At 39.1% G+C, this 576,716-nt stretch overlaps 9 protein-coding genes and 2 long non-coding RNA genes across 34 annotated transcripts; 6 read left to right on the top strand and 5 right to left on the bottom strand.

The window, feature by feature from the left end:
- Positions 1 to 62,936: 62,936 nt before the first annotated feature.
- On the bottom strand, positions 62,937 to 90,511 carry UBE2D2 (ubiquitin conjugating enzyme E2 D2). 3 transcript variants are annotated; one of them, XM_058175354.1, is made up of 7 exons: positions 90,489 to 90,511; positions 72,304 to 72,367; positions 69,570 to 69,601; positions 69,417 to 69,494; positions 69,228 to 69,333; positions 64,919 to 65,012; positions 62,937 to 63,808 (listed from the first exon to the last, which is right to left on the bottom strand). In XM_058175354.1, coding segments are annotated over exons 2-7 (357 nt in total). In that variant the 5' UTR covers positions 72,305 to 72,367; positions 90,489 to 90,511; the 3' UTR covers positions 62,937 to 63,762. The 3 variants fall into 3 exon arrangements, with proteins under 3 accessions (XP_058031337.1, XP_058031336.1, XP_058031338.1); XM_058175353.1 differs by lacking the exon at positions 90,489 to 90,511 and adding an exon at positions 90,236 to 90,472; XM_058175355.1 differs by lacking the exon at positions 90,489 to 90,511 and adding an exon at positions 90,068 to 90,090.
- On the bottom strand, positions 87,540 to 90,061 carry LOC131194404 (uncharacterized). Its single transcript, XR_009154160.1, has 2 exons — positions 89,179 to 90,061; positions 87,540 to 87,812 (listed from the first exon to the last, which is right to left on the bottom strand). It is a non-coding gene; the product is annotated as an uncharacterized LOC131194404 (long non-coding RNA).
- Positions 90,512 to 107,739: 17,228 nt separating the features above from the next.
- Positions 107,740 to 129,450, top strand: ECSCR (endothelial cell surface expressed chemotaxis and apoptosis regulator). The gene is made up of 7 exons (XM_058178896.1): positions 107,740 to 107,872; positions 110,181 to 110,228; positions 114,172 to 114,294; positions 115,538 to 115,636; positions 117,936 to 117,972; positions 127,179 to 127,256; positions 127,455 to 129,450. The coding sequence occupies exons 1-7, from the start codon at positions 107,815 to 107,817 to the stop codon at positions 127,477 to 127,479; spliced, it is 468 nt and encodes a 155-aa protein (XP_058034879.1). The 5' UTR covers positions 107,740 to 107,814; the 3' UTR covers positions 127,480 to 129,450.
- Positions 129,451 to 131,331: 1,881 nt separating this feature from the next.
- Positions 131,332 to 208,650, top strand: KIAA0232 (KIAA0232 ortholog). 9 transcript variants are annotated; one of them, XM_058178891.1, is made up of 13 exons: positions 131,417 to 131,469; positions 131,966 to 132,044; positions 167,175 to 167,216; positions 173,472 to 173,609; positions 178,418 to 178,484; positions 180,558 to 180,642; positions 183,544 to 186,790; positions 188,466 to 188,574; positions 202,271 to 202,369; positions 202,609 to 202,683; positions 203,303 to 203,401; positions 204,571 to 204,668; positions 206,164 to 208,649. In XM_058178891.1, exons 4-13 carry the CDS (start codon positions 173,562 to 173,564, stop codon positions 206,341 to 206,343), a joined length of 4,107 nt encoding a protein of 1,368 aa, XP_058034874.1. In that variant the 5' UTR covers positions 131,417 to 131,469; positions 131,966 to 132,044; positions 167,175 to 167,216; positions 173,472 to 173,561; the 3' UTR covers positions 206,344 to 208,649. The 9 variants fall into 9 exon arrangements, 8 of the variants coding, with proteins under 8 accessions (XP_058034876.1, XP_058034871.1, XP_058034869.1 ...); XM_058178886.1 differs by lacking the exon at positions 131,966 to 132,044 and having other exon boundaries at positions 131,334 to 131,469; positions 167,175 to 167,679; positions 206,164 to 208,650; XM_058178889.1 differs by lacking the exon at positions 131,966 to 132,044 and having other exon boundaries at positions 131,334 to 131,469.
- Positions 208,651 to 211,353: 2,703 nt separating this feature from the next.
- On the bottom strand, positions 211,354 to 220,037 carry CCDC96 (coiled-coil domain containing 96). Its single transcript, XM_058178895.1, has 2 exons — positions 218,896 to 220,037; positions 211,354 to 216,657 (listed from the first exon to the last, which is right to left on the bottom strand). The coding sequence occupies exons 1-2, from the start codon at positions 219,991 to 219,993 to the stop codon at positions 216,112 to 216,114; spliced, it is 1,644 nt and encodes a 547-aa protein (XP_058034878.1). The 5' UTR covers positions 219,994 to 220,037; the 3' UTR covers positions 211,354 to 216,111.
- Positions 220,038 to 220,253: 216 nt separating this feature from the next.
- On the top strand, positions 220,254 to 242,308 carry TADA2B (transcriptional adaptor 2B). The gene is made up of 2 exons (XM_058177997.1): positions 220,254 to 220,558; positions 239,851 to 242,308. The coding sequence occupies exons 1-2, from the start codon at positions 220,289 to 220,291 to the stop codon at positions 240,841 to 240,843; spliced, it is 1,263 nt and encodes a 420-aa protein (XP_058033980.1). The 5' UTR covers positions 220,254 to 220,288; the 3' UTR covers positions 240,844 to 242,308.
- Positions 242,309 to 242,955: 647 nt separating this feature from the next.
- On the bottom strand, positions 242,956 to 251,368 carry GRPEL1 (GrpE like 1, mitochondrial). 2 transcript variants are annotated; one of them, XM_058177998.1, is made up of 4 exons: positions 251,225 to 251,368; positions 249,172 to 249,337; positions 245,760 to 245,841; positions 242,956 to 244,914 (listed from the first exon to the last, which is right to left on the bottom strand). In XM_058177998.1, the coding sequence occupies exons 1-4, from the start codon at positions 251,299 to 251,301 to the stop codon at positions 244,568 to 244,570; spliced, it is 672 nt and encodes a 223-aa protein (XP_058033981.1). In that variant the 5' UTR covers positions 251,302 to 251,368; the 3' UTR covers positions 242,956 to 244,567. The 2 variants fall into 2 exon arrangements, with proteins under 2 accessions (XP_058033981.1, XP_058033982.1); XM_058177999.1 differs by lacking the exon at positions 251,225 to 251,368 and adding an exon at positions 250,756 to 251,189.
- A 7,614-nt stretch (positions 251,369 to 258,982) lies between these two features.
- Positions 258,983 to 409,251, top strand: SORCS2 (sortilin related VPS10 domain containing receptor 2). Of its 3 annotated transcripts, XR_009154545.1 has the most exons (29): positions 258,983 to 260,650; positions 265,484 to 265,551; positions 307,489 to 307,588; positions 321,215 to 321,379; positions 322,994 to 323,067; positions 334,291 to 334,355; positions 343,718 to 343,836; positions 344,592 to 344,681; positions 348,729 to 348,908; positions 353,163 to 353,309; positions 357,552 to 357,654; positions 361,600 to 361,676; positions 367,491 to 367,582; positions 371,201 to 371,308; positions 372,553 to 372,673; positions 374,734 to 374,867; positions 377,528 to 377,653; positions 379,271 to 379,442; positions 382,148 to 382,334; positions 384,343 to 384,476; positions 388,747 to 388,870; positions 389,215 to 389,327; positions 390,367 to 390,492; positions 391,786 to 391,885; positions 392,881 to 392,983; positions 394,166 to 394,320; positions 394,418 to 394,575; positions 397,261 to 397,340; positions 397,605 to 409,251. XR_009154545.1 is itself a non-coding variant. In XM_058177986.1 (28 exons), the coding sequence occupies exons 1-28, from the start codon at positions 260,411 to 260,413 to the stop codon at positions 397,626 to 397,628; spliced, it is 3,327 nt and encodes a 1,108-aa protein (XP_058033969.1). In that variant the 5' UTR covers positions 258,984 to 260,410; the 3' UTR covers positions 397,629 to 409,251. The 3 variants fall into 3 exon arrangements, 1 of the variants encoding a protein (XP_058033969.1); XR_009154544.1 differs by having other exon boundaries at positions 394,418 to 397,340; XM_058177986.1 differs by lacking the exon at positions 394,418 to 394,575 and having other exon boundaries at positions 258,984 to 260,650.
- A 2,478-nt stretch (positions 409,252 to 411,729) lies between these two features.
- Positions 411,730 to 474,566, bottom strand: AFAP1 (actin filament associated protein 1). Of its 10 annotated transcripts, XM_058177995.1 has the most exons (18): positions 474,127 to 474,359; positions 460,876 to 461,004; positions 460,101 to 460,198; positions 457,692 to 457,800; positions 455,548 to 455,759; positions 452,330 to 452,509; positions 447,910 to 447,999; positions 444,190 to 444,274; positions 436,120 to 436,269; positions 434,324 to 434,535; positions 433,033 to 433,178; positions 429,158 to 429,293; positions 426,536 to 426,790; positions 423,937 to 424,051; positions 422,262 to 422,426; positions 421,244 to 421,434; positions 419,946 to 420,107; positions 411,730 to 417,528 (listed from the first exon to the last, which is right to left on the bottom strand). In XM_058177995.1, the coding sequence occupies exons 1-18, from the start codon at positions 474,269 to 474,271 to the stop codon at positions 417,502 to 417,504; spliced, it is 2,607 nt and encodes an 868-aa protein (XP_058033978.1). In that variant the 5' UTR covers positions 474,272 to 474,359; the 3' UTR covers positions 411,730 to 417,501. The 10 variants fall into 10 exon arrangements, 9 of the variants coding, with proteins under 9 accessions (XP_058033978.1, XP_058033974.1, XP_058033971.1 ...); XM_058177991.1 differs by lacking the exons at positions 426,536 to 426,790; positions 474,127 to 474,359 and adding an exon at positions 474,378 to 474,566; XM_058177988.1 differs by lacking the exon at positions 426,536 to 426,790 and having other exon boundaries at positions 419,932 to 420,107; positions 474,127 to 474,357.
- Positions 433,085 to 464,667, top strand: LOC131195788 (uncharacterized). Its single transcript, XR_009154547.1, has 4 exons — positions 433,085 to 433,204; positions 451,107 to 451,145; positions 460,691 to 460,791; positions 460,939 to 464,667. It is a non-coding gene; the product is annotated as an uncharacterized LOC131195788 (long non-coding RNA).
- Positions 474,567 to 516,134: 41,568 nt separating the features above from the next.
- On the top strand, positions 516,135 to 549,172 carry SYNDIG1 (synapse differentiation inducing 1). Of its 2 annotated transcripts, none has more exons than XM_058177803.1 (4): positions 516,135 to 516,269; positions 523,621 to 524,191; positions 534,722 to 534,859; positions 546,849 to 549,172. In XM_058177803.1, the coding sequence occupies exons 2-4, from the start codon at positions 523,703 to 523,705 to the stop codon at positions 547,005 to 547,007; spliced, it is 786 nt and encodes a 261-aa protein (XP_058033786.1). In that variant the 5' UTR covers positions 516,135 to 516,269; positions 523,621 to 523,702; the 3' UTR covers positions 547,008 to 549,172. The 2 variants fall into 2 exon arrangements, with proteins under 2 accessions (XP_058033786.1, XP_058033787.1); XM_058177804.1 differs by lacking the exon at positions 516,135 to 516,269 and adding an exon at positions 516,290 to 516,717.
- The last annotated feature ends 27,544 nt before the right edge of the window (positions 549,173 to 576,716 follow it).

The raw sequence follows: 576,716 nt of genomic DNA, 5'->3' as shown, positions 1-576,716 counted from the left end.
GAGAATGAGAGTGATGTGCCCAAAAGAAACATTACCCAAAGAGGAAGCATCCTCGGTATTTTACTGTATTAACTGCAATAACTGTGCAAGTAACTATGTATGGGAAACAGCTAAGTGGCTACAGACTAGAGTGCATGAACATGAACTGGCTGTCCAGTGCAAAGAACAGCGCAAAGAACAGCGCTCCCAGATCTGGACACATATGAAGGAGCACAATCACAGGTTCAACTTTCAAGAGGCTGAAGTTATTGCCCATGATACAACCAAAGGGGACACCTATTGAAAGAAGCCTGGTTTTCCAACAATAATTCCATCAATAGACACATCGACCTGCTACCGGCTTACCAAGCATTGAGGCACCAGGAAAGATCCTGCAGGATGAGAGAGACCAATTTCTATTGGGGAATAGAGATCGACAGCAAACCTTCCCCCCTTTGGACATGTAGACTTGTCCTGTGGAGGCATAGCCAGCCCGGACCAAATGCTGAGGAGCCCAGCAGAGCGGCTTTAAGCCACAATAGACATGGATAATGAGGAATGAGCTGGGCCAGTTACAAGATCATGGGCAAAACAACAAACAAATTTGGTTGACGTATCAAGTGTGCCTGTGAGGCAGAGGAGCAGTGGTATGTGGGAAGGAGCCGGAGAGAATGCCGTTAAAGCAATATCTGACAGCTCAGCGTCATTCCCTGGGGATGGGCAGCCCAAGCAGGGCGAGATAGGGGAGGAAGCAACAGGAGCTAAGCCTCCATCGATTAATATGTCTGAAGTATCTAAATGACAGAGCTAATTATAGGTGGGAGGCGGGTGGATGGGCCTATCACGCGTGCAATGACCAAATTGATCAATGATGTATAAAGGCAAATATCTCTTCAATGGTAGTTTTTACACTCTGACGATATTAGCAGAGGCTAACGAAAGCTAAGTAGATAATATATTTTAAGTTCCGGAGATCGCAATGTCTGTTTTTTCTTTATAGCTATACCTGGAACTCCTACTTTTAGGATAGTTCGATATATGTATGTATGTATGTATGTATATGTGTATATATATAATTTTTTGTCTAGCCTTTCTGATGGGGTTAGTATTTGTTACAACTGGGAGAGTCATAATTTTCCTTCCAAGTAGCAGGTGTCTGTTTACTTTATGAATACAATGAATATCCCTATAATTTTTAACCTTAGGAAGTCTGCTTCAGCTTCTTCTGAGCATGGTCAACATCCAATCTTGTTTTTTAACTGACTAAATGGACCTTCTCCTTGGTAGCAGAGAATATAGTTGATCAGATTTTAGGGTTGTCCAACCATAGTTACCCATTTACAAAGCCATCTTTTAGTTGTAGAAATAAGGCATTTCCCATAAGCACTGACTTTGTTGATAGAACTCTTTCAATCCGCCTCCTAAGCAAGAAAATGGTAAGAGAACACCTATCTGACCTTGACGAATATAAATCACCAGGACTTGACAGATTACATCCCAGAGTTCTGAAGGTGTGTGTGCAGTGTGCAGCAGCAGCCAAAAAAACTAATACAATCCTGGGTTGTATAAACAGAAGCATAGAATCAATATCATGTGAAGTATTACTACCGCTTTATAAAACCCTAGTAAGACCACATCTGGAACATTGAAACCTATTTTGGTCACCATACTACAAAAAAGATATTGAGACTTTGGAAAAAATTCAGAGAAGAGTGACTAAGTTGATCAAAGTCCTGGAGACTAAAACATATGAACAGCTGCAGGATTTGGGCTTGACTAGTCTAAAGAAAAGAATTAGGGGTGGCATGATAGCAGTATTCTAATATTTGAGGGGCTGCCACAAAGAAGAGAGGGTCAAGTTATTCTCCAAAACACCGGAGAGAAGGACAAGAAACAATGGTTGGAAACTAATCAAAGAAAGACGCAACCTGGAATTAGTGCAGTTTTGGTTGTGTAGAGGGCATTTATAAAAGTTTCAAACTGGATGGAGCTGGTTCTAAAGGAATTAGACTCCTAATTACATCATACTAAGTTTCTATAATTTTATAATCATACTTTTTAGACTCTGGTTTCTTTTTTGAGCTGCTTCTTCAATCCCCTTATACATCTCTGAGACAGATGCCTTTACATCAGTGGTGGGATTCAAATTTTTTAACAACCGGTTCTATGGGCATGGCTTATTTTGGGGGTGTGGCTTGGTGGTCATGTGACTGGGTGGGCGTGGCTAGCTGCTCATGTGACCGGGTGGCCATGGCTATGGGCATAGAAACTACTCAGAGGGCTAAAAAAAGTCATTTCTGACCGGTACTCGCACTTATGACCATCCTCACATTTATGCCCATTGCAGCACTTTTAACAACTATGTCACTTATTTCACAACTGCTTCTCTTCACCACGGTTACAAGATAGGGCGCAAAATGTAAAATGTGAGGACAGTTGTAGGTATGAGGACTGGTCAAAAGTGTGAGGACAGGTCAAAAATAACTTTTTCAGCCCTCTGAGTAGTCCCTATGGATCGGGTGCAACAGGCATAAATGATGACTGGTCATAAGTGTGAGGACTGGTCAAAAGTGTGACAACCTGTCAGAAATCACTTTTTCCAGCCATCTGGGTAGTCCCTATGCACATAGGGACTACCCAGAGGACTGAAAAAAGTGATTTCTGACAGGTTCTCGCATTTTTGACCAGTCCTCACACTTATGACCGGTCATCATTTATGCCTGTTGCAGCATTTTTAATAACCATGTCACTCGTGTCACAACTGCGGTGCTTCATGTGACCGGGTGGGCATGTCCAGATGGTCATGTGACATAGTTTCTTTGCCCTAATGACTGTTTGCTGCAATGTTCTTAAGTGTGAAAAAACGGTCATAAGTCATTTTTTCAGTGCCATGCTTGTTAAACCAATTACCAGAACAAATCCATTCTCCCTTCCTCTTCCTCTCCATCTCTTTCTCCCCCTTTCTCTCTTTCTCTCCTTAATCTCTTTCTCCCTCCCTCTCTTTCTCTCCTTCATCTTTCTCCCCCTCTTTCTCTCAATCTTTCTCTCCTTAATCTCTCCTTCTCCCTCCCTCTCTTTCTCTCCATCTTTCTCCCCCCTTTCTCTCCTTCATCTTTCTCCCCCCTCTTTCTCTCAATCTTTCTCTCCTTAATCTCTCCTTCTCCCTCCCTCTCTTTCTCTCCATCTTTCTCCCCCCTTTCTTTCCTTCATCTTTCTCCTCCCTCTTTCTCTCAATGTTTCTCTCCTTAATCTCTCTTTCTTCCTCCCTCTCTTTCTCGCCATCTTTCTCCCCCCCTTTCTCTTCTTCATCTTTCTCCCCCTTCTATCCTTCATTGCCCACCTGATCCAAGCTCCTCGCTGGCCGCGCTTTAATAGCTGGCTAGAGAGATGCTTGGATGCAGGCAGGCTTCTGTTGGCAGCCACGTGGCGCTTGGATTGGGTGGGCAGCAAGGTGAATGGATTGGGTGGGCAGCAGCCACAAGCTGCTCCCACCCGATCCATGCACCTCACTGCCCACCCGATCCAAGCGCCACGCGGTCATCGACAGAGCCTGCCTGCATCCGCGTCTCTAGCCAGCGATTAAAGTGCCTCGCTGGCCACGTGGCTAGCGAGGAGCTAGAATCGGCTGACTACCAAGAGGCTTGGATGCAGTCAGGCTTCGGTCAGTGGCCGCGTGGTGCCTGGATCGGGTGGGCAGCAGCTTGTGGCCACTGCCCACTGGATCCATGCACCTCCCTGCCCACCCGACACCAGTAAGTAATGGTGGGGAGGGGAGGGGCAAGGGGCAGGGCGAACCAGCATTTTAACAAACGGTTCAGCCGAACCACCTAGAACCGGCAGAATCCCACCACTGCTTTACATTCTGTGTAAAACACAGACTCATAAATAAAGTATAGCATAATTTCTTCAATTATTAAATGGTTAATATATGCTAATTTTCATAAATTAGTAATATAATTCTTAGATAACTATGCATCCTAAAAGATCTTATGATGTTAAAATGCTGTAAAATTTCTGGAAGAAAAAAAAATACTTCCTATTGTCTTCAAGTTATCACTTAGCTAACTTACATACATTCAAGAGCAGCTATGCTAAATTTGTGTAGAATTCAGGTATCAAATTCTATGGTTTGTCAAACTTAAGTCGCAATTTTCCAATTATTTTGCCCAGATTTGGACAGTAAACCCCAGGCTGCTTAGGAGGCAAACTAAGTCTAAGGTGTGAAAATGATTAAAGTCTTGTCAATTACAGGCAGCAGTTGGGAGCTAGGTAATTAAGGTCACAGAGCTTTTTTATTTGTATTCAGAACCTTTTGGGGAAGAGCTGCACTGCTGAGAAAGCAGCTTAGGAAGAGATATTTTATTTAAGGCAATCTTCTCCACTCTTGGGGGGGAGAAGGGATCAAGCACAGGGCAATAGGTTACCCTACTAACCGATTGGAATAGCAAACATGTGACTAAGAGATGCTGAGAAGATCATGAATATGTGTCTTTAAATTATGCCAAAACTATCTGGTACTGTGCATAAGCTTAATAGGGAATTTCTCAAACTAGAAAGTTTTATTTGAAAGTATCAACTGACAAAAACATGACAAGTAGTAGAACTCTGGATTTATCTAGTAACAACCATGGCATAAGAATGAAAGAGGAATGATAAAAATGATGAATTAATGAATGAAAAATAGATGTTTTTTGTTTGTTAAACTAAGAGAAATAAATGTAACAGGTCTAAATGAAGGAATTGATAATGCATGTATAGAAAGAGCTTACTGACATAGGATAAAGAGGATAAAGAGGAATGAGATGAAAAAAGTGATTGGATCATTCAGAGATCCCAATTAAGTATATATACATATTAATGGGAGAAATATAAAAAGATTGGATTCATTGTTTATGATGGACCAATAAAATTAGTAAAAGGTATAAGGATAATGAGAGGTTTTGAGTGTGGGCCTGACTAACTTTTGGTGGTGTTGTGCTAATGGGAAGTATGGAAAAGGTTGATAAAATGAAATCTGCAGGTTGTAGATGACAAAAAAATGCATATAGGAGGAGGACTGTTTCAGAAATTAGGATAAAAGAAAGATATTATATAATATGTACAAGTAGTCCTTGACTTACAACAGTTCATTTAATGACAGTTCAAAGTTACAATGGCACTGACTTATGACCATTTTTCGCAGTTATGACCTTTGCAGCATTTCCATGAACACATGATCAAAATTCAGCTATTTGACAATTGGTTCATATTTATGATGATTACAGTGTCCCAGATGTAATCATCTTTTGCGATCTTCTGACAAGCAAAGTCAACAGGGAAATCAGATTCACTTAACAACCAGGTTACTAACTTAACAACTGCAGTGATTCATTAACAATTCTGACAAGAAATGTCATAAAATGAGGCAAAACTTGTTTAACAAATATGTTACTTAACAACTGAAACGTTGGGCTGTGTTGTGGTCATAAGTTGAGGACTACCTGTATTCAGAGAAAAAGTATTACAAGGAATATATTCAGAAAGAATAAGGAATATTTAAGATGTAAAGAAGTAAAATTGAAAAATGTTTATGTCAATAAATATTATTTTGGAAGTAAATGAAAATGGCTAAACAAGGAATTATCTGCAGTGAAAGAATGAAGAATAACAATGAGAGAGAGGGGGAGGGAGGGAAAAAGAGAGGGAGAGGGAGAGAGACAGGGTGTGGGGGAGAGATGCAACAATGACTGAGTGGCACTGTCAGACCTGTCCCAATCTGATCCCTTAGGAAAGAAAGACCCTTGACTCCATTTGGTTGAAGTGAAGCTGAGAAAAATTCTTTTACTAAGAGATGTTGACTGCAGCAAAGTCAGGCAAACTCTGGGTTTCCCATACTTGAAAGATACAGAAAGTTTTTTCCTTATCCCAGCCCTCTCCCCCCTCCATGACCAGTCTGTCTTCAGCCAACTGGAACTTGTTTTGAGTGTTTTGAGAATGCTGAGTGTTTTGGGGTAATCAACAAACTTTCTCAGGATGCCTGGCCTTGGATGCTGGTACAAACTGGTTCTGAGCTTCTCTGGTCTTTATCACCTGTCATTCCCCCCTCCTGTTTCCTATCACATACACAAACAGCTTTATTGCCCATCTATACTCCCCTCCCCTGCATAGCCTTTGATGGCAGGATGCTTATGAGGTGCCAAGCTGAAGCTGGCAGACCTGACATTCTGCCCTCCTTGATAGAGACGTTAGTCCATTGGCTCTGTGGGACATACAGTTTGGCCCCCACCCAAGCTTAGACCATCTTGCATTGTACATTCACTCTTGTGCATTTGGAACCATTTGTCTTCCTCTAAAACTGCTTTTAGGGGCACCCTTTAAATCAGTGGTCCCCAACCCCTGGGCTGTGGGGAAATACCAGGCTGTAGTCTGTTTGGAACCGGGTCACGGAAGCGGTGGGCAAGCTCATGCACATGTGCACCTCTACTTGCGCAGTGGGTGAGTGCATGCTTAGCTCCATTTGCCCGAGTGGCGGGTGCATGTGCTTGCCATTCAGGCAAATGGAGCTGTGTGTGCATGCTTATCCATTGCTCATACTGAACAATCCCTTCTCCCCACCTCCCACTGGTCCACAAAGCTGAAAAGGTTGGGGACCACTGCTTTAGATAATTGGATATTTGGTTTTTGCTTTGGCTTGTGCCCGCGTGGTGACTGGGGCTGCCAGTTGCCTGGAGAGGATAACCGGCCTAATCACCTCTGGCTTTGAACTTTGAACTATTGTACTGTGGTTTTTCCAGTCTCTCTTGGAAAATAGTTCACTAAATACATAGAGCTGTTTTCCAATCTTCATCTTGTTTACGTCTTTCAGCAGTCTCTTTTTCTCTCTCTCAGTTATTTTTCTTGATCCCCACCCAGGTAGTCTGTTTTTTTCCCCCCACATCTCTTAACTCTCTGTCTTTTCCCTTGGTCTCAAGACAAAGGTTTTTGCCAACAAGAAGGGGACAAACCTGGGTAAGTTTCTTCCCCATCAACAGCCATAGGCTTAGATTTTGCAGTCAGTATGAACTCTCTTACCCGTCTGCTCAGGCATCTGATCTATGGGTACTAGTTGTCTGAATGAATGGGGGGGAAGGAAATGCCTTCTATGCCTTGCCTGAATGAATGGTGGTTTGTCCATTCACTGCAGATGTCCTTATTGACACTTCCTAAACATCCAAACAGCTTTGAGCATGTATGCAGCTGTTTTATACAGTTGGTGATATGTCCTGGAAGAAACAAAATACACTTTTTAAATTCAAGCTTTTCAGCATACTCTAGTTGAGATTTTGTGCTTCCAGAATTCTGAATTCCATCACAAACAGCAATAACATATTTTGAAAAATTCCCCTTATTTAAAAATATAACATTCCTTAGGGTAAACTTCAATACTACATTTTTAAAATTATATTGTTGTATGGATAAATTGAGAAGCCTGAGCAAAGTATCCAAAATACTGTACTATTACTCTTTTTGGAGAGCTAGGCTAGTGACCCTCAGAAGATGTTCCTTTGTTCATCTATTACTCTCAGTATGCATGTACCCACTGTTGAGATATTTTGCTAATTCCTCAATGCATGTGGAGAATTGTAGCCAGTCAGAATATAACCACATGGCAGTTAAGAAATTTGAGGTCATCCCCAAACTTTTCTACAGCAATAAAAGAATTAAATACCAGATCAATTTCTGCTGTAGAAAAATTAGTCAGTAATGTAAATATGTTGAAAGGTGGCCAGAGGACCATTGGGCTTAACTGGTTCTTCCTGTGCCTTCAACACATCACAGTGTGCCAGCTGTGGCTAATGTAGCTGTTCAAAAAAAAATATAGATAAAAAACCACCACCCCTCAGATGGTCATTAGATGACAGCAGAAAGGGTTTTCTGTATCTCTTTGCTACCATGTCTAGTGGATGTTCAGATTCATGCAGCCCAGATTGATAGACCAAGCACAAAACACCAGCAGGAGTTTTAGCAAAAGAGTGATGTGGAAAGAAAAAGGGAATACATGATGAATGAACTGCTGCTGCTGTTGTCACCTCTTTCACCTGCTTCTCCACAGTCAGCTGTCTCCTCAGCACAGTGAAGTGCACTGGAAGTGGAACCCTTGAGGACTCTAGAGGCATCCCCACTGATTGCTGCTGCCTGCTGTCTTTGCTCTCTCCTTCCTGCTTCTGAAGAAATGAAAGGAGGGAGAATAGACATTCTATATCTGCAAAAGTCTGGATGACCACCAGGTGATAATCTCATATGTATCTATTATTTGACGTCCTGAGTCATCCAGAGCTACATTTAGGGCACGGAGACTGAAATATTATAAAACCAATAGCCTGGAGGATTCCAGTAGGAGACCCAAGAGCTTATGCAAGACTACTCCTGGGCATCAGAATGGTCAGTACAGTAGCAGCAACCTTGACTTATCCCTCCAACCTATAGGCTTTCATGCCTGATTTCTTGAGAAGCAACACAATTGGTCATCTCTAGGGGTTCTGAAAGATCATCATCATACCACCCAAGAGGGCAAATCTCAGCCAAGGCTAATATCCCCACCCTTACGCAACTGGAAAACTCTATTGTCATCTTATGGTTGTGTAAAAATTTGCCAGCCAGATGTGGTATGCCTAAAAGAGAAGGCCTAATAGTGTGGGGGAAGCTCTTAGGAAGGTGTGAGTGATAAAGTTCAAGCAGGAAAGAGAAGGGAGATACTTCAGGTGACTGAGATGATGAAGTGAGACCTTGAATAGGCTCAGATCCACTGCTACTGTAAATCCCTTAGTATACTGTAGTTTTACAGTATAGTCACAAATGTGAGATGGAGAGCTACAGTATATAAATTGAATGAATGAATGAACAAATGAATAAATAAATAAGTTTTGTGAACTTCCTCTTCCCTTTTTTCTGGCCTTTTTGGTTGGAAGAAGGAGCTTGATGATTGACTTCTCTCTCCAATGGATGGGGTTACTTTGGAATTCAAGAATTTACACTTCTAGAACTGTGGTAAACATTGTGGTGGATGCCATAAGAATGAATGTGAAAGAACAATTCCTTGTGGAACAGGAAAAGAATTGATCATTTAGAAGGTTCTCAATTGCTTTTACACCCAGATCAGAAGATCAAGAGCCAGGATGCTCAGTTGGGGCTGCTGCATTAAACATCTTATAAATGTGCTAAGAGTAGCTTATGCAACATATCTCCCTTTCTCCTTTGTTGGCGGCAGACTCTTACAAACCACAGGAGCTTGATGAGGTCAACTAACAGGTAGAGAAATGTGCAGTGTTTGGAAGAAATATGTCTTGGGGAAAGTGTCCTGAGAAAATTTGTGCAGCTAGAATACATCTAGCACGTGCATACATACATCTGTCTGTGGGGCTTCTCAGATCTCCTGTATAAGCTGAATTTTTCTCACCTGTGTTACCGGATTCTACCCACAGTGTTTATAATATTGAAATTTTGTAGTTTAAAAAAAACAACTAGAATTTGGAATTCCTGAAGTACAAAATATCAATATAATAAGTGCTATGTACTGTATTACGTTTCCCACAAACCGAACCTCTTTCATCTAAGAAACTTGTGAAGGTTCCTCCCTAGCAGATTATAAGGATGCATAAGGAGTGAAAGAGAGAGAGGGAATCCCTATTATCCCATTGTGCTAGTTTCCTTCCTTCCTGTACCTGGGCAGAATGGGGTGGTGGATTTATTTTTTTCACATTAGCATTCTAAAGGTAGAAAACGGCAGTTATTTTAAAATGCTGAATTCTAGAACTCTAATATTAGGATAAAGTATTAAACTATGTGAGGGCAATCGAGCAGAGCAACTACATCCACATTTGGAGGAATCAATAGAAGAGGAAAAGGAGGATCAGAAAAATATAAGAAAGCCTGATGTACTGTAGCTGTAATTTCTCCCACTGGTTTCCATTGGATAGTGGAGGAACAGGTTGTGGGACAGGTAGTCCTTGCTTAGTGACTGGGCCGCGGTGTGGCTCAGGCTGTAAGAAGCCTGTTATTAAAACACAGCTGCCTGCAATTACTGCAGGTTCAAGCCCGGCTCAGGTTGACTCAGCCTTCCATCCTTTATAAGGTAGGTAAAATAAGGACCCAGATTGTTGGGGGGGCAATAAGTTGACTTTGTAAATATACAAATAGAATGAGACTATTGCCTTACACATTGTAAGCCGCCCTGAGTCTTCGGAGAAGGGCGGGATATAAATGTAAATTAAAACAAAAAATTCCTTCACTAAGCAACACAGTCACTAAGCAAAACGTGATGGCAACAGACAGCATCGCTTCTCATTTGGCCATTAAACAAGTCATGGCAAATCATTAAAGAAGACATCAAGGGTCTGCGATTTGTGGATTTATTGCCAGCTTTTTCATCAACCTTGCTTGTTGGAAGTTGGTTGTGAACACAAATAACTATCAAATAATTGACACACTGCGACTGGATATAAGTACAAAGACTCGTCATAATTTTACTTTTTCAATGCCATCGTAACTTCAAACATTGCTAAACAGGACAGTAATTAAGCAAGGTTAATCTGACAAGCAACAAAAAGGAGAGAAAAATAACATGAAAGGGGAAAAAAACCTTGCCAACACCATGTTTCCTTTCATCATTTACTACTCTTTGTTTCCTTGTCTTGGATTTGTTATGAAAGCTATTAGAAGATTGGAAGGTGGAGTGTGTGTACATTTTGGGGAATGTACATATTATAGATGTGATAATAAAAAATCATATTAAAAATTCAATCCTCGTATAGATGCTGAAATTCTACTCTAGAACATAGAATCATAGGACCAGAAAGGACCTCAGAAGTCTTCTAGTCCAACCCCCGGCTCAAGGCAGGAGACCGGGAAATGGTTCTTCAGTCTATTTTTGAAAACCTCCAGTGATGGAGAACCCACAAATCCAAAGGCAAGCTATTCCATTGATTAATTGTTCTCTCTGTCAAAAAAATTCTCTTTCTGTGTTATTTACTTCTGACCTAAAATGGTTAGTTGCAACCTGTACAGATGACACCGTTGACTGGCTCTTGTTGAAGGATGAGCTGTTCATCTATGTTTCACTGCTATCAGTCTAGCTCAAAATATCAAACATCTCCTGGTGTTATTTTAGCACTGCGATAGATGTCTATCCTCACCCACTGCCGCCATCACCTTCTGCAAAACAACATTCACTCTCTGGTTTTGATCAGTAGCTTTTCACCAAGAAAGGGTGGAACACAATTAACAGTTCGCCCCTCTTTTCCTTCCTTGTCAGTATTTATCTCCATCCTTTCTACTTCACTGGGCATGTCCCATATCGGCAAGTCTGGAGATTTAATTGGTTTTGCAAACTAGTGTCAAGTATTTGTGGAGACTCAAGGGACGGAGAATGGACCATTGTTCCAGAACTCTTGATGGCCTGGTGGGATTTATGGATTGTTTTCTGTTTCCCCCTTTTAAAATTCAATGGAAGGAGCAGTGTAAAGATGGATATGAAAAAGAACAGTTCCTTAGAAAATCTTTATGTAGCACTCAGAAGAACGGTGAAGGTTGTGCTTTTTTCTCTTGGTTTTGCATGCAATATTGTGATTCATAATAAAGTATTCAAATAAAAGAATATGCAGTGAACCCAGAAGCTAGGGATGAGTTGTTTTGTTTATTTGATAGGATTGAAAATTCCTTTGCCGAGAACAGCTGTAAGAGGCCACTGAGGTTCACTGCTCCTCCTCTCTTTCATTTGGCAAACTGATGACTGGGCAGGACAACAGCAGTCACCTTATCTCAGCACATCCTGAATTTAGTCAAGTGCTAAGTGTGGCTGAGAGAGGAAGGAACAGATTTAGAAGCCAAGCTTTAACTGGCAGAGAAGCATAGTGATAAGGGTCCAATCCAGGCCGCAGCAGCTCACACAAATCATTCTCCTCAACAGGATGAAGACATGAGAAGGGGGGTGGGGAGAGAAGGCTAGCCAGAAAGAGGCACAACTGGCTGAAGGATCATATTCCATTTCTTCCACAGAAGCATCAGATTATTGGACTACAGTTCTCACATTCACAATCAGATTTCAAGTTAATTTTGCAGCAAAAAAAAGGGTACAAGTAGTCTGTGACTTACAACCATTGGTTTAGTGATTGAAGTTACAATGGCAAAAGTGCCATTACAAAAAAGTGAATTGTGGTCATTTTTCACACTCACGACCATTACAGCATCCCCATGGTCACGTTATTAAAATGTTGACACTTGGCAACTGGCTCATATTTATGATGGTCGCAGTGTCCCAGAGTTATGTGATGACTTTTTGTGGCTTTCAGACAAGCAAAGTCAATGGGGAAGCCAGAATCACTATACAACCATGTTATTAACTTAAAAATTAAAATGATTCACCTAACAACTGTCTAACAACTGCATTATATATAGTAGTTTCTGTCACTCTTGAACTTGCAGTTACCCACCGTCATGAGTTCTATTGTTTTGAATGAAGGAGAGAGAATAACTCTATGGTAGGTAGTTCAACCCTTCTTTTCCTTAGCTGTCCTGGCTAGGAAGCGCTCAAAAGATTGTGGCTCTTCTGATCAGAGAGAGTCTTAAGGCTTGGCTGGAGCAGCTGCCTGCACTGTCAGAATCTAGAGCTAAACCTCGCAAGCCCAGCCTGAATTCTGGCTGCTGCCACTTCCAGGAGAGCTGAGCACCCCTGTGTTTTGACATGTTAATTTGGGTTTTTTTTTAAAAAATAATCTAAATGAGTCACTGACAGTCATTTTTAGAAGAAGCAATGCAACCAAGGCATCATTTCAATATTGTAAACACAAACTCCTTTTGTTGTGTTCTGGCTTTTGGTCCAACAGTATTTTATAGCACTAACTCACACCTGTGAATAGATTGTGAAAGTCACCTTCAGCTCTCACTTCTGATAGGTTCCTCTATGTGTCGTGATAGAAATAATACATACATTAATAAATTAGAAATCTATTTTAATGAAAAAAACCAAGATGAAATATATCCAAAATACATGTTAAGTATATGATGAATGCAAACACAATTCATTCATAAAGCAGAATACTGTGCCCAGTGACTTAGAAATGAAGAGCTTCAAAATATTATTCATAACTGTACAGTAAGAACTAAAATGCTAATTAAACAAAGAAAATGCATAAAATTATAAAAGAAGGAAAAAAGCTGAAACAAAACATACAAACCTACAAAATGTGTATTTACAGACACCCTTATATCAATAAACAGAGGCCCTGATTCATGACAGAAAGAGAAGAGGAGGAAAACAGGACTAATATTTCAAGCCAGAGCGCTCATGTTCTTCAGAGGGCAGCTGAAAGAAACAGTTCTCCCAAGGGAGCAAAGGCAGCATCCTTGCCAACTGATGAAATCTCTGTGGCACAAGCTTCCCTAACTTCCTTGTGGCTCTTTCACTGGCAAAAAGAAGCATCAAAAGATGCTGCACTCTCCCCCACCACACCAGGAAACAAATTTATTTCATCTCATTAACTTCTTGGCCCCCCCTATGCACCCCATGAGCCTCGCTTTGCCCCTTTCCCGCCTTTTAAAATTTTCTTGTTTTGGCCAGAACATATCCCCACCCGAAAAGCCTCTCCCCAGTTCCATTCCATTCCATTCCTTCCTGCTTTGCTGTGCTGTGCTAGAAGCTGCAGTTGATATACGAGGTTCTCCCGAGATTCTCCCTGCAGAAAACCACAGTATAATTAGTGAACATAAAATACCAGACTCCCCCTTGAGACTCTGTCCCCAAGGGGATATTTCTAGCCTCCAGAAGGCTATAGTTTCTTGCAGGAGACACTCAGTCCCCTGCATGATTGGAACATAGTTAATATTTTAAGAGTGGGAGGAAATCACACGTTGCTGCTTCTTCTATTCCGGCAGGGCTTATTTTGAATTTGCGGGGTGGACTGTGCTCTCTGCATAGTCCTCGGTTGTTGTTCCCTCCTTCTCTGAATTCTAGCACAGTCTTGCAGCAGGGTCACATTCCAAGAGAAAGACCCAGAGAAAGCGCAGATGTTACAGCCTGAAATGTTTCAGCAGGCAGGCTTGGATGGGAGAGGGGCAGGGAAACCAGGAGATCAGCGGGGATGCGGTGGCGGGTGGGGGGGGGAGCTCCATAGCAACTGGCCAAGTCTTCCCACATGCCAAGTGCCTTCTCTCAGGACTGTCAGGCACTAGTGGAATCTACCAGCAGCAAAGTGATAAGTCACGTCAGGGATGCTGCAATATGCTGGGCACCTTTCCAGATCTATCTTCACCTCCTGGGGTGAGAGAAGCTGTTAGTCAAGCACAAAGTGTGTATTGCTCACCACCCACTGATTCTTCAAGCTTTCAAATCAGGAGGCACTGCAAAAGGATGGGTAACAAACGCTTCCCCTTTTTTAGGTCCATTGGCATCATCTACCCCATAGCCTTGAGAGGAGCCAGTGGTCATTAAACATTTCCCAAGAGTGGCTGTCCAGTCAAACCAGGAAAATACCAACAGGGTGATGCAGGCAGCCTCAGTAGCTGCAGTGGAGGTAGAAGGCGAGCATGAGAAACAGTCTGCTGCAACTTGTGCTTCCGTTTACAGGCATCTGGGATGGAAGAACAAGAGAGAGGGGTGCACCACAACAGAATGAGCGTGTACTTTCATAGTCCCTATTCATTCCATGGATGCTTGTGAGCATATGTGCATCCTCAAGAGTTTACATACAAGGTAGGGCACATGGAGGGTACCTGACTGTTAACACAAAGAAAAAAAATTTGCAGTAAAAATTTTTCTTATCTCAGTATACTGAAAATGTACTAGTACAAGTAGTCCTTGTTTAGCCACTTCAATTGGAATTGGGGATGTGGTCATTAAGTGAAGTGTTCATTAAGTGAAACTGCAATTTTACAATCTAATTTCAGTTTTTCTTTGCTTTACAGATTTGCATAGGTCATCACCATCGTAACTGAGAATGGTCACTAAACAAGGAGTTGCTAAATGAGGACTACAGGTAGCCCTTCAATTACAATCACTGGTTCAGGGATGCTGCAATATGCTGGGCACCTTTCCAGATTTAGTTACAACTGCACTAAAAGGGTGGTACTTATGACTGATCCTGCTGTCACTTCATCCTTGCAGTCACATGATCTCAATTTGGGCACTTGGCAACTAGCGTGCCCCCTCAATGGTTGCAGCATCCCATGCACGTGCGGCCGCCATTTGCAACTTTCTCTGCCAGCTTCCCACAAACAAAGATAATGGGGTAGCTGGCAGGGAGAGTAACTATTTGCTTCTGTAAGTTGCTCCCACCACTCCCCCACCCAAATCCTGCTATGGATCTCAGGGATCCATATTCTGTAGCACTACCCCATCTGACTGCTCTCTGTAGTGTGCCTGCAGACAGCCCCCTCTATAGCACTGCCCCACCTGCCCCCAGCCCCCAGCAGCTGCCTGCCTGCATTCCATTGCACTCACCCATAACCCCTGTCAACCTGTCCGTAGCCCTTGCTGACACACCTATGGCCCCCACTTATTCACCCGGGACTCCCAACTTTTCCTTCTTAATGACTTGCACAATTCTGGCACTGCCAAGATTACCATCACTAAGAAGTGCAGCCATGTGGTGTCATGCTTTATGACTGCATCACTTAATGACAGAAATTCTAGTCCCAGCTGCCATTATAACCCAAGAACTACCTATCTGTATTATAGGGATGTACAGATTTTGCTTGCTTGAGAAGCACGTTTGACCCTTAAATAAAATCATGGAGGGGCCACTTTTCCTAAGAAAAACAATATGTTCTTGCCAACCACAGCAGTAAAGCCAGGGCAAAAACAATAGTTGATTTTATCTAAATGTAATTAAATTTATGCTCTTTAAATGCATTGATTATGACTTGTGCACTCTAGTAGTTAATGGTTGTGTACATGTGTTAAAAGCAACTGCATGTGATGAGTGTAAATATAAACAAGGTGAGCATATTTCATAGTCTTTCCCTTTGTGGTTCCCTGCACCTAGCCAGAACACGCAGCCTGGAAATACTGTATTGCAATTTATTAATGTATCTGAAAGGCCACAAAATTGGGCTTCACAACTGCCTATGCAGTAGCTTTGCTCATTGATGATCCTTGATTTAAGGCTTTATACTTCATCAGAAGTGAATCCAGAATGGAATCTTTAAGAAATAAATTTTGAGATCCAACTAGCTAGTTACTAAACTGGCAACGTCATGTCAATAGCAGTTTCATGTACAGATTCGTAGAGAACCCTAGGCTAATCTTCGAGTTTACCACAACATGGATGATTATAGCCAGGCAATTTGTCTAATACAGTGCTAGTGTGCCAGGCATTACATTTAATAATGGCAATGTAATGTTGTATTTAATAGGATGCTAACACTGTGAACTTCATGAGAGCAGCAGACTTAGCCAACACTTTTTAGAAAGAAGGAGGGTAATTGGGAACTTGCAAACAGAATGAGCAAGTAGGAGTATAAATAGGAACAGAGGAATTATGTGAGGGAAGAGAGGAGGAACATACTGATATCCTTCCACCAGAAGTTAAATACGGAGATGAGTTCACCAATTGTGAGCAAGCAGAGCTCCAAACTTGGTAAAAGCATAACACTGGGACTAGATTTTAGAGCAAATAATTCCTGAAGTAGAAAAAAGGCTTGTCAAAACTCAGTATAAAGGGAGCAAGCCAGCAAGAGATGCTTTCTGATTTATTACATTCAACTTGACAGGCATTCAACTATTTGCTCATTGACCATGAGTTGGGGATTTGGTGCAGCGTTATTCTGGCTGCCAGGGAACAAGCTCATTCCCTTGAAACAAAGATAGTTGAGGTGGAGATGCTTAAGGAGGAAAAGTGGTATGTACTTGAGATCAGTGGTGAAATAGATTAAGACAAAGGAGCATGCGCAAGATGGCGGTATAGTGGAACCGAGCGGAGGCTGGTGGGTTTTTTTCTGGCTATGTTGGGCTAAGGAGGGGGCTTTTTGCCACCATGGCCCCTGTACCTGGCAGTAGATCATGTCGTCGTCCCGATGAGGGTTTTTTTACCCTCGTGAACGGTCGGGTCGACGGAAACGGAGGTTTAGAGCATGGAGCGGACAGATGGAAGACGGCAGTTCCTGGGCATGGCTTCTAGGCACAGCGGGCTTGAGCAGGGCGGTTGGCTATCCGCCCACGGCTTCCCCGGCATTTTTTCGTCGTCCCCCGGCGTTTCTCGGCTCGCGGCTGGCGGTTTCATGATGGGACGGTCAGAAGCAGCGAGGACGAACGGTGGTGACGACGATGAGGTGGTCTGGGATAACGGAGGTGGCAGAAAGGCCGATGATGGGCTGAGGCGGTGAGCTGAGGCACGTCGTGATGGCGAAGATCGGCGGATCGGGCCCTGAGAGTGGCTGTGGCTCTGCTGACATGTTGGGGGAGACAGCCGCCGATGTTTTCTTCTATCGTCGCAGTCCGTCTCGGCGTGTTACATCGGCATGTTGTGTCGTGTCGGTGTTGGCCGGGGCGGCTGGGGCGGCTGGAGAGACGGCGGTTTATACCCTGGGGAGCCAGCAGTGCCCACAGTCTTGTTTGGACGCACTTGGGCCTTGGCCCTTAAACATCTTAACCAACTCGGGAGACTTTTGGAGCCCTTCTGGGTACCCGACGGGGCCCTTTGGGGCCCTGGGGCCCCTGTTGTTGGGGGGTTGTTGTGCAGGGGTGACGGTGGTTGCCTTTAACATCTGTGACGCCGGCAGCGGTACCCTGATGGGGATGGCGAGGACGGCGTTGGCGACGGTGACTGTCCCCCCCTTCCCCTCTGGGGGGGCTCTGTGGCCCCTTGGGGGCTCTGCTGGGGGGTCCTAGAGGGCTCCGTGAGCGGCTGCTGGATGCCGGGGTGGTGACGATGGCGATGGCAAGTGGCTATCGCAGAAGACGTCCCGCGGTGGCGACAGTCGCTGCTCTTCTCTCTACTCTGGAATCTTCGTGAGAACCTGGGTGGTGGACCATCTTAGTTCCACCCAGGACTACGCTGTCTATACCATGCATTTCTTGAGATCTCTTCGTTTCCCTGCTAGGGGCTCTACCCAACAACTGTCGTTTAAGATCTCGACAAACCAGGATACCACCATTTCTTCAGACTCTGATGACTTTTTCATATAACCAGCTTCTTGCACTATGAGATGCCCCCCTCTCGCGGGTGTGGCCCTCCTCTCTATCGAGGGCCTACCTTGATGACGGATTTTGGAATCCCGAGAGGTGGCATGCTTCTAAGAGAGGGTTAAGGAGGTTTTTAAATTCAGCTTTTTGTAAATTTTTATCTAAATCAACAAATAGGTTATGGGGTGGGGTGGGTGAGGGGGCACGCCCACAGGGGGTTAGGCTAGTCCCTTCTAAAGTTCACGATCTGGAGGTTCGTAAATTGGAGGTCTTGGAGGAGGTTAAGGCTTGACCACATACGGGCATCTCCATCTGCACGGTACGTGGGAGGGGCAGGTATGGCGGAAGCAGGGGCTCGTATCATGTTCGGGGAGTGCGTTCTCGCTGTTTGAAAGCGATACCGCACTCCGGGCCCCGTGGCTTTACTCGTGTCCCGAGTGGTGATATCCCCCGGAACCTGGACCTTCTCTTGATGTTGTGCAATGCCACGTCCGTTATGAACAAGGCTCCCCTCATATTCGATCTTATTCAAGAGGGGGGAGCGGACCTAATGGGCATTACGGAGACCTGGTTGGGCAAAGAAGGGGGGGTTCCCCTCACCGAGATGTGCCCACTGGGCTTCCGTGCATTCCATCAGCCGAGGGCCCAGGGTAGGGGTGGGGGGGTGGCGGTTGTTATTAACGAGAGTCTGGCTCCGAGGGAGGTCGCTGTTCCGCAGATAGCTGGTTGTGAATCCCTCTTAGTGAGGTGGGGCCGGGGGTTACAGGTGGGCTTGCTGATTACGTACCTGGCTCCTTGCTATGTGACAGCAGCCGTGCCCGAGCTGCTGGAGATGATAGCCGGGACGGCGGTTGAGACCCCCAGACTTATGGTCATGGGAGATTTCAACTTGCCGTCAGCAGGCGAATCGTCAACGGCGGCTCGGGAGTTCATGGCCTCCATGACGGCCTTGGACCTGACCCAGGTAGTTGACGTCCCCACCCACGTTGGGGGTAACACACTCGACTTGATTTTCGTCTCGGGACAGTGGCTTAATGATCTGAAGTTGGGGGAATTAATATCTCAACTCCTGTCATGGTCAGATCATTTACTCCTTCAACTAGACTTTCGGACCGCTACACCTCACCGCAGGGAGACGGAACCGGTTCAGTGGTTCCGTCCCAGGCGCCTGATGGACCCAGAGAGATTTCTGATGGAGCTTGGGCCATTTCCGAGGGATTTAGCCCACGGCTCGGCTGAGGAGCTGGCGGCCGCCTGGGATGAGGCGGCCGCTGGCGCCTTAGACTGCGTCGTGCCTTTGCGGCTTCTGACCCGGCGACGAACTTGACCAGCTCCTTGGTATAACGAGGAGCTGAGAGAGATGAAGCGCCGGAAAAGAAGCCTAGAGAGCGCCTGGAGGTCCAGCTGCTCCGAATCTGACCCAACACTAGCGAGGTCATATATTCAGACCTATCTAGTGACGATCAGGGTGGCGAAACGTAACTATTTCTCCGCACTCATCGCATCGGCAGATAATCGCCCAGCCGTCCTGTTTAGGGTGACCCGCTCCCTGCTTACGCAGGAGGCTCGGGAGGACCCCTTACAGGGACGAGCTGAGGATTTTGTACAGTATCTGTCTGATAAAATCGCTCAGATTCGGGATGGCTTGGACACTGATTGGATAGATCCAGGTGGGATGGCGGGGACGAGTCTTGAGAATGTTATCTGGGCTGGGGGGGCGTGGCCATGACCGTGGTGGGGTAAGGACCTTTCCTTCACTTCACAGGGCTTATTAATGAAGATTTATGAGAATTTATGCCGTTTGGAATGCACTGTTATGGATGAAAGTTAATAAATCACGAAGTGAAAGTGTTAACAGCCCAGCAGATTGAATTTAAAACTGGTAGGTCATCTGAAACGGCTTGAATTAAGGAGTTTCTACAGCGTGGGATGACCGAGCCGGCCGGCAGACATGATAAGTTGGAATAAATTGCTGTGTTTTGTTTTTCCAATTATAACTATCGTGTTCTGTGTTAAAAAATTTTTTTTCTATTGCTGAGGCTAAGGAGTAAATATTAAGGACTGAATCTGTTAATGAGAAGAATTTAATTGAAGAGAAACTGACCTTTTGTTGGATTGTTTGGCAGCAAGAGGATTTTACTGGGCGGATAATTTTTTCTTTATTTTTTTTTCTCTTGAGAGCAAATTAATAGCTTGTTTATATTACAGGGGGAAAAAAAGGATTCTGTTTCGAAGTTTAAGTTGGTTTCTCTTCCTTTCTGCTTTGCTGACGTGGAGGAAAAATGGCGCTGATTAATGTTAGCTGTGAGGTTCTGTGTTTCTTTGTGGAGTGACTATGAGTCATAAGTTACTGAGAAATTATCCTTAAACTTGAGAGATAACAGTGCAAATAAGCCGCTTCGCTTCAATTAAAAGACTGCCGTCCTTTGATCTTCACTAAGACCCTCTGTAAAATTGGTTTGGAATCCTAGTTTGGGGGGAAAAAAATTGGTTTTTTTCAAAATGACAACAACTCTCAGAAACGCAGCAACTTGCTGCAGCTTTAAATAAAATTGGGGAAAAAATAGCAGGACTTTCAGAGCGTATGGATAATATGACATTGGAACTGACATCTGAAATGAAAAAGTTAAAGCAAGAGATGAATGAAAACTTTGCGAAGTGTAGAGAGGAAATGATAATGATTAAAGATGAAATGGAGCAGATGCATGTACATGAGGCAAAAGTAGATCGGCAAATTGGCAAAATATTTTATAAAAATGAGCAGCAAGATAAGAGAATTTGTCTTTTGGAAGAAGAGATGAGGAAATATAATTTGGTTATCAGAGGAATCTCGGAAGAAAAGGAGGATAAATTGAAACAGCGGGTTTTGAAATGGATTAATGATTTGGATACGCAATTTACGTTCACAATAGCAGACCTGGCAAGTGTTTTTAGAATTGGATATAGAAGGCAAAATGGCTCTAACAGGAATGTGCTTGTCAGGTTCGCAAATCTTGGTGATAAATTGGAAGTTATGGCCAAGGTGAGAGAGTTGGGAGATGTTTTGAAGTTTGAAGGGAAGACTATTCAAGTCTTCCCGGATATATCAAGAGAAGAAAGAGCATGGAGATTTTTTTTAAAACCAATCACAAAAGTTTTGAGAGATAATGGAATTAAATACAATTGGAGGCCACCACAACAATTGAAATTTTTTTATAAAGGAAGGATGCGTACGATCACCCCAGATATAGATGCATTATTATATTTACGGGAGCTTGGACTGATTGAGATGGAGGATTTAATGGAGATAAAAGATCAAATGCTTAAGATGGGTGGAACATACGCGGAAACATCAATCCCAGAAGAAGAAAAAGGGGCTATTGGAGGGCAAGACTCTAAAGGGTTAAAGAGGAAAGAAATATCACCTGTGTTGGTTGAACAGAAGAGTCGTGAGGATACAGCAGGAGAAGAAGCAGATAAGAGTCTTGGAAAATACGAAGCTGAATGCGGGAGAGAATCATCGCTATCTTTTTTTTTGAGTGATGAATTTAAATAGACAGCCCGAAAGAAGTGGCCCGGGCATTGGCACGTCCCCTCTCCCCCATTCTCTTTATAGAGGCGAAACCGATGAGGATGTGGGGGAAGAAGATTGTTTGTACTTTATTGTTTATCTTGTTTTTTGTTTTTTTTCTGTTTTCTTATTGTTGTTTATATGTTAAATATAGGTTATATGGTAGTTTAATGTTGGGTTGTGGGCACAGAAAGGAAGATCGGGATAGGATTAAAAAATTTATATTTTAAATGGGAGTTATAAAAATAATGTCATGGAATGTGAAGGGTACAGGGAATCAAATTAAAAGAAGAAGATTGGAGTTTAAGATTAAAAGGGATTTACCAGACATTTTATTTTTACAAGAAACCCATCAGAAATCTGAAGATTCAAATAGAATGTATATAAAAGGTATGCAAATATATGAAAAGCATTTGGAACTTCAAAAGCTAGAGGAGTTGCAACACTGATATCAGATAGGGTGTACTTTGAAAACATAAGGTAATTTTGGATGAAGATGGAAGATATGTAATAATTGTTGGAAATCTTAATGAGGAAAAAGTGACACTTGTTAATTTATATTTACCGAATGAAAACAAAGAGAATTTCTTGAAAAATAACAAAATTTTGGAGAATGAAAGTGTAGGAAAGTAATTGTGGCTGGGGATTTTAATTTAATCAGAGATAAAATAGACAGTACTAATCCCACCCGCTGTGGAGGAGCAAATAAAATGGGGATTTTAAATATGTGGATGCTTGAAGCGTGGTTGATGTGGAGAGAGGTTAAAGGAATTGAGAGAGTATACACTTTTTCTAAGATATATAATACATATTCTAGAATTGATTATATTTTTCTTTCTAAAGATTTGTTGAATAATGTGGATAAGGTAGATGTGGGAATTTTTAAAGATTCTGATCATGCAGAAGTTATGGTGGACTTAGATTTTAATTTTGAGAAAAAGAAGCTATTGGAGATATGACGAGAAATTGTATAAAATGAAAAGGATAAAAATGGATACTTAAAAATTGGAGGAAAGTTGGAGATTAAATGATAACGGGAGGTTAAATTTGAAATTGTTTGGGATGCGATGAAAGCGGTGTTTAGAGGAGAGTATTAAATTATCAAGTAGGAAATATAAAAATTATAAAATTAAAATGGAAAGAGATAAAAATCAGATTAAAGAATTGGAAAATCAATTTTGCTTACTAAAGAAAAAAATTCTTCAGGAGCTTAATATGTTAAGAAATAAAATGATAGAAGAAGATACAGAGTTAGTAAAAAGAAATTTGAGATTTTAAATAGGAATTTTTGAATTTAGTAATAGAAATTCTAAATTATTGGCAAAGATGGCGAAAAATAAAAGAGAGAAGAGAGAAATTGGAGTTTTGATAGATGATAGAGGTATAAGATGTTATAAAAAATTAGAGAAATGTGAAGTGGTTAGAAATTTTTTTCAGAATTTATATTCAAAGAAACCAATTAATCAGGGAAAATTGCAAAGCTATTTAGAAAAGTATGTGGTGAAAATTGATCAAACATATAAGGAATTGATGGAAGAAGATATAACACAAGATGAGATTAATGGAATAATACAAAAATTAAAATTAGGGAAAGCTCCAGGTGAGGATGGATTACCTGTTGAGTTTTATAAAGAATTTAAAGAATTAATAATACCAAGATTGCAAAAATTATTCAATGGAATATTACATGGTGGAGAAGTACCTTCGTCATGGAATAGAACGGTGATATCCCTAATCCCTAATTCCTAAACCAGATAAAGATTTAGAAAGGATTGAGTCCTACCTTTTGTGAAGGGTAGATACATGAGTGATATTGTTAGAAGAGTATTAAATATTATAGATGTAGCTGAATATAATGGTGATAAAATTGGTATAGTATCATTGGATATTTTTAAAGCTTTTGATTCTGTACAATGGGAAACTATTAAAGTAATTGTGGAGGCTTTAGGCTTTGGTAATAAGTTTATACATGTTATTTCAAAATTGTATCAAAAGAGCAGTGCAAGAGTGAAGGTGAATGGAATATTAACTGAAGAGATAAAATTAGAAGCTGGTACGAGACAAGGATGTCCCTTGTCCCCAACATTATTTTTATTGGCTATGGAAATATTGACAAAAATGATAGAAAAAGATGAAGAATTAGAAGGATATAAGGGGTATAAGATAAATTTGTATGCGGATGATACTTTAATTATTTTGAAAATGTAGAGAAAGATTTGAAAAGATATATAAGCATTTGATAGAATTTGAGGAAATGACAGGATTGAAAGTAAATTGGTCAAAGTCAGAATTATTGATGGATAGTAATGGTAATGAGTCTGAGAATATGCAAGAGCAATTTGGGATAAGGATTAAAACACATTGAAATATTTGGGTATAGTGCTTTCACTTAAGGTTAAAGAATTGAAAAACTTAATTATGATGTGGTGATTAATGAAATTGAGAAGAAGATAGATAAATATAAAATTTTAAAGTTGTCTTGGTTTGGTAGAATTGCAATGTGTAAGATGATGTTGCTGCCCAAGTTCAACTTTTTATTCGAGATGCTACCACTAAATTTGACAGAGAAAGATATTGAAGGATATCAGAAAAAACTGGATAAAATTGTAATGGTGGCAAAAGACCCAGATTAGTGAAGAAAATGTGGTATCAAAATCAAAAGGAAGGTGGATTAGGAATCCCCAAATTATTTAATTATTACTGTGCGTATGGTATCCGGATAGTGGTAAAAATATTTAAAGGTGAAGATAACTATTGGAGAGACTTAGAGTTAAGGGATATAGAGAAATTTGGATCAAGGTGGTTTTTAGATAAAGCAAATTTAAAATGTGTAAGTAGAAGTTATTGGTTAAAGGATTAAGTAAAAATGTGGAATAAATTTGTTAAAATTTTAATTCGGATATAATCTTTTGGGGAGACAATTGAATTTGGCCGATTAAAAATAATATAAAACGAATGAAGTGATTAAAGAGGAAAATATAGAAATTATTAGAGATTGGATAAAAGTTATGGAAATGAAAGGAGGAATAAAGAAATTATTGAAAAATTAGGGTTAAATTGGTTTGAAAAATACAGATAGAAAATGGACAAAAAACTAAGGAAAATTATTCGATAAATAGATGTGAAACTGAATTTGAATATTTAGTATCTCGGATTATGAAAGATGAGATTGGGCTAAAGGGACTCGTTAGTAGGGTTTATAAGATTATAAATTCTGATGAAAAATTACAAAGAGTGATGAGGACAAATTGGGAAAAAGATCTTAATATTGAAATACCAGAGTCAGATTGGAATGTGAATTGAAGAGTAGAATTATGAGAACTTTATCTATAAGGATTAAAGAGCACAATTATAAAGTTGTTTGAAATGGTATTTGACTCCAGTAAGATTGTCACAAATGGATAAAAAATTAGTAAAAATGTTGGAGATGTGAGATGGAATTGGGGACTTATGAACATATGTGGTATAATTGTGATAAGGTTAAAAGTTTTGGCAACAATTGGAGAAAATGATATTTGAAATGATGGGGAAAGTAATAACATTGAGAGTGGAAACTATATTATTGTTGGTAATTAAGGAAATAGAATTAACAAAATATGAAAAGAATTGATTAGAATTATGATTATAATAGGTAGAATTATAATAGCTAGATATTGGAAACTAGATGTGATTTTTAGAATAGAAGAGTGGAATTCTGAAATGTGGAAATTAGCTTTAAATGATAAAATGACATGTGATATTAAAATTAGAAGCTGGTACGAGACAAGGATGTCCTTGTCCCCAACATTATTTTTATTGGCTATGGAAATATTGACAAAATGATAGAAAAGATGAAGAATTAGAAGGATATAAGGGGTATAAGATAAATTTGTATGTGGATGATACTTTAATTATTTTGAAAAATGTAGAGAAAGACCTGAAAAAGATATATAAGCATTTGATAGAATTTGAGGAAATGACAGGATTGAAAGTAAATTGGTCAAAGTCAGAATTATTGATGGATAGTAATGGTAATGAGTCTGAGAATATGCAAGAGCAATTTGGGATAAGGATTAAAACACATTGAAATATTTGGGTATAGTGCTTTCACTCAAGGTTAAAGAATTGAAAAATCTTTATTATGATGTGGTGATTAATGCAATTGAGAAGAAGATAGATAAATATAAAATGTTAAAGTTGTCTTGGTTTGGTAGAATTGCAATGTGTAAGATGATGTTGCTGCCCAAGTTCAACTTTTTATTCGAGATGCTACCACTAAATTTGACAGAGAAAGATATTGAAGGATATCAGAAAAAACTGGATAAATTTGTAATGGTGGCAAAAGACCTAGATTAGTGAAGAAAATGTGGTATCAAAATCAAAAGGAAGGTGGATTAGGAATCCCCAAATTATTTAATTATTACTGTGCGTATGGTATCCGGATAGTGGTAAAAATATTTAAAGGTGAAGATAACTATTGGAGAGACTTAGAGTTAAGGGATATAGAGAAATTTGGATCAAGGTGGTTTTTAGATAAAGCAAATTCAAAATGTGTAAGTAGAAGTTATTGGTTAAAGGATTAAGTAAAAATGTGGAATAAATTTGTTAAAATTTTAATTCGGATATAATCTTTTGGGGAGACAATTGAATTTGGCGATTAAAAATAATATAAAACGTAATGAAGTGATTAAAGAGGAAAATATAGAAATTATTAGAGATTGGATAAAAGTTATGGAAATGAAAGGAGGAATAAAGAAATTATTGAAAAATTAGGGTTAAGTTGGTTTGAAAAATACAGATAGAAAATGGACAAAAAACTAAGGAAAATTATTCGATAAATAGATGTGAAACTGAATTTGAATATTTAGTATCTCGGATTATGAAAGATGAAATTGGGCTAAAGGGACTCGTTAGTAGGGTTTATAAGATTATAAATTCTGATGAAAAATTACAAAGAGTGATGAGGACAAATTGGGAAAAAGATCTTAATATTGAAATACCAGAGTCAGATTGGAATGTGAATTGGAAGAGTAGAATTATGAGAACTTTATCTATAAGGATTAAAGAGCACAATTATAAAGTTGTTTGGAAATGGTATTTGACTCCAGTAAGATTGTCACAAATGGATAAAAAATTAGTAAAAATGTTGGAGATGTGAGATGGAATTGGGGACTTATGAACATATGTGGTATAATTGTGATAAGGTTAAAAGTTTTGGCAACAATTGGAGAAAATGATATTTGAAATGATGGGGAAAGTAATAACATTGAGAGTGGAAACTATATTATTGTTGGTAATTAAGGAAATAGAATTAACAAAATATGAAAAAGAATTGATTAGAATTATGATTATAATAGGTAGAATTATAATAGCTAGATATTGGAAACTAGATGTGATTTTTAGAATAGAAGAGTGGAATTCTGAAATGTGGAAATTAGCTTTAAATGATAAAATGACATGTGATATTAAAATTAGAAATGGTGTGTATAAAGAAGATATTTTCTGGAAGACTTGAAAACCATTTGTGGACTTTGCGCTTGCAACATTGGACGCTTCGGTACCTGTACCTCGAGAACGTGGATTTTGGCGATCGTGAGGATATATCCGAAGACCCAAATCTTCCTTTTTTTATGTATAGCACAAGGGTGTAATAATGTATTTTCTTTTTGTTTGTTTGTTGCAAAAAAAGTAATAAAAAAAAAATTAAAAAAAAAAAGAGAATGTTATCTGGGCTGAGTTCGATCCTGTGACTCCTGATGACATGGACAGGTTGTTGGGTAGGCTGAATCCCACCACATGTTTATTGGACCCGTGTCCCTCCTGGATGGTACTGGCCACACGGGAGGTCACATGAGGCTGGCTCCTGGGAGTTACTAACGCTTCTTTGTTGGAGGGTGTTTTCCCCTCCACCTTGAAAGAGGCGGTTGTGAGGCCCCTTCTTAAGAAGCCCTCCCTGGACCCGGCTGTATTAGAGAACTATCGTCCAGTCTCCAACCTTCGCTTTCTGGCGAAGGTTGTTGAGAGTGTGGTGGCATATCAGCTTCCTCAATACCTGGAGGAAACTGTCTATCTAGACCCATTCCAGTCCGGTTTCAGACCCGGATACAGCACCGAGACGGCTTTGGTCGCATTGGTGGATGACCTCTGGAGGGCCCGGGACAGGGGTTGTTCCTCTGTCCTGGTGCTATTAGATCTCTCGGCGGCTTTTGATACCATCGACCATGGTATCCTGCTGCGGCGGTTGGGGGGATTGGGGGTGGGAGGCACCGTTTATCGGTGGTTCTCCTCCTATCTCTCTGACCGGTTGCAGACGGTGTTGGCAGGAGGGCAGAGATCGACTCCGAGGCGCCTCACTTGTGGGGTGCCTCAGGGGTCTGTTCTCTCGCCTCTCCTGTTCAACATTTATATGAAGCCGCTGGGTGAGGTTATCCGTGGGTTCGGGGTGGATTATCATCTGTACGCTGATGATACACAGCTGTACATTTCCACCCCGAACCACCCCAACGAAGCTGTTGAGGTGATGGGCCGGTGTCTTGAGGCCGTGCGGGTCTGGATGGGGAGGAACAGGCTCCGACTCAACCCTTCCAAGACAGAGTGGCTGTGGTTCCGGCGTCCCGGTACAGTCAGCTTACACCATCGCTGACTGTGGGGGGGGGGAAGTACTGACACCCAGGGGAGGAGTGCGCAACTTAGGCGTTCTCCTGGACAATCGGCTGTCCTTAGAGGATCATTTGACAGCCGTTGCCAGGGGAGCATTTTATCAGGTTTACCTGATCCGCCAGTTGCGCCCCTTCCTTGACCGGGATGCCTTACGCACGGTCATTCATGCCCTCGTCACTTCCCGCCTGGACTATTGCAATGCTCTCTACATGGGGCTCCCCTTGAAGAGCACCAGGAGGCTCCAGTTAGTCCAGAATGCGGCCGCGCGGGTGATAGAGGGAGCACCGTGTTGCTCCCATATAACACCTATCCTGTGCAGCCTGCAGTGGCTGCCGGTAGCCTTCCGGGTGCAATTCAAGGTTTTGGTCATCATCTTTAAAGCGCTCCATGGCTTAGGACCGGGGTACCTACGAGACCGCCTCCTGCCGCCGATAGCCTCCCAACGACCGGTGCGCTCCCACAGAGCGGGCCTCCTCCGGGTGCCATCGACCAAGCAATGCAGGTTGGCGACCCCCAGGGGGAGGGCCTTCTCTGTGGCAGCACCGGCCCTGTGGAACGAGCTTCCTCCAGGGTTACGGCAACTCCCAGACCTCCGGACCTTCAGACGTGAACTGAAGACTTTATTATTTCAACGAGCTGGACTAGCCTAAGAATAGAATATTTTAGTTAATTTTAATGGGTTTAAACCGGTTTTTACTGTTTTAGTTATTTGGCGATTGAAATATTTTGTTTTAATTGGGTTTTAAATTGCTTATTTATTATTGTTGTATTTTAATATGCCTGTGAACTGCCCTGAGTCCTACGGGAGATGGTGCTGTATAAAAGTATAAAAATAAATAAATAAATAAATTAAATAAATAAAATTCAAATTCTTTTACTACCAGTTCTGTGGGCGTGGCTTGGTGGGCATGGTGTGGCTTGGTGGGCATGGCAGGGGAAGGATACTGCAGAATCCCCATTCCCACCCTATCCTGGGGCCAGCCAGAGGTGGTATTTGCCATTTTTTTAAAAAAAATTTAAATTTTTATTTGAATTTATATCCCGCCCTTCTCCGAAGACTCAGGGCGGCTTACATTGTGTAATCTCTGAACTACTTAATTATTACATTGTGTAATCTCTAAACTACTCAAAATTTAGAATCTGCTGCATTTCACCCCTGGATGAGATCCTCTGAAATGTGATCGTTTCATCTCAATCCCAGGAAAATAACTCCTTTCTTGTCAGGGAAATTGAAAGTTTTGGGGAAGAACATCAATTCAAGAATGAGTTCTCATAGAAGGAAAATAAATTTTTGAGATACTCATACTGAGGATGTTTTTCTAGCGCTGAAAGGGCTTATGGTTGTGGGCTCATTGAAAACAGGGATGGATTTTTGATGGATTACACACATGTAGTGATTCTCTTGCCTGATGTGAAGATTTCAGACATCATGCACTGCCTAGGTAAGGTACTGAACAGTACAGTACTGGGGAGGAAGCAGTAAACATGATTCAGTTTGGAATCAAACTGGGAAATGTGGTCAACCGGTATTGGAAGCCAAATTTAAGGTTTAAATAGAGTGAAGAGGAGTACAAAATGGTCATGGTAGCATTTTCAGAAAAGCTCCTATTCCATATGCAGAGTTACCTAGTCATGCAGAATCTCAATCTTTGAAAGAAATAAGGGTGCCATATAGGGGAGAAATTTAGATTTGCATATCCCTGTTAAGGTAATTTTCTTTCCTCTCGAGAACATCAGGCTGATTTTGTTACCAAAAAGATGGTGGAGCAAATTTTAAATTAGCTATGATGGGCAGCATCCAATTCCATAGACATGAATGTTTAGAGGGAATGAAAAAGGTTGAATAACAAAACATGTATCACAAAGTTCAACACATGTATATAAGGTGTAGAACTTGTATTCTGACATCATGATACACTTTTCATGATTTTGATGAACCTGCAGATTATTTAAATTATATTTTTGTCATATAGACAAGAGATTCTGCAAACTTCACTGGATATGTTTCAAAAAATACCGTGAGGAAAAGAGACAATATTAGAAGTGTGATAGTGGTAGACTGGACAATCTGGAAATGAAAAAAACTCAAACTAACATTTGAAAAATTACAAAGAACATAGGTTGGAAGGGACCTTGAGGGACTTCTATTCCAACCCCTGCTCAATCAGGAGTCTATATACCATTCCAGACAAGTGTCTGTCCAGTCTCTTCTTGAAAACCTCCAGTGATGGAACACCCACAATTTCTATAGCAAGCTGTTCCATTGATTAACTGTTCTCCGTGTCAGGAAATTTCTCCTTAGTTCTAGGTTGAATCCCCCTTAAGAATCTTCCACATGTTGTTTCTTCTCTTGTCCTCAGGTGCTTTGGAGAACAGGTTGACCCCTTCTTCTCTGTGACAGTACCTCAAATATTGGAAGACTGCTGTTATCATCCCTAGTCCCTTTTTAAAAAACTTATCTAGTTTCCAAACCTGTTCATTGTATGGTTTAGTCTCCAGACTCTTATCATCTTTGTTGCTCTTCTCTGTGCTCTTTCTAGAATCATGGCATCCCTTTTGTTTCATGGGACAAGAATTGGACACAGAATTCCAAATGTTGTTCCACTAGTGCAGCATAAAGTGACACTATCACTTCACATGATCTTGATACTGCCCCCCCCTTTTGATGCAGCCTAGGACTGCTTTGGGGTTTTTTGTCAGCTGCAGCACATTACTGGCTCATACTTAAGTGGTTGTCCATTAGGACATCTAATTCCCTCTCATGGTCACTGCTGTTGAACCAAATACCACTTATATTATGCCTGTGCATTTGGTTTTTCTAGCCAAAATCTCGAAAACCTTACTTTTCTCAGCATTGAACTGCACTTTGTTGGATGGGGCCCAGTGTTCAAGTCTGTCAAGACCTTTCTGTATCTTGAGTCTATCTTCTAAAGTCTTGGCTATTCCCCCCAGCTTAGTGTTGTCTGCAAATCTGATGAGTTCTACTTCTATCCCCTTGTCTAAATCATTCATGAAGATGTTGACGAGTACTGGGCCCAAGACAGAAACTGGGAAGGTACCCCATGGTATGCTTTCCTCCATTTAGATAGAGTTCTATTAAGGACTACACATCGAATGTGGTTGGTGAGCCAATTGTAAATCCATATGGTGGTGATGCTGTCTATCCCATATTTTTCTATTTTTCCAAGGAATAGATTGTGTTCAACTTTATAAAATGCTGTATTGAAGTCTAAGTAAACTATGTCCCCAGTTTTTCTCTGATGCACTAATTTAGTCACTTTGTCAAAGAAGGCAATCAGGTTTGTCTGGCATTCTCTGTTTTTAACAACACCTATTTGCTTCTAGTAGTAGCTGTGCTTGTTTCTTTCTCCCTGCTACCCGTCACTTTTTTGCCATCTTCTCCCATTAGTGGATTGTTCATTTACTTGACTTTTTCCCCTTGTTTTTTACATGTTGAACAAATTTTTTAAAACTATTTTTTAGTATTTGCTGCAAGCCTTAGTTCATTCTGAGCCCTAGCTTTCCTGACTTCATCCTTGAAGATTCAGGCTATTTGCTAGGACTTTTCAGTTTTATACTTGTCCTTTTTGTCTCTCAATTTATCTGAGAATTCTTTATGCAGCTATGCTGGTTTTATTTGAAGTCGCTTCTTTTGTTTTTTTTCTCTGTGTATTGTGTTAGACTAGGCTTTTATAATCTTATTTTTTTTCAAAAATTTTCCAACTATCTTGAGTTGTTTTCCCCTTTAAGATTTTTATCCATGGAATCCTTCAGTGGTGGGTTGCTACTGGTTCACTCTGGATTGGGAGAACCAGTAGCAGCAGGAGGCTCTGCCTGCATGCGAGTGTGCAAGTGCCCATGAGCGAACCGGTAGCGATGGATTTTGAAACCCATCCCTGGAACCCTTCCTAAGTCCTCTCTATTGTAAGTTTGTTGAACTCAACTCTCTCACACTGGCTGTGTCTACTGCTGCTGTTGCTGCCACCAGTTGCATTCCCAATATCGCCACTGCTTGCCAGTGCCAGTACTGCTTTCTTGTTCTACCTGCTGCTTGCCAGTTGTGCTTGCCACCATTGTCCCTGCCACTTCCTTTCCCCCATTCTCCTCCTCCTTTTGCCCCTTCTTCTATTCTTTCTCCTTCCTTGTTCAAATTGTACTTCTTTAACTCCCACATAACTTTATTTGAAGCTCAGTTCTCCTTCTTCTCCACCTCGTTCTGCCCATGATGGAATTCTGCCTCAATCTTTAAATTGTAGACCAGTGGAGAAATGATGTATAGGTGTTTCTATCTCAGTGCTGGAAGTCATTGAAACATGATAGGTGCTTGATTGGAAATAAGTGCATGATACAATGTGTATAACAATACTGGTGAAATGGACAGAATAAGTGGGATACATCATTCCTGGATACAAACTTTCCTGAACATTTTGGATAGAAACATAGGGCAGGAAAGATGTAACACATCATAGTAAAGATTATATAAAATGTAACATTCTAGGAGTTTTTAAAAGACCAAATTCCTCCACAGAATCACTATGGGAGCAATATCTAGCTCCAATGTAAATTAAATCTCTCTCTCTATGCTATCCAAATATTAAGTGTGATCTTGGGATGATAAAAAAAAAAAACAACTAACACCACTTATTCATGCTCAGGTGATGATTAAAAAAGCTTAAAAGTCTAGATATTCTAGATAAGTCCAGATAATTAAGTAATTACGACGCTGCCTTAGCCTATTCTACAAGACCTGCACAACCAGGGTACAATTTTGAGTGAATTCAAGTAATTCTATCTAATTGACACCATTAAAAATTCTCACAGCAGACCTCCAGGTGTTCTTCCAACCCAGTCTTGCCAATAGTAGATCCATTTATTACTACAAAGTAATCTGTAGCAAAGGTTCTTATTCATGTCTAGTCAGATTATGTCATCATTTTCTGCCAGTGTTGTTCTAAGGCTTTTCTTCCATTATTACATCTTCCAAAACCCCTCTGAGAATCGGAGCCACACAGCACAGTCTAGTCGAAGGTTATTGCCATCTTCTCATTCCAAATGAGGAGAAAGGCTTCAGCCCGAAAGCACTCATACTTTTAAAAATATCCGTCAGGGATGGAAAGCCACTCATGAACGAGGAGAACAAAAAAGAGCACAAACTCTAGCAGAAGAAATATAAGGTGAAATCAATGATAAGAGAAACATATTGCAAAATGTTATCAATACGAATTTTTAAAGGTAGAAGTAGAAAATTGACTGTCAAAATTGTTGGGCCATTAGATGACGACAGAGTGAAGTATTATGGAGAAACTAAATTCCTTACATCTTTTGCTTCTGCTGAAGACGCAGGACAGATATCTGAGACAGTAATGACTTCAGTTTAGTTTTTTAAAAGGAAAAGCTAAAACAGATTTAATAGAACAAAAAGAAGTTCTGGGACATTTTGATAGACTACAAAGTAACACCTTATCAAAACCAGAGGCATATATTTAGAGATCTTTTAACATGAAACTGCTGTCCTTCTTAATGGAAAGTGGACACTTATTCCTCAAATCAGGTTCAATGCAGAAATGAAAAGTAGTCAATGCAACAGCAATTTTAAAAGAGGTTCAGAGAGAGACCCAGGAAATTATAGGGTGATCAGCTTAATGTTTGTTCTAAGCAAATTGATGAAAATAGCAATCAAAGAATAAAGTAAGCATATTGAAGAATGAATTTTTCTGAAGGAAGATCGGCATAAACACTGCAACTGCAAATCCTGCCTGAATAACCTGAGTTCTTTGATTGTAAGCAGCTATGTGGATAGAGGTGACCTCTCAATGCATATTTGAGTAAAATGCTTTTGATAAAGTTCCTTGTCAAAGGCTCTTGAAGAAACTTTGCAGATGTTTCTGCAAGCAAAGAATAGGAATAATTGGATGATTTTCTTAATGGAAGTGGAATCTCTCAAAGATCTTTAGCAAGCCCCCATGCCGTTTAATGCATTTATGAAGATATTGAGTTTGATGCAAGCAATGCACTTGCCAAATTTGCAGCTGATGTGAAATTATTCAGGGCAGCGAAAACCAGAGTGATTATGAGAGGTTCCAGAAAGAAGTCTTTAACTGGGTAGATGGTCAACCAAGTGGCAAATATAGTTCAATTAACTAAGGATAAATGATATTCTTTGAAGCAAAACCACCAAAGTTCACTAAAATATTAATGTTGTTGGAGACGTCTATAACTACCCAGATAAAATATCTTGAGGTCATAGTGAATATTTCAGTAAAGACATTAACTCAGCATGCCATGGCTGCAAAAAAGAGAATGCCATGCTAGAGGTCATTAAGAAAAGCACTGAAAATAAAACTGCTGATACTGTAGTGCCCTTGTGCAAACTATGGCACATCTACAACTGGAACAATGCAGAAGAGGAACAACCAAAATTATTAAGTCAAAAGGCTAAATTATTTGGGGAACTTAATAAAAATGGCCACTGTAGCAGGTGACAAGATTAAGATCTACAAAATCAAATATGGCATAGAGAAGTAGGCAAGGAAAAGTTTTTCTCCAGAACACCCAAACAATATTGATATTGGAAAGTTTCAGTGAAGGGGGGGGGAGTGCTGAGCACTGAGATACAGTATTTTTCTGTCTATAAGATGCCCCCATGTAGAGGATGTCCCCATGTTTCATGCAGTTTCTTGTAGTAAGCACGTTACAAGCAATCACTGTGCAGAAGCCATCCATCCAATATGATTGGAAGAAGATTTAAAGGAGATAAAAGAAAATACCTCTTCACCTATGAAATTCATTATCATGAGGGTCATTAATTTGGATGGCTTTAAAAGATGGCTTTAAAAGTAGTTCATGGAGGAAGTATGGCAGAAAGGACAGGACAGACCAAAACAGGATCGGGTAGTTCCAGGCTTGCTACTCAGGGTTACCACCTGATTGGGAGCAGCAGGGAGCAATGGCAGAAGAAACTGTGTCTCCCTCCCATTTGCAAGTATCTGTTAGCCATTACAAGAAACAGCATAGGGAATTTACCTTGACTTTTTACAGTATGGAAAAAACCTGGCAATCTCTCATCCCTCTTTAATCAAATTATTTTTTCCTTCTCCCAAACATTTGCAACATGTGTTGCTTCCACAGGGAGAATAGGAACAGGGGAAAAATACAATGGGCTAATCTGTGTCATCTCTTATCCTTTGCAAAGCAAGAGGACACCCTTTCTATAAAGTTTGGCAACCTTGTGTCTACAGCAGTGTTTCTCAACCTTGGCAACTTGAAGATGTGTGGACTTCAAGTCCCAGAATTCCCCAGCCAGCATGGGAGTTGAAGTCCACGGGTCTTCAAATTGCCAATGTTAAGAAACACTGGCCTAGAAAGCTGCAACAGCAAAGGAGGAGAACAGCAGCAACAACAGACTGGTATCCTATCACCTTTAGCATAGCAGTTTCAGAATACAGGAAGGACAAAGATCTGAAGTCAGCATAATATGGAATGATTTTGAAATTGCGGTCAATCCCACTATGTTTTCTATACTTGTATGATCCCGAGTTGGGGAATACAGCACAGTTTTAAAGCACTTTATAGTGTGATGATGCAACCAATCTGCTTTGCTGATGACAGAAACAGAGCAGTCAGACATTAGACCACCAGAACAGAGAAAATGTGTGCAACCTTCTTCTCAGCTTCATGTTCCCTAAAGTAAGATGCTAGTTTAGATCAATAGTGGAATCCACTGATTTCTTTCCGATTCAGACTGTTGTGTGCCATTATACCTCACCTGCATCCATTCAGTAGTGCCCTCCCTGTGATAGTCAGCCAGGAAAAACACTGATGAAATCACCAAACCGTTAAGTTACGATATTTGGAGCAGTCAGAATGCAACATGATCCATCTCAAAGGACAAGAGTAAGAAGACAGCAAAGTTTTAATCATGAAGGATAGATATAGATGAACATTTCCAATATGAAGGTCATAGACCAGTCTGAAACAGCAAGAAAAATCAGTATTGCCACCAATTAGATGGCTGGGCAGCAGCTCACTCAGTTATAGTATATGTTCAGCAACAGAGGTTACTGAATATGCTGAGCAGGATTTGAGGCTGGATTTGTGACCATCAGTTGCATTGCTTACAAGCTTCACTCAATATAAAGGATTATCTGATTAATACACACAGGAAGTTTGTAGCTTACTTTTACCATAGAAATGAGAGCAGTCATCTACTGCAGGAGAAGCAGCAGAGTTAACCTCCTGCAGCACCGTCTTTTCCAGGGTGAAAGAGAGGTATAAGTAAAAATCCACAGCACTAATGCTGGACTAGCTGACTGAATAAGAAAGAGGCAGTTGGTCACTTACCATACTCATGAGACACCTTCCCACAAATGTTGTGGTGCTCAAACTACTGAAAAGTCCTCAGCTTGAGCATTGTTTCCTTGCCAAATGATTCCAATGATCAAACATTTAGGGAGGTAAATAAATATTTCTCAAGAGACAGCATTCACTTTTGGAGAAAATGCATGAAGTTGTCTACTAACTGAGGACTGACATAATGGAGCATTTGGAAAAAATGTAGATATTGGCCTCTCCAGGATAGATATTTGACGGCCCACCAACTGTACTAGATTATGCTAGCAGAGGAGGTGATAGATTATTGCATCAAGAAGATGACAGCTATATTATTACCACACCACAGCACTATGGGACCCACTCTTCCAATGAATCCTCCTGGGAGAGGCTGGAGCTTGTAGGCTATGGCCCTAGAGCATATGGAACCAGACAGGAGGCAAACATACACATGCACACACACATATTCAACGTGATGTAATACTTGGAAAGATGCAGTATAATGGAGATCTCCTGCATTACTATTACTAGGAAGCCAGGAACCTAATCAGTTTGGACCAAACTATTGTTGCCTGAGAGAATTGAATATTCACTTATGACGCCAGTAAGAGAAACTATTGTGAGCTCTTGTGGCATCCCACTACAACTTCAGACTTTGTGGAAAACTCCATACAGTAATTTCTTAACGTTTTAGCCCATCCCACCAGTTCTGATAGAGTGGGCATGCTCTATATTTTTTCTATGAAGCAATGTCATCTGGTGACATCCAAGAGACATACCTTCCCTGTCATAGGAATATCCTCCTCCTGAGACTAGAATGCCTTGCTCCTCTTGGCCTTTCAGAAGACCATGAAGATCTGGTATTTTCACTAGGCACTCAGGTCAAAATGCTAAGGGAGTAACAATGTCCCTCCATATATGTTCTGGCGCTGCAAATTGGTTATGCAGTGCCTCACTTATTGCATTGTGTTCTTTTTTCTAATTGTATTTTTCATTTTGTTTGCAGGAGTTTTATCATGTTGGGTTTTTGTCCTTTGTGTATTGACTGTTAGCTTCTCAGAGTTATTTATTTATGCTGGATAGGCATGTAATTTTTTTTAATGATTATATGTAAATAAATAAAGTTTTTTCTCCTTGGTCTCCGTATGCTGAGCCCCTCAGAATGAAACCTGCCTCATCAATGAAGATCATCCATAGTTGCCTACACTCTTCTCCAAACCTTGTCATCTGCTCTTCTGGGCTGTTCCAGTATCTAGTTGTCGCAGCTTCTGGTGGTTCCTTCATTAATCTGGATTGAAGTCTATGCATGGCAATCCTACTTTATTTCCAAGAAACTACTTTTAGAAATTACTTACTGTTTTTAATAATTCTGAGGGAATTGAAGTGGGGAATTTCAATCAAATTGCAGGTGTTAAGGATTACTTGGAATTTGGGGAGGGCTTCTGAAACGGTGTGAGCAAAAATAAAATGACTTCTGAGGCCTGGAGAGCAAAGCAAAAAAGTGTGACCAAAAAAACTTCTGAGGTCTGGAGAGCAAGTAGCCTTGTGTCCGGTGTGGGGAGACAGTGATGTCACAATGAACAGAAGGAATGTGGGGGGTGGGTGAGGTTTTAGAAGTGGAATCTTGGAGCAAACAAAGCTCTTCCCTTTAGGCAGTGCCAGTTCTCTGGAGACTTGAAGCAAAACCTGCATGATAATGCTGTTGCGCTTTGTGCACTGTTTTTCTATAGAACTGGTCAAGCTACTATGAATAAAGTGAAAAGAGGTGTGGCTGCAGGTGGAGGCCAGGTGATAGGTATCCAATCCTTTTTAGTTGAAAAACAGGTGGGGTGCAAGGAAAAGTTTATTCTTTTAACTCTGCCACGGAACACGTTAGCACAAAAACAAGTAGTACTGATGTGTTGTTAAGCAAATGATCAAATTCCTCCAGCCTATTCCAGAGAGAAATAGAACCCCCCCCCCAAAAAAAGGGGGGAGAACATGTTTATTTTATAAACTAGTTAATCTCCAGTGTTCTAGAGGGTAGATAATATGGATATCCTCCATTTTCTTTTTACAGTTGATTTGACTCTTTAGTTTTAGATAATTCTTCAGCTACTGCCTCTGGGCAATTTTGGTTGAGGAGATATATAAATAGGCCAAGCTATAATCAAACTTCATTGAATCACTTTAGCTAAACAATGAATGAACATTTTCCTGAAGAGGAAAGGAAAGGTTTCTTTTTTTAAAAAAAATCTAAGATTGGATTAGTATAAACAGGTGGTCCCCACTACACAGGTAATCACATTTTTGCATCTTGTCCAAACTTTTTGTTTATAGGGACCAAGTCAGGAACAGCAACATGATTCCTGGGATTATAATGGAATCCTGATAACCTCTCACACATCTTCCAGATTAAAAAAAACTGCATCTTTATATAAATAAATAAATTTGAAAATCTCACAAGTTTCATCAGATTTTAAAATATGAACTTTAGTGCATAAAATAGCAATTTGATTGTATTTTATATCTACTCTTTAGTTTTATTAATTTTAAGTTGATTTTTTTTTCCTCTGTAGTGTTTTCTGGCTTAAGGGCATAATAAAGATTTTGACTGATAGCATCCTCACAGATGAAAAACCATTGCTCCAGGAAACTACCTTAAATAGAACCGGTACAATCATATGAATTGAATCATATTTTTATTTATTTATTAATCAAACTTATATACCGCACCATCTCCCGTAGGACTCAGGGCGGTTCACAGGCATATTAAAACAATATAATAAATAAACATTAAGACCCAGTTAAAACTAAATATTATCATGGCCTGATCACTAAAACAATAGAAACCAATAAAAACCCCATTAAAATATGCTAAAACATTTTATCTTAGGCTAGTCCCGCACGCTGAAATAATAGAGTCTTCAGTTCACATCTGAAGGTCCAGAGGTCGGGTAGTTGTCGTAATCCTGGAGGAAGCTCGTTCCACAGGGCTGGTGCCGCCAACGAGAAGGCCCTCCCCCTGGGGGCCGCCAACCTACATTGTTTGGTCGACGGCACCCTGAGGAGGCCCACTCTGTGGGAGCGCACAGGTCGTTGGGAGGCAATCGGCGGCAGAAGGCGGTCTCGAAGGTATCCCGGTCCTAAGCCATGGAGCGCTTTAAAGGTGGTAACCAAGACCTTGAATTGCACCCAAAAGACTACCGGTAGCCAGTGTAGGCCGCGCAGGATAGGTGTTATATGGGAGCAACGCGGTGCTCCCTCTATCACCCGCGCGGCCGCATTCTGGACTAACTGGAGCCTCCGGGTGCTCTTCAAGGGGAGCCCCATGTAGAGAGCATTGCAATAGTCCAGGCGGGAAGTGACGAGGGCATGAGTGACTGTGCGTAAGGTGTCCCGGTCAAGGAAGGGGCGCAACTGGCGAATCAGGTGGACCTGATAAAATGCTCCCCTGGCGACGGCTGTCAAATGATTCTCTAAGGACAGCCGATCATCCAGGAGGACGCCTAAGTTGCGCACTCCCTCCCTGGGGGTCAGTACTTCCTCCCCCACAGTCAGCGATGGTGTAAACTGACTGTACCAGGACGCCGGTACCCACAGCCACTCTGTCTTGGAAGGGTTGAGTTGGAGCCTGTTCCTCCCCATCCAGACCCGCACGGCCTCAAGACACCGGCCCATCACCTCAACGGCTTCATTGGGGTGGCCCGGGGTGGAAATGTACAGCTGCGTATCATCAGCGTACAGATGATAATCCACCCCGAAACCACGGATAACCTCACCCAGCAGCTTCATGTAGATGTTGAACAGGAGAGGCGAGAGAACAGACCCCTGAAGCACCCCACAAGTGAGGCGCCTTGGGGCCGATCTCTGCCCCCCTGCCAACACCGTCTACAAGCGGTCAGAGAGATAGGAGGAGAACCACCGATAAACGGTGCCTCCCACCCCCAATCCCTCCAACCGTCGCAGCAGGATACCATGGTCGATGGTATCAAAAGCCGCTGAGAGATCTAAAAGAACCAGGACAGAGGAACAACCCCTGTCCCGGGCTCTCCAGAGGTCATCCACCAACGCGACCAAAGCCGTCTCGGTGCTGTATCCGGGCCTGAAACCGGACTGGAACAGGTCCAGATAGACAGATTCCTCCAGGTGCTGAGGAAGCTGATATGCCACCACACTCTCAACAACCTTCGCTAAAAAGCGAAGGTTGGAGACTGGACGATAGTTCGCTAAAATAGCCGGGTCCAGGGAGGGCTTCTTAAGGAGGGGCCTCACCACCGCCTCTTTCAAAGCGGCAGGGAAAACACCCTCCAACAAAGAAGCGTTGGTAACTTCCTGGAGCCAGCCTCGTGTAACCTCCCGGGTGGCCAGCACCATCCAGGAGGGACACGGGTCCAATAAACATGTGGTGGAGTTCAACCTACCCAACAACCTGTCCATGTCCTCAGGAGTCACAGGATCGAACTCAGCCCAGATAACATTCTCAAGACTCGTCTCCGCCATCCCACCTGAATCTATCCAATCAGTGTCCAAGCCGTCCCGAATCTGAGCGATTTTATCAGACAGATACTGCACAAAATCCTCAGCACGTCCCTGTAAGGGGTCCTCCCGAGCCTTCTGCCTGAGCAGGGAGCGGGTCACCCTAAACAGGGTGGCTGGGCGATTATCTGCCGATGCGATGAGTGCGGAGAAATAGTTATGGTTCGCCACCCTGATCGCCATTAGGTAGGTCTGAATAGATGACCTCACTAGTGTTCGGTCTGGTTCGGAGCAGCTGGACCTCCAGGCGCTCTCTAGGCTTCTTTTCCGGCGCTTCATCTCTCTCAGCTCCTCGTTATACCAAGGAGCTGGTCAAGTTCGTCGCCGGGTCAGAAGCCGCAAAGGCATGACGCGGTCTAAGGCGCCAGCGGCCGCCTCATCCCAGGCGGCCGCCAGCTCCTCAGCCGAGCCGTGGGCTAACTCCCTCGGGAATGGCCCAAGCTCCGTCAGAAACCTCTCAGGGTCCATCAGGCGCCTGGGACGGAACCGTTGAACCGGTTCCGTCTCCCTGCGGTGAGGTGCAGCGGTCCGAAAGTCTAGCTGAAGGAGTAAATGATCAGACCATGACAAGGGTTGAGATATTAATTCCCCTAACTCCAAATCATTTAGCCACTGTCCCGAGATGAAAATCAAGTCCAGTGTGTTACCCCCGACGTGGGTGGGGACCGCAACTACCTGGGTCAGGTCCAAGGCCGTCATGGAAGCCATGAACTCCCGAGTTGCCATTAACGAGTCGCCCGCCGACGGCAAGTTGAAATCCCCCATGACCATAAGCCTGGGGGTCTCAACCGCCGTCCCGGCTATCATCTCCAGCAGCTCGGGCAGGGCTGCCGTCACGTAGCAAGGAGCCAGGTACGTGATCAGCAAGCCCACCTGCACTCCCCAGCCCCACCTCACGAAGAGGGTTTCACAACCGTTTATCTGCGGGACAGCGACCTCCCTCGGAGCCAGACTCTCGTTAATAACAACCGCTACTCCCCCACCCCTACCCTGGGCCCTCGGCTGATGAAATGCACGAAAACCCGGCGGGCACATCTCAATGAGGGGAACCCCCCCTCCGTGCCCAGCCAGGTCTCCGTAATGCCCATTAGGTCCGCTCCCCCCTCTTGAATAAGATCGAATATGAGGGGGGCCTTATTCATGACGGACCTGGCATTACATAACATCAGCCGAAGGTCCAGGTTCCGGGGGATATAACCACTCGGGACCTGAGTGAAGCCTAGGGGCCCGGAGTGCGGTATCGCTTTTAAACAGCGAGGACGCACTCCCCGAACCTGATACGAGCCCCTGCTTCCGCCATACCTGCCCCTCCCTTGAACCGTGCAGATGGAAGTACCCATACATGGTCGAGCCTGCTGTGCTTCAATGTAGAATATCATTGGAGGAGTTACATCAGATGATAAAGCATTTCAAATTAAAAATGAGCCCAGCCATGGTCCATTCAACAGCAAGTCTTCAGATGCCCGAAATAGGAGTATATGAGGGAAGAAATATTGGGTCCGTCTTCTGTATCTTATTCTTTTTCCACTCTCTGAACCTTCAAGTTCCCAGAAGATCTCTATTCAATGGTGTGTTTTTTTAATGAAAGATCCATCAAAAGGGGTTTAGGGGACACTATTATCCTCCTTTATATTTAACCAATAAGTGAAGAAAGAGATAAATGTACATAAAAAGTATTGTATATGTGCATTTATTAAGTAACATTCAGTTCATCAAAAAGCAAAAGTAAGCATAAACTCATATATGAAGTCCAACATATTAAATAACCCTCCATATAAGGCCCTTGCTTGACAATATAATACCTATTCAATGCCTGCAAAGAGAAGGAACTCTTCAGATCCTTATCTGTCGGAGAGGTATCCTTGTAATCCAAAAGTATCAATTTTTTTCCTATCATGAAAGTACTGAGTGTCTAGTTTTGCCATCTGCTCATTTCCCTTCAAAATGTTGATTGCATTTAGCAGTATGGCACAGCCTGGTACCTTGCTCCAACTGATAACAGGCACATCTACACCTGCACAGTACATGCATAGAATCTACTGTGTGCATGACAAATCTGTTGAGCCTTGACTCTTTATAGAAACAGATTATACAATTTTGTGAGCTGCTTTGTTGTGTTGAGACACAACATCTCATTTCTGTGAGACTAAATACTTCTTCAAACACTTGCCCGTGATCAGTTCAGTTTCCAGTACCCAGAAAGTAATAGTTTGGTTGATTTAATCATTCAAATCTATAGAAATATGATAGAGAGATGAGAAAATGGTTTCCCATTGATGCTGATGCATTTGACATTCCCATTCCTTGCTCCATTGTCTCTATATTTTTGAATGTCCCAACATTTGAAAGTAAGCACATCATTTTGTAAACAAACCCTAACCCCACATATTTAAATATTCCAATGCTTCACGGGACTCTGAGCTGTATAGGGCTGCCTGTTCATATACAAACAGCAAAATGTACTTTATCTGAAAACATCACCACTCTGAATTCTGTGGCAATTAATACTAAATTTATTGAAGAGCATAACTCGATAATCTGGTTCTGTGAAATGAATAGAAATATACACGCCACATTTTGTTCAAAATCTATGGTGTTTATCAACTGCAGGCAGATTTCTGGAGCCCTCATTTACAGCTTTATTTAAATCCCTGGATAATCTCACTTGCTTCATGTGGAATTTCACCATCAAGGAAGACAGTGTATAACTGCAGGACTCCATAGAATAAATAGTACCGGACCAAAGAGTAATCTATCTGAGTAGCCAAAGAAAAATGCACGAACAATATCTTTAGTCCCCAACTGAAATTCAGAAGAATAAATGTGTTTGTAACCCCCTGTCCCTTTCTAATCTCATTCATTTTTCAGTAGCTTTGTTGCAATTTTAACAGAATATAATGCATAGTTGGGGAGGGGAAGATAGAGGAATGTCTCACTATGAACAGCAATGTATGGACCACCTTTCAAAAAAAAAAAGAGAGATATCCAAAAGTTTTTCTCCCATTTTTCCCAGTCTTCCAATTTTATAGCACCTGCTCTACCAGCTAGTTTATGTATGTGATGTTAACTTCATTAAGTACGAGACAGTATTAAGAAAGTATCTAGATGAAAGAGCCAACCTAACAAATATATGTTGCTCTTCTTCAACTCTTTCTTTTCAGTGCTTATGTTTGCAGTGCAGCACATCAATGCAAACTACATAAGGGGGGAGGAACCAAGAAGGTTCTGCCTACAAATATTTAAGCAGGACATCCAGATGATTTCTCTATGGTACCTGCACTGCCGTGAACATGTTCTGAAACCAACAGCCCATGGTATTTGAAGAGGTACCAAGCAGATGAGTTACTGATATAATTTAAAATTATGTGTGGATCATCGTTGCCTCCTCCTGTTTCTTCTATATTTTTTCTTTCCTAATAAATTCCTTTGCAATATCTAGTTATTTTGTTTCATTGGTTTTATATGGAAATTTCTCATTAAAGCTTCTCCAATGTGCAAGACTGCATGGTTATACAATTCCCCCTTGTTGGGTTCTGTATTTTTGCAATTTGGATGGGATGATCCAGAGAACCTCCCTAGAACTGGACTGGAAGTGAAGTCCTGGACACAAGAATAAAAAACTTCCCAGCTAGAATGATTAGCAGAGGTCCGCAGGTTCACTCTGAATGGAAGCAGCAAAGGAACCTTTGGAAGAAGGTGTGCCCTGAGGAGATATTCAGTTATTCCCTCTCACAATTACTTACAATATTTAGGTTTTTCATTGCTCACACTCCAAGAAAAACAGCTCTTTCTTATTGCCGCATTTGCATAGGTAAAGGCACAACGTTTCTTTAATCTGTATCTCTCTGTCTTTTAGGCTTCCATTTTAGCATGAGCCTTGCCTTTGCATACACTACTGAAGGGGGAATCCTTTCCCAGGCACTGTTGTTAAAAGAACTGCTTTTTGGCTCATCTAATTGTTTGCATTTCTTAACAGCCTTTTTATTATTATTTGCTAGAGCTTGAAGAACTAAGGAATGTGATTTAAAATGATTAACATTAGAAAGTTTCATTTGGGATTTTGCAAAAATCTTGCTCTTCATCCTTGCAAGCTATTTCTAAATATAATTATTAGAAATCTATAAAGCAACCCATCTTTTTCCAGAATCTCAGATTTCAATACAGTAAATGGACCAATTCATACCATCAATTAACTACAGGTGATTCTCATTTAACCACCACTCATTCAGTGACCATTTAAACTTCTGTTAGCACTGAACAAGTGGTATTTATGACCAGTCCTTGAAGTTCTGGCCATTACAGCATTCCTAAAATCACCAAATTGCACTCAGCACCCAGCTCACAATTACAACGTTGCAGTATCCCATGGTGCCATGGTCATCATTTGCAATCTTCTTCCTAGAAGCAAAGTCAATGGGGAAGCCATTAGAAGCTCACAAATAGCAATTATGTGCATCCTCACTAACAATAACCATGATTTGCTTAACAAAGGCAAAGAACAAAGAAAGTTCTGAAACTGCCATTGTTGAGTGATACAGTCAGAAGACATTGCATTTTATGACTGCATCACAAAGCAAAAGAAATTCAACTCCCAGTTGCCAACCTTAGCCAAGGACTATATATATTTTAAAAGAAGCTCTGCCTTCTTTGTGGGACACAAAGGGAGAGGCACTCCATCAGTTTACTTATATTAGTTGTATTCAAAGAAAATTTTCCCATTAAGTGTGAAATGGAGTCTAGGGTAGGAAATGTAGTGTAGGCAGGATAATTGCAAGACACAAGAACTAGTTTATTAATTTTTGTACCTGTGCCTCAAGAACAACAAATTTCCCTCACCTTTTGCAAGTACAGTTACTCCGAGATTTTGTAGTTTGAACTATCCTCTAAGCAGGCGTGTTTCCACAAGTATATTGTCAAGATTTATGAAGGATAAATTTTACTTCTAAAACAAAGAATCATATTCAACTGTGAAATTGTAGCTGAATTTTGTGCATGACTAGGTCTCAAAATCCACCTTAAGATGGTGGTGATGGCTTTGAAATATAATGCACATGTTTTTATATGTTTGTGTGTGAGTGTATGCTTGTGTAATAAATTAACATGGCCATTTAGCTGGCTAATAAGTAATAAAATATTGCCAAATGGCCAGAATTCAATATTGGTTTCATAAGAACATAGATCTCATAATGACAGAGTAGGAAAAATACATACAGCAAACTCAACTAATTTTCGAGGCCCAGAAAAAAAAAATCAAAGCCATTTTCTTCATAATGAGAGGGTGTATGAGAAAGATATTTGAATGGCAGGCTGATAGAACCAAGGAAGATGCTGTCTGTTGAATGCTTGGAGCAGACACACCTAGAAAAAGTTCTCCTAACATTACAACAGCACCAGAAAAAGCAATATTTTATAAACATTATCATTCTCCTTCCCAAAACATTCTATGGGGCCTTTGGGGAAAGGGCATAATGCCACTTAGCCCATCTGAGAAGGATGCCATGCTGGGGGGGGAGGGGGGCTCAGAAGCACTTTATTTGACCTTCACAGTGTTGATCTAAAGTTCTTCTTGAATTTTAGCTTCCAGTAGATGCATTTGGTTCAATCCCAGACAGGATATGATTTTAATCAGCTACATGCAAGCTATTTTGGAAGTTCTCCTAATTACACCTGCCCTCCCTTATGCAAAGAATCCACACATGCCTCCAATGAATGTGAAGTGAGAGGAATAGCTTCCCACTATATCTTACAACACATGAAGCCCACTCTACAGACCAGCACTTGTTACTGTTCTTTTCCTTAACTCTGTCTCTTACTCTGCATTCAGGAAATCTTGCTGACATCATAGATTCAGGTTCTGCACCAAAATGCTGCTGTGAATGTCGACTGCCTGGATGATACAGAAGCGAAAGCTCAAAACTGTTATGTGGCTTCTGACTGTTCCCCTCACTCCCGGGAGATGCCTTTTACAGATGGTTGCACCAGCTTCCCAGTGTTAATGGCCATGAGAGATACAATGGAACGACAGCACCACCTAGTGATACTTGTCCAAGATTTTTAAAGTGCTCATTTATTGTGTAATAAATCAATAAATAAACAAACAAACAAACAAACTCAGACATAGTTTCCAAAGACTGCCTCCCACCAGAATTCAAAAAAGCTAAAATAATATCACTTTTAAAACCTGGCAAACCACAAGACAGAATTGAAACCCAATTGCCCTTTTGAACTCCTGCTACAAACTCCTTGAAAAATTAATTATAAACAGGATAGTTCCCATAATAAATTAACATCTGCCCATGGAACAAGCCAGCTTCCGACAAGACTGGAGCTGTGTAGACCAGGTGCTAAGCCTAAGAGGCTATATTGAAGCAGGATTCCAATGAGGCATCAAAGCCACAGCTGTGTTTGTAAACCTAACTGCGGCATATGACACAATTTGGAAGGACGGATTGTTATACAAACTGTGCCATATTATCCCCTGCAAAAATCTCTATTGTCCAATTAATTAACATGCTGAGTGATAGGTCATTTCAGATAATAATGGGGGACAACATAAGGTTAAAAGATGAAACAGCCCCGAAGGCTCTGTAATGGCACCCATATTATTCGATTTATACATATGCTGGGTTAGGGTTAGAACGCAAATTTCAATACATTGATGATTTGGCCATAGTGGTACAAGAAAAACACATGGAACCTCCTTTTTCAAAGACCTTAAAATCTTGGGAAAATACTTACCAACTGTAGGCTCACTCCTAGCATCAGCAAAATAGTAGCTACGTTTTTCCACATTAAACAGAAACTAGCATATGAAGCCCTGAAAGTTTACTTAAACAACAACTTACTCCCCTATAATCCCCATCCAAAGTACCTTGCAATAACATCAATAATAACAATGATGGTGTGGGATTTGCTTAATAGCAATCAGATATTCTGAAACTGCTGTCACTAAGCTGCAAGTTGATGTGACATCATACTTTACAATTGTGCCACTTAGCAATAGAAATTCCAGTCCAGGCGCTGTTGAACTAAAAGGGCTTAAAAATCTGCAAAATGCCTCCTTGGTCATCCTTTGCATAGCAGGGTTTATCTAATGTGCTTGCAGGGCTGTGCTGCACTTTGTAAAATGACTTCTCTGGGACAACCCATTGTAAAACTTGGGGCAAACGAGAAATCCCCCTATTTTGCATACACACCTGTACCAGTGGCGGGATTAATTTTTTTTTTACTACCGGTTCTATGGGCGTGGTTTGGTGGGTGTGGCATGGTTTGGTGGGCGTGGCAGGGGAAAGATACTGTAAAATTTCCATTCCCACCCCACTCTAGGGGAAGGTTACTTCAAAATCCCCATTTCCGAGGCAGCTGGGACTCGGGAGGCAGAGAATAGATGGGGGCAGGGCCAGTCAGAGGTGGTATTTACCGGTTCTCCGAACTACTCAAAATGTCTGCAGAACCTGCTGAATACCATCTCTGACCCGTACATGTACAATATATTACTATTTAATGCATCATTTGTATTAGTCTATTTTAGTATTTTTCAAACATGGAAAGTTTAAGATGGGTTGACCTTAACTCCCGGAGCATTCTGAGACTTGAAGTCCACCCATTTTAAACATGCCAATATTCAGAAACAATGTTCTAAAGCAGGCTGGATGCATCATGCGCAGACCATGCCCATCCCAGCTCCACGAAAGGGAAAATGTCGCGAAATATCACATGACGCCAATGTGATGCCACGAGTTTGACACCAGTGTTCTAGAAGTTGTGAGATGTGTGTGTATGTGTGTGTGGGTATGCACACACTTTGTTATTAATTATAACAAGCAGCATTATTCACCATTGTTTTAATGTGGTTTCTCTGTGAAGGCAGCCTTGAATTTGAGCAATAAATAAATGTAAAAATCGTAAGATATTTGTTGTGTAAGGCAGCACAAGGAAGGATTTGTTCTTGCCTTGAGTGTTTTCCTCACTCAAAAGTCAAGGGGAACCAAGATCTCTCAGAATTATCCTTGCCATTATTGCTTAGCAGGCACTTATTATTGATATTATTATCTATTTGTATCCTGTCAATTAATGTGCTGCATGTAACTTCTAGTTAGTGAGAGAGGAGCAATAATGTGTCTGCTTGCAAGGTTGTCTCCAAATGAGAGAGCTGGGCTTGCATACAGTAATGTTAGCATGCTTGGGTGAATTAGTGGTGTCCTGTCCAAAATGTGTGATGACTGACCAGTACTTTCTTTACCCAGCAGGTAATGCTGCATGTGGCAGGGCCAAAAATAAGGCTTGCAATGTAATCTAAATCTTCTCTATTTTTCCAGAAAGTACTGTGTGAAAGTTTTGACTAGCCAAAGTTGTCTTGGGCAGTAGAGAGTAGTATGTATGATCCTACTTAGTGATGACCATATGCATGGAAGATTCAAGTAGAATAAAGATTAAAGAGCACGAATTAACACATGGAAGAGAAACATTGTGTTGTGTCTGTGAAATTAAGAGAATGTGCAGGTAGTAAATATATAAGTCTGGCTTCCGGCCCGGTTACAGCACTGAGACGGCTTTGGTCGCGTTGGTGGATGATCTCTGGAGGGCCAGGGATAGAGGATGCTCCTCTGCCCTGGTCCTATTAGACCTCTCAGCGGCTTTTGATACCATCGACCATGGTATCCTGCTGCGCCGGTTGGAGGGATTGGGAGTGGGAGGCACCGTTTATCGGTGGTTCTCCTCCTATCTCTCCAATCGGCCGCAGACGGTGTTGACAGGGGGGCAGAGGTCGGCTCCGAGACACCTCACTTGTGGGGTGCCGCAGGGGTCGATCCTCTCGCCCCTTCTGTTCAACATCTATATGAAGCCGCTGGGTGAGATCATCAGTGGCTTCGGTGTGAGGTACCAGCTGTACGCTGATGACACCCAGCTGTACTTTTCCACACCGGGCCACCCCAACGAAGCTATCGAAGTGTTGTCCCGGTGCTTGGAAGCCGTACGGGTCTGGATGGGGAGAAACAGGCTCAGGCTCAATCCCTCCAAGACAGAGTGGCTGTGGATGCCGGCATCTCGGTACAGTCAGCTGAGTCCTCGGCTGACTGTCGGGGGCGAGTCATTGGCCCCGATGGAACGGGTGCGCAACTTGGGCATCCTCCTGGATGAACGGCTGTCTTTTGAAGATCACTTGACGGCCGTCTCCAGGAGAGCTTTTTACCAGGTTCGCCTGGTGCGCCAGTTGCGCCCCTTTCTAGACCGGGATGCCCTGTGCACGGTCACTCACGCCCTCGTGACGTCTCGCCTGGATTACTGCAATGCTCTCTACATGGGGCTCCCCTTGAAGGGCATCCGGAGGCTTCAGTTAGTCCAGAATGCAGCTGCGCGGGTGATAGAGGGAGCCCCTCGTGGCTCCCGTGTGACACCTATCCTGCGCAGACTGCACTGGCTGCCTGTGGCCTTCCGGGTGCGCTTCAAGGTTTTGGTGAACATCTTCAAAGCGCTCCATGGCATAGGGCCGGGTTACTTACGGGACCGCCTACTGCTACCGGATACCTCTCACCGACCCGTGCGCTCTCACAGAGAGGGACTCCTCAGGGTGCCGTCAGCGAGACAGTGTCGTCTGGCGACACCCAGGGGAAGGGCCTTCTCTGTGGGGGCTCCCACCCTCTGGAACGAACTCCCCCCAGGACTTCGTCAACTTCCGGACCTCCGAACCTTCCGTCGCGAGCTTAAAACACATTTAATCATCTGCGCAGGGCTGGATTAGTTTTTAAATTCGTGGGTTTTAAGGGTTTTAATGGGTTTTAATGGGTTTTAATGGGTTTTATTATTTGCTAAATTTTAATTATGCCAAATTGAATAAGTTTTTTAGTGGTATTTTAATAGTATTTATTTTGTAATAGTACTGTTTATTTTATCTGCCTGTAAACCGCCCTGAGTCCTTCGGGAGAAGGGCGGTATAAAAATTTAAATAATAAATAAATAAATAAATAAATAATAAATAAAGATAATAGATCTGAATGAAGCTGGTCTAGGAAGTGAAGGGATAAAGATAGGTTAGTTATAAATGAATAGACTAAAATATGTTATCTGAGTTCATTTATTTAGAAAATTTATAACACCATCTGCCTTAAATACTACAAATTTAACAAGCAGTTTTCAAGAATACTGTACTATACAAATGAACCTTATAAGCAAACAAGAATAAAAAGATCTAAACAAAGGGCTTCCACAGAGTGGCTGATAAAAAATATGAAATTATTTGTTACAGAAGTTGAAATGAGGGAATACTGGAAGGAATATTTTAGAGCTGTGGGTGGGAATGATAGTGAAATGTCAAAGAGTGGAATTGAAATGACTTTTATAAATCTTACTGTCCAAGAAAAAAAACCATACATGAAAAAGAAGTTACAAATGTTATGAGAATGTTGAAAAACTAGAAGACTACAGGTGTTGATGGTGTAATTTGCAGAAAAAAAATCCTGAGCACCTACAAGACTTGCAAAGATGTTCCTAAACAATAACTCAACATGTTGGAAGTGCAAGAAAACTCACGGAACATATTACCATCTATGGTGGACGTGTCTGGCGGCAAAAAATTTTTGGCCAAATATAAAGAAATGGCTAGAAAAAATAACAGAACAACCAATTGAAAATAAGTCAGAAACATTTTTACTAGGAATTCTTACAAGAACATACACTAAAGAAATAAAATACTTGATTTTACACATTATAACAGCTGCACGAATAACATACGCACAAAATTGGAAACAGGAAAAGACACGAACAGACGAAGAAGTGATAGGGAAAGTTTTAGAATGTGCCGAAATGGGCAAGTTTACAAAAGAAATAAAAGAGAAAGAAGAGACAGATTATTATATATATAATCTGGAACAAATGGTTTGTTGTTGTTCTTGTTGTTAGTTATGAAGTCGTGTCCGACCCATCGCGACCCCATGGACAACATTCCTCCAGGCCTTCCTGTCCTCTACCATCCTCTGGAGTCCATTTAAACGCATGCCTACTGCTTCAGTGACTCCATTCGTTCTCTGTCGTCCCCTTCTTCTTTTGCCCTCAATCTTTCCCAGCATTAGTCTCTTCTCCAGTGAGTCCTTCCTTCTCATAACAAATGGTTATGAATGGTTTAAGATTAGAAATAAAGGAACAAAATAAAGGGGAGAAATTAGAATTGTACAATATGTAAATAATAGATATATAAGAATGTAGAAAAGTAAAGCTATTAGTATTAGATAATTTAATGTAAATAAAGAAAATGGGATAAGAAAGAAAATAAAATAATAAATGAGAAATGGGGGGAAAGGTATAAAAGGAAAAGAAGACCACTAAGAAACATTGTTTAAAAATAGGAGATATTTATATGTTGTATGTTGTGTGTTTGTCAGATTGTGTATCACAATAAAATATTTTTCTTAAAAAATTATCCTGAGGAACAGAAAGCAAAGCCACAAGAAAATGGTCAGATAAAAGAAACTTGAGTCTGGGGCAGAACTATAACTGAAAAAATGTTTCAGGCAAGACTCTCCCTAGTTCTCATAAAGATGAAGGGAAGGAGGGGGAAATGCATTGAGACTTGCAAGACTGATATCAGCCCTTCAAGGTAGACCAGTCTAGGAAATCGGAATAATGATTTATTATTATTATTATTATATGTTTATGTTAACAGAGACTTGCAAATCTGAATTCACTCCACCACCACACACACTTTATGAGAATTAGGGAGGCTCTTGTCTGAGATACATTCTCTGGTTACACCTCTTATCTGGACTCAGACTTCTTTTATCTGACATTGTCTAGGTAGCAAAAATAGCAGGAATAAATGCAAAAACTACTGAGTATTAATTTGTTAAATGAGCCTTGAAAGGTTGGTTGCTGAATGCAGTTAAGAATGGTATATCACCATGATGCCAAACCTATGGCACACGTGCCAGAAATGGCACACAGAGCCATCTCTCTGGACATACCAGTCATTGTCCGTTGCTCTTCCAGGTTCCGGTACTCCGGCCAGTTGGTCTTTGCACAAGCGGGAGTGCAGAAACTGGAAGAGTAGCTCCCTGGTGCGCATTCCAGCCAGGTGACCAGCATGCATGCGCATGCTAGAAATCAGAAGCTCAACTTCCCGGTGCGTGCATGCACGCTGGGGAACTGCTCTTCGGTTTCTGGCACTCCCACGCGTGCGTGCCGGGGAGCTACTTTTCCAATTTCTGGTGCTCCCCACCCCCCGGCGTATGTGCTCCCGTTTCAGCATTCAGTGTTGAAAAGGTTTACCAACACTGGTATATTATGAAAGCAAAGCATATTTGAAAATGAATCGAATGCTAGCAAAACGGTTAAATCTTGACCAGGGGTTTTAAAAAAAGATACATAGTGTTGTGGATGTTTAATGTATTTTTTTTAAGTGTAAAAAATATTTGTGTAGATATTAGTAGTATCTTAGGGAAGAGAACAGGCATGTATTTTTGTATAAAAATAATACTTTGAGATTGGTGGAGAATCCAATTATTTGCAGTGAACATAAAACAGATTAAATAATGCAACAAAAAATATGGATATGAACATTAATGCATCAAAGATCCAGTTAAATGTGTCAACCAAAAAAAAAAAGGAACCAAATAATGCAAGATATATAGCGTATTTTTCAGACTATAAGACCATCCAGACTATAAGACGCACCTAGCTTTTGGGGAGGAAAACAAGAAAAAAAAATCTGCCTCTGCCTCCCAGCAATTTGCCTCCTTGCAGCAAACAACAAACAGCCTGGTCAGCTTCAGCACAGCCTGATTTACCACAAAGAAGCTGATTGGAGGTTGGATCTGCCTCCCAGAATACCAGGTGGCAGGGTTAGGTGGCCGCCTCCTGGAATGGGATGAAAATGGGACGTGCGGAAGCCAAAAATGGGGTGCAAAGAGGCGGTGATAGATGGCAGCAGCAATGGGCAGCAATGGCGACAATGGGCAGCGGTGATCCCTGCAGCCTGGAACAGCTGATCGATGGTATTCTGGGAGGCAGATCCAACTGCCAATCAGCTGTTCGTGCTAAATCAGGCTGTGCTGAAGCTGACCAGGCTGTTTGCTGTTTGCTGCAGGGAGGCAAATTGCTGGGAGGCAGAGGCTAAAGGGTGGGGGCTGGCAGGTGGGTGGGGCTTCACCAAGATTCGCTCTATAAGATGCACAAACATTTCCACCCACTTTTGGGGGTAGGGGAAAGTGTGTTTTATAGTCCAAAAAATATGGTAACATGTGAAGGAAATAGAGCAGGTAGCTGAATTTGTGTACCTTGATAAAAGGTTCTTAAAGAAAGGAGAATGGTGTTCTGGGGAATGGTCAACACCCACTTCTCTGTGACAATATCTCAAAATTTGGAAGACTGCTATCATGTCACTCTAGTCCTCCAGCTGATTAGACATACAGTTACTGCAGCTGTTCATATGGTTTATAGTTTCCAGATCCTTAATCATCTTTGCTGCTCCTCTGCACTCTTTCTAGAGTCTCAGCATCTTTTTTGCATCATTTTGCATCTTTTTTTGTATCATGGTGACCAGAACTGGATGTGATATTCCAAGTGTATACCTTACCAGTGCAGTATAAAGTGGTAATATATTGTCTCTCTGTGATGCAGCCTAGGACTGCATTGGTTGCTGGTTCATAGTTAAGTGGTGGTCCAGTAGGACATCTAGATCCCTCTTATAGTTACTGCTGTTGAGCAGGTACCACCTAATACCATGATGGCGAACCTATGGCACATGTGCCAGAGGGGGGCATGCAGTGCCCACTCTGTGGGCATGCGAGCCGTCGCCCCAGATCAAGTCCGCTATGCATATGTGTGCACCTCCCATTGGCCAGCTGGTCTTTGGGTCTCTGCTGCGCATGCATGGGGGCTGGGCACATGCATGGGGGCGTCATGCGCATTGCATTTTGGGGGTTCGGGTGCGCACACACACATTTGCATGCATGCACGATTTGAGCACTTGGTCCAGAAATGGTTAGCCATCACTGACCTATTATATACCTGTGCATTTGATTTTTCTTGCCTAAATGTAAGACCTTACTTTTCTCAGCACTGAATTGCATTTTGTTGTATAGGGCCCAGTATTCTTGTCTGTCATACTTCTGTGTCTTGAATCTATCTTTTAAAGCCGCGGTCTTCAACCTTCCCAGCTTTGCAGATCAGCAGGGGGTGGAGAGTGGATGGTTTTGTGTGAGTGGCAGGTGCACACAGCTGCATTTGCACAAGTAGTAGGCATGCATAACTAGTGGGTCCCCTATTTTAAAGTGTTGGCTAGCCCCCAGCTTGGTGTCATCTGAAAATTTGACAGCCCGAGACAGAATTTTGAAGTACCCCACTGCAAGTTTGCCTCCTTTTAAATGTACAGTTTCGTTGAGTGCAATTAAGTCAGCCAGATGAGAATCCATTTGGTGGTGATGTTGTTTATCCCACATTTTTCTATCTGACTAAGAAATAGAGTGTGATCTACTTTGTCAGACTTGGTAGCAATGAAGTCCTTGTGAAACATATTCAGATGATTTGAAAGGATACTACAAATATCTGAATCATTCAGGCAATAGTTTTACTTCAGTGGAAGGGAAAGTCAGACCATGAAGAAGCAGGATATAAAGAACATTGGTGTTTTTAAATGTTGATATTGGATAAGATTCCAGACAATACCATCAACGCTAAATAAAACAAACCAAAAGAGCATCAAATATTCAATCCAGAGTTCTCATTCAAGGCACAAATGACCAGGCTCAACTTATCCTTCTTCAAGTATATTATGTGAAGATCTATTTCTCTAATGATAGAAAAGGTGGATAGAAAGAGGAAGGGGATGACCTGTACAAAGTGGATGGGCTGGTTATCGGTGATGGGTATACTATTGGGAGAACCAAAGTACCAGATTAGGACATATCCTCATGGAGAAAGTCTATCTTTGTAGTTGCTAAAAGTCAACATCAATCTGATGGTGCAAAACCAAGCTACTCTTAAGAGAAACCCTTCATATCAGATGTAACAGTAGTGCAAACTTGAAGGCATTATTAAAACAGGGACTGATGACTAAGTCTAGTGTCATGGCCTTGGATATCCCCTGGAAATATGAGGGTTAGAGAAGTATTGGATGTGGGACTGGGATGCAATGGAAGGGAAATTTGGGGGACCAGATCAATACTACTATGCTTGTGACACCAGAGTATAATTATATGGAATATTTCTGTTGGAGGACATTTTCTCTAATCCTATTGTCCTCCAGATTGCCATCTTCCAATGGCTCACTGCACCAATTTTAAAGGTGGAAAAAAGAAAAATGAGGAGTTTTGAACAATCTGTTTACTCACTGCAGTTATCAAGCCTGTCCTTCTCTCCCTCCCATCGCCTGTATACCCAATGGCAGAATAAATGCTGCATTTTAGAGTCACTTGATTACATTCAGCTGTGCTCCACATCCTAGGGGGCAAACTGAGCTATTATTAGCACACACTTGCAACTCCCTGGCCATGCAATTGCAGAGCTAACATCTGGAAAGGATACAGTATTCTCTATGGCCAAGTGCACTGTTTGCACTGATCAATCATGTCCAGTTGATCTTGCATCAGTCTGTATCAGTAAATAGCAACAGAAAATCACCATGTCAGGAACAGCCCTGATCAACAAGAAATGCTCTCTGCTGCTCCTGAAATTGAAGATGTTTGTTCTGCTAAATGGCTTTCAATCAAATTTGAGATACTGCAGTCTGTATTGTTTCTTGTCACCAATCTGGGCTTCAGACTCATGCATGGCGCGATTATAATTCAATTTCGCACAAAAGCATCCTTTTACACCAACATAATAGCTATTGTGGGGGGGGGGACAATTTATGTGGCAAAAATAGCATGGTGGATAAGGAATAGTTCCTGTTTCCTACCACTGCTTTTTTTAAAAATAGAAATGTTACAATAGATATAAACCTTGCTGTGAATTACAGAGACTGGGAACCTAATCAGTTTTGAATCTTCTCAAACCATGTATTCAATATTGGCTCTGAATATTTCAGAAGCCAAAGTATAAATCAAAAGGCCCCATCTTAGTGGACTGGGGGAAAGTCACTGTGAAATTCTGTAAGATGATGGTGATTTTGGTCATCCCGAAGTTTCAGTGGTGAGGCAACATTCTACTTGTCTCTCCTGTCTCTCCAGGACAGCCTTTAAAGAGGACCCGAAAGCTTCATTTGGTGCAAAATGCAGTGGGCTGGGTGCTCAAAGATGCTTTATGGAGGTCACAATATATGTACTTTGGGGACCCCTGGCTTCTTTTCAGCTTTGAAATGCAATTTATTGTGCTGGTTTCAAAATATAAAGCCCTTTATAGCCTGACACCTGGTTAGTTTCATGACTGCATCTCCCACAGGAAACGGATTGACCACTTCGATCAAGTGGAAGCAGCAGTTGGTGGTTCCCAGTTAGCTGAGTCCTTTGGAATGATTGTCCATGAAAATTGGGTTTGGCCCAAAAACCCTAACCTTTTGGATGTTTCTTAAAGCAGAGCTTTTCCAGGAGGATATTTAAACTGGAAAGTGTTGGCCATGAAGCAGCGATACTCAATTCACTCATTCAGCTTTTGTCTCATGGCAGTAGGGGGAGAGAAAATGTTAACTCCTTCTTGCTAACCAGTAACAGTTTGGATAATTTCAACCAGGATGTAAGGCTTGGGCTCTCCTTGGATTGGACTAAAGCCCATCTAGTTCAGCCTCTTATTCCCACAGAGTCCAAGGGAAGACAAGAAAAGTCCACTAACAGGACAGATATGGAGTGCTGACATTTTCAGCAGCTGTAAATGAGATGTCAGTGTGTGTGTGTGTGTGTGTGTGTGTGTGTGTGTGTGTGTGTGTGTTGTGTGTTTAAATTTATTAGTCACCCAACTCCAATTGATTCTGGGCAGCTAGGCAGCTAATATCAATCAAGGCCTTGCTGCTTTTATGTCCCCATGATAAGTGTATCCCCAAAGCACCAGAATTTGCTAATAAATGTTAGTACAATTTCAACATCTTTTTGGTAGCCCACAGCACTATAATGTGTTGTTGGAAACCTACAGATGGTTTCAATGCAGAAAAACTACACTGATTTATTGATGATAAAATATAGCCATCTTCCATACCCTAATGCCATTCATGTAAGCAAAATTGAAAAGAAGCTGCATTTCCTTTAAACTGCAGTGGACAAAAATAATTGATGTGCTGAAAAGTAGATAATAAAACCTCCAGGCACAGGATGAAAACATTAATGGCATCTACTGCACAGATAGCTGAGTATCATCAGCAAATTTCCCCAACCAGTGAATGACTTCTCCTATTTCATTTAAATATTAAGCAGGAGGGATGACTGAGCCTCTCAACCATTTCTGACCAGGTGACCTCTTCTCCCCCACAACTCAACCACACATTTAGAGTTCAAGCTAACGCAGGGTGTCAAACTTGATTTCATTGAGGGTTGTGTTTGACCTTTTGGGCCGGGGTGAGTACGGCCAGGGTGGGCATGGCCAGCCTGACGTCACTCATGTCGGGGGCATTTGTGGTGGCCCGAGCACTCTGGCAGCAAAAATGGGCTCCCAAGCTCCATTTTCAGCCACGACAGCCTCCTATTGCCCTCTGCCAGTGAAAACGGAGCTTGGGAGGGGTGCACGCAGCCCCCCAAGCTCTGTTTTTGCTGGCAGAGGACAGCAGGAGGCCATTGCAGCGAAAGATGAAAGCTCCTTTTTCATTGGCAGAGGCACTGCGGGCCGATCCTTTGTTGTTTCTAGGGCAGCCCCGTGGGCCAGGTCTAAGCACCCTGTGGACCAGATGTGGCCCCTGGTCCTTGAGTTTGCCACCCCTGAGCAAACTACGTTATTGTATTCTGTATTCCTATTTCATACAGGAATCTCCCTAGACTGCCTTCCCTTGGGAAGAGATAAATAAAGTTCCATAGAGCTGAGGGGGGCGGGGTCAGTCCTGAATCTTTTGCAGCTGCACAAGGATTTAAGGCTAAAATCTCACTTGAGCTCTCCTTCTTGCCTGGCTGACTCTTTCTCAACAGATTCACAAGGATATCATGACTAATGAGGCCAAAGGTTGCTGAGAGCGTTAACAGGAACAGTTGTGTACTGAAACTTGACTCTAAAGTATTTAGATATTCCTTTAGAATGCTTCATAGTTGATCACAAAGTTTCAATAACCTTGCCTAAAATGTGGAGGTTAGAGACGGGAAATTGCTGCTCAAGACACTAGATCCAGGGAAAGATGGGAGGGAGGGCTCACCCCAGGAGAGGATCTCTTTTAAATCCACAGGAACAACCTACTCTCAGAATCAGGCAGTGATAACTTCCTGGATCCAATGTGACATAATTCATTTCAGAAGCCAAGGGGTTCCCCTTGTTCCCCTTCATCTTCATGTAGCTGAAGATATACCAGTATGTGGCTGGAGACACACCACAGAATACCATATGCGTATTGATCCATAGATCAAAACAAATTAGTTTATCTGACAAGACACCATCCCAGTCACCACTTCTGATTCTGCCCATAAAAAGTCAAGAGATTGGCAAATCTGAGCAATTCCCAACAAAGTATGATTAAAACTGATCACAGAGGTCTGAAAAATCTACTTTTGGCCTTCTCCCCAACACTCTGTAGTTCAACATTTTTTTTTCTTTTGTTCAATTGTGTCTGATTCTTGGAGGGTGCCTGGAAGTCCCTGCAGCTTTCTTGGCAAGTTTTTTTCAAAAATGGTTTGCCATTGCCTCCTTCCTAGGGCTGAGAGAAAATGACTGGATCAAAGTTATAGTGTTGGTTTCTTGCCTAAGGAGGGAGTAGAAGTCCCAGTCTCTTCTGACAAACATCTTCCAAGGCATGCTTATTAACTCCTATCCCCAAATAGTTTTTGCTACCTTTGATTATAGGAAATCACAGCATTCTTCCAGCTGTCAGACACAGAAAGAATGCTGTGTAGTTGTAATCAATTGTCTGTTGGTTGATTCTTATCTGTTTTTGATGTCTGGTAATATTATCCTTTTCATAGCTGGTTGATTGTGTTCTAGTGGGTTGAGTGGTCAGGCACTTTTTGATAAAGTTGCATATGTATCCATTTTGTTTGAAGATATATCGATGGTCTTAGAATATTTGACTAGATCAGGTGTGTTGTGTCATACTGCTGCCATGGATTCCTTTACTAGTTCTGTATTTGTGAATGTAAAGAGTGCTGTGACATCAACTCTCCAGTATAGTGCCTCCAGAAAATAAAAAACCTACAAATAGAATAGGAAATTACGTTTCATTTAATGTAATTGCACTGTTTATGAACATCGATGCAACTATATCAAGAACAGTCAAAAGACTATTACAACTACAAGGCATTACTGTAGCACACAAATCAACTAAAGCCCCCCCCCTCCCAAATCTTAAGTAAACTAAAAGACCCAATAGCTCAAGAAGAAAAAAAAACAATCATCTATGACACGGGGGTCACACTCCCACCATCACGTTACCGTCACATGATGTTTTTCCCCTTCGCGGAGCTGGGGTGGGCGTGGCCTGTGTGTGATGCATCTGGCTCGCAGGCCGCCAGTTTGACACCTCTGATCTACAACATATAGTGTTAAGGACTATAACAGCCACTATGTAAGGCAGACAGGCAGAAGACTAGCAAGCGCATCTATGAACGAAACCCCCTTAATCTTACAACACATGGAATACTCAACCATAGTTTCAACTGAGAAATTGTGAGCATCCTAGACCAAGCTAAATCCAAAAATGCTAGGAAATTCTGGAAGCTTGACATTCAGATGAATCAGCCATCAATAGACACATAGAAATAAACTATATTTGCAAACCATTCAAGAGATTAAGAAAGAAACAAAAAGCTCAGAACACATCCTCTTCAGCAGCCAACACCCACATAAGTAGGGATTAACAGCAGGCAAACAGGTAAAAAATAATAACCAAAACTACTAAGGAGCAAACCACACCCACCCCCCAGTCAAACTGGCAGGGTGAGCTACTGCATATAAACAGGGAGCATAAATTACTTAATTAGGTAATGAAATGTCTCCAAGCAAACAACAAAGCACAAAGGACTCCAGTTCAACCCTGAGCTACAAATATTCTCTTAATTTAGATTTATTCAGATTTCCCCACTTACACCATCAATACCTGCAGTTTTACTACTTCAATGTTGTCATGGCGTTTTGACATTTTTGATTTTTTTCCCTGGCTATTACCGTTATTTCAATCATTTTAATCCCACTCTTTGATATATCGCTGCCATTTCCACACAATTCTCTAAAATATTCTTTCAGCATTCCCTCGCTCCAATTTCATCCCCCGTCAAGTCAGTTACCAATTTACTTTCATATGTACACCAAACAAGTAATTTAATTGCAACTATTTTTATTTCTATTCACTCTGCCTGAGGCCTTTATACCAACCCCCAAAACTATTTTAATTGCATTCAATGCTAATATTTTCTCTGTTTCTTTTAATCTTAATTGTATCGTTTGCTTTGATTACAATCTTTACAATGCTTTTTCTTTAAAATACTTTATATAGATCTTTTGTAGAAATCATACATTCTACATTTTTGTAGAAATCCCTCAACAACTTCTTTCCATCAGCACCACCCAGCATACTTTTCTATTTCTCATTAGCATAACTAGTATTTGCTAATCCAATTCTTTTTAGTTTGTTCCAAGCAGATTTTATTCAGGACTCGCACTGCCACTTCTTGCAATTATTACCACACGTAGCATAATTCCTATGGACTAATGCTTAGGCTACTATGCAAAATGGAATTCAATATAACCTTCACAACCTGCATATTTTCTTGGCTATTCTCTGTATGTTCAAACTCTGCTTTGGAAAACTGTTGAAAGTTCACAAAAGTTACAGGAAATGAGCAAGAAGGAGAATGCTTTAAAGTGAATTAAATTCCTTTAGCATAAACTGTTTTCATCAATGGAAATGTGCTACTCACATACTAATTATTCCAATGTCTACTTAGAGCATCCCGATGAAATCTCAGAATTTTTGTTTCAGTCTCAGATTAGGCATCAATTCATTGAAGGCCCCCAGGTGAGCTAACTCAGAGGTCAGTCTTATCAACATTACGGTAAAATAATGGACTCTTAGAAATTATGTAATATGACTTTCAATACTTTTAAATTACGCTACATTATTGCTACATATCTGCAAGTAAAGAATACTCATAAAATAAGCAAATAGGATAAATGTAAAACATAACTATTGGCAATTTATTCTCGACTGTGCCAAGAATGTATAGATGTATTTGAAAATATAGTGTCAGAATACAATGGCTGAAGTAGTTCAACATCTCCTAGCCTGTAATTTCATAATTCTTAGACAGCTTCTTGAAAATATACATACACAGTGGATATTTCCAAATATTTAGAACAACATTTTTTTAAAACAAATTTTCTCGTAATCTGTAGTACTGTATTAATAAAATATTACCATTTTGCCCAATTTTTATCCTTTATGTATAGTATATTCCACATCACATGAAATAAAATTGTGTGATACTCAATTTGCAAACCCATTACCACGGTTAGCACTCGTGGTCTGACATATAAACCCAAATCATCCAGAATATCATCATGGAAGTTAATACTATCAGAACTGAAACTAGAGTCAAACTAGTCTGTTTCTCCAACAGATGTACAGCCTTTAATGATGAATCCTTGAAGATTCGCAATTCTCAAATGCAACCATCAAGAGAAAATTGATTCTTAAGAGTGATTCTTAAAACAGACAACTAAAAATAAAACCTATTCACACAGTTATATGTAATGACTGTAGTAATCAGTTTATTACACAGATTAATCATTCTTGAACGTACAAGCTCCAAGGGAGCAGCTGGGTCTTTAAATATACACAAGTCTGTCAAATGAATTTTTACCCTTACATCCAGAAAGACCTAAGCCATTAAAAACTTAAGAAAATAAGAGCTATTAGCTATGTTAATTGAGAAAACACATACAAACCAAAATTATGAAAGGGAGGGAAAGGGGTAGGGGGAGATTTGAAATAAAATCAACATCACTTGATGCACTAATAGCTCCAATGCATTTAAATTCTGGCCAGTTAAACTCAGACTTTTAAACACAGGATGTAGGTACAATTTGATCTTATTGGTCATACATTTACCTTAGTAGGTCCTTCAGAATAAAATACAGAACAGCTTTAAGTTCTTCACATTTTTTTCATTACAGTTATGAGTTTAAAAGGATTCCATTTTTAAAAAGCATCCTCTTGAATCATCAAAAGTCCCCAGAAACACAATTTATTCTTCCCCTTTCCCTTCATGGTTGGTTTTAGTGCCCAATTGAAATCTCATAGGAATGCTTTTATGCTCACAACTAGACTTTGATAGAAGAACTGGCTTTTCACACACATTTCTTTGCTAGGAGTCAATGTTGGTATGGAATACAGTATTTTGTTGTTCCAAGTGTGTACAACACGCAGCACTGCTGTATCAGGTAAACATGTGCACAGGGGAAGATGAGGCGTGGGCTCATAGAAAGCAGTCAAATGGAAATCAAAAGGACTTTCTCTTTCAGAGTTCCCCTATCTTTATTTGTAGAGGTTATCCAATAATTTCTTTAATTACATCGCATACTTCTGAGTCCATTCTCGAGCTATTCTGTTGTACCTGTATACATAAAGAAAGATGATTAACAATAGGTAAGCTTCACCAAATATTAAAGCAGCTAATAAAAATAACATCTGTAGATGCCATATGCTAAATAAAAAATAATCGCATCCACTCCAACACTGTTCTTAGAATAACAGGCAGAAATGTTTCTGATGTTTCCTATCAACAGTTAAGAATACTTTTTTAAAAAATCCCAAAACTACCTGATGAACCTTTCCTAATACACCCACAAATGAGCATGTGGACACTGACACATACACATACTGTATTTTATGTTTTTGATCTCACTTTCTTTACCTCAGTTATAAACTTCATGCACTGCACAGGCTGCAAAATATGAAATCTAGTCATGTTCAATTTCTTTTAATGTTAGTAAAAGAAAAATATAAGGATTACGTTACAGATTAACTATCTATTTGAATTTCTATTTGTAAAATAATTCAAAATAATGAATTCTGATGTACTCTGTTATCACCTATACAATTTTCTAGGTCCAGAAGTTCAAAACAGTCACTTTCATTGTGCCCAAGCCTAATTATTTTTCTTTTTCAGGTGATTCTTAATTGTTAGCAGAATTACTATTTAGTGGTACAGCAGTAATGATACAGGAAGAATAATGTAGCTATTATAGTCCATGGAAAATTATTTCTTTAAAATGGAACCAACAGAACCTCAAAAGATTTTCTAGTAAAACTAACTGGAGTATTCACCATTATTAATCATGCCACATCTCATGTATTTTTTTGTTCACCTACCACCACCTGAATCATGTGTCTTGTGATAGAAGTTTAAGTTGTTCCTCCCTCTGCAGCCTAAAAGCAGAAACTGAAAGGCCTAAGAGAGGCAATTGTAAAATAATGTGTAAAAGTACAAATAATAATGACTAGAATTTCAGTGGATTAATCAATCTAGTTGAGGAGTAAACCTTATTCCTAACTAATAATTATATTTTAAAGCTAAAAATACAAAGCTGCTAACAGAAGACATTACTCTTGAAGAAGAAAAAATATCTCTGGTATCAACGTAGTCACAAATTAAAATATTCTCCTTTTTAAAAAAAAATAAACTAACCATTTTATTTTTAAGATGTTTGACTACCATACTCACTTTTCTCTATCTGTTTTGTAGATCCGTGCAATCTCAGGCACTAAAGGATCATCTGGATTGGGATCACACAACAGAGAACAGATGGACAAAAGTACTAGAGGGAATAAAACACATCATTTAGGATTGAAATTCTCCCTAAAAATTTTGCTGGTCATTGTCTGAACAAACAGTATTTAATTTCCTTTCAGGCCCCCTAAAAGAGATTTAAGTCAATCTTTTTCATGGGTTTTAAAATTTGGATGAGATAAATATCTATTTGACAAGCTGTTTTCTAGAAATGTCACCCTTTTTCCCCCATATCCCCCTAATACAATACTGAATTAGACAGCCCCAGTTTGCTAACTAATAAAAAGGTGAAGTCTGAAATAGTGAGTTTTGCCAACCCTAGAACAAACACTTATCACTGTTCATGAAAGTTTCTTCTAATCTGTGATACAGAATGTGTTAAATTCATCTACTGCCCAAGAAGGCAGGACAATCACATGGCTCTTTTTCATTCAGCCCGTCAGTGATAGGACAGACTGGGGCAAAACAAGGGGAAGGTAAGCCCCCTGAAAGATCATTAATTTTAGGAAATGAGAGGAGTCTGTTTCAAAATAATCATTCTAGAAATCCATATAAAAGACACATTAGAAAGTGAGAGGACTATCAGCTGGAAATTCACCTGGCCAAAATGATGCCTACGAAAACCACAACTTTCAGGGACATCAAGCTGAGAAAAAAAGAATTTGGGATCTTTGAGAACAATAAGTGGGTACCACTACAAATATCTGTATATATAGGCATGTTAAGAAATGAGGAATTCACAGACTGCCTTTGAATGATTAAGATGTATTATTTCTGATTGCTATGGGGGAGGTTAGGATTTGATGAGAATTGCAGGAGTATAATTGTCTTAGGAGGGAAAATTTTTAGCATATGCTTGTTTTATTTTTAAACTATACCTTGTGTTTGTTCCAGGAAGTCCGGGGAGGGGTTTTGAAGGAGGGGGAAGGAGGGTAGAGGGAGGAGGGGGGAAAGGGGGGGAAAGCTTTTTTGTAAAAACTTTTTTAATAAAAAAAAATGAGGAATTCTTTGAATTCCCTCTGAGTATTTGATAGTAGAATGAGAATCAAGACAATACTTACTTACAATAGGAAAAAATCAAGGATAATGCCATGGCTTTTCAACACAAGATATCTGGTTGAAAACCCCATTTAAAGGAGCATCTCCAATTTGGGGGGACAGGGGAAGCAGCTGGACAAAAACCTTAAAACTATTTGCTGACATTCTTTATATATATTATCACTAACTTGATTGCTTTTTTTCTAAAGGACGGTCTGATTCCACCTTAACTATTTTGTTAAGAACTGATGAAAACTGTTAAGTAGAATAGTATGTAAGATAGTTTCAGAGTAACTCATCTCTGAATTTTGACTGAATTGTATATGACTAATGCTGTCTTGGGACCAAGATCTAAGGCTTCTATTATTTTATACAGCACGAGGACAATTTTACTATGCTATCCTTCTATGTAAATAAAAGTATAACCACTTCCCTTCCTTTCTACAAACCGAGAATAGAAATAAAACAAAACTAGGAAACAATAGAAACTGGGAAAACCCTACCTACGGGAAAATGAAGGTCAGGGATCTATATTCAATTATTAATGTGCAAATCTTTAGATTTATTGGTTAGCTTCAATGATTTTATGGGTTTGGGATCATAAGAAAATAAAAAATAATAAAGAAAATAAAGAAAATAAAAAAAGATAATTTTTTTGTGTGTGGAAACTTACAGAAATAAAATCTGAGCAATCTTACCTAATTGTTTAATCTGATCTATGAAGGACAGAGCCAATATTTAAAATTAAATAGAGATCTGATTTTTTTGTCTTATTAAGACAGAAGAATTATTTCACTGGATGTTTCCAACCTCCAAGTGGTGAGGTAGTGCCACCTATTGGTGAGCTTGAACTTGAGAAGGCATGCCTTATTTTATTGCAAATACAAGGATAGTTAAGGCAGGAGAACTCCTTCCCAAAACATTTAGCACTAGGATTCTATATGCAAGGCAGGACATCCAACATCAGATCAAGAATCATGACAGCATGGGCAGTTTCCAAGCCTTAAATTCCACACTGGACTGGCACACTTGACTTTTTTGGTCATTAATTGTGGCTTAAATCTACTAAATTTTGTCTGAATTTTTTTGTCACTGGTTTGACTACTCTGATGTAATAAATAAAAATTCTTTGGAGTCCTGTGCCCTAGTCTTTCAGTTGTAAAGAGAGATGGAAAACTCAACAGATTAGAAAAATATACAACCCTGTTTGCTACCAAGATGGAAATGTAGCAACACAGGATGAGAAAACACATATGACATATCAATCTTGGGAAAGCACATGAAAAAAATAAGAAGAGCATGGAGGCACTAACAGCTGAATTTAACTATGTGATCTTCCCTTCTTAAGCAACTGAAGACACTTGGAGATACCCATATTTGGATGTCTCCAGGCACCAGAGAGTAAGAATTTCTATTGTACAAGAGCTGGAATAAGAAAAGAGGGTGTTAGATGTCAAACATATTTGAATAAACAAGGTCACAACTGTAAAATTACACCAGACCAGTTCTGAATAGTACCAAACATAATAAAAGTTAATCATTCTTTTAGGTAAATCAAAACAATTTTATTCTGTAAACATATACAGATAATAAAGCTTGATGACATCACTGCCTGACTGAACGTACCAGAAACAGTAAGGTTTTTTTAATATATAAAATTTCTTAATATATTACTTTTCTTTAAAATAAAACATTATAATACAAGATAACACAATTTTTCTCTAGAGTTTGAAATTTGCTTTAAATTTTATTTATTAGGAGAATCTACATAAAATATTGTTGTACATTATGAGTTGCATAATTGCTGTTCAACATAATCACATGTGCAGTGTTGGTTAATATAAGATCCACGTGCAATACTATAGTAATATTACAAGCTTTAGAAAACCAGAGAATTACAACCAACAAAAGGAATTTAGTATGCACATTTAAATGCAATGGTTGGCAGATAAAGCTATTGAATTTTATCAGAACCTATCCTCAAATTTACTGAATACCTGAAAGTTTAAAAATGAGTAAAGGATTATGCCTGTAACTTGAGAATCATAAACCAAGGTTCTAGTTTGTTGAATGAAATATGTTCACACTGAGATTGCAATATCTCAATCAATGTGCCTATATTTTAAGCATAAGAAAATGTTAGAGAAGGATATGCCAACTTAAAGGAATGTTATAGAAATTAGTTGTACCCTTTGACACCAAATTTCTGTGCACCATTTTGTGCACATACTTACAAAGTGCTTTTGCATTATTAAAACAACTGCATATTTTAAATATTTATTTTATAATTACTAAATAGAGCTTGGAATTCATTTTAATAGAATATTTAATCCACACAAAGCTCTTTATTGCTTGCTGCCTTTTTTTCCTAATTTAATATTTCAATTCAGATATTTGTTATGAGGATTTTTAAAATAAATAAGGTATCCAAATAATACATATAATTAAAACCAAATGCTTAAAATGTTTCAGTTACAAAGTATAAGTCAAAGTTGCTCACAAAACAAGAACAAGACAAAACAAAATTGATTTGATTTGATATACCGTATTTTTCAGAGTATAAGACTCTCCGGACTATTAGACGCACCTACCTTTTTGGGTGAGGAAAACAAGAAAAAGAAATCAGCCTCTGCCTCCCAGCAATTTTGCCTCTTTGCAGCAAACAGCCTGCTTTACTTTCATTTTCGTTTTCAGCATAGCTTGATTAGCACAAGAAAAAAAAAACTGCTCCCAGCAATTTACCTCCTTGCAGCAAGCAGCAGAGGCTCGCGCAGCAATAGGCAATGGCAATCCCTGCAGCCTGAAACAGCTGCGAGTCGGGAGGCTGATCCAAGGACAATCAACTTGTGCTAATTAGGTTGTGATGAAGCTGAAATGGGCTGTTTCTTCTTGCTGCTTGCTGCAAGGAGGTAAATTGCTGGGAGGCAGAGGCCAAAGGGTGGAGTCCAGTGGGTGGGCGGGGCTACATTCGGTATATAAGACGCACCCAAATTCTCACCCCCTTTTAGGGGGGGGAAAGGTGCGTCTTATACTCCGAAAAATATGGTATTTAAAATGTAACTCCATAAACTTTGGTGGAATAAAGTCTAGGTGCTTTAAATTCTGAATTGGTTGCAAGTGGGAAATTAAAGAGTAAAGACAACTGCATATGTATCATTATTTCTAGAAATATATATCCATGGACAGTAAAAGCTCTTTTGCTTACCTTTTGAAATAGTTAATGCTGGAGACCATTGCGACCGTAGAATGTCAAGACAAATACTGCCATTACTGTTAATATTTGGATGATAAATTCTTGTCGTAAATGCAACCTGTTAAAAATAAATTATTTCCTTTGTTTATAATACCCAGCATAAGAGGTATCAACAATGTTGGGATCTAAAAAGTTCCTTACCTTAGGCGGTTTAAAGGGGTAATCTGTTGGAAAGTGAATTGTCAAGAAGAACACCCCACCCTGATAGGGACTGTCATTCTGCAAAGACAAAGCTATTAGAAGATGATATAAGACATTTGCCGCTATCATAATTAAAATTGGAGGGCTACTTACTGGTCCCATTATTGTTGCTTGCCAGTGGAACACTAGAAGAAAAAAGAAAGTGAAAGCTTGACTAAGACACTTAAGACTAAAGTTCCTCTCTTTAAAATCTCAGCCATTTTAAGCCATAATAAGGCTTAATGGCAAAGTAATATGCTAGTATTCTGATTACATTTAGTGGTTTCTAGATTATGAGCAATTTCATGTATGGTCTATTTATATCATATCTTGTAAGTTGGGCTACTTCTTCTAGGAACAAACAGAAATAGAAGCCAGGAAAGTGCCTTTCCCCTGGCAAGTTCTGAAAAGAAGTCATAGTCCATGCCTTTTGCAACCTTTCTAAAGAAACCAGAGCCAGAGCCATCTGTTATTTATTACTTAGATCTAACTTAGAGGAGATGCCAGTGAGTGCTATCAGGCTAGTATATCCCAGCACACTGATTTGTTGCTAAACTGACTTAGCATGATCTTAGCACTGTCTCCCTGCCACTATCAATAGGTTCTGCTGACCTGGTAATTAGTACATAAATAACTGGACAAATGTAGATCGAGGTATCCAAGCTGCTCACAATTTCAATTTAAAGTCTGGCTTATGTCCTACTGTATGAGTTTGGTGGCTCTGTTAATATAATAAATGTGAGAAACTAATAAACCAAACCAGTTTGGGTGATTTGCATCTTCCTATATGCCGAACTACCATTGAAATGGCAATTAAAAGTTAATTTGATTAGTAGCATACATTAAATGTATTTTATTCAGTGCTTGTCACTTCACAATGCTGTTTCTGAAAGACAGAGATGGTTCATATTTGGCTTATGAAACAGAAGAACTCCAGAAGAAGTACTTTTATACTATCACTCGAACGGATTTAAGACAATAAACATATCCAAACATCTCCAGTTACTAAATTTACTATACATTTATAATTCAGGTAGTTCTCACTTACCAACCACTCATTCAGTTGCAAAGGTGCTGAACAAGTGGTGCTTATGACCAGTACTTGAAGTTCCAGCACCCTTGCAGTCACATGATCATGATTTAGGAGCCCGTCAACCAACTGGCAGTTATCAGTTGTAGCAGGCCACACTCACATGATCACAATTTGTGATCTTCTCTACCACCTTCCCACAAGCAAAGTCAATGGGAAAGCTGGCAGGGAAAGTTGCAAGTCACTCCGTTAAATCACCACTTCTCCCTGAGCTTTCATGCACATGCACACAATTCATGTGCAGTCCTGCAGCCAGCGGCCCAGGGCCTCTCTCGCCACCCCCTGCAGCATCCCCATGTTCCTTACCTGAGATTCCTGCCACTTCCTGCATGTCTTGGGATTATGACAGCAACCAGGATTGCCTAGTTTGCTGTCACTAAGTGATGCAGTTACATAATGTCATGCTTTACACTACGTCACTCAGTGACAGCATACAATTGCCATTGTAACCCAAGGACTACCTGTACAAAATTAGTTTAATGGATATTAAATTTTAATTTTAAGATGTAAGGTTGTGATTGCTCAAGATCAAAATTAAAGATTCTTCTACAAGTCTTTTAAGAACAGAAATCCATTGAATCTATTTTATGTCAGGGTTCCAAGGAACACCAGCAATGAAATAAAGCTCTGAGGCTTGAGGTTCCTCAAAGTTCCAATTTAATAGAAATGTCATGTTGGCACAGCTGAGAAAAACCAAAACTGAAAGCTTCCAGGTTTTCCACACCCAGTTGACAGTTCACAGCCCTGCCCCACATCCACAAGTTCATCACATTGTCCAATCAACTCTTCACTCAGCTGGATACAATCTTCAGGCAGTCTACATCAGACGCAGGCAAAAGTCCTTGAATACGGGATGTTGTTATGACTAACTTTCTACCGCTCCAACAACAACCCCCTCCCAACTTCCCCAGCTAAAATATGTGACAGTTAAGAAGCAAAAAGAAAATTGCCTTCCAAAACTGACATTTTACCTGTCTTAGGAAAAGTGGAAATAGGTTGTTTCAATGCAATTTATTAGCCATATGTTTTGGTTCCGAGTTGATTGAAGCAGCAATGCGTGATGGTATGTGATCTGATGGTATATGTCAGTGATGGTTAACCTTTTTGGTGCTGAGTACCCAAAGTGCGCGCATGCGAGCGCAAATAAATACATGCGTACCAGGACTCCCAAAACGCAATGTGAGGGGCCCCCCTGCGCATGTGCCTCACCCCCCGCGCTCCGTTTTGGCTTCCAGGTTGTTGCAGGAGGCTTTCCAGGCCCAAAACAGGGTGCAGGCGCCCCATTTTGGGCCTGGAAAGTTTCCTGCAACAACCTGGAAGCCAAAATGGGGCACAGGGGGGTGCACAAGGCCCCCCACACCCTGTTTTGGGCCCAAAAATTTTCCTGCACCAACCTGCACCCCCCCATGCATGCACCCCACTCCATTCCACCCCACACATACATCTTCCATGCGTCCCACCTCCCGCGCATGCACGGCAGAAACCTGAAGACCAGCTGGCTGGCGGGAGGTGCACATGCATGCGCAGTGGAGCTGGGCTGATGCAATGGCTGGTGTGCCCACAGAGAGGGCTCTGTGTGCCACCTGTGCCACACATGCCATAGGTTCGCCATCACAGGTATATGTTACTCTGATGGCACCCACTGGCTTAGAATGCTTTGCATTTAAAATAGAAGTCTAATGTGAATACATTTAGGATTCTTCCTATTGCCCAAAAGAATCCTAATCTGAGGCCTTTTCCTTTTTTACAAATACTTACTATCATCCCCAACAGGCCCTGCTGAACACTGTGCTGGAGGATCACGTGCCAGATCATTCAGCTCCTAAAAACCAGTCACATTAGATTAAAATACAGTCATTTTATCTCACAGCAAAGAGTTCACTATAGCGTTATTTTATTATTAAAGTTTATTCAACATAAATTAAAGGAAATGCATAACATAATAAATAAAACAATCTTCAAAGGATTACCTGTATATAAATTCTTATTACCCTCCTCCATCATTCCCTGCTTAAAAATACAATAGACACCCTAATTTTGGAGAAGCAATTCAAATGATCCCATCATGTATTAAACAATTTGCTCTAATTTGCAAATCACACTTTGTATTTATACATTTGCTTTTTTAACCCATCTTTTCCCTAAATAACTCAAGGAAGCATCCACTATTCTCCACCCCACACCTCTTTATCCTCACAAAATTTTGCAATGGCCCTAGCAAAACTGTTCTCAAAGCTGATGTCCATTTGATAAATATAAATCTGCTCCAACTTGGACTCTGACTAAGCAAGGTAGCCCATGATGCCCGGGACACAGTCTGATGATATAGTCTGGGCTGAGTTTAAACCAATGGCCCATGAGGAAATGGGCAGAATTCTCTGGGTTGTCAACTTGGCACTTGTTTATTGGATCTGGGCCTGTCTTTTATTATAGAAGTGGTCAGAGAGTGACCTGCAGTTGGGTCTATGCTATGGTGTCAGCTTCTTTGCAGGAGGGCAGCTTTGGTCAGAAAGGACTTTATACAGCTTCATCTCACAGTTGCAACCTCTTCTATATGGAGAGGCCTTTCAGACAGTCATTCATGCTTTGATCACCGTAACTGTATTGTGCTCTACGTAGGGCTGTCCTTGAATCTTCAACTGGTCTGGAATGCAACAATACAGGCGGTGATGAGCATGCCTCAGTAAATTCCTGAACTGCATGAGTTGCACTGGCTGCCAGTTTGCTTCTGGATGCAATTCAAGGTGCTGACCATTATCTAAAAAACCACACATAGCATAGGACCATATACAGTTTCAGAGTGCTATCTCCCATAATATCTGCTAAGCTGATGTGACCCAGTAGGGTTGGTTCACTCCAGGTACCTTCAATTAAACAATGCCATTTATAGAGACCCAAGAAACATGCCTTCTCTGCTATTTTACAGTTGCTCTCTAGAAAGAGATTCCACCAGAGATATGGATGGCTTCAACCAGCTGGTATTTCAGAGAGCCTTGAAGACCTGACTCTTCTCCCAGGCCTTTGGCAAGAGTGACTGAAACCCTCTTCCAGATAATCTGGATTTTTTTGGTTCTTGCCCAGATTGTGCCATCTTCTGTTCTTTATCATTGGCTTATTTTATTCTATATGTTTTATTTGTCAATTGCTCAGAGTTGGTAGGCATTGGACACAGTAAACATTTACTAAATAAGATAAAATTGGATCTTCCCAATCCTAGTTCTTACCATTATACCATACTGACTGGTCAGCCAACAAATAATCTAGCCGAGTCTCTATTCCTAATAAAATGCTGATATTTGACATTTTCCAAAAGATTCTTCTCTAAATAAATGTAGCAATACATGCTTCTTATACAATAGATTACCATTTACAGGTAGTTAGTCCTCAACCTATGACCAGTCACTTAGCATCCAAAATTATGACAAACAGCCCCCCCCCCCGGCTATTTATGAACTAGTTTGTTCCAATCACTACTGCACCCTTGCAGTACTTTGTCCCTTTGACCGACCGCAGGGATGCTGCAATGTGCCTCCCATCCTAACCCGCTGGATCCGCGCAAGTCTTGGAACTGCTTCCCTGCTTCTGTCAAGCAAAGTCAATGGAGAAGTCAGATTCAATTAACAACCAGGTTATTAGCTCATCAACTGCAGTGGTTCACTTAACAATTGAGGCAAGAAAGGTTGTAAAATGGGGCACATTTTACTTACCTCACTTAACAAATGTCTCACTTAACAACAGTAATTTGGGACTCAATTGTCAAGGACTACCTGTACTTGTAAACTACTCAACCATCTGAATTCCCATTACATAAACCGAATTGAATTTGCATTTTCAGTTGACATTTAAAAAGAGTCACAAACTTTCTTTGAAGTTTAACACAGGCATGAAAAGTGCAGCCATGGGTCTCATGCAATGCACAGAATTTATTTGCAACCAAACCCCAAAATTCAATCTATTATTTTTCATATTCTGGATTTTAAAGGACAAAAAGATGACAATAGGTTTGCAGAGACTAACACCTAACCCTCCACCCCTACTTCTTCCAGAAGTGAGCCAAATGTGGGACCTACTTTTGGACTGCAACCATTCACAGTGCCACACAGTCATGCCAAACTGCTCATATTTAATGTCTGGAGCTATTTTATATTATGAAAATGACAGCTGAATATGGTAGAGAAATATAGTTCCTACTTTATTAACACAAAAGTTATAAACCAACATATGTCACATGCCACAGAAATATTTTCTCTTGATTTTTTTAAAAAACTGCAACTTTTGAACATCTTTTCTACAAAGGTTCAACATCTGTTTCCTTCACATACAAGTTAACCTCAGAATGTTAAGAAAAAGTAGTTTGGTCAATGCAGCGGTTAACATTTCTCTTATGCAAGATAAAGAATGATCAATTTTTGAAGAAATCCTGAAACTCTAAAATCTAAACAATTTTGTGGTATGAGTCCTTGACTTACGACTGTAAGGGAGCCTGGAATTTCCATTGTATCTCATGATAGTCACATATCGAAGCACCCAAGAATGACCCAATTTTATGATTTTTGGTGGTCGTAGAGTGAACACAGTGGTCATAAAGTGAAGACTCTTGCTATCTCCCCCGCTGACTTCCCCATTGATTTTGCTTACGGGAAGCTAGCAGACAAGGTCACAAGTGGCCATCATGTGACCACAGGTTATAAGCCAGATGCAAAGCCCATACATTGCAGTCACATGATTGCAGAAATGCTGGCCAGAAGGTTATAACTTTGAATGGTCACTGAATGGTTGTAACTCAAGGACTACCTGTAGCAGAATTAGCAGTAATAATTATAAATATCAAGAATGCCTTTTGTTTGGGGCAAAATCCAAACAAGAAGAAATTTAGGACATACTTGTACACTTCCAGACAGAACATTTTAATCTATGCTGTTCCAATTGAAAACATCTTGTGAAATTTCAGTTCTAATTCAGTTTTAATTCAACCAGTTCTAATATCAAGCAGGACAAAAAAGGAAGGTTTTTTTCCTTAAGATATTTTTGGCATAATTGCCTTTTTGGAGTGGGGAATACAAGTAATCCTTATTAAACAACCACAATTGGAACCAGGAATTTGATATATTAAGTGAAAGTTGCAATTGTGCTTATGTTCTTACTTCAGTTTTTCTTTGTTTTATAGACCTGCAAAGGTAATAAGTGCAAGCATTGATCGTAATGCTACTTTTTCATCACTGTCGTAACTGTGAATGGTCACCACAATAAGGCATTCACTAAACTAGGATTACTTTTATTAGATCTTGAAATCCACAAATCCATACTCAATTCACAGTAAACTTTGAGATTAAATCATCGGTCATTCAATGAATATTTTGGGAGAAATATAAATGTATAACTGCCTGCATCTTTTTTATTTCTTATCACAATGGAATTACAGGAAAGCTATATTATATGGTGGTGATTCTCCACATTTTATAGAAACTGATGCTGGTTTTTCAAGATAGATGCTCATAATTATTTTGTTTGATAAATTCAAGAGAGAAAGAGAGATTAAGGGGAATTGCATAAAAGGAAAATCTAGTAATAGGAATAATGATGCTGTTTGAATGTGGTACAGCTAATAGTTAGGATCTGAAAAGAAATGTTAATCTTGCATTTCATACAGAGTTTTCCATAAAAAAAAGACATGCTTGTTAAGATAGCTCACAAAATAGTGGTGTAAATGGTAAAATTAAGCTTTTCCCTCTTAAAGATCCTTTTGTTTCTCCTATAATGGGATCTTTTGATTTTTCCAAATTCTGCTCTGAAACTCAATTTCCAAAACCACAAAGAGACACAGGCTCTTTCTAGATCTTAAGATTCAACTCATGAAGCATCTATATAGGCTTTTCCAGCAAGTATCCAAATATCTTCTTTTCTTAAAATGAGTAATATAGATGACTGAACATGTATGTTCCTATACAGTGACTTACTTAGCTTTCCCATCTTCTTAGCTTTTGAATCTCAGCTATTTATCCTTCCTTGTGCAGAAAGCGAAGAATCTGTCAAAGTGTATTTTGGAGCAGGGGCAAAACTAGCTTCAAAAACAGGATTAAAACGACATTTAATCACATCTAACATTTAACCACATATGGATAGTCCTCAAATTACAACCATAATGGCCCCTGCCTTATATAGTCAGAAGTTGGGACTTTTAATTGAACCACCTCACTTAACACCCCCCCCATCCCTGTTCTCCCCAATGCAATCTTTAAATGAACACACGGGACATTAAGTGGAGAATGGGATGTCTCAAGGGTGGGGGAGGCCCTGGGAGGCCTATTGCAGGCACAAGGCCACCTGCCTCAGGCCTCCCTCACCTCAAGACACCCTGTGCTCTGCTTCCCATCCCTGGGGATGCATACAGTCCTCGGGTCTTCTTCCCACTCTCTGGCTCCCCGGAGGGCTTAAGCCTCCTCCCACCCTTGTCTGCTCCTTGATTTGCAAGGTTGTGTATGAAAGAAATTTCGAGGGGAGGGAACGGGGGGGGGGAATGGAAAGGAAAAATTAAGTCTTCAACAGGTTCACTAAGTTTTGCTTTTGGAAGAACTAAGGCTAGATAAACACCACCACGAGCATAGCAAGACTATCCCTCCCTTCATTTTGCACATCCCTGTCCCTTAGTTGAGGAGCAGAAGACAGAGAAAAGGCTAGAGTGACGTCTTTGTTCTTCAGAAGTGCTTCATTGCAGGTGAGAGGAGAGAGGAAGCCATTGAAAGGTGGGTGGAAAGCTGCTTCCCCGATCTTCATCCGGGGCCTGCAACGGTCATAACTCTGAATCCATTTCGTAGTTTTGGACAGTCTTTTGTAACTTTGAACAGTCACTAAGCATACAGTTTTAAGCAAAGGACTACCTGTACAAAGTCTATAAAACCTTCAACTACATATCATCACATCTGACTGTATAATACAAGAGCTCAATTCAATGCATTACTCTTTTGCTCTTTTCTCAGCAAAAAAAAATCATAGAAAGTTTGAGCACACAATGTATGTGAAAGCACAATAAAAATATGCCTCGTCAATGGCTATGCTAAGACAAGCCATTACAAAAATACATTACAGTTAGTCCTTGACTTAGCAACCCTTTTTAGTGACTGTTTGAGGTTTACACTGGCACTGGAAAAAAGTGATTTATGACTGTTGTGGAATCCCCAAGACCAAGTGATCCAAATTTGGACGCTTGGCAACTGACTCATATGTACGATGGTTGAAGTGCCCTGGGGTCACGTGATCACCTTTTGCGATCTTCTGACAAGCAGAGTGAAACCAGAATCACTTAATGATCATATTACTAACGTAAGCCACACCTTAACAACTGAAGGCAAGAAATCATAAATGGGGGAAAACTCATTTAACAACTGTCTTGCTTGGGAAAAGAAATTTTGGGTTCAATTGTGATCATAAATCAAGGATTATCTGTCCAAAAACTCTGTTCTCCTTGGGAAGGCAGGATGAGAATTAAGATAAAAGAATTCATCTTCTCCAGAAACAGGAAGTGTGTTTGATAAATCCTTCTTCAGAAGTGAGATAGGAACAATCATTTTGTCCAAGTTATTTCCTTCCACTGAAAGAGCTTCTAATTAGAAGAGTCTGTCACTTACCGAGAGGGTTTTTTTATTCTTGGTTCAAAAATATTATAATAGAATTTCTATTTGTTTCTATAGAATGACAAAACTGGTCAGCCACTGATTTACAGGTGGCATGAGTCATATGAACACCTATCAGTGAAAATATTCCTTCAAGATATCATGCACAGAATTATACCACCAAATAACTAGGAGAGCTTGTTTATGGAAAGATCTAAGCACTATTTCTGGCTTGTCTCTAAATAAAACACAAAGAAATATTGAAAGTACAGCATAAAATGAAAGTCGGCTGCTAACTTTTTATATTGCTGCAAGCTTCTAGACAAAGAATGAAATTTAAATCAACTCACTGTTAAGAATTTCTAATTTAAAAAATAACTACAACTGAATGAAACAATTTATAATTATGCATGCACCCCAAGGTCATACTTCAATCCCATGAGACAATTTACCTGGAGAAACTGGTAAAGTATTTTATTTTATTTTGTTGCTAAGAGCACCAAACAGAATGCAGTGCTCACATTTGTATTCCTTTGACTTTGATACCAGTGGAGCGAAAAAAGAATTATTAAAATAATGTTCTCATAAAATCATTTGTATAATTGCAGAGAATTCTGTGTTATCTCCCTTTTTTGCTATGGGTGGTCTATAGGAACAGGGTGTGAGTGGAACATTTCAGTTTATGACTTCCCAAAGGCTTTAGATCAGTTCTTGCAGCTTCTGCCATCAGTTTCAACAACTGAAAATATTCTGTATTTTTAAGAAATAGAAGGACAAACATGCAGCTGGACATTTAACTCCAAAGCCAGAAATGCTACATCGCACTGTATCTGATTAGAAACTATTATTAAAAAGTCTACGCAAACTGTAAGCAGTGATGCAAATTAATGTGTCATGTTGTAGCAATCAAGCCAACTAACAAGTTCACTGAACTGCTAATGCTCCACTCAACCCTTTAGGTGCCTTTCTGCACATCTGGAGGGTGCCAGGGTTAAGGAAGCTCGTCTAGGCCTGGAATTCTGGATGTTCTTCACAGTGATTCAGATTTTCCAAAGATCTGCCATTCTCTTAATTATGATTTAGCAAGTTCTGAGTATTTTTTTTTTTTTTTTTTTATTCAAAAAGTTTTTATTAGTCAAAAAAAGGTTTATACAAATACATATCAGGTATGGTAAATTTTCATTTTTCTTATCTAAAATAAGAATTTTACTCAAATTTTTTAACACATACAACAGCCATATGGCAAGCAGGTGACACGAAGTAGCTAAGTTTACAAATTTTAAATACGTAATAAAGAAGGGTCAAGAATAAACAGAATATCGTACAAAAGAGAATAAGGAAAACCAACACAATCCCAAATATCTTTATCACTTCCTAGTTTTGGATCTCAGAACTCTGGGTTCAGCCTGACCCAACTCCAGGGCCGCAACAGCGGCAGCCGCTTCCGCCCCATGATCTATAACCTCCCCTTCTTCAATTCCTGGGTCATCTGATTCCAGGAGGGCTTTGTGTTCCTCCACATAGGCCGTAGCCTCCGCAATTGTACTGATTTTTTTCGTAATGCCCTCCCGGAAAATCATCAATCCTCTGGCATCAGCCATCTGAAGCCCACTCCTTCTGGTACAATTTGCTTGACAAAAATAATATTTCTTTCTTTTTCACGCACCTGTCTGGGAATCTGCCTCAGAATGGCTATCTCCTGCCCCTGTAAATCAGTGCCCCACTCCTATGTTTTCTAAGAATTTCATCTCTCGCCTCTTCTCACAAATTTGACATGAACCTCTCTGGGAACTGCATGCGTGCATGCATATTGTAATTAACTCTATAAACTCGATCCACATCCCAATTCATGAAATCAACACCTCTCCCAAGAAATTCTCCCAACAATTTAGTCACAACATCTCTCAAGTCTTCTTGGTCCACTTCTTCCAAATTTTGAAACCTAAGGAAATAAGACATTTTATCCATCTGTAGTCCAAGCACAGCATTGCCTGTCGCCTCCTCTCTTTTCTGCACTGCCCGCATCTCACCCTCCAAACCTTCCACTTTCTGCTTGTTTTCTGCTGAAACTTGTTGAGTATCCTTTAAATCCTTTTGGATAGTCACAATTTCTGCTCTTATTTCATCCAATTTCTTGTCCATATTAGATAACTTTTCCAAAATTCTCTCCATCTCTCCAGCAGTTGGTCTCTGACCTTTTGCCATTAAGGAAAAAAAAATACAAAATCCTCAGGCAGGCACGGTATCCTTGTAATTTCCTCCGGATCCACCAGGGGGCACTCACAGGAGCAACGAGTCCAGAGTACAGTTAGTCAACCAGGAAGCCGAAGGGAAGTGATGTCATCAAAATTCTCATAGTGAAGGCGGAAGCTGGGCGCCACCACTGTTCCCCAGAAGGAGGGGGGGCCTCAAACCTTCCCTCCTAAATTTCTCCATCACCTCTTCTCTCCAGAGCTCCACAAAACCGGTAATCTTCTTATTTTAAGTTCTCCTCTCTCCAGAATAACTCGTGCTCCTTCCAACCGCAGGGGAGAGAAAACCCCCCCGCACTCCGGAGCACTCCACTCACGTTTACCGATATTCCCTTCCCTTCTCCTCCTCAATTCTTCTCCGTTCCCTGTTCACCACCAGGCTGCTGCAGTTATAAATCCAATGCCCCGGTGTCACCGGGCACAGCGGCCCAGGCGACGACCAAAATAATGGCCGCGGCCTGTGGCCTCCAAACCCCGCCAAGCCTAGGACGCGCCAGCATCGGTCCCCACAGTCCTGTATGTCGGCTGGGAGACCCCTGGCGAGCCGTCCGTGCGGCAGGTGTCCTTTTCGGAACACCTGGCCCCTAAGGGCCTCGGCGGCGGCCGGATTCGGGCGCTGGAGGCAGGAGAAGCCTTCCAGACGTCCGTTGCCGCTGGACACCGGAAGTCGTCCAAGTTCTGAGTATTTTGTAAACAAAATTGTGAATATAATTTTTAAGTGCTTTATAAATTATAGCACACTTTGTTTACAATCTAGAGTAGCTGCACTGAAACCACTGATTTAAAAAACAACAACCCAAAACCACATAAAGCAGTTTAAGTGTTGTACTAAAAATCTGGACTTTACTTGGAAATTATTTTTGCTGGATCACATTTAAGCATGACAGTCCAGTAGCACATACAGCACTTATTGCTTTGTGTAAATAATATTTGATGAGAAAAAAATGAAGGGTTTGAAAATGTGTAATAATTTTAGCACACCTGACGAGCTGTTTTTTTATTTAATTAGATTTTTTATATATATTTAATTAGATTTTTATACCGCCCTTCTCCCGAAGGACTCAGGGTGGTTTACAGCCAGATAAAACAGAACAGAATGAATACAAGATAAAATAATATTTAAAAAACTTATTAAATTTGGCCCAGATTAAAATATATTTAAAACAGTAAAACCCACTAAAAAATTAGAAACAGAATAAAATCTAAAACCCTATGCCAGTCCTGCACGGATGAATAATGCCAGCTCACGGTGAAAGGTTCAAAGGTCAGGAAGTTGCCGAAGTCCTGGGGGAAGTTCATTCCAGAGGGTGGGAGCCCCCACAGAGAAGGCCCTTCCCCTGGGGGTCGCCAGCCGACATTGCTTGGCGGACGGCACCCTAAGGAGTCCCTCTCTGTGAGAGCGCACGGGTTGGTGGGAGGCAATCGGTAGCAGTAGGCGGTCCCGTAAATAACCCAGCCGGCCCTAAGCCATGGAGCACTTTAAAGGTAGTAAACAACACCTTGAAGTGCACCCGAAAGACCACAGGTAGCCAGTGCAGCCTGCGCAGGAGTGGTGTCACATGGGAGCCACGAGCGGCTCCCTCTATCACCCGCGCAGCTGCATTCTGAACCAACTGGAGCCTTCAGGTGTTCTTCAAGGGGAGCCCCATGTAGAGAGCATTGCAGTAATCCAAGCGAGAGGTAACAAGAGTATGAGTGACAATGCATAGGGCATCCCGGTCAAGGAAGGGGCGCAACTGGCGAATCAAGCGGACCTGATAAAAAGCTCTCCTGGACACGGTCATCAGGTGATCTTCAAAAGACAACCGCCCATCCAGGAGAACGCCCAAGTTGCGCACCCTTTCCATCGGGGCCAATGACTCGCCCCCAACAGTCAGCCGCGGCTGCAGCTGACAGTACTGGGGTGCCGGCATCCACTGTACCGGAGTGCCGGCATCCAGAGTTATCTGTTTTTGAACAGACAACTTCTAAAAAAAACCATTACCATTCTTAAATTGCTTCATATTAATTGTTTCTGGTAGGTGGGTATTGTAGTATTTTCTACTGAGGAATACTCCAGATTTGGAATGTTCCCTCTGAATTTTTCATACATTTTTAGATAATGTCCACTGGAAGACAACTGAAGAACTTTAATGAAGCAGCACAAGTGCCATTTTGGTAGCAGAAATAGAGAAAAACAGCAGAATTACAACGTTAAAAAAAATAATCTCCCACTAGTACTCTATATGTACAATCTAAAGCTTATTCTAGGAGAAATGTATACAGTACTAATTCTACAAATAGTCCCAGTCTGCCCATGGAACTAATGAGAAACAAAACAGTTGTTTAATTTCCCCTGCATACTTCAAAACCTCACACCTTGATCCTGGAAGAACAGCAAAACAATGGAATATCTTTGACAATAAAGTGTGTGTGTGTGTGTGTGTGTGTGTGTGTGTGTGTATAAATTTATACACACACACATTTCTATTCCTTTCACATGGTACACATTTTGCTGTGAGAAACTGTGTCTATCTAAATAATTAGCATGGACTAATTTTCTAAGTTTAAATCATAAAGAAGTTTAACGGTTTTTGAACAATGTGCATACTATTTCACTGCTATGTAATTGATTAGATATTTATTTATAACCTCCCCTTCATCCAGAGTTGTTTAAAGAATAAAAACAAGACAGACATCCCAAGAAATACACTAGACCAGAACAGGGCAAGCTTTAGTAGTTGGGGACTACCATTTTATTTACATAGGGCTGCAATACACAGAATGAAGAAGCTATGTCACAAACAAGGTGATGAGACCAGGATTTCCAAATGTGACAGTTTGTTTTCATTTTAGGGGTGTGTTAAGCCTAAAAATGAAGCTGTCGCCACCTCCCACTTAAAACCAGCAGGAAATCACATCTGAGTTTCTAAAAATTTGGCAGTACAATTTAATGAGGCTTGAGTTGCCCACCCCTCTAGACATATAACATGGTAGTGCTTTGGCACAGAAAATATAATTATAAAGTATAAGAAGTGTAAACACAAAGGGAAAAACTGAAGTAATGGTTGTATTTATATTTGGCTCTTCCTTCAAAAACAGTGTAGAATACAATCACAAAAATAATATCTGAAATCCCTCATAGATGTATTTAGAAAACAGTCCCCTCAAACTGAGAGCTACATTTTTCAACAATAACTGCCTGGAATTAAGAGAAAGGATATTAACCTAGACAAAATAGTGCTTGACCATAAGATGAAACTTGTCTGAACTGGTTTGTAACATCAATCAGTTTTTATTTCTGAATGACGTTAACATCATTGAAGAGGTGAGACCAGCTGTAACATAATAAAACTTCTATATATTAATTCACATTTAAAATAAGGTCTGGGCATGATTTTTATCAATTCACACACACACAAAAAACACACAATAGCATGCATAATTTGGGATATGATGTTCTGAAGCAGAACACCAAACATTTACAGGAGGATAAGTCTGCTTTGGAGAAGGAGTACTTTTACATAGAAATGAGAGCATCTACCTTAGAGAATCATAAATCATCAATTACATTGGTGCAGCAACCTTTGGAAGTGAAAAAAATTACAATGAATATGCAGGGCATGAATTCACCAATAGGAATTTGGAGAAATTTATGGGAGGCCTTTTTTTAAATTGTAATATGTCTTCTAGCTTATATGAACCTCTTGTGTTTCCAACATCTAAATCAAACTCATCATGCCCTGAGTTTTCAATAATCATAGTCAAATAAAGTTCAATGGCTGAAAAGAACAGGCTTCGGGAAGAGAGGATAGGTTACCCACTGCTGAATTATACAGTTACATTCCATCTCTAGAAATCCACTGAAGGAATTGTCTTCCTTAATGTTGTTGTGGAGATGTTATATTTTTGTCCTTTTTGTGTTACATTTTAAGTTACCTTAACTTTGAGAAAAAAATAACTCATCTTCCTTTGTTCATGATCAATTTCAGTTTTAGAAAAGAACAATTTCTCCAAATTGTTTTCTTTCTTGTTCCTCTATCTTTGAATATCTCTTCCCGTTTTTCCATTGCCATTCTTATTCTTTTTGAACATTTCTGGATCTTTTCCTCCCACTTAAGAGATACCAGAGGGATTACCATCCTCTAATGGAGCTCAACTGATTACAAGCATGCATTTTTAAATTTTTTATTTATACTTCTCAAGGTTTTTTAAGAGCCAGTGGCTGAATGAGTGAATCACTGTGTCTTGCACTGTACATGATTACCTATGACAGCTCAGGTTCTTGACCATTTGAAGCACAACGGAATATTCCCTTTGCTGCTATTTCTATTAGTCCTCTCTTCTGTTTTCATTGCTTTTAAGGCTTACCTATGTACTAGAAATTATTTGATGCTTACATCGAAGTGCTATAAAGAGAAAGGTAAGAGAATGCTTCTTGTGTGTTATACTTCTATCAATTCTGGAATTTAAAATAAAAGTGCCATGGCTTTTTACTCTGCCTGCATACACTATTTTTAACAATGTCTAATGATGATTCATATTTTGACTACCATAATTGTTAAAATATTTTAGCTTTTTTAAAAAAACTTGATGCAAGAAATCCTGTTTTTTATCATAGAATTGTGGAAACTGTATTTTCTATGCACATAATATTGTATTTCAATCAACAATTTCTTGTATCAATTATATTTGCAGTAAACATGTGTAAATATCATGCTACATGTGCAACGTGATAAAAAGCTGTGACCTCTACTAGCTATATACTGCTATACTATACTAGAAATGCAAAGGTCAAAAAAAAATACACTAGTTGGTTTCTGGCATCCTACTATGCTTGAAAACAATTAAACTGGAAATTCAAAAGAAAAATATTAAGCATTATTTCAGAATAGATGTTACAACTTAAGCCTCAAATGACTTTAAGACCTGAGATTCAAAAATAGTAACAGTGTAACATTAACATTGCTACTTCATGCAATTAAGATACTATATACACAATCTGTAATTTATCTGGCGGAAAAGCTCCCTATTTTATAAGATACAAAATATCTTGAAATATTTAGTGCGAGAATTATTCAAGCGTATTAGACCTGGAACATGATGACAAATGCTATGCACTAATCAATCAGACTTTTCTTAGTTTTCATATGCCTCACGTTCCTTCATTTACTATACCAAATGAAAAATGAAAAATGAAAAACTGAAGATTTCAAAATACAGAAATGCTACCAAAGTATGAATTAATGTGAGCAAACATTGAGGAACTTGCTCCATCCAGTTTCTGAATGCCATGAAGCTGAAAATAAAACTTCAGAATAAACAGCTATGGACCTTGCATATATCAATTCTAATTAGCAATATGTTTAGTCAGTATTTTCCAAGTTACTGTTGACAAGGAGGATGTAAATTAATTTTTAAAGGCATAACTAATCTATTTATTACATGATACCCATACAGCCATACAAATTCCATTCTTCTCCCTTTGATGTATTATAGCAAATATAAATTTCTTCCATGTTGTATCTAAAATGCTCTTAAATTAAGATAAACTTAAAACAGAAGTTTTTCCCATTTTTCAATTATAAAGTCTAAAATATCTTGTATCTTAAAATCAAGCAATCTCAGTTCTATTTCTCACAATGTGCATATACACATAAATATTAGATAAAACTTTCCTTATGACTATGTTGAGATTGTCTAGGCATCTATAGGGGGAAATGATTGACCTGAGTATTCTTGCAACTGCAGTCTATCAAGTATTCTCGAACATCATTTCAATATGTATTTCTTATTTTTCAAGCAGAAATAGAATATGCTACATGTATTAATCCCTCAATGGAAGGAATTATATGTGCTCTCTCCTTAAAAGTATCCAAACTTTTCATTCCAGCAGAAGTTCCTCCCTATTTCTTCCAAACATCACAGCAAATGTGTGTGTGTGTGTGTGTGTGTGTGTGTGTGTGTGTGTAGGTCTTTGGTTATTCGGGTTTTCTCCCGCGTAAAATTAGAAGTGTCTTGGCGACGTTTCGACAAAGTCTCATTCGTCATCTTCAGGCTGGTGTTTACAGCTTCGTGCTTCTAGGAGCAATGTGTTATCGCAGCTATTTCTTTCTTTTAACTGCTAGTGGGGGTTTGAACTGATTGGTTGGGAGCTTGGCTGTGTTCTGATTGGATGGTGGCCACAGAGAGATCAATATGCTGCTGAGTGACACTGTTACCAAATTATCAACCAATCCGATTGGATACCTGCACTTATGCAAACTTGGGATAAGCATCTTTAGGGCAATGCCTTGGCTTCTGCTCTGAGGACACTTGCTTTTTTATTTTGCCCAGCTTCACTTGGCTTAAGTGCCATCAAGTTGGTGTCACTGGATAGATATCTGGATAGATTCCCTCCTGGATGATCCATCTTCAATTTGCCCTTTTAATTTGAACTTTTTCTGAACTCACTTATCTAAATTGATTATAAGCAGGGGAAAATTAGTATTCTGTGCACTTTTAACAACAGAATTAATCCAATTAACAGACTTGAATAGTAAATAAATAATGAAAATCTTAAGTTTTCTTGTTGGATACTAAAGATGAATAAGCAGTGTCCACTGATTTTCACTAAAACAGCACTTTGTTATGAGCCATTATATAATACTGAAATAAAGTTTGCCAACATAAACAGAAAGGAAAAAGATATTTAAGGTAACTTTTTTTCCAAAAGAACAGAAGCAAAAATGGTTACATCTCTAAGAAAATCAAATCAATGAATTGGGCAACACTGTTTAAAGCAGGAGGGCAAAGTGAAGGAATAAATAAAAACAATACTGGTTTTGATGTTTCAGTACTGCCTGATCAACCAGATTTTCTTCCAAAAGAAAACAGATGTTTCAGTGGCCTCAAGTAGTAGTGAACTTCCATTAACTTAGCATCTATGGAAGACAATCTATCCCAAGCATGGTACTTTCAGAAAATTCCTGGCTTAACTCACTGATCATTTTCTTCTGTTCAAGGAGCAGAGGAAAGAATAAGACTTGACACTAATCATTAAGATTTAGATGAAGAACCAGAAAGTATTGGGGTTATTGGAAAGTGGAATGTAGAACGTTTTGGCCTGTTTGCAGAGATTTTGGCCTGTTTTCTAATGAAATTAATATCTGTCTCTTCTGATTTTTTAAAAATAATTGCATTTTGGTACACCTTCCAATTTTTGTTCTTGTGTTTTTTGTGGGATATCTGTAAAGGTTCTATAAGACATTGAGAAACAGCTGCAACTTTTCAGAATATTATCTATTTCTGTTTGTGGCCAAGCAAAATTATGACTTTTACAATGCTTTATGAAGGAAAAATGTAATTTAGAAGTCAGATTCCCATCAATCATTTGGTTGGGAAGGAGCAGCATATATGAAAATTGATGCCAAGGAGAATGAAGAATCTGGGAATGAGGGAGAAGCAAAAAGAGGAAAGGTTAGCATAAAGTCTTATATTTTAAACCTGTTATCTTCTGTTGAATTAACAATAGAATTGGGCAGAATAGTAAAATAAACAAAAAGCCAGGAATGCAAATTTATAAACAATGTTAAGCAATGATTTTAAAAAATCAGAAAGGAAATCTGATTTTTTTTATCATTTTACCATTTTGTCCAAGTTTTTTTATAAATTTGCATTCCTGGCTTTTTGTTTGTTTTACTATTCTGCCCAATTCTATTGTTAATTTTATTCCACTATGTCGAATGTTCTTTCCTGATAAATAACCATGATTTCTGTGTAAGTTGGGCTGAGACATTCAATCACAATGACACAAAAATCCTGATTTAATATTGAGGAAATAAGGTCACAAATCAGAAAATTTTGGCTCAGAAATATCCTAAAAATCTTCTATCAAATTCAACAAAGAGCTGCTCTATATCTAATATTTTTAAAATAAAATCAAAATACAATTGACTGTTCTCCCTTATATAAAAGTTTATTCTTAAGTTCAATATTTCAAGAATGGCACAGAACTAACAAATCAATAACTAATGTGTGATTGCTCTTTAGCAGTTAAGTAAGCCAATTACATGCACTAAATGAAATCCAAATGCACATAAAAAGACTTGTCTAATTCAGCAACCTTTCATAAATCAATATATCAGCCTTTCTAACTTAATCTCTTTAATACATACGTTAGCTCAAAGCTTGAAAAACAAAGTTTGTAACAGAGAAATAAAAGAACAAAATAGTTTTTTAGTTTCTTATTAATGAATGATTTTAGGTTTTATAACCAGACAACTAAAAATATTCAGAATGTTTAAACACCCAAAAATATCAATCAAGTTCCATTTTCATCAATTTTAAATTTAGTTTCTCAAATGCAACAAAATATTGTTTAAAAAGCCAATAACACGCATTACTATAAAAAATAACATCACCAATACCACTGCAAGATCACCTGAGAGCCTTTACTCTCAGCCATAGCAACCTTAAAGCAAAACTATTTTCCAAAGCAAGAGCTTTCAATAGAGGTAGCATTTTCACCTACTGCTTATTCTAGAATGGTGATTCCTATGAGCACTGTTTTGTAATCCAAGCATGAATTAAGCTACCGGTAGTTGTTATATTATCTGGTGTTTATTACTCCCAGTGCTACAAATAAGTCTAAACCAAGAACCTAGAACTTTTGACTGATTCCAATTACATCCTGATGTATCAACATCATCATCTGTTTGAACAAAAACAAAAAAAACCACCTTGGCAAGTTAGAACAGTGATATCACCAAAATATTCTTCTTGCAACTATAGCAACTAGTTTCTATACTTACTTCTTTTGAAGTAAACTCCACTGAGTTCAGTAGAATTCACTCCTAGAATTGCTTTCCAGGATACTCTTGCTTAATATTTTGACATCAAATAAACTTTTGACACACAATCGCAGTAATGGAAATAAAGAGGCAAAAAGTTGTAAGCATGAAAGCAATAGTGGGAACAACAACTATTAACATTATTTGAGAGGGCATATCCCTTGGGTAGTGAGGGACGCTGAAGCAGATCTCAGGGTCAGCACACTTACTGGCTACAGCGCTTTCCCTTTGTTCATGCAAGGCAATGGAACGGTCCCTTCCCTCGATCGGCACCAGCCAAGACGAAGGTACAAGTAGATCGGCCAAAATAACTTCTCAAGGAGGGATGCCTAAACGCGCACCTGTGGCTACGGGCAAGCCACCAATTCTGAACCCAACTGCTTCGAAATGTATTGGACGGATGACTTTCGAAACGGTGCTCGGACCCTGCTTCGGTGACGAAAGCAAGAACTTTTTGCAAACCTCCTAGAAAAGCCAGGTGCGCCTCTTGCAAAACCACGCAAAATCCTAGTCTAGCCGGGGGGGAGGGGGGAGTGACGGCGTTCTTGTCCGGAGACCGACGGCAAGGCGGCTGACCGACGGGAAAAGAAGACCTCGCTTGCAACAAAAGGTCGCCTTTCTTCCCGTGGCGAATGCCACGAAGGTATCAACCAAGCCGGGCTAGCAACGAGCCCGGGCAAATGCTTTCGGGCTTGGCGTTGGCCCCCCACCCGACGGGCGAGAGAGCCGCCCAGGCCATAAAGGAGCGCGAGCCGGGTGGCCAGAGGCCCAGAGGTTCTCGCGCGGAGCGTTGCCTTCCAGCCCTGCCGGAGATGCCCGGGCGCCCCAGGCCAAGCCGGACCGAGCTTACGTAAAGCGGCGGCACCGAGGATCGTCGCCAGCAGGAGCATCGCCGGCACGATCGGGGCCTCCAGCCCGGCCCCTCTGCGCGGCCTACAAGGGCGGGAGAAAACCGTGCCTAAGCTGGCCCTCGCACCGAAGGGGCTTCCGGGTTGGCCTTCTGCCGAAGGACTCTCACCTTGTGGATTCTCTTCAGCGCCATCGCGGCGGAGCCTGTTGAGAGAGGCAAGCAGGAAGAAGGAAAGGAAGGAGGGGGACTATTTTCCGGCGGCGGAGGGAGCGCAGAAGCTTTTCGGCGGAAGCGGGAGGACAGGTGTGGGTGCCGGCCTGGGGGGAGCCCGGTGTTCTCTATTGCCTTCTTTCCCGTCGCCCCCACCTCTTTGCTCGCCTGCCGCCCTTTCACTGCCTTCCCTCTCCTGCTCGCTTCTCACCGTCGCTCTTCCCCCTTTCTCTCCCCCAGCACGCTCGGGCTCTTTCACTGAGTGACTGCCTCACAGAGCAGGGACCGCTCCTGCCGCATCACTCCCCGCGCGAAGTTCTTTATGACGCGAGAGGTTAATAGGATTCCTCCGCTAGACGGAGTCGAGCGACAAAAGTCACGCATGCGCTTTTGACTGTTGTTCGGCTTTCGGGTGCGCGGAGAAGCGTCGTGGTTTTTCACCGGTCGAGAAGCGGGTTATACGCCGCGCGCCCGGGAACAGGCGGCCCGGCAAGCCACGAGCTGCTTCGACCGCGGACAAATAATTATCCTGAAAAGAGGGAAGGCGGGCGGAAGGATACGCTCTCCTAGAGAAGCAAAACGAGAACCCGAGAATTTTACCGCGAGATCGTGGAAGTAACAGGAACTGTGGCTGGTTGGAGCGAAAGACTCGGGGTGGGGGTCTGCCTGGAATTTGCTCCTCCTTCGTGATTTGCTCCTCCTTTCGTGATTTGCACGAAATAACCCCTAGGCTCACCTGGCACCACTGTTACTTAAGAAAGGAAAGGACGCAGTAGATCTTCCCCAAGTTTTATTACTGTTATTGTAATATACGCACAATCAAAACACAAATGTTTTTCTTCGGGTTTGGTTCTGCGCCTTGGGTGTACATGAAACACACCCCTTGGATAAAGAAATGTGGGCGATCCAAGGATCATAGTGCACATTTTTCTGCACTCCTTTGAAAAACCAAAATGCTTTTGGATCCCAAAATGCATAATTATATATTAAATGAATTTATAACAAAGCTGTCTGGTGTTTTCTTGCAGACATTTCATTACCAAACTAGGTAACATAATCAGCATTGATTATGCATGAACTGTGTCTGATCTTACAAGATGGGCAGAAACTAGAAGTAAGCAGCCTGACCCTTATACCCTAGAGGACTTTGTAGGTGATAGCCAGCACCTTGAATTGAACATGGAAACCTACTTTTTCAACAGAAGAAATTAACAGAGGAAAAGTGTCATGGTATACCATGGCATACCCTTCAACTGTCTTGTGGATTTGCCAACTTGTGAATCAGTTCTATTTCCAAATGATCTTCAAGGGCAGCCCCATGTACAACACATTGCTGTATAAATAATCCTCAATTCACAACAATTTGTCTTGTTCGCGTTGGAAGTTTTCTAGAATAGAATAGAATTTTTTTTTATAGAATTTTTTTCTGTACAACTCTCACAATTTCCAAAATTAGGTTAGGTTAGTCACATGGATGACCTGATTTACAACCATCATGACTTATGACCATAATGGGCAGGCTTCATTACAGTTGTAAGTTGAGGTCTACCTGTATAAGGGTTGGGGAGATGATTTTGAAAAAATAACCAACATATAAAAGTGAAACATGCAAACGTGTTAGTTCTATGACTATTGTCTTATAACATATTCCAGTTCTATTACTGTTAATACTAAATATTCCCTATATTATATTTTACTACTATTTTACTTCAACACTGTCAAACTATTTACTAAATCTGCACTACTATTAATCTCATCGTTCCCATCACCAATCTCTTTCCACTTATGACTGTATGACTGTAACTTTGTTGCTGGCAATCCTTATGATTTATATTGATATATTGACCATCATTTGTGTTGTAAATGTTGTACCTTGATGAAGGTATCTTTTATTTTATGTACACTGAGAGCATATGCACCAAGACAAATTCCTTGTGTGTCCAATCACATTTGGCCAATAAAAAATTCTACTCTATTCTATTCTATTCTATTCTATTGGATTACAGAGTTGTAAAAAGGGAGTTTATACTATGTTGCATATCATTTTTACTTCTATGCCATATTATACTATTTCTATTATTAGTATACTATTGCTATTATACTACTACTACTACTTTTATTAATACTATACAGCAGTGTTTTACTATTATAGACCGTGGTCTGTCTTTCAATTTTCTTTCTCTATCTGATTTCTTCCTTTTTTTCCTTTTGTTTATTAATTGGCAGCATATAAAGCCCTGGCACTTTCCTAACACTGTATGTAGCTTTGCTGTGCTATGTCCCTTCTTTTTTTTCTGGTCCAGTCAGTCTCTGTGAAGAAAAAACTCCTTTTATTTGGATGCTTTTTCCATTTGTTGCTGCTGCAGAGCTTCAAAATACACACCACACATCTCATCCCCACCTGTTTCAAGGTTTCACCTCTTATAAACAGTTTGCTGTGCTATCACCAAAAGGTTTGAATGAGGGGGGGACACAGCACAGTTGCCTGCAATTGTTCACCAATACCTTGTTCTTCCACAGGGAGTTTCTAAACTTGTGTAGGAAAAGCTGGATGCATGGGTACAAGATTGACAGTACCTGGTTCAACTATAGTAATTGTGAGAAGGATCTGCACTGGGGGTGAAATCCAGCAGGTTCTGACAGATTCTGGAGATCTGGTAGCGAAAATTTTGAGTAGTTCGAAGATCCGGTAGCGGAAATTTTGAGTAGTTCAGAGAAATGGCAAATGCCACCTCTGGCTGGCCCCAGAGTAGGGTCTTGCCCTGCCACGCCCACCAAGCCACACCATGCCCACCAAGCCACGCCCACAGAACTGGTAGTAAAAAGATACCAGTGCTGTGTTTATTATAAGCTTATAGTGACAGAATCTTGCAAGTCTGCAAGAGCTTCCCTTCCTCCCCTGCCTTTACATTCCAAAGAACTAGGTAGGATCCCTTCTGAGATCCTTATTCTACCCCCATTCCTCTTTAGGACTTGGATTTTGTTAACCAGGCCATTGCATAGATTGCATCTCTGCCTTGTGCCTCCTAAGGTTACTCTCGCAGCCCATTTCCACCCACCAATTTGCTGTAGCTGCCAAAAGAGCCAATGGGTTGTATCAATAAAAAGATATGTCAGGTTCACAGGACAGGATAACTTTGCAATGGACCTGGAACACTTGGATCCTAGTCTGGCCACCACAATTAAAGAAGGGAACTAAAAAGCATGCAAAGAAGAAAAACGAAGATTTGGAGAAATTTGTGGCTAAATATTATGAAGAATGTTTAAAGAAACTGAATTAAAGAGAAAACAAAGAGAGCTTTGACAATATTCTTGCAATACTTGACAGGTTGTCAGAGGAAGTATTTATTCTCCATAGTGTCTAAAGGTAGGTCTAGAACCAATGATTGGAAGTTTTACAGAGAGATAAGAAGGAATTCCCTGATTGTGAGAGTTGCTAAGCAATGGAACATCCTGCTTCCTTGGACTTGGTGCTCCATCACTGCAGGTCTTTAAACAGCCACCTTCCTTGGATGGTGTAAGGAGTCTTTCTTTGGGCAGAATATTGGATTAGAAGACCTGTAAAGTCTTTTCTAACCCCATAAACTCTGGAATAATTCAATGTGTGATGTGCATCAATTTTCATAATGAAGTTCTGTGGGATATTGTGCTGATAAATCATGTGCACGGAATGATTTTTCCAGATATATATTAAATATAGCATATTAAGGATAAATATTGAACTTAGATGAAAGGGCCTAATACGACAGGGAATTGTGTGTTTTTCTCCAGAGCACTACAGGATGATGATAATGCATGTCACAAGTCCCCAGTCCAAAAGGTTTTATCTTCATGAGACTTTATACTCCTCAGTTATATTTATCAATGGCAGGCCATTAGGATGTTGTTGCTAATTTGCATCATTGTTTATATAGTTCTCCACGAGCTCTGCTGTTTCGATTGCTTTTTTTCTCTTTGTTATACTTATATTTAGTATATTTATATACTTATATATATTTATATACTTTTATTTAGAGCAATCTTTCCAATTCTCGTCAAGGACCCTGGTGACAAGAAGATAAGGGACAGTTTGGGGATTCTTACATTACTGGAAGATGACACAAATTTGAGAAAGACTGTTCTAGTTTTTAAGAACAGGAAAGAAAAAAATCTGTTGTGCTTTATAAAATGACAGATGTGCTACTTCAGAAATTTTTGTGATTCTTACATCTATAATAGTGTAGGAATTTAGCACCCACCCCCCTCCTGGAAGAATGAAATATTTTGGAAAATATTTAAAAAGGCAGAATATATTTCCCTGGATGAGAAATGGAGAAACATGTTTTAAAGACAAAGCAGCTTCCTGACTCCCCCACACCTTTGTCAATGGGTCAGAGGTAGAAACTCATTCTCCCCACCTTTGTCAATGGGCCATCATCTGCAACATAATAGAACCCATCTAGCAACTGAAACTCACCACATGGCACCTGGGAAGATTACACCAGCCAGCAAGGCTAGCTAAGACCCCCACCCCCTGGGAGTCTGACAACCAATCAGGATACTTTTCTTGTGCCCCAGCTCAGAAAAAGCATAAAGCTAGGGAGTGCACAGGATCTCATCCCTTTTCTGTTCAGGAACTCAAGCCATGTGATCCTGACCACCATTAAACCATCTTTCCAAGCAGCCTCCATGTTTCCAGTGTCTTTGTCCCCACTTGGAACTGAACCCAGATGGATATTTCTTCCAACAATAGTTTTTGTAACCCAATCTGCAATCTCTGGGCACTTTAAAACATTCAAACAGTAGGAAAAAACGTATTAAATTAGTACATTCCTCAGCCCCAGACAGTCACCGCTATCAGTGAGCATAAGTTAAAAGCCTACTATCATATAATTATAGACAAAAAGTAATTCAAGCAGGAATTAAGAAGTAATATGATGTGAATAATTGCAAATTCTTCTAGTTATGCTTTCAATGTCACACTATTTTCCTTCAATATAAATACAGCTTTATTTCCTGATCAGACAGTAAATATTTAGAGCTTTTCACATACATAATCCACTTGTTAACATAAGCATTATCATGAACATATAGCAATTCTCCTCTTTGTTTATCTGGTATCCAGATAATTCTGAAATGCCTCAAGTGGCCACAACACTATTCAATCCTGATTAAAATGGGTTGGCAAGATAGCAGGGTTTTTTAATTTTTTTTTTCAAAATCTAGGAAGAAGTGACTGCTAGAAATTCCCTAGACAAGGAGTTCCAAAATCCAGTGACTGTTAATAAAAAAACCCCTATCTGCTCCATATCCCAGCTCCAAGCAGATTGGACAGCCATTTGTTCAGGATCCAAGAAGGTTTCCTGCCTTGGACAGAGGTTTGAATTAGAAGATTCAAGGGTCCCTTCCAACCCTTTGATTTTATGAATTTAAAACTTTTTTTAAAAAAACCTTCCATGTGAGAGCATGAAGGACTGACTCATTCATTTGCTAATAAATGCTTACCTAAATTTCACTTTATTCAGAAACACGACAGAATAGTTTTATTAAAATGCAATACAAAGACTATTTAAAACTATGTACATAGCCAAACATACTGATGTGTTTTTAGTAATATCTAAATATATATTACCAAATGTTTGTGTGGGTGAGATGGAGGGAGGGAGGGGGAGAGGGAGAGAGAGAGGAATCCCAGCAGTGTAATCTGAAGGCTATAGTTTGATATTCTATGCCATCAGGTAATGGAATGTAGCATATATACCAAGAACACAATCCTCCACTTCGTTATCTTTGTCCATTTTGATTATTTCAAAGCTTAACAGGAGCTTAACCCTCACCTAAATTCATATAGAACCCAAGTAAGAGTTTACATGGAGAGAAAAAGGCCGTCAAGAATAAACAACATTGTTCAGATCAACAAATAAGACTCCAACGAGCATCCTCAACACAGCATTCAGGCTCCAAAAGGAATGCCCAAAACAGAAGCAAGGGAATGGCAATTAGTCTTAATATGTTGCCTGATGATTAGACTTATCTAATGACTTGGTCCATTGATATTTGCAGACAATTTCCCACCATGGTCATCATCTGTGAACCAGAAACAGATGTTCTGGGCTTGTCCCAGATTTGCTTCTAATTTCTGGCTTTGGTCGGGCAAAATTTATTTATAAAATGACAGTTTTCCAAAGACTGAATGACAGTATCTCACTGTAACTAGCACCCTGTCCAGAATATTAGAACCCTGATATCAAAGGCAGATTCACTGCAATTTTTACAAGAATTTGCATAAGAATTACGTTTTTTCACCGCTGCCATACTTACCAGAAAAGGCAGAAAAATACTTCACCACTCTTCTCTCAATCTCCAACTATACAATAGCAATTCTGTGTAGCTGCAGTGAAAACACAGCAACATTTAATGCAAATTTGATAAACATTCCAGCTTGGTCCTATTTTATTAAATAAAATCCTTTGAACTGCTTTTTTTCTGAGGGTGAGAAAAGTATTTAGGGAAGGAAATAATTTTTTCTCAAATTGGAAATGGGATCTTTGACTGGTATGTAGTACTTGCATTTTAAGTGATAAGCAAGTTGTGCATAGAGTTAAAGATAGGATCAGGTTTGTGTTACAAGAGTTTCTTAATGCATAATCTGTCATAGTGATCAGCCATTTCTGTCTTAACCCAGCTAGACATAAACACATATGAGGAGAGGATGCAAGAAACTACTTAGGATTTAGCACATACAGATAGCAACAGAAGGGGCAAGTGCGCAAACTCACACAAAGAGCAACGAAGTCCCATATCATAGAGAGCTTGCCTGCACTGAGTTCCAAATGGCCAGAGTCCAAAGCACAGTGTTTTCTGGAAAATAGAAAGGAGGGGAAGAGGAATGTTTAAGATACTCTTATAATAAAGACAGAGCTAATACACCTGATTGTGTTGGACTACCTGGACTACCTTGAACAGCTAATGGTTTCCATGTATCTTTATATCTTTTAACAAAGCTTGTCTAATTCATCAAACTTGGCACTTGTTTCACATCCTCTGGTAATTTTCCATAGAGTGTTGTTCATTCATTCAGTGCACATGAGAACATTCTGTTGTTTCGGCAACCATCTATTGTGAACACTATATTTCCTGTATCTTATGATGTGTTCTTCAAAATAATCATTCTTCATGTGCTGCATAACATGAAATATTCCTGAACTAGTATTGAACTAATTTCATATACTCCATCTTTCTCCATGTCCGCTTAACTTAAATGCATGGCATAAACCTGCATATTATCACTATACATTACACACTGCCTTAACTGAACTGGTTCTCAGTGACAGAATATAGATATTAATATTTCAATATGTGATTCATGATTTAATGTGGATAACATATTTTGACATGTTGTATTCTTAGCTATGTATCTGCATATATGCATCCATGATTGGCTTCTGGAAACAAAATGTAGTCTGGAGGTTTTTCCTCCTATAAGAAGTATTATTTAGATGAGAATATAACTGATACATTATATCATGGTAGCTTTTATTGCATCCCAGTCTATGACAAATTGTATATGAATAATGTTTACCCAGACATATTATTCTAGTTCCTTAACTATCTGGCAGTTGAAAAATAAAATAAAGAAAAACTCTACACTACTAACCAGAGCATACAAAACATTTGCCAGACCTATTCTTGAATACAGCTCATCCGTCTGGAACCCATACCTCATCTCTGACATAAATACAATAGAACAAGTCCAGAAATATTTCACTAGAAGAGTTCTTCACTCCTCCGAAAACAGCAAAATACCTTATACCAACAGACTTGAAATCCTGGGATTAGAAAACTTACAATTCTGTCGATTCCAACATGACCTGTGTTTAACACACAAAATCATCTATAGCAATATCCTTCCTATAAAAGACTACTTCAGCTTCAATCGCAATATTACAAGAGCAAAAAATAGATTCAAGCTAAATGTCAACCGCTTCAAACTTGATTGCAGAAAATATGACTTCTGTAACAGAGTTGTTAATACTTGGAACTCATTACCTGACTCCATAGTCTCTACTCAAAATCCCAAAATCTTCAACCAAAAACTGTCTACTATTGACCTCACCCCATTCCTAAGAGGACTATAAGGGGCGTGCATAAGAGCACAATAGTGCCTATCGTTCCTGTCCTATTGTTCCCTTCATTATATCAAATTAATATTATTGATGCATATTTTTACTTATATATTTTCTTCAATACATGTTGTTTTATCTATGACAATTGTTTGTGTATACTGTTGTGACAAAAAGAAAGAAAGAAAGAAAATAAGAAAGAAAAGGAGCCACCATATTTTCCAGCTTCTAGTAAAACTATAGCATCTGGTTCTTGTGGTTGGTCGCACAATCACTCAGATGTTTAGATTGTTATTATTATATAGACAACAATGTGAAATCAGATCTGCCAATTATTTCACTGATGTGGGCCTCCATATGCATCAAGTTGTTTCCATGAACCTAAGATATAGTAATGTATCAGTGTGGATCCAAACAATGTGTGGCCTTTTATAATTGACTGATGGAAATTTTGTCAATGTGCAGATTTTCTAATGTTTTCTTGTATGGCACCCAGTATGCCAATAAGCACTGGGATCAGTTTAAACTTTGATTTTCAGATTTTGATACTTTCTGATCTTCTCCAATTCTTTGTCTTCTATCCCTGATATTGCCATATCAGTTATCCAAACTTACTCCTTTTCAATCACAGTTAAATCTGCTATATTATGAGCCAAAAGTTTTAGCTATTTATACTTGGAAATACCACAATATTTTGACCTTGTTTTCAACTCCTTTTTCAACTATATATAGTATTCTCACCAATTTTTCATTATTGGCACATAATAATTTTTACAGATACTCAGTGAATTATTTTGGCAACTATATTATGTCCTTGCTCATAATCAGTTTGTGTATGATTTACTGTTTCTTCTGCTTCTTTGTGCAATCTGCAATTTGAATTATTCAATGATTTTTCAATTCTGACCTTGATTGCATTAGTTTGAATAGTTAGCTTACGAGGAGCCAAAATCATATTCCAGTTACAAATCATTGCCAGGATTTATCTTTATCCATTTACCCCTCAATCTTTTGTAGAATTTATTTATTTATTTATTTAATTTATTTATTGCATCAAGTTATTGTTGATCCTTAGCAACACAGACAGGTTTTTGCAATGATGATCTGTCCTTAACCTGGTCTTTCAGGTCTTTCAGCACAACACTTATTACCATTGTAATTGAATCTACCCAGGGTTGCTTTGGATAGCAAGATGGGTGGCATATTTATTTATTTATTTATTAAATTTATTGGGCGCCCATCTTACCATAGGGTAACTATGCATGGCTTATCGTTACATCTAAGTTAAAACATAAAAAGTTAAAATCAAACATTAAAACCAAAGACACATGGGGAGGGCGTGGGCAGAGTGGAGGGGAGGTGGGATTTGTTATTTCTCAATCAACCACCTCCATAGTGCTGTTCCCCCACTGGGGCCTCAAGCTGACTGGCAAAGCCATGTCTTTATGCCTTTAAAAAAAATAGGAGAGTTGGGGCCAATCTCCTATAATTTTAATAAATAAAAATTTTTAAAAATCTAGCACTTTTCTGCTGGCCATCCTGTTCTTCTCTTTCCTTCCACTTTTCTTAGCATTACGGCCTTTTCTAGAGAGCTAAGTCTTTGTATTATGTGTCTGAAGTGAGATAATTTGAGTCTGGCTATTTGTGTTTGAAAAAGAATTCTGGGGGTAATTTATTTGATGATTCACTGATTTGTTTTCTAGGCTGACCACAATATTTTCAAGCATCTTCTCCAAAGAGCAAAAGCATCAAGATAATATAAGATTACCTTTATTGTTACTTTTTTCTATAAACACACTGGCACACATTTAAAAATGTGTGATAGTTTTCTTATTCTGTTTCTTCAGAGCCCATCCTTTGCTTCCATAAAGTGTCGCAAGAATATCACTCTTGCACAATTCTGATCTTTGTAGATATAGTCATCAGGGTACTTTTCCAAGGCTTTTCCAAGTGCTAGTCTGCAACATATTTCTTGACTGCTTATTCCTTTACTGTTGATGGTTGATCTTAAAAAGTAAAAGCTATCCACCACTTCACTTCATTATCAATCTTAAAACTGGTTATAAGGTAGACCACAGTTTACAATGGCAATTGGGATTGGAATTGCCATCATCAAGCAATGTGATCATAAAGCATGACATCACAGGACCATGCTGCTTAGAAATAGCAATTCTGGCAATCCCATCATTAAGTAAGAACTGTGGAGGTTATTAAGCAAAGACTTCACATGACTGCATCTTCTGACTTTCTGCTAGCTTTCCCATTGACTTTGCTTATGGGAAGTCAACAAGGAATGTCAGAAACAGTGATCATGTGACCACAGGACATTGAGATGGCTGGAATTCTGAGGCCTGGTTATATACCGTACATATATCCCTCTTTCAGTACTAGCGTAACTTTGAATGGTTGCTAAATGAATGATTGTAAGTGAGAACTTACAACCTAGGACCTACTCTTTGATTGATTGATTTATACAAATTATTTATGTGACCAACTTAAAAGCACTTGTGTCCTCTTTGTTGATGATGTAAAATTGTTTAATACTACTGAAAATTCACTTGTTTTACAAAATGACATTGACCAAGTTTTTGAATGGTCATCCATTTGGCAACTTCAAATTTTCATTAAGAAATGTTTAGTTTTATATATTGGAAACCAGAATGTAAAGTGTAAGTTAGATGGTGTTGACCCTCATTTTATTAAGGACCTGGGTGTGTTCATCTCTAACAATTTATGTTCTAAAATTGATTGTAGCAGCATTGCTAAAAAGTTGTGAATTTGATTCTATAAAGTTTTTTTTCTGGAAATACTGTATTGCTCATCAGAGCTTACAAAAGATACATTAGGCAATCCTGAATATTGCTCAATAGTTTGGAATCCTCACCACATATCAGACATTAATACCATTGAAAGAGTTCAGAAGTACTTTACAAGAAAAAACTTGCACTCTTCTACCCATATTAGATTAGAATACCTTATGCTACTAGGCTTGGAATTCTTGGTTCGGATAGTTTAGAATTGTGACACGATCAGATTTAGGAATTGAATACAAAATTGTACATAACACCTTACCTGTAAATGATTTTTTAAAAGTTTTAATTGTAATGTAAACTGTACAAACTACTTTAAAACTTAATGTAAATGGCTTTAAAATTAATTGTAAAAAACAAAGTTGTTGAAGTCTGGAGAATCTTACCTGATTCAGTTGTCTCAGCTACTAATTTTCACAGTTTTAATTCCAACTTCTGTGGACTTCATCCCATATTTAAGAGGTTCCTAAGGGGGCATGCGTAAGTGCACTAACATGCCTTTCAACCCTGTCACAGTTCTTTCATTTTGTTCATTCAAATTTGTAATTTTTGTTTGATGAATAAACAAACATAAATAAAATAAATAAATAAACTACCTTGATTCTATATATAGACTCTATATATAAACTCTAAAGTCTTGTCAGGAATTTAGTATGCTTAGCTTTGAACTATACAGAGAAACATCAATTTATAGCGCCTTAATACAATGGACTTTCCATATAGATAGAACAAATTTCCAGAACGATTCACATCGTTTGTGTAACAATATCATTTGCATTAAGTTGCATCATTCATGCAATAATATAAATCATGCAAATGACATACATTGCTGCAATGATGCATTTTTATACTTAATGGACATCCTGAATAATGGACCCTTCTCTTCAATTAGCTTGATAAAAAAGTTTCACAATATATGCAACAATCTGCAACATAGTTTGTTTTCCATAAGTATATGCTCTAATTAATACACAAAAAGAAATGGTTTTATAAGTCCATTGCACTATCTTTACCATGAGGTGGCAGAATTGTACAGTAAGTATTGCAAACTGCCTAAATTTAACTGCCAGGCAACAAATTCTCATCTAAACCAGGAGGCCTGAAAAGGGAAGCTGGTGAATTCCCTGCAAACAAAGAAATAATACAGTTTTCCTCCCATTACATTTAAATTCAGGAAGGTTTCACTTAGTTACCTCATTCATTAACTTTAAAAGTAAGAATTCTGAAAGGTAATTAATGAGGAATTGGCATGAAAAGAAAATACTTTTTATTTTTATTTTTATTTTATTTTTTATTTATTTATTTATTAAAAAATACATTTTTATAGCTTCTAGTATAAACTAACAAACTCAGTTGTAGCATAGAAAATAATATTTTTGTTACGCTAATCAAAGAAATATGAGCACTACTTACTTTGTATATGACTGTCCCCATAAAAGCCAGACTCTGAGAAATCCGTTTTGTTTAGATCTCTTCTTATCAGGGTAATGGGAACCCTGATTTGAATGGACACAACTACAGGAATATTGGATGACGGTTGGAAGACCTGAAGGGCCAGTTTGAGGCAGATTATGGACAAAGTCAATTTATGTGTCAATATTGAATTGACGGCACATAATTAATTCAATGATTGTATTGAACTGCATTTGCTTCTACTCTGATCAGTCTGAAAAGTGATTTCACTCTAATCCTATTCATAACAAGTCTATAAGATATGTTGGTTTGACTGGCCCAAACTCACAATTAAATTCCTTGGTCAAGTGAATATTAAAACATGAGACTCATTGGTCCAAGTCCAATATTTTAATATTTTCTAATATCTGAAAATGCCCCTTCCTGGAACATTTGCATTAAGGATTGAAAAACTTTCTTTTATTGAATTGCAGACCATCCAACGACAACTCTTTATTACAGCTAAAGGGCAGAAATAAAAGGTAGAATGAAAACAGGTTAAAAAAATTAATACAGGAAATTCTTCATAGTTGAAATAAGACATGTTACAACTGTGAGAGATTTTTCATCAATTGACACCTAATTTTCATTGCTGCCACACAGTATTTTGCTACATTTGAGTTATAAATGGGTTACAATCTGAGAAAAGGATGAGCATATAACTATTGTCAGATTGCTCAGCATGCTTCTGGCAAAGAGGTAGATCATCCTTCTCTTCCTGTTTATTATTACTCTGAAGTAATTAAAATATATTGGGGAGTGAGTAGTTAATTCACAGTATGTGTTTAACTACTTTAAGATTAAATTTCCCAAAATGTCACACTACTTTCATTCTGCCTACACATGTTTACTATTGGTTTACATCAAATCAAGTCTAGCTGATCCCATTGTGACTTCCTCCACCCTCAGAAAGACAAAGTTCTTAGCAAGACAAGTCAACAATATTTTGGATGTCCCTGTTTGAAAAGTTTGTCCCTCAGCAGATAACTAAAATCTCTGTAACCTTCTTAGCTCTTTTCTTGGCCTTGTTTTCACCATTTACTATATTAGATGATCCTTGCTGCTACAATTTGGTTCCAGCAGCTTTCCTCAAGACTCAAAAGTTTACTGTCTATTACTGGTAGCTTATCCTAGAATCCATCCCTTTTCCTTCAAAGTATTTGAAATATTTAATCCCTTTTTGCCCTGTAGGGCTCAGAGACTTAAAGAGATGCTGCATTAGAATTCAAACCATGCCCTCACTAATGGCAGACTCTTGACTCCAAACAGGATGCTTGATATGCACATGGCTATTTTCCCCACAGTTCGCACCCATTAACATTGAGCCTTCCTGCTATTATCAGCTTGTCACCAAGGAGGGACTTGCAAAACAAATTACCAGAGCACAAAATCTGGATACTGTCCAGAATCTTTAAAAACAACGAATCTTCAACCACTTAAAATAGAATTAAATATGTGTTTTCTTTATCCAGTATTTTTTTCCAAGGCATGTATTAAAAAATTTAAACTACTTCCTATTTATCCCATTGCTTCTGTAGCAGTTCAGATCACTGCTGGCAGTTATTGCCAACTTCACATGTGACAAATTTAATATTTCAGGAATGAATACTTTAGATAGCTTTTTTGGACATTCTATTGCTCGGACAATATGAAATTGAAGGGACATAATAATAATAGAATAGGTAGAATTAGAGGGACATAATAATAGAGTCAGTAGAATTGGTTTGACTTGCTGTTTTGCTTCTGTAAGAGTTGCTTTGCTAAGAATTGGAATTGCCTCTGCCATTTGCTTTACCAGTATTCTAACTTCCATTATCTTTTTTTTTTTTTTGTACCATTCCATGCCTGGTGGATATCTCAAGAAGCATGGTACGTCATAGTTTGGCCGGGTTGTATCAGGCAAATACCTGTGTTACTAAGCACCCAGCCCCTTTATTGCTAAGCACTGAACTCTCCTGTTCCTTGCTGCACTGCCAAAGGAAGGCATGGGACAAGGGGCCAGAACTGGGTAGTAAGCTGATGCCTCTGAAGATATAAATGGATGCCATACCTTCCCCAAGGTATAGCCTTTCACTGCATGCTCTTTGTCTATATGTAGTGGTATGGTCCACCCAGCTCTTCTTTGTACAAATTAAAGCTGATATTTTTCCAAGCCTCTTCTTGGGTCTCTCTCTTTGGCATTCTGGTAACTCAAGTGACTTGATTCAAAATTTAAATCACTTCATAATATAAATAAGGGAGGAAAGAATTGACGTTTGGGATTTGGAGATAATTAATTTTTGTTTGACTAAGAAGGTAGAATTGCCTAATCAAAGTAAGTGGGTGGATCCTTCCTCCTGCTCTTGGAAGACTGCAGCTAGAAAGACTAGCAATAAAAAGAAAGGTGGTAGACATCTTGATTAGTTTTAGTCCTCCAAAATGTTAGTAACCATGTTACTAACTTAATAACCGCAGTGATTCACTTAACAATTGTGGCAAGAGAGATCGTAAAATGGGGCAAAATTCACTTAACAAATGTCTCACTTAATAACAGACATTTTGGAGTCAATTGTGGTTATAAGTCAAGGATTACCTGTATACAGTTCAGGGCATGAAATCACATAAAGAAATGGAATAGCAATGATACATCAAAGCAACTTCACAAGTATATGCTTGATTATATTCCAATAAGTTACAGAATCATCTCTATTAAAGTAACTGGCTAGTCAGTTAACAATTGGTTGTAATTCTCTTGCTTTGTCCATTATCCATTGGATGATCTTTTTGTCCTTGCTTCTCCTGAATCAACTTGTATGGCCATCAATTCTTTTTCCATTGACTGGATTGAAATATTTTGAACATTATCTTATCAACTTGTGAGAAGACTGCAATTGCTCATTAATTTAAATATTGCTTGGCCCTGAAATTTGGTACATGCCTTTGAAAGCTCAACCATCAGAAAAGATGGTTGAAGAAAAACTTCCTAGAAATTATGGTGCTAGAGCAATCTGTTAAGAATACTAGGATTGAAAGGACAAATTTCACTATTAAATGAAGTAAAATTATATTGCTTGCTGAAAGTACAGTGAAACTTAAATATTTGAACACTTATTTTGAGGGGAAGAGTTAGAAGATTCTATGACTTAGAAAAAGAAAAAACGCATAAAAGACAAAGTGGTTAGATACTTTCTTAAGGACAGAAATGTGAGCTTGCAAAAACTCAAAAAGTTATTATTGTCAGGCAATCACAGCAAGGAGATGTCTAGTTGGTTATGAAGATTGGAATGGACTAAATAATTGAACAATCAGTGATATATAATTATCATTCTTCCCAGGTAGATCAGACAGAAATCATGACCAGATGAACTAATTCTACTTTATTGAAAGGCTACATTAACAGAATCTTACAAGTTTGATAGTACAAATCTCCCACTGTCTTTTTTACAATGTAAAACGTTAGGATTTTAGGAAGGTTCTCTTCTGAGTTTCTTTGCCTGTTATGCAGTCATGGATTGTATCCTCTGGGCTATGTCCTCTCATATCTGATTACTCCCTTGACATTTTCCCCACCATCATCATTGGTCATTCCCACATACCATTTCAGTAAGTATATGCTCCCAGTTTATATGCAATGTTGGAAGAAATTAAATAATCTTATGACAAAATGCTACACTAAATGTAAATGTATGGTAAACCATGAAATATAAATGTTTTGTAAACAATAAAATGTATGTAAATGTATGTAAATGATAAAACGTAAATAATTTGTAAACTGCCCAGTTTCATTTAGGTGAGATGGGCAGGGTAAAAATGTGATGTATAAATTAAAAAAAAAGTGCAACATTTGGAGAAATGACCAAACCTAGAATTAGAAGAATATTTGGATTAGGTAAATGCAAACATAGGTTACAGGTTAATACATAATTTAAAGGCATTTGTTCTTTGTCAACTCTCCCTCAAGCAACATAAATGCAAACTTTATGTGTAATATCATTTGATGGATAACATCAGAATAAAATCAACTATTATAATAAGAAGCAGAAGATCCAAGACTTTCAGGTTTAGGTTGCAAGACAGATTATTAATTACTGACGTTAAATATATAGTAAACTTGGAAAATTAAAGTTAAGAGTTATGCCAGAAGAAGTTGTCCTGGATAACATAGTTAGTATATAAGATCATTATAATGAACAGATTTCGTATGCTTAATAGAGAACTTGAGGAGTTATGGGAGAGACAAAGGAAAATGTGAAAGGAAAGGAAAGTGGTAATCAAAGTAAAAGAAAATTTCTCAAAATTTCAAAAAGGGAAAGAAACTAGTAACTTTCAATGCAAACTATCACGGGGAAAATGAAGGCCTTAGACATCAGAGGCCAACATCACATTCAGAGTCAAACTGCTAAGGACAAGGACATATTTTAGCCAACAATGTCAAGAAGTAAAGGAAAATATATTAAAACCCACAACTGTGCCAGAACACCTGATTATTCTGAGGAAATTTTACAAGGACCAAGAAGCTACTCTAAGAACTGAGTTTGGGGATTGTTTTGAGCATGGGATAAGAACAGATGTAGGTTAGCAGATTCTCTTGGCCAGAGAAGGAAAATAGCAAGGGAAGAAATAGATGAGGTGGATGAATTGGATATTATTAGAATATCTTTGAAAGCATTATGGAGTATTGCTGGAGGCAGATTACAGACATTTGTCCATCCGAGTCTCTGGCCTGCATTGATGGTACTTAGCTAACCATCTAAAAATGAGATGAACAGGATGAGACTCTTCACAAGCATTTTCTTATGAAGTCAGTCAAACCTAACTTTTTCATGGCCTTTTTCTAGGACCAGAATGGGGAAATTTTCATTTTCAAATCCTATCCTCATATTTAAGTCTGATTTTTAATGCACGTAATATCATCCTCAGAAAATAGGTATTCTGAAAGTATGTAGAGTTATAACAATAGTGGTTAAATTTATTTTGTACTGATTAATTCTGTCTCATATCCGTCAAAACTATAACAGGCAAGAGAGGAATTCCACAGCGTCAGTCCGCTTGTTGATTGAGCCTGCTTCCTTCTATTATTTAACAGGAAGCCCTGGGACAATCAACTCACACAGTCAAAGTTCACCCCATTTTTCCCCTGATCACAGAATGAATAGAACAGTAAGGAACTAAGGACTGGCAAGTGAAAGAAAACATGATAGCTTTAAAAATGTTAATATTTTTGTGGATATGTCACTGTGTTCTTCTCCAAGGTAAGGTACTATATTGACCAATCATATAGCTACTCAATACCATGTTTCCCTGAAAATAAGACCCTGTCTTATATTTTTTTGAACCCTGTAATAAGCGCTTGGCCTTATTGCCATGCGCTCAAAAGACCAGTTGGGCTTATTATCAGGGGATGTCTTATTTTGGGGGAAACGGTAGTAAGCCTCATGAAATTCTTTAATAATCAAGATTACAATTGCAGCCTTCATTGCATTCAGTTAGAAAATCAACAGAAATAGAGTAGTTGGTTAGCTTGCATAATTTTTTTTCCTGTGACGATACAATTAAAAAATGTCTAATCTAACATGTTTAGATAAGGCTTCTTTTTGCTTGAGTCACTGGAGAGTTGTTCATGCTGCTGAGTTTGATGCAACTATGTTCTTTTTCAGCTTAAATCAGCTTAATAAATTTTCAAGAAATAAGCTAAAGCAGTTTCGCTATATTCATGAATGGTCAAAAGTGTTGTTGTTAGAAATCTCTTGCTATTCATATTGTACTACAAATAGATTCTGAATCTTGACATTACAAATTGGCTCATTACAGATAAGTAGACTGGAATAAGGGTGGGGGGAAATGGCTTATTAAGCCATAATAATACTTCATGTAACTTAATTGTTATAACTTAATATATAGCATTTATAAATAAATAACATAATTGTTTAACAAATGATGGCTTACAGATAGAACCAAAAATGGACTTTATGTGCATATCTGATGCCTAAATTTCAGACAAATTATAATTCATAGTGAGGTATCTGCAAATTCTTTTTCTTAGGCTGGTGGAGATACTGGTATGACTTTATATGTACCACGCCTTCTCTAGATAGCTGAGACAATAACTTTGAAAGATTTGCTTATTATGTATCAAGGCTCAGCAAGATATCACGAAGACAGAAAGACTGGAAGACCACTTGTGTACAGCCTAGAACTGTCACTATTGCCATTTCTGATTTCTCTCTTTCTAGCCTTAATAGTGATGGTTTCACCTGAGAAATAGATTTAGTGTACAAAAAAGTAAACAAGAATAAATGATACATATATTTCAGAAAACATAAATTAAGTATAGTATCTCTCAAATCATGCTCCGTTCTCTAGAGTAAATATTCTTAAGGGAGTTGATAAGCAAACCTCTTTCGTAGCCTGACCCTGCTTCTATTCCACCTTTAATCCACTCCTGAAGTATCAGCTTTTGTCATTTGGACAGTAATGGTCTTATTATTCTCAAAATCAGGGAAACATATCTTCCCAGAAAAGAAATCATAAATATCTTAACTCAATCAGAGTTCAGTGACAAATTTCCTTTCACTGCAAAAAAAAGTTGTTTTAATAAATTAAAACAATACATTTTATTTTCAAAAGCATCATGCCAAAAATAATATTAAACAAGACACACATGTAGCATGTTTATTTATTGAATTTGTTAAGGCCTCCACATCAAGAATATTCCAAGCAATGAGCAATATGTCATAGACATATATTAAAAGCATATTAAAAATCAAAACAACACTCCCCAACATGCAAAAACTCAAGAGGGGTTCAATAATCACCTTAGCCCCAACTCTGGTACCAAAGCCAGGTGTTAAAAGACTTTGGAAGAACAAGCAGGATGAACCCCATGTATATTTCCAGGGGGATGCTATTCCAGAGGACAGGGCTGCAACAGAAAAGGCAAATTAGATAAAAAAGAAATGGAAAATCAGCTAGACTGACAGATAAAAGGGACAACAGTAGCATCTAAAAACATGTGGGGGAAATCAGAAATTGAGCAAACCATATGGGAAAGAGGTGTCAATATGGGAGTGAAGATCCACACTGTTTATGGAAATCTGAGGGGAGGAGATATGTAACAAGCTTGAGTATACCACATTGGATGAAGTTCTTTTCAAGATCATTGAAATATTTGTTGAAAGGACAGGAAATGAAGTTTCATGCCTATCTACTATTGACCTCACCCCCTTCCTAAGAGGTCTGTAAGGGCCTTATGTAAGAGCACCAGCGTGCCTACCGTTCCTGTCCTAATGTTCCCTTTGACTGTATCCAATTCGTATAGTTATTTCATGCTTATACTTATATATACTGTTGTGTTTGACAAATAAATAAATAAAATAAATAAAAAGTTTGAAGTACTAGAGGCTAATGAATGGGAATAGGTGGGCATTGTTGGAATAATGCCCACTTATTCAAGTTAAGGGGGAGAGAATGAGTTTTTCTTTAAATACATAAAGTTATGAAAACCAGAACTTTCCTTCAAATGTCTTCTAAGAACATTCTTGTTTTTCATTTTGCTTGTAGGTCCTGAGCCCAAGGAGAATAGCAGTCTCTTTCTTCCCTCCTTGGCAGGTAGAGGACAGCTGCTCCTATTTATTATAAAACACCATTTTCTTTTCAATTTAGAACAATGTGAAAACTAAACAAAGTCTCATAACTGGATGGATAAGAATTAGCTTGAAATGTAATTTTTTCTCCATGAAATAAAACATTAATCTTCATATCTTCCTTTTTATTCTCAAAGCCTATTATACTAAGTTCCAAGCAAATTCTGTGACTGTTGATTTATTCCACAGTAATCAGTGTTTTCCTATGGATTTAAAAGATTCTAGCTTGGTTTATGAGAGAAAAAGTGCATTAAGATATTTAGATTATTATCAAAGTAACTAAAAAAACTGTTAGATAGTTGGTAAGATATCAGTCCTATTCCAGGACTGTTTCCCACACTATTTTTCCCAGTTTTTCTCTGTAGAATATACAAGGCATCATGTGACACCCAACTATGTAAAAGTGGAACAAAGGCAGCAATAAACAATGAAAATAATCCAAAACAGGAAATCAACATTAATTTATACATTTAAAAACTGCTTTTCTCTGCCTTTAGGCAGCCTGCAACTTATTACTTAACATTCATATATTAAAAGAAATTTATATAATTTGTATGCAAGCAGCATGTTGTTATTACTGTTATTATAGACTCCCCATACTTCACTACGAAACTATGTGATTGGGCTTGATAAATTGAGACTTACAGTTTGAATCCTCCCCTATTCTACCTCTTTCTCTCCCTCAGGCTTTCTAGCCCCTTCTCTCCATGAGGCTTGCCCCACAGAAGCCTCTCCTATGCTATTTTATTCTCTCCAGAGTTATTTTCAAGTTGGGAGGGGGAGTAGAATGTCTAACTAATTAGCATCAGAGCATGTTATTATAATAATATAGGAAATACTAATGCTCTGATGGTCATTTTGAAAAATCCTTTCTTGGTGAGCACCTAGAAGCCAAGAGGAACATACGCGGCAAATTTCAAGTTTGTAGGCTTTACAGTTCGGCAGATTTTGTGATTAATGCGTGAGTGGTTTTCACTTTTATATATAGATTACATCAGTGATTATCAGTGAACTGATGACTGAACAGCTTTCTGTTTTGCAAAGCAAAAGTTGTTTAAGCATGCTTCATCGAAAAGACTATTCCAAAAGCCTTTCAAAAACTACATAAAATAGCTGTTTTAACAGTTGCTATCCAACTGGAAAAGTACTCTATTTTCAGGGGAGAAAGAGGGGAAACAAATTTAATTATTTTTTAACTATTTTTATTTATTCAAAGAAAACTTAAAATACAAAACTAAAAGAAATTTAAAAAACAAAAAAACAAAAAATACAAAGCATCTAAGCCATTAAAAAGGTGCATTAAAAAGAAAAAAAAATCCAACATACATACACATATTATCCCCCCTGGTGAAGTACTGATTAATCCATTGCTACAATATTAGTTCCCCTCTCCATTTTTTAAAACTAGTAAATCTGTAAACTATTGAACTGTCATCTATATGCTATAATAATGACAAAATATTTAACAGGAAGAACAATAACAATGAAAAGAACAAGATTAGAGTTTCCAAACCCTCTGTTAACAAAGTGTTACTGTGATCAATTTGTAGAAAATTTGCCACAGCATCTTATCTATCCAAAATCATACCAAGTTAAGAGTAATTAATCCTGGATCAAATATCACGTTTCTTTCTTGATACCATTTCTTATCGAATATTGTCTAGTTAAATCTAATATATTCAATCTCCACAATTGGTCTATCTCAGGGGTGAAATGCTTCCGGTTTGGACCGGATCGGCTGATCCATTAGCGATAGCGGCAGGTGGTTCAGAGAACTGGTACCAAAAATCCCTGGCCCCTCTGCCCATGCCTACCCAATCGCCTGGTTGCCCGCTTGCTGTTTCTTTTAAAAAATGCTTTTAAAAGGTAAGAAAAAGGCTATGACGATCACAGCTGAGCTGCATGATCGTCAGAGCCTTTTTTTAAACTTTTAAAAGCATTTTTTAACAACCTCTTCGGTTGAATAGGTTGTAAAAAAATTGCTTTTAAAAGTAAAAAAAAGATCACGCACCACAGCTGATCACCCACCCACCCTGCACGCTGTTCTACTTACCTCATACTTCCTTTCGGTGTGCACTTCGCGTGCGCACCTCACATTTGGTGCATAATGCGCACTGCACATGCACACACACAGTGCGCATGCACAGCCATCAAAACAGTAGTAAACCGGCTCAGATTTCACCACTGGTCTATCTTCCCAGCAACATCCAGATAAAAGTGGTTGGCAATTAAGAGTAATAAATCCATTCTCCAATCTTCCTCAGTCCCCTCAAGAAAAACCAACTGACACTTCTCCATGTCAGGTTTCTGTTATTACGAACAAATGCAGATTTAAAGTTCAGAGATATGTATGGAATCAACTTACTTAGCTCTCTGTCTGACAGTCAATATCTCTTTGATCTGCAGCTTTCAAATCAGATTTCTCCAAAGACTCCGCATATTTTCTATGAGCATTATCTCATCAAATTTCTTTAAAAGTTTTCAATTAAAAGTTGCATGTTGCCAAAAGATCTTTTCTCAGATTTTAGCCATTGCTCGACTGTAATGTGGTATATTGTTGCTCTATGAAGCTTAACCAGAGAATAAAGTAGCTGAAGCAGAAGAAAGCACGAAAGGTATTTTCTGAATATTTCGATCCAAGATTAAAATGAAAATAAAATAAAGAACACACCAAGTATTTTGTAAATTAAAAAGATAACAAAAACCCTGTGGTGAGAGTCCAATATTAATATAAATCAAATGGAAGCACTTCACCTTCAACAAGCAATCCCTGTTAAAGTGAAAGTTATTTAGAACAATAGCATAAATCAAAGGAAAAAGAAAGAGAACAGCTAAACTTCAACAGGGGGTTGAAACAAATCAGCATTCAGCAGGTCTATTGTACTTTTAAAGACAAAAAGCAAGGCAAATATCAAAAGTGAAATTAAGACCCAGGCACACTTAAAACTCCCCCAAAATACCTACAGAAAGATGAATGCCCATGACTTTTTGATAGCTCCCAGAGGGAGCTTCAAAACTTCCCTTCCCCAAACTTGCGAGTCAGCTTAGGCAGCAAAATCAGCAGCTCATTGGTAGGAGAGAAATATTTCCTTGCCATTCAGCAGCCATCTAGGTGAGGAGTCCAAAAATTTAATTAATTAATTAATTGATTGATGTTAGCTTGTCTAAATTATTTTCTAATATGTTGTCACTGTGAATGTATTTGTGTGTGACAGACAACACTGGTAGAAAAAAAAATGTAATTACTGATTTTCTTTTAGGCTTTTTTTGTCCCATGTTGCTAGTATCAACTAAAGTTATGCTGTACATTTCATCACTAGCATCTTGGGCATAGGAAAAAGAGAATGATTAGCAAGCAAGGCTGCTGCAGCATAATCATGCAATATTTTCTTAACCATTTTGATCTGGTATGTGTCAGAATAAAACACTATTCCTTGACACTTTTACTTACTAGGGCAAAGTAGCATTGTTGGTTTACCCTGCCTAGTCAGTCCCACTTTGCTTGTTTAGTGTATTATTTTTGAACAGAATTCATGACTTTTTGCTCTTCTAAAAAGCCAATATTTTAAAGCCAAAAATAAGTCTTAGGTTTTGTTTCTGGCTCACAAGGAAAACAGCAAGTGTGGAATCCTAGTTTAACATAATTGAACAAGGTTCAAAATCTTCAATTAAGATTTTCTGCCTTGGTTAGGTATTCCTACTGAATTGTGGAACTAAAAGGGAATAATTCCCATGCAGATTCAGTTCCAGCTGAAGAGTAAGAGTTATTATAGCAGCCCAACACACTTATTCCCCAAAGTTGCACCTCCATGGACAATGGTTTAAATAAAGGAAGGATTTACTTTATTTTATTTCAAATATAAAGAAAGAGATATTTGTTTTATTCAACTGCATCCTCTTTTTCCAAGTTTCCACAGGTACATCTAAACTGATGATTCTCACAAAAGATTTCCAGAATGAAAAATCAGATTTTCCTACTACCCCTTATCCTACAGAAGAAAAATCAGCAGCATTAACAGTGGCAGCATTAAGTAAGTAGACATCAGGGGTGAAATGCTCCCGTTCGGACCGGATCGCCCAATCTGATAGCAATGGTAGCGGGTGGTTCGGTGAGCCGGTAGCAAAAATCCCTGCCCCCCCCCATGCCCAGCAGAGCCACGCGATCATCAGAGGTTTTTTTTTTACTTTTAAAAGCATTTTTCTTTGGCCAAAAAAATGCTTTTAAAAGTTAAAAAAAAGTCTCTGATGATCATGCGGCTCAGCTGGGATCGTCAGAACCCTTTAAAAGCATTTTTTTACAGCCTCTTTGGCCGAAGAGGTTGTAGAAAAAATGCTTTTAAAAGTAAAAAAAAAAAAAAAAGTTGGCCACGCCCACCCAGTCACATTACCCCCACCACCAAGCCATGCCCACAGAACTGGTAGTAACAAATTTTACATTTCACCCCTGGTAGACATGGTGGCATAAGTTTTGTTTCATTTAGAAATATTAATGGAAATAGTTTAATATTATTGACATTTATTTGGTTTATTTGATTCTTCTCTCGTAAAGCTTTCACCTATCAGTTTTTGTCCTATTAAATCTTTTGTGAGGAGGTTTCTATTAAACCATTAGATCTCATGAGGTATAAGCAGTGGTGGGTTTCAAATTTTTTTACTACCAGTTCTGTGGGTGTGGCTTGGTGGGCGTGGCATGGCTTGGTGGGTGGGGCTTGGTGGCGTGGCAGGGGAAGGATACTGTAAAATCTCCATTCCCGCCCCAATCAGGGGAAGGATACTGCAAAATCCCCATTTCTTCCCAATCAGCTGGGACTTGGGAGGCAGAAAATAGATGAGGATGGGGCCAGTCAGAATTTTTACTACCTGTTCTCCGAATTACTCAAAATTTCCGCTACCAGTTCTCCAGAACTGGTCAGGACCTGCTGAAACCCACCTCTGGGTATAAGGCAGTAAAACCTTAACACTGATTCCTGGGACATATTAGAATTCAATGTAGATCTCCAATCTCATTTAGCTCACACTGTTGAGTTCTGTACCCATCTCTATTCTATTGCTTAGTTTTGAGCATGAGAACTCAGAAGGTGAGCCTGTTAAAACTGAAATTCTCCCCCTTCCCTTTTGAGCAATCATAATAATGTTTGTTAGGCAGAATTGTTGAGCTGGTCACCTTTGGTTATGTTCCTCCTGGGGGAGGCAGTATTGGTAACCATTGACATTGTTAGTATCTAATGATATACAATAGAAACGTTATTATGGATGTTTTCCACTCCCACTTAGGTATCATCATCTTCATTGTTATTATGGTGGTGATTGTAATAATCCTTGTCAGCATGGTCAGCATAAAATTCAATTGCCGTCACTGCAAAAAGGTAACAGGTAGGTAGTAGTGATCAATGTTGTAGCATATCATCCATGTTAGTAGCTCATATTTGATTGCTAATTTCATTTTAACTAGTTAAATTCATATTCAAATTATTGACAACACCCTTGTTTTTCTAATTGCTTCCTTGACTCATAGATACTCATCTTAGTATTTGTTTTATGCTTTTTCCTTCCTATTATTTTTGATATCAAATCAATTAAGAGTAGAATGGAAAATTCTAATATGCTCTGTTTCTGATTAAAAATCTTTCATGGAAATCTGCTTCCAATATGTATTTGAGAGCATTGTAATATACTAAAACAGAATTTTGAAAAATTGATATTTGCTCTTGTAAATATTCTCTTTTGGTTGAAGGGAAGGGAGGGGGAATCTTGGCTTCAGTGACTGACAATGTATCCTCAAATCAGAGTGATCATTGATATCCACATTTTGTTTAATCAGAGTGTCTTGGGGGCAAAATAAAAAGCAAGATACAGAAGGCTTCATTCCGCTATTTTATTTCATTAACTTTTTCTGTGTCCATGGTCTCTTAGGCATTCAATCACAGTTGATTTCTTGACAAAGTCATCAAAGAGAGCTGTGAACATCTGTGGAAAATTTCAAGACTAGTATAGTGCTGTTTGATGCCTTGCATATAGACCAGTGATTCCCAAACTGTGAGCCGCGGCTCCCCAGGGAGCCGCGCTATCGTCATGGGGGCGCCGCGGAATATCTGCGCCCGCTGGGTCCGGCGCTGATGCGCCATTTCTGGGGCGTCTGGTGCGCATGCGCAGTTGCAGGTCGGATTTCCGGGGAGCCGCGGGCGCGTCTGGTGCGCATGCGCAGTTGCAGGTCGGAATTCCGGGGGAGCCGCGGGCGAAAAAGATTGGGAACCTCTGATATAGACTATTGTAATATATACTGTAGGTTGGCAGCTCTTGAAGATCACTTGAAAGCTGCAGCTGATCCAAAAACCAGAGATGCAGGCAATTATGGGCACATCTTAGTATGCCCATGTAATACTTCTGCTGATCACTAGTGAGCTTCTAGGTGCAATTCAAGATGTTGGTTGTGACCCATAACATGATTTATAATCCTCAATCCCTAGGCCATAGACCGGTACTGGTGCATGACCAGTTAGGAACTGGGCCATGTAAGTGAGTGAAGCTTCATCTGTGCATGTGTGGGATTGAGGTAGTGCACAAAACCATTTCCCCTTCCCCCTCCCCCACCACCACTGGTGCATGGAAAATTTGTTTTCCTGGAAACCAGTCCATGGTACAAAAAAGGTTGGGGGCCTCTGCTTTATAGCATAGGGCCTGACTAACTGAGGGATCATCCATTTTGCCCATGGGTGATCATTGTTTCTTTGCCCATTGTTTCTGACCAACAAGTAATATTTGACACAGTGCCTACAATCCAGGTCCCATTTTTAAAATTGTATCATTTGATGGGACATAGATGGCATGCCTTCTTCGATATGATACTTATCCTCAGGAATAGTATCTCCTTGAAAGGTTCAAGTTGCCCTGACCATGCCATTCTTTAAACAGACCTTTTATATGTGAATGGTATCCTTATCAAAACTTCCCTCACTGGGGAATTGCCTGCTGGATGTTTGTGTATTCATCTGTTCCACTGAGATTTTTTTTCACTATGATTCCATCAGCTTTTTGCATATAATGGGCTGCTTTCTTTTGAAAATCTGAAGCCCATCCAACCTTTGAGTTACTCTGGATCTGGACCTGACAGCTTCCATTCCCTTTTAGTTAGTGCCTGCACAGTCTAGGTCAGTTGAGAAGAATGCGGGCAAGTGGGGATGAGTGTGTGAGAAAACAAACGTACATTGCAATCAATAACATTTTACTGTAACTTTAAACTAGGAAACTTATGTGGCTTGGTGCTTATATGAAAGTGATTTACTGTGTTCCTACTTATTTCCCACCTGTTTGTATGCTTTAGCCATGTTTATCAGGAAAATTCAGGTAGGAAGCAAGGGCTTGCTGTGAGATCTGCACGGCTTGTGTGAGTGAATAATCCAAAACTGTGCATGTATTTGTGTAACAGTAGACTCTTTCCTGGCCCCTCATAACGTAAGAATAGATGGGGAATCTATTTATCATCCAGTTCCAAGCACCTATTGGTACTTGTGAACATTGCCTGAATTTGATAAAGGGCTGGATTAGAAAGAATAAATTGAGACAATACAATCCAGAAAAGGTGGAGGAGCTGTTGTTAAACAGAAGACAGTTTATTTGTGCATATCTTTAATTTCTAATATAAAATGGTAACATATTTTTCTTTTTTTGTCAGATAAACAAAAACTTCAACATTCTATAGTATCATACAGGTACATCTCTTAATAATGTTTTCTTTTTGATTAAAAAACAATTCTTTATTATGATGTTAACTGGGATAAATTCTATTGTCATCTTTTTTTTCCTGAATTCTGTTCTGTCCCACCCTGAATGATGCAGCGTTTCTAATACTTACTTTACTTTATTGATTAGCCCTCAAAGTGCAGAGTTCCAGACACAAATTATTACTAAAATCTGATAAAAACTATTTAAAATGGAATTGGAATAAAATACAGTTTAAAATGATAGCTTTGATTAGCCTATATGCCATATCAAAGCACAAGGTGCAAACACATATTGCCAATAAAATCTTATATAAACAATTTAAAATAAGAGTAGGGTAAAATACAATAGTTATAGGATAAGATACAATACAATTTAATACATAAATATATAAAATAGAATAAAATGACATAAAATTATATTTCAGTGTCACCCTTACAATCTACCTCAATCAGTCCCATGTATGCAGATCTCAACCGAACCATTTTGTTTTAAGTACTGTGTTCTGTTAAATGTTATTTTCAAGTTTTGGTCGCACATAAAGTAAGTTGTTTTAATATGGGGATCCCAATGGGTCATGTTTGGTATACGGACCAAGGTACCTGTGTCTCACCCCCTTATACAAGCAACAGACAAATAGGATGTGAGCCAGGTCTTCTACCTCTGCTGCTCCACAAATGCAGAGATGCTCATTGTAGGGTATAGAATGGAATCTCCCATATCTGACATTTGTAATACAAATTAAAAAAATTTCCACTTGAGATTGGACAATTTTATCTTTTAAACCAATCTATTTATTTTAGCAGTAAATAAAAAAAAACTATCAGGAACATCTGATATTGAGGATATTTGTTCAGTGAGAAAATTATTTTACCTAAAATACAGATTTTGGGATTATTCTCTTACAAAAATGGATTGCTTTTTTTTTTTTGCTGGAATTGTTTTCATTGTAACCACTAGTGAGATGTGACCCATTTTCAGACTCTGTGTTTGTTTGTGTGTGTGTGTGTGTCTTCTTCCAACATACCATATTTAGATCTATTCCTTTTTGGTTCTGGAAAGTTATCATGCTGACCAATTGGCAGATTCCTGAACCCATTGGCAATTTTCTTTCCAATGTTCTGTTGAAAACAGAAACTGTTGGAATAAAAAGCTTTCTACTACCTTTGGTTGATAGTTATGGAACTTTTTATATTCATTACTTCTAGCATTTTATTGGATCTCCTTTTCCTCTAATTATTAGAGAAATAATCATTTTTAATTACCGGTAGCATCTCAAATGGCATGACAGGTAGCATTGACCTTTAAGATTATCATGCCTTGGAGTTTTGATATTTGAAAAGGATCTAGGACAATTCATCATGGCTGACTCACCGCTGCTGACTCACTGCAGCCTTCTGGCGGGACTGGTACCGCTGATTTCAGCAGAATCGCTGGCCCTTGCAGTGGGTGTGCCAGGAAAAAATGGCAGCAGCAGGCCTCCTCTCACAATGCCCTCAGCCTGGATCTGTTCACAGACTTTCTGGGAGTGCCACACTTGCTCCAGAGCTTGGCCAATGTACTGTAGCGCATGCCTTGGCCAACAAGCCACTGGGACTCTACACTTCAGCTCAATCCAGTTTTGAGGACTACTAACTTGAGAAGGTTCAAATCTAAAGCAAAACAAGGCCCACAACAATTCATGTGTCTCTTTCTTGAGTTGTTCCATGGCAAGTTGGCTGTGACGAGTCAGCCGGGTTGAGTCAGCTGAGGTGAGATGGCCAGTCGCGTCAGCCAGAATGAGTCAACCGGGGTAAATTGTCTCTGCAAAAGCAGATGGGTGCCTGAAGTTGTGTGAGATCAGAAGCTTCCAGTCTCCAAGTGAAAAGTGTTTGCATGCCAATGGGACGCTTGAAGCAACACTGCAAATGCTTTTCTGCGTTGACAATGGAAGTCTTTGAAAGAGACTCACCGAGACTGCCCACCACTCCTGAAGCGGTGGGCAGCTCAGTGAGTCAGAGAAGCCAACCAGGGAGTGCTCGTCTTGTTCTCCCTCTGCTCTCATTGCTCCTCTTTTGGAGCTTGGGAGCAGGCAAAGAGGCTGGAGAGGAGACAGCTCGCTAGATATTTGCAAGTGAGTCTCCATTGGCAGACCAAGGATGACAGGATGGGGGGGAAGCAATTGTGGGGAGCATGAGATAACTCAGTGGGTCAGGGGAGGCCTTGGGTGGTCTTAAGCAGGTGGCCCGTTCCATCACTAGGCTGCCCATGGCCTTCCCACTGCAAATGCCTCATGTGCACTTAGCAACCCACACATTCAATTAGCGAATGCATGGGCAAAAGCAGGGAGTGATCGTGGTCAAGTTATGCAATTCACTCCTATGAATCCTCTGGTTATGAATGTAATTGGCAGGCTCCATTGCATTCATAACTCAAGGACTATCTGTATTAGATAGCTGAAATGGAACAGAAGATGGCTAGTATAGCCCTGCACTCATCAACCTTACTTATCATAGGACTTTTTTAATCAAAGAAAATTGTTAGACTGTCATATAGGACATTGCTGTCTAGACTGCTAGAGGATTTACAAAAAACCCTCCATTAATTGTTTTCAATTTAGAGAGTCCATATAATATGGCAAACTGTCTATATGGATTTACTCACACCAAATTGAGAAGGGCATTCACACTAGTACATCTTGATGTGATGCCCTGAGCAGATTTGCAGAGCCGATGTACAAGTATTCTTTATTCTGAATGCTTGGTCCTTGTGGCTCTTGAGAGGGGCGTCAATTAGCCATGTCCCAATATACTGCCAAAATTTGCCTGTTTCTCACTTGTCATACTTATTCTTCTATTTTTGTTCAGGCAGATTTCCGTTTTTCCCCTCTCTACTGTCCAATATAGAACATAAAATAACACTTCAGTTTGTGAAAAATTGCTATTTTGCTTATTGGTTTGGCAGTTAGAGAATATTATCTATATCTTAATAATAAATAATAATAATATTTTAATTTGTATACCGCCCTTCTCCCGAAGGACTCAGGGCGGTGAACAGCCAGAATAAAATACAAAAGGAACAATACATACAATACTAAGAATAAGAACAACCCTTAAAAAACTTATTCAAATGGCCAAATTTAAAATACAATAATACCCTGTAAAATTGACAAAAATTTAAAACCCATAAAATCAAATTAAAATTTTAAAAATCAAGCCAGTCCAGCAAGGCGGAATAAATAGGTTTTAAGTTCGCGGTGAAAGGTCCTAAGGTCAGATTGTTGTCTTGATTTCTATTTTGTGCTGAATTGTATTATTTTTGGTTATTCATTGTAATAAAAAATGAGAAAATAGCTGGCAGTTCAACAGAAACAACTGCTTTTCAGTTGATGATTGTCCATTTCCCCCCCCCCCCCAAATCTATCCTTAGACCAAGGCCAAAAGCAGATTTAGGGTTCAGAAGTATTGTAAGGGACATTCCTCTGGGGTTGCAGGGGAGATACTAGAATTGTACCATGCTTTGGATTCAATTTCAAAAAGGGACTGAGGGGAGCTATTTGATCTAATGAAAAGATATGACAATGTTAAAGAGTAGCACACAGGTGCTGTAACTATACACAATCATCAATCCAAAGTGCTGCTGCACAATCCAAGGAGATAGATTTCTCTCATATCAGTAGAGAAAACCAGATTTTGGCCCAAATCTCCTTGACCTGGTCTGAAAGCAGTTTGGTTCTGGAGCCAGAATATTTTTGTTCTAGGCATTCTAATTATTTCTTATTTACATGTGTAGTGATTTTTTCCCCAAACTATGCTAAAAAGCCTACTTAAAGAAACGTAAGTGAAAATAGTTAATCCTGCAGCAAGTAAAATATGCATGTATGTACATTATGTGCAAAACGGACTTGTCTCCTGGCAACTACATGGACAAATTTGTGCAGTTTTCTTAGCAACATTTTTCAGTAGTAGTTTATCCTAGCTTTTTTCCTAGATCTGGCAGAGTGACTGGCCAAAAATCCCCCAGTTTGGTATATATCGAAGGCAGTATTAGAACTCACCGTTTCATGGTTTCTACTCTGGTCCCTTTAACCACCATGTAATTCATAATCTGCCCCATCATATTTTTTGTTTTAAAACTAAATCACTTTTTAAATTTTGGATCAAGCTTCTTTTTTTTTTTAATTTACATTTATATCCCGCCCTTCTTCGAAGACTCAGGGCGGCTTACATTGTGTAAGACAATAGTCTCATTCTATTTGTATATTTATATACAAAGTCAATTTATTGCCCCCCCAACAATCTGGGTCCTCATTTTACCTACCTTATAAAGGATGGAAGGCTGAGTCAACCTTGGGCCTGGTGGGACTCGAGCCTGCAGTAATTGCAGGCAGCTGTGTTTAATAACAGGCTATCTTACAGCCTGAGCCACACCGCGGCCCAAACTGTAATGTATCTTTAAATATTTTGGCGGGAAACAAGCACGTTGCTGATTGGTTGAAGCCGCCGGTTGAACTGTATATAAGGAGAGGTTTTTCCCCAGCCTGGTTGCTGGGTTCACCATATATTAAAGAGCTGTTGTCACTACCCTGGTCTCCAGCCTCGTTACTTCCCGAACTTAACACTGGCGATGAAGGTGGGATCTCGAGGCTAAAGAGCACCAGGAACGAGCTGAACGCACGGAAGAACCGAACCCAGCAAACTCAGGGCAGAAACGCGGAGATGGCCAGCTACACTCCGCCTGCACCGTTTGACCCATCCAGGGAGAAATGGGGAACGTACATGACCCGTTTCGAGAGCTTCCTCGAGGCAAACGAACTGCAAGGAGTTCCAGACAACCGCAAAAGGGCATATTTCCTGAGCCACTGCGGTCCCGAGGTCATCGACATCGCGGAAGCCCTGGCAGAGCCAACGCCGGTACAATCGGTATCGTGGCAAACTCTGCAAAATCTATTGAAGAACCATTTCGCGCCAACACCGTCTAAATACGTACGGCGTTTTGAATTTGGAGAGCGCAGACAGCAAGAGGGCGAATCCATCAGCGATTACATGGCCGCCCTGAGAAAAGCCTCCAAGGATTGTGGGTACCGAGACTTGGATGAGGAGCTGTTAGAGCAACTCATCCGTGGGGTCAGAGACATTCGTTTGCGGAGGCGGCTGCTATCAAAAAGCAATCTAACACTGGCAAATGCTCTGGACGAAGCCAGAGCTCATGAGATGTCCACCCAAGCGGCGGAAACCCTACAGAAGCCACTCACGCCAACGGCGAGCGCGAAATCAACCCCGGTCCACAACGAAGAAATCCAGACCGAATCAGACGGCGAGGATGAGGAAGGAGTTTGCCTCACCGAGAGAAGGGGCAAAGAAGACCGGGATGAATGCAGAAGTTGCGGAGGGCAACACCAGCGTCAACGATGCAAGTTCAAGGACGCTACATGTCGGCGGTGCGAGAAGAAGGGGCACCTGGCTCAAGTCTGTCGAGCACCCCAACCTTCCCGCCGAAAATTCAAACCAACCAATCAGAGCGCAGGATCGGCAAGGCGACCCGCGATTGGTCAAAACAAAAAGGGCGCGAATTCAAATCGAACGACCGTGATAATAGGCCGTGCAGCAACCCGCGTCGAGAAGAAAATCTTCACAAAACCGAAAATCGAAGGAGTGCCGTGCCGACTAGAAGTGGACACAGGGTCAGCGATCACAATCATGTCCTGGGACACTTTTGCGAAAGCTTTGCGAGAATCGCCAAACGCAAACTGCAAACACAGCGGCTACGAGTTCCACGACTACCAAGGGAATCGCATCCCTGTTCGAGGACCACCTCCGTCCGCGTCGAGTACGGACCACACAAGAAGACCCTGCCCATCACGATAGTCGAAGGGACCCTGCCAAGTTTGTTGGGACTAGACTGGTTCCGGACATTGGGCATGGGAGTGACTGGCACCTTCAGAAGTGACTTTAACCTAAAAGACACACTCATGAACGAGTACGACGATGTCTTCAAGGACTGCCTGGGCAAGTACAAGGGGACCCCTATTTCCTTCAATTTAGACCCCCAGGTAGCCCCATTCAGTTAAAGGCAAGGAGAGTCCTTTGCCCTTAAACCCAAGATTGACAAGGAGATAGACAAGCTCATCAGTCAGGGATTCTGGTGCCAGTCGATCACGCAAAGTGGGAGACGCCAATCGTCACCCCAGTGAAACCAGATGGGTCAGTTAGAATCTGCGCTGACTACAAGGCGGCGTTAAACAAAGCCTTGCAAAAAGCGCTTACCCGGTCCCCGTGGTGCAACACTTGCTGCACTCGCTGGGGCAAGGGCACGTTTTTGCCAAGTTAGATTTGGCCCAAGCCTATCAACAACTGCCCGTAGACGCCAACACAGCCGAAGCCCAGACAATTGTGACTCACAGAGGTGCTTTCAAGTGTACCCGGTTACAGTTTGGGGTGAGTGTGGCTCCTGGTCTATTTCAAAATTTAATGGAGCGACTTCTGCAAGGGCTCCCGGGGGTAGTCCCCTATTTCGATGATGTATTGGTATCAGCGAAAATTTAGAAGAATTGGGGGAACGTTTGAGAAAAGTTCTGGGCATTTTCCGGTCAGCCGGTCTAAAGGTTAAAGTGAACAAATGCCAAATAGGGGTAGAATCTGTAGAGTTCTTAGGCTACAGAATAGACAAGGAAGGAATCCACCCCACTGAAAGCAAGGTCAAGGCAATAAGAAAGGCTCCAGCGCCTAAAAACAAAGCAGAGCTACAGGCATTCCTGGGTCTAGTGAACTTTTACGCGGTCTTTTTGAAAAATAAGGCAACCGTTGCCGAGCCGCTACATAAGTTACTGGGAAAGAATACTGCTTGGTCTTGGGGAAAGACGGAAGCTAGGGCTTTCGAAGCAGTAAAACATCTACTATCAAGCGATAGTTTACTCATACAGTATCATAGCACAATGCCATTGGTATTAGTTTGCGATGCTTCCCCTTACGGGGTGGGGGCTGTGCTCAGCCACAGGCTTCCAAATGGCACAGAAGCCCCAATAGCCTTCTATTCCAGAACGATGTCCTCGACAGAGAGGAACTATAGTCAGTTGGATAAGGAAGCTCTAGCTATAGTGTCAGGGTAAAAAGTTTCACGAATACGCTTTTGGTAGAGACTTTGAAATTGTTACAGACCATAGACCACTGTTAGGGTTACTGGCTGGCGACCGCCCAACGCCTGTGGAACTTTCGCCCGATTGACCCGATGGACTATCTTTTAGCCGCCTACTCCTACAAACTGCAGCATCGACCGGAAAAGAGTTGGGGCATGCGGACGCATTAAGCAGATGCCCACTACCAGGGGCGATCGAGACCCCACCCGGGACGCCCATACTGTTAATTGACTCTCTGGACTCTGGCCCAGTCACATCTAAGGAGGTGGCTCGGGCATCATACCGGACATTATTTTGAGAACTGTACTTGGTTGGGTACAAAGAGGGTGGCCGCTGCGGGCGGCGTTTTAAAGAGTTTGTAAAGAAACGTGGGGAACTGTCGGCTCAAGGGGGGTGCCTGCTATGGGGGGATCGAGTGGTGATCCCAGAGAAATTGAGGAAAAGGGTGTTGGATCTCCTCCACGAGGGGCACCCGGGGATCGTAAGGATGAAGGGTCTAGCGAGAAGCTATGTGTGGTGGCCTTTAATGGACTCAGAAATTGCTGAAAGGGTAGGGAAATGTCAGGCCTGCCAAGAGTCCAGACCGCTACCCCCAACGGCCCCGGTTCGGGAATGGGAGAGACCCCAGGGGCCCTGGTCTAGAATACACATTGATTTTGCCGGCCCCTTCCACGGCCAAACCTTCCTGGTAGTAGTAGATGCCTACTCCAAATGGCTGGAAATCATTCTCATGAGATCCATGACAGCCGAGGCCGTGATCTCAGTCCTACGGCACCTATTTGTAACCCATGGGTTGCCCGACACGTTAGTTTCCGATAACGGCCCGCAATTCACGGCAACCCAATTTGAGGAGTACTTGGCAGAAGAGGGCATCCGACATGCCCTCTCGGCGCCTTTCCACCCTGCGACGAATGGCCTTGCAGAGCGTTCCGTCCGGAGCGCAAAAGAGGCATTGTCCAGACTTAAGCCAGGCGACTGGCAAACAAAAATCGATGTTTTCCTGGACGTCCAACACAGAACCCCTGTGTCACAACCGCAGAAGCCCAGCCGAATTATTAATGGGCCGAAAGCTCAGGTGCCCCCTAGACCGTTTAAATCCAAACTATACGCCGGAGGGTTACAAGGGGGAAATCGGAAAAACAAGAGAAATGGACATAGGAGACCGAGTGTGGGCACACAACTATGGTGAAGGCCCAACCTGGATAGCAGGACAAATCCTAAACAGAACAGGTCCAAAATCATACTTGGTGGAGTTAAAGGACGGCCGAGTATGGAGGCGCCACATAGACCAAATACGGAAACGCATAGCCGAACAATCCGAATTAGTCGAAACAGGCCCTGACTATACAATGTTTGATTCCACAGCTGACTCAAACCCGGAAAAATCGCAGGACTTATCTGAGTTTCCGGAGGTCCAGCGACGCCCACAGGTTCCAGTAGAAAACAGCAGGGACGACTCTGCTAATAATCCAGGGCTGAATGGCCTAGAGGAGGAGCTGAGAGGAGCAAACAGCCCCTCCGGTCAGCTCGACCCACTCCCAGGGAATGTACTGCGCAGGTCCGAAAGAGTCAGGAGACGCCCAGTCTATTTGCGTGATTACGTGGACAAATAATATGTAAATATCATGTAAATATGGGTAAAGTGTTTTCTGGGAGGGAAGGAGTGTAATGTATCTTTAAATATTTTGGCGGGAAACAAGCACGTTGCTGATTGGTTGAAGCCGCCGGTTGAACTGTATATAAGGAGAGGTTTTTCCCCAGCCTGGTTGCTGGGTTCACCATATATTAAAGAGCTGTTGTCACTACCCTGGTCTCCAGCCTCGTTACTTCCCGAACTTAACACAAACATTGAGCCAAACATTGTCAACATTGCAGAAAGACAGAAGACCTATTTTCATTACTTTGTGATATTAATATAGTACCAATGCTATATGAGTTTGTTCTTTTTAAATACTATCATATTGTGGCAGAATGATATTAAAACAAAAGGACATATATAATTCTTAGTTTACTATTCTACTTTACATATTTTCTCATGAAGGAAACAGAGAAGTAAACTCTGCATTTTTGTTTCTTTGGTAGCTGTTCGGATGCTGATACTACAGTTGGCAATAAGAATGCTTTGTTGGTCTCCATGAAGACTTGTAACCAGCAGCAAAAGTAAGAGGATGAGGACATGGATCCAAATATTGTTCAAGTGCATCTCTTTGTTCAAGTATTCAGAGAAACGCAACATGCTCATGTTTTAGAATGGCAAAATTTAATGCAGCATAAATATCTGAGGAATATTTAGTGTTTTCAGTTAACAATTACTTAGACCAGAGGTCTACTAATTTTGCCTTTGTTTTGTTTTCCTAGATCTTGTGAAGGTAATTACTCATGAAGAATAGGAGGAACTAAACACTAAACATTTCATTTTTATTGTATGTGTTCATGCAGAGAGAATTCGGCAACGCATTAAGATGTTACCATTTGGAATATAACTATCTGAATTGCATTATAATCAGGTTTCATACAATATTTGAATGCAAAAAGGTGGTTTGTATCCTGGGGGGAGGCACAAACATAATTTGTATCTGTAATTATTTAAAGTAGACAGGCCTTCCTATAGGACAGGCTGTCAAACTCCCAGCCTGCAGACGGATGCGTCACGTGTTGCCCATGCCCATGCCCATGCCCAGTTTAGCAAAGGGGGAAAAAGTCCCGATATGTCACGTGATGCCGCTGTGATGACAAGAGTTTGACACCCCTGGTATAGGATTACATGTTGGTTCACTGCAGCTGCTAGCAATCTGGAAAAGATACATATGGTTTTAAGACTTGCTGCAGTCACACTCCTGCACGCTCCAAAGGACCTTTTCATCTTTCTTTAGGAGCATTGCACAGGCCTCATAATCAGATAAGTGATCCAATAACCTAGTATCATATACTCAAGAGCCTTTCAGGGCCTTAGGCAGACTTGCCTAATAATTGCTATCTGAATCTATAGGAGGTGTACACGGGACTCCTGTTGCGTCTTACTCCTGGGCTATTATTATTTGCTGCTATACTGTCTGTTGAGCACAGAAACTGAGAGCTGGATGCAGAAAACAGCAGTATAGTAAGGATTGTGGAACCAGAAGTTTCTGTCCCTTCCCCAAATACTCTTCCAGCCCCCTCAAAAGTTCCCACCTATTTCAAGGGGCTATGAAAGAGTAGGAGGACATTTCCTTTTGCTCTATCATAAACAATTTCTTTAGATTGAACTATTTCAATTTAGTTTCCTGAAAACAGGTAGCATGTTTTAAGATGTATTTCCATTTATCTCTGAGATGAAAATCTTATTCAGTGCCATTGTTTTATTTTACATTCCAATCATTGACACAGGTATTTTTCTGTTTGATTTTGAAAGAGTATCTTCAGAAGATAGGGATGGAGTTTGCCTGGTCTTTTGGTATGAGTGTCTTTTCTTTTTCATGCCTATATCAGAAACTTTGGCCTTGAAATCTTGAAAGTTCAAAAGCATCAACTAATTTGCTTCTTCAAAGTCAAAATCACATGAAGTATCATTGCTTACACTATTCTGATCTTTATAGATATAGTTACATCAGAATTTCTGCATATTTTTTCCAAGGCCTTTACAGTTGCTCTACCAAATGCTAGTCTGCCAAGTATTTGACTGCTTGTTTATTTATTGTTGGTGGGTTGGTCCTAAATGACAGAAGGTTATTACCACATTTGATATCTTTACTATTAATTTTAAGACTGCTTGTTATACATATCATTAGTTTGTGGTGGAGAAAATAAATCTAACAAAGTGGAGATTGCTGCACCATTTCTTTCTTCCTGATTTTTGTTCATAACTAGGGCCCAACCCAATTTCCCTCATTGCCTAATCCTATCAGACCCAAATTGACCCTCAGCCCCAAACAAAGCCCCTACAATCCCACTAAAGCAAAGAATAGAAGCCTCCCTCACCAGTTCATGATATAAACTGTTTTTGTTTTTTTCTGTTTTTGTGTGTGTATAACCTTGTATTTTCATTAGGAAAAATAGATTATAGTTTTTTAAAAATAGTTTATTTTGATAAAGATTTGTAGTTTATCCTTTAGCAGAACTTCAAAGGCAGTAAAAACAAGATAAAATATAGCACTTCAATGAAGTTTTTGAACTGCCTTCATTTTAAAATCCATAGAGGTTGAAGAGATTATCAATTTGCTCTATGAATTAATTTCAAATCTTGAAATTTTTGGAAGATATTTAATTGGGCAGCATTCAGTTGACATTAATATAATTTATCTTTAATTATTACCTTTCCAGATGAAAATCACTATGTCAAAGATTAAAAATGAAATGCAATGAAATGAAATACAAGTTTTTTATTTATGTACTCGTGCCTTTGTATGTTGTTTCTTTACAACACTCCAGACAGTTCATAATTAAAATGCAGAAATATGATGATTAAAAATAATCAAATATTAAAAAAACAGAATGAAACAAAGTAATCAGGAGCTTTGATGGCAAAGAGCCTCCAAGAGCCTTGTTGAACAGTCTTCACTTTTCCAGAATATAACCCAAATAGGGGCCATCCAGATACTGATGAGAGGGAGCTGCTACCAAGAAAGTTGTGAGGTGAAGTCTCTACCCATTTCATCTCACAAAGGGAAGAAACTTCCTAGATCCTATCTGAGTTGCCTAAATAGGGCAGATTCTCCTTGGAGAAGATGCTCCTAAATATTATAGCTTTTGTAAGACAACAGGAGCACTTTGAACTCTTCTTGGAAATCTATTCACTACTATATTGCACCCACAAAACAGGTATCTTAATGCTGAATTGATTAATGTGATCAAAGCCTAGAGAGGCTTTGATCACCAGCCTAATGTGATCAGTTTTGTATTCGGGTAAAGGGGATTGGCCATGCCCAGCAATGGGATTCAGCCAGTTCGCACCACTTTAGAAGAACCGGTTGTTAACTTTCTGAGCAGTTTTGTGAACTGGTTGTTGGAAAAAATCATTAGGGCAGAGAACCAGTTGTTAAATTATTTGAATCCCACTACTGACTGACAGCATTTCATGAGGTTGTTTCTCGAAGGTCTGAACATGTCAATAGCTCAGAATATTGGGATGCTAAATTTTTAACTGCCTCAATTTCTTGAATGTCCTAATAATTGAGTTTACACTAGTTATGCATAAACCATCATTTTAACATGCTAAGACAAAAATAGGTCATTAAAAATTATGCTGTTAGTGTTTGCTCAGAGTAAAGAAAAGTTGGAGGAGAATAAGAATATACATGAGAAAGAGCAAGATTGTTGTTTCAAAGATTGCATTTAACTATGGATTGCTTAACCATGGGGGATAAAACACAACTGATTATCTTCATACATTATACAAAATAAAAATTAAACAAGCTACACTATAGCTTAGCATAATGTATGTTTTCAAAGGATGTAAAGCACTTTGCAATGCCCTAACAAATTCCCCTTTTTACATATTTACATGCAACATGATTCAAAAACTAAATGATACATCTTAAGCTGTAAAATACCACTTATTTTTCAATATGCCATTGTTGTGTTTAAGAAGAGATGTCTATGGTTAGCATACTGTATGAATCCTGTTTAGTTTACATATGGCAATAAGTAAAGCCAGTCATAGTGCTTATAAACCATGGTTTATGACATGCCCTTTTGCCAAGCCACCATAACTTCCGTTTCCACACTATACAAAGCCATAATATCATTAATTGATTGTTTCACATTATGTCTGAGTTCAGCCATTGGAAATTTATCCTTAAGTCTGACAAAGCTCTTAGATAAGCCTATTAAGGATTGGTCCATTTCAATGCATTTATCTTAAGCATTTCTTCCTCAACTGTAAGTTGAACCATAAAAATATTCTTGTCCGTTGAATTTAAAATTGGGCATTAATAAGCAAACAAGCTCTATTCGAAAAGTGAAAAGTGCTATCTAGAAATAAATACGTTCGATTTCAGTTATACTAGACTGCCACTTTCGTCACATTTCAACTCAAGCGACAAAAGAGCTGTAGTACGACCCTCCATTACAGGGTTCAAAGGCCGACTGCCGTCCACCAGCCTGAACCTGACGCCGAGAAGGCCCCCACCCCCGCCCCGCCCTTCCGCTTCAGGATCCGACGACAGAGGCGCCACAGAACACACAGCCCCTCCCCACTCCCCCGCGGAGGCCGGGCGGAAGGAACGGGGCGGAGCCAGGGGATAGCAAACCGCTTGCGCAGTGGCCAGCGAGGGCGCTCCGCCTTTTCGTTCCTCCCCTCGGCGGGGCCGGTGCCGGTTTACGTAACGCCTCTTCGGGCGAATTCCGGCTTGGTCCCGTCGCCTGACTTGGGACGGGTCGCCAGAGGCCCCGGCAGGTAAGGGCGACCTTGAGGGAGGCCGCTGCCGTCTTTCTCGGACAGCGCTGTATCGCATCCCTCTCCTTCCCCCCCCCCCCGCCTGTCCGGCCTGCTGAGGCCTGTGGCGCTGTAAAGCGAGAACGGACTGGCTAGGCAGGCCTATCCTGGTTTGGCCTGGCGGCCTTGTCCGCCGAGTGATCGAGAGGCCCGGCTTACTCGGCGCAGGGGCAGCGGGGCGCCCCCTCAGGGAAAGAATGCTCGCACTCCCTGGGCCTGTCCGCCTCCGCCTGCCTCCCGCAGGAGGGACAGCAAAACGTGCAAGTCCGCGCCGTGGCTTGCCACCCGGAGACTAGGTCGCGCCGATCGGGATGGGAGGCTACTACGGCCTTCGTGAAAGATCTTTCGGCCGGCGGCCTTTTGCGAGATCGGTTCTGAAGGCAGGCAGTTATCGAAACAGCTTGCTTTCCCAAATAACAGGCGTGTTTCTTAACAATACCCCTGTGGTTTTGTTCAGATCCGTTTCTTCGTCCTTGGATGGTTCGGCACTGCGGTGCTGAACTGCAAGAGGGTGGAGAAGATCCAAAGACTTTGCTGTGAGAAGCGCTGCTTTTGAGTGGGCACCTTTCTTGGCTGCTGCAGGTTCGCACCTTGTTTGACTGCTGGAGGTTTTGCTGGCTTGGACTCTATGGGTTTGCTGAATAGTATGGTTGCACCGTGAGGCTCAATAAGTAGCGATTTAGTTTTGTTGGCTTTGGTATTTATTGCATTTATTAACTATTTCTGTGCTAAGTGTATTCAAGATGGTATAGGCATATAATTTAGGTATTAAATAGTGCCTGATGAATGTAGGAACCAAACGTTCTTAACTGTTTTTTGTTCCAGGTATGTATTGCCAGTAATAGATAGGTGACCTTGGTTGATCTTGAAAAACTTCAGCTGTGTTTGACTGGTTACTATTTGGATGGGAGACCATTAGGAAATCTAAGGTAGGGTCTAAGCTGGAAAGTAAAAAAAAATCCCCAAAGATGGTAATGACAAACCGCTCTTGTATAGTTGCTAGGCTAGATCACTACAGGAATATGAGGAAGCCTTGAATATTACCTGTGGCTTAAGCAAGTGTTGATAACACTGGCTTTCACATAAAGATATTGTGGACTATCTGAACCAAACCTAAGGAACGTATTACTAGCTTTCCTGCTCACAACTGCCTATTCATCTGTGGCATATCAATATTTTGATGTGTTTCTTGCTAAATTGCAATTGAAAGGCTCATAATATTACTATACCTGTACTTGAAAGCAATTATTTGTCTGAAAGGTATTACAAATCTTAATATGATAGAAATGTATAATATAAATTCCTAATAAACTAAGTTTACTATGTGGTTTGAAATCAAAGACTACTCTGAAAAAAAGCAAACTTTTTCTTCAAACTGTTCCAACTCCTGAATCATGGGAGTTTAAGGGAGGTTAAAATAGTTTTGATGTTATCATGGATTAAAAATAAGACATTGAAAGGTAGCATTTGAACCTATTTTAAATATTCAAAGGAGGAGTTTCAACTATTTAAAATGAATTACTCATTCAATTAAGAAATACTTGTGTGGATTGTGTACATCGGTTGTAAAACAGCATCTTCACCTCCCCCCCCCCCCATTGAACCAGGACATACATATGTGGCAATCTTAATTAACAAGGTGCTTGTGTAATTTATTCTCAAGTTGTATATCAGTAGTTAGTTTTCAATCCTGAAGATTATTAAGTATAGTAAAGCACAGTTTCTCTGACTATATGACAACTCCTTGGTTTCTTGCAGACCTAGCCCCTGGAACTACAGTGCTTCTATTCCTTCATTGTCAACAAATAAACATTAGTCTCTGAATACATGATGAATGATTATCAGAAAATCAGATCTGGGACTTGTAGTCAAATGTATAGTTTGAGCTTCCTCTACGCCCACCCCCGCTTAAAATTCATATTTAAAATGTATAATATTCAATGAATCACTGTGATCCTCATAGAATAATGGATTTGCAGTTGCACTTCAGGTTCTGCTTTTTTGTCATAGAAAAGTATTTCTCACAAGTGTCTTTCAGTGAGTTCTCACCATTGATTCTCTGCATCTTTAATAATGCTGCCAATATTTTAATGCCTATTTTTTTATTAGAGTCAAAGTTAACAGGTTTAACATTATTCACTTATTCAGTTCCTATTTTTGCTATGGGGGGTGGTGGTATCTCCCTTATTAACTACTGTTCATGTTCTTTCTGTTTGGTAGAATTGTTTTTGTCAGTTCCATCCCCATCCCCAATATTGTACACACAATATTATAAATGGTGGTAAAACAGATGAAGGCAGAGGATTTTCATAATAACCCCAGTTATATTGTATAACAATTTAGGTTGTAGAGTCAGTTTGGTATAGTGGTTAAGGTGTTAACTAGAAACTACGCATTTTATGAGTTGTAGTCCTCCCTTATGCATAAAGATGGCTGGGTGACATTGGGTCTGTCATTTTTTGTCAGCCCAACACACCTTGCAGGTTTGTTGTTATAGGAGGCCAGGTGCTGCCTTCAATTGTACAAAATAAAGGTGCAATATAAATAAGGATATTCTACCATCTCAAATAATTCAGTGTCGGAAAATTTGCTTACATATTAGTTAGAAGAATGTGGTAATTTTTAAAAATAAAAAAACTCAAAAATAATGTGAAAAGTATAATATAGTTTATTTCTAAATTAATATTTTTTAATATATTTTAGTTTGCATATTGTATAAACCTGGTCACTCTTTATATGGTTTATGTTATAGCATAATATGTGAACTGAGTGATTGCTTGTTAGCAGTGATTGGTAGCTTATGTGGGGAAAGGCTAGAGTGAGATAAATCACATTGGTGAATATTTCCATAGTATGAGTGAACTAGGAGAGCTAATAGGAGTTTGGCAACTGAATTTAAGGGAGACTAACAATTTTTCTCCACTGTCAGTACAAATAGTTTTTGTTTAATGACTTCCTTGGACAGTGATCATTTGCAGTTATGATGGTGATGAAAAGTAACTTTGCAACCACTGCCTGAATTTAGGACCTTCACAATATGCCTCTCTCTCTCTGTCACACCATCACCATTTCAGTCAGATAGTACATGTTGTCCTGTGCCTTGGGTTTTTTTTCCTTCCCCTGCCTCCCTCAGTGAAGAGATTGTTTAAGCAAGCTCTCTTCCAGAGCTGCTTTTCTCTCAAGTGTAGTAGAGTCCTTCCCTAAAAAGTATTAAGAACAAGTTAACAAGTTGGGCTCTGTGACCTTAATTAGCTGATTAGCACTCTTACAGTTGCTATCTACAATTGACAAGGTCTAATCAGTTTCACACTACAGGTAGTCCTCATCTTATGACCACAGTGAAGTCTGGAATTTTGTATGTAAGTTGTTGCAGCTGTAAAATCAAGGCATGTGACGAGCCTCAATTTTATGACTATTTTTACAACTGCTCTAAAGCAAGACAACATACTCATTAAGGAAATTATGGGGTTAAGCAAATCCAGTATCTATAGTAAGTATTTTTTGCCATTTTCTGGCAGAAAATAGCAAAACATTTTGCAAATCACAATCATGTAATTGTGGGACATTACAACTGGTTATAAATGTGGGCAATTGCCAAAGTGCCTGAATTAGTTTGATGGGAGGTAGGGCAACATTCATAACTTTGAGGACAGATTGTAAATAGCCTTTTTTAAAGTCCACAATTTTAAATGGTTCTTAAATGATTGGTTGTAAGTCAAGGACTATCTGTAAAGGTTTTTGTTTTCTCCTAAGCCTGGTTTAAAAGCATCAGCAGGGTCCTTTTGATATATATTCTCTATTGTGTCCCTTCTTACTCTCTTTGAATCCTTTCCTCTCCAATGAATGTAAATACAAACTTCAATTCTCTTCTTGCTGATTATTCCAGCATCAAGGGGAATAAGGATGGGGGAGAAGGAGTTATCCTCCTAGCTGTTTGGGATTTATCTAACACTTTAAAATAAAGGAAAGCTGAAGTAAAATTGTAAGCATAGTCATGGTCATATGATTTTTCCTTTCATAATTTCTTTGCTTAACAACTACATTGTTGGTCCCAATTGTAGTCACTAAATGAGTACTACCTGTAGTGTAATCCCTGGCTAATATGGGAGCCTGAGATTCAATATCAGAAAAGAATATATATATATATTCTTTTCTCCTGATGGTGCCTGAAGAAAGAATAGACAGGTCCTGATATAACTTGAATATGTTTGCACTCTTGAAATATTTTCAGCAAATGCAAACTTACTCTGGTGATGGGAGAAGTAATCAAAATAACAAATGTCCAGCTCCTAACCAAGAATGAAGAGTTTTCAGATCAGCTAGTAGATATGCTGTGACAAAGCTACTATCTGTTAAAAAAAAGAAAGAAAGGGAGAAAATAATCATTTAGAATTATAACCAAAGGAAAAAATAAAACAGCTGTAGCTATGTCATCATAGTCTTAGAGGAAGGAAGTTGAAAAATTCTGAAAAGTCACTTGGTGTTCTCATTGTATCCCTGACCCATGAAAGAAGAATGGAAAGGGAAAGAAGAACATTGTAAGTGAATGTTAAAAGTTCCACAAAGTGTGTCATGGATATTTAATTTTTGGACAAAGCTATTTAAAGATATATATATATATATATATATATATATATATATATATATATATTTGTTTTCTGAGGTTTTCACGGGTGTTTGTATATAGGTCTTTGGTTGTTCGGGTTTTCTCCCGTGTAAAATTGGAAGTGCCTTGGCGACGTTTCGACGAAGTCTCATTCGTCATCTTCAGGCTTCAACCGTGCTTCTGGGAGGCGAAGCTGAAGCCTGAAGATGACGAATGAGACTTCGTCGAAACGTCGCCAAGACACTTCCAATTTTACACGGGAGAAAACCCGAACAACCAAAGACCTATATATATATATATATATATATATATATGTTTTCTGAGGTTTTCACGGGTGTTTGTATATAGGTCTTTGGTTGTTCGGGTTTTCTCCCGTGTAAAATTGGAAGTGTCTTGGCGACGTTTCGACGAAGTCTCTGCACAAACCAAAAAATATCCACCATCCTAAGAAACCCCAAAGACAAAATTGAGTTAGAAAATCAAGGAGTATATGAAATCCCATGCACCGCCTGCCCCACCACATACATTGGACAAACCAACAGAAGAATAAGTGCACGCATTGAAGAACACAAGAACTCATTCAAAAAAGAGGAACCAACTTCTTCCCTGGTCCAACACTTTAAAGTCACAGGACACGATATTGACTTTAAAAAGACCAGAACTATCGCCAAAACTGAACACTTTAACAACAGAATAATCAGAGAAGCCATCAAGATAGAAAACGCCCACACAGCATGAACAAACGAGATGATACCTCCGCCTACCAGCCATTTGGAAACCTGCCTTATTGACAAACGTGTCCCTAACACGAGGAATGACACCAGACCCAGACCCACGAGGTCCACACAGGATGTCACCACCACACATCCACCCAGAAAGCAGACCCAAACCCACACTGATCATGAAGCACGACCAAGGACCAGAAGCCAGACCGCAGCTGCAACATTAGCCATTTCAAACCCTCCAATCCATACATGCAGCAGACTGACACCCACTATGAAGATGTAGCACGACTACAAACACGAAGCCAAACAACAGCAGTGCAGCTCACCAGCCCAAATCCCCCTGCAGCACAGACTAGACTGAGCACAACCAAGCCCCCACCAACACAGGACACACCCCCAGCCAATCAGAGCACAGAAAAACCCCCATCCAATCAGAGCACAGCCAAGCTCCCACCCAATCAGTTCAAACCCCACTAGCAGTTAAAAGGAAGAAACAGCTGCGATCACACATTGCTACCAGAAGCACGGTTGAAGCCTGAAGATGACGAATGAGACTTGTCGAAACGTCGCCAAGACACTTCCAATTTTACACGGAGAAAACCCGAACAACCAAAGACCTATATATATATATATATATATATATATATATATATATATATATATATATATATATATATAATATTATTATTATATTTATTATTATATATTAGTTAGTGACTTAGTTATATTTGACTTAGTGAGTCACAGATACTGTAACTCACAGATACTGTAACATCATATGTCAGCTTCTGTGAAGACCTATGTGTACCTACAAGGAACTTGTGAATATACAGTAACAACAAACCTTGGTTCACACCTAAACTTAAGCAGCTATGCCATTCCAAAGAGGAAGCCTACAAAAAAGGTGATAAAATGCTGTACAATCAGGCCAGAAATGCACTAACAAGGGAGATCAGAGCAGCAAAAAGAAGTTACTCTGAAAAGCTAAAGAATCAGTTTTCAGCAAATGAACCAGCAAACATGTGGAAAACTCTTAAAAATATCACCGGCTATGGCAAACCTCCTTCCCAGGCTGAAGGTAATCAACAACTGGCAGATGACCTGAATGAGTTTTACTGCAGGTTTGAAAGGAAACTACAGCCACCTATCTCCACAACCCCCATCTCAGACACACCAACAACAGCCAAGCCTCCTACAACTGACCCCATCCCATTGGGTTCACAACCCCTAGTGATCACAGAAAAGGAAGTGCAGGACCTATTTCACAGACAAAAGCCAGGAAAAGCTCCAGGCCCAGACAAGATAACTCCTTCTTGCTTAAAAGTCTGTGCTGACCAATTGGCCCCCATCTTCACCCATATTTTCAATAAATCACTAGAGATGTGCTATGTTCCTTCTTGCTTCAAACACTCTACCATCATCCCAGTGCCGAAGAAGCCCACCATCAAGGAACTGAATGACTACAGACCAGTTGCTTTAACATCTGTAGTCATGAAAACCTTTGAAAAGCTAATGCTTTCCTACTTGAAAACCATCACGGATCCGCTGTTAGACCCCTTGCAATTTGCATACCGAGCAAATAGATCAACAGATGATGCTGTTAATATGGCTCTGCACTACATCCTACAACATCTTGAGTCTCCAAAGACCTATGCAAGGGTCTTTTTTGTAGACTTTAGTTCAGCATTCAATACCATCATTCCAGACACTCTTCTAACTAAGCTAAACCAGCTACAGGTACCTGAACAGACTTGTAAGTGGATCACAAGCTTCCTAACGAACAGGAAGCAGAAGGTGAAGCTAAGCAAGATCACATCAAATACTTGTACAATTAGCACAGGGGCCCCCAAGGCTATGTGCTCTCCCCACTTCTCTCTGTATATCAATGACTGCATCTCCAACGATCCATCTGTTAAACTACTGAAGTTCGCAGATGACACAACAGTGATTGGTCTCATTCGAAACAATGACGAATCCGCATATAGACGAGAGGTCGAACGACTAGCCTTGTGGTGCGACCAAAACAATCTGGAACTGAACACACTCAAAACCGTAGACATGGTGGTAGACTTTAGGAGAAACCCTTCTATACGTCCACCTCTCACAATACTAGACAACACAGTATCAACAGTAGAAACCTTTAAATTTCTAAATTTAAGATCGCAAGATCTAAAATGGACAGCTAACATCAAAAACATCATCAAAAAAGGACAACAAAGAATGTTCTTTCTGCACCAACTCAGTAAGCTCAAACTGCCCAAGGAGCTGCTGATTCAGTTCTACAGAGGAATTATTGAGTCTGTCATTTGCACCTCTATAACTGTCTGGTTCGGTTCTGCAACTCAACAAGAAAGACATAGACTTCAGAGGATAACTAGAACTGCAGAAAAATAATTGCTACCAACCTGCCTTCCATTGAGGAGTTGTATACTGCATGAATCAAGAAGAACGCTGTGAAAATATTTACAGATCCCTCACATCCTGGACATAAACTGTTTCAACTCCTACCCTCAAAACGACGCTATAGAGCACTGCACACCAGAACAACTAGACACAAGAACAGTTTTTTCCCGAAGGCCATCACTCTGCTAAACAAATAATTCCCTCAACACTGTCAAACTATTTACTAAATCTGCACTACTATTAATCATCTCATCGTTCCCATCACCAATCTCTTTCCTTTTATGGCTGTAACTTTGTTGCTGGTAATCCTTATGATTTATATTGATATATTGACCATCATTTGTGTTGTAAATGTTGTACCTTGATGAAGGTATCTTTTTTATGTACATATGCACCAAGACAAATTCCTTGTGTGTCCAATCACACTTGGCCAATAAAAAATTCTATTCTATTCTATTCTATTCTATTCTATTCTATTCTATTCTATTCTATTCTATTCTATTCTATTCTATTCTATTCTATTCTATTCAGAATGTTGAGGTTGTTTACAAAAACTTTAAACTTAATCCTGTGGTGGCTGAAGATGAAAACCCTGAAAAAAAGACTTCACATAAAAACATTGGTCTAATGGGGCGTATAGATTAAAGTAAATGAAGGGACAAATAATATTTTTGCAAGTATCCAGGGAGATAAGGGTAATAGTTCTTAAACAAAAATTGCAGATTTTTCAGAGAGGTATTAAATTGTAGTGATGGGGAAACACAGGGAGATAGACAATCTGACCTTCAGACCAGAGTAGATTTTAGAGCAGACAATAAAGTGAGCAGAATGAAAATGAGGGTGTGTAAAGTAACTCGGCATGTATTTGACAGAAACAAGTCTTACCAGATTGACAATCTAAATTATTGGATCAGGTAACTTAATAGATTTCAGGAATGTTGTAGGCATAATATATCTTGATTCCAGCAAAATATTTCATAAAGGACTATAGGATATTCTAATTAACATACTCATTCTACTTAGCATGAGTTAAGTGAATTCATAAATATTTCAAATAGTATTCAGAGAGCCCATAATCACAATAATATGTATGGATGCCACAAGAGTCAGTGCTAGTCCTTCCATTATATATTTGACTTGAATGAAGAGGTGTCTGTATATGACACAAAATTACATTTAATATGCTAGGTTTCCATTGTTAAGCAAGACAGTTACCGTATATACTCGAGTATAAGCCGAGTTTTTCAGCACGTTTTTTGTGCTGAAAAACGTCCCCTCGGCTTATACTGGTCTCTGACTTATACTCGAGGTTTTTTTAAGCCCTCGGCTTATACTCGAGTATACGGCTTATACTCGAGGTTTTTTTTTTTTCACATTTTGCGGACGGGGAAGCCCTGCCGGTGCAGTGAGAGGGCGGGCGGGGAGCCGCCAGCCTTCTCAGCTGAGGGAGGAGGGTTTCCGAACCGGTGGGTGCCTCATTTCCACCCATACTGAGTCCCCAGTTTACCCCAGTTTTTGGGGTAAAATTGGGGACCTCGGCTTATACTCGGATCGGCTTATATTCGAGTATATACGGTAAGTGAGTTTTGTCCCATTTCATGAGTTTTCTTGCCACAGTTAAGTGAATCACTGCAGCTGTTAAGTTAGTAACATGGTTGTTAAATGAATCTGACGTCCCCATTGTTTTTGCTTGTCAGGTCACAAAAGGTGATCACATGACCCCAGAATACTGGAACCATCATGAATATATGCCATTTGCCAAACATCTGAACTTTGGTCACATGACCATTGAGATGCTGCAATAGTCATAAGTGAAAAATGATCATAAGTCACTTTTTTCACTGCTACTGTAACTTCAAACAGTCACTAAACGAATGTTTGTAAGCCAACGATTACCTGTAATTGAAAGACAATCTTGATTGATAAAAAATGAAAATGAACAGATAGTTTGCTTTGGAAGAAATCAAATCAGATTTAGAATATAGAATACTTAATTTTGATAAAAGTGTGAGAAAAAGAGCTTACAGTAATAGTTACAAACTGCACGAGTCAACAGAGCGATGGAACTGTGAAAAGAGGTTACTTTTTAAAAGAAAATTTCAAAAGGGGATGAATTAATGTCCAATTAACAAAACCTGAGATATAAAATCCATAAAGCAATAACCAATCTATTAACATTGCCATTGACATAAGCGACTGGATTAGATTTTCATAATTTAAAAGGCTGTGGGAACGCTCTAATTAATTAGTTTCCAAATTGCTATAGGACAGGGCAGTGCTTGAATCTCCAGAGGAAGACAATTTCAATTTCATAGTAATGGGACATCAGGGCCTTGCTTCCACTCATGAAAAATTTATTAGCATCCCCATACAGAATGAACAAACTGAATGGGTGGCTGCTATCTGAAACATATGGGATGGGATGGGATCTGAGCCATGTAGAATAAAGTAAAATTATTACTTTTTATTTTTATAACCATACTTCTATTCGTACAGACTGAAGTTGCAACTGTACATTCTATTTAATTTTAAAATATTATTGTAAAGTAAGTCTAACCATTATCCAATACATTGCTACTTATTTCAGTAGACTGTTAAATAACTGTTAAGAGTTTTGTTATTCACAAATATAGAGGTTGGCAATATCATATAAAATTAGAAGAAAAAATTAAGATAGTGTAGCATGATGTATACAATGCCTAGTATATTTTACAAAACTTTACATTTTTCTGTCCTTTTGTTACTATATCTTCTTTTTTTACCGTATCTAAAATGATTGCCTTATTATAACTTGTATTATGGAACTATATTACTTGAAAGCATTTTTAAATGTTCAAATTCCATTTTGTAGGAATAGAGGACTGTTAATACAAAAAAAATTTTTTCTTCCTCCTATCCCACTTGTTATTGGCATCCTTTATTCTGAAATTTTCATTTCCTTCATCTGGAGATTTTGAGGATATATGGGGTAGGAGGACAGCACTGGGATGATTTAAAAAATTACCTGCCAGGTGCCTCTGTTTAGTTCTAATGATGAAAAATGTCATTGTATATTACCCTGTATTACTAAAGAGTAATATAGTTCAGTGAGCACTTAAAACATTAGAGAACGCTGAAACATTGACTCACTAGACCACAATACAAGGAAGAGATTAAATTTCCATGACATTTGTGTAATATATAATGATATCACCATGAAAGTGCTGTAAATTATCATGATGACATCTTTTTATACTTAACTGATATCAAGTCTAAAAGTAGACATCCCTTCGCCCCAATTAATCTGTTAAGAAGAAGCTTCACTATACATTAAACTTTCCCTTGTCTGTAGTTAAGCTAAAGTCCTGTAAATGCTTAGTGAACATAAAATCGTTAAACTTCCTGTAAGATACATGAATAGGGTCAGCTGGAAAGTTAACTGTCTTGGGCTGGTATGCTCTGTTGTGAGAAAAATTGGTGCAGTTTAACTTAGTTTTATTAGATTCGGTGTCTAAAAATCTTTGCTTCTAAGCTAGGACTTTCATTTTTGATACTGGGTTTTAAAAAATGGAAAGCTATTACAAACTGAAAGAATAGCACAATACAGTACTCTTTGGGAATATTGAAAAAGCTAATTTATGATGCAAGTGCAGCAAAAGTGTATGTGTGTATCAGATTTTTTGCAGTGCTCTTTTGCCTAGAGTACCTATTCTAGCTACCTTCCTTCAAGCTAGCCAGCTTTCATTTGCTTAACTAAATTGTGCTGCCTAGCCATTTCTTTGGCTGGATAGAATTGTAGCTGCTAAAATGAGCATTTTATCATTATTAATTATATTTTTCAAATGTTTCTAAATACACATTGCTAACAAAATATTAAGTGATATAAGCAAGAAAATGATGTAAACAAGTAATGAAAAATATGTGGTCCAGTAAAAGGCTAATGATTAAATTCAAGATTCTACAAGGCTTGAATGAGCAAGGTAGATTAGCACTTCCAAACTTTAAATTGTGTTATCATGCTAGCTACTTAAAATGAAATTCAAAATGGAGTCTATCTCTTTATGATTTGGTTGTATTTTTGGAAAGGCCAGGTCTCTCAGTCTGCATAATATTTCTATAAGAGATTATGCAATAATAATGTATTGAATATCTGGGACAAATACAGAAAAAAAAATCAGACCTTTCCCCTTATATTATTAAATGTTTATTTTATAAAGTAGTAATCAAGTAATTTCTTCAGTGGATCTCTGACAATATTTCAAGGTTTATTTATTAATATAGTGAAGATAAAATCCTTTGAAACTACTTCATAATGGTTTAGTTTACCTTATTGATTACAGAATCTCCAAATACTGAGTTTTCCCGAAAATAAGACCACAGTCAGATGGACAAATTTAGTAATGTATTTCCCCCAAAATTAGACCTAAGCCAGAAAATAAGCCCTAATGCATCTTTTGGAGCAAAAATTACTATAATTAATTTATATAAAATTAATTTATATAATCCCTATATTTTCAGGGAAACATAGTATGTAGCATGGTATTAAAGAAAATAGAGAAATGAAACAATAAGTTATTTGATTGAATCTTGTGGTATATAACTTGGAACATTTGCTGGCCTTATTTATACATGACTAGTGAAATGCGATTCAGAATCTGAATAAGTCACAGATTGTTTCATTCAATGAATCTGAATCTGAATAATTATAGAGATGCCACCATAGGAATTTCAATGCAGATGCACAGAAGATCCTGTGCATGCACGGAGGTGGCGCATGCGCTCACATTTGCAAACTGGTAGCTAAGGTAAGTGAATACCACCCCTGGCTGCAAGCCCCAGTTGAGTCGACTCCCAGGCCGGCCCGCCCGGCCTACCTGCCGCAGCAGAAAACCCCAATCAAGTGCCGACTCCCGAGCCACCCTAGGCTGCCACTGCTGTGCTACCGCCCCTTCCGTCCCTGGCCTTGCCCGGCTAACTCCGCCAGCTCTGCGGTGTCTATTGCATGCGGCACTCGCGGCCTAGCTAGCAAGCTGCCCCCCGTCCCTGGGCTTGCCTGTCTTATTTATTTTATTTATTATTAAATTTCTATACCGCACCATCTCCCGAAGGACTCAGGGCGGTTTACAGCCATATTAAAATACACAATACCAATACAAATATAATAAATAACAATATTTAAAAACAATTAAAACCAAATATTTAATGGCCAGATCATTAAAACGGTCAAAGACCGATTTAAAACCCATTTAAAAATTTCATTAAAATATTTCTTAGGCTAGCCCCGCTCGATGGAATAATAAGGTCTTCAGTTCATGTTTGAAGGCCCGGAGGTCGGGAAGCTGTCGTAACCCCGGATGTAGCTCGTTCCATAGGGCCGGTGCTGCCACAGAGAAAGCCCTCCCCCTGGGGGCTGCCAACCTACATTGTTTGGTCGACGGCTCCCTGAGGAGGCCCGCTCTGTGGGAGCGCACAGGTGGTTGGGAGGCAATCGGTGGCAGAAGGCGGTCTCGTATATATCCCGGTCCTAAGCAATGGAGCGCTTTAAAGGTGGTAACCAGCACCTTGAAGTGCACCCGGAAGGCTACTGGCAGCCAATGCAGGCCGCGCAGGATAGGTGTTATATGGGAGCAGCGCGGTGCTCCCTCAATCATCAGCGCGGCCGCATTCTGGACTAGCTGGAGCCTCCTGGTGCTCTTCAAGGGGAGCCCCATGTAGAGAGCATTGCAATAGTCCAGGCGGGAAGTTACGAGGGCATGAGTGACCGTGCGTAAGGAGTCCCGGTCAAGGAAGGGGCGCAACTGGCGAATCAGGTTAACCTGATAAAATGGTCCCCTGGTGACGGCCGTCAAATGTTCATCGAAGGACAGCCGATCGTCCAGGAGAACGCCTAAGTTGTGCACTCCTCCCTTGGGGGTCAAAACCTCCCCCCCAACAGTCAGCGATGGTGTAAGCTGACTGTACCGGGACGCCGGAACCCAAAGCCACTCAGTCTTGGAAGGGTTGAGCTGGAGCCTGTTCCTTCCCATCCAGACCCGCACGGCTTCAAGACACCGGCTCATCACCTCAACGGCTTCATTGGGGTGGTTCGGGGTGGAAATGTACAACTGAGTATCATCAGAGTACAGGTGATAATCCACCCCGAAACGACGGATAACCTCGCCCAGCGGCTTCATGTAGATGTTGAACAGGAGAGGCAAGAGAACAGACCCCTGAGGCACCCCACAAGTGAGGCGCCTTGGAGCCGATCTCTGCCCTCCTGCCAACACCGTCTGCGAGTGGTCAGAGAGATAGGAGGAGAACCACCGATAGATGGTGCCTCCCACCCCTAATCCCTCCAACCGCCGCAGCAGGATACCATGGTCGATGGTATCAAAAGCCGCCGAGAGATCTAACAGGACCAGGACAGAGGAACATCCCCTGTCCCGAGCCCTCCAGAGGTCATCCACCAATGCGACCAAAGCCGTCTCGGTGCTGTACCTGGGTCTGAAACCGGACTGGAACAGGTATTGAGGAAACTGATACGCCACTACACACTCAACAACCTTCGCCAAAAAGCGAAGGTTGGAGACTGGACGATAGTTCGCTAATACAGCTGGGTCCAGGGAGGGCTTCTTGAGGAGGGGCCTCATCACCGCCTCTTTCAAGGTGGTGGGGAAAGTGTCCCCCAACAAAGAAGCGTTAGTAATTCCCAGGAGCCAGCCTCGTGTAACCTCCCGTGTGGCCAGTACCATACAGGAGGGACACGGGTCCAATAAACATGTGGTGGGATTCAACCTGCCCAACAATTTGTCCATGTCATTGGGAGTCACAGGATCGAACTCAGCCCAGATAACTTTGTCTTGCTATGTCTTGCTTTGCTGCTGGTGCCACGGCTCCATTCCTGTGCTTCCTGGAGCTTCCCACTTGCCTCTGAATGCCAGCTGAGAAGCCGTGTGGCTGTGCTGCCTGGGAGAGCACTCTCTCCCCCCTGGCCAGGAACCACAAGGCCAAGCTAGCACGACCCCACTGGGAGGACACTTGTCCCACTGGTCAGGGGGCTGCTCACCTTCCTGGCCAGTGTCAGAAGAGAGGGAGGCAGAAACGTTTGGCCAAGTCTTCTCCTCCTCGGCCTCAAGCAAACAGGCACACACACCTCATGGTGCCTTCCTAGCAGCTTTGGCCGGCCCAAAGAAGAGGACGGTGACAGTGGTGATGGGCCAATAGAATGGTGGGACACGTCAGGACAGTGACGCCTGAAGCTCGTCAACAGACCATCCTCTTGGCTGGTTCTGGCCATTTATTTATTTATTTATTTATTTTTATTTATTGATCACATTTGTATACCGCCCTATCTCCCGAGGGACTCAGGGCGGTTAACAGGCATATAAAAAGGACATATAAATACAGATTAAAACACTAATAAAAAACTTATTCTAACCAGCCTGATTACCAAAACCAATTAAAATCAATATAAAATTTAAAATTTCAAAAATTTAAAAATCTAAAAACCTAGTCAGTCCTGCACCTAAATAAGTGTGTTTTAAGCTCACGACGGAAGGTTCTAAGGTCCGAGAGTTGGCGAAGTCCTGGGGAGCTCGTTCCAGAGGCGGGAGCCCCACAGAAGGCCCTTCCTGGGCGTCGCCAGGCAGCACTGCCTAGCTGACGGCACCCTGAGGTCCCTCTCTGTGAGGCGCAGGTCGGTGAGAGGTATTCGGTAGCAGAAGGCGGTCCCGTAAATAGCCCGGCCCTATGCCATGGGCGCTTTAAAGGTGGTCACCAACACCTTGAAGCGCACCGGAAGGCCACAGGTAGCCAGTGCAGTCTGCGCAGGATAGGTGTCACCCGGGAGCCACGAGGGCTCCTTCTATCACCAGCGCAGCCGCATTCTGGACTAACTGCAGTCTCGGATGCCCTTCAAGGGAGCCCCATGTGAGAGCATTGCAGTAATCCAGGCGAGGCGTCACGAGGCGTGGTGACCGTGCATAGGGCATCCCGGTCCAGAAAGGCGCAACTGGCGTACCAGGCGAACCTGGTAAAAGCTCTCCTGGAGACGGCCGCCAAATGATCTTCAAAGGACAGCCGTTCATCAGGAGGGCGTGAATTCGCACCCTCTCCGTCGGGGCCAATGACTCGCCCCAACAGTCAGCGCGGTTGCAGCTGACTGTACCGGGATGCCGGCATCCACAGCCACTCTGTCTTGGAGGATTGAGCTTGAGCCTGTTTCTCCCCATCCAGACCCGTCGGCTTCCAGACACGGGACAGCACTTCAATAGCTTCATTGGGGTGGCCCGTGTGAAAAGTACAGCTGGGTGTCATCAGCGTACAGCTGGTACCTCACACGAAGCCACTGATGATCTCACCCAGCGGCTTCATATAGATGTTGAACAAAGGCGAGAGAATCGGCCCTGCGGCACCACAAGTGAGGCGCCTCGGAGCCGACCTCTGCCCCCCCGTCAACACCGTCTGCGACCGATCGGAGAGATAGGAGGAGAACCACCGATAAACGGTGCCTCCCACTCCCAATCCCTCCAACCGGCGCAGCAGGATACCATGGTCGATGGTATCAAAAGCCGCTGAGAGGTCTAATAGGACCAGGGCAGAGGAACACCCCCTATCCCTGGCCCTCCAGAGATCATCCACCAACGCGACCAAAGCCGTCTCCGTGCTGTAACCGGGCCAGAAACCGGACTGGAACGGGTCTAGATAGACAGGCACCGGCAGGCAATGGGGTGTGTGGCCGGAGCAAAGAAAGGCCAGAGGCGATAGGACTTCCAGTGGCTGCGCACCCTATTGCCTGCTGGTGCCGCTCGTAGCCAGACCCAGCCAGGAGGACTGTCTGCTGATGAGCTTCAGGATGGTGCTGTCCTGACAATTCCTGCCATGACTGCCGCAGCCTTGCTCGCCGTTGGACTCGCCAGCTCCGATGGTTGCAGCTCCCTGCCCCCACCCCACCCCCAGGTATAGTGAGCCCTGAATTGGGACTTGACAGCATGCCTTTGTTCTGTCCCCCACCTAAGTCCGGGAGGCATGCGAACTGACTCAATTAGCCGGCAATTTAGTCCAAGACAACTATCAGCTCTGGCAGCAAACCAACGTTTGTCTGCCAAGGTTTTCTTCTCTCCTTGATGCTGGCGTCGCAGAGCTCGTTACCAGAGCAACCAGGAAGTCAGGAGAAACAGCAATTCAAGCCAAATGCTCAGTCAGATAGTTCAGCTCAAGTGTTCTCCAGTCAGTTGATTCGTTCGTCACGAAGTAGTATAGCAGCCCCTCCTGCTTTTATACCCTGTGGGGTGTGGCTCCATGACTCAGCACTTTCTAGGCCTGCCCCACCCCTGCTTCTGTTGTTCCTGCCTCTCTTGTCTAAGAAACCTGGGATCTAACCAGGGCTGATTGTCCACAACTGGGTCTGGAAGCGTTTCCTGGGCGGGGGGAGATACAGGAGACAGAGGCCTCGTCACCTCTTCCACCTGGCCTGCTTCTGTTTCCTGGAGCTGAGCCAGAGAGGCTGGCCCTGCAGAAGGGGCCCTGACGGCCCTTCCCCCTCACTCTCTGAGTCACTTTCAGGCAGGGGGCCAGGGGAACAGCTTTTCATTCCAAGCAGCCCAGACATTGGGAGCTTGGCCAATTTTCTTCCAGCGCTCATGCAGGGAAATCCCAGGACCGGGATTGCATACTTTTCACTCCAAGCAGCCTGGACTTGAAAACGCATGTCTGGGGTGGAGGAATGGTCCTTCTTAACAAGCTCCAAACTGAGTTGCAATTCTGGGTTCCCCACACGAGAGCTGGAAGTCAGTACTCTGGTGCACTCATCTCTGTTTCCCTCTATGAATGGTGTTGGAAAAAGCCTGCCCTCACAATTGCATGTCTGCAGCCAGAGCTGGGCTTGCAACTCTCATGTGACCCACCCCAGCCATGTGTTTTCTAGTCCGGGCTGCTTGGAGTGAAAAGCATGCAATCCCAGTCCTGGGATTCCCTGCACGAGCGCTGGAAGAAAATTGGCCAAGCTCCCAATGTCTGAACCGGTGAGCTGAAAGAGAGATTCGCTGTTGTACTGGTGAGTATGTACGGACTGAGTAGGCCTTTTGCTCTCCCTCCCCACCTCCCCATCCCGTTCCAGCATGGTGCGAAAAACGGGTTATTTCCATTGGCCCTTCTCTTTTTCCTCCCACTCTCTTTTTGCCAGTATTCAGCAGGCAGGCAGGCAATACTCTTTAGATGGGCTTTTATTTTGTCAGCCCAAGGGCAGAGTGGGGTGAGGTAGGAAATCGCCCTGTCTCTGCAGCATCAGTCATGTGATTGAGTGGCTTGATGTTACTGAGAGCAAGGTGCCGCCCCACCTTGCCGTGAGTGAAATTGAGTTGGCCACGCCCACCCAGTCACATGTGCACCTAGCCATGCTCACCCAGTTACATGCCCATCTAGCCACGCCCACAGAACCAGTTGTTAAATTATTTGAATCCCACCACTGACTGCAACCTACTACAACATATAATTCCAATTGATAATTTATATTTTGTTGACTATAGTGCTTGATATTTAAGTGTTAGCTCAAGTTTGATACAATAGTGATTCTTTAAACCAGCCAGAGCTGGGCATTTTACAGACCCTGAGCTACATTCAGCTGTTTGGCTGTCTATGTTCAGACCACATGAGGTCAATCAGAAATCAATTGTAAATAAGTGTATGCCATGCATACAATATAAGTGCATTGCTTTTATTTTGAAGGTGACTGTTATTCTTTTTTCAATTTACGTATGTGCATGTGTGTGTACCTTTGTATCTGCACAGCCCTATTGATTTGATCCTCCACAACCTATTGCTTTGGCCTTCCCAGTTTCTTAGGTGGCCCCTTGGGAAAATTAATTGCCCACCCCTTTTATAAACTGATATATACAATATGTTTAATTGTTTACAATTAATTAATGACATACTGTAGCCTACATGATACTTTCAAATCCCTGGTTTATTTATCTATATTACATTCTCTTTTTCTATGTTCCCTATTTGCTTATCTATAGCTTTTCTTTAAAGTATACAGTGAAAAATAATTTTCAAAATAGAAAAAATAAAACATGAGGAAACATTTCATGAATGGATTATACTTTATCCTGAAATTTATTATAATTACAGTTGTGATAACTTCCTACTGGTTTCCAACAAACAAAATCAATGGGAAAGCTGGCAGAAGTCACAAGTCCCAGCCAGCTCAGAAGCTGGTGGGTGGGTAAGTGGCTGGTGCAGTGGAGTGAGGGAGGTTATGCTGGTGGCTGCTGCATCACAAACACAGCAAGGCCCAAGATGGCTACTTCAGGGTGGGAGATGTTGTGCAGGGCAGGTGGATGCTGTGGTCACATGGAAATTTCTTCGAAAGTTTGGTATGGGTTTTATGGTATTTTTAAAACAATAGCACAATTCCTGGTATATCAATTATTTAATTAAAGAAGTTATTGTTGAGGTAGCAATACCTATAATGAAATAATTATGGGTAATGCTCTACCATCAAGATTTAATTATATTTATTTATTTAATATTTTTATATTGTACCCAACTCATTAGTGAAGTTACTTTGGGCGGCTTACAAACACTTGATTTTTGTCTCCTTACAGAATCATCTCTTTTGAACATGCAGTAAAAAAAGGTTATCAAAGTCACTTTTCTGCTTTGGTATTTGTATAAGTTATTAAGACATCACCAGTTTCCATTTGTATAACTAGCATATCTTTTTTCTCCTGTGCGCTGATTGGAGAGTCCAAGCATGGGTTCAGTTCATCTGATTGGTCAGAGACTGAGTTGCAAATTCTTTGGCCACGCTGCCTCCTCCCAGCTGAGCCTCAGTTTGTTCAACTCAGTCGGCCTAGACAGACATAATTTGATTTGATTCTTTCATTAATTAATTATAATTTGGAAATTGGGCATATTTTTTTTTAAAAAATGAGAGCTTTGATTGTAAAACATGGTGTATGGTTGAAACACTGAGTGGGGGAGTTGCCTTCTGCATTGGGAGCGGCCCTGTGAGTGCTGTCATGGTTGCCATTGCTGCGTGGTTGGCTAAATTGCTCGCCGGTCAGCCACGAGCCACAGGAAGGGTCAGAATTGCCCTTTGGACTGCTTGTTACGGCAAAGCCAATGGCATGCAGACATGAGATTCAAATTGAGATTAGCATCAGCTCCATTTAAAGGGGGCCAGCTTTTTGGGGAAGCGTTAGATCCTATTCTAGTAGAAGGGAAAGATAAAAGGAAGGCCCTTCCTCATGTCTACAAGAGAACGGAAAGGAGAGCTACCCCCTTTTACAGGAGCAGCCCTTCTTCTCCACCGCACAGTACCTGCAGCCATTTCCCCATGGTTTTGATCAGATGCAGGACAGGTCATCCTTCCAAAACAGGGCTCGTCAGTCACGATCCTGGTGGCCCTTCTGGGGTGGTAGTACCCATCCTTACCACCACACGAAGTGACTCTCAGTCACAAATTCCCATTGGTGGCCGGTTAAATATGTTTGTCAGCCAGTGGTGGGTTACCACTACCGATGCTTGGGCACTACAAACAGTGAGGCTGAGGCTCACTCTGGAATTTTGTTCCAGGCCTCCACGACGCTTCATTCAGTGCCCTGTTCCCAGAGATGCCGCCAAGAAGGCCCTAATGGAGGCCAAGAGTCAGCATCTGCTGGACATCATGGCCATCGAGCGTGTGCCAGTGGGTCAGGGGGGTCTAGGCTTTTATTCCATCCTCTTTCTGGTACCCAAACGTTTGGCGGGACACAGAGCCATTTTGAATTTGAAGCAACGCAATGTACACAAAGGTTCAAAATGCAATCCCTACATACTGTCCTGGGTTGCATGAGACAGGGAGATCTTTTGACGTCAATAGATCTCAAGGAGGCATATCTCCATGTTCTCATCAGATTGTCCCACAGAAAGTTCCTCAGGTTCTCATATGGGGTCACCATTGGCAATACAGAGCACTTCCCTTTGGTCTCTCCTTGGCCCTGCGAACTTTTACAAAGCTACTAGATGCAGTGCAGTGCTACCTGGATGACACATTAATTCAGTCATCATCCTTAAGGCAGGCAGAACAGGACCCTCCAGGCTCACGGGTTTTTGGTGAACTGGGAAAAGAGCCAGTTGGCTCCATCCACCAGGCTAACTCATCTAGGAGCAGTGATCAACACTCTGACATCACAGGTATTCCTGTCTCAGGAACGCTGAGCCAGCATAAGGGAGATAGTGAGACGGATCAACTCTTTAGAGCTAGTTCCCTTATTGCTTCTTTCCCAACTGTTAGGGAAAATGATATCCTGCCTGGCCATAGTCCCTTGGGCTCGATTGCACACAAGGGCTCTACAATGGCTGCTTTTACCCAGTCAGAGATCAGGGCGCAGCAATTCATTGTCCATAGTCAGGGTTCCCAAGCGAGTTCTCCGCTCCCTGGACTGTTGACATCAGCCATCATGGAGAAAGGCTGTTCCTTCCAAGAACCTTCCCGACTGGTGCTGACCTCAGACACCAGCCTCTTCGGCTTGGGTGCCCACCTGAATTCCAGAGTGACTCAAGGTCGGTTGTCTCAACAAGACCTTCTCAACGACATCAATTGGCTGGAACTGAGAGTGGCTCATCTGGCACTTTGCCATTTTTCAACCGAATTGTCCAGTCAGCACATGCTTCTACTGATGGACAATGTAACAGCCAAGGCGCATGTCAACAGGCAGGGAGGTACCACTCCAGGGTCCTTATGCACAAGGCAAACTACCTATGTCTCCAGGCGAAGAAGCATCTGCAGTCCTTACGAGCGGAACACATTTCCGGATGTCCAACACCCAAGTGGACTGGTTGAGCAGAACAACCATTGACCAGTCTGAATGGTGACTTCACCTAGACCTATTTCACCAAATAACAGAAAGATTCGGCATTCCAGTCCTGGATTTATTTGCCAGCCCACAGAATGCTCAACTTCCGAGATCTTTTTCCTGGTTTCGAGCACTAGCAGCCGAGGGGATCAGCGCTCTCCATTGCCCATGGTCAGCCAAACTGCTATACGCCTTTCCTCCAACCTCCCTAATACTGAGGGTCATCAGGAAGATCTTGGAGGAGGAGGTGGAGATGCTAATGGTGGCTCCTCACTGGCCGCAACGCCTGTGGTTTGTGGATTTGGTGATGCTTTCCATCTTACGCCCATTGAAAATAACCACCTCACAGGATCTCCCTCAGCCAGGGGGCCCTATAACACCTGGACCCTCAGTGGCTCCAGTTGGCTGTTTGGCACTTGAAAGGTAGATCCTCAGGAAGGGACACTTTTCAGGCAAAGTAATTTCGACTATTCTTGCCTCCCGAAGGGTGTCAATGAACAGGATATATGAGGCCACATGGGCTTCATTTTGTCACTGGTGCGCCAAGGAGAAAGTAGTCCCTACACCAGCAACTGTTCCACGAATCTTGGACTTTCTGCAACTGGGTCTTGATAAAGGATTATCCATGAATACGCTCTGCAGGCAGATAGCTGCCTTGTCTATCATCCTACCAGGCGAAGGAACAGTTCCTCTTTCTCAGCACCCAAGGGTACATAGTTTTTTGAAAGGAGTGTCCAACCTGTTACTCCCAACGGTCCACAGATACCCAACTTGGGATCTGTTGGTCTTCTTGCAGGTGCTCACATCTCCTCCATTTGAGCCTTTAGGGTCAGCCAGCATCAGGCTTCAAGGTTGCCTTTCTAGTAGCAATCACCTCTGCACACAGGATTTCAGAGCTGGCCAGCCCTCTTGGTGTGACAAGACTTGTGCATCTTTCACCCAGATAGAGTCGTTCTCCGTTTAGACCCAACATTTATTCCCAAAATTAACACCTGGTTCCACAGAGCACAAGACGTTATTCTACCAGACTTCTGTCCAAAACCCAGAAAAACCGAAAAACGCTTGCGTACCTTAGATGTCTGCAGAGCTCTACACACGTACATAAAGCGCACAGCTTCATTCCGACGTACGGAATCTCTGTTCGTTTCATTTCAGCCCAGGTCTGTGGGTAGGTAGGTGTCTCCATCCACCATTGGACGTTGGCTGAAAGCTTGCATCGCATATCATGGCGCACTGAACCAGAAGTGCAGCCACCATGGCGGCCTGGGCTAAGCAGGCCTTGATCCTGGATATTTGCAGGGCAGCCACTTGGGCTTCTCCCTCACCCTTTGTGAGTAATTAAAAATTGGACAGGTTTTCCTCTTTGGAGGCAGCATTCAGGAGACGAGTGTTACAGCAAGTCCTGCCGGCTGAGGGGACCTTGGACCTATCTCTCCCGCCCTACAACAATTTAGCTTGTGTGTCCCATGCTTGGATTCTCCAAGCAGCGCACAGGAGAAGGAATGTTGGACTTACCTGAATGTTTTTTCTATGTGCGCTGCAGGAGAGTCCAATCCCATCCTGGTTCTATTATGGTCCGGGGTCCAGGAGTGGTTGATTTTATTGGTTGGACTACGTCTTCTCCAGTTCCTGGTCTTGGTTGAAAAAACTAAGGCTTGGACGGGAGGAGGAGGCATGGCCAAAGAATTTGCAACTTAGTCTCTGGCCAATCAGACGAAGTGAACTTGGACTCTCCTGCAGCGCACATAGAAAGAACGTTCAGGTAAGTCCAATGTTCCTTCAAATCATTCTTGTAACTTGGCATTTTAAAATCCACATTCAAATCAATTTCATTGTTATCCAGGATAGTTCTTTTATGACATCATTAATAACTACCCATCTATGATATCAGCATTCTTAAAATCGATTTCTAAGTCCATATCCTTCAAAACATCCACTGTTAAAGTATTTTGTTCCATTCTTTGTTAACAAGTTGAATGCAAATATTCTTTTCTTTAGTTTGTTCTAGTTCCTTCTATTGTTCAGACTTTCAAAGTCCCATCCTATCTTTTTTTTCAAACAATACCACTTTTCCTTGAGAAGGATTTTTATAATATATTTTAAATTTTTATTCCAAATCCATTTGGACCTTCAATCCATTTTAATCTTCTAAAATCAATCCACTAAACATACTTTTTCTGTTAATTCCAAAAAGTAATATTTTTTGAGTCCTGAAAATCATACAGTAATTAAAACTTTCTTAAAGGAGGAGACTTGCCTAGTGAATGCAATAAAAGCTTGATGTTGCCAAAGGTTCTTGATATTTCAAAACAGCAAAAAATAATTCCAAAGATAATTAAATAAGGTTTCCCTAAAGCAGTGGTTCTCAACCTTTATAGTGCTGCGACCCCTTTAATACAATTCCCCATGATGTGGCGACCCCTTTAATACAATTCCCCACGATGTGGCGATCCCCAACCATAAAATTATTTTCGTTTTGAATTTATCGCGCCTGAAGCCATATTGGCTAGCGATCTGAACTGCATGCGATTGCCTTGAGGACGGAGGCATTAAAGCGGAGACTCTTCCCCTATTAAGTTTATCGCTCCTGAAGCCAGATTAGGCTAGCGATTGGGAGTGATTGCAGCTGGCTTGAGAGGGAGACATCAGAGCAAAGATTTCTCTCTTTTTTAATTGATCACGCCTGAAGCCAAATTCGGCTAGCGATTTGAAGAGCCTGCAGCTGGCTTGTGAAGTCAACCATTGGAGCAATTCTTCAACTTGCAAGTATACTTCCCATATTTCTGATGGTCTTAGGCGACCCCTGGCAAATCGTCATTCGACCCCCAACCGGGTCCCGACCCCAGGTTGAGAACCGATGCCCTAAAGGCTGAGTTACAGTTGTGAGCTTAGAGGGAATCCCTTGACTCCTAGCTGCGCAATATAAGTTGACCATAGATACTTTGATTCCTGCAGTCTAAGCACAGGAAGTGGATGTCCAGAAAGTGCAAGGACAATCCCATGATTTTTCCTTTCTCCAGAGAGATTTTGCTGGCAATCATCCAGGATTCAGCTGCCAATCTCAGCCATAAATTCCAACCCACCAACAGGGATGCCTAGCTCACTATGGCTTCAATGGAAATCTCTATTCTATATTCTCTTTTTGACTGATCAGAATAGATATTGGAATAACATTTTAATATTCTGATCCTCTTAATAGATTCTTGTGTCTTCTCATGTGATCCTGTTCACAATAGTTTATATTTATGCTGCTAAGCAATAGTGAAGAGGATTTTGATAATTTTTGAAAGGGTACTTTGCTTCAGTGAAGGTTCAAGTGAAGCACACACTGAAAAATCTCTTATAGCTCCTTCTAAGAGTAAAACCAGTACTGGGAAGACTGCTGTGTTTACTTGTATTCATTAAATCAATTTATTATTTATTAAATCAATCAATTTGACAAATGTGATCTGGACAGCTAATCACACATTAAAATAATAAAAATACGTTAGCAGTCCTATTATATTAATTCCCAATATGCATCTTCCCATCAACTCCTCTCAGTTTCTGTTTTCAATCTTGTTGTTGACTCATGAGGAGTGTTTCTTTGTGGTTTGCCTACTTCTGGCTAACTTCCTTTCTGGGAAGGAATGTTGCCCAGCTTCCTAGTATGGAGGAACTACATTCCAGAATAGCAGGAGACAGCCCAGTTTAGATAGTTTGTATGGGAGAAAAAGGGTCAGAACGGCTCCTCCCTAATGATTCCCAGAGTATATATTTCATGGTATAAATAAGCTGTTTTAGTTTGACAAGATTTGTATGTATAGGTGAGGAACAATAAAAGAAACTGCTTAGAAGAATGTCAACCTTTCTTGGGGTTTTTTGAGCATGACACTTACTGAATGAATCCCTCTGAAAATGAAGTAATATTTTCCATTTCATCTTCAGGTTCTGAGATCTATGGCCATTGGTTATTTATTAGGAAATGATTTAGCTTTAGGAGATTCTCCCCACCTCTATCACCTCATGTCAATTAAGTGTCTATTTTGCACTGGGTAGGTTACTGAATTGTGCATCCAGTGATTTAAATAATTATTTGCATTCCTCTGTGTGCACAGGCTCTGAAGGTGAAATGAGATTTGAGCTATCTTCCAGATTGTGTAAAATTCCAATATTATGCAACCATGAGTTCTCTATCAATTCCTTAAACTGTTGTGCATGATGCCAAAACCATGAGTTTCAAAGTTAGTACTGTTACGTTTTTGAAACTATAGCTTCAAATTTCTGAAAAAGCTTCTAGACTCCTAGGCAATCATTGTGATTTCTGGCATTGGCACAATAAAGCTGACAAAGAACTGGGTTAAGAACAGGTAGGAAAATAATAAGCACCAGAAAAACTTGCATTCCATTGGAGACTCCCTCCCCTGGAGACATAGACTGGTATACTGTAATAGGTTTTTTTTTATTATATGTGCTATCCTTTCTTCCTAACAGCTCAAAACTATCACAGTTGCTGCTTTAGCAATGTGCAGTATTGAGAGTGAAAAGGAATGTTGGTCTTACCTGAGACGTTTCTTCTCTGTGGGATAGTGGGGGTGTGTGTCCAAGAATGGGTTCTATGATGTCCTTTCTGCCCAGAGACTGAGTGAAAACTTGAAGCCACGCCCAGGTGCCTTTCTCTCTGGCTCCAGTTTCAACAATGGCGTAGCTGTGAATAAAGTCTTTACACGAGATTAGTTGCCCTCGACTCTGGCCCAGTCAGTCGGTAAGGGTGGTTTTGGACCCTTCCACTATCTCACAGAGAAGGAACGTCTCAGGTAAGACCAATGTGGCTTCTCCAATGAGATAGTGGGAGGGTCCAAGAATGGGATTTACCAAAGTCTACTGTCTCAAGGGAGGGAAGAAGTGTGTGCTGGAGTTCCCCCCCCCCCGTGGAATGCACTTTCTGTAAGACCCTTCTCCCAAAGACTGCGTCGGCCGACGCAAAGGAGTCTAACTTATAGTGCCTAATAAATGGCAAAGGGGAAGCCCAGGTAGCCACCCTGCAAATTTCCTCAATGGAGGATTGGGTAGCCCAAGCCGCGGTAGTGTCTGCAGTCCAAGTTGAGTGCCCCATTACCCGTCTGGGTAAAGGGAGAGCCTAAGATTGGTAGGCTGTGGCTATACAGGCCCTTAACCATTTGCCAACAGTCGATGGGATGACTCTACAGAGGATGGCTGAAAGGAGTTCATTTTCCTATCCTAGGCCGTCCTCCTGATGTAGATACAGAGAGCCCTGCGAACATCTAATTTATGCTATTGTCTTTCCAAGGCATGGGAAGGCCCTGGACAAAAGTTAGGTAAGACAATCTCCTGGGCCCTATGGAAGCAGGTATTAATTTTTGGAATGAAAGAGGGGTCTAATCTGAGAACCACTTTGTCTGAATGGAATATGTAGAGGTCGCCTCTGACTGACAGGGCTGCTAGCTCTGAAATAGATCTGGCCGATATTATGGCCACTAGGAATACGACTTTAAGCATCATATAATGGAATGTAGTAGTCTTTAGTGGCTTGAAAGATGTCGACGTAAGCGCCTGCAGCATCAGAGTCAGATCCCAAATGGGATATCGATGGACCACAGGCGGAAGCAAGTTAGCCACCCCTCTGATGAATTGTCGAATCACTGGATGGTGAGACGGGGTCCCACTCCCCGCTAGTCAATACCGTGGAGTGGGCTGCCACTTGCCTGTGGATGGTGTTGTGTGAGAGACCCCTATCCAGCCCGTCCTGGAGGACCTGTGGCACAGAAGCTGCAATAGGGTCAATAGTCCTTGTCAAGCACCATATCCATATCCTCCCTCAAGATATTCCCCTCAAGTGCCAGATGGTCAACTGAAGCCACTGAGGCTCCGGGTGGACCAGGACCCCCTGACTGAGGGAAACCTCCCGAGGGATCCACCAGGTCCGCGCCACCGAGAGACTCACCAGGTCCACGTATCATGGACGCCTGGGCCAGTGAGGGGCCACCAGCAGGACTTCTGCCTTTTCCACTAGGACCTTCCTGAAGTCAGCAGGAATGAGTGGAAGGGGTGGAAAGACATACAGAAGGCCCCTTGACCAAGGGCAGTGCGGGGCGTTGGTCCCTTCCGATCCTGGGATCATGAATCTGGTGAAGAAGCGTGGTACTTGGCCATTCACCGGGGAGGCAAACAGGTCCACAATTGGCCGACCAAATCTCTGGGACATCTGGAAGATGTCCAGGTGAAGTGTCTATTCAGAACGGTTGATCGTGTGCCTGCTCAAGGAGTCCGGCTGCATGTTTGTGGATCTGGTGATGTGCTCTGCCTTCAGGGAGAGAAGATGAGCCTCTGCCCAAGCCCCCAGGTGATTCATCTCATCCACAAGCGCCCTTGAATGGGTGCCCCCTTGCTGATTTATGTGGGCTTGCACTGCCACATTGTCAGTCATAATCAGGACATGATGCCTCTTGACTAGACTCTGAAAATGATGAAAGGCCAAATGTTCTGCCCAGAGCTCCAACCAATTTATGTTGTTGGCGAACTCTGCCAGTGTCCAACACCCTTGCACCATATGGATCAGTAAGTGGACACCCCAGCCGACCAGGCTGACATCTGATGTAAGCAGCAACCTGTTGGGCTCCCGGAAGAGACAGCCCTTGGCCAGAGCTGGCGCTGTCCACCATTGAAGTGAGCGAAGAACCAACAATGATACCGGAATCCTGACCCTTGGGTTGCTTCTCCCGGACCACTGGAAGGGAAGCAGGAGCCCTGCAGGGGGCGGGCGTGCAGCCATGACCAGGGAACAATGGAAACCCATGAAGCCATCTTCCCCAGCAGTTGAGATAGCAGTGCCACGGGCACCGTGCGCCTCTCCCGCACCTGATTCACCAGAGCCATCAAAGCTGTCCCTACGCTCTTGAAACAGATACACCTCGCACAGGGAGGTGTCAATCGTTGCCCTGAGATGAAGAATTCGTGTCATTGGTGCCAGATGTCTTTTTAAAATTTATGGAGAAGCCATGGGTTTGTAATAATTGAACCGTTGTACATACATCCTCTGCCGCTTGTGATGGAGACAAGGCTCGGACAAGGATGTTGTCGAGGTAGCACTGGAGCCTGACCGGGATGGATCTCAGATGAGCTTCCAGTTCCACCAGAACCTTGGTAAAACACCGGGGGGCTGAAGCCAGCCTGAAGGGTAAGGCCTGGTACTGATAGTGACTTGTTCTGTAGTGAAACTTCAGGAACCAACAACGTGCCAGCAGAATCAGCACATGGAGGTGGGCCTCTGTGAGATCTATCAGGCCAGGAAGTTGCCCTACCATATGCCGTCCAAGGGAGCACATCTTGAATTTTCTATAGATGAAGGGGGTTCAGAAGTTTTAGGTCCAGAATTGCTCTCCCCCTGTCCCCCGAAGGCTTTGGCACGGTGAACAGGATGGAATAAAACCCCTGTCTCCTTTGGTCTAACGGAACTGGCTCTATGACCTGAATATCCAACATGTGTTGGATGGCCCTTTCCATTAGACCCCGTTTTTTGATGTCATTGGAGACAGGGTTGTTGGAGACAGGTACAAAGTGATTCAGTGGTGCGGAGAGGGCTTCAGGAGGATCCTGAGGAGCCTCCAATGCCATTGCCAGCGTTTCCAGTTTTGTAGTGGATTTAGCCTTGTGAAGTAAAGACTTAAAAAGGGCTGGAGGGAAAAGCAGTAAAGGCCAGAGGATCCAGTGAGGATGTCCTCACCCTCCGAGAGCTCTAGATCTCTGTGCCTGTCATTGCCCCAAAGGGATTCCTGACTTCCCCCTGAAGGGCTGTGGGAATGGTGTTCCTGATAGTCAGGTCTGCTGACAGAAGGCAAGGAAGGAGGAAAACAAGACATGCCCTCCGGTGCAAAGGAGTCAGGGTAGTAGGTTTTCTGAAAGCCTGCAGCAATACTTTGGGATATGGCTTGAGCAATTATAAGTCTCCTATCCTGAGATATATCAGGCTCCTGACTGCCCACTGGGCGGAGCCCCTCTGTAGTGGGAGTAAAAGTAGCGACAGGAGCTGACCTGTCAGAATTGTCCTGCCTTCCAGTTGCTATACAAGCAAAAGGATCCACATTTTTTTCTTTTCTGTCAAGCTGTATGGAGCCAGGAGACAACTCTCCTGCTCCCCCTAGTGGTTCCTCCAGAAGAACTGCATCTTGTGGCTCTGAAGGAAAAGCGCACAAAGTGCTTGGAGCTGTCAAGGGGGAAGCTGGCAGCTTGTCATGCTTCTTTGCAGCCCTTGAAAATTGCTTTTCAAGGGCTTTTAGTCACCTCTCAGCGTCCGTCCTCCTCTGTGCTTGAAGTTCTGGAGGACCTGAGAGCCTTAGTTTTAAGTTTGGCAGCTGCTCTTTTAGAAGCAGACCTGGATTTTAGAAGCAGAAAGTGGTAGATATTCTACACAAAAGCAAGCTAATTTAGCAGCTGCAAGTGGCAGGAACCTGAAGGGTGGTTAGCCATGATGCATATTTCTTTTAAATTTTTCACCAGAACATTTTATCAGTCCATATCATGGGTAGATCGATCTTGCTGAATAGACTGCAAAAGCAGCCTATATACATCTCACTTCCGTAAGACTGGATATTTATCCAGAAGGTAGTATAGCTTGACATTACAGCCTCAATATTTAAAAGTTTATTATGCTAGTAATATTTGTATCCTCATGGAGTATCCCCACAATTGCAAATCCTGTAGTAATTTAAACTCCTTATCAATTTGTCCATTGCTTTCCCCAATCTTATTTCACCAGTCAGACTATTTTATGGGTTTTTCTTCGCTTGAAAATTGCTACATAAAGATTAAGTGATGCCAGGATGGATAAAAATAGATGTGTTTTTTTTTAAACCAGATTTTTTATTTAAATCAATTTTTTTAATCAAATTTATTTTAATAAAATGCTTTTAGAGTAAAAATCTATCTAAAGGTAGTTTTCTATTTAAGATACATTAAGATACATTTAAGATACATTAAGATACATTAGATAGACTTATGGTCATGGGGGACTTCAACCTGCCATCGACCGGCGTGGCATCGGCAGCAGCTCAGGAGTTCATGGCTTCCATGACGGCCATGGACCTGACTCAAGTAGTTGATGGCCCTACTCACATTGGGGGAAGCACACTGGACCTGATTTTTATCTCTGGACAGTGGTTGAATGATCTGGACTTAGGAGATTTAGTCATCGAGCCTTTGTCATGGTCAGATCATTCTCTCCTTCGTCTGGACTTTCGGACCGCCACTCAACACCGCAGGGAGACGGGACCAATACGTAGGTTCCGTCCCAGGCGCCTGATGGACCCAGAGAGGTTCCTGACGGAGCTTGGGCCGTTCCCTGAGGGTCTGGCCCACGGCACAGCTGAAGAACTAGTCGCGGCTTGGGAACAGGCTGGGGCCTTAGACCGGGTCGTGCCTTTGCGGCCTCTGACCCGGCACAGGTCTCGTCCAGCTCCTTGGTTCTCTGAGGAGCTGAGGGAGATGAAACGCCGGAGAAGACGCCTAGAGAGTGCCTGGAGATGCAGCCATTCGGAGGCTGACCGGACACTAGTTAGGTCATATAGTAGGACCTACCTAGTGGCATTGAGGGAAGCGAGACGTTGTTACGTCTCCTCCCTCATTGCATCGGCAGATAACCGCCCGGCTGCCCTGTTTCGGGTGACCCGCTCTCTCCTTCAACAGGGGATGCGGGATGACCCATTACAGGGACGTGCCAAGGAGTTTAGTGGTTATCTATACGATAAAATCGTTCAGCTTCGGGATGGGTTGGTCAAAATTGGATAGATCCAGGTGAGAGGTCGGAGACGCGTCTTGTTGAGACTGTTTGGGATGAGTTTGATCCTGTGGCTCCTGAGGACATGGACAGGTTATTGGGGAGGTTGAATGCCACATGTTTACCGGACCCGTGTCCCTTCTGGCTGGTACTGGCCACGCAGGAGGTGACACGAGGGTGGCTCCAGAGGATTACTAATGCTTCGTTGTTGGATGGGGTCTTTCCTGCTGCTTTGAAAGAGGCGGTGGTGAAACCCCTCAAGAAGCCTTCCCTGGACCCAGCTGTTTTAGGAAATTATTGTCCGGTCTCCAACCTTCGCTTTGTGGCGAAGGTTGTAGAGAGTGTGGTGGCACGTCAATTACCCCAATACCTGGAGGAAACTGTCTAGACCGGTTCCAGTCCGGCTTTTGGCCCAGATACAGTACGGAGACGGCTTTGGTCGCGTTGGTTGATGGTCTCTGGAGGGCCAGGGATAGGGGTTATTGCTCTGCTCTGGTCCTATTAGACCTCTCAGCGGCTTTCGATACCATCAACCATGGTATCCTGCTGCACCGGCTGGGGAGTTTGGGAGTGGGAGGCACCGTTTATCGGTGGTTCTCCTCCTATCTCTCTGACCGGTCGCAGACGGTGTTGGCAGGGGGGCAGAGATCGACCCCGAGGCGCCTCACTTGTGGGGTGCCGCAGGGGTCGATTCTCTCGCCTCTCCTGTTCAACATTTATATGAAGCCATTGGGTGAGATCATCAGTGGTTTTGGAGTAAGGTACCAACTGTACGCTGATGATACGCAGCTGTACTTTTCCACCCCAGGCCACCCCAACGAAGCTATCGAAGTACTGTCCCGGTGTCTGGAGGCCATACGGGTCTGGATGGGGAAAAACAGGCTCAAGCTCAATCCCTCCAAGATGGAGTGGCTGTGGATGCCGGCACCCCGGTACAGTCAGCTGCAGCCGTGGCTGACTGTTGGGGGCGAGTCATTGGCCCCAAGGGAAAGGGTGCGCAACTTGGGCGTTCTCCTGGATGGGCGGCTGTCCTTTGAAGATCACCTGATGGCTGTCTCCAGGAGAGCTTTTTATCAGGTCCGCCTGATTCGCCAGTTGCGCCCCTTCCTTGACCGGGATGCCCTATGCACGATCACTCATGCTCTTGTTACCTCTCGCTTGGATTACTGCAATGCTATCATGGGGCTCCCCTTGAAGAGCATCCGGAGGCTCCAGATGGTTCAGAATGCAGCTGCGCGGGTGATAGAGGGAGCCGCTCGTGGCTCCCATGTAACACCTCTTCTGCGCAGGCTGCATTAGCTACCTGTGGTCTTCCGGGTGCACTTCAAGGTGCTGGTTACTACCTTTAAAGCGCTCCATGGCTTAGGACCAGGTTACTTACGGGACCGCCTACTGCCATCGACGACCTCTCACCGACCCGTGCGCTCTCACAGAGAGGGACTCCTTAGGGTGCCGTCCGCCAAACAATGTCGGTTGGCGGCCCCCAGAGGAAGGGCCTTCTCTGTGGGGGCTCCCATCCTTTGGAATGAACTTCCCCCTGGACTTCGCCAACTTCCTGACCTTCGAACCTTCCGCCGCGAGCTAAAGACATATTTATTCATCCGTGCAGGACTGGCATAGGGTTTTAGATTTTATTTGGCTTTAATTTTAGTGGGTTTTATCGTTTTAAAGATATTTTAATTCGGGCCAAATTGAATAAGTTTTTTAAATATTATTTTATTCTGTATTTATATTGGTGTCTTTTTATCTGGCTGTAAACCGCCCTGAGTCCTTCGGAAGAAGGGCGGTATAAAAATTTGATTAAATAAATAAATAAATAAATAAAATAAAATAATAATTTAGTTTATTCAGCATGAAATGGAGCTTAGTTATGTAGCATGAGGCTGTGTATTCTGCAATATTTACATTTTTGGTAAACTCATTCAATGAATCCAAACTCTGCAAGCTAAATAGGAAACCTTCATTTTGTTTTCAAATAATAATATTAAAGATTTTAATTACCAGCAAGAATGAGTCCTTACATTTAAAGAGCACCTGTCATTTCAGATCCATCATGGCAGCACCTGCTAGTGGCCATCCACTCATCTGCTGCCCGTCATGTCCCTCACCTTGTTGTGTCACTGCCACATCACCAGCCATCCCATTAAAGGGAATGGGACTGGTGGTGAGTCAACAGCGGGTCAGAGGATGAGCCGCTACGGGACAGAGATGACAGTTGCTGTTTAAAAATTATGATTTAAATCAAGTTTTTTTAAAATTTGCATTTATATCCCGCCCTTCTCCGAAGATTCAGGGCGGCTTACACTATGTTAAGCAATAGTCTTCATCCATTTGTATATCATATACAAAGTCAACTTATTGCCCCCAACAATCTGGGTCCTCATTTTACCTACCTTATAAAGGATGGAAGGCTGAGTCAACCTTGGGCCTGGTGGGACTTGAACCTGCAGTAATTGCAAGCAGCTGTGTTAATAACAGACTGTTAATTTTAAATGAAGCTTTTTTACTAGTGATTTAAATCATGATTTAAATCGACTTGATTTAAATTAAATCACCCTGAGTGGTGTTTTGTTTGTTAGCATAAATCTTTGCATATACTATATTTATTTAACAAAAAGATTTGGGTTGTTCTATATATCATTAAAATTGAAGGTTGTCTTAAATTATCTGAGACCATAGTAGTGGAGGTTTTGTGAGGGGCAAGTAGGTTTTGTTTTTGCCTTTTTTAGACTTCTGTTCCTTTTGGATAGTACTTGTGCAGTACATGCTTTTTACATAACAGCTTGCTTGCAGAAATCACGTTTAATAGTAGGGCTGCAAATGCTCTGAAAATTATATGGAAGATGTGTTTCCCCATAAATACATCATCTCTGTTATTCTTTGTGCCAGTCAGACTTTCAGATTTTTGTGTGAGCCTGAAAAAGGATCTCTTTAATAGTAAGTTAATTCATCTGCCCAATGAAAATAAAATGAATGTGTGCATCGTTAAGTAAAGTGTGGGGTGCCTTTAGGGTAGAAAAGCCAGTACAGGCCTAGGCCTACCTGCCTGGCCCTCCAAGCCCCTCCCCAAGATGCTCCACCTCCTGCGTCTAGGGTCCCAATAGGCCTTTTTCCACTCCTACCAGGTCTTCCAAGCCTTAGGCCTGATTTCCACCCCACCAAGCAAAACACTGTTATCACCACTTACATTTTGAAGAAGTCTGAGGCTTTCCAGAGTGCTGGGATGACTTTGTGTGTGTGTGGCCACGTGGCACAGTTCCAAAAGTGGCCATGTTTTAGTCCTACCCACAAAATGGTTGCATTGGGTCGCCACCACAGGGCCTTGGGACAAACTATTTCATTTTGCTGCCTTAACAAACTCTGCACAGCATTGCAGCAGTGTTCAGAAGCTTGTAAAGTACTGTGGAGCCTCTCCAAGGCAGCAAATGAAGCAGCTTGTCTGACAGCTGCCATTTTTTGCCTGCCTGTTTGTGGGCAGGGACAAAATGGCAGCTGTATTTGGATGGCTCCTGCACAGACCAGAGACAAACTGCTTTATTTTGCTGCTTTAACAAGCTCTGCATTGTGTTGCAGAAGCTTTCTAAGGCAGCAAAATAAAGCAGTCTATCTGGTAGCCACCATTTTGGGGTATCTTAACAAGTGTTGCACAGGTTGGGGAGAGAACACAGGAGTTTGTAAAAGGTGCTGCATGGTCAGGAAGTATGTACAGGGATGTTCAAGTGCCAACACAGTGCAGTCACAGAGGGGCTGAAGGGATACACGAGTGGGGAGATTGTCCCAGCAACTTGCAGCTTCCTTTTTGATTTTCTGGAGAAGTTAGCATGGAAGTGTTATATAAATGAATATTTTAAAAACTATTAATTAAGCAACAGATTTTTGACTAGATTGGTATTTTTTCTCTTTGTGTGGTACTTTCACACATTATAGTTGTAGTTCCTTTGACTAACAAGGCACTACTATTGAACTAAAATTCTATTCACATTCCATTTGTTATAACATATAAGCATGTTCACTGCTTACTGCTAATGTAACATGGATGCATGAAAATCAAGTTAGTGAGTTCCAAAATGTTTGCATTCATAGGTAGTTTGTATGTCTAAATGTTGAAAAGACAAAAAAAGTGCTTTGGAAGAAGCTCCTCAAGTTTTTTAAAATTCTAACTTCTCGGCATTCTGAGCAGGTGCATGCCTAATTCTTTCTGTGAGGCTTGTCTTTTATTGTATGTGTCCATTTATATAGGAAGCCAAGTTTGATTACTGCAGTGCATCAGAGAGGGGGGGGGGGAGAGAGAGAGAAAGTGCTCGTAATTGCTATCTGTTTTCTTAATACAAGTCACAATTTCTTTTTTCCCCTTTTTATAGGTCCTGCTGGGGATTTACATCTGGCTTCAATGTGAAATTAAGGTAGAAAAATGCACATAAACATGTGTTTCCTGTTAAGATTTAATATACTCTGGTTATGCCTGAAGAGTGGGTCTTGTCTTTAGACTGTTAACTGCCAGCAAATATAAATGATTGTCCTAGATGTCAAGCTTGTCTCCTCTGTACTGGAGTGAAAATATCCACCTCCAGGTTCCCACGGAATATCATCTACAGAAAATGCTTCATGTTCTAAGGATGAAAGCCACCTAGATTCATGCACCTAGTCTATACAGTTGTTGTGGATGGTTTGCCATCTGAAAGCTCCTCAAGCTCCTGTCTGGGTCCTGTATCTGTTTCAGAAATGTCTCTGCTTCAGGCTTTGGGCCCTGTGCAGACCTGGCTGGGACAAGAGCTAGAAAAATGTGGCATTGATGCCATGATTTATACTCGCTATGTCCTCAGTCTTCTGCTGCATGATAATTATGACTACGATCTGCAGGAACAGGTATTTACATATTTTAGATGTGCTTGACTAAAAAATAAGTATGTTTTAAATTATCTGTGTATGCTATTATAATAAATAATACATCATGGTTTCATATTTTTAGAACAGGAAACATAGGACTTTTGAAGCATATCCTAAAATTTAGATATACTCAGTGGGCTATTTGATAAAATAATCATCATGACAAATCACAGAACGCCTTTGTAAAACTGAACTTCAAAAATAATTTGTGATACAGTTTGGAAGATGGGACATACCTTTTAAGAAATGTGATTTTTAAGTCTAGCAATTAATACTATGTCTACAAGTAGCCCTCAACTTACAGCTATTTATTTAGTGACCGTTCAGAGTTATAACAGCACTAAAAAAGTGATTTGTGATTGTTTTTCACACTTATGAGAGTTTCAGCATCACCATAGTCACATGATCAAAATTTGAATGCTTTGCAACTGGTTCATATTTATGACAGTTGCAATGTCCCAGGGTCATATGATTACTTTTTGTGACCTTCTGGCAAGTAAAGTCATTGGGGAAGCCAGATTCATTTAACAGTTGTGTAATTAACAACTATAGTGATTTGCTTAACAACTGTATCAAGAAAGATAAAATGGGGCAAAACTCACTTAACAAATGGTTCACTTAGCAACATATTTACCTTTGGGTCCAATTGTGGTCAAAACTTGAGGGCTACCTATCTTTTATTAGAAAAGCATTGTATTTTAAAAGTCTTAAAACATTTGTAGTGAACTGTGCTAAATCTTTTTAGATCCTTTTAAAAAAGAAAATTTTAAAGAACAGAAAAGTCTACCTTCGCTGTATTAAGCTGCAGTTTGAAATCATGCTTTAATTATACGAGTTTAGAAACCGCAGGCAGAAACTGGCTTTACCCATTGCCCTGTCACATTCCCACTGGTGTGCCTCTCTTTCCCTTTGCCCCATTCTACTGTCCGGACTTTGCTGTGTTCCAGTGCCTCATTGCCCTCCCTTGCTCTCATTCCCTTGAATTCTTTTATTCCCTGGTGCACCTTCCCATCCTCCTTGTCTTCTATTTTTGCGGCATTTTCATTACTGTCCCTAGCTTCTCTCTTTGCATTCCATACTATGTGCTGTACTCTGCAGAATGCTGATATCCCCTTCTTTTTTCATTCTATGTTTTTCCCTTCCTCATCTCTACCTCATCCCATTTTTTTTTCATTTAGCTCCCCACAACTTTCCTGGTGTTCTTTCACTTCCTGCTGTACTTTACCTTCCCATGTGTTTTCTAGTCATTTACCTACACTCATTAAATGCAAATCCTTTTTTATTCTATTTCAGTCATATAACATATAGCTTTCATACACCATTTTAATTGGATTTTCTTTGCTTCCCACCCCATCTAATATAATATGTGTATTAATGTGTGCATGTATCAAGGTGTGTGGGCATACATATTAGTGTCTTTTTGTGTATGCATATTCAGCTTTTTAAAAAATCTGAATAGATACTCCAGCAGTTCCCTCCTGTCCTGTCTTATGTCTTAATCTGAAAGTAGGAGAAGGCTGGACTAGGCAACTGAAATTACTTCGGGAATGTGCTTTGTATCCTGCATCTCAAAATATGTGTGATTCTTAGCTAGCTAACAAGTAGAGTATTGAATAGACATGTTTTGAAAACCACTGTGCTTGGTTTTGTGTTTTGTGTTTTTCATTTAAGCTATTCATTTTAAAAGCACTACAATATGCATTTCTGCTCAAAAATATTAAATAAATAGTATATTCCTGAAGCTAGGTTAATTGCTTTGTTCTATGTTGTGAAACACAGTTGGGAAGCCTTTTTTTTCTGTTGGGGACATGCCCCAGTCAGGAGAGCAGAATTCAGAGCTGGGTGGGCTTTTTCTTCTCCAATTGGTAGAAATCTTGAATGGTTAATTGCAGAGACCTTCTAAAATTAGATCAAAAGCTAAAGATTGCCCACCTTTGGTGTAGAAAACTAGTTATTGAGAGAATACTAAAAACTTTGTTCAAGTGAAATGAGATCAGTGGCTTTTTTAGTGAAGGGACTTTGCTAATGAAATGTCCAGGTATTTTTAATTGAGAACCTAAAACATTTTTTTCTCCCAAGCATTGTTATGCTTTGTATTTAAATTGTGTTATTTAAATCGGGTGTTCTGTATTAGGGAGTAGAATTATGCTTTTTGCTCTTATCTTGTATTGTTTTCATGTTTGTTTTCTGTTTTTTAACTACTCATTTAAAAACTATTCATTTGTAACTGCTCATTAGACCATTCATATGTGAATAACTTATGATGGTCTAAGAAAGCTATGGTTACAATATTATGCAAGTAAGCACTCTTCCTTAAAATATTTTTTTTAAAGTCACAAGAATGCTATTAACACTATACTGGCTTATATTAGGATTGTTTCCCACACCATCCTTTATGTGATACTCTTCAGATAATGTTTTGTGAGTACCTGAGTTATGAAGGGTTAGGACAACTCGCTGTGGCTGACTCATCCCAGCCAATTCACCATTGGACAATTCAGAGTGAGATAACTCAAGAGAGGGACAATTGAATTGCAGCAGCAGGCCTTGTCTTGCTTTAGAGTTGAACCTTCTCAGATTATAAATCCTTATTGCTTTGCTGTCATGCGTAAAAAGAAGCTCATGGCTGGGAAATGTATTTAAAAGCTGCACTCATATATTCAATATTATAAGTGTTGCAGTCAACATTCTTAAGGTTAGATTCTGATACTAACAGGGCAGCACATTCATTACTTTCTTTCTATAATTCTTCATAATTTGTAGGAAAGAATTAAATGTTGATTTATTGTAAAGTTCATGTTTTAATTCCAGATATGAGCATCAAACATTCTTGTAAATATTTGCTTAGACATTGTTTGACACGTCACTGGTCTGCTACATCTTTTCTGCTCCCTTCCCAGTTCATCTCTGCTTTCTGTGCTGCAGTCGTCCTGGGCAAGACTTATGCTGTGCTAAGAGAGAGTCTGAGAAAAAAATTTGTAGGGCTTTTTCTTAGGTATTGAGCAGTGATGCAGTTACTTTCATAGCCCTGTTTTGACTCTAGAAAAGTATCTTCCTTGTCACACGTTAATGCTAAATAGGCTACATTGCCAACCAATGCAAATTGCAAAATGTGCTTTCGCTTTATTTGAGATATGTGCATATACATATCCTGGGTTCCAGGATTTCAGTTGATATGACTCATTGATTACTTTTGCAGGTGTTGAAATATAAGTAGATATATTTGTTCTGCTACTTCTTTCTAGAAATCTTAACTCTTGTTCCTCAAAGGAATCATCTCTTCAACTGCATTATACTTTGCAGAAAGTTTTGTGTGTGTGTGTGTGTGTGTGTGTGTGTGCGTGTGTGTGCGTGTGTGTGTGTGTATGTAAATATAGAGATTATGATTGTTGTTGTAATTTGGCATGCTTATTCTGTATATAAAATTGCAGCTTTCTGTGTATGAGAATTAGGTGCAGAGAATCTGTTGTTACTTTTTTTCCCTACATGAATTCTACCTGTACCACAGAATAAAATAGAAAAATCAGAAGAAATAGATAATTTGAAAGCTTGAAACTTGAAAGCCAAATGCCAAATAACTCTTTGTTTTATAATTTTGTCTCTCTATGTCTTTTTGATACATTAATATAGCTTTGTTTATCCTTTTTCTAGTATATTATTTTTTATTTTAATTGTCTTAAATATTATAATTTAATTTCTAGCACCTAGCTTGCGTAGAAGGAATATGTTTGGTACAGTTTATGTTACAAGCATCTGATAAGCAGTGGCTTCTTTTCTGCTCAAGTATATTGAAGAAATGGGAGATTTGCTATAATATAATCCAGGGAGAAAGGAAAGAAAGAAGAAAGAGTTTAAGATACAATTGTATATTAAGTAATTTTTTTTAAAAAGCAGGATTGAACCATAGAAGAAATAATCCAAACTAATGAGAGCCAGTAGTTTGGATGACTAGGAAGTATAGATGAGATTTTTCTGTTGAATTATGTATCTTTGATATGATACCGCTCGCATTCACTAGCAAAGACAGTCTACATTAGTGCTTAAAAGTTTGTGAAATCTTTTGAATTTTCAATATTTCTTCATAAATATAAATATGACTCAAATATAATCTGTTCTCCTTGTAAGTTCTAAAACTAGATAAAGAGAACCCTGTGAAGCAAATAAGTCAAAATATTATATGTGTTTATTCATTGAGGAAAATTATCAACTTGAGATCATTGGGGAATAACAAAGCCCATAGTCTTTGAATTGTCTGTTATGCAGAAGGAGTCAGTCACCAAGTGGTAGCATATGAGTTGTGACATAGTGAAAAATTGTTAATATTTTCTGTTACAGGATGGAGATAGTTTTTTAGTTCTTCTCAGGATAAGTATGGATTGGTATTATATCAGCCTTAGCCTTTCCATTTCAGGCAAAATCTGCTTATCCAGAGACTCTAAGGCAGGGGTGGGCAATTAATTTTTATCAGGGGCCGCATGAGAAGCCTGAATTGTGTCAGAGGGCCACCAACTTTCTTTCATTGTAAAATACTTAAATTAAATATTTTGAATAGCTGGTACTGATAATCAGAAGAATAAAGCACTCTGTAAATATGTATATTAGGTTATGTGAAACTGTGGTCTATTGGTTAAATAAGAAAAACAATTATTGAACCAGTGCAATTTATTTTTTATGGTGTTTATGATTGGCCTCACGCGGGCCGGACAGGGACGTACAAAGGGCCGGATGTGGCCCGCGGGCCTTAATTTGCCCAGGTCTGCTCTAAGGACAACTTGAGTGTTTTCATCTCCCCCTTCCTCACTTTTACCTTTAGTTGTTTTGTGTCCCTTTTTCTCCAATTCTTGTACATTTAACTTGAACATTGCGTTGTTGCTGGTTTCATTAACTTCTTTATTTGGTGTTTAATATTCTGGCTAATGGAATACAGTCTGCATAGTTCCTGTTTTAGTGCCATTTGGCATAAAGTCAAATTAATTTTCCTAGTCAGTAAGTTGGTTTTTACCCACTTTTATTATCTGCTATTTTAAGATGTTGCCGCTACTAATTTCAATAAATATTACTAATATTACATTGCATTTTGAATAATAAAAATAGTAAAACTGGAGAAATCTTTTGGAAGGATGGGGTATGGAATGTCAAATATATAAGTAAAACCAAGAATTGTAGTAAATAGGCTCATAGCATGCGTGTGTGTGTGTGTGTTTTCTGAGGTTTTCGCGGGTGTTTGTATGTAGGTCTTTGGTTATTCGGGTTTTCTCCCACATAAAATTGGAAGTGTCTTGGCGACGTTTCGACGAAGTCTCATTCATCATCTTCAGGCTGGAGTTTACAGCTTCGTGCTTCTAGGAGCAATGTGTGATCGCAGCTGTTTCTTTTAACTGCTAGTGGGGGTTTGAACTGATTGGTTGGGAGCTTGGCTGTGTTCTGATTGGGTGGAGGTGTGTTCTGATTGAAAAGAGTCAGAAGTTGGTTCCTCTTTCCTCTTTAGAAGCACGAAGCTGTAAACTCCAGCCTGAAGATGACAAATGAGACTTTGTCGAAACATCGCCAAGACACTTCCAATTTTACGCGGGAGAAAGCCCGAATAACCAAAGACATACATATACATACATACATACATACATACATACATACATACACACATGCATATTCATATTTCCAGATGAAGATGAAGACACTCCCCAAGTGTCTTCCTTAAAAGTCATTAAGAGTTGCAAAGACAATATACAAGAAAATATTGCAGTTATTTTGATTTTCAATTTTTTTTTTAGGAGAATGACATCTTCCTGGGCTGGGAAAAGGGAGCTTACAAGAAATGGGGGAAAAGTAAGAAAAAGTGCTCTGATCTTACACTAGAAGAAATGAAGAAACAGGCTGCTGTTCAATGTCTTCGCTCTGCTTCTGATGAAGTAAGGACTAACAATATAGTTAGTTATGTTTAAATTCTGATTCTTAATTGTGATGTCAAATAGCATAATAATTTTGTTCATTTTTAAAAATCTAGTTGAAATTATTATTTTGTAAATAATTTTCAATATAATTAAATGGAATAGAATGAAATCTGTATTTAATTTGAACATGTTAAGTTTTGCATTTGGTGTTTATTAAACTTAAATCTATAATCATTTATAATAGGATTAAAATAGGCTGACCACAAGTAACCCCTAAGTAGTTCTTAACATGCTTGCTACTTTTGTTGTGCATGGGTAAATAGCAAATTTTGATGGTAATACCAGTGTCCTGTTGCATTTTTCAGCACAGCCTAATCCAGCAGACTAATTTAAATTATCTGTGCTCTTTTCATTAAGATTCAGGAGAGAACTCTTCCATCCTGCTATTTGCTTGGCCATTTCCATTAAGATTCAGGTTTTCGCATTAATGTTTTGGTGATAAAATTAATTTATCAGATTTAAAACTTAAAAAAACTTTTAAAAAACTAAACTTGAAAATGGTAAGTAAAAGTAAGGAAGATGCAATTTAACTATTGCTCAGAATCTTTCGCTAATTTTAAGAATTTATTTTTTGGATTGTATTCCTATTGCAAATAAATTGCTATTTGGAAAAGAAAGATTCTTTAAGGTCACTTATAACTAATTCTTCAGGATGAGAAGGATAAAAAATCCGGCCACAAATAGTCAATGGTGTACAGAGTTTATGTTAAGAGCAATTTACAAATTAATGACTTACTGATGTAAACTAGTTATGTCAAACTTTTATATTTGTATATGTAACTATAAAAATATATTCTATATTTCTTTTTGTTTCTTTTTATTATAATGTTATGTTTTCTGTTTGCATATTGTATTCAATTATGGAAAGTGTATTATAGAAAGAGGAGTAACTGGGTTGTTTTAAATGTATTTGTAAGAGAGAGAGAGTTTAGTGTAGCGGCTCAGGCATCAGGCTAGAACTCAGGAAACCATTGGTTCTAGTCCCACCTTTGGCACAAAGGCAGCTGGGTGACCTTTGGCCCATCATTCTCTCTCAGCCTTAGGAAGTGGACAATGGGAAAATCACTTCTGAAATCTTGCCAAGAAAAGCGTAGCAACTTGTCTAGCAGTCGCTAGGAGGCAACACTGATTCAGAGAAATCATAAAAAATGTGTATAGGTAGTCTTCGACTTACGACCATTCATTTAGTGACTTTGAAGTTACAGTGGGATTGAAAACAGTGACTTATAGCACTTACCAATAGCACCTAGACGTATATATCGCTTTACAGTGCTTTTACAGCCCTCTAAGCGGTTTACAGTGTCAGTACATTATCCCCAACGATCTGGGATTACCCACCTTGGAAGGATGGAAGGCTGAGTCAACCAGGTTGAGCCTGGTGAAATTCGGACTGCTGAACTGCAGCTAGCAGTCAGCTAAAGTAGCCTGCAGTACTGCACTCTTTTTTTTAATTTGAATTTATATCCCGCCCTTCTCCGAAGACTCAGGGCGGCTTACACAGTGTTAAGCAGTAGTCTTCATCCATTTGTATATTATATACAAAGTCAACTTTTATTGCCCCCAACAATCTGGGTCCTCATTTTACCTACCTTATAAAGGATGGAAGGCTGAGTCAACCTTGGGCCTTGGCAGTAATTGCAAGCAGCTGTATTAATAACAGACAGACTTAGTCTGCTGAGCCACCAGAGGCCCACCGACACCACTGTGCCACCTTGGCTCTAGTGTGAACACTTTTCACACTTACGACTGTTGCAGCGTCCCCATGGTCACATGATTAAAATTTAGATGCTTGGCAACTGGCATGTATTTATGATTATTGCAGTGTCCTGAGGTTATCACTTTTTGTGACTTTCTGACAAGCAAAGTCAGTGGAGAAGCCAGATTCACAATGCAGTGCAGTGATTCATTTAACAACTCAGGCAGGAAAAAACATAAAATGGGGCAAAATTCACTTAACTTTCTTGCTTGGTAATGGAAATTTTGGGCTCAATTGTGGTCATAAATCATCAGTCCCATTTAAGCCAACATTAACTGTTTGCTAGCTTCTGCTTGAATAAATCCAGTATAAGAGAGCTACTGCGTCTCTGGATAATTGATTATATAGCTCAGGGGTCCCCAATCCCTGGGCTGTGCAAGTGGCAGGTAGGTCTGTGAAGTTTCATTTATGCATGTGCAGGAGCTAGGATGCGTGCACAAAACCATCTCCCCCCTGCCCCCACTGCTGCTGCAAGGTTAGGGATCACTGATATAGCTCATTTGTTTTTAAATATTAGGAAATTATTTGTAATAGTCAATCAAAACCTGCCTTCCCATAACATGAACCCATTATTCTTTCCCCTGAAATGATAAAAGAGCAGGTTTCTCACACACACACCTCTTAAATATGGCAGCCTTTCAATATTTTTTTACAAATATTTTATGCTGCTTATGTTAGGCAAATCTAAGTAACTATCATCTTTATCTTTATGCTTCTCTACTGAAGACTAAATATTTCCAGGTCTTTTCATAAGAATCAATTGCTAATATTTTGATAATCTGCACTGGCATTCTCAGACTTTGTTTCAATTTGCTTGAATCCTTCTTAAGCGTATCACCCAGTACAGTACTCAAAGTGGGATCAATTAATAAAAAATCAGTAGAACAATTACTACCTGTTATTGGGAAGGTTTGTGTCTCCTGATAACATTATAGATTAAAAATATAGTACATTACCTATGGAGCTATTATGTGCGAATAAGATAATTATAGATCATTGTTTCTTAACGGTATCATTGCTATGTATGTTATAATTAATGACTTCAGTTTTTAATTTTTTTAGTATTCAAAATACAGACAGAAGGGTTAGAATAGAATTGAAGCCTGAACTGTTTCTTCTGGGGATCATTAAGGGAAGATATCCTAAAAACTAAATATTTGATCATTCATATTATTACAGCAGCGAGAATTGTACTCGCACAAGCCTGGAAAATGTCCACTAAAACGACAGATTGTGTAATAATCCAGAAAATTTTTGAGTGTGCAGAAATGGACAAACTTACTATAGAATTAAATAACAAGGAAGACTCGGAATATTACTCAACCTGGGAAAACTCGTATCAATGGATAGAAAATAAAAATAGGAAATATATAGATCAAAATAAGACATAAATTGTGTTTACATATATTTGATCAAGAAGGAATATCTGAGAATATATGAATAGAGTTAAGATTTGTGTACTGTTGGAATGATGTTGAATTGTACAACTATCATGGATGTATTTTTGTTACAGATGTATTTGTATTAGTATTTTAATATTTTAAATTTTAATAAAGGTTTTTTGAAAATTAAAGAAAAACAAAAACAAAATACAGACAAAAGGATTTATTTAGGGTTGCCTTTGTGAAATTGGCATAGAATTGAAGCAAATGTCACATTAAAATCTTCGAAGGAACAAAGTGATCCTTAATGGTCCTTTTCTGATATTCCTGCAACAAATGGAATGTTGATTTATAACCCTAACAGAGAAGAAAAGAAATGGAGCATCGTTATGATTCCACATGTTGCAGGAATATCAGAAATGCTCACATGGATTTTCAACCCAACATACATGCACGCTTTAAACCAGGAACACTGAGGAGTAGCAAGTGCACACCAGTGACAAAACAGCCAGACACAAACAGAGCAATTTTGTATATTCAGTACAGTGCAGTGAGGCATGTGCAGACTTGTACACTGGGGAAACAAAACAACCATTACACAAAGCATGGTACAAACACAGAAGAACCAGTGCAGCAGGACAGAATTCAGCAGTCCATCTGTACCTAAAAGAAAAGGGCCACTCCTTTGAAGACAGCTAGGTTTACATTCTGGACAGAGAACAACTGGCTTGAAAGAGGAATCAAAGATGCTATTTATGTTAAAATTGAACAGCCCTCTCTCAACAGAGAGGGAGGGATACAATACCACGTGTCTTCTCAATTCACAGTTCCACACTTGTTGCATTCTTATTCTGATGGCTCTGAGGACACACATTAACCCCTAGTTGATTTCAACGGACTCTCAGAGTGTTAATCAGCTAGCTGACTGCAAAGACTATAAATCCTTTCTATTCCCCACCAGTTAGTTAGAACTGAAGAAGCTTCTTGGATAAGATGGGCCTCTGGTGGCTCAACAGGCTAATGCAGCCTGTTATTAACAGCAACTGCTTGCAATATTGCAGGTTCAAGTCCCACCAGGCCCAAGGTTGACTCAGCCTTCCATCCTTTATAAGGTAGGTAAAATGAGGACCCAGATTGTTGGGGGGCAATAAGTTGACTTTGTATATAGTATACAAATGGATGAAGACTATTGCCTGACATAGTGTAAGCCGCCCTGAGTCTTCGGAGAACGGCGGGATATAAATGCAAAAAAAGAAAAAGAAAAAAAAGATGTAAAACGTCTTCAAGAAAAATAAAAAAAGTCCAGTTGCCTTTTTAAAACCACCTTTGGAACAATATACTCTTCTGCTTCATCAATTTTATTTCGGCCTTAAGACCAATCTTCCCGTTATTTAGAGTTCAATAATCCTGTGTATCTATTTAGATGAAATCAGTGATATAAAATTGAGGAAAAGTATATTTTAATTTTATTGCAACTGCATAAAAAAAAGGATTGTTGCAAATACTTTTTGCATTATTCTTTAGTAATGTAAATAATCACTTGACATGCATTTTATTAAAGTTCAACTATAAATAATTCAGTTTAGTTGTTTTTTGTTTTGTTTTGTTTTGTTTTGTTTTGATTGCAGAGTTCTGGAATTGAGACATTAGTTGAGGAACTTTGTTCCAGGCTAAAAGATCTCCAGAGCGAACAAGGTGAGATTCCATTTTGGGATGAGATTTCTTGGAACATGTTAAGCTGGAGTGTGGCGCTTGATTAGAAATATAAAATCCTGGCCTGAAGCGAGTTTATTCTGTGGTTAGGATTTTTCTCTGAATCGATTAGATTTTTATAGATATGCTTGGCATATAATTTACTTGTTATACTTAATAGGATGACTGGACAGTATTTAGCTGGATTAAGTTTGTATGCCTTTTAAAAATAGGGATTTTACAGAGTGGTTCCTTTCATTGAGGTCTGCATAGAAATCATGTGTAAAAAGTGATACCAATACACAGCACTATCATCTCGTATCAAGTCCCCTCCAGTCTCTTTATTAGATTTGGGAGAGCAAGTTGTTGATTTCTGCAGTAGTAATGTGGGGGGGAGGGAGCACAGTCAGGGAATGCAAGATGAAATGCTTGGAAAGTAATGCTTTTGGGGCATCAATCACTGACATGATTAATTGTTTAATAAAGCTTTGGACATGGGAGGCTTGTAGTTAGCCATTTAACTAAAGACTATTTAGTTAGGTTGAACCAGATGCTAGGTGAAATGTTGAAATTAAATGATTAAAATTAAACAATTTCAATATAGGGAAATGGTTACTATCGGGGCAAGGGGTTATTTCAGAGTTGAAAAAAACATGCTGATATTAGTATGTAATCAATAGTGTGGTGCCCATGGGTCTCAGAAGGTGAGCCTACCTTCTAAATTCCCAAGAGATGAGTCATTTAAAATACTCAGGTCATAATTTATAGTCATAAGGTTTACTCCCCAATCTTGATATGATTGATATGACAAAATCAGTCTTGCTATCTTGAGAAAAAAATAGGGGGGTTGTTCCATCAGAACACAACTTACTCTAAATAATTCAGCAGATTATAGTTGAATGGTCATACTTTAAGATGACTTTCATAAAAAGTAAAGGAGTCCCTGTGGATTTTAGACTGCTAGTCATAGCTGAGTATTTCTAGGTCATTGAGCCAGTGCTGTCTTTCACAGGCATGTGGCCAGCATAACATCACACCATAGCGCAGAGCATGCGGCAAAACATGTAGCATTCTTACCTTTCTCATCAAAGTAGTATCCATTTATTTACTTGCATTTAGATGCTTTCAAACTGAGGGGCTGAGACAAGTGATAGGAGCTCACTCTGTAATGTAATGGTAGGACTTGAACCGCCAGAGCACAGACATTCTCTGGCATCTTTTAAACCATTGAGCCACCGTTCATTGGTTAACATGCATAACCCTCATGTTAATTATATTCCAGTTACTTTGGTATATAAAGAAATAATTTCAGTGTACCAACCGAAGTAATTCAATAATTACTTCGGTTGGTTATACTTGATCCCCCAAACAATATTTAAGTTCAGAATTCTGTATTTATCATGCGATAATTTAAAAAGAGAAATGTAAAGTTAATTGCACTCTTATGTGAGAACTATCTAGCAATAGCAATAGCATTATATACTGCTTCATAGTGCTTTATAGCCCTCTCTAGGCAGTTTACAGAGTCAGCATATTGCCCTCAACAACTTGAGTCCTAATTTTACCGACTTTGGAAGGACAGAAATCTGAGTCAACCTTGAGCCAGTCAGGATCAAACTGCTGGCAGTTGGCAGAATTAGCCTGAAATACTGCATTCTAACCACTGTACTACCACATCACTAATTAAGAAACTTCATTGTTCTCAGAATTTCCTTAGAGCAATCATAATGGAATAATATTTTGTTTTGGTCCTGTTGGAAAGCTTTGAGAAAATTAGTTGTGACCATTTTAAGTATATACTGTATACTTTTTCAACAAATTGTAAATAATGAGACTCATGGTTTAGAACTGTGTGAGAGCTTTGTCACTAATTTAATAACTGCCCTACTAATATCCAGATAGATGAAATAGTTTACTGTTAAAAATGTGGATGATGTAATGAATTCATTTGTAAATTCAGTGTATACATTCTTAACATAAGCTTGTGGGCCAGCATATGGAATTGATGATTGTATATTTGTATTTATTTCAAAATGAGTCTGATCAGATTTTTGTACTGACTTTTTTTTTTAATAGCGGAGGAGAAGATTTCAAAAAGACTTGAGGACTCTTTGCCTCCTGAAATAGATTTATCTCCAGCAGCAAAAGATCAAGTAGAAATGTATGTTGCATTTCTTTAAAAACACCCTCTTATTTTATTCTTCTAAATTGGAAAAGCACGCATATTTTCTACAGTGGTATTAGCTATGAAGTAATGAATTCAAGCTATCATTTTCTATTAAAATGTTTTTAACTGATCATTAAACTTTTTTTAAAACAGTAGTATTAGATGAACTATTTTCATTCCAATATAGTTTCTTTTCCATTTAGTGAGTGATGACATTGATTTTTATCCTCAACAGTAACCCATATATCTTCAGATTTTTATTGTGAAATTATGTTTTTTAGTGAAATAATGAGACACAGATTCATAATCTGGGGGAGTAGAGAAGCGTGTTACAATCTAGAAACACCACAGCATACCGTCCTGACATCTTGTCATCTCTATGGAGGCACCTATACATTAGAGGGAAAGGGATACATAGAGTGCAGACAATACAAATACTCTTGGAAAAATAATTTTTGATTTATTTTACATGCTTTTTTCAGGGCAAAATTGTGGCATTATTTGTACAAACTTTAGTTAATGTTCATAACTTAAGGCTCTGTTGCGTGCATGAATCTGATAACGAATGGAATTGCTTTAGAGTATACAATACACAAGTTGGTATGGTCAGTAAAGACAGTATTGCTAGCGGTTTTGCCATGACAATAACTCTAGTATGTTTGACATATCCAACTTCCAGTGTAGAATAATTTCAATATGAATCTGATTTGGGAAGGACATTTTGACACAATCAATGGCTGAAAACTGAGTGGTTGAGTGAGAGCAATGGCTGAGTGAGAAAAAGCACAAAATGTATCTGACTCTTCAAGTTACTGGGTCTGGAAGGAAGGCTTTCTGTGAGAGATGATTTTACTACTGTGTTTCCCTGAAAATAAGACCGCCTTAATTTTTTGCCACCAAAAAAGACACCAGGTCTTATTTTCAGGGGGATGTTGTTCACTGACTCATCTCACTTGTGTGCGTCGCCCCCAGTCTCTCTTTCACTATCAGAGACCTTCAGGAACTTCTTCATCGGGCAAGGCCAGCAAGGCTTTCCTGAAGGCGTCTGTAGCTGATAACAGAGCTCTGGATCAATCTGGAGTTCTGTTATCGGCTACAAAGGCCTTCAGGAAAGCCTTGCTGGCTTCAGCAAAAGAAATGGGCCGAGGTGTGCAAGACCTGGCTGCAACTATCCAAAGGTAAGTAGTAGGGCAGCTCCACCCCCCCATCCCCACCCTAGCTTAACTTTTACCTGTGGACCCTGGAGTGGGTGGGGATCTTAATTAGGGCTTATTTTGGGGGGATAGGGCTTATATTGGGCACACGTGTAAAAATCAATAGAGGACTTACTTTCTGAGTAGGGCATATTTTCAGGGAAACACGGTAGTATTAATTTTACTGATCTCCCTGCTAAGATTAATATGACCTAGAAGACACACAACTTTAATAATGAGCTTGTTGCCATAGTCTTGACCATGCCAAAGGCTAGTTTCAAGCACACTGTCAAATGAGTCCTCAAAAACCTTAGCAATGTAAGCTTATAATGTTACTACAACATTTGGAAACCTTGAGAACTGAAGAGTTTTTACCTGGTAAGTAGTGAAATGGAGCCAGTTCAAGAAGTATCACTCCAGAATCAGCCAGCTTTGAATGATGAGGCCATCAGTGCAGTTTGTGAAGGGGTGCAACAGTTCATCATATGCAGCTCTGGTCCTAGACCAACAATTCAATTGTCTCAGTCATTCGCAGGATCCCAGTATAAAACACCAAAGCAAGAGGAAACAGAAACTATTTATCCTTCCACTAAAATAGTTATTATGAACCTGTTCAAAAATTGCACAACAACACTATTGTTTATTTTATCGTGTCGTCCCTCTCAGTCTCTGTTAAAGACCAACACCGTTCTGCCCATGAGGGTCTTTCAGTCAATTTGAAAATAATTGTTAGAATTCTGTAGTTTATGTGCTGAACAACCACCAAGCTTATTCTTATATAAAAGGAGGAAAATTATCTTTCCAAACTTGGCACTCAACAGAAATGTTGAATTACCTATCCCCAGATAGCAAATAAAAGTAGAATATTTCAACTGTATTAATATTTACTGGAAAAAGTATGTAATCATATTTTGTTTTATTTTAACTACAGTGACAATATTTAACTCAGTGGTAGTCAACCTGGTCCCTACCGCCCACTAGTGGGCGTTCCAGCTTTCATGGTGGGCAGTAGGCGTTTTGTCCAATACTGAAGCACTTTCCTTTTTTTTAATTTAATTGACTTTTTAAAAAATTTTCATAGCATTATTTAAAAACATTTTCATTAGGTTTTTATAAAATTCCCCATGACAATCTAAATTTCTGAAAATATACTATTTGTATTGCCTGCGCATAAGTTTAGTTAACGTTACGTAAGTGAAACTAAATGGCACTATAGTGCAACCGCAAACAAAAGAGCCTCGTCCCAGAATAGCTCGCACATCTCCCCCCACATCACCCAGCTGTAACAGACAAGCAGAGCTGGTAGCCGGCGCCCCCCCACAACCCAATCCATGATGTGCGAGAGGCATGCTCAGACGATAATACACGGCACATTACTGTGGAACTCGTGGGTGGTTAGAAAACTTTACTATTAACAGAGATACAAAAGTGGGCGGTAGGTATAAAAAGGTTGACTACCCCTAATTTAACTTATTAACCACTTAATGGTTTTTTAAGTACGGTAATAGTTTATTTTTTTCTTAGAGATGAGCTAAATAATATATTGATTAGTAAGATTTGTGTTTTAAAACATTATAGATCATAAAAAATAAAAGTGAATGTTGATAGTAAAATCATTAATGTTTAGTTGGTCTTGAAACTGCCTTTTGATCTGATTCTGAAAAACATGACACTGTATGTTTATCCTTTTTTTCTCTCTCAGGTATTATGAGGCTTTTCCACCTCTTTCCCAGAAACCAGTTTGCCTGCAAGAAATCATGACTGTGTGGAATAAATCCAAAATGTGTTCTTACTCCAGTACCTCCTCATCTTCCACTGTTCCAGCAACTAGCACAGATACATCATCTCCAAAGGACTGCATTAGTGAAAATGAAGCATCCAAAGAGAGAAATAGTAACAAAGCATCTGTAACTATACAGGAGAGAGCCACAGAAAAGAATGACAAAGATGAAAAAGAGAATAAGTTTGGAAATCGTATTGAAGGAAAATCTGTTTCATACAAAAAGCAATTCCGTCATAAATCTGAGGGGAAGATACGTCTTCGATCCTGGTCTTCTGGCTCCAGTGAAGAAGGTTCAAATTCTAGTGGCAATCATGGTGAATTAAAAGCAGCTACAAAATATGTAAAAATAAGGCATAAAACAAGGGAGGCTCGGGGTAAAAAAGGATGGAATGGACAAAGTAAGTATTTGCCAAAAGTTGGTGAAAAAACTGAAAGGAAAATTCCTGGCAGCAGCAATGGCTCCATCAAGCAACTGTGTAAAAGAGGTAAACGGCCATTAAAAGAAATTAGACGAAAAGAAGGTGGAAACCATGAGAGAAAAGAGCTATATTTTGATAGCAGGAATGAAACTGAGTATAAGGAGGAGCCTTTGTGGTATACTGAGCCAATTACAGAATATTTTGTTCCCCTGACTAGAAAAAGTAAGCTTGAGACGACATACCGCAACAAGCAAGAAGATGTATATGATGCAACATCAGAGGCTGTAGAAGAATTAGCTGAATCAGTGCAAGGTCTTTGCATTAGTAACAACAATAATATTAATAAAACATACCTCGCAGCAGGTACTTTCATTGATGGTCATTTTGTGGAAATGCCTGCAGTTTTAAATGAGGATATCGGCCTCACTAGGACCTCAATATGTTCTCCACCAGAGGACGATATACATTTAGATGGTGTTCATCTGTCAGAACTAACACACTTCTATGAAGTGGATATTGATCAATCCATGTTGGATTCTGGTGCCTCAGGCAAGATGCAAGGAGAAAGTCGGATTTTGAATATGATTCGGCAGAAAAGCAGAGAAGGAACTGATTTTGAGGCAGAATGTTGCATAGTGTTTGATGGAATGGAATTGAAAGGGGAAAGTGCAATATGGGCAGATTCGGCCACCTCTGGTGCGGAAGGGTGGTTCTTGCAAGATCTTAGTAATTTAGCTCAATTTTGGGAGTGCTGTTCAACTTCTAGCTCTGGTGATGCAGATGGGGAAAGTTTTGGAGGAGATTCTCCTGTTAGACTTTCCCCAACCTTAGACAGCACAATGCTTAATTCATACATGCTTGCAGGCAATCAAGAGCTGTTTTCAGATACTAATGAAGGGTCTGGTTTAAATTCTTTTTCAGTGTTTGAAGTGCAATGCAGTAATTCTGTTTTACCATTTCCTTTTGAAAAACTAAATTTGGGAAATGAAAATACAGATTCTAGTAGCAATGTTGGTATGTTTGGGAAAACACAGTCAAGATTGTTAATATGGACCAAAAATAGTGCCTTTGATGAAAATGAACACTGTTCTAATCTGTCAACAAGAACTTGTAGTCCATGGTCATATTCTGAAGAAACACGTTCAGACAATGAGACTTTAAATATTCCACTTGAAGAATCCCCTCAATTTAACTCTGATGATATTAATTATATCGTTCCCAGGGTATCTTCAAGTTACATAGATGAAGAAATTGTAGATTTTTTGCAGGAGGAAACCTGCCAGGAACAGGCAAGATCTTTAGGAGAAATACCTACTTTAATTTTCACAAAAAAGTCAAAATTAGAATCTGTCTGTGGTATTCAGTTAGAACAAAAAACAGAAGATAAAGAATATGAGACTCCACAAGTATGTAGTGATAGTAGCCCACATGAAGATGACTATGGCTCAGGAGTTATGAAAGATATCTGGACAAATATGACAGGTGAAAATTCTGCAGCAATTGTAGAAATAGAAGGAATAGAAGAGGAACTGTTTCCAACTGATGTAAATCATTATTGTTGCTGCTTAAATGATGCAAAAGTAGAAATTCTCCAAGGTCCAAACAAAGCAGTGCAAAGATCAGAATACCATCTTTGGGAAGGTCAGAAAGAAAATTTAGAGAAAAGAGGCTTTGCTTCAACCAATTTATCAGAAGTGGATTGTGGAGATTATACAACACCCTCTAAATCATGGGATGTTAACCAAGATAAAGAAAGTTCATTTATTCTTGGTGGTGTTTATGGGGAACTGAAAACTTTCAACAGTAATGCAGAATGGGCAATAGTGCCCCCAAATCACCCAAAAGGAAACTTACTACAGTGTGCAGCTTCTGATGTAGTCACAATAGCTGGTACAGATGTCTTCATGACACCAGGAAATAGCTTTACTCCTGGTCACAGACAATTATGGAGACCTTTTGTATCATTTGAGCAGAGTGAGCATTTGAAATGTGGTGATCATGGATTAAATAGAGGTTTTTCTTTTATCTTCCATGAAGACTTGTTAGAAGCTTGCAGTAATTTTCAAGGTGAAGAGTCTGGTCTTGAATATTCTTTCTCTTCCTTTGACTTAAATAATCCATTTTCACAAGTTCTTCATGTCGAATGTACATTTGAACCAGAAGGAATTACATCCTTCAGCCCTTGCTTTAAACCCAAATCAATCCTTTGCTCCGATTCTGACAGAGACGCTTTTCGACCTAGAATATGTGGTGCTGGGAGGACGCAGTACAGAGCAATACGGATTTCTCCTAGGACTCACTTTCGCCCCATTTCTGCATCTGAACTTTCTCCATGTGGTGGAAGTGAATCTGATTTTGAATCGGAGAAAGATGAGGGGAATATTCTTGTCTCTTCTCAAGCTGAACCATTTGATGATCCACAAGCAGATCTCAAACCACTGGAAGAGGATGCAGAAAAAGAAGGGCATTATTATGGCAAATTAGAACTTGAGTCTGGGAAGTTCTTTCCTACCTTAAAAAAGTGTGGGATGGAAAAGAGTGCACAGACATCTCTGGATTCCCAGGAAGAATCATCTGGAATATTGCTGGTAGAAAATGAAAGTTCTTGCTTAGAATGCAATATGAAAGATGTTCAGGATACAATGGCTGTGAAAAATTCTGAAGCTAGCTGCAGTGTTGCGGAGCCACAAGAAGAAGAAGACAAGTCTTGCAGTTGTAAAGAAAGCTCATCAGTGCAACTGAAAGAGGTATGTCCTTGAGAATTGTGCATTGTATAGATAAGTTACAGGTTTCAGTAAAATAATATATAATTCAATGGATTTAATGCATTTAAAATACATCAGGAGGATGTATTCCTGATTTCACAAGACTTAGTAACCTTTTCCAAGCTAAGGTATTACTGTGCAATCTTAATTTTTTTTCCTGCACAAAAATTAATGTTTGAAACAAAAAAGTGTTCTAACTGAGCATCTGCCTACTTTCTCAGGTGCCTGGAAGAAGTGATATAATTCTGTTCTGAAAATGAACATAGAAGGGAAAAGAGAAACTGCTAATAGTTTCTATGGAGGACACATTTCTTTAGCTGGTAGGGGTTATATTACATTGAGTCCTCCCCTTTTCTTGCAAATAAACATACATCATTGCTTTTGTGCATTTATTCAACGTTGTCAGCCATTCAGTCATGTCCGACCCTTGGCCACTCTATGGATTGGCACTCTTCATGCCTCTGTCTCACACTGCCTCCTTCAGATTCTCCATGGTCATCCTGGTAACGTCCTTTATAATGTATAGCCAGCAGGTGCTAGGGCGGCCCCTTCTTTTTTTTCAGTTGATCACTCCCAGCATAATTGACTTTTGAGTGAGTCAGCTCACATGACATGGCCAAAGTATGATAGCCTTTATTTGGCAATCTTGGCTTCAAGTGATATTTTGGTGAGGCTCATTCTAGGACTAGTTTGTGATTTTTGCAGTCCATAGTTGGATAGTTGTCTCCAGTGTGCACTTATTTCGCTGGTCAAAATAGGCGTTAACTCTTAACTTTCAGAGGAAAGATGAAAAAGAAGTTATTGAACATAAAAATGTACAAGAAGATAATACCTAAGTAATGTTTAATGTTTATGTGGAAATAGTATTAGAAATTTTGAATACTAAACTTTTATACTGCAGTAATAGCCCCATGCAGACTTATCTTAGTTTAGTTAAACATGTACATTTATGCTTCGCTGAATTTACTGAGACCAGCTGTTTGTATGAAAGCATTTCATAATTTCTTAAAGCAATATCACACTTTATTGGATTCATATTCTCTAGAACAGTGATGGCTAACTTTTTTGCCATTGCATGCCAAGAGGGGGGGCGGGGGGTCACGTGTGCATGTGCCCATACCCATAATTCTATGCACCCACGCACATGTGTGTGCAATACCCCCCACTCCTCCCGCTCCTGGCATGCGATGGCCTGGTAGGCCATTTTTCTCTCTCACCTGGCTCCAGAGCCTCTCTGTGAGGCTGGGGAGGGCAAAAACGGCCTTCCCCCCCAGGCCCTCCAGACGCCAGAAACGGCCCGTATGCTAACTTTCAGTTGGACAGGAAGTGATGTTTTTTGCTATTCTCAGCCTCCAGGAGCTCCTAGAGAGGCTCTGGAGGCTGGGGCCTCCAGGGGGGTGGGAAAGGCCATTTTTGCCCTCCCCAGACCCAGGCTCTGGAGCCAGGTGAGTGAAAAAAATGGGCCTTCCCCCCACCTCCCAGGCCCTCTGGAGGCAGGAAACAGCCTGTTTCCCTACTTCTGGTGGGCCCAGAAGGCCTGAAAATCAGCTGAGCTCGCATGCCCACTGCTACATGTGCCATCACGGCTCTAGACTAAGTATACTGTAGGATTATTTTCTTTTGTCTTTGAACTAAAATATAATTCTTCTCAAAACAGTTTCCTGTATTGAGTAGTGACCTTCAGAAAATAAGCTACAATCAAGCAAAACAGTGCTGGTGGGAGAAAGCTCTTTATACTCCACTCTTTCCTACATCACAGTATGAAGGTAGTAGTATCTTTGACCTCTTTGTAATTGACTGAAACTTTACAGCTGAGTTAGATAAAAGATGAATGCAGATGATCATGTTTCAAATGGAAGCCACTTAATTATCTGAAAAATTTTCCCGTTCATTGCTTCCATTGTTTTCTCATTAGTGGCCATCCTTTCTCCATATGGCAGGATGATGCTAATTAATTTATCAAGTGGGTACACTTTGATAAACTAGTTCTTAACTATTATCAAATAAGTAGTCATTGTTTTCCTTGCTATCAGACTGGCGTGCAAAGGAATAAGGCTATTGAGAAATAAGAGAGGCAATGTTACTGTGTGGGTGATTCTGATCTTTGCAGGAAGGGAATGAGCTGTAGTTAGCTGCATTAGTTTCTGCTAGCCAGCTGTGAAGTCTAGTCTTGCTTGGGTACTCCAATATTACATGCATATGTCAATAAAAATACTGTTCAATGAACTCTTGATTCTATTGGTTTAAACATTTAACAGGTCATTCATTCTACATATTTAAACATCATCTTTTTCAACTGTTGAAGGCTGCTTTTCCTTTCCCAGCTCTCCTTTTTCAGCTCAAATGTGAAAAGAGCATTTAAGCTGTTTTGCATAAGGTCAAACAAGGAGGTCCCTGCATTGATTAAGCTATCATTGTTCATGGACTTTTAGTAACTTGAAAATTTATTGAGATTACTTTCAAAGGTTGCCAAAAGTCTTTGAAGAATAAAGCTCCTTTTTCAAAATGTACTGCACTAACATGAGCCCTACTGCTAAAAATATCCTTCTAGGCAGGCATATGTAGTAATATCTCTGATATATTCAAGTTGTACAGCCATTAAGATTAAATTATTCTGAATGAGGAACTGAATCTGGCTGCTCCCAGCACAACTGATGAAGCATAGGCACAATCTGATCAAACAGTAAATTCATGTTAATGATTGTGTAGTCTTATTTTGGGTTAAGTATACTTTCTGTATTATATCTACCGTAATATGCTGCAGTATTTGCATTTTTCTGTCATATTAAACATTGCAACTTGGCAACAGGTTTTGGAGAGGCTATAAGAACCATCTCCTAACCTTGGGGATTTCATAGGAAGTATGAGGAAGTGATCTAAAAACTGTAGTATTTCTGTCTTACATGAATTAGTTCTGCTTGCTTTCATCCATTTCAGAATGTGCAAAGAATAGGAGAGGAGTAAGAAATACGAAGTCAATTTAAAGGCAAGAGAAGAGAAAAGGAAATATAGCTATAGCAAGTTTATACCAACACCATTCATTATAATTTCATACTTTATGTCTTTGCAAACTATCCTTTTTTATCACATCTGTACACAGCTTCGTATCTTGCCTTTTCTTTTTAAAAATTACTATCTTTCTCCTTTTTGGGGTCTCATCTTTTCCTTCTTTTTGCCCATTCATTCTTTCTTGATATTTATTTCGCAACTTAGTCCTTTTTCATTCACCCTGTATGACCACATAAATTTGACATACATCTTTCTCGTTGATCATTCACTTTTGTATTTAATCTGTTATCCATCAGTGTCTATTCTGGACTCAAACTCCTCTTGTTTTAACATTGCTTAAATACAGTGTCTCATTTCCACCATATTTCACTTCATGTTTCTCCTGCCATTCTCAACTCTCATTTCCATGTAATAGGGGCAGAAACATGCCGTCTTTTAATTCTTTCATTCTTTATCTTCGACCAGATAATACTTGCTATCTCTCTGCACACAATTTTCCCATTTTAAGTAAATACGTTATTTTAAGTAAGCTTTACAGTTCTCTCATCAGAAACATTCCATTTTATCTAAAAAAATAACTTCATTCTCTTACATCACAATTAGCAACCACTCTGAACTCTATTTACCTAAACATTCCTTAAGTAAGTTGATTTGCTTATGTGCTTTCTTTAAATCAGAAGACATCCAATAATCTTTCTTCTCACATATATTTTTAAATAATTCATACATTTCTCAATCCCTTCCTGAATTGTAATTTTTTTTTTTTGGTTCGTTGGCATTCATTTTCATCATAATTCTCCTAAATACCTTTTAGACATGCTTAACTAATCCTCCTATAAATTTGCATTCATGTTCTTTCCCATTCCATAGGGAAGCAGTAACGGTATCTTCTGTTCTTTGAGCACAGGTGCTATTTTTTACCGATGTGTTAAACAAATAAGCACAGCTAAAGAATACACATCTATAACATAATATTAGTCAACTTATATGATCTGCAGCCTTAATATTTTTGTTTTGAATATAATTTTATTAAGAATTTTAATCACACTGGTAAAAACTAATACAGATTATATTTACAGAAAGAAAAGAGAATAGAGGGAAAAGTGAACTTTAAAAAGGTTAAGAATTTAAAGAGCATTTAAAAAGTTCCACCAACGTTGCAAGCAAGATGGCTTATCTCATTGTTTCCTGGTACTCAAACCCGTAGGAAAAAAGTGTCTTGTGGTCTTCTCACAAAAAGCAGCTGCCAGAGCACATATGGGTGATCTTCTGTCCTCTTCTTGTCTGGAAGAACTTCAAAAAACTGGTCTACTCACTGGTTCCTTGGTATTTGCCATTGTTGTTGGTTCTACTTTTGCAGAATCATCTTAAGTTCGCCATACCTTCCCCAGAAGTTCACCTTAATATTTTTCAACGTTCTAACATAATTTATTATTATTTTTCTTCAGTTGCTTCTTTTACATTAAATAGGATGAAAGCCAATTAAAATGAAACTATAGTCAGCTTTACTTAAGAGTATATAGAACTCATTAGCTGCCATTCTCTTAATCCCTTTTGCCACACATAGCAGAACATGTATATTTACTTCTTTGTTCACTTGTAAAAAATCAATCTGAAGTGATAAGAGAAGAATTGCATCCAAGTGTTAGTATTGTCCTGATGTCTCTTTAATTTCTTAGTACCCATCATACGTTTCCCATTCACCATCGCAATTAACTCCATATATGTAAGATTAAAAAAGAGATCTACACTCTGGTTGGAATGGAGCCTGGGTTTTAAGGAAGAAGCATTTTGAAGAAATTAGGTTGGCAAAACAAGGCTTGAGCATTTGCTACACCTTTGCAACAAATTGTCCACAAAGGACCTAATTACAAAAAAATTGAATAACACATATACAGTAATTTGTAATTAATCTGCAGCCATGCAGCTTCTATCATTTCCCATTCCCATTTCAATCACTGTAGTTATTACCCCAAAATGATGCTAAACTTCACATACAGAATTTTGATCATATATTATATTGTGTTTTCTTTTTCCTTAAAATATGCATGGAATGATTTTTTTTTCTTGCGTTCACTTAGAGGACAGATTTAATAATAACATTGTAGAGAAATCAGAATTGAAATATATTATAAGTCAGTACTTTATTGTAATTCATAGATGCACTAAGCATATCAAAAGCAATAAAAACAGAATACAGTTCAATAAGAAAATACATCTATTTACTAATTAAGTTTATATGCCACCCATCTCACTTTGAGAGCAACTCTGGACAGTTTACAGTGCCATAAAATAGGGGAATCATCATCATCATTCTAGCCGTTATCTTATCCAGTGCAGGATGAAGTCCTCTTCTGCATGTTTCCAACCAATATAATCTTGACCTTTCTTTTTGCCAATTGGGCCCACAATACTTGCTGATGTCGTCAATCCATCTTGTTTAGGTCTCTTTTGTGGATGCTTCTTATTAAGTGGAGTCCATTCTATGACTGTGTTAGCCCACCTGCCATCAGTTCTTGCTATATGACCAGTCCATTTCCATTTCAATTCTTTTACTCTGTTGATGATATTGTATATTTTCATTTATTCTCTAATCCATATGCAGGTTTTTCTATCTTGTCTTCTAATGTCAACTATGTATCTTTTCATGGCTCTTCGTGCCACTCATAACTTTTGTATCGATTGTGGGGTTAATGTCCATGTTTCGTTGGCATATGTTAGAACAGGTACCATTCACTGATTGAAAACTTTTCTCTTCAGGCATAGGGAAGGTTATTCTTAAAAATTATGCTTAGTTTGCCAACCGCATTTAAAACGCCTTTCAATTTCCTTTATTGTATCATTTTCCATTGAGATCTGTTGGCCAAGATATTTGTAGTGATCTACTACATCTAGATCTTCTCCAGATATAACTTTTTTCTTTCTTTGATGAATTTATAAAACATAACCTGGCTCTTTTTCAGGTTTATTTTTAAGTCAAGTGGTTTTCCTGCTTTGTGCAGCTCTTGTATGTATCTTTGAAAGTTTTCTGGATTTTGTGAAGAGAACATCATCATCTGCAAATCTTAAGTGATTTAAATAGGCACCATTGATTTTTATTCCATCTTTTGCCCAGTTTAGTTTGTGAAATACAGCAACATGCAGCTGAGTAAAGACCCTATGAATTTAATTATTCATAAGCTGGGCCACTTTGAAGCAGAAGTTACTATATTCCAATTGTTCTTTGGTACTTTGAACAGTTTGCTATTCCTATAAAATGTATACAGGTAATACTTGATTTACAATAGTTCATTTAGTGACCATTCAGCATTATCAACTGGTTTATATTTATGATGGCTGCAGTGTCCCAAGATCAGGTCATGTGATCTTCTGAGAAATGAAGTCAGTGGGAACCCAGATTCACTTAACTGTCGCGTTACTGACTTAACAACTGCAATGAACTGCATTCATTTAACAACTGTGGTAAGAAAGGCTGTAAAATGGGACAAAACTCACTTAACAAATGTTTTTTTTTTTTTACATTTATACCCCGCCCTTCTCCGAAGACTCAGGGCGGCTTACAGTGTATAAGGCAATAGTCTCATTCTATTTGTATATTTTTACAAAGTCAACTTATTGCCCCCCAACAATCTGGGTCCTCATTTTACCTACCTTATAAAGGATGGAAGGCTGAGTCAACCTTGGGCCGGGCTTGAACCTGCAGTAATTGCAGGCTATTGTGTTCTAATAACAGGCTCTAACAGCCTGAGCTATTCCGGCCCGGAAAGTGTTGTTTCACTTAACAACAAAAATTTTGGGCTCAGTTGTAATAAGTTGAAGAGTACCTGTAGAAAAGGATGATGAGTTGTCTATTATGGAGGATTTAAGTTTGTGTCAAAGATTTTCCCGGGAGTTGAATCTATAAATCACTGCTGTATTTGGGAACATTTTTTTTAATTTGAATTTATATCCTGCCCTTCTCCGAAGACTCAGGGCGGCTTACACTGTGTTAAGCAATAGTCTTCATCCATTTGTATATTATATGCAAAGTCAACTTATTGCCCCCAACAATCTGTATTATACAATTTACCTACCTTATAAAGGATGGAAGGCTGAGTCAACCTTGGGCCTGGTGGGACTTGAACTTGCAGTAATTGCAAGCAGCTGTGTTAATAACAGACGGAATTAGTCTGCTGAGCCACCAGACCTTTTAAACAAGAACATATTGTATATTCATAAACTTTGAGTGTTATTTCATGGGTGAGTGTGTTTGTATGTGTGAGATAACCTCCATTTCAACCTGTTCTTAGTTGGGGATAATTGAAAGTCATTTTTGCTGAGCAACGTACCACAGCAAAGATCCATATCTACTATGGTTAAATAGAGAATTTCTGTTAGTAGCTTGGATTTTTCACCTAAATTGAAGATATAGAATCAAAGATAGATGATTACAATTTGGGAAAGTAATAATTGTAAATTTTTTCAGATGCTTTAGGAAATTTCATGAAAAGACTATATAGTTATTTGTATTAACTTTGGAATCTGCCTAGAAAGTAAATTTCCTTGATCTGTTTCCCTGGGTTGCTCCATTTAAAATGTGATATTTTATTATATTTTGTCTATTTTAGCAATACATTATGCAAGACAAAGTTCAGCATAATTGCATTTTCCATCCCAAAGTTGAGGCAACTCTAATAGTAGAAGCAAATTACAGGTAATCCTCAAGTTATGACAGTTCACTCAGTGACTATTTGAAGTTATGACATAACCCCCCTAGTACTTATGATCCAGTCCTGAAGTTATGAATGTTTCAGCACCATGGCAGTCGTTCACCAGGCACTGCAACATTCGCCCTCCCTATTCTCCCCCCCTCCCCCACCGGGTCTTCATAGGCACTGGGGCTGTGGAGACTCACTTATCTTACAAAGATCTAGGGAGCCTTCGGTTTCTTTGTCTGCTTCATTGCTTCAGGCCTTCACTGTATTCACAGACAACAGAGGCTTAAAGAAGCATGAGATCAGTAGCACAAGATCTCGTGCTGCTGGTCTTATGTGATCTCACACTACTTTAGGCCTTTGTTCTCTGTGAATTGAGGCCTGGATGAGATCTGCAGCAAAAGGCTTTGCAAACAGAGGGAAGGCTTTGGTTCTTCAGGTCTTTCCTCCGTTTGCTGTTTCCTTGCCGAAGCCTGCAGGGGCAAGAGATTGCATCTCTATAGGTTCCGATCTTCTTTGGAAAAAGCCTTTGCTGGCAAGAATGGAGCCCAGGAGGGGCCGGCACATCCCTCCCAGGCTCCATTCTTGACAGCAAAGGCTTTTTTCAAAGAGGACCACAGCCTATAGGAGATTGTGTTCTGTAGACTCTGGTCGTCTTTGCACAAAAAGCCTTTGCCAGCAAGAATGGAGCCCAGGAGGGGCGAGCACATCCCTCCTGGGCTCCGTTCTTGCTGGCAAAGGCTTTTTGTAAAGTCAATCGGAGCCTAGACAGGCGTAATCTCCCTCTAGAGTCTAGACTATGATCGTCTTTGCAAAAAGCCCTTACCGCCAAAAACAGAGCCTGGGAAGGACATGGCAGCGGCTCCATTTTTGACAGTTTCATTTTCGGTGGCAAGGGCTTTTTTCAAAGATGATCACTTGACCCTAATGTTACAGTTAAAATCATTACCTAGCATAGCTTGAATTTAAGGTTGATTAGCTGTCAGCTTGGAAGCATAATTTTCTAGGCTCTGCCATATTTTTTGTTATTATTCTGTGGTTTTATACTTGGTGGAATAAGTGAACATCATCTGAAGAGAATGCGATTTGAAATTAACTCGCTGTCATTGCCTTGAATGACACTTTTACGATATGGTTTATTTTAACTTTGGGGAAAATTAATATAGTCAACCTCTTATTTGGCTGATTTCCCAACAGAGGCTCTACCACAGTCAGTGAAATTATGTAGGTGTTCTTTTTCTGGTAAAAAGGTAAAATCAAAATTAGTTATAAAACTGATACAATCTGGATCTCTTAACATAGCTCTCCATCCTGCCCTATAATGAGATGAAAGCAATTATCAGCTTCCTATAATCAGAATTTGTTAGTCAGAGAAGGTACCATCAAACACTTCTGATTTTTTTTTTGCTACTATAGAGTTACAAGCTCTTCTCCTACAAGCTTAAGAACAATTCAGGTATTAAATGAATTTTAAAATAACTAAGCACTCCTGCAAATGAGAAGGATCAATGTTAATAGAATGAAATGGAACTCAGGTACAGCAATTCTAAATTGGGACAACTGATGTAAACACAAATCTATCCTGTTGATATGGGGTTTATATGGAATGGTTATCATTTTCATATGATGGTATCAGAATTGCAATTGCACTTAAGAAGGCTATCTTTCTTTCTATGCTATTTAGGAAATAAGGCAGGAGGAGAAAGAGGAAGAGGGGAGGGAGGGAGGGGTAGGACCAAGAAGGGAACAACTGTTACATGAGCTGTGCTGGCTGTCATCTGCTTCCAGGTCCAATCCAAGGTGTAGGCTATTACCTTTAAAGCCCTCTGTGGCATGAGTCCAGGATAGCTGAGAAACTGTCTGTCCTCAATGAGTTCAGCCCACCCCATTCATTCTGCAGAAGGTACCTACTGTGGACCCCAGCAGTCAAGAAGTTTCTGCTGATGGGGTCCAGCAGAAGAGCCTTTTCTGCCATGGCACTCAAACTTTGGAACATCTTGCCACCAGAGGCGAGATCTGCCCCTTTCTTTGTCTTTCAGGAAAAGCTTTAAAAGTTTGTTATGCTAGTTGGCTGGAGGTGGTAGGTCCAGAAACAGAGAATGTACCACCACTGCTCCATTCCAAATCTGTGGGGTTTTTTAATTTGTTTTAATACTTTGTAATTTTTATCTATTTTTATATTTATAATTGTTTTTATATCTATGTGTTTTATTACACTCTAAGCCTTTCAAAGTTGCTTTGACTGGCAAAATAGGGGGCGTATAAATTTAATAAATAAATAATGTCTTTTTGAACTGCATGTTTGCAATTAGAAAGGCATCCCCTTGTGGACAATTCACTAGATATAGCCAGTGGTGGGATTCAGCCAGTTCACACCACTTCAGGAGAACCGATTGTTAACTTTCTGAGCAGTTTGGTGAACTGGTTGTTGGAAGAAATCATTAAGGCAGAGAACAGGTTGTTAAATTATTTGAATCCCACCATTGGATATAGCCACTACCAAATCAAATGAAATAACAGAAGCTATTCCACAAGGAAAGCTATTCCACAGAAGCTGTTCTTCAAGAATTGAAGAAAGACCAGCTGATCCCAAGACAGAGAAGTCATTGTCACAAAAAGAGATGGCTGATCTTTTATTAAAAAGCACAAGGGTTTGGAAGCTGCAACTCATTTAATTACTAATTAAAAGGTGCTACCAGACTGGTTCTGAAAGTAGCTTCATTAGGTAGATAAGATTCTCTGAGACTTTGTTCCCTATTTGAGCTTGATACTGTTCTGTTCTTTCTTCTGTCTAGCTTTTCTCTTTTTTATTAATTATTTGTTCTGGCTTTCCTCTTTAACGTCACTCAGGATTTTACTTTTTGTATCGGCAGACATATTCCAATTCTGACTTTTTAGGTAATTTCTGTACTTGTGTGTGTGTGTGTGTGTGTGTGTGTGTGTGTGTGTGTGTGTGTGTCTGTCTGTCTGTCTGTCTGTCTGTCTGTCTATCTATCTATCTATCTATCTATCTATCTATCTATCTATCTATCGGTATATATAAACAAATCAAAAAATTTATTTAGTTCTGTTTGTTGTAAATCTTACCTGTGTGTTCAAAAATAGAAAGCTCAGTTTGCATAAGTAAAAGGCACTGTTTAGATATGAATAATCACTTATAATTTTTCTGGGTTGTAACAGAGACTAATTTATTTATAATTGCTGTAGCCGTATCTATGTTCAGCTTGCTTTTTTAATAAAGCTAATACCTCACATTAATTGTCCGTTAGTCCTACATTTACATTTAAATTATTCCAGATATTTATGAATGCTTTAAATGTCAGCAAAAGTTAATTTTCCCCTTTTTTTTATACTTTGTTCAATAGTTATTCAGAAGTTATCCTGCCTTGTTTTTTAAATTTATTTTTATTTCCCATGTCTGTAGTGCCTCTTGTTAGTACTTTCTTATCACATCCAGCAATAGCACAGGTTGTAAATATATCATTCGAACAGTGAGGTGATATAAGTAAAAGACATTCCTACTAGTGAGTTAAAACAGAGCTCAGTCTCTATCCTGCTAGTCACCTCTTTTCTTCATGAATAAAAAGCACATATATTCAATGTAATATAATATGATGGGATTGTGCAAAGCAAAATTAAAAAGGACACAGCAAAATAAAAAATTATAAGTAGTGTCACTCCCCCCCCACACACACAAACAGTTTACCCAATAGTTTTGATGAGCAACTCATCCCAAGTAACATGAGGAATTAAATCCATTGAGTGTTTTGGGTCATATAATGTATCTTTCCTGTGTTGAAAGACTCTTAGCAGAATTACCATTGTCCAACCATCATTGTAATAGTTTAAAACATCATGGATGTTAGAAAATACTAAACTTTATCTGAACATCAAATTAATATATGTAATTACTTCTTCCTAAAATTTAACATTAGATGATCACAGAGACATTTCATATCAAAGCATTTCCAATAGCATGAGGATTTATTCATATATTCATATTTTCTATGCAAGTGAAGTTGGATGTATTAATTCCAAAACATCATTTTCCGTTGCACAGGCTGTCCAATATAAAATCTATTAAAATTTTTGATACTAAGGTTAAAACAACTTCTGTTTGTTCAGATAAAATGAGTATCTCAATTCCTTATTCCATTCCATCTTCAAAATTTGTGTATCTTACTGATTTATCAATCCCAGGATTGTAGAATCACTTTTAACAATTTAGGTAAACTCTGAGGCTGAAAATGTCTCTTAGTCCACTGCGATGTCATTAAATTTTATAATTACTGCCAGTGGATGGTGATGGGCAAATGATATTTTCTTTTAACGAAGAAAAATAATAAAAATCATCATCAAATAGCAGATATAAAGTAAAAATATTAGGATCCATCTAGATTTTCCTTATAACATCTCTCAATTTTGAAGTCTGAATTATACATAACATCAATTTGCATGAAAAAAAGATCAAAGTATTAGTTTTTTAAAAAAGGATATCTTAATTTTCAGTTTGATATAATAATGACAGAAAATATATACCATAGCTGACATTTTGGAGTCAAAATACTAAGAATAACCAAAAGTTTCACATTTGAATATTCCAAGAAATCGAAAATAAAATCAATGCTAAAGTGAACATATCCCAATTTTGGTACTAGTATAAGTCAAGATTCAGGAAACTAAAAGTGCAATATCAAATAACTTAGAATTACATTCATGCTGAGACGCTGTCTCCCGGGGTAGGTCTTAAAAACAAGAAAACCTCTATATATTTTATTCAACTTTTTTCATGTTCTATAAGGCACAATTTGCGCATTATAGGAATTTGAGCAGATCTACCCTGCAGTAATATGGATAAGAGATGTTGGTGCACCTCCTTGTCAAAGCAAAATTATAATTAGGTTGGGTCATACAGAGAAAGAAGCTATTACTCTCCCTTGAAAAAAAATAGGAACGTGACAAAAAACAGACAAGTGGGTAAACTTAAACTATACTGTGTCTAGAATTGTATCAATTCTTAGCCTGGTTCCAATATAAAATGTATCACTCTGAATAGATACACCATTTTCTTAATTAGGGCTTTCTTCCAAGTGGATTGAAATGTATAATCAGTCCACCAAGATGGATTATAGTTAAATTTGTGCCAATAATTAACAGCTACAATCCAGGCTTTGGCAGATACTGAAGACAGTATTGGGAACATGCTTAGAAGTGATTTCTGTACTTGTATTTGTAATACTTTTGAACACAATTGGTGGCATTGTAGTATGACCCACTTATTATTTTTAAATACTGTGCCACGTTATTTAATTTTTTATTCAAGTAGTGCTTTTTAATAGCCTATAAATGGACTTTGGATCTATTGGCAACTACTACTTTGGGTTTTTGATAGTTAATCACCAAGTGTTGTTCAACATAATATTGGAAAGTAGATTTAAAAAGATCATCATTTTAGATTTGGGATTGCATAGTATATTTGCCTATTTTATAAATCCTTTGAGAAACCCACTTTTGGCTAAAGCATGCTTTACACATTTTATCAAAAGCTTTTTTTCCTAATGTGACAGAATTGCAGCTTTGTCTTTTTTGTTCTTGTTCAAAATCAATCAGATCTACCATTCACCAAATATATGATCTATGTATAGTTAATAAAGCCCATTTCATTCTAGTTAACAACTGAAAAAAATTACTCGTTGAACTTTATTAGCCAAAACAAAATATCTAATTAATCAGTGAAGTAGGATTGTAGTTAACATAATGTATGATTTTTTTCAGGTTTTGATATAATTGTAATATATGCTTCACTAACTGAAGATAAAACACCATTTTTGTATGGTTTATAGAATTTAGGAGCAAGTATATCAATAAATGTTTTATGCCATTCCACAGGAAATCCATCCAGACCTGGTAGGATCTTGGCAAACCGCTTGAAGTGAAAATAAAAAAGAGATGAAAAAGATGGGGATGATAAGATATATAGTTCTCCTGAAGATATACATTTTCCATTTTTAAAATATTACTTGGACTTATATAGTAAACTGAAAACTTATCTGATGAAGATACAGAGGTTTTTTTAGCTAAACTCGACTGTCTGCAATTAGAATTTGAAAGCATGCATAGACCCTGGGACCACCAGTGGCGTGTAGTGGCTCTGCATGCACACAGATGAGGAGACAGCCTTCCAAGCAGTTGAGCAAGCCTTGCCTGGAAGAGGTGCTTTCTGCTAACGCACCTTCCGAACCACCTATTTAAAATGCTTTGCACAGCCCAAATATGTTATTTCTTTTCAAACAGGTATACCAACAAAACTACTACTCTATACTTAATTGTGAAATGATGGTTTAGCGTGTCATAAGGAGTTACTAGATACCTTTTGTCTGTACTATGATCTTTATTGCCTTTTCTTTTTCCCATCATCTGATGGCTGCCTTCCCCTTCTCATAGCCTGTTGCTCCCAAGTTTTCTGCTTTGCACCTGCTTTCATTGTAAGAACAGTTTGTTAACCTTTATATGCATTCTAACACAACAAAAATTACATTACACCTATTTCAATTTTGTTTTGATCTAAAGGTTTTATTAATATAAATTTATAAACTTTGTCTTGTGTGTTATGAACTTTTAATCTGATGGAGAATGTGGCTGTAGGAACAAAGAAAAATGAAACTTCAAAAGGTGCTTGAAAAGACTTTTATGGTGTAATATGTTTCAGTTCAGCCAAGTCACTCTTCTGTGATTTAATTATTAAGAGAATCTGAGATACACCTCTGAGATATGGTTGTGCTGATGTCTTCTTTGTGAATTATAAGGAGAAAGTCTCACTACAGTAGGAAAACGATAACAGTGAGCATGGGGCAGAATGTTTGGAAGGAATGTGAGAATGTAGGCAAGTTCCACTAATCAACGATTGCTTATTGGAGTCTAACCACATTCTCTGACATCCACTCAGAATAATCAGAATTTTGAGGAACAGTTAATGTTTGAAATTAAGACAAGTGTTGAAACTATGTTAATATCATGGTAGGACAGTAAGCACTTTCTGTCCTGTCTATAGAATAATTACTGTAATATATCTCAGTGCTAGTAGAAATAAGGTTAGCTATATGGATTAATTGAATGTGTGCATTCCTTTTTTTAATGAAAGAAGATTACTAGTGATAGAGAAACCTATCACAATTTTATTTATTTACATTTTTTCAATTGTCTATCTTTTTGTATCAATTTTGAACTTGAAGTTGATCGAGGATTTCATAGATATTTTATGCCCTTTTTTGAGATATAAAGATTATATTGCACAATTCTAAAAAGCACTGGACTTGATTTTTTTATTTTTTTTGTTCAGGATAGATTTGAAAGTGCAGTTTCTATAAATATTTGAAGGGACTGAATTTGTCATTCTAACCAATAGAAAAGGATGACAGAATAATGTTTCATCTGCATCACAGTACCACCATCTGGAATTGAAATGGTAGAGGGAGAGGAGAGAAATAGAACTTGATTAGATTTTTCTCTCTCAACATTGCTCCTTCCCCTTATGCTAATGTAGTATTACGCCTATGGAAAATTAGCTTAAAATATGACATAAATGTATCATTACATTTTCTGCTTGGAGACAGTAGTGCTCTATACAACTATATCATCTGTTCATTAAGCTAATGAGCATTTGGCAAATTTTAACAGAGGAGGACTTTGTGTAAATCACAAATAGCCCAGGCTAACAGTAAATACAAGAATAGCAGATGAATAATTTTTGTATTCTTAGACCCCTTACAGGTACTCTGCTTCTGGACTCCAGGCATGCATGTGCACCAGGAACCCCATTGCTGTAACTGGGGATTAAAAGACAAGGCGCCTCATATAGGTAATCAAATGGGAAGCTATTCACTAGGGAAGAATATACCCGAAACTCCTGGACATTTTCTATCCTTTCTAAGCACTCTTAAAAGGAGCAGTGTATTCCTGTTCGTAGTTAGACCATTTTGCCCCATAACTTCTGAAAACTTCAGAAACTCTGTATTAACTAAATAACAACCCACTACTTATTAGAACATAACAGTGACACTGTATTTGCCAAACTTTGTCATATATTCTTTCTTTCAGAATCAGAAATGGTTGACGTTGGAACAGAACAGCTGTTGGACAAAGAGTTCCAGTGCGATTCCCTACATTTGACAAGTAAGTATTCCATCCAGAGTAACAATACCTCTCATACCTGGCATTCTCTCAAACTACAAAAATGCATACTTGCTGGGATAATGGAAATAATGGCAGAAGAATGTGGAATGGCAGCCTCTTAAGTGAGGGCTCTTTTTCTTACATCTTACTGTTCATTGACTATGTTACAGAGAAGTGGTGTATGTGTGCACAACAGCAGCAGCCATGAGGTGACCACACTCACCGCCTCCTGCATCCCCAAAATAATAAGACACACACACCCCCAATAATAAGTCCAAGCTCTTTTTTTGAGGTTAATAAGAACCTGGTCTTATTTTCGGGGAAACACGGTGTGTGTGTGTGTCGGTCTTGGCATATTCGGGTCTTTTCCCGTGCAAGGTTGAGAGTATCTTGGCGACGTTTCGATGAGGTCTCATCATCTTCAGGCTGGTGCTTTTGGCACCTGCCTGAAGGCACCAGCCTGAAGATGATGAGTGAGACCTCATCGAAACATCGCCAAGGTACTCTCAACCTTACACGGGAAAAGACCTGAATATGCCAAGACCTACATACCTATACCCGTGAAAACCTACGAAAACATATATATGTACAATATCTGCCCTTTTTTGTTTTTCCACAGGTAGCCAGGCAGACATTCAACATACAAAGAAGCAAGGATATTCTTCTCATAGTTTGTCACGTAGACAACAAGGAAGATTTACAGCTTCAGCAGCTGCCAGTGAGAATGCCACTATTTCTATATGGGGTAGTCACCATTTTGTTCCAAGAGGGTTTTTGTCTCTTTAAAAGCTATAAGATACAGTAGATGGGGCAGTAAGGGCACCTGTTCTTGGCATATGAATGTAGTGTTGGGGAAAACTGCATTTGCTGTAGGACATCTTCAGGGTGTGTTAACCAAGTCTCTTTCAAGATGAAGGTCTTAAAGATACCAATATAATGTACACACAGCCAACTTATTTTAAATTCAGTTCAAAACTTTTCTTTGGACCATAGGTACTTTGAATGACCTTATGCAATAAGCTGCGCTGTTTGAAGTAAACACACTTGCTTTTTTGAGTCACCATACATATTGCATTCTTGTTTCTTTGTGTTCCAAAACAACTTTTTTTGAATCAGATCAAAAATATTACACAGTTGCTTAAATAATGTAGCATAATCTCCTCAACATAGGGCTGTCTGTTAGCAGTATGAAGGTAATGTGAATTTATAATAAAACATTTGAGGGTGTTGCACCAGGGAAGGTTACCTTAGTTTCAGAACACAAAAAATACTTATTAGAGAACAGTTGCCTATTGATTCTTTTTGCTTGTCAACCAATAAATGTTTGGCACTTAAAATTGGAGTGATAGACTTTCCTTGCTTATTCAGTGTTGGCTATTTATCTTACAAACAGTGACTTGAAAGCTGCTGCAGGATTTTAGTTGCCAGTGGATTTGGACTCTTCGAGCTTTGGGTGCAAAGTACTAAAACTCATCATCCACAGAGATATGTGTGAAACTCTTCTTGGGGCAATAGGGCTGTACCCAGATGTAAATGTGTTCAATCATAGCATTATAGTATCAAATGTTGATTCTGCATACTGTGGATGAGTAAAGTGAACAGGAAGAAATTAAAAGTGGTGTCATAGGAGAATCTTTGGGCTGACTTACCAAAGTACCTCTTGATCAATTTAATTTTTTTTTCAAAATATGTCTAAAAGTTTGTCTGAAATAAATTAACCTGACTTAGGAAATTGGTTTTTTTCAAGAGCTGGAGCTTACTTTTGGTTAACAAATATTATAACTAGAAGGTTTTTTTATTTATTTTGATCTTGTTGAATTTAATTTTTAAAGTCCTTTTTTCTCTTTCCCATCATTGCCTTGATACTTTGAAACCAAACTTTCAAAGAATGCTGTACAAATATCAAGAGGGAGAATAGCGATGAAGAATTCACTGATATGAAAGAATTACTACACAGCGAAGACCATCTACAAGATTTTAATATGGTAAGTTGAAAAAACATACCAGGTATGATAGATTCAGCTAAAACAGGGGTAGTCAACCTTTTTGTACCTACCACCCACTTTTGTATCTCTGTTAGTAATAAAATTTTCTAACTGCCCACCGGTTCCACAGTAATGTGCTGTGTATCGTCGTCTGCGCATGCCTCTCGTGCATCATGGATTGGGTTTTTGGGGGGGCGCTGACTACCAGCTCTGCTTGTCTGTTACAGCTGGGTGATGTGGGGGGAGATGTGCGAGCTATTCTGGGACGAGGCTCTTTTGTTTGCGGTTGCACTATAGTGCCATTTAGTTTCACTTACGTAACATGAACTAAACTTATGCGCGGGCAATACAAATAGTATAATTTCAGAAATTTAAATTGTCATGGGGAATTTTATGAAAACCTAATGAAAATGTTTTTAAATAATGCTATGAAAATTTTTTAAAAAGTCAATTAAATTTAAAAAAAGGAAAGTGCTTCATTATCGGACAAAACCCCTACCACCCACTATGAAAGCTGGAACGCCCACTAGTGGACGGTAGGGACCAGGTTGACTACCACTGATCTAAAATATGTAAATGTCTGCTAAAGAATAGAAGACATGTTGTTAAGTTTGTAGTAAAATTAAGAGTGAATTGGAGAATGGTTTTTAATTTTAAATCTTCTGATAGAGATAGATAAATAATCCTTGTTTAGCAACCACAGTTAGGTCCAACTCAGTCATTAACTAAAAGGTCAGTAAGTGAAACCGTGACTATGCTTACAATCTTATTTCAGCTTTCCTTTGCTTTACAGACCTGCAAAGGTCATAAATGTGAAGATAGGTTGCAAAGTACTTTTTTAAAATTTCTGTCATAACACAAATGGTTGCTGAACAAGCCAGCTGCTAAACAAGAATTACCTCTGTTTTAAAGGCATGCAATCAAATTACTCATGAATTCACAATTCATCCGTGTGACAAAAGCAAACAAAAGGAAGCCCAGACCAAAGGTAGAGATGTTATTGATAGTTCTTTTCAAATCATAGCCCTTTAGAGAAGACAAAGATGCTTTAATGGAAAAAAAAACCAACCTAAGATAGGAGGCCTCACTGTGTATTTTTCAGGATTGATAGTGATAAATCAGAACTCCCAAGGTTTAACAATAGGTTGGACCCATCTTTGCTCCTTTGAATAAGGTGGCCTTTTCCCAGAGTAGTTGAGCTGAGTTCTAATAGATAAAGGAGGTATTTCTCTCCCTTTCTGACAGAACCATTCAGCACATTGTCTCAGAGGGCTCCTTAGAAATTTAAACTGGTGCTAAGGGCTGCAGGGAAAAGAGCAATTATGATGCCATCTTGCTCCCTTTTCTCAAGTCCCAGCAAAAATCTGCTTACTATAAATTTGAATCCATTTTTTTTAATTACAATATGAAAATATGAACAATTTCGATTTTTAAGATTTTTAATTCTCCTTTTATAAAATTATAATGTATAATGTTTTTAAATGTAATCCCATAGGTTTCTTCCATGCATGAAGCAAGGTGTGCAGATTCTAGAGATTCTAAAATAAAATCAAATGGCTTTAGAAAGAACTTATACTCCAGTGACAGTTCCAGTTCTGAAGGTGCAGCATCAGAAGGCGGAAATGGTTGGACAGATCCTTGTGAAGAAGAGCTTTTTTCTCGAACTCACTTATAAAGTTATAGGATAAAAGGATGGCTTGAAGAATAACATGAGGTGGCAAACTCTTCCAGAAGGCTCGTAACTCAGAAACAAATTGAGTTCTTCCTTCATATAATGGATTCAGAAGTGTATTTATCTTTCTCTTCTTGGTATTTTATTTTTAATAGTGGGGTATGGTCCCACTAGAAGCTTTTTTTCTCTTTTTCTCCAAAATATTAGCTCCTTGGCTATTTGGACCTAGAGTAGATTGTGTTGTCAAATCAAGAATGGATGTGCATGTGATTGTCTTAGTAGTATCACTGCTCTTTTGCATCCTAGCTGCAGTTATTTTTATTTTCAACTGCAGCTGTATCAGTATTACTATCCTACTAGCATTGCAGTGTCTACAACTATTCAGAGATTTTATCTTTTAGCACATTTAGGCTTTTAAGATTTGGGAGATAAATACTTAACACTGTAATCTATCAGTGCCTTTCTGAATGTGAGAGGAAAGCATGTATGGCTTGTCCTGTCTTTTAAGATCTTATAACTTGGGAGCAGAAATACTAGGGCTGTGCTTTAGAGATTTTCAGAAACTGTACTTTCAATTCTAGGATCTCTTCTCCTAACATGCATAGAAACAAACAAACAGAGTTGGAACAATTGTTTGTTACCTTCTAGCTAACTAAAAAAGCTGCTCATTTTTGCAGGGAGGAGGAGGAAGAAAAATGATCATTCCCCCTTTTCCCCTCTTGTTTTCAGGGCTTAGTATTTCTTCTTTTTCAGGACTCAGTGTTGAAGAGTAGATGATTCAACAAGTGACACTACAGCCTGAACCAAGCACACTTACTTCATACTTGTAAGCGTACTTAGGATTGGATTGTCAGGAAATTATGGAACAGTGAACTTTGTAATGAGCTTCATATAGTTGGCCTGAACAACAAAAGAAATATTTAAGAGTCAATGTTTAATATTTTTTATGCAGAGGATTAGTATATCACTCAGAATAAATCCAATGGCTCCTGCAGTTAGCTACTACTATAGTTGTAATTTAGTAAAATTTGTAGCTAACCTCGTGTCCTGAGAGAATGTTAGGAGTAAGTTGTGTGTTGTGGGAGGGAGTGGGAACATGATTTACATGTGTGATTGCAGTAGTGATTGTTGCTTTATGTGACCTGTTCTTAACATTTATTTTAACATAGTCAATGCATCTGTCAAAATGTAACTGTGCAAGACTATCAACTCCCTGTGCTACTAATGTATTATGCAAATCATAAGGGTCAGGAGGAGCAATATTGGTTTATACCATTTCATAGTTTTAAAATTTTAAAACTATATAATAGCAGCATGTTTAAGACACCAGAAAGAACAGAAAGTTTACTGTTGACTTGAAAATGCTAAGCCATTAATTTTAATAGGCAAGAAACTCTTTTAACAATTATAGTTCTTTGAAATGGTAAGCTGAACTGGCTTTAAATTTTTATTCTGTGCTAGTGAGCTTAATTGAATTGAATGAAGTTTTTTGCCTTTTCTTAATTGATAGTACAAGATTGAAGATCTACAGTTTCAACTCCTTGTATGGGTTGTATATCACCCTTTCAGTTGAAACTTCAACTCCATTGGCTTGGTTTGTACCTTCCAGGGAAATGTCATTAATAACATTAATAATGGCTTTTAAGCTACTTTATTTTAGCATCCATACTACAAATCTTCACAGGTTTTTTTCCTTATTTGAAATTTTGGGTATATGTTTAAATATTTACTTTCTTCTGGAGCTTCCTTTAAAATGTTATATAGGCACATGCACTAAGGATATTATTGTCAGTATGAAAGCAAAAAGAACAAAACTGATAAATCCTAGTGATTAATGTAAAGTATTGTTAGAATTATGAAAAACCAAATGGGAATATTTGGGGAGGGAAGAACCCACACTTCAAAAATTCAGCTTATTTGGACTTTCACCTCAGTGAAAGGATGGTTCATTTTATTATGATTCAATATTCTAACACCTTTGAAAATGTATGTTACATGTGTGGGCAATAACAAATAATATTTATTTGTTTCATAACCGAATGGGTAAAATTCTGAAGCTTTCCAGTGAGAAAGTGGATGTGTGAGTTCGTGTTTCTGTTTTCTGCAAGGATAATTTAAAAGTGGAAATGCTGAAATGCACTGTGGTATGAAGCACATTGCATATCCATAGCACTGAAGTATCAGTTTTTCATTCCTGGGCTGAACTTGTTTCTACCTTTTCGCTTCAAGTGGTGTATTGTTCTGATTTCACATACATCAGAGTAACTGAATTTGTTTTTTTTTTTTGTGGAGTTACTTAACACCAAATAAAAAAATAAAAGAATAATTAAATTGTGTTGTCTTTGTTCAATATATAAAATTCCTTCCTAAATAGCACTATGCAAATAGAGAACTTTGTACAGTACAACAAACCTCAATTTAACCTCACTTTTAGTTGCCTTCAGATTAAGTAGATAAAATGGTTATTTTTGGTTTCTCAACACCTCCCTAATTTTTAAATTTATTTTGTTTTTAAAATCATAATAAAAAAGAAAATAGAGCAAAACACAAAGATAATTATAATAGAAATATATACATTGTCCAAAAAAAGACACAAAGTGCTTGGAAAAATGATATACTGTGTTTTTTCTTTTTCTTTTTTTGTCACATTTTTTCACTTTTTAAAAAGTTTTCTGTTTTCTTCTTTTCTAATATCTGTATGTCTTTCCTCCCAAAATTTGTTATTTGCATAACTCTGTAATGTATGTCCATTTAAGTAATTTGCATGACAAAATAACACCAGTTGTACAGTTAATTATGCAAGTTATGTAAATTGATGTATTATAAATCACATCAGTTAAATTCATTTTTAACAGACAACCTTTACCCCAAACTGGTTTGTAAAATCAAATTTTGCTATAATGTATGTTCAGTGAAAGTCCTCTATTGTCTCATATTGAATCATAACAGTTTATATGTATCAATTACAAAGCAGTCCAAAATAGCATAAACATAAAATTTGCTAATTTCATGCCATCTTTTCTCACACTAAATTGAGCACCTTAAAAAAAATCTTGTGATTATCAGTTTCCATCTATGAATAATATAAACTATTATGTTTGTATCCCTCAAAGAAATTCCTTTAGCTCTTATCTTTAGACAGAAAAGAGAAATAGTTGCAAGTGCTGACTTGGCAGGTGATACTTGAAAGTACACTAGCTAGTGTGAATAGCTAGTGTTGCTGCATAGGTAGATGCTGTTTGGTTATGTTACATGGAGTTTGGTTCTGTATCTCTGCCTGAATAGAAGCTGAAACTGATACACTTTTTAAAGAAGGAAGTATATAGAACGGCTAAGCATTCAAATAAATGAAAAGTTCCTTTTATTTCTTTTACTTCCAAATGCACATACCTTATGCTTTGCTAACTCAAGAAAATCAGGAAACACTTCAGTTTTAAGAAAACAACTCAGTTCCCAAACTGAGATATCTTGTATTAAAGAGGTTTTGTAAACAGAACTAAAAAGATTCAAAGCGTCTAGGAAAACTGAATGGTGATAGCAGTTAATTTTGTGATTTGCATCCTGGGTATTGTGTATCAGTTCCTTAATATAGATTATTATTATCCTGTAAATCTTTAAAAAGCGATTTCAGTACAAACAGAATTTGTAAAAGCATCAGATCTGTAGCAGCATCTAATCATGGTCTTAATAAAAGTTTTCAAAAATATTTTTAGAAATACACTTTGAATCAGAAGAGCTTACAGTGAACTCACCAAATGGCAGCATTTCAACAAATTGCCAGATCTGTCAAAGATAAATGATACCATGATAAACCTTCAGTGTATTTTTTTCTATTTTTTAATCAAACATGTTGGAAGAAGATATATAAACAAACAGTAAAAAGAGGTAAAAATAAAATATGAGTAAATATATAAAAAGAGGGTTTACAAATATGGTGCTTATAATTTCCCAATGTTATATAATTAGTAATGAGTAATTGAATAAATTACATAATTTTAAAGAACTAAAAACCACTCTAAAGCTTGAAGCAAAATCTGAATATCAATAATACGATAAAAATATAAATTATGAAATGAAACTGTACTATAGAAAAAATTCTAGTCATGTTTCTAAAAGTTTTCTGATAATGAAAAACCTATATAACTTAATCCTATACTACCTGGATACCTGTGCTTTGCTATGAAACTATGTGATCGGGCTTGATAAATTGACACTTGCACCTTGAAAATCAATGAGTAGTTACAATCGGCCTCTTCTCTCCCCTTCTCTCCCGCAGGCTTGCCCCACAGAACCCTATCCTATCCTATCCTATCCTATCCCCCTTCTCTCCCTCAGCCTTGCCCCACAGAAGCCTCCCCTATCCTACCCGCTTCTCTCCCTCAGCCTTGCCCCACAGAAGCCTCCCCTATCCTATCCACTGGTTGCTGCTGTGAAAGTAAAACTGAAAGTGAAATTCCTTGTGTTTTGCATTTGGAACAGATTTCTTTTCAGGTGGGGAGGGGGAGTAGAACTCCTTAGCATTAGAGCGTGTTAATCATAATATAGGAAATACTAATGCTCTGATGGTCATTTCAAAAAATCCTTTCTTAGTAAGCACCTAGAAGCCAAGAGGAACATACGCGGCAAATTTCAAGTTTGTAGGCTTTATGATTCTGGAGATTTTGTGATTACGGCGTGAATTATATATATATATATATGTAGGTCTTTGGTTATTCGGGTTTTCTCCTGCGTAAAATTGGAAGTGTCTTGGCGACATTTCGACGAAGTCTCATTCGTCATCTTCAGGCTTCAGCTTCGTGCTTCTGGGAGCAATGTGTGATTGCAGTCCCACCCAATCAGTTCAAACCCCCACTAGCAGTTAAAAAGGAAGAAACAGCTGCAATCACACATTGCTCCCAGAAGCACGAAGCTGAAGCCTGAAGATGACGAATGAGACTTCGTCGAAACATCGCCAAGACACTTCCAATTTTATGCGGGAGAAAACTTGTTTTACTCTGTTATGAATTATTTCTCAAAATTGTAATTGCTACAGTATTGCTATGAGATACAGAAAATGATCCACGTGCTCATTACATCTTCAGTGAGTTTTTAGAAAATTATCAATTTTAATTATATTGTACCAATATTCTTTAATTAGTTTTGGGTGTTAATGTAATACATTGAAATTCCATTGTGGCAAATCTAAAATCCACATAATCATGTGGTCTTTGTCTTTTTGGTTTTTTAAAATCATATTGCACCACCAATTTATTAAAAAATTGACCTAGCAGATGCTCTAAATTATGTATTAAAAGATTTTAAAATTCAATTGTGTCTCTTAGATTTCTTCCTTTTTTCTCCAATTCTTATGATTCTGGGCTATTTATGTGAAGATACTAAAATTAGTCCAATGAACTACACTTGTGAAGTAAGAACCTCAAACATTTCTATCTTTGTGTTATTAATAATGTCTTTCAGTCTAAACTAATTGATTCCATAGAACAAATTTCTTTGTGTATTCATAAGAATAAATGTTTAGTAATAATGAAGCAAGAAGGGAAAGTTCTTAGGCATTCTTTTCCTGTATATTTCCAAATGTTCAGTTTAAACCCAGTCTACCCATGTGGTGAAGGAGCTAAAAAAACCTTTAGACATACTTTACTATAATGTTTACTTAAGGCCAACATTTGTCAGGACCTGTTAATTCCCTGGCCACTTAATTAGTTCTATTTAAACCTCTTGTTCTCAGATTCAAATGACTATTCCTTAAGTGTTGCCAAATTATGTTACATAATATGTAAGATGTCTAGCAGGCTGAATAACAAATGTTACCTATTTGGATAATATCTATTTTATGTATTCAAGTGTTTCACTGATGGGTCATTGACTGCAATCAAGATTCTGATTCCAAATGTTCAATACATTGCTTACTATTGCATGATCTCATATAAATTGTTTATTTCTATTCTATCAGTCCAAAAATATTTATATTTACTAGAATTCCCATCCCTTCTGTATTAGGGCTATAAGGATATATGATCCACTCTGTAATCTATTAAGCACCTGGCATTATAGTAAACTTTACAGCCATCAATCCACTTCATTTTTCAATATTAAATTTAATCCTTGTTTTATTTTTATTGGACCATATGTTGTTCATTATGCTAGTCAGTGAATCTCATTTTCAATATGTATTGGAATAATTTGGAAAGTTAAGTTCTGGTAAAAAATTAACTTTGATGGCTGCAGTTCAAGAAAGTTTATTCCTCCTCTCCTGAAACAAGTGCCCTTACCTTTTTCCACCTGTTTAAATAATTATTTTTAAATACATCATTTTATTGTATTTAATTATTTTCAGGTCTTAAAACCATTACTAGATGCAGGTATTGTTTTTCTTCCACTGTTAGTCACAGTTATGCCAATATATATGCTATTAACAGTATTGAGTATCGGTTGAGTGACTGTGAGAATAATTTCATCGGCATATAATTTCAGAAGTTTTATTTTCTTGACAAATTTTCATTGCTAATAGTTCTAATGCCAGTAAAAAAAGGGGACAATATTGTATTTTCCCTTTTGTATAATGTGTGTGTGTTTATTTAGTGTTAAATAGCCATTTACTATTAACTTGGCATTTTGTCCTTTATAATCTGTATCCCCATAAAAAAAAGCTACATCTTTTTAATACAAACATAAACCATCCTAAATTGTCATAAGTTTTCTGTATAAACAAAGATTATAACCACGTTTTTGTTGGTGTGATTTAATCAATAAGATTGTCTCTGATGTCTCATCAGAACAAGTCCAGTCTGATTAAGTTATATCATTTCAATTTAAAAACCATTTATTGTCTTTGAGTATTGCCTTTAAAAAGTTTATAATCTACATTCAGTAAAGAAATTAGGTTGTATGTCTATGGGCAAATCAAAATCTTTTTTAATTTATAGCTAAAAATATTCCTGAATCTCTTTTATTAGTAGTTTTAATTATGATTACTTGGAAAAGTCTTCTGGTATATTGCAAAATGACATATCCCACACCTTAAATTTTTTAAATTGCCTCTTTAGTTTTGTCTTAAATTATGGAATGATTAAAGACATATTTGTGTTGAACTATACATCTTGGAAGTAACATACTACTCAGCAATTCTTCAGTGTTCTCTGGATTTAACTATATAATTCAAAATAATTTAATTTAAAATAGTACATTATTTATTAATAATAAATAAAGCATGTTTGGTTCCATCCCAAATAGAAATAATAACTCATCTCAGTTTTTCTGCCCATCTGATTTTTATCCCATATTGTTTACAAATAACTCAAGATGATGAACATACCTAATACAGCACTTCTTCCTCCTCCTATTTTTCCCATAACAACAACTCTGCGAGATGAGTTGGACTGAGAGAATGGCTGGCCCAAAGTCACCCAGCATGCTTTCATGCCTAAAGTGAGACTAATATTCACAGTTTCCAGATTTGTAAGCCAGCACCTTAATCACTGCACCAAACTGAATAGGCATGCTTCTGGTCTTGGTAGCTAAGGAGTGCCGGTTGGCAGTGTCTTGAAGACCTGCCTTATGGATCATTCTCCCTCTGGCTTTTTGTAAGTTTTTAAATACCTAGTTTTTGCCTGAGCTTGAAGCCTTGAGTGTATTCAGGACATTGATTAATTTAGGTAATTTATTCTTGGCTTTGTATTTTAAATTTTGTATTACTGTTTTTAGTTTTTAAGTTTTGTTCACCACCCAGTCATTTGGTGAGATAGGCAGCCATACATATTGATTGAATATTTGTTCAGTCAGTCAGTCAATCTCTTTATTCATACCTCCAAAAATTAAGATATCTCCCTCTGCAATTGTAAGAATTAATTGGTTCTTTCATAAACTTTGTTTTATTAATAACTTGGGAGAATAAGAGTATTTTTTTCAAGTTTAGTCTGAAAACATGAAATTTCCTTCCTCATCTTAAATTTGTTGTTCTACAGCAGGGATGTAAAACTGGCAGCCTTTGGGCTGGATGCTTCACATGCTGGCCACACCACTCCAGCTCCGTGAAAGGAAAGAACATTGCGATACATCAAGTGATGGCAATGTGACATGGCAAGTTTGACACCCATGTTCTACAGTCTATGACAAATTTTTCATATATGTACAGTAGCTGCTCTATTTTCCCCATCTATCTGAGGCCATCCATTTTTGAATATATAATTGTTATTAAATTTTTTAATCAAAAAACCAATACAAACTAATATAAAGAAGAAGAAGAAATCAAAGGAAAAAAGTGCAAGAAGTTGGAAGAAAATCTGAGATTTGAATAATTGTGACCAGTGGTGGGTTGCTTCCGGTTCGCCCTGGTTTGGGTGAACCCATAGCAGTAGTGGTGGGAGGTTCTGCCCACCCGTCCGGACGTCTCTGCACATGTGCAGAAGCTTCTGCACATACACAGAAGTCTTGTGCGCGCTTGCAAGTGCACGCCCATGAGCAAACCAGTAGGCCGAAATTGAAACCCATTACTGGTTGTGACACATAAAACAAGCAAATAGGCGAGGAATAATTAAGAACCTGACTAAATATGTCAATACTAAACAATGGATAGGAGCACAAAAATCCAATATTTGCAACAAAGCCCTCTTTTTTAAGAAAAAGTGTGAAGGAACCATCATATTCTGGGTTTTGTTAACAGTGCTAATGGTATGAGCAATATGCTTTGAATATTTCAATATCTGGCCTGTAAATATTATCCCTTGCATTTAGCCACATGTTGCAGCTGCCATACATCCACTCTCCTTTGCCCATCTCACATAGAAATATAGATAAGTAAAGCCTTTCATGTTTTGGATTTGTAGTTCATTAACCACACTCCAAATATTGACACCAATCCTATAAGGTTTTTCATTTCTAATTATGTTGAAAGATTGAGAAAAAAATGGGTTGGTTAAAAACTACATAGTAAATCTGATGGGAAAAACTGCAAAAAGTTACAGCTTTATTTAAAAACATGCACATAATTTATCTTAAAACCAATAGGAAATACAGAACCAAATCCAGTTACAAAGCACTGAATTACTTAAAACTCAAAGCAGACAAGCTGGCAAATGTTATTGCATTGTTTAAATGTATACTTTCCTCGTGTAGTGGGAAAAAACCTAGGCTCTTCAGAATTTTCTCCAAGAGAAACAAGCATATCTGTTCCAAAACCTTCAAAGTCCTTTGCCCTATCAGAATTTCCTGAGTACATCTCTTATTTCCTACTTCCCACACATACACATATAAGGGCATTAAAAAAAAAAGTTTGAGAACCATCTTTATTGAGGAAAGAATCAAATAACTAAATAAAAAATTGTTTCAAAAGATGTTGATACATAAATTTTTTAATTTACTAGAATAATTTTGATACTATTAAAGAGTCAAGGAAAAATGAAGATAGGTTACCTATTATGGCTAATTAAAAACATAAAAAGGTAAATTTCTCCAATAACGGCTAACCCCTTTACAATTTTATTATGCTTATTTATTAATAATGGCCCACATTTGCTTATAATCTATTTTTACATTAAAAATTGAATATTCTGTTATGAGTTTAGCTTTGTATACTTTTACTGTCAATTATAAATTAACAGGGTATTTATGAATTTATTATTATTAATATTCTATCCTGCGTATATAAGCACTCATGATGGTTATTTGGATTTGAGGCTTGAACCACACCTAGCTGGAATATAATCTAAAGGCACTAGTATGTTTTATTTGATTTTTCATACATTACTTTGTTCTGTTTACCATTGAAGACATTTAGAATGGCAGAAAAGATTTTGCCCCTTTGATTTTCATCTTTATTCCATTGCAAGTAAGGGACAATCCAGCATGATGACGCTTCAGTATTTCCAATTTCTTTTTTAGTATCTCAGCAGCATCCACTTTCTCCTCGAAGTCCCTCAATAACAATGTATTTCCAAGTAAACCACATTTCTGTTGAAGCCTCTGATTGTCTATTCTCAATTTATCACGAGCCTGCTTTGTCCTTGTTAATATATCTCTGTTTTGCGCTACTAGACTTTCCACTGCCATTAGCTGAGCCTTCTGGCCTTGATTCTCCGCTTCCACAAATTGCAGTTTTTCTTTTACTTGTGATAGGACTTGTACTGTATTGGTGACCTTTCTCCGGAGTTTCTGAAGTTCTTCATTACGCTCTTCAATCTTTTCATTGTAAGTCTGGTTTTCTATCTTCAGCTGCTCAAAGTCTATTAAATGTAAACCTTCTGCCAGTTCTTCTTGGGCTTTTAGACTTGCATCAAGTTTTTGGATCCTGTGTTTCAATTTTATATTTTCAAGACGTACCTAAAATGATAAAAACTGGTCTAATAACACCACCAAATAATTGTCTTATGTTGGAGCAATACTAATTTGAAATACAGTTTGGCGTACCATGAGAACACAGCCTTTCATTAGCCATTCTATAAATCAGAGATTGGATAATAGTTCTGAAGAATCTTTAAGAATGGTTTGCAAAGACCTCTGCAATCAATTAAAGATAAAATTTCTCTGTCTTATCTCTGTTAAGTTACATGGTAATTCTGTCCACTTTCCCATAAGCACCACTGATTTACCCCAAAAGAGCTTGGGATTTTAGATTTAGTGTTCAATAACACTATCACAGATAAATCTTTGATTTTAATAGGGCTTGCACCAGATTTTGGTCATATCCCAACTATATGCAAAAATGAGTCCAAATAGGTTGAACAGAATTGGCCTTGATAGATAACTTTTCCCTTATGATCACCTGTGAAATACTGTGTTGATATGATAAACCAACAAAACTATGTATTTTCAAATGAGGAATCACAAGTTCATCATACTTCTTATTTTTAGATAATGCTACTGGATATAACTTTAATCTGGATGCCCAGGGCCTTATTTGCAACCTGCCACTATCAGAGATACGTTTGATGAGAATATAGAGAAGGCTTTCTTTATGGTTGTTTTAGTATTTGGACATCAAGGCAGACCTCTGTCGTGAATGAATTATTGTTAATGATGCTGGGTGGCATACTGCATATATCTGATGAATTATATTGTTAACAGTCTTGAGCATCATACAATATGTGGATCATCCCATCTGTTTACAACTACCAAAACCACTAAGACTTCAAGCTTGGTTATTTCCTATACTTTGAATTTTAGAATATACCAAGTCAAGGGCATGAGCTTTATGAATCAATGATTTTATAATTAAGTGCTTTTAATCGCACATTCAGCTATTATTTTCTTTTGAACAAACATGTTTGTCGTATATACCAATGACTCTGATCTTACAATTAGAATATAATGGAGTTCAAGTGAATACCTGGTCATAGATAGTAGCCTATAAAAATAACTGGATGCTATAGATAGCACATTAAATTGGGCTCAGTAAACATAACTAATACACCTGTTTGAGAAAATCAGTGATGTCCTTCAAGAAACACTACTCACCAACTCTGGGAGGCAATTCTAGAATAAGGAAATATAAGGAAATTGCAGAGAAGCTAAATAATTTCTAAAGTCTACTATAGAAAACACAGAACAGAAACAATAGCTTAAACTGATATTTCCAAGAAAGGAAACCAAAATAAAAAGAGCTAAGACACATTCATGACTATAGGGCATTTTCCTTCTGCCTACTGAGGCTCTATTCCCAAAGAATGACCTCTAGTTCCCCAATGTTTCCAACTTCTGATTTAGAAGTAGGAAACAACGTTGTGGACAAATATGAAGCCTAAGATGATCCAGCAAATACTATTTACTGGACTTTCAAAAGTTTTGTGATACAGTCCTTGACCATTATGATCCTTGCTACCACAAGAACTTTTTCATCAGTTAAACCAGTGAAGGATTGAATATAGAAGAAAAAACTGAAACTTAATCTAGATAAGCAGTTCTTTTACAAAAATCTTAATAAGAAATTTTATAAACTAAAAGAGAACTAATTATTCTTCATCATCTTGTCACTGTTAATAGCACAAGTACCAACCTAGGCTGTGTATCTGTAGTTGAAAATGTAAATTTCTGTAAAGGTTTACTTTGCAAGTTAGGAATTTTACAGGCTTATCTACAAGGCTGGCAATACGATCCAGGAATTGGTTTGGTTAGGTCAGGGGTGAGTTCTACTTACCTTTGCTACCGGTTTGCAATGGGACCGCACATGCGCAGTCACTTCGCTCACGCTTGCGCTTCTGCCCATGTGCAAAAGTTTCCTGATGACATACAGATCAGTGGGCAGAGCCTCCCACTGGTTTTATTACCGGTTCTTGCGAACTGGTCCAAACCAGGGGCAACCCATCACTGGTTTGGGTTAACTTTGCTTTTTCTGCGAATGACATTTCAACCAGTTTCAATTCCTCCTAATCATGAATTTGGTGCCCATAATAGACCTTACAGTTATGAGATAATATATGCCTGTTCAGTGTTAAATCTCAAAGACTTGTTAACTGAAAGATGTAGAAAAAAAGACTGCCACATCTTAAAATTAATGCAATTATCCCAACAGCAGACTCTTTAGATAGGGCTTTTAGCAGCCCTCCTCTATTCAGGGCTCACCTCCGTCATCTCCTTTTCCTTGCTTTGTTCTTTAGCTTGAATCTTGTCCACTTCCTTGATGGCAGCTTGTTTACCCCCTAGCCGCCTCCCCATAGTATATACAGCTACTTCCTTCTTGACCGCCTGGTAGGTCTTCCATTCGCTCTCCACTTTGGTCAATTTCTGATCGCAGGACCGCTGGAGAGCATCGATCTCCTTCTGGTACCAAGCCGTCTCCTCCGCCTGCTGGCTACGCAACTTCTCTAACATGGCCAGGTAGCGGCTGTAGCGCTGCTCCCAGTCCAAGATGTGGTGCTCTAGTTCTCGGACGCGATCCTTGCCCTTGGCTTTGTTCAAGAACTCGGCCAGTTTGCCCTGCAGCTTCGTGTTGTAATTGCGGAGGCGGCCTCGCTCGGTCAGCAGCTGCCGGTACTGTTCCATGAGTTCGGTTCGCCGCCGCTGTTCCTCGGCCGCGCGCCGCTCCTTCTGCTCCTCCGTCTCTCCTTCCAGCGCGCCTTCCTCGCTCTCCGGGCTGCCACCCACAACTAAGGAGCGGCTGCTTGCTTGCCTCTGCTCCAGCTCCCAGAGGCTGCGGCTGATCCTGTGGCCCAGTTCCACGCCCACCTGCAACGGAGACGGCTCCGCCGGTTCGCCCTCCTCGAAGGTGGCGCTGGTGGGCAAGCCGCGTAGGAGCGATAACCTGGAGGGAGCCTCTGGCTCCCCGCCCTCTTGTTCCAGTTTCTCCAGAGAAGGAATCTCCGAGGGGCTCCTCTTGTCCTCCTTCCCATCCTTCGGGACTTCGGCTCCCCCCAGACCTTCGCTCGAGGTTGCGCGCTCCGGTTGCTCCTCCAGCGCAGGCTCCTTGTCCGCTCCTTCTAATGCTGGCGGCTCTTCGGTCGTCCGTTGGGGCTTCTCTCCCGCGGTCGCCTCGTCTGCCGCTCCTTCCTGAGTCGGCGTCGGCGTCGGCGGCTCTGCAGCAGGGAGACTCTTCGCGGCCTCTGTTGTCTCCGTATCCGTAGCCGACTTCTGTGGTTCCGGGGAAATCGGGACAACGACATCCTCCAGATTTTGGGGTGTTGGAGTAGAAATCTCCTCCGCCTCCTCCTGTATCTCCTCCATAGCATGCAACCACTCGTCTGTCTCTCGCTCTCTCCCCGTAAACAAATCGCTTTGCTCCGTCGCTAGGCAACCAAAGTTCCTTTTGTCAACCAATGGGAAGAAATTAAGAGAAATGAGGCTTGATTGGACGTTGCGCGTGAAAGCGTGCAAGAAATTTCTAAGCGATTGGCTATTTCTTCCTGGGACACACCCACAAAATTCTGCCTCGATTAGTGGGCGGGAGTTGGTCCCTGTCGCAAACGTGGACGTCAAACCTTCGCTGCTCTTTTTACCTCTGGGGGGGGAGGAAAGCAAGATGGCGGAACTAGGGAAAAAGTATTGCGTGTACTGCTTGGCTGAGGTCAGCTCGCTTCGTTTCCGCTGCACCGAATGTACCGACATCGAGCTTTGCCCCGAATGCTTCTCAGCGGGCGCCGAGATTGGCCCGCATAGGCGCTGGCATGGCTACCAGCTGGTAGATGGTGGGCGTTTCACTCTCTGGGGTGCCGAGGCCGAGGGTGGCTGGAGCAGCCGCGAGGAGCAGCTCTTACTGGATGCTATCGAGCAATTCGGCTTCGGCAACTGGGTGAGAAGTTCCATGCTGGTTTGTCGGCCGGCTCTGTCCTTCCGCGTCGGGGAAATTCTGTTCCCATAGCGGCTCCTCAATTCACATTTTTAATAGCACGATTGTTGTTCATGGAGCTGGGCCCTTGTTTAGCTAAGAGAAAAAGAATGGCTGGAAATATTTGTGCAAAGCTAAAGACTTACTCTGGTCAACATTCAAAACAGGTCAATCAATAGAGTGAATACAAATCTCAATTTTATATATTGTTGAATTTAAAATTAACCTGAATTCATCTGTATCATATCTCTGTAATCAGACCACTGCCTTTCAAGCTATCCAGTAATTCCATAGAATAAAAATAATTGTACAAAAATATGGTGAATAATCTGTATGTTCAAAATGCTGCAGCTCACATTTGGATGACCCAAAACCATGCAATCATGTTTTAGCCAACTGTCCTGAAAAGTATGTACTTTTCTTGCCCAAAGCTGTGTACATGGCACCCACTTTCATATTGCAAGAAGAGATTAATAAGTAATCAAGTGTCTGCTTCCAAAAACATACATAGCCACCCCAAATCATATGTTCACATGTCATGGAGAGTCCATATAATGGGAATGTATTTTATCCAGTTCAAACTTTGAGAGGTTCTTGGTGCTCTCTAAGCTTGCTTGTTTTCTTGCAAACTTTTCATCACCCAAACTAGGTGATGACATTATCTAGTTTGCGTAATGAAACATCTGCAAGAAAACAATCAAGCTCAGAGAGCACCAAGGACCCCTCATTCAATTCTGAGCTACAAATATTCTCCTTTATTAATTCAAACTTTATTGTTTGTGACCTACTGTTCAAGAAGACTTGCATATTTCCAAGAAGGAATGAAATAAGAAAAGTGTATGGAAAAATCTAAAAAAAACCCTTAAAAATGAAAATTATGCTAAAATACACCTGTAAATTGTAACTAAGTGAAAATTTATATAACTTTATGAGAGATTGAGATTAAGGAGATCTTGACTGCTAGACTGTTTTTAAATTATTTGAGATCTATAGATAGACCTCTAAACAGATGAGATTCTTCAGAAATTGAACCACATAATAGTGAACATTTTTAATCAAAATACAATGTTCTATCACCATCCATGTAATAGGTATTTGTCAGAATTTCAGCCTTTCATTGCATTTGTCAATATTTAGACTGCTGAAATGGGATTACATCATAGATCATCTGGAACTATGGTTGTATGATTTTAGGTGGCCTAAAATGATTTGGGATATAGATGCTTTATTATTATGGTTCATTGCAGTCAGACAGATGTTTAGACTGGATCTGGCATTTTTATCCACTTATTGAGTCATTCCCACAGACCTAGGATAGAGAGATGTTGTTGTTTCATGGTATTAAATGTATTGTTATAGGATGTACAACAATAGGATGTAGGATGTAAGTTGTCTTTGGAATTGACTGCTGGTTATTTGTCAGTGCCAATGACCTTCAAATGGTGCTCCAGAAGTTTTTGGGATTGGCACTATCTTTGTTTTATTTTGCCACAGTCATTCTGCTTCTTTTTGCAAGTCTTTTTATTTTGTAATTTTCTCTCGTTCCTTCTCTTCTGTTCTGCTGTTTCCAGATACTGCCATGTCCAGTATCCAGACATTGTTGACTATTTGTCAATAATTATTAAATCTGGTATGTTATGTGGCAGGTGATTATCTCTTTCAAATCTAAAGTCCCCTTCATTTTCTATTATTTTGTCTATTTTACAGTCCCACCAGTTCTTGCTTGAAGATAAATGGTATTTCATGCAGACATTCCAGTACACCATTATTACTAATTTATTATGTGATTGTTTGTAGTCAGTCTGCGGGATCATCTAGCAGTAGCTAACTAGGTGGTCCATATTTTTTTCAGGTTGCAGAGATGGCATTTGTGCCTGTTGCTATCTTCTCAAGTCGGGTTTGTATGCATTTGTTCTTAAGGCTTGGTCTTATGGAGGCAGAAGTAGTCCCTCTGACTTTCTTCAATTTTCCTACTCTTAGCCACTGCCAGATCTTGATTATTTTTTGTTTTGCCTTTTTAAAAAAAAAAAACAAACTGGCTATATATTGCTTTGTCTTGCCAGATCTCTTTTCTATTCTTCATTTGATCTTTCTTGTAGGCCACTTTGGTCCCTTCAGTACTCAGTCGGCCTTCATGGTGTACTGGGTTCAGTACATCTTCTTCACTGTCCCTCAGATATTCTTCCAGTGCTCTTTTTTCTTCTTCAACTGCCTGGTGTACTTGCAGCATTCCATGCCCACCAATATTCCATGGTAGGTAGAGTCTCTCAATGTTGCTGCAAGGATGAAGGGCATGATTCATTGTCATTATATTTCAGGTCTTCCTATCCAGGGCTTTTAGTTCTTCTTGAGTCCAATCCACTATTCCAGCTGTGTAGCTAATGACTGAAATAACCTAGGTGTTAATTGACTTTCCTCCACTGAGTTTGGACTTTAACATCTTCATTTGCATAATGTATTGACTTGTATATGGAGATTCTCAGCCATCCATGTCATGGTTGTCCCAAAGGTGTTTTTTCTGGACTTTCTGGAAAAAAGAAAAGTCCATTTGTCTCTTGGGACAATTATTCACGTCTTGATTTTGTGTGCTTGATGTAATCGACTTGAAGGATGCCTAGGTATTTGTAATGATAATCAGCATCCAAACTTTTGATGTTATTTACATATATACATACCTAATACAAAAATCATCCAAAAGAAGACAAAAAGGAAAAAAGTACAAAAAACACAAACCAATCAAAACATTAAAAAGGTGCATCAAAACAACATCAACACACATACATATGAATACACATAGTTGAATACTGATTAATGCATTATAACAACATTAATTCCCACCCCTTGCAAAACAGGGCCTCTCTAAATTACTAAATCTATTTGTAAATTATTGTCTTCTGTGTCATATTACTGACAAAGTAGTTAGGAAGAATAATAATATTAAAAACAAAAAGTTTCAAAACTCTGTGTTAGCAAACTGCTATTGTAATCCACTTGTAGAAAGTTTACTATGGCATCTTATCTATCCCAAATCATCCCAAAAGTTATAACTTGTTCTGGATTGACTATCCACGTTTACTTCTTAATGCCATCTCTTATAGAGTTGTCGTTAATTAAGTAAATAGATTCAGTCTCCGGAATAAACCTTTCTTCCAACAAAACCCAGATAGAAGTGGTTACCAGTTAACTAATAAATCTATCTAGTCCCCCTCAATCTTTGTAGAAGGAAGAATTTGTTGCTTCCCCTTTCAGTCAGAGTCCTGATATTGTAAGGAATATGGAGACAAACTTCAGAACAAAAGATGAAATCCACTTTGTTAATTCTCCAGCCGTGAGAATGTCTCTTTGATATGGAACTGGATCAAAGTCCTTTTGTGTATCTTTAATCAAAATTCCATGCCCTAACATATTTTGCAAAATCATTATTGTCATCAAGCTTTTAAAAGAGAAATATAGCTAGAAAGCTGCATATTCCCCTGCTCTCCTTCCTTAGGTTTCAGCCACTGTTCAGCCATTTTAATCCATGAAATCTGATCAGGGAACAAAGAAAGTATGTTTTCTTCTATATTTCAATCCAAGATTATAAGAAACTTTAATAAAAATAAACTCCAGATATTTTGCAAATTCAAAAAATACAGAGATCCAGTGATGAGTCTAAAAACTCTTTACATATCCCCAAATGCTGCCATGCTTCCAAGCAAAGGGAACAGAAATTATCCAGAATAACATATATCAAAAAGAAAGAAAAAGCAATTAAGAGTCTAGCAAGAGGTTGAAATACAGTGTGCAAAATTATTAGACAACTGAGTATTTTGGCCATATCATCATTTTTATGCATATTTTCCATTTCCAAACTGTATAAACTTGAATACTTAGTGGAGATAAGCGTATCAGATGATGTGTATTTGTGTAATGAGGGAGAGTGTGGCCTAAGGAGATCAGCGCCCTATATCAAGGTGTGTGTAATTATTAGGCAGCTTCTTTTCCTCAGGCAAAATAAGCCAAAAAAAGAGATTTAACATTTTTTAACAAGAGAGTCAACATTTTTATTGAATTATGAAGTTTTATAAAATACAAAATACAAAGTAAATAGAAAAGCAAAAAAAAGAGATTTAACTGACTCTGAAGTCAAAAATTGTAAAAGGTCTTTCAGAGGGATTCAATACTCTTGAAATTGCTAAGATATTGGGGAATGAACACAGAACCATCAAACGTTTTGTTGCAAATAGTCAACAGGGTTGCAAGAAACATGTTGAAAAAAAAGAGATGCACATTAATTGCCAAAGATTTGAGAAGAAATCCAGAACTGCATATTCTAGAACTGCAACCTTCTTGGAGTGTCCAGAAGTAAATTGTTCAGTGCTCAGAGACATGCCCAAGGTAAGGAAGGCTGAAACCCAACCACCACTGAACAAGCTACATACGATGAAACAGCAAGACTGGGCCAAGAAATATCTGAAGACAGATTTTTCAAAGGTTTTATGGACTGATGAGATGGGAGTGACTCTTGATGGACCAGATAGATGGGCCCAGCTGGATCAGTAATGGGCACAGAGCTCCACTTGGATTCAAATGCCAGCAAGGTGGAGGTGAAGTACTGGTATGGGCTGGTATTATTAAAGATGAGCTAGTTAGACCTTTTTGGGTTGAAGATGGACTCAAAATCAACTGCCAAACCTACTGCCAGTTTTAGAAGACACTTTCTTCAAGCGGTGGTACAGGAAAAAGTCTGCATCTTTCCAAAAGACCATGATTTTTATGCAGGACAATGCTGCATCACATGCAGCGAAGTAGTCCACTGTGTGGCTAGCCAGTAAAGGCCTTAAAAAGGAAAGAATATTGACATGGCCCCCTTCCTCACCAGACCTAAACCCTATTGAGAACTATCATTGATTTTTTTGTGATTCTTTTATATTTCTCTCTTGGTATCCTATATGTCTTTCTAAAATTTTTACACAAACTGATTATTTCTTCTGTCTTATCTTTTATCTCCTTCTGCTGCATCTTTTAAATATCCATCCATAACCCTTTCTTTGTTTTTGTGAGCTCCTCCTTTCCCCCCCTCTATTTTATTATAAGCTGTTAAGGGATTGTCTATCTGATTTTTAGTTTTTGTCATTGCTGTCTTTTCAGTATTTTTCTCGGCTTTTAACTTATTTTTATCTTTTTGTAGTTTATTTTGAATTGTCCCCGCCACCACTCCTTCTAATTTCTCAGCTGTCTTCTGTGTATCATATTCATATTTTCCCATCATTTGTTGAGTGATCTCTACTTTCACATCTTTATTTTTAAATACTCCCATCAACTTCTTATAGTTCTTTATCACTATTTCTAACATTTCTTCATAAAACTTTGTCTCCTGCTGGGTCATTTTGTAACAAATTAATATCCCTCTAATATCCCAGTATTCCAATATCTAAAAACTCCAAAAAATATATCAATTATTAGCAAGATTTGATTAATCCCAAAGTTATTTCTCCAAGTTCCCAAAAGGTCTATAAATTTATGCTTTTCAATCTTTATAATTTCCAATTTATACCTTCCTAATTGTCCAGATTTTAAAATCTTATTTATCTTTTCTTCTTTTTCATTTTTCCTTTCCCCCTTGTCACTTTTCTTCATTTGCTTCATAATATGATCTATCATATAATGTTAATAACCCAAATCCAATTTAGCTCACCAAGTTTCTTCCAATCTTTCAAATCCGCTTTTCAGTGTAGTGTTCCAGTAGAGTTTTAGTGTTTAACTTAATTCCCCTTCTGAATCTTCAAGAAACTTAGTAAATATTTCCCAGCATTCCAGTTGCCTACTAAGATAAACTCAAGGTCAGATAGTTTTCCAGATGTTATTTATTTTCTCTTCATTTACTTTTGGATTTTGTACAATGCAGATGATTCTGCTGCTCTCAATTCTAGTCTTCCACAGAATATAAAAAACCAGAAACAGCTGATTGTCATCCAGTCAGGGGAGTTAAGAGATAAAGTTTAGAAAAGCAATTTCTCCCAATGGTCACTTTTCACAACATTGTTTGGCTTTTCCAGGCTTTCTATGTTTTAAATCATCCTTTAGGTTTTTCTTTTACTTCTAAATCTTTAATCTTCCTGTTTAGTTTTTAGTCTTTAATTTTTCTCTATAAATCCAGTTGCCGCTTTTTTAGTGTTTGGAGATCATTTTGGAACTTTAAGTTTAAGTTAAGTCTCTTAAGGTAACAGTTGGAAATTTTCTCATCCAGTTTCACTGCTCTGTCCACACACCGCTCCAGCACAAGATCTTAGTGTCCCGATTGTCTCAGCCTGTGACTGACCAAAAATGGCTGCTATCCCTGCTGCTGTTCAGGAGTGCTTTCTTTGGATCAGCAAGAAACAGACATTGTGTGTTTTCCTCAGGATCAGCAAGCACTTCTCCTTTCTTTACCTCCCCTCCAGGAGGCTTAACTCCATAGGGTCTGCGAGCAAGCAGTTGCCGGCTGCATTTCACAGAGCCCAGTGGAGCTCCGCTATCTTCCAGCCATTCTCACCGTGACATCAACCGGAAGTCAAACTTGTGGGCCCTTCTTAAATGGAAGATTTATGGTGAAGGCAAACAGTACACCTCTCAGAATTGTGTCTGGGAGGCTGTGGTTGCTGCTGCAAAAAAGTTGATCATCAACAGATCAAGAAACTGATAGACTTCATGAGTGGAAGGCTTATGACATTATTGAAAAGAAGGGTGGCTATATTGGTCACTGATTTTTTTTGAACTGTCAGAAATGTTTATTTGTATATTTTCAGTTGTTCGTTTATTATTCTCATTTTAACAGATGAAAATAAATGAGTGAGATGGGTACATTTTCATTTTTCATTTAGTTGCATAATAATTCTGCACACTAATAGTTGCCAAATGATTGTGCACACGGATATTCTCCTAAGAAAGCCAAAACCTCACCTTTACTTTCTTAAATATTCAGGTTTGAGGTTTATTAACATTTTGGATTGACCAAGAACACTGTAGTTGTTCAATAATAAAATTAATCCTTCAAAATACAACTTGCCTAATAATTGTGCACAGTGTGAATCAGCAATCACTAATCAACTTTTGAAGAAAATTAGGGCAATTTATGGAGAGCAAACAGCACAGATTATAATCAATGGTAGCTTAACAGAACCTTTTAAGATTGCGAAAGGAACAAGACAGGGATATCCTTTATTACCATTATTGTTTATTTTAACTCTAGAACCATTATTGGATAAAATACGAGAAGTAAAGGAGATAGAGGGAATTAAAGTTAGACAACATGAATATAAGCTGAGAGCTTTTGCAGATGACCTGGTGATTACTTTAACAAACCCTATAACATCACATCACATCACATCACATCACATCACATCACATAACATAACATCAGAGTTGGAAGGGACCTTGGAGGCCTTCTAGTCCAACCCCCTGCCCAGGCAGGAAACCCTACACCATCTCAGTCAGATGGTTATCCAACATTTTCTTAAAAATTTCCAGTGTTGGAGCATTCACAACTTCTGAAGGCAAGTCGTTCCACTTATTAATTGTTCTAACTGTCAGGAAATTTCTCCTTAGTTCTAAGTTGCTTCTTTCTTTGATCAGTTTCCACCCATTGCTTCTTGTTCTACCCTCAGGTGCTTTGGAGAACAGCCCGACTCCCTCTTCTTTGTGGCAGCCCCTGAGATATTGGAACACAGCTATCATGTCTCCCCTAGTCCTTTTTGTTAAACTAGACATACCCAGTTCCTGCAACCGTTCTTCATATGTTTTATCCTCCAGTCCCTAATCATCTTTGTTGCTCTTCTCTGCACTCTTTCTAGAGTCTCAACATCTTTTTACATCGTGGCGACCAAAACTGGATGCAATATTCCAAGTGTGGCCTTACCAAGGCATTATAAAGTGGTACTAACACTTCACGTGATCTTGATTCTATCCTCTGTTTATGCAGCCCAGAACTGTGTTGGCTTTTTAACAGCTGCTGCACACTGCTGGCTCATATCTAAATGGTTATCCACTAGGACTCCAAGATCCCTCTCACAGGTACTACTATTGAGCAAGGTACCACATATACGGTACTGGTGCATTTTGTTTTTGGCCTAAATGTAGAACCTTACTTTTTCACTGTTGAATTTCATTTTGTTAGATAGCGCCCAATGTTCAAGTCTGTCAAGATCTTTCTGTAACTTGAGCCTATCTTCTGGAGTGTTGGCTATTCCTGCCAGCTTGGTGTCATCTGCAAATTTGGTGAGTTCCCCATCTATCTTCTCGTCCAAGTCATTGATGAAGATGTTGAAGAGTACTGGGCCTAAAACAGAGCCTTGGGGTACTCCACTGCATACTTCCCTCCATGTGGATGTAGTTCCGTTGAGGACTACACGTTGAGTGCGGTTGGTCAGCCAGTTACAAATCCATCTGGTGGTGGTGCTGTCTAACCCACATTTTTCTACTTTATCTAGTAGTAGGTTATGGTCTACTTTATCAAATGCTTTACTGAAGTCCAAGTAAATTATATCAACAGCATTCCTCTGGTCTACTAATTTTGTCATTTTGTCAAAGAATGCGATAAGATTAGTCTGGCATGATCTGTTTTGACAAACCCATGTTGGCTTTTGGTTATTACTTTGTTTGCTTCTAGGTGTTCGGTGATTCGTTGCTTGATTATCTTTTCCAGAATCTTCCCCGGTATTGAGGTCAGACTGATAGGTCTGTAGTTTCCTGGATCTGTTTTTTTTCCTTTTTTGAAGATGGGAACTACATCAGCTCTTTTCCAGTCCTCTGGCAGCTCCCCTGTGCTCCAGGATCTTTGAAAGATATAGTTCAGTGGTTCTGAGATCACGTCTGCCAGTTCCTTCAGAACCTTGGGGTGTAATCCATCCGGTCCTGGTGATTTGAACTCGTCTAGGGTAGACAGGTGTTCACTTACCATTTTCTTCCCTATTTTAACTTGTGTTCCTAATCTGTTTTTTGTGGTGCTGTTTTTGATAGGTTGGATTGTTTTTTCTTTTTGTGTAAAGACAGATGCAAAAAATGAGTTAAGTAGATCTGCTTTCTCCCTGTTGCTTGTCATCTTCTTGCCACTTTCTCCCAGCAATGGGCCAATTGTTTCCTTGACTTTTTTCTTGTTTTTAACATGTTGGAAGAAGCTTTTGTTGCTAGCCTTTGTTCATTGTGAGCCTTAGCTTTCCTCACTTCATCTTTACAGGCTCGGGCTATTTGCTGATATTCTGCCTTAGTTATTTGCCCCTCTTTCCACTTTTTATATTTGTCCTTTTTGTCTTTCAATTTGTCAGATAGTTCTTTATGCATCCATGCTGGTTTCTTTTGAGATCTACTATTTTTCTTCTTCATTGGTATTGTGTTAGACTGTGCTTTTATAATCTCACTTTTCAAAATTTCCCAAGCTTCTTGAGTTGTTTTCCCCCTGAGGATTCTCATCCATTGAATCCTTCTCAAGCTCTCTCTAAGTTTATTGAAATTAGCTCTCTTAAAGTCCAAGACTCTAGTTTGACTTTGTTCTACTACTTGTATTTGCTTAATGTCGAATTCCAATATTGCGTGGTCACTTGCCCCAAGGTTCCTGTAGCTTCAACACCTTCTATCATTTCATCTCTGTTAGTGAGAATTAAGTCCAATATGGCTGATCCTTGTCACCTTCTCTATTTTTGGGAAACAAAGTTGTCTGCTAGGTTTGTTAGGAACCTGTTGGATCTTCCACTTGGTGCAGAGTTTGTTTCCCAGTTGATGTCAGGGTAGTTAAAATCCCCATTACTACTGTGATGTGCTTCCTACATACCTTAGTTAGCTGACTAGCAAAAGTTCATCTACTTCCTCTGTTTGGTTGGGTGGCCTATAGTATAGACCTATGGCAATATCGTTTTCACCCTTTTATATTGACCCAAATACATTCAAGATGATTTTCATCATTGTTGTGCTCTATTTCTGTAGAGATGTAGTTATTTCTTATATATAGTGCAACTCCACCTCCTCTTTTATTTGGTCTATTTCTTTTAAATAATTTATATCCTCTAGCTGTATGTTCCATTTGTCAGTTTCATCCCACCAAGTTTCCGTAATGGCAACAATATCATATCTACCCTCATTTACTTGGATTTCTAATTCACCCTGTTTATTCCTCATACTCTGTGCATTGGTGTATAGACATTTGAGTGCATTTGGATTGATTTTGTGTTTACTGTCTACATAACCTGTGTTGACTGCCCTACTTTCTTGCCACCTGTTGGTTTAGTGCACATGGTATGGCACTCACTGTTAAATGCTTGGTTTTGCTTGATAGCATGGTTGATAGTCTTACCCATACAGACATCTATGTTACATGCACTGATAACCCTTTTAGTTTTCGATTGCTGGGGACAGAAATTTTCTATATCAGTTAATTCTCTGTCCCCACTGTTCAGTTTAAATGTTTATCCAGAAAATCTGTGAATGTATTGCTAAGTAACTCAGTCCCTTTCTTTGATGGATGCAATCCATCTCTTTTGTACAATTTTTCATTGGACCAGTTGCAGACATCATGACTAAAAAAACCAAAGACCTCCCCTTTACACCACTCCTTTAGCCACACATTAAACTCCACTACACGCTGGCCTTTACCTTTTGTTCCTTATGTACTGGTAAAACCTCTGAAAAGTTAAGCCTACAACCTATGCTATTAAGTTCATACCCCAAGCTCTGGAAATCATTCTGCACAGAAAGCACATCCTTTTGGGACAGATCATTTGTGCCAAGATGTATAATAGCATCAACATCAGAATCCTTACTGGCATTCTTGACTATCTTCAGAATCGCCTCTTGTCTCTGCTGGCAGTAGCACCAGGTAGACACCTGGCGTCTTTCAAAACCTCCATATCCTTTCCTAAATTTACATCCCTTACAATTGAATCACCAATCAGAAGGTGGCTTCTCTTTTTGGATACCATGCTCTTCTTGTGTGACCGATCTGTAATACTTGATACACACTTTTCCAAAGTAGGTTCACACTTTTCCAAAGTAAGTTCTTCATCTTGAACCATAATCCCTTGATTGTTTGAGTTATCAGTATCACAACTACCTTGATCTGTCACTTTAGTGTTCCTATTTAGGTCAGCAAGGGCACTATATCTGTTATACTGGGACACTGTAAAAGCTTTGTGTTTATGGTTCACAGCTCTCACCCTGCCAGATCCCACGGTTGTCCATACTGCCCTTTTCCTGCAGGATCTTTGTGGTAGAGGGGGCTGATGGCTCAGCAGCTGGAATGGCTGAATTGGGTACCTAATTTCTGCTTGGAGAGCATAGATTAGAGATTCTAGATATGTAATCTGTCCACGTAGACTGCTAATTTGTTTACAAAGAGGACAGTACCCAAATTTGAAAAGGGTACTGCGAAAGACAGCTGCAAAACAAGTATTGCACTGAACTAAGCCAGTCATTTTGAATAGAATAAAATCACAATCTCAAGTGGACCAACCCTGAATATATTATTGCTATTTTTGATTTATAGTGATTAGATGGGTTGTGAAAATGAGAAAGAAATGCAGGCAGTTTTCCACCCCCACTTCTCCTTAAAACAGCAGCTCTACTCACGTGCTTTTCTGAAGCAAATCAGGAAGAAATGCAGGAATTTTCCACCCCCACTTCTCCTTAAAGCAGCAGCTCTACTCACGTGCTTTTCTGAAGCAAATCAGGAAGAAATGCAGGAATTTTCCACCCCCACTTCTCCTTAAAGCAGCAGCTCTACTCACGTGCTTTTCTGAAGCAAATCAGGAAGAAATGCAGGAATTTTCCACCCCCACTTCTCCTTAAAGCAGCAGCTCTACTCACGTGCTTTTCTGAAGCAAATCAGGAAGAAATGCAGGAATTTTCCACCCCCACTTCTCCTTAAAGCAGCAGCTCTACTCACGTGCTTTTCTGAAGCAAATCAGGAAGAAATAAATTCTAGTAAATCATTGTTGGAAATAATTGATCAATATGGGAAGGTTTCAGGGTTTAAGGTAAATCAGAAAAAGACAAAAGTGATAATAAAAAATATGGTCAGACAACAGAAAGAAAAACTAGAGGAAATAACAGGATTTGAAATTGTAAAGAAGGTTAAATACTTAGGGGTCTATATTACATCGTCAAATGTGAAATTGTATAAGAATAATTATGCGGTTTTATGGCAAAAGGTTCAGAAGGAGTTGATTGTTTGGAAAAAATTGCAATTAAAATTGCTGGGGAGAATAGCTACTATTAAAATGAATGTTTTACCTAGATTTTTATTCCTCTTTCAGATGATACCAATAATTAAGAAAGATAAGAATCTTGAGGAATGGCAGAAGGGAATTAACAAATTTATATGGGAAGGTAAAAAAGCTAGGGTTAAAATGAAAATAATTCAAGATTCTCGGGAAAGGGGAGGTTTAAAAATGCCCAATTTTAAATTATACTATGAAGCAGCTGCTCTCTCTGCAATAAGTGATTGGTTTAATTTAACGGAGGAAAGAATTTTGAATATAGAAGGTTATGACTTGCTATATGGATGGCATGCATATTTAATTTATGACAAAAAAGTGGATAAGGCCTTTAAAAATCATGTGTTAAGGACTGCTCTTCTGCGTGTTTGGAAAAAATACTCATAAACTAAATTATAAGGTTCCTATATGGGCAAGTCCCAGACATACAATAGAGAATATAAATATAGAACAGAATCAGGAAATGATTACATATAAAGATCTTTTGTATACTGAATGAGGTAATTTGCAATTAAAATCTCTGCACGTACTAAAAGAAGAAGGGAAAAATTATACTTGGTTTCAATATGAGCAACTACGGGCTAGATGGAAGGAAGATCAGAAAATTGGTATAGAGCAGAACGAGGGAAATTTGGTAAAGCAAATCAGAAATCAGTCTCAGGAGCATATAAAGAGATTGTATAATGTGTTACTTGAAATAGATTCTGAAAGGGACTTGGTAAAGGACTGTATGATAAAGTGGGCACAAAATTTTCAGGAGCCAATATTATTGGAAACGGGAAAAAATTTGGGTTAGAAATGTTAAATTCACGCAGGCACAGAATCTGAGGGAAAACTTTTATAAAATGTTTTATAGATGGCATTTAGATCCTAAGAAATTATCGTGTATGTATCCAGATATGCAAGCACAATGTTGGAGATATAATTGTGATGACGCTACATATTTTCACATTTGGTGGACTTGTAAGGATATAAAGGCCTTTTGGATAAAAATTTGGTGGATTTTACAAAATGTTTTGAAAAAGAAGATAAAGTTCCTGCCGCAATTTTTTCTGTTGGGAATTATTACGGACTGTACAGTAATTGAGACTAAATTGATTTTAAATCTAATAACAGCAGCAAGATTACTAATAGGACAATACTGGAAGAAAAAAGAAGTACCTACAATAGAAGAATGGATATTGAAAGTTGCCAATTTGGCTGAGATGGCGAAGATATCAGCCTTTTTGAAAGACGATACGCAAGAAAGATACTTAAAGGAATGGAAAAAATGGATTGACTATATTCAAAGTAGATATCAGACTAAGAGTTATCAGACTGTTTTTGAATGATTATGATGTATTATTTTTGATTGTTTTCGGGGGAAGTTAGGAATTGATGATTGTAGGGGTATAATTAAGTTGGGACAAATTTTTTTTAGCATATGTTTGTTTTATTTTTAACTATACCTTGTGCTCGTTCCGGGAAGTCGGGGGGGGGGAGGGGGGTTGTGAAGGGAGGGGGAAAAGGGGGGGGAAATTTCTGTTTAAAACTTTTGAAGCAAAAAGCAAAATGAAACCATAGATTCAAAAAGTGAAAGTTATTCCTCTGGCAAGCTTAAAAAACAAAATTACTAACAGGAAGGTTATGCCCACTGTCACCCAGTAACCTCGATCACTTCCAGAAGGAATTGGAATTAAACCCTCCCCCTTCCCAACTGGGTCCATGATTGTCCAAAAGCCGATTTGGGTCATTCCTAACTATTCCCATTCAAAACCAGGGAGTAAAATCAGCAGCTCTTATTGTGCAGCAGCCATCTTGAAAGGATGAGCTCCATAGGACATCTTGATTCCGTTTTCACTATTTTTCTAGTTGATGGTGAGGGTGGCACATTTCTCTAATCCAAACTCCACTGCAATATTTTGATTATATATACAGACAGTGCCAATCAGTGATTCTATGCCAGTTTTTATCCATATAGTTTCAGATCATCCATGTAAATTAGATGGGATGACATTTTGATCATGGCCTGGCTTGTTCAGTATTGTTGACAGAGGAATCAGTGCAATGCAAACAGCAATATTAATTAATTAATCCTTGAAAAATTCATCTCAATAATAGCCTCTCCCAGTCAATCATATTGACTGGCAACTCTATCTTCCATTGTGCTATTGATCTTTGCACAAGACTTCTACTGACTCTTTGTTATTTCTAGGCGCTTGGTTATCCAATAATGTGGCAAGTACTCAAATGTTTTTTCTCTTGGGTTTTAACACTGTTGTTGAATGTAAATTTTAATGGAGTTTTCCAATAAAATGTTGAAAAAATATTTAGTGCTTTTAAAACTATCAACTGTGAGCAGGACTTGTTCACTTGTAGCTAATTATTATATCAGAATCCTTGACTTGTCATTTAGTTATCATTCAAAGTTACGACAGACCTAGCTTGGGGCTAGTTACAACTCAGATTCAAAGTTCCATTGGTTGTGCCTCCCACATGGTCATGTGACGTAACTTTGTGCACTCAGCAGCATGGCTGCATTTACAGCCATTTGCAGTGTTTCATAGTCATATGACCATGTTTTATGATGATTTTGACAAACCTTGGCAAAACCATGCTCATAATGGACCATTGATTGGTTTAACAACCACTGCAAAAGTGATTATGGAATTGAATCAGTCATGTGACCAAACTGTTTTACAACTGTCAAAATTTACGACCAGAATGGGTAGCAGGGGTGAAATGTAAAATTCGTTGCTACCGGTTCTGTGGGCGTGGCTTGGTGGTGGTGGGATAATGTGACTGGGTGGGCATGGCCATTTTGGTTTTTTTTACTTTTAAAAGCATTTTTTCTACAACCTCTTCAGCTTTTAAAAATGCTTTTAAAAGCCTCTGGTGATCAGGCAACTCAGTTGAGATCGCCAGAGGAGCCTTTTAAAAGGTTCTGATGATCCCAACTGAATTGCCTGATTGCCAGAACCCTTTAAAAGCATTTTTTAACAACTTCCTTGGCCCCCCCCCATGCCCAGCTGAGCTGTGTGATCATCAGAGGCTTTTTTTTTTAACTTTTAAAAGCATTTTTTCAGCCGAAGAAAAAATGCTTTTAAAAGTAAGAAAAAACAAAACACCTCTGATGATCGTGTGGCTCAGCTGAGCATGGGAGGGGCAGGGATTTTTGCTACCGGTTCTCCGAACCACCCACTGCTGTCGTTACGATCAGTCCGATCTGGTCCGAACCAGAAGCATTTCACCCCGATGGGTAGGCTGTATTACAGTCATAAGTTGGGGACTACCTATACCAGAATTTGATTCTGTCCTTGAGAATAAAGTGAAATTTGTGAAACAGTTTCTTAGCCCATACCATGGAAAGTAAAAAATGTCAGAAAGGGATTCAGAATAGTCCTGCTTTTTAGTTCTTAGAAAAGGGGCAGTTAAGGTTTTTGACATGCTTTAAAGATGTTTCTTGAGCTGGCTTACCATGAATGGGTGACATCATACCAAATGCTGTTTCTTGGTTAACTTAATCCAGGTTTACTCCATTAATCCAAATGTATGAATCCGCATGAACATTCCAAACGATAAATTTATAACTTAAACTGAGTTTGAATATTCTGCTAGGCAATAATGCAGTTAATTAATTTGTAAAAATAACTTTTAAGCAGATCACAGGTAGTTCACTCATCCAAATATAAAGGATGCTTAAGTGGAACTGAGATATTTTTAAAAAAATTGGTTCCATAACATCCATAACATTCAATTGACCCTATGAGGTCCTCTGATAAATTTTGCATCCTGCAATTTTTTTTACAACGAATACATGCTATAACATTTTATCTGGTATACTTAAGATCAAGATTATGATTAATTGTGCTCCTATGAAAGTTATAATAATCTTATTTCTGAAGGGCAACATACATTTTTTAAAAGTACTACAAAGAAAGATGGATTTATAATAGTATTACTAAAATAAAAATATGGTAAAGGTAAAGGTTCCCCTCGCACATATGTGCTAGTTGTTGCCGACTCTAGGGGGCGGTGCTTATCTCCATTTCAAAGCCGAAGAGCCAGTGCTGTCCAAAGACGTCTCCATAGTCATGTGGCCGGCATGACTCAACGCCAAAGGCGCACGGAACGCTGTTACCTTCCCACCAAAGGTGGTCCTTGCATTTTTACGTGCTTTCGAAACTGCTAGGTTGGCAGAAGCCAGGACAAGTAACGGGAGCTCACCCCGTTACACAGCAGCACTAGGGATTCGAACCGCTGAGCTGCCGACCTTTCGATCGACAAGCTCAACATCCTAGCCCCTGAGCCACCACGTCCCTAAAAATAAAAATAAACATCCCTTTTTAGATCCATGCAATCATTTATTTCGGAGTAGAGTTCGGATGACTGGATGGAGCTGAGCGTTTATTGACTGGGTGCCCTTTTTGAGACCATGCCGAGTTTACAGCAGATATTTTTTCTTTGCGCTCTTGGAGAGAAATATCTGCAATATTCTAGGATTGAATTCTTTACCTTCCAAGTGGGACACGAGAGTCTTCATCACTAAGCCACCACGCTTCTCAGTATTACTATAATATTATTGATAGTATTAATAAAATTAAAGTTTCAGTGTGATTTCCTAAAGCGGTAACTTGGTTTATGCTTAAGTTTTATATTTAGAATATACTGTTGATACTGTAATTTGATTGTGAATTGTAAGTTTGCCTTGTTTCTCATTACAACTAACCCTAATAAGAATTAATCAGTATTGCGGGTCTTTTCCCGTGTAAGGTTGAGAGTATCTTGGCAATGTTTCTACTAGGTCTCACTCATCATCTTCAGGCTCTTGCTTTTGGCTTCGTGCTTGTGCGAGCAAAGCATGGTTGGAGCTGCCGTCTCTCTATAAATACTGGTGGGGAGTGTTCCTGTGACCTCCTATAGTGGTAATGGGCCTCCTGTAGTGGTAATGAGGTCTCAGAGCCAAACCAAAACCCAGGATGCTGCATCACAGCCATCTGCTCAAGATATCACATCACAGAACTCCAGAGGCGACAACACCAAAGCTCAGGACATTACAACACAACCTACTACCCAGGATGTTACAGCACAAGACTCAGGAGGTCACATTCCCAGAACTCAGGACATTTCCAGGAAGCCCATTACCACTACAGGAGGTCACATTCCCAGAACTCAGGATGTTTCCGCACAGCCCATTAACCAGTTACAACACAAAACACTAGGACCACACCCACACAGGATGATATGAAACAGCCGACCAATCTGCAAACACCCACTCCATCTACCAATCAAGATGCAACCACACACCCAACCAACCTGCTCACAGCAACACTCCCCACCTCCCCACCAGTATTTATAGAGAGACGGCAGCTCCGACCACGTTTTGCTCGCACAAGCACGAAGCCAAAAGCATCAGCCTAAAGATGATGAGTGAGACCTCGTCGAAACGTCGCCAAGATACTCTCAACCTTACACGGGAAAAGACCAGAATATGCCAAGACCTACATACCTATACCGGTGAAAACCTACAAAAACAAATAGATACACACACAGACACACAAACACACACATATATATAAAAGTCAAAACCACCCCCTCTAGTTACCAATGAGTTATAGAGTAAAATCTATACAGCAGTGGCCAAAATTGTGGAAATTTTGGGGAAAATGTATTTTCTTAAACTATAACACCACCACTTTTTTTGGTAGAAAAATTATATACCAATGGAAAGATAATTTAATCAAGAATGTAATGCAATAACTTTTATGAAGGATTTGCTATTAGAATAGCAGTTATAGTATATAGAAGAAAAGTGGAACACGTTGAAAAACGAGATATACAAAAATTATCACGTCAGTTAATACTTAGTTGGGTAACCTTTAGCATGAATTATGGTCTTCCCATAGAGTAAACCAAGTCTTTTAGTTCTGAGCTGTTATAATGTGAAATCAAGATTGAATGATTGCTTCTATTAACTGGGTTTTATTTCTGGATTGCTTCTGACAAGTTTCTTTGGTCGGCTCCATAGATTTTCAATTGGGTTAAGGTCTGGGCTATTCCCAGGCCATTCCAGCAGTGGAATATGATTATCTTGAAATTCCCAAAAAAAGCGGTGTTATTAAGCCATCAAACCTCAAAAATACACTTTTCCCAAAAGGTTTCCACAATTTTGGCCACTACTGTAGGAACTCCTTTACATACAGACATATCCATTCTAAAATTAGAGATATTTTTTTTAAATGTAAAAAGTTGAATTTAGAACAACACACATCTATTTTATTTACTTATAAATTCTTTATATTGAAGTGTATTATTATAGCATGTTGATAGGAATATCCATCATTTTTACCAAATATATATGAGTATAAAGTTTTCTTAGAATCTTGTCTTATTATTGCCTTATCTTATAGCTTTTTCTGCCTGCATATTAATTTAATTCATCATCATACTCATCTCTGTTAATAGAACCAGGTGAAAAACAATGCCTTCTTCATCCCAAGAAGTGCTCTGGCATTTAATGGATGCTCCAGAATAAAATTAGTCACATATAGAGGCTGCAGGATAGGAAATTGGTTTTCCTTGGGTCATTTCTTCCAACTTACTTAGTATTTTTACATTTTTAACAAGCATAAAATTAAATCTTTGTATTTTAAGATTGGCTTTTCTAAGAATATTTCAATTCATTTGGGAATTTTTGATAGCAGTTTTTAATGCTCCCGAGCTATGGGAGAAAATGTGCTTCAGCATCATTCATGTAGTACTTGCCAGTATCTTAAAACTGCATTCTAAACATGATTAGCAAAAAGTGAATTTATGGGGAAAGCTTTACATAAAATTCCTCCAGTTTAGAACCTTCTGTTTGAATCCAGTGAACTTAAATAGTACTTTAAGATCACCATATATGAACAAACACTAGTACTTTGAAGTTAATAGTCATTGGCTGTATTTAAAAAAATGTGAAATGTTGGATTGTGAGGAACATAATAGTTGTGTTTATATCTAGCACATGCATGTTCTTGAGACAGATAATTCAAAAATTGGTTTTCTTTATTGTAGGAAGATATGGCTACTCATGTTGGAGCATCACGAACACCTCAAGAAGTTATGGAACACTATGTGAGCATGTATATACATGGAAATCTTGGAAAAGCCTGCATTCCTGATGTTATTCCTAATAGAGTGACTGATCACACATGCCCGAGTGGTGGTCCACTTTCTCCAAGCCTTACCATGCCTCTGCCACCTTTAGATATATCAGTGGCTGAACAACAACAGCTTGGATACATGCCACTTCGAGATGATTATGAGATTGAGTATGATCAAGATGCTGAGACTCTAATTAGTGGCCTTTCAGTTAATTATGATGATGATGATGTAGAAATAGAATTAAAAAGAGCTCATGTGGATATGTATGTAAGAAAACTGAAAGAGAGGCAGCGGCGAAAAAACATTGCTCGTGACTACAACTTGGTTCCTGCATTTTTAGGCAAGGATAGGAGAGATAAAGAAAAACCTTCAAAACGCAAAACTACAAAAGAAGAAAAGGAACTGAGGTTAAAATTGAGATCTCTTTATCAGTTTATGTCTTGCAAAGAATTTGATGATTTCTTTGAAAATCTGCACAAGGAAAAGGTGCTTCGAACAAAAATAAGAGAACTCCAGCGTTATCGCCGAAATGGCATAACAAAAATGGAAGAGTCTGCAGAATATGAAGCAGCCAGACACAAACGAGAGAAAAGGAAAGAAAATAAAAACATTGGTACTTCTAAAAGAGGAAAGGAGGAGGGTAAAGATGGAGAATTCTCTGCAATTGAAAATCTTCCTGGCTTTGAACTGTTATCTGACCGAGAGAAAGTACTTTGTAACTCTATTAATCTGAGTCCAGCACGCTATGTGACAGTTAAAACTATAATTATTAAAGATCATCTCCAAAAAAGGCAGGGCATCCCCTCAAAAAGTCGCCTTCCTAGTTACTTGGATAAGATACTAAAAAAAAGGATTTTGAATTTTTTGACAGAAAGTGGTTGGATATCCAGGGATGCTTCTTAAATCTTGACTACTTTGAAATAGCATCAGTATCAACAGAGGAACCAACATTCGCCATTGATCTAGTTACCAGCTTTTTTTAAACATCCAAGATCTTGTAAAAAAACTCACTCAACAACTGGATTTTTCTGTGATGGATCATGTACGTGTTAGATCTTATTTTATGAACCACTTTACATATTACCTTAAAACCACTCTGGGTGAAGTGGTTTGTTTTACCAGTGTATCAGAAGTGAGATGGGAAACTCTGACAATACTTGCTGAACTCTACCTCTGCTGCACAAACTTGTATTTTAGATATGATACTGGTTTAAGGTTACTATTCTTCACACATTTACTTGGAAGTATGCCCCACTACACTGAATAGTATTTATTGTCAAGCAAAACCATCAGATAGGGCTGCTTATGTGTCCTACTAAATCTTGGATAATGAACAAATTACTATTTCATATTGGAAATGTATACAACAAGTTTGTTATATTTTTTTCACAAGCCAAGGCATTCTGCTATATTGCCATTAGAGCAGAGAATGCAAAACTGAGTAATATAAAATGGTTTAACACAGCACACCACATCATTAAAATGAGCAGACTAGCTCCACAACCTAGCTTGCATAGAATCATTGAAAATGATTTTCAGCAAATAACAGGCATTCCGATTGTAAAACATACTGGTGGTGAACTAACTGCTTTAATGTATATACTAATGTTCCACTTCTATACAATTTGAAAAATGAAAGGAAGAATCTTTGTGTGGTTTTATTTAAATATAAGTATCAACTGAAAAATGGGAATGATATGAGTTTATGAGAATATAATTGATATATACCGACACAAGATTCTTAAGCAACTGTACATTGCTTGTGACTTGTGGTGTTCTTTAGGTTTACAAATACAACACTTGCTTAAGCACACTTTCGCAGTCTTGGGCAAGAATCCCCAAATAGGAAACATACATATTACCAGGCTACACATGGATATAACAGGTGATCACAAAGCATGATTAGTGTATGATGCTTTGTGTGCCTCAAGATGTTTAGCCATCTATCCAGTTTACAAAATGCATCGAATTGTATTTTCTTTCCTGCTACTTTTTTCAACATTGTAGCTGCAAGTCTTTACTTCCTTGGTGGACTTTATAATACCTGTGCTTCCCATATTCCCCTACAAACTACTTAAAAAGGAAAGATGGACACTTTTTTTATATTCTTGGGTATGAACAATCTGAGTTATACATAGGCAAGATTCTGATATCTATGGAGATTCTCAGTCATCTAGGTTCTCCCAAAGATCCTTTTTCAAGAGGCAACTGGACTTTCTGGTTTTTTCTTTGAAGATGTTTTGCTTCTCATCCAAGAAGCACTGAAGAAGTTTCTTGGATGAGAAGTAAAACGTCTTCAAAGAAAAAACCAGACAGTCCAGTTGCCTCTTGAAAAAAGCACCTTTGGGACAAGATTCTGAAAAAATATCCATTACCAAAACAGTAATTCTGATCTACTCACTTTGCTGGAGAATGAGTTTCGATAGCTTTTTGTTGAGCTTATTCATAAACACATTTTTGAATGCATAATTTACTACATGTGCAGCAGAAGAATAAGTGTTTCATTTGTCAGTGAAACTTAGTTACTAGTAAATGTGCTTTGAGTTACAACATTAAAAGTTTCTTGTATTCTCAGTCTTAGAAATCAGAATCACTATGCCGTTGCATGGAAAAATTCAGAATAAATTGTATGCATCTGTGAATCCCCAAATGAACAGACGCCAACAAAACAATTACAATATACAATTTAAACAGCATCTTTCTGCAAATCTGAATGCATATTATCCATATGCAGTTTTTAAAGTAAATATGGCAGATGCATAACTGAGTATGCTTTCTGTTAGAATTTCTAGCACCTTTGCTACAAGTAACAGCTTCCAGAATTACTTTTTTCCTCACTATTTCTTGCATATGTCTTTTTTTTTCTGCTAACACATGCCAATTTAATACACAATTCAGGAGAAGGATAATACTAAAATATATTTGCAGTCAATAATGATAAGATTTATATTGTTCTGCAAATCTTACGTATCTTCTACAAATAGCTTATTGCATACATGGGGGCTGGCAACATAATGCATGCAGGCACAATTTAATCTAAAAAAATAACAAAAATCTTCCAAGATTATCACAAAAACAATACAGCTAAACATTTTAACATTAAAGATCATATGTTGTCATTTTCTGGTGCTTGCATTTTATGATACAATTCAATAGGAAAAAATTGCATACACCAGTGAATACAAAAGTCACAAATTACAGTTCTATTTAACACTTTCTTACTAATGAAGTAGCAGAAGTACAAACCACTGTTTCTGTAGCACAGGGGTTGGCAACCTTAAAACACTCAGAGCCACAAAGGTCCTAACCAGAAACCCCCCCATTCAATTCTGGAGCCGACCGGAAGTCCGATTCCCCCACCATGGTCTCCTCCTAGCATGGCATCCTTTTTCCTCTCCTATCCTAACTGAAAGCCCTATCAATTGTGGAGCCGACCAGCACCGGGGCCATAGCTGCTGAGGATTGAAAGAGCCACATGCGGTTCCAGAGCGTGGGTTGCTGACCCCTGCAGTGCAGGTACCTTTCTTCAGCCTTCTGATGAAACCTCATTTTGTGTGACTTTTATCATGTGATCTCTCATTATTACGATTTATGTGAACAACATGCCAAGTATAATAATGAACTTTCATTACTGTCATTATCAAACTTAAATGCAAGACGACACTAGTTAAAAATTGATTCCCTTCTGCATATACCAACTACTACTTATGTACAGACCATTAATACAAAGAAATGTCCATGATACCCCTATTTCTCACCCTTCAGAAAAAATAGAAAAGAGATGGGGCATAGTAACTTCACTGAGAAATATCAACTGCATTTCCTCATATGAGGAAAAAGATTGCAGTGAGATGACATGAAGGAAAGACAAAGGGAAAAAAGGGAAAGCTGCTGTGCTCTTAAATAGGAAAGCTGACCCTCTTGAGCAAGAGTCAATTTTAAAGGCATTCATATTTAGCTTAGTTGCATGTCAGTCTTCTACACCACCTGTTCATTTTGCTTCTTTCCAATAGTGTCTTCTCAGTGATGCAAAACAACTCTCAATTCAAAGGTAAGTAATTAACAACAGTATTTAGACTAATTGCATATTCCTTTAGCATACTATTTTAAGACACCTTTATATGAATTAAAGCATTTATGAAATGCTAAGCGGCATCAACAAGGAATGATTTCCAGTAATCTCATAACACGCATAGGATGATGCCATTATTGGTTGTGCATGTATATCTTGCCACCATTTGTTCCATCAAAGCTCCATCTCAGCTTAAGGATAGGGCTTGAATAGAAGCATAAACAACATGACACCAACAGTTCAAAAGATCTCAATGTGGAAATAACCTATATGGCATTCTTATTGCTCGGTTATTAGATAAATTATCCTTGAGGACTTAGATTAATGAAAAGATACTATGTATAATTTGATATTGTAGTTTATGTTAGTAGTTTGCATTCTCTCCACATTATATACATTCATTTAAAAACATTTTTACATTGTTTTATACGCTTTATCATCCATCATTTTTCTCTGTATCCCAACTCACTTGGTGAATCACCTCTATATAATGGGGCATTATTAAGAAATCTAACTAGTATCTGTGATACTTATTAATTCTTTCAGATTAGACTGCTATTGTTCCTTCACAACAGCTACCAATGCAGGCCTTAAAGTACGGCTATGCAATTTATAGCCAACCTTTGATACTAAAGCTACAGTGCCCGGTTCTTTCCCTTCTGTGGGGACATGAAATAATGCTTCATGTTCATAAGGATCAAATTTGGCTCCGAGAGGATTCAATTTCACCAATCCATGTTTTTTGAACACTTTCTGTATTTGAACTTCAGTCATGGCAAGACCTTCATAAAGATTTTTCAAATGGGGATTTTCATCTTTAAGTTCTTCTCTGGGAACAGACTCAGTTGCTTTTTCCAGAACATCAGCAACTTCCAGTAAGTCCTTGCAGAAACTCTGAATTCCTAAAGTGCAAAACCATAGTAAAATTATAGTCAATCCTTAAAGATAAATACTTCAACCACATGCAAAAATGGCCTTTGAAAATGCATTTTACTATAATAAATTGAAGCTGAGAATCAGCTAGATTCAGAATGAATCATGATCATGCTGCACATCAGAGTAAGTTTGTCACAATTATTTAAGTACCTTCATTTCAGTGGGACTACAGCAACTTCCAGTTGGGACTACACCAACTTCCTATATTTTTAAATATAGATCCAATCAATGGATATTTTTTAAAACTACAATATTAAATTTATGAGAACATTACCAGTCATTTAAGTCTTTCCAGATTCACTATTAGCTCCAAATTATAACGGAGCTTCTATATGGTAAAATAGCTGCACTCTGTTTTTGTCTCTGTAGAATATCAGGTGATGTATGCTACAGATTATATGGCAAATAGTTTGTCATCTCAGAAGACAAAGTCTTTTATCATTTGAAATGATTTCCTATAGTTTTTTTTTTCAAATAAAGAATCTAGCCCTCACATCTTTTTGTTTCCCATTCTTACAAAGCCCAAACAAAAGAAAATCAACCATTGATAACAGTCCCAGGAGAAAACTAAATAGACAGTTTTAATCAATGACCACTACATGAATTTAAAAAAACCCACTAGTAACTATGGTGTATTTTATAACTATAATTGGTTGGCTTGTACAAAACCATGGACCACAATTAACAATTTACAATAACTGAGTTCACACATTGAGCCAAGAGCGTTCAAAATCTAGTCAAAATCTGTAAGATTTAAAATGTTCGGATTTGCATCTGCATTCTAATCCCAATAAGCAAAATGTGTATGTACCATATAACTTTGCTTCTTCTACCAATTTCTGAGTTCTCTGCCGCAGATTTTCTGTATCTGCCAGAGCACGTTTATATTTATCCTAAAACAGAAAAAGAAATGTAGTGATACAAGATGAAACATAAGAGACAAATTACAGCACTCCTTGCTCATACCATCCTCATTGATATCCATTTAACTTAACAGAGTGAGGTTTTTAATTGTATTTTATTCTGATTATTTTGGAAGTCCCAAATATGTGTTACTATAAGTTCAGATGACATGCTAAACTTTCAATCCAAGTTAATGAATTACAAAGCATGCATACGTTCTCATTAATCCACTCTCATTAATCCTTTGTTGTGACTTAGGATGTAGTGTGAATACTGCTAGTGAGGTGTACTGGTCACCCCTGGCTAAAATATAATACTACTACTGCAGCAACTTGTATGTTAAATAGGATGATGGGAAAGACATAAAAAATCACTTCTTATATTGCAAATCTGTTGTTTTATTTTGCACATACCAAGTTATAATTTATGGCCGATTTTGACCATTTTGATTATGGTTGATGTATGAGTTTATGGTTGATTTGATTTAACATTCATTAAAATCTTTCATCATTACTTAGCATAATATAGGTAATCCTCAATTTATGTGGCAATTGCAACTGGAACTCCTGCAATTCCTACATTCCCATTTGCTGCTGTTAAAATAAATCCCATAATTGTTAGGTAAGACAACATCCTGCCAGCTTCCCAACCAAGTCAGTGGAGAAGCTGGCAGGAAGATGCAATCCCAGGCAGCTCGTAAGCAGTTAAGTGGCTGCTGCCAGGTGGGGAAAGGTACAAAGGAATACAGGGGAGACACACAGCAAAGGTGGGGAAGGTGCCTAGGAAGGCAGGTAAGGCACAGTAAGGGGGTGCAAGGGAAGGCTCAGGGAGAAAGTGCAGATCAGAGAGAGTGCATGAAGGTGTGGGTTGGGGATGGTAGCAAGGGTCTAATGGGTGCAAGAGGGTAAGGGGAGGTGTGAGAGTTGGAGAGAGTGCAAAGGGATGCATGATGTGAGAAAGGTGCAGTGAGAGTTGGGGAATGTGAGAACAAAACACAATGGAAGTCTGGGAGGGTGCAAGGGAACTGTAGCAAGGATTGGAGAAAATACACACAAGAGGTGTGCTACAGTTGGGGAGGATATGAAGGAATGCATAGGTGGCCAGTGTGTTCCAAGCACAGAAAGATTGGTGGAGAAGACTTACTCAAATGACTTGAGATGTTCCCTGCCAACTTCCCCACTTATTTTCTTGAGGAACCGGCAGGAAAGGTTACAAATGGCGATCACATGATTGCAGCATGCTACAACTGGTTGTGTCAGCCAGCTGCCATAGGCTCAGATTGATCACATGACTGTGGGGGTGCTGGAAAGGCTGGAACTCTGAGAACCAGTCATAACCACAATTCATTCAAAATCATTAACTTCAATTGCTGAATAAATGGCTGACAGTTGACAGTTTTATCTGTATAAAAACTCACCGTAACTGTAGAGATACAGGCAGTCCTCAGTTAATCATAATTTGGACCAGGAACTCTGTTGCTAAATGATTTTTAGAATCATCACAAATTTTAGTTTGCACTGTGGCTAATCATTAATTCAAATTCTTATTCACATAAACTAAAAATTCAATTTGTTTCTAAAAGACGAAGACAGATGTGATCCTGCCGCTGAGAGCTGCTTAGCAGATTGTACGGCCACTCCTGTATATCCTCCATTGTTTAAAACTGGAAGCAATGGGAAACAGCTTTTTGTGGCATTGGAATTAGTTTTTAATCATGATATAGATAATCCTCAACTTGAGACCATTTATTTAACAAGCATTCAGCATTATGACTAGTCCTCACACTTATTATATAGTGTTGCTGCAGTCACATGATCAAAATTCAGGCACTTCATGGCAACCAGCATGTATTTATGACAGTTGTAGCATTCTGGGGTTTCATTTGTGACATTCCCAGGGGAGCTATGACAAGCAAAGTCAATGGCGAAAACTGGATTCACTTAAAAAGAAGCATGATTTGCTTAATGACTATAATAAAAAAAATTGTGAAAACAGGCATAACTCACTTAATGATTGCATCACTTAGCAACAGAAGTTCTGTTCCCAATTGTGGTGATAAGTTGAGGACTACATATAAAGCATTAAATTGTCTTCCAGAACTCTGATTCTTCATTAACAGTTATTCATAACTTATTCATAAGTTAACTGTTAACTCTTAACTGTTCATAAGTTATTCATAATAAAATCTAATATTTATATTCTGGATGAGACTTTGATACACCACTGAGAGAGAAAAAAGTTTATAGGTAGTTTTTAACTTATGCCTGGTCACTTAGTAATCATTTGAAATTACAATAGTTTCCCCAAAAGATACTTATAACCCAGTACTAATGGCCACTCTCCCCCCACAATCATAAGGCTGTATTTTGGGAACTCAGCAATTGGCTCATAATTACATTTGCAGTGTTCCTTGGTCATGACTAAATTATGACATTTTTATTGAAAACTGGCATTTACTTCTGGTTCCCAGCAAAACTGACCATGGTGGGCGTGAGGGCCATCTGGCTGCAACATCTGTCAGCCTATTGATTGCCAGAGTTGATCTGGCTGGCTAGGAGAATATCCCCTTCCTCCATCACCGCTCCATGTGTATCCCTCCCAAAGCTGCACATTCAGTGGAAGAGGACCATCCCAGATAGAAAACCACCCATAGTAAACAATGGGTTTGCTTAACAACCATGATGTTCACTTATGCATTGCAAAGAATCGTAAAATCACATGACCCATTTTATGATCATCATGACTTATGATTGTAATTGCTAGGCTCAATTATGGTCAAGCAAATATTACCTGTACATTTCTACAATTCACTAAAATTAGGAGCAGAAAGTAGGCTAACCACACATATACATCTCTATCATACCTGATTTTTAGTATTTTATTATAAAAACAAAAAACAGGAATGTGTTTTTAGGTTGACAGCGTCAATCTTCAGTATCATTCTTATTACAGTATTACAGAATAAGAGAACTGAAAAGGACTTCAGAGGTATTCTAGTCCAACCCCCTGCTTAAGCAGGAGACCCCATTTCCAAGAATGATTCTAGTCCTCACAGCCAATCTTCCATAAAAAAAACCTGCGAGATTGCAGACTGACATTTGGAAATCTGTTCATCTGTCCCAAAGCAGATCAAGATGATGTTGAAGGGAATGGAGGTAGAGAGTAATATCACCAGGTTATCTGTTGTTAAGCAACCATTGCTGGTTAGCTATGTCCACTTTTAGCTTTATAAAAATGAACATATCCTGTGACATTTAATTCAGTTCTGCTAGGCTACAAAAAAATTGTTTTCCCTACAATAAATAATTTAATATTCTTACAGTTATTTCCTTTAATTGCTGTTCCAGCTTAGTCTTTTCCTCTGTTAATATATTTGTATCAGAACAAGAATCAGGTTTTTGTTCATTGTGGCTCTGGCTTTGTTCTTCTTCCAAATTTGGTCCAGTGCTTTTCTCCTGGGTCATTGTGCAAAGCAGTTGAGTAGATCTAAAACAAGATCAGAATCAGTAAAATTCTAAAAAATTAGGAATATGAGTGCACACAAATCCAAAATATTTTAGAGCAAGAAAAGAGTTTCTGTATTAGAAAAACTGGTAATATGCTGCTTAACACACTCTGATCCCAAACCACTTAACTAATGTGTTTTTTGCCAATGGCATACAAACTAAAATAAGGGAGGTCACTTATCCTTGTATTAAAATAAAATTAGTACTTTCATCATCATCACTTTTTTCTTGGAGGTGCAGGGTCTGCTTTTTGGATCAACAAGTGTCCTCTTGTAGCAATTAAACAATTAGTTGTACTTTATTTGACAAGGTTTAAAAAATACTAACATTAAACCTATTTTCATATCTATAAAAGCACTTTTCTATGATAAGTTTATCATAACCACTGTAGACCCCAACATGATTCTAGAAGCTTTTATTAGTCCAACAACCATCATTCTATTTCAAAAGGTTAGTTCAGTTCCATCCCAGGGAAGTGAATTGTTCCATTATTCAAATCTGCCTATTTTTAGCAAAAGTGGACATTATTTCAGCCTGCTTACAGCCTCTCATTGGTAGTCTCCAGCTTCAGGGTGGATTAAAAATTGATTTAAAAAATAATTTAAAAATCAATTTTTTATTTTTATCAAATCTATTTTAATAAAATGCTTTTGGAGTAAAAATCTGTCTAAATATAATTTTCTATTTAAGATATATTAATAATTTAGTTTATTCAGCATGAAATGAAACTTAGTTATGTAGCATGAGGCTATATATTCTGCAATACTGGGACTGTCAGTGAGTCAACAGTAAATCAGAGGAGGAGCTGCTGCGGGTCAGAGATGACAGTTGCTCTTTAAAAATTATGATTTAAATCAAGTTGATTTAATCAAGCCTTTTTTACTAGTGATTTAAATCAAATCCACCTTGTCCAGCTTTCCTCTATGTGATTGTGACCCACTTTAGGAGGCTTTTGAAAATAAGAAACAGGAAGAATGATTTTAGCTTTTGGTGTAATACTTTAACATAATGCTAAAACAAAAAGGAAGCTAATCCTTAAAATATAAATCAGGCAACTTTTAACTTAGTTTTAAGTTAATAAACTTTTGAATCAAAAACTTAATTTCAATCCACTCCTTGGCCCATTCCATCTTCTTTCAGAGTTCTGTATTTTATTTACTTTACTCAATAAAGCTCAACAACAGTTATTCGGAGCTACTATATTATATGGTATGGAGATTCAAGTCCTTTCACCATGACCAGCAAACTATTTAATTTCCTGCTTTACATAATACAATCCGGGATTTTTTTTAAAAAAAAACAACCCCTACTTTTTCCTATTTCGGACAGTAAAATTATGAGGTAAAACTGAAAAGAAAGTGGAAAGAGAAAGAAGTAAAGAACTGGCTTGCTCGCTACCTTTTGATTGCCTTTTGGAGCTTTTAAATTAAGTTTTGAAGAGCTTTAGTAAATAGCACTTCCTGTTACACACAAGCTTTTCAAAAACTTAAAGCGATATTCGCCCTCGAAGTCGAGAAAAGCCGAAAAGCAAAAACAGGGATGGTCACATCATCCCTCCCACCTTCGCCAGAAGATGGCCCAGCTCGAAAACCCACGTTTCCTCACTTACAGGCCAGGCCTTTCTAAAACCCGGCCACCTCCCTCGCCGTTCCTCCTGGCTCTCTCAGCACAACCCTCTCCCAGCTCCAACTCCTCCACAGGTCTTTATTTGATTAGAAGCTGTGGCCGCTTCCCTAGTTAGCTCGCCTCCCTAAAGAGCGAGAGGGGCCTGCTCGAAAAGAGACGCTGGGTATATTCGCTCGGCGTTTGCCGGCCCTGCTCCCCTGCCAGGAAAAGAGAAGCGCCGCCTCCATCTTCTCCCTCTTACCGCCGCGAAGCCCCCGACAAGAGAAAAGCCGCTCGACCCGCTAGCCGCCGAGCGCCGCACACTACAACCGCCGCCATGCCGCCACCTGAGTCCCTTCCGCTTAACTTCCAACGGAAACTGACCCCCGACAAATCAGAGGGTGCGTCTGTCGTACTTGGCGACTCACTTAGCCAATTAGGAGCGTCCTTGAAACCACGTGCCACGAAGAACTACGCGGTCGTCCCCTGTAGTTTAAGCGGCTTCGTCTGGCAAAGCTGGCTGGGGAATTCTGGGAGTGGAAGTCCTCCAGGCTTAAAGTTGCCAAGGTTGGAGATCCCTGCCCTAAAGGGTTGAGTGACTGACCGAAGGTCACTCAAGCTGGCTTTGCCGTCTTCCGGTTTTCTAGCCTGCTGCCTTAACTATAATAATAATAATAATAATAATATTTTAATTTGTATACCGCCCTTCTCCCGAAGGACTCAGGGCGGTGAACAGGCAGATAAAATACAAATACACACAATAATTAAAAACATCCCTTAAAAAACTAATTTAAATGCCCAAATGTTAAAATAACATACTCCCCCATAAAATCACAAAACTTAAAAAACCCATCAAATAAAGATAAAAATCAGGCTAGTCCTAGCATGCTTAATCTGGCTCTCTTGTACCAAACTGATTCTCTGCCCGGGTTTCTAAACTTAAAACAATCACAAAGGGCAAATAAATACTAATTCATTCCTCTTTAGCTACTATGTACTGCAAATCTAGCCAATATCGGACAAGGGCTACATGAAGTTTAGCAATAATTTTCTGAAAAAGCTGTAACAGATACAAAACTCAAGACACTTCATGGTTGAATTTACATGACAAACATTAACCATAGCTGCATCTGGTCTGAACTTTGGATACCCGACTTGCTCACTGATCCCATGTCAGTGTCATTTTTGATTGGATGGGAACAATCATCCCTGAGGTGGTTACACTCTTGACTTTTTAAAATATTTAACAAAACAAAACAGATTAGCAAATAGGTTTAGCACCTATTATTGCTCTCATTTCATTTCTCCCAATCAATTGGAAGGGTGGGATGAAAATATCTCCTTCAATGCAGCTGGAAGAGCCTTCTAACTTCACTTTTTATTGACCTGCCCGCAAACCAAAAGGCAAGGTTAGCTTGAAGTTTTTTTTCATGTTTTGATATACCGGAAAGAAGTCATGCCTAAATCTGGATGACAGCAAGCAAATGAGGTACAGGTAGTCCTCAATTTAGGACCACAATTGAGCCCAACATTTCTGTTGTTGAGACATTCTTTAAGTGAGTTTTGCCTCACTTTACAACTTTTCTTGCCACAGTTGTTAAGTGAATCACTGCAGTTGATCAGTTAGTAACCTGGCTGTTAAGTGCATCTGCCTTCCCCATTAACTTTGCTTGTCAGAAGGTTGTAAAAGGGGATCACATGATCCCAGGATACTGCAACCGTCATAAATATGAATCAGTTGGCAAGCATCTGAATTTTGATCATGTGACCATGGGGATGTTGCAATGGTCATAAGTGTAAAAAATGGTACCAAGTCACATTTTTCAGTGCCGTTGTAACTTTGAATGGTCACTAAACCAACTGTTGTAAGTAGAGGATTACCTGTATTGAAAATGTTTCCACCATTTACAATCTAGATCGTGTAGTTCCAGTTAACTTATTCTTGTACTATTTAACTTATTCTTGGGGGCTTCTAGATTAGTTTGGCCATGATTCTGACTCAATCTGCTTGACTTGCAAGGCCCAAGGGCAGTTAATATCCTAACTCATGTAAACTGGTCATTTCCAGGCCAGAGCTTATTAAGAATGATTACAATGTAGAAAGTTAGCACACACACCCTCTCCTAGAAGAATGAAATGTTTTGAGAAATATTAAAAAAGCAGAATATTATATTTCCCTGGATGAGAAATGGAAAAACATGCTCTTGGAAAGCAGCCCCCACCTTCCTTAATAGCCCACAGCAGATGTCAGCATCTGGGTAAAGAGATCTGAGTAGCTCTATTCATAAGCAAATTCCCTGCAGCAAGGTCTGAACAAAGATAGGATTAACCCACTACCAACTAGCAGCAGAGCTCACCACATGTCACAATCTCCTGGGGACATTGCATCACCCTCCAGGCTTCAACCAAGCTTAGCTCAGACAACCTACAGAGCCCGCTATGACCCCTACAACAGCCAATAGAATACATGTTCTTGCATAGGAACAGGAAGTTCAAGTGCAAAGCTCAAGAGAAGAGTTACAAAAGCCCCTCACTCTCAACTCCGTGTGGTCAGCTGCCCAGAACGACCCATGTGCTTCTGCTTCATCAATAAAAAGACCCTCTTTCCAATCAGCCTCCAACCTCCATTTTGTCACCAGTGTCTTTCTCCCACCTTGGAACTGAACCAGATGGATATTTCTTCCAACAACAAGAATGATTAAGAAACTGGAAGCTAAAACATATGAAGAATGGTTACAGGAATCGAGTATGTCTAATAAAAAAAAGGACTGGGAAGACATGATAGCAGTTCCAATATTTGAGGGGCTCCTACAAAGACAAGGGAGTCAAACTATTTTCCAAAGCACCAAAACACAAAAGAAAAAACAATGGATGGAAACTAACCAAGGAGAGAAGCAACCTAGAACTAAGAAAATTCCTAATGGTTAATGCGATCAACCAGTAGAAACCTATCTTCCTCCCTCTCCTGCCATCTTTCTTTCTTCCTCCCTCCCTGTTCCTTCCTATCTCCCTTTTTTCCTCCTTCCCTTCCCTTTCTGTTCCTTCGGGCCTTCCCCTCATCCTTTCCATCTTCCCTTCTCCCCATCCTTTATCCCTGTTCCTCCGCCCCTCTTCCCTTCCCTTCCCTTCCCTTCCCAGCAGACAGGAAAGTGTCAGCTGCCAAGAAATGGAAAGAGCAAGTAAATGCACGAGTGGTCAGCACAGGGACGGGAATATTTCTGTATTGATTTTTCCCCCAACAATTATAACAATCCCTTCCAGGTTTCCAACTGACTTGTGAAAAACTGTCAGGAATGTTGAAAATAAGGATCATATGATTGCAGCTGACCTTGGCAGTGTGGCAGCAATATCACATAGCAACAGCACAGCAAAAAAAATTCCCCAAATTTAATTTAATCCTGTGGAATACTGGGTCCCAGCATTCCATAAATTAGCCCATTTGAGGCAGAATGGGGCAATTTGCTGTGGCCAGCTTGGCGTGATCAGCTCACTGTCACCAGCTTGCCACTGCCAAGTCACCTCTGCCAATTCACTGCCGTCAAGTTGCCACAGGACAACTACACAAGGACAACTCACCATGGCCAGCCAGAGGCAGAGCCATGCAAGCAGGCAAATGAGCGGGTGGGCAAAGGATATAGCAGCAGTGACACCAGAGACTTTCCATTTTGACACACAACCCTGGCTGCTGCCACCATCGAGCGCCAAGCCAAAAAGGCCAGGGGTAATAGTGACAGTGGGCGGGGAGGGGAGGTGGCAGTGGCCAGGTGCGCCTCATTTTCACACCCCCCAATGCTGCTGCTGTGCTGACCTGTGGGCTGAAGAGGTCAGGGACAGTGGGCAGTGGGTGGGTAGGAGGGAGTGGCTGGGGGCATCCCATTTTCACACACACCACTGCTGCCACTGTCACTTTTGCCAAGTGGAGCTCCAGGTCAAAGAGATTGGGGACAGTGGTGGTGGTGTGTGGGTGAAAATGAGATGCCCCCCTGGCTGCCGCTGCTTCCCCACCCCACCCACCACTGTCCTGACCTCCTCGGCCTGGACTCAGCAGCAGTGGGACTGCCAGGGCATCTGTGAAAATGGGATGCTCCTGGGCACCACCGCCTCCCTGCTACCTGCTTCACATGCCTCCACCTGGTTGTCCCTGGCCTTTTCAGCCTGAAGCTCGGTGCAGTGGCAGTGAGGGTGTTAAAATGGAACATCTCTGGCTGCCACCGCTGCCTGCCCCACCCACCGCTGCCACCACTGCCCCAGCCTCTTCAATTTGGAGTTCAGCGTGGTGGCAGAGGCAGCAGGGGTGTGTGAAAATGGGAAGCCTCGGCCACCAGGTCTGCACTCTGCCCACCCACTCACTCACCCATCCATCCACCTGGTCTTTCTCCAGCCACCGACAGCGAGTTGTCCCCATGGCGAGTTGGCTGTGTGGAGTTGTGCGGCAACTTGGAGGCAGTGAATTGACAGATGCAACTTGGCAGTGGCAAGCTGAAAGCAGTGAGCTGGCCACAGCAAGTTGTCCTAGACCTCATTTGATGTACTGGCAGACGAGATCTCAGAATCACTGAACTATATCTTTCAAAGATCCTGGAGCACAGGGGAGCTGCCAGAGGACTGGAAAAGAGCTGATGTAGTTCCCATCTTCAAAAAAGGAAAAAAAACAGATCCAGGAAACTACAGACCTATCAGCCTGACCTCAATACCGGGGAAGATTCTGGAAAAGATAATCAAGCAACGAATCACTGAACACCTAGAAGCAAACAAAATAATAACCAAAAGCCAACATGTGTTTGTCAAAAATAGATCATGCCAGACTAATCTTATTGCATTCTTTGACAAAGTGACAAAATTAGTAGACCAGAGGAATGCTATCGATATAATTTACTTGGACTTCAGTAAAGCATTTGATAAAGTAGACCATAACCTACTACTAGATAAAGTAGAAAAATGTGGGTTAGACAGCACCACCACCAGATGGATTCGTAACTGGCTGACCAACCGCACTCAATGTGTAGTCCTCAATGGAACTACATCTACATGGAGGGAAGTATGCAGTGGAGTACCCCAAGGCTCTGTTTTAGGCCCAGTACTCTTCAACATCTTCATCAATGACTTGGACGAGGGGATAGATGGGGAACTCATCAAATTTGCAGATGATACCAGGCTGGCAGGAATAGCCAACACTTAGAAGATAGGCTCAAGTTACAGAAGGATCTTGACAGACTTGAACATTGGGCGCTATCCAACAAAATGAAATTCAACAGTCAAATCTGGCAGAAATGGCAAAAATTTCTGCTTACTTGAAAGACTATACACAAGAAAAATATATTTTAGAATGGAAAATGTGGATTGATTATATTCAAAATAAGTATCAGATAAAAAAATATCGAATAGCATATGAGTAAATTTAGGAAATATTTTGTATTAGATATATTTCTGAAGGAGAGGGGAATTGAGAGTGTGATTATGTGTGGAGTGACTAGAGATTATAATTTAGGATTTATTTTGGATTATGATTGTTAGTTTTGATACCCTGCATTTTGTTCTGGGAAGTCGGGGGTGGGGGGTGGGGGGTAAGGGGGAGGAGAATTGGGGGGGTTGAGGGTAGAGGATGGTTAATGTACAGGGATTATTGAAGATGTATAAATATAATTAATGTAGGGTTGGGTCTGCCCAGTTACCATTTTAGAACGGTGGGGAGGGAGAAAAGAGGAGAGAGTAGGAGGTAGGAAAGAGGAGAAGAGGGGTAGAAGAGGGAGAAGAGGAAGGAAGAGGGGTAGAAGAGGGAGAAGGAAGGTGTAGGGTGGAGGGAGGAGAGGATGTAGATAAAAGAAGGGGAGGAAGGTCTGGAAAGTAGAAGAAGGTAGAAGAGGGAAGAGAGTTAAAAGGAGGGGGTGGTGACTGGGCAAGCCCGACTAATTGTATATGACTGTACATTTGACAAGCTGTTGGATATGATTGTAAAAATAAAACTTTTTTATTAAAAAAAAATGAAATTCAACAGTGAAAAAAGTAAGGTTCTACATTTAGGCAAAAAAACCAAAATGCACAGGTACCGTATATGTGGTACCTTGCTCAATAGTATTACCTGTGAGAGGGATCTTGGAGTCCTAGTGGAAAACCATTTAGATAGAAGCCAGCAGTGTGTAATAGCTGCTAAAAAAGCCAACACAGTTCTGGGATGCATAAACAGAGGGATAGAATCAAGATCACGTGAAGTGTTAGTGCCACTTTATAATGCCTTGGTAAGGCCACACTTGGAATATTGCATCCAGTTTTGGTCGCCACGATATAAAAAAGATGTTGAGACTCTAGAAAGAGTGCAGAGAAGAACAACAAAGATGATTAGGGGACTGGAGGCTAAAACATATGAAGAACGGTTGCAGGAACTGGGTATGTCTAGTTTAATAAAAAGAAGGACTAGGGGAGACATGATAGCTGTGTTCCAATATCTCAGGGGTTGCCACAAAGAAGAGGGAGTCGGGCTGTTCTCCAAAGCACCTGAGGGTAGAACAAGAAGCAATGGGTGAAAAGTGATCAAGGAAAGAACTAAGGAGAAATTTCCTGACAGTTAGAACAATTAATAAGTGGAACGACTTGTCTGCAGAAGTTGTGAATGCTCCAACACTGGAAATCTTTACGAAAATTTAGATAACCATCTGTCTGAGATGGTGTAGGGTTTCCTGCCTGGGCAGGGGGTTGGACTAGAAGGCCTCCAAGGTCTCTTCCAACTCTGTTGTTGTTATTATTATTGTACCTTTGTTGACAAAGTATTGTCCTATGATGCAATATTTTCCCCAACTGAAAGTTACAAAGTATCAAACATACACGCATTTTAGTAGTATGCAGGTAGTGATTTTACTCCCTAAAATCACCCGCATGCATCTAAAATGGTGTAGTCCAGAAATAAAAGGAGAGAATCATTAAATTTTGGGGAAATTATTTGCATAAATATACAAATCAGGAACAAAACTATTTTAAGGAAATAGAAAAGTAATAAAAGAAAATGGTTAGAAACCAGAGCCAGGAAGAACAACATTTTATCTTAGCAATCTATACAGGTAGTCCTTGACTCACAACCATTTGTTTAGTGACTGTTCAAAGTTACACCAACACCAACACTGAAAAAATGTGATTTCACACTTACAACTTTTGCAGTCTCTTCATGGTCTTCTTGGTCACATGATCAAAATCCAGGGGCTAGCTAACATATATTTATAACAGCTGCACTGTATTTATAACAGCTGCACTGTCCCAGCGTATCATTTGTAATCTCAGCAAGGTTCCAACAAGCAAAGTCAATGGGAATGATAGATTTGCTTAACAACTGTGTGATTCACTTAACAACTGCAGCGATTCACTTAACTGGCAAAGGTCATAAACTGAGATGCAACCACTTAACAACTGCCTTGCTAGCAATAGAAATTTTGAACTCATTCATGATAATAAGTTAAGGACTTACCTGTATAAACTTCACCTATATGATGGTTAATGGTTTAATATCAGTGGTGGGTTGCTACAGGTTTGCCCAGGATTGGGTGAACTAGAAGCAGTGGTGACGGAAGGCTCCGCCCACTCACTCGGATGTCTCTCCGCATGCACAGAAGCGTCCACGAGTGAACCGGTAGCGACAGAAACTCATTACTGTTTAATACGTTAAGCAAACTTAGAAAATCAAATTAATTGATAAATTGTAATGTATTAATGACAGTATTTTAATTCTATTGATAAGAGTAAATATTGCACTTCTAGAAGAAACTATGATTGCATAGAGAAAAAATCTTAAGGATACAGACAGTAAAATAATTCAGAAAACAGAAGTTGTAGAGAGGGAAAAACAATTGATATCTGATAATTATTTACAGTATATTATCAATAATATTTATCAGTAATAATTCAACAATATGGAGAAATAAATTATAGAATAGAATAGAATTTTATTGGCCAAGTGTGATTGGACACACAAGGAATTTGTCTTGGTGCATATGCTCTCAGTGTACATAAAAGAAAAGATACGTTCATCAAGGTACAACATTTACAACACAATTGATGATCAATATATCAATATAAATCATAAGGATTGCCAGCAACAAGTTATAGTCATACAGTCATAAGTGGAAAGAGATTGGTGATGGGAACTATGAAACGATTAATAGTAGTGCAGATTTAAATTATATTTAAAACATGGTTCAAAACAGATATAGCCCAATAGGATCTCATACAGGCAATATTATTGTTTTATATGGTAGTATATTGGCTTTGTTATATTTTTATTTTGATGCACAGAATGGGGCTTGTATGGTCTTAGAATTGATTCTCCTTGGAATATTTAAAAACTGTGAATAAATGAAGTAGCTTGTAGTGTATTAGATTACACTTCTGTTATGGAACAGCACTTTTCTTTTTTGTTTTTCTTGTGTTTTCTTGTGCATATCATTCATGGTGCACAATTCTTATTCAGAGTTTTAAGGCGAATTGATGACAATTGCAATAGACTGCTGGAAGAAAAAAATAAGATTAATAAATCATTGTCATCTAGCTCTTGAGTTCAGTATCCAAAGAAGTGTATAATAGCAATAATCTTGATTGCTTTCTGATTGGCACCTTGATTTCATCATATTGTCTACTTGCTCTTCTGCTGGGAGTTCAGGACTGCCTCTTATTATAGCAAGACGCTAAATGCTGGAATGAAGAAATCTTTATCTTGCAGGGCTGTTGTTTTTTTCAGGTTTGACAACAAAAGTGAAAACTGAAATGCTAAATCCTGCTGTTCCCAGCATACCCTACTTTAGAAGGCTGTTGAAAGGATGAAATCATAGAAGGAAGCCATTTATGACATTCTGAGCTTTGAGGAACAATCCAGTACAAATGAAATGGGTCCAAGTCTGAATCTTTCCCAGAACTAGTAACCTCCCTATATTATCCCTCACGAGATAAGTATCCATCAAGTTCAAATAATACCCGTTGGTATCATCAGAAGAATGTCGTTTGATATTCCTTGCTATTCGATGATTGCCCCTTGGAAAGGGGTTGTGATTTGGATTACTCGCGGGGCTCTCTCAGAAGGTGCCACTCAAAGTCTGCAAACCGATCGCGTGAACGAGGTGATGTTATCCAAGGGCTGACAATTGCTCGGCCACGCTTTCCTCACACGGCTAAATTGCGCAGTCTCGTCTGCTACGGGAGCATCAAGCAGACCGCCTGGTCCGTTCTTCGGCATCCAGCAAACGCACCAAGGAGCGCCGGCAGAGGGCAACGCTGCTCCTTAACTGGGCGTGGAGGCTCAGACACGTTGTTTCCCACGCAGCGCAACATCGCGACGCTCCCTTCCATCTCGGGCTCAGCCTCCCTCGCGCTCGCTCATCTGCCAGACTCCTGTCTTTGCCCGGCGGCAGTGCAGCGGAGGCCGAGCGGGGCGCCAGCAGCTCTCCAGCAAAGTGGAGCCTCGAGTTTCGGGATGCCGCTAACGCTGCTGCCGCTGCTGTTGCTGCTTGTGCTGGATGCCTCCCGGGCGGCGCGTCCTCACGACTGGCTGTACCGCCAGAGACGGAGCAGCCAGCGGGAGGAAGAGGGGGGCCTGCGGGATCGTGCCGCGGGAGCCCCGGAGGCGGCTTCCTTGTTTAGCACCTCTTTCGTCCTAAAAGGTGACTCGGCTCACAACCAAGCGATGGTGCATTGGACGGGCGACAATAGCAGCGTAAGTGCTTAGTCGGTGCCTCTCGCCTTGCGATCTGGGATCGCCCCTCGAGCTGCGGGCTTTCCTGCTTGTAGAGCGGAGTCCTCATGGCGCCCTCGCCGGCAGCGGGAAGGGGGAGGGGTAGTGACGTGCCACCTTTGGGTGGGGAAGGGAAGACCCTCTTAGGTCCTCCTCTAAGGAACAAGAGGGGTCGCACGGATGCCTTTCGAAGCTTAGCGAAGGCTTTTTTCCCAGTCGTCTCTACAGCTAGCTCCATTCTCAACTGGTCAGACAAGACCTCAAGGCTTCCAATCCGGGGAAAGAAAGCCTGACATGTAGCTGGGTGAATGGGATTTACGTTTTCTTGGGGTTTGCATGCTTCGGCTTATTAAGCCAGACAAATGCCGTTACTTCCGAAATGGTTGGAATAAGTTAGTATCTCTGACGGGGCCTGCTCCAAAGACCGCTCTAGAAAACAATGAGATTTCCTCTGCTCCTTCCCCCACTGTTAGAGATAAGAACCCCATTTTTCATATCAATTTCATGATCTCCCAGATGTCAGTGGAAGTATATTTGGCCATTTAAATCTCTCTCAACTATTTTTTTTTTATCCCCCATGTAATTCTAGGAACATAATTTTGTCCTCTTCTGGATTGTGATAGTAGGGGAATCTTCCCCTTTTACATTTAAAAATACCTGCTTGTACCATATTTCCATGTTACAGGACCATATTTGGACTCCTCCACCCCACCCCCACCATTTGATGGTTACAAATGGACATGTGTATGCACACTTGCACACAAAGAGACACAGGCTGTCTCTTGGCAATGTTAGAATGGAACCACATTTTGAGATCCTCTAAGATATCCCATTTGGGTGAGAGGTGTGCTGATACTCATGAAAATTAGAATTCAGTTTCCATCTTATTTCATTTTCTGATAGTTTTTGAAGAACATGATTTCAGAGGAATAAAAGTATTAGTCTTTAAACTGGAAAGATCTCCAGAAATGCCAATACCAATTAAAATCCATCTGACCAAAAACAATGTGTCTTATAATTGAGGCAGTTATTTCATAATTTGGAGGCATTCTGTGTTGGTTATTTCATTTTTTGTGCTTTTCCAGATTAATGACATCGTTTTAGACAAGATTTGTATGTGTGGGGGGGGGCAACTGCCACAACCAATTCATTCAAATTTTGTGAAATCACTGCACATTATCATGTAAAAGCAGACAGCAGCTGTTTTTAAAAAAATAAAAATTAAATCTTTTATATAAAAGTGGAATGATAATATAATATACCAAATCAAATATCAAATCACAAACATACATCCAGTATATTATTTGCAGTGAATTACTTTATATCTGGTGTATTTTATTACTTTTTAAAAATAGCAACCAAATACTTTTCTGGATATTTAAAAAGACATGTTTAAATAATATGGTTTTAAATTTAAAAGAAATTATATATAAAGGAAAAATTAAGAAAAAGCAGGAAAATCTGCCACAAAAATGTATCTTTATTATATGTTAACGCAAACCAATTATGCATATATATTTATGTCACAGTGCACAATTTAACTTTTAAATCAATTTTCTTAACAGTACAAAGGGGAAATTAACATATTAACCATTTTTATGTAGTCTAAATTTTCTAAGTAGTCTTTATTTTTTTTAAAAAAAGTATTTTATTTCATTTAACCACATATTTGAAACTAACCAAGAAAATTATTTTTCAGTTTCTAAGTCATATTTCAATAATGTCTTATAAACAGAGCTTCCGAATGTTGTGTTACAAGCTTTTCAAATTCAGTCATGTCTGACTGTTCTGTTTATTTTCTAGTTCTTTTTCAATTAGAATGAATGTCATAAGTCAAGGACTCCCTATATGTTTTAATTAAGCCACTCTTTATCCTGGATCCACCAGTATTTTGAAAGTATGCCCTGTTTATTGGATCTTAAATGTGACTCTCAACCTGAGAGGAAATATGTTTCCTCTCTATGAGGAATGAAATATGTGTGCAATTTCTCTCTCTCTTTCCCCCATTCTCCCTCTATCAAATTTCCTTCCACCAAATTCTTAAAGTGGCTAAATATCTGTTCCTACCCTCAGCAGGGAGCAAGTAAAAAGGAACATATCTCATTTACCTCCATGGTTATTTTCCCTCTCCAGCACTGTCATTGCAGTTACTATAGGTTGAAGCCTAGGTAGACAATTTCCTGAGAGGGCTACATTGTCATCACTGCCTGCCAAGTCTCAGTAATATCTACCAGATCTTCATCCACCATCATATCAGAATTGGATGCAACCTGATTATGATCTGTCCTTTACAAGCAGCCCTAGAACTGGGATATCCCTTTCTTCTGCAGCAACATGCCCAGGGTGATGTGTTGGAACTTCTCTTGCCTATCACTATCCCAATTTGGGTCCCAATTGCCTTAGCCCCAGAGACAGACAATAATTTCTCCCATCTATCTTCACATGCCCCATTCAGCCTCACTCTTTGGTTTACACTAATGCATATAAATAAGCATATTATATTAACCAGAAACTTAACCCCTGATATTCAAGATCCTATCTGTCAACCCGAATACTTATTCTACTTTCTTTTGCTTTCAGCCACATAGCTAGCCTCCTCCAAACCTTTCCAGGAGCTTTTCCCTGCTCTCCATGCAGTATCATGGAGATCATTACTAAGTATTACTTAGTAAAATCATAATGAGAGAAAAGAACATTTCAGCACTATTCAGCTGCATGTGTAGCATGTGATCTGAAAAGTCCAAGTCTAAATTTTATTAAACTAGCTTTGCTTCTGGGTCATTTTCTTTCTTCAGCCATGGTATTCCTTCTCTCCCTGCCACTCTTTTCTTTCTCCCTGTCGCTGGTCTCCATGAATTCTTTTCTGAAGAAGCCAGTTGAAAATGTCCCCTTCTGTTCTCCTTGATTTCCTGCAAAACCAGATTCCACCCTCTAACATTGATCTTTGTTGCTTTGTGCCAATAATGGTTATTGCTCTGTTGCCCTCTGCAGCAGTTTCCATGTAGGGTTTTGAATTATTCCTTGTTGGTATTTCTGTTACAGCCAAGACCTCAGTCCTTTCCAGTTCAATGTGGGGATGGGGCAAGAACTAGTATCATCAACCTGGATGATTTTTTCTTTCATTTGTCCTACTTCACCAATCTCTTCCTTCCCTCTGGGACTCCTTTAAAGATACTTGCAGTTTTCAGTCATCTATCACTTTCACCCTACTCAATTTCCTTTCTTCTCACTTCTCATTATCCTGCAGTAATATAATTAATACCAACACAAAAACATTTAACCACAGTGCTGCTAAAAATAAGCATCTGTCTGATAGTTCATATGCATTTTTAGATCCAAATGCTGATTCTCCTGAGTGATGGGCAGTTATGAGACAGAGTTACTGCATAGTTTCATAAGCTACATCTCAGTCTTGGGAGGAAAAAGTACCCTCAAGCACCAAATTTGGCCAGTACAAAACCGAAACTATAGGTTCAAGCTGTAGAACTAAATTTTCATTGAGATATTAGAACCGGTGATATGTGAGACTTCGATAAGGCATGACCCAAAAGAGTTGTGTCTGTTTTCCTTCAAAAAAATAGAACTAATTTTGGAAAAGGAATATGTATGTCCTTAGTTCCTTTGGAATTGAACAATAAGGATCCATAATGATTAATACAGCAAAGCCTATATTTAGAGAAAATATAAATCTGATTCAGGGACAGATCAACAGGACAATTGCCTTCCAGTACTGAGCTAGATATTTATCCTTAAAATTCTCTTAGAAAAAAAAAATCAGTGGCATGACCCTGCTGAAGTCCCAGTGTAAAATAATAGTTGATTTGAGCACATATTTATGTGGTTTCCAGAAGACCTCTAGACTTTATTGGAGGAAAAGAGCAGTGGAAAAAAAATTGAAAGTTTCTCTGTACATTGAAAGAGCAACATCTATCAATTTTCCAGGTATTGTGAAGCTCAAATTATGCTCGACCCCTACTTTCTCTTGCTTTCGAAATCTCTTTCATTCTGCTGGATGTAGAGCTGAAATGGTAGGCAGCTAGTCTTAAAACCAGGGTGGGGGCATTAAGTAACACTTGTTACCAAGCAGAACATAGCCAAAGAGCTAATTTGGGAAAAACTTCATTGAGAACAAGTGAGCAGTACGAGCAGTTCGCCTTGCCTCCTACCTCTGTTCCTTGGTAGGTGGCTTGAATAAGGAACACAAACAATTTAGAGATAAACCATAGGTTCTGCTTCAGCTATCATAAGAAACTACATTGTGAACATACCACATTCTCTAAGCCAAAAATTCAAAGGATGTTTTGCCAGGAAAAAAAACCCTTCAATTTTATTTATGGGATGAGTTCAGGTATAAGAAACAGACAAACAGCATGATGGCTTAGCATTATGCGAGAATGCATCTAAAGACTAGAAGTTTAATTATAGTTTAGTTATAATATTAATTTAAAAAATCTGTATTTTATCTGTTCATTTAAACTGTAAGCCTATATACTCTTTGCAAGAAATAAGTCTATTTAATTTCATAATTCTAAGTAATAGCTGAATCAATCTGTCCTGATTTTCTGAAACATTCTTAGTTTACAATGCAGACCTGGATTTCTCTGTTTGGCAGTAAGCCCCTTTGATAACTCTCTGACCGCAAAAAGGCAAAGAAGCAATGCTCAGCTTTTTAAAAAGCAGTAATAACAATGGATAACTTAATAACTCTTAGAATTTAAGTCTTATAAATTCATTTATTTTATTGCATGTTAATATACATAATTTAAGTATGTGTATATGTATAGCTTAGTTTTCTTTTTGCATGTTTTCTTTTAGGTAATTCTGATCCTTACCAAATATTACCACACTGATATGGGCAAAGTGTTGGAGAGTTCTTTGTGGAGGTATGTTTGTTGCTTATATTCTAGTTTTCCTAGAAACCGAAGAGAAATTATTTCATGCTTGAACATATTGGGTTTTTGTAACTGTGAAAGGGAAAAGGACACAACATGGCTAAGGCCAATGTCTTCTATGTCTTCTTTTTTGTTTGTTTGTTAGTTTTCTTAAATTATGTTGTTTCATGTTTACTTCAAAATTATGGGAAAACATGTGTGTGTGGGGGAATCACCATATTGATTTTTAGTAGTTTCACTCAGCAATGTAATAATAGAAGCTCCGAGAGTTGCAAGAAAGGGGATCTGGAATTTGCAGATTGCTCCCTCCTGGTCATACAATTAGTCTACTATACGATCAGCACGATTCACATTAGCTCCAGTGTCTATTTATTTTAGTTCAAATGAATACCTATTGAGTGAATGAAAACTTGAAAGTCATTTTAATGCTGTTAAACTGGAAAGATTAAAAAAGCATTCTAAATCTACAATCTCTGCTTCAAATCCCTCTGGTTTTAATCCAAATTATTGTAAAATTAGTACGTGCATAAAATTTCAGCTAAAAATCCCCCCAATTTTCCCAGTGAAAATACACAGGAAATTAGAAATTAGGGGGAGGCAAACTTATAAGGTCAGGACAGAACTCCCATGTTCTATGTCTATTATAGTATTGTAATGAATAACAAAAGCTTTGCCCACATGCTGAGTTTCTAATTTTAATTGCGACGTCATTGAGTACAGAATTAGAATAGGATTTGCTTTTGCTGCCTTGTGCTAAAAATGTTTACCAAGGAATAAACACTAGATAGTACATTTTTAAAATAAAGGTGTGAGGAAACAAGAGCGTGATTATCTGTAGGACTGGTATTTTAAATCTGTTTCATTTTTACTATATTCTACTCTTCTTCCAATGGTATAAAACTAACCACAGAACAATAGCATCGGATGGAATTGTCTAGCTCTGCAAACCTTCTCATAGAAATAGAAATCCATGGCTAGATGATTACTTAAATCAGGAAATTTAACATTAAAGCATGCATTGAAGTGGGCTGCATATAATTAATTAGTTTCCCAGTTAGCAATACCAATGAGAAACTGGTAAGAAATAATCACTAAGAAATAATAATTATATCTATTAGCTCACAGAACCTGTCACTAACATCAGTGGAAAATAGGACTGGAAAGCTAGATGGGCAGGAAAGTAAAGTCTGGCAAGGACTGTGCAGTTATTTATGTGTCATTATTTATGCATAAGTGATTGCGTGCTAATGAAGAAGAAGATAAAAGAAGACAAGGTACAACATGCAACTTGCCAGCGTTCTCCTCAAGAGCTCCCCAAATGTGTGGGGCAAATTTTGATCTTTTTTGGAGATTTTGAAGGATTCTTGCTGCTGCATTCTTGACCAACAGGAGCTTCCAGATGGTCTTCAAGAGACCCTCATGTAGAGTGCATTACAGTAATTCATTTGTGAGGTGATTAAGGCATGTTTCTAAGTGAACTCCTTATCCAGGAAAGGGAACAACTGGTGCAATAGATGTGCTTTCACAAAGACTACACTACAGTACAACTGCCACCTGCTTTTTGAGTAGGAATTGTGAGTCCACTATTACCAAAACCAGGTTGTACACCAGTCTTGAGTAGTACAATCCTATCGAAGTCCAATCCTATCCATGCAGAAAGTTGGAAGATGCCCAAGCTTGTCAGGATTGAGTCTGAGTCTCCTTCATTCATATCCCGATACCCTAGACCAGTGATGCCTAACCTTTTTGCTGTCACATGTCAAAAGCGGCAGGACCGCGGGGGGGGGTCATGTGTGCATGTGCCCACACCCATAATTCAATGCGCCCAACTCTCCTGTGCATGTGTGCGCAACCCCCCCCCCGTGGTCCCCCCACTTTTGGCACACAATGGCACAGTGGGCCCTGAAGGCCCATTTTTCACCCTCCCCAGGTTCCAGAGGTTTCTTGGAGCCTGGGGAGGGCAAAAACGGCCTTCCCCATCTCCCTGGAGGCCTTCCAGAGGCCAAAAACAGCCTGTTTCCCAACTTCTGGAGGGCCCGGAAGGCCCAAAAATCAGTTGGCGGGTGTGCAGATGCATACCAGAGCTGAGCTAAGGCAACGCTTGCATGTCCACTGATATGGCTCCGCGTGCCACCTGTGGCACATGTGCCATAGCTTCACCATCACGACCCTAGACAGTACCTTGCCTTTGTTCCTCCTTTATGTCGTCCCTTTTGTTTTAACTGTTCTTGCCTTCTGGCAGCTCTGTGCATGCGCGGACTGGGAACAGGCTCCCCCTGTTCCTCTGCCTCACTGATGTCCGACTCTGGAGGCTCTAGAGTCCGCACATAACTCCTAGATGGCTCTGAACCCATCTCTGCCTCCGACGCAGAGCCCTCGTCCGAGCCTTCCCCAGACTCCAGGATTGGCCCCTGTTCCTCTCCAGCCTCCTCACTGTCCGACTCTGCTGCCAGTTCCGCAAGCCGCCGGCAGACCACAACAAGATCTAAAGATTTTGCAGAATCTTTACAAATACCGTCTTTCCCCAAAAATAAGACCTGGCCTTAGTTTCTTATCAGCCCCAAAATAAGCACCAGGTCTTATTTTTGGGGGGTGTCTTACTTGCTTATGTTAGGACAACTCCAGCCACGCTTCCCACACACCAACACCTGTTGCACTGCTGCTTGACTTCTTCGGCAGCCACTTGCAGCCACTCGTAGGCCAGATGCCACATGGCTTATTGCGCCAGTGCTGTCGCTCGCAGCAGGAGGCTGTGTGGTATGTTGTGCCATTGCATGCGTGAGCGACAACACTGGTGCAATGTGCCACATGGTGTCCTGCCAAGAGCGGTGGCACTAGTGCAACAAGGCTCACAGTATTCTGCCGTGAGTGGCAGCACTGGCACAATGAGCCACGGAGCATCCTGTGACTACAGAAAAAGTCAGGCAATGGCTCAACAGGTGTGGTAGCTACAGCAGTCCTAAGGTAAGCAGGTGCAGGGCACATGGGGCAACTCCACCCCCCATCCCTGCCCTAGCTTGATTTTTACGCTTGCACTTCGCCCCACCTCTAACAACCAGATGGTGGGTGGGACTTAATAGGGCTTATTTTGGGGGGTAGGGCTTATATTAGGTGCAGGAGTGAAAATCGGACTAGGGCTTGTTTTCGGGGTAGGTCATATTTTTGGAAAAACAGGATAATAATACTTCACTGAAATATGTCAACTTTGCTGTAGTTACTAAAATAATATATTTTAACAAGCCTTATAGGTTGCAGTTGAATTCTTGGTAATGTTATTTTGTGCAAAATTATCCCTCTATTCATATTTCTGAATTTTATAACCTAAACACAGTAATTTTATGAGAAAACCATGTTATAGTTCACACCACTGATGGAGATTTCCTCATGTCCTGATCAGTTTGTGCTGCCTTCCCAAGATAAAGCCAGCACTGTCTCTCCTAGGATTTTGGAAAGCTTTGAAAACCTGGCTTGGTCCCAGGTCTGGGGCTAAGGTTTGTTATTTGTTTAATGATCCCTGTTTTGTTTTGTGGGTTTATCATTATATTTAGTCTGGACTCTATCTATCTATCATCTATCTATCTGTCTGTCTGTCTGTCTGTCTATCTATCTATCTATCTATCTATCTATCTATCTATCTATCTATCTATCTATCTATCATCTCCCATCTTTATTATTTTCATAAATAACTCAAATGGTGAGCATATCCAACATACTTTCCTCCTCCTATTTTTGCCATTACAACCCGGTGAGCTGAGTTGAGCTGAGAGAGGGTGACTGGTCCAAGGCCACCCAGCTGGCTTTTATGGCTAAGGCAGGAATAGAACTCACAGTCTCCGGCTATCTAGCCTGGTGTCTTAACCACTAGACCAATTGTCTTGCATTTGTTATTTTAGTTACTGTCACACTAAGCCCAAGAATGACATAGAATCATCTGTCTAGAATTCTGTTTTTTATTTGTGTGTTGTTGATTTAATATCTTTAACTGTTTTTATATCTTGTTTAGTTTTGTGTGCTTCCCAGAGTACATTGGAGTTGGGTAGCTAATAAATACTTTTATTAATTAAAATTTCTGGTGATTTTCTGCATATAATTTTCTCACCAAGAATTTGGAAGAGTTTTGCCATTGCCTTCGTCTGTTTGACTTTTTAATCCACAGCACTGAAATCCTCTTGTGATCTCTAAGTACTAACTAGACCCAGCCCTGTAATGGACCATACTATTATCTCCCACCCAGTTTGTTCTTCCCTTCTTTAAAATAAAAACCCTACAAACTTTCATAAAACCTTATATTTGTAGTTTGTTTGTCAATCCTGATATCCAGTTGATTCTCGTTTTGGTGAGGTTGAATGATGATATCTGTCCATATGCTATTGAAATTCCAGTTCCATTATCTTAACTTTTTGAAAGTTTCTACCAAACTTAGAAATATTAAAATAAATGAAATATAAATATGAAAAAATTACTTGAATTAGTATTTGCATTTTTTGTTGATTTGTTACTTTTTTAACAGAAATATAATATCTTACATTGGTTTGTACTGTATTTATAATTGTTCTCTTTCTCAAAGAAAAAACTAGTCTTGTGGAATACTGATGCTGTCTCTGAAGATCCTTCCAATACCACAATGAATTCAGAAGACTAGATTCACATAACATATTGTCACAAAATATAGATTCTCAACACGAAAGATAAAATGTCAATCTCTTCTTTACGAGTTATCCTCAACTTACAACACCAATTGAAACTGGAATCTTTGTTGAGTGAATCAGATGTCATGTGCCTGCTTTACTCGATGACTAGAATCCTGGTGTTCCCAGGTGAGGTCATTAAGTGATCTCCTGGATTGTTAAGTAGACAGAGTGAAAGAGCTGCCTGCCAGAGAGGCTTGGTCCCATGTGGGGCTGAATCCCTTTTATTCTGATCCTTTTGCTGCTGCATCCGTCCTGACATCCAAATAGGATTTTGGCATGGAGTGTTTGCAGCACAAGGGTTTGCAGCCAGTCCCCAAAGACAAGAGGACTCCTTCTGGCTTCTGGAGCTGACTGTCAATGCCACGTGTTGCAAACGTTCTGTGCTGTCCTGTTTGGATTTCAGGACAGATCATTTTTAGCCAGTCCTCAGAAACCAGGAGTCTTTCAGCAGGTGACAACGGCTTGTGACCTTCCCTACCAGTTTCCCTATTGACTTTCTAGAAAAGCTGGCCGGGAAGATTACAAATGACAGTTACATAATTGTGAGCACCTGGATCTCAATCCTGTGAGGCTACAATGGCTGTAACTTTAGGCATGGGTTGTAAGACCTTTGTTCAGCACGGTTGTAATTTTGAGCAATCACTTAATGATTGTTAAGCGAGGACTGCCTGTAGTTTATTGGATAAACTCAGCTAGTGTGATTTGTAGTCTCTCTTTGTACTTCACTATATCATATTAATCTGATCAAATTTTTATTCGAGAAATCATTATTACCCAAAATATGGCTTAGTATGTTATGTGAACACAGACAAAATTTGGTAATTGTTAATCTGAAACTGATCTCAGAAAATATGAACAGGTTTTGGTTTTGATCTCCAAGACTGAAGTTAGTTGGGCCAGATTCTCTTTTTCTGTTGCCCTTCATATAGAATAATCTTTTTCAAGTTATTTTGAGACAAATCCTATTCATGTGTCAAACAGATCTGCTATATATTTTTAGACATGATATTTTAGGTAGTACATTACTGAAGATCTTATTTAGTTGGCTTTATTTGTTAAACTCTAGTTATTATTTTAATATATGTTTTAATGTATGTTTTAAAATAGTTTTTTAAAGCTGAAAATGGAAACTAATTCATGAAGAAACAGCTGGGGTTGTTTCAGATTTCACTGTATATGCTAGTGGGTTCAGATGTTTTACAGTAACAGTGCTTTGTTAATTGTGTGTGCCTCACCATCCCACACATCCTATTTTATCATAAGGCAATCCTTATGATTTATATTGATATATTGACCATCATTTGTGTTGTAAATGTTGTACCTTGATGAAGGTATCTTTTCCTTTATGTACACTGAGAGCATATGCACTAAGACAAATTCCTTGTGTGTCTAATCACACTTGGCCAATAAAAAATTCTATTCTATTCTATTTTGCAGTTGGGAATTTCAAGTGCTTTTGTTATTTTCTGTATTTAAAACTAAAACATAGAGCTGCAGAAGAGAAGCAAAAGTGGAACACATAATGTGATTCAAACGCCACAGGAAGAAATTAAATCTCGGCTGCTTTGAAAGAGGGATGCTTCTCGGCAGGAAATGAAAGAAGCATTACTTGTAAGAATAGAAAATTGAGATGGGTTGCTAGGAAACTAATAAATTAATTGAAAGATAGATTCAGAGGGAAAATTGAACAGTTGAAACCTATTGTTACTGTCACATTCATTTCTATTTTTGGGTAACCTCTTTAGTACAGCCAGCCAAAGGTTACTAAAGAATAAGCAAGTTTTGGAATTCTCCTGAACTTTTCAGCATGCAAGATGGGGGGGAAAGCTGAGAGAAAAATGGATGTTTTAGTCATTAGCTCTGAAGTTCAGGGTTGGAATAAAAGTTGTGGATTGAATGTACAGGCAATGATGCTACAACCTGAAAAAAGAGAGAACGCAGAGGCTGTTGTTATTTGAGGAGCTCTAGTAGCTTTCAGCTCAGGGATGTGGTGGCTCAGGGGCTAAGATGCTGAGCTTGTCAATCGAAAGGTCGGCAGATCAGCAGTTTGAATCCCTAGTACTGCTGTGTAACGGGGTGAGCTCTTGTTACTTGTCCCAGTTTCTGCCAACCTAGCAGTTTGAAAGCACGTTAAAAAATGCAGGTAGAAAAAATAGGGACCACCTTTGGTGGGAAGGTAACAGCATTCCGTGCACCCTTGGCATTGAGTCATGCCGGCCACATGACCAAAGAGACATCTCTGGACAGCGCTGGCTTTGAAACGCACCGCCCCCTAGAATCAGGAATGATTAGCATGTATGTGCAAGGGGAATCTTTACCTTTATCTTAGTAGCTTTCAGAGGCATGGCCCCCTAATAAGAGAAGATCTTGTTAAATTGGTTTCTAGGATTCATTTGGGAGCACTTGTTTTACCAGCCTTCCTGCTATACATGTACCATCCTGCAAAGCTGCTTACTATTGCTATGAATTTTACTATGATATTGGTTCTGGGAGAGTTAATTTTGTCTCAGTTTGGTGCAGAATCTAATGTTCATGATCATCAGGGAATTATGGACCTCACCCAGGTTATTGTGGGACGGACACTTGTCACTGGTCACATGTTGTCTCAGGGCAACTGCAGTGTTATCTGGTGATGTGGGACATCTATCCTATCTTATAGTCATATGTTTGCTAATCCTGGAGGTTCTCTGATTCTTTGAGGAGCTAATATCTGGTGTCAGAATAAAGGTGTCAGAATAAAGGTGTCAGAATAAAGGTTTCAGTTCTTTGAAGGAAGATAGAGTGTGAGTCTCATAAAATCCATGTTCAAGCCTATGCTAAGCCCAACAATGTATGATAAAAGTAGCAAAACATATTTTTTTTATTCCTCTTTCATCCAAATATTGCTGACTTCTGGCCCTTTTAGACTTACTTGGACCTTTTTAGGGAAAAGGAGACATGAAGAATATCTTAAGAACCACTTGATGGTATTCTAGGCATCTGGCACTTCAATTTATTTGAGATGGACCTGACCAGACAGAGTCCATCTCGAATAAATTGAAATTGAGTTGGCTGGGCAGGCTCAAACTCTGCTTAAATCTTGCAATTTAAGCAGAGTTTGAGCCTGTGAATCTCAAGCAATTAAATGGGATTCTTGAGTTTGTTAGTAAGGTTATCTACATATGTATTGTATCAGTGTCAGACCTGATTCATTAAAGTTGGTGATAGCTGTGGCCAGGAGTCCCTTTGTATGGATCCCTCTTACAGTATGTGGCAACTACATCCTTTCCTGGACTAGGAATAACTCATGATTACTCATGCCATTTTGTGATTGAATTATTGCAGCACATACTACCTAGGACTGCACTTTGAAGTTATAGCTGATCAAGAATGCAGGGACGTTAGTGGTAATGGGCCCACTTCAGTTCACTCAGAAACACCTCTGATCCATGAATTGTATTGCTTCTGGCTAGAAGTACTGGTCATTAACTATAAATCTCTTCATGATTGAGGGCCTGTTGACTTCCTTTCTCCAGTTATGTATCCTTGTTTTATAGATTTAGTAGAGTGTGCATATTCCAAATCCCATTGTTAACATTATATCATTTTGTAGTACCTTGGAAGTACTTCTTTTTTATGCCTACACCTGCCCTGTGAAGTAGTATCTTTTACCCAAATCCACCCAGCCCTGATCCTGTTGTTAAGGAAAAACTAAAACATAGTTTTCCCTCATGCCTTGGGGTAGGACTCTTGAGAGTTCTCACTGATGTTGCTCTTTTTTTTATTCCTGCAACATTTTCAAACCTATTCTTGCTTTCTTTCCTAACCATACATATATTTATATTAATTTATTTAGTTCTTCAAAATAATTTTTTCCAGTTTTATTGGTTTTGTTTGAAATACGTATAGTAGTCTTGGCAAAATATTCATTTTTTTATAGTGGCTATTCTTCCTGATGGTGACAATTGTAAATCTTTCCATTTCTCCAGGTCTAGCTTAATGTACCTCATCAATTTCATGTAATTATCCCCTTTGATTGTTGCACATTTTGCTATTAATTGTATTCCTAAATACTTCTTTTTAAACTATCTGTATGTTAATTCTTTCCATTAACACTCTTTTTTGTGTGCCTGTAAGGTACTTAACTAAAATCTTTATCTTATCCCTGTTTATTTTCAGTCCTGCTACTTCCCCATATTCTTCTATTTTTCTGATTAGTTTCAGTCCCGTTTCTATGGGGTCTTCTAGTATGAAGACCAAGTCATCTGTGAATGCCTGTAGTTTATATTTCTCCTGTTTTATTTCCATTTCTTTTATTTCTTCATCCTGCCGAATTTGCCTGGTTAACACTTCCAAAGTCAATATGGAACAATGGACATCCCTGTCTGATGCCTTTCTTGATACTAAAATTCTGTGTCATCTCCATTTACTATCACCTTGGCTGATTGTTTAAAATATATTGCTTTGATCATATTGATAAATCTTTCCCCAACTCCATATATATTAGTTGTACTATCATAAATTGCCAAGTAATGATGTCAAATGCTTTCTGTGCATCCAGAACAGTGGTGGTACTCGATTTTTTCCCTACTGGTTCTGTGGGCGTAGCTTGGTGGTGGTGGTGGTGTCATGTGACTGAGTGGTTGTGTCCAACTTGATGCCAGCCACGGCCACTCAGTCACATGACAACCCCCCCCAACCATGCCCAGAGAACCTGGTTGGAAAAAAAATTGAATTTACAGCTATTCTTTCTACCTATTTTCTGCCCTGGCCTAATCTGTCAAAGGCCTGGCCTAATCCTGCATGCTGCCCGCTCTCCCTTCGCCAGTCACCTGCATTGCCCCGTTTTCCCTCCTTCAGAGGCCCCGGCCCTAGCCCTGCTTCCTCCCCCACAACCGCCTCTTTTGTCATCCTGCGGCCACAACCTTACCTTCCTCCCATGGCTGGCTGCCAGGGAAGGCAAGCCAGGGCTGAGCCATTGCCACTGGGCTCCTCACCAGCCTGTATCTTGCCCACCTTGTTGCGAGATGCCTGCAACTACTGCATCTTTTTTTTGGTGCCGCTAGACGCAGCTGCAGGCTTCCTGCAGTGAAAATTACCGACCTCCGGCTCTGCTCCACTTCTCAAATGTGCCGCTGCCCCCCTCTTCTATGTGCCAGCTGCACTGGCACACCCCATTGCCTGCTGCTGCTCTGCTGGAAGGACTTGCCTGGCAAGTCTGAGCTTCACGAGGTACGTGAGCCCAGGGATGGGGAGGCTAGCGACTGCTTAGCTGTAGGCAGGAGGAAGCAGCTCCGTTGGGGCGCAGGCACTGCGGAAGGCAAAATCAGCTTAGGCAGTCAAGCCTCAGAACAGAATGCATGCACAAGCAATAGCGCCGGGGAGGTCAGGTCATGTGGAGTGACTGACGATGTGAGGCGAGTAGCTGGGCTGAGTGGCGAAGCGAAGGCAACATATATAGGGCTGGGATGGGCAGAGTGAGCGAGCCTTGAGTGGGCGAGTGAGCGTTGAGTGGGCGAGCAAGCATCGAGTGGGCGGGGCAAGTGAATGTGTCTTTTTAATTTCTCTGCAATTATTGAGGTATATATTTTATAGTCCGCATTATCTATGTTAATTCTGAGTCCTCTTTTGGTATAAGGGTAATGTTTGCTTCTATCCATTAATTTAGTATTTTTGCTTCTAGTAATACTTCATTATAAACCTCCACCATCACTGAACTTAATACCTCTTCTAGTTGTTTATAGAATTCTGACAGTAGCCTATTAGGCCCTAGTGTTTTATTATTTTTTTCTCTCTTAATCGCTTCTGTCACTTCCATCATAGATCCATTCATTCAACATATCCTTAACTGCATCCAGTACCTTGGGGAGTTCAGATTGTTCCAAGTATTGTTGTATTTTATTTTCCAGGATTTCCTTTTTATCATACAATTTCTTATAGTACTCTTTTATGATAGCTTTTTTCTCCTTATTTTGATAGTCCTTTCTTATCAGTTAATCAATGTATCCATTTTTTTTCTCTCTTTTTTCAATTTATATGCCAACCATCTTCCAGGCTTATTTGCATTTTCAAAAAAGTTTTGTTTTACACTTTTAATTTTATATGCCAATTCTTATTTTTTCTAATAAGTTTATTTTATTATATGAACTTATTTTATTATATCTATTCAATTTTTCAATTCCTTTTTTTGTGTGGTTCTCTCTGTAATTCTGATTCCAGTCTTTTCTTCTAACAGTCTTCTAATATTGTCTTATTTAGTTTCTTCTTATTTTTCTTTCCCATATACATTATTGCGAAAAGAAAAGAATAGAATAGAATAGAATAGAATAGAATAGAATTTTTATTGGCCAAGTGTGATTGGATACACAAGGAATTTGTCTCGGTGCTTATGCTCTCAGTGTACATAAAAGAAAAGATACCTTCATCAAGGTACAATACTTACAACACTTAATGACAGTCATAGGGTACAAATTTAACACTTAATGATACAACACTTAATGATAGTCATAGGCTACAAATAAGCAATCAGGAAACAATATCAGTATAAATCATAAGGATACAAGCAACAAAGCTACAGTCATAAGTGGAAGGAGATGGGTGATGGGAACGATGAGAAGATTAATAGTAGTGCAGATTTAGTAAATAATATAACATAATATAACATAATAATAATAACATAATAATAATAACATAATCCTTATGTATATGCTTTAACAGTGGTCCCATACAGTTTGTAGGGAGGTCTCTTCCTTCCTGTTCTCTTTGAAGAAAAAATCCAATTCTTTTTTCATCTTTTGTCTTTCATTCTTTTGAAATTTGTCATTCATTCTTTTGAAATTCATACTTTTTTCTTGCAGTATTGCTTGATTTAATGTCCATCTCCATTTTCTTTTTTGTCCTTTCCATATAACTTTCATCGGATTATGATCTGCCCAAAAATTATGTTCTATTTCTATCTCTTGCACACATGCTTTCAGTTCTGATGTCATCCATACCATATCTATTCTGCATATAGATATGATATCTATTCAGGATTTGTTCCTATTTGAATAGAATGAGTGTTGATTTTTCTTAGGATAAATTTCTCTCCATACATCTTGCATTCCTATTTCTTCCATTATTTTAAAAAAGGTTTTGGAAGTGTTTTCCTGGCTTTTTTGCCTATTTTACTGCTCATGTAGTCAAATTCTGCATCTACAATTGCATTAAAGTCTCCTACCACACAAATATTTTCATATTCCAATTCTATGATTTTCTTGTGTAATTTTCCATAAAACTCATCTTGCTTATTATTAGGTGCATATATCCTTATCAACAGTATTGTTTTTGGTTTATTGTTACCTCCACCATCAATATTCTCCCCTCTTCATCTGCAAAGATTTGTCTAACTTTTTGTTGTGGTTCCAGCCCCCCCTCCCCCCCCCCCGGGCCTGGCCCCCTGCCAGAGAGTGACTCAGAGAGTGAGGGGGAAGGGCTATCAGGGCTCCCCTCCACAGGGCCGGTCTCTCTGGCTCAGCTCCAGGAACCAGAGGCAAGCCAGGTGGAGGAAGTAACGAGGCCTCTGTCTCCTGTGTCTCCCCCCGCCCAGGCAATGCTTCCAGACCCAGCTGTGGACAATCAGTCCTGGTTAGATCCCAGGTTTCGTAGACAAGAGAGGCAGGAACAACAGAAGCAGGGGTGGAGCAGGCCTAGAAAGTGCTGCGTCATGGAGCCACACCCCACAGGGTATAAAAGCAGCCCTGGCTGCTATTCTACTTTGTGACAAACAAATCAACTGACTCGAGAACACTTGAGCTGAACTATCTGACTGAGCATTTGGCCTGAATTGCTGTTGGTCCAGTGCCGGCATCAAGGAGATAAAAAGACCTTGGCAGACACTGGTTTGCTGCCAGAGCTGATAGTTGCCGTGGACTAAATTGCTGGCTAATTGAGTCAGTTCACGTGCCTCCCGGACTGAGGTGGGGGATAGAACACCTTTATTGCTTCTTTAATATATAGAGCCACCCCACTTTTCTTTTGTTGTGTTAATGAAAAGTATAGTTTCCCAATTTTGGGGTACTCTAATAACTTACTATCTTGTTTTTTGATGTGGACTTCTTGATTGATGTGGTAGATTAAATTTAATTTTAATTTCTCTAATTTATTGAAAATTCTTTTTTATTTTTATCGGTGAATTTAGTCCATTTATGTTAATTGATAATTTTATTTCTTCTTCCATTGTTTACTTATAGATAGGTTTTGTTGTCCTAGTTGATCTTATTTCTCTCTGTTCTTTCTGCTTGCTCCTTCTCTTTCCCTACTCTCTTTTTTCTCTGTTTTGATTTCTTCTTGTTTTATGTTTCCTTCTGCTGTCACCTCCAACATCTCTGCTTGTTCCCTTTTCTCTTCCACCTCATGTGCTGTGAAGTACTGATCATAGAATTGTGCATTCTCCAACATGTCGAGTCTATGTCTTTTTCCCTCCAAGTCACAATATTCCCTCAGGTATTAGCCATCTAAAGTTTATGTCATATGTAATCAATTGTCTTGTCAGAAATTGGTACTGTTTTCTTGTGTCTCTTACTCTTCTGGATATCTGCTTCAAGACTACTATTTCTTTTCCTTTGTATTTCAGTGGTGCATCTCTTGCTCTTTGGAGTATTTCCACTCTTGTTGCCTTCTTAGAAAATCTCATGTGTTCCTCTCTGGGAAGCTTATTTCTTCTCTCATAGCTTGTGTATACTCAATACTTCTTCCATCGCATAGCAAGCTTCCTTTTGGTCTATTTCCATCACGTCTGACAGTGATTCTGCCATTTTCTCCACAAGGTTTTTCCCCTTTTTCTTCTCTACATTCTGGAATCTTAGAAAATATTCTGCCTTATCCATTTCCAACATAATTATGGATCGTTCAAGGTCATTGTCTATCTTAGATAGTTTATTCTCCATCTCTTCTACTTTCTTATCTGTTTGCTCTGCCTTTTCTTCCACTTTCTGGATCCTTTGTTTATTTTTAGAATTATTTGCTGGATATTGTCTATTTTATCTTCCATTTTTTGTTCCATCTCTTGCATCCTATCTGCCATGTCCTCATGATTCTTAGCCATGGCTCCTTGTAGTGATTGCTGTAATGCTTGAATCATATTTTTCATCTCTGACTGAAAAGTGTTAATTTTTTCATTCTGTAACGTGGTGTCTATAGAGCGCTGACTTGCCAGGCTCGAGGCTGCTGCTGATGGTGCAGATGATGGGGTTTTCCTCCCTGTTTTACTTGAATTTATATTGCTCGTCATTTTGATAATTAAGTAATTATTGTTATTTAACAGAGACAACCAATCAATAACCCAACAGTCAATTATACTATAAATCAAACACAATTGTCAATGAATCCAGTTTATAGAATATAACAATTCTCTTTCCTATTCCCAGTTCTTATTTTCAAATCTCAAGTCACTTCTTGCTTTTAGGTGCTATATTTCACAAGTCCAAAGTATCCATAGTCCAAATTCTCTTCAACAAAATTGTATTCTTTCTTCTTTCTTTCTTTTTAGCCACTTGTATGTTATAATCCACAAAGTTGTAAATTATAATCCACAAGGGTTCACCAAATTATAATCTGCAAAGGCCCACCAAGACCCCAGAATTATATCCAACAGGTTGTAAATTCCCAGAGAAAAGAATTGAAGGCTAAAGTGTGAAAATCTTATTTTATCTTATAAGCAACCTGTATTATTCCCCAGGTCCAGTGGCTCAGTTATTCAGTTGCTAGAATCTATATCCAGTCAAAGGGCTACAGTGTTTACAGCTCACACTGTTTCTACTCTCTTTCTCTGTAGTTCTCTCTGTAAACAATTCCCAGGTGCAGGCAGCTTATCTAAGTCTTGTGATAATCTTGTAGCAATGTTTCCAATAAACTGCCCAGGTCAAATTATTATTCACACTTTCTTCCCTTCACTTTCTCTCACTTTCCCTATGAGTTTTTCCTGGCCAGAAAATGTTGCTGTTGCTCTATTTCTCTTCTACTCTTCTTCTTTAACTTTGCTTTGCATACACCACTTTTCCCCCTCTTTAAAGCTCCGGAGCCAAGTTTTAATCTCAAATAGAGTTTAGTTCAGTAGTATCCACTTAGTTTAATCGTTAGGTAACCAATCCGATTTTCCTCTTTTAACATTTATAACCTCCAACCAACCAGCTGATGTCGTGGTGAAACAACAATTCTTCTATAGGGCTCTATGGAAGTTCTTAGAATTCCCCTTGCCAGTGGGTCCCAATGGACCCAAGCCCCCTTGGAGGGGTGGGGAAGAAGAGAAGAGATCCCTGTAGATCACAAGGAGATCGCTAACTCCTTGTTCGATCCAGGGGAAGCTCTCAATCTGGCAGGGAGGAAAAGACGGCCATTGTGTGCCGTCCAAGGCTGTGATAGCCCAAACAGAGAAGAATGAGGAAAGATTGAAGAAGAACAGTGCAGAGGCCGGTTGAGAACTTTTTAACTTCTGTCAACTGATTGAGTGATAGTGGAGCTGAAAAAGAAAGGGGGCGGTTTTGTTGAACTTCCACCCCCTGAAATAGCAGTGAATAAGCACAGAGCTGAAAGAGACCTGAATAAGAATTTAGTTTTCTTAATGTTGAGTTTTAACCCAACTTTGCACTCTCTTCCTTCACCTGCATCAAGAGGCTCTCTTCACTTTCTGCCATTAGAGTGGTATCATCTGCATATCTGAGGTTGTTGATATTTCTCCTGGCAATCTTAATTCCAGTTTGTGATTTATCTAGCTGTGCTTTTCTCACGATGTGCTCTGCATATAAGTTAAATAGGCAGGGTGACAGTATACAGCCTTGCCGAACTCCTTTCTCAATTTTGAACCAGTCAGTGGTTCCGTGTCCAGTTCTCACTGTTGCTTCTTGACCTGCATATAGATTTCTCAAGAGACAAATAAGATGGTCTGGTACTCCTATCTTGCCACAATTTGTTGCCAAACTTGCCACAATTTGTTCTGATCCACACACAATCAAAGGCTTTAGCATAGTCAATGAAGCAGAAGGAGATGTTTTTCTGGAACTCCCTAGCTTTCTCCATGATCCAACGTATGTTGGCAATTTAATCTCATAGCTCTCGGTCCATATACTGCTGGAACCTAGCTTGTAGGATTTTGAGCATAAGTTTGCTAGCAAGTGAAATGAGTGCAGTGGTGTGGTAGTTTAAACATTCTGTGGCATTGCCTTTCTTTGGAATTGGAATGTAAACTGGCCTTTTCCAATCCTGTGGCCACTGGTGATTTTTCCAAATTTGCTGACACTTTTACTGCATCGTCTTTTAAGATTCTGAATAGCACAGCTGGAATACTGTCTCCTCCACTAGCTTTGTTGTTGCTCAGATTTCCTAAGGCCCATTTGACTTCACATTCTAGGATGTCTGGCTCAAGATCAGTGACCACCCCATCGTGGTTATCAGGGATGTTAAGCTCATTGTTTTATAGTTCTGTGTAATTTTGTCACCTCTTCTTAATCTCTTCTGCGTCTGTTAGGTCCCTGCCATTTTGGTGCTTTATCATGCCCATCTTTGCATGAAACATTCCCTTCATATCTCCAATTTTCTTGAAGAGATCTCTGGTCCTCCCTATTCTATTGTTTTATTCTATTTCTTTGCACTGTTCATTTAATGGTGGAGCCCCTCGTGGCTCCCGCATAACACCCATCCTGCGCATACTGCACTGGCTACCTGTGGCCTTCCGGGTGCGCTTCAAGGTTTTGGTGACCACCTTCAAAGCGCTCCATGGCATAGGGCCGGGTTATTTACGGGACCGCCTACTGCTACCAGATACCTCTCACCGACCCGTCCGCTCTCACAGAGAGGGACTCCTCAGGGTGCCGTCAGCTAGGCAGTGTCGTCTGGCGACGCCCAGGGGAAGGGCTTTCTGTGGGGCTCCGCCTCTGGAACGAACTCCCCCCAGGACTCCGTCAACTTCCGGACCTCCGAACCTTCCGTCGCGAGCTCAAGACACATTTATTTACCTGTGCAGGACTGGCTTAGATTTTAAATTTATAGGGGTTTTAAATTGGTTTTAATATTTATATTTCCATTTTTAATAATTGGGCATTATAATAAGTTTTTTAATGATTATTTTAATTTGTATATAGATGTTTTATATGCCTGTGAACCGCCCTGAGTCCTTTGGGAGATAGGGCGGTATACAAATTTGAATAATAAATAAATAAATAAATAAATAATAATGTATTATTATTTCTTCTAGCTATTCTCTGGAATTCTGCATTCAGTTAGGTGTATCTTTTTCTTTCTCCCTTGCTTTTCGCTTCCCTTCTTTCCTCAGTTATTTCTAAAACTTCCTCAGACAGCCATTTTCCTTTCTTGCCTTTCTTTTTCTTTGGGATGGTTTTAGAAGATGCTACTTCTTGTACAATGTTGCGAACCTCCGCCCATAGTTCTTCAGGCACTCTGTCTATTAGATCTAATTCCTTAAATCTATTCATCAGGGATATGATTTAGTTCATACCTGAGTGGCCTAGTGCTTTTCTTCAATTTAAGCCTGAATTTTGCAAGGAGAAGCTCATGATCTGAGCCACAGTCAGCTCCTGGTCTTGTTTTTACTGACTGTATAGAGCTTCTCCATCTTTGGCTGCAGAGCACATAGTCAATCTGATTTCTGTGTTGACCATCTGGTGCTGTCCATGTGTAGAGTCATCTCTTGGGTTGTTGGAAAAGAGTGTTTGCTATGACCATCGTATTCTCTTGACAAAATTCTATCAACCTGTGCCCTGCTTCATTTTGTACTCCCAAGGCCAAACTTGCCTGTTATTCCAGTTATCTTTTGGCTTCTTACTTTAGCATTCCAATTTCCCATGATGATAAGGACATCATTTTTTGGTGTTAATTCTATAAAGTGTAGGGCTTCATAGAACAGGTCAACTTCATCCTCTTCAGCACCAGTGGTTGGGGCATAACTTGGACTACTGTGATATTGAATGGTTTGCCTTGGATTCGAACTGAGATGATTCTGTCATTTGGGGGATTTTATCCTGGTACTGCTTTTCCTACTCTTTTTTTGACTATGAAGGCTACTCCATTTCTTTGAGGGATTCTTGCCCACAGTAGTATACCTGGTAGTCATCTGAATTAAATTCACCCATTCCTGTCCATTTTAGTTTGCTGATTCCTAAGATGTCGATGTTCTTGACTTGTCATTTCATGTTTGACCACATCCAGCTTGCCTTGATTCATGGATCTTACATTCTAAGTTCCTATGGAGTATACATCTTTACAGCATCGAACTTTCCTTTCACTACCAGATACATGCACAGCTGAGCGTCCTTTCGGCTTTGGCCCAGTCGCTTCACTCTTTCTGGCACTACTAGTGCTAGCCCTCTGCTCTTCCCCAGAAGCATATTAGACACCTTCGGACCTGAGGGGCTCATCTTCCAGAGTCATATCTTTTTTCCTTTTTGTACTGTCCATGGGGTTTTCATGGCAAAGATACTGGAATGGGTTGCCATTTCCTCCTCCAGTGGATCAGATCATGTTTTGTCAGAACTCTCTGCTATGACCTGTCCATCTTGGGTGGCCCCACACGGCATAGCTCATAGCTTCATTGAGCTATGCAAGCCCCTTCGCCACGACAAGGCAGTAATCCATGAAGGAGATATTTTCTACTGTTTTATTAATATTTCTACATACTAAAAAATACCCAGAATTGCTTGGACAATTGAGGAGGTTAATGAATTAGATAGATAGATAGATAGATAGATAGATAGATAGATAGATAGATAGATAGATAGATAGATAGATAGATAGATAGATAGATGATCTAATGGCTTTTTATATTTCACTGGACTGGGGGAGGTAACTGTTTTCTGTATTCCTTAATACTATGTAACCTTGTCCAGGAGATGTGAGAAAGCAGTTGAAGCACTGTTCCAAATACTTCATATAAATCTGATAAACATGTTACATGAATGTTTTAAACAGGCTTCTGGCAGATATTTCTTAAGATAGATTATTAGAGCAATTTGTAAAAAAATTCAGGTGCACTAATTGTTCAGCATTCATATCTAGAATTTCTAACTGCTTTTGGATCGCCACACAGCCTAAAATCTAAGACAATTTCAGTCACCTGCCATTCTCTAATTGATTAAAAACTACAACATCTCAACCTATTTTCAAGAAAACAATTCACCCATTATTGTACAAAAAGGCAAATTCCAGTAGTATGTATATAAAATATGTATTTCAGAGCAAATACAAAATCATATTTTAGAAATTAAATTTTAGAATTAAAAAAAAGAGTGTAAATAATATTTAAGAGGAAGGAAAGTTCTATAAATGGCAAAAAGTATCAGAAGTGGCCTAAATGAGAGATGACACTATGTGAGATGGTAACCAGGAGTTTGAAGGAAGTAGGATAATTTTATTCTTATAACTTTTTAAATTTATATCCGGCCTTTGTTGTTTTTATAAATAATGCAAATCAATGAGCATGCCTAATATTCCTTCCTCCTTCTATTTTTCCCACAACAATCCAGAGAAGTGGGTTGGGCTGAGAGAGAAAGAATGACTGTCCATAGTTACCCATCTGACTTTAATGTCTAAGGGGGGCTAGAACTCACAGGCTCCCAGTTTCTAATCTAGAGCCTTAACCACCAGACTAAACTGGCTCTTACATTTCCAAATTGAACATTTTTCTTATAGCTTGCAAATGTAGTTCCCATATTGCTAGTATCATTTCTATGAATTCTCAAAAAAGTACAGCTAAAATTTAGCACACATTTCAGGAATATTTAGATCCGTTAATAACTTTTGTAAGCAAGACAGCCAAAAGTGTCTCTGATGCCATTTTAGAAAGAAATAAAAATTAAACAAATACAATATCTTTTACAGAATTCAGGCAAACTAAAAATGGCAATCCAAACTCCTTGAAGAACACAAAAACAAAGTTCAGCTGTAAAAAAAGAGGTCAGAAAAGAAAGGTAAGCATAGAGATTAAGCTGGTATAAGTTAAAATGATATTCGGACATGGTGATTATTTTGTCTTTAATGAAAAGAAATATTCATTACATTTTAGAGGAAAGCATAAGAGGAAAGGAAAAAGATACAGTTGGACTAAAATTCTCCTCCTAAGTGGTATAAAAGGATTATAATAATAAAATCTGTTTTTAACAGAGAAAGTATTTGCAGTGTTAACATTTGCATTGTTACTGGGCTTAAAGCAGAGATGGCAAATGTCTGGTACTTGTCTGTGTGGCATTCCTCAGCCAGCCTTCTCCCCTTCTTCTCCCCTTGCTTGTCACATAGGACTTAGGCTTGATAAAAGTTTTTTATTATTAATGGTAGATTCTTTCATGACTAAGTTTTGAAGAGGTATTTCTTCCATTGTACTATGAATATGTGTCTGGGGAAAAAAACAAATGAAACATCTATATTTGTGTATGAGAATTAACCAAAGTATGTATCTATCATATGTGAACGTGTTAATGAGTGCACAAATGTGAATATTATATGTAAATATTATATATTGTGAATGTTGTGCTATTGAACATACTTTTTGCTTTGGCTTTGTCCACTTTAACTCTAAAAATTAGTTAGGGGGGAATAAATTTTTTTTAATACCAAATGAGTAAGGAATTACACAGTGGTTTATTATAAACATTTTTTTTCTTCAGTTTGAGTATGTCTGATTCTCAGAAAGTGCCTGGACAGGTCCCTGCAGGTTTCTTGGCAAGATTTCAGAAGTGGTTTGCCTCCTTCCTAGAACTGAGAATAATTTGCAGCATCTTCAGGCAATCTTGGTGACACTACTGAGAAAAGCAGATTATTGTGAATTATTATTGTAAAACTGGCTTCAGAAAGGGCTACAGGATTCTGATTGTTCTGATCAGCCTGATGAGTGACCTTTATTTAGAGTTCATTGAGGGAGGGTGACTCTATTGATTTTTTTCACTGTTGCAGTGGCTTTTAAGGTCTTCTATAGTATTACCCTTTTGGACTGCCTGAAATATTTGGAAATCATAATGTCTTGATAGATTTCAGATAGTGCTGCTGCAGACAGCTGCTTTTGGGGGGAAATGTAAATATGGCCTCTCACATGACTCCACTCAGTCACCAGTGCTTTTTGTTCTCAACATGAAACAGAGCAAAAGTAGATTTGGATCTGAACCTATTAATAAGCTGAGGACAAACAGATCCCTAGATAATGGTGGGATATAGTTGATTGCATTCAGGTACCCCTTGGAAGAAACTTAAAATGGCAGTATGCACACTGATAATCTCCAGAGTGACCTACTGCAATATGTAAGACTACTTTTAGTGCAGAAAGTTCGGTTAGCATAGAATTATCCTACCAAGTTGGTCTCAATGGTTCAAAGACATACTTACACTGTGCTGAAAAATATATACTTGGTATACAAGAAGTCATAGTTGCTTGGTTTGGGTTACCTGAGATTGTCTTCTGCACACAATGTTCCCTTTGCTCATCTGGGGGGCTTTGCATAAAGAGGTTGCAATTATATTTCTGTGTCAATTCCCACATAGTATAGAGGGAAAAACTTAAGACAACAAGATATAACAGAGAAATAGAGCAGATGATGAAACTCAAATGAGTTTAAAATAGTTGAAGTGTGAACCTGAATTCTTGTCTTTTGAAGGAAGAAAAAGATATGCTTGAATAAAGTAAAGAAAAAAATACATAAACCATTATTTATTGTATTTACTAATATGTTAAATGGTCTTTTTCAAAGTTTTAATTGAAATAGAAGTAGGAAAATAAATGTGGGGAAAAGCAGAAAAGCAGTAAAAGTGAAGGAAAAGATTCATTAACATTTATCAAAATTCATTAAAATATCAAAAATATAGTAACAGGAAGCCATATAAAACTCCATAGAACTTGCTTCTAAATAAGCATGTATAGAATGTTTTATTCAAAAAGTCTATTCTGTCTGTACATTAAAAGTACAATACTTGTAGTATTTGGAATATTATTATAGTTCCCATAAGATCTGAGGGATGTCTCATGCATATCATAAGACCTTCATACAAGTCATTGTTTTAATTCCTGTAATGTTAATCTGTTTGTTGTCTTCACTTGGCTAGATTACAAATATATAGTAGACAAGTACAATTTTATCATTTATGAGCATAAAAATATGTAGGTTAGAAAAAGGATGCAGAAAATAAGCATTTCATTGTAGAGAAAATTCATATAAATCAATAGCAATGCTCTAGGAATGTCTTTCATGTTCCCTACTACCATTTTTATCTTTATCTCCCTGACATTGCAGAAGCTAACAAGTACAACATCAGGTAACAGCCTGTTGAAGGCCACAGCTAGCTCTTTCCAGAATGGAGAACCATCCATCAAACAAACATTTTAATCATACATAGGATTCCAGTTCATGTCAGTCATATGCCAAGGCAGCATCCTGAAATATGGAACAAAGGTCCAAGCAGCACTTTACTCTCAGATACTGTCCATGGTGCTGACTCCATTCTCTGCTGCTAAAATTATTTTGATTCTGATCTCTTGGGCTTCCAGAAAAACTTGGCCTGACAATGTCAATTTATTTGAACTGCATAGTGTGTATGTAGTACAAATGGAAGAGAATGAGATGCAATAGATAGGGTAGTATATGGGGAATGGGGATTTTACCTACATTAACCTTTTCTAGGCATATTTATGATTGCAAGTGTTTAGTTATTCTGGTAATTTCAGTATATCCTCTCTTACTAGTGCCTGATTTGCCCCAAAGTCATCAGTATATAGTAGATTTTGTATGAAAAATTAGCTTGTCCTTTGCTAAAACAATGTTTACTGCCAGTCTTCTCATAGCCCCAATTCGGATAGCTGGATAATACATTGGAAGAGATATTTTAAAAGGATTGTAATGCTTTCCTTGTGTTTTTTTAAAAAAATGTTACGCTATCTTAATATCCATTGGCTTGGTGAGGTTAAGAGGATGTTGGAGAAACGATTATGCAGTTGATGATACAATACTTGAGACTCCTAATCTGGAACATGATGATTCCTTGGTAGCAGCAAGTTCCATTTATTTTTCAAGGTTGCCTCAGAGACAGTTTATCAAATACCATAACTGTTGCTGCTATGAACTGTGGAAAACATTGTGGCATGTACTCCTACAGAGGCTAAAGCAAATAAATATAAAACTTCATTATGGGAAAAGAAATCAACAAAGTATAATAGAAATTAAATTTGAACCTTAAGAATTTCACAAAACTCAAGACTTTTTTGAATATTAATCTAAAGGACCAGGAACATTTGCTGCAATCTCAGAAAGAAAGAGACATTGGAAGAAGGAAAACTGGTAGATTAGTAGCAACTTTGCCAGTTTCCTTTTGGGTCTGTGTCTGAAGGTCCTTCCTTTACAGTAGGCTGTTGGGATCCTTAGCTATTTGTTATTAATACCTGAGCTCCAAGCATGAGTTAGTTTGGATCTCCCCCCACCCCAATCTGTTTGGCTATAGCTGACTCAATGTTGGCCCAGAGCCTATTAAAATCTGGGTAGAAGGGGTAATACTACAATAGTATTTGGGAGGCCTCTAATGAGGCTTGAAGGTCAGGGTTTTGCTATTCTGCTTTGTTTGTGTGTATTTATATGGAAGCGTATGTGCATACCAAAGAAGACTCCATTTTTGTTGCATAAAGTTATATAATTGTTCTCAGTTATGCTCTTACCATTTTTTTCTAACCATATATGTATTTTTGTCCAATATTTTTTTGCCTTTGGGCAAAAAATGCCACATATGATAATACAAACCTGGTATCAGATTACAATTCTAACATTTAGCAGGCATGTTCTTAAACATCTTTACCCAGGAGTGAAATTTTCCCTACTGGTTCTGTGGGCATGGCTTAATTGATGGGCGTAGCTTGGTGGTTAGATGACTGGGTGGGCGTGGCCACTAACAATAAATAATAAAAATAATAAACAAAGTATACAAAACAATATGAGGTACCAAAAACCAACTTTCACACTTTACACACACACACAGCACAACACAACACAACACAACTGACTCACACACACAAAATGCCACATACCGCTTTGTGAGATTTTGTGTGTTTGTGTAGTTAGAGTGAAACACTACAGAAACACACCAAATCTCAGAAAGCTGCACAAATATTTTATTATTTTATTTTATTTTATTTACATTTTTAGATGAAAGCAGTTAAATTTAAAACTTCTTTTTAAATTCAGGCGTAGCAATTTAAAGTTAATTGCTATGTCTAAAAAAATAAAACTCTTTTAAAAAAAACCCAATTAACTATTTTTTTAAAGCTCCCCGCCCCAGTTACTTACCCAATTCAAGGGACAAGACAGGCAGATTGAGTTGCTCACTGATGAGGTAGATTGCAGGCAGGCAGATTCAATTGCTAGCTGATGCAACTGATTGCAGCAGCCGAAGCAAAGCAAGGCAGGAGTGAGCCCGGAAGAAGCCGCAAGTAGGCAAGTGGGGACCGAGCGATTGGGTGGGCAGGGATTTTTGCTACCGGTTCTCCGAACTACCCACCCCCATTACTACTGGATTGTGTGATCCTGTCTGAACCGGGAGCATTTCACCCCTGTCTTTACCACTCTTGCTGGTGGAAAGTACCATCTGTAAAACATTTTATATAAATTTTCCTTATATGCAGTTGACATTGTCAGTTTAGAATTCCTATTCCACAATTTCTGCCATTTATCTAACTCTATCGTAGAACCAAAAATTTTAGCCCATACTATCATTGTTTCCGTTACTTGCTCGTCTTCTGTTTTAATGCGCAGTAGATAGTTTTTTAAAATTAGTTTTTCATCTGTCCCTATTAGTATCTGATCTAGTTCTATTGGTTCTTTATAGAAACTATACATTTTAGCATCTTTTTCATATCTTGATTGTATTTGCACATGTGGCCACCATGCTAAATCAATCCCTTGACTTTTCAATTCCTGCTTAGTTTTAAGTTCTCCCTTTTCATTCAAAATGTCTTTATTAGCATAAAAAATATGCTAATCCATGTTAACATTCGGATGTATCAATGCCTCCATTGTGGAGAGCCAGATTGTATTTTCATGTAGTATTTTTCTTTAATTTTTGCCCACACTAACAATAATACGTTTCTAACGTAGTGTCTTTGAAAATATCTACGTATTTTAATTTTCCCGTACCATAAGAAGGTGTGCCACCCCAGTTGGAGATCTTGTCCCTCCAAAATCAGTAATCTCTTTGCCTCAGATTTATCCATTCTTTCACCCATATAAGTACAGAGGCCTGGTAGTACAACTCCCAGTCTGGCAGCCCAACCCCCCCTTTATTTTTAGAATCTTGTAACATTTTCAAACTTATTCTTGCTTTTTTCCCTTGCCAAATATATTTTGATATTATTTTATTTAACTCCTCAAAGTAGATTTTTTCCAGGTTTATCGGAATTGTTTGGAACAAAAATAATAATCTCGACAAAATATTCATTTTTATAGTAGCTATTCTTCCTATCAACGATAGTTGCAGGTTCTTCAACTTCCAAATCTAATTTCATTTGTTGCATTAGCTTCATATAATTATTTTCTTTAATAGTTGCACATCTTGCTGTTAGTTGAATTTCTAAATATTTTACTTTCTTGACTATCTGGATATCTGTCTTCTTCCAGTATTAATGTTATTTTTTATATATGCAGTTTTTATATTCGTGTTATCACCCGTGAGTTGCCATATGCAAATAGGTGTCAATATAAATTTTCTAAATAAATAAATAAAATAAAAAGCTCAGGATTGAACTACAGAATCCTTGGTCTTTCTCAGCTTTGTTTTTCCTTGCAGATATTTCATTATCAACTACGTAACATCATCAGTGCTCTGAAGATTCACATATATGGTAGTTGAGTAATGAAACATCTACAAGCAACTTCACAGAGCACCTATGTTTCCTATGGAAACAGCCTTGAAAGTGAAAACTGTCACTGTTGAGCATGCCCCAGAAAACTTTCTGTTTTTTAACAGAAAGCTAAGGAAGCCAAAACAAAAGAGCAGCAGTTTAAGAAGAATAGTAGATGTGTATCAGTCTCACACAGACTAATAATCTCTTGCAACAATATTCCATAGTGATATGAGAAACAAAGAATTTTCTTCACAGCATCTGCTGAGAATAAATATTGCATCTTTTCTTGCTGTATAGCTCATTTTGATAGATGTTCTTCACAGACTGAGTTGCTTGATCCAGCTCAACTTGGTTTCCAGTGTTGAAGCAGACTGCAGTACTTTCCAACTTACAGATCTCAAGGATTCAGACAAACCTGTCTAGAAAGATATGGGCTACCTTGTGCTTGTTTAATTCTGATTAGTTAAATTCGTTGGAAGAAGGCTAGATTAAGAGTTGTTAACTTAATTTTGCAAAGCTTCTTGTCCGGTAATATTGTATTGCTAACCAGGGCATACAAAACCTTTGCCAGACCAATTCTCGAATACAGCTCATCTGCCTGGAATCCACACTGTATACCAAACATTAATACGATTGAGCGGGTCCACAGGTACTTCACGAGAAGAGTACTCCACTCTTCTATTCACAATAGAATTCCCTATGCCACCAAACTTGAAATTTTGGGCTTGGACAATCTGGAACTGCACAGCCTGGGGTATGATCTAAGCACAGTACACAAAATTATTTGCTACAACGTCTTATCTGTCAACGACTTCTTCAGCTTCAACCTCAATAATGCATGGGCAAACAATTGGTACAAACTCAAGATAAACTGCTCCAAACTCGATTGCAGAAAATACGACACAAATAAAAATACAAATCCACAGTAAGAAGTAAATTAGTGCTTTTGATCTTTCCTTCCATCCCTAAAGCAGACAGTGATAAGACCACTATTAAAGAAACATTTTCTTAACTATGAAGAAACTATTGATTAATCACAATTTTACCATCCTTAGCTAAGTCTAAAGGGATAATGATGATCTTTCCACGCAGACATATCTGACATATATTATTTAACTGGAACTATTTTATTGGGTTTTCAAATAGAATAATTCAGTTTTAAAATTTAATATAATCCATTTAAGGATCAATTAGGATAGCCTCCCCTTTGACTAAAATCAGATACATCTTTAGTGTCTGTATTTAAAAGATGTAGTACAAGTTTTTTTTCCCCTGGTGCTCCCTTTTCCCTCCAGAGATAGTTTAAAGATACCAACAACCATTCCCATAAACAAAGAAAACAAATGTGGTCCTTTTGCGTCTGACATCCTGGCTTTTACCTGAATGGATTCAGAAGTCAATTTCATTATAAATGCTTTGGATAATTGTATCAAAATCTAAAGGCAGACAAATTGAGGAAACTGTTAGGATTTATTCTCATATCCCTGAGGAATAAAATCCACTTTACAACTATTGTTACTCAGAATAAAAAGATTGTATAAAAATTAAATATCATAAAAAAAAAGAAAGAAAGAAACAGAACCAGTTTTCTTTCTACAAATCAGAGAACTGGAACTGAAATTAGAAGATCCTTTCTTGTTGTAGCCTATTTTTCATCAGCACTGGCTAGAATGGCCAAGTATTATAGAAAATTGTACTATTAAAGGATGATTGATTCAAGCTGATTTAAAGATTAGAAAAATCCTAAAGGAAGGAGTGCAAGGACTATATGATTACCAATCATAGTAAACATTTAGACAGCAAACAGAGGAGATAAAATAGGCTGTCTGGACATATTCTTTCTTATGGTGGTAAGATATGCCATATTGTCATTTCAAATTTCAACTCTACATCTATATTGACTTTCAACTTCCTTGCAGATTTGTATCACATTTAGCCAATTTGTTTGGATGACAGACTTTCTGACTTCTAGCCTTATATAAAAATAGTTTTTGACTTATGACCACAGTTGGGACCAGAGTTTCAGTTGCTAAATGATGCAATCATTAAGTGAATCATTAAGTGACAAGACCTGATTTTACGGTCATTTTTATTACAGCTGTTGAGTGAATCTCAGTGGTTGCTAAACAAATCATATAATTAAGTGAATTGCATGGTGATTACTGAATTTGGTTTCCACAATTGACTTTGCTGGTCAAAAGCCATCTGGGAAGGTCAATCATGGGATTGCAAGATGCTGCAACCATCTTAAGTGAGCTGATTATCAAGCATCTGAATTTCATTGTATGACCTTGGGGCTAGTGCAACAGTTGTAACTGAGGAAGGGTTGTAACTCACTTATCTCACTTTTTCTGAGATAATTATAATTTTAAACCAGAGGTGGGGTGCTGCCAGTTCAGACCGGTTCAGGCGAACCCGTAGTTCCGACCAGCTGTTGGCCCACCCACCATGGGGCTATCCCGTCCTATGTAATCGCCATGTGTTTGATGCTGCACACATGCAGTGAAGGTGCATGAGCAAGCAAATCGAGCATTTTTCATTCTGGGCGAACCAATTGTTACAGTATGTGATGCCCACCTCTGTTTTAAACCATTATTAAACTAATATAATAAGTTGAGGTCTTCCTGAAAAAGGTCATTGAGTACTTCACTGATACTACATTTGTCTTCATTTACTGAGAACCCTGCTGAACATTTGGTATAAGCATTGCACCTTTTATAGTCTTACATCTTCTTGCTTGTTTCCAAAAGGCCTAAAAGAATTCAAAGAGTTTTCAGGGGGACAAGTGTACTTGCTGATTTATATTGGGTAGAATGCCCCCTAGTTTCTTTCAGTTACATTCAACTGAGCATAACAATAAATGATTTTTTGAATTAGAAATTTTGAATTTGGGAATATATTAAATCTGTAGGTGTTTTGAAAGGCAATTTTATAAGGTAGCTTATAACTGCCTTTTGTTCAATTTTCTTTCTTTACTTTTACTTTCTTTAATCTGCTGATTAAAAAAAATCCTAAAAATTATCCTAAAGATAATGTGTTTTAAAGAAATTACCTTTTGCAAGGGCTTGATTGACTGGTTTTATAGTTAGGTGAGGTATGACATTTTTAAAACAAAGGCCATGAAATTGATACATTATAAATTTATACAACTTTGCAATTAAAGGTGTCTTTTCATACATTTATCCATGGTGGCATGAGTTAAACAACTTTCAAGCTGTAGCCTTCTGCAAGCTAGTGTTCTATGCACGTGCTTGATTACAGGACCTTGATTACAGAATACAAGCAATAGAAAATAATCCAACCGGTGTCTGAAACTTTAAAAGAGCTGATTTTAAAAAACTCAAAGAGACCCTAGGAAAGATTCCATGGATGAAAATCTTAAAGGGGAAAACAACTCAAGAAGCATGGGAAACTCTGAAAAATGTGATCATAAAAGCCCAGTCCAGCACAATATCACTGAAAAAGAAAAACAAGAAATTCAAGAAGAAACCAGCATGGCTGCACAAAGATCTCTCTGACAAACTGAAATACAAAAAGGACAAGCTCAAAAAAATGGAAAGAGGGACACAGAAGTAAGGCTGATTATCAGCAGATAGCCAGAACATGCAAAGACAAAGTCAGGAAAGCAAAGGCTCAGAAAGAACTAAGGCTTGCTACAAAAGTCAAAGATAACCAAAAAAAGTTTCTTTCAACATATTAATAACAAGAAAAAAGTCAAGGAAAGAGTCGATCCACTAAAGAGAGAAGATGGCAAGGAACTGGCAGTAGGAAGAAAGCAGAGCTGCTTAACTCATTCTTTGCATCAGTCTTTACGCAAAAATAAATTATAGCCCAACTGTTCTGTCCCCTCCCAGCCTCAGCCACGCGAGCTGGCTAAACAAGCCAGTAATGGAGTTCATGGCTGCTATCAGTCCTGGCAGGGAATCTGCAGCTGCCTGCCAAAGTCTCCCTTATCTTGGGGTTGCCGGGCAACCAGGAAGTCAGCAATCCAGGCCGAATGTTCAGCTCAATTCTCCACGAGTCAAAGAGTTCAGCTCAATTCTCCACGAGTCAAAGAGTTCAGCTTCATTTTTGCTTGTCACGGAGCAGAAGAGCAGCCATGGCTGGTTTTATACTCTGTGGGGTGTGGCTCCGTGACTCAGCACTCTCTAGGCCTGCTCCACCTCTTCCTTTGTTGTAGCCGCCTCTCGTATCTCCAAAACCTGGGATCTAGCCAGGCCTGATTGCCATCAGCCAGGTCTGGAGGTGTGGCCTGGGGGTGGGAGAGTCAGGGGACGGAGGCCTCGTTATCTCCTCCACCTGGTCTGCCTCTGGCTCCTGGAGCTGAGCCAGAGGAGCCAGTGCTCCAGAGGTAAGTCCTGATGGCCCTTCCCCCTCACAGTGGTATCCCACAGCAGTGGGATACCACAAGGCTCCATCTTAGGCCCAGTGCTCTTCAATATCTTTATTAATTACTTAGATGAAGGAATAGAAGGGGAACTCGTCAAATTTGCAGATGATACTAAACTGGCAGAAATAGCCAACACTCCAGAAGACAAGCTCAGAATCCAAAAATATCTTGACAGATCTGAAAAATGGGCCCTATCCAACAAAATTTTAATGTGGAGAAAATCAATTTTTTACATTTAGGCAGGAAAAATCAAGGTAAAGGTATAAGTACAGATTACATAAGACCTGGCTCAAAAACAGTAACCTTGGAGTCCTAGTGGATGATCACTTGAATATGAGCCAGCAATGTGCAGCAGCCGCCAAAAAAAGCTATTACTATCCTGTGTTATATAAAAAGGGGCAGAGACTCAAGATCACATGGAATATTAGTGCTGCTTTATAAAACCCTAATACCACACCTGGAATACTGCAACCAATTTTGGTCACCATAGTACAAAAAAGATGTTGAGACTTTGGAAAAAGTTCAAAGAAGAGCAACTAAGATGATGAAAGGCCTGGAGATTAAACCATATGAAGAACTGCTGCAGGTTTTGGGTTTGGCTAGTGTAAAGAAAAGAAGAATTAGGGGGTGACATGATATCAGTATTTCACTATGTGAGAGGCTGCCACAAAGAAGAGGGGATCAAATTATTCTCCAAAGTTCCAGAGGGCAGGACAAGAAACAACGGTTGGAAACTAATTAAAGAGAGAAGCAATCTGGAATTAAGGAGAAACTTCCTAACAGTGTGGACAATTAACCAGTGGAACAGTTTGCCTTCAGAAATTGTGGGTGCTCCATCACTGGAGATTTTTAAGAAGAGACTACTAGACAGCCACTTGTCCAAAATGGTATTGGTGCTCCTGCTTGAGCAGGGAGCTGGACTAGAAGACTCCAATCTCCCTTATAGCTCTATTCTATTCTAATTCTGTTCTAAGACCTACAGCAACTAACCAGCATTCAAACTAACATGATGTCTGAAAATTATATGAGTGTAACCTAATACATTTTAAAGAATCCATTAGGAAATGCAGCAATGTTATACATTATTTTTATTATTTAGGTTTGAATGGATGTAATGCTTCCTTTTTTTAATCAATTTTTTATTTTTGTATAGTTTATACATATCATTATGTAAATGGTGTGGTATCTGAGTATCATACAATTCAATACAAATAAGCAAACATATTCATAATTATTACATTCCATTTTCTTTATTCCATATTATTAATACATTGCTTTACCACCCTTCCATTCTAAACTTTCTTTAACATTTTCTCCCTTCACGTTATTATATTCAAAGACATGATAATTTGTTTTATTATTCATATTCCCATTATTTAACTCTTCCTCTCTCTATATATTAAAGTTCCTTTTTTCTTTCTTCCATTATTTAATATCTCAATAGTGACTTCTAAGATCAATCACAATCAAAGCATTCATCATATTCCTATTTTATCTTTTTTCTAATTTTCTCATTCAAACTCTAGTTTTCTTATCCCATATAATTCTACTATTATTACACATAGCTATATCTACTTATCACATTACCTACACAATAGTCATATTTTACACATTTTTGATAATACCATCATTCAACCTCTCATTTCCAATTAATAGTGAATTCTCATTTATAATTTTTCAATACTATAAACATTATAGTAAAATGTTTATCCTAATATTTATTAAATTACATGCCAATTAATTATCCAGCTTATATCATTCTATTATTAATACAATTATTAAAATATGATCATAATGTATCTATAACTCTTTTTCTCCCCTTAACCATTATCTCTTGTCCACATCCAATCCTTTAATCCTACCTTTTTTTTTACTTGTCTCCCATGTTTTTCTCTTAAGTCTTTTATTCCATCTACTACAAGGTTTATAGTCTGAATCCATAATTTAATTTTTTCTCCTTGCCCTGCCCTTTCCCACTGTTTAATATGAAAACTTTCTGTTCTAAATCCTAACTCCCCCCCAAGCCTCTTCCTGTTCCTCCCATTTCTTTTTTAAATATTTTAAAGTGTTTCCCCCCGTTTTAGTTTCTCAATCCTTATTAATTTTAAAAGTGTTTCTTCCTTGTTATCTTCTTTTTGCTGGTTTCTCAATTCTAATTCCTCTTCTATTCCAACTGTTAATTCCATTCTTTCCTTCTTTTCCTGGTCTTTGCTTCTTGTATCATGTATAAAATTTTCCCATCTTCTATTTATACAATCACATATTTCCACCATGTCCTTGTGTAGTTCCAATATAAGGTCCTTAATGTTGAATCATTGACTCCATTCTGTTTAAATCGCCACAATTTTCAGCTCAGAAACCGAGCCTCCAAGTCAAGTTTTAATGTCTCATCAATGCTCAATCAAATCAGTTAGTTACTTCAGAGATCCTCCACTCCCACAGTCATTTTTATATATCCAATAATATTCAGGGGTCTCCAAACACAAAATCTTATTTAATATTCCAGTCTCCAATGGTTAAAGGATAAATATGTATAGTTAAATAGTTATTTTCATTTATTTCAATGTTTACTCCCAGGTTGCAAAAATTGACTTTCATCAGCAGATGATGCTCTTTACTTCACTTTGCTGCTTCTCTGCTTTTGTTTTGATAAGTGATTTATTTATCTTGTTTAACTTATAAATCCAATACTTAAAGCAGATTATTTGAAGAAAAGGTGGGGTTATGGTTCCAGCATCTTAATATGCCTTCTTAATATCACATCTTTTGTTTTGAGGATTCAATTTCCAGCTTAATTTTCTTTTTAAACAAATATTTACTTTTTAAATTTTCATTATGTTTTTTCACAATAATTGCACATTGCTGTAACAAATAGTTCTAAAATGTATTTCCCTTGAATTTTTTTTTGGGGGGGGGGTCAAACTTCAGCAATAAATCTTTTCTCACCCAGATGACACATCATTCACCATTTCCCTCCTCCTGCACAAACTTCTGGCTGTTCCCCAGCTTCATGGCAGCCATTTTGACTGCCGCTTCTCCTAGTCTTTGGATGAGGGGTTTTTCCAAGTCAGGGAGGAGAAATGGGGCTCCCCTCAACCTGCAAGGCGGTCCCCCTTTGCTTCACCACCCCTCCAGGGCGGCTATGGCTTTGAATGAAACCCCCGACAGGAAGAGCTTGGAACGGGGCCATGGACCTCGCAGACCTCGCTTCTGATGGTACTGGAAGTTTACCAGAAGTCCGGGTGTAATACTGCCTTGATCCCCACTTTTTCACAAATGTAATAGCTTGAATAGAAGAATAGAATAGAATAGAATTTATTGGCCAAGTGTGATTGGACACACAAGGAATTTGTCTTGGTGCATATGCTCTCAGTGTACATAAAAGAAAAGATACGTTCATCAAGGTACAACATTTACAACACAATTGATGGTCAATATATCAATATAAATCATAAGGATTGCCAGCAAAAAGTTATAGTCATACAGTCATAAGTGGAAAGAGATTGGTGATGGGAACTATGAAACGATTAATAGTAGTGCAGATTCAGTAAATAGTCTGACAGTGTTGAGGGAATTATTTGTTTAGCAGAGTGATGTCCTTCGGGAAAAAAACTGTTCTTGTGTCTAGTTGTTCTGGTGTGCAGTGCTCTATAGCGTTGTTTTGAGGGTAGGAGTTGAAACAGTTTATGTCCAAGATGCGAGGGATCTGCAAATATTTTCACAGCCCTCTTCTTGATTCGTGCAATATACAGGTCCTCAATGGAAGGCAGGTTGGTAGCAATTATTTTTCCTGCAGTTCTAATTATCCTCTGAAGTCTGTGTTTTTCTTGTTGGGTTGCAGAACCGAACCAGACAGTTATAGAGGTGCAAATGACAGACTCAATAATTCCTCTGTAGAACTGGATCAGCAGCTCCTTGGTGTCAAGGTTCCAGAAATACCTCTTCTGCGTAAGAGAGACTCGGAGGCATCTTTTCTTTTTCTCAAAGTCCTTTACTAGCATGAGGAGACTGGCACACGATGAGTGCAATTCCCAAAACTGAAGTTCCGGATTCGTTTCCCCAGTTATACAAACCCCAATAGTCCCACCCCCCTGACCCCTCTGACGATCACACGGTCCCACGTTCTTCCAGTTCATTCGAGTAACTTCTTAAGTCAATACATAATCTGAGCGAACCATCTTTTTTTTGTTTAAATAGCACAGGCGCAGCTACAGGTGATTTTGCTGGTTCAATGAACCCTCTGGCTAGGTTAGTGTCAATGTATTTCCTTAGTTCAGACATTTCTGCTGGCGTCATTGAGTACATTTTGGGTTTTGGTAATTTTGCCCCTGGGTGCAATTCAATTGCGCAATCAGTTTGCCGGTGGGGTGGTAAGAGGTTACATTCATCCTCGCTAAAAACATCTGATAAATCCATGTATGCTTTAGGGATGCTGGGTTCTTTAGGAGATGGCTTGGATATGGTGGTTGTTGGTTCCATCTGGTGGTCGTTTTGGGTAAGGGTTTTTTTTGTTGTTGGGGGGGGTGGGATTTGGTCTAAGGGTCCGAAGGTCCATATAATTTTCCTGAATCCATCCTCCCATTTAATTGTGGGTTCCCATTTGTCCAACCAAGCTAAACCCAGGATGATGACATTTTAGGAATTACTATGAATCTTATAAGTTCATGATGGGCACCAATTTCTAAGCGAAGTAGTTGTGTGACTCGGGTTGCTGGGACGCCACCAATTAAGGTTCCATCTACTTGGTGGAATTTAATTGGGTGTTTCAAGGGAAATGTTTTTATATGGAGTTGGGCGACTGTGGAGGTTGAAATCAGGCATCTGGTGCATCCTGTGTCCACAATAGTGTCTAAAAGTTTTTTGGTTCCTCCTCCTGGAATTATTAAGTTCTCTTTAATGGCAAAAGGAGGAATAGGTGCACTCACCATTGGGTCGTTTTCTGGTTGGGTTGAGTCGTCAGCAGGCGACTTGGACGATGGAAGGTCAGTGAGGAGGTCTGTGGCTTGCCTCGCGAAGCGACTGGTATTAGGATTCTTTCGAGGGGGGTTGCGTGGTCGGGTAGCAGTTGGTGGTCGATACTGTGGGAGGGGTGTTGGGGCTAGGCAAACTGACGCCCGATGACCTAGTTTCCCACAACGGTAGCATTTGATCATTGTTGAAGGTTGAAAGGTGGAGGGTGTGGTTGGTGTGGAGGGGGAGGATCTTGTAGGTGGTCTTTGTGGAGCTGTAGTTGGTGATTGGCTTTGGAGGGGGTTGAATTCTCTGTCCAGAGCAATGGACACGTTGTACCAGGCATTCAGTTGTTCTGGGATTCCTCTGGTGGAGCAGGCCTTCCTGATGTTTTGATCAATCGCGTCTTTAAAGTAATGAAGAAGAATGGCTTCTGGCCAATGTCTAAGATTGCCAGCAACTCTTCTGAAATCCCATACAAATTGTTTGAGCGGCTTGTTGCCCTGTTTCATTGTTTTTAAGGTGGTTTCACATTCTGCAATTAGGTCATCATCTTGAAAACGGTTGCGAAGCAGTGTTATAAATTCGTGAACATTATTCAGTTCTGGTGCATGTTCATTGTATAGCTGTGCTATCCACTCTGAAGCTAGCCCCACATTCATTCCATCTGAGATGGTGTTGATTAGGCTTCTTTCTGATGGGTATAGATGTCCATATTGTTCAGCGTAAGCCTCAATTCTGCTGAGAAAGTAAGCCAGGTGGTGTGGATTCCCATCAAAGGTTGGGTTGAAAGGGGGAGGGGTTGGTGGGGAGGGGTGCAGGGGGGTTTAGCTGGCCTACTTGATGCCGTAGAGGGATTTGCGTGGGTGGGGTTGCTGCTGTTGTAGCTGGCTGTTGGGCTGCAAAGGGGGGCGGCATTCCCCCTGGCTGCCGAGAAGAAAATCCTTGAAACGCTTCAGCAGATGAAACAACCCTCGGCGTGAGGCCCACAGGGAAGGAAGGGGCTGAACTAGCTGGTTGCCATTGATACTGAATCCACCCTTGTCCCGGATAAAACGCCCACCCAGGCGGGATAGGAGTTGCTGGAGGCAGCGTAGGCCTCTGCTGGCGGGAAAGATCAATTGGAGGGGGGAGTTGCGATCCCCCCCAAGCTTCTGGTGCTGTTTGAATTTCCTGCCGTTTGAAAGAGGGAGGGGGGGGTTTTCTTGCGTTCATCGGAACGGCTTCGAGGTTCAGTCATTTCTCTCTCTCTGGTGGGAGGGAAAGTGAATCTAGGCTGAGATAAAGGCTCTCGAGGTCTCACCTCCAGCCGCTCAAAAGTTTCAGGGAGGTCTAATAGAGACTGGGATTTCAGGGGGTTTCTCAGGTCCCAATCTAGGGACTCTACCGATTCTCCAGGTTTTATTGCCCTCCAGTGAGGTTGAGAAGAGGGAGGGGGCTCTCCATTCCCCCCCGGGGAAATGTTTTCTCCCGACTGGCAGCTCACCCATGAATCAGAGTCCTTGGGGCGTGCTCCAAGCGGACAAGCAGGCTGTTCTTTTTCGGGGCTTCGGGTCCTGTCGTCAGATGGGAAATAGGTGACTTCTATTAAATCGTTAGAATCCTGTTTCGTGGCTCCTTCTACGCTTTCAATTTGCTGCTCTTCCATCTTTACTGGGTCTTTGCACCGCTGTGGAGGTTGTGGAGACTGGGGCCCAGCACCCCTCTAACGGGCCCCCTCTGAGAGGAGGAGAGGGTACCGTTAGCAAAAGAAAGTTTTTACGGTTTTGGGAATAATGTCAAGGTTCCAGAAATACCTCTTCTGCGTAAGAGAGACTCGGAGGCATCTTTTCTTTTTCTCAAAGTCCTTTACTAGCATGAGGAGACTGGCACACGATGAGTGCAATTCCCAAAACTGAAGTTCCGGATTCGTTTCCCCAGTTATACAAACCCCAATAGTCCCACCCCCCTGACCCCTCTGACGATCACACGGTCCCACGTTCTTCCAGTTCATTCGAGTAACTTCTTGCCACTCTTCCTGCAGACGTGAACACCATCCGACCTTGACCGCTGGAAGAATGTTACCATACCCCTCAACCCCCCCTCCTCCCCTCAAGATAAAAATGTGGCAGCGTCTGGAAACCTAAAGTTTAATATGGTTTCCAGGCCTGACACTTGGGCTGTTTGAGCTTACTGAGTTGTCGCAGAAAGAACATTCTTTGTTGTCCCTTTTTAATGATGTTTTTGATGTTAGCTGTCCATTTGAGATCTTGCGATATGATAGAACCCAGAAATTTGAAGATTTCTGCTGTTGATACTGTGTTGTCAAGTATTGTGAGAGGTGGAAGTATGGAAGGGTTTCTCCTAAAGTCTACCACCATTTCTACGGTTTTGAGTGTGTTCAGTTCCAGATTGTTTTGGTTGCACCACAAGGCTAGTCGTTTGACCTCTTGTCTATATGCAGATTCGTCATTGTCTCGAATGAGACCAATCACTGTTGTGTCATCTGCGAACTTCAGTAGCTTAACAGATGGATCATTGGAGATGCAATCATTGGTATACAGAGAGAAGAGGTGGGGAGAGCACACTTGCTTCCCAGAGTTGTGGATGCTCCATTACTGGATGTTTTCAAAATTTAAATCAGAGAACCATTTGACCAGGATGATATAAGGACTCCTGCCTGGAGCAGGAGGTTGTAGTAGAAGACCACTGAGGTCCTTTCCAGCCCTTTGATCCTATGTACTATCCCTGGAATTGGCAAAGAACATTTTCAAAGTATTTTTCAAGGAAGCTTTCAGCTAACATGAATGTGTGTCTCCCTTAAAATGGTGTAGTATGCAAATTTTCATCAAATATGTAGCAACTGTTTAGCTACTTAAATGGTTTTGATGTGTGGAAGGATATCCAAGCAATATTTTCTGTTTACCCTCATCTGTCTTTTCTTTTTCATTGTTTTGCTGAGAAGGGAACTTATTGTAATGTGTTTTTATTGCACCTCAATCCGCTTTATATTGAAAACATGGTTTTAGAGCAGATAAAGTTTGAAGGGATATGACTTTTGATTCCCTCAGATTTCTTATTAATTGTATTTTCTGTTTATAATGTTGTAAAAAGAATAACAGAATATAGTTCTGCTCTAGATTTTCATAAGTAATATTTCAGTTGCTATTACGAACTGCCTTTTTGCATACAGTGTTGTTACAAATATAATATACTCAGGTGGGCTTGCTGATCACGTACCTGGCTCCTTGCTGCATGACAACAGCCCTGCCCGAGCTGTTGGAGTTGCTGGCCGGGTTGGCAGTTGAAACCCCTAGACTGTTGGTCATGGGGGATTTCAATCTGCCATCAACCGGCGTGGCATCCTCGGCGGCTCAGGAGTTCATGGCTTCCATGACGGCCATGGACCTGATTCAATTAATTGACGGCCCTACCCACGTTGGGGGAGGCACCCTAGACTTGATTTTTATCTCTGGCCAATGGTTGAATGATCTGATTTTAAATGATTTAGTTATCGAACCTTTGTCATGGTCAGATCATTTTCTCCTTCGTCTAGACTTTCTGACCGCTACCCACCACTGCAGGGAGACGGAACCAATGTGTTGGTTCCGTCCCAGGCACCTGATGGACCCAGAGAGGTTCCTGACGGAGCTTGGGCCGTTTCCCGAGAATCTGGCCCATGATACGACTGAAGAGCTAGTTGCGGCCTGGGAACAGGCCGCGGCTGGAGCTTTGGACCATGTTGTGCCTTTGCGGCCTCTGACCCGGTGTCGGTCTCAACCAGCTCCTTGGTTCTCCGAGGAGCTGAGGGAGATGAAACGCCGGAGAAGACGCCTAGAGAGTTTCTGGAGATCCAGCCGTTCTGAGGCTGACCGGACACTAGTTAGGTCCTATAGCAGGACCTACCTAGTGGCATTGAGGGATGCGAAACGTTCCTACATTTCCTCCCTCATTGCACCTCCCTCATTGCACCTGTTTTGGGTGACCCGCTCTCTCCTTCAACAGGAGGGGCGGGAGGACCCCCTACAAGGGTGTGCCGAGGAGTTTAATGGTTATCTATACGATAAAATCATTCAGCTTCGGGACGGATGGATCAAAATTGGGTAGATCCAGGCGAGAGTTCCGAGACCCATCTTGTTGAGGTGGTTTGGGATAATTTTGACCCTGTGACTCCCGAGGACATGGACAGGTTGCTGGGTTGGTTGAATGCCACCACATGTTTACTGGACTCGTGCCCCTCCTGGTTGGTGCTGGCCACGCAGGAGGTGACACGAGGCTGGCTCCAGGGGATTACAAATGCTTCTTTGCGGGAGGGCGTCTTTCCCGCTGCCTTGAAAGAGGCAGTGGTGAGACCTCTCCTCAAGAAGCCTTCCCTGGATCCAGCTGTTTTAGGAAATTACCGGCCAGTCTCCAATCTTTGCTTCACGGCGAAGGTTGTAATGTAGAGAGTGCGGTGGCATGTCGGCTACCCCAGTACTTGGATGAAACTGTCTATCTAGACCCGTTCCAGTCCGGCTTTCGGCCCGGATACAGTACGGAGACAGCTTTGGTCGCGTTGGTGGATGATCTCTGGAGGGCCAGGGATAAGGGTTATTCCTCTGCCCTGGTCCTATTAGACCTCTCAGCGGCTTTTGATACCATCGACCATGGTATCCTGCTGCGCCGGTTGGAGAGTTGGGAGTGGGAGGCACCGTTTATTGGTGGTTCTCCTCCTACCTCTCTGACCGGACGCAGACGGTGTTGACAGGGGGGCAGAGATTGACCCCGAGGTGCCTCGTGTGGGGTGCCGCAGGGATCGATTCTCTCACCCCTCCTGTTCAACATCTATATGAAGCCACTGGGTGAGATCATCAGTGGTTTTGGGGTGAGATACCAACTGTACGCTGATGACACGCAGCTGTACTTTTCCACCCCAGGCCACCCCAGCGAAGCTGTCGAAGCCGGTTTAGCTCTGCCTGGTAAGGCCTGTTATTAAGAACACAAAGCCTGCAATTACTGCAGGTTCGAGCCCGGCCCAAGGTTGACTCAGCCTTCCATCCTTTATAAGGTAGGTAAAATGAGGACCCAGATTGTTGGGGGGGCAATAAGTTGACTTTGTAAATATATACAAATAGAATGAGACTATTGCCCTATACATTGTAAGCCGCCCTGAGTCTTCGGAGAAGGGCGGGGTATAAATGTAAAACAAAAAAAAAAAAAAAAAATGGAGTGGCTGTGGATGCCGGCACCCCGGTACAGTCAGCTGCAGATGCAGCTGTCTGTCGGGGGTGAGTCGTTGGAGAGGGTGTGTTGGAGAGGGTGTGCAACTTGGGCGTGCTCCTGGATGGGCGGTTGTCCTTTGAAGAACATTTGACGACCGTCTCCAGGAGAGCTTTTTATCAGGCTCGCCTGATCCGCCAGTTGCGTCCCTTCCTGGACCGGGATGCCCTATGCACGGTCACTCATGCTCTCATTACCTCTCGCTTGGACTACTGCAATGCTCTCTACATGGGGCTCCCCTTGAAGAGCACTCGGAGACTTCAGCTAGTCCAGAATGCGGCTGCGCATGTTATTGAGGGAGCGGTTCGGAGCTCCCACGTAACATCTATCCTACACAGACTGCACTGGCTACCTGTTGTTTTCTGGGTGCGCTTCAAGGTATTGGTTACCACCTGTAAAGCGCTCCATGGCTTAGGACCGGGTTACTTACGGGACCGTCTACTGCCGTCCTCTATCTCCCAGCGTCCGGTGCGTTCCCACAGAGAGGGACTCCTCAGGGTGCCATCAGCCAAACAGTGTCGACTGGCGGCCCCCAGGGGGAAGGCCTTCTCTGTGGGGGCTCCTACCCTGTGGAACAAGCTTCCCCTTGGGCTTCGACAATTACCTGACCTTAGGACCTTTCGCCGTGAACTTAAAACCTATTTATTTCGTATGGCTGGACTGGCCTGATTTTTAAATTTTAATTGAATTTAATGGGTTTTAAATTTTTGTAATTTTGTAGGGTGTAATGTTATTTTAAATTTTCTGGCTAATTGAATAAGTTCCTTAAGGATTGTTTTTAATATTATGTATGTCTCTGTTTGTATTTTATTTGACTGTTCACCGCCCTGAGTCCTTCGGGAGAAGGGCGGTATACAAATTAAAATATTATTATTATTATTATTATTATTATTATTATTATTATTATTATTATTATTATTATTATTATTATTATTATTATTATTACTACTACTACTACTACTACTACTACTACTACTACTACTACTACTACTATTTGTCTTGATTAATTGTATCTATATTGTAAAAGGAAAAATAATTGAAGTTCTCCAAACTCTAGTCTATGTGAATTAAAACAGTGAATGAAAATATATATTTCTGCATTATTTTACGATTAGTGAAAATATATTCTGCAAATTGAAAGCTGTGAAAAAGAAGAGAAATGCAATCACAAGTTGTCTTTAGCTCTCATTCTTTATGCTTTTAGGAAATCTGTACAGCAGATCTTTCTAGCCAAGCCTTTAAAGACCAACAGTTTTATTTCTTGTTTTACTATGAGTCTATGGAGATTCTCAGTCATCCAGGTCATGGCTGTCCCAAAGTTAGCTTTTCAAGAGGCAACTGGACTTTTCGGCTTTTCTTTGAAAGCTGAAGAAGCTTCTTGGATGTGAAGCAAAATGTCTTCAAAGAAAAAATGTTTTACTATGTGTTTTACTATTTGTAAAGTTGTATTTTCTGTTTGTATGTTTTAAATTAAAAGTCCATCTAACTGTTCATCTTGAATGTAATACTTAAATTAAAATGTTTTGTGTGGTAATTAGATTTAAAGTCTTTTTAGGATTTTCTTTTTTAAACTTGTGCTTGATAAATTTTATTCTTAGTTGTAGAATTTACCTTTCTTCTGATAAATTAAATGTTTTTGTTTTTTAGAAGAGATATTTTGTAAAAAAAAATTACAGTCATTTTGGTTTCCTACTTGCATAAATTTTAGTATTTATTTCAGTTGCCAAATATATAATTCGTGACCTGAACACTTCTCAGTTATCTTTTAAAGTTGGAAATACATGCAGATTTTCAGAATGCCACTTTTATTTTTCCTTGTCTCCCAGGTCATCAGATTTTGGAACATTATATACTAAATTAAACTTACAACCTGGAATTGTTACCGTCATCGAAAATTTCTACATCTGTCCTGCTAACAAGAAGAAGGTATGGGGATAAATGTTTATTTCAATAGAAGAGCCCAGAAAAAAATTGTGTTTAGCAGAATAAATTTCTAGCAAAGCATGTCAGTCACATGTTCGAAAGAGAAACCATTAGAAGTACTACATACATAGAATTAAACGTTGATTAGGAATTATCTAACTGTAATCAAATAATAATTGTGTTAACAGTAGGTAGATTTATTCAAGCATGAGAAAATGATGATATATATGAAAAAGTAAAAGCAGATAATACTGTGTCCTGGAGCTTAAATAATGTAAATACAGACACACCCAGAGGTGGGATTCAGCCAGATTGGACTGGTTTGGGTGAACTAATTGTTAAGATTCTGTGCAGTTCAATGAACCGGCAAATTCTACCACTGGCTGGCCCTGCCCACCCACCCCCGCCCTAACTCACCTCACCGGCCTTGGCCAGTGGCTAGAGTCATGCCCATGCCCAGCTACTCTCTGGCTCCTTCAGACCACGTGTCCCAGCTGATCTCCGCACCTTGCCTGCTCTGCTTAACGTGGCTGCCCATGAAGGTAAGACGCTTGGCCGAAGGGCCACCTTGGGATGAGTATGGTGAGGCTTGGCTGCCTTTCAGGCCTGGCTCTTGCTATCCTTCCACCCACTTACCTTTCGCCTCGGGGGATGCACCAGTCCCTGACTCTGGCCTTCCCTGGGGCCTCTACCCACATGCCGCCCGCTCGCCCTTTGCCTCAGGTTGGCAAACAAACTATAAAAAACAATAAGAGGTACCAAAAACCAACTTTCACACTTTACACACACACAACACAACACAACACAACTGACTCACACACAATGTAAAAGCAGCTGCACTTCACACTTCACACAGCCACAAAAAGCTCAAAAACCAACTTTCACACTTTATACACAAACACACACACACTCACACACAAACACACACACACAAAATGCCACGTACAGCTTTCTGAGATTTTGTGTGTTTGTGTAGTTAGAGTGAAACACTACAGAAACACACCTAATCTCAGAAAGCTGCACAAATATTTTATTTTATTATTTTATTTTATTGTGGACTTCAAATCCCAGAGTTCCTCAGCTAGCAAAGCCAGCCAGTTGATCACTGAGGAAATAGATTAGCTAAGCAATTGATTCTGTCTGGCTGAAAGTGAAACTGCTTTCTGGCTGGAAAAAGAGCCATGCGTTCATCAGTAATCAGGTAAGTGCCTTAGAATCTCTACTCTTACTTGTAGAAAACATGTTTTCTACAAGTAAGAGTACAGGTAAGGTTCTGCTGATGAGGAACTCAGGTAAGATCGCCAGAGGAGACTTTAATTTTTTTTTTAAAGTTTAAAGTCTCTGCTAATCTCAGCTGAGGGGCGGGATCCTCAAAGGCTTTTTTTACTTTTAAAGGCATGTTTCGGCTGAAGCAAAACCAGCTTTTAAAAGTAAAAAAAAAAATCCTCTGCAGATGGTGCGGCTCAGCAGAGGCGGGGGGGCGGGGCCAGGGATTTTTGCTACCGGTCCTCCGAACCAGCAGCTGCCATCTCTACCGGATCGTGCGATCCGATCCGGGAGCATTTCACCCCTGCTCCATCCTCCTTATCACTATAGTATGTGTGAATAAACATGTTGTTGTGTCTTGTCCGCTCTCACCGCAGCCGGGGTCTGCTTATCTGCTCCCGAACACGGAGGAATGTATGCCTCCCGGCCCCAGTTCTGGCTCCATGCCCAGACAAGCTGCAGAGGAGGGGGCACCTCCCGGTCCCAGCCCTGGCTCCATGCCCAAGCAGGCTGCAGAGGAGGGAGCATCCCCCGGCCCCAGCCCTGGCTCCATGCCCAGGCAAACGGAGCAGCTAGACCCCTCCCCCTCCTCCACAGCATGTGAGCCTGAGGAAAGTTTACTTCCAACAACAGCTGATTGGAGTGACCCTCGCATCAGAAGATTGGATAGGCGGAGGCAACAGAAGGAAGGGAGGGGCAGGCCTTAATGAGTGCTGAGTCATGGAGCCACACCCCATGGCCTATATAAAGGATCTGCTTTCTGGCAGTCTCTGAGTCAGGCAAAGTCGAACTTATCTTGCTGAAGTCACTTACTGGTCTCCTGCCTGCTCTGAGGACTTTGCTAGGACTTTGGGCAGAGCTGCAGAGGCAAGCCTGATTCGGATTTCCCTGACCCGGCCGTCAGCGGAGGAGTGGGACACGACACATGTAATATTTTTCTGAAAACATTAACTTGGCCTTAGCTTATATTATATATCATATTGCAGAGTAGGATTATGTAGAGAAAATTATATATGTGTGTGTGTGTATGTGTGTGTATGTGAGAGAGAGAATATATTCAGGTATGTTTACACAGTCTTGGATATCATTCTGTGAAATGGAATTTATCTGAGAACTAACAAAACATAGTATTTCCCTAAATTTTGCTCATTATCAGGGACAAATATCAAATTTACTGCCAGCTCGTCTGTACACAAATACCTCTTTTATTTATTTTGTCCAATGTAAGGTTCTAAAACTTATTTGAATGGAATTATCTTATTTCAGAGGAATTCTGCAGCTTAATTGTAATAATCTCAGCAGATGTGCTCTAAAACAGCCATTAATTATTAAATATTCTGTGAGATATTTTTTTAAATTAAAATATTTTCACTTTAAAACCATAAAATATTTTGTGTTGTGATCCTTTTGTTCTGTTGCCTACGGTATTTATACAGAATATTTTGAAGTGTTCTTCCTTTCCTTGTTATAAAACATTATTGCAAATATTGCAACGTAGCATAGGATAGAAACAATTATAAACAATTGGAAAAAGTTTGGATAGAAAAAACTTCCAAACACCAATTCTATTCTTACTGTTCTATAATGCTGTGGAAGCTAGTTTTGTGTGGCAGTCAAGAATATATAAAAATGAAGCACCCAGCTAGGATTGGTTGCCTACATTTCCCCCCATGTTTCTCCTTCCCTGCTAGAGAGATAACTAGATGTACATTTTATGCTATTGACCTTTATAGTTTCTTCCTTGATAGAAACCTTGCACCATCCCATGTGATATTATAATGCGATGAAGCAATATGCACCTAGTAGACTACAGGCTCCTTGTTCATGCATTGGACCTGGTTTCTTGTAAAGTACTTACGCTAATTCCAGCACATGAAATGTTGTATTTTTGTTCTTGCTGGTGTGAAATGTTTTGCTTCTGGAATGCTGGAAGACATAGGTGGTTGGCGCTATAATTAACTATAGATTAAGTCATTTTTGTAAACGTTGAATGTGACAAAAACTCTGAATTCTTCATTCTTCACTTGTAGCTTTTGAAAAAAATCTCATTTCCATTTCCTGTTCTGAGTACATTGCCCTCTTTGTTAGGATGGAATGGGGCATTTCTAAGATTGCAAGACTTCCTGGCTTTCTTTGTGTGTCATCCTTGTTTTAGTGCCCAAGTCAGACAATAATTAAAGTTTTGTTAGGATGAGACCATCAGGCATGCTTGAAGGAATGTGAGAAATTATAGACTGCTGTTAAATGGAGTGACCAAAGCTGAAAACATATTGATAATGCCTGGTACTTTGGCTTATTTGTCAGTCAGTTGTTTCAGATGACATTTGAAGGTCAGTTGGAGTTAAAGATGCCTGAAGCTGGAGTTTGGAATGTAATGAATGCTTTTTAGTTCTCATGACATGCCATCAATTATGGGTTGTCTCAAGACAAAAGAATTGTTAGTGCTTTTGAAGCTTGTTCATTAGTAAAGAGGTTATAGTACTTATCACAGAAATAGTCAAGAAAATAAAAGGTTGCAATGTAACCAAGGAAGTCCTGATGATAGCAAAGATCCTTCAGTTTAAAGATCTTTTTACCGTCAGGTCAGTGATCAAGATCAGCACTTCCAGGTCAGTTAGATGTTTTGCCAGCAATTAACCAGGTTTGACAAAAAGAGAAGATTCAGCCCTCCTAACTAGGATTACTTCAAGATGTAGCAGACTAAGTCTGTAGGGGGAGGAGAGGGTGTGAATGTATAATACATGGGATTCTGTCTCACTGATTAAATATATCTTCAAGCACAATACCATTTTGAGTCCTCTCTTGATTTTAGGCTGCTGGGTAATGTAGATAGTTGGCTGGTGTATTTGTATGCTGTTGGGATAAAATGGTTGGTGTATTGTGTGTGACAATTGGGCAGTCTCAGGCATGATGTAGCATATTTCTTGTTCTGGAGCTTTTCAGTGATCGTGCTGAGGTTGCCCAATCAGGAAAAGCTCAGAACCATGTATGCATCACAACTAGTATGTTTGGGAAGAGAAAAATAGTACTATAGATTAGTGGTGGGTTTCAATTTTTTTTACTGCTGGTTCTGTGGGTATGGCTTGGTGGGCATAGCATGGCTTGGTGGGCATGGCAGTGGAAAGATACTGTAAAATCTCCATTCCCTCCCCAATCCAGGGAAAGGTTACTGCAAAATCCCCATTTCCTTCCAATCAGCTGGGACTTGGGAGGCAGAGAATAGATGGGGACGGGGCCAGTCAGAATTTTTACTACCGGTTCTCTGAACTACTCGATATTTCTGCTACTGGTTCTCCAGAACTGGTCAGAACCTACTGAAACCCACCTTTGCTGTAGATGATGTTTTGAGATACCTGACACTAAATCTGACATTCGCACATGGACTTGGGTGGAGAGTTTGTTGGATTAGATGGAATTGTAAAAGAATTTTTCCAATGCTCTTTTTAACATTTAAAAACTATTCAGATTATCTTTAACGTTGGGAAAAGAGAATGTGCTTGCCTCCTCAGTATTATTTTCCTAATTAAAATTCTTCACATCTCCACAAGCTGCTAAGAGCTTAATGGGGAAGTATGGGATAACTCATTTCTTCTTTTACTCCAAGTCTTTTACTCCCAAGTTTTTAGTTTAAAAAGGGATATTTTAATGTTCTTGGTATTATTTCTTTCATTCTGGTACTCTGCTTTTCTCTTTTCTAATCCAGGTGTTTGTTTTCTAATTTCTTGTTTTTATGCATCAGAATTATACGTCACTTTTTGTAGTTATTTAAATTGAATAAACAAAGAAATAAATAAATTGCAACAGGACTGCATGCAGTCAGTTTGGGAAACGTAAAGTTAAAGAAGATTTTCATTTATTTATAGTAATGTAAATTTAATATAATCATATTACCAAACATTATTTTCCTTGCCATTAAGCAGGGAAACAGGAGAAAGAGCAAAGATTATGGAAAAGAACTAAATTATAAATTATTAAGTGGAAAAAAATGTAGAAATTGTATGACCATGCAGAGAGGAAAACTGTAACTAAAAGGATAGGTTTCATATTATCATGAGGAGGAGTGTGGGAAAATGTCAGGGAGCCAGAGTTGTTGGGCACAGTAATAGTCTGCTTAGGAAGCCAAGACTGAATTGGAGCCAACTTGTGGAGATCTTCCAATGAAAAGGATCACAGACAATTTCAAATTTGTTAAATAACATGGCACAATTAAGAAAGCTACAAAGAAGTGAAGAAAATAAAGAGGAAATTGTTAGATTAAGATCAGTCTCGTGTGACATAGTGTGCTTGAATCTTTTGAACTACCTCAGTGATGACAAAAGCCTTTCCCCAGGTACTTAATAGTCTTGTCTTGACTTTCAGTTTTGCCATAGCAAATATAATAGGATCAAGAAAAGAAAATCAGACTCTCATTTGCATTTGTTATAATGGAAGCATAATGGATCCTAAAATACTGAATTCTACAAATTTTTATCTGATATTAGATTTGTTAATCCATAGTACCCTAAAAGCGGAGGAGGAGGTTGCAGGGATGGCTTTAAATCACCCTTTTGGAAGCACTTGGAATATTTTCTGCCTTATATATATTTATGGCTACTAAAATAAATATCGAAATATAAAGACATAGCAAACTGGGTATATAGTGAAGATGCACCTTTGGATTGTAAATTAGATGATAGTACAAACAGTAAACTTTGTGGAATAGAATTCTTTATTGGGCAAATGTGATTGGACACACAAGGAATTTGTCTTGATGCATACGCTCTCAGTGTACATAAAAGAAAAGATACATTCTATTCTAAATTCTACAGTAAATTTTGTGTAATTGATAAAGTCCTTATTTAAACAATACATGTATATTATTAACATGTATGTCCAGGCTTTTCCCTTTCTCTATGTTCTCCATCTATTTCTGTCTGAGAGCTTGCTTATTTTGTGATGGAAACTTGATGAAAGCATACAAAGCTTTTGATGACAGATTTATTCAGTCCTTAATTTCAAACCATCCAAGTTGCCACTTTTAGTTCTGGTTTCCATACAGCAAGAGATTTAATTAGCCACTCCACAAACTTCCCTCCTCCACTCACCTTGCTCTCTTTTCCCACAGATGAAAGAGATGTTATGTATCACATTCCAGAAAATTCTTTGTAGTTGGGAAGCAAGCACAAGGCATTTGAAAGTCATTCTGCAGATTAAAAAGAAAAAAAAAGGCATTTAGGAACTGCCAAGTAACAGGAACAGGCAGCCACTCTAAGCCAAACGCCCCCTGAAGTGTCTTACGGAAACATTCATTTAGAGAACTCTTTCGCTCCCTTGACGTTTTGAAGTCCTTTGTTTCCCTTCTGCTGTTCTAGACTTTTTCTCTCTGTAGATTAGCTTTTCTTTAGGGTCTGGCATGCAGCAACAGTGTTGGAATGGGAGGAAAGTATGTGGACATAAAAGGTGCTATTCCCTCAGCGTCAGCAAGGTTGCCCTCTCAGCAGGTAATGGGGATTATTTCGGGGCTGCTTTTCTCCTCTTCCCAATATCAGCAGCCACAACCCGGTAGATTACAGAGCCTAGTAACTAGATGGCAGTCCATCTTGGCTAGTATTGGCTGGAGGGGCTCGCCTGAGATTTGCGCTCAGCCATTAATGCAACCTTCAATAGGAGGTGAAGCAGGGGTGAAATGCTCCCGGTTCGGACCGGATCACACGATCCGGTAGCGATGGGGGCAGGTAGTTTGGAGAACCGGTAGCAAAAATCCCTGCCCCCCCCACCTCTGCCCATGCCTCGCTGTTCCTCTTCTCTGTCTCTGAAGCGCTCTGTGATGATATAGCTGCAAACGGCCTTAAATGACTGTCACGGCACTTCAAAGGGCCGCACTACAGCTGATCAGCGCTGTAGGCAACAAGTAGACCGGTGCCTCTATTTTTAAAGAAGGTAGACCAGTGCCTGCCAAAAAAAGGCATGTGGTAGACTGGGGTCTCTCAGTAAAAGGCAATTTGTAGACTGGGGCCTCTATTTTTAAAGAAGGTAGACTGGTGCCTGCCAAAAAAAGGCACGTGTTAGACCGCGGCCTCTCAGTAAAAGGCAATTGGTAGACCGGGGCCTCTATTTTTAAAGAAGGTAGACCGGTGCCTCTCAATAAAAGGCAATTGGTAGACCGGGGCCTCTATTTTTAAAGAAGGTAGACTGGTGCCTCTCAGTAAAACGCAATTGGTGGACCGGGGCCTCAATTTTTAAAGAAGGTAGACCAGTGCCTCCCAAGTTTTGTATACTTTATTATTTTTATTATTTATTATTATTGACCATGCCCATTCAGTCACCTGACCACCAAGCCACACCCACCAATTAAGACACGCCCACAGAACCAGGAGGGAAAAATTTTAATTTTCACCCCTGAGGTAAAGGCAGTAGTTCATAAGTTTTGTAAAGAAATCAATCTTAGATACCTTCATTTTTGACTGGGTCAGGTTTGAACTAGAGATGCACTTCTGTGTGGTGGTTAAAACACTAGGCTAGAAACAGAAAAACTATACATTCTAGTCCCACCTTAGGCATGAGGCCAGTTGAGTGATTTGGCCCAATCACACTCTCTCAGCCCTAGGAAGGAGGCAACAGCAAGCCACTTCTGAAATCTTGCTAAGAAAATTGTAGGGACTAGTTCAGGTAATTGCCAGAAGTCAAAACTGACTGGAGGGTGCTAAATTAAAAAGAGGTTTGGACTTGCCAGTTTTGGGCAAGATGGTAAGGTAATCTCAGCAGAAAAATTCCAGGTGTTACATGCATAAGACCCTATGTGTTTTTTATCAGAGCAACCTGATTACCTAAGTGTAGGATAGAGCATACTGCTTCTGCTTTCGGCTTTCAGTCCCAATCCAGGAGCCTTTGCAGGCAGTCACTTTCGCGACAAACTATTTTTTTGTGTTAAATTTATGGATTGGGGTTGAAAGACGAAAGTGGAAGCCGTATGCTCCATCCCATATTTGGGTAGATCAGGTTGCCCTGATAAAAAATCTCTCCCCTGATATGGCTTAGAGGTTAATACCTAATATGTAAATAGCCCAGGTTTGAATCCCAGAAGGGTATAGCTGACGAGAGCTAAATAGATCTATACTAGTCTCCCTTTATTCCTTCGTTGGTAAATATAAATTTAACACAAAAAATGAGACCTTACAAAAGTTATTTAAAATTGATTATAGCAAAAGGCTTTTTTTTTCAGTTAAGCAAAAAGTCCATGTTACAAAATAATGTTGTAATTCAGAACCCCAGATAAGGTTAAAATGGGCTGTATTGTTTATTTGCTTATTGTTTATTCTGGTTGTAGACTAGCACAAAATAACACTCTAAAATAACACTCTAAAATAGAAGTAAATATATAATAAATTGATTGAATAAAATAAAGTAAAAATGAAATTATTGTAAAATTACAAAGCACAAGGATTAAAACAAAGGAGAAGCCTATAAAATTATAGTTGATAGTCTAAATGCTGTAAATAAATTAAGTTAGATAACTATAAATGCCTAAAAGAAGTAAGATTTATTATAAGACACTACAAAAATGTAAAGCTATGCTAGTTTATATTGAGCCTCATGCATCCTGAAGCCCAATCAAGATTTGTTGGCATTATGATAGCTATGATTCACCCAAATGCAATAAAGTATTAGCAAATATTTACAGCATTGTAAGGAAGGAAGAATTGTCCCAGAGCTAAGATTCTAACAAAAATATGTGGATTGTAAGCCCTGAGCAGATACACAAGCCCAATCTTATTGCAGAGTTAACCATTTCTGGAGATTTTGGCATTTGATCTGAAGCAACTGGATTCATAAAGGCGAGGGTAAAGCATATCTCATGAGTTATAATCAGCTCTTCATAGCTAGATACTGGTTTATAAATATTAATTAATTTTTTTGTGAACTAACTAACCAACGATGTGAACTAATTAACTAAACATAGCATAGAAAGCACCGCAGAAAACAGTATATTTATTTATTTATTTATTATTTTTTATAAATAACTCAAGACAGGAACATACTTAATAGTCCTTCCTTCTATTTTCCCAACAACAATCCTGTGAGGTGGGTTGGGCTGAGGGACTGGCTCAAGTTACCCAGCCAGCTTTCATGCATAAAGCGAGACTAGAACTCAGAATCTCCTGGTTTCTAGCTGAATATCTTAACCACTAGACCAGGTTCTCAACCCCTGGGCTACAGTCTACTACAGAACTATGGCCTATTTGCAACTGGGCTGGCACGCATGTGTGCACATGCAGCTCGACTTGTGCAAGTTGAGCTCTGCATGCTGGCCTGCCACTCGCAGAAGTTGAGCTGCGTGTGCCAGCCTGCCACTTGCACGGCCGAGTTCTCCTCTCACCCCACCCCCACCCCCCACCCCGTCAGGCCAGCAAACAACAAAGGTTGGTGACTGCTGCACTAGACCAGACATGTCAAACTGAAGGCCTGTGGGCCAGATCATGCCTGCAATGGAGAAGGTTGAGTTTGAAATTTCTGTTGTTAAGTGAGACATTTGTTAAGTGAATTTTGCCCCATTGTATGACCTTTCTTGCCACAGTTGTTAAGTGAATCAGTGCAGTTGACTTCCGTCCTCTGAATTTTGGTCACATAATCATGGGAATGCTGCAAAGGTCATAAGGGTGAAAAATGGTCATAAGTACTTTTTACAGTGTTGTTGTAACTTTGAATGGTCACTAAATGAAATATTGTAAGTCTTGGACTACCTGTATATAATATTGGGCCTAAATTCCAAAATTAAGGTTCCACAACACCCCCGAATATAATGATTCTTCCAGGTTTTTGCATAATCTAAACAGCATATTGGGGAGGGGGGGTTAATCAATCCACCCATATCCTTTCTGAGAAAGAGCCAAACTGCATTAGGAATTTGTCCTAATGTTGCCATTTTCATTTGTGGCAGCCTTATGGGAAGCCAAAGTGATGGGGTGCATATACATTCCTGGATGTTGTGATGCACACTCTGACAATTCCCCCATGGATTTTAATTTTTTTTAAAAAAATCAATTTTAACTAAAAGGGGGGAAACCCCTTCAGGAATTTCAGCTTTCCATACAAAGTCACAAACTGTACTCCACCCGATGTCTGGAGGTGATAAAACGACTTGTGAAAATGTGAGGGATCAGACATCTCAAGCCTCCTCTGCAAAATGGGGAGTGCAGTAATCTCAACTCTGCAACCCAGAAATCAGTTTGAAGGACCAAGGCCCCAAATGCACTTGGCCGTGTAGACTTCCTTGTAAACTCCAGCCAACGAGGAAGTGAAGCAGGGGCTGGAGTTCAGGAGGCAGAGAGCAGAGCCCATCCCCCTCTTGCTCAGGGCAGTGGTGCCATGGACAGCACAGAACCATAGACAGCACACCACAGTTTGGTGTGGAGCGCCAGATGAAACACTCTGAAAGCTTGCCACCCACCTCTGCTCCTCCCATTCCCTCAACTGATCCTGCTGCGGTGCCTCCATTGGGTGCGCAACGGCAGCAGCTCTTGGCCACTGTTGAATCTGGCTGGCATCAGTTTCTCCTCCTCCTTCCTTCCCTTGCCCCTTTTCCCCTTGCCCCAGCAGAAACTGCTGTCTCTGCCTGGCCCTTGAACTCCCGGGGCACGAGGACTCTGCAGCCCAGCCCAGCCCCAGCCCCCTTCCTCTCCAGGCTCACAGGTTTCCAAGGCTGGAGGAGAGTAGAGGGGTTGCAGGACTCTGTTCTGACCTAGGCTCCCTTAAAAAGCAGAGAAAGCAGAGTTTTGGTCCCAACAAAACCTCTTTTATTTACACAACTGTGAATTACTTTCATTGACAGTCAGCAAGGCTTGTCCAAACATTTTATCAACAAACCTTATCTTGCTTGGCAAGCGGCCACGTAACTTGTTTCCAAATGCAGAGTAAGGCAAAACTTGGCACAGAGTCTCTTAGTCACGAACAGAACTGAACTTTCTACTCTTAAAATGAACGAACAAACAACTTATTTCCTGCAAAAGCCTCTTGCTCCTCTTTTGTTTCCTTGGGAGGGGCCAATCATCTCCAAGATGTGGCTTTATTCCCAAATTGATCCTGCTTTCTGAATAGTTCTTTTTTCTGGCAGCTCTGCACATGCGCACACTGGGATCAGGCTCCAGCAGTTCCTCTGCCTTGCTTGCTTGTCTACCTCCCTCTCTGCCTCTGATGCAGAGCCCTCATCTGAGCTTTCCCCAGCCCCCAGGACTGGCCCATATTCCTCCCAACATCCTCACTGTCTGACTCTGCTGCCAGCTGTACTGGCTGCCGGCAGGCCACAATAAGCTCTTGCTGGACAGAGCTGCTGCTACTGGTGCCACAGCCACTGGGTGAGATGAGGTAACGAAGCTGACAAAGCAAGGATGGCCTGGCTGTGTGTGGGGCCCCGAGGTGCACGAGTGCAGTGCAGGTGGGGTGGGGCCAAACGCAGCTTATTGGCTGCTCCAGCTCACATCCAGCTGGCTGTCACTGCCGGCCAATGAGTGGCCAAGGGGCCAATGAGCTGCAGCTCATTGGTCCCTCCCATGCTTACCAGGCTCACTGCCTCCTGTGTGCACGTGCAGGGGGAATGCCAGGGCCAGACCTGAGGCAGCAGCGGCCTGTCCTTCACTGTCTCCAGGTCAGCCCTGCAGACCAGATCTAAACCCATCATGGGCTGGTTGGGCCAAAGGTCTTGAGTTTGACATGTCTGCCATTGAAGTTGGTATCCTTGTGTGCTGCCTTTGGAAGTTGAGAGTGGGTAGTATTGCATTGTGCTCATTCTCCTCCTTCTTCCAGGGTTGGTTTCAGTTGGTGTTGATGAGTGAGAGAATTCAACGCATGGCCCTTCATTTATGAGGTGCCACATGGCTGAATACTTTTTCTCTTCCTCTTTAACATCTTCTGGGCAAGGTAATCTGATAGTTTGGGATGATGACATTATATTTCTATCCCAGGTGGCCTAAGTGAGGCCATGGAGATTCTGTCTTTTTATCTTGAAGCTGTGGGGACCTGCAGGCCTTCTTTAAAGCCTTGAAAACTTGGTTTTGTGCCCAAACCTGGAGAACCGAGTTTGTGAAACAGCCCATCACCTGGTTATTGTTAATGTTTGTTTTACAAAGCCAACTGCTATGTGTTTTATACTTTTTTATCATAAGTATTTTATTTATTTTTATTGTAAGATATCCAGAAACATGTATGTGAGGTAGGGCAGATATATAAATCAATTAAATTGATTAAGTATCAATTTAATAAATATCCAAGAAGTCAGTTAGAATGTTCAGGGCTGGGTTCAAGGCAACTGGCTACAGACACATGTAAAAATGCATGTTATTTCCAAAGCAAGTGGAAACTGGCTTTCACCTCAATTCAGTTGGTAGTATATATATAATTGATTCAGGTAACAATGAGATCACTAATCCAAGGATTTTTCTTACCTTCTCACACATGTATGAGAATTCTTTGTCTGTACCAGCTGTCAGAATGTCTGCAGCAAGCTGAGAGTTTTTTCCAAAACGAGAAAACTATGCATCCTGATGTCGCAGTGCAAGTTCTATCCTTTACAAATTTGTGTCCAGCATCATAATGCAAGTATGAACTGGGCAAAAGTTGCATCACAATCTATGTTTGACATTGGTCACAGCTTGTCTCCTCTGTGGGTGCCCATTATAGTCACACCTTCAGGTTTATATTGTGGAATCTAGAGTAGAATCTGGGGCTGCAAGTTCTGTAATAACAGACTCCTTTTCTTCTTTGCTTGATGTTGGGTCCTGGATCAGCTAATTCATTGCCTTCCAAGGTCCCTTTGGTTCCTCATCATCACACAAGTCTTCTACCAGGCTTATAACAAATAATAGAGTTTTGTTATATTCATTTTCCTAGCATACATGACTGTATTAGAAAGGTAAGTTGAATGGATATATTTTTCCAGTTTCCAGTTTCATGATACTTTCTAAGTTGCTTCCTCCTCCCAAGACTTCTTTGCTGATTCTGATACAAAGTAGACCTAAACTCAGATTATTAAACTGCAGTCCCACTTACTAGAAGGGCAGAAGAGCATGCCTTAGTTTGTGTGATAAAACTTGTTGCTTCTTTTTACAAAATGTGAGAGTTGTAGTTATGCGAAAACCTCTAGGGATTAACTAGAAAATCTCCTGCAATTTTGCTAAGCTTCAATTTTTAGGAGTCTTTAGATAAACAGTGAGAATTTAGGAGATTATCAGAATACTTGGCAGAATACTTCTTTTAATTTATTTGGAATCAATTGATCCTAAGGCATTGCTTATTTAGTTCCTATTTTTTTCATTTTTAATTAAATAAAAATATGTGCAGATCGTATTAGAACTTGGCTAATTTGTTTGTTTTGCTTTTTTTCTTTTATAGATAATTCTTGTAAGTTCTTCCCACAATGACCTGGACCAGAATCTTTTTATTAGTACAGATGAAGGTGCTACTTTTCAAAAGCAGCCCATCAGTTTTTTTGTGGAAACACTGATATTTCATCCAAAGCAGGAAGATAAGGTGCTTGCTTACAGCAAGGAGGAACAGGTAAATAACTAAAAAAATGTTGTGTGGCTTTGCTTTTAATATATCTGAAATATGTTCTGGACAGCTTGGAGGAACAGTATGAAACATCAAACTATTTTACAACATAAAATACTGTAATATGACCAATGTAGGAAACCTTTCCAAAATACTTCATATCACATCTGCATGCATATCATTTCCAACAGTTAAAGGTGAATAATCACATATAGAATTAAATCATATAAATGGCATTAAATTTAGCATTTAGCAACAATGATTTATTTGCAGTTGTATGTCATTAGTTGGTCCTGCAATTACAGAGTGATTTATTTGTGCATGTGAACCAATCTCTATGCACTGTGATCATTTATAGGAATCCAAATACTGGATTCATTCTCAATCATGTTTGCTTAATATTGAAATGAATCTGCATTAAAAATATGTAACAAACACATAAGCTATTTACACTTGGCTCTCTGGTATTAATTCAGCTTTCAGTGCTAATTTGTATATAGAATAGAATAGAATAGAATTTTATTGGCCAAGTGTGATTGGACACACAAGGAATTTGTCTTGGTGCATATGCTCTCAGTGTACATAAAAGAAAAGATACGTTCATCAAGGTACAACATTTACAACACAATTGATGATCAATATATCAATATAAATCATAAGGATTGCCAGCAATAAGTTATAGTCATACAGTCATAAGTGGAAAGAGATTGGTGATGGGAACTATGAAACGATTAATAGTAGTGCAGATTCAGTAAATAGTCTGACAGTGTTGAGGGAATTATTTGTTTAGCAGAGTGATGGCCTTCGGGAAAAAACTGTTCTTGTGTCTAGTTGTTCTGGTGTGCAGTGCTCTATAGCGTCGTTTTGAGGGTAGGAGTTGAAACAGTTTATGTCCAGGATGCGAGGGATCTGCAAATATTTTCACGGCTCTCTTCTTGATTCGTGCAGTATACAGGTCCTCAATGGAAGGCAAGTTGGTAGCAATTATTTTTTCTGCAGTTCTAATTATCCTCTGAAGTCTGTGTTTTTCTTGTTGGGTTGCAGAACCGAACCAGACAGTTATAGAGGTGCAAATGACAGACTCAATAATTCCTCTGTAGAACTGGATCAGCAGCTCCTTGGGCAGTTTGAGCTTACTGAGTTGGCGCAGAAAGAACATTCTTTGTTGTCCTTTTTTAATGATGTTTTTGATGTTAGCTGTCCATTTGAGATCTTGCGATATGATAGAACCCAGAAATTTGAAGGTTTCTACTGTTGATACTGTGTTGTCAAGTATTGTGAGAGGTGGAAGTATGGAAGGGTTTTTCCTAAAATCTACCACCATTTCTACGGTTTTGATGCTTTATTCCTTGGCAAAAAATGTTATGGGTAACACTATGCAAAGTTTTAAATATGTTTTAAATATTTTAAAATATGAAAGAGTCAGGTGGGTAATGACTAAGATGTTTGACTAAATCAAGCCCATTGTCAGTTATGAAAATTCATTGAGTGAGTTTGAACCATTCACTTCTCTCCACTCCACCACACAACTTGTTGAAGGGAGAAGTTGGAAGAGTCTTGTGCTTTTACCTTGTGCTCTTGGAGGAAATAATATGTTTTCTCTTTCTTTTTCATTTTAAGCTTTATGCATCTCTTGATTTGGGAATAAAATGGACTCGCATACAAGATCACGTGTCAAAAGATCATATTTATTGGTAAGAGGAATATTCTTGCTATGCAGAATTACATTAAAAAGAATTATGGAGAAAAGTGATCTTTTTCAATTTTTGAGGATATTCTACTCAACTGTACCATATTACATAATATCTACAACTTTTCGCTAGTATTGATAGCAAGTGAGAAAGTTTAATAAATTTAGTTACCATGATAAGGAAAATACCTTCCATTTTTTTTGCTTTACTTAAGTAATTTGTACTTAATTTTTATTATTTATGTTTTACTGAAAGATTTCCTACCATATCGAATTTTAGAATGTTCATTGCTTCAAAGTACCTTGCCCTGGGTGAAATAGGACTAAATTTTAGAAGGTCACTTTTCTGGTGTTGAACATTTTTCTGCCAAAAATTTGTTGATTATTCATTTGCCAATTATTAAATCAAATACTCTTGCGTAAGACATTGAACATACTCACTAAAGCTTTTTAACCTCCTTGATTTGCCAAACTGCATTATGATGTAAATCAGGAATTCAGACTGGGCTGTACTTCTATCAGTTCTTACTTACATACAGATGTTTTTGTAGCTAGTTGTTCAAGTAAATGTTATATTCTAATTGGTGCTTAAATGATTAAATCATCTCTGCAACTGATTCCTACAGTTTTTCAGAACTTTTTTCAACAGCATGATTAATGCTGATACCTTAATAAACATGTGTTTTGATACCTTTGGTTGTTCAGAATCTTTACTTTAGTAATTAAATTACAGCTGGGGGCAGCAGTGGGATTCAAGTCATTTAACAACCGGTTCTCTGCCCTAATGATTTTTTCCAACAACCAGTTTGCCAAACTGCTCAGAAAGTTAACAACCGGTTCTCCCGAAGTGGTGCGAACTGGCTGAATCCCACCACTGGCTGGGGGTCTGTGCCCTTCCTGATGTTGCTGCACTACAATTTCCAATAGGCCCAACCAGTATAGTATACAGCTAGCTAAACTGAAAGTTAACAATTCACCAGCACTGAAAAACTGTTATAATCTACAGAGTCCCAAAGCAGACCGCCAGTCAGTATTGCAGAGGATTATTTTCACTGAAAGGAATGTAGGACTCTGTGGTTTGTCCTTTCTTCACACAGAAGCTTTTAAAAACACTGTGTTCATCTGGCAATGGCAGGGAGAATACACCAGTTTTGTCCTACCTCACACCCTTTTGTTGGGAGGAAAATAAAACTTCTCTAGACAAACTGCATGCTTCAGGGGTTCTTTCTAGAAAAAAGCCAAATGTGGGTATAACTTGCTTTTCTACCTACTGAAAAGAAACAAAAGAAATATGTTTATAAATGAGAAAAGTTATTTTTAAATGTAGATGCATGTGATATAGTGAGTTGCATGTTTGTCTATATGTAGAGCCTGTATAGGCTCTTTCTCATGTCTGTGAAAATTCCTCTTGTTCTTGAATTGTGAGGAAGGTATGTTGCTACTACAATTATTGTTCCCACAGCCTATCCTTTATTGCATCTCTACAGTGGGGGCTTGCCAATGTGTTCTCTATAATGTGGGGTAGTTCAAGGCAAGGATTGGAGGAACCCCTGCTGTCCTCCTTCCTCCCACCCAGCAACCTCTACCTCTTAGAAATTTTGATTACATTAATCATGATGATTAATCCAGGCTACTGGATCATTAAAGTAATAGACTTGTGGGCTAAAGTTATTAAAATAATGGACAAAGGGGTCCCCAAGTACAAATCTTGATTCAAATTTGCAATTCAGTAAGCAACCTTGAATCAATTATCCTCTCTAATATACCTCACAGGGTGCTTGTATGTATAACAAGTTGCTCTAAACTCCTGGAAGGACAACATCAAAATGAAATTAAATATTGAATTTAGCTATAAGTAAAAATTAGCGTATTTAAATTTATTTAACTTTCCTGATTTAAATCACCTGAGTTCGTAATATAATAACAGTTGTAGACCAGCAGGTCGAACTGTGTAGTTGCTTGGGACAATCTCCTAAGATTCCCTCTGTGAAATGGCAGAGAGATGTACAAAGCTGTAAACACGGAGAAAGGTGCAACACTTTCACATGTGATTATGATTTCTGAGGGAAGAGGTTTACAGCCCTATAGTTATTCAGTGAATCCAATAATATTATAAGAGGTAGAATGATGTGGGAAACCTTTCGCTACCCAGTATAGGTTTATACACCTAAACTGTCTACAGGTAGTCCTCAACTTACAACAGTTCATTTAATGACTGTTCAAAGTTAACAACTGCATTGAAAAAAGTGACTTGTGACTGTTTTCACACTTACAACTGTTGCAGCATCCCCATGGCCATGTGATCAAAATTCAGACTTAACAACTGACTAACATTTATGATAGTTGCAGTATCCCAGGATCATGTGATCACTTTTTGCAACTGTCTGATCAGCAAAGTCAATGAGAAAGCCAACCATGTCACTAACTTAACAACTGCAGTGATTCATTTCACAACTTTGGCAAGAAAGGCCGTAAAATGGGGCTAAATTCACTTAACAAATGTCGCATTTAGCAATAGTTGTGAATACTCCAACCCTGGAAATTTTTAAGAAAATGTTGGATAACCATCTGTCTGAGATGGTGTAGGGTTTCCTGCCTGGGCAGGGGGTTGGACTAGAAGGCCTCCAAGGTCCCTTCCAACTCTGTTGTTATTATTATTATTAAAAAAAAAATTTGGGCTCAATTGTGGGCATCTAATTTCTCTAATATTTGCTTTTGTATTCTTTTTGTATGTCATATTATAAATTAATAAAACTACAAATATGCAGAATTGTGAGCATGTTGAGGACTACCTGTATTCAGAATCTAAAAGTTGTAGATAGCCTTAACAGAAGCCTAGCCCGCTGGCATACCATGCAAGCCTAGGGACAATGGTCACTGAGCTGTAAGTATTTGGTTGCCACAGCAGTACGACATTCTTTCCAATCGTTTGTCAGTTGTTCTGGAATTTTTCTACTTTGCTGACTTTATTTTGCATGATTTATTCTTCTTATCATTTTTTTTGCACATGAAGGGTTCCAGGTCCTAGGTCACCATCCTTCCTTCCTTTTGGCTCCATCTTATGATCTTAAAGATCCCATTTTCAAAATGCCAGCATTGTTGTAGCAAAGATCCTCCTTCAGATGGAACATAATCTTTGTTTTTTGTTCTCTAGAGAAGACTGTACATTAGGCTCTCCTAACATAGCTCAATATATTCATTTATACTGTTTGTGAACAACACTTTGGGACAAAGTAGATCCTGTGTGCCTTTGGCTATATTTACAGATTGTACTTATTTCAGAAGTTGAGAGGAGCCTTTCATGCCTTATATCAAGCATGTTTAAGATCTTCATGTCCTACTGGGGATTCTCATGATTCTGCAATATTAACATAGCATAGAAGAATTCATCTGGAATGCTGGTCCAGATCATCTGTTTTCATTTGGGTCTTTTGGGGGCTTATTTTGTCCTCCTTTCCAGGCCACAGATGAAATATTTAATTAAGATTTTGACATGTCTGCTTTGTCTCTTTCTCAGGTTCTCTGTGTCAATGCTGAAGCTTTTTCAATGTATAGCTACTAATCTTATTCATTTAATTTCATGGAAGACAGCATTTTTATTAGTCATATATCAGCCCTACTCAGTAGACAAGATGCGAAATGGACTCTACAGAAACATCATTTATTGAGTTTGGCAATAATAACAGAATCTTGCAAGTCTGATTGTACTGCACCACCTCTCCCTCTTTTTCATTCACTAAATTAGGGAGGCATCTGCTTGAGCAGCTTCTGAATGTTATCTTGTAGTTCTGGACTTTAAAAAGACTTTGGAATCTTTTACCTAAGAAACAGTTTCTGCATATTTACAGTATTTCAAAGTGGTCTGCCTTTTTCTTCATGTCATGTCTGGCTTGCCAAGCAGTTGAATTAGTTGGTTTACATAGGACTCATCTTTATAGATGTTCTGTATTTCTTTTCTCCTGAATGACATATCTGCATTTCATTTAGTCAAACTATTTACTAAATCTGCACTACTATTAATCTTCTCATCGTTCCCATCACCCACCTCCTTCCATTTATGACTGTAACTTTGTTGTTTGTATCCTTACTATTTATACTGTAATTGATTGTTTCCTGATTGCTTAATTGTAGCCTATGATTATCATTAAGTGTTGTAAGTGTTGTACCTTGATGAAGGTATCTTTTATCTACAATGAGAGCATATGCACCAAGACAAATTCCTTGTGTGTCCAATCACACTTGGCCAATAAAAAATTCTATCCTATCTATTTGGGTGAAAGCATTATACTGCCTATCTATTTTCCCAGTCCTTGGATGCTGATGAAAAGAGCGCTCCATTCCTTTGATGGTCAAATAATGCATTCTTTCAGTTTGCATTTAGAAACTAGCACTGCCTTTAAGCTTTTCTAGGCCCATGCAAAGGCTTGATTTCTTCCAATGCTTTTCCAGGTGTGTTCTTGTAACACTCAAGCTTTGTTATGATCTTGTGAATCAACATTGCCCTCTGGGATCTAACTCTAAAAAATATTTATCATCGATCTTCTTTTTTCAGACAAATGCAGGCTTTGGAAGAACAATCCTTAGGAACACCCAGTCCCTATTAACAAATTCATTAATCATCCATGTATATCTATGTATCATCCACTATCAGGCCATAGTGAAGAAGAATACCACTATTTATCATTTATCTATATTAGAGTTCATTGACTATATTATTGCTAGAAGAAGGTGGAAAAGCTCAATTATACCATCAAAAACATTGCCACGTATTGAGTGTGGAACATATCACAAACTGCTCATGTGCAAGCACCACATGACCTAAAGGGAAAGGCAGGCAAGCAGAATCCATGATATGATCTTGAACATATACCTGCTGTTTTTAAGCAGAATATCAGGAATTGCTTTGAAGTGATGAACCAGCGGTGAAATCCACTTACCTTCGCTTCCAGTTCAGGAATGGGAGCATGCCTCTTCTGCGCATGCACAGAGGGTCAAAAATGGGACGTAATGACATTCTGGCAGGTGGGCGGAGCCTCCCACTGCTGGCGCTACTGGTTCACACGAGCCAGATAGATCCAGCTGGATTTCACCACTGTGATGAACCCCATTGATACAAAACCAGAGGAATTACAGAATGATCATAAAGAAGTTAGAGTTACCGTACAGGTAGTCCTCAATTTATGACAATAATTGAGCCCAGATTGCGATTGTAAGTCATTTGAATCATTAAGTGGGATGTCCACATGACCATTTCAATCAATGATTGCAATCCTGGCTGTCCCAGTTATAGTAGTTAAATGGTGGTGTGATTTGTTAAGTGGAGTGAGAGGGTTCCTTGGATTACAGGAGGCCCGGCACAGACCATATGTGAATTGGGGCTGGTATAGCACAGTGCAAAGCCACAACTGCCCCAGCCTGGCCATGCACAATGAGATTTGGAGGCAGTGCTGACGCTGGACCTGGAGTAGACTGGGGCTTCAGCAGTCTCAGGCAGCTGCCATCATCCCAGGCTTCCATGTCAGCCATACTATTGTTGCTGCTACTCAGAAGTGCTGCTTTGCACTGTTCTACACTCCAATCTTCTAGCCACATGAGCTTGAAGAATGGTGCAGGTGCCCCTGCCACTTAGTGCTCCCAAGGTTCTGTCACATGATTCAGACATCTTTCTGTTGAGAGGCCCATGCAGCCTATTCAAGGCAGCTCCTGGTCACATCATGCCTTCTTTCCTGAAGCTTGTTTGCTCTTTAAGTGAATTCAGACAGACAGCTCTGTAGGCCAGTCTTATTGCTCTTCTCAGGATTTGAGGATATCATTAGGATATAATCATGATATATTCAGGTGTTGTACATGTAGGGAACAGGACTCTTATTAGGAAAAACTGTAACATTTTACAGGTTTCTGAACCAGCTTTCCAGAGAAGCATAATTCACCTCCATGATTTCATAGACAACACTCAGAGTAATTCAGTTACTAATAATCAGTTGCACAATCTTCCCCATAATATATAATTTACTTTATGTGGAATATGAGAATGAATATAACCGAATTGTGGCATCCTGAGGTGAATAGATTACCAGATAAACGTTTGTTCATGTGTGGATATTTCTATGGCAATGAATGTACCATCACTAGTAAAATACACATACCAAGTCTCTGTTAAAGAGTGATTTGTACAGAAACTGGAGTTCTAGCACTTGTTTGTAAGAAGACTGTAAGCCCCTGAGGATTTATTTGCTGCGAAGATAGGAGAGAAGAAAGCAAATGGCGGTTTTGTGGAATGTGTGTACTGAAAACGAAAGTAGAAATGCTTACTAACGGCTAGTGTTGAAATAGAAGAAAGAAGATACATAGAAACATACTGACTAAACGGAAGACATGAGAATTTTATGATTTATATCTTTTCTTTTTCTTTGGGATTATAGTGATTTAGAAGAAAAGTTTTTTGAATTTTTTTTTCTAAATATTTTTTTTTCTCTTGGTCTGTTATTAAGTTATATTTTTTTTTAAAAAAATGGCTTTTAAGCAAATAGTGCCAAAAGTGTGTCGAAATAGAAGATACATAGGAAGATACTGACTAAATGGAAGAAATGAGAATCTTATGATTTATATTTTTTCTTCTTCTTTGGGATTATAGTGATTTAGAAGATAAGTTTTTTTGAAACTTTCTTTTCTAATTTTTTTTTCTTTCTTTTTCTTGGTCTATTATTAAGCTATCCTTTTTTTTAAAAAAAATGGCTTTTAAGCAAATAGTGCCAAAAGTCATTAAAAACTTTGAAATTTCTTCAGCTCAGATTCAAAAATTAAAAGAAAAAATCAAAAAGGAAGTAAGAAATTCTTTACAGGAGTTTTTGGAGAGTCACTTTTTAGAAATAGATCAAAAATTTGACGAAATAGAGAAAGAGATGTTGGATTTCAAGGAAGTGGTGGAAGAGCAGAAGAGGGAAATGAAAATGGTAAAGGATGCAATTGCGCAAATATTAAGCTCTTGTATTCAGATGCAGGATGATCTTGCAGAAATTAATAAAGCTAATTTAGAGTTGCAAAGGAAAATAGAAGAAATTCAAAAAAATCAAAACAATTGGAACTTAGATAATAAGATGGAAGATATAAAGGCAAAGGTAGATAGGGCAGATGAAGAAAGAGTAATATTACAATATAGATTAATGGAATATGCTATAAGGGTGAGGGGGTTGAAACAAAATAGGAAGGAAAATTTAAAGGAGATTTTTATGCAAGCCTTTGCTCAGATAAAGGGTGTGGAGCCAGAAGATTTTGAGACTAATATTGAAAGAATTTATCGTGTTAATTCTTGGTGGGCAAGACAAAATAGAGTACCTAGGGATGTGGTTATTTATTTTACAACTAAAAAGGTTAGGTATGAAATTTTGCAAGCCTTTTATAAAAATAAATTTCAGATATTGGGACAAGATATAAAAATGATGAAGGAAATTCCTCCTAAAATGTTAAGAAACAGAAGAGAATTTGCTTTTTTGGTGGATGAGTTTAAGAAATATCAGATATATTTTAGATGGGAAGTCCCAATGGGTTTGTCAGTGAATTTTAGAGGTAGAAAGTATTTTCTTAATTCAGTTATGAAAGCGAGACATTTTTATATTAATGTTTTAAAGAGTGGGAATCCTTTGTTGTTAGATGCTAAGTTAACTGGTTTGGAAATGATGGAAAATAGAATGGGAGAGGGGAGGAATGTTTAAGATGTGAATAGGATGATTATGGTTAATTTTTGGAATTGATTTGTTTAGGATATAAATTATAGGATTTTTGTTATTTGCTATTTGTATGGTATAAATCTATGGGATGATATTACTCAATTGTGAAGGATGGAAAGTGAAATTTATGAATTTAGATAATGTGGATGTAATGATTTTAACTGTTTACTGTTATATTGTGGATGTAGTCTAAATGATTATTTGCTTGATATTTGATTGATGGAGTAGTATTGGAAGACTGAATATTAAATCTTATGACAATTGAAGAAATATATAAGTGATGAAAATTTGAATTTGAGAAGCTGGATTGTAATTTAAGAAATGGACTTATGAAATTTGAAGGAATATACAAGTGGGCGGGGAAAAAAATTTGAACTTTAGAAGATGGACTAATTTTTAAAATGGACTGTAAGAAGAATGGACATTAAATGTTATGGCAATTGAAGAAATATATAAGTGATAAAAATTTGAGTTCGAGAAGATGGACTGTAATTTGAGAAATGGACTTATGAAATTTGAAGGAATATACAAGTGGGGAAAAAAATTGAATTTGAGAAGATGGATTAATTTTAAAAATGGACTGTAAGAAGAAGTAATATGTGAAGTTGGTATTGTTTCTTTTCTTTTCTTTTTTTATTATTCTTTCCTATCTTTTTATTTTTATTGTGAGGGGATCTATAGTTTTAAATTTTTTAAGGTGGGAGGTTATGTATATTTTGTATACTTTAGCTTGTGATTGTTGGTCATAATACCCGGTATTTGCTCTGGGAAGTCGGGGGGGGGAAGGGGGAGGAGGGGGGAAGGGGGGGAAATGAATCAACAAGTGATACATGGATTGATTATTAATGTACAGTAATTTTTGAAGATATGAAATTAAAAAATTTAAAATGATATTGGGGATGCTCGACTGCCATTTCAGGAAGAAAAGGAGAGAGGAGTAGAAGGAGGGAAGAAAGTAGGTAGGAAAGTGTAGAGAGGGAGGAGGGGAATAAGAGGGTTAGATAGGGTGGAAGAAGGGAGGAGTGGAGAAGGAGGAGAGGAAGTAGTAAAGTGAAGGAGATGAAGGATGGGAAAGTAGTAGAGGGTAGAGAGGGAGGTTGTGTAGTAAGGAAGTGGCAGTCGGGCAGGCCTGAATCAGTAATAAATAAAAATTAATGATTAATGATGGATAATAGTTTGTACATAAATATGATGTTGAAAAATGGAAATAAAAAATTATTTTTAAAAAAAAAGAGTGATTTGTAATATATTTTTATAGAGCATTTTGCAAGTGACAAAGATAATGGAAGATTCTTAAAGAGAAAAAATTATGTGACAAAAAGCAATCTGAACCATTAAAGTACTAGACAGATAAGTACTGAATACTGTGTGCAGTATCAAAAGAGTAGCATGTTTGCTGTACAATATAAACTATAGCTTGAGATAGGAATATCAGAAGAAAAAGTCTGGCTAAAAATACAATAATAAATTAAACATACTGTGTTGAGTAAGTTATTTTCTGTCTCTGCAAGTAACTAAAACATGACTTTCATGCTAATTAGAGGAGACTATTTATTCAATACACTGAAAACAAAATCCCTCTAGAAAAGCACCAGCATCATGTTTCAAATTAGCTGTCTCATTGTAGTCATGAATAATGCTGCTTGATTAAAGGCTAATTTATTAATAAGCTAGTATTATGAATTGGAGATCTTGACTCAGTATGTTTGGACAAAGTTTTTAGCAATTTACTAAATATACTGAAAGAAGAGAGACATTACAGTATTTTTAGTGCATGTTTAATTTGGATTGTTTTGAGGATACAGTTATTTCTTCTAAAAAAATAAAATAGTGCATTCATAAAATCTAGAAAATGAAATAGCACACAGAACACCAAAGCAATATATCAACCAAACATAAAAGCTATCTAAGAATAAGAAAAAAAGGAATTAATTTTGAAATATATATACCGTATTTTTGCATGATAAGACACACTCCCCCCCCCCAAAAAAAAGTGGGTGGAAATGTCTGTGTCTTATGGAGCAAATGTTGCCACTCGCCACCACTTGCCACCACCGCTGTTCACTGCTGCCTATTGGTGGTTTGATCGGCCTCTTGGAATACTGCCAATCAGCTGTTCCAGGCAGGATCACCACCTCCTGGAACAGCTGATCAACTGTATTCCGGGAGGCTGATCCAACCACCCATAAGTGGTGGCAGAGAGTGGTGATGGAGACCAGCAGCGATAGCCAGGGAACGCTGGCGAAGGCTCCAGCGTTCCCCGGCGAAGGCAACAAACATAGAGGAGGCAGCAATAGTGCCGTTTCTGGTTGGCCAGTCCATTGATTGGCGGGGCTACGGGAGGCCAAGATCCAGCTGACCGGTGGGGGGCACAACGGGGCAAAGCCCTGATGAGCCATGTGCTGGAGCTGGGAGGTAGAGGCAGATCTTTTGTTGTCTTGTTTTCTTCCTCAGAAGCTAGGTGCGTCTTATGGTCCCGGAGCGTCTTATAGTGAAAAAAAGTACGGTAAATATATGTAATCTTAAGGAACCTAAGAAGAGACACAATATTTAAACATCCATATTCAATATTCTTTCCAGAAGTCTTTCTGTAAACATAATTTATTGCAAATTACTTCGTTAATGTCATTTTATTTTTTTATTTTTATTTTTTTTAATTTGAATTTATATCCCGCCCTTCTCCGAAGACTCAGGGCGGCTTACAATGTGTTTAAGCAATATTTACTATACTTATCTAAAGGGAGATTTTCAGTATTTTCTAGTGATTAACTTCAGAGTTTATTTTACTGATGAGACAGATTTTACTGATGTGAACTCTCTTGATAGAGATATAAAAATGAATATTTTGTTAGGGGAGCTAACAAAATAATTTGCCTAGAAAGTTGAATGTCCGAATTTTTGGAAATTATAGATATTGAAATTACTTGTTTTTTGAAGAAGTAAAAATTCAGAATTATCATTATCTAACATGGCAAAGGAAGTATAAATTTGAAATTGATCTTCTTTAAGATCTGCCTTCAGGGAAAGATAATACTTTAGATATAATAAGCAACATTTAGTATTTATTATGTGTTAGAAAACATTTTACCTTATGTCTACATCTTGTTATAGTTTTAAAAAGTTTGCTTATGTAGTGGATTGGATATTTAGCGTTAAAATAGCAGGAGTTCAAAACCTTGCTCAGCTATGAACTTGACTTCAGAGATCATTGTAAATTGATTAAAATGGGATAAATTATATGGACTGTATCAATCTTTTGAGAAATAAATCAGGAAATAAGTATATATTTTTGGATAATAGTAAAATCATTCCTCCTTTACATGAGTGTTTTTGAATCTTTTTCTGCACTGTATTTTGAGATATTTTAATAATAAAGCAAGAAAAAGAAAGCCTATTTTCTGTAAATATAGAATTGGCAGTAGTTAAGTACAGATTATTAAGTTTATTCACCCTAAAATTTCAGTTTTCCATTGGTAACTGCAATTTTATTATTCTTGCAGGGCTGTTGATGGAGTTGATGAAGATCCTGATTTGGTTCATATGGAAGTCCAAGACCCAAATGAAGGTACTCATTAGGAATATTGTAGTTGTTTTTGTTTTGAACATTTCTGGTTAAATTCATAAAAAAAATAACCAAATATTTCTGGTTGAATTCACAAAAAATTGCTTAGAATTGCTTTCTAAGTGCCATAATCTATCTCATTCTCATGTATTCAGCAAGTCTACCTTTCTCATTTTATATGTGCTATAGTATTGTAGTGTAAAAAAAATCTAAAAAATCTTTCATTATGTGTATCAAAATGGGTATCATAATTAGTACAATTATGTTTAAAAATAATTTATTGTTTAATCAATTTATGATATTGATCAAATAGATATAAGTTAATATTACTAGAAAATAAGCCCAACCCAATTATACTTAAATGAGCAAATAATGTACACAAAGGGCAAACAAAAGATTTTGCATAAAACAAGAGGATATAAACCAGGGATGGATTCCAAATTTTTTTACTACTGGTTCTGTGGGTGTGGCTTGTTTGGTGGGCGTGGCTTGTAGTCATGTGACTGAGTGGGCATGGCCAACTTGAAGTCACTCATGGCAAGGTGGGGCGGCATCTTTCTGTGAGTGACATTGAGTTGGCCATGCCCACTCAGTCACATGACTGATGCTGTATTTCCTACGTACCCCCTTGGGCTGACAAAATAAAAGCCTGCCTGCGGAGCCTGCCTACCAAGCAGCCCGGACTGGAAAATGGGTCAACAGGGGCATGGAGGCAGACACTGCGCCTCTGAGGAAAAGAGGTGGCAGTGAAGCCCTGGCACCCAGGAGAGGACCACGGAGGGACACACCACAGGTCTGCCGCCCTTGCCGCTGCTACTTTTGCTCTCAGCTTCTCGGCACTCTTAAAATCGATCTTGAACAGCTGGAAGACGTTTCTTTAGATTGCCGCCAAACTCATTCTTCCAGCTCTTCTAGATCGACTTTAAGAGTGCCAAGAAGCGGGGCGTGGCCATGACCGTGGTGGGGTGAGGACCTTTCCTTCACTTCACAGGGCTTATTAATGAAGATTTATGAAGATTCACGTGTTTGAAATGCACCGTTATGGACTAAAGTTAATAAATAGTGGAGTGAAAGTGTTAACAGCCCAGCAGACTGAATTTAAAACCGGAGAAAAAATGGCGCTGATTATTGTTTGAAAGCTGTGAAGTTATCTGTGTTCTCTGTGGAGTGACTATGAATTACAAGCTGTTGAGAAATAAATTTTTGAGTGCAAAATAAGCCGCTTCGGCTTCAATTAAAAAATTGCTGTCCCTTGATCTTCATTAAGACCCTCTGCAAAAGTGGTTTGAAATACTAGTTTGAAAACTTTTTAAAATGACTCAACAACCTTCAGAAATGCAGCAAGTTGCTGCGGCTTTAAACAAAATTGGGGAAAAAATAGCAGGATTATCGGAGCGTATGGATAATTTGACATTGGAAATGAAAAAAATGAAACAAGAAATGAATGAAAATTTTGCAAAGCAAACAGTGGAAATGACAATTATTAAAGATGAACTTGAGCAGTTTCGTGTACATGATGCAAAAGTGGATTGACAAATTGGTGAAATATTTTACAAAAATGAGCAGCAAGACAAGAGAATTTGTCTCCTGGAAGAAGAAATGAGGAAATACAATTTGGTTATTCGAGGAATTCAAGAAGAAAAGGTAGATAATTTGAAACAACGGGTTTTAAAATGGATTAATGATCTTGACACGCAAATTACGCTTACAATAACAGATCTGGCAAGTGTTTTTAGAATTGGATATAGAAGGCAAAATGGTTCCAACAGGAATGTGCTTGTCAGGTTTGCAAATCTTAGTGATAAGCTGGAAGTTATGGCCAAGGTGAGAGAGATGGGAGACGCTTTGAAGTTTGAAGGGAAGACTATTCAAGTCTTGCCGGATATATCAAGAGAAGAAAGGGCATGGAGATTTTTTTTAAAACCAATTACAAAGGTTTTGAGAGATAATGGAATTAAATATAATTGGAGGCCACCACAACAATTGAAATTTTTTTATAAAGGAAGGATGCGTACAATTACCCCGGACATAGATGCACTATTATATTTACGGGAGCTTGGACTGATTGAGATGGAGGATTTAATGGAGATGAAAGATCAAATGCTTAAGATGGGTGGAATACATGTGGAAACATCAACTCCAGAAGAAGAAAAAGGGGCTATTGGGGGGCAAGACCCTAAAGGGTTAAAGAGGAAAGAAATCTCACCTGTGTTGGTCGAACAGAAGAAAAGTCGTGAGGATACAGCAGGAGAAGAAGCAGATAAGAGCCTTGGAAAATACGAAGCTGAATGCGGGAGAGAGCTACCACTTTCTTTTTTCTTGAGTGATGAATTTAAATAGACAGCCCGAAAGAAGTGACCCGGACATTGGCACGTCCCCTCTCCCCCATTCTCTTTATAGAGGCGAAGCCGATGAGGATGTGGGGGAAGAAGATTGTCTGTTTTTTACTGTTTGTTTTGTCTTTTGTCTTTTGTCTTTTTTTGTTTTTGTTTTTTTGTTTTTTTTATGTAAAATGTCTGTTATATGGGAGTTTAATGTTGGGTTTTGGGCACAGAAAGGAAGAGGCGGGGATAGGATTGAAAAATTTACAGTTTAAATGGGAATCATAAAAATAATGTCATGGAATGTGAAGGGTACAGGGAATCAGATTAAAAGAAGAAGATTGGAACTTAAGATTAAAAGAGATTTACCAGATATTTTATTTTTACAAGAAACCCATCAGAAATCTGAAGACTCAAACAGAATGTATATAAAAGGTATGCAAATATATGAAAAAGCATTTGGAACTTCAAAAGCCAGAGGAGTTGCAACATTGATATCAGATAGGGTGTATTTTGAAAAACATCAGGTAATTTTGGATGAGGATGGAAGATATGTAATAATTGTGGGAAATCTTAATGAGGAAAAAGTGACACTTGTTAATTTATATTTACCGAATGAGAAACAAAGAGAATTTCTTGAAAAAATAACAAAAATTTTGGAGAATGAAAGTGTAGGGAAAGTAATTGTGGCTGGGGATTTTAACTTAATCAGAGATAGAATAGATAGTACTAACCCCACTCGTTGTGGAGGAGCAAATAAAATGGGGATTTTAAATAAGTGGATGCTCCGAAACGGTGTGGTGGATGTGTGGAGAGAGGTTAAAGGCACTGAAAGAGTATACACTTTTTTCTCTAAGATATATAATACATATTCCAGAATTGATTATATTTTTCTCTCTAAAGATTTGCTGAATAATGTGGATAAGGTAGAGGTGGGAATTTTTAAAGATTCTGATCATGCAGAAGTTATGGTGGATTTAGATTTTAATTTTGAGAAAAAAAGAAGTTATTGGAAATATGAGGAGAAACTGTATAAAAATGAAAAGGATAAAAAATGGATACTTAAAAAATTGGAGGAAAGTTGGAGACTAAATGATAATGGGGAGGTTAAATTTGAAATTGTTTGGGATGCGATGAAAGTGGTGTTTAGAGGGGAGAGTATTAAATTATCAAGTAGGAAATATAAAAATTATAAAATTAAAATGGAAAGGGATAAAAACCAGATTAAAGAATTGGAAAATCAATTTTTGCTTACTAAAGAAAAAAAATCGTTGAGGAGCTTAATATGTTAAGAAATAAAATGATAGAAGAGGATACAGAGTTGATAAAAAGGAATTTGAGATATTTAAATAGGAATTTTTTTGAATTTAGTAACAGAAACTCTAAGTTATTGGCAAAGATGGCGAAAAATAAAAGAGAGAAGAGAGAAATTGGAGCTTTGATAGATGATAAAGGTATAAGATGTTACAAAAAATTAGAGAAATGTGAAGTGGTCAGAAACTTTTTTCAGAATCTATATTCAAAGAAACCAGTCCATCGGGGAAAATTGCAAAGTTATTTAGAAAAATATGTGGTGAAAATTGATCAAACATATAAAGAATTGATGGAAGAAGATATAACACAAGATGAGATTAATGGAGTTATACAAAAAATAAAATTAGGGAAAGCTCCAGGTGAGGATGGATTACCTGCTGAGTTTTATAAAGAATTTAAAGAATTAATAATACCAAGATTGCAGAAATTATTTAATGGAATATTACATGGTGGAGAAGTTCCTTCGTCATGGAACAGAACGGTGATATCCCTAATTCCTAAGCCAGATAAAGATTTAGAAAGGATTGAGTCCTACCGGCCCATTTCTTTAATTAATCAGGATGCAAAGATATTTACTGCTATTATAAGTAATAGATTAAGTAGATTTATAGATAGATATATAAGTTACAACCAAGTAGGTTTTGTGAAGGGCAGATATATGAGTGATATTGTTAGAAGAGTATTAAATATTATAGATGTAGCTGAACATAATGGTGATAAAATTGGTATAGTATCATTGGATATTTTTAAAGCTTTTGATTCTGTACAATGGGAAGCTATTAAAGTAATTGTGGAGGCTTTAGGCTTTGGTAATAAGTTTATACATGTTATTTCAAAATTGTATCAAAAAAGTAGTGCAAGAGTGAAGGTGAATGGAATATTAACTGAAGAGATAAAATTAGAAGCGGGTACGAGACAAGGATGTCCCTTGTCCCCAACATTATTTTTATTGGCTATGGAAATCTTGACAAAAATGATAGAAAAAGATGAAGAATTAGAAGGATATAAGGGATATAAGATAAATTTGTATGCGGATGATACTTTAATTATTTTGAAAAATATAGAGAAAGATCTGAAAAAGATATATAAGCATTTGAAAGAATTTGAGGAAATGACAGGTCTGAAAGTAAATTGGTCAAAATCAGAATTATTGATGGATAGTAATGGTAATGAGCGTGAGAATATGCAAGAGCAATTTGGGATAAGGATTAAAAATACATTGAAATATTTGGGTATAATGCTTTCACTTAAGGTTAAAGAACTGAAAAAACTTAATTATGATGTGGTGATGAATGAAATTGAGAAGAAGATAGATAAATATAAAATGTTAAAGTTGTCTTGGTTTGGTAGAATTGCAATGTGTAAGATGATGTTGCTGCCCAAGTTTAATTTTTTATTCGAGATGCTACCGTTAAATTTGACAGAGAAAGATATTGAAGGATATCAGAAAAAATTGGACAAATTTTGCAATGGTGGGAAAAGACCTAGATTAGTGAAGAAAATGTGGTATCAAAATCAAAAGGAAGGTGGATTAGGAATCCCCAAATTATTTAATTATTACTGTGCATATGGTATTCGGATAGTGGTAAAAATACTTAAAGGTGAAGGTAATCATTGGAGAGATTTAGAGTTAAGGGATATAGAGAAATTTGGATCAAGGTGGTTTTTAGATAAAGCAAACTCAAAATGTGTAATTAGAAGTTATTGGTTAAAGGGATTAAGTAAAATGTGGAATAAATTTGTTAAAATTTTAATTCCGGATATAATCTTTTTGGGGAAGACAATTGGAAATTGGCCGATTAAAAATAATATAAGATGTAATGAAGTGATTAAAGATGAAAATATAGAAACTATTATAGATTGGTTAAAAGTTTTAGAAAATGAAAGGAGGAACAAAGAAATTATTGAAAAATTAGGATTAAGCTGGTTTGAAAAAAATACAGATAGAAAAATGGACAAAAAAATTAAGGGAAAACTATTCGACAAATAGATGTGAAACTGAATTTGAATATCTAGTATCTCGGATTATGAAAGATGAAATTGGGCTAAAGGGACACGTTAGCAGGGTTTATAAGATTATAAACTCTGATGAAAAACTACAAAGAGTGATGAGGATAAATTGGGAAAAAGATCTTAATATTGAAATACCAGAGTCAGATTGGAATGTGAATTGGAATAGTAGAATTATGAGGACTTTATCTATAAGGATTAAAGAGCATAATTACAAAGTTGTTTGGAAATGGTATTTGACTCCAGTAAGATTGTCACAAATGGATAAAAAAATTAGTAAAAAATGTTAGAGATGTGATATAGAATTGGGGACTTATGAACATATGTGGTATAAATGTGATAAGGTTAAAAAGTTTTGGCAACAATTGGAGAAAATGATATTTGAAATGATGGGGAAAGTAATAACATTGAGAGTGGAAACTATATTATTGTTGGTAATTAAGGAAATAGAATTAACAAAATATGAAAAAGAATTGATTAGAATTATGATTATAATAGGTAGAATTATAATAGCTAGATATTGGAAACTAGATGTGATTTTTAGAATAGAAGAGTGGAATTCTGAAATGTGGAAATTAGCTTTAAATGATAAAATGACATGTGATATTAAAATTAGAAGTGGTGTGTATAAAGAAGATATTTTCTGGAAGATTTGGAAACCATTTGTGGACTATGCGCTTGGAAAATTGGACACCTCGGTACCTGTACCTCGAGAACGTGGATTTTGGCAATCATGAGGACATATCCGAAGACCCAAATCTTCCTTTTTTATGTATAGCACAAGGGTGGAATAAATGTATTTTCTTTTCTGTTTGTAATGTTAGAAAAAAGTAATAAAAAAATTAATTAAAAAAAAAAAAGAGCGCCAAGAAGCTAATAGCAAAAGTAGCAGGGGCAACAAGAGTGCGCATGTATGTGTGTCCCTCTGCGGTCCTCTCCCAGTTGACAGCGAGGGCTTCACTGCTGCTTTACCTCAGAAGCATGGTGTCTGCCTCCCTTCCCATGTGGTGCATATGTGCAGCAGCCCTGGGACATCTGGCCACCCTCCTGCAGCACCATCACTGTCGCCATCCCTCTCAGCTCCAGCGCAGTGGCTCTGTCTCCCCAGAGAGCCACCCACCCACCCACTGGCTGGGCCGGGCTAGAAGCAATGCATGTCCCATCATGGTCTGGATGGATGACCTGACCTTGGAAGGCAAGGGCATGGGGGACTGCCAGGAAGGCAGGCAAACATGGCAGAACCACAGGAAAGGGAGTAGGCTGCTAGCTCTCTTCCCCATGGCCGGGCAGCCCCAACATACGTGCCTGCCTTCCCAGTGGTCCCCGAGGCCAGGCCCGCTTGCCTGCCTTCCTCCCCCACCACCGCCTCTTTGTTGGTGGCTGGTCCACAGTCAGGAAGGCAAGCTTCGGAGTTTTCAGCAGCCCCCAGCCAGCCGCCACTGCTGGAAAGCGGCTGGCAAAGAAGCTTCCAAAAAGTACCGACGGAAAAAGCTGCTGCCATCATTGCCATGTTCTTTGCGCATGCTCATCCCATTGGACTTGCAAGGCAATGGGATGCACATGTGCGAAGAACATGGTGGCGACAAACATGGCGGGCTGGGGACCGGTTTAGGGCCATGGCCTGCTGGCCATCACTAATGGTTCGGTGACCTTTGTTAAATTTCCACAATGGTTCGCACAAACCGGTGAGAACCGGTAGCAACCCAATACTGATATAAACTAAATCATGCACATATAACTTTTTATTTGTAATCTGTTATATTTCTGCTTTCCATGTAAAGTAACTTAGCCAACCGGTGTGTTCTATACACGTCCTAGTGTAGTGCCCGTGTAAACATTAATAAAAGATTGTTCACTGAAGCATTGGCATCTGTGGGAGAGATCCAGTGATCACTACTAAAGAATCTAATAAAGAAAAGTTTCACTGCAGGATCAAAAAAACTTTTGCTTTAGTTGTACATTTTAATTGGGTAAAGGACTATATATTTCCACAATATATTCCGCTTTGGCATGAGCAACAAGATGGAAACAGATATTCAGTGGAGATTTGAGTGAAAGAGGAACAGGGTGCCCATAGGTTATTTTGTCCTTACCTTCATTTCTTCCTTATCCTTCTCCTATCAAAACTGGTTGGGAGAAAGTACAGATAAATCAGCAAAAAGAGATACCAGGTTTGCTTCTGACAGATTGAACTCTTTTCCCAATGCTGGGTCAGTCTGTGATAGGGACTCCCCAATTTATTTTCAACTAGGTCACCAGTACTCCTAAATCCCAGTATTGGTTTCAGAAGCAAGAATGTAAAATATTTGTTGTACAGTGGAATCGGTGGGATTCAAATTTTTTAACAACTGGTTTTGTTGACATGGCTTGGTGGGTGTGGATTGGTGGTCATGTGACTGGGTGGGCATGGCCAACTCAAAATCACTCACATTGAGGGGCCCCTCGCATGGTCCCTCCCCTCCCAGGCACTCCTTGTCATGCCCAGCTTCAACGTATCTATAGTTCTGTAAAAATGTTGTTCACCTTTTTTTGACTTTATTATCTGCATCTACATACTATAGATGTACTTTCATGGACCACTGAAAGGAAGAAATGGCTCACATGCTTTGCCCAAGAGTATAATAGGCAGGTCACAATGCAGGCTTTTGAGGGGCTGCCACAAAGAAGGGGGGGCAATATATTTTTCAAAGAAGCAAAAGGCAAAACAAGAAGCAATAGATGGAAACTGAACAAAAAGAGAAGCAACCTAAAACTAAGGAGAAACTTCCTGACAGTGAGAACAATTATCCAGTGAAACTACCATATTTTTCAGAGTATAAGATGCACTCCCCCCAAAAAATGGGTGAAAATTACGGTGAATCTTATACACCGAATGTTGCCGAAGCCCCACCCACCCACCGCCCCCCACCCTTTGGCCATTATCGGCTTCCGCGCATCGCGTTTTCAGCCTCCGCACGTCCCATTTTTGGCCTTCATGTGTTGCATTTTCAGCTAGTTCCAGATGGTGGGGATTGGCAGCGGCGGCAATCCCTGCCGCCTGGAACTGGCAAAAAACAGCTGATTGGTGGTATTCTGGGAGACCGATCCAACCGCCAATCATCTGTTTGTGCTAAATCAGACTGCGATAATGTGCTGAAGCTTACTCTTTGCTGCAAGGACCCTAGACAGATGAATACCAATGGATGCTGATAGGCAGAGGCAGAATTTTTTTTCTTGTTTTCCTCCCCAAAAGCTAAAGTGCATCTTATACTCCAGAGCATCTTATACTCTGAAAAATATGATATTTGTCTCCAGACGTTCTGGGTGCTTGATCACTGTACGTTTTTAAGAAACGTCTAGACAGCCATTTCTCTGAAATGGTTTACGGTTCCACCCAAAATCCCTTCTAAGTGTTTTTCTGTTATTCTGACACCTTTCCCAGGCCCTCCACTCAGATTTTGGCATCCTCAGTTTTCCTGCCTGAGTAAAGGGTTGGACTAAATCTCCAAAGTCTCTGTCAACTCTGTTATTTCATTATTCCTGAGGGGAAAATTTGTAATTTACATGTGTCTTAGTCTTAGCAGAAATACCTTGCTCAAAAATCTAAAAACCAGCTGTCAAGGAAAGCAGATCAATACTAGTTGAAGAGAGTGGACTTTTTGAATCATTCAGCTTTTATTCTGGCAAATGGTGTAAGCATTTCTTTATTTACTTTTATCTATTATTTTTGGTACTCAACAGATTTTTACTACATGACCTGTCAGTTTCAGAATTGTTCTGAAAAATCACTGAAATCTCTCTTCAATGGTAGGATTGACAAGAATTCCTTGACAGTACAGGATGACTATATATTCCTTCAGGTAAGATCATTGACTATGTTAATGTTTACATAATTTTCAGTACAACTCTATGCTTGTTTACTTATGAAGCTTTTTAATAAGGAAATAAATGCAGTCTCAAGAAGGTAGTGTGAAAATGACCATAATCAAATGGGTGTCTCCCTTAACCTCCAAATGGTAAGTTATTTCCTAACCCAAGCTGCCATTTAAAAGCTGCCATGTTGTTAGTTTCATTTTTCCATGGGATTAATACAAATATTACAAATCAGTTTAAACTGTCTCTGATGTTGCATAATTTGCATCATCCTTATTTTGCAGGTAGATTATTCATTTCAAATTTGACACCAAAAGACAAATAGTTTTGATTCTATCATATAGCTGATTAATTGGGTAGCTACTTTCAAGACTGTATAGCACAGGTTTGGTAATTTTGTGTGCATACAGTTCATTTTTGCATTTGTAGAGTCCCCACAAATTAATAAAGCTAGACTCATTTGTTTCTTTACAGCTTTGCTCATTGTATCCCTGGTTGTCCTCTCACTCCAAAAATAATGTTGAAAAGTGCAAGCATGCAAGCTGTTAACTACCCGTAGCTTGATAGGTATCCTTTTCCCACTTCACTCAAGAAGAATTTCTACAGATAACCATGATTGTATTAGTGCCCCTTGTGTGTGCATTCTCTCTATAGTCCATGTTTCTAATTAAATAAGTCATTACTGTGTACATTTTTACCATTTTTTTCACAGATAAAATTGTATTCCCTTCTTATTTCACAGGTGTCTTCAGGAAACCAAACAAAATACTATGTTTCTTATCATCGGAATGAATTTATACAGATGAAATTACCAAAGTATGCTTTACCTAAGGTAATTTCTCACAAAATCCACAATTCTTCTTTCATTGCTGGACTAGAAGAGATTTACTCAAATTGTTTATTGGAAAATATATTTCTATTTATAAATCATTCTTCAAGTAATTTCCATACTTTTATTTTTTTGGGGGGGATTTGTGCTTAAGCACCACACATATCATATGATAGAACATCATTATGGGCTAAAACTTACTAGATATTTGCCTACACTCAGAAAGAACTGAAGATGAAGAAGGAAGATGCAGGAACCATGAAAGTGCCATCTGCAAAGTCCCGCTGCTTTTGTCATCTCAAAAGTCTTGAGGCTCTGGGCTTTGGAGCAGATTGGCTACCAGCTCAAGGTTGGCTGACTGCTGTCCGGGGAAAGGCTCCAGCTCACTGCCCAAGCTTCATTGCAGCAGTGGGGTCACTTGATGCTGCTGCAGCTCAGCCTGAGAAAAAGCTCTGATCATGTGGTGCTTCTGTTCAATTTGCAGCAGGGCACCAGCAATCTTTGCTGATGCAATGAAGCTTAGGCAGCGAGCTGGTACAGAACTTCTTGCTAATCATGGACATGGAGTTTTGGTGATTGGTAAATAAGTTTATTATTTATTTTAAAATGTAGCTCTATTTATGTTTAGTTGCATTTTTCATTTTTTAATTAAATATTTACCCAATTGCATTTTAATCTGGTACAAGCTGCATTCAGAATGTAATGTATTGTTTATGAAAAATTGCATTTCCATATTGAGCTGATCATAGTCCGATATGATTCAAAAAGAAGTACTGGTACTTAGGACATTGTATAAAAAAACCTTTCTGCTATTGATTAAAGCTGCTGAGTCTTTTTTCAAGGGTTTGCATAAATGAGGAAAAAGTTGCTGTGATTTTAAAAGTCAGTGCAATTCTTTCTTTTTTTTTTTTATTGAAAAAGTTTTAAAAAAACAAAAACATTTCCCCCCCTTTTTCCCCTCCTTCCAGAAAACCCCTTCCCCTCCTTCCCCCCGGCTTCCGGTCAATCACAAGGTATTGTTATACATAAACCAAACATAGAATAAAATTTTCCCTTCCAATCCAATTAATCTCATCCAAAGCTTTTCATCTCCCAACCCCCTCCCCATTACATAAAATAACTCCCTAATTATTCAAAGGCAATCTGATATTTCTTAATCTGATATCTGTTTTGTAGATAATCAATCCACTTTTTCCATTCAATTCAATATCTTTCCTGCGTATTGTCTTTTAAAAAGCTGAGATTTTAGCCATCTCAGCCAAATTAATAACTTTCAATATCCATTCTTCTATTGTAGGTATCTCTTCTTTCTTCCAGTATTGTCCAATCAACAGTCTTGCTGCTGTTATTAAATTCAGAATCAATTTAGTCTCAATCCCTGTACAATCCGTTATAATTCCCAAAAGGAAAAATTGTGGCAGGAACTTTATCTTCTTCTTCAGTACATTTTGAATAATCCACCAAATTCTTATCCAAAAGACCTTAATTTTCTTGCAAGTCCACCAAATATGAAAATATGTAGCATCATCACAATCACACCTCCAACATTTCGCTTGGATATTAGGATACATACATGATAATTTTTTGGGATCTAAGTGCCATCTATAAAACATCTTATAAAAATTTTCCTTAAATTCTGTGCTTGTGTAAACTTAACATTTCTAACCCAGATTTTCTCCCATGTTTCCAACATTATTGGTTCCTGAATATTCTGTGCCCATTTTATCATACAATCCTTTACCAAATCCTTTTCGAATCTATTTCAAGCAACACATTATACAATCTCTTTATATGCTCCTGGGTCTGATTTCTAATTTGCTTTATTAAATTTTCCTCCTTTGCATTATACCAATTTTTGATCTTCTTTCCATCTAGCACTTATTTGCCCATATTGAAACCAAGTATAATTCCTCCCTTCTTCATTTAATACCTGTAATGATTTTAATTGCAATCTACCTCCTTCAGCATACAAAAGTTCTTTATAAGTAATCATTTCCTGTTTCTGTTCTATATTTATATTCTCTATCGCATGTCTGGGGCTCGCCCATATAGGAATCTTGTAATCTAATTTATTGGAAAATTTTTCCAGACCATAAAGAGCACTTCTCAACACATGATTCTTAAAAGCCCTATCCACTTTTTTCATAAAATAAATACGCATGCCATCCATATAACAAGTCATAACCTTCTATATTCAAAATTCTTTCCTCCGTTAAATTAAACCAGTCACTTATTACTGAAAGGGCTACTGCTTCATAATATAGTTTAAAATTAGGCATTTTTAAGCCACCTCTTTCCCATGAGTCCTGTATTATTTTCATTTTAACCCTCGCCTTTTTACCCTGCCATATAAATTTATTGATCCCAATCTGCCACTCCTCCAAATTTTTATCCTTTTTAATTATTGGTATCATCTGGAACAGAAACAAAAATCTAGGTAACACATTCATTTTAATAGCCGCAATCCTTCCCAATAGCGACAACTGCAATTTTTTCCAGACACTCATATCATTCTGAACTTTTTGCCATAGCAAGTCATAATTATTCTTATAAAGTTTCTTGTTCGATGAGCTAATATAAACCCCTAAGTATTTAACCTTTTTTACCACCTCAAATCCTGTCATTTCCTCTAGTTTTTGTTTCTGTTGTATAGACATATTTTTGATTATCACTTTTGTTTTATTCTGATTTATTTTAAATCCTGATACCTTTCCATATTTATCAATTGCTTCCAACAAAAATCTACTTGAATTTATAGGATTTGTTAAAGTAATCACTACGTCATCTGCAAAAGCTCTAACTTTGTACTCATATTGTCTAATCTTAATTCCCTCTATTTTCATTAATTCTCGTATTTTATCTAATAATGGTTCCAGAGTCAAAACAAACAATAGTGGTGATAAGGGACATCCCTGTCTCGTTCCTTTCGCAATCTTAATAACTTCTGTCAAACTACCATTTATTATAATCTGAGCTGTTTGCTCTCCATAAATCGCTTTAATTATTCTAACAAAACAATCTCCAAATTGCATTTTCTCTATTAATTTAAATAAAAAATCCCAATGCAATCGATCAAAGGCTTTCTCTGCATCCAAAAAAATAAGTGCTGCTGAAGTATTCTTCTTTTCCAAATATTCCAATATATTAATAATCTGTCTAACATTATTCCTCATCTGCCTCCCTTTTATAAAACCAGATTGATCAGTATGAATTCTTTGTTGTAAAACTAACATTAATCTATTTGCTATTATTTTAACAAAAATCTTATAATCATTATTTAAAAGTGAAATCGGCCTGTAGTTACCGGGTTTAGAGCAATCTTGCTCCTCTTTTGGTATCAGTGAAATAAAAGATGTTTTCCATGACGGGGGTATTCCCACTCCTAGTTGTATCTGATTAAATAATTCTTTAAGTGGGCCTAATATTTCATCCTGTAATTTTTTATAATAAGTTGCTGTAAGACCATCTGTACCAGGGGTTTTCCCCATTTTTAATTGTTTAATTGCCTCCACTATTTCTCCAGTAGCTATCGGCCGATTCAGCTCCTCCCTCTGTTCTGATGTTAGAGTATTAACCTTATAATCTTTCAAATAATCATAAATGTCCCTATTCAATAGTTTGTCTTTTGCATATAGAGCAGTGTAAAATTTTGAGAATGCCTTTTTAATTTTATCCTGTTGATATATCTCTTTACCTTTATATTCTATTTTTTGTATGACACGTGCTTTCTGTTTTTTCCTTAAGTTATATGCCAACCATCTCCCAGGTTTATTTGCATTACAAAAGGTATTATGTTTAGCATATTGTATATTCGTTGCCACCTGGTCTGCCATTAACTAAAAGTCAGTGCAATTCTTAAATACAGCAACATTTTTTTATAAGTCTGTACTTGAAAAAGTGATTGCAAAAAGCTTCCTTGCTATTCTATTTTTCTGTCCCAAATAATACTGAGTTGCTTTGGGGAGATGGGAATCATGGTATATGGTATTTTCATTAACACTAGGTAGCTCCAAGTTGTAAATTTCATATTTTTTATTTTTTTCACTTCAGGATTTACAGATTATCAGTACTGATGAGAATCAGGTGTTTATAGCTATCCAGGAATGGTATCAGATTGACACATATAACCTCTACCAGTCTGACCCACAAGGCTCTTCCTATTCCATTGCATTAGAAAATGTCAGGAGTACCAAGCAACCTGAGGAGAATGTTTTAATAGATATTTTGGAGGTAAATGTCTCTTTTTAAAAAACATACAATTTTACTAACTATAGTAACGTTTCTTTAGCCTCTTTGACTCTTTGGTTTAAAGATTTTTGTACTGGTTTTCCTGTTTTCCTAAAATGGAATTGTCCTATCAATATAACTCTCTTATTTGAGTACAGGTAGTCCTCAGTTTAAGAATGAGTTTGGTTCCTGTTGTCTGTTAAATTGAATTTGTACATAAGCTGGAACAATGTTGTTATATAATATTGTATAAGTAGTATAGTATAATGAATTTGAATTATTATGTAATCATGAATTTTGTCTCAACTCTTTTCTTAATTATAGATCATCCTAAAACTGGGGTTTTTTAATCCAGGGACTTGCTATATTATAGATAGTACTATAAATAAAAAAATAGGTATATATATTAAAAATAAAAGGCAGAAAGGTATTCCTCTTTGTTTTATGTATATTTTTGACAACTGAGGCTGCGTAGCTATTAACTGCCTTTCTGAGATATATTGACCTGATAGGAAGAAAATTCTTCAATTTACAAATGTTATTAGTATATACATATATCTGTCTACATATATAATTAAATCACATTTGTGGGGCAAAATGCATGTCAGATATATAGTGTACACACTGTCAGTCTAAATCATGGTGTCAAACTCAAGGCCTATGGGCTGGATCTGGCCTGTGGGGTGCTTAAATCCGGCCCACAGAGCTGGCCTGGAAATATCAAAGGAATGGCCCGCGGTGCCTCTGCCGGCCAAAACGGGCCATGTGCACACACACACCCCATAAACCGTTTTTGGCCTCCAGCAGCACTCTGCCAGCCAAAAAAAAGCCACACAAGGCCCCCACTCTCTCCCTGCCAGCCTGTGGAGGAGAACTACAATGCTGATCCAGCTTTCAAAGAAATCCAGTTTGACATTCCTGGTCTAGACATATGTAGCCCATTGATTATTACAAATAATTAAATAGTCTATTTGCCTTTCAAAAAGAGGTGTGCCTTCACATATTAAGGAGTCTTCAGCTGTATTTGAACACATAGGTAGAAAACCCTTGGAGGGATAACTTCACCCTTTCTTTTTATTCCCTTGTACCCTGTAATGGAATGGGTGGATGACCTTGGGGAATGAGCGGAAGAAGTGCTGCTTAAGAAACAATCAGACGACTTCCGGTTTGGCCCCACCTTTCTCGCTGGGTGCCTAACTTAAGGCACTCCGCACTGGATATCGTAAAAGCCGGTGAAAACAGCGAAAAACAGCTGTTCCTGGCTTCGATTTTTCTCTCTGGTTGAAAGAGAGAGGATAGAGCTGCAGGGGGGAGTGGTAGATTCCCGTAGGGGCTTTGTTTTTCTTATGCAAAGTCCCGAAGGGTTTGAATCCCATTGAAATCCTGCTATCTCCGGTCTTCAGTGCGCGCCTGCAAAAGCAGGAAAAGAGGAAGGTATCAACCTCTGCTCAAATGATTTCTTTTTGTGGATTTCTATATGCAGACGGAAGAAGCACGAGTGAACAATTATTGGATTGCAAGTATTTTTAATTTCCTGACTTCCACCTTTTAAAAAGAGAAACTTTTTTTCCCTTGCTTTAACTGATTATTTAAAATGGCATTTGAGGAAGTGAAAGTAAAGAGCAAGCTGCATAATTAAGAAGCTGGAAACACTATTTGTGGATTGTAACGAATTGAGCTCTCCTATACTTAAAGGAAAAAAGGCGTTTATTTGCTGAGAATGTGAAAGTGAATGGAGATTTTATCTTATTGTGTTGGACTGTGGATTGTTGGATTATATTAGTTTGTTTAAGTATTTCATAAGGGGATTCTCCGTAAGAACTTCGCCATGAAGGTTCTTTCAGAAGAATGGATTCGTGACTTTATACAGGATTATACAGAAAGAATGTATTTAATTATTCAAAAATACGAATTGATACAAAATGGGGATGTTTTTGATGAGAGCTTGGAGGAAATTAACCAGTGTAATCAGTACTTGGATGGAATGGAGGTACAAACAAAAATGGATAAAAATGAAGATATGATCGTGAATAAACAAGATGATCTAAGTTTAGATGAAATGCCTGAATCTGTGTTACAAGAGGCTGTCTCCCAAATTGGAAAAATTCACAGGGTTAATCCTTTCCAAGAGTTTTCTTTCTGGACTGATGGAATATATGGCAGTAACTTGTGGATTGTTGGACATAAGGAACTATCAGGAAATATTGTGATTGACTTTTTAAAAGGAGTAATGAAGGAAAGACAGAGACTAATGCATCAAATAAAATGGCAAGAGATAAAAGTATTATCCTTGAAAGAATCTTTTTTTGAAATATTAACAGATAAAAACATTAGCGTCCCTGAAAGACTTTATGTGAGAAAGATCTGGAAGAAATGGGTTGATTACATGTTTCATATCTATCATAAAAGACTAAATATTTGGATTTATATTGGATTTTGAATATAAAGTTGAGATACTGTAATTTTTTGTATTCAAATTATATAATGTGTTCTACTGAATTGCAAATAGAATATTCTTGAAAGATCTAATGTAAGAAAGATTTGGGGGGGAAATGTTTATAGAAGCTATAAGGGAGATATTCTCTGAATTGGATCGGACTTTTACGCATTAGCTGGCTTTAAATACTTTAGGATTCATTTGTTCTACTGATTTATATATTTTATTATTGTTAATTGTTAAATTTATTTTTTTTATTTTTTTTTGAGGATTTTGGTTTTGTAAGGAGGAAGTCAGAGTTAGAGAGGGAAAATTGGTATAATAGTTTTGGGAATTTTTTTAGCATATGTTTGTTTTATTTTTAACTATACCTTGTGTTTCTTCTGGGAAGTCAGGGGGGAGGGGGGTTTGTGAAGGAAGGTGGGATGGGGGTTGGGGGAAAGGGAGGGGAAATTTTTTGTAAAACTTTTTGAATTAAAAAAAAAAAAGAAACAATCAGACAAGAGAGGCAGGAATGGCTTAACAGGCAGAGAAAGAAATTTAGGAAGGACTCTCCCCTAATTGATCAAGCAATTAAAATGGGTGGCTTTTGTACCTCCACAGTTGTCAGATTCTGCTAATGTAGCCTTATAATGAAGCAGAATTGCCTCATCTAGTCATGTTTCCTGTCTGGTTTCCCTAGAAGATTGACATATCCTCTATCCTCTCTCAGCCATGTGCCATCTTAGAGTGCCCAAGAATATTTGTTTGAAATAGTAGTCTTTTCCTTCTTATATAAGTTGTTGGAATGAGAAGATGTTTTACCTCCACAGGGAATGATTTGGTGCATGACAGGATTGTTGTATTTGGTCAGTCAGATGACTAACCCTACACATCCATGTATCTTAAAGGGATTAGTTCTCAACATGAAATATTTATAGGATAAGGGTTTAATACTGCATAAATAGAAGAATACCTAAACCCATGTGACTAAAAATATTAACCAACTACCTAATTGCTATGTTGACTAGAATCAATCTCTTCAATAACCAAAAGTTGAACACCTCCAACTGATGCCTTCTTCAGAATTGTTCTTTATCTTTCTGTTGGGAAGAGAAAATGTTATCCCTCAATGATCTGCTGCTACATACTACAATATAATTTATTTACATAGCAATTAGCAGTATAAAATGTGATACAACGGATGTTCAACACAACTTCAGAGTAATTTACCCATACAAGGAAAATAGATTTCTGGTTTAGAAAGATGATATTTTATTCTGGCTGGAAAAGCTGTGACTTTCATGTGATGAACAATCACATGAAAATGAATTTCAAAAGGTTTTCTCTAGATCAGTGTTCCCTCAATCAGCAGTACATATATCATTAAATAGTTCTTTATAAGAGTACTGAGGCAGAGAATTTCTTGAAGTATAGAATTAAAGCAGCCCCTAAAAGGCTACCGCTTAGGAATCAAAACATAACTAAAGGAACAACTGCTCTCTTTGTTTGGGTGTATTTGGAAGGGGGAGGGGGAATTACTGGAAGATTGTTCCCATAACAGCAAAATCTGCTTCAGCTCCAATTAGCTCTTGTTATTTTATAACACACACACACACACACACACACACAAATTCTGTTAGAAAGGTGTTCTTTTTGGTGGGAAAAATGGTGAAAGTCTTTCTGTTTTTGCCTCAGTCAGATCGACATTTTTGAGAGTAGTTATATTTCAGGCTATTGACATGCTCATTTTTTTACTAGTAGCAAAGGAAGCTTAATACATTGAATATATATTTGATGGTTGTTTATTAACTTGGCTATATTTTATATTTGTAACATAGGTTAAAGGTGTCAAAGGAGTGTTTTTGGCTAATCAGAAAATAAATGGAAAAGTTACTACTCTTATAACATTTAATAAAGGCCGTAACTGGGATTATCTAATGCCCCCAGCTACTGATATGAATGGTAAACCAACTGACTGCAAACCAGTGAGTATTTCCCCCTTATTTTAAAATAGCAACAAAATTGTATAGCTAAAAGTCTGAAGAGATTCTCAGTCATCCACGTCATGGTAGTCCCAAAGATGCTTTTTCAGGAGGCAAGTTTTAGGATGGGATGAACACACTTTGAATGGTGTGGGAGTAGGACTGGATTTCCAGAGAAAAAATTATAGACTACAGGAACCAGGAGCACTACTCAGGTGACCCTGAGGACACAGATAAACCTCCAAGTGCTTCAACAACCTTCTTAAAGGATGCAAATGATCCGCTGTCTGCAAGGAATATAAATCCTTCCATTCCCCACTATCCTGTCAATGCTGAAGAAACTTCTTGGATAAGAAGCAAAACGTCTTCAAAGAAAAAACAAGAAAGTCCAGTTGCCTCTTGAAAAAACACCTTGGGACTTTCAGTCTGTAGGTTGTGGCTACAATAGCAATTTAAGCAACATGTGTTCAACAGTGATAAAGATGGAATTGTGAGTTTTCTAGCATTTGCAAGAGAGCAACTGAGGAAAAGAAAAGCAATTGACCTCAGCATATTTTGGATGGAGAGCATGTAGAGATTATGCAACCTAAAATATTGATTTAGAATAATGGAAACTTAGCTTTAAGTCAACACGTAACCCTGAAGTCCACCAAATGACTTTAGCTAACTATGCTTTTCCAGGCCAAATTAAACCAGAGGACTGGTTGATTAAATGAAGGGTGAACTGTATTTACATAGTCCTAAAAAAGATGAGAAATACAATAATACAATGAAACCTTCATGCAGTGAATTTCAGATCAATGGATGACATTTTGGGGAATAATTGATCATTTAAATAAAACATTTCACCTGAGAAAGAAGTGGAGAAGTACCGTAGTAATTTTATGTAGGCAATTCAGTATAAACAACAATATTCAGTAACAGTGATTAATTAATTTAATCATCTTTTCTTAGGGCTCTAATAGGTGCTCCCAAATATGTTTCTGAAGTAATCCTGAAGCTGGAAACAGGCTTGCCAAGCATTAAAACTCAGGCATGATCCAGAATATTAACAGTTATTTCAAATCTCAGAAGATTTTTTCCCCACTGTTGTTAATGAGTGTTATTATCCAGTATTGATTGTGGCAATAAAGACAATTGGTAATAGGTTTGCAAACAAAAGTTTATTACTTACATTTCACACCTGAATATATAAGCCAGCTGGGACTTGAAGATGCCATGGAGATGATTAATGAAAGGATAACCATTATGAAATACTCAAAAAACCTGGCCCAAGCCTCATACTTCCAGTACTGGAATTTCTATAGTTCATTAAACTATATATTTTGGATTTGGATATACTTAGCTTGGTCCAATCCATGCTCATACTAATTAAATAACAAAAAGCAATTTTAATTTATTTTAAGCAAAGTGAAAGGTATACTTTTATGCATATTAGAATCAATTATAAACATTAAAATATTGGACAAATAAAAAATATCCACTTTATTTAAATCAAAGAACTCTCTTTGCACTATATAGAAGGCTCATTTTAAATATAATAGTTCTGTTTAATTCAGTTTAATCTTCTCAGTATTTCTCAGTATTTTTCCTTTATCTCTCTTTTGGAAAAAGTACAATTAAAAACCCAAATACCTGAATCAATAGGATGATTAAAACTTAAAATGTCTGAAAGCAATGATTGGAGACTATAAATACTATTAGTGCGATTAAAGTAATTAGTACATTTATAAAATCTTGGGACTAAGCACAGAAGTTCTGTCTTGTGAACATGAGCAGCTATTCTTCTGACATTTGTACCTGATATATTTTAAAAATGGCAAAAATAGTTTTAAAACAGATTTATATCTCTGTGGAATATACAAGCCAAGTAGGTGTGTGTATGTTTAATTTTAAAGAATAAAACTACAGGTAGTCCTCACTTAGCAGCCACAATTGGGATCACAGCCAGAATTACTAAATAAAACATCATATCACTCTGACATATTTATGTCCTCACTTCTGCTTTGGTCATTAAGCAAATCACCACAATCATTAAGAGAATTATCATATAAGACTGGAACTTAATGCTTTTACTTCCACATTCTCCATTAACTCTGTTATAAGCCAATTAGAAAGCATAGAAATGGTGATCATATGAACGTGCGCCAGTTGCAAAGCACCTATATAGCACTTGATCACAGGATGCTGCAACAATTATAAATGCAAAGATTGGTGACAAAACTGGTTTTTTTAAATACAATCCTAAATTTATATGGTTGCTTAAAGAAGCATTCAGTAAGAACTACTTGTATGTATTGCATTAAGATGTCATACAGTATATTTACATACTGATGATGTTCAGGTAATCCTCGAGGTATGACAAGCCATTTATGAACATTCAAAATTAGATCTCCCAAAAAAGCTATATATGAATCGTTATCACGGCTACATATGATAGTTATAATGATTGCAGTGGGCCTGTGGTTTTTTCACCCTTAGTGTCAACCACAAGGTCGTTGCAACCCCCTCCCACCTCACTCCCCCCATCTCATCCTCTGGAACGCTGCAGCACTTGGGCATCCTCCCCACATGCTCATCACGCACCACACTTGCCTTCTGAAGTTTTCCAGAGCTTATGTTTTACAAGGAGGGCAGGCCAGGCCAGGCCATGTGTCCCAAGGCTATGTTGCAGTGACCCAAATGTGGCCACCATTTTGTCCTGCTTGCTTCTGGACAGGAACAGCTACCAGAGTAACTGCTTCATTTTGCTGCCTTAGAGAGATCTAGTGCCATAGAAGCTTCTAATGATGCAAAAAGCTTCTGCAGCACTGTGTAGATCTTGTTAAGATAGCAGAACAAAATTGATTGTCCTGGGCTGTGCAGCAGCAATCTGAATGTGGCCACCATTTTGTCCCACCAGTTTTTGGCAGGGACAAAATGGCACCTGCCAGATAAGCTGCTTCATTCTGCTACCTTAGAGAGGTTACACAGTGCTACAGAATCTATACAGAGCTTGTTAAGGCAACAAAATGAAGCAGAAGCAACCCAAATGGGGCTGCCATTTTGTGGGTAGAACAAAATAGGGACCACTTTTGGAACTGTGCCATGCAGCCATGCAAAGAAGAAAGTCACCCCAGCATTCAGAAGGGCTTTGGTGTCCTTCAGAAGGTAAGGAAGGAGAAGAGTGTTTTGTCTGGTGGGGTGGGAATCAGGCCTGAGGCCTGGGAGGACCCAGTGGGAATGGGGAAAGGCCTGTTGAGACCCAAGGCATGAGAAGTGGAACATGGGACATCAGGAAGGGGAGGGAGGGTTTGAGAGGGCTAGGACAGGAGGCCTGAGTATACTATGGCCTCCCCTACCCAGGAAGTATCCCACACTGCTTAACAACCCACATGTTCGTTTTATGTTTCATTGGGGAGACCAGACATAGGGGGTTGTTAGGTGACATGTTTTACCTAACAATTGCTGGACCATAAGGGGCAGGCTTCATTACAGTCATATCTGGAGGACTGCTGTACCCTGTGGTAATATTCAGTAGTGGGATTCAAGTAATTTAATAACTGGTTCTCTGCTCTTAACGATTTATTCCAACAACCAGTTTGCCAAACTGCTCAGAAAGTTAACAACCGATTCTCCCGAAGTGGTGCGAACTGGCTGAATCCCACCACTGGTAATAATTTCTGCTGGTGCAATGGTGAAAATTTTAATATACCGTATATACTCGAGTATAAGCCGAGTTTTTCAGCACGTTTTTTGTGCTGAAAAACGTCCCCTCGGCTTATACTCGGGTCTATACGGCTTATACTCGAGTTTTTTTTTTTTAAGCCCCTCGGCTTATACTCGAGTATATACGGCTTATACTCGAGTTTTGTTTTTTTTTCTTTTTTTCACATTTTACCGGCGCAAACTTGGCGGGCTTTTGCATTAGCGCGGGGAAGCCCTGCCGGTGCAGTGAGAGGGCGGGGCGGGGGAGCCGCCAGCCTTCTCAGCTGAGGGAGGGAGGGTTTCCCCAACCGGTAGGTGCCTCATTTCCCACCCTCGGCTTATACTCGAGTCCCCAGTTTACCCCAGTTTTTGGGGTAAAATTGGGGACCTCGGCTTATACTCGGATCGGCTTATATTCGAGTATATACGGTAATTGCATTCATTGTAACAATAAATTGTCATGTTCTCTTTAATCTTGGTGTGGCTGTTTCAGAAATTAAAGGTATTCCACTTACTCTGCTTAAAAAAAGGGTTGTTTTTTCTTTCTTAACTTTATAGCCTGATTGCCATCTTCATCTTCATCTGCGCTGGCCAGATAATCCATATGTGTCAGGGATGGTTCATACTAAGGATACAGCACCAGGACTCATAATGGGGGCAGGTAAAAAAAAAAGAGATAACTTAATATTTTGCTTTTGGTGTTTTTCAGTCAAAAAGATACATAATAATGCAACTTTGTCTCAAATTTCCTATCTCTAACAGCTATTGGTTTCAGTTTCATCCTATCTGCTTGTTTCTGTTGTGTACAAAATCAAATCCACAGAGGGAAATAACAGGCAACAGTTATCTTTACCTTTTTCTATAGATATTGCTATAACAGATGCTATCACCATAATCTTATTTCTGACCTGTGTGGGAAATGCAGTGAGAGCTATATATAATAGATAGAAAGGGAATATTTGAGGAAGCCGATTAGTGGTATCTGAAATACTATATTCCCCTCTCTTTCTCAGATAATATGTTCAGGCCTTTGCCTTCTAGCAAAGTCAGAGGGCTCCTGACACTTTATGAAACCTTCCCCTCTCATTTAAGAGCTGAAGGGACAAAATATCATTCCAATTGCATAGGAGTTAAATTGGGGTTAAGGAGGGGGATGTCATTTGAGATGGAAATTGGGTTGAGTAAAGAAAAAATAGGTGGCAAAAACGGGCAATAATAGCCTGAAACATTCTCTCTGTTATATTTCACACTACAAGTGAACTTGTTTAATGACCACTTGTTCAGTAACTGATCAAAGTTACAGTGGTGTTGAACATTCACTGCTCAATCCAATTTAGATTCACTAGTTATTCTTTCTCTGGAATGAAACCAACAGTATCTTCACCAACCACTAGAGTTAGGATCATATTAAGCATTTAAGCTGCCAGACATCACCTCCATTTCCAAGCTTATTCATCTCAGAATCCTCTTGAATGAATTTTTAAAAAGTTTTACTGCCCATCTGCGCCCTCCTTTTTATGTGAGAACTATGATTATCTAAACTAAATCCCTACTCTTAGCCCCTTATTAGCACAGCAAATATAAATTGTTTTGTTGGAGTGTCTACATGGGGACATAGCAGGGGTGGGTTCTACTTACCTTTACTACTAGTTTGTAATGGGATCGCACGTGTGCTTCTGCGCATGCACAGATTGACCATAATGATGTCCAGGTGGGTGGGCGGAGCCTTCTGCCGGTTTTACTACCGGTTTGCAAGAACCAGACCGAACTGGGGGCAATCCACTACTGGAACATATTAACGTGAAGGGCTAGCAAGAAGTAATTGTTAAATACAGGCTGAGCCCAAGGATATGTGTGGTTTGTAAGCTGCAGACTTCATTTTAAATTTATAGATTAATTCTAGCATTTAGGCCTTCATATTAGATACACACATTTTTTTCATGTAGAACACTATATTTGTTTCTGACTTCATGTGTCCTTAGAAATATAACTGGTTCTACAGATGAGTCATTGAAACCAGTTATTTCACCTTGTACCTAGCACAGAAATTCACTTTAACAACCCTCCACATTGAACAACAGTCCAAGTTGTTTCACATAAGCCATGATTAGGAATGGAAAACTATAAATGATTGTGTGCAAGGGGAAAAGCTGCTTGGTATTTTAGAGCTGAATAAAAAAAAACAACCTAGTAGAATGTCATCTGGCAGTCAGCACAAATCAAAGCTGCCATAGCCTAGACCTATCTTCAGGACACACCCACATCCTGATTCACTTTAAAACTAAACATTTGATACACAAATGCTACAGTATACAGGAAATGTATTCCTTGCCTTGCATACAGTACCTACTTGCTTCCAGCTTCCAGAACAGAGTACAAACCCAGTCTGTAGACTTCAATTGCATTTGTTCTGACTCACCTGAAACTGATAAAATTAAGCCAGCAATCAGGAGACTGAATTCCCCACCCAAGAACATAAATAGACAAATCAATAGAGCTAGATCAGTTCCCAAGAAGGATCTATTAAAAGGTAGACCATAGAAATAGACCATTGATTATCACCCACAGCTTACAGCTCAAGCCTCTCAAACAAATTATTAGTAAGCTACAATCCATACTGGATAATAACACTGTACTTTCTCAAGCACTGGATGACAGACCTGAAATAATATGCAGACAGCCATCTAACCTGAAGCAAATTCTCATAAACAAAAACAACATAATTATTGTTATCATAGGCTCTGACAAGCACATACAAAAGATTAGAAGCACCTTTGCAGATGTTTTAATGTGATATATGCCAGTAATGTTCCTCTGGATACTCACAGGACAAACAGGACAACTTTGTGTAAAAAAATTAATGGTCACAAGTTTGAAATTAGGACTCAAAATAAGGACAAAGTAATATTTCAATCTCTCAGAACACTCCATAGGAGATTTCAAAGGTTTTTGGAAAACAGAGCCACTGAGCAAGAAATAGTTGAACTCACATCAAAGTGTTCCAGGCAATCTCGGATTTCAGCAAGCACAATAGGTTTTTAACACATTATAATTGTTAATTGTTGAGGAACTTGCACTCTGTCTCACTGCATCTGTATAACCAACCTCTCTCTCTCTCATCTTTCTTTTCCCATTTCATCACAGTTTACATCTTACATCAGTCTAGCCATGCTGTTCATCTGCTGAAGTGAGCTGCAGCTCATGGATACTTCTGTCTTTTAATAAAAATTGTTAGTCAGAAAAGGTGTTACCAAACATCTCTATTTTTGCCACCGTAGGTTAACATAGCTCTCCTTCAACAATGACTCCTCATATTTTCTAGTAGCCTAATTTCTTTGCATATGTTGACTTACAGACAAAACAGTGAAATAAATCAGCAAAGGGAGGGGGAGTGTCAGAACCTGCACAGACTTTCACTTTATTTGTGCCTTTGTGTAGGGCAAGTCAGCCATGGCAAGTGGTCCTAGACCCTAGAGAAGACTTCTAGCTGTTTATCTCCAAGTTCAGCAGCATTTAGCCATTCCAGAGTAACAGCTGTTATGAAGAATATGAGAAAGGAGTTGGATATTTTTTTTCTTTTGGGTCTGGAGAAGAAGGGGGAGTGAAGAAATTGATTCAAATACTGAGGAATAAAATCAGATCAGAAAAATAAACAGGAGCAGCTTTTTCAACTAATGAGTGTTACATCAAAGATGAAACTAAGGAACAGGTGGCTGAAACAGTAGGAACGGAAAGCAGTGAATCCAAAGCACTTGCAAGCAAGTTCTATGATCTATATACCTTAGAGGATATCTCAGCCATATCAGAATAACTAGAACTAGTAATTTCTGATAGCTTTGGTGGTGTTGAAGATTCTGATGGCAGAAAAAATCACAGTAGACTAAGTCCTGTTATGTACTATAACACAATGGTGAGTCTAGTGAAGGTATTAGCGATGCCTATTTTCTTGGGTACTCATAATATGGCAGTTTACATACTGTCTTGGAAAAGTAGCATCACTCAATTTAATTTATGTAGTGTGGTTGTATTGCTGTTAGATTAAAGTAAAATATCTTTATATGTCCTGCTTTAAAGTTATTGGATAAAAATGTGGGACAAGGATAAAGAATAACTACTATAAACCAGGGGTGTCAAACTGGTGGCCCGCGGGCCAGTTGCATCATGCAAAGGCCACACCCACCCTAGCTCTGCAAAGGCAAAAAACATCACTTGATGTGATCAAGTGTGACACCTGTGCTATAAATTTAAAACATTGATATGTAACCCCTGGTGTTAGGGGCTACCTATCATTAGTGCCACTGAGAACAAGTCCCACATTATTCTTTGGTCGGGATTATTATTGGGTCAATTGTGGCTTTATGATAGTCTTCTCCAATTTGACAGCCTCCAAGCTGTGCATGGAGCTTCAATTTTCTTAGTTCTGGAAGTAGCGGGATGGCAGGTCTAAAGTAGAAGCTGCCGTAGGGATTCTTTTTTTCCCTGCATGTAGAAGGGGTTTTTCAGCCATAAGGGAGGGTGGAGAATAGGAGCCTTTGTAGAAGTAACTGCAGTAAGCATTTGCAATACTTTAGTAATTTTACTATTATTATTATGCTTTTATTCTCAGGAAATCTGGGTGCCCAGCTTGTGGAATACAAGGAAGAAATGTATATAACATCTGACTGTGGTAGAACATGGAGACAGGTATTGAAATGATGTGATGATTTGTTCATTTTACATCTTTTTATATTTATTTGTTTGTTTGTTTGTTTGTTCATTTATTAATAAAGGTGGAATACAAATAAATAAATATTTATTTATCGGGGTGGGGTAGCCGCCCGGACAGGCCCTGGTTTGATCCCTGGCCGCGCATAATGCGGTGGCAGTGTGGTGGGCCGTGCGGGCTTGGGCTCTTGAGGGCTCGAAGATCGCCCCCCCCCCCAGCTGACTCCTGGCTAGGCCTAGCCGTAACATCTATTAATGGCCTAGGTTCTTTTCATCACTGGCGGCATGCTCAGGATTTTCATCTGCGGCAGGCTGGATCATGAACTTAACATAGATCCAGCGTGAATAATGGCGGCCATAGGAACGGCGGCGGCAGTGACAACATTAGCGGCAATGGTATTACGTGTGGCTTTCCATCTGACCACTGAACTGTACAAGCCCCTTCCTCAGGACGGAGTGAGCCCGGGTCTCCGAGGGACATTATGTCATCTTAGCGGTCGGCAACCAAGGAGGATATTACTGTACCAACTATTAGGAGGGAGGCCATTGGATTTGGCCGGACCTCTGGTCCCCTTGGCTGTTTCCTGGATCATCTGGACTTGGGCCGGTTATGTTCCCCGGATTTCAACGGATTGTGGGTTTGGCATTTCAGCCCCCTCTCTCCGTCTGTGATGAGGATAGGGATGAAGTGGCTAAGTCTGCGGGCCTAGAACTTGCTTAACATCTATGCCGGCTTGGGATGTACACTTTCTGCTGCCTTGAACTTGACATTTGCCTTGAACTTGACATTTTCATGAGATATTCGTCCACCGACCTATTACAACTGCGGGGTTCCCCCGCCTCGCAGGAATGGCCCTCCAAGTTATCGAGGGCCTACCTCAACGAAGGGTTTTGGGACCCAGAGAGGTGGCATGCTGCTAAGAAGAATGTATGGGGTTTTTTAAATAGATTTTTAAACAAGGGTTTTTTAAAGGGGGGGAGGGATAAGACGGGTGGGGGGGAGAACCCGTCGGGGAGAGATCCAGTCCCGGTGCCAGTTCGCGGCATTACTACATCTGGTCTGAAGGCAGGGGGGGAGGGGTTTGTTCCAGGATTAGAGGGTGGTTCAATCTGTACGGTAAGTGGGAGAGGCAGATATGGCGGAGGGGGGGGCCGTATCGAGTTTGGGGAGCACGTGCGCGATGTCTAAAAGCGATCACGTGCTCCGGCCCCTTAGTCCCTACCCGTTCCTCGGGCGGCCGTGATCCTCAGAGCCTGGATCTTCGGCTGATGTTATGTAATGCCCGGTCCGTGGTAAATAAAGCCCCCTTGATCTGTGATCTTATTCAGGGGGAGGCCGCGGACCTTATGGGCATTACGGAGACCTGGTTGGGGCCAGAGGGGGGGGTCCCCCTCGTTGAACTATGCCCCCCAGGTTTCCGAGCATTCCATCAGCCGAGGGCCCAGGGGAGGGGTGGAGGGGTGGCGGTTGTCATTAAGGAAGATCTAGAGCCGAGGGAGGCCACTGTTCCTCAGATTGCCGGCTGTGAATCCCTTTATGTGAGGTGGGGCCATAGGAATCAGTTGGGCTTGTTGATCGCGTACCTGGCTCCTTGCTGCGTGACCACAGCCCTGCCCGAGCTGCTGGAGTTATTGGCCACTGTGGCAGTTGAGACCCCCAAACTTATAGATATGGGGATTTCAACTGCCATCAGTTGGCTTATCATCGACTGCAGCTCGGGAGTTCCAGGCTTCCATGACGGCCTTGGACCTGGTACGAGTAAATGATGGCCCTACGCACATGGGGGGAGGCACGCTGGATCTGATTTATATCTCTGGTCAGTGGTTAAATGATCTGATATTAGACGATTTAGTAACAGAACCAATGTCATGGTCTGATCATTTTCTCCTTCGCCTAGACTTCCGAACCGCCGCCCACCATCGCAGGGAGACGGAGCCTCTACGTTGGTTCCGTCCCAGGCGCCTGATGGACCCTGAGAGGTTCCTGACGGAGCTTGGGCCATTCCCTGAGGATCTGGCCCGCGGCACGACTGAGGAACTAGTTGCGGCCTGGGAACAGGCCGCGGCTGGGGCCTTGGACCGTGTCGTGCCTTTGCGGCCTCTGACCCGGCGCAGATCTCGACCGGCCCCTTGGTTCTCCGAGGGGCTGAGAGAGATGAAACGCCGGAGAAGACGCCTAGAGAGCACTTGGAGGTCCAGTCGTTCCGAAGCTGACCGGACACTAGTTAGGTCCTATTCCAGGACCTACCTAGTGGCAATGAGGGAGGCGAGGCGTTCCTACGCCTCCACCCTCATTGCGTCGGCAGATAACCGCCCGGCCGCCCTGTTTCGGGTGACCCGCTCCCTCCTTCATCAGGAGGTGCGGGATGACCCGTTACAGGGACGTGCCGAGGAGTTTAGTGGTTATCTATACGACAAAATCGCTCAGCTCCGGGATGGTCTGGACCGAAATTGGGATGATCCAAGCGAGGGAGAGGAGGCACGTCTTGTTGAGCCTGTTTGGGATGGGTTTGACCCTGTGGCTCCCGAGGACGTGGACAGGTTGTTGGGGAGGCTCCGCGCCACTACATGTTTATTGGATCCGTGTCCTTCCTGGCTGGTGCTGGCTACTCAGGAGGTGACACGAGGCTGGCTCCAGAGGATTATAAATGCTTCTTTGTTGGAAGGGGTTTTCCCTGCCGCCTTGAAAGAGGCGGTGGTGAGACCCCTCCTTAAGAAGCCCTCTTTGGACCCGGCTATTTTGGGAAACTATCGGCCAGTCTCCAACCTTCGCTTTGTTGCGAAGGTTGTAGAGAGTGCTGTGGCGCGTCAGCTACCCCAATACCTGGAAGAATCCGTCTATCTAGACCCGTTCCAGTCCGGCTTCCGACCCGGTTACAGCACGGAGACAGCTTTGGTCGCATTGGTGGATGATCTCTGGAGGGCCAGGGACAGGGGTTATTCCTCTGCCCTGGTCCTATTAGATCTCTCAGCGGCTTTTGATACCATCGACCATGGTATCTTGCTGCGCCGGCTGGGGGGATTGGGAGTGGGAGGCACCGTTATCGGTGGTTCTCCTCCTATCCACCGTTATCGGTGGTTCTCCTCCTATCTCTCCGACCGGTCGCAGACGGTGTTGACAGGGGGCAGAGGTCGACCGCGAGGGCCCTCACTTGTGGGGTGCCGCAGGGGTCGATTCTCTCGCCCCTTCTGTTCAACATCTACATGAAGCCGTTGGGTGAGATCATCAGTGGCTTTGGGGTGAAGTACCATCAGTACGCTGATGACACTCAGTTGTACTTCTCCACCCCAGGTCACCCCAATGAAGTTGTCGAAGTGCTGTCCCGGTGCTTGGAAGCCGTCCGGGTCTGGATGGGGAGAAACAGCCCCAACCCCAATCCCCCCAAGACGGAGTGGCTGTGGATGCCGGCATCTCGATTCAGTCAGCTGCAGCTGCAGCTGACTGTTGGAGGCGAGTTATTGGCCCCAAAGGATAGGGTGCGCAACTTAGGTGTCCTCCTGGATGGCGGCTGTCGTTTGAAGATCATTTGGCCGTCTCCAGGGGGCCTCCCACCAGGTTCGCCTGGTTCGGCAGTTGCGCCCCTTCCTTGATCGGGATGCCTTGTGCACAGTCACTCATGCACTCGTTACCTCTCGCTTGGATTATTGTAATGCTCTCTACATGGGGCTCCCCTTAAGGTGCGCCCAAGGCTTCAGCTAGTCCAGAATGCAGCTGCGCTGGTGATAGAGGGAGGGTCTCGTACCTCCCATGTAACACCCCTCCTGCGCAGACTGCACTGGCTACCTGTCGCTTTTCGGGTGCACTTTAAGGTTTTGGTTATGACCTTTAAAGCGCTCCATGGCTTAGGGCCTGGGTACTTACGGGACCGCCTACTGTTACCATATGCCTCCCACCGACCCGTACGCTCTCACAGAGAGGGACTTCTCAGGGTGCCGTCCGCCAAGCAATGTCGGCTGGCGGCCCCAGGAAGGTCCTTCTGTGGGGGCTCCCACACTCTGGAACGAACTTCCCCCGGGTTTACGCCAAATACCTGACCTTCGGACCTTTCGCCGCGAACTGAAGACGCATCTTTTTATTCGCGCGGGGCTGGCTTAAATTTTACGGATTGTATAGTTTTATTATTAATTTTAAACGGGGTTTTAATTTTTATATATTTTAAAATTTTAGGCAAGTATAATAAGTTTTTTAATTCTGCATTTTATAGGTTATTGTCTAGTCTGTTTTTATTTGCCTGTACACCGCCCTGAGTCCTTCGGGAGAAGGGCGGTATAAAAATCTAATAAATGAAATGAAATGAAATGAAATATTAATATAAAATTACGCAATTTCACAACCCATAAGTATGTTCTGATTCAGTGAAAAGCTTTTCAATAAATCATTCAAGCTGAATGAAAGGCCTCATGTGTGAATCCTAATATGACCAAGCTATTCATTATCAATAGGTTGGGCTTTAATGATAGTCCAAATCAAGACAGAAAGAATGAGTGAGTTATTGTTTATTAGTAATCATCTTGTCACAATGCTGTGCCCAGTAGAATATGTTTCTGTATCAACAACTAGATTAAGGATATGATATTTTTTATCATCTATATTTTATTATTACTGGGATTTTTTTCTTGAAGGCTTGATGACATAATCACTTTTTAAACATTTAGTTAATTGCAGTCTAGGTCTAAGCATATTTACACAAAATTAATTCCTTTTGCATTTAATAAATATGCGGAGGACTATAGCCCTGGGAAAGCACAGCAAGCCATTATTTTTTAATTATAGTATAACTTATTTCTTTCCTGAATGATATTTTAGATGAATGTATTCTCACATTATCACTTGGGATACATATGTCATATTATCTTTGACCTTTACATACTTTCCCATCATCTGTGCTGTGTCTTTTACTATTTTCTTAACCCAAAATACAGGTATCCCTCGACTTATAATCACAATTGAGCTCAAAATTTATGTTATTAAGCGAGAAATTTGTTAAGTGAGCTTATAAAAGTCCTATTTTATGACTTTTCTTGTCACATTTGTTAACTGAATCACTGCAGTTGTTAAATTAGTAACATGTTTCTTAAATGAATCTTGCTTCCCAATTGACTTTGCTTGTCAGAAGGTCGCAAAAGAGGATCACATGACCCCAGGACACTGCAACCATCATAAATGTTGTCAGTTGTCAAAGATCAGAATATAAATCACGTGACTATGGGAATTTTGCAATGGTCATAAGTGTTAAAAATGGTTCTAAGTCACTTTTTTCCCTGCCGTTGTAGCAATAGCACTTAGACTTATCTATCACTTTACAGTGCTTTACAGCCCTCTCTAAGCTGTTTACAGAGGCAGTATATTGCCCCCAACAATCTGGGTCCTCATTTTACCCACCTCAGAAGGATGGAAGGCTGAATCAACCTTGAGCCTGGTGGTATTTGAACTGTCAAATTGCAGTCAGCTGGCAGTCAGCAGAAGTAGCCTGCAGTACTACACTCTAATTACTGCATCACCAAGGCTCTTGTAACTTCAAATGGTCACTAAGTGAACTGTTGTAAGTTGAGGACTACCTGTATTTGACGTTAAATTTTCATTGTTTCCTAATCTCCATTGTTATTTCCCCCCCTCTTTCCGTCATTCTGTTGTCATTCCAGTCTTTCCCAGATTTCAGTGTGTGCTCCCACCCCCAGTCCAATGCATCCCCTCTCCTCTCTTCCAATATTAGTCTATTTTTGATCCAATATGCTTATATGGTTTTCCTGAAAACCTAATTACTTTGTTATTTTTCTTTTCCTGGCCAATAGGTTTTTGAAGAGGAGCATCATATCTTATATTTGGATCATGGTGGTGTGATTGTGGCCATCAAAGATACATCTATTCCTCTGAAAATACTCAAGTAATTCTATAGCAAACTTTTATTAGTCTACTCACTCTACTGTATTTTCAGTACTAAAAAATATTCCAACTGAAATGTTTTTTTTTCTTTAAGAGAGTTGTTTACTAATTTAATATTTGCTCCATGTTTGCTAAATGACTATGAAGATTCTCAGTCATCCAGGTCATGGTTGTCCCAAAGATGCTTTTTCAAGAGGCAAGAGCTAAAGAAACTTCTTGGATGAGAAGCAAAACATCTTCAAAGAAAAACCAAAAAGTCCAGTTGCCTTTTGAAAAAGCACTTTTGGCGCATCCATGTTTGCTAGCTATATTCATATATGTAATAAATACACTTATCCATGGAAATCAGGAAACAAAACATGGTAAGGAGGTCATTCTTCCCTACCTTTCTCAGGCATCTATAAATAGCTATCTAGAACATAGAACAATAAGGTTAGGAGGGACCTTGGAGGTCTTTTAGTTCAACTTCCTGCTCATGGCAGGAGATCCTATACCACTCCAGACTTTCATTGGGCTTGATGCAATAGATACACTTGATCATAGAAAAGATAACAAGAACAGAAGAGAAGAGCTGGAAGGAACACTGAAGGTCCTCCACTCCATCCCCCCACCCAAGCAGGAGACCCTATACCATTTCAGACAAATGGCTGTCCAATCTCTTTTTAAATATCTCCATTGATGGAGCACCCAAAATTTCTTGAGGCAGCCTCTTCCAGTGATTAATTGCTCTCACTGTCAGGAAGTTTCTCCTTAGTTCTAGATTGCTTCTTGCCTTGATTAGTTTCCATCCATTGCTTCTTGTCCTATCTTCGGTGTCAGAAGATCTTCAGTATCTTCAGTATCTTCTTTGTGGCAGCCCCTCAAATATTGGAACACTGCTATCATGTCATCCCTAATCCTTCTTTTCATTAGACTAAACATACCCAATTTCTGCAACTATTCTTCATATGTTTTAGCCTCCAGCCCCTTAACCATTTTTGTTGCTCTTCTCTGCACTCTTTCTAGAATCTCAACATCTTTGCACCAAGACAAATTCCTTGTGCGTCCAATCACACTTGGCCAATAAAAATTCTATTCTATTCTATTCTATTCTATTCTGGTGACCAAAACTGGATGCAGTATTCCAGGTGCGATCTTACCAAGGCATTATAAAATGGTACTAACACTTCACATGATCTTGATTCTATTCCTCCATTAGTGCAGCCTAGAACTATGTTGGCTTTTTTGGCAGCTGCAGCATACTGCTGGCTCATATTTAAGTAATTGTCCACTGGGATTCCCTAGATCCCTCTTGTAGTTACTGCTAGATTTCACCTATTCTGTATCTGTGCATTTACTTTTTCTTTAAGTAAGTAAAATCTTACTTTTCTCACCACTAAATTTCATTTTGTTAGATAGGGCCCAGTTTTCAAGCCTGTCAAAGTCCTTCTGGATCTTGAGCCTATCTTCTGGGTTCTTGGCTATTCCTGCCAGCTTGGTGTTGTCTGCAAATTCCCCTTCTATCCCCTGTATACTTGGATATCTTTAAAAGTGGATTAATTAGTGGTGTGCAAAGCTTTCTATAGTTGCTAATCATAAAAAAGTTAACTCCTTAAAGAGTTAGGATGCTGTCAGCTGAAACTATTATTTTCTGGCAACCCTGGCCTGTTCATTGAATCTTCTTAGTGCTCCTGATGATGATGTATAATAATGTATAATATGTATAATAATCTGGGTCTTCCACTATTTTGGTCTTCTATATGAGATTCGCTGAGCAAAAAAGAATAGGATAGCTGCTGCTGGTGGTACTATTCTAAACCATTTGGAAATATTCAGTATATGTCTCTTCTAAAATAGCTAGAAGATAATTTCCTATTAGTATTAACATCTAATTGGCTACAATTCAAACTGCATGCAGCACGAGATAATAATTTGATATCATCCAAGGCAACTATTCTGAGGTTTTGGTAGATTTGATAATTATTTTGATTCTGACTTTCAGATATTACTTACATTGACTTTCAGACCAGCATACTGATCTCATGATCAAATTTTATGTAACCTAAGGGACTTGTTTATATCAGAAACTTGATGCCAGAGGGCCCCATTGAACAGATCTTACAATTTTCCTCTGGGTGTTTTCTTTTGTATGATTAACTCACACTGATTTTTTTGGGTGCATTGTTCTGGTTAAACTACTAAGAGTTTGAAATACAGGTAGTTCTTAACTTACAACCATAAGTGAGTCCAAAATTTATTCTAGTAAGAAAGATAATTATAAAGTGAATTTTGACCCATCTTACAATATTTTGTCACAGTTGTTAAATAAATAACTGCAGTTGTTAAGTTAATCATGTTGTTAAGTGAATTCAGCTTCCTTCATTGACTTTGCCTGTTGGAGGCTGGCTGGGAAGGTCGCAAAGGATGATCATAAGATCCTGAGATGGTGCAAGTGCCATAAATATATGCCAGTTGCCAAGTACCTGAATTTTGATCCCATGACCATGGGGATTCTGCAGGTCATAAGTGTGAAAAATGGTCATAAATCTGAATGGTCACTAAACGAATAGTACAAGTCAAGGATTACCTGTATCTGTTTAAATTTTGAGATAATCTCTTTTGACATAACTTTAGTAGCAGATTTTTTTTTAACAAAAGAAAGAATTCAAATATATATACAAGTAGCCCTTTACTGACAATTGAGATTGGAATTTCAATCGCTAAACAATGTGGTTGTAAAGTGTATTGCTTAGTGACCGCAATCCCTGTAACCCTGGTTGCCATCATTAACTCAAACTCATAATTGTTAGTCAAGGCAACTTCCTATCAACTTCTCACAACCAAGTATTTGGAGAAGCTGTCAGGAAGTCGAAAGTTCCATACCTGCAGATAGGTAAATGGCTGCTGGGTGGAGGAGAGAATGAAGTGGGGTTTAGGGCATGAGAGTTGAGGAGGCTCTGTGAGAGGCATAGTCTGTGAGGAAATGCTCAAGGATGGGAGAGGATCTGGGAGGGTGCAAGAGAGGTGCCACCAGAGTCAGGGAGGGTGTGCAAGGGTGAGAGTTTGTGGAGGGATATACAAGAGGCACTATGTGGGTTGGAGAGAGTTCATGTAGATCAGGAGGCACAGAGAGGGTTGGAGAGAGTACACTGGGATGCACAAGTGACCAGCGTGGCAGAAATGCAGATGGTCTGGGGGAGAATGCAAGTGTGGGAGAGATACCACAGCAACAGTGAAGGTTACAAATAGTATTCATGTGATTGTGGGGTTCTTGGCAACTGATTGTAAGTGTGAACAGGTTGTCAAACTCCTAGATTGCAATCACATGATTGCAAAATTGCTGGAACATCAGAACTTCAAGGACTGGTCCTAACCATTATTCATTCAGCGTCAGCAGAACAGATAACAGTAACAGAGTTGGAAGGGATCTTGGAGGTCATCTAGTCCAACCCCCTGCTCACACAGGAGACCTATACTAGGGATTCAAACTTTGAAGGGTCACTGAACAAATGGTCATAGGTCAAAGACTACCTATAATGGTTAGCTTTAGAATATCTGCTATTTAACTACTTTGGACTTTGTGAATCCTATTAAATTATTTAAAGAAATGGTGTTGATTATTTTACTACTTCCATTACAGATTCAGTGTAGATGAAGGTCAAACTTGGAGCACCCATAATTTCACAAGTATTTCTGTGTATGTGGATGGCCTGCTTAGTGAACCTGGGGATGAGACGTTAGTCATGACGTAAGTACCTTTTATTGTATCAGTCCATCAACTACATGGAAAAAGTTTAAATGTCAACAATTAAAAGTGTTTAACTTAATGTTATGAAACAATTACCCAAGTAATTAATTTAGGAACACATCCAAAGTCTTCGTTTTTTTGCTGGACATCTTTAAATGAAATGAAAGCAATTTAATGAATGATAATTAAATGAGAGAGTACATATGGGAAATACTTTTGTGATAATCTGGAGCCTTCAGGATTCAGTAGAAGAGTAAAAGGAATGCCTTAGATATAGAGATAATAGATAAATAGATGTCTGACTAAACATACATTACTTCAAAGCTAAACACAGATAAGCCAAACTTTCTGTTGTGAAGTCAAGTGATCATAAATGTTCAAGAAAGCAAAATCCTTGACTACCATATAGTTTCCATTGTTGATTACTACAGTCTCTTCTTTAGTTCTATTATACCTAGATACTGAGAGATAGACATGCAGGGTCAGTTAATTGCTAATATTTAAAGTATGGTACAGAACAGCCTGATTATGAAAATAATTTGAAAATATAACATTTTCATGTACTGAAGAGCCATGATGGCACAGTAGTTAGATTCACAGCAGACTAATTCTGCTGACTGACAACTCCAGCATTTCAGCAGTTCGAGTCTTACCTGCTCAAGGTTGACTCAATCTTCCATCCTTCCAAGGTTGGTAAAATGAGGACCCAGATTATTGGGGGCAGTATGTAAACCATTTAAAGAGGGCTGTAAAGCACTGTGAACTGGTATATATGTCTAAGTGCTGCTATTGCTACTGACCGCTTTATCATTCAAAGTTACATTAGCACTGGAAAAGGAGATTTATGAGTGGTCCTTGAAGTTGCGGTTTTCTGTAGACACATAATCACAATTTGGGCGCTTGGCAACCAATATACATTTACAATGGTTGCAACATCCATGATTGCTATTTATGATCTCAGCGGGCTTCCAACAAAGCAAAGTCAATGGGGAAACTGGTAGGAAGTCACAAGTCACAGTTATATGATATCATATGATGCAGCCAGAACCGACATTGTAAGTCAACGTGGTTCACCTTACAGTCACACCCTATAATGATTGAATTGTTGGTCCCAACTGCAGTCAGTGGTGAGAACTACCTGTATTTACCGCAGCCAATCATAGCAGAAGATATTCCTTATTATATACTTGTGTTTCACTCCCAGTGTTTTAGTTGGAAACTCATTTGGATTTTTTTCTCTTTAGGGTGTTTGGACACATCAGTTACCAGTCAGACTGGGAGCTAGTGAAGGTAGATTTCCGTCCATCTTTTTCCCGTGAATGCACTGATGAAGATTATGAATCATGGGACCTAACAAATCTGCAGGTGCAACTATATAGAAAGAAATAATTATCATATGTAATGACATTTGTTTGTGTAATACTAAAACACGTTTAGTATTATCTGTACTAACTGCACTAAGGCTGTGGTTCAGTTAAAGAGAAGTATAATTTGTCTAACTGAATTGGTTAACAAACCAGCATATCAAACCAAAATTTAATTTTGAGTTAATATCTAAATTTTAAATGAAATATAATTTGTACAGACCTCAGTTTTCCTTATTCAAATAATCTGGAAATTTGTAGCATTGTTTCATTCCATCATAAACAAGAGACAGAGAGAAGGGAGAGTATGCAGGTCACACAGCTTATGTATGTGATACAATTTCAACTTTTGTTCCACTGAATGTAGCTTGATTTCTAAATAACCAGGCATAAGATTGTACTAAATCCATGGCTTACCAATGAAACAGACTGCTGTGAGAGAACAGCATGATTTCTAGGACTACATTCTGATTATTCTAGGAAATTCATACCCATAGAAGCCATCAAAAATAATCATTCTTGATTAATTAAAATCAAAAGTTATATATATTAAAGGCATAACTTCTAATCTGAATTCATAGCTCAGATTTATTTAAGAAGGGTACTATGGCACGAGCTATCAGATAGCATTTTGATGCAAAGCAAAAAAGCGGGAGGGGGAGAAATGTTTCACAATACAATATAGAGTACAGTGTTTCCAGTTAAGTGAACATAAAATCAAAACTTTAGAGGTATGATTTGCTCAACTGCGAAGTGAAGTGTGAAAAGTATGCAAAAAACTATTTCAGACTTGTATATTGCTCCTTATATTCTACAACAAAGGCTGTCTTCTAGCTCAAATATTTACAAAAACAGCAGTGTGTACTCCTTGATTCAACTTTTAGCTGAGCAAGTATGCATCAGTATTTTATTAAACGCAATAAACATGATACACATTAAACATGTAGACTGGACTGGCTAAGATTTAATGATCTGGAGATCAAGTATTTATTATGGACTCAGTATGAATAAGTTTCAACAATCAGTCTCTTAATTGGTTGTAATTGATGTCAGACCAGTTAAGATCAATGGATCAAGATATTTCTAAGATACAAAATTTAGGGACAATTTCTTTTTGACATAGCAGGCAAAGAAATAGAGGTATGATTTGAGCAAAAGGCATACTTATATTTCAACTTGCTTAGTATAATCAAATTAATTGAAAGTGAGAAAAGATGCCCTGTATCAAGTCTATCTCAGTATTACTATACTGGAAATAGCTTTGTGTAGATTTAGACAAGAATGTTTCTCAGTGGAAGTTGCAAGGCCAAGAACTGAGCTTGTTGTCTTCGGTTGCATGAGATCAGTCATTTTGTTTTAGCATTTAATTTGTTTCTCCTTTCCTTCACACACATGTGCCTATAAACATTGCTATATTTTCTATACTAAATATTAAGATGTTAAGCTTTCTCACAATAGACATTGTGTGTTTATAACCAATACAAGAAATGGAAAAAGGAAGAAGTTAAATTGTGTTGAAAAAGATTAGTTCATGCAATCTGCATGTGAAACACTTGTTAGATCTTATTATTATACCTAAAATTCCATTGACAATTTGTCAGAGTTTTTTTGCAAAAATCAAATCCAGAAAGCACACACAGGCAGACAGATGCAGCAAGATTCATTAACTTCTTTATATACATAATAAAACATGAAATAAATTTACAATACCAATAACAGATTCATCCAATGTAGCAGTTACAAGCAAAACACAAGGCAGGAGAGAACAGCTATTTTCATTTCAGCAGAGCAGACTAGTTTCAGTTTCTCTGCACAAACTCAGAAGCTGCAGACTAAGACACGCCCTGGCTTCAGTCTGTCTCAGCTCCCAAACAGCCTTCATTGGTTGACTTAGTTGCTATGTCTATGCATTGTCTGACCTTGTTACCATGTCCTATTCCAATTGATGAATATACTCTAAAACAATTCTTACCGGATACTGAAAATTAGTCCAAGAATTCGGTTACAAATAAATAAGTAACTTTTATCTAGCAGCTATGAGAATTAACCTTTAATATTCAGGGTGACCGTTGCATAATGGGCCAGCAGAGAACCTTTCGAAGGAGGAAGAATTCATCATGGTGTATTAAAGGAAAAAACTTTATGTCAGCACTTTCTTCCAAAGTTTGTGAATGTAGTTCTTCTGATTTCTTATGGTAAGTTTTTCTCTCTTCCTGTCTCCTAAGTGGCCGAGTTGTTAATATTATATATAGACATACTGAAATATGACTACATACAGGTAGTCCTTGATTTATTACTATAATTGAGCCTGACAATTATGGTCATAAATCATGATGGTTGTAAAGTGGGTCACAAACATTTTGCCCATTTTTATTACCTTTATTGTGGCAGTCAGTTAAGCCAGGGGTCCCCAACCTTTTGGACCTAAGAGACCACCAAGTTCATAATTTTAAATCCCGCGGACTGGGGGGGGGGAGGCTCAGCTGCCTTTAACCGGTGCACTATTATTATTTTTTGCACAACTTAACCAAGGCAATGCAGTAAAGAAAGCAAAGCTAACAAATCCCCAGCTTCATGCTAAGTTTCTTTTAAGAATTTATACTCATTTCCATATTAAATGCATAGGCACGTTCGTACCTGGGATTTATCCACCAATCCAATACAAAGAGAAGTCTTTGAAGCCCAGTGTTTCTAAATCTTTGTTTTTAAATCACACAGGCAAAAAAAAAGCAGGTTGGAAGCAAATGGAGGACTTGGAAAAGTAATGGTTGGGGGGGGGCGGGAAATCAATGAGAAAACGGGAGATGTTAGAAAGGGATGGCTGATGTAAATAATATTTTTTTAAAAATCACAATCAAAGGAGATTTGAGCAACTAACGGTGGAAAAATGAACTTTGGAAAGTGCCAGCTGGGTACAAAAAGAGGAAGGGTCTTTTTTTCCCCAGAAAGAGCCACAGGGAAAGAAGGGGAAAGAGCCAGGCAGGAGACAAGCTTTTGTGCGGAAAAGTCAGGCAAAGATACCCTACTACCAGGTTTCCTCCTCCTCTTCCTGGAATTGCTGCTGCTCTTCTTCCTTTTCTTTCCAGCCGTAGCCACCCAACCTCTGAAGATCCAGTATTTCTACCTCATCCAGAAGGCTGGCTGGGGGTAGAAGGATGGAAGGGGTGGTGAGGGCTTTGTGGGATCCCCCTGATGGGGGATAGCTTGAAGTAAATGAAGGGCCTGGCTTGGCATACGAGAGCCAGCATTGGGCTCGACCTGCCGGCTGGAGGGAAGCTACTGCAGGGGACTGATGAGGGGGTGCTTGGGGCTTGGAGTGCTTGGGGCTCGGAGCGGTAAATCGCATCCAGGAAGCACTACAGCAGAGAGAAGAAGCCGGAGTCAAGCCTGGTTTTGCTGTCCATTGCAGATGCTAGATTGGCCCCTTGCAAACTCTCACCTCTCGAGGAGCCCAGCTAAAGTTTCCTGTACCGCTTCAGTGAGTGCTCCTTGAGAGATGAGAGTTTGCAGGGGGCTGATCTAGCGTCTGCAATGGACAGCAAAGCCAGGGTTGATTCCGGCTGCTTCTCTTTGCTAACAGGTGGCCAAGTTAACCGCCTAAAGGACCCCATCCTGTCCCTGGGAATCAAAGCGCTGAAGAGCAAGCGGCATGGGAAACTTCGGCTGGGCTCCTCGAGAGAAATGCAAAGATTTCTCTGTGAGCCACCAAAATTTTCTCACGGACCACTGGTTGGTGACCACTGCATTAAGCAAATCCCTTGTTCAGTATAGGCATGGTTTTGCAAGAAACCAGAAGAAGATGCCAGTTTCTGCCAAAAGCATTGTATATCATGGCCACTGGGAGCAGCAAACAGCTGTAAATGTAGGCCGGTTGTTGAGTGCCCAGAATGCAGTCACATGACTGCAGGGGAGAATTGACATCGGAACTTCAAATCTGGGTCGCAAGTCCCTTTAGGGGGGTCTATTGCAACTTCGAACAGTTGCTAAGTAAGTCGAAAGTACCTTTATTAACAAAAACAACTCTTGGCAGAGTATGCTGAATGCATATAGTATTTTCTCTTCTATTTCAGCAATACAGCATTCTTTTATTAGATTTAATACAACTGAAAAAGTCCTATTCTGTTAAACATATATTCAGTTTTAAAAATGGCCAATATCTAAAGAAAATGATCCCATACAATTTGAATCATGTCAGTGCCTCTGTAATAAGACTCTGCCTTGTCTGAAATGTGGACCATGAGGGAACTATGTGTCTGCCAGCACAGCTGCTGGTAGCAGATTTATTACAGGTGGCCACCAAGGCTGGTTGCCAGAACCATCTGCTCTCCTTGAGTCTGCTCTTTGGAGACAGCCTGAGGAACTTTATTTCAAGAGGGATTTTCTGTCTGTGCTAGACATTCTTTTCTTCCTTTGAATCTAAGCTGGATATCACAGCAGTCCATAACAAAAGGAGGAAGGGCGGAAATTAAAACCTTTTTCCCTCCCAATTGCCCATATGCTCTCCAATCTTGTGGAATGTTCTAGCCTCCCAGAAAGTTTGTGTTCCTTTGTAAATAAAATTGACTAAAGGATTGTACACTTATTCATCATTTCTCATGCAAAAAGAATAAACCTGGTTTTTGTAATGGGGGCTTGTTGCTGCTAATTAGAGTTCTAATGAGCACCTGCTGAACTCAGCTGTCAAAAGTATAAATACACTCATAGAAAGTTAATTTATTAGCCAATATGACAAAAGCTATGGAACCCAAAAGATGTCTGGTAAAATATACCATCCCAAAAGGATACAAACTGTTTCAGCTGTAATTCATACAGTTATATGTACAATAAAAACCTATTTGTTATTATTATTCTTTAGTGATTATGGATTTGAACTTTCACTGTCAAAATCAGAGCCCAGCATGTGCTTTGCTGACTTTTGGTTTAACCCTAAAGCCCCTCCTGAAGACTGTATCACAGGGCAGTCCTATAAAAGTAGCACAGGGTAAGTAAGTGAATATTTTGTTTGGAAAATAGCTGTCTATTTTCCTTTCTGCCTTTTATCAGTCTCCTTTACAAATTTCTAATGTGATAGAGACAAAAACTATTATTTATTTCTAATAAAATAGTTTGGCTTTTGAAAAAAAATTGATGTGGAAAGTTTCTGCATACTATTTTGCCTTGATGAATGCTCCTTAATATTTAGAGAGACATTACCTCTGGAGATTTCTGTTAGCCACCAAGTTGGTCTCACTGAAGCTGCTTTTCCGAAAGATAGCTAACATTATCAGCAGGGATGCAGTTAGTTTTCCTTTCTGGTGTATTTAGCAGCACACAATCATATTGAGTAATTCAAGGATGCTATTTTGAGAAATGTAGAGTTTCTGTCTGCTTTCTACATTGGCAAGGCTGCAGTACACAGGTACCTCTTTCTTCACTATCCAGTCAATCCACTTTGGAATTGTAGCCAGCCTTTTGGGCAGTTTGAATAACGAGTTCTGACCTTGCCAAGTCTTCACTGGGTCTTGTATTTTTAATTATTATATACCTCCAATTTTTTTTAATCTTTGAAGAAATCACTGGGCAGTATACCAACTTATTATGATTAAATAATTATACACAAAAATATGATTGGTTGGGAATTCCTTACAATTGCCCTGGTACTGTTTTGTTTTAAAATTGCCCCATCCAGCTTCTGTAGGGAATCTTATAGGTACACAGAAATATGTAATTTTATATGTTAATCCTATCATTTCCTTCTGGGATAAAAAAAGGCGTGTGAAATAGCAAGCTAAAGAAATGTTGGTATGTGCTAATAAAAAGGAAAGGAAATATAGCACATACCAACAACATTCACATGTATTTCCCTATTCTTTCTATTCTTGTTTCCAATATGTCCATATATTGCTTTATACTTGGCTGCTGTTCCTTCAAGTTCTCACCTCTCTCTCTCTTTTTAGCTTCTCATCAATTATATAATTGTTACTTATTTAGTCTACTGAAGTAATTTTTCTCTGGATTGCATTCATCTGGAATTTTGCACATTTTTCTCAAAACTATCTCTGATCCTTTCATTATCAGTATTACTGGAGCATAACATGTCACTATCACCAGCCTATGAATTTCATATGCATATACTTTCATATGCAAACCACTACAACAACATAGGTGACATTATGCATTATAGCTTTGGTTAAATCAAGGCTTTCTCACTGTGCTTTTTAATAATGTAAATAAGGTATAGACTAGTTTACCAGCCTTACTCCCATACAACATTCAGCCTTTCCTGCCAATATTAAAAACAATATCAAATATTTACCATATTTTGGCCAGCATGCTACCAAGCCCATCAAAATCCAATTTTAACTGAAGCACTTTAATGTTATTTTTATGGAAACTAGAATCTCTAGTGTAGAGATTGCAATCCAACTAGCAGCTAGGAGTTGTAAGTGATATACTGACAGCTTGCTGCCTCTGCTTTTGTCCTAAGTATGTTGTGTGAACATATAGGGTTGAATCCAAATTAAGACTTTGCTCTAGGCCATGAGTATATCCTTTTCTGTATCTGTTGATCAGTTGTGTTCCTCCTTCAGATATGCTGTCCATTTACTTCTTCCAACAGATACCGTAAAGTTATATCTAATATATGTAAAGGGGGTGTGGATTTACAGAAAAATTCTTCTCAGCATGTGTGTCCACTAACTGCTCCCAGAGGATTGCAGATCAGCATTAAAGGAGAAAGCCTAGCCATTAAGCCAGGAGAATATGTCACCTTTATTGTCAAACAAAATCAGGTATTACTGGAATTTCTCATCAGGAAAAATGTAATTGTCATTTTAACCTGAAAACAGGTTTGCACTAGAATTTGTCATGCAATGTATTTTGTTTTCCTTTCTCTTTCTCTGCTGATTTATCATACTCTTTATTTGAAGATTAAAACTTTAGTAGCCGCCTTCTCTTACTTGACAGTTTTCCCCCCAAAGTTCCTATAGGAGACACCTCTCTTTTTCCCCCCACTGATACAAAAAAAGGGAGATGGGAGCTATATTTATAGTCTGTTACTATCTGGCAGGTTAACATGACAGTGGTGTATATTAGTATGAAGATAAAGTGATTGGCTTGGCTTGGCAGCAGGAGATAATATGTGAGTCACTGAGGGCTTTCTTCCTTTCCTAGGAATGAAGTAATTGAGAAATAACTGAAGGTAGTGTTAGTAATCAAGAAACTTCCTCTAGCAGGAAATGGCTAAACCGCAGAACAGTTAGTACCTAAATTTAAATTAATTATTAGTGAAGAGGATTTTAATCATTTCCTTTTCCCAGAAAGCAGGAGTAAATCTTACTTGTGTATAAAACAGAATGGCTTCAGTGTCCTTTTGTTTCTGTTTTGCTGGCAAAGAGGCATGGGAGTTTTACAGTAAGTTTCAGCTTACACAGAGGCAGTTAAGCAAAAACTGCAAATAATAAACACATTTGCCACATATTTTGTTGCTAGGAAAAGCATTGTTCGTAATATACATATGTTTTTCCCAGAACTTAAGGAGTATTGGAGACTGTTGAGTTGTTATGGTGAATTTGGAATTGTTGATAAAGGACAGGATTGTGTGCAGTGAATGCACATGTAGAGATTGTTTAGTGTTACTTCATCTTAAATAAAATAGTAGATATAGCCAGAGCAGAAGTAGTTTTGATATCTCATGCAAATTTGGGATGCCTTCAAAAGCAGATCTGCAAATCTTTGGCTAAATTAGTAAGTAGTAAGATAGTAAGATTCTAGTAGAAGTGACTAGTAATAGGTTTACATACACTCTTATGGAAAAACTCATGCCCCAAGAAATTGTTCAATTCAACTATATGGCAGGGTGAGAATTCACTGTAGTAAGTAGCAAGCTAAACAACTGAATAGAATAGAATAGAATTTTTTATTGGCCAAGTGTGATTGGACACACAAGGAATTTGTCTTGGTGCATATAGAGAGTGCATGAAGAGCAGATGCCTACATGAACAATTCAGGCAGAATGTACCCACAATCATTTATTACAAGATGTCTGCACAACATGATGGGGTGAGAAAGGAAGCAACAAAATTCAGGACCAACTACATGGCATACCGTGCCATACATCAAAAACATTTTGGAAGCAGTAGAACACAGTTTCCAAGTTCTGCAAGTGGGCATTGTACATTGCCCAGAGCCTACCATACGAGGACACATTTTGCATTGTAAAGATCGCTTAGAGGTGGGAAATACTTCTAATGGAATTTACTGGAACCCCTGCATGGATTGCCCCTGTGATTATATAGGACAGAAATGGAGAAAGCTAACCACCAGATTGCAAGAACACAAGCGAGCAGTCAGATGAGGAGACTCAAACTCACTGGTAACCTCACATTGCAATGAACAAGGACATACATTCAATTTTGTAGCTACTTAGTTTGTTAGATGAGCAAGCACAAAAACAGCTTGGAAACTGATTAAAGCCTGGGAAACAGGCCTCTCTGTCAGTCAATGGGAGAGCTGATTAGCCACCAGCTTATCAAGTAATTATGAGGTGAGGACTTGGCAGCACAGCGAAACAACAGCCAATGACGTAATAGCCAGCCATCAATAGCTCAATCAACAATTAAAAACCTGCACAAAAGAGGCACCATATAAATACCACACACAGAATAGCCCAAAGCACACACTTTGCCAAAGAGACGTTCCCTGAGGATGGCCTCCAGCACAAGTCCTAAAGCTTGAAAGACTATACCTAGGGTCGCAGTGACCAACCCTCATTGGATCCTGCAAATTATTCAACGGTTGGCACTATGTAACACATGCTCTGCCAAAAACTTTTGCAAAAGTGTGTGCAATCAAATCAGTCTCAGTCAGCAGATTGAGCTGATATAGGTGTTAAAGCCAATTTCTTCCTTAGCAAATGCCAAAATCACTGCCAAGCTTGGTAAGAAGGTGAAATCTCTTGGGGAGCCTGGTAGTGTTTGAGGGGGCATATATTGAACCAGAAAGAATGGTTACAGCCTGATGCAAACTAAGCACGCAAGAAGCTGATTTGGAAGCTATGTTATTAGAAGAGGAGATGTGCCGGATATAGATTTATTTCAGAGTAACCTGGATAAATTCTGGGCTTTCCTATCTTAAATTGACCCATTTCTCATGCAAACAAAAAGAGTAGGTTAATCCTCCAAAGACAAGAACATTACAAATAAAATTTTCATTTAGACAACCTGTTACTTTTCTTTTTCTACACCCACCCACCCTCCCTATTTTAAATGATTCAGTTCCAGCTGAGATACCATGAACTTTAAAATACTTTTTACTAGAGCTTTGAAAAAGTTTTTTTTAATGATGTAACAGAGACAGCAATCATTTCAGTGGATTTTTAATGCTTGGCTTCAGAGCTGCCAGTATTGATACATAGCTTAATACATAGTTTTGATTGCTCCCCTCTTCCATTTTTGTGATGGGCCTGTTTTTTCCTCCTTATTCTTGGTTTTCATAGGGTGATACTTTAAACACCAAATACCAAGTGAACTTTGGAGATGGCATTAAGGCAAATTATATGAACCTGACACTGATAGGTGAAACTTTTCAGCACCATTATGAAAATCCTGGAGTTTATCATGTCTCTGTAGTGGCTAAGAATGCTGCAGGTCAAGATGAAGCAGTCATATTTATTCAGGTTCATCGTAAGTTTTACTTTATTTTTCTCATTTTCATTATTATAGCAGTATTAGTGTAGTATTAACTTATTTGTTACATTTGTATATTTCATTATAAAATGACTAGCAATTTACAGTGGAATACACATTTCACCCTGGAGCTTCTTAATAGTCAACATAATGTTGGATTTTGTCCATTTAGAATGGAAATGACTTTCTGATCTCAAGTTTATTCATCTGTCTGCTATTGTTAACACCACCAACAAATCTATGTTGAGAAACAAGAGGGATGCATTTTGAATGCATCTTGGCTATAATCTACATCATAAAATATTTTTAGGTTATGTCCATAAATGGATTCTGCTTCTATTCTGTATATTGTCAGTGTAGTAGAATACTGAAAGTTGATCTAGTATCTTACTCAGATAAATGCTCATCCTAGTCATAAAGGAAGTAAGGTAGCCTTCAGGATGAAAAATGGAACATCAATCTCTGTGATGCCTCATTGCTTTTTGCATTTGCTGTCTTCTGTATGTCACATTTTGTGCTGGCACACAAAACAAGTAGAGCAGAAGCTCTGCTCTCACTTCTTGGTACAGCTGAAGGTAGAGGTGAACAAATTAAAAATGCATAAAATCTGGAGGTAAGTTTTTTCTTTAAGTGAAAAGTGCAGTTTACAGATCCATGAATTTGTTTGACCAAGTTGAGAAAGTTTCCTGTTTCCACTAAACTGAAGTTTGTTCACACTTTCTTTTTATAGACTGACATCAGGGATATATGACAGGGTTCTGCCTAAATTTAATTTTGAAGGCAGTGTAGCAGACATCTGACCTACCCCATGACACACAACCAGCACTACTTTCTCTCAAGATTGCTAATACTGCTTTGATTGCTGTTTTCAGTAATTACAGCTTTGAAACACAATTGAATTCTGATGATTTAATGTTGTAATATATCCAACGATGTCCAATGAGAATAAATTCAACTTTTGATTTTATGGAGGGATAAAATCTGTCAGTTTGTTTTGGAAGAACATAATAGTGCAGAGAAAAGGAAAAGGAAAAACACAGTCCCAGCAAAGAAGTTGAACTTCTTTGGAAGTCTTTTATTGATTATGTTCATTTCTGTGCAGTTCTAGACATATGTGATGGTTCATATATAGTTGGTGGAATTCCATGGGAGAAAGATATTTGAAAAGGGCATCATATAAAGCATGAGATTTGCAAAGCTATGGGTAGAAAGCATTTGTAATTGTTCTAACATCTGTTGATCCTGCACTTAGAGCACTATGCGATAAATATGTAGTATATTGAATTGGGGGAAAATAGTGATGTACAGTGCCAGGACTTCACTCATATGAAATTAGCTCTAATGTAAGGGAATCCCTGTAACACTGTAGGATCAGTATCTCAGTCTCATGGTCCACAGGTCACATGCACCCTGCAACAATATTGGGGGAAAAATAGTCCCTGCAGCTTATGCAGCTTGTAACTAATAAATTCTGCTCCTCAGAAGGCAGCAGTGTAAATAATGCAAATGTAAAGCTTTCTCTAGACTTGGTCAGTCAAGTTCAGAGGTTTCACAGTCTCTTGTTCCCAGTATTTGGAAAGACTGTGGTCCCCAATTGAAAATCTCACTCTTCCTATTTGCTTCTATCTAGCATATATACACCACCCATCAGCTTTAGGTTTCCCCTTCCTGATTTGGAAGTAATATAAATACAGTATTTATTTAAGTCTTCCAAATAAAATAAATGCAACTTTTAAAGAAGTATCTTAATAAAAATTTCAACAAGTTATAAAAACTTAAGACAATTTAATTTGCAGTGAGAATTACTAACATTAATTTTCTATTGAGCAATAAAATTTGATATAATTTAATTCAGTCCCTAAGGAAGTGATGTTCTCTTGAATTAGCTTGAAAAGTTTAAAAGATGTCCCTGAGCACTCTAGTGCATCTTTAGATGGTGTATTTGAAAGCACAAGATGTTTGATAAATTAATGGCTTTTTAATTAACAGTTGGGACTCTTTCCAGCTCCACTGCAGGCTTTACATCTTGAAGTAGTTCCTGCTGTTGGCAGAAACCGGGAGGTGAATTTGACAGCCATCATCCTGCCAAGGAACTCTAACTTTACACTTTTTTACTGGTGGATTGGAAACAATATTCAGGTATTGAATAATTATTACTGTCATTTTCCCAGCATTTGAACCTTTTTATGCTAATTTTAATATGTATGTATGCATTTATTTAATTATAAAATTTATAGGCATCTTAGTATACTAAAACAACTAATTTCATTATTTTAAACTATAGTTTTATTGTTAAATATTTTTGAAGGTTTGACATACTGCACTTCCCCCATATTCACTTTAGTACTGCAATCTCAGTGAGAAGTACAAATTGCTAACTGAGGATCTTTGAGTGGCTGTTTTGCACATATTCCAACCCTCTGCAGGTTTTCTTATATAATTCTGGACAATGGCTGTCCTGTCTCTTCTGGAGAACCTCCAGTGATAGAGCACCCATAACTTCTAGAGGGAAGCCTGATTAAGTGTTCTCTGTCAGGAAATTTCTCCTTAGTTCTAGGTTGGATCTTTCTTTAATGATCTTCTGCCTGTTACTACTTGTCTCTTAAGTGCTTTGGAGAATACATTTACTCCCTCTTGTGTGTGACAGCCCCTCAAGTAACTGGAAGGCTGCTATTATACTTACGGGACCGCCTGCTGTTACCTCATGCCTCCCACTGACCCGTACGCTCACACAGAGAGGGACTTCTCAGGGTGCCGTCCGCCAAGCAATGTCGGCTGGCGGCCCCCAGGGGTAGATCCTTCTCTGTGGGGGCTCCTACCCTCTGGAACGAGTTTCCCCCGGGCTTACGCCAAATACCTGACCTTCGGACCTTCCGCCACAAATTAAAAACACACTTATTTATTCGCGCGGGGCTGGCTTAAATTTTATTGGTTTTAAATTTTTACCAGTAATTTTTAGTGGGTTTTAGTTTTTATGTTCCAAAGTTTTAGGCCAATTATATAATAAGTTTTTTAATTCGTATTTTAATTGTATATTACACTGTTTGTTTTACCTGGCTGTACACCGCCCTGAGTCCTTCGGGAGAAGGGCGATATAAAAATTGAAATAATAATAATAATAATAATAATAATAATAATAATAATAATAATAATAATAATAATAATATCACCCCTAATCTTTCTTGTCATTAGACTAGATATATCTAGTTCCCTCAGCCATTCATATTATGTTTAAGTTATTCATTCCCCTAATCACCTTTGTTGCTCCTCTCTGCACTCTTTCTAGAGTTTCAACATCTTTTCTATATCATGGTGACCAGAATTGGATGCAATATTCCAAGTGTGGTCTCACCCATGCAATATAAAATGGTACTAACAATTCACATGATCTTGAAACTATGCCTCTATTGATGCAACCTAGAATTTCATTAGCTTTTTTGGCAGCTGCAGCACACTGCTGGCTCCTACTTAAGTAAGGAGCTGCTTATACACTCAGAGCTAAGGCTGGCAGGCGCATAGAGATTGCTGGTGTGAAAGCAGTATAACAACTTGCAAAATGCTACTGCCGGAACAGTTTACTATTAGGCATTTTGTTTTGAATGGGACTTCAAGTGTAGGTTTGAACTACTGAAGTGCTAAAAAGGCTGTTTTTGTTCTCAAACCATGCCCCAGAAAGCTCAAGGGACTGGGGAAAATAAACTTTACCAAGTTCTCTACACCTTTGGAGAGTCCAGTGTTTGCCTTCTGTTACTCTTTAGCCAGCTCCCCCTTCTCTGTCTGCCAGGGTCTCTGCCAGAACAACTGTAGTCCGTTTCTTCCTTTCCAGTATTAAACCTGCAGCCCATCTGTAAAAAAAAAAAGGTGGGAACTGATAGGGGTGAGCAGGTGAAATAAAGGAGGGAGACTTGGTCTGTGCTGGTCAATTTCAAGTTGACTGGTACATCTGGCAAAGACTTCTATAACAGCTCTCTAATGCAGAAACAGTAAAGCACTGTGTGTTGCAAGCTTAGGTTGTTGTTCGTTAGCAATTCAGACTGTACTCCTTAGTGCATGAGGTCTTTTTGTTCACTATCCATAACTCCCCCTCCTGATACAGGGATTATTTAGTAGTGAATAGTGAAGATTGTCCTGTTAGAAATAGCATTACTCCCAATCCTCAGTTTCATTAAAAAGGAGTTAATAGCAGCATTTTCACTTATGTAAGTGTGACTATCAGATAGTTTAACCACTCACAATAATGTGCTCCAAGTGAACTATGATTATGGCAACTTTGTTTAGCAACATCGCATAACAAGCCTGTGACACTCAATTAATGCTTACAAACATAATAGTTCAGTAGGTGTCTAGTTAATTTTTAAAGGAAAATATTCCTGAACTGTGGTAATTTAATAAGAATACATAGTGCATCTAACCCTGAATTGGGAGTCCTTCATGTGGGAAAAAAAAGCTCCAATGCAAGAAACTTTGGAAAAAGAAGTATAATGCATTGTGAAAAAAATAATGTACATATTTATAATATAATATTTATATGTAATATAATATTTGATAGAGGGATTTAGAGACTTTAGAGGATTTAGAATATAATATTTGACAGAGAGATTTAGAAACTGAGAAAAATTAAGAACCTTCTTTATTAATTTAGTTGTCAGAGACTATGGAGTGGAAATTCTAAAATTAACTAAATACCTACTAAACACCTACTGATTTTTTATTGTGGTTAAGTCCAGATCAAGAGTTCTGCTCCATAGTCTCTGACAACTAGATTAATGCAGGGATATCTTAATTTCTTGTGTGTGATTCTGTTGCTGTGAAAAAAATCAATATTAGGATATTTATATCATTATCAGACATTTACACGCCTTTCATCTACCACAGTGAAAAACTATAATTCAAATAGAAATCTTTTAGATTTAATTACTTTCTTCCAGTTGAAATTAGTTTTTATCATGTTATATGCTTCCTGCTTCTACTTGCTTCTTTCTTTTAAAACTACATGTGCTTGGGAGCCATGGCAAGCAGCCATCTCCCCCTCTCAGAACTCTTAGAAATGTTGAAACCAAAGGGATTCATTGGAACCAAAGAGGTTTGGGGCTCCGCCAGGCAAAGCATCCGGTCATCAATTTTAAAAAAAAAAAAGGGGGGGGGAGTTGTTCAATGGAAGGTTTTGCTGGATTTTTTTCCAGTTTTGAAAAACTGAGTGGTAGAAGCTTGTAAATGTAAATGAAGTTTAGAAAATACATTTTCATTTAAAGAAAATCATGAATTGTATTTTAATTCAATATTTTATTCTGCATTCATGATAATAATACAGTAATATTAATATTGCTGATAACATTGTATAATGTTTTACTTTTCACATACTTAGAAACAATACTCCTCTGTTCTTTCTGGCTATCAATTAGTAGACAAAATGTGGGGATTTTCACCACATTTTAAGCCCATTTTGCTGTAAAGAAAATAAAGGTTTCATGGCTTCCCCCATTCTTTCATTGAAAACATCTAAAATTCTTGCTACCATTTGGAAAAAGTGGATAGATGAGGGAAGGTGTCTGCAGGTTCATGAGGGCATGCCTTTGCAGGGGTACACATAAATAGGCCGGATCAAACAAAACACTTGTACTTCATAAGTTGTGTCACAGTTGCAAACTCAAATGTTACCTATACATCTGTAGCTTGATTTTTTGCCTCTCAAAAACTATTGAAAAGAAACCACTAGAGGCATGATGTTGATGTGTGATACCTGAGATGAATAATTCTGGGATTTATGATTTTGTAATTATAATTTTTACCATGAAGATTTTATTTTTTTATGTTTCATTGCTGTAAATTACCAAATAAATTATCTATGACAGGTAGCAAACCTAATAAATAAAACAATGTGGGGGGTTTTGAAGAAAAAAATAAAATTCTGGTTCAAAGATAACTAGAAATGAAGCCTCCTGACTTTGAATCCTTCACCTTAGTTGTTTACATACTGGAACAATCTTTGTTATTCATTGCTAAGAGAAATTACCTGTATATTGAAGGAATATTTACATGATTGAAACCCATTATGGTATTATATCAATATTTAGTATTTATCACCATTTTTACTTCATCATTTTTCATTTTTGTGATGGGTTGCTTTTTTCTTTAATACTAACAATTGATACACATAGGAGAGCAATTAATGGTGGTTACCTGCTGGTGACCCTATTGTTGCTTCACAGAATAAATATTCTGAGAATTAGATCATATGCATTCCCTGATTTTCACTGATGCCTGTGATACTTTAGTGAATTTCCAAATTAGGGGAAAAAGACATTATTGTTGGCAAACCTTCTAAACACCCCATATTTGAAGACGAATATTCACAATTGGGAACTTTTTGGCTCACATTTATTTTCTCTCTATAACTTATTTTCTTTAGCCAGTTCTTTCACTGGAAAATTTCTTGGTAACCAGTTTTACTGAAGCAGGCGAAGTCAGAGTTACAGTTCAAGCTTCTTGTGGAAATTCTATGCTTCAAGATTCCAAGATTATCAAGGTTTTGGGTAAGGCACCATCCTTGTAATGATATTTAGTAATCATGTATTGTTAGCATCCTGTTGCAGGTACTGTGAGTTTAGAATGAAGTTTATAATCTACAGCCATTGCAATTGCTTTGAAAATGCAAGTCAAGGCACTTTTTGATATCTGTTTAATTCTGTTCCTCCCATGATTTATAATTTATAGTTACGTTACTTATGTTATTTGTTTTAATATAGCAAATAAGTTATAAGTTGTTTGATACGCAGGCATAATTACATTTATAGAATCCTTTGTATCATTTTAGAATTTCTATTTTTAGAAAGCTTTTTTTCAATTATTTAGTTGCACTATTTCTTCATATTTCCAGATCATTATCAAGTTCTTCCATTAAGGTTTTCTGAACATCTAGATTTATACAACCCAAATATACCTGCTTGGCGGGAGGATGTTGGTCATGTGGTAACACAACGGATTGCCCAGGTATTCTGTTTGATTATGGATAACTCCTTCTCAGATTGTAAACTAGCAAATTTAAAGTAATTAAAAGTTGTCATTGTGGCAGAGATTGATTGTTCTTTAGAACATTACTTTTTATAAGTATATGTTGGACTATTTCTTGCTACTGCTTTATTTTTAAAAATAAAAACTTGTCCCCTAAACTAAATGTAGAACATTTAGAGAAAAAGACCATCTGGTTTAGTTTTAGAAAAGTAACCCACATGATGCTTGTTCTTAATTTTAGAAAGTGCAAGAATGCCTGTATTAAAATTGGATTGATATTTTTAATCCTGAGTCCTTCAGGAGAAGGGCGGTATACAAATTAAATTATTATTATTATTATTATTATTATTATTATTATTATTATTATTATTATTATTATTATTATTATTATTATTATTAATCTGGGTTTTGTCTAAATTTTATTGGATATTGAAATTTGGATGGGGAGGTGGGATTTAGGCAACACATAAGGTTGAGGAAATTCTTCTAAAATGCCATGTAACATGCTGGAAAGTTCATGAAGGACTCCCTTTGAATCATTAAAGCAGCTGGGAAACAAGTGAACTGAATTATACACAAGGGTAGACAGCTGGAAGCAGATGCATGTCCCTGGAAAAAAACAATGGCCGTTTTAATAAGTCTAAGAGAGGCCTTTGTATAGTCTCCTCTATGTTGACAGAGAATCTCTTTTGAAAGATTTTCCTTGTCCTAATAGAAGTATTCCAATCATCACCAATCTAAACTTTTGGGAAACTGTAAGATAGTTGGATTTAATGTATACATTTTTGGGAAAATATTTTTAAAAGCATCAATGATTGTTGGTTATTTTTATTAACATCTCTTCCTCCTCCTAAAAAAGTGTTTCTAGTGTGACTACATAATGTCAGACAGGATGCAGTTTCTATACTTACTGTATATCTAACTAAAATATTCAAAAATAGATCAAATTCAAAGCTTATTTAAAAAATCTTTAGTTGAAGGTAGTCATTCCCAGATCCAATGGTTTTTCTTCTTTTAGGAAACATGCTTACCTGAAGAAAGTCTTATGACAGTAATAAAACCTGGGCTACCCACCACTGCTGACTTTTATATGCTTCTGTCTACAAACCATCCTGAAGGAAAGAAAAATGTATTTAATGATAAGGTACTCAACTAATGTATATTAATCTGTAATGAGTCATCCCTGCGTACATCTCATTCTTAATGAAATTAATGGGAAATCATTTTTTAATTGTAGGGTGGTGGTAAATTTTAATCTGACAAAAGTGTTCCCACAAATTACAGCAGGCAGGATTTGAGAGGGAGGCTCAGAGGACACTATCCTATTCTCTACATACTCAGTTGATTTTCTGTAGAGATAATGAGCTGCCTTTTGAGAACAAGAGAATCTTTGTTTTCTGGCTTTCCTGTGAGCCAAGAAAAGTATTCCTTTATTCACTCAGAAGACAATGGAAGCAAGGGATAGCTTACTTTCTTTAACTAAGAAAAACACCAAATTGGAGCAGAATAGGAGTTGCAAATGGGAAGTAGCCTTTTCCCAGACTTCTAGGGACAGGATGCAGAAATCTTGAGAACCGTATCAGCTACCCTGTGAAGTTTCTTGGTCCTTGTTAACTTTACAGTGGTGAAGTTATCAATCCATGACTTAGATGAATTTTTCATTCCATGGTTCCTCTTAAGAGACAATTCATGTTCATCACCATAGCATGAGGGCTCTTTCAGTGAGTCTGGGTGATGGCGTGTGCATAAGGTAAGGGTTTTGTATACTTCATCACAGTGGACTACAATACTATCAAAAAAGTCATTAGTTCCTCTGGGCATTCTATGCTGTAGACATCTTAGAGCAGAATGCCTGAGTAGGCTGTAATGATTAAGATTAAGACCCAATTCTGAGTAAGAATTGGGCTTAGATTCATGTGGCAACTAGGCTATTATCTGGTTTCTTACAAATGTAGTCTTAGAAAAGATACTATGAAACAGGGAAAAATGATATGCCCTTAGACATTCTGCACTGGTACAAAAAGCATCCCAAGTTGCCTTAGGACATATTTTGTCTTATTTTTAGACAGATGAAACATGGATTACCCAAGTGGCTGGATCTCTAAACAAAAGCACGATCCTCTCTTTTTGACTAATATCAATATATCTTAATCTGGAAGTATTAAAATTTATTATGTGGAATCCCAACAGAAGTATTGAAATAAGGGCAAGGATAGATAAGAATGAAAATGTCACTCTTCCAGTATCCTTTTTTTTTAGCCTTACCCTGGGAAATAATCAGTTTGCACATAGAAGTAGTTAACAAGTTTAAAAGCAAAGCTTCCGTTTCATTGTCTGCATAAGTTGCATCTTCTTTTTGTTCTGAAGTTCCTGAAACTTAACAGGATTAAAAATGCACTGATTCATTATTCTGTATGATTTTTTTTTTAATTTCCAGTGGTTAGCTGCTATTAAACAATCTCTGAATGCCCAAAACATCAGTTTCTTTATGAGAGGAGGAAAATGGGTCCTTGTGGCATTAGGTAGTTCTGATTCAGGTAAACTACCTCTCCCCTTACCACCTCTCCTCTCTCCGGTTTCCCCTCTCCTTCCCTCCTCCCTCTCTTTTTGGACAATTACAGTAGTAAAGTTTTCTCCAGGGAAAATATTTTTCTTAATACAGGTAGTCCTTGCAACAGTAATCCTTACAACAGTTCATTTAGTGACTGTTCAAAGTTACAACAGTACTGAAAAAAGTGACTTATGACTATTTTTCACAGTTAGAACCTTTGTAGCATCCCAATCATCATGTGATCAAAAATTCAGATGCTTGGCAACTGGTTCATATTTATGTCCATTACTATGTCCCAAGGTCATATGATCACCTTTTGCAACCTTTTGACAAGGAAAGTCAATGGGGATGCCAGATTCACTTAAGAACCGAGTTACTAATGTATCGACGGCAGTGATTCACTGAACAACTGTGGCAAGAAAGGTTGTAAAATGGGGCAAAACTCACTTAACAAATATCTCACTTAACAACAGAAATTTTGGGCTCAGTTGTGGTTGTGTCAAAGACTACCTGTATTTAAGCTATATTAATATTGATGATAGATAATTCAGAATTATTCTGTGACAAGTCAGTTTTATATGGAATTACACCAAATAAAGCTTTTGTTTGCGTTAATTTTTTTTTACTAAATTTGGGAACTGAAGGGCTATATTATGAAACTGGTCCATCAGGTAATTAAAATTAAGATCTATGTTAGCAGAGTCCAGGAATTGGAAAGAAATAGGAGGTGAACATGAAAGCAAGATTCATGTTGATGCCCTCCAGGTGTTGAATTTAACTTCCCAGAATCTTAAGGCAAAACATTGTGAAATCCAACACATTTAGAGAGCACGCAGGTAGTGAAGGCTGATTTCATTGCTGCATCACTGAAAAAAGTGTACTCCAGTGCAAATTACATTTTGAACAGATAAATGTTTTACAATGGATTAGAAGATGATTCTGCTAAAGATTCCACTTACTAGGGCTTATCTTTAATTTCAGATTCTCAGAGCATCAGAGGAGGCAATGGGTACTGGATGATCATGGCTCTCTTTGTCATTTCACTAGTGGTTATAGGAGCCATAATCCTCTACAAATTCAAAAGGTAAGTGATACTGTAAATCTACAGGCTGAAAAGACTATTATTTATTATTTGTCAGATTAATTTTATTCACCCAAAAGGAAAATAATCATGAATTTACAACTATCCTTTCCCAAAAGAAAGAATATAAGAATACATGGATTTATAGTTTAAAATGTTTTTTTAATGATTTTTGCAGCTTTCCTGCCCTGTCAACACCAACTGAAACAAATCTTGGGTATTTTCACCTCTCCATAAATGTGTGCATGTGACAGACTTCTATGTGTCTATTTTGGTATGCATAACTGTCTGCCAACATGGGATACCCAGGACAAAAAATAACAATTGCTAGTGGTTAAATGCAGTTTCCTTGCCAATAATTTTGGGAATACTTTGCCTTTGCCTCTTGTATTTTAGAGTACTCCGTCTATAAAATTAATTCATCTGTAATTGATTAATATTCTAACTATTCTCTTGTATTGAGAATTTGGTGGATATGTACACACATTTCCATACATACCTGTTCCTTCCAGCAAAAACAGAAAAAATCAGATGGGGATTGGATGAAGTAACTGTACTTTCTGATATGTTTATAATTTTTGTTCATTCTGCAATTTTAAATTCAGGGCCATCTTCCTTTTGGGTAAATACAGTGTGAGGGCATGGTCAGGTGATAAGAATATTTAAATCCATTCTACATGAATGAATAGAATGTTTTCATTGAATTCACTTAATTAAAGCAGCTCATGTTTTTATTTTGCCATGTATTTCCATGTTACAAGATCAAATAGCTCAGTAAGTTTTTAAAGAAACAAGAGGCCTTTATTGTCAAGCATCGTATGTCTGTCATTAATGACCAATAGTCCATTGGACTCCAGTTCAAAATAGGAAAGTGTTTTAAATCTAGATATATACTTTACTAAATTTAATAATTCTTAAAATGTATTAAGATAAATGCAGAGAATTGAGCAACACACAAGAATTCCAAGATAATTATATGAATCTTGATGCCATTTGGAGTTTTTAACCATAGATTTGGTTGGGGTATTTGCGTAAGCATCAGAAAATATTTAATAGTAGCTCAGTGAAGTCTGGATGAACACGTAGACAATTATATTTGCAATGGATGCTTCCACCTATGGGTCACTCTTGGTAGATCAAGGCAATGCAATACAATATTTTAAAAAACTATCTTATGTTCTTAAGGAAATTACCAGGGAGAAATGTATATGCTCAGATGCAAAATGAAAAAGAACAAGAGATGACCAGCCCTGTAAATCAGAGAGACGATACCCAAAATACTCAGGGAGAAGAATTCATTGATGACGATCTTGATTGTCAAACACTGGGAAATGCAAGAGGTAAATATAGAATCTCTTTATGAAAATAATGTATCTATCTACTTGGTATTTAAAATGATCCAATGCCAAAAATAATATTGATTTCCTCTTATTTCAGCGTCCACAAAATCTTTTCCAGTCAGGTCAGATCACTGAAAATATGTTTAAGAGCCAGGTGCTCCCTGAGAAAAAACATACAGAAAATGCTAACAATTGTGATGATTACTGTACAGCATGGTGCCATTTGTGACTGTTATTGGAGATTTTTAGAAAAATGTATGTAGGCTGAAGTAATTAACAGGGCTAAAAGAATATGCAAAACTGAATTCAAATTTTGTTTGTGTTAAAGGTTTTAAATATATACATTAATTCATTGAAGCAGGCATGTTAAAAAAATGATCTGACAGCTTAATTTATAAAGGGAGGGGCACATCCCTTATTATTGGATGTACTGATTGGATTGGTAGACAGTATAATTCAGCAGCATCTTTGGGATGGTTCACCCTTCTGTTTTCAGTGATAGAGCAATTCTCCTTATATTCCCAACGCCTCTCATGAAGTGGCCTAACGGCTTCATAAAAGTTAACTGCTGTACGATACTTCCATGGACATGGATTGATGCGGTGATCCTGGTTCCTGAAAATTAAATTGAACAATATTGACAAAAGATGCCTGAAACTACATAAAAATACCAACCTCTCACAGCATTTGAGAGTGAAACCTTCTTTTTTGTTTTTAAGTTTATTTGCCCAGTGCCTGAAAAGGTTGCTGATGCGTGGCCAATTATGTCCTACCTTTTAGTAGTTTGGTGTGGGATTATTTTACCACAGATGATTTTGAAGCCGAGAGTAGAATAGAAGCAATGGAAGGAGAGGCATAGAATGAAAAACAAACCTATCCTATTGATTTACATTTTATCTGTAGGGAGATCACAAAAAGTGAAGATGGCAGGCTCAATGATGTAAGTGAAGCTCCAACTCCTATGCATTGGAGTTGATGCAACAGCTGTCGCCACCTTGATTTTCTGGGTGCTCCACCCCTCTTGCTGCTTGTCTAACCTGGTTCACTGATAGGATACAGCTGGATTGCTAGCTAAGATTGGAATGGGAAAATTTGCTGTAGCCAACTCACTGCAAGACAACTCACTATGGCCAACTCGACATGGGGCAATTTGAGGATGGACAATTTAACAATTCTATTTCATTATTTAAAATAATAAAAATTATTTTAATTTTTGCAATTCACATTTCATCCTGTCCTTCCTTTTGCATTCTTTCTTTAATTATTCTATTCCACAATTTCTTTAATTTTAGTGTAACTCTTGTCCCACAGCGAGTTGTCTTGCGGTGACAAGTGAATTCCCACAGTGAATTGGCTGCGACAAGTTGTTGGTGAAGAGTTAGCCATGGCAAATTTTCACAGACCCACTTAAGATATTCAGTTGGATTCTGATAATTTTCTTGCTGAGAGGCAGGAATGGGTAGAAGGGAGAGGAAAGAAGGCTAATAGTGTGTTAAAAAAATGTAATACAGATAGTTAAGAGATTGTAAAATGGCTTTTTGCATTTCCAAATTTTGGGTATCACCAACTAGAGGTTGAGGAGAAATGTAATATCATCCCAGAAATCCTAGAATGATATTTCTGAAAATAATATAGAATAACTACAATCTAAAAATATTCTAATCATATGAAGAAGTTACATTACATAAAGTAGCCATGGGATAGCAGCAACTCATTGCTGGATCAGTGTCTTATATTTTGATTTTTAATAATAGATATTTTTAACAAAATACTGAAGAAAATTGCTGAAGCCGGTAAGAATAGATACTGAAAATGCTTGGGTCTGGAATGTATTGAAAAGAATGGAATAATTTCCTAATTGCCTTAGATTCTCAATTTCCTGTTTTGCTCAGGGTAAAAATAATTCTGAAGACTGATTCATTATCTTTGTATTGCCAGATAAATCACATTTTTTTGATAAAAGAGCCATTCCAGAATATTTTTTCCCCTCTTCATTTCTATCATCTCTTCATACTGCTAACTGGAACCTACTACAAGTTTGATGTGCATTCTGTAGCCAAACCTATTAATATGCTTTTGCACTGATTCCTGTGATATGCTCTGATTCAGCTTAGTCAAGCATAAATGGAACAGCGGTGAAATGCACTTACCTTCGCTACCGGTTTGGGAATGTGAGCATGCTCATTCACTCACGCGTGCCTCTTCTGCACATGCACAGAGGGTCAAAAATGGGACATAATGACGTCCTGGTGGGTGGGCGGAGCCTCCCACCGCCAGTGCTACCAGTTCACGTGAGCCAGATAGATCCAGCTGGATTTCACCGCTGAAATAGAACAGCCCTAATGTTTCATAGTGCTACTATACCTGATTGCATGTCGGATTAGAGCCAGGAAAACATGGGTTCAAACTCTCACTCATCACTATATATGATGATTTGGACCAATTACTCTTAGCCCAGCACAACCTCGCCTTTCCTTATGCAGGGCACTTTATAAACATCTGGATTGTAACTTCCAGAAGTGTCAGCAAATGCCACACTGGTTGGAAAGTTCTGGAAATTAGTCCACAGTTCAGAAGACGATCATGCTTGAGGAAGTTTGATCTAATGCAGAGGATATTGTGAGGGTAAAATGCCCTGGTTGCATGAAAATGAATTATTCTCTACCTCTTCTTAATAGAATTTAAATATTTGTGAGAAGGTCATTTAAATTCGAAAGGCCCTTTTGTCATCCTCGTTTCACTGATGAGATTGTTAAGTTATTTTCTGCTCATAATATAATGAAGCAAATGAGATTTTCTGTTTTCATAATTTTGAAAAAAAAATTAAATGGCATATTCCTCAGCTCACCCATCCATTTCTGTTGTTTTTGTATATTTTATGTTGCCTACTTTATCGCCATCCCCACCTTGGGACTCCTCCTCCACACCATTACCTTGCAGTGACTCCTTCTGGGAGAGGTGGAAACTTGAACAGCTACAGAGTTCCCTTATTGCTGATGGCAGTCAGTGTCCAGTCCCAGGTCAGTGTATGTTGAAGGAAGCCAGTGGGGCTGTCCTCCTTTCCCACCTAACTCTGCTTGAATCTGAAGGCTGTCTTTTGGCTCAGAGTTGTAGGAATTCGTGAGGACTCGACAATGGCCAACATTTTCAGCATTACACCTCAGATCTGCTGCACCATTTCCACAGCCTTCCACTGTGGTAGAATTTTTCCTTGAATAAAAGGGGGGTTATTTTCAATGCCCTACAATTTGCTAATCTCGATGCTTTGTTTGTTTGTTCCATAGGCAATCTCTCAGGCATGGTTCTGAGCATTAGTTCCAGGGAAATGCACAGTGACCTGATTAGCTGATACAACTCAACCTATTTTCAAGAATCTTCTACTGTGGGTTCCTTCTTTCCTCTCTGAAGAATTCACTGCTAGTGGGAAGGAGACTGTCTCGAAGATACAACAGCCACGTGTTACTTGGAAAACACGATAATACGCTTTGTGTTCATGGCTGCTGACCTCAGACTAAGATAGCAGATCTGTAGCCCTAGGCATGTTTGCAACCACTTTGTCTGTCTCTGGGTCCCTTGGCTTATTTATGTCCACGTAATCAAACTCATTTCAGACTTTGTTCACAATGGTGACATCAGGCTGCCATTCTTAAGGCATGAGGGTTAGTTTTAAAATAGTCGAAACAGAAATGGGTGAATATTTGGGATTTTTTCCTAGTAAATCAGCAACTTGGATCTGATATGGCACATTTCAGAAGGGATGCATTGAAGAGACATGATGATCAGTCATTGGCATACTCTTCAGGTCCACTGGAGATCTAGATAACATCTTCCTTCTGTTTCAGAATATAAAAACTGATGCTGATGTTGGGAAATGAGTAGGGGCTTTTTGTAACATATCACCAAAAGAAGCTTTCAGCTTCATTTTGCTCCCAAATCAAGTTCTTCCTAGTCTTGACACCCCTATTTTTCTGTCCACTAGACTGCCTGTTAGTTTGCAACCCACACTATTAAGCAGCTTGGGCTGCCTTACCTTTTCTTCAGTTTCCAGAACAGCAAGTGTAATTACTTTTTAAAATTTCAGTAGTCTTTTTTTGTATCTTTTTACACTTTCTATTTTTATAGCTATAAAAGCATTCTTATCTCAGGATAACGCTGTCAAAGCAGCCTATTTCAAATTTGCTATTTTATTCTTTTTCCCTTTTTCTACTTTGGGGCTGAACAAACAAAAAATATCACTGCCTTGGATGTGTTTGACAATCTGGTGAATCAAATTTGATTAATTCCATTTAAATAATTGCACTTTTTCAATTTCATCCTAAATATCATGCTTCACTTTTCAGACTGGAGCTAAGTGAAGTCTTAGGCAGGAAATAATTTCTGTTGTTATTTAGAAGAACTGCAAGTTTAATTGTCAATATGCTTGTTTCACCCCAGTAACTTTATGGAGCAAAAGTGCAGTCAGAATGGTGGTACTTGCTCAAAGAAGACACGTGTAGAAAACTAGCCACAAAGTAGTCTAGAAATAATACACACATAAGTGCACATTTAGAAAGTGTTTCCGAATATCAATGAACGATTCTTACAAATCACTTGTGATGCACTTTTTCTATGTATTACATGACTGTGTCTCCAATGAATTCTTTCCACCGAAGGCACATTCCATTTTGTGTTGATGTATTTTGTTCTCATGCATGCACAAAAGCAACTACTGCAGTACTGTGTCAAGCACAATGCATTCAGGAACTGATCATTCCAGCAGTTATAATGCTGCTGGAAATGAATGGCAACATTTATTTGCCACCTGCTCAGGATCGCTCTGTCTGTCTATGCAGCAGAGCTCCTAGTGGCCTGCACATTTTCTTATAAAAGAGCAACAACTCCCCACTGCCTTACCTGTACAGAGAATAATTGCAGTTGAAAAAATATGGAAGTCTAAATGTTTAAAAGCAAAACGGGAGGGGGGGGTTGGTTCCTCATAAAATATTTTTGTTTGGTATTAAGGGATGAAATTCTTCATTTTACTATTTATGGTATTGCTGGTATTGAAAATTTAAAAAAAAAACAAGTTTTTATGATGAAAAATTACTGGTCCACAATAATTTGAAAGCATGTTTAAAAAGCAACCCTAGCAATGCAACAGGATGGGCAGATCGCAAATCTAGACTCCATGTTTTTACAAATCTATAAATGATCAGCAGTAAAAAGTATACATGTACTGCTCACAAGCGTGAACATCCAATTTTGTTATTTTCCTAAAGTGAAAACCTTGTTTTTAGCTCTGCTCTTCCACAACTGGAGATAGAGTTAAATGAAGGGTGATCTTTGTTTGAGGTGTTATTTTTCTTTATTGCTGTTCAACAAACTTAGAATATCCCAAAATTCACACTTTCTGTTTCCTTGTTTGAGATAATGTCCGTTTTAAAGTGGGGCACTACAGTACAGTACTGTATGTTATTTGTGGTTACTGTAGATAGAGCTATAACTTCTTACAAGCTTTACTGGAGGGAGCAGCTTCATCTACACAAATTACTGTTTTCATATTGCTAACTCTGACTGAAACGGGTGTTATTCATGTCAATATCTTCTGGACCCTATGCATGTATTTTACTCCTACCACCTGGGCTCATTAAAAGGTCCCTGGTTTTAATGTTTCTCTAGCAGTGTTCCTCCTCTCCTTCTCCCAATAAAGAGATTTTTGTTTCTGCAAATAAAAAGAGCAGGTTGGGAACTAGCCACTGCAAAGAAATTTCAGTCCAGATCTATTAATACAACACTGCTTTGCTCTGTAAAATGCAATGGCAGTATTTTTAAGGCAATTTGCTTTCATTTTTGTTTGAAAAGCTGCTGGTTTACAACTGTGGTTGAGCCAACAAACAAATATTGGTAATTACATCTCTACTCCTAAGAATGAATAGAAGCAATACTAGTCATAGGAATTTTTATAGAATAAAAAGACTGGATTCTTTAATATTTTCTAGCCTTAGATGCAGGTATCTCTTATATTGGCAGATTAGTTCTTGAGATAAATGTTTGTTGCATCATTTGTAAGAAATTCACTTTGTACAGCATTTGTATAATTGAAATAGACTGATACAAAAGAAGCAGATTTGGTTGCAAGAGTAGGATATTTTTGTGACACTGACAGTAGTGAGTCAAAAGTGGACTTGTCTTCAGAAGCAATAAATTTCATCAAATGCCAGCATTTAAAAATGTGGAGAAACAATGACTGAATGGAAAGAAACTTTATTTTTCATGCTGGCTGTTTTCTCATGCAGTTCTTTCTCTGTCTAGCTATTTAGGTATATGTTTTGTCCTGCCAAGAATGCTTTCCATTAAAGCTTTCCACGGATATTACAAACCATAAGTTCTTTTTTGGGTCACATTTCAGTATAAAACATCTAGTTTACCTTTTATTAAGAGCCAATATAGATCTACAAATAACAAGTTGCTATTTGAACAATTTTTTTCCTTTGTTCCCAAGTCTGCAGAAGGATTACATCACTGATGTCACATAATGAAAGTACACTCCATCACACTGTACTAGATGGACAGATAGATAGACATTACATTTCCAGAGATAGTATATTTTTATCCACACATGCAACAGAATGAGAATATAGACAAACAAGATGAAAGTAAATGGAATGTCAGGGTGAGTTGGCTTTCACATCTCACCCCATTGATCACCAGGGGTTGATTTGGCTGATCTGGCTGGCTAGGCAGATGTCCCATTCCTCCCTCACTGCTCCATATGTATCCCTTCTGAGCCTACACACTTGTTAGAAGAGAATGACCATTCCAGAGAGAAGGAGTGATGATGAAAGCAAATGCTAGGTCACATGTTAAACTCCAAATTTCCTTTGGTGAGGAGTGTTAAAAGACTCTTGGAGGAGAGAATTTTAAATGTGCCTCGTTGCAGGGGGGGGGGGCAGGTAAATTAAGCTTATGTCAGGGAATTTATTAGATAGGATCCAGATTCCCATAGGAGATGTGCCTTCCTTGACTTTCTGTGGTTTTCAGCTGTTCAATAGGACAGTGAAATTTCTGACAGTGAAGCATTGTCTTCCTTACCAGCCTCCCTAAACAAGTTAAAAGGAAGGCCATCTAGGCCACAAAGAAACCTGGGGTCTCTTCTGGGTGCATGGTGGACACTATTTATGGGCCGGAAGCTTTTGAAATTTCAGAAGTGTTTCAGGAGGCTACCCTGAAACCCTGAGGCTAAAAAGTAGGCAAAAATTACATTGATGAAGTTCAGCCTTTTGTTGTTGAATTTTAATGGTAGGGTCTTGAAGTGATGTTAGGGGCTAATGATGCACACCTGCTGAATAAAATGAAGAGAAAGATTAATGCACTTTCACCTATTTCTTTTTGGTTTGATAGGATCAAGTGTGGGCATTGCATCCTCTAACCAATCATCTTGTTCTTGGTGATGCTGTGGCTTTGTGAAGGCCTTCTAGGGAGAAAATTCCATGTAAGAGTTTGCAGGTACATAAATAATACACAGTCTGATAAATTCAGGGTTAGTTGTAATTTAAATAAATGAATAGGTCATTTTGGAAATGAGATGGATAGACTTAAATGGATAAAAATTTTGATGAAAAATTGTGTTTTGAATGGAAGGTAGGAATTGAATATTAAGTGGTTAAAAACTAGGGATAAAAGGAGAAAGAGCAGATAATTTAAGAAGACTGGTAAATTGAAACAAGTCCCCATGAATGGGCTTTTAAGGGCCATTGATTATAGTGGGAGATGTAAGTGTATACCGTACTTCAATGGTATGAGGAGACATTAATGCCGCTTAAAACTACTCCAGCCAGATTATATTAAACGTCAGCCTGCGGTTACACAATCAGTAGGTGAAATGGGTTATGTGCAGCAAGACTGGACTGAAGACTCTAGTTCATTAGTGCTGCAACTTTAAAATTCTAGAAAATAAGAGAAAATTGATATATATAATATAAAAACACATTTTTTCATTTATTGCTGTAATTAAAATAGTTGTATTTTGCTATATGTAAACAAAGTGGATTTACATGAAGAATATTATAAACAACATAAATAATGTACACAGATACAATAATATATAACTGAAACTAATGTGTACATAAATTATATATCTGAAGTGAAACCAATGAGTCTATATATTTTCGTAGAGGCAAATATATAAACTACATGAATCAGAATAAATAAGGGAACAGAAAAGTTCTCCGTGTCGTAAGTAACCTAAAATTCCTACTGCTTACAATACAGACAAGTACTATAATATTCTATATAATTGAAACCCAAATTGACATATAGTATGTATTTTTTGGTCTGGCAAAATCTGAATTATATCATTGAAATCCAGTCAGTCATATTTGATAAGATAATTATTTTGCATTAAAAGACTTCACTGTTAGATACCCTTCAGACCCAGTGTGTACAGTGTAATTTCAACATTACAAGATGTTGCTTTTCAGAACTCTTCCTCACACTGAGCTCAAGGATTATTTACCAGTCCATGAGCCACAGAAAACTATATTGGCATGAAAATGGCCAGCCTTTGAAAAGCCTCAAGCCCCAGTTTCCCAGCTCCATCTAAAGAAACTGAGATCCCAGCCTCAGCCTCAGAAAGGAAAAAGAAGCTATAAATTTTAGGGACTTGCATTGCACCTGCCTTTAATGCTAATGTTTGTTGAAAGTTCACAGGTTAAATATTGTGTATGTCACTATGTTATGAGATACTTCAAATATGCCACAACTGTCAGGGCCCTGCAAGGGTGGGAAGTGCCAAATAACACAAGATGGCAGCCCCAACTTAACGATCAAAGACCTTCCCCCATTTGTTAGGTAAAGGTAAAGGTTCCCTTTGCACATATGTGCTAGTCGTTCCCAACTCTAGGGGGTGGTGCTCATCTCTGTTTCAAAGATGAAGAGCCACTGCTGTCCGAAGACGTCTCCATGGTCATGTGGCCGACATGACTAAACACCAAAGGTGCACGGAATGCTGTTACTTTCCCACCAAAAGTAGTCCCTATTTTTCTACTTGCATTTTTTTACATGTTTTTGAACTGCTAGGTTGGCAGAAGCTGGGACAAGTAATGGGAGCTCACCCATTACGCAGCACTAGGGATTCAAACTGCTGAACTGCCGACCTTTCAATTAACAAGCTCAGCGTCTTAGCCAAAGTGGGACAGCTTCTATCATAGAACATAGAATAAAGGTTGGAAGAGGCCTTGTAGTCCAAACCCCTGCTCAAGCAGATGCAGTTTCCTGAGTGGTTCCCCCTGCCCCCTTTTGAAGATTGTAACACATCAATTCTTTTTTCAGTTTTCTGATAGGTCCCCAATGCTCCAGACTCTTTTTGTTCAGTGGTTTTGAGATCACATCTGCCAGCTCCTTTAGAACTCTGGGATGTAATCCATCTGGTCCTGGCAAAATGAATTCATCTAGAGTGGATAAGTGTTTTCTTACCATTTTCTTTCTTATTTTAACTTGCATTCCTATTCTGTCACCTGCAGTATTGCTTTTGATAAGTTGGACTGTTTTTTTCCTTTTGTGCTTTCTTCCTGTTACCTGGCATCTCCTTGCCATTTCTCCCATTAGTGGACCAAACATTTTCTTGATCTTTTTCTTGTGTTTTACATGTTGAAACCAACTTTTAAAATTATTTTTGGCATTTCTTGCAAGTCTTAATTCATTATGAGTCTTAGCTTTCCTGACTTCATCCTTGCAGAGTTAAGCTACTTGCTGATATTCTGTTTTAGTTATGTGTCCCTCTTTCCATTTCTTATACTTGTCGTTTTTGTCTCCCAGTTTATCAGGGAGTTTTTTCATGCAACTATGCTGGTTTCATCTTGTTTTTGATTTTCAATAATATTATATTAAACTGAGCTTTTATAATCTCATTTTTCAGAGTTTCCCAGGCATCTTGTTTTCCCTTTTAAGATTTCCATCCAAGAAAGTCTTCCTAAGGTCTCTCTAAGTTTGTTGGCCATGACTTTTTGGTATCCACCCACACAGCTGCAGTTGCCCCTGCCTCTATCCTGCTGTGGGGAAACAATTTGACTTCAGTGGCATTAATAGAATAATCACCATTAGTTAGGAGTTGCTTTTTTATTTATTTGGTGTACGATTTTCAGGGACATTTCCTTTTGCAATACTTTCCAATTGCAGAAGCCTAAGAGAATAGCCGAGTGGAGGTTTAACATTTCAGGGCAGCCAAGGCCTGTACAGTCTTGCCTCTTTCATTATTAAAAATTTCCTTTGTTCTTTGGTACAGTTATAACACCAATATCCATTTGTCTCTGTTGTAGATTCTGTCTGTTAACCATCTAGAAACAAATTTGTAAGAAAGTCCTTTCTTTTTCTCTGTTAAACCTTTCACACTTTTCCAAAAGTTTTGAAAATTGAGCAATCTAATACAATGGGTGTGGATAAGTGGGGACTTAAGTATCTTGTTGTGCAATTTTATCCCATTAATTTCTGTGTGTCTGAGGCACACCTATTTTGCAGAAGATTGTATGTACTGTATGTGCATATTTTGGGCATTGGCAATCCTTAGGAATGAGATGGGTGTATTTTTATGTTTTGTTTTGTTAAGATTGATTCCCACAAGCCTTGGAAAACTATGCAGGATAAACGATCTTTCTGAGATAGTGGTTTCCAAAAGAAAAATATACAAAAATATTGAAATAGGAATTACAATACACCATTCCATTTTGCTGGTCTTCATTGATGCTCTGGAAGGGCTTTTCTATGGGTTTTATTTCTTGAACAAACTTTTCTATGGGTTATGTTTCTTGAAACAACTATTCTTATGGGTTAGTCTAGACTCCGTACAAGTTTTGACACTTGTAGGACCTGCCAATATTAATGCTATTGTTAGCCTATTCTGCTTAAAAACCTTCCTTATTTTGAAAATTCATGTTGGCAATACATAAAGACTTAATTCTATCTATTCTCCCTAGACCACTTTTTGATTCAAAGTTTTGAGGCCTAGATTCTATTGGTCTGCAGAAATGGGAATTTCTTATTTTGGGAATGCTTTTCTGTGATATTTGAGTGTGGGACTTGAAAAATTTTCAATTGAGCTTTAAAATGAACAAGCTGAAATATAGACTCCAAACTCAAACTTTGGTTTCTTTTTTTAATCTGAAAATAAGGATGCAGAGGAAATGCACTCAAGGTGCTCCTTGTAACTTGTTCCATTAGTGCATTCTGTTCCATAGAGGATGTGGAGACAAGCATGTAAAGCACATTGTAGTAGACTAGTCTCAGACTTTTGAAAGAAGGCTGCCATTTTCTTACTTGTTTTGTATTTTAAGGTGCATTCCTCCCTTCTGAGATGGAATTGAAGGATGAAGGTATGGCAACAGCCCTTGGATTTCCTTTGCCTTTATAAACATTCCACTCTCCTAGGGCCTGGAATTAATCAAGAGCTAGATAGGCAAGCGTTAACTGAAGGTAGATAGGTTCCTAGAAGCCCTATACTATAGTTGATTGAGGGGGTACTGCACGCATGGGGCTTAATTCTCTTTGAAAGAGCAGGCAAATAGCTTAGGAGTTTTACTTCATTCAGCTTTATCACTTGAGCTTTTGTTGGCCTCCAAGTTCACCAGCTGCAAATGTTGATGAACAAAAGTCATCCACCCACATAGGTCCCTCCTTGGATAATCTCCCAGTGTGTTATTGAAACACAGATTGAGGTGCTGTCCACTTTTACTGAGCTGCATTTCCCAATATACCCAATGGTGATGAATGCTGAAAGTTGACCGTAACTTCTGGAAAGAAACAGATGCCCCACCCTTATTGTACTGTGTTGCATGTGCTGCAATTAGCCTTTAAGAAGAGCCAAGAGTTTCAGCTAGCAAAGGACTGTCAAGAAGTCCAGCCAGATTGAATCACATTAGATCAGTGAGGAGGGAGCTGTGCTGGATGTTTCATGACTCCAGGCCCAGTTCAAGGTCTGATTTTAAACTGCCTTAAAAATAACACAAAAGGCCATTTTGGACCTAAATGCCTAAAGGAAAACACATCTTCCCTTACCAGGCAGTTTGTATCCAAAAGCAATTAAGGAGTGGCAATGGTGGATCTCACATAAAAAGTACCTTTAGAGATTTCTGCCATTTCATCTCTGAAAATGTCTATCCAAAGTTGTTGGGCTTTTTTGTCCAGGGTCATTCAGCATAGTTTGAATTTAGCTTTCCTACAGGCTGACATTAGTTTGATGTATCCTAAGTTACACTAAAGTGATCATTTGCAAGAAATATTTTTAATATGCACAACCATTGCTATATGGTAGGGATCTCAAATGTGATGGTTAGGATTGCAATGCTGAAGCATTTTCAGGCATTGATACCAAGTCCCCAGTGAGTCATAAATGAAGAAAATGAAGAGTATCATAAAAAGCTATTTAACAGAAATGAATTTAATAATGATGACTTTACTGGAAGACTGAGCTGTGCAAACCACAGCTAACAAAAGCTGGTTTGTGATTCAGCTGGCATCATTTTTTATTAATGAAAATATCAGTGTGATATTCATTTCTAAAATTAAATACTCTAGAAAACCATCTCACTAAGAGTTGGGGAAACCATGTCTTTCTCCTACCTCCTTGCTGAGAAGTTCCCTTTGGTCTGTTTTTTCATTTGCTTTCTTTTTCTTTCACTGCTCTGCCTTAACGGAGAACTCTTTCAGTTTTTTCCCACTCTTGTGGTGTCGTTGGTGCTGAGTTTGGTTGTTTCCTTGCAGACATTTCATTACCTAAACTAGGTAACATCATCAGTACACTGATGTTACCTACTTTAGGTAATAAAATGTCCGCAAGAAAACCAAGCTCAGAGAGCGGCAAGGACCCTTCATTTCAACCCTGAACTACAACTATTCTGGTTCCACTCATGCCTCATAAATAAATCCTCACAGCAGACTAAGCAGTCCTGGCCTTCCAACTCTGCCATTTCCTCCTTTTCTCGGGCAGCCCCAACCTGCCAGCTTGTCTGCCCAAGCAGAATCTCTCCTCTGCTGCTCCTGCTTGTGGAGCTGGGCATTGACTGAGACGAACAGTATTCAATGGCCCACAAGAGCATATGGGGATTCCAGCATGTAGTGCAGCTTAGCATGTTGACTTATACCACTCAGCTGACAAGGCATTACTCTTCCCAGGAGATACACTGGGTTAAGCTGAACTAAGTGGTGAGGCTAGGTCTTGCAGCCTATTCCTCTTCCGCAGGTTTCCATGATCCAGCTTACCTAACTTTGTGGTATTTAGAGCCTCCACAATCTTGTTGCAGGTCGCAGAAAGTGACTTGGATCATATAGCCCAAGAATTGCAAGTTTGAGTTCTTTGTTACATGGTCTTCCTGTTCACATACTCTCTCCTGCCCTGTTTTGGACAACTTGCCTTTATCTCAAGAAAGTTGCATTAGACCTGTGCTGGGTTTAAACTTGCCCAGTCTTTTATGACTGCCTCAAGATCTGAATGTTATTGCATCCATCAAATGCAATCAATGGCATTATCTTCTCAAAAATTCTCTTTTCTGCTGGCATGTCCTTTTGATCTAGGGAGTGGTGCGGTGACCTAGAGGCGGAGCTCTCGCCTCACAATCAGGAGGCTGCGAGTTCAATCGTAGGTAGAGGCAGATATTTCTCTATCTGGACACAATTAGAATATATCTGCTGAATAAAACTCCGCATTGGCAACAGGAAGGGCATCCGGCCATTAAACACTCTGCTAGCTCCATTCAGTTGCCCAGACTCCACCCTGCAATGGATTATGAGGTCGTTAAAAAATGATGATGATGTCCTTTTGCTCTAGGGCTGTGGTATGTTTAGGCTCCACGTAGTCTTGTTCCTTTTGTAGTTCCCTTTTGCCTTCCGTTAAATAAATCATGTTGATTCTTCTTAAATAAGTGTAGATTTCTTTTCCCCTTATTTTCTTAAAACTTATTAGTTCAAATAGTTGAGAAATCCTATTCTTTTATTTTTTTTTTTTTAAGAGGGAGGAATATTTGTTATTTGGCCTTGAAATTTCCATGTTTTTGAAAATGCAGTGATGTAATCTGATATGCACCCTCATTACCCACCACTTTAGCCATCTTAAAGGGTTCAGTGGAAATTTGTCACATAGAAAAACCAGATTGCAGTTTACCTAGTATTTGTGTTTCTTATGTTTATATGACGATTGCTGAAATGTGAATGCTTAGAAAGCAAACCATCTCTGAGCATGACCATCTTGGTGCCCTAGTGAATAAATACCACACAATTCTAAGGTGATACACATCATGTTTTATTTCCCATAGCAAACAGCTTCAGTAAAGGGAATCTGTCTAAAAGTGTTAATAGGCCCTAAAATATGCAAGTCTGGCTTAGATACTATTCATTTAGGACATGAATTGGTATGCCACCTGATGAATTTTCTGGATTTGATAGAACATAAAAGGGAAACAATCTCAAAACTCATAAATTATGAAAAGATTATAGCTGGTATAATAGTAAAAGTCATTTCTTTTTGCCTTTATTTCACCTAGTTTTGTGATAATACAGTATACACTTTCCTATTACTATTTTAGATAAGATTACCCAAATCTTGTTTCTATACAAGGGAAAACAAAATATTCATAATTGTCAAAAAGGTGTAAGGTGGATAAGATTTAGGAGTCTGTATATTTTTGTATATATGTGACAGATAAAATGTCAAATTGTGATCACATTGAAAAGCAGAAGCAAATGTTGAAATATACATCATGTTAACACTTAACTACAATTCAACTGCACAATCTAGATAGCTGAATTAGGTCTTGCTACAGTTTTGATTGCAACTTATTTATAAGCTGTGGAATTCAGCTTAAGACTGTTCTGCTTTGAAATATGTAGCAGGTTAATTAGTGTGTCCAAAGGAATGCACTTGTTCCAAGAAACTGTATTGCATTTTCTTCATTAAAATGCTTTGACACTCTTGCTTGTGGTTTCTTTTAAGACAGAATAGACAAGATGGAAGTTAAAGCTCTGCTCCAAAGAATCCCTTTCAGTAGATTTAACTGGCCATTTATAACATCTTCCTCCACACAATTAAACCATTCCACCTCAGTACTCAAGCTGCTCTTTAAATATGTGTGCCCATTTATATAAATATAAAATGTAATAGGGTGATGTCATCTATGAGGCACGTCCTTCTAGCCATGGCAGAAATTTATCCTATTTTTAAATAACTTTGGCTTTGTCACATTGCTTTTATCCCCAGCCCATGGTGGAGGCAGCTTAAAATGAGCCAAAACTGTCCCAGTTTTTAAATGTTGCTGTCTGCCTTCTCTTGTCACTACTTTTTGCTATGGACACTATCTAGGATGCCTTGTGAATGTGGTTGATGATGAGTGAAGTATTCTCAACTTTGGCAACTTTAAGCTTTGTGGACTTCAGCTCGCAAATTCCCCATCCAGCATGCTTCTGAATTCTGGGACTTGAAATCCACACATCTTAAAACTGTCGTCAAGAAACATTGCAGTAAATGCTGTGATTTGCCCACCTCCTGCTGACCACTTGAAGCTCAGACTCTCTTCCCTCACCATTCCTTTTTGTTTCAAGAGAACCTAGAAACTCAATTAGCTCTGCAAGAACTGACCTGTCAATGTGTACAGGTAAAACAGGGATGCAGTTCAATAACCTCATGAATTTCTTATCTGTGAAAACTGTACCTATGCCTAGCAGCCCTGTGTTGTGAGAGGACCAGGCAGGTTGAAAACCTTCAACAACAGACCAAAACTATTTTTTAAGACTTTGCCTATTGGGACTATGATAGTTTATTAAATATATTTTTGCAACCAATTGCAAAAGGAAGCAGTCATTCCCTATCTAAGTAGTAACTCAGCAGCCAAAGTTCCCCTTTTGTTCCCTTCCCTGTGCTCCCGTCCTCTACACGTGCAACCTATTGCCCCAACCCTCCAACTCTTATTCTCACCCAATCTCACCCCCCAGATTACAGGTTCTCATAATCTGTGTGGTTGGTCCATGCCTATTGTAGTATCCAGATTACTGTGAAACAAAATATGGATGAACACATAGAGCCTGCTTAACCCGGAGATCACATGCAGGAAACTTGCTGCCTCCATACTACATAGAGAAGCTCATGGGGGATGGGGCGTTTTCTTGAACATGATCATGGGGACGTAAGCAAGTAAGTAAGGTACCTAAGAGGGTGGAGAAGGGCTTGGGAGGCCTGGGGCAGGCCATGTGTGAGCTGGGAAAGGGTAGCAGTGTTGACATGGGATAGGTCTCCGAGGGTCTCCCTACCCTTGAGGCACCCTGTGCTGTCTTAGCAATGAGTCACTTAATGACTGCAATGGGGTGAGCAGGGACTGGGGTGGTTAAGCAAGGTGATCGCATGGGTGCACTTAACGACTTGTGACTGTAATGGGCAAGCTTCATTGCACTTGTAAATTGAGGACTATCTATAGTAACAGTAAATAATAAACCAAGGAACTATTACAAATTTTGTTTTCCTGGTGTGAATGATGTATCTGTTGCATGAATCTGGGAAAGTGAAAATGAACTGAAGTGAACATAAAAGTAAAATGAGATAGAGATACATACGCTCTGGACATTAGGATTCTAAAAGATAAAACAGATTTATTATATTGAGGAAGATGTACTTTATGCCAGACATCTACAGCAATTCTCAGGAATCAGAGGCAACCTGCCAATCTTCACTCTGCAGAATAATGATCTGAGACTGGAAGTAATCTACTGTTTCATCTCTCGGAAAATTATTTTTACACAAACAGCAGGAGATGATGTCCGGGGTGGTGGTGGTAAGAGCATGAATGAAGATTGATAAATCAGATTAAATAATCCTGTTCCACACCAGTGCTTATTCTTTCCTGCAGTTAAGTTAATCTCTCAAGTGTAACCTCTAAAGAATGAGAAGGCAACAGGATGCATTCTTAATAGCATCAATTAAGACACAGATAATCCATTTCCTATGTTTCTATATTTGGAATTTGTGTTTATAAAGGTATACTATCTCCAAAGTGAAATTAAATTGGAGGTATAATTAATACACTATTTAATACCGCTCACTGTTGGAATCATTGTCCAAGTTGTGCTTGAACTAAAAAGTGTATTGTGGGCACCATGAGGAGCAAAGATCCCCTACTGGCAGGAGTTAGCCAGTCCCATATGTTTCTCTCCCATAGACAGGGACAGAAAAGTATACTATCCAGGTTCATAAAAAGCCTCACCTGTTTACCTCCCATGTGTAATAGCACCATTACAGAGATCATACCAAATTGTCACAGGAGAAAGTTACAATCCAGATGTATCAGTGAAAGAAGAAAGAGAAAAAGGCATAAATAGCCTAGATAAAACATTTTCATAGCACATCAAGCAGTAAGAAGTTGTGCAAAATATTAAAAAAAGAATTCTGACAAACAAATGCTGGTTTTTCACCATTTTTCTTTATTAATAATAAGTAAATGTTACACCAAAAAGGTGCCTGTCATAACATTTGGGGGACAAAAAGGTAAAAATAATTAAATCATAGCTAATGAGGCCTAAGTTTCTCGTGGGCATTTTTTTTTTCATTTGGAATTTATTTATAAAGGTGTTTTTTTTCTCCAAAGTTAAACTGCAGGTTTAATTAATTCAGCATTTAATTTCTAACAGCTGAACATTGACAAACACAGGAAAAACATTAAGCAGTATAATAAAATACAACAGGAGACATAAAATAAATATTGAGAGAACGCTTCCTCTTGTTGATACGTTTTGCCTGCTTGGAGAACTGAAATAGGTTTTCATTTAAAAATACAGTAGGAAATTACAGTTTTAATATATGAATATTTTGGATTAGACAATTCTGATTAATTGGTAGGTGCAGTAAGTAATATTAGAAGACTGATATAAAATTAGTATTAAAATGTTGCAAATATATTGGTTTTTTTTAAAAAAAAACTGCCCATTCCCCAAATACATTGAAATTATACTCATATCCTAACCCTATGACTTCAAATATGATTTCCTAACAAAAATTTAAACAATACCATTGCAACTTAAATCTGTAAAATGTCCCTGTACAGTATTGTAGAAATGTATATAAAACTTTTAAAAAATTGCTGGGAGCACTATTGCCAAGGCAGCCTGATGAATGAGTTCATAAAGCTTTCCTACTTATGAACAGAAGCCTGCAAAAGGATAGTAAAATGCATGATGGGAAAAAAGAATGGACCAGTGAAATATATTTTATGTATACACCATACCTTTACCCCTGGAACAGGGGTGTCAAACTCACCTCGTCACATATCACAACTTTTTCCCCCTTTGCTAAATCAGGCGTGGGTGTGGCCAGCACGTGACGTATCTGGCCCACGGGCCGCGGGTTTGACAGCTCTGCCCTAGAAGATGCTATATTGCTCCTCTGGTCTCAAGATTAAAATGTTCTGTGCCAATTTTTTTTCTTAGAACAACAAAGTGTAAACACACACAAAATTGAAACCAAACAAGCAATATAGCAAAGAGAGAGAAACTAGATTGCAAATTTAATTCAATTTTATAGGTCTTCTGGAAATGCTTAGGCAAGCAAGAGCATTAAGTATGATTCCAACAAGTGAAAGTCAAAGTATCTTTAAAATGTCTACAACTGTTTTAGAGTAAGGCCACTGGAGCAACATAACAGGCTCATCTCTCATGCTGGGTCTGACATCCTTGGGGTTAAATTTAGCACAGGCCTAGGGAATCCATTGTCTTCTGATGCTACTGAACTAAAAACCTAACAACAAGGCTAGCTAGAGTTGCTGGAAGCTGTAGGTCAACAACATCTGGAGAGTCACGGGTTCCCCAGTCATATTGCCAGCTTAAAAAAAGATGAAATGATAGCAACTACCATTCAAAATGCACCCTATGCTCAAAATAATATTCATAAAGATAAAATTGCACATATCTGATAAAATTATTCTACCGTGTTTCCCAAAAAATAAGACCTGGTCTTTTATTTTTGGCCCCAAAATAACACCTGGTCTTATTTTCAGGGGAAGTCTTACCCACTTACCTTAGGAGCATCGCAGTCATGTCTCCCATGCCCCGACACCTGTTATGGTGCTGCCTGACTTCTTCTGCAGCCACTTGCAGCCATGCACCACATGGCCCGTTGCGCCAGTGGCGCTGCTTGTGGCAGCAGGCTGCATGACATGCTGTTTGTTGCACATGCAAGCAGTGACACTGGCCCAATGAGTCTCGCCATGAGAGGTGGCACCAGCGCAATGTGCCATGTGGCATACAGCTGCAGAAGTCAGGCAATGGTGCAATAGGTGTCAGAGCGCAGGAGGCCTGGCTGCAGCAATCCTAAATTAAGTAGGTGCATGGTGCAGCTCCATCCCCCAACCCTCCCCTAGCTTGCACCTCATCCCACTTTGTACAACCAGATGGTGGGCAGGGCTTAACTAGGTTTTTTTTGGGGGGGGGTAGGGCTTATATTAGGTGGAGGTGTGAAAACTGGGCTAGGGCTTGTTTTTGGGGTAGGTCATATTTTCGGGGAAACACAGTAATTATTTTCTTTGTTATGCTGTATGTGGTAGACATCATAAAAGAAATCACTTCCTTACTAAACATCTGTTGATTAGAACTAAATCTAGATTCATAAATATGTACATCCATAAATTAAACATTTATTCAAACATATAAATAAATTAGTTTCAAATAATTTTCCTGAACAAAATAACTTTTGTTTAAAACTTCCTTTCAGTAAAGATCAATGGGCTATTGAAGATATTTCAGCACACTGCACTTTGCCAACCCTGTCAAATAGACAAAATATCCTGACAACTATTAGAAGCAGTAGCAGTGGAAAAATTGTATTATCAAGCATGTAAAGTCAGGGCTATACCCCATTTATGGAATGCTTATTCCCCTTCATCTTTCTGGCATAAACAAGAAGATAGTGCTACAACCAATTGCATATAGAGTTCCTCACTGGCACACAAATATAGGCTGTTTTCTATGCTAATTCCTTCCCAAGCATAGTGCTGCTCTCAAGTTTTTAATAAAACAGAAACAAGGATTCATTGGGAATTAGCCCTAGCCTGCACAGAAGATTCAAGACAGCTAGTAAGTAGGGCTATACTTTTGGATGGATTTTTCAGGCAGATGCAGAGCATATAAAGCTCACACCCATTTTTGGAAAACTATTTCCAATGGCACATGCTATTTAAAATTAAACGTATCTTTATAAATTAAATCTTCAAGGAAACAATACAGTGAGTCATAAATGAAGTGATGTATAAGCACACTATGCTTACTGATACTGCGCTGTATATCCCATGTTGATTTCATTCTCTGCATCAGTTTGAGATAAATGATATGCATGAAAACAACTGTCCCTACAGCTCTGGAAAATTGTTTACTTTTGATTATGACTGGACTCCCAAAGATCAGTTGCTAATTCATCTTCCTGACACAGCCTTTCTTGTAGAAAATGAAAAAGTCAATCTATCATCAAGGTGTGTAAAAATCTATAATTTCTTTACAAACACCCCATGAGCATTATGGAAGCTAGAATAATTTATGGATGTCTGTAACATCTGGAACTTAAATGCAAACATTAATCCTTAATAAAAGTCACCAAAGGCAAGATGAATCTTCTCAGATATGGTGGTTATCACCCAAGGACATTTTAATATGCTTTTTTCCTAAATTCAGGCAGTTGAATTTCATGGCAGCCCAGTATTTGTTTATTTTAACTGTATGCTGTTTTCCCATGCAATTTTCTCAAAATAGCTTGGGTGCCTTTGAATCATTCTTTGACTCCTGATGATTGCCTGGAGTAGTCTCTGCAGTTTCCTTGGCAAGGTTTTTTCAGAAGTGGTTTGTCACTGCTTCCTTCTTAAGGCTGAGAGTGTGACAGACCCAAGGTCAGTCATTTGCTATAGGGCCTTTGTGCCTATAGCAAAATAAAATTCACAGTCTCTCAGTTCATAGTCTGATGTGTTAACTACTACACCAAAGTAGCTCTCCACAATTAAATTATAATAAATTAAAAAAATAATCATCTAAAGAATAACTATTTGTACAGGAAAGGCCTAAAACATTTATAGGTCTTCAGCAAAGGCTTAATAAACCCAATACCAGCAGAGGAGGAGAGCATTATAAAGAACAGGTATCTCAGAATTTTTTTTTTTTAAAAGCAACTTATTAGAGACTTAGCAAGATCAGGATAAAAAAAGCTACCTCCATCCTGAAGCTGTGGTTGGACATGGCAAGCTGAAAATCTTTAGTTCTTTAGTTTAGTTATGACCTGCAGTTTGTGGACGTGAAGAACGCAGGCAGTACAAAGAATAAATGTCACGTCCAAATGCAGAGTTGGAGATTTAACTACAAAAAGGGATTGATGCCCAAAGCATTCTGCCTTCCCCAAGCAGTTCTCCTCTTAGGTGCTTTAAAAATAAATGCATTTTTGACTTAGACTTTAATTCTTCAAGTTGTCACGTGTTATAAAGTGAGAGGTACAGGTGCATAAAGAAATAGTCACTAGTTTAGAGTGCTTTGGTCTCTGTTCTCACAAGTAACGTTAGTTGTGGATCCTGCCATTTTGCAAGTTTCTACCTACTCTAACTCAAACACAAGAGATATGGTTGCAGAAACAGAGGGCACAGAGCCAACTCTGGCTATTTTGTCACTTACTCAGAACTTCCTATCAGCAGCAGCTTCTTGTAAGGACTTTCTACTTCAATATGACAGGGAGGAGAACAAAGGAAAAAACACTGAACATCTCCAGCCATGATTTTTGTCACGACTCTTGGATAATAAAGAGAATTGAAAAGGGGAGAAAGGGATGCAAAAGCATTGCAAATCTATTTACTATCTGATGGAGGATTTCTCTGTCCAGCTGTGTTGCATCCTATGCCAGATGATATTGGAGCAGCCCATATGCACAGAAGGGAATAGTGGAACTCTACCTGAAGAGATATTTTACATTTTCTTTGAAGATGGAAAGACAATAATGAAAAGGTATATAGACTATCTCAAGCATTGTAAGTACTTCACAAATACTATCTCAGTAAGTCTGCAACGGTGGAGTTCCTGTGCTGAAAATGGTGCTTGGAAACGAAGACACAGATCCACCCTGGGTTCCCCAATGCTTTCCAGCTGGGCGCTTCCTAACTCACAATTCAGATTCGTGTCCTAAACCAGTTACAGCAGGAAAAGAATGTCTTTTTAAAACAAACTTTACATTGTTGCTTTACAATACTCTGTCTTTTTAATAGACAACAGATTTTAGAAATAACACCGCCATTTCTTTTTTTGGGGAAACATTCATTAGAGAAACATTCATTTATTAGAGAAAGAAAGTAGCAATTTTAAGGAGTATTAATTTAAAATTAACAAACTTAAATATTTTTGGGTACTTTTTGGATTTTTTAATCCAAATTTATCTTTTTGTTTTGAAAAGTTTTAGAATACAATGATGGCTTATTTGCTATTCTGATTCTTTCATAAATTGCTTGAAAACATCAGCCTTTATATTGTGAAGCTTTTTTGTATCTGTAAAGTGGCACCCATTGCTATTTAATTTTTGAAAATAAAATAACATTCTTAAAAAACATTTCAAAACAAGCTAGCAAATAAATACATTTTTTTTTTAAAAAGTTTAAAACAGACCAGTATTATTACATGGGTTTGGAAGATGTTTTTCTATTTGCTCCAATCACACACCCTAGTTGAGAATTTAGTCCTTCTCTAATCTCTAGTCACCATGGAAAACAGCAGTTGTGTAATTTCTGCAAAGACTACAGCTTTCCATTCTTCTTTTGTATGAAATTCATAAGCCTTGAATTAATATTACATTCATACAGCAGGGTTTTAAGAAGTCAAGATTGGATTTCATATCTAATAATTAAAATGTATCTAACACTATTCCAAATGGGTACTGAAACATGCCAATCTCCATTTCCATCCAACACAATTGCTAGTGCTAGTTTTACCTGATCCATCTACATAATCATTTAAACTGTTCCTTTCATATTTTAAGTGAGTAAATAATCACTGCATTTGAAATGACACATTCAAGAAGGCCCCCCTTTTAAGCTGCATTAAGCATACTGACCATTCACTAAACAGAATTGACAACCCATTAATACCCCATGTGCAGATTAATCTTCCTTAGTCCATCTTGAGTCAAGAGTCCCAAAGCAGAATTCTAATAGCAATTGTACTTCTTTATGTTCCATTTTTCATCTCCCACTCCTAGAAAGAATGAAAAAGAAAATGTAAATATAATTACAAACATACATATATTCATATCAGCTGAGTCAAATATTATGCACCAATTGGATTAAAAAACAAGATAACTCCAGAAAGATATTCCAAACCTTCGCAAATTCTAAGGGCTTCAACTAGCATAATTGCTTAGCCAGCATGGCCATCCAGCAAAGTTGGGATGCCCCACTGTAGCGTCTCAGAATCTTACTGACTCAAAAAATAATGATGATGATGAAATCAGAACCTGTATAATGTATGAAATAAAATCTTGCAACTAGGAGTCAAATCAGGAAGAAGATAAACATGAACATCTTATTAAGATGGAAAAGAAATATTAAGCCGGTAGTCCTCACTTAGGAACCACAATTGGGACTTGGGACCAACAGTTCTGTCATTAAGGGAAATGGTCTTGGAAAATCATATGACTATAACTGTGCTTCCCTCTTTGGGATCTTCACATTATGCTATGGGCTGGAATAGCCAGCTTAAAACTGACAAGTCTAATCAGTTTTGCACCTTCAGCTTTTGTCTGCTTCCTAGCCACTCCCACCCCAGCAGGGGATAATTAACAGGAAAGGAATTAATGTTTGTATTTACATTCATTGGAGAAGAAGGGAATACAAGAGAGTAAGCAGGCACACAATGGGGAATATATATCAAAATCAATGCTCTGGTGCCAGCATCCCTGAGGGTGCTATGCAAACAGTCTAGTGTATTCCCCACTGTCTCCCTGCTTATTCTCTTGTAAACCCTCCCTTTCAAAGTATCCTGTGAGGAGGGGTGGCTAGATCAAGCCAAGAGATTGCCTACAGAAATAATTTGTGCTCTGCAAAGGGGAAGGAGAAGAAAAAGTTGTTTCTGTAGGTAATCTCTTTTGTGCCTTATTCATCTCCTACTCCGTGTGGAAAGATTGGAGAAAGAGAGTAAGCAGGCACACTGTGGGGAATACACTGGACTATTTGTATAGCATGCTCAGGGCTGTTGATGCCACCACATTCTTTTCATTGTGCATTTCCTATGGTGTGCCTGCTTACTCTTTTATAATTCTTCCCAATCTCTCACCTTTGCAAGGGGGTGGGGAAAGAAAAATAACAAGTCAGGCACAGGACAACATGTACTAATTATAATTGTAATCTTGTGAGTGAGAGGTGCTGTAAAGGTCATAAATGCAAACACTGGTACTAAGATTATTTTTTTCAGCACCATTGTAACTTTGAATGGTTGCTTAATGAGGCAGTTGCTAAGCAAATGCTAAAGTATTTAGTATTTAGTATACTAGTAGAATGTGATTCTGTATTTCAGCATCTGACAAGCTTAACAGCTTTCTTTGAGACTTGGTTTCAGACAAACACAATAGGTGGTTGGTAGGTGGATGTAATTCTCACACAGATCCAATTGCTAGACCTTGCTTCTTCTCCTTCATAAAGCAGTTAATATGAATCAAGGGTAGGCAATTTATGGCCAATATTTGCTCCTATCTCAAGGTTTTGGGGCTTCTGGAGGCCCATTCCACATTACCCTCTGCAGATCAGCAGTGTTAGTTTGGTAGTGAAACTATGCTGAATTCAGCTACAAGCTATGATAAAATCATGAACATTGAATTTAACTAATGTGAGAGATATTTGCAAATCTGGATATTGTTTACTGTGGGATTGCTTGTGACCACCTGAATAATTTCACCCCTCACTCTTGTACTGATTTTGACAGCACAGTTCATACTTTAGAAACTACATAATTGTCCCAAACCTTCTCTATTTCAAGACTATTTTTCTGAGTAGGCGCTAGTTTAGGTGTAGAGCTTCATGAATATTTTTCTTCATCTTTTCAATGCCTTTTTTTAAGTCTTTAGAAATTTCTTTTGATTGCTTATGTGGGAAGATTTTACTGCAATAAGGGAAGTCAATGTTTGAAGTTTATGTGAGGCAGGCCTGGGCCAAATAAGCTTTTATTGTTGAACAAATAGCCCCAGGTCTTTTATCAAACTGATTGGAAATAGGGGGATTATTACATTTTTATCCTCACATACTGTAACTTGGATGAATCTGTTTATGAAATAATGAAGCAAGAACCAGATTTTAGTGTCATTTATTCTGGTGGATTTTCTTTAAAGTAAGACTCAATGTTCTGACAACATTCATGGCAAAGCTAACAAAAAAAAAATTCTTTTTTTTTTTTTTACAGAATCATATTGCAACTGGAAAACTATTTTTCCACATTTTTTCTCTCACTTGAACTAAAAGAACAAACTTTTAAAGGGTAATATAGTTAACAAGGGCTTTTTTTTCTGAGCAACAGTATCTGCTTTCAAAGCAAAGCAAGACAACAAACTGGCTTCTCTACTATGTAGAAAGGATGAATAGTAATAATAGTAGTAGAATATGTAACCACCTTGTGAATCTCACCTTTGCCTTCTGAAGCACGTGGCCTCGGCATGGAGAAGTGCTTGAGGAGGAATGTCTTTTCAGGACAATTGCACTATTCACAGGCATAGAACATTCTGTATCACTTGTATCACAACTAGAGATAGGTGAATTCTCCAGAGTCTGATGCTTTAGAACTGGGGACTAAATAGAAAACAACTTGAAACCAAAAAGTGTCAATAGTTGTATCAGCAGTTAAACTATCCTGGCTCTTGGAGAAGAGAATATTATCCTATTGGACAAATGTGGAGATTGGTTTGAAAGAGCAAGATAACAAGGTAAGATTGGCAGATACACCGTCAGGAATCTCTGCAATCCTTTAAATGAGTTAATAATTTCAGAGCCATATAACTTGAAATCTAGGAGTAACGAAGAAATATACCGGTATATCTCTCATCAGCAAACATGGCTATTCTACTCATGCCTGATTCCAGATCACTTATAAAAAGCACATGTCCTAGGAGAATCCCACTAATTTTATCCCTCCATTGTGAGCAATGTTCATTTACTCCTACTATAAATTTGTTACAATTTTATTTGCTATTGTCAGGTTGTTTACACATAAGAGAACCTGCCTTTTTATCCCATGGCTGTTAAACTTACTGTGAAGTCTTTGATTTTGGACTTTATCAAACATTGAGCAGTTGATGTCTACTGGTTTGCCCTTATTTACATGCTTATCAATACCCTCAAATATTTGAGTAGATTAGCTAAAATAGGAGCTTACCTTAGTGAAGCCATGTTGGGTGTCCTTAACAAGGCAAATGTTTGCTAATTTTATCTTTAACAACAGTCTCTACTATCTTCCTCAAAAGAGACATTAACCTGACAGACCTATGATTTTCTGGATCTCTCCGTGACTCCTTCTAAGAAATTAATTACATTGACTACCTTTCAATCTTCAACTACAGAGGCAAGTGCACAAACAGGGTGCATGTTTGAGTTAGAAGTTCCAGAATTTCAGATATGTTTAATTTTTAAAATACATTTTGTCTCATCTCCATCCATGTTTTCATACAATCTTGTCAACTGTGGTGTTCAACATGCTACATAAGGCCAAGATAACTCTCAGATGGCATAATAATTCCCCAGGTAGTAACAGATCTAAACAAGCAAAAGTGTGCAAACATATGACAGAGTTGAATGCTGAATCTCATATGCAGAGCATGACAGATAGTAATTATTTAAAAATAGCAAAATACTTAAATGATTTATAAAATGTATTTTACAGTAGAATCTATTTAAGTTAAATTAAATTAAATTAATTTAAATTAAAATACCTGTGCAGTTAAACTCCGTGATTTAGGCTCAATTGCCAATCCTAGTGTGATGCCTCCAGCCAAAGCTTTTTTCAAATTCTCTTTCACTTCTGTCAACTCTAGTTCCAGAGACACACGCTCAGACTCTTTCAACTTACACTCTTCTTCTAACTTCTTTAATTTATCTTCAAGAATTATTAGGGATTTCCTGCCTGAAATCCAGGGGAGAGAAATGATCTTTGAGGCTGTGATAAAATTGTACACACTGTTCTTAAACCAAGGGCTGAGAAGTTGGAAAGTGAAGACACTTCACAGCAGGCAGCTTCAGAAGTGAGTCATCATCATTCATCAAATACAATTTACTGTAATCTGATCAACTACATTAACATAGCCAGGTTTGTTTGTTTGCTTTTTTACTTTTAATTTCAATTGTTATAGCCACCCACCTCAATATCACTCTGGTTGGATAAAATATTCTATAATTAAAAGACAATAATTAAGACTGCATCAGCAAATTATTGCCAAAGTAGGTTATAACTAGTGCTATGGTTATTCAACAGCATAAACGTCTTTAGCATTTAACTTCATTGAAATGATCCAGCCTGGCAAATAAAATAGTATAAAAATGCTATCTATAACACAGAACTACCTTGAAAGTGGCACCTGAATGCTAGAACAGTTGCCTCCTCTTCTGTAACATCATATACACAACTACAACACAACTGCTGTAAAACAAAGAAACAAATAAGAATCTCTGCCACCCTCTTCATAACTGTTTGCTGTCATTGAAAAGAATATGGAAACACGATGTCTCATCAGCATACTCAAATTTAATTGAAAGGGACAGAAACTTGGCAGTAGCAGTTTATGTATTGGTCTCATCTTTGTAATGCAAATTCCCTTAAGTTATAAACAGGAGGGGACTTCCTCTATGTTTCTAAGCTTGTATCTTTTCACAGAAAAATAATAAAAGCTACTTCTGATGCTAGAGACATTATTTCCTGATATTTTGATTATAAACAAAAAGTGCCCAGCATACCAGGATTCATTTCAAGAGCTGCCCGGAGTTCTTTCCTTTCCTTTCGTAACTGAGCCAAGTGATTCCTCAGGATTTCTTTTTTCTTTAATAGTTCCTCCTCTTTCGTTTGTAATCTCTTTGCATCTGCTTCAACACGATTCTTTCCATACTTGTATTGATCTGCATCTACACAAAAGTTTAATTATAAGATATCTGAACTAGGAAACTTATGTCAGAATGAAAGACTAAGCCAAATCTAGGCATCCCATTTACTTGTATGTTCACTTACAATCAAATGTTTTAACAAAGATTTGTTTTACTATTATTCTGTATTTGACAACATACCTCTTGTCAGATATGCCACAGTCAAATCCCTTAGGAAAGAAAGACCCTTGACTCCATTTGGTTGAAGTGACAGGTTCTTTTACTGAGGGATAGTGGCTGAAGTAAAAGCAGGCTAGAACTAAAGTTTCTGCGCCAAAAGTTATAAACTTTTCCCCTTCATCCTATCCCTCCCCCCACCCCGACCAATTTGTCTTCAGCCAATGGCGAGCCACATAGGTTTCTTGGGAACTGCTCAGATGTTTGAAGCAATTCACGTTGTTTTCCCAAGGTTTGTGGCCTTGAAGACTGGCACAGGCTGGTTTCATGCATTTCTGGTCTCTGTCAAACTGTCATCCCCCCTCCCTAATTCTAACCTATACATGTTGATTGCCCATTTGCTCTTCTTCCCCTCCCCACTAATGGTTAATGGCAGCTGTTAGTGAGGTGCCAAGCTGAAGATGGCAGAGTTGACACCTCTACCTCTATGGTTGCTGTTACATCTTCAATCACTCCAGCTTTAATCCAAACAAAAACTTCTTCAAATAGCTAAAAGTATGTCTTATACACTACTTGCTGCACCTGAGCAATTAGCAAGATAATGGTAGCAACCATACCAGCCAAATTACACAGAAAACGTATCCAAAAATCCCAACGCTTTAAAGAGTAGTATTGAAAAAGGAAGAACTTAACTCAAATTTTCTATTTGTTTTGCCCATATTATGCTAGAAAAGTAAATAAGGTAGTAAGATACTAAAAAAACTTGCTTATGAAAAAAGAAAGATAAGGGCATTTTTATGACAACTGGGAGCAGAACAATTAACAACCATGAAAACTGAACGAATATAGACACTGTTGAATTACAGATTTGGAGAGTATCAGAGGCTGCAAAAAGAACCAATCATTTGGTCTTGTACAAACTGAATACTGTCTGCTTCCTTGAAACAATGATCTACAGGGAGAAACCCATATAGTTTAGGCATATGGTGCAAATGTGATCCAAATTTATATTTTCTTTTATTTTTAAAATAAATTATAATAATAGAGTAGCAAAAATGACTATGTATTAAGCAAAGTAGAAATAGAAGACAACGAGAAGACTGAATACAGTTCTTCAGAAATTTACAATCTATCAACTTGAATCTCCCACTTAGAACATGGTTGATCATGATGAATGACCTTGGTTTTGGCAATGAAATTTCTGTGTGAACAGTCATTTATCTCATGGACAAAAGATGCATGGATAATAAATAAATAAATAAAGACAGTAGATAAATACTTATCTATCATGCGTAAAGAATTATTTTACCTAATAATTTCAGACAGTTTAACAGAATAAGATATTTCAAAGGTGGAAGAAATAAGGAATACTCACTAGAGCTGCTACGTTTCACATTTGAAGCAAATTCTGATTTTTTGGGTGAATTACTTAATGTTCTCCCTTTTCCTGAAATCCCATTTGCAGCTAATGGCACTTTCTTTCCTTTAAACTGTAAGGAAAATCAAGAATGCATTTATTGCTAAACATTTACATCAGTTGTTTTACATAAGTGGGAACAAAAAAAGACAAATTTTGGTTAAAAATATAAAATTGAGGTAGTTAGAAAACCATGCTTCTGAAGCAACCAAAGGCATCTGTTGTGCTTTTTGAAAATACAGGAAATCCTCGACTTACAACAGTTCAGTTAGTGACTGTTCAAAGTTGGAACAACACTGGAAAAAAGTGACTTATGACTACTTTTCAGATTTATGACTGTTGCAGCATTCTCGTGGCCATTGATCAAAATTCAGGCACTTGGCAACTGACTGATAGTTAGTTGCACTATCCCAGGGTCATGTGATTACCTTTCGTAAACTTCTTACAAGCAAATTCAATGGAGAAGCCAGATTCACTTAACAATCGTATTACTAACTTAATAACCACAGTAATTCACTTAACAACTGTGGCAAGAAAGGTCGTAAAATTCACTTAACAAATGTTTCATTTAGCAAGAGAAATTTTGAGCTTAATAGTGGTCATAAATTGAGGACTACCTGTATATAAGAGATGAGACAACATAAAATTAAAACAAATGTTTGAGAAAGGGCCACTTCACAAAATAATCACTGAAAGATGTGCCCAGAAGCTTCAGAAAACTTAGGCCAATCTCTAAGTGGCTAGGAAATCTCTAAGTGGCTAGGAAATGAACTGACAATAAAATCTTAAATTGACATCTTAAAAATCTTAAATTGACATTTATTAGAGCTGCAGAATGTTCAGAACCAAGTTCTAATGACTGGGACAATGAAACATTTTGCAAAGAGTGAAAAGACATCTGTTTTTAATTTGACAAGAGCAGAACGTTTAGACTTACATTATTTGGATTTATTATTTACAAGTTGTTTGTTTATGGTTCAAATATGGAAAGGAATGTTTGATTTATATTTTATATTATTTTGCCTCAGAATAACATTGGCTTTTGTGATTAAAATGATTGAAGGAGGCAATATCTGTGTTCATCTGATTTTTCAGAATCTTCAATTACTCATTTCAATAAAAAAAACATTCTTCGAACAATGTTGCATAACAATCTTTTGAAACAAGCAACAATCATTATTTTGCAGACATGCAATAAAATGAACTGATAAAAAAAAAGATTCCTCCAACAACTCATTTCACTAAAATTTTAAATTTTAGCAGATCTTCTGATTCTTAGAACAAATCATTTAGACAAATTTCAAGTTGGTTTTCTAAATATACAGCATACAGTACAATGGTCACTGACTGCAGAGGAATGACTGTTCCACTCCCCAAATGAAAAAGCTGTAAAACCTACACTATAATAGGGCACAGGTATATGGCCAACTGGTCAAAAATGTCTCCCATTCTCCCATTACTTATGGAAACTGCATCATCTCTCTAATATTTCCAAATGTGAAATAAGTTTGCAGAATGATTTAAGCTTTGGAAAGATCACAACCCCAAAGATTTGAAAGTGAACACAAAATTGAATGAAGCATATTTATTTGAAACAATTTTATCTTTAAAAAAATCAATTTGTTTCTTTTAGAATGAAGCAGAACCATCTGCATAACACAGAACAGTAGGAATTACCCAAGCCACAATAATGATCCATACTCAATGCACTAACTGCAGTACAGTATATTCAACTACTCACACCTAATTGCACACAGATAGTACAGAAAAGTACAGAACATTGTAGTCTATGAAGTTGACCATTACCAAGGACTTAATTTCAGCTGTTGAAGCAATGATACTGCTAATATGTATCCTCTGAAATTTGCTCTGTGTAAAATCCAAGAGAGTTTTATTTAAATTGATGCCTTTCAGAAATGTTATAGGTGAAATTTCCAGAATCTTCAAGGATAGTTGGGAGTCCTGAGTTATAGTGTTAGTCTGGTCAGGTTGGAGCAAGCTAAGTTAAGCTAAGAATTTTAAAAAGAAAAATGCATAGGTTTCTAAGATATTATTTTCATATCCAGTGTTTCTAAACAATTTATGTGATATTATATTATTTAGCTTTAATTAACTGTAAGCATTTAGGGACACAGTGGCTCAGAGGCTAAGACGCTGAGCTTGTTGATCAAAAGGTCAGCAGCTCAGCGGTTCGAATCCCTAGTGCTGCATAACGGGGTGAGCTTCCATTACTTGTCCCAGCTTCTGCCAACCTAGCAGTTTGAAAGTACATAAAAAATGCAAGTAGAAAAATAGGGACCACCGTTGGTGGGAAGGTAACAGCGTTCTGTGCACCTTTGGTGTTGAGTCATGCTGGCCACATGACCACGGAGACGTCTTTGGACAGCGCTGGCTCTTCGCCTTTGAAACAGAGATGAGCACTGCCCCCTAGAGTTGGGAATAACTAGCATATATGTGCGAGGGGAACCTTTACCTTTACCTTAACTGTAAGCATTTGATGATCAGTACACAAAAGCAAGAACAGAAATATGATTAAAAGAATTAAGCATTTTAGTACCTGTGCAACAGATCCCTTCCCCACAGCAGATGTATTAGTGACAGACTGAGCAGAAGACAGATTGGATGAGATAGGTTGTTTATAGTGGTTAGATGACAGTTTGTCAGTAGATAACCTATTGGCTTTTCGTTCTGCTGGTGGACAACGTGCAAAAATTTTCGGGGATGGCAAATTATCATACAGGCCCATGTTATCATAAAGCCCATCTTCTGTGTTTTTGCTAGAAGAAGTAGGAAAGCCATCTTCTGGTTCCCACTGCAATACACATACTTAGTAAATTAGCATAACTTCATGCACTGGAAAAAATGAAATAATTTGAAAATTAACTGAGAAATTAAGAAAATTCCTCCAACGATCAACAAGAGTTCCTTCGCTACTGGTTCTATACAGTAGTACTTTGATACTTGACTGCTTCAAAACTTGTCAAATTTGGTACGTGATGCATTTTGATGAGAAAATGTTATTGCGTTACTCATTATTTGTTTGGCACTTGGTGCACTGCAATAGGAAGAGAGGAACATCCATGGAGAACAGGCAGAAAATTGGTTATGGTAGGAAGGTTGCTCAAAAATAAGCAGGCAACAACTGCAAAGAGTGGACAAGAAGTCGACCATGCTGGGAAGGTCACGGGCATAGGAAAAGGTACAGATAGGAAGTTCTTCCTAGCCAAAACAAAGGGTCACATGGTAAGCCCCATGGTTTGTTTGGTTCTCATCATTTTTAGTACTCATTGCATCTCCCAGAATCAGTTAACAGAGTACTGAGGTATCACTGTATTTTTATTTTAAAATTTGCTTTTATTTTACAGTAACTATATCAGAATGGAAATCTTGCAAATTCCAAAGTGAAGATTTCTAAGCACACTGCTGAAAAGGATAGTGAGGAATAATGCCATTCGATATCCTTGTGTTGTCTATCTTATAATCTATAAGATAAGTTTCAATAACATATGCCAACCATCTGACTATAGAGTTGAAACGACAAATTAACAAGAGGCAAATTTTGGCCTTTCCCATACAAAACTTTTGATAGAGCATCCCTCTTTTTTAACATGTGTTGGTGCAAAGCAGTCTTTTGATTCCTTGGTTCAATTTTTATCATTTTGATTTAAGAAGTTCCCACAAATTAAAAGTTTCAAACTAGGTTCTTATACTGATTCATAACCAATTTTTAAATCTTGGGACCCTCATTTGGCTATCACAATAAAAAGAGATTTAGAAACCAAGAAACCATAACTACAGGGAATTGCCTAACAGAAGGATGCAAGCAAAGAAATGCAAGCAAAGAAATCAAGAAGTAAATACGCATAGCCCCACAAGTCCTGTTGCTAGAGAACTTCTTATTCTTGTGCCAATGTATCAGAATGATTAATGTGTTAGTAACGTGTGTCTACTTTGTCAAGAATTATCTGTGAATAGATGCAGCTTCTAATAATTTTTAGGATCTAATTCATCCACTAAAAGATAAAATATAGAGTAAGCTGTATAAAATACAGTTAGAAAGCAATCAGAAGCAATTTCAGCCACTATTTATGGTAACTACACATAACAATATATTGCTGATATTTTAAAATGAACTTTTGTCTTTTTGACTGTCTCCTAAAGATGGATGGATATGTACTGTGAGAAATGTAATTATATTGGAAATAGGAAACTATCATATGGTAAAGTTACATTTATAGGATACACATAAGCAATCATAGTCGATCAACTTCTCCTAAACTACCTTCCTTAACCTTTATACTAGCCTTTCCCAAACAGATTTACTCTAGATGTGGTGAACCATAAATCATTCAGAATTCTTCCATTGGAATGATCACTGGATAGTTGGGAGCATGTTTGAAAGGCATTCAGCTGGGAAAACTACAACATAATTCTATAACAAAAGAACTACTGAATGATCTCATGCCAATATGCATAAAATTCCAATTTTTGAAATACTTGTGATTAAAGGTAATCCTCATTTAGTGACCACTAAATCACTAAACCAACTCTGGTTGGTTGAGTGATTTAGTGGGGGACCACCAACTCTGTCTCAGTGGTACAGTTGCTAAGTGAAGCATCATGTGACTGCAGCAGCTTATCATTTTACATCTATTGCAGTCATTAAGCAAGTCACTGGTGGATCATTAGGTGAGACATCATGTGACCATGACTGGAGATTTTGCTGCCAGCTTCTCTATTGAGTCTGCTGGTTATAAAGCATGCAAATAGAGTTCATGTGATTGCAGGATATTGTGGCAACAACTGGTTCTGAAGTTCCTTTTTCAGCGTCATTGTAACTAAACAGTATAGTTGTTAAGTGAAGTCTATCTGTATATGGCTAGGAGATGTAGGATAAAAAGTGCATAAAGGCAAATCCATGAACATTTTCACTTACTCCCCTCCCCCCATTTTAGCCATAGAACATGCTTAGTCAATCCCTTGCTTTTACTTTTCTCCAGAGAGAGTTATATTATGTTTAGGTTTAACTTAATGAATCAAGGAGGAGACATATTTGTGCTGGCATACACATGCAGATATACTGAACTCATTTCACCCACTTCTCTGGTTGAAACACAACAAAACCTTGTGATAATAAAAAAATTATGAAGGTCCAACAGACATAAATTATTTGACCTACACAAAAATCAATTCTTACTGATCCATTTATGCAAGGAACATCATCGTAATGAAGTGCCATTCCACTGGGACACGCATAGCCATTAGCAGCATTTCCTCTGTAAGGATTAGTAGAAAGAACCCGTCTGTTCATAAAACTGAAATACAAAAACAAACAGGGCAACAAATAAGTACGTGTCTTTTCATAAAGTAAACACATTTTTCCATAAATTGTTTTACAAGTCTCTGCCTCTTAAGGGATTTCTTCTAGAACAGGGGTCACCAACCTTTTGGACCTCAGGGACCACTAAATTCATAATTTTAAATCCCGCAGACCACCAATATGATTTTTTTTAAAAAAAAAGATAAATAGTATTTAGTACAATATAAAAATGCAAATAATTTTTCTGTGGACCACCAAATTTTTTTTGCAGACCACCAGTGTGGTCCACGGACCACCAGTTGGTGATCACTGTAGAAAACATGCTGAATGGCACTAAAGCCTGAAGTTGTGAGAAAGCTTCAATTTTTACTTACTTGTATGCGAGGAAGGGCATAAATTGTTAAATCAAAAGACAGACAATTGATTTAAAGAGCAAATCTGAAGATTTAGGCTTACTCAATAGATAAACTTCTCAGGAAGGAACCTGTAGTTATGGAAATTAATCTGTTCCTTCGAGTGCTATCAGGAAATGGCTTTAGGTTTTCTAATCACAATGTATAACTGCAAAGACAAACTACACAGAACAAGCGTTGGGACAATTACAGTAATAAAGCACAGTAATGCACAGACTCCCTTTGATTTTACACAAGCAATCTTTTCCTGGAGCCAAGAGCTTTGTGTGATTAGTCTGAGACAGCATAAAAGTCAGGCTTTAGCTTTTTCGCTCAGAAGAAAACAAGATATATAGCTTGAATTTGGCAAAAGAAAAAAGAGAAGTCTGGCAGAGGAGACTTTAACCGTTTTCCTTATTCTTGAGGGATTTTGTAATGTTTTAGGACTGGCATTGCCTGTTTCTATCTGTGGTAAGAAAAATAAACAAGTTTAAATCCAGTTGTGTTTTCTTTTAGGAAGACGGCCCTTCCCTCAGTATCCATATTTTAAATTTTTCATTTAGTGCTGCCTTGGGCAAATCACATTGTTCAAAAAAATATAAGAATTACCAGTTGAATACCATAAATACCTATTATGAACTATTATTAAGTTCTATGTAAAGATTTAAAAACTAAACTTTCAGAAGGATTATATTTTGAAGGCACATTTCCAAAGTGTTGTAGGAAGTTAGCATCTACCCCTCTCCTAGAAGAATGAAATATTTTAGAAAATATTAAAAAGGGCAAAATATTATATTTCCCTGGACGAGAAATGGAGAAACATGTTTTAAGGACAAAGCAGCTCCCTGCAGCTTCCTGCCTCCCCCACCTTTGTCAATGGGCCAGAGACAGAAATGCATTCTCCCCATCTTTGTCAATGGACCATCATCTGCAACAGAAACTCACCACATGGCACCTGGGAAGATTACATCAGCCAGCAAGGCTAGCTAAGACCCCCACCCCCTGGAGGTCTGACAACCAATCAGGATACTCTTCCTGTGCCCCAGGAAGTTCAAAGCTCAGAGAAAGCATAAAACCAAGGCACGCTCAGTATCTCGCCCCTTTTTTTTGTTCAGGAACTCAAACCATGTGATTCTGTCTACCATTATACCATCTTTCCAAGCAGTCTCCATGTTTCCAGTGTCTTTTTCCCAGGGGTGAAATCTAAAAATTTTCCCTACCGGTTCTGTGGGCATGGCTTAATTGGTGGGCGTGGCTAGGTGATCAGATGACTGGGTGGGCATGGCCAATAACAATAAACAATAAAAATAATAAACAAAGTATAAAAAACAATAAGAGGTACCAAAAACCAACTTTCACACTTTACACATACACAACACAACACAACACAACTGACTCACACACAATGTAAAAGCAGCTGCACTTCACACTTCACACAGCCACAAAAAGCTCAAAAACCAACTTTCACACTTTACACACACACACCTCTCTCTCTCTCACACACACACACAAAATGCCACATACAGCTTTCTGAGATTTTGTGTGTTTGTGTAATTAGAGTGAAACACTACAGAAACACACCAAATCTCAGAAAGCTGCACAAATATTTTATTTTATTTTATTTTATTTTATTGTGGACTTCAATTCCCAGAGTTCCTCAGCCAGCAAAGCCAGCCAGCATTAGTTGATCACTGAGGAAATAGATTAGCTAAGCAATTGATTCTGTCTGGGCTGAAAGTGAAACAGCTTTCGGGCTGGGAAAAAAGCCATGCGTTCATCAGTAATCAGGTAGGTGCCTTAGAATCTCTACTCTTACTTGTAGAAAACATGTTTTCTACAAGTAAGAGTACAAGTAAGGTTCTGCTGATGAGGAACTCAGGTGAGATCGCCAGAGGAGACTTTAATTTTTTTTTAAAGTTTAAAGGCTCTGCCGATCTCAGCTGAGGGGCGGGATCCTCAAAGGCTTTTTTTTACTTTTAAAGGCATATTTAAATGGTGCGGCTCAGCAGAGGTGGGGGGGGGCAGGGATTTTTGCTACTGGTCCTCCAAACCAGCAACCACCATCGCTACTGGATCGCACGAGCCAGTCCGAACTGGGAGTATTTCTCCCCTGCTTTTTCCCCACTTGGAACTGAACCCAAATGGACATTTCTTCCAACAGTTTGGCGACCCAGATGGGACTCCAAGCTAGCCTAACCAATGGACCTGGCCCAGATAAGCCTCCCTTGCTAGCAGCAGACCCATTGAGTCTGTGGGTAAGTTTTCCTGGCCCGAGCATTTAGCATCCAATTTGCAATTTTGAAGTCACAACGAGCTGCAGTTACATGATCATGATTCCCTGCCATTTCCCATAAAAGTCAATGGGGAAGCCAGCAGGAAATCAGAAATTGCAGTCTTGTGACATTCTCCCTTAATAGTGTTTGCACTCCTTGCTTCACAATGGCAACCAATACTGTTGGAACTGCCACTGCAAGGATAGGCAGGGAGGCAAGGAAGGGAAACCATGGGAAATGGATTAGGATTCCTATGGATATGCCATGCTGGGATTTGCTATGGTGTGGCTGAGATAGATGGAACATGCTCCAGTCTTGTCCTTGTGCAGATCTTGTGTTATCCAAACCACAGAAAAGTCAAAGCATTACAGGTTTCACTTTTGTAGAACTTGTGGTTGGTCCATAAGGTCTTCCAGAGTGCCCTGCTTTGCTGCAGGTTATAAACTGAAGATTTTATCTGTTTCCTACATGCCCATATTATTAAGATTATGTTTGGAATCAAGAAAAAATGAAGTAGTTCTGATATCAGAGGCTTCCCTGTCTCCTCTTGGCTAGTATTGTCTTTCATTTTTTCCCTTCTTCTTCCCCACCCCATTCTGAGTCACTTCTGCCCAGATCAAAACAACACTGTTTCATTCCAAGCACAGATCAAGCCAGCAGAAACATGTACGTATTAAGAATCCAGTTCTCCAGATGTTACTAGATTTTAAATTTGATTATTCCCAACTATGATCATGAAGGAACTGATGAAAATACAGTGTTGCCCCACAGATTGATCACAGATTCCCTATTCAAGCATGTCTAGCAAAACTACTTGATAAATTGCTAAATGATGTATTTGTGAATAGTGGCATTTGTTGATATATTTTGTCTTTCAGCTTTGAGCAAGCAAATCCATGCTTGGGCACATGATACTATACAATATATGAAGCATATTGCATACTGCCTCTCACCATCTCAGATTTTTGGTTTAATAATAAATAAGAATTCAGATTTCTCAACTGAAAAACAAAAACACTGAAAAAATCAGAATTCTTGAAAATGCTCTTAACTGATTAAGTCCTCCTACCAGAATGTTTGCTTTGCAGCTTGAATGACACTGGCTGACACATCTACATCTATGTAGTCATAGTGCAGAGTGCCAGGATCTGCCGATGACCCACTCTCAGCCAGCAGAATCCCAATCCACCTGCCCATATCTTCTGAAGATGAAGCCTACACAAACAGAAGAAAAATCACAGGTGAACACTGAAACTTTTATTAATATATATCTATTTTAGTTCAAGTATACATTTACTTATATAGTGAAGGAGTTCTTAAATTTCATTTTTAAAACATTTCCATGATGGCTGTCAAAAATCTTGCTAAAACAAATAACCCTACTTCTCAGGATGCAAACACAGCAAAGATCAGCTTTCAGAAGTTCCTATTTGGGGGCAGAATGACAACAGTGGCATTGTGACAATGCCTCTGCATGTTTCACATGGAACTTGCAGCATGACACCACAACACGGCTTTTAGTATTCTGATAAATACAGACGTTCCAAAAGCCCATTCCAGATTTCCTTTTGTAATGCCCAGAGATATTCCCCCACTCCCACCCACATTCTAGAGCCCAACATCAGGTCATAAGAGATAACATGAATATCTTAGGTTTTGATGCTTAAAATACTTTTTCCTCCTTCCAAAAGCACTCTGTCCAGATACCTTTGATACATTATGCCAAGCCTAGAGTGATCCTTAAGGATACATACATTCTGCCCCCTGCCTGATATATATGGCACTTCCAAATCTGCCCTAAGAACATGGGCAGACTCATGCTGGCAACAGTAGAAGCTGCTCCATACTTGTACTCTCCAGACATGGACTCTACTCTCAGGTGGCTAAAGCCTTTATCATACACCCCTAACATCTCTTTTTTATGGACTTCAATGTGTGTAAATTAAGTGTGTGTGTGTGTGTGTGTGTGTGTGTGTGTGTGTGAGAGAGAGAGAGAGAGAGAGAGAGAATGAATGAATGAATGAATGAATGAATGAATGAATGAATGAATGAATATTAAGAATGAATATTCATTGAAACTTTTGTGGCCTGATACTGATGTTCAGTTCAATAGCATTGTTTACTGTCTTCTTAAATGTCTTGAGTTTGAGAATTTCTGGAAACAGAGTTTTGAAAGTTTTTCAAAATAGTCTAATTAATAAATTAATATTGACATATATTAGCTTATATCTAGTTAAAGGCTCCTGTCATGGACAAGAACAAGGAAATCTTATGCATTCGAAGTATTAATTACAGGATAGATTTCTTTTTTCAGAAGCAGGATTCTTAGATTCTGTTTATGTTATTTCTTTACAATATACCTCTAATACTGCAACCTCCTGACCATTTCGAAGCAAGCGGAATGTCAGGGGATGTTTCGAATCCAATCCTGGAATAACTTCACAGCCACGAAGAGGGATAGAAACGATATGAGTCTTTAGATCTGTTCTGTCTTTGTGGAGTATAAGCTTATTATCTTTCACTCTGCACCAGCGCTCACGCCAACGGTTATTTGAGAGCACATTAAGATATCCTGCAAAACATAAAAACAAGTTTCTTAAAGTTTTCTAATGTATATTCACGATTTATTGTCAGGCACAAAAGTCCAGGACCACACAAGAGTCAATTAAACGGATTTAATGCTCAAGTCTATGTATAGGAATTATCTCAGCTAACAGTCAATGCCTGGCTACAGTTAGATATATGGCAATGATTGTCTTACATACTTTTATGATAAGAACATGAATTACCTCTCTACCACACAGTGGAAAATTTCTTAATTTTCAGAATTTTCTTCCCTTTATTTAAAATAGTAAATTAAAAATACTATTAGCTTGTGTGTTGCAAATGCAAAAGAAACTTATTATGGAAGAATTTACCAGGTAATCCTCGACTTACGATCATAATTGATTCCCTAAGAATGAGCTCCAGCACAAGTCCGAAAGCTCAGAAGACCAAACCCCTGGTCCTGGCATGATTGGATCCTGCAATATTATCCTGAGACACGTATATTTGCCTTCATTTGAGACCAGACTTGACCTCAGATTTTACAGTTGTAAATCATGGCAGTTGTTAAGTAATTTCTCACATAACTGACTTGATTTGACTTTTTTTCCCCTCAGTAGCTAAGTGAACCGATTGTCTCATTTCCAGCAAAAAAACATCACAAATTGCAATCACAAGACCACAGAATGATGCAAATATCCATAAAGGTGATCTGGCTGCCGAGTGCCCAAAATGCAATCATGTGACGGGGGCGAGGGGACATTGTACAGGCAAAGTTGTAAGTACCTTTTTGTGGGTCTGTTGTAACTTCAAACAGTTACTAAGTGCCCAGTTGCTAAGTCGAGGATTGCCTGCACAAATCATTTTATAGGGAGGGAAAAAAATCACACAATCTTGGGACACTATATAAATGACGATTCACTATTGCCAAAAAGCAAAGACGAATATAGGAATATTAGAGAAAATTATGAAGAAGGATAGGAGAGGGTAGATGCTGAATAAGAGGTTTCTACTCTAGGAGATAGGTGGGACTATAACAAAAAAATGGAGAAGACTGAAAGCCATGGGAGGTAGTTGCCAACTGGGGTGGTGAAAATCAGAAACAGAGACACTTATAAAGGTGTTTGCATGATACATGATATTGCATAATCTTGAATCATAAAACTGTTCAGATCCTTTTGAATGTGTGCTGTGCGGGTGGGAGGGGAATGGGTTAAAGGGAGTGTGAGATCAGTAAAGTGCAAACATTGGGCAATGTTAACTTGAGGAGTGAGAGTTGCTAGGAGATGACTAGTTGTTTATTACTGACACATTGGTGTGTGGGTAAATATCTTCCAGACAGTAATCGGAGCCATTAGACATATCTTAAATGGTTCAGATTAAAAAATGGAAAACCAGGTAATTTGAATGTAATTCTTTAGTGGACTACAATATTTAAAACAGTCTGACAACATATTTGTACAGTGAAAACTTTTAGAAAAACAAAGTAGCATGTGTGGAGACTGGGAACAAGAAAAATCTGGTTTTGAAGAGAGGCATTTTTTAAAATGAAATCAAATAACGTTTTCCACCAATAAGTTGTTTCTATAAGAGACCATAAGAAGTCACTTACCACATGTTGGTATATCTTCTTCAGCAGATGAGGTCTGTTCATCAGTAGATGGCTTTTTTTTCCCTAACCCAATTATCTTTGTTATCTTCTTTCCTGTTACTTTAGGTACAGGGCCTTTGGAATCCACCTTTGAGCTCTTTTTCCTCTTTACTATCAATCAAACACATACACAAAGATAGCTAAGTCTTCTAACATTTTAAAAGAAACTTTTATCAAATAGCAGAAACTGTGGCACAAAAAATACTTCACTTCAGAAGCAGCTGAATTGCCTTTACTGAAAATCAATTCAGAACCCCAAATTCATTGTCTCATTCATGACAAATCATTGAGGTGGCACATCACTTTTTTAAAAACCTTAAATTTAAATGTGAATTCTTAGTTTGGATGTCACTTTTAGAATCTGGCACGGGTAATACATTATCCCAGCACTTGGTTTTTAAACAGCAGCAAGCAGTAAAATTGCCAAATAGTTTGTGCCAGTGCAATGCTTGTTCTTCATTTAATGCATACATAGAACAGTTCTCTTTTACTCATACGCTATAGCTTTTCAACAATGTTGAAGAATTGCAGGACATAAAATTAAAGGTAGATTCCCTACATGTAATATATCAGTATACTTCTTTGTGAGCAAAGTTGGTCTCTACTTATATTTTCAAGCAGCAAATATTTTCAGTATTCATTAAAAGTCATCTAGTAGGTTTTCCTGTTGTATATCTTCCAAGTTTGCAATTTGTTTTCTAAATAAAGGGCTTAATTTAATTGAACCTTTCAATTTTCATATATTACCATATCTACTCTCAGTTGATCAACGCTAAAAAATTAAATATGAATATAATCCTCTGAGCTCTTAGAAAAGACTTTTAATCATTTTCATGTCTTGTTTTGTTGTTCGATGAAGGAAGATGGTCTGTCTGTCTGTCTGTCTGTTTGTCTGGCTGTCTATATATCTATCTATCCAGCTACCATACCTACCTACCTACCTACCTCTATCTTCTGTCACAATGAATCAAGGCTGTATGCTGGCACTATTTTTGCTTTGTTTTTTATATAAATATGCTAATTAGATATTGGCAAGAGATTATATACATATATACACACACACGCACAAATATTCATTCCAATACCTAGAAACCAAATAGCCCATGATAACTGTGCTTCTTCCTTAACCTAAAAAAATACCGCAGACATTTAAGATTTCAACAGTTGGTATAAGAACTTTATCCCAGGCACATTATTAAATTATGTGTCGCAAAAATAGTTATGTAACATCTATATATGGCACAACTATAATCTTTACCAATTTTTTACGCAAGCTCTTGTACTACTGGTCTTGTGTGATCTCGCACTTTAAGCCTATATTTTCTGTGAATTAAGGCCTGGATGTTTGCAAATGGAAGGAAGGTTTTGGTCCTTCAGGCCTTCCCTCTGTTTGCCATTTCCTTTCTGAAGTCTGCAGGGAGATTGCATTTCTGTAGGCTTTGGCAGCCCTTTGCAAAAAGCTTTTGTTGGCACCAGCAGAGCTTGGAAGGAGTGGGCGCCTCCTCTGAAGCTCTATTTCTACCAGCAAAGGCTTTTTGAAAAGAGTTGCCGAACCCTACAGGGACACAATCCTCAGGTGCTTTCATCCTCCAGCTCTGTCCCCGCCCCATGCCTCGCCTGATTCATTCAGTAGCAGCGCTCTACAACCTCATCAATAGCCAGGTGAGATGGGAAAGGGGCTGCTCCGGCTACCACTGCTGCTGCCACCAGACACCACTAGCTTCAGGGCTCTGCAGGCCGGATGATGAATGGACTGGGCGAGGCAGGAGGTGGGGCAGGGTGGCGCCATGTCACAGCCCTAGCTCCTCTGCCCCTATGGTACATCGTCCTCTAGCTCCACCCCCACCCTATGCCTTGCCTGGTCCATTTGGTGGTAGCCCTGCACAACCTCATCAATAGCTGGGTGAGATGGGGAAGAGGCTGCTTCTGCCACTTCCACCTCATGCCGCCAGCACCAGAGCTCTGCAGACCCCGCCGCCCCAACCATACTCTTGGCCACCCGGTCTGCAGAACCCTGATTCTGACAGTGTGAGGTGGTAGACAGAAAAGCCTCTTCCCCATCTCAGCTGGCAGTGGTGGCCATCCTGCTGCTACTCCCATTCCAACACCAGTTGCCATGGCCAGGACTCATGCTGCCACTGCCTAACCCTCTCCACTGTTTCGGAGCCAGAGGGGAGTGACGGCGAAAGGCCTCCGCTGCCGCTGCGCATCATCTGTGTCCACCACAGGAGAGGCTTTCTTCTGTCTCCACCACCCCGCCCTGCTCTGCAGATCACCTGGATGAAAAGGGCTTGTTTTCAGGGTAGGTCATATTTTTGGGGAAACACAGCATATGTGACAACAATCTCCCATATTCTTTATATGTCTGGGCCATGGGGTAGGGTGACAAGATGGAAGCCTTTTCTGACAAAGAAAAAACATCCAAGCCCGGCTACAGCTTTGCACTGTTTGACAAGAGCATGTGGGGAAATTATTATGGTCTGATGAGACCAAGTCAAACTATTTGGCCATTCCAAAAAGCATGCTTGGCACAAAAATAACACTGCGCATCACCAAAAAGTACACCATACCCACAGTGAAGTATGGTGGTGGGAGCATTATGCTTTGGGCCTGCATTTCTTTATCTGGAACTGGGGCTTTAGTCAAGGTGGCGGGAATTATGACCAGTTCCAAATATCAATCAATTTTGGCACAAAGCCTTCAAGTCTCTGTTAAAATGCTGAAGATGAATTTCACCTTTCAACATGACAACGACCTAAAGCATATACCTCCAAATCAAGAAAAGAATGGCTTCACCAGAAGAAGATCAAAGTTTTGGAATGGCACAAGCAAAGCCTGAACCTGAATCCAATTGAAAATCTGTGGGGTGATCAGAAGAGGGCTGTGAGATGCAGGATGACCTTGCAATCTGACAGATTTGGAGCATTTTTGCAAGGAAGAGTAGGCAAAGATTCCCAAGGAAAGATGTGCCATGCTGCAGGCTTCTCTCCCAAATGATTGAATGCTCTTATATAAAATCAAAAGGAGTTTCAACAAGTACCGTATATACTCGAATATAAGCCGATCCGAGTATAAGCCGAGGTCCCCAATTTTACCCCAAAAACTGGGGTAAACTGGGGACTCGAGTATAAGCCGAGGGTGGGAAATGAGGCACCTACCGGTTGGGGAAACCTCCTCCTCAGCTGAGAAGGCTGGCGGCTCCCCCGCCCCGCCCTCTCACTGCACCGGCAGGGCTTCCGTCCGGTAAAATGTGAAAAAAAGAAAAAAAAAACCTCGAGTATAAGCCGTATATACTCGAGTATAAGCCGAGGGGCTTTAAAAAAAAAAAAATTGAGTATAAGCCGTATAGACCCGAGTATAAGCCGAGGGGACGTTTTTCAGCACAAAAAATGTGCTGAAAAACTCGGCTTATACTCGAGTATATACGGTATTAGTTTAAGGGTGTGCATGTTTATGCAACCAATGTATTGTTAAGTTTTTTATTGTTATTTTCCCCTAAAATATTTCAGTTTGTTTTTCAATTGAATTGTACATTTATACATTATATTAAAGATGGAAAGAAATTTGAAGTGATTTTTCTTGGTGTGATTGTTTTATATCTCAAAAACCTGGAATTTTAACTGTGGTGTGTACTTTTTATATCCACTGTAGATACAGTAACATTCAGATCCTTCCAATTTATGTCAATGTAATGGAAGGAAGGTTGAGTCAGAGGGGCCTACTCTCTAACCATATAAGCAATTATTCTGATCTTCTAACATGATTAATTCTGTTTGTATTGGGGAATAAAATGATGTCATTCTGAAGAATTTTATATAAACTGTTCCTGAAGTGATATAGACAGACAGTTGCAAAATTCTGCTTTTGGGTAATGAGTACTTATTGAATTATTGCATCTTCATTAGAACTTCAATTGACTTTTATTGGGGAAAGCTGCAATCATGACTTTTTATACTTTTTTTTTAATTCTTTGTATCTCTGGTTGTACTCTGATAAATGGTAAAATGAGAACCCAGATTGTTGGGGACAATATGCAACTTTGTAAACCACTTAGAAAAGGCTATAAAGCATTATGTGTTTAAGTGCTATTGCTATGGTTATTCTGGTCTAAGATTGTAATAAAGCTTACTTTCTTTTATTTGACTTATATTTCACCATCTAAAAATGAAAAAGAATACAATAATTGGCAGTGTAAGTTTATATCCAATGCTTGGGTAAATAAAAGTTACTATATTTATCAAAGTAATTCCAAGCCAGATTTTAAAAACATGCAAAGGCAACTGCACTAGAATTTAATGTTGTGGCCTGTCAGCCCCCAGCCCCTCCAACAACCGAATCAGATGAGGCAGCAGCGTGGGAATCAAGGCCAGTATCAAGGCAACCTGAGAGCTCCAAGGGGGAAGAGGAAATGGAGCTGGCAGAGTGAGAAACAGAGGCAGAGCCTGGGCAGTCTGTCAGCCCTCAGATGGAGAGTCAATAGCATCCAGGTCTGGAGGTGACTGATGAGGAAGAGGAGGAACAGCGGGGTCCAATGCCTGACGCATGAATGCACAGAATGCAGAGGAGAGGAGAGAGCGGTGGAAATCCATGGGCCGATCTTTGGAAGGAAGAGCCACCACTGCTAGTGAAGCAGATAAAAGTGGGGATAAAAGGCAGGGGGCAGAGATGAATAGATGTGGCAGACAACAGCCGTACGGGTCTGGATGGGGAGAAACAGGCTCAAGCTCAATCCCTCCAAGACAGAGTGGTTGTGGTACAGTCAGCTGCAGCCGCAGCTGACTGTTGGGGGCGAGTCATTGGCCCCAATGGAGAGGGTGCGCAACTTGGGCGTGCTCCTGGATAGACGGCTGTCTTTTGAAGACCACTTGACGGCCGTCTCCAGGAGAGCTTTTTACCAGGTTCGCCTGGTTCGTCAGTTGCGCCCCTTTCTAGACCGGGATGCCCTATGCACGGTCACTCATGCCCTTGTGACATCTCGCCTGGACTACTGCAATGCTCTCTACATGGGGCTCCCCTTGAAGAGCACCCGGAGGCTCCAGTTGGTCCAGAATGCGGCTGCGCGGGTGATAGAGGGAGCCCCTCGTGGCTCCCACGTGACACCTCTCCTGCGCAGACTGCACTGGCTACATGTGGCCTTTCGGGTGCGCTTCAAGGTTTTGGTAATTATCTTTAAAGCGCTCCATGGCATTGGGCCAGGTTACTTACGGGACCGTCTGCTGCTACCGAATACCTCTCACCGACCCGTACGCTCTCACAGGGAGGGACTCCTCAGGGTGCCGTCAGCCAGGCAGTGCCGGCTGGCGGCGCCCAGGGGAAGGGCCTTTTCTGTGGGGGCTCCCACCCTCTGGAACGAACTTCCCCCAGGACTTCGCCAACTTCCTGACCTTCGAACCTTTCGCTGCGAGCTTAAGACACATCTGTTCATTTGCGCAGGACTGGACTAGAATTTTTAAATTTTAAATTTGGTTTTAATCAGGTTTTATTATTTTATTGGGGTTTTAATATTCGGCCGTATTTAATAAGTTTTTTAAATTGTGGTTTTAACTTGTATTTATCTATGTGTATATTTTACTTGGCTGTAAACCGCCCTGAGTCCCTTGGGAGATAGGGCGGTATAAAAATACGATAAATAAATAAAATAAATAAATAAATAAACTATTCATCTCCCTGCCAGACAGACTTGTTAGCCTGTGGTAAGAGAGAAACTTTTTGCAGGGGCTGCTGGCCCGCCTAATAAAAGAATCTTTGAGTTAACTTCAGAGGGTTTGTCATGTTTGGGGAGCTGGGTGAGAACACTTAATATACAGACAACAATATTATCAGTGTGCCTATAAAAGCAAATAAGGATTGGAAATCATGTGAAAAAATGTTTAACCCAAATCACATTATTATACATCGATTACCTTCTAAAAATGGCACCCTCCCAAAATGTGTTAAAAAGGTGTGATATAGACAACCTACTTGAAATTAATGAAACTACCTTACTGTAGACTTCCAGAAAAGGACTGCTATAGGCTTAACCATTATTAATTGAAGTGGTTATGTTGCCATTCATTGCAACTATACTTCTACTCAATACAGTCTTGCCCAACTCTGAAAAAAAGACTGTCCAAACAAAAAGTGTGGTTTCTAACCTGTGCTTATACTACATAAATTGCTTGCGAGTTTATTGCAGCTTCATGCCAGTTTCACTATAGAAGGCTAGGATCTTCCTTTCCAGTTTTAAGGATGTTCTGGGCAAAGTGTCTCAGGGAAAACCAGTACTAACAGTTTCAACTCTCTGAGATTACAATTTTCCAAGCCAAGTTAGATAACTTCAGGAAGATACCTTTTCAGCCTTCTAGCTATACCCCAGCAACACGAAGTCTGGGAATTGTGACAATTTTTAAAAAAATAATTTAACCCAGCCTCTGCTATTGCTCAAGGTGCTAGCAATCATTGAACCTAGCTGCAGTGGAAGATACTGTTGATAAATTTCATGAATTTCTTTCTTGGAAATTCTGTTAAGGGCCCATCTCAGTGAAGAGGAAGGAGTATGTTCAAAAAAGCCATGCTTGAAGCCCCAGCTTTTTTCTACACGTCACTGTGGCACTCACATACAAAGGGTTTCAACTGCATTGCGGCAACCACCATCTTGATTTTTTTAAAAAAAACCTGTCTGTGGATTTAAAGGGGCTATAACCTAGTTTTATCTAAATAGATTGTCAATCTCCAAACAAAACGAATCAATTTAAATTAGAATAGATTTATCATAAATTTTCCAATTTCAAATATTCAAACATGTGAAAGAAAATTAAGTTCAGTAAATGCAAAATTTGCACACACATTTAACCCAACAATTATTAGCAGTTGTTTATGATAACCTGACTTTCTACGCATTTGTACTTGATATTCTTAATTACATCAACTTCACATTTTGACTTAAAGTCCTTTTTGTTTTAAAAGCAAAAGAACAAAAGGCTCATAGTGAATTGGATGCAAAGCTGGCTATCCAACTGGCCATTTCACAAGACACTTATAAATTGACCAAACTTAAAGCGATTACATTCTCAATATAGAGTAACGGGTCAGAGCACCATCTGAACAATTCTTGCGATATTTTTTGTTTTGCATAACAGGGTCTACCTGAATTCCAAAGCATCACTTTTCTATTATTCAACAAAATACTCAGGAACTGAAAATTGATCCCAGAGCCTTATGGTCTTTTACTCTTATGGTAACGCAGGAGCATCCTCATTCCATTTTTAATTACTTGTAGGGAACTCTCTCTCATATATGAATTGCTGGTTTTTAAACTGGTCAGGGATTTTAAGTTTTTAAAAGAAAGTTGATAGCAAAGTACTTTAGAACAATATAACCAATTAAATGTCTTTAAAATCTTTGGATTAACTTTGAAAGTAGCTTTCTTTTCACTTTTATATTCTAAATTTCCTTATCCTCTCATATTTGTGATTTCCTTTCATGTACCAATATTTAAGAAGTTGATACTTTTAAGCAATTTTTTTTAATTTCTATTTTTTTCACCCTAACTTTTTTGAATAATGCCATTAAAAAACAGTTAAACTTCTATTCATTATTCATACCCTCACCACATTTAAAAGGTCAAGACCTATTAGTTTGCTTGGGGCAAAAGAGTTCTAAGAAGTGCTAAGCAGCTTGATATTTTTCATTTTTTCCCCTTCCTAATGTTTTCTCACAAGTTCAGGCTCCGGTTTCTTTCAGATCAACTGATTGATTTTTCATGTTTTCAATTCCTTCTAAATTTCTGGCAAAGTCTAGAAAGTTAAAGTTAATTAAGAACATTAAATTTAAATATTTTTTTAAGTCTTCATTTTTTAAAAAGTATCCTTAGGCCTGCCTACTACCTTGATACAACCATTCCTGTTGACAATAAGAGGTTTTACATTCAGTGAACTGACCTTTCATTTCCTTCCAGGACTATGCCTATGAAAATGTATTATTGACCTTTTCTCAGCATACAATGTTTGTGAATATTATGATTTGACTTGAGTACTATTAGCAGCATCTTACCATGTTCTTTCCCATTACAAACATTGGTTATGCCATTTTCTACCACACCTTCTCCATCAGAACTTGGTCTTTCTAAGGACAGCTTCTGGAAGGAAAAAGAATTATTAATATAATTACACTGGAAATAATCTGTTGTGAATCAAATGACAAATCATCTACCATGAGGCAAACACAACACATCTAAGAATTATTTTGTCAGGAATTATATTTTTTACCATTGAAGTGTGCTCAATGCTCTTATGCTCAACATATATACAATATTCACAGGGAATAACGTGTGAAGGCTATAATCACTTCTTGGCATTCTGCTGTCATTGTAACTTTAAAGGCTCAGGGTCCTTTTTACTGTAACATTAAATAAATGTTTAAAGCATTTAACTGTCTAAATAAATTTTGATTAAATGAGATCATCTATTAAATCCAGATTGAATTTTAAGCATGTGTAAAACAGCAAAACCAATTTTGTGCATGACCGTGCAGCATATGTACAATTTGTCTGTAGTATCCAAAGTGTGCTAAAGAAAATGGAAAATTTATTTTATGTATTTATGATACTATACATAACAATAGCAAGTTATTTACAAGGAAAGTAAAAAGTTGTTTTTCTAACTACTCTCTATTTCATTCCACTCAGTGGAATGAAAAGCACCAGAAAAACACCTTTGGGACAACCATGACCTGGATGACTAAGAATTTCCATAGACATTCCACTCAGTAGAAATGCATACAGTATTTCTTGGCTTACAAACATTTGTTTAGTGACCGTTCAAAGTTACCTTGGCACTGGAAAAAAAATGACTTATGACTGGTTTTTAATTTATGACTGTTGGTCACATAATCCAAATTTGGGCGCTTGGTAGCTGGCATGTATTTATGACAGTAGTACTGTCCCAGCCAGCTTTCAACAAGCAAAGTCAAAAGGGAAGCCTGATTTGCTGAACAACCACACGATTCACTTAACTGCACTGATTCATTTAGCAACTGAGGCAAAAAGGTTGTAAAATAGGACAAAACTCATTTAACAACTGCCTTACATAGCAACTGAAATTTTGGACTCAATTGTGATTGTAAGACAAGGACTGCTTGTAGATCCTTCGCTGTTTTAAAATGGTTTAATCATTGATTCCTTTATTCAAGAAAAAATTAGCTTTCCTTCACTGTACTCAATTCCAAATAATGTTTGATTAATGGAGCTGCCTGTTCTTAAAATACTTGCATGCACAAATATGCAGAGATCCCTTTGGCAAGCGTTAGGCCAGAAATAACATTCACAGTAGCAATTTTAAAAAGTCTTTTATTTTTGTTTAATTCTTTTTTTTTTAAAGACATGTTTCTTCTGATCATGGTAATATGAATTTTTTTAAAAAAATTAACCGCACTACATAGGGAAGATCTGCTGCCAAGGCAATGGTAAGATAAGTGAACCCAGACCAAGCAAGTGCAAAAAATGCCTCAGACAGCCTCCCTCCTTAAGTTAAAAGGGGAAAGGAAGTTCAGACTTCCAAAATTCTGTTACTATAGCTGTTCTAATAAAAGCAGCTTTATGTCTGCTGTGAATTTTTGTGTATTTCTTAGACTAGTCTACCTTATATTGCTGACAATATAAGTGCCTGTGAATATTTAAAATATTACTAAGAGAGAGCAGAATTCTAATACAATTTAAAAGAATAATAAATAAAAGAAAGCCACTGAGACAAAAGAGGCCTCAGAAGTGTTCTTGCAATTCTTACTATTCTAGGTAACTCTCCAAAGTCTGTAACTTAGACATCTTCATCCCCACTTTTATTCTGCAAGAAGCAGCAATGGCACAGGCAACTTTTTTCCATTGCAATACATCATAGTGTATCATTTTAATTTTCAGTAGTACTGTATTTTCCACATCCCATAGCACCATAAACAATTTACCCTACACTTTATGCTCTGACACATAGCATAAGGACATTTGTTATTTAGATTTAATCCACAAATAAACATATCATATGTTAACGTTTTTGGTAATACAGTATAAGCCAACCAAAAATGTAAACAGATATTTTAAAAAGAAACTAGATGAAGCTAAATTATATCAATTATCTTTCCCATTATTCAAATACACTAAGCCCATCTTGAAGAAAAAGCATTTATTGCTATCTCTATAATACAGAATAGGGAAATTATATATAGGCACAGAAATTAGCAAAATTGATAAATCTTGATTTCTAATAGTGACGATGAAATTTAACATTTTATTTTAAATGTTACAGAAACTAGTGACACTTGATTCATTTGGCCATGTCTACACATCACTTGAATCTACAGCTCATACTTTATTAAGCCACGGTATATATACAGGTGAAACTTGAAAAATTAGAATATCCTACAAAAGTTCATTTATTTCAGTAATGCAATTTAAAAAGTGAAACTTAATATATGAGATATACTCATTACATGCAAAGCGAGATAGTTCAAGCCTTGATTTTTTTTTTTTTATTAAATTTTTATACCGCCCTTCTCCCGAAGGACTCAGGGTGGTGTACAGCCAAAGATAAAACACAAAATATATACAATTAAAACATTTAAAACATAGCAAATTACAAAAAGGCTGATAATTAAAAATTTAGTTTTAAAATTTTAGAAATATTAATAAAACCCCGAATTAAAATTTAACACTATTATGCCAGTCCCGCTTGAATAAATAGGTGTGTTTTTAGCTCACGACGGAAGGTCCGAAGATCAGGCACTTGACGTAAGCCAGGGGGAAGTTCGTTCCAGAGCGTCGATGCCCCCACAGAGAAGGCCCTACTCCTGGGGGCCACCAGCCGACACTGTTTGGCGGACGGCACCCTGAGGAGACTCTCTCTGTGAGAGCGTACGGGTCGGTGGGAGGCATAGGGTAACAGCAGGCGGTCTCGTAAGTACCCGGGCCCTAAGCCATGGAGCGCTTTGAAGGTGGTTTGTCATAATTTTGATGATTATGGCTTACAGCTTATGAAAACCCCAAATTCACAATCTCAAAAAATTAGAATATTACATGAAATCAATAAAACAAGGATTGTACATAGAACAATATCAGACCTCTGAAAAGTATAAGCATGCATATGTACTCAGTACTTGGTTTGGGCCCCTTTTGCATCACTTACTGCCTCAATGAGGTGCGGCATGGATGCTATCAGCCTATGGCATTACTGAAGTGTTATGGAAGACCAGGATGCTTCAATAGCATAATATTCTAATTTTCTGAGATTGTGAATTTGGTGTTTTCATGAGCTGTAAACCATAATCATCAAAATTATGACAAATCAAGGCTTGAACTATCTTGCTTTGCATGTAATGAGTATATCTCATATATTAAGTTTCATCTTTTAAGTTGCATTACTGAAATAAATGAACTTTTGCATGATATTCTAATTTTTCGAGTCTCACCTGTATAATCTGAGGAGACACTAGAGTATAATGTATATTTATGGGCCACACCATAAATGCTAATTTGTAATTAGTTTGTCTTGCCTTGCTTAAATACTAAAACAAATAAAAAAACCACAATTCCAACTTCACTCCTGCTAAATTTGTTTGGCTACTCACATGGACAGAAGACTAAAGCAAAGAGGAATGGACTGCATGAACCAACACACTATTGTTCATCTCCTTGGAGATTTAATAATTCAGGACTCCTGGCTCAAAATGATTTCTGAACAACCTGAAACCGCCATACTGTGTTTTATTTTTTTGCAATTTAATTACCTTTTCCAGATCAGTCTTATACACAGAATTAGATGATGGTCCATCTGAATCTACTGTGCCAACATAGGTGCTGCAAACTTCCTTTATTACCTTCAAAAATGGGGGGGAAAGTTCATTGGTATCTTGCTTGAAACTTAAAAAACTTATAAAAGCTTATACTGAAACAAAAAGATAGTATTAAAAAAACACAAATGAGTAGTTACAATCTTGATAATTAGATAGTAAGAATTTGTTAGAGTAGCAAACCAGAAAATATCTTATAAATATCTGCCATTTACTCAGTTAACATCTTATGCATGACATGAAAAAGGCATTAAAACTACAGACAAAAGGTTTAGTTCCAGATCTGAAGCTTCTCATGCTGCACAAAGGAATACTTATATAATATGACCCTACTCCTTCTTTCTGTTTCTTATTAGATTTAACATTCCTTCTTTTCATTTCCTACTTATAGCCAATTCTTCCTCTTTAATATTCATATGTACCTAGAAAAATGCTAGGCAGCTTAAACTCAAACTGAATTTTTCAACTGAAGTTTAAACTGAAAAGAGGTATAATAGCTGTTTTAAAATGCAATTATCTTATCTTGTTTATTCTTAGTATTTTAATTTCGTGACTTTGTCTATTTATGTTTTCTTTTTATTGACATGTATAGGTAGTCCTCGACTTACGGCTACAATTGAGCCCAAAATTTCCATTGTTAAGTGAGCTTTGCCTCATTTTACCACCTTTTTTGTCCCAGTTGTTAAGTGAATCACTGCTAATCACTGTTAAGTTAGTAACACGCTTGTTAATTGAATCTGACTTGCCCACTGACTTTGCTTGTCAGATGGTGGCAAAAGGGGATCACATGACCCTGGGACACTGCAGTGGTCATAAATAAAAGTCAGTTGTCAAGTCAAGGACTACTTGTATAAATATTACACACATACAGTCACACTCACATACTTATATCAAGTAACAATATAATGGAGCTTCAATATCAAATATTTACTTATTGGTTTGCTTAAATTTATTTGCTACCCCATCCTGCTGTTGGGCTCTTTGGGCAGCTTACAACAATAAAACAGAAACATAATGATTTAAAAAATGTAAACGTAACAATAGCAACGCAATGAGTGTTAAGTGCCTACCGTTCCTGTCCTATTGTTTCCTTTCATTGTATGTGCTTGTATATAAGGTTGTGACAAAATTAAAAAAAAAATGAAACAATAAAAATAAACAATGAATGTAATATTAATATGAATTAAAAGATGGGCAAAAGTAACTTAGAAGTAACTTAGCTTAAGACTGAAACATTTATTAAATAACAAATACACTAATGTATGTCGCAGTGTGTTCTTTTATCCCTTCTGTTTCCATATTAAATTTAACTTTGTCTAAAATAAATCCTATTATAATCAATGTTTTACTGCTTCTGTTTCAATGTTTTACTGATATCCTAAATTGTAATGAATATGGATAAAATTTGTATTTTTATTTTCTTCTTCATGTAAAATATCATAAATACTAAGAATACTAAGAATACTAAGAATTTAATTTTACTATAAAAATATTATATTTAAAAAAAAGAGAGCATATTTCCTGTTATTTTACTTGCAACTGATCTCACTGATGGACTGAACTGCTTCCTCTCAGACAATGAGATGCTGCTGAAAATCACTGTATAATGATTAACAATCCTAACTGGAACCAGGATTTCCATATATCCACTTTTATTTAACTTCCACTGTAAGCAATCTAACATATAACCACTATTAACAAATGTAGCAAATCTTAGCACAAAGCTCAGCCACAATGAGAGTTCTTTAATGGATAATAGCAGCAAGGAGTTATTTTACGCAAAAAAAATTGGGTCTATGAGACATTTACTGAAAGGCAGTAAATTCTTAAGCTAACCCTTTACAACACAAACATTATATAATACAGGTAATGCTATCCCCACCTCCCCTGCGTTGACTGCTTGACTGCGCAAACACTCTGAGTAAGTGTTTGAGATGCAAAGGAATCTGCTTTCAAATAAAGCTGACAGTAGCAGTCAAAAAAAACCCCTTTACCCTTCCCCTCAAAAGCACAGTGACATTAGTTAATCTTCCAGCACGTGCCTATTATTATTGCCTCCAAAGTTATGATGTTTCAAAATAGTTTTGGAAATTGCTATCACACACCCACTGTAGGAATTCTATAAGCACTACTAATTCTGGGACAAACTGTAAGCAAAAAACTTCCTCTTTCAGGCCCTCTTTTGAGATATTTGAAAATTATAACAAGAATGCATGTTCCAAGGGATTTCTTTGAGGCATGGAAGAAAATATGCTGTTCTACTGCTTAAACAGAACAATATGCTTACACCTAATTTCTAAGTTACAATTCTTGGCCAAGACCCCTGCTGTTGGACTATTAATAAGATAAAATGCATAATTCCTATAAAACCAAATACGTTTTGGTATTTGTTTTATTATAGAATTTGACTGAAACATTTAATTTGTTTCTTCCCGTTTTTCCTTTATCAAAAAAAAATCCTATCAAAAAACCCCTTGCTCATTCTCCCACCCCCAGTATAAGCTAAAAAAGTCGCTGTTGTTTTAATACATTGAATAGCATATCTAAATGGATTTTTTTAAAAAAACTGATGTGATTTGTATTTCAATTTAAATATCCCTTTTAGTTGTGCAAATATTTCTGTATTCTGTATTTTTGCTTCTGCCTCTTCAGTGACCCTTAGGGTATTGCTCATGTTTTCAGCATCTGTTTATCCCAGAGGTAATTAGTTTTGGCTACACAAGATATAGAAGTCAGAGAGAGGACAAAGAGAATAATTTGGCCATGAGCTGTGTCTATGAAATCATGCATTCTTTCAAAAGAGAGATTTCATCATTCCAGCAAGACAGAACTCAGGCCCCTCACTGTTATCAGGGTAGCTATTTTCACCCCAAACTGTTTGCTACATAATTAAGAACTAGGGATGTTTTAACCGAGTAAGGAGAGATATACGTCTGCTGCCAGTCTACCCTTCTGTTCAATACCTGAAGAGAAGGTTAAGAGGTTTGCAAACTGTCCAATTAAACACAAGAGTAAACACATTAATATTTTAAAAGAATCCCATCCCTTACATGAAAAAGAATCTATTAAAAATAATCTTGGAAATATAACTCCTGAAAATATTGCCTGTCTCCATTCTTGTTCCCATGTCTAAGGTACAGGATCGGAATATGAGCAGAAAAAAACATGAACCAGTAAGTATCAAGGCATTATCAATATGCCACAAAGATTTTTGCAGATGGGAGGAAAAAACCTAAGGCTACTATTTCTCTAAAGATGAAAATGTTAAAGGGAAGGTCAGCTGAGCTTCAGTTCCTGAATAGAGAAAAGCAACTATGCAGGTATTGCTCTGAATACCCATCCTCCGGGGGAGGGTGGAATAATATGGCCTAAATGGCTATGGTTTGTATTATGAAATGAAATGGCATGCCAGACATAACAACAAATGGAAGATCCAAAGGCAATTGGATATTGCCCCAGTTTTCTCCGTGCAAGACTGCAAGGTTGGGTTAATTTGGATCAAAAGTAATCCACTGGCATCTTCCCTTGAAGACCAGGCCTAAATATTTCTGACCTAAATATTTGGGATAGGTGCTTTAAAAGAGCAAACACCTGTAAGGAATAAATACTTTGGAATGGAAGGTCAATTCCTTTAAAATAAGCAGTTATGCAAGCCTAGGTATTCAGTACTGTTTTATTTTCAAAATCTAGATTAATTATAATTGAACAAGATATAATTGTGCTAAATTGTATCTCTAATTACCCAATAATTGCCATAGCACTTAGACTTATATACCGCTTCTCAGTGCTTTTTACAGCCCTCTCTAAGCGGTTTACAGAATAAGTATATTGCCCCCAACAATCTGGGTCCTCATTTTACCAACCTCGGAAGGATGGAAGGCTGAATCAACCTTGAGCCTGGTGAGATTCAAACTGCCAAATTGCAGTCAGCCGGCAGTAAGTGGAAGTAGCCTGCAGTATTGCATTCTAACCACTGCGACTCCTAATAATAAACTTAACCAGGCCAAATCTAAACCTTCAATCGTCAGCAAATCTACTGTTGCTTCCAAACTTTAATACTTTGTAAAACAGAAATTGTCCCCTCCCATGTTGTTATTAATTTATTGGAATTAAATAATCATGCTAGAGTCAGAAGGGGGTAATGTTTAGTGTTCAACCCTAATTTATTACTTAAGTATGCTGATTGGCTGAATTCCTATATCACTACGAGTTTAATGATGGGACAAAATTAATATTTTACATGTTCAATTTTATGCTAAGGTTTCATATATTTTAAATACATTTTTATCAATCACCACTTGGCCTTAAATAAATCAATGGAAGGGTGAGCAATGGAATTGATTACAACATGACATACCTTCAGCCACTGATCTGCCTGTTCCTTGCTCTGTACAGCAAGGACTAGAGCATCTTGACCTTGGTGTGCAATTTTTAGTTCATGCTTCTTCTTTTTACTGTCTTTGGGGATATATGTAATACTGCAGTCACACAATAACAGTTCCATCTGAGGCTGTTGCTCCTTGGAACTTTTATAGCACTAAATGAAAAAATAAGGAGGCGAGAATCAAACTTCAGTGAACAAACATCAACTTCACATTAAATAAACAATTCCATTCACATCATCTTTCCATTATTCACAAATTAACAATGGCAAAAAAAACCCATTTGGTAATAATATTATAGTTACAATAAATGACAAAAAAACAGCATTAATCTCAGCTGAAATATGAACCATATCACTGAACAATTTTCATCCAGTTCCAATCTCCCCCTTTTAAGGAAAAGCTCTGGAAAATATGGTTTACCCAGCAGTTTCAATAGAAATTGCTCATGCTTTTGGATGATCTCTGGCAGGAGCAGGATGTAGATAGTGCATTCATCCTATCTCTACTTGACAGCAGGCTTCAATATCATTGACCATAGTATTCTTCTGGATCTGCTCTGCAGAGTGAGAGTGGGCAGCACTGAAGTGGGCTGTTTTTTGTTTTATATGAGGTTGATAACAATCAGTATTGATTGGGGGTGAGACCCCACTCTCGGTCTCTTACTATGTGGGATGCCACATGGTTTGGTGCTCTCTCCACTCATTTAACATCTACATGAAACCACTGGATGAGGTCATCTGTCAACATGGGGTGAGGTATCCTCAATATGCTGATGATACTTGATTATAGCTCTTGGCTGCTGGCAAAGTAAATTATGCTTTTGACGCCCTGTCTCTGTATCTAGAGACTGTTGGGGTTTGGATGGAGAACAGGCTTCAACTAAACCATAGCAAGACTGGCTTTTGTTTTAGGGCCTTCCAGTTCTGGGACTTTACCATCTTTGGTATTAGATGGAGTTGCAAAGCCCCAAAGATCTCCAGTGCACATTTAGTGGAACTTCTGGGCTCATGACTCCCGCTCAAAGTGCAAATCTAAGTAGGAAAGCTTTTGTACAACTTCATGTTGTATACCATAAGATTCTATTCACAGCTACTCATGTCCTGGTCACCTCCCAAATGGACTACTGTAATGCACTCTACTTGGAGCTACTTCGAAGCATCTGGAGACTTCGACTGGAACAAAATGGGGTAGTACAGGGAGTTATTACCGTATTTTTTGGAGTATTAAGACGCACTGGAGTAAAAGACACACCTTAGTTTTTGGGGAGGAAAATAAGAAAAAAGCTGATTGGCAGGTGGATTGGCCTCCCAGAATACCCCAATCAGCTGTTCCCAGAGGTGAATTTTAGCAACAGGTTCCTTGGTTGTGACCTCTGTGCCTTGCTTTTTTTTGCTTTTTTTTCTGCCTCTGAAACTCTGTTTCAGAAAAAACTTTTTTCTGTCTCTGAAAGCCTCCAAAACAGAACTTCAGAAAAAAAAAGCCTATGAAGCTCTGTTGGGGAGCTTCTTTTCTGAAGCTCTGTTTGGCGCTTTTTTTCTGAAGCTCCGTTTCTGATGCTTTTTTCAGACTCTGAAACCTCTGTTTGAGAAGCTGGGCGGGGCTACATTTAGAGTATAAGACGCACCCAGATTTTCACCCTCTTTTTTGGGGGAAAAAGGTGCGTCTTATACTATGAAAAATACGGTATATGTGCTCCTAGAATGGCACATGTTATACCTGTCCTCCATGCATCAGTTGCTAGTTTGCATCCTGGTTCAATTCAAGGTGTTATATTTGAGCTTTCCCGCAGTCTTGTTTATGTGGAATTGTTTGTAATGGTTTTTTTAGATTTGTTTTTAATTGCTTGTTTTACTGCACACTGCCCATAGACAAGTGTGAGTCGGGTGGCTATGCAAATTTAATATATAAATAAAAATTATTTCTGATCTGTTCCAGGATTATGCTTTTCCAACACTTTTTTAATGAACGTGTCAACAGTATAAAGTTTCTCAATACAGAAATTTCTCCAAGATCAATTTTTGGCAACCAATTGTCAAAAGCAGCCAGCTTTTGACAATAATTATATTATTCTTCCAATGTAGGACCATCCATTATTATAGAATGTTTATTTAAATTATTCTAAATTGGGGTTGGATTTGGGCAAAAGGGCAAAATCAAGACTTGCATGTCTGAATGTCAAGATGCCTTCCAAGTACCAGGACTGCATGCACAGCATTTTTACTTATTCTTCAGTCTAATTATTCTGTACATCTTTTACAACCTGCCTAAATCTCCTGCAAAACTTTATCATTAATTATAATTCAGTCAGAATTCAAATATTGTTTGCACTCTTGGCTGCCCATGCTATCCCAGTAAGTAACCATACTTCAGGGGGGAAAACCAAGGATATATTGCAGAATCTAGGTACTAGCTATCTCATTTTTTATGCAGAAGTATCTAAGCCAGGAGTGTCAAACTCAAGGCCCACAGAACAGATCCAGCCCACGGGGTGCTTAGATCTGGCCTGCGGGGCCATCCTGAAAACAGCGAAGGACCGGCCTGTGTTGCCTCTGCCAGCTAAAGCAGAGCTCGGAAGGGCCTTGCAAACTCCATTTTTGCTGGCAGAAGGTTGCAGGAGGCTGTTGCAGATGAAAACACAGCTTGGAAGCCAGTTTTTGCTGGCAGAGCACTTGGGCCAACTTAAGTGCCCCCCATGAGTGACGTCAAGCTGGTCACACACACCCTGGCCACACCCACCCTGCCCCCTAAGGTCAAACACAACCCTGATATGGCCCTCAATGAAATCGAGTTTGACAAACCTGATCTAAGCCATGAAGAGATGAATTAAATCATGATACTTAAGCAAATGCATCTGAGTCATACGAATGACTTTCCAGCATAATAGCAATAGCACTTAGACTTATATATCGCTTCACAGTGCTTTATAGCCCTCTGTAAGCGGTTTACAGACTCAGCATATTGCCCCCAACAATCTGGGTCCTCATTTTACCAAAGGATGGATGGATGGAAGGCTGAGTCAACCTTGAGCCTGGTGAGATTTGAACTGCCAAATTGCAGGCAACTGGCAGGCAGCAGAAGTAGTCTGCAGTACTGCATCCTAACCACTGTGCCATCGCGGCTCTCTGAACTAATTCTGTACAGCAACTGTACTGCAACTGGCATTTCAATAAAATCCATAAGGCTTAGTTACCAACAGTTTGTTTTCTTTGATCACACACAATAGTTTGGTCCACTGTCCAAATCGTTTTTTTCGTAAAAGGAAGGCACAGATTTTAGCATCCTTAACAAGGTCCATCGATGCTTCCTCAGAAGGCCATTGATGTCTCATTTTTTTCCCTTTTCCATCTTCATCTTCTTCATCATAAGATTCATACGAACTACTCATTGCATCAGAATCATAATCTTAATGAGGCAAAAAAGTTCTATTAAAATAAAATCTGCATATAACAGACAAACAAAATCACATCTGGAATTAAGCAGTTGGTGCTGTATAACCTCATTATTTAATAAAATGCACTTTTGCCTTAAAAATTAACAGTAGAGAATTACATACCACATAGATTTAATTCTATGGATATGTATATAAAAATATTTTTTACAGCAAAATTAGCTAACTTTGAAGTCATAAATAATACCAAAGCTAAACATGTAAATAATAAAGCAATTATTGCTGATCTTTCCTTATGATTATACAGTCTTATAATATGAATGATAAAATATTTAACTGGCAAAATTTTCTTTATACATAAAAAAAATAACTATATAAATCTAGAAGTTGGCAACTGAAAAGTTAACTACAGGTGGTCCTTGACTTATGACTAGTCGCTTAGCGACCATTCAGTTATAACAGACCCCAAAATGGTAATTATGACCCGGGCTCAAAGGTCCAACAACCAGGCCTCCCCTCAGTCACGATTGCATTTTGTGCACTCGACAATCCGCCTGCATTTATAATTATTTGCAGCACACCACAGTCATGTGACAGCAACTTACTACATTTTTGCAGGAAAGTGGAATTTACTTTGTAAATGCAACAAACAGCAAAAACAACAACAACAACACACCATTGCAAATATTAGATTTGCTTAACGACCATGGCATTTGTTTAATGATCACAGTTTTGTTCAGACCATGGTGATTCACTTAACTGCCGAAAAAACATGATAAAATCAGATCAGTCACATGATAACCTGTTTAACGACCGGTACAACTTATGACTAGAATTCTGGGTTTACTTACAGTCATTAAGCCAAGGACTACTTGTAACTAACTCTTATGATTGCCTGAGAGGTGGTTGTGGGAACATGTTTTCTCCTGAAAGTTACAAAAACATTTAAGCAATGTTCTATATATGACTACAGTAATAAGATCTTCTCTTTCAGAAATGAAAAGTAAGTTTTATGAAAGCAAAGGAAATTGCAAGAAATAATATTTAAACATGTTTCATTAGAGGTTGTTACATCTTCACCCATGAAGAAAGATGCCGGGTTTTGGAGGTCTTGGAGAACTGGTCCAGTTGTCCCCCACAAGTTAACGCTGCCATTGTAATGGACAGTTCCCCAGAGAAAGGAACCCAATGTTTCAAGTGCCTGGCATGAGGATGCTTTTAGAGCCAGCTGGGTGTAGCAATAACATACTGGACCAGGAATGGGGAAGATCCAGGTTTTTTTCTGCCTTCAGCCATGAAAACTCACTGGATGACTTTGGGTCAGTCACTCTCACTCATCCCAACCTCCCTTTAAAACTAGTCTGAGGATAAAATAAAGGGAAACCCTGGTAACCAACCTTGAGTTTCTGAATGAAAGATGGAATATATATCTAAACAATGAAGCTATGATAATCTATGGTTTGTAATCTCCTATTTATATTTTTGTAATGAATTGTATAGTGAATTGCCATGAAGTTACTCCAGAAATTCTTGCTTGAAGAAGTTCAGCAAGAAGTCCTGTACAGGAATCGTGGCTCTAATATTTCAATGTTTTACTTCACTGATTTCTGCTTCAAATTCATACTTCTTTGACCTTCACCTGTTACCTATCTTAGACCAGCATTATCTGATCCATTTTGACTGTATTAGGAATATATTCAAGAGAAGATGAACATTATATGAACATTATTTAGTAACAGCAAAAGCAGACTAAATGCACAAGAAATGTGTAACAAATCAATAGCACTATTTCTGGTAAGTTCTGCAGTATCTTATTATTTAGAAACACTGTCACATGTTCATTAGGAGCTGGTTAAGGGAAAAGGAATACCATTTTAATAAAGTATGCTATAGCCAGAGATACTTGTGAATAGTCTTGCATCCCTTTAAAGGTATATTTTACTTACTGGATGTAATGTATTCAGGAGCTTTCCCTGGGCTGAGTGGCACAGCCTCTTCATAGTAACCTTCAGGAAGAGAAGAGGAAGGCAACGGAGGAGGACCATTATCTGGTGGCTAAATGGGAGAAAAAAAATTAGGCAAATTCATCAATCAAAGAAAAACATTAATATAAAGAATAGCTGTTTGATCTTTTATTCAAATCTTATTGATTTATTGTAAAACCTTGAATCTTTACTATAATTCTATACAGCTTAACAGATATTATTCCAAAAACAATATTTTTTCATTTTTTAATGTAGCAACATCAATTAAGCTGAAATGTGTTTGGCGCAGTGGTTAGAATGCAGTACTGCAGCACTAATTAATTCAAATCAGCAGTTCGATTCTCACTGACTCATGGTTGACTCAGCCTTCCATCCTTCCGAGGTTGGTAAAATGAGGATCCAGATTGTTTGGGGCAATATGCTGACTCTGTAAACTGCTTAGAGAGGGGTGTAAAGCACGGTGAAGTGGTATATAACTCTAAATGCTATTGCTATACACGAACTTATTAAAGAAAATATATGTAAAATATTTACAACTAACACTTGCCATTTCAAAACATGAGTATATACTATCAAGGTCTACACTCATTAAGGTAATCTTTTGGGGAGGGTAATAGATAGGGATGAAATAAAAATTGGTTGCTTCAAGACTCAGAAAGGGTTGAAAAACACCATTCCCTCTGGATACATATTTTCTTAAACCTGGCTGTCTTTAGAATTGTCTGCAGGCCCATTTGCTCTGCAGAAGGTCCTGCAGACTTCTGATTGGACACACTGTGAAGTGACCAGACTTTTAAAGCAGCAGGGAAACCCCTTAATTCCTAGTAGTTGGTATTTTCCCATTCAGATTAGAAATATCTGGAAGAAAAAAGTGGAAATAGCAAGCCATACACATGAGGAAATAAAGAAGATTTTAAAAGATTCAATCATGTTTCCACTGGTCTCAATAACTGGAACTATAATTATGAAAGTAATGCTAGACATTCAGTTACAAAGGTATTTTTAAAGCCTGTGGACCTTATTTAATTGGCAGGCCTTTATATCTTTCTTTCCTCCTCTTTTGGACTCTCTTTCCTTTTTCTCCCAAACCAGAAAGCTGCATGAAGGGAAACATATTTTGGCACATATACCATTAAGTCACAGGTTGCCTGTCCCTGATTTAATGGTCAGATTTTAATAGTAATTAAAAATAATAATTTTAATAATTAAGATTCATTGTGGTTTTTACACGGATATTGAACAATGAATGAATCTTAATTATTAAAATTATTATTTAGGATGGGGCCACTTTTAGACTAAAGCCAAGTAGGTACCAGCCTAGAGTGTCAAAGTTTAATGGGTACCAACATTTCCTCTTTCTGAATCTTTCTAAAAATGCAAATATCCACGTTGCCACCACCTTCTGCTATTGTGAACATTTGCATTTTTAGAATGAGCCCATCATTTTTTCTTGTCTGTTTATTTTACAGTATTGGAAGATAGCTAAAAGCCGTTTGCTGTACGATATACACATTATTCCTGAAAAGTAGAAAAGTAGAAAATCACCTTTGTTATAATTTCATATTAGCAATTAAATACTGCAAAATATCAACAGTTGTATACAAATAATTATCATTGAACTAATAAACTAATGAAAATAAAAGATAATGGATTACTTTGCATCAATCTCAGATGTAAGTCATATACTACATAACTGCTGGGGGAGGCCGATGGCTCAGGAGCTGGTTAGCTGGAAAATTCAAAACCCAAGCACCACACAATAGGGTGAGCTCCTGCCCACCTAGCAGTTCAAAAGCTAACAAATGCGAGTAGATAAATAGGTACCACTTCGGTGGGAAGGTAACAGCATTCTGCCTTGGGATATTGTCATGTTGGCCACCTGACCACATAAATGTCTTCAGACAATGCTGGCTCTCTCAGCTAAAAAACGGAGATGAGCATCGTTCCCTAGAGTTGGACACAACTGGACAGGGGAAATCTTCACCTTTCTTTACAGAACTAAGTACATTACAAATAATCACCTAATACCCAGTTATAATTTGAAAAACATTTCGCATGCAAATTTATTTCAGTGATACTAGTTAACAGACCAGATGAATAACTTGTGAAAGTAATCTGTAAAGAAAACTATTTATCTGCCGAAATCTTTCATAAAATAAACAAAATAGTGAATATTTAGATGAGATCTTAAATGAATTTTGAATGAGTATAACATTTGTGATGGAATAATATTTGCTTGTAATTAAATAATTACTTGGAAAAATGAAACAGTCTTTATACAATGATTTAGAAGGAATTAATTCAGATAAATGTGTAGCTTGATTTAAAAACTGAGGAAATGAGGAAAGAGATCTCTTATGACAGACTTACCAGCCATTGTTGTGGGATTTCTGGCAAAGGCATCTGAGGTGGTGCAGGTAAACTGATGGCAATCTCTTGTCTTTGTACATTTTCCTTTACCTCAAAGTCTAATGGAAAGGGGGAAATGCATTTACTACAGAAAATATTAAATGGACCTTTCCACAATATCTGCCAATACAAGCATATGTATAGATGAAAAAACAAATGGGAAAAAAAACAGAATATCTCATCAAATGAAAAACAAAAGCTGGAAAGGACTAGTTCCTAACACACAAAACCATTAATCTATATTAGAAGGCAGATATTCCCAGTCTAATGTCCGCCAGAGCTGTTGGGTTTAGCTCCTGAAATTCCCAGCTAGTATAAGGTCCAGTACATTTGTTTGGGTGTGTGTTAGTTATATATCTTGCCTTTCCTCCAGAACTCTAGGGCAGTGTATAGAGTCCCCCCCACACACACACATACACATTTTTCCCCACAAGAATCTTATGAGTTAAGGTTGGCCTGAGAGAAAGGCACTGCATTTCTCCCTGCTCCTAGTTCAATACCTTAAACAGAAAATAATGAAATGGTAATGAAGACATCCTTCTATTTTTCAGGCAGCTCCCACAGAGCCTCCTCATAGGGATACAGGAAAACAGCCCCAAAAACTTCTAAGGTGTTTTGCATAAATACAGAATCAGTGTATCTAATGACAGAGGTGAGGATTTCAGTTGTTTTCTTTCTATCTCTGCATGTTGCTTTACAGCATAATGTATGTAAACAGTATGAGAAGGACACTGACCTTTTGTTGCCTGTATCCTTAGAAGAATGTTATTTAAAACTGCTTTCTTTTCCCTGACTGTAGAAGTCAAGTATTCATGGTCCAGAAGTTGAAGAAACAGCTGCAGCTCAACTATTAATTCTTCCATGGCTGAAAGATAAAAAATAAAGCATCTAAATTGAACCTAAAACAAACAAAAAAAATATAACCTATGAGCTCTATAAACAAATATTACTATTGTAATGTATTAAAATTAACATTAACAGCTGCCTAATCACGGACACACAAATCCATCATAATATTGTTTTTTGAAGTACACATTATATAAGGTGCCAAAAAAGAATAATCTTAGTAAGCAAAAGAAGCTAAACACTGGAGAAATGTGTGCTGCTGAATTTCAGAAGCATTATTTATTTATGCTTGGCAATTATATATGAGGAGCTGAAGAGATACCTATGTTCTACAGATTATTTACATGTTGTATTTTATAAATTGAAATAAAATGGTAATTATATATTCTTCAATTAAAAAATATGAATTCTGATAACCCTCAGTCAGGCTCAGATGCTTTTAACAAAATTAAAAATATGAATGGAAGAAAAACTTATGGCTATTTGCTTTAGCAAAATGAAATCTCTATGTTCAAAAGACAATATGCTGGTAAGGAGAATTTTCTCTATGTCCTGCTGGCAAGTTTACAAATGATGAAGCATTCGTTAAAAACTCATGAGTTCCTGGGAGCAGCTTTTCATATTTCTGGCATCTTACTTCTGAATACAAATTTCATATCCAGATACAAATTTGTCATGAGGGCTCTAATCTGCTGAACCTTTAGATCAAGCAATAAAAATCATTCATTCACACAAGCTTCATGAGCAAAATTGAGAATGCTTTACTTATCTTGCTAATAACATTAATAACTTGTAAATTTAAAAAAATCTTTCAGAATTAAGTAGTTACTGCCACCATCTGTTTAAGACAAGGTCATGCAAATTTAATAATCTCACAGCATGCTGTACATTGCCAACATGGAAACTGTTTTATCCCAACAGAATGCTTCATAAATAAAGACTTCAACTATCATGTGTTTTCAATTTGAAATTTTTAGTACTAATTTGTTGTATTTTTAATCTATCGCATATTTAACTTCATTATTAAATACTGTATTTTAAGTGTTTTTACATCTAGTGACAGATAAAATATGTCAGAATATACATAGCAAAAAGTTATCCATAGAATTCTTCTAGCCCTAAAGATAAGAAAAAGAAGTTTCCACATTATTATCAAGATTTGATCAAGATACACCTGGAAATAGTCAAAGTAGAATTTGTCACATCGTATCATCTCAGTCCAAAACATGTTGGCAATAGCATCAACTTATCACAGGCCCAAGGAATCTGTTTCACATAAGATTTTTTTTAATAAAAAGTGCTTTTATTGAGCTGCTCTTCAGTTATACATGGTTTTGAATTGAAAATGTTTATTTACCAAATTATTCAACACGCTGTAAAATAAAAATGATTCAGAACTCTGAAAAGTATTTGAAACATCATAAAACTACAAGTACTCAATGTTCCTTTTCTGCATTCATTTACAACATATAAAAGAAATTAGATGCTAAGAGGTTCTTTGGCACAGTACTTCAAATATGAAAGCCACACCTAACTGAATCAAGTTGACCTACTGTTTGCATGCCAAATGCAATCGGGTGTAGTTTATATATGAACAACTTGAACAGAGCATTACATCATCAACATAATCAAGACCAAATATCTCTTTCATTTCCATCACAAAAATGTTTGCATAATTCCATGTATCACTAAATGTCTACTTTTGTTACCAAGCTCCCTTCGTTCTTATAAGGTAAAGATTCCTCTGAGTCAAGGTTGAGTCCTGGTGATACATTCATGAAGTTTTCTTAGCAAGATTACAGAACTTGTTTGCTAATATCTGTTTATGTTTTGTTTTGTTTTTACTTCCCAGGCTAACCTACAACCCTGGGTTTACCTAGTGGTCTCGGATTCACATTCTAACCAGATGAGATCCTATTTAATTTTTTTAAGATCACTGTGGCCATTACCCAGAGGAGCAGCTCACTGAGTTTGGAAAGAGTTTCACTTAGAGTCTAGTTATAGCTTTCAAAGACCTTTTCAGCAGGTGATAGCATCTACCTGGCCACATCAGGGTTCAGATATTAAGCAGAATCAAGCCTGGCTAGTTCTTGAAAAAGAGATTATAATTCATTTATGTGACTAGATTTGGCCTATCCATGTAGTCTTCTTGGTCAAAATTCAAGAGTGGTTTACCATTGCCTTCTTCTAATGCCTTTGCTGCATCCACATTTTCCTATATCACTGGGGCCCAAGAATAGATTTCTGCTTGCTTTAAAACTAGGCAGTGGGATGATCTTCACACTTTATGTGATCTTCCTGGGTAACTTATTTTTGCACACACGCAGCTACCACAATCTGTGTGGTTGTTAAAACCCAAAACAATTTGATGCCACAAAATCAATCAGAATTGGTCATCTAACTTAGTAAATAAAACTTATTAATCAAAGAATCAAAGAACAAAAATGGGTGCTAAAGGTCATCTAGTTTAATTCCCTGCAGTTATAAGAAATCTACTATATAACATTCTTGATAATTGGCCATCCAGCCTCTTCTTACAAACTTCTGAGGGAGCATCGGTACTCTGAACAACTCATATTATCAAAAAGAGGGAAAATGTCATAAAATAAACATCTGAAAAAAAAGGTTTTGAAGTAGCCCATCTACACATGTAGATATGATCAGATCAACTCCCCATGTACTGAACATCAGCATTTTAAAAAACTCACAAAGAGATAGATGAATTATGTTCTTTATTAAGTTGATTGGTCTTAACATTATAAAAAGTTAGAACACCCTACAAAAATTCAGGGAAAATGCATACAATTTTAAGTATGTTAGTTTTCCTTTTTAAAATATTATCTCTCTGTATCTTAATTTTTTTTCTCCTTATAATTTCAATTTGGGAAAGACCTCCCTAACAGGGCTTACTCTGATTAGAGTCAAGGTTCTTCAAGAACTGCAGAAAAGAAATCAGTATGGTAATCTGTCAGGGCCACCCAACTAAAGCCCTAAATATTGGAAGTCCTTCCTTCCAAGATAATGTTAAATATAACAGCACAGACACCAAATCAAAGTAAAAACTTGTTAATGTCATTCAAATGTTAAGAAATTGTTGTATGTTTCGTTTATTTAGTGTCATTCAAGTGTGGTGACTAAATCATAAATTAGATACACATACCGTACTCTTGAACAATTTTAACCTATCAATCCCAGTGGAAACTGATCTCATCTGTCCACTCCAAAAACAGATGTCAGCAAATTTTAATTTATTTCCATCCCCAAAGAGAAACATATCTAGCAATACAGGTAGTCCTCGACTTACAACCACAATCGAGCCCAGAATTCACGTTGCTAAGTGAGAAATTTGTTAAGTGAGTTTTGCCCCATTTTGACTTTTCTTACCACGTTTGTTAAGTGAAGCATTGCAGTTGTTAAATGAATATGGCTTCTCCATTGATTTTGCTTGCCAGGTCATAAAAGGTGATCACATGATCCTGGGACCCCGCAACTATCATAAATATGAGTCAGTTGCCAAGCATCTGAATTTTGATCATGTGACCATGGGGATGCTGCAAGGGTCGTAAGTGTGAAAAACAGTCGTAAGTCACTTTTTTCAGTGCCTTTGTAACTTTGAATGATCACTAAATGAATTGCTGTAAGTCAAGGATTACCTTTAGAAGAATTCCCAGTAGAAAATGACTGTCAATCCTTACCATCTTATAAAGTTCTTCCAGCTAAGCCAGAGAGGGCTTTTTCAAATGTTCCAAAACATGAATAAAGTTCAAAAAGTATAGACAAAAAAGCATGTATCTCCCAAATGTACCTCTTTTGAACCCTTTCTGTGTTGAAAAAGGAAATCTGAAGGGGAGTAAACATGAACAGAATCTATCATGCAGCTGTGTGTGTTTTATATATATATATATATATATATATATATATATATATATATATATATATATATATATATATATATATATATATATATATACACATACACACACACACACACACACACACACACACACACACACGTACAGAGAGGGAACCTTTTTCTTCAGAAAATCCCCCACTAATTTGCCAGCCCACTGCTCAAGCCTTCATCTTAAATAAAAACAATGTGTATATATTCTGATAGCAAACAGGCTGATTGTTTTGTATTCCTAGATAGAGTATGTCACAGAAGTGAGTACACCCCCTCACATTTTGTAAACGCTTAAGTGTATCTTTTCATGTGACAACACTGAAGAAATGACACTTGGCTACAATGTAAAGTAGTGAGTATTCAGCTTGTATAACAGTGTAAATGTGCCATCCCCTCAAAATAACGCAACACACAGCCAGCAAACCGTTTGTTTGCAGCAAATCATTTGCGGGCTTTTGCGGGCTTTCTTGTGCATCATCTTTAGAAGAGGCTTCCTTCTGGGACAACAGCACTGACAGGCTGACCCCCACCCCCACCCCTTCAACCACTGCAGCAATGCTGGCAGCACATCGTATGTCTATTTCCCAAAGCCAACCTCTGGATATGATGCTGAGCACCGGCACTCAACTTCTTTGGTCAACCATGGTGAGGCCTGTCCTGTATGGAACCTGTCCTGTTAAACCGCTGTATGGTCTTGGCCACCGTGCTGCAGCACAGTTTCAGGGTCTTGGCAATCTTCTTATAGCCTAGGCCAGTGATAGCTAACCTTTTTGTCATGTGCCAAAAGTGCGTGCATAATGCAATGTGTGCTCCCCTGCACATGCGTGTATGACCCCCCCATGAATGTGTCCCCTGCAAGGGGGTGGATATCGCAGGCTGCATGCGGGCATTGATGGCATGGCCAGTGCACATGCGCACTAAGAGGAGCTGCCCACTGGGTATGCGCACATCAGGAAATGAACTACCAGTTTCTGGCACATGCATGCGCACCGGCCAGCTAGTCTTCTGGTTACTGGCGCACATGTTTGTGTGACGATCAGCTGGCCGACTGATCTTCCAGTTTCAGACACTGCCACACGCATGAAGGCCAACTGATTATTGTGCATGCATGTGCACCAGTAACCAGAAGCCTAGCTGGCTGGTGCACATGCATGCACCAGAAACCCAGAAAAGGAATGTGCGACACCGCGCATGCCAGGCAACATGGCTCTGCATGCCACTTTGGGCACGTGTGCCATAGTTTTGCCATCATGGGCCTAGGCCATCTTTATGTAGAGCAACAATTCATTTTTTCAGATCCTCAGAGAGTTCATTGCCATGAAGTGCCATGTTAAACTTCCAGTGACCATTATGAGAGAGTAAGAGTAATAACACCAAATTTAACACACCTGAGACCTTGTAACACTAACATGTCACATGACACCAGGGAGGGAAAATGGCTAATTGGGCCCCATTTGGACATTATCACTTAGGGGTGTACTCACTTTTGTTGCCACCAGTTTAGACATTAATGGCTGTGTGTTGCGTTATTTTGAGGGGACAGCACATTTACACTGTTATACAAGCTGTATACTCACTACTTTACATTGTAGCCAAGTGTCATTTCTTCAGTGTTGTCACATGAAAAGATACACTTAAACGTTTACAAAATGTGAGGGGGTGTACTCACTTCCGTGACATACTATAAATCCCTTTTCATGGTTTGAAATAGTGTACTAGGTGCACCTCTTCCAAAGTTTAAGCCATTTTGAGCCATTTTTATACATGAAAATTATTTGCTAAATGTGTGTTCTGTAAATGATACTTTCCATTTAAAATTTAGGACGTTGCAGACTAAAAGACAGATTCAGCACAAATGTGTTTGCCTTTTTTGGAACCCATAGAAGGGCGTGTCTCTCTGATCCTGTGCTTACTTTGGAGTCCCTTGGGGAGCTGAAAGAAGTCCTATTGTTTAAACAACTGTAACCACAGCTAAGTGTGAGGTCAGAGAAATAGCCTGTCTTTTTCAGACTCAAAAGAAAGCCAGAGGCTTCTGCCAGAATAAGCATGCTTGCCAAGTGCAAGCAAAATTGAATATTCCTGCCAATTCATTTGGGATTTTATCTGTATTGTTCATAAATGTGAATGACCTAATAAGGACTGCCCCCTCTTTTAAAGTTTCAATTACAGATCCCAGCTGGAAATGTATCTTCTTCAGACACAGTTCCTCTTCTGATTTAACTCACTCTTGCAACAGATCAAGCACATAACTTACTCAGCTCATAGCTGAGCAAATGAATATTAATTCTATTGAAAACTAGGTTCCGCTCCTAATTTTTTTTGACAAAGTTGTCTTTGAAGCAGTTAACACTTCAATGAAAACAAACTCTCCTGAAAATAAAATATCTCAGTTCTGAGTTTAGTAAAATTATTTTCAAATATAGTTTGAAAAGCAGAACTAATTCTAAAAGTACCACATCTATTTTTTGCAACAAGGTGTTGTAATTGTTAAGCCTGTACATTCTCCAAAAATAATTTGAAATAAGTACTTTGGAATTTGCTACACCTCTTCAACAGCCTACCTTTTTTCTCCAGTGAGTCTATTAAAAGATGTGATAGCATTAATACTTTAACTCAATAATGTGATTTTTAAAGCAGTTGCATCCTTTTTTCAATCACGGAAATCTAAGAAAAAACAGTCTGCTTTATCAAATATATGATATGGCTCTCTAAGGGCTGAAGCACATTTTCCTAAGCATTTCTGAAACATGCATACTTCTAATTAAGAAGCAGCATTAATAATTATATCTTCTTTCTCAGATGATAGGAAGATGTAAGATAAATTAAAAAGGAATACTGAAAATGAAAAATGAAAAGCTCTTCTTCCTCTTTATTGACTGAGATAACTGTCATTTGCCAAGAATGTGGGGTAGCCCTCCTGTTGACCTCAGATTTGTTATATTGTATCTAATTCTAATCCAACGAAGGGACATATATTTTAAAAAGCTATCCACTTTCAGATACTAATAATGAAAATATATGAACACTTAATATGCATAGGATTATCAAAGCATCAATGCAGCATTGTTGGAAATCATCAGAATTAATACATAATCTCCCCAGATTATAAAAATCATAAAATTGCTAAGTAAATAAAATATTAGTATAATTTGTCTCACAGCACAATGTGTTATGCTATTTCTGCCTATATTTTTGTTTATTTCTATGGTGAATACTTTTTAACATAACATTATGGAAGCAAAAATATCTATCCTTCATAAAAAAAAAATATTTTCTCAGTTGTTTATTCTTTTTACAAAGGTAGATATGTTTTCTTCCATCATGTTATTTAATAAAGTGTTTGCCATAGAAATAAATAAAAATATAACCAATATTACAAGATAATAGCCAATTATAGAATAACTGTTTGGTGCTATCGTTAGGAATCAGGCTAGAAACCAGGCGGCTATAAATTCTAGTCCTGCCATAAGTACAAAGCCACTTGGACCAGTCACTCTCTCTCAGCCCTAGAAAAGAGGCAATGGCACTTTTGAAATCTTGCTAAGAAAACTACAGGGACTTGTCCAGACAATCACCTGGAGTCAACATTGATTAGATGGCACTCATAACCCTCAAATAACAGCTCAAACATTGCTAGTATATTAAAAGTATTGTCCTTTTTGTTGACTAAACCTCTCAGTGGCAACCAAATATAAAAGATCCTGCAGAGGAACATTTTAATGAAATTACTATATTTGTATGTAAAACAGCCGAAATTAAAGATAAAAAATGTGCGATAAAGAAATGAAGGTCTTGACTTCCGGATGGCGCCACCTTTCTCCCTGGGTGCTAATTTATGGCACTCCGCACTGGATATGGTAAACGCCGGTGAAAACAGCAACGAACAGCTGTTCCCGGCTTCAATTTCCCTCTCTGGTTGAAAGAGAGAGAAAGAGCAGGGGGGGGGAGAGTGGTAGATTCCCCTAGGGGCTTTGTTTTTGTTATGCAAAGTCCCGAAAGGTCGAATCCCATTGAATCCTCCCTTAATCTCCAGTATTCACTGCGCTCCTGCAAAAGCAGGAAAAGAGGAAGGTGTCCACTTCTGCTAACAATTGATTTCTTTTTGTGGATTTCTATAAGCAGACAGAAGAAGCATGAGTGAACAATTATTGGTTTGCAAGTATTTTTGATTTCCTGACTTCCACCTTTTTTAAAAAGAGAAATTTTCCCCCCCTTCTTTTAATTGTTTAAAATGGCGTTTGAGAGCAACTGAAAGCAGAGCGATAAATGAAAGGGAGCCTTGCTGCGGAATCGAAACTGAATGGAGATTTTATCTTATTGTGTTGGACTGTGGATTGTTGGATTATATTACGTTGTTTAAGTATTTCACAAGCAGGAACTTTGTCATGAAGGTACTTTCAGAAGAATGGATTCGTGACTTTATACAGGATTACACAGAAAGAATGTATTTAATTATTCAAAAATATGAATTGATAAAAAATGGGGACATTTTGGATGAGAGCTTGGAAGAAATTAACCAGTGCAATCAGGACTTGGAAAATGGAATGGAGGAGATACAAACAAAAGTGGATAAATATGAAGATATGATCGTGAATAAACAAGTTGATGTAAAGAAGTTTTCTTTAAATAGTTTGGATGAAATGCCTGAATTTGTGCTACAGGAGGCTGTCTCCCGAACCGAAAAAACTCACAGGGTTAATGCTTTTCAAGAGTTCTCTTTTTGGACTGATGGAATATACGGCAATAATTTGTGGATTCCTGGACATAAGGAACTACTAGGAAATATTGTGACTGACTTTTCAAAAGGAGTAATGAAGGAAAGACAGAGATTAATGCATCAAAAAAAATGGCAAGAGTATTATCCTTGAAACAAGTTTTTTTTGAAATATTAACAGACAAAAATATTAGTGTCCCGGAAAGACAATATGTGAGGAAGATTTGGAAGAAATGGGTTGATTATATGTTTTATATCTATCATAAAAGACTAGATATTTGGATCTATACTGGATTTTGACGAGGAAGGACTAAAGTTGAATAGATATTGTAATTTTCTGTATTGAAATTTTATAATGTGTTGCACTGAATTTTAAATAGAATATTCTCGAAAGATCTTATGTAAGAAAGACCTGGGGGGAAAATTATATGGTTATAGAAGCTATAAGGGAGATATTCTCTGAATTGGATTGGATTTTTATGCTTTAGCTGGTTTTAAATACTTTAGGATTAATTTGTTCTATTGATTTATATATTTTATTACTGTTAATTGTTAATTTTTAAAAAAATTTTTTGAAGGATTTTGGTTATGTTAGGAGGAAGTCAGAGTTAGAGAGGGAAAATTGGTATAATAGTTTTGGGGAAAAATTTTCTTAGCATATGTTTGTTTTATTTTTAACTATACCTTGTGCTTGTTCCGGGAAGTCAGGGGGGAGGGGGGAGGGTATTAGTGAAGGGAGGGGGGTTGGGGGGAAAGGGGGGATTTTTTTTTTGTAAAACTTTTTGAATAATAAAAAAAAAAGAAATGAAGGTCTTATTGCCTAAAGAAAGCATCACCAAGAGAACTGCTTTGATTTTGAAAGTGGTGAGTATCAGTAAATAATCCTTGAACATCATAGTTCCTTTTTTTCCAAGGACTGTGACTTTTCTGGTCATAGATTTTGAATGGGGTTTTGAAGTTACTATGGGTACTCCCATAAATGAACAAAAATGTAATTGATATGCTGATCATTTACAGATAATTCAACTCCTTCAGTCAATAATTCAAATTTTACCCCTAAATAACAAACTGATGGTTTCCAGAACACTCTGAATAATTGATGTGATGTAATTTTTTTTATTGTTTTATTTACAAGAATTTACAAATCAAAATGTTGATTGGTCCATCTGTGCTATCTACAATACCATCATCGGTGCCCATGCTTTCATTATCTGCAAGTGAGACTATACAGGGATCTAGATTGTCAGGTTAGTAAAGGAAGACTAGAGACTGGTAGCTTGACACTACAGAGCTTGGGTCAGAAAAGGAAAAATTCAAACTGAGACTTGAAGGATGATACAAATATGAAAAAAATATTTAGTTTTGTTCAAAAGAGGAAAAGAAAAGAATCATATACCAGCTGTTCAATGAAGTTGACTGGCACACTGGTAAGTAACAGCAAAGGAAAGTTAAATCTACTCATATCTGATTCACTCAAGTATGTAAACTGTGAATATCAGAAAACTATGGAGATCAAGATAAAGAAACAGAGATGTGATCCCATGGCTATAATTGGAGTGCTTGACTTGCAATTATGAGATTGCAGCAAATTGCAGTTATGTGATCACACTTTCCAATATTCCATGCCAGCTTCCCACAAGCAATGTCAATGTGGAAGCAGCAGGAAGTCAGGATCACAAAATCCTCACTCAACAATCCAAACAGTCCTTAACAATGGTAACCAGGGCTGCTGGGATTATTGTTGCTAAGCAAAATGGTCATTTGATGTGGCATTATCAATGTATCACTTAGCAAGAATAATTCAGAGTAATTCCAATCCCAATTGCCACTGTAACCCAAGGAGTACTTACATGTATTCAACCTGCTGCAGCAAAAATACTCTTCAATTACAAATGAATGTAACATCATAACAACTTTTAACATTAAGTTGAATCATTATGACTATTGATTTACATTTGTTTGAATAAAAAGAATCTAATCTGACCAATTTGGTTAAAAGTAGAAAAAACTGATGAATATTTAAAAGAGAATAAAAATCAGGTTCTTGGTAGGTAGAAACTTGCCCATGTATTCCTACATGATCCTTAAATAATATCCCAATTTACAATTATTTCTCTTATTTGCACTACACAATTGTTTCCAGATTTGAGGGTGATACAAGTATATTTTATGTTATTTTTTAAGGGATGTTAACTCTTCACTCACATTCTGGGTTTCAAAATACCTTTATTAAGCCATACTGGCAGCACAGAAGCTTCCAGCCTAATATGGCTTCCAAAGCTGTCTTGAGATGGGACGGTTGGCGATTGGAGCCTGTGATTGACTGCGTGAGGGGATGGTTTTGGGGGGTTTGATTCACTGAGGGAAAACCCAGACCTCTCAGATTTGGGTTTTTTCAGATGTGCCAGTTTATCTATCCTAGTAAATAGAACTTTGAAAGATGCTTGCTTCAGAGTTTTTACTTGGAGTTGGTTTTTTTTTTTTTCTGGGACATTGACATATACAAATGTGCAAAGTTTGACTTAGCTTGCTGTTCTACTGTTGCATGGTAATTTTTTGGATAACAGATTTTCTATAACAATTTATTTTCCTTTTGTTTGTAATGGAGGTTAAAGTCTATATAGGTAATCCTCAACTTATGACTCCAACTGGGAACAGAATTTCCATTGCTAAGCAAGATGGTTGTTAAATGAGTTGCACCCAATTTTATGACCTTTTTGCCATGATAGTTAAGCGAATCACTGCAGCCAAATGGGAAGGTCACAAAATGATTGCAGTGTCCACCTGATCCAGGGACACTGCAATAATTTTAAATAGATGCAGATTCCAAAGTGCTCAAATTTTGCTCTGCTGACAGTGGGGATGCTGTGAAAGTTATAAGTTTGAGGACCAGTCATAAGTCACTTTTTTCAGTGCTGTTGTAACTTCAAGGGTGACTAAACAAACGGTTGAAAGTTGAGGACTACCTGTAATAAAGAAAGTTCAGCTTCAAAGATATGTGTGTAAGTTGAGATCAATTATTTAATTTTTAGCACAGATCATGTAAGTTAAATGAATGTAACGGGTTTCTACTTATTAGGCTTCTCTCTTCATTTGATTCACTGTAATATTTTTATTCAATTGTTTTTACTAGGGATGTTATCTTGAATTACTCCGTTTATTATTGCCTTTTGAAAAGGAAATTCATTTGTTCCCTTTAGGTTGAAAGTATTCCCTTTAATTGGGAACCAATACAAATTGAATGGAATTTGAGGAATAGGAAATCCTACTAAAATTTTATTCTGTTACAGTAATCTCAGATATTGCAGGTACTTTACATACTATAAAACAAATACCTTTTGTTGCTATTGTCTAGTTTTTTAGACTATGGATGTAGAATGTTTCCTATATATCTGCCTACCCTGTCCATTCCTACCCCTGATTATATTTATTTATTAGACTAGTGTTGCTACTTTGTTCTTCAACTAATTTTTACAAAATGTTAATATAGTGTATCACATTAAAGCCAAAAATTAAAATAAATTTTCCCAGAAAAGGTCAACATTTGATCTGAATTAATTTTACCATACTACATTATGAAAGCTATGATTTTTATTAGTACAAAAACTACAACAATAATGCATAGCAGTTTTTAGCACAAGCTAGCAATTCTTTGAAAGTATTTAAATAATTGTAAAGGTTTTCAACCAGTTTTTAAAAGAAGTTAACAGTATTTCTTTTTCTAGTATGCTGAATTCTTACTTATTTCAAACATACACAGGACTGTTCGACTTACATCTATTTTTGACTAAAGTTGCATAAATACGCCCCTTTCCACGTCTACCAATGTAATTAACAGCAAGCTTTTGTTTTCTCTATTCAACATTTGCCGTAAACAGACCAAGGAGACCTATATTTTGCGGCTCTTAATTATGAATCCGAGTATGCTACATTACCGTACAAGCGTGTAACGCAGAGATTTGTGCAACGTATCCTAGACACTCAACACAAAGCCGGAGCATCGGTACCATCCTACTGAAGTCTGAAGACCGCTACTTGCAAACAGTTTCTCCCTAAACCTCTCCCGCTTCAAAGCACCCTCTTCCCGGCCGCTCGGAAGTTCCCCTCCAGGGACAATTTCGTATTTCCTTGGTCGGTCAGCCTTCCAAATCCCCCGCCAGCCAATCCAACCTACCAGGGCAAGAGGCGGGAGGCTTTCTTAGGCCTGGAGAATTTAGCAAAGAGCCTTCCGCGCCCAGTCTGGAACGGTTACATGATGCAATCTCCCTCGCAGGCCGAAAGGCAAGATTTTGGGCAAACCCCATCTTGCTTTCGGCCCGCATCCCAGAGACTCAGCGCCACAAGCGGGCAGCCTTCGACCTCGGGGGTCTCGTCAGGGCATTCAGAAGTAAGGCGGCCGTCAGAGGCTGCCTTTTGTCTCCGGGCTGGAAGGTTCCCGGGCAGCAGCTCCCCCCACCTCCTTTCTTGCTCGACCAGGACTTGAGGGAGCGGACGCGCTGAAGTCGGAGCGCGCAAGCCCTTACCTGGTGCCTGTCTCGCGCCGCTGCCGTAGCCCGGGACGAGGCAAAATGGAATAAAGGCAGCGCCGGGTCTCCCCGCCTCGGCAATATCACCCAGGGTCGGGGAGCGGGACCAAGCGGGTCCCCCCACCCCGAGTGAAAGCTGCATGAGCCAATGGCCAAGCTAAATTGAGGGAGGGGCGGGGCCGAGAGAACAAAGGAGGGAGGGGGCAGCCCTGAAGAAAAAGTGGTGGTGGGTCTTCGGTACAGCCCACCTCCATCCACACGGAGACTGGATACGCCCTCCAAGCGCTAGACGTTGCCTGGGATGCGGCCGCCGCGCCGCGCCCCCTCCTCAAGGCGAGGGGGGCTCCTAACCCCTACAACGGGCCCAGGAAGCCGGGAACGAGACACAAGCATGGCTTCGAAACTCAGGAAGTCCTGGCGTCTCCAGTGGTTTTCGCTTAGTTAGAAGCTGCTGCGCTGCCTTGACTTGCAGCATGATCCGAAACTGAGATGGGAGCCAGAAATTCAGCCAGAGTAAATGTTGGGAGAAGAGGTTGCCTTTCAGTCTCGCTGCTGAGATGACAGAAGTAATGTAAAAAATCGAGAAACTATTCCAAGTACTGATCGGCCGCCTCTCTATTTGTCCAAAGCTTCCAAACCTTTTCTCAGATGTGGGTTACATATCTGCCCCCTTTCACCTACACAACTTATCAAATCCCTCCTTGATTTAAATGTGTCCTAAATGAAGTAGCACCAGGATTTTCCTGCTTGCTCAAAGCCTCGTTTAGGCAGAAATGTTTGATTTTTATTTTATTTTATTTTTAAGAATTTTATGTTCTTGCCTGAGGAAGTTAGGTAAAACAAAGGATTTCTTCACTAGCAGCTGCTTTCTAGTTCCCCTACCCCGTTTACCCACCATCATTAAAAAACTACACCTTTTGATACATTTGTCTTTAGTGTGGAAATGGCTGGCTAAAGCCTTAGGGTAAGGAGGAATGGGCAAGGCTGTTCTGTTGCCATCAATGGAATAGCAACCTCTGCAATTCAGGTATGTATCTTCCAAAGATGCTGAGTGATAGTGAAGCATGAACCTCTAGTTCCTCCAATAGGTGTTGTCAATGTACATTCATGTTGTAAATTTCAGATGAAATATGACTTGCTATATCCTTAAAAAAAGTTAAAGAGTAGGGTATGAATCTAGTAAATTCCTTCACCCTCATCCTACAGATATTTGCCACTATTACATATTCAATAAATATATAAAATTGACTAGAAAGAAAGCTGGCATATGAAAGAGGAATTTATTATAAAAAGCATTATTTTGTATACTACAGAAAATACAACTATAATAAAAGTAAACATTTTGATAACCCATCAATAGTGGAGATTTTGGGGTGAAAAGAAAACGGAAGTTCTATCTTTGAGGCAGTGGTGAAATTCAATTTTTTTTACTACCAGTTCTGTGGCGTGGCTTGGTGGATGTGGTATGGCTTGGCGGGCATGGCTTGGTGGGCATGGTAGGGCAAGGATACTGGAAAATCTCCATTCCCACCCCACTCTGGGGCCAGCCAGAGGTGGCATTTGCCAATTCTCCGAACTACTCAAAATTTCTGCTACCGGTTCTCCAGAACCTGTCAGAACCTGCTGGATTTTACCCCTGCTTTGAGGCGAGGGGAAATCACAGAAATATGTATGATGTAATAGAGAGCTGAACAGTGAAGCAGGGCCTAAAGATGAAAAATTTAGATGTAAACAGTCACAAAGCTCTTCTAATCACACTTGAGAGAAGACTAATCCATACAATTACCTCACTATGTCATCATTCATCCTCCATTTCAAGACCACAGGTCTGGAAAACTTATACCAGGGTTAGCCTAACCCTAACCCTGACCCTGACTGCTCTTTAGAAGGCCAGATCCTGAAGATGAAACTGAAATACTTTGGCCACCTAATGAGAAAGAAGGACTCACTGGAGAAGAGCCTAATGCTGGGAAAGATTGAGGGCAAAAGAAGAAAGGGACGACAGAGAACGAGGTGGCTGGATGGAGTCACTGAAGCAGTAGGCATGAGTTTAAATGGACTCCAGAGGATGGTAGAGGACAGGAAGGCCTGGAGGAACGTTGTCCATGGGGTCGCGATGGGTCGGACATGACTTCGCAACTAACAACAACAACAAGCCTACAATAGAGGTGTCCTTGAGAATGGTTCTTGTCTTCCACAGCAAAAGTGGGGTTTTCTTCAAACATACACCTCAAGTCTCACAGGAGTTTAACCCCATATAGCCAATTGAACTGCTACTTTAAGTTTCTCATCCAATTCTCCTCTCCCAAGAGGCGATCTGGAAGAGGAAATTCCATGCAAATGGCTATTTCACTGAGTTATATGATTGGGAAAGTTATGCAGCCAAGCTTTCTTCCTGCTTTCCTTTTTCATTATTTTTCACCCTATGCTTGTGTGTGATGTGCATCTTCTCTTGAACAAAGGCAACAAGAGCATTGGATCATGCAAATTCATATCTACATCAAGAGACAATGATTGTTGGTCACCCAACCTTCAGTTGTCTGGAGATTCTCGGTCATCTATGTCATGGTTGTCCAAAAGATGCTTTTTCAAAAGGCAACTGGACTTCCTTTGTTTTTTCTCTTGAAGGCATTTGGCTTCTTATCTTCAGTTAATTGAAGGGGTATTTGTCAGAGAGGAACTGCTGGGATGACAATGAGACAGTGCTGGAGACAGTGCAGCTGTTGCCATGTGTCACCCCCCCTCACAGGCAACAACATATTTTAAATGGCAACAGTAGAAACAGTAGAAATATTAACCTTGTGCACTCGGGGCTGCTATGTTCAATGGGTGATTGTTGACCAATTATATGACTTTACTAGCTGGATCCCCGTGCTTTGCTACAAAACTATGTGATCGGGCTTGATAAATCAAGCTTGAATCCTCCCCTATCCTATCCCCTTCTCTCCCTCAGCTTTGCCCTACAGAAATATCTCCTATTCTACCCCCTTCTCTCCCTCAGGCTTTCTAGTCCCTTCTCTCCATGAAGCTTGCCCCACAGAAACATGTCCTATGCTAATCCCATTCTTTCCAGGGTTATTTTTAAGTTGGGAGGGGGAGTAGAATGTCTAACTAATTAGCATCAAAGCATATTATAATAATATAGGAAATACTAATGCTCTGATGGTCATTTTGAAAAATCCTTTCTTAGTGAGCACCTAGAAGCCAAGAGGAACATACGTGGCAAATTTCAAGATTGTAGGCTTTATGGTTCTGGAGATTTCATGATTAATGCGTGAGTGGTTTTCACTTTTATATATATATATAGATTGGTAGCAATTCGTAGATCCCAATCTGTGCCTGTTTAAAAACCTTATACTTCGGCTGTTGCAAACAGTGGAAGTGTTGGCAGTTTCAGCAATAAACTCCTTCAGCAATATAATTTGTTTCTCTTCTGTATGGTGAATAAAAAACTCCTCTCAGTGAAGGGCTACTGCCACTTCTTTCTACACAACTTTGCCAACCAGACATTGCTGCAAGATTGTTTATGTGTGAGATGAAAAAAGAATCACATGAGGAAAAGTGGGAGGAAGGGAACAAAGAAGTTTAAAGGCACCTTGCATTGCATGGGAGGAAAAGACAGAGATGGTGAATTCTGAAGCATTTTGATGACAGAAGTGCATAGCTTTCAATATGGGAGAACTCCAGGCAGTAATGTAGACAAATGCTTTGTCTGTTCCTCTAACTTCTGCCTGGTCCAATGCCATGATGAAAGTATCTCTCCTTGAAGAAGAACATGGTAAACACCCCAGTCCTGGATCCATCTGTGAGCACACAGATGTTTACTCCTTATGCATTGCGCAGATCTTAGCGTGTGATAAACTTATGTGTCCTTTTTAAACCTAATCTCTGATACTACAGACTGCCACTGTTGAACTGGTGGTGTTCTGTATCTGCATGAGTCTGATCCCAGCATGCAATAAAAGCTTATGTGTGAGCTTTTTATCCTGCCTGTTTTGATCCTGAGCAGTGAGTTGAGAGTGGTGACACCTGCTATTCTTCTTTGAGCAGTCATTGCTCATATGCACTACTGGTAGGTTCATGCAGAGAGGTGGTCATGCAACCAGCAATGTGTTGTTTTCTGAGCAAATACATACTTCTCACACATAGCTGCATCTAAGTGGAGAAGAGTGGCACTCCCTTTGTCCACCCCTAGAACCTATTTGGCTATTTTCAAAGTGCACTCATGCAATTATGACTGTTAAAATAACTGCTTCACTGGACCCTCCAGGTGGATCAACAGAACGGATTGTCAGAGTTTAGAGTTTTATCTGGGTTGCTTTATACACTTTGTTTTATTATAGTAATACAAGCTACCAAACCCCAGATATATTAACCGTCAGGAATTGCCTGGAGTGCAAACAGTTTATATGTACAATCCAGAATTACATTCCTGACAGAAATGCACCCTCTGCACTGAGATGAATTGTATTTCATGCTTTCAGAGTATGCATCACACACTTTCATACAACAGCTTTTTAACTTGCTTTCTTGTCTTTCAATCCTTGCCTCTAGCTGGCATTAAATACTTCTCCTGTCCTCCTCCTCCTCTTTGTTTTGCCCCTACAGAAGCACACTAATATAAGGCCAGGCGAGAATGACCCTCAACATCGCCCTTTTGCTTTCTGTATCGAAAGGAGGATGATATTTCAGGTCTTTTGATTCATGCTTCAGTACTGTAACTACAACTACTCTGATGCAGCATAAGGGGAGGGAAGTGTATAAACTGGGATAGCATAGCAACACATAGTCATGAGAACAGGACATGAAGGAGATAGATCAGCCAAGTAAAACACCTCCCAATGTGATCTCCCGCTAGCCACAGACGTCTTCCCTATGTCATGGAACCACAAGGACTGGTGTTTAAGTTACAGCCTCCCTGTCATGTTGTGTCCACTCCAGGAACATCTGCAAGAAGAACTCAGTTTCCTGTGTCTGCCAGATGTGACCCAACCCTAGCAGCCAGCATCCATGGGAACCTCAGAGCAGGATGAGTGTTGGTCTCTGGTAAATTGGCTGACAAAGGGGCACAGCAACCCCTGGTGAAACCCTTTTGTAACAGCAAGTAAAGATTATGAAGTGGATTGGAAGGGATTTATACAATCATTGTCTTATTTATCAAAAAATGTGAACTCCCATGTTTTTAAAGATGAAATCATAGGGAGAGGTATCTGTCTAATTGGATAGTCCTTGCATTTCTGAATTTATTGGTCCAGCATTGCAAAATGTTTGCGCTACAGTGCTCTAATGAAATCAAAAACATAGCTACTGCCAGCAAACATTCTTTTCATGGGTTGCAAATTGGTTGATAAACGTTTAAAGGTCTCAAGGATGTTTCTCATAAGCACAAAGAAAATTGAGTAGGTTGAGTTTGGGATCACAAAAAAGTTCACAAGTATAGCTGTTGTACTATTCTTTCTTTTCTTCCTTTAATCATATCAAATATCCTGTCTTAAATTATAATAGTAATACATATTTGGGAAAGAATACATCCTTTAAATAAATAAGGACTTGGAACTGCCAACCAATAATTTATGAGTCTGAAATCAATAAGTAAAAATAATAAATTGTTAATATGTTCTTATTGTATTGTCGTAAAAATAGTAGTTTTACTTCAGCTGCTACATGGTGCCCAGTTTAGGCCCATGTAACCCCTTAGATCCCTTAAAAAAAGTTAAGACCAATTTTCTCCAGAACATACTATTTTAAGTCCCCTGTTGTGCCTCAAACCCTTTTATTTAGAAGTTGTGGATTCTGCATCACTGAAGAGATTGGACAGCCATTTGTCTGAAATGATATAGGGTCTCCTGCTTTAGACTAGAAGACTTACAAGCAGGGGTGAAATTCATCAGGTTCTGACAGGTTCTGGAGAACCAGTAGCAGAAATTTTGAGTAGTTTGGAGAACTGGCAAATACCACCTCTGGCTGGCCCCAGAGTGGGTGGGAATGGAGATTTTACAATATCCTTCCCTTGGAGTGGGTGGGAATAGAATAGAATAGAATAGAATAGAATAGAATAGAATAGAATAGAATTATTATTATCCTTCCCCTGCCATGCCCACCAAGCCATGCCCACCAAGCCACGCTCACAGAACCGGAAGTAAAAAAAATTTGAATTCCACCACTGCTCTTAAGGTCTCTTCCAACTCTATTACAGTATTCTGTTACTCTGAATCCATTTGACAAAAGTTACTTATGTTTATACAGTAAAAGCCAAAGAGTCTTCATCTTTCTAATGGATTAAGCAAAGGCTTCTCTGTTTCATAAGTTACATCCTGCAAAGATGTATATAATGTATATAGGGAACCCTGTGCCGGCAACCTTTAATTAGAACTTTTAGCTAAATGTCTTCATTGCTGGGCCACTATGAAGGGACTTGATCAGTTAAACCAAGACATCTGGTAATAATTTTATTCCATAGAGAGATTAAAGGCCAGTATAATCTGGTAGGTACAAGGCCAGGCATTGTTGTTTACCTACATAGACAATAAAGCATCCACCCACTTGATTGAACAGTGGCTGCTTATGTCCCTATCTGATGTTGTGATCCCCACATAATTATAAGTACTTTTGCTAGGCCATCTAGAAGTTGCAGTGGATTGAGGATATGAAAATCCAAAATGAGCTAAGACAGACAAGGATTTACTGGTCTTTAACAAATCCCCTAAGATACTTGCCTGCAGACTATCTACACTCATTTATTCCAAATTTCTTTGGGCATTCACCACAGCCTGTTACAATTTTTTTTCCTCAGTAATTTTAGAGGGAAGGTATAATAATACATCAACTCCTCAAAGAATATGTTCTTGTAAAGTGGGGAAGTTGAAACAATTCAACATGGTCTTTTAAGTTAAGTTAGATACGATTAATTCAGCTCTATTTAAAAGTTGACAAGGTCACTAAGATGGATTTTATATCCATTATCTGTTAGAATCCCTAAAATGACATATGCAGTTGCAAAATTATTTCATAAACTGGATTTCTATTCAGTAGCAGGGTGCAAACTCCCTATAATCTTTTACACAGATGCCATAATTTCATAAATCCTCATATGGCAGAAAAAAGCAACAGCAGCAATATATTTTGATACTGCAGACAAAACTACCTGGTTCTTTTGATAAATCTAAAATTCTGGTCTTTGTTAAGAGAGCTACTCAACTGTCCTGAAGAGTGGAAGGGCACAAATTAGAGCAGATTACTGCATTTAAATACATTGGGATGGTATTCTATTCTAAAAGGTACCTGGAAAATGCACCAGAATAATGTAGTACACCTTGCTCTTAGAACTACAAGTGCTATTAATTGCTTACTTTATATAAGCAAATTAATCCCAGTGGTGTTAAAACTTTTTGAGGCCATACAACTGGCCCAAATTCTTTATTAGGCACAAGTAGGAATTTACGGGAAGAAGAATGCCTTGCAAACAGTACAAAAACATTTTTCAGATCAAACTTTGCTGTTCCCAATGGAACAGCAAATGCCCAGCTAAGACTTGACACAAGAATGCCTCCAATATGGCTAAGGACTGGGAAGAGGATTACAAACTACTGCCTGAAAACCCAATTCTTTCCAGTTGGACTGACCCTTTTAGTTTTAATAGAAATTTCTCCCTGGAAACAGGCTGTGGAGAAGAATTTGGCCTTATATTGGCCTTCCTGTGCCATTCCTAAGGGTTTTTAAAGGATATTATCAAGCCAAACAACTGCTCACTCAAATAATGAAGGGAAGAGAGTTTCAGGCTGAAGTTAATGGGCTGCCCCAATGTGACAGAAATTGAACAAATAAAGGCTCTTGGAAACCAGAAAGATATCTATAAAATCTAATTTTCTCCAAGCTGAGATATACAGCTAGCTAAATATTTATTTCCTGTTTACTGAGTTTCAGTAAAATTAAATGGAAGTCGTAGACATTTCTCTGTTTTTGAGACCTACAAGTTTGCTCTCATAATAAATTTAGGCTAACATATACAATATACAACATATAAGGAATGCTGAGATGTTATAATAAATAAAAAAGAATGGAGTTTTGAAGCTTTTTCTGTTTTCAGATTTACAGATGAAAACATATACATATTACAAAGACCTGTAAAGCATCTCATAAAATAGATTATATTCCACCAAAATTTGTGATGGCATTCAGGCCAAAAAAAGAACCACAGCCTTTGGGAACAGAGTAATACAAATTTCTTAAATTTCTTACAATTTCTTAAAAAGAAGGAGAAATGAAATAGCTAGGAAAGATTTGGAAATACTTAATTACATTATTTGTTCAGCAGATGATTAAAAAAAAATTAAATGAATATGATTATATCATTTGCTCAGCAGAGGGCAGCAGAATAACAGAATGAAAAACCACAAATTTGGAAAAAAAAAACGATTTAAATTATTTTCCATCAAATCCTGACCTGTTCAGTAAGGGTTAAATTGAATTATTGAATTTATAATATTATTCAGATATGATATATAGAAGATAGATAGATGATAGACAGACAGACAGACAGACAGACAGACAGACAGACAGACAGACAGACAGATAGATAGATAGATCATATTGAATCATTGGAATAAAACTTTAAGATGCTTTAATTCAATATGAAAAATAGCTTCATGTTTAAACACTGTATTCTAAACAAATCATTTTTGTGTGTGTAGATGATCCCTTGCCACCATTTTTATTCATTCTTAGGTCTTTAATTGTCCCAATCACTTTCTCTTCAATCCTGTTCTCATCAATCCATCTGTTAGCTAACAATATCGCACACACACCCACACACACACACACACACTCATTCAGAATGCTGCACAAATCTTCCCAAAATACATATTTGGTTCTTCCATTTTCACCATTTACTGGAGCATAACATAATCATGAATTCCAACTCCGCTATATTTGGTTGTTAGGGTTTTCTCCCGTGTAAAATTAGAAGTGTCTTGGCGACGTGGCGACGAAGTCTTATTCGTCATCTTCAGGATTCAGCTTCGTGCTTCTGGGAGCAATGTGTGATTGCAGCTGTTTCTTCCTTTTTAACTGCTAGTGGGGGTTTGAACTGATTGGGTGGGAGCTTGGCTGTGCTCTGATTGGATGGAGGTTTTTTTGTGCTCTGATTGGCTGGGGGTGTGTCCTGTTTGGGTGGGGGTTTGGTTGTGCTCAGATTAGTCTGAGTTGCAGGGGGATTTGAGCTGGTGAGCTGCATTGCTGTTGTTTGGCTTCGTGTTTGTGGTCGTGCTACATCTTCATAGTGGGTGTCTGTCTGCTGTATGTATGGATTGGAGGGGTTTGAAATGGCTAATGTTGCAGCTGCGGTCTGGCTTCTGGTCCTTGGTCGTGCTTCCTGATCAGTGTGGGTTTGGGTCTGCTTTCTGGGTGGATGTGTGGTGGTGACATCCTGTGTGGACCTCGTGAGTGTGGGTCTGGTGTCATTCCTCGTGTTAGGGACTCGTTTGTCAATAAGGGCGGTTTCCAAATGGCTGGTAGGCGGGAGGTATCATCTCGTTTGTTCATGCTGTGTGGGCGTTTTTCTATCTCAATGGCTTCTCTGATTATTCTGTTGTTAAAGTGTTCAGTTTTGGCGATAGTTCTGGTCTTTTAAAAGTCAATATCATGTCCTGTGACTTTAAAGTGTTGGACCAGGGAAGAAGTTGGTTCCTCTTTTTTGACTGAGTTCTTGTGTTCTTCAATGCGTGCACTTATTCTTCTGTTGGTTTGTCCGATGTATGTGGTGGGGCAGGCGGTGCATGGGATTTCATATACTCCTTGATTTTCTAACTCAATTTTGTCTTTGGGGTTTCTTAGGATGGTGGATATTTTTTGGTTTGTGCAGAATGCTGTCTTGATGTTATGTTTGTGGAGGATCTTGCTGATTCTGTCTGTGGTGCCTTTTATATATGGGAGGAGGGCTGTGCCGTTTTCTTGTTCTCTGTCTTGGATTTTAGTGGGGGTTCTTTTTGGATTAGTTTGGTAATCTTATTTCTCTGGAATCCATTGGATGTTAGTACGTTTGTGAGAGTGTGTAGTTCGGTTTTTCGTCAGCTAAGCGTTTTGTTCTAGAGATGAGTGTCTTGGCTACGGAGTTGATCTGTGCTGGGTGGTGGTGTGAGAGTGCGTGCAGATAGCGGTTTGTGTGTGTTTTCTTCTGGTAGATGGTGTGTCCTAGGGAGCCATTGGGTTTCTTGTAGACTAAGACATCTAGGAAGGGAAGTTGATTGTTAACTTCTGTTTCCATGGTGAACTGTATTTTGGGGTGTAGGCTATTGAGGTGTGTGAGGAAGTTGTCAAGTGTTTCTTTCCCATGTGGCCAGATTATGAAGGTGTCGTCTACGTATCTGAGCCAGAGTTTGGGTTTGTGATCACATTTTTCTAGTGCTTGGGTTTCAAAGTGTTCCATGTAGAGGTTGGCAATGACAGGTGAGAGGGGTGATCCCATAGGTGCTCCTTCTATTTGTTTGTATTTTTGTCCGTTATAGATGAAATATGTGTTGGATAGGCAGTGGTTGGTCAGATCTAGGATGTGCTTGGGGGGGTTATATTTGTCAAGGCTTCTTTGATTGGCACTTGGGTGAAGAGGGATATGACATCAAAGCTCACGAGTAGGTCGCTGAGCTGTAAGTTTTGTTTCTTTATGATATCTATGAACTGGAATGAGTTTTTTACGTGTGAGGTGATGGATTCTGCATAGGGCTGTAGTTGTTTGGCGAGAAATTTGGCTAGGTTTTGTAGAGGTGAGCCTATGGAGCTGACTATGGGTCTGAGTGGGGTTCCTTCTTTGTGTATCTTGGGGAGGCCGTAGAGCTTAGGGCATCTGGATGATTTCTCTCTGGGAATGATTCTTTGTTGGATTTCTTCGCTGATGGGGGAGGCTTTTATTTTGGATCTAGTGGTTTTTTCTACCAGCAGACAAGGGCAACGCCACGGTGGTTATGAACACATCTGATTACCAAACCAAGTTAACCAACCTACTCCAAGACCCTGCATACAAGCCCCTAAAAACAGACCCCACCACCTACCTAGAAAAAAACCACTAGATCCAAAATAAAAGCCTCCCCCATCAGCGAAGAAATCCAACAAAGAAGGAACCCCACTTGACAAACGAGTCCCTAACATGAGGAATGACACCAGACCCACACTCACGAGGTCCACACAGGATGTCACCACCACACATCCACCCAGAAAGCAGACCCAAACCCACACTGATCAGGAAGCACGACCAAGGACCAGAAGCCAGACTGCAGCTGCAACATTAGCCATTTCAAACCCCTCCAATCCATACATACAGCAGACAGACACCCACTATGAAGATGTAGCACGACCACAAACACGAAGCCAAACAACAGCAATGCAGCTCACCAGCTCAAATCCCCCTGCAACTCAGACTAATCTGAGCACAACCAAACCCCCACCCAAACAGGACACACCCCCATCCAATCAGAGCACAAAAAAACCTCCATCCAATCAGAGCACAGCCAAGCTCCCACCCAATCAGTTCAAACCCCCACTAGCAGTTAAAAAGGAAGAAACAGCTGCAATCACACATTGCTCCCAGAAGCACGAAGCTGAAGCCTGAAGATGACGAATAAGACTTCGTCGAAACGTCACCAAGACACTTCTAATTTTACACGGGAGAAAACCCGAACAACCAAAGACCTACATACAAACACCTGTGAAAACCTCAGAAAACAAATATATATATATATATATATATATATATATATATATATATATATATATCCCTTTTATTCATAATGAAACCTACTTTTCTTTTTCCACATACTGTATATTCATCAGTTTTACTACAGGATCAACTCACCTTCATTCAGATCTGTTAATCCTACCTCATTCTCCTAGATTCAGTAATACACATTTTTTTTCTTGATTGGTTAATTTATGTAACATGAGGGAAAAGCAGAAAGACATACATATTTTACATGTTACATAGAAGAAAATAAGATTTTGTGGGCTATCATAAACTAGCATAGATCTTCTTATACACATCCTAAACAGAATACTCTGCTAAGGGTAAGGATGGTGCTGTTCAGGTTTGACATATTTTCTAAAGTTTGTCCCAAGTATAACTAAAGCTCAAGTATTTTCAGATTATTCAATGGAAGCTAGAATATCTACTCTAGAACCTTCTTTGCAAACCAACATATTGTTGCCAATATCCCATCAACTAAGAGGCATATGCAATATACTGACAACACTCAGGATATGCGAAGCAAAGATCAAGAAATCTAAAATGTATCCGCCTCATTAAAATGCTTTTGTTCCAATTGGATAACTGTGAGCAGAGCTGTGTTCTTTCCAAAACCTCCTGCCAGTTATTTAATTAAAATTGAACGCTACATCTCCCCTGTGCTGCAATATATATTTCTTCACTTTTCTAATTTTTTAGATAGAACTGGATCCATGCCAGAGAGAAATTGCTCTGCAGCCTCAGCTTTCTTAAATGTTTTTAGAATGTCCTTACACCAAACACAAAATACAGCTGGCTATTTAGTCCAATCCTTTTGTTCTCTGAGGAGCTCTTTGGTGGGAAAGAAGATGTGCTTGGCCTCCAATAATGATATTTTGAAGTCTGCTCAGGTAAACTCTTCAGGTCTGCTCTTTCATAGTAAATCTCAAGTATTTGACATTAAGTGGATGACGGTATCTAAACAGGTAAGTTAAAATAATAGTTAGAAAAAGACAAGTATGTAGCAGCTTGTGTGGTTCTTGTTCCTTGCCTCTCCTCTCCTCCCCTCTCCTCTCCTCCCCTCTCCTCTCCTTTTCTTTCTCCTGTTATAGAAGAGAGAAGTGAATTGGTGGCAGCAAAAAAGGCTTGTTGAGAGCATGCTGTCTAGTTCCCCCTTCCTCTCAAACAAATCCTTTCTTCCATTGCTTCCTATGCTTCCTAGTCTGGAGTTTACAGATGTGACATTCCCTCTTGCTATCACTCCCTGTCTCCAAAAAGAATTCAGTAAAAATTGGAGCCCTTGAACAAAAGAGTAGAGAAACCCTGGATTCCAACCAGGTATGAATAAAGGGATAAATAAATTGGTTTTACAATCCACTCTTTGGATTAAAAAGCAGAGAAATTAATTCTGTCAACCGGGAAGCATTTGCTACCCTGACATATGTGTCTTGAAAGAAAAAATGTTACATTTCTAGAAGCCACACAACATCAACCACCATCAGTAGACTAAAATTCATTTGCAAGGTTCGTGCCAGCTAATATTTGTTTTGGGATCATTATTCTCTTTTTAAAAAAATATAAGGGAAGAACTTTTTCTCTAAAGTTATGCTTCAATAGGACACAGAACTGGCAAGTTACTTCCTTTCTGGGTTTCTCTTCCTGCAAACTGAAGATACAGAAATATTAACAATCACGTACAGCTACTTCTCCTGGAGTGGCATGGAGTTTTGTGGTTGAAATTTTATCTGCTAGCTGGTTATATTTGGTTCCTTTTCCCTTAAAATACTAGGCAAATAAAATAAATTGAACAGACGCCACCAGGGCAGAGATAAAGATGGGTCTGGCATCTAGTTTCTTTTGTGCTGTTTGAAGAAGGAAACAAGGCACGATTAACAAAATCTTCAAATCTTCAAGATTTTCAAACACAAGATACATAGATCTTTACACCAGAACTTACTCAGTGCTATTAATAATAAAGTTAAAGGTTAAGCTCAATATTTGAGATAGAAGATTTCTACAGCTAGAAATTCTAAATACAACGAAGAAGTAGCTCTATTTGCAAACAAATTCAGATTAGGGTTGGCAGATAGATATCTGCTCCTTGTCTTGTTTTGCTTTTTCCCACTAGTGTCTGCTTTAGTGTCCAATGACCTAGAATTTGGAGTGTTTTATCTTTGCTAGGGTTTTGATAATTCAGTCTCCTGGGGAATACATACGTACTATATGGTCTCACATAATTCTTGCTTAGGATAAAAAGAAAGATGTCAGCTTAGCTTAAATGGAAGGCTGTTCAGTTTCAATTCTAAAACTGTTCGTGGTCCCAAATGCTGCCCTTTACACCTCCCACATCAGAGGTAGGTTTCAGCAGATTCTGACCAGTTCTGGAGAACCGGTAGCGGAATTTTTGAGTAGTTCGGAGAACCGGTAGTAAAAATTCTGACTGGCCCCACCTCCATCTATTGTCTGCCTCCATCTATTGTCTGCTGATCAGGAGGAAATGGAGATTTTGCAGTATCCTTCCCCTGGAGTGGAGTGGGAATGGAGATTTAACAGTATCCTTCCCCTGCCACGCCTAACAAGCCACACCGACCAAGCCATGCCACGCCCAACAAGCCACAGAACCGGTAGTAAAAAAATTTGAAACCCACCACTGTCCCACATTTATCCATTTTTTATTTGCTAATCATTTAGGTAGGGCCAGATACATTGACGCAACTTCAGCAGATCTGTTGGACCTCTTGCTGAAGTCTGATTTGCTCTGCATGTCATCATCTAATATTGTTACTGCAACTACAGGCTAGTAATTTACTGGGAGGCTGTGAATGGAACAGATGGGCAATAGGACCTTGACTGAAGCAATTGGATACTTCTTCTTACTGCTTTCCATTTGTTTTAACAAGTACATTTAAAAAGACATTGGACTCTTCAGGTGGCCGGAGATCTAATTTACCCTGTACTGTTCAGTAAAACACCATTCTCTATAAGACACACATTTCTCTGAGCATTTCTTTCATTCCATGTTTTATTTCCTTGTTTCCTTAACTCTCCCGCTTGTTCTTGTACTTTAATTCATTTAATCTTTTCCTCCAGGGTACTCCTACCCAGAGAGAAATGTTCCGTCCCCCTGTAGCTACTTCTTGTCTCATTGAGTGGACCTTGATGGTGGCAAGAGTTTCTCTAGTTTGCTATTGTGAAGCATGATTGTTGGAATACCTTTATAAATCTTTTTTTTTTTTTACATTTATATCCCGCCCTTCTCCGAAGACTCAGGGCGGCTTACATTGTGTAAGGCAATAGTCTCATTCTATTTGTATATTTATATACAAAGTCAACTTATTGCCCCCTCAACAATCTGGGTCCTCATTTTACCTACCTTATAAAGGATGGAAGGCTGAGTCAACCTTGGGCCTGGTGGGACTAGAACCTGCAGTAATTGCAGGCAGCTGTGTTTAATAACAGGCTTCTTACAGCCTGAGCCACACCACATTAGAATGATCTAATGATTTAAGATCATTCTCTGAATTATTTTGTTTACTTCCCTCCAGGAGTTCAAGGTGGTAGACATAGCATTCTATTCTGAAATTTCTTCCACTCTGAGATAGTGTGGCTGGCCCTACGTCTCCCAGTAAACTTTTATGGCTGAGAGTGGACTTGAATCTGGATCTCCATTTCCTAGTTCAGGACTGCCACTAGTACGCAGTTAAAAAGGCTAAGCAGAATACAGAAGATAGCATTGGCAGGACCATTCTCAATGTATAGTAATAGTTGTCTTTCTACGTGGCTCCCCAAGAATTGTAGAGATGAGATACGGAGGTTTCCCAGACATTCAGCAAACTTCCTGTGCAGTTGTTTACAAATCACACCAGAACAATGCCCACATTTTGTTTCACAACATTTTAAAACAATGTTTAATTATTCCCTCAAATTGTTAACTGTTACGGAAATATTCCATACCTAATGTTTATGTTGTACTCTCTGCGTAAATGTCCCCACTGGAATTATAAACACTTGATTTTAAATATTTGTAGCCATCAATGGGCATCATCAACATGGCTGACAGAATTGAGAATAGGAGAATGAAATACTTCATATTTAAAATATAATTAACTGGGAGAATAAAAAAGGTTGATCATTGAGTCATGGTCAGAAATAAACTTTTGTGTCATTTCACTTGAAAAGGGCAAGTGAAGCAAAGACTGAAGAGTTTTTTGGGGTCCATATTGACATTGAAGGAAATCAATCTTTCTAAAAATTCAAATTTATCATTGGAAAGATGGGTGGATTGAAAGTACCAAAAAGTTCTCTTTAAAAAAAAAAAAGAAGCAAAGTCTCCATTTCAAAAGAAGCAAAACATTCCAGTGAGAAAAGCTTATTCATATATTTTCTACATCATAATTTTATATGGGTTTTTTGCACTTCCTTTTATTCACATTCACTTTAAAGATGTTTTTTAAACTGTTTTTTTACTTTGATTGCACTTTTGCAGCATTTCCAGAATTACAATGTCCTTTATGAGGTACAGTGATTAAGCTATGCACATAGCATTTCAGCTGCAGTTGCACTATAGATTTACACGGAAGATTTATGGGAGGTTTATTTTCAGTTTCCTTCCTAACCATTTCTAGTAGGGATTTTGCCTTTTTAAAAGCATCTGCCCCCATGCCCTGGCATTTTCAGTGAGCTCATACCCACACAATCTGCTTTGCCAACTTAGAAAAGTTGAAGGGGAGGGGATTTTGTACCAGCATGCATAATTAAGCTTTTGCTTCCAAGGAGCTACCGGTACATTTTCATTCTAGGGCAAATTCAGTCATCAGCATCTGCATTACCACAACAAAGACAGATGAGAAGAATTAATTGAGTTTTTCCTCCAATTTCCTTTTCCTTCCTTAGCCAACCTTTAATAATTGCCATCCAATATTCCAGAGTCTTCTTTGTTCATTTTCTTGTTTCAGATATATTAATTTAATTTTTGTTGCTGTACTGAATGTTTTTGCATATGTTCCACAGTGTGTGCGTATAATTTTTTAATAGCTCTCTTCAGTTCTTTTGCCATTTTTTCAATTCTTTTTTGTTTGATGGGACTTCCCTAATTATTTTTGCTTCAAATAAAAATAGCTTATTTGATCCTGCTAATTCTGATGTGTTCTGGGCATAGCAACACATTTTGTGATCTGAGGTTTGCATTTTAGATGAACTATCATTTTAGTATTGAATAATCTCTAAGAATTCAGAAGATAACTGACTACTAACATTTCCCTTCAATTTTTTTTTTACTGGCCCATTTATTTTTGGATAGCTTGAAGTTAAGTGACTATTTTGGATACTAAAGGCAATCATCTATCTGCTTGTGCCTATGTTTATGTGAGGCAGAATGGTGCGTGTCTCTGTGAATGGTCCCAGTTTTGGCTGCTTGATTGCCGACAGGAATAACCCCATCTTAGTAACCTAACACCACTGGTTACCAAGTAGATTGCCAGCCCTATTTCAAAGTGCCAGTGATGTCCCACAAAGCCTTATAGCATCAGACAACATTAGGCATACTTTAAGGGTTTGAATCTGCTCATTCTGTAAGGACACCATGACAAAGGCAGCCTACAGTTCCCACTTTGCATAAGGAGAGGGGATAAGGATCAGCCATCAGGCATTCTCTGTTGCACCCATTGTACTTCATAAGTTCAAGCAAACCTTTCTCTCCTGACATTTCCTAAATTTGTTAAATAGCACTATTCTGCCATGCTTTCAGTCAGTGAGATAATGTGTGTAGAAGTCGAGTTCAATGGTTTTAGGAATTATGGAAAAGTATTTTTTATCAGATGTTAAATAATTTTTTATTCTTTTATTTCAAGAATAATGATGGTATTTTTACAAGAGAGATCCCCATGTTTCTCTTTTATTCTCTTTTATTACTTTAAGATTAAAATCAGGTTAGGATTTCTTCCAAAAGAAGTAGTGAAATGTGATGTGGTAAAAATCTGTCTTTATTTTAGTCTTATACTTCGTTTGCTTTGCAATACAGGCTTTTCAGAAAACTTAAAATATGTGACAGGAGGTGTTAGAACAGGGGTGTCCAAACTTGGTCCCTTTAAGACTTTTGGACTTCAACTCCCAGAGTTCCTCAGCCAGCTTTGCTGGCTGAGGACTCTGGGAGTTAATCAAAATTAAAGGACAAAATATGTGACAGGAGGTGTTAGAACAATGCTCTCCTTGCTTAAGAAAATGTTGCATATTTGCTTTGTAAAGGGAGAACTATAGTCCAAAAGCAGGAAGGTAAGAAATTTCTATTTAGCAAATAATATTATACATATTGTAGAGTTTACATTTCAGTGGGCAAGTGTTTTTTTTAATGTGCTGTGTAAATTTTATTTACTTGCCCCTTTTCTTTCTACTGGATCACACATCCTGTATCTCGCTCCCTAAAGAGATTGATCCAGATGAACAAACTCCCTGGGGCTACAGTGTTATTTGCTAGCAGCAGGAACATTGTTTCCCAAACTCCAAATGAAAAGAATATCCGAACAACTTTAAGAGCTGACAGGGGTTGAAGACCTGTTTTGCACTGTGGGAGAAGGGCCTAAATTATTCAGCGTCATGGTGAGTGGGGTGCTTCAAGAAGACCCAAGTAGCAACTTGATAAAACAGATCTTGAATCTGCTAACAATTTAGCTACTTTTTAATTAAACAGCTCCAACGTATCTAATCAATGCAGGAAAATCAATGTATCAACGTATCTAATCAATGCAGGGGCCGGTGAATAGCGCAGGCTGGTAAAGCCTGTTATTAAGAACACAAAGCCTGCAATTACTGCAGGTTCGAGCCCGGCCCAAGGTTGACTCAGCCTTCCATCCTTTATAAGGTAGGTAAAATGAGGACCCAGATTGTTGGGGGGGCAATAAGTTGACTTTGTAAAATATACAAATAGAATGAGACTATTGCCTTATACACTGTAAGCCGCCCTGAGTCTTCGGAGAAGGGCGGGGTATAAATGTAAACAAAACAAACAAACAAAACAAAAAGAAAATTCCAGAAATCTTATTAAACATCTAGATGTAATTTTCAACTTTCATTTAGAACAAAATACAGTAAAAACAGAATCAGTGGTTATTAATAAAAGCAGAGGGGGTAAATCACTTATTCCAAAAAGATCGTAATTCAAAAATGAATACAATTCTTATATTTATTGGATTTTGAACCTGGAACCTTCCTTCTGCTGGCCAGGGATCTTTTTCAGGGAGATCCAGTTTCTTCCAGGTAAGCATTTTCAGGGCCACTCTGAAGATTATTCTTGATATCAGGTTAATAAATTCTTCATTGGATTCCGGCTATGCAAGTCCTAAGGAGTTTATTGCGGTATGATTTTGCCTGATTATCTGAGATGCTTTTGAGACTGATAGTCCTGAGGAAGTGGGGTCCTTGGAGTTCATCTTCTCCTTAACAAGCCATTGCTGCATCCAACAGAGTTGGACATTTTTAAAAGAAGGTTGCAGATAAAGTGATCATCTTGTAACTCCAAAGGGGCCTGGAAGAAACTAATTATCTGGACCTCTTTCAGTCTGAATTCAGAGCACAACATAGTCCTGAAACAGTCAGTCATACTTGATGAACAATGGTAAGCATGGGATGGGGAAATACACAGTACATCATGCTGTTCTCTCAGTAGTTTTCAGTACCATTGATCCTGACATCCTTCTGGAACATCTCATGGGGTTTGGGGTGGGAGATACAGTATTGCAGTGGATCTTCTTCATCCTTCAAAGTTGGTTCCAGTCAACGTTGGTGGTGGAGAAAGGTTGCCCTTGAATTTTGCTTTGCAGGGTGCTTCAGGGCTCCATTCTTTCCATACTTTTTTTGTCCATACAAAGCCATTTGGTGGGCTATCTATCTTATTCTGTTTTCAAAAAGTAACATAATAAAATATTTAGTTATTTAAATGCATTTAAACACAAACTCTCCCAATAAAATAAATTTTAAAAATTATCCACTGTTGTAGAAAAAGATACTGTACATTGATATCTGTTCTTGGTTAGAAGTAACAACATCACTAATAATTAACTTTCTGCTAGGTTTTCTCACTGCAGTACTATACCTGACTTTGATTCCATTATTGATGTTTGCACAAAAATTGCTTTGTCTAAAAGCTTTTTTTTAAAAATGATGTTTATTTATTGAAGTATTTATTAATCAAATTTGTATCGTTTGCCACCTCACCAAATACTTTTTAAAAGTTCTACATAATTTTACCATCACATAATTTCTGTATATTGAATTTATCAGCATTATAATTGAGCCATTAATCAACTTTTCACATTGGCATTAAAATAGTTTATCAGCAATTTGCACTTTAAGTTGCTTATAACAACATAACCTTTAAGAATAACTAATTGGATATATGCATGAGTGGAATCTTTGGTTTCAATTTTTAAAGTCTATAATATTATAAATCATCTTTCAGTTCAATTTGAATAGTTGAGATATATGGTTGAAATATGATTTCAATTCCAGTGATTAGAAATATAATAAGTAATATGGCTTATTAATGGATTATAGTCAAGTGGAACAAAGAGTGTTAAGGAATATTGGGTACAACCTCAAAAATTGAATATGATCTCAGTTTAAACCAATCAATATTAGAGTGATCCAAGTCCAACGGTATGCTCTAACCACAGATGCAGAAGAAGAGGAAGCTAAACAATTCTATGGCAGCTTGCAACACCTTATTGACACAACACTGATAAAGATATACTAATTACAGTAAACTGGAATTAGAAGAAAATAGCATCTCTACAAAAATAAAATTTTGCCCTTAAAAACTAAATGAAACAGCATACATTAATGCTTGTGCAAAAATGTTAAATCCTTATAGAAAATACCTTTTTATAACAACCCCAGAGATTACTTTACTCATGGATAGATAACATCAAAATCAAATACACCATATCATCTGAAAGCAAAGAGGTAAAATAGTCTTGGTATACTTGAAGAAGTTCAAATGCTCAAGCTGAGCACATTTTTGTTTCTATTGACCCAAAGGCTCAGCTTGCAGATTTTTTATGTATCCCCTTCCCCAAAATTCTGAAAGGAGAATTCAGCAATCATTTATCCATATGGAGGCATGATAAGCACAAAGCAAATTTGTGAGTCTTTTGATTTGTAAGAAAACAATCATTCAAGATAAACAATGTTTCCATAATATCCCAGTTAAATTGCTATCGTTCATTCTATAGAGAAAATTAATCCATCTCCTCTGTATAAAAGAAGTAGAATTTTATGTATCAGACTATGAAAAAGAAAGGCTGATTAGAATGTTTATATCAAATAATATTCTTCAGCTGCTTGAATGATGAGAGGGAAAATGAGTTTTTACATTACTAATTTTAAATTACTGGGGGAATTCAAGGTAAAGTGGAGCACAGAATTCCTTGAAAACTTTGTGTGTGTGTGAAAAGTCATCATGACAAACAATGGCAGATAACCCTTCAAGAAAAAATAGAGTATATTTAAAAAGGAGTGGTATTACCACAAATTACCAAAAAGCACTATGTTAAGGGGCTATGTATCTATGTATAAGAAGAAATGGAATATGGATGGAATAGCCCTAGTTTTATATTTTCACCGTTCTACGAAAAAGAAAATTATATGAGAATACAGATTAGGAAAAGATTGACAATTTTTGGAATATTATAGAAGAACATCAGCCCTGATATTATGGTTTCTAATAAATATATTTGTTTCGATGAGATTATTCATTTTATACACTAGAGAAAGATGCAGAGTGATATCTCATCATCAGAGAAGAGGCACTCAGTCAAAGTTTATGGGTGGTTTAGTGGATTTTTTAATAAAGCAAAGCCACATATTATTACAAGCACAATCAGGCTATTTTCTCTTCAGAGGAGTTTGTTGAAGTATGTAATAAAATGCCACTACCCTCTACCCTAGTGTTGTCTCTTGAGATAGTCCAGTTTATTTCACAATTCAAAAATAGTAAAGCAATTGAAAATAACCTGATCCTAGCAGAAATTCTGAAGGTAAATATGGACATGTGATACTGCTGTTTTCATTTATAGCCTCTTCTTTCCAGATGCCTGAAAACCAGAATAGATTCATTATTCCAATTACTACTGTATTGACTCCAGTAATTGCAAAAAAGGAGATAGGAAGGATTTGCCCATCAGCCTGTTAAGTGCAATTAGCAAGCTCAATGATAGGCACCTCTATAAAAAGCTAGTAAACTCAGTGGCTAGTGCTTGAGTCTTTTATCCATCATAATCTGATTAATATTTATTTAATATTTAATATTTTAAATATTTAATTTATTTATTTAATATTTAAATAAATAAATAAATATTTACAGATCCCTCACATCCTGGACATAAACTGTTTCAATTCCTACCCTCAAAACAATTATATAGAGCATTGCACACCAGAACAACTAGACACAAGAACAGTTTTTCCCCAAACGCCATCACTCTGCTAAACAAATAATTCCCTCAACACTGTCAAACTATTTACTAAATCTGCACTACTATTAATCTTCTCATCGTTTCCATCACCCATCACCCATCTCCTTCCACTTATAACTGTAACTTTGTTGCTTGTATACTTACAATTTATACTGCTACTGTTTCCTGATTGCTTATAGAATAGAATAGAATAGAATTTTTATTGGCCAAGTGTGATTGGACACACAAGGAATTTGTCTTGGTGCATATGCTCTCAGTGTACATAAAAGAAAAGATACCTTCATCAAGGTACAATACTTACAACACTTAATGATGGTCATAGGGTACAAATTTAACACTTAATGATACAACGCTTAATGATAGTCATAGGCTACAAATAAGCAATCAGGAAACAATCAATATCAATACAAATCATAAGGATTACCAGCAACAAGGTTACAGTCATACAGTCAAAAGTGGAAAGAGATTGGTGATGGGAACGATGAGAAGATTAATAGTGCAGATTTAGTAAATAGTTTGACAGTGTTGAGGGAATTATTTGTTTAGCAGAGTGATGGCCTTCGGGAAAAAACTGTTCTTGTGTCTAGTTGTTCTGGTGTGCAGTGCTCTATAGCATCATTTTGAGGGTAGGAGTTGAAACAATTTATATCCAGGATGTGAGAGATCTGTAAATATTTTCACGGCCTATTTTCATGGTCTATTTGTAGCCTATGACTATCAAGTGTTGTACCTTGATGAAGGTATCTTTTCTTTTATGTACACTGAGAGCATATGCACCAAGACAAATTCCTTGTGTGTCCAATCATACTTGGCCAATAAAAAATTCTATTCTATTCTATTCTAAAAAATAAGATTATAGGCTAGTTGCCTATGCAAAACTATGTATGTTTTTTATTGATTTAAAGGGGAGCTTTAAGGCTATCCCTAGACCTAGGTTCTGGGGGGAAATGATTGTTTCTTCCATTGACTGACACCTATTGTTGCTATTATGCAGTGGTGGGTTTCAAATTTTTTTACTACCGGTTCTGTGAGCGTAGCTTGGTGGGCATGGCATTGCTTGGTGGGTGTGGCAGGGGAAGGATACTGTAAAATCTCCATTCCCACCCCACTCCAGGAGAAGGTTACTACAAAATCCCTATTTCCTCCCGATCAGCTGGGACTTGGGAGGCAGAGTATAGATGGGGGCAGGGCCAGTCAGCATTTTTACTACCGGTTCTCCGAACTGCTCAAAATTTCTGCTACTGGTTCTCCAGAACTGGTCAGAACCTGCTGAAACCCACCTCTGCTATTATGAAATAACATAAAGCAATGTGATGCTATTTAAGTATTGTGCTTTGGGGTACCATTTTGCCATAATTCATGGTTATATGGGGTGAAATAAGCATTTTAATGCTTATCCTTTTGTATTTTTATATCAATATGCTGTTCCAAGCATGCTTTTTACCTTCACAGCAATATGCAACATTATCTCTCTCTCAATATGTAGACAATGCAGCATGCAGCCATTCTTTCCTTCACATACATGAACTTGAAATGGAGTCTTTATGTCCTGTCCTTTACTACAGAAAGGAGTTATTAGCTATAAGAAATGGAACTGGTGTTTTTTTTTCCCTAAAAAAATCAAACCGTTGCCACTTCGGGGGGAATTGCAGTTTTAGTATCTATTAAATTAAGGTCCTTAAACATTGGAGCACATCTTTATAAGCATTGGCAACTTGGAATCATCAGCAAAGGGAGGTCATTCCTGGGAGCCATAAACTTGCAAATGAAATGTTATGTTTTGCTAACCATAACAGCAAAACCGCATTCCAGCTCCTACAAAATTTGCAGAGCCAAGTTGTTAGACACTTAATACATGGTAACTTATTACAATTTAATCCCAATGGAGGTAGAACGATCTAAATTCTTGAGTTTATTGCAAATGCCCAGCTATATATTAAATTCTTTGTGGGGATTTCATGTTGCTTTGCCACTTGAAATTTAGAAAAGATAGGTTTAAATTACTTTTTTGGAGTGTATACTCTGACCTCCCTTGGTCCCAGAGGACAACTTTTAAGTTTTTGTGGAAGACAGGCATCCTCAGTATGTGTTACCAGCTCATTATCTTTCTTTGCCTTCCCTCAGTGACCTTAATCAGAGTGGGAACAAAGAGCTCAGTATCAATAACCAAACAGATCTAAGCCCAACTCCCTCCTTTATAAAGAGGCCATTTTTCCATGCTAAAAATACCTAGGAAATATTCTTTATCCATCCCATAGAAGAACCTTTTCTCTTACTTGTTATAAAATATTGTTATCTTTATTGTTAGAAGGAAGATATAGCACTAGCTCTTCACTGGTGAGACTCTGCCCCCTACTCACTGGAACAAATGGAAACTGCTTCTTCTCTGCCCTTTATATATGACGTGGTGGGCTAATTTAATAAATTTTTACCACTCTCAGGCCAGGTCTAGAGAGGAGAGAACAGTACTGTCTTTCTTTTAGCTGATAAGTCATCAGATATTAAGAATTCCTAATTTTAGTTCTATCACTATTAGTATTAATATTATGTAGAATTCTGGCTTGCTTTATTTAGCAGTTAATCTCAATATATTTTATGCAAATATTTATTTAAAACTTTTGGCTTTTGGATTTTTTTGTTTTCTAATTTTTTTGGCCTTCCTAAATTAAAGTACACATTTTGTGTAATAAAAGTATCACAAAATAGCGGCATAGAAATCTGTTGAAATTGCTTTCATCAGATTAAATTAATGTTTTCTCTGAAGAAAACTCAGGACAAAATAGATAAAAAGGAAATTGTAGCAGACAGAAACCAAGTCAAAAGCTAACTTCATTGGCTGCAACAGACTGTGTTTCCATAAATGCATGTTCAGGTTGTCCCCACTTCCCAACTGTAACTGGGACCAGCAACTAGGTCAGGAAGCAACAACTCAGCAAGCAACATGGTCATAAAGTGAAACATTGCATGATTGTGCCCAAGTTATGGTATCAGTTTTTACTGCCGTTGTAAACCAGTTCACCCATGGTCATTAAGTGCAATGACATAGGACTGTGACTTACAAATTTTTGGTGCTTCCCCATTGAATGTGCTTCTTGGAATTACTATCAAGCAACTGTGGGACACTGTGATCATTGTAAATGTACGCCAGTTGCCAAGCTGCTGATTTGCAATCATGTGACCATGAGCTACTGCAACAGTTGCAACGGTTCTTTTTGAATCAATTTTTTTATTATTATTTTAAACCACACCCACATCCACATAGTTTATGAACAGAGTATTGGCCATATCAGATCTTACACAACTTATCATATCCAAATACATTTTACTTAGTTACAATTTCTGCCAAAATGTTCTTTTTCCATATTTTTAATCATATCTTAATATTTCTATGCTTGTTTATATAAACCACATTTTTTTTCGCCCTCAGGTTCTAATTTTTCCATTATATTCTCTTTTATTATTTTTTAGATAATTCAGTTTTTATCCTGATATGTTCAAACATCTTCGGGGGTGCCTTTCCTCCATTTCATCTTTTTTTGTTTTACAGCAATCTTTCTTCTCTTTCTCTTTCCTCTCCCTCCCTTCTTTTATCCTTCCTACTTTCTTCCCTCCTCTCCTACTCCGTCTCTACTTCCCCTTCCTTTCTCTCCCTCCTCCTTTCTTCCTCCTTATCTAACCTTCTCTCCTACTCTTATTTTCCCTCCCTTTCTTTCTCCCCTCTTCCCTTTCTTCCCTTTCTCTCTCTCCTTCTCCCTTTCTTCCATCTCTCTACTCCTTCTTGTCTCTCTCTATTGCTGCATTCATTTTCAATTCAATATTTTTCGCTATAGTGTCCAGGCAACCCCAATTTTTCCTCCATTTATTGAATGTATTTCTCAGAATTCCTCTCATATATTTTTAGTTATTAACAATGTTTCAACTTATTCCATTTTTACCTTGCAACCTTTTAGTTAGTTCAACCTTCCACTTCTTATTTTCTTTAAATTCTTATTCACAGTTTAGTAATTGTTTTTCTCTTTCCTTAGCTTACATCATTTACTAACATTTCAATTTTGTTCAATTTTATATCTCACTTTCAATTATTTTCACTTATAAATCATTCTATCTTCAAGTAATTTTTTTGTTCTTTTCAATATTTAAAACATATTTTTTTACCATCCACTATTATTCTCTCCAATCCATACATCCTCAGACAACAAAACATATAACCCATTTTATTTTTCACATTTCATCTACTCCATTTTACATTAAACAGTATATTTCTTTTTTGCTTCTTACACACACTTCATTTCATCCTTACTTACTTCCCTTTTACAATAATCTATATATTTCTTCTAATTTACTTCTTACATACAGTTTCTACTACTAATATCCTTCCCTTAAGTCAATCTATTAATATTTTAATTTCCTTTCTGCTATCCATTTTTCTTCCCCTTTTAACCATTTTCTTTCGGTTTCTCCAAAATTCCATTTCTTAATGTTTTCCTCCCGTTCTCCCTTTCTCTTATCTTCTTCTTTTTCTCTTTCTTGTATCTTCATTTCCTCCTCCTTTCTCTAATTTTCACTTTTTTAATTTCCCCCCTCAATCTTTTCCCATTTCCTTCTCTTCTCTTCTTTTTTGAGAGATGCTTCCCCCATGCATTTTTATTCTACCACTGTCAATCCCAGTGCAATCATCTATATTTTTATCTTCAATCATTTCCTTTTCAGCATTGTATTCTTGCTCCTCTTGCCTCTCACTCATATTTTCTTTTTCCCTTTTTTTTTGCATTCTAACCAGTCCTCCACTTTTTTATTTCCCTTAAACGATTCTCGCACTTTTTGAAGCATCTCCCTTAGTTCCTCATACTCATGCTCCCAACTCTCCATGTTATCAATTTAAAGAGAAAGAATTTTTGAATTTATTATTTTAGCTTATGTATAATTCAAATTCAAGTCCATATAATATCTCTTTTTTCTTTCCAAATAATGCCCAATTCAAATTTTCATTTAGACCGTTCCAGTTTGAATTCTTATTCTTTCCACTCCTTTTTGAAATCGTGCTCCAGTTGTTTAAACAAATACTTCTTCAATAGTTTCCCAAGGTGGTCTGAGTAATGGAATGCTTTCTTTCGACCAGCAGATGACTCTCTCCAATTCTCAAATCCCCCGGCAACAAAATGTCAATTGTTAATCCACAAAGATAATTACTTTCTCTTCTTCAATTAAATCCTTTTGTTGTTAAAAAATGCTTTTCCTCAGTTTTCTTTTTCTTCTACTATTTTTAGTTTCTTCCAAGTCCAATTTTAAATCCAGATGGAAAGTTTTCCTTTTAGGGCTTTAATCTTAACATTCCTTTTTTTTTTTAATTTTCCTTCACTTTGAATTCCCATGTGCCAATTAGCTGCTAATTTTGAGCTGGGACTTCCTTCAAGCTTTAAAAATGTTTCCTTCTTACCTGTGAGTTGGCCAATCACTCACCCGGTAACAATACTCTGTTCAATCACTGCTTCTGCTCAAATCTTAGCCTGGTTGCCTCAGCTTGTAGCAGCCATTTCAATGGCTGCTGACCCCGCCACCGGGTCAAAGAGCTGCCTCTGACCTGCCTGTTCCTCGTGGTCTTCCGAGGAGCCTTTCTCTCTCCCCCGTCCCTCCAAGATAGTTCCGGTCCGAAGACCCCCCGACAGCGGTTTGTCTGGTTGGGTTTTCACAAAGCTCATCAGAGTTTCGCTATTTCCCAACCAGTATCACCGCGATGCTTCCGGTTTCTCCCGACAGTTGCAATTTTGAGGATTGTTCATGAATATCCTTTTCCAGTGTCACTATTACTTTGAAAAGACATTGAACAAGAAGTCAGTAAGTGAGGACTACCTATATGGTACCTGATACGTTACTACATATCAAGAAAAGTTCAAATAAATGTTGGTAATTGAACTTCATTATCCTTTTTCATCATTATCAATATAGATGTGGAAATGCAATCCATGGAACCTGATCAGTACACAAATATTCATATATGTAGAATAAAGTCATACATTACCATGAAGGACATCTGGCTCATTTCTGTCAATATGCACAGTTCTGATTTATTATGTTGCATCTCAGAGGTTCTCAAATTAGTGGTACCTTAATCTGCTGAAATGATAAATGAAGTTGAATTGCCCTTGCCCTGCATAAAATGAATGATGTAATTTGGCTGAGGGTCGAGCAAGCAATAAATATATCACTTTCTTTTAATAATTAAAATTTAATTTATACATTACACAGAGTTCTCAAACTTTATGTTATCACACCTGTTTGCTGGGATTTGCCTAGGCAAAGTGAGGAGCAAAGCACAGGATGTGATTTGGAAAAGTTTCTATTATCTGGATAAAACTGCAGCCAGATTACATGGAGAGAGCAGGAAGTAGAGTCTAAAGCAAATACTGACCATGCTCCCACTTTGACTGCACAAGCTTGATAAAGCTTGAAAGAAATAGCACCCACCTCTAAGTAGTTCAAGATCTGCTTAAAAATCCTATGTCACAATTAGAGAATGTCTATTTTATCTCAATTCTAAATGCAGTATATATATTAAATACTGCAAACATTTAAAGAAATGCTGTCCAATTTCACCATTAGACGTAAGTGGCATCTAACGTTCTATTTAGAATGAGTTCTGCAACTGTGACCTTCTTGTGTTTTCCTTTTTTCCAACTGGTATTAATTACTCCATTACAGTATTGGATTGCTACCAAACTTCACTGGGGAAGAGAGAGAGAGAAAAAAAAGACTTCATAACCAAGTTGAACTCATGGATAACATACAGGCAAATAAATCAGAAAGTCATTAAAAAATTCAGTAGTCTAGTTTCCAGAAATGCTCAAGAAAGATTATTCTCTGTTACACAATGCTACACAATGCAAGAATATGACAGTTCATCTTGGCTTTGTGCTTAATAGGTTATATGTACAGAAAAATCAACAAGGACTTAGCAATACTGGGCCACTGTTATATTAAGACTAATTTATCCTGCTTTGAACTAAATGAATTTCCATGTGACATATTCAAATTGCCAAAGATCTGTGGTAAATGAAGAATTTGGGACAGACCAGAATATTTTCATTATCAAAAGCAAAAAACAAAAAGATATTTTGATAAAGTAATTAATATGATTATCTGGTCTTGTGTAATGTAAAACAATCACTTTGAAGATAGTAAGTGGAAAAAAGTTAAGGAAAATATGAATTGCTTTGGAGTCCTGAACCTTATTCACCAGGAACCAGAGGAATAGTGGAATGAAATTAAAAATGTTCTTAAGAATTAATTTGAAGAGAGACTACCAAAAACCAAAAACAGAAAAAACATGCTGGATGTCAAAACAAAAAGTGACAATTGTCAAGAAGTAAGACAAAGATCCCAGCAAGGATCTTAACAAAGTGTGAGAATTGTTAGAAGATGTAAGAAACAGTATTATAACACCTTCCATAAAGGCATTTACTTGACAGACAACTAGTAACTGATTCAAAAAGATCAAATAGAGATGGAAGGGATATATAGAGATTCTGTATAGTAAAGATGTCAACAACTAAGATTTTCTCTATTTACAAGAACGTCTATTATTTGAAGATGAAGCTTTCTGGTCAAAGGCTACAGAAATGTGTGGCAAGCAGCAAAAGAATCAGTAAAGATTCTAACTATATTATGCCAACAAATTTGGAGACTAACATAATAAGGGGCGTGCATAAGTGCACAAAAGTGCCTACCGTTCCTGTCCTATTGTTTCCTTTCATTGTATGTGCTTGTATGTGACAAAATAAAATTTAAAAAAAATAATGACCAACAGATTGGAAGAAATCAGTTCACACCACTGTTTTTCAAACTTGGCAACTGCTCTCATATTTATGATGATTGCAATGATCCCCTTTTGCGATCTTCTGACAAGCAAAGTCAATGGGGAAGCCAGATTCACTTAGCAACCATGTTACTAACTTAAGAACCACAGCAATTGGACTTCCGGTTTGGCACCGTAGGTGATGGCGGTGATCTTTATGATCACCAACCTCTGGATTATGTGGAATCGCTAGGACAGCTTAAATCTGCTGTCCAGCGGTTCGGAAAACCCCCTCTTCGGGAGAAGGAGAAGGTGGTGAGCTGAGGGCAGAGGTTGAATTTCCCTAAAGCCCCTGAGAAAAAAGGGGTTTGAAGGGTTAAGTTCCCTCCAGTAACCCGAAGTGCTCCAGATCCGAGGATTCTTCTGCTTTGGTGGAACCAATCACCACGACCAAATGCTGAGATTTATTTTGGACAATAAAGGATTATACCGGACAGAACGAAAGTGGGAGAACTTTATGCAAGTAGCTAAGCCGATTCCCCATTACTTTGTAACAAGCTTGAAAACAGCAAGAATATGACAGTTCATCTTGGCTTTGTGCTTAATAGGTTATATGTACAGAAAAATCAACAAGGACTTAGCAATACTGGGCCACTGTTATATTAAGACTAATTTATCCTGCTTTGAACTAAATGAATTTCCATGTGACATATTCAAATTGCCAAAGATCTGTGGTAAATGAAGAATTTGGGACAGACCAGAATATTTTCATTATCAAAAGCAAAAAACAAAAAGATATTTTGATAAAGTAATTAATATGATTATCTGGTCTTGTGTAATGTAAAACAATCACTTTGAAGATAGTAAGTGGAAAAAAGTTAAGGAAAATATGAATTGCTTTGGAGTCCTGAACCTTATTCACCAGGAACCAGAGGAATAGTGGAATGAAATTAAAATGTTTCCTTCTTACCTGTGAATTGGCCAATCACTCACCCGGTAACAATACTCTGTTCAATCACTGCTTCTGCTCAAATCTTAGCCTGGTTGCCTCAGCTTGTAGCAGCCATTTCAATGGCTGCTGACCCCGCCACCGGGTCAAAGAGCTGCCTCTGACCTGCCTGTTCCTCGTGGTCTTCCGAGGAGCCTTTCTCTCTCCCCCGTCCCTCCAAGATAGTTCCGGTCCGAAGACCCCCCAACAGCGGTTTGTCTGGTTGGGTTTTCACAAAGCTCATCAGAGTTTCGCTATTTCCCAACCAGTATCACCGTGATGCTTCCGGTTTCTCCCGACAGTTGCAATTTTGAGGATTGTTCATGAATATCCTTTTCCAGTGTCACTATTACTTTGAAAAGACATTGAACAAGAAGTCAGTAAGTGAGGACTACCTATATGGTACCTGATACGTTACTACATATCAAGAAAAGTTCAAATAAATGTTGGTAATTGAACTTCATTATCCTTTTTCATCATTATCAATATAGATGTGGAAATGCAATCCATGGAACCTGATCAGTACACAAATATTCATATATGTAGAATAAAGTCATACATTACCATGAAGGACATCTGGCTCATTTCTGTCAATATGCACAGTTCTGATTTATTATGTTGCATCTCAGAGGTTCTCAAATTAGTGGTACCTTAATCTGCTGAAATGATAAATGAAGTTGAATTGCCCTTGCCCTGCATAAAATGAATGATGTAATTTGGCTGAGGGTCGAGCAAGCAATAAATATATCACTTTCTTTTAATAATTAAAATTTAATTTATACATTACACAGAGTTCTCAAACTTTATGTTATCACACCTGTTTGCTGGGATTTGCCTAGGCAAAGTGAGGAGCAAAGCACAGGATGTGATTTGGAAAAGTTTCTATTATCTGGATAAAACTGCAGCCAGATTACATGGAGAGAGCAGGAAGTAGAGTCTAAAGCAAATACTGACCATGCTCCCACTTTGACTGCACAAGCTTGATAAAGCTTGAAAGAAATAGCACCCACCTCTAAGTAGTTCAAGATCTGCTTAAAAATCCTATGTCACAATTAGAGAATGTCTATTTTATCTCAATTCTAAATGCAGTATATATATTAAATACTGCAAACATTTAAAGAAATGCTGTCCAATTTCACCATTAGGCGTAAGTGGCATCTAACGTTCTATTTAGAATGAGTTCTGCAACTGTGACCTTCTTGTGTTTTCCTTTTTTCCAACTGGTATTAATTACTCCATTACAGTATTGGATTGCTACCAAACTTCACTGGGGAAGAGAGAGAGAGAAAAAAAAGACTTCATAACCAAGTTGAACTCATGGATAACATACAGGCAAATAAATCAGAAAGTCATTAAAAAATTCAGTAGTCTAGTTTCCAGAAATGCTCAAGAAAGATTATTCTCTGTTACACAATGCTACACAATGCAAGAATATGACAGTTCATCTTGGCTTTGTGCTTAATAGGTTATATGTACAGAAAAATCAACAAGGACTTAGCAATACTGGGCCACTGTTATATTAAGACTAATTTATCCTGCTTTGAACTAAATGAATTTCCATGTGACATATTCAAATTGCCAAAGATCTGTGGTAAATGAAGAATTTGGGACAGACCAGAATATTTTGAAAAGAAGATTAAGTTTACTCCAGTTCTTTCTACTAGGAATTATTATGGACTGTACAGCTATAGAGACTAAATTGATTTTGAACTTAATAATAGCATAAGACTTTTGATTGCTCAGTATTGGAAGAAGAAGAATTACCTACAATTGAAGAATGGACACTCAAAGTATCAAATTTAGAGAGGGAATTTTAAGGGGTGGAGGGTAATGGGGTAACCCGTCGGGTAAGGGGCCAGTTCCTGCACATGCTCGCGGCGGTTTTTTATTATCAGGTTCGGAGGTTATGGGGGAGGAGTCTGTTCCTATCTGTGAGGGTGGTCCTATTGACACGGTAAGTGGGAGGGGCAGGTATGGCGGAAGCGAGGGGTCATATCAAATTCCGGGGGCGCGTTCGATGTCTTAAAGCGATCACGCTCCGACCCTTGGACTTTTCCTGATGGTCAGGATCCTCAGAGCCTGGGCCTTCGGTTGATGTTGTGCAATGCTCGGTCTGTGGTGAACAAAGCCCCCCTTGTTTGTGATCTTATACAGGGGGGTTCCGCGGACCTTATGGGCATTACGGAGACCTGGTTGGGCACTGAAGGGGGCGTGCCCCTTGTAGAGATGTGCCCGCCGGGTTTCCGTGCATTCCATCAGCCGAGGGCCCAGGGTAGGGGTGGGGGGGTGGCGGTTGTGATTAGAGAGAGTCTAGAGCCGAGGGAGACCACTGTACCTCAGATTGCCGGGTGCGAATCCTCTTGTGAGATGGGGTCGAGGTGTCAGATGGGCTTGCTGATCACGTACCTGGCTCCTTGCTGCGTGACAGCTGCCCTGCCCGCGCTCCTGGAGATGCTGGCTGGGGTGGCAGTTGAGACCCCCAGACTTTTAGTCATGGGGCACTCTAACCTGCCATCTTCCGCTCATCATCGACGGCAGCTCGGGAGTTCACGGCTTCCATGACGGCCTTGGATCTGACCCAAGTAGTTGATGGCCCTACTCACATTGGGGTGGCACTCTGGACCTGATTTTTCTCTGGACAGTGGTTGAGAGATCTGGACTTAAAGGAAATAGTCATCGAACCTTTGTCATGGTCAGATCACTCTCTTCTTCGCGACTTTCTGACCGCCATTCACCACCGCAGGGAGGCGGAGCCGACACGTTGGTTCCGCCCCAGGCGCCTGATGGACCCTGATGGGTTCCGGACGGAGCTTGGGCCGTTTCCTGAGGGTCTGGCCCACGGCTCGGCTGAGGAACTTGTGGCGGCCTGGGAACGGGCCGCGGCGGGGGCCTTAGACCGTGTCGTGCCTTTGCGGCCTCTGACCCGGCGCAGGTCCCAACCGGCCCCTTGGTTCTCCGAGGAGCTGAGAGGGATGAAGCGCCGGAGAAGACGCCTAGAGAGTTCCTGGAGGTCTAGCCGTTCGGAAGCTGATCGACACTAGTGAAGTCCTATACTAGGACTTACCTAGTGGCATTGAGGAAGCGAGGCGTAGCTACGCCTCCTCATTGCATCGGCAGATAACCGCCCAGCCGCCTGGGTGACCCGCCCTCCTACATCAGGGGAGCGGGATGACCCGCTGCAGGACGTGCTGAGGAGTTTAACGGTTATCTATACGATAAAATCGCTCAGCTCGGGATGGGTTGGACCAAGATTGCGGTGATGCGGGTGAGATGTTCGAGGTGGTCTTGGCGATATTGTTTGGGATGAGTTTGACCCTGTGGCTCCTGAGGACATGGACAGGTTGCTGGGTAGGCTGAATGCCACCACATGTTTACTGGACCCGTGCCCTCCTGGCTGGTGCTGGCCACTCGGGAGGTCACACGAGGCTGGCTCCAGGCGATTACGACCGCTTCTTTGGTGGAGGGTGTCTTCCGCCGCCTTGAAAGAGGCGGTGGTGAGGCCCTCCTTAAGAAGCCTTCCTGACCCGCTGTTTTAGGTAATTATCGTCGGTCTCCAACCTTCGCTGGCGAAGGTTGTAGAGAGTATGGTGGCATATCAGTTTCCCTTGCACCTGGATGAAACTGTCTATCTAGACCTGCTCCAGTCCGGTTTCCGCCCGGTTACAGCACGGAGACGGCTTTGGTCGCGTTGGTGGATGATCTCTGGAGGGCCAGGATAGGGGTTGCTCCTCTGCCCTGGTCCTATTAGACCTCTCAGCGGCTTCGATACCATCGACCATGGTATCCTGCTGCGCGGTTGGAGGGATTGGGAGTGGAGGCACCGCTTATCGGTGGTTCTCCTCCTATCTCTCCGACCGGTCGCAGTCGGTGTTGACAGGGGCAGAGGTCGACCCGAGGCGCCTCACTTGTGGGTGCCGCAGGGGTCGATTCTCTCGCCTCCTGTTTAACATCTACATGAAGCCGCTGGGTGAGATCATCAGTGGTTTCGTGTGAAGTATCAGCTGTATGCGGATGACACCCAGCTATTTTTCTACACCGGACCACCCCAACGGTTATCAAGTGCTGTCCCGGTGTCTGGAGGCCGACGGGTCTGGATGGGGAGAAACAGGCTCAAGCTCAATCCCGCCAAGACAGAGTGGTTGTGGATGCCGCATCCCGGTACAGTCAGCTTAATCATGGCTGACCATCGGTGGCGAGTCATTGGCCCCGATGGAAAGGGTCCGCAACTTAGGCGCCTCCTGGATGAACGGCTGTCTCTAGAAGACCATTTGACGGCCGCTCCAGGAGAGCGTTCACCAGGTTCGCCTGGTACGCCAGTTGCGCCTTTCTGGACCGGGATGCCCTATGCACGGTCACCACGCACTCGTGACGCCTCGCCTGGATTACTGCAATGCTCTACATGGGGCTCCCTTGAAGGGCATCCGAGGCTGCAGTTAGTCCAGAATGCGGCTGCGCTGGTGATAGATGGAGCCCTCGTGGCTCCCGTGATAACACCCATCCCGCGCAGACTGCACTGGCTACCTGTGGCCTTCCGGGTGCGCTTCAAGGTCTTGGTGACCACCTTTAAAGCGCCCATGGCATTGGGCCGGGTTACTTACGGGACCGCCTACTGCTACCGAATACCTCTCACCGACCCGCGCCTCACAGAGAGGGTCTCCTCAGGGTGCCGTCAGCAAGGCAATGTCGCCTGGCGACGCCCAGGGCAAGGGCCTTCTGTGGGGCTCCCACCCTTTGGAACGAACTTCCCCGACTCCGCCAGCTTCCGGACCTTCGGACCTTCCGCCGCGGGCTTAAAACATATTTATTTAATTGTGCAGGACTGAGCTAGGTTTTAAATTCATGGGTTTTAATTGGGTTTTATTTGTATATTTTAATTAACGGGCTTTCAAATAAGTTTCTTAATTGTTTTTATTCTGTATTTATATTTATATGTTTTTAAATGCCTGTGAACCGCCCTGAGTCCTTCGGGAGATAGGGCGGTATATAAATACGATTAATAAATAAATAAATAAATAAATAAATACATATTAATATTAAAGAAAAGAAACTTAATTGAGTTTGCAAAATAGCATACAATATCTTTAATTTCACATGCAAGCAAAATAATGCTGAAAATCATTCAAGATAGATTTGGATTCTACTGAAAAAGGGGGATGCTAAATATTCAAGCTGGTTTTGGAAAGATTTCCAAACAAGAGACATTTTTGCTGTGGCATGCTGATAAATTAGAAAAAATGAACACATACGGTAGTTTATTAAGTACAGAAAGATTTTTGGTTATGTCAGCCATCTCAAACTGTGCATAAATGGGAATCCCAGACCATCTCACTGTCTTTAGGGAGTCCAAGAATGTTACAGTTTTGGTGTAACGTAATGAAATACATCGGCTCCAGGTCAGCAAGCAGCAAGTTAAACAGGGCTGTGTACAGGTAGTCCGTGACTTACAACAATTCCTTTAGTGACTGTTTGAAGTTACAATGGCACTGAAAAAAGTGACTTATGCTGTTTTTCACACTTAAAATCCTTGTAGCACCTCCATCATCACTTGATCAAAATATCAGATACTTGGCAACTGCTCTCATATTTATGATGATTGCAATGATCCCCTTTTGCGATCTTCTGACAAGCAAAGTCAATGGGGAAGCCAGATTCACTTAGCAACCATGTTACTAACTTAAGAACCACAGCAATTCACTGAACAACCTTTGGTTACTTGTGATAAGAAAAGTTGTAAAATGGGGCAAAATTTACTTAACAAATGTCTCACTTCACAACAGAAATTTTGGGCTCAATTGTGGTCATAAATCAAGGATTATCTGTAATCTCTTCTTTTTATTTAACCTTTATGCCGAATTTACATTGAGCGACACTAGATTGGAATATGAGTATGATTTTAAAGCTGGAGGAAAAACCATCAATATTCTGCATGATGCTGATGACATTACTCTGATAGCTGAAGATGCAAAGAATCTGCAAGCTCTAGTAATAAAAGTCAGGAGCACAGTGAAATAATTGGATATGATTAAGAAGGTCAAACTAATGACAAGATATACAGCAACCAATATTAGGACTGATGAATTGGTAGCTGCTGATGAACTATTAGCTGTAAGAGAAGCTTGTAAAGCAATAAAGAAACATGGCAGGGTAGCAGTAATGGTTTCTGAAAAGGTGTCCAGAAATAGTTTTTTATCTATATGTACAAAGATTCGAATTGTGCATGCAATGGTTTTGCCCTGTGACATGCTATGGAAGCAAAAATTGGCTTTTGAATAGCCAAGACAGAAAAATACTAATTGCATTTAGACATTTTAATTTATTTAAGTTATTTCAGAGTACTATATGGAATGACTACAGTCATTACATCCTGATATAGTAAATTATTCACAAATAGTTAAATATGTAATTTATTAGACATGAAAAAGTGTATTGTAAATTCTATTTTGTTTTAAAAAATAAAACAAAAATAAAACTGCATTCTGTGAGCATTTGTATACTGAAATTCATCATGGAGTCAAAAAAATACAAATAATTAGCTTTTGTCCCCTTCTGAAAATTTGTACATGCATTAATTTTGTGTGGATTTTCTCTCTAGTTAAGATTGATTCAGGAGTTTGGTTGGCTTGGCTGATGAGAAAGATGTGAATATTTTGGCAGAGTTTTGAAAATTCATAAATATCTTCTGCCACCAAGCAGAACAATTCAAGGTGATGCAGCTGTTATTGCCTTCCACTGTGTTCTCCTCAACCAAGACTATTGGAGTAGGACTAAAAGAAGGAAAATACCTTTCCTTAGGTCAGTGTTTGGTAGTCAATTTGTAGAGGCCTAGGGAAGTTCTAAGGTATGTTATCAAATTAATATCCAAGATATAAGCCTCACTAAAATGTCTCTTAGAATTAGAATGTTGTTTATTAGAAACACATAACAACAAAGAAATGGGTGAGTGCTAGGCCCAGAAAAAAGAATTAGGATTTACTTTAAAAAATTAACAATAAAAGTATAGAAGGAACAATGGGTATGCTGCTCATCTAAAATGGGGGACGGCCTCATTGAAAAATAATTTTAAAAGAGATTAGACAAAGCTTTGATCACAATGAGCATAAATGAACATTCAAGCGCACTGTGTTTCTCAATATATCTAGAAATTTGGATATATTGAAATCCGTCTTTAGTCTTGCAAGTGGTGTTCATTTACCTTTGCTACCAGTTCGCAAATGTGAGCATGTGCGTGCGTATGCTCACTTTGCTCGTATGCGCCACCTCCGCACATGCACAGGACCTTCTGCGCATGTGCAGAATGTCAACAACGGGACATGATGACATCTGGGCGGGTGGGCAGATCCTCCCACAGCTGCCACTACCGGTCACCTGAACTGGATAGAATTGGCTGAATACCACTACTGATAACATCTCATAGCTTGTATGTGCATAATTCTTTTGAAAACAGCTTTCCAGGAATTCAAGGGAAAAAGGAGAAGGAAGAATATCCAGCAGACCTTTGCCTCACTACTCCACTCACCTCAAAGGAGGAGAGTCTTCCTGGGCAGGACAGAGAGGTCTAATCTACAGGCCAACTGCATATCTGATCCAAGATATATATATTTTTTTAATTGCTTTTTTCTAACAAACAAAAAAGAAAATACATTATTGCACCTTTGTGCTATACATAAAAAAAGGAAAAAAAAGTACTTTTGCAGAGGGTCTTAATGAAGATCAAGGGACAACAGTTTTTAATTGGGCCAAAGCGGCTTATTTTGCACTCGAAAATTTATCTCTCAGTAGCTTGTGACTCATAGTCACTCCACAAAGAACACAGATAACTCACAGCTTTTAAACAATAATCAGCGCCATTTTTTCTCCACGTCAGCAGAGGAAAAAGAAAAAAAATAAAAAATTTACTGCTTCATTCCAACTTAAACTTCGGGGAAAAATCCTTCCTTTGTTATCTGTGATCATAAAAGCACATAAACAAGCTGTTAATTTCCTCTCAAAAAAAAAAATTGTCCGTCAGAAGACAATGCCCAGTAAAATCCTGCTGCTGCTCCGGTCAAGTTCCCCACACAAAAGATCAATTTAATCTTCAATTAAATTCTTCTCATTGACAAATTCAGTCTTTAATATTCTCTCCTTGACCTCAGCAGTAAAACACAGAACACGATATTATAATAGGAAGAGCGAAAGACAGCAATTTATTCCAAACTTATCGTGTCTGCCAGTCGGCTGGTCACCCCCACGCTGTAAAAACTCCTTAATTCAAACAGTTTCAGATGACTTACCGGTTTTAAATTCAGTCTGCTGGGCTGTTAACACTTTCACTTCACGATTTATTAACTTTCATCCGTAACGGTGCATTCCAAACACATAAAACCTCATAAATCTTCATTAATAAGCCCTGTGAAGTGAAGGAAAGGTCCTTACCCCACCACGGTCATGGCCACGCCCCCTGATGGAAGTTTTTCAAGCTTCCTAACTTAGGCTATATGACTGATAATTTTGGTTGCTTGGCTGACTGGGAAATAGAAAATATTGGGTGGGCAGTTCTGCCGTTCTATATGATTTAGTAAAGGTAAAGGTAAAGGTTCCCCTCACACATACGTGCTAGTCATTGCCGATTCTAGGGGGCGGTGCTCATCTCCGTTTCAAAGCCAAAGAGCCCGCGCTGTCCGAAGACGTCTCCATGGTCATGTGGCCGGCATGACTCAACGCCAAAGGGGCACAGAACGCTGTTACCTTCCCACCAAGGTGGTCCCTATTTTTTCTACTTGCATTTTTACATGCTTTCGAAACTGCTAGGTTGGCAGAAGCTGGGACAAGTAACAGGAGCTCACCCCGTTACACGGCAGCACTAGGGATTTGAACCGCTGAGCTCCCGACCTTTCGATCGACAAGCTCAACATCCTAGCCCCTGAGCCACCGCATCCCTTTTATATGATTTAGAGATACATACTATTTAAAGCAGTGGTTCTCATCACAGATCCCCTTTAAATATCTTTTGTGACCATGGACCATGGCCACAGACTCCCAAAACGTAACTCAGATTTAAATCATAACATTTCTTCAAGCTTTTGCAGGCTGCCTGTGATGACATCATGCCCACCCTCCAGGGATCTGTAGACCATAAGTTGAGAACCATTGATATAGAGGGTTATAGTTTTCCATCTCGACCATTTCAGCATTCCTAGCATCACTTTGCATTTTAAAACTGCATGCTCCAACCTGGCTCATTCCAATTTGACACTGCCCTATGATGATTAGAAGGCAGAGTACAGCAACAACAAGATCCTTAAATACTAACTTTCTCCTATTTAATACGTCTCACATAATATGGAAAAGAGGTGAAGGATGGCTTTAGATCAGGCTTTTGGCTTGCCAAGGGCTGCACGGAGTGGAGAGGAATTGTTTGGGGTTGCATATAAAATATTTAACATAGTTAATGTTAATATATATATGTATATATATATGTGAAGTGCTAATACTGCTTTATACTGCACTGATAAGACAACACTTGAAATACTGCATCCATTTTGGTCACGACAATACAAAAAAGATGTTGAAACTCTAGAAAGAGTACAGAGAAGCGCCACAAAAATGATTGGGGGACTGGAAGTTAAAGCATATGAAGAACGGTTGCAGGAATTGGATTTGTCATCTAGAAAGAACAGAGGTGACATGATAGCAGTCTTCCAATATTTGAGAGGTTGTCACAGAAAACAGGAGGTTAACCTATTCTCCAAAGCACCTGAGGGCAGGACAAAAAGTAACGGATAGAAGCTTATCAAAGAGAGATCCAGCCTAGAACAAAGGAGAAACTTCCTGTCAGTGAGAATAATTAATCTATGGAACAGCTTGCCTCCAAAAGTTATAGGTGCTCCATCACTGAAGGTTTTTAAAAAGAGACTGGACAGCCATTTGTCTGGAATGATATAAGCCTCCTGCTTGGGGGCTGAACTAGAAGACCTCTGAAGTCCCTTCCAACTCTGTTATTCTGTATTTTAACAAATAACGTTATAAGTTTATGATCTCGACAAGCTGCATTATTAGCTGTCCAGCGCCACATGCAGCTCACAGGCTGTGAGTTGAATACACCTGATTTATATTTAGGCATGGGTAGCTTGATGGCAGCAGGAAAGGGTCAACTTATAGTTTCCAATTAAACCTATTACTAAATAATACCAAGTTGCTTTGATATGCAGTATAACTTTTCAGCTGAATTAGCTTATCTGGGATGACCCAGTCCCTAGACAAGGAAGCACATTCAGGTTGTTTCATGCTACTTTTGGGAAGAAGCACTCTACTTTGTTCATAAGCATTTCATATTTGTTGCATCTTTATTCTCTGTCTTACATAGGTTGTCCATCTCTTTCCTGCTTTTGATTTTGGCTTGCTAGATTCATTGTTACAGCTTTTCAAAATGCTAAGAATCACTTAATCACATTTGTTTGTTTCTAGTCTTTATGAGGCAGTAAATTAAAAAAAAATAAGGTGTAAACACTGAAAACGACAAGTATGTCAGCGTCGCTGCTACTTGGTACTGATTCACAAGAGTCCACTCTTCCCCGCCTTGGTCTGAGTAGGAGGAGGGTTGCCTCTTACTGAGCGCGAAAAAGGCAGCAGGCTTCTCTTCCGCAGTACGCAGTAGCGTATCTCAGCTGTCTTTAGGACCTGGCGGGAGCTTTGTGTTGGTGTCCCCCGTTCTCTGTGCAGGGTTGTAAATTCCTTCTGTCAAAGCAGCCCAGCCGCGATTGCAGTGGCAGCAGAAGCTTGGGAGACCCGCTGCTGTTCGATCGCCTAGGGCTGTAGCGCCTGGCACCGGCTCCCAGTCTCGGTCCGCACCATGGTGGGCCGGCGGCGGCGGCAGCAACCGCGGATGATACGATTCTTACTCTCTGCCGCTTTTCCCGACCTTCTGTGTATTTTTCCCGCCACCACGAGGCGAGACCTCACCGGCTACAGCCCACCCCTCCGTGGAATCGCCGTCTGTTGCTGCTGCTCCTTTTCCCTCCGCGCCCCGAACTCGATGCTTTGATTTGTATCCAGGGCGTTGTAGGTAAGAGGCCAGCGAGAGGGAGGGAGGCAGGCAGGCAGGTGGACTTGGAAAAACAGCCGCTTTCCGGAGGTCCTGCCGCTGTCCCAAATTCGACGGAGACGCCGGAGGTCACCTTCCTCCTGCCTATACTGCTGCGTCGTCCGGAGGTGAGTCCCAGCGCAGAATAGTGGCGGAGGGAGGGCAAGATAAAGGGACGAGGCACAGTCCGCCAAACGTCTCCAAACGCGGGGAAGGAGCTATTTTATCCCGCGTTGGAGCGATTTATAAGTGGCGCAGGACCATAAGCAAGGACGGAGGCGTGGTCGAGAGGTCGTTCCCGGGGTGAACATTAGCCTGAGACTTGAATGTCGTCGGAAATGCGGTGGGGATAAGGCGCGGATTCGCCTTCCTTTCTACAGGGTTAGGAAGCTGCCCACCTTCGATTTGTAGCCCGTCACCAGATTTTCGGAGAAAGAGGCTGTCCCAGTTGGGCTTCGCCTTCGATCTTTCGGGATCGTCATACCTGGGACTCTGTCTGCATGCCAGGCACGTGCGCGCCCGTGGAGTTCCGGACTCTCAGCCCCATCTTGCTTCTCCTGGCGTAAGAGTGAGTAGGTGCGTCTGGACCTGAGCGCTCCTCCAGTCAGATAAAGTTGTTTGCGCTTGTGGTTTTTGTACGCACAGACTTTGTTGCCGAGATGCGCCAATTCTGCATTGCATTTACAATGTGGAGGACATGCTTAGAGAAATAATAGAGGGGCCCCCCTTTAGATTCTTCCCTTCCTCTTGGTCTTCTGTATGCACTACCAGTTTATCCAAATAACTTATATAGTGTACATTTCGGAAGCTGTACATAGATGACGCAATGTTTGAAAGAAATGTGGAGCGACTGGAGGGCTGGCTAAAGAAAACACACTTAACTTTTGGCTGGGGTACCATTCCAGAAGCAACCGATTGAATTGAATTAAAAATTCAATATACTTAATATTATTCATCTCATAAATTTAAATAATTTCTCTCAAATTGAAATTTACCTCACTAGCAACTTTTGAATAGGCTCTAAGGCAGTGGTTCCCAACCAGTGTGCCGCGGCACTAAGGGGTGCCGTGAGATCTTTTGAGGGTGCCGGGAACTTTTGAGCTACGGAGATTTTAAATATCTATTTCCTTATAAGGGTGCCGGGAACTTTTGAAAGGCTTTCCAAGGGTGCCTCAAACAAGAAAAGGTTGTGCCTCAAACAAGAAAAGGTTGGGAACCACTGCTCTAAGGGCTGTCCCCTTGGAGCTTCATTGCATTCCTGGGGCACAGAGGGTATTTATTGTGATATATGCCAAGAGTGTAGCAATTTGTAAGTATGTTTTAAAATAAACAAATACTCAAAAATAGATATTTTGCTGTAAATTTAAATGAGGGACTTCTCTGTCTGTCATTTCTAGATTTCTGTAAAGACAGCTAAGTTATTAGAATTGAATTCTTAACATTCAGGAACTAGCTTCCAAATTGGAGATTTTTAATTCATATTTTAAACTGTTTACTGCATATCTAGATTGATTGATTTGTTTTCAGGTAGGGGAATCAGGTTTGAGATAATACTTTTGATATAATTGAATAGGGAATTAATGTAGGCAACAATATTGGGTTTAATATTACAGTATTTTAATATTAGACCCCCAGATTGATTTAATTGTAAGTGTATTTTAATTTTAGTATGTTAATTTTAATACATGTTTTATTAATCTTTATTCCTTTTATAAATGAAAACTGTTTTGCATGTTTTGGCCCATAAGAGAAACTTAGAAATAGTACTCAGATTTGGTAAAATTATTCAAAGTGACAACTTGTCTATTGACTCTGATGTCAGTATCGATATCTTTTCTCCCCTTTATCTACTGGGTTATAGTAGTTGATTAGTAAAGAAAATCTGACTTTCTTTTTTAGTGCATCGGAATTAGCAAAACTTAATTAGTGATAAAACAATTAAACTGAATGAGAAATAGTACATTCATATCTTGCCTCTGCTATGATCTGGGCTTCTTTAGAAAAATAATTGCCCTTTCTTCACTTGTTCCTTTTCTATAACATAATAAAAGTGTTTATTGGAATGTGATCAGTGTTGTGTAAACAAGGATAATTACATAAAGGAAATTCTGTATTGCAATCATCTAAACCTCTATATCCCAGAAGAGCTCTAAAAATGTGGAATGGGGATGAAAAGGGGGAAAGTCCAGTAGTGAATTTTTCGCACACTTAGGCCTTTCCAAAAAGTCCTCTCTCTTAGAAGAGGATTTTTGGTATAGACAGGTGGTGTTGGTGTGGTAAATAAAAGGAAAATGCCTTAAAAGGATAGGTTCTTAAAAAAAAAAAGATGTGTGAGGTAGGCTAGTCAAAGAGGCTTCTGCATTTATTGGCTGTAAATGAAACACAAACTCTTTTACAGAATTCTGAACAAGCCTGAACTCAAAAATGACTTTCCTCAATAGACAAATAAAATGTTTTAATAATGTCACTTGCTTTTTGATAATTAAGCAAAAATTGTGAGCCCTGTGGTTGCTATGTGCCAATAGATGATAATGGTGAAGAATGATTTATTAAACTTGTATGCTTCCCAACTCTCAATGACCCTGGATGGCTAATAATAATAATAATAAAACAAAGAACTTGCAATAAAACATAAAAAATAAAAATGGTAAGTGCAGTAAACCAGTGCAGGTGGTTCCAGTGGTACTTGGCACACTGGGAGCTGTGCCTAAAGATCTAGGCAAGCACTTAAAAGCAATTGGCGCTGACAAAATCACCATTGGTCAGCTTCAGAAGGCCACCTTACTGGGATTTGCTCGCATAATTCGCTTGGGAAGCGTTTGACTAGTGATCTGTGATACGAAATCCAGCATAGCTATCTCGTTTACTGTGTATACTGTCATAAAACAAAGCAATAAAACATAAAAAATAAAGATGGTAACGACAATGAAATGAGGGATTTCTCTCTCCCTGGCCAAAGCTCTGGTTGGAGAGGCAGGTTTTTCTGGATCTTTTAAACAAGTGCAGAGTGGGGTGGGTTTTCCAGATCTTGGAGGACCTTGTTCCACAGGGCAGACACCAAAAACACAGAAGGCATGCTTCTGAGATCCTGAGAGATGACTGTTAGGGAGGAATGAGGAGACTGGAGACAGACAGAATACTGTACATATTCAGTAATTATGTACAATCCAGCAGCTAGCCTTTCTGACAGCTTGTTCTTATATAGGGAGCTGCCAGAGGGCTCACCGAATCATGTTTGAGTGTTTTTCCCGCTCAAACAATGGACCAGATAGAAAACTATATGACATTGTTTAATCAAAGGAACCCGGATCAGGCCAATGCATCAAGATCAAACCCACAAGATAAATGTTATGGGAGACAGGATGTCCCTCAAGTAACCAGGCACCATATCATGTATAAATAAAGGAACAGTTAAGATTCTATTGCAAATATACTGAGAATTTAAATATTTTTATTTGAAACCAACATACTATATTCTGCATAAATGTACCTTGGGTACATAAAAAGAGTGGGATGTAAATATTCAGCAGCTCCTGAATGGTTCACAGTCATGTACACACTGTTCTATGCAGAATTAACAGCTGAGCATGTTAAATTTTACTTCTTGCATAAATAGAACAGAAATTGATAATTTGTAGTTGCCCAATTATTTAACAAAGGATCATTATTTAAATTAAATTAGTATAGATGTATCTAAATTTGCAGTATTAATTCACCAAAAGTGAATACGTGACAAAAATATATGAAATGTTATTAATGCTGGGTGATGTATGGATGATACATTTTAGAAATACCTTGCAGCATCTACTTGGTGAGACATTATAAAAATAAAATGGGACATTTTAATGGCACTAATGGCTGCACTATTTCAATGTGTATTAGGTAAATCATTTAAGTAAATTATTATATAACAGAACATTGTACCATTTCTGACTCAATCAGATCTAGAAAGTCTTAGCTTTCTATTCTTTGATTTTTTTTGTTTTAAAGCTTTTAGTCTAGCATGGAAGAAAATGAAAAACAGGTTGTTTAGGATGTAGCCTAGTAAAAAATTTTGGCTTCTGTTTTTCCTTGATATCAATGCCTTAGGCAATTCTAAAATGTTCAGAATGAACATTTTTGAAAATAATGTAATTATTCATATTTATAAATTGGAAATAGCTTCCCCAGTATAATCTCCAATTTGTTCTTTATTTGCCTTCTGTGTAAGATAGAGAATTATACTAGTATTTCTGTCTTTCATCATCTACTTTGGTAGTAAATACAGAACAGACAATAATGTTCTTCATGACATTCACAATACATTTGTTGTAAGTATTACAAATTCTTGGAAAACATATTTTCAATTGGAATTTTTAATATTTAAACTTTTGAACTTCTACAGCCTGCTTATAAATCTTTTAATAAGCTTGTCCACTTCTAATGAAGGTCATTATCAGTAAGACCTGTACCAGGATTTGCAAAGTCTTAAAATGAAAGTAAAAATAAACATTATATATTATCTATGGAGAAAGCTATTAATAATTTTAATAAAGGGTAAGGAAAGAGGAGTAAAGAAGGAAGAAATTAGGTAGGCAGGTAAGTAGGAGAGAAGGGAGGGGGAAGAAAGGATAGGAGGAAGAGAAGGAGGGGAAGATAGAAGGTTAGAAAGGGTGGAAGTGAGAAATGGGAAGGAGGAGGGGAAGTAGGAAAGTGAGGAGGAGGATGGTGGGGAAAGTAGAAGAAGCTGTTAAAACACTTCATTATCAGTACCATTATTTACTTTTAATTTTGGCAATGGAATATATAATTCATTACTGTTTTTTGCTCAATATTGCAGAGGTAAAATTGAAATGGAATAATTATTTCTTAAAACTTAAAAGCTCTTCTGCCTAATCTCTTGGAAGTTTTATCTGGCAGCTTCCAGAGACAACCAATTTATTTAGTTATTCATTTACTTAATATATTGATTCACAGCTCATCTTTTTTACTGTGGCCCTATCCATTTACTTTTAGCTCCATCTGCTTTTGAAAGTTACATTTCTCTTCTGAAAGCCATGTACTGTAGGTCTGATTATTTCCTGCATCTCATAAACAGCTGGTTATTCCTGGGGTAAGAAAATAATTTTGTGCGAAGCATAAGTTAGTTGACAGGGAATACTGAACAAAAAGACAATATTTCTGAGTTAGCTTAGGAGGGTGGCTATAATTCAACCCCACCTCCCTCCATTGTTTTTTTTTAAAGTTTTTTATTTTCCATAATAATTCCCACAATTTGACCAGTGTACAGTACAATCACTTATCCAGCAATCGATCCTATACTCAAATTATGCTCAATCGGGCCTGCTCGGTTGCCACTCCCTTCCTTAATCCTTTCTACCCTTCTCATCCTTCTTCTACTTTCCCCACCATCCTCCTCCTCACTTTCCTACTTCCCCTCCTCCTTCCCACTTCTCACTCCCACCCTTTCTAACCCTCTATCTTCCCCTCCTTCTCTTCCTCCTATCCTTTTTTCCCCCTCCCTTCTCTCCTACCTACCTGCCTACCTAATTTCTTCCTTCTTTACTCCTCTTTCCTTACCCTTTCCCTTCTGGAGTGGTTACCAAGCAGCCCCGACTTCACACCATTCCAACTTATTTAATTCTATCATTATTCCTGTACAATGACAATCAATCAATTTATAATCTTCTCCCTCCCCCCATTTCCCCCCCCCCGAGACTTCCCAGAACAGAATACAGGGTATAGTAACTAACAAACATAATCTAAAATATAACATAAAACATAATCCATTTCACACCATCACACTATCAATTCCCACCTCCCTCCATTGTAGTACTGGAATTCATACAAAAGCATCAGCGATGATGGTCCCCATCTGAACACATTTGCAACATCACCTCTCTGATTTATTGGCCCCACGGTTGATTACTGTTAGAATTTTTTTTCTTAACAGTTAACTGCAGTCTCTCTTTGTATTACTGCCAGACATTGACTAGCTAGGTAGTGCATTTCCTGACACACTCATCCCAGATGGCAAAAAAAAGAAAAAAGGCTTCCTGAGTAGGACATGCCTCATAGCACATAAACCAAAACACCCTTTTTTATGGCTAGGAGAAGAAAAGTTTAATCATTTCAGAATCCTATTTCAGAATACTGTTCCTACTTAAAAGGTCTTATCTTGAGACATGTAAGAGGGATTGGATGGAGTGGGGCGGGAATCACTGGAAGATGTACCTGGAAATGGAGGAACATGACCTCAGGAACATCCTGGAAGTCAACAGAAAAAAGCCCTACTCTGAAAAACAAAGGGAAACTCTCCAGCTCCATGGAGGATTAAAACTATTTGGGTTGATTGCAAACAGAGCTAAGTTGGTTTCTCTGAAAAATGGAGGAAAAGAAAGGTATTCAAAATTGGGACTCAGACAACTCCTTAGCCTAGAAATTAATTTTTAATTCTGGATAGATTACATAGTTGCAGGAGCAAATCTGTGTCCATGAAATATGATTCAATATACTGTAAGCACTACTTCTTTACCATATTTACGCCATTCTCTTTTTATATAAATGTGAACAAGTAAGCTTTTTTATATTAAATGATGTGTTGGCTGTACTACAGCATGGGCGGGGGAGTACTGTGCGTGCTGAACAAAGTGTATCAAATTGTGTAGGATTTACAGGATGCTGTCTTTGGCTTCTGCATTTATTAGATGCTCCAGACCAAAGCCTAGCACACTGATTCTTCCTGCAGTGATATCATCGGAGGTACAATTAATGCTCACTCTTTTAAGTGGAATGAGTTTTTAACCAATTGAATTAAAATTGTTTTTTTCTTGAAGACAAGGATTTAAGCATTTAAGTAGTCACTTCTGAAACACTATAATTAGAAAACCTCAAAGGGATTGGTTGTAATAATGTTGGAGAATATTGGTCCCATCATTGCACTTGAACTTTTTGAGTATAGTTATTCATAAAATAACTGTAAAAGTCATCTGTTTCATCTGTTTTGTCCAAATTATTAATAATGTTAATAAAAAAAAAGAGGACAGTGTTTGATGGAATGCTTGTATTCTACCTTTTGCCAATATATTCCTTTCCAATTTATTTTATATCTTATAATATCTCTAAATGTGAGTATTGTGAGTATTGTATATGTAAGAATGTCTGAACAATATTAGCTTATCTAAGACCTAGTTCAGGGAGGTGATTTGAACCAGATGCTTCATGGATCATCTCTCCGGCTCTTGGACCTTACGCTGCATTAGCTGTCCAACGATGTAAAAAACTTCTCTGTTGTAAAATAATTTTCAACACTATCTTCTGTTCATTAACAATGAACATTTGTACCAAATGCTTTAGAAATATGATTTGCATCTGCAAGAGCTAAATTTATTTTCAACTCTTAAGAGCTGGCATTAGATCAGCATAAAGGTGGGCGCTTATTTCCCTTCTATAATGAGCTTTCTTTTTCTCTCTCTCTCTCTCTTTCTCTCTCTTTCTCAGGAAAATGGAATAGTTTTTTTCTATGTGATTTTTATCAGACAAATGACAATTCATTGAGACAACAGAGGAAAAGGAATCCAGGATGGATGGCTTAGTTAAACAGAAAGGTATGCTGAAAAAGCATAATAAGGCAATTGACACCAAGAAGAAGAATGGGTTGATTAACACAAGGAACTTAATGGCTGAAAACAGGGAGGGGTTGGTATCTGTATATCCAACTGCTCAGTATCAGGGTCGGCCAGTTGGGACTCTCTATCCCCCAAATGACCCAATACAACAGCTTCTTGACCCCAGTACTCTGCCACAGACAGTAGAATCCCGCTATCATCCAAACATCATCCTCTATTCAGAAAGCATGCTACGATCGTGGGGAGAAAGCCTGAGTGCAGAATGCTGTGAAACAACTTTTATTGAGGACAAGTCACCCACCAAAGGCTGCCTGGATTATCCTGAAGGCAAATTTGTCAGTCTATCCACAGATGAGATTAAGATCCAGACCCTCTCCTATGATGTGGAAGAAGAAGAAGAAGAAGAAGATGACGACGACGACGACGACTTCCAAGAACTAGAGGTCAGGGAAGTTTTCTTGGTATATTGTCAATTGCAAATAATATGATAGGATAAATTGTGGATTGTAGGATACATTCTGTTTTAAAACATGCTAACCGTGTTAGCATTTTTAAATAATGAAATAATGCCCACCCACAGAAATGACTTGTTAAATTAGATAAATCATTGTTACTTACTTCCTTTACATTTCCTTTGCTGCAATAGATGTAACAGCATCATTCAAGTAGTCCCAAAACAGAAAGAAAAAGGATCCATGTACAAAGATGATTCCCACTTTGCTTGGTTGAGTTCATTTCCATCAGAAGCCAAATTCAGAATTGGGAAGTGTGGGCAGGAAACCCTAATTAACAAGGTGTTTTTGTCCAGACAAACCTTTTAGGATGCAAGAATCCATTGTGTAGACAGTGTTAATTCAGAAAGAAAGGGTTCTTCTGATTGTAGAACTTCAGGAAATATTGCCCTGTTTGCTGGGCTGATGGTTAGAGCAGAAATAAAGGTGAGAAAGTTGTTTTTAAAACATACAGTGACCAATGTGACAAGTGTAGAGCTCCTGTAGCTTTGATTGCATATATAAAAAATGCAGCAGGTATGGGTTACATGATAAGCTACAAGCTGTAACTTTCATCCTCTAAAAACTGTACCTGGATAGGTTTCTTATATGTTTATGTGATTGTGATTGTGTTTTCGTGGAAATGTATAAAATCAGTATAGATGGGCAAAATCTAATCTCTCTGAAATAATTCTGAGATATACAGATACTTAGAACATAAGAAATGCTTCCTGGGATCAAGATTTTAGGAGATTTCTACAGCTAATAGAAGAAATTGACTAATCAATCAGAAGATTATTATGTACTTCATGGTTTATAGGAAGAAATTAAAATAAGAAGTCAGCTGATATGCTCACAAGTGTGAATCAGCTTTAAGATCTCCAAAACTGGAAGAACCAGAAGTGTTGCGGCGAGACTGGCTGGAAAACAGCAGGCTCCGACGAGTCTTGTGAAAATTCAGCCAGACAAACCGCTGTTGGGCGGTGGTGGTCTTCAGACTGGATCTGTCTTGTAGGGATGGTGAAGAAGAAGAGGCACCTCGGATGACCAAGAGGAACAGGCAAGTTCCTTGGAGGTCGGAGGAGACTCTTCAATCCAGCAGCGGGGGCGGCAGCCATTATGACCGTCATGAAGCTGGGGCAACTGGAATAAGATTTGTGCAGGACCGGTGTTTTGGACAGAGTATTGGTACCGGGTGAGTGATTGGCCGGCTCACAGGTAAAAAAGAAGTATTTAAAAATTTTTTAAAGAAGTTCCGATGACAAAATAGCAGCTAATTGGCATTGGGAATGTTAATGGAGGGAGAAGAACAAAACAGAAGTTAAAGCACTAAAGTCCAGAACGGAGCTTGATATTTGGATTGGAAATTGGATTTGGAGATATTAAAATTATTATAAGAAAAAGAAACCTGAAAGAAAATAGTTTCTGAACAAGATTGGACATAATTTTAAAAGTTTTGAACTTTGAAGGAAGAATAAAGAAAAATTCAAAATAGAAAAGCCCTGTAAAGGGAATTTTTCAATTGGATTTGAAATTGGATTTGAAATTGGAATTTGGGGTATATAAAATTAAGAAAAGAAAGAAGAAACTTGAAAAGCATTTGATAAGCAGATTTAATACACAAATTGGATATTTTGCAACTTCGTTGATGTGAAACTTGTGGATTGGAGAGAGACATCTGCTCCTGAAAAAAAACACTACAACAAACAATTTCAAATCTGGAAAAAATTACAGTGACCTTGAGCTACAAGAGCCATGAGAAGTTTGAAGGAGGATTTGTTTTCTTTTAAGCTGTTTGACCTCGACAACCAAAAGAGGTGAAAAATAACAAAACTCTAAAAACAAACCGAAATGTCAAAATGTGGCAGGAACTAATTGAGATGGTCAAATGATGTGTGTATCATTTAATCTTGATAGAAAATGAGAAATTGTATCAGGACATATTCAGTTGGATAAAGAAAGTAAGAACAAGAAGCAAGAAAATAGCACTGAAGAGAAAGACATTGATGATGAAAAATTAAATGATTACATTGGGAGTAACAATGAAAAAAAGAGAAGGGATAGAAGGAAACAACCTGCAAAAAAGAAGCAAACTAAGGGAAGAAAAGGAACGGGGAAAAGGCTAGAGGAAAATATTTTGAATGATTACACTGGGATTAACAGTGGCAAAAATAGAGAGGATAGGACGAAGCAAGAGAGAAAAGAAAAGGGGAAAGGATTAGGCACAAAAATGTTAAATCATTACACTGAGATCAACAGTGGGGAAATAAGAAAGTGAGAGGAGAAAAGGGGAATTGATCAGATGGGAACTTAGGGCAAACTAAACAAGTAAAGGATTTAAAAGTCAAAGGAAGGATACAGAAAAAAAGACATAATAATTATAAAAAGAAAAAAAAAGAAAAAAGAAAATGAGAGAATGGGATAAAGGGAGAAAAATTTTAAGAGGTGGATTGCTGTATGGACCAAGAGAAAAGGACTAATTAATGTAAAGGAGGAAGGGTAATAGGATATATACCTATAGTAATGTGAACTGTATTATTATTATTAATATTTGTGTTGTTAATACAAATTAAATGAATTGTATTAATATCAGTATTGTAAAAATTAAATTGTGATATAAATTGTGAAATACAAAAAGAATGGTATAATAATAATAATAATAATAATAATATTTTAATTTGTATACCGCCCTTCTCCCGAAGGACTCAGGGCGGTGAACAGGCAGATAAAATATAGATACTCACAATAATTAAAAACATCCCTTAAAAAACTAATTTAAATGCCCAAAATGTTAAATCATTACACTGAGATCAACAGTGGGGAAATAAGAAAACAAATTGATGATGAAAATTAAATGATTACACTGAGATCAACAGTGGGGAAATAAGAAAACAAATTGATGATGAAAATTAAATGAATTGTATTAATATGACATTATGATATATTTAGAAGGGGTTAATATGACATTATGATATATTTAGAAGGGGTTAAGATATGGAAATTCAAATTAAATTGAAATTGAATAAGATATTAATAGAAATTAAGAAAAAGAAGATGATTAAGAGATTAAGGAAATGTTTGTATCTGAAAAAGGTGGTGTGAAAAATAAATCTGAAGAAATACATTGTTTTTGATAAAATAGTAAAATGATTAATAGGGAAATAAGAAATGATAAATTGGTCCACCTTAGAAAATAATTGACATTAAGAGATAAATGTGAAATATCAAGCTACAATTAAAAAAAATAGAAACTAAGGATGGAAATAGCTATGTTTAAATTAAAGGGTTTCAATAGAAAAAAGGAAATAAGAGAAAACAAATTGATGATGATTTACAAATGTGGTGATTTTGAGAAATATATGTGATAAATGGAGAAATAAGATAATGAAATGAAATAAGATTAAGATTGGAGGTTAGGGCAGATGATAATATTGATTATATATTAAATATTAAGTAGAGATGAAAAATAAAAAAGTAGAAAAAAGAATATTATGGCAGAAATTGAAATATATAAATTACATTTGGGAAATATTTATGTTATAAGCTGTATAAATTTTGACTCAGTCAATACTCTATTTAGAAAAAATGTACTATTTGTTTGTATGTATGTTTGTTTGTTTTTTAAAAAAATAAAAAAAATAATATAAAAAAAGATCTCCAAAACTGTTGGTCTATTTAGTTGGTTGCTTCTTAAAAGAAGCAAAAATTATATACCAAAATAAAGTCCAAAAAGGTAAAAAGAATAACTTGTATAATTCAGAGCAGAAAATGGAATAGAATAGAGATTCAGACATTACTGAAGCAGCATAAGGAGTACCATGTTGCTTTTGTGACAAATTGTAGCCTTATACAGGTAGTCCTCAATTTACAACAGTTTGTTAGTGACCATTCGAAGTTACAACAGCACTGAAAAAAGTGACATGATCATTTTTCACACTTACAACTGTTGCAGCATCCCCATGGTGACATAATTAAAATTCAGAGGCTTGGCAATGGACTCATATTTATGATGGCCGCAGTGTCCCAGGGTTATGTGATCCCATTTTGTGACCTTCCGACAAGCAAACTCAGTGGGGAAGCCAGATTCACTTAACAACTGTGTTACTAATTTAGCAACTGCAGTAATTCATTTAACAACTTTGGCAAGAAAGGATGTAAAATGGGGCAAAACTCACTTTACAAATATCTCAGCAACGGAAATTTTGGGCTCAATTGTAAATGTAATTTGAGAACGACCTGTATCTCCATCTATGGGATGTGAGTTACTACCGTATTTTTCGGAGTATAAGATGCTCCGGACTATAAGGCGCACCTGCCTTTTTTGGTGAGGAAAACAACAAAAAGAAATCTGCCTCTGCCTCTCGGCAATTTTTCCTCGTTGCAGCAAACAGCAGCCTGCTTTACTTTCATCAAACAATATGACTTATATACTTGCATTGTATGTTGGTACAAGCGTAAAAGTCTGGGCTTTGTGCTGCAGTGTTGATTGCAGCAATAAATGTGTGGCTCATTGTGGCTTGTATTGGCTTTATAGGAACTTACAGGCTCAATTTATAATACCTCACAGAATAAAATATCCAGGAAATACTGATCTCTTCTATGTACAACTGTTATCAGACCAGTACGAAGAAATTTCTCTGAATGTGGCCAAATTCTGTTATGCTGTGTGCCAAATTAGACAGACTCTAACTGCTCACTGATAATCCATCATCGATTGTAATAGAGTGTTTTGTCTTTTATTAATTTTTAATTTTTTTATTATTGTTTATAATGCTTTTATTTGTAACACTAAACTATGACTGTAATAAAAATTGATTGATTGTATCGGATGTCTGTGGGAGAGGTGGTTAGCTTGTGATAAGCCAGTTGTTGAATATATTCTGAAGAGACACAGGTATTGCTGAAGTGCTAGAATAAAGTGCTACGTTCAAACTGGATGCATTTACTGTTTGCTTATTTGAACTGAAGTAATCAACGAGTCAATTAATGAAATTGCTTTCCTTTTTCCTTGTCCGTGTCTGTAGCTTCACTTAAAAAAAAAAACAAAACCCAACAACAATACCCAGTTCCTTGTGTCTCAATTTCAAATAACTTCAAATTAAAAAAATATTCAAGTTTCCCCCTTCATCTGGCTGTCTCTCAACTGCCTATTTGGCAATACTACCGTTAATTTCACTCTGGAGTCTAAGGACATCTTTTAAATAATGTTTTTTCCCCCTGTCTGTTGGCAGCTAATATATAACTCCAAGTCACTTTCTTTTAAAGAAAGATGCTGGGCTTGACATTGTCATTGTCAGCAGTGTGTCCCAGGAGCTGTATCATTTTTGAAATATTGATCAGAACTCTTAACTTGTACTCCAGATTACCTTCTTATTGGGAGTTTTTTTTTTTTTGATATATCCTTTTGCATTATTTTTTTCTCCTATTCTAGTGGCATGGTGTTCTTGTGGTGAAGACACACTCACCTCCCACTTGTAAGGTTGAGAGTTCAATCCCAGGTAATGGCAAATATTTCTTTCTCAGAGAAATATCTGCTGCAAACTCTACATTATTTATTTATTTATTTATTATTTAGATTTTTATACCGCCCTTCTCCCGAAGGACTCAGGGCGGTGAGGTGTCAGGTCCTGACATGGTGTCAGGAAGGGCATCTGGCCAGTAAATGCTCAGCTCCATACAGTCACCCTGACTCTATCTAAAAATAAGGGATTACAGGGTTAGGGGTAGGGTTAAAAGGAGTTTTTTCTTAATGATAGTCATGCTCAGATATCTTCTATGATTCCGTCTTGGTAAGTCCATTAGATATTCCCATGATTTATTAATCTAAACCAAAATCTTACAGATTGTTCTTCATTAGCCTTCTCCAATTTGGTATCCCCAATACTCATAATACTAATCAAATCAATTAACCTTAAACCTTGGAATTATAGGAGATACAGGACAACTGCATTTGAAAGCAAAACAGTTCTATGCATTCCAAGGCATTTTATTAAGACTTATAATGCATAAATACAATAAGGAATAAGCAAAAGTACTTGATATTGTTGAGCCTAGATTGGGGATAGGAACTGGGTTCCAGTCCAAATTCAATATAAAATCTGCTGACTACCACCATAATAATAATAATAGTAATAATAATAATAATAATAATAATGATGATGATGATGATAATAATAATGATAACAACAACAACAACAGAGTTGGAAGGGACCTTGGAGGTCTTGTAGTCCAACCCCCTGCCCAGGCAGGGGGTTTAAAACTATATGGCTTGGATCTTCAGAAATAAAAGGACCTTTCTTGGCTGGGATGGCCTGAATTCACATGCAAGGGTTACCTTGAAAGCACTATAGAAGGGGTGGGGGCTGATGATGGGCACTCTTTTTTGAAGGCTCCCTCTTTATGTAACAACCTGCCCCCTAGGCCAGTGATTCTCAACCTTTATAGTGCTGCGACCCCTTTAATACAATTCCCTACGATGTGGCGACCCCAACAGTAAAATTATTTTCGTTTTGAATTTATCGTGCCTGAAGCCATATTGGCTAGCGATCTGAACTGCTTGCAATTGCCTTGAGGACGGAGGCATTAGAATAGAATAGAATAGAATAGAATAGAATAGAATAGAATAGAATAGAATAGAATAGAATAGAATTTTATTGGCCAAGTGTGATTGGACACACAAGGAATTTGTCTTGGTGCATATGCTCTCAGTGTACATAAAAGAAAAGATACGTCCATCAAGGTACAACATTTACAACACAATTTATGGTCAATATATCAATATAAATCATAAGGATTGCCAGCAACAAGTTATAGTCATACAGTCATAAGTGGAAAGAGATTGGTGATGGGAACTATGAGACGATTAATAGTAGTGCAGATTCAGTAAATAGTTTGACAGTGTTGATGGAATTATTTGTTTAGCAGAGTGATGGCCTTTGGGAAAAAACTGTTCTTGTGTCTAGTTGTTCTGTGTGCAGTGCTCTATAGAGTCGTTTTGAGGGTAGGAGTTGAAACAGTTTATGTCCAGGATGCGAGGGGTCTGTAAATATTTTCACGGCCCTCTTCTTGATTCGTGCAGTATACAGGTCCTCAATGGAAGGCAGGTTGGTAGCAATTATTTTTTCTGCAGTTCTAATTATCCTCTGAAGTCTGTGTTTTTCTTGTTGGGTTGCAGAACCGAACCAGACAGTTATAGAGGTGCAAATGACAGACTCAATAATTCCTCTGTAGAACTGGATCAGCAGCTCCTTGGGCAGTTTGAGCTTACTGAGTTGGCGCAGAAAGAACATTCTTTGTTGTCCTTTTTTAATGATGTTTTTGATGTTAGCTGTCCATTTTAGATCTTGCGATATGATAGAACCTAGAAATTTGAAGGTTTCTACTGTTGATACTGTGTTGTCAAGTATTGTGAGAGGTGGAAGTATGGAAGGGTTTCTCCTAAAGTCTACCACCATTTCTACGGTTTTGAGTGTGTTCAGTTCCAGATTGTTTTGGTTGCACCACAAGGCTAGTCGTTCGACCTCTCGTCTATATGCGGATTCATCATTGTCTCGAATGAGACCAATCACTGTTGTGTCATCTGCGAACTTCAGTAGCTTAACAGATGGATCATTGGAGATGCAGTCATTGGTATACAGAGAGAAGAGAAGTGGGGAGAGCACACAGCCTTGGGGGGGCCCTGTGCTAATTGTACAGGTATTTGATGTGATCTTGCTTAGCTTCACCTGCTGCTTCCTGTTTGTTAGGAAGCTTGTGATCCACTTACAAGTCTGTTCCGGTACCTGTAGCTGGTTTAGCTTAGTTAGAAGAATGTCTGGAATGATGGTATTGAATGCTGAACTAAAGTCTACAAAAGGACCCTTGCATAGGTCTTGGGAGACACAAGATGTTGTAGGATGTAGTGCAGAGCCATATTAACAGCATCATCTGTTGATCTATTTGCTCGGTATGCAAATTGCAAGGGGTCTAACAGCGGATCCGTGATGGTTTTCAGGTAGGAAAGCACTAGCCTTTCAAAGGTTTTCATGACTACAGATGTTAAAGCAACTGGTCTGTAGTCATTCAGTTCCTTGATGGTGGGCTTCTTCGGCACTGGGATGATGGTAGAGCGTTTGAAGCAAGAAGGAACATAACACATCTCTAGTGATTTATTGAAAATATGGGTGAAGATGGGGGCCAATTGGTCAGCAGACTTTTAAGCAAGAAGGAGTTATCTTGTCTGGGCCTGGAGCTTTTCCTGGCTTTTGTCTGTGAAATAGGTCCTGCACTTCCTTTTCTGTGATCACTAGGGGTTGTGAACCCAATGAAATGGGGTCAGTTGTAGGAGGCTTGGCTGTTGTTGGTGTGTCTGAGATGGGGGTTGTGGAGATAGGTGGCTGTGGTTTCCTTTCAAACCTGCAGTAAAACTCATTCAGGTCATCTGCCAGTTGTTGATTACCTTCAGCCTGAGAAGGAGGTTTGCCATAGCCGGTGATATTTTTAAGAGTTTTCCACATGTTTGCTGGTTCATTTGCTGAGAATTGATTCTTTAGCTTTTCAGAGTAGTTTCTTTTTGCTGCTCTGATCTCCCTTGTTAGTGCATTTCTGGCCTGATTGTACAGCATTTTATCACCTTTAAAGTGGAGACTCCTCCCCTATTAAGTTTATCGCGCCTGAAGCCAGATTAGGCTAGCGATTGGGAGTGATTGCAGCTGGCTTGAGAGGGAGACATCAGAGCAAAGATTTCTCTCTTTTTTAATTCATCGCGCCTGAAGCCGAATTCGGCTAGCGATTTGAAGAGCCTGCAGCTGGCTTGTGGAGTCAACCATTGGCGCGCGATTCTTTGACTCGCAAGTTTACTTTCCATATTTCCGATGGTCTTAGGCGACCCCTGGCAAATTGTCATTCGACCCCCAACGGGGTCACGACCCACAGGTTGAGAACCACTGCTCTAGGCCCTCTGCCTTCTGGTTTCCATTCTTACTGCATTCCAGCAATTGGTAAAGACGTGGATCTTCTGACAGACCCTTGAGTTGATTACAGAGCCACCAACATTGAAATTTAATTATATTACTATTATTGTATATTTATTACTATAAAGTGCCTAGAGTCTCACAGTTTTGTGGAGTTGTAAGAATATTAAACTCAAGGTATTCCTCTAGGATGCTCCTTGGGGTGAAATGAAATTAAATACACTGAATGAAATTATGTAGTTGGCCAATAGAAGTAGGAGTAGAGATAAGAGGGTATGTAGTCTAGATGGTGGTTGGATTTGTATTATCACTATTTTATATTACTGCTTTTCCCTTAAACAAGGGAAGACTGCTGTATTTCCAGTTTAGATCTAGTTTCTCTGACTTTTCCCAAGCCTTATTTGTTTTGCTAGTGTCTCTTTAGCTACTAATCATCAGTCAGCTTGAAATGAATTCAAATATCAGAATGTGTTTGTGTCTCACTGTCATCTGCTTCCAATTTCATCTACCTCAATAGCTGATCAAACACTGCTATAGCCACAGCGCAAGGATTTCATTAAAACATTGTTTTGAATGTAAAAGTATTCCATGTTACACGGATGTATTATTATCTGAACCTCATTTAAGCTTACTATTTGAAGAGTTTGGGCTGTTGGCCAACATATATCTTATGTTTACTCATTTAGTCTATTTGATTTTTAATAGATTCTTTTTTCTGTAGTTGCCAGCTGACAAAGCTGGAAAAGAATTTTATTTGGTTGATGAGTGGCATCTGGTATTTTAATCTTCCCCATAGCAAATTAAATGTTGTTTAGCATTTGGCCTTTTGTTATGAGTTATCCTTTAACCATCTTCAGAAAATCCATTCAGACTTAAAAATGTGAGCAGAGCCAAGTAAGTAATTCTAATAACAAAGTCATGTGTTGGTCTGGCCTGATTTATTGCTTTTGTATATACAGAGAATGCTTGCAAGATGAAAGGCTTAACACATACAAGAGTGTGTGCCAAGGGATATATTCAAGTAGATGTGTTTCTTAATCTGAACCCATGTAGCCATGGTCTCATGCTGATTCAGATAACCAAAAATGTCACAACCATCACAAATCACCCCATAATACAGATAGTGGGGATATGTTTCAGTGTTCTTAAATAGTATAGGGATAACTTTTTACCATTATGACACTCGTGGTGATTTCCCTCTTTTTAAAATCTGTTGCTGCAAGAGGTTGGTCACTGTGTTGCAGAATAGGATGACCCTCCTTCATCATAATTTTAAGAAGTGAAAAGTTACCTTTTCTGTAGTAATTTCTAATAATGTCATCCTATCAGAACTTTTTTTAAAAAAACATGATTCTTCTAAAATGTTCTTTCATTGCAGGAGAGTACAAATATCTCTTATCCATAATTTCAGCCAGAAAATTCTATGTTGCCTTGAAGAAAATGGATCATAGGTATGCCTGATGCAGAGAGAAAGGGCTAGTCTTGCCAGTAACTTGTCGTACTTCATGGTCCTTTTCTCTGGCTGTTTCAGAGTGATTACTCAAGTGACACCGACAGTGAAGACCATTTCCTTATGATGCCTCCCAGGGATCATCTTGGACTCAGTGTATTCTCCATGCTGTGTTGTTTCTGGCCATTGGGAATAGCTGCTTTCTATTTGTCACATGAGGTATTTGTACAATTTTATTATTCCATTTAGCTTTGTATGGCAGAGAGGCAATGTCCCATTAGTATAGAGATGATAATATGATAATATTATTTTATTAGATTTATTATTTATTATTATAATCTATTATTATAATAGATAAAATTGTTTTATAATACCAATAGTTATTTAAATGTGTTGGTCCATGAGAAAAAACTCACAGTTGAACAGTCCTTTTATTACTAATCAGAATGCCACATGTTCACAAATATGCAAGAAATTTATATGTTTCTATGTACTGTATGAATTTAAAATACCTGTGTGGCCACCCATCTTATATGTCACAAATTTGGGCAGCTCACAAAATCTTCACAAATATTGATTTACATAGCTAGTTTTACTTCTGATTAAATGTGCACAAAAAAGCACCAGCAAAATTGTGAACCCTTTGGGGGCTAACCTGTGATATACAAGATTGAAAAATAGCCTTCCCAATATCATCTGTTCTGATGTGTTGGGAACAAAACTCTAGCAGTTCCCTGGTAATTCTGAGAATAGGTCTTAATCCATTTGGGAGATATGAAACAGGGAGGAATAGCTGTAGTCATGCTTTAATAACATATGCATCACATACATGCGTGTTTTAATAATGTATTTTTATCCTTGTTGGTATATGAGTGAATTTGTAATTGACTTACCCTTCCTCTTACACTTTTTGCATCCTAAAATTATTATTATTCAGTCATTTCTTCATTTTTTTGACCCATTGGATATTATTTCCTTGAATTCTTCATATAAACAAAGAATCATAAGTTTAATCTTGTATTATCAGTGATAGTATCTATTTACCTTGTTTTTTTGTCAGTGTCTTGTTCAGCTGCCTTTTTCTAAACACCAAGGTCTTCTCCAATGATTCTCAACCTCACATTAGGTTCCAACATACCTAAGTCTTTGCTTCATTATTAGTTTCCAATGGGAAGTCTAGTTTACTTCATGTAATATTGAATGATTTATTATTCTGCAGTGCAGGATATTTTCCCAGCATCGTGATTCAAATTCATAATTTTTCTTTGTTCAACCTTTCTCATGGCCCAGCTTTCACAGCCATATCTTACAACTAGCCTTAGTGGTGCATACCTTTGCTGTCAATATGATTCCTTTAATATTTTGTCTAAATTTGTTGCAGACTTTCTCCCAAGTAGTAGACACCTCTTTATTTAATGATTGCAGCAATGATCTCTGTGAAATTTTAAGCCTAGCAGTATAAAATTGATTTCTGTTTCTATATATATTTGCATTCAATTTGTCTGCTGAAATAATCTTTTTAAGCAGCAATCAATTTTTGCACTCCTTTATTTTCAGCAAAACATTCTCTAAAACATCTATCAAAGTATTATCAGCATATCTGAAGTTGATGTTTTTCCCAGCAATTTTAATTCCATTTTCTGTCTTTTAGTCCATAATTTCTCATGATATAGTTGCCTATAAATTAAAAGACAAGGTGACAGTATGCAGTCTTAGTGCATGTTTTTTCCATTTTTGGACCAAACTTTAGTTGTTCCATATTCTTTTCTAATAAATTTAAAGGCTAGTATGCTGTGGTCTACAAAGTAAACACACTTGTATATTCAAAAAAGGGGGATAGGTCTTTTTAGAACTCCCTTCCCTTCTCTGCTATCCACTGAATGTTAACAATATTGTTTCTGTTCCCTGCCTCTTCTGAATACTGTTTGGCAATTCTTGTTGCATGTATTGTTGAAGTGTGGATTGCAAAAGTTTGTATATTATCTTAATAGGATGTGAGAGAAGTGCAATTGGTTATTACCTGCAAGGTCCTTCATGGCACATCACATATCCTTCCAGGGTATGTGAAGAGCCATCTCGCCCCAATGGGACTAGCTTGCCTCACTCATTCCAGACGAAGAGATCTGTTGCAGACCCCATCTGTTAAGGAATTCTAGTTGATGGGGTCAGTGGTGGGAACCTGTAGCCCCTGCGCTGTAGAACATTCTGCTCCTGGAAGTGAAAACTGCTCCCACACTTTTAGCCTTCTGCAAGGCATTGACACTTGGTTTTGCCAGTTGATTTGGAACCCCAAAGGGGCGCTGTCCACTGGAAGTGATTGACGAGGTAAGAAGACAGTCTCACCCTGATGCTGTCCATCAGCTTGGTTCTAGTTTTTTATATCACTTTTTAAACTTTAATTATGTTTCTTTTTACTATTTGTAAGTACCCAGAGAGGGCAGCATATAAATTTAACAAACAAACAAACAAGCAAACAAATCACTTTATGGTATTTTGAGCATCCTTTAGCACTGCCCTTTTTGGTATTGGAACACAAATTGTTCTCTCTTTTTTTGTTTAATTGTCCATTTCTGTATTTCCCATAGATGCTTGCACACTACAAATACCATTTTAACTACCTAATTTAAATATATTCTGCTGGTTTTTTGTCATCTTTTGCATATTTGTTTGGAATATTTTCTATTTACTTGAGTGCTTGACTCAACTTCACAGATGAAATCCTCCAAAAGAACATTCCTATGAAGTACAATCTCTATTCTATCCTAAGTGCCTTATATATTGGGCATGTCATTCTAGCCCTTTTACACTCTCTTCCCAGGTCCAGTATTGATTTCCCTGGTCATGTTAATCTGAGTAACCATTTGTTTCACAGTCACATAAATCCTAAAATGTTCTGGTGCTTAGCTATTGAATACAATTTGAACCAAAGTATTTTCAGAGTTCCCTGCAGGGACCAGTTATCCCAGGGCTCCTCCAACAGAAGATATGACTGTCAAACATCAGCAACTCAAAATAAAAACTGCTTTTACCTTTCCATGCTTACTATTTCTTATCAGTTGATCATCAACTGATCAACATCAGTTGATGATCAGTTGATGATCAGTTGATCATCTCACTCTCTGTAACCTGCATCTGTTTTAAATTGACTGGATCTTTATTTACATTTCTACTGTATGCGAGTTAATCCATTTTGCTTGTCCTTGCTTTTAAAAAATAAATTTATTTTGGCCTGGAAAATTTTTTGGAATAGGATGAATGAAACTATCTGTTAAATGGGGTTGACATATACACTTCCATATCGTAAGAATGCATGAATCTCAAGCAATATTCATATTAGTCCAGACATATTTGCTTTGTTTATTTACAAGGTGGTTCATTTACTTCTGGCTTGGGAAGTAAACATGGCCTTTGAAGTGTGAAAGACGTAGCATGTTATATGAACCAGGCCACTGTAATTTCTTCAGCAAACCATGATTCAAATAATGATATGGCATGATATGAGAATCCAGACTATGATTTTTACCTTGATTATGTAACTGAAGAATTCCTACTTGGACCAGCCTCCCCCATTGTCTTCAAAGGTATTGGATAACAGTTTCCATACTTTTCCAGCAAACATGGAATATTTAGATGTGTTTGAAATAAATAAATAGGAATACAATTATTCAAATATACAGTATATTCTTGCCATTTGTTAAGCAATTAGCTTCCTTCTGCTAATGCACTGCTGAAATTCCCTCATGAGGTCATTTAGCCAGGCAAGCATTTAACACTTATTTTTTTCTGACTTGCATTCAACCTTGATATTGTGATTTCACAGCAGAATATATTTTCTGTACAAGGCAAATAATGTATGTGCAGAGAAACCAGGGGTGAAATCTAAAAATTCTCCCTACCAGTTCTGTGGGCGTGGCTTAATTGGTGGGCGTGGTTTGGTGGTCAGATGACTGGGTAGGCATGGCCAATAACAATAAATAATAAAAATAATAAACAAAGTTTAAAAAACAATAAGAGGTACCAAAAACCAACTTTCACACTTTACACACAACACAACACAACTGACTCACACACAATGTAAAAGCAGCTGCACTTCACACTTCACACAGCCGCAAAAAGCTCAAAAAACAACTTTCACACTTTACACAACACAACACAACTCACACACACACACACACACACATAAAATACCACATACAGCTTTCTGAGGTTTTGTGTGTTTGTGTAGTTAGAGTAAAACACTACAGAAACACACCAAATCTCAGAAAGCTGCATAAATATTTTATTTTATTATTTTATTTTTTAGTCTCCAACCTTAGTAACTTTAAGGTTTGTGGACTTCAATTCCCAGAGTTCCTCAGCCAGTAAAGCCAGCCAGCATTAGTTGCTCAGTGATGAAATAGATTGGCTGAGCAACTGATTCTGTTTGGTGATGAAAGTGAAACTGGGGCTTTCAGGCTGGGAAAAAAGCCATGTGTTCGATCAGTAATCAGGTAAGTGCCTTAGAATCTCTTAAAAGGAGGTTTTCTACATGTTTTCTACAGAAAACATGTTTTTTAAGGTTCTGATGATGAGGAACTCAGGTGAGATTGCCAAAGGAGGCTTTAAATTTTTTTTTAAAGTTTAAAGGCTCTGCCGATCTCAGCTGAGGGATGGGATCCTTAAAGGCTTTTTTACTTTTTTTTTTTACTGAAAAAGTTTTACAAAAACAAAAACAGAAACAAAAAACTTTTTTTTAACAATTATTCCCCCCCTCCACCTCCCCTTCCCCCCCCCCTGAGACTTTCCAGAACAAAATACAGGTTATAAACAATCATAAACTAAAATACAACAAAAACCATAACTCATATTTTCTCTTCTCCCTTTACACCCTTAACTCCCCTTTCCCATTTAAAACTAATACATTAATATAATACAATTCCTAGCTTCACTCATAAGCTATTTGATACTTTTTAGTCTGATACTTATTTTGAATATAGTCAATCCAACTTCTCCATTCCAATATGTATCTTTCTTGAGAATAGTCTTTCAAATACGCAGAAATTTTAGTCATTTCTGCTAAGTTCAATACTTTAAATGTCCATTCTTCAATTGTAGGTAAATCTTCTTTCTTCCAATATTGCGCAACCAAGAGTCTTGCAGCTGTTATTAAATTTAAAATCAATTTAGTCTCTATTACCATACATTCCTTAGTAATGCCCAATAAAAACAACTATGGAGTAAATTTTATCTTCTTTTTCAAAATATTCTGCATAATCCACCAGATTTTTATCCAAAATGCTTTGATTTTCTTACAAGTCCACTATACATGATAATAAGTAGCATCCTCACAATCACATCTCCAACATTTAGCCTGCATATTCGGATACATACATGCCAGTTTTTTAGGATCTAAATGCCATCTATAAAACATTTTATAAAAGTTTTCTCTTAAATTTTGTGCTTGTATGAATTTAACATTTCTGACCCAAATTTTTTCCCACGTTTCCAACATTATAGGTTGCTGAATGTTTTGTGTCCATTTTATCATACAGTCCTTAACTAATTCCGTTTCTGAATCTATTTCTATCAATACATTATACAACCTCTTAATATGCAGTTGACCTTGATCTCTAATTTGTTTTATCAAGTTATCCTCATTTTGCATAATTCCTGTTTTTTGGTCTATTCTCCATCTGGCTTGTAACTGTCCATACTGAAACCATGTATAATTTATCCCTTCTTCTCTCATTTTATTTAAAGATTTTAATTGTAATTTACCCTTTTCTACAATAAGAAGTTCCTTATAGGTAACCACCTCCAGTTTTTGTTCTATATTTATATTCTCTATCATATGTCTGGGAATTGCCCATATTGGTATTTTATAATCTAGTTTATATTGATATTTCTTCCACACCCTTATCAAAGCATTTCTAAACATATGGCTTTTAAAAATCTTGTACACTTTCTTATCATATAATAAGTAGGCATGCCATCCATATAACAAATCATAACCTTTTATATTCAAAATTCTTTCCTCTGTTAAGTTAAACCAATCACTAATTAAGGCTTTTTTTTTACTTTTAAAGGCATGTTTTGGCTGAAGAAAAACTTTTAAAAGTAAAAAAAAAACCCTCTGCTGATGGTGCAGCTCAGCAGAGGCAGGGGGCGGGGCCAGGGATTTTTGCTACTGATCCTCCGAACCAGCAGCCGCCATCGCTACCGGATTGCGCGAGCCAGTCCGAACCGGAAGCATTTCACCCCTGAGAGAAACCTATAGAACCAGAAACATCCTATGCAGATAGATAAGAATAAGAAAGACAATGAAGAATGATCAGTGCTGAAGGATCTAAGAAAGTGCTGGCAAACCTTTTCGGCACCGAGTGCTGGAATGGGAGTGCGCACGCATATGCGCATGCATGCCAAAAACCAGAAGAGCAACTACCCTGTTTCCAGCGCTCCGACATGCATGAACACCAGCTGGCTGGTGCGCCAGAATGCAGAAGAGCAATGGGCGACAGCTCACGTGCCCGGAGAGATGGCTCTGTATGCCACTTTTGGCACATGTACCATAGATTTGCCATCATGGATCTAAGACTTTTGCAAGGGAATTGCACTGTTATCTCCTGGTGAACAAGTTAGCTTGCCCTGTGCTGTTAACGATTAGGAGTTTTCAACTAAGCATTTCTTGTGCTTTCTGTGACTTCTGTTTATTAAAGTTCTTAGTCTGCTATTGAAAACATTTCAGCCTGGAGAGGTTTTTAAATTGGCTCATCAGTCATTTTGATGCCAATCATAGTCTCCCTATGGTGGTGGTGTTTTTTTTAAGAGGAAAGAGTTGAAATGTAGTTATTGCAGACATGCCCTTCAGGACAGCAAAGAAAAGAGAATCGAGGTTTTACCTTATCCATATGAAATGCATGTCTCTGGTGGGAGAATTTGCATTAAGCTTGGTTACTTCAGTGTTACAGCATATTCTGGACCAATATTTTGTTGTCTTTGAATTCCTCAGAAAGAGTTAATTTTAATAACAAAATTTTAACATTCACTAACTGAAGTCAGATTACTCATTAATTTTATTTTGTGTGTTATAGCTGAACGTATTATAATCTTAGATTTATTTTCAGTTTCACAGTTGTTTTGCTCACAGCATTTTTATACAAAATCCACCCCTCCTTCCTTCAAATTTCACTTTCTAATTAGGTGAAGCAAATTGGATACAACCAAAGGGAACATTAGGACAGGAACGGTAGGCACGCTGGTGTTCTTAATATATATATATTATATAATAATAATAATAATAATAATAATAATAATAATAATAGTAATAATAATAATAGTAATAATAATAATAATATCAGAGTTGGAAGGGACCTTGGAGGTCTTCTAGTCCAACCCTCTGCCCAGGCAAGAAACCCTACACCGTTTGAGACAAATGGCTATCCAACATTTTCTTAAAAATTTCCAGTGTTGGAGCATTTACAACTTTTGCAGGCAAGTTGTCCTACTGTTCTGTCAGGAAATTTCTCCTTAGTTTTAGGTTGCTTCTCTCCTTGATTAGTTTCCACCCATTGCTTCTTGTTCTACCCTCAGGTGCATTGGAGAATAGTTTGACTCCCTCTTCTTTGTGGCAACCCCTGAGATATTGGAACACTGCTATCATGTCTCCCCTAGTCCTTCTTTTCATTAAACGAGGCATACCGAGTTCCTGCAACTGTTCTTCATATGTTTTAGCCTCCAGTCTCCTAATCATCTTTGTTGCTCTTCTCTGCACTCTTTCTAGAGTCTCAACAGCCTTTTTACATCGTGGTGACCAAAACTGAATGCAATATTCCAAGTGTGGCCTTACCAAGGCATTATAAAGTGGTATTAACACTTCATGTGATCTTGATTTTATCCTTCTGTTTATGCAGCCCAGAACTGCGTTGGCTTTTTTGGCAGCTGCTGCACACTGCTGGCTCATATCTAAATGGTTGTCCACTAGGACTCCGAGATCCCTCTCACAGTTACTACTATTGAGCAAGGTACCACATATCTGGTACCTGTGCATTTTGTTTTTTTGGCCTAAATGTAGAACCTTACTTTTTTCACTGTTGAATTTCATTTTGTTAGATAGTGCCCAATGTTCAAGTCTGTCAAGATCTTTCTGTATCTTGAGCCTATCTTCTGGAGTGTTGGCTATTCCTGCCAGCTTGGTGTCATCTGCAAATTTGATGAGTTCCCCATCTATCCCCTCGTCCAAGTCATTGATGAAGATGTTGAAGAGTACTGGGCCTAAAACAGAGCCTTGGGGTACTCCACTGCATACTTCCCTCCATGTGGATGTAGTTCCATTGAGGACTACACGTTGAGTGCGGTTGGTCAGCCAGTTACGAATCCATCTGGTGGTGGTGCTGTCTAACCCACATTTTTCTACTTTATCTAGTAGTAGGTTATGGTCTACTTTATCAAATGCTTTACTGAAGTCCAAGTAAATTATATCAACAGCATTCCTCTGGTCTACTAATTTTGTCACTTTGTCAAAGAATGCAATAAGATTAGTCTGGCATGATCTGTTTTTGACAAACCCATGTTGGCTTTTGGTTATTACTTTGTTTGCTTCTAGGTGTTCGGTGATTCGTTGCTTGATTATCTTTTCCAGAATCTTCCCCGGTATTGAGGTCAGGCTGATAGGTCTGTAGTTTCCTGGATCTGTTTTTTTTCCTTTTTTGAAGATGGGAACTACATCAGCTCTTTTCCAGTCCTCTGGCAGTTCCCCTGTGCTCCAGGATCTTTGAAAGATATAGTTCAGTGGTTCTGAGATTTCGTCTGCCAGTTCAGAACCCTGGGGTGTAATCCATCCAGTCCTGGTGATTTGAACTCGTCTAGGGTAGACAGATGTTCACTTACCATTTTTTTCCCTATTTTAACTTGTGTTCCTAATCTGTTCTTTGTGGTGCTGTTTTTGATAGGTTGGATTGTTTTTTCCTTTTGTGTAAAGACAGATGCAAAAAAATGAGTTAAGTAGATCTGCTTTCTCCCTGTTGCTTGTCATCTTCTTGTCACATATATATGGTGACTATAATATATTTTAAGGAAGACCACTTCCTTTTGGAATCATACTTTTTTAAAATCAATGCCAATTTCAGAAAAATGATTTCTTTTGAACAAATGGTATGCGATTTTTGTCTCTGGTCAGTGGTTGAGTGATCTGGACTTAAAGGAAATAGTCATTGAACCTTTGTCATGGTCAGATCACTCTCTCCTTCGCCTGGACTTTCTGACCGCTACCCAACACCGCAGGGAGACGGAACCATTACGGTGGTACCGTCCCAGGCGCCTGATGGACCCAGAGAGGTTTCGGACGGAGCTTGGGCCACTTCCTGAGGGTCTGGCTCACGGCACGGCAGAGGAACTAGCTGCAGCCTGGGAACGGGCTGCGGCTGGGGCTTTAGACCGTGTCGTGCCTTTGCGGCCTCTGACCCGGCGCAGATCCCAACCGGCTCCTTGGTTCTCCGAGGAGCTGAGGGGGATGAAACGCCGGAGAAGACGCCTAGAGAGTTCCTGGAGGTCCAGCCGTTCAGAGGCTGATCGGACACTAGTTAGATCCTATACTAGGACCTACCTAGTGGCACTGAGGAAGGCGTTGCTCCCCTCCTCCCCCATTGCGCCGGCAGATAACCGCCCAGCTGCCCTGTTTCGGGTGACCCGCTCCCTCCTTCACCAGGGGGAGCGGGATGACCCGTTGCAGGGACGTGCTGAGGAGTTTAACGGTTATCTATACGATAAAATCGTTCAGCTTAGGGACGGTCTGGACCAAAATTGTGGCGATTCAGACGGGGTATCTGAGGGCGGTCTTGGTGATGTTGTTTGGGATGAGTTTGACCCTGTGACTCCGGAGGACATGGACAGGTTGCTGGGTAGATTGAATGCCACCACGTGTTTACTGGACCCGTGCCCCTCCTGGCTGGTGCTGGCCACTCAGGAGGTGACACGAGGCTGGCTCAGGGGATTCAGTGCTTCCTTGTTGGAGGAGTCTTTCCGGCCGCCTTGAAAGAGGCGGTGGTGAAACCCCTCCTCAAGAAGCCTTCCTGGACCCGGCTGTTTTAGGTAATTATCGTCCGGTCTCCAACCTTCGCCCCGCGAAGGTTGTAGAAATATGGTGGCATATCAGTTTCCCCTGCACCTGGAGGAAACTGTCTATCTGGACCCGTTCAGTCCGGCTTCCGACCCGGTTACAGCACTGAGGCGGCTTTGGTCGCGTTGGTGGATGATCTCTGGAGGGCCAGGGATGAGGTTATTCCTCTGCCCTGGTCCTATTAGACCTCTCAGCGGCTTTTGATACCATCGACCATGGTATCCTGCTGCGCCGGTTGGAGGATTGGGAGTGGGAGGCACCGTTTATCGGTGGTTCTCCTCCTATCTCTCCGACGATGCATGAGCAGTGTTGACGGGGGCAGAGGTCGACCCGCGGCGCCTCACTTGTGGGGTGCCGCGGGGTCGATTCTCTCGCCTTCTGTTCAACATCTATATGAAGCCGCTGGGTGAGATCATCAGTGGCTTCGTGTGAGGTACCAGCTGTACGCTGATGACACCCAGCTGTACTTTTCCACACGGGCCACCCCAATGAAGCTATCAAGTGCTGTCCCGGTGTTTGGAAGCCGACGGGTCTGGATGGGGAGAAACAGGCTCAAGCTCAATCCTCCAAGACGGAGTGGCTGTGGATGCCGGCATCCCGGTACAGTCAGCTGAGTCCACGGCTGACTGTCGGGGGCGGGTCATTGGCCCCGATGGAGAGGTGCGCAATTTGGGTGTTCTCCTGGATGCACGGCTGTCTTTTGAAGATCATTTGACGGCCGCCTCCAGGAGAGCGTTCCACCAGGTTCGCCTGGTGCGCCAGTTGCGCCCCTTTCTAGACCGGGATGCCTTGTGCACAGGCACGCACGCGCGTGTGGCGTCTCGTCTGGACTACTGCAATGCTCTCTACATGGGGCTCCCTTGAAGGGCATCCGGAGGCTGCAGTTGGTCAGAATGCAGCTCTTGCGGGTGATAGAGGAGCCCTCGTGGCTCCCGAGTGACACCTATCCTGCGCAGGCTGCACTGGCTACCTGTGGCCTTCGGGTGCGCTTCAAGGTGTTGGTGAGCGTCTTTAAAGCGCTCCATGGCATAGGGCGGGTTACTTACGGGACCGCCTGCTGCTACCGAATACCTCTCACCGACCCGTGCGCTCTCACAGAGAGGGACTCCTCAGGGTGCCGTCGGTAGCGACAGTGTCGTCTGGCGACACCCAGGGAAGGGCCTTCTCTGTGGGGCTCCGCCCTCTGGAGCGAACTCCCCAGGACTTCGTCAACTTCCGGACCTCGAACCTTTATGAGCTCAAAACTTACTTATTTATCTGCGCTGGACTGGGTTAGTTTTTTAAGTTATGGGTTTTTAATGGGTTTTATCTCCAAATTTTAATTGTGGCCAATTTAAATAAGTTTTTTGCTAGTATTTTAATTGTATCTATAATGTATTGTGCATTTTTTACTTGGCTGTGAACCGCCCTGAGTCCTTCGGGAGAAGGGCGGTATACAAATTTAAATAATAAATAAATAAAATAAATAAATAAAATAAAAATGTAACTTCAACTAAGTTACTACTAGGGGAAAAAGAAAGAACCTAATCACAAATTTCTCTAACTTAGCCATAAAGTGCTATCCAAATATATGTACAATTTCATTCTGTTGGGATAAACTGTAAAATATTGTGTGGACATATGTCCACTAAACTGTGGTCTCTGTGGGCTTTTCTATTGCTATTTGATAACAATAGTGGCCTTTTTGATTCTGAAAATGTGAAATGAACTTCATTTTAATAGTAAATGTGTTGGAGGGGGTAATAGATAAGAAAAGAGTTAATAATGGGTTTTCTTAGGGGGAAATGGTGGAAGAAACACATTTCTGATCATACTCACAAAAGATCAGCTGTTATGGTCTGCAAGGTAGAGATGCAAATCACAGATGTTATGACCCTTAAAAATGTTGGACTTAAAAGCAAACACTTATTTTATTCCATGAAGTACATGAAAGACAGTTTCATCCATGAATTGCAGAAAAAAAAATGAGAAAGAACTTTGTGTGTTTGAGACAAAATAATGGCCACTAAATCCCCAAATCTTCTATACTTTTTTTTTCAAATTTCTTCATGCTATTTCCTATTAAGTGACTACCATGTCCACACTCACTAATGCAAACTTTATCTATTCTTGCAGACAAACAAAGCCATTGCTAAAGGGGATTTCCACCAAGCAAGCTCCAGTTCACGGAGAGCTCTCTTCTTGGCTGTGCTATCCATCACCATTGGAACAGGCATCTATGTAGGAGTTGCTGTAGCACTCATAGCTTATCTATCCAAAAACAACCACATATGAAATTTGACAAATTAGACTGCTACTGAAAGCTATAGTGGAATGGTATTGTACCTTTCAAATATAAATAGTTTCGAGAATGAGAAGGGCTGTCAAAAATTTATACAATCTGAATTCTGAAGAAAAATGTTCTGGATCTTTTTTACTTTTCTGATTTATTTTTAGTATTGGCAAAACTCTTATTGCAAGAAAGCCATGGGCATTTCCAAATACCAAAAGGTAGTCTCAGACCTTGTTTGTAATTTGTTTTTTGTGTAAATTAGATTCAATTCCAAATTTGGGATCACCTGTCAAAAAGTAAGAGTCATCTGAAGTTACAAAATTAAAGGTGGAGGGTCTGAAAGTGATTTTGCTATCTCAGAAAGCTAATTCTGGATTCTGGATGGCTAAGAACTAGTAACTGGCTTAGTGCTTATCCATGACTAAAATACAAATAAAGCTGCAGAATCAGTGTAATGTAGGAATAGCAAGGGACTGTCAGTTCTTTTATTCAATCATAATCAGAAAAGGGCCATCCCTGAGCCAAATGAAATGCAGTAGCTGAGGTGGCAGATTTTGGTGTTATAAGGAACAGCAGAATTGGAAAGTGAGGGTTCCAGTTAAAGTATAAAGGTGTTACATACTTTGCATAAACTGCACTAGAATACACAGAAGCTGTATAACACATAACAGTGGTCTTGTGCAACCCTGTTCTTTGACTCAGTGTAGCTTACACAGGAATGTTTCTACACAGAAGAACACAGGTTCATAAATGATTTCATTGAACAGCTTTGAAGTCAAAGCATCTTGTGCTGGTTGGCCCTGCTCCTGTCAAAAAAAACCCTCGCTTATAAAGCATGCTATTCTTTCTGGCAGCATCTCTTTTCCAGAGAGGATTTTTTTTTCAGCAAGTAAATATAAGAAACCCATCCATAAATGTCATGGCAAGGCATGAAGTATCTATCACTGAGAAACCAGCCTAGTGGCACAAAAATGTTTTCTTAGCTTACAGACTCACATCTGAGCAAAGCTGGAATATGTTGGAAAATGTCTCTTGGTACAAAACATGAATAAACAATGGTCATATTGTAAAGAATGTATTTAATATTTTAAAAATTGTTTAAAAATCATGATATATCTCTTCTAATGGTCTTTTGCTCTCTTGAAGCAATCTTTTCATGTGGCATTTTACAGAATCTTATAAAACCATTCACTGCAATGAGATAAGGTATTATCTGTCTTGATTTTTATCAACATTATTAATCCAAGGTATTTTCAACATTTGAGGATGTTTAAAATTTGTTTACTTTGGGATTAATATATTTTCTGTAAAAGCTCCTAAACCTATGATGAAAACTGCTATTAAATTGTAGTTTAGATTGGGAAAAGCAAAGTGAGTGGTTGAGATATCAAGGGAATCTTGTCCAAATACCAAATCAAGTCAAAAGATACCAATATAAATTCTTTTCAAAATCTGGGCTTTACTAACAGCTTGGTTTAATCAATTATAGCTTTTCCCCACTCTTTTATAAATTGTTTGGTATCAGTTCTTAAAGTCAACTAATGGAAAATACCTTGGATGGATCTGCCAGTTCATATAGTTACAGATCCTACCAGGGAGGGCCAAACAGGTGAAGCAAAGTCAAATAATAGATCTCTGACTAGTGATGGAAACTTTTGATGCTAGTAACGCTACTGGCTACTTATAGCTATTATATTGTGCTTCTTCAGTGATCTATTATCGAGGAAGAACTGCATTGCTTCCATAGTCACCTTAAAAGTAATGTTGCTCCTATACTACAGGTGGCTTGAAATGTCTAACAGTGTAATTACATAATCTAATTAGAAATTGGCATTAGGCTATTGTGGAAACAATGCTTTTTCAGGAATATGTTGAGTTGATCAAATTATATTCCCACAACACCATGAAGTAAGATGCTATGTTTGTACATGGGGCTGACAAAGAAAGTGACTTGCCCTAGGCCATTCCATAGAAGAGGTGAATTTTGAAACAAAAGTCTCCTGAAGAGAAACTTCACTCTTCTCATTGGCCTATAATAAAGTTTATTCTTATACTTTGAAGTATTTTGCTGAATGCTCAATAGTTTAAAGATTTCCATCCAACATATCTGAAGATAAAAAATATATCTTCTTTCTGTAAAATTTATTCATGTGAGGAGGAGAAGGACAAGGTAACAGCAAATAAATTGGAATCTTGATAGATTTCCATGCAAACAACACATCAAAGAGTTTCTTAAAAACATTGCCTTCTTCCTGTTGCCATATATCAGTTTTATGACAGATTTACCAAGAAATAGGGCATGTTTTTCAAGAAAGCATTTTTAATAGAAACTTATACATACATGTAGCCTGGAAAACATTGTCCTAGACACTGAGCCCATGCTTATTTCTTCAAAAATAAATGTATACTAGTTTTATGTCCATGCACACATGTATTAATTTGCAGTGAAAAATAGCCAGGATTTGAAACATAAATGTGTGTGATTTGCATTTCAATTATTATAATTTTTAAAAGACACTAAAACTAGAATACCAAAAGGAATCTAGATGTGTTTCACTGAGTATAAAGGCCTTTGAATGTGTCAACCACGTCAAGCTTAGAAAATGGGAATCCCAGAACATCTCACCATCCTCATGCAAAACCTATATAACAGGACTGGAAGCCATTGTCTAGACCATGGGTATCAAACTTGCAGAATCACATTGCCGCCACATGATGTTTCACAATGTTTTTCTGTTTGCGGAGCTGGGGTGGGTGTGGCCTGCATGTGATGTATCCGGCCTGTGGCCATCAGTTTGACACCCCTGATGTAGACATAGTAAAGAAGTGAAAAAAAGCTGTATACTCTCTTCTTATTTATTTAGTCTATATCCGTGATGGTGAACCTATGGCACACGTGCCAGAGGTGGCACACAGAGCCTTCTCTGGGCAAATACGCCGTCGCCAGCTGCTCTTCTGGTTTCCATTACACACATGTGCGCCAGCCAGCTGATCTTTGCGGGTGCTGGAGCCCCGCAAACCCGAAGACCAGCTGGCTGGCCCGCACATGTGCACTGGCTAGCTGGTCTTCGAGTTTCCGGGGCTCCAGTGCACTCATTCCTGTTTGGGCACTCGGTGCTGAAAAGGTTCACCATCACTGGTCTATATGCTGAATATATACTGAGGGTGGCTAGATTTGAAGATGAACTTGGATTTTAAAATGTTTTTTTTTCTCTAAAGAAACATCAATAACCTTTGTTGTGTTGATGGCACTATTCTGATAGTGAAAAATGTAAATACAAGCTTTAGTAAAGAAAGTCAAGAACCATAGTAAAAAAGAAGGGACTACCATTAAATATAATGAACAATAAACTAATGACAACTGTTACAGCAGGAGTTCCCAACCCTGGGACTGTGTCCCACTACTGGCCCACGGCCTGTTGGAACTGGCCGTTGAAGCAGTGGGTCGGTGTGCGAACCTTCATTTGTACATGCATAGGATTTAAGTTGCATGTGTGAAACCCTTCCCACCCCGTCACCAAAGCCACTGTCGCCAGTCCCCAGAACCAAAAAGGTTGGGGATCCCTCCATTACAGCAACCAGACTTAAGATTGACAAGTTGTGGATTGATTCTGTCTTTTAGAATTAACTTTCAACATTAAAGGAACCAGTAGACTAATATTTAGTAGGATAGCAACAAAGGCCTTGGAAAAGGTATTCTGATGCCATGATATGTCTATATCTACAAAAATCGGAATTGTGTAGGCAGTTGTTTTTCCTATGACTTTCTATAGACTTCAAGGAAGCAGAATAAAAAGGGAAGCTTTTGAGATTTGGTGTTGGAAAAGGCCCTCAAGAACACTACAAAAAACAAAAATTGGATCATACAACCAATCAATCCAGTGTTCTCATTTGACGTACAAATGACCAGCCTCAAATGTTATATTTTGGGCATATAAGAAGTCCCATAAGCTGGGGAAAATGAAGGGAAGAGAAGTGGACAATTAATAGCAAGGTGGATAGATTCAGGTACAGAAATGAAGGATGCATTATTGGAAGATCTAAAGGGCCAGGTTGGGGATAGAGTCCTGGAAAACTTATGTGGTTTTTAAAATTCAATACCAATTTGGTGGCACATAATCAAAATCTGAAAACCAATTTCCAAAGTCAACATAAAAGTTCCATTAAAAAAAAACACCAAATAAAAATACATTTTAAAGACTTCACAATGGGCACCAACACTATGAACCAATAAAATAACAAGCATATATATAATGTATTATTAGAAAACAAATGTTCCGTAATGTTCACTTTTAAAGTTCACTTTTCTTCAGGCTAAGAAACACCAGCCCTGAATTAATCAGCTGCAGATATCACTGATTTATGGTATTAAGGCCCAGTCCTCTGACAATTGGGAAGGCTTCTTTGCAAGTCTATCAAGGCAGAGTACAAGAATTATTTATCAGATGGGAAGTTGTCCTAAATCAGAAGAAGTCTTGACTGATGACATAAAGAATACAAAGGTACTTTCTGTACAGAACAATTCATGGAACCTGCAGTGATTCATTATAAATACAGGCAAAGGGAACCATATATAAGTTTGGATAGTTTCAGAAAGATCAGACAATCTTCCCCGCCTCTTTCAGTAATTAAATTTAAAATAAAAATATATTCTCTCCAATATTCTCTTGTCTGGTGGGGATTTACAACTACATTTTAAACCTATACCTGGCACATCTGATGCCCAAATTATCATGCATCTTTCCATCCCTGGTACAATTTGTGCTGTTCTGACAGTCAAGCTCTACTTTGCTCCAGTGATAAAACTGGTAACTTTTTACAGTTTTAATGCAAAAAAACCAACTGATGGATTCCTTTGGTGGCCCATTTCATTCAGCATTGCCTGTCAATTTCATCAAAGATTCTGAATATCCTCAAACCTATAAGTGGGGCAAAGGGACATCTGTAATATGCAACATGATGTTTCCCCAGTGTCGTAAAACCAGTAGAAAATAGAATCATGGAAACATCCTTATCAGCAGAAACAGCAGAATACCTGTAGTGCAGAAATGGAGGCTAGACTATGAAAATCTCTTTCCTGTTTAATTATCCCAGTACCAGACCTTTTTAAAAGATCAGTTTAACACTCAAAGAATGTTAATTATGTTTAAAAAGAAGGCTAGTTCTTGTCCAGAATACCAATAAATCCATGTGCATAATGGAGAGTGCATAATGTTTGATTAAAATTACCCAGGCAACTGGGCATATATATCCCAGTTGCTCACTGCCCAAATAGTTAATGAAGCACAGCAGATCGTTCACCCAGCAAGATTTGTATTGGAAGAAAATGGGAAATGGTACATTTTTTGAAACTGGAATAAGTAAGTAGAAGTATAAGCTTCTTCCACAGTTGAAGATGATCTGATAAGTATGTGTCTTCTATATACGATTAATGAATGCTGCAGTTGGGGAAACATGAGGATGGGCTCCTAGGCAGGTTTGCAGAGAATGGGACATACAGGCTTTGAGTGGCTAATGGGCCTGGGTCACACCACCTAAGTAGAATCCCTGCAAGTAACATACAAAATATTTTAGTTATCCAATCATTTTTGGAACACTGTAACAGTAATCGGGATAGGCTTTATCAGTTCAGCAATGGCTGGATATTGTTTGGATGCTCTAGGAGTTTTTCAAACAGAACTTGAAGGTGTTCTGTGGGAAGGGGGGGAAATTCACACAAACACAGCTTTTTTGGGAGGGGCCAGACTTCAAATCAGTCTTGACTCCTCATGACTGCTTGGACAAGTCCTTGCAAGTTTTTTAAAAACCATTGCCTCCTTCCCAGGGCTTAAAGAAAACAACTGGCCCAAAGTTACCCAGCTGTTTTTGTACCAAAGGCAGGACTAGGACTCACAGTCTGCTGGTTTCTACCCTAATGTCTTAACCACTACATCAAACTGGCTCTCTCAAATAGAGCTAGTCTTTAAAAAAGGGTTAAAGTTGTTCTACCAAAAAAAATATGTATATTTGCCATTTTCTGGCAATTATTTTTAACTGGCAGGTACCCCAGTTAACCAGCAAATGCTCTGTCTTACACACTGGAAAAAAGAATCTGAACACTAAATGTAATGTATCTTTAAAAGTTTTGGCGGGAAAATAGCACGTTGCTGATTGGTTGAAGCCTCCGGCTAAACTGTATATAAAGAGAGGTTTTTCCCAGCACTGGCTGCTGGGTTCACCATATAGTAAAGAGCTGTTGTCACTATCCTGGTCTCCTGCCTCGTTATTGCCCGAATCTAACACTGGCGACGAAGGTGGGATCTCGAGGCTAAGAGCGCCAGGAAAAAAGCTGAAGTCACCAGGAAGACGCGAACCCAGCAAACAAGGGGCGGAAAGCAGCGATGTCTGGCTACACACCGCCAGCGCCATTCGACCCAGCTAAGGAAAAATGGGGGTCATACATGGCTCGTTTCGAGTGTTTCCTCGAGGCGAACAAACTTCAAGGAGTTTCAGACAACAGGAAACGAGTGTATTTCCTGAGCCACTGCGGTCCAGAAATTTTCGACACCGCAGAATCCCTGGCGGAGCCAACGCCGGTACAGTCGGTACCGTGGCAAACTCTGCAGACTCTATTGAAAGCCCATTATGCACCAACGCCGTCCAAGTACGTGCAACGGTTCGAATTTGGGGAATGCAGACAGCAAGAGGGCGAGTCCATCAGCGCATACATGGCCACCCTGAGGAAAGCCTCAAAACATTGCGAGTACCGAGACTTGGATGAGGCATTGCTGGAGCAACTCATCCGCGGGGTCAGGGACATCCGTTTGCGGAGGCGGCTGCTGTCTAAAAGCAACCTAACGCTGGCAAACGCCTTGGACGAAGCCAGGGCTCACGAGATGTCTACCCAAGCGGCGGAAACCCTACAAAAGCCGCTCGCACCAACGGCTGGTGCGAAATCAACCCCGGTCCACAATGAAGAGGTCCAGGCCGAATCGGACGGTGAGGAGGAGGAAGGAGTCTTCCACACCGGAAGGCCGGAGAAAGAAAACCGGGGCGACTGCGCGAGTTGCGGAGGGCAACACCAACGACAACAATGCAGGTTTAAGGATGCCACTTGTCGGCGGTGCGAAAGGAAGGGGCACCTAGCACAGGTCTGTCGAGCACCCCAACCTTCCCGCCAAAAATTCAAACCGGCCAATCAGAGCGCGGGAACGGCAAAGCAGCCCGCGATTGGTCAATTCAAAAAAGGCGCAAAGTTGAATCAGACTGTCGTGAGAGTGGGTCACGCAGCAACACGCCTAGAAAAAAAAATCTTTACGAAGCCAAAGATTGAGGGGGTGCCGTGCCGATTGGAGGTGGACACTGGCTCATCGATCACGATCATGTCCTGGGACACTCTCGTGAAAGCCTTACCCGCCATCGCAAAGCGCAAGCTGCAACCACAGAAATTAAAGGTACATGACTACCAAGGGAATCGCATCCCTGTTCGAGGGGTAACGTCCGTCCACGTCGAGTATGGACAATACAAGAAAACTCTGCCCATCACCATAGTCGATGGGACCCTGCCAAGCTTGTTGGGACTGGACTGGTTCCGAGCATTGGGCATGGGAGTGACTGGAATCTTCAGAAACGAAGTCAACCTCAAAGACGCACTCGTGAAAGAATTTGGGGACGTTTTCAGAGACTGCCTGGGCAAGTACACGGGGACCCCTATCTCTTTTAACTTAGACCCCCAAGTTGCCCCTATCCGTCTAAAGGCTAGGGGGGTCCCGTTCGCCCTAAAGCCCAGGATTGACCGGGAACTGGACAAGCTAGTAAACCAGGGAATTCTAGTGCCAGTTGACCATGCTAAGTGGGAGACCCCTATAGTCACCCCAGTCAAACCGGACGGGTCGGTCCGGATTTGCGCTGACTACAAGGCAACGCTTAACAAAGCGTTGCAAAAGAGTGCTTACCCCGTCCCGGTGGTACAGCACTTACTGCACTCAATGGGGCAAGGGCAAGTTTTTGCCAAGCTAGACTTGGCCCAAGCCTATCAACAGCTGCCCGTAGATAGCAGCACAGCCGAAGCGCAGACAATTGTGACTCACAGAGGGGCTTTTAAGTGCACCCGGTTACAGTTTGGGGTTAGTGTGGCTCCAGGGTTATTTCAGAACCTAATGGAGCGGCTATTGCAGGGCCTACCAGGGGTGGTACCATACTTTGACGATGTACTGGTATCCGCTGAGAATCTAGAGGAATTAGGGGTAAGGCTGCGAAAAGTTTTGGGCATTTTCCGGTCTGCCGGTCTCACAGTTAAACTGAACAAATGCCAGATCGGGGTTGAGTCTGTGGAATTCCTGGGCTACCGGATAGACAGGGAAGGGATTCACCCCACTGAGAGCAAGGTACGGGCCATCAGGAAGGCCCCGGTTCCAAAGAACAAAACGGAGTTACAGGCATTCTTAGGTCTGGCCACCTCCTCCACGGTATTCTTAAGGAATAAGGCAACAGTAGCCGAGCCGCTGCATAAATTACTAGCAAAGACGGCTGCATGGTCTTGGCGAAAGGCGGAAGCTAGGGCATTCGAAGGGGTAAAGAATCTCCTATCGAGTGATAGCCTCCTTATCCAATACAATGGCACGCTGCCATTAGTGTTAAGCTGCGATGCATCTCCCTATGGGGTGGGGCTGTGCTCACCCACAGGTAACCAAATGCCTCACAAGCCCCTATTGCATATTACTCCCGAACCATGTCATCAACTGAAAGGAATTATAGCCAGCTTGATAAGGAAGCCTTGGCTATAGTCTCCGGAGTAAAGAAATTCCATGAATATGTATTTGGTCGTGATTTTGAAATCATCACGGACCATAGACCTTTGCTAGGTCTGTTGGCAGGCGACCGCCCAACGCCCGTGGCACTTTCGCCCAGACTGACCCGATGGACTATCTTCCTGGCGTATTCTTACAAATTACTACACCGGCCAGGAAAGGAATTAGGGCATGCAGACGCCTGAGCAGATGCCCGCTACCAGAGACTATCAAAGACCCCACTCCGGGGATACCAGTTCTGCTAATTGACTCTTTGGACTCTGGCCCAGTCACATCCAAAGAGGTGGCTCGGGCTTCGTACAAGGACATTACAATAAGAACTGTAATTGGTTGGGTACAAAGAGGTTGGCCCGCTGCGCCGGGCGAGCGTTTTAAAGAGTTTGTAAAAACGTGGGAACTCTCAGCTCAAGGGGTGCCTGCTATGGGGGGACCGAGTGGTGATCCCGGAGAAATTGAGAAAAAAGGTATTGGATCTCCTTCACGAAGGCCACCCAGGGATCGTGAGAATGAAGGGTCTAGCGAGAAGCTATGTGTGGTGGCCCTTAATGGACTCGGAAATTGCTGAAAGGGTAGGGAAATGCCAGGCCTGCCAGGAGTCCAGACCGCTACCCCCAACGGCCCCGATTCGGGAATGGGAGAGACCCCAGGGCCCCTGGTCTAGGATCCATATCGATTTTGCCGCCCTTCCACGGCCAAACCTTTCTGGTAGTAGTCGATGCCTACTCCAAATGGCTGGAAATCATTCTCATGAGATCCATGACAGCCGAGGCCGTGATTTCAGTCCCACGGCACCTATTTGTAACCCACGGGTTGCCCGACACTTAGTCTCCGATAACGGCCCGCACCACGGCAACCCAGTTTGAGGGTACTTGGCAGAGAGGGCATCCGGCATGTCCTCTCGGCGCCTTTCCACCCTGCGACGAATGGCCTTGCAGAACGTTCGTTCGGAGCGCAAAAGAAGCATTGTCCAGAATCAGGCCAGGCGATTGGCAAACAAAAATCGATACCTTCTAGCAGTCCAACACAGAACCCCCTGTGTAACAACTGGCCGAAGCCCGGCAGAGCTATTAATGGGTCGGAAGCTTAGGTGCCCACTAGACCGTTTAAACCCAAACTACACACCAGACGGTTACAAAGGGGTACAGGGTAAAACACGAGGGATGGCAGTAGGCGACCTAGTGTGGGCACACAACTACAGCGAGGGTCCGACCTGGGTAACAGGAAAAATCTTAGAGATAACAGGACCAAAATCATATCTAGTAGAGATAGGGGATGGCCGGGTATGGAAACGCCACATAGACCAGATAAGGAAACGCATAACCGGTAAATCAGAAACAGACGAGACAGGCCCTGACTACCCAACGAATGAATCCACAGCTGACTCAAACCCGGGGCAAACGCGGGACTTATCTGAGTTCCAGAAGGTCCAGCGACACCAACCGGCTCCTCCTGAAGACAGCAGGGGCGAGTCTGCAAATAATCCAGGGCCGGATGGCCTAGAGGAGGAGCTGAGAGGAACAAACAGTCCCTCCGGTCAGCTCGACTCACTCCCAGAAAGTGAATTGCACAGGTCAGAAAGAGTCAGGAGACGCCCAGTCTACTTGCGTGATTACGTAGAAAAATAAGATGCTAATTTTATGTATATATTGGTAAAGTGTTTTCTGGGAGGGAAGGAGTGTAATGTATCTTTAAAAGTTTTGGCGGTAAAATAGCACGTTGCTGATTGGTTGAAGCCTCCGGCTAAACTGTATATAAAGAGAGGTTTTTCCCAGCACTGGCTGCTGGGTTCACCATATAGTAAAGAGCTGTTGTCACTATCCTGGTCTCCTGCCTCGTTATTGCCCGAATCTAACACTAAATACAAGCTCGATGGACATTATCTTGTAGATGACTCTCATCCCGTCAAAGACCTTGGAGTTTTCATATCAAACGATCTAAGTGCCAAAACCCACTGCAACTACATCGCCAAACTTTAAAAGTTGTAAACTTAATCTTGCATAGTTTCTTCTCCAGAAAGATTACACTACTAACCAGAGCATATAAACATTTGCTAGACCAATTCTCAAATACAGCTCGCCTGTCTGGAACCCACATCTCATTTTAGAGCATGTCCAGAAATATTTTACAAGAAGAGTTCTCCATTCCTCTGATCCCAACAAAATACCTTACGCCACCAGACTTGAAATCCTGGGTTTAGAAAATTTAGAACTCCACCGCCTTCGGCATGACCTGAATATAATTCATAAAATCATCTATTGCAATGTCCTTCCTGTTGAAGACTACTTCAGCTTCAATCACAACAATACACAAGCACACAATAGATTTCAACTTAATGGGAACCGCTACAATCTTGATTGTAGAAAATATGACTTAAGTAACAAGAGTCGTTAATGCCTGGAATGCACTACCTGATTCTGTGGTCTCTTCCCAAAATCCCCAAAGCTTTAACCAAAGACTATCTACTATTGACCTCACCCCATTCCTAAGAGGTCTATAAGGGGCGTGCATAAGAGCACAAGCGTGCCTACCGTCCCTGTCCTAATGTTCCCTTTGATTATACCCAATTTGTATGGTTATTTCATACTTATACTTAAATATACTATTGTGTTTGACAAAATAAATAAAAATAAATAAATAAATAAAATACAAATTTGAAGTTTGAAAGCCTTTGTTCTAAGCAGCTGGGGTGGCAGTGGAGGAATGCTTTAAGAGGACCAAATACAAAAGAGTATTTCTCTTTTAGATGTGAAGAAGGCATTCTTTCAATTTTCATGTAAAGTTTCTGTAGCAGCATCATAGGAATTTTGTCCCTTTGGGGAAAAAAAGTCACCTTTGGAGATATTTTAAGATGAGCCATTTAGTAGGATCAAGTAACATCCACAATTTCTCCTCCCCTTGAACATGTTTAAAGAAACATTTTTCCTACAAAATCTTGGCCCAATGAAAATAGGAAGATGAAAGAAATACTGTATTGTTATTTTTTTGAAAAGGTGCATGTTGCAGCTCTTGAGTATGCAGACTCTGTGTTGCAAACACATTACTCCCACGCTCAAGCAGAAAAACAAACCTGTCTGGACAGCCACAACGCAAGTCTGTCTACTCTTCAATTCAGCACATTCATTAATTTTGTACGGATTGGTGGCTCCTATACTGAAAAAAGAACTCCTCCAAAAAATGATTGTTGCAAAATTGGCACTAATTTATCCTTATTTGTAAATACATATATTAACTAAATAGCTGAAATAAAAGGACTTGACTGTCTAGCCAAAAATTTTGGACACCTACCCCTTTATATTCCTGCTGCTTTTCCTTTCCCTTTATCGTGGACAACAATGTTAGTTACTTCTACTAAGTCTCACAGTCACCCTGGTCACCATGCGTCTGGACTCTTGTAATGTGCTTTACATAGGGCTGCCCTTGAAGAGTATTCAGAAGCTTCAGTTAGTTCAGAACAGTTCTGCGCAAGCTTAGACTAGCGTATGTGTCACGTCTTCTGTGGGAGCTGCATTGGCTGCCAATTTGCTTCTGGGCACAATTCTTGGTGCTGGTTACATGGCTTGGGGCCAGGTTACTTGAAGGACCGCCTCTTCCCAATTACAATGGTAAATGTTGTACCTTGATGAACGTATCTTTTCTTTTATGTACACTGAGAGCATATGCACCAAGACAAATTCCTTGTGTGTCCAATCACACTTGGCCAATAAAAATTCTATTCTATTCTATTCTACATCCATCCAATCCATCAGGATGAGAAGGCAAGGCATGTTCCCAGTTGTATCAATTAGGGATTGACACTTGGTGAGACGACAAAAAGAGCCTCCTTGGTGATGACCCCTTCCTTATGGAACATAATTCCTTATGGTCGGTCCCCATCCTGTTGCTTTTTTGAAAGGTCCTAAAAACGCAGTTTCACCACTGAGCCTAGGAACCACAAATGGAGAGGGAGAGCCTCCAAGTCGCTGATTTGATTGTGTTATTGCTGCCATAGGGGTAGGGGAATTTCTTAAATGGGTCTTATTATATGGTGGATTTTTAAAATTTTGTAAACCGCCCAGAGTCACCTACATAATTTTTTAAAAATAAATAATAAATAAGTGATTTGTGTGTAAATGTATTGGGATGTTGGCCTGCTCCAGAATAGAATTTTTATTGGCCAAATGTGATTGGACACACAAGGAATTTATCTTGGTGCATATACTTTCAGTGTACATAAAAGAAAAGATAGCTTCATCAAGGTACAACACTTACAACACTTAATGATAGTCATAGGGTACAAATTTAACACTTAATGATACAACACTTAATAATAGTTATAGGCTACAAATAAGCAATCAGGAAACGATATCAGTATCAACCGTAAGGATACAAGCAACAAAGTTACAGTCATAAGTGGAAGGAGATGGGTGATGGGAACGATGAGAAGATTAATAGTGCCTTACACACTTACACACGGCTTACAGTGCCTTACACACTGTAAGCCGCCCTGAGTCTTTGGAGAAGGGCGGGATATAAATGTAAAAAAAAATAATAGTAGTAGTAAAGATTTAGTAAATAGTTTGACAGTTTTGAGGAATTATTTGTTTAGCCGAGTGATGGCGTTCGGGAAAAAACTGTTCTTGTGTCTAGTTGTTCTGTGTGCAGTGCTCTATAGCATCATTTTGAGGGTAGGAGTTGAAACAGTGTATGTCCAGGATATGAGAGGTCTGTAAATATTTTCACAGCCCTCTTTTTGATTAGTGCAGTATACAGGTCCTCAGTGGAAGGCATGTTGGTAGCAATTGTTTTTTCTGCAGTTCTAATGATCCTCTGAAGTCTGTGTCTTTCTTGTTGGGTTGCAGAACCAAACCAGACAGTTATAGAGGTGCATATGACAGACTCAATAATTCCTCTGTAGAACTGGATCAGCAGCTCCTTGGGCAGTTTGAGCTTACTGAGTTGGCGCAGAAAGAACATTCTTTGTTGTGCTTTTTTGATGACGTTTTTGATGTTAGCTGTCCATTTTAGGTCTTGCGATATGATAGAACCTAGAAATTTGAAGGTCTCTACTGTTAATACTGTGTTGTCTAGTATTGTGAGAGGTAGAAGTATGGAAGGGTTTCTCCTAAAGTCTACCACCATGTCGTGTCCCACTCCTCCGCTGACGGCCGGGTCGGGGAAGTCCGTATCAGGCGTGCCTCTGCAGCTCTGCCAAAGTCCTAGCAAAGTTCTCAAGGCAGGCAGGAGACCAGGAAGTGACTTCAGCAATCCAAGGTAGACTTTGCCTGACTCAGAGAATGCCAGAAAGCAGATCCTTTATATAGGCCATGGGGTGTAGCTCCATGACTCAGCACTTATCCAGGTCAGCCCCTCCCTTCCTTTTGCTGACGCCGCCTATCAATTCTCCTGAAGCGAGGATCTCTTCAGGCTCCAGCTGTTGGTAATTCACATTCCTCAGGCTCACATGCTGTGGGGGAGGGGGAGGGGTCTAGTTGCTCCGTTTGCCTGGGCATGGAGCCAGGGCTGGGGGCTGGAGGCACGTCAGACCCTTCATCTTGCTCGGCCTGTCTGGGCATGGTGCCAGGGCTGGGGCCTGGAGGCATGCCAGGACATTCCTCAGCGTTCGGCAGGAGATAAGAGGGACCCAGCTGCGGGGAAAGCGAGCGAGACACAACACACCATTTCTACGGTTTTGAGTGTGTTCAGTTCCAGATTGTTCCGGTCGCACCACGAAGCTAGTCATTCAGCCTCCCGTCTGTATGCGGATTCATCATTGTCTCAAATGAGACCGATCACTGTTGTATCATCTGCGAACTTCAGTAGTTTGACAGATATATCGTTGGAGATGCAGTCATTGGTATACAGAGAGAAGAGAAGTGGGGAGAGCACACAGCCTTGGGAGGCCCCTGTGCTAATGGTTCCAACTCCATGGGGCTCCCGGAAGACTTGAAAGCAGGCGGCTGGCCCGACTGGCCTCTTCTCAGCTTCCAGCCGGGTTTTGGAAACTGCAGAGGAAGCCATCCTCAGGGTTTGGATGGCGGTGGTGGTGTAGTCTCCCCATGTGGGGCTGCAGCTTCCTTCACCACCTCTCTGCCCCAGCTGCCGAAAGACTCTGCCCCAGCTCCTGGAAGACTTGGCAGCAGGCAGCTGGCCCAACTGTTTCCAGCGGCTTGCAGCCAGGGTTTGGAAGCTGCAGGGGAAGCCATCCTCAATGCAGGGTGGGCACCACATGGCAAGAAGTGCCATGTGGTTGTTCTCTTGCGAGCTGGGTACAAGTTTGCAGATGAGGGGGATGGATGGATGAATGGATGGGAGGCAGGTGAGCACCATGAACGCTTGGGGGAAAGAAAATGAGAGGCAGTCCCGATTAGTTTAGCTAATCCGTGGGTCACAATTAAAGGGCCCAGCTGCCATTAGCTGACCAAGGAAGGGAAGGGCTGCCTCCTATGCTGGCCATGTCCACCCTTCACTAGGGCTTATTTTCGGGGGAGGGTATATATTTACGCCCACCCCAAAAATCAGGCTTGGCCTTATTTTCGGGACATGTCCTATTTTCGGGAAAACGGCAGTAAAACTCACTTCTGAGTAATTGTGCATGTGCATTGTACTATAATTAAAATAAAGTTTTGGAAGTTACGTTTTAATGACTGTAATACCAGGGGTCTCCAACCTTGGCAACTTGAAGACTTGTGGACTCCAATTCTCAGAATTTCCTCAGCCAGCTTTGCTTCTTCAAGCTACCAAGGTTGGAGACCCCTGGTAATACTTTCAAGCTACGATTCTTTAACCATTTAACTTGGGATGATCTGTGAAACACAATGGAATCTCCTTCTGAAGAGGACTGCACTGTAAAGTCTCTTTTCAACACATTTTGATGAATTTTTCACTTTTCCATTGCTTTCTGTATAAATACTCTTTTTCAGAAACTAGTCCTATTTATCAGGGTATTTTTATTTTAAACATATCCTTCATTTCAGCATATTTGTTCTTGACAAGTCCTCTCAGTCTTAGAATAGAAGGAATAAAAATAGTCTGTCTAAGAAGCCAAAAGCAGGCCAAATTTAACATTTTGTTTGGGACACTGTGTGGTCACAGGCTATTCCAGGAAGCACTTGGGAAGAAGCATCTAGGAAAAGTCTATAATTGCTGAAAGCATTTTTAAGATTTGAAAACATGGGGAAAAAACCCTCAGCCATACCAGGAAGCTTAAATAGCAATATCATTCCCATCTGCTCTCAAGGACAATCAGGGAGTGTCTTGAATATTTTTTGGCAATATCTTAATTTTTATAAGTTTAACAACTTCACACAATTCATCAGCCTATATCACGGGTGTCAAACTTGTGGCGTCACATTGTTATCATGTGATGTATCACACAATGTTTTTTCCCTTCACAGAGCTGGGGTGGGCGTGGCCTGCGTGTGATGCATCTGGCCTGCGGGCCACCAGTTTGACACTCCTGATTTGTGTCTGAAAGGTAGCTTGATGAATAATGTTAAACTGATGAATAATCCAACTTTTCTGTAAAACATGAAATAGCATTGTTATCAGTGGTGGAATTCAGCATTTTTTACTACTGGTTCTGTGGGCGTGGCTTGGTGGGCGAGGCTTGGTGGGCGTGGCAGGGGAAGGATACTGCAAAATCTCCATTCCCTCCCCACTCCTGGGCTCAGCCAGAGGTGGTATTTGCCAGTTCTCTGAACTACTCAAAATTTCGGCTACTGGTTCTCCAGAACCTATCAGAACCTGCTGAATAGCACCCCAATTGTTATGATAATTAGCATTGACATAGCCCACTCTTCTAACAATTGCAAAAGCCCTATATTTTGCCTCCCAAATCTGAATCTTGAATAAGTCAGCAGGACGCACCTAAACCAAATACTCCACAAATATCACAATGTCTAAGGAGAATGTAATGTTAAAGACACAACACGGAAATATTTTATTAATTTATTTATTTACTCATATCATATATGTGATTCTGAAATGAAATGAAAGAGCTATGTGATAGTTTAATAGATTGCAATGAGCCTCCCAGAATATTTTGTGCTTTGCCTGTTGTAGAGTATTTCAAAAGAAGGATAAGCTACAAGTGGACATTTTTCCAACTGGCATTTATGTAGGTCTGTTGTCACAGTTTATTTAATTAGTGTATCGTACTGTTACTTTAACCAGGAGACTACATTGTACAGGTGAGTACAAAGTAGTTGTCTGGCTGCTGATGAAGGTTGTCACAGAGGTTGACTTTGTCTAAGCTGGGAAATTCAGGCTCAGTTAGGTCTTGAAAGGAAATATTTCAGATAAATAGGAGAAACATTTCAGAATACTTCGATAGCAAGTCATTTTTTTATTCCTAGAAAATTATATACCAGTGTAATGTATCTTTAAAAGTTTTGGCGGGAAATTAGCACGTTGCTGATTGGTTGAAGCCCCCGGCTAAACTGTATATAAAGAGAGGTTTTTCCCAGCACTGGCTGCTGGGTTCACCATATAGTAAAGAGCTGTTGTCACTATCCTGGTCTCCTGCCTCGTTATTGCCCGAATCTAACACTGGCGACGAGGGTGGGATCTCGAGGCTAAGAGCGCCAGGAAAAGAGCTGAACTCACCAGGAAGACGCGAACCCAGCAAACAAGGGCGGAAAGCAGCGATGTCCGGCTACACACCGCCAGCGCCATTCGACCCAGCCAAGGAAAAATGGGGGTCATACATGGCTCGTTTCGAGTGTTTCCTCGAGGCGAACGAACTTCAAGGAGTTTCAGACAATAGGAAACGAGCGTATTTCCTGAGCCACTGCGGTCCAGAGGTTTTCGACACCGCAGAATCCCTGGCGGAGCCAACGCCGGTACAGTCGGTACCGTGGCAAACTCTGCAGAATTTATTGAAAACCCACTATGCACCAACGCCGTCCAAGTATGTGCAACGGTTCGAATTCGGGGAGCGCAGACAACAAGAGGGCGAGTCCATCAGCGCATACATGGCCGCCCTGAGGAAAGCCTCAAAACACTGCGAGTACCGAGACTTAGATGAGGCATTGCTGGAGCAACTCATCCGTGGGGTCAGGGACATCCGTTTGCGGAGGCGGCTGCTGTCTAAAAGCAACCTAACGCTGGCAAACGCCTTGGACGAAGCCAGGGCTCACGAGATGTCTACCCAAGCGGCGGAAACTCTACAAAAGCCGCTCGCACCAACGGCTGGTGCGAAATCAACCCCGGTCCACAACGAGGAGGTCCAGGCCGAGTCGGACGGTGAGGAAGAGGAAGGAGTCTTCCACACCGGGAGGCCGGAGAAAGAAGACCGGGGTGACTGCGCAAGTTGCGGAGGGCAACACCAACGACAACAATGCAAATTCAAGGATGCAACATGTCGGCGGTGCGAAAGGAAGGGGCACCTAGCACAGGTCTGTCGAGCACCCCAACCTTCCCGCCAAAAATTCAAACCGACCAATCAGAGCGCGGGAACGGCGAAGCGGCCCGTGAGTGGTCAATTCAAAAAAGGCGCGAAGTTGAATCGGACGACCGTAAGAGTGGGTCGCGCAGAAACCCGCCTAGAGAAGAAAATCTTTACGAAGCCAAAGATTGAGGGGGTGCCGTGCCGATTGGAGGTGGACACAGGCTCAGCGATCACGATCATGTCCTGGGACACTTTCGTGAAAGCCTTACCCGCCATCGCAAAGCACAAGCTGAAAACACAGAAATTAAAGGTACAAGACTACCAAGGGAATCGCATCCCTGTTCGAGGGGTAACGTCCGTCCACGTCGAGTATGGACAATACAAGAAAACTCTGCCCATCACCATAGTCGATGGGACCCTGCCAAGCTTGTTGGGACTGGACTGGTTCCGAGCATTGGGCATGGGAGTGACTGGAATCTTCAGAAACGAAGTCAACCTCAAAGACGCACTCGTGAAAGAATTTGGGGACGTTTTCAGAGACTGCCTGGGCAAGTACACGGGGACCCCTATCTCTTTTAACTTAGACCCCCAAGTTGCCCCTATCCGCCTAAAGGCTAGGAGGGTCCCGTTCGCCCTAAAGCCCAGGATTGACCGGGAACTGGACAAGCTAGTAAACCAGGGAATTCTAGTGCCAGTTGACCATGCTAAGTGGGAGACCCCTATAGTCACCCCAGTCAAACCGGACGGGTCGGTCCGGATTTGCGCTGACTATAAGGCAACGCTTAACAAAGCGTTGCAAAAGAGTGCTTACCCCGTCCCAGTGGTACAGCACTTACTGCACTCAATGGGGCAAGGGCAAGTTTTTGCCAAGCTAGACTTGGCCCAAGCCTATCAACAGCTGCCCGTAGATAGCAGCACAGCCGAAGCGCAGACAATTGTGACTCACAGAGGGGCTTTTAAGTGTACCCGGTTACAGTTTGGGGTTAGTGTGGCTCCAGGGTTATTTCAGAACCTAATGGAGCGGCTATTGCAGGGCCTACCAGGGGTGGTACCATACTTTGACGATGTACTGGTATCCGCTGAGAATCTAGAGGAATTAGGAGTAAGGCTGCGAAAAGTTTTGGGCATTTTCCGGTCTGCCGGTCTCACAGTTAAACTGAACAAATGCCAGATCGGGGTTGAGTCTGTGGAATTCCTGGGCTACCGGATAGACAGGGAAGGGATTCACCCCACTGAGAGCAAGGTACGGGCCATCAGGAAGGCCCCGGTTCCAAAGAACAAAACGGAGTTACAGGCATTCTTAGGTCTGGTCAACTTCTACGCGGTATTCTTAAGGAATAAGGCAACAGTAGCCGAGCCGCTGCATAAATTACTAGCAAAGACGGCTGCATGGTCTTGGGGAAAGGCGGAAGCTAGGGCATTCGAAGGGGTAAAGAATCTCCTATCGAGTGATAGCCTCCTTATCCAATACAATGGCACGCTGCCATTAGTGTTAAGCTGCGATGCAACTCCCTATGGGGTGGGGCTGTCCTCAGCCACAGGTTACCAAGTGGCCCAGAAGCCCCTATTGCATATTACTCCCGAACCATGTCATCAACTGAAAGGAATTATAGCCAGCTTGATAAGGAAGCCTTGGCTATAGTCTCCGGAGTAAAGAAATTCCATGAATATGTATTTGGTCGTGATTTTGAAATCATCACGGACCATAGACCTTTGCTAGGTCTGTTGGCAGGCGACCGCCCAACGCCCGTGGCACTTTCGCCCAGACTGACCCGATGGACTATCTTCCTGGCAGCGTATTCTTACAAACTACTACACCGGCCAGGGAAGGAATTAGGGCATGCAGACGCCCTGAGCAGATGCCCGTTACCAGAGACTATCGAAGACCCCACCCCGGGGATACCAGTTCTGCTGATTGACTCTTGGGACTCTGGCCCAGTCACATCCAAAGAGGTGGCTCGGGCGTCGTACAAGGACATTACAATAAGAACTGTAATTGGTTGGGTACAAAGAGGTTGGCCGCTGCGCGGGCGGCGTTTTAAAGAGTTTGTAAAAACGTGGGAACTCTCAGCTCAAGGGGTGCCGGCTATGGGGGGAGCGAGTGGTGATCCCGGAGAAATTGAGGAAAAGGTATTGGATCTCCTTCACGAAGGCCACCCAGGGATCGTGAGAATGAAGGGTCTAGCGAGAAGCTATGTGTGGTGGCCCTTAATGGACTCGGAAATTGCTGAAAGGGTAGGCAAATGCCAGGCCTGCCAGGAGTCCAGACCACTACCCCTAACGGCCCCGATTCGGGAGTGGGAGAAGCCCCAGGGTCCCTGGTCTAGAATCCATATCGACTTTGCCGGCCCCTTCCACGGCCAAACCTTCCTGGTAATAGTCGATGCCTATTCCAAATGGCTGGAAATCATTCTCATGAGATCCATGACAGCCGAGGCCGTGATTTCAGTCCTACGGCACCTATTCGTAACCCACGGGTTGCCCGACATTTTAGTATCCGACAATGGCCCGCAATTCACGGCAACCCAGTTTGAGGGATACTTGGCAGAGGAGGGCATCCGGCATGTCCTCTCGGCGCCTTTCCACCCTGCGACGAACGGCCTTGCAGAACGTTTCGTTCGGAGCGCAAAGGAAGCATTGTCCAGAATCAGGCCAGGCGATTGGCAAACAAAAATCGATACATTCTTAGCAGTCCAACACAGGACCCCCTGTGTAACAACTGGCCGCAGCCCGGCAGAGCTATTGATGGGTCGAAAGCTAAGGTGCCCACTAGACCGTTTAAACCCAAACTACACACCAGATAGTTACCAAGGGACACAGGGTAAAACAAGAGGGATGGCAGTAGGCGACCTAGTATGGGCACACAACTACAGCGAGGGTCCGACCTGGGTAACAGGAAAAATCCTAGAGATAACAGGACCCAAATCATACATAGTAGAGATAGAGGATGGCCGGGTATGGAGGCGACACATTGACCAAATAAGGAAACGAATCACCGATAAATCAGAAACAGGCCCTGACTACCCAATGTTTGAATCCACAGCTGACTCAAACCCGGGGCATACGCGGGACTTATCTGAGTTCCGAGAGGTCCAGCGACACCAACCGGCTCCTCCAGAAGACCGCAGGGACGACTCTGCAAATAATCCAGGGCCGGATGGCCTGGAGGAGGAGCTGAGAGGAACGAACAGTCCCTCCGGTCAGCTCGACTCACTCCCAGAGAATGAATTGCGCAGGTCCGAAAGAGTCAGGAGACGCCCAGCCTACTTGCGTGATTACGTTGAAAAATAAGATGTAAATTTCATGTAAATATGGGTAAAGTGTTTTCTGGGAGGGAAGGAGTGTAATGTATCTTTAAAAGTTTTGGCGGGAAATTAGCACGTTGCTGATTGGTTGAAGCCCCCGGCTAAACTGTATATAAAGAGAGGTTTTTCCCAGCACTGGCTGCTGGGTTCACCATATAGTAAAGAGCTGTTGTCACTATCCTGGTCTCCTGCCTCGTTATTGCCCGAATCTAACAACCTGTGCACCAGAGGTGGGTTTCACTTACCTTTGCTATCAGTTCGTGCGCGCGCCACTTCTGTGCATGCGCAGAAGCTTCTGTACACGTGAGGAGCGTATTTGATGACATCCAGGTGGGTGGGCGGAGCCTCCCACCACCGCTGCTACCAGTTCGCCACAGCTGGGGCAAACCGGTAGCAACCCACCAGTGCTGTGTACCTGTGACTTCAGCAGGACTTGGTTTTTATATGGCAGGGATTCAAAACTTTATTAAATCTTCTTGCATTGCATCTGGTACATGCTAATTATAGGGCCACCTACAGAAGCAGCTTTCTCAACATTGAAATTGGGGCATTACTCATCTCTACTTTAGGATGCTGTAATTGTTATATAAAACGGTAAGTTACTGAGCAGCAGTATGCTGCTCAGAGTCATTTTGGAATAGAAATGTTGAAATGTTAGAAATCCATCTAATCCAAAGTATAACATGTAGGAAAAAGGTACAGTAGAAGCCAAAGATCCTTCAATAATGGAGAAATTTCAGTCAGTCCAACTGACTGTATAAAAAGAGATAAAAGCTGACTTCAAACCCAGTTGATATCTTGTCTGGAATTTAAATGAGGTTGATATTTCTAGCCAACTTTCTTCTGTTTCATGTTTTGTAAAGATTTCATTAGAAGTATTTCCTAATTTTAGTTAAGGTGATGCCTCGTGTCTGATTGGTATCCCACAGAGGTGATTTAAGTCTTGTCTGGAATTTAAATGAGGTTGATATTTCTAGCCAACTTTCTTCTGTTTCATGTTTTGTAAAGATTTCATTAGAAGTATTTCCTAATTTTAGTTAAGGTGATGCCTCGTGTCTGATTGGTATCCCACAGAGGTGATTTAAGTCTTGTCTGGAATTTAAATGAGGTTGATATTTCTAGCCAACTTTCTTCTGTTTCATGTTTTGTAAAGATTTCATTAGAAGTATTTCCTAATTTTAGTTAAGGTGATGCCTCGTGTCTGATTGGTATCCCACAGAGGTGATTTAAGTCTTGTCTGGAATTTAAATGAGGTTGATATTTCTAGCCAACTTTCTTCTGTTTCATGTTTTGTAAAGATTTCATTAGAAGTATTTCCTAATTTTAGTTAAGGTGATGCCTCGTGTCTGATTGGTATCCCACAGAGGTGATTTAAGTCTTGTCTGGAATTTAAATGAGGTTGATATTTCTAGCCAACTTTCTTCTGTTTCATGTTTTGTAAAGATTTCATTAGAAGTATTTCCTAATTTTAGTTAAGGTGATGCCTCGTGTCTGATTGGTATCCCACAGAGGTGATTTAAGTCTTGTCTGGAATTTAAATGAGGTTGATATTTCTAGCCAACTTTCTTCTGTTTCATGTTTTGTAAAGATTTCATTAGAAGTATTTCCTAATTTTAGTTAAGGTGATGCCTCGTGTCTGATTGGTATCCCACAGAGGTGATTTAAGTCTTGTCTGGAATTTAAATGAGGTTGATATTTCTAGCCAACTTTCTTCTGTTTCATGTTTTGTAAAGATTTCATTAGAAGTATTTCCTAATTTTAGTTAAGGTGATGCCTCGTGTCTGATTGGTATCCCACAGAGGTGATTTAAGTCTTGTCTGGAATTTAAATGAGGTTGATATTTCTAGCCAACTTTCTTCTGTTTCATGTTTTGTAAAGATTTCATTAGAAGTATTTCCTAATTTTAGTTAAGGTGATGCCTCGTGTCTGATTGGTATCCCACAGAGGTGATTTAAGTCTTGTCTGGAAATTTAGACTTAGCTAACCCTGTGCAGGGGTTTTCAATCTTTTTCAGGCTATAGAACCTGGCAGTTTTTTTAAAAAAATCCTAGAACTCCTTATCGACAAGCAAGCTCTATTTATAGGCAATTGGTAATTTAAACAAAATGTAGGCTAGCTGTTCCTATTGGCTGCTTGTCCACAACATTAGGAATTACCACCTAACATCTCCCATTGACTTTGCTTGGGAGAAGGGAGGCAGGGGTGGGGCCAATATGCAAAACAGCAGCTGTAACTTCCTTTTCCAGCACTTCATGCCCTACAAGTTTTCCTAGTAAAGCTATTGAGTTTCAATGTCTTTTTGCAAGTCCAATACTAGCATATGATTATCTATTTGACATGAGCACTGGATACATACTATTATTAGAGGTACTTACAATTTTTATCTTGATTTCTTGAAGAAAGTGATCATTTTTGCTGCTTGGTGGTTTATTTGCTAACTATACTGTACTCCAGAGTTTACTTACTGTTGCTTCTTTTTCCTTCTTCATACAGTTATAGATCTTGCTTAATGACTGCCCTGTTTAGTCACCATTAAAAATTACAAAGGTGCTGAAATTTTATGACCAGTCTTTGCAGCTACAACTGGCACAGCATCCCATGGTCACACGATTGCCATTTGCAGCCTACTTTAGACAAGCAGAGTCAATGGAGAAGCTGGCAGTAAAATTGCAAGATGTGGTCACATGATGTTTCAGTTAACAATTGCATCGCTTAGTGATGGGATTAATGATCCCAATTGTAGTTATTAAGCAACAATGGCCTGCATCTCTTTGCATAACAAAACTAATAGAAGACCAAATAGCAGAAGATAAAAGCCATGTGAGGTTTAAAATTCAAAGGTTAAGAAAGCTGAGGGAAGGAGAAGTGGGTTAGTATGATCATAGGGAGGCTGAAGGTTAGTGTGAACACAGACTGGTCAAGGGAAGGAAGGTGAGGGTCTCTGTGAGTGCCGGGAGATTGAGGGAAGGAGGGTGTATGTTGCTCTACAGGGAGACTGAGAGATGGAAGACATTACACAGTGCATAGGAAGCAGAGGGGACTTATCAGCACAAAATGCAACTTTCCCTGCTGACTTCTCTATTGACTTTGCTTATGGGAAGTCAGCAGACAAGGTTGCAAATGGCAATTATAGGATGCTGCAACCTTCATTTAAGTGGAGCTGGTTGTCTTAGTCCCCAAATTATGAGCACATGACTGCAGGGGCGCTGGAATGGCTGGAATTTTGAGGACTGGTTGTAAGTGCCATTCAATCAGCACCATTGTAACTTTGAACAGTTGCTGAATGAGTGGTTGGTAAGTGAGGACTACTTGTATTGTGTAGAATATTGAGACTTATGTTCTATTTTTTTTGACACTGTCCCTTTTACAGAGATTTCTCTGTTCCTGGCCTTCCTCTGCTCGTGTCCTTAGGTGACCAAGAAAGCAAAGCATCTAAGTCATGCAAAGCTTATCTTACATCTCCTGGTCTCAAATAATAAATAAAACAAACCCCAAGGCATTGCATTGGAACAATGAGGCAAATGCACAGCAATACCAGGTGTATTTTCAGAATCAATACCTGCAGAAGTCTTCCTTTGGTGGCCCATTTTGCCACCAAATTCCACCTCTTTCCATTACCACCACCTGCATGATTTTGTGGGAGAGCAGGTGCATATTTGCCCCTGTTACCAAACAATCCCTCTCGTTATATTCTTCAGGCAAGAGCTTCCCAGAAGATGTCCCCCAACAGGAGTATCTGTTTCCTGACCTAGTAATGGAACCCAACCAAGGCAAGGCTAAATCTGGCAATCCCTTGGCTGCATTTTTAATGACAAGTTTTCTTTGAACAATATAGAACAGACCTGTCCAGTACTTGCTCTAAAAGCTGGAATCCAAGGTATTCATGGACGCCATGGCAAATCAATCAACCAAGCCCAGGTAAATTCTTAGTATAAGAATGGATAGAAGATAAGCTCTGGTACTATTCATAATTTTCTGATTTTATGCAGAAGTTAAAATAGGCCTCAGTCGGCTCACACAAATCACTTCTTTAAAGGAAGATCCAAAGTAGACCTGCTATGGGCAATCTGTGAACTGTACCTTACAATTTAATATCTCTCAAGGGGATTCCCTCCACACACGACCTCCAATCCACCTACCCCCCCCCCATCCTGATTAGGGTTGTGGAGCTGGGAAAGAGACAGCTTATTTCTCTCATACCATTTTCCTGGAAGCTACTCTTTGTCTCCCAGGGCCATTTTATGTCATCTTATAAAGCTCTAGTCTAGAAGGTTTTCTGTGTGATAACCAGAACAGGATTTTTGACTTCAGAGCTCAAGCATTATTTCAGGAGATCTAGTTTAAATTTGTAAATCTCTATTGCAAGATTTTCCCTTCCCAACCCTACTTTTTCATATGCTCCCATTGAAATAAGGGGATAAAACAAAATACTAGCTGAATCCATAAAACCCTAAATCAAAATCAGTGATAACTCTACGAGCAGAATAGATAACCCTTTGCCCATTGATAGCAAATCTTCAATTCCAGGAACTAGTTTCTAGAAAAACGGCAAACTTGCCATTTGAATAGCAGCATGGTTTTGTGGCAGCACTGTGGGTCATAAGCAAAACCCTGAAGCTATGGCTTCCTTTCAGGATAGAGAGAAGTTGGGGCAAAATTGGCCAGCTTAAAGAAGATCCAGTTTTGCCTTTGCAGGTGGACTAGACACATAGACTTTGGCAGATAAACAGAACTGTCTCATGCAGCCTTATGTTTTTGTCTCCCACAAGCTATTATGCTTGCACTTTTTTAGCTTTTATATTCCTATTTAACAGTAGCACTACTGTATGTCACATTTTTATGGCAGCAGTTCTAAGGACAGCTGGCTACAGAGTTACCACGTTTTGCTTGCATAAAGTCCTTGAATCAATAGGCAATTCATTGGCAGTGGCAATATTCAGGTAAAGGCAGATAAAAGTGATTTTAAACAGACTCTTACAACAAATAAGATTAAGAGGTTTAAAAAGCTTTGTGTCCTCTTCTATTAAGTAGGCAGTTTTTATTAAAAACATTACTGTTGCTATTGAAAGTATTAACTGTAATAAAACCTTTGAAATGTAAGCAAAGTATACATTTAAAAATACAAAATCTGACCCTTAATATCAAAAGATGAAAAAGTCTGTCAAAGTCATCTTCAAAGAACTACTGTCTTGACTTGTCAAGCAATGAAGATTCATTGCTGTGGATAAATATTCACAGGCTGCCCTTCAAATCTTATGTCATCTTTCAAGACCAACTTTTAAACCTAAAGTAAGAATTAGCAAGATTTTAATAATTTCTTCCTAAGTAGGTGAATAGGAAAATTAAACAACTGAGAGCATATTAACATGAACAGAAAACACAAGCCCTCTATAAAAGATTATTAAAAAAACAAAAAGGTGCTATAAGAGGTGACAAATCAAAGCTGTGAAGGGGCAAGAATGCTCCATCTTTCCGTTCTATTCAATCATATCCAGTCCTGTAATTGTTCTTTTACCCATTGGGAAAAAGAAGTATTTTCCTCTAGTAGTTTATGAGAAGCCAAAGAGCCAATAGCTGCAGCCGGATAAATGAAGCCTTTTGCCTGTTGCCATACAATACTTCTTCTGAATCATTCCAGAAACCAGGACACGGAATAACAAATGTCAGTTCCAGAAAGGCTGATTAATTAACCCTGAAAATGAAGCAAAATGCATGAATGCCACAAAGCAGAGACCCCAGCAGCAATGGCTCTGCCACTCTACTAATTTTTTATTCTCTGCAGCTGGGTGGTGTTTTTTTGTTGTTGAAAAAGCAAAGGTGCGAGATTAACTTTCATTGATTTATACTGCAGTGGAGTGACTGCACTCAGAATATTGTTCAGTTTTGGTTACCACAATACAAAAAAGATTCTGAGACCCTAGAAAGAATAGAGAGAACAACAAAGATGATTAGGGGACTGGAGGCTACAGCATATGTTGAATGAGAGAACTAGGTATCCCTAGTCTAACAAAGAGAAGGATTAGGAGTGACATGATAGCTGTCTTTCAGTACTAGAGGGGCTGTCACAGAGAAGAGGGGGTCAACTTATACTTCAAAACATCTGAGACCAGAACAAGGAGTAATGGGTGGAAGATCATTAAAGAGAGATCTAACCTAGAACTAAGGAGAAATTTCCTGACAGTGAACAATCAGTGCCTCCAGAATTGCCTCCAGAAATTGTGGATGCTCTATCACTGGAGAGTTTCAAGATAAGATTGGACAACCATTTGTCCAGAATGGTATAAGGCAGTGATGGTTAACCTTTTTGGTGCTGAGTGCCCAAAGTGCGCGTGCGAATGCACGCCCGCGTGCCCAAACCCCTCAAAATGCAATGTGAGCACGCCCCTGGGCATGTGTCCCCCCCCCACATGCACCCCACCCCCCCACATGTCCCCCCTGTGCCATTTTGGGTTCCAGGTTGGTGCAGGGGGCATTCCAGGCACAAAACGGGTGGGGGGGGCGAGGTGCATGTGCATGCGCAGTGGAGCTGGGCTGGGCTGGGGCAATGGTTGATATACCTGCAGAGAGGGCTCTGCATGCCACCTGTGGCACACCTGCCATAGGCTCACCATCATGGGTATAAGGTCTCTTGCTTGAGCAGCGGGTTGAACTAGAAGACCTCTGAAGCCTTTCTATTCTGTGTTCTATTCATCAGAAAATACCAGCAAGAGATCATAAAGATATCAAGAATACCAGCTGAAAAATAGGACTGCCATGACCACAGAATGTTACTGTCAATTGTGCATGTTGTTACATACAAATATGTCTTATTGTTAATGGATCACAGCTCAGCTTCAGCTTGTAGAAAAATGAAAGTCAAATGGAATTGGGGCAATTTGGGATGTATTGTGATTCACCTGATAAATTCTAACCATTTGACCTGATTCAAAATTCTCCATGCATTCTACCCCTAATTTGTAATCTAATTTATATAATTTAGGTGTTGAGCCCACTATTATGTAAATAATGGAGATGCTGTAAGAGCTCTGGAGGAAATTTAAGAAAACAAATGAAGCAAAATAGAATACTAATGTAAGGCTTTTGCTATGAAGCTTGTTTGTTTACCATATTTCAGCCTGTCAGCTGCACATCCAGCAGATTGGAGACATTCTGAATACATATTTTCTCCTAGACATCAAAGGCAGATTTGCCACTCTGCTGTTCTACTTGGGAGACAGCAGCTTTGGGAGGTTTTTTGGAGGCTGCAGGGAGAACTGTGGTGAAAAAGAGGCAGAAGAAGGTACACCAAGGGTGTGGGAAGTGGAAGAAGAGGGCAGAGAAAGCTATCAGAAATCTCTGGTTGAAATGGCATGCCCAGGTAACATTCCGTTGAATCTGATTCAATGATAATATAGAGGAATAGGAAAACTATTAGATAAGATCTGGACTAAGTTTAACTTTTGTATTCTTTTTATGCTAGTTAGGCCTTAATATCTTTTGTTTATAGTGGAAGAAAAATCCATCTGGTTCATTTCCAAGCTGGGAGAAAGACACTGGAAAATAGAGGCCGATTGGAAAGATGGTTTATTGATGGAGTAGAGTGATTCTGTGCCGCTCACAAAATGGAGTTGAAAGTGACTTCCGGTGGCGCCGCAGGCATTGGAGACGGTCCTTTCGGACCATCAGCCCCGTGATCTTGATAAAGTCGTTCAGACAGCGCTCATCAGCTGTCTGATGGCTTGGAAACCTTTCCCTCAGGAGAAGAGGGAAAGGTGAGCTGCCAGGCAGAGGTAGAGCTCCCCGAGAGCCCCAGAAAAAATTCTAGGGGCAAAAAGGGTGAGAGCTCCCTATTTAAGCCTGGCGAAAGCTCCAGATCCGGGACCCTCTGCATTAATTTATTAATGCAGAACAAAACGCCGCAACCATCTCTGCTATCAAGATGTAGATCAATCTTAATTTACTTTAAACAGACGGAGCAAAGGCAGGAGGACAGGCTGATGTAAACACCAGACCTCAACTCGATCTTTGAACGGTACTTGAGAAGAAAGGAAATGGCGCCTCTGCTTAATAAATGCAATGATATTTGATTATATATGGTGGATTTGTTAAAAATTAAGTTATTCTGAATAAAAACTGAGGGGTTATATAAGGTGTTGATAAAAATAAAATAAGAAATGGAATTAGTTAAGGATTGTATGATAAAAGGGGATTGGTTTAAATGTTAAATTTATGTAAGTTAAAAATTTAAGAGGAAAATTTTGTAAAATGTCT

The sequence above is a fragment of the Ahaetulla prasina genome, chromosome 3, assembly GCF_028640845.1.
Source record: "Ahaetulla prasina isolate Xishuangbanna chromosome 3, ASM2864084v1, whole genome shotgun sequence".
NCBI lineage: Eukaryota > Metazoa > Chordata > Lepidosauria > Squamata > Colubridae > Ahaetulla > Ahaetulla prasina.
This window is presented reverse-complemented; position numbering and strand designations above follow the sequence as displayed.

Excerpts from the sequence above, each read along its gene's own strand:
- UBE2D2 (XM_058175353.1), bottom strand. The coding sequence starts at position 90,259 with ATGGCGCTGAAGAGAATCCACAAG. Across the intron at positions 69,602-72,303 it reads AGGGCCTGTTGGGGATGATA|TGTTCCACTGGCAAGCAACA; the intron begins GTAAGTATTTGT and ends TTTTTCTTCTAG. Across the intron at positions 69,334-69,416 it reads ACCCCTTTAAACCGCCTAAG|GTTGCATTTACGACAAGAAT; the intron begins GTAAGGAACTTT and ends TATTTTTAACAG.
- ECSCR (XM_058178896.1), top strand. The coding sequence starts at position 107,815 with ATGATAGCTTTAAAAATGTTAATATTTTTGTGGATATGTCACTGTGTT. Across the intron at positions 110,229-114,171 it reads CTTTCTTCCCTCCTTGGCAG|TTTCCACAGGTACATCTAAA; the intron begins GTAGAGGACAGC and ends TCTTTTTCCAAG. Across the intron at positions 114,295-115,537 it reads ATTAACAGTGGCAGCATTAA|GTATCATCATCTTCATTGTT; the intron begins GTAAGTAGACAT and ends ACTCCCACTTAG.
- KIAA0232 (XM_058178886.1), top strand. The coding sequence starts at position 167,449 with ATGCACCTAGTCTATACAGTTGTTGTGGATGGTTTGCCATCTGAAAGC. Across the intron at positions 180,643-183,543 it reads GCAAAAGATCAAGTAGAAAT|GTATTATGAGGCTTTTCCAC; the intron begins GTATGTTGCATT and ends TTTCTCTCTCAG. Across the intron at positions 204,669-206,163 it reads ATCTACAAGATTTTAATATG|GTTTCTTCCATGCATGAAGC; the intron begins GTAAGTTGAAAA and ends GTAATCCCATAG.
- CCDC96 (XM_058178895.1), bottom strand. The coding sequence starts at position 219,993 with ATGGAGGAGATACAGGAGGAGGCGGAGGAGATTTCTACTCCAACACCC. Across the intron at positions 216,658-218,895 it reads AGGAAAAGGAGATGACGGAG|GTACGTCTTGAAAATATAAA; the intron begins GTGAGCCCTGAA and ends TTATCATTTTAG.
- TADA2B (XM_058177997.1), top strand. The coding sequence starts at position 220,289 with ATGGCGGAACTAGGGAAAAAGTATTGCGTGTACTGCTTGGCTGAGGTC. Across the intron at positions 220,559-239,850 it reads AATTCGGCTTCGGCAACTGG|GAAGATATGGCTACTCATGT; the intron begins GTGAGAAGTTCC and ends TCTTTATTGTAG.
- GRPEL1 (XM_058177998.1), bottom strand. The coding sequence starts at position 251,301 with ATGGCGGCGGTTGTAGTGTGCGGCGCTCGGCGGCTAGCGGGTCGAGCG. Across the intron at positions 249,338-251,224 it reads TTGTCGGGGGCTTCGCGGCG|ATCTACTCAACTGCTTTGCA; the intron begins GTAAGAGGGAGA and ends ATCTTGTTTTAG. Across the intron at positions 245,842-249,171 it reads AGCAATTAAAGGAAATAACT|GATAAATATAAACGTGCTCT; the intron begins GTAAGAATATTA and ends TTTCTGTTTTAG.
- SORCS2 (XM_058177986.1), top strand. The coding sequence starts at position 260,411 with ATGCCGCTAACGCTGCTGCCGCTGCTGTTGCTGCTTGTGCTGGATGCC. Across the intron at positions 321,380-322,993 it reads CTTACAGCAAGGAGGAACAG|CTTTATGCATCTCTTGATTT; the intron begins GTAAATAACTAA and ends TTTCATTTTAAG. Across the intron at positions 377,654-379,270 it reads TCCTATAAAAGTAGCACAGG|ATACCGTAAAGTTATATCTA; the intron begins GTAAGTAAGTGA and ends TTCTTCCAACAG.
- AFAP1 (XM_058177995.1), bottom strand. The coding sequence starts at position 474,271 with ATGCAGCTTTCACTCGGGGTGGGGGGACCCGCTTGGTCCCGCTCCCCG. Across the intron at positions 448,000-452,329 it reads AGGCAGATCAGTGGCTGAAG|GTAATAAAGGAAGTTTGCAG; the intron begins GTATGTCATGTT and ends CCATTTTTGAAG. Across the intron at positions 420,108-421,243 it reads CACGGAGTTTAACTGCACAG|TCCCCAGTTCTAAAGCATCA; the intron begins GTATTTTAATTT and ends TTTTCTATTTAG.
- SYNDIG1 (XM_058177803.1), top strand. The coding sequence starts at position 523,703 with ATGGATGGCTTAGTTAAACAGAAAGGTATGCTGAAAAAGCATAATAAG. Across the intron at positions 524,192-534,721 it reads ACGACTTCCAAGAACTAGAG|AGTGATTACTCAAGTGACAC; the intron begins GTCAGGGAAGTT and ends TGGCTGTTTCAG. Across the intron at positions 534,860-546,848 it reads CTTTCTATTTGTCACATGAG|ACAAACAAAGCCATTGCTAA; the intron begins GTATTTGTACAA and ends CTATTCTTGCAG.